This window comes from Mustela putorius, unplaced genomic scaffold, assembly GCF_011764305.1.
Source record: "Mustela putorius furo isolate JIRA1106 unplaced genomic scaffold, ASM1176430v1.1 tig00000551_pilon_pilon_pilon, whole genome shotgun sequence".
Lineage (NCBI taxonomy): Eukaryota > Metazoa > Chordata > Mammalia > Carnivora > Mustelidae > Mustela > Mustela putorius.
In genome coordinates this window covers 2,325,450-2,893,568 of record NW_025421412.1, presented here as the reverse complement: position 1 = coordinate 2,893,568, position 568,119 = coordinate 2,325,450, and the positions used below count along the sequence as shown (strand labels likewise).

The 568,119-nt window shown below is 54.6% G+C and overlaps 6 protein-coding genes, 1 long non-coding RNA gene and 1 pseudogene across 22 annotated transcripts; 4 read left to right on the top strand and 4 right to left on the bottom strand.

Moving 5' to 3' along the window:
- The first annotated feature begins 135,317 nt into the window (after positions 1 to 135,317).
- On the top strand, positions 135,318 to 139,805 carry LOC101681482. Its single transcript, XR_199007.3, has 3 exons — positions 135,318 to 135,555; positions 136,139 to 136,195; positions 138,092 to 139,805. It is a non-coding gene; the product is annotated as an uncharacterized LOC101681482 (long non-coding RNA).
- A 23,107-nt stretch (positions 139,806 to 162,912) lies between these two features.
- COL4A1 (collagen type IV alpha 1 chain) lies at positions 162,913 to 292,999 on the bottom strand. The gene is given in 53 exon segments (XM_045081320.1): positions 162,913 to 164,281; positions 165,939 to 166,111; positions 168,065 to 168,179; positions 171,472 to 171,649; positions 172,457 to 172,669; positions 173,595 to 173,693; positions 174,616 to 174,744; positions 175,808 to 175,879; positions 176,646 to 176,718; positions 177,741 to 177,776; positions 177,778 to 177,875; positions 178,452 to 178,637; positions 179,416 to 179,466; positions 180,469 to 180,567; positions 180,956 to 181,036; positions 181,129 to 181,255; positions 181,685 to 181,824; positions 182,833 to 182,922; positions 183,030 to 183,128; positions 183,291 to 183,443; positions 184,237 to 184,326; positions 184,409 to 184,576; positions 185,228 to 185,341; positions 185,782 to 185,932; positions 187,631 to 187,728; positions 189,365 to 189,469; positions 189,558 to 189,650; positions 192,396 to 192,564; positions 193,037 to 193,228; positions 196,769 to 196,839; positions 197,384 to 197,467; positions 198,670 to 198,765; positions 200,121 to 200,285; positions 202,291 to 202,326; positions 202,774 to 202,858; positions 204,039 to 204,080; positions 205,674 to 205,727; positions 206,049 to 206,093; positions 206,810 to 206,860; positions 207,009 to 207,035; positions 207,519 to 207,605; positions 208,826 to 208,867; positions 209,382 to 209,417; positions 210,601 to 210,663; positions 210,744 to 210,827; positions 212,676 to 212,702; positions 212,838 to 212,891; positions 213,378 to 213,440; positions 213,546 to 213,590; positions 214,587 to 214,631; positions 214,719 to 214,808; positions 236,507 to 236,566; positions 292,797 to 292,999. Coding segments are annotated over 53 exon segments (5,010 nt in total). The 5' UTR covers positions 292,881 to 292,999; the 3' UTR covers positions 162,913 to 164,199.
- Positions 293,000 to 293,151: 152 nt separating this feature from the next.
- Positions 293,152 to 447,937, top strand: COL4A2 (collagen type IV alpha 2 chain). 2 transcript variants are annotated; one of them, XM_045081318.1, is made up of 48 exons: positions 293,152 to 293,357; positions 293,667 to 293,754; positions 293,874 to 293,928; positions 336,822 to 336,902; positions 391,090 to 391,224; positions 391,309 to 391,353; positions 394,152 to 394,268; positions 395,809 to 395,880; positions 396,197 to 396,232; positions 396,340 to 396,402; positions 397,773 to 397,808; positions 400,071 to 400,112; positions 402,060 to 402,155; positions 403,781 to 403,816; positions 404,347 to 404,397; positions 405,311 to 405,355; positions 408,879 to 408,932; positions 409,666 to 409,732; positions 411,726 to 411,836; positions 412,294 to 412,443; positions 417,253 to 417,345; positions 418,393 to 418,556; positions 421,217 to 421,289; positions 421,379 to 421,485; positions 422,770 to 422,971; positions 423,306 to 423,365; positions 424,680 to 424,736; positions 425,203 to 425,310; positions 425,942 to 426,163; positions 429,858 to 430,019; positions 430,807 to 430,977; positions 431,699 to 431,842; positions 433,429 to 433,551; positions 433,900 to 434,081; positions 436,229 to 436,292; positions 436,488 to 436,562; positions 438,206 to 438,313; positions 439,004 to 439,111; positions 439,765 to 439,836; positions 440,102 to 440,227; positions 441,202 to 441,318; positions 441,892 to 442,053; positions 442,165 to 442,263; positions 442,584 to 442,730; positions 442,874 to 442,990; positions 443,604 to 443,795; positions 444,728 to 445,014; positions 446,978 to 447,937. In XM_045081318.1, exons 2-48 carry the CDS (start codon positions 293,711 to 293,713, stop codon positions 447,233 to 447,235), a joined length of 5,136 nt encoding a protein of 1,711 aa, XP_044937253.1. In that variant the 5' UTR covers positions 293,152 to 293,357; positions 293,667 to 293,710; the 3' UTR covers positions 447,236 to 447,937. The 2 variants fall into 2 exon arrangements, with proteins under 2 accessions (XP_044937253.1, XP_044937254.1); XM_045081319.1 differs by lacking the exon at positions 400,071 to 400,112.
- A 3,871-nt stretch (positions 447,938 to 451,808) lies between these two features.
- RAB20 (RAB20, member RAS oncogene family) lies at positions 451,809 to 480,868 on the bottom strand. Of its 5 annotated transcripts, XR_006607117.1 has the most exons (8): positions 468,251 to 470,792; positions 467,826 to 467,948; positions 467,268 to 467,473; positions 461,491 to 461,713; positions 459,447 to 459,682; positions 458,419 to 459,010; positions 457,035 to 457,765; positions 452,765 to 452,900 (listed from the first exon to the last, which is right to left on the bottom strand). XR_006607117.1 is itself a non-coding variant. In XM_045081321.1 (3 exons), exons 2-3 carry the CDS (start codon positions 480,003 to 480,005, stop codon positions 452,371 to 452,373), a joined length of 681 nt encoding a protein of 226 aa, XP_044937256.1. In that variant the 5' UTR covers positions 480,006 to 480,396; positions 480,715 to 480,868; the 3' UTR covers positions 451,809 to 452,370. The 5 variants fall into 5 exon arrangements, 3 of the variants coding, with proteins under 3 accessions (XP_044937256.1, XP_044937257.1, XP_004746096.1); XR_006607118.1 differs by lacking the exon at positions 461,491 to 461,713; XM_045081321.1 differs by lacking the exons at positions 457,035 to 457,765; positions 458,419 to 459,010; positions 459,447 to 459,682; ... (2 more) ...; positions 467,826 to 467,948; positions 468,251 to 470,792 and adding exons at positions 479,855 to 480,396; positions 480,715 to 480,868 and having other exon boundaries at positions 451,809 to 452,900.
- Positions 480,869 to 501,932: 21,064 nt separating this feature from the next.
- NAXD (NAD(P)HX dehydratase) lies at positions 501,933 to 522,745 on the top strand. 4 transcript variants are annotated; one of them, XR_006607116.1, is made up of 11 exons: positions 501,992 to 502,192; positions 506,160 to 506,310; positions 509,440 to 509,485; positions 510,307 to 510,395; positions 512,270 to 512,378; positions 518,200 to 518,250; positions 518,332 to 518,436; positions 519,126 to 519,246; positions 520,328 to 520,448; positions 521,289 to 522,288; positions 522,466 to 522,517. XR_006607116.1 is itself a non-coding variant. In XM_045081317.1 (10 exons), exons 1-10 carry the CDS (start codon positions 502,021 to 502,023, stop codon positions 521,437 to 521,439), a joined length of 990 nt encoding a protein of 329 aa, XP_044937252.1. In that variant the 5' UTR covers positions 501,933 to 502,020; the 3' UTR covers positions 521,440 to 522,745. The 4 variants fall into 4 exon arrangements, 3 of the variants coding, with proteins under 3 accessions (XP_044937252.1, XP_044937251.1, XP_004746095.3); XM_045081317.1 differs by having other exon boundaries at positions 501,933 to 502,066; positions 521,289 to 522,745; XM_045081316.1 differs by having other exon boundaries at positions 521,289 to 522,745.
- Positions 522,746 to 524,028: 1,283 nt separating this feature from the next.
- Positions 524,029 to 562,654, bottom strand: CARS2 (cysteinyl-tRNA synthetase 2, mitochondrial). 8 transcript variants are annotated; one of them, XM_045081314.1, is made up of 16 exons: positions 561,143 to 561,205; positions 560,789 to 560,839; positions 559,219 to 559,309; positions 557,792 to 557,909; positions 551,508 to 551,579; positions 551,294 to 551,399; positions 549,954 to 550,037; positions 547,410 to 547,539; positions 536,751 to 536,884; positions 535,165 to 535,232; positions 529,361 to 529,427; positions 528,752 to 528,890; positions 526,602 to 526,725; positions 525,862 to 525,960; positions 524,364 to 524,570; positions 524,029 to 524,177 (listed from the first exon to the last, which is right to left on the bottom strand). In XM_045081314.1, the coding sequence occupies exons 2-16, from the start codon at positions 560,793 to 560,795 to the stop codon at positions 524,109 to 524,111; spliced, it is 1,515 nt and encodes a 504-aa protein (XP_044937249.1). In that variant the 5' UTR covers positions 560,796 to 560,839; positions 561,143 to 561,205; the 3' UTR covers positions 524,029 to 524,108. The 8 variants fall into 8 exon arrangements, with proteins under 8 accessions (XP_044937249.1, XP_044937243.1, XP_044937245.1 ...); XM_045081308.1 differs by lacking the exons at positions 559,219 to 559,309; positions 561,143 to 561,205 and adding an exon at positions 561,630 to 562,654; XM_045081310.1 differs by lacking the exon at positions 559,219 to 559,309 and having other exon boundaries at positions 561,143 to 561,407.
- A 420-nt stretch (positions 562,655 to 563,074) lies between these two features.
- Positions 563,075 to 566,526, bottom strand: LOC123392400 (keratin-associated protein 10-4-like; the record flags this gene model as incomplete). The annotated part of the gene is made up of 1 exon (XM_045081400.1): positions 563,075 to 566,526. A coding segment is annotated over exon 1 (1,767 nt), but the record flags the coding sequence as incomplete, so codon positions are not given.
- Positions 566,240 to 566,395, top strand: LOC123392410 (annotated as a pseudogene).
- Positions 566,527 to 568,119: the final 1,593 nt, after the last annotated feature.

Sequence of the window (568,119 nt, the reverse complement as noted above, 5' to 3'; positions counted from 1 at the left end):
GTCAGATGGTCATTCAATGACCAGTGTCCTCCGGAGAAACACATCCCGGAGTCGCCCCTTCTCACCTCACCCAGGAGTGCCTCCTGTGCTTGCCCCTCCCCGGGGTGGCCTCCTCCAGAAGCCCCCGCCGGCTCCTTCCTCTTCCGTCTTGCCCTGCCTCACAGCCCTGTGCAGCTGGACACACCAGCCAGCGTGCCTGCCCTGCGGACGTCTCCTGTCCCGCTGGCACACGCCCACGGGAATGTGTGGCAGCCACGGGCTCCATCCCGTGGACTACCAGCCATCAGAGCAGCTGCCCGGCACAGACCAACTCCCTCGAGAGTCTGGATGTGGAAATAAGAGAAGAAATCAACAGAAGATTCCACAAGATGGGGCTGGGGCCATCACAGGTCACCACAGGCTGAGGGAAGGAGGGGGCTCCAAGGGGACAAGGGGGAAGCACTCAGAGAAGCCCCAGGAGCGAGGGGAGCACGGACAGACACCTGCAGACTCAGAACGACTACGGAACCAAGCCGGGCACCCCGTGAAGGGGGTACCCAGGGAGGCCCCTTGATAGCAGCGAAGGCTCCTGACAGACAAGTGTGACCCAGACAGCCCCGTCCCCGCTCAGCCTCCAGGAGCCTCCGGGATGCCGCCTCCTCCTGCACCTGCCAGAACTCGCCCCCCCACATGCAAAATAATACGCCCAATGGCGTTTCGTGAACACAGCTGAGCTGGGGGTGCAGGACACCTGATTGCCTCCTAAAGGCTTGTGATCTTCGAGAAAAATAAGGCTTGTGATCTTTTTCGTTTTATTTCTCCTCTGAAACCAATTTTAAGAGAAAAGAGTTGTATATAAAACTACAGTACAAGTAAACTAATATCGTACGGTACGTTCTACTTTTTAACCCGTGTTCTGTCCACGGACAACAATAAGCTGTCTTTGTGGCTTTTAACACGGCTTCTGTTCGGCGAGAATCCCAAGCGTCTGGGTGGCATTTTATTGCAGATGGCCGATGCAAGCAGGATAAAAGCCCCAGAGGAAAAATGTCTCCGTTCCCAGCCGCAGTGCACACAGAAGAGAAACCGGGCGTAACCAACGGCCAAGAGCCTCCCCTGGAGTGCCCAGCCCCTGCAGGCCAGGTCGTGCAGTGGGACCACAGGTGTGCAGGCTCGGCTCCATCCAGCAGCTGCACCGGGCACACCAAGAAGGAAGCTCCGCCCGGAATATCCACGGACGCTGAGAAACCCCGTCGCCACTGGGAGTCGCCCCCTCATAATCCCCAAAGCTGCTGCTTTTCATTCGTCTTGCAGTGGACCCAGCCTCACCGCTGACTCTGTGTGAGAGGCTTTCCCCAGGGGTGCCCATTGTCTGAGTCCGCGTGTTCCCCAAGTGCGCGCTTTCCACTCAGGCTCGGATCACACATCCGGCTCAGCGGCACCTCTGTCTCCCCCGCTGCCCAAGGACACCGCACGCCAACCCCTATTGTAGGGCATTGTGCTTGTGTCGAGGGGGCCGTGAGTTTTGTTCCTCTGGGCCTGTCGGTCTTGTTGAGATAAGGGCTCCGTGGTCAGCCGGCGTTTGTGATTACCGTATTTACAGCCGAAGCCATCAGAAGCCCACATCTCAGTGTAGCTTAGAGCAGGTGACGCCCAGGAAGCTGGGCTGAGTTCCGGCAAAGGGACCAGTCTCCTTGAATAGCGTATCCTAACATTTGCAGGATGCCCAAATCAGGGCTCTGGTCATTCAGAAATGCATTCTGAACCAACCTCATTATTCAGAAGGCACTGGTGTAGACGGCTTCATGATTTAGAAGTGTGGTCTTCACAACACCCGGGTGGGGGAGAATTCGCGTTCCTGATGTGGACCTGGAATGTCAATGTGTTTAGGTCCTGCTTCTCGGGGGAGCACTGGGGATGGCCCCGAGATGAGCCAGGGAGGTTCCTGCTGGCCACAAGGCCCACACGGATAACCGCTCAAGGACACTTTCAGGGTAAGGTCGTCTCTCACGTGTGATGCCTCAGTTTCGCTCGCTACCAAGTTCAGAGTGACAGCGGGTCCTCGGGCGGTATTTCTGTTGCTGAGTTAGGGCATCAGTCATGCCCCCTGGAACATTCCAATGGGAAATCTGGGAGTCACACTAAAGCAGTTTCTTATATCCTTTCCCCCAAACATCCTGAGTCGGGGCTTGTAATTAATATTGTGTCTGCAAGATACGTATGAGGAAACTTGTATATTACACCCCAAAGCAGGAGAAGTAACTATTAAACTTCTCTCAAAACACATATAAAAGTAAATATGAATTCCTAAGTCTCCACTGGTGAAAACGTGGGTTCTCCCTTGTGTTCAAAATAGAAGCCAATCGTGTAAGAAGTTACTCACCTCCACTTGCCAGAGTACGTCCCCTCTGCAAGGAACAGGACACACGGTGGGGAAGAGAAACATAACAGTCTGTGGCATTTCTCTGCCAGCTAGTCTGTGCCGAGGAGAGGAAAGTCACCAGCGTAAGCACCAGAGTTAGCCGGTGAGAGACGATCGTCGCTCCACACGCCCAAATACCTATTGACAGAGACGGTGAGCACCGAGCGCAGGAAGCCCAGGGAACACACATATCACTCGGGAGAAACCCTGAACCAGCCGGCGTCTCTCTCGGGGAAGGACCCGCCAGAGACATAACCCCAGCTGCCCCTGGGACAGGAGCTGTAGTGCAGAAGGGTGCCCGGCGCCAAGGGTGTGGGACACGGGTGACAGCACCAGCCCCTCTCATCCGAGGGCCACACTTTCCGAGCTCTCTCTCTGGCCCTCCCTTCCGAAGCCAGCACTGACCGGCAGAGACACCGCGGTCTCTCACTCCCCTTCCTCCAGCTGAGGGCAAAAATCGGGCTGCGTATTCGAAGCGGGAAGCGGGCTCACATCCTGTGAGGAGACACCAACCTGCATTTTAAAGCCCAAGTTCCGCTGAGCTGCTCGCTCTGGGCCCGTCGCACTCACATGAACTGAGATCACAGACACATTGTTTTCACATTTTGCCAGAATCTTTGTGTGACATAATGTGACAAACAGAAAGAAACTGGGACGCCTCAGTGACTCAGTCGTTAAGCATCTGTCTCGGCTCAGGTCACGATCCCAGGGTCCTGGGACTGAGTCCCCCAAACCCCCGCCCGCCGCCCCCGTGTCGGGTCCCTGCTCAGCTCGAGTCTGCTTCTCCCTCTGCCTGCCGCTGCCCCTGCTCGTGCTCACTCTCTCGGGCAAATCAGTAAATGACAAAATCTTCAAACACACACGAATGAAATGAATTCCAGGTCTGCCTCTTGCCTTCAGGTTGACATAAAGAAGGTACAGACAGAGGCTCCATCCTGGGACCCGGCATCGGGGCTTTCGTGCAGCCACGGGGTCAGCGGACGAGGCTTTCATTTTCGTCCCAAGGGTCTCAGGAATTAGAATATTATTGGGAAGGATCGCAAGAACTAGGTAAGATGCCTTGTGCACCCCCCAGAATGTCACCGGGACGGCGGCCACCAGCCGGCGGGCGGGTGCTGGAAGGACCTAGAAGAGCAGCCAGGGCTCTGTGGCAGCCGAGGAGGGTCGGGGCACGCTGGGCGCTGCTCTCCTGGGGACCCCAGACTCACCAGCCATGCGTTCCGTGCGCTCACTTCAGGACGTAGCGTTTTCTCATTCTCAACAACCCAAATTTAGCCACTCAGGTCTGCACGCTGCAGCTCCCAAGGACAGCTGGAACGCGGGCACGTGGAGCCGATTCCATTTCTGGTCGCGGCTTAGGATGGTCCCCAGTGTGTGTGTTCAACGTGAATGGTCTTGACTACCATTCACGTTGGTAGACAAGAGACCCTGTGAGGGTCCGGGACGTGGCACGTTCCGGATGATGGCCGCTTCCGGTGTGCGTCTTCGAGGGAGCTCTACGCTTGGAGGATGACAGGACCCAGCCCGGCACCCAGATGCGGCCTCTGGTTTGCCTTCGGGTTGCGTGGACCGGTGAAGAAGTAGAGAACGCAAACCCGACGCCTCACGACCGCACCTTCTCGCAGGCGTCAGTCATCAGGACGAGACGACAGTGAACCACGGCGACCGACGCAAAACCGTCAGCATCTCCAGAGAGCTGCACCAAGACCCTCAGCCCTGCCCAGATCACTGGACTCGTAAACCGTGTCTGAGCCGCGCTCCATGTACGCAGCCAGGGCGAGAGGGAGGACGGGCACGTCCCCACGGGCCACGAGCCACCGGCCTTCCATTATTTATTACAAGCATTAGGCTTTTTAAAAACCTGAACCTTTAAAGATTGTCAGAACATTTGTATGATTGGCCCATTCTCTGGTTTAACTCCTGTCGATAGACAATCTTCAACTACGTGTAACAGTTGCAAATTACTCCCTGCGCAGTGCTCGCGGTCTCTGCTCAGTTAAGGTTCGTTTGTCTTCCTTTCTCATGAGAGCTCATCCAGTCCTTAAAACAGGGGTCTGTGGGCCCCTGGATGGCTCAGTTGTTGGAGCAACGGCTTAACTGCCTTCAGCTCAGGTCATGATCCTGCAGTCCCGGAGTCGAGTCCTGCATCGAGCTCCCTGCTCAGCACGGGGTCTGCTTCTCCCTCTGCCCCTCCCCCTGCTTATGCTCTCTCTCTCTCTCTCTCTCATTCTCTCTCTCTCAAATAAATAAAATCTTTAAAAATAAATAAATAAGTAAATTAATAAGTAAATAAGTAAATAAATAAAATAAAACAGGGATCTGCACGGTGGCATTTCCCCAAGTGATTTCCAAAGCGTGTGGGGCACGAACTGCGTTAAGTGGGTCGGGCCCCAGACAGCCTTCTGCGAGGAGCTCTTCCCCAGCCTCACACCTGCCGCCGGCTCTCGCTTCTCTCCGTCTCTCAGCTCATGGTCTTGCACTTCACAGAAGACGGTTTCTCCTCTCTCCCCTTCCGACCCCCACTGGGTGCACTTTCCCAGCTGCGCAAACCCTACTTCCTACCAAACCGAAGCAAGAGAAGGGAAACAGCACCTTGTGCTACTTTTTGTGCTCCGCATCCGATAGCTCTGATTTCACCTGAGAGCCCAGAACCCAGCCTGAACTTCCAAGCAGGGTATTTTAGTCCCTGGTGAGATTTCTGAATTCTGATCTGTTATAGAGCTGGATGTGATAAGGACAACTTTGGCTTGGTGGCATAAAGCCTCTCATCTCCTAAATTATTCTCTGACTTTTGCTCGCCCATGGGAGCCTACCACGAGGACCCAGCAAACACTGAGACAAAAGGGGCACCTGGATGGCTCCATCAATTGAGCCTCTGACTTGATTCAGCTCAGGTCGTGATCTCAGGGTCACGGAATCGAGCCCCACTCCGGGATCTGCGCTCAGCGCGAAGTCTGCTTGAGATCCTCCGTCTCCTTCTCCCTCTGCCCCTCCCCACACTCTTTCTCTCCCTCCCTCTCTCTCCCTAAAATTAGTAAATCCTTTTTTTAAAAAATGAAGACAAGAAATATCGAAGGCAGCCGGCTGCAGGCTCAAGGATGCTCCCTGCACCCACCTAGGACGAGAGGAGCCACGACCCACCCGACGTGGGCTTGCGAAGATTAGCCAATGCGAAAGATCTGCCTTCTTCTTGGTTTTGGTGACAAGGAGTGCGGTGAATGACCGCGTTCGCCTACACCTCGGCTTACGACTGCTACGCCCAGGTTTTGATGAAAACATACTTAAAAATGTATGACATAGTAATCCTATTTATGAAAAACGTCCTGCATTGGTAAAGGTGTGTTGAAATTAACAATATTCCTGAATTGCTAAAGTTTTCTGGTATTTTGAGTTTTTTACCTCTACTTCATCAAGATCAAAAGCTTCTGCACAGCAAAGGAAACAGTCAACAAAACAAAGAGGCAACCCACGGAATGGGAGAAGATATTTGCAGATGACAGTACAGACAAAAGGTTGATATCCAGGATCTATAAAGAACTCCTCAAACTCAACACACACAACTGCCCATATAAAAAATGCCCATATAAAAAAATGGGCAGAAGATATGAACAGACACTTCTCCAATGAAGACATACAAATGGCTATCAGACACATGAAAAAATGTTCATCATCACTAGCCCTCAGGGAGATTCAAATTAAAACCACATTGAGATACCACCTTACACCAGTTAGAATGGCCAAAATTAGCAAGACAGGAAACAACATGTGTTGGAGAGGATGTGGGGAAAGGGAAACCCTCTTCCACTGTTGGTGGGAATGCAAGATGGTGCAGCCACTTTGGAGAACAGTGTGGAGATTCCTCAAGAAATTAAAAATAGAACTTCCCTATAACCCTGCCATTGCACTCCTGGGTATTTACCCCAAAGATAAAGATGTCATGAAAAGAAGGGCCATCTGTACCCCAATGTTTATAGCAGCAATGGCCACGGTCGCCCAACTGTGGAAAGAACCAGGATGCCCTTCAATGGACGAATGGATAAGGAAGATGTGGTCCATATACACGATGGAGTATGATGCCTCCATCAGAAAGGACGAATACCCAACTTTTGTAGCAACATGGACGGGACTGGAAGAGATTATGCTGAGTGAAATAAGTCAAGCAGAGAGAGTCAATGATCACATGGTTTCACTTATTTGTGGAGCATAACAAATAGCATGGAGGACAAGGGGAGATGGAGAGGAGAAGGGAGTTGGGGGAAATTGGAAGGGGAGGTGACCCATGAGAGACTATGGACTCTGAAAAACAATCTGAGGGTTTTGAAGGGGCAGAGGGTGGGAGGTTGGGGGAACCAAGTGGTGGGTATTAGAGAGGGCAGGGATTGCATGGAGCACTGGGCGTGGTGAAAAAACAATGAATACTGTTATGCTGAAAAAAATAAATGAATTTTAAAAAAATGGGTGCCTCCAAAGAGAAGAGTATCTGGTATGATGACAGTCATTTGCTGATTCTCAGTAAAGCATTTGTAGTATAATATCCCAAAGTTTGCACAGCCTAAGACTCTAACGACTATGTAATAAGTCACTTTTCAAGGCAGCTGACTTCAGATTCTTTGCTGTCACGTAAAACTAAGAAAGTCCTGGTTGCATTGGAGTCTGATAAATACCTTAAAATCCTCTTTTTTTAAGATTTATTTTTATTTTTATTTATTTACTTGACAGAGAGAGAGAGATCACAAATAGGCAGAGAGGCAGGCAGAGAGAGAGGAGGAAGCAGGCTCCCTACCAAGCAGAGAGCTCGATGTGGGACTCGATCCCAGGACCCTGAGATCATGACCTGAGCCGAAGACAGAGGCTTAGCCTACTAAGCCACTCAGGTGCCCCTAAAATCCTCTTAATGATAGATCACTATGTAATTTTTTGTGTGTACAGTCTGAAATAAGTATAGGTAATCGAATGCCGTAGAGATAATGAAACTCCTTCCAATGCCAAGCACTGATTTATTGGAACAAGTTATTTTCATATTCAAAACTATAGAAATAAAAATTAAGAGTTGAATTGATGGGGATTCCTGTCTCATTATTTTAATAAATAGTCATGTGTGATACACACACTAATCGACAGAAAGCCCCATTCCTATAAAGATACATTTCCAGTACAACTTTACTTTCTTGCGTTTAATAATGATGCCTGCAATTTTATAATATGTCTGCTGTTTTGGTCCATTTTTTCAATTAATACTTGTCATTACTCAATTGACAAGAAAAATGTAGAGGACTATGGTTATTAGAAATGAGCAGAGAATACAGAGTTTTAAAAGATGTTATATACAGCTTTTGAGAAAAGAATTATGTAAGTTGAACAGTAAAATATTACATAAAGAAAACTCTGTGGGAAAGTGCAACTCAAATAAAGAAAACAAGAGAAAATATTCTATCATAAAATAACTTGTTCACATTCTTTTAAATGGGTGGTGATGGGTATCACGATAGGAGGAAACTTAGATTCCACTGGTTTTATTTTTTTTTAACGATGTGCCACTTTAATTTTTAAAACTTCATATTCACTGTACCCCAGAAATTATAGTTTTCTAAACAATTATAACTTAATATTTTTTAAGACTTTATTTATTTATTCATTTGTCAAGTAAGGGCACCAGCAGGCAGAGGGAGAAGCAGGCTCCCCGCCTAGCAGGGATCCCCATGCTGGGCTCGAGCCTAGGACCCTAAGATCACAACCTGAGCCAAAGGCAGATGCCCGACCAACTGAGCCACCCAGGGGTCCCAATCACAACTTCTACATAGAATCTTTACCTATTGTCTTAAAAAAGAGTAGGTAGTGCAGTTTTTCAAACACCTTTTATGGCTGGCAAAAAAATTTTAAGGCTGCTGCTTTGCACTATTGTACGGTATAAAGTAAGACATCGGATAGTTGCTCGGTCATCTGCTGTGCCTTACTGACACATCGTACTTCAGCAAAGAAGGAGGTACGAAGCATGTAGCTCCGTCACTGCAATGGCAGAGACAGACAACATTCATGTTCTTAGAAAGAGATCCCCGAGGAGAGGACTTCCATCTCCTCTTGCGGCGGTGCGCCCTGACCTCGGTCTCAGGGCTTGGCCCAGGCTCTGACCCAGGCTCTGACCCAGGCTCTGACCCACTCCGGGGGGCTCCTCGCCTCCCTTTCCCATCACCAGGAACCGCCCGCCTGGGACTAGCTCCTTGGATGGCTGTATCCGTGAGTGGGACTGAAGTGAGAATCGGGAAACGGGCTTTCTCCTCCCCTTCAATTAGCTGAGTAAGCTCTTCCCTGAAGTAATTTATCCATTTGATAAGTCATTTTCGGCAATTTAATTCACAAGGAAAAAGAAGTTTTGAGGTGTAACGGGCCACCTTCCATAGGCAAAGGCTATCCTCGGGGAGAGAACAAACATACACATGTAAATGATTTGGGAGCTAATCTGCAACGAAACAATCTCTCCAGTATAAAGAGAAATGCACGGGAAAACCGACTAATAAAATACAAAATGAGACAAGTGCAGCTTTGGTTGTGAGGCTGAAGAAGCCGGCTGTCAGGGACAGTCTGGCGACAGGCCTTCACCCTTCGGAATGTCGATGAAAGTGCTATCAATCACCTCTCTGAGAAGGGAACGGATGTTTAGTGATTAATAACTGTGGGCTTTTTTCCTCCAATAGATGTTGACACCTTAAGGAACACTGTTAGGGACAAAAAGGCATCTTTTAAAAACTTCATGTTTCTAGGCAGTGATTCAGAGCAGAAACCAGGAGTCAGATGAGCAGCTCTGCACACTCACAAACTCGCATTCTCCGAGACAGAAACAGATCTAAGCGCTCGCTATGGATAAACTAAAATGAAAATTTCCTTCTGCCCGTTTCCAGTCTGGGTGCTCAGTTAGAGGACGATGCCATGCTAAGGGCCGAAGCAAGACGTGACACACAGGGACAGAGAGTGACCCTGAGAGGTGCTGACCAGGGAGGCTCTCTGAACAGAGACAGGAAACTAAGACATACGTGATAAAATCACTTTTTGACTGGGGGTAACAGCTCAAACAAGGTAAACAGAGGCAGAGTAAAATTGTGGGAACCTGGAGACAAATCTTATTCAAGGGCTCTTAGAATGAAGTCTACCTCAAGTCCAAGGGTCATTCAAGATAAAGTGTGACTCCAAGTTAGGATTCATTAAAAAGAATAAATATTGGGTGCCTGGGTGGCTCAGTGGGTTAAAGCCGCTGCCTTCGGCTCAGGTCATGGTCTCAGGGTCCTGGGATCGAGTCCCACATCGGGCTTTCTACTCAGCAGGGAGCCTGCTTCTCTCTCTCTCTCTCTCTCTCTCTCTGCTGCTCTCCATGTACTTGTGATCTCTCTCTGTCAAATAAATAAATAAAATCTTTAAAAAAAAGAATAAATATTGATAGATAGATAAATCAACGTGAGATACGACAGAGTAAAATGTTAAGGATTGAACCTAGAGGTTGGGTATACAGGTACTCACTGTAGAATTCTTCCAACTTTGTAGTATGTTTGAACATTTCATAGGAATATGTTCTAAGGACATTAAAATAACACATTAGAAAAATGTATTCTTCTCAAGGTTAGAAATACATTTCAGGTTAGGTATTCACAAATGACAATACAGACAAAGGGCTGATATCCAGGATCTATAAAGAACTACTCAAACTCAACACACACAAAACAGATAATCACATAAAAAAATGGGAAGAAGACATGAACAGACACTTCTCCAAAGAAGACATACAAATGGCTAACAGACACATGAAAAAGTGTTCATCATCACTAGCCATCAGGGAGATTCAAGTCAAACCCACATTGAGATACCACCTTACACCAGTTAGAATGGCCAAAATTAACAAGACAGGAAACAATATGTGTTGGAGAGGATGTGGAGAAAGGGGAACCCTCTTACACTGTTGGTGGGAATGCAAGTTGGTGCAGCCTCTTTGGAGAACAGTGTGGAGATTCCTCAAGAAATTAAAAATAGAGCTTCCCTATGACCCTGCCATTGCACTACTCGGTATTTACCCCCAAAATACAGATGTAGTGAAAAGAAGGGCCACCTTTACCCCAATGTTTATAGCAGCAATGGCCACGGTCACCAAACTGTGGAAAGAACCAAGATGCCCTTCAACGGACGAATGGATAAGGAAGATGTGGTCCATATACACGATGGAGTATGATGCCTCCATCAGAAAGGACGAATACCCAACTTTTGTAGCAACATGGACGGGACTGGAGGAGATTATGCTGAGTGAAATAAGTCAAGCAGAGAGAGTCAATTATCCTATGTTTTCACTTATTTGTGGAGCATAACAAATATCATGGAGGACATGGGGAGAGGGAGAGGAGAAGGGAGTTGAGGGAAATTGGAAGGAGGAGGTGAACCATGAGAGACTATGGACTCTGAAAAACATTCTGAGGGTTTTGAAGGGGCAGAGGGTGGGAGGTTGGGGGAACCAAGTGGTGGGTATTAGAGAGGGCACGGATTGCATGGAGCACTGGGTGTGGTGCATAAACAATGAATTCTGTTATGCTGAAAAGAAATTAATTTAATAAATAAATAAATAAATAAATAAATAGGATTTTTAAAAAAGAATAATGCACAAATAACAATCATTAAAAATAATTATGAAACTCATCAAATTTGCATCAATATTTTTATAAATCCCATTCCAAACTGCTATTGTCTTTTTAAAAATGTTTATTATGAAAATATTGGTGACATACAATGCTGTATTAGTTTCAGGGGTGCAGTGTAGTGATTCAGCAAGTTTTTACTGCATTCAGTTCTGTTTTTGTCTTCAGACAGAGTATTAGATGAAAAGGTACACTATTGTGTTTTTTACTTATACACGTGTGTCTGGGGCAGTCTGTGCATAGGGTTGAAAAATAATCTAGGTGCATGGAAAGCACCTGTAAAGCAAAAAAAAAAAAAAAAAAAAAAAAAAAAAAAAAAAAAAAAGATTTTGGTATTAAATTCTGACATGAATGTTAGAAGCCCTCATTCTTAAATATTTAATTCATTACTTAAATCTGACAAAACCAGTAAGAACCAGTCAATGCCTTCAATGCTGTCAACTGGCAGCATTCTTATTTCTTGCTCTAAAAGTCCCCAAAACCCAGCAGCAGAATCATGCTCCTCTTCCAAAAAGAGATTTAAAAAGGCAAGGTTGTGCATATTCTAGACTAGAAACAAACTTCCTAGCATCAGAGTGAGATGGTGGCTTCATAACTACTCTGACCAAAGAGTCTTTCAAAGAAACTTCCCTCAAATTTCCTTTCCAATTCTTTAAATACAAATAAACAAATGATTTCAAAAAGAAATGGGCCACAGAAATCTCCAGTTCTGCTGGACCAGAGGTGTAATTTCTAAGAATCAAAAGTTAAATGAATAGAATTACAATAACTTGATCATGCTTCCACTCCCCGCCCTTACAGGCTTAGTAGGGAAGAACATTCCCATCACACAGAAATTCTTTTCCAAGGTGTCTGGAATCATCTGGATCCTTTCCCTCCCGCTACACTTCCATTTATTCAATTGCTTCCCGTTAGGCAAAAATGGCTTTTGGATAGCACTTTCCATGTGGACCATGAAGCTGGCAGAGCAAGGTGCTGAGTTTGGATGGACCACTGGAGCCATGGTTTCTGGAACTTGTACCTTGTAAGCTCATCATTTGTAGCAAAGGTGTTTTTCATACTGTCCAAAAATAAATTCTCCACCCAGTTAAGATGACTGGGCTGCAGAGACTGGAAAGCGCAGCTCAGCGAAGCAAATCCATAGCAGGGGATGTAGGGGGATGACTGATAAATGCCACAGTGTTGCCTCTAAGCAGTGAAAACATATTAATAAAAAATTTAAGGACCTTAAGATAAAGACAAACAGAATAGTATACAAACATTCTACTCTGCTTAGTGAATTTGTTTTTCACAGGGATGAGGCAGAGAGGTTCTGAAATTAGTTTTTGTGTGCTCCAAGACTGAAAAGCTAAGTAAATATTTTTTAGGTAATGACAGCCAGGATTCTCATTACCAGAGTAATAAGTTACACATGAAGAAAAGGAAATGCTAGAATGAACTCCAGCATGTTGAGCTGGAATCAAAGGCATGAACTAATGAACACATACACCCATGGATAGATACTAAAGCAGGTAAAGATGTGTACGTGTGCATTTTCTTACATATATACATATTTTTTATCTGTCCCAAGAAGTCCTAGACAAAGTGAATGGCACTAAAGTAACCATGAACACAGTTTGCACATATAACTCGGTCCCTAAATATCATCTTTAGGTGATAGCTAGAGCTCTTCAGAGGAATAGCTGCCCCAAGGCTGTGGTGAGGAAGATATAAGATGAGCCTGGAACATTGTGTGGCACCAAAAAGTCAGGAGGGGCCCCCAAAAGGGGGACATGTCAAAGAACATAATAGCCAACTTCAAAACTTCCCAAATCTCAAAGCTGGCACAATTTCAACAATAACCTAAATCTAATCATTTCAATAATTATATTAAATAGAAATGGCCTAAAATAGCATAAATTAAAAGAAACCTACAGACTAAACTTTATTACAAATAATTACATGTCATTTATAAGGAATATACAACAAATATAATTATATGGGTAAATGAAAGGTAAATGGGTAGTAAAACAACTTACCAAGCAAATACTAACTGAAAGGGGCACCTGGGTGGCTCAGTGGGTTAAGCCGCTGCCTTCGGCTCAGGTCATGATCTCAGGGTCCTGGGATCGAGTCCCGCATCAGGCTCTCTGCTTGGCAAGTAGATCAACTTGTGATCAGAGGAAAAACCTAAATAGATTAGAGGAAGCAAAATTATAGACATAGACCTTTCATTGCTATAAAAAAGTCAGTTAATCAAAAATAAATAATAATCCTAAATGCGTATGCATCCAACAACAAAGTTTCAGGATAATGACACAAAAACTAAAGAAAACCCGACAAATTCACAACTATACTTTGAGATGTCAGGGGTCCTCTTGCACTGATCGGTCAAACAAGTAGACAGAAAATTACCAAGGAAATCAAGGACCTGCCACCAACACTGAAAACCTTACCTTGTGACGTTACAGACTCCACATTCAACAAGCAAAATGCATACTATTGTCCAAGTATACATAGATATTCACCAAGATAAACCATATTTTGGGCCACAAAACCAAACTGAAGGAATTTAAATCAGGAAAAGTCATTCCCCTGCCATACATAACCATAAATCAATAACAGAAAAATACTTTGAAAATGCAAAAACATTAGGAAATTTAGCATCACCCTTTTACAACCAAGGTTATGGAGGAAGTCTCAAGGGAAATTTGAAAATATTTTGAAATAAATTTAAAGGAAAGTGCAATATAGAAAAATTTGTAGGACAAGCTATTTGATAGCTTAGGAAGAGATACCCAACAGAAAACATTTGTGTTAGAAAAGAAATATCCTAAATCAAGTATCTATGCTTTCACTTTAAGAAATAAGAAAAAGAAGAGCAAATTACACTCCAAGCTAGCAGGGGGAAAACATTAAAAAGCAGAAACAATTGAAATTAAAAATAACAGAGAGAAAAAAAAAAACACTGAAAACAAAACTGGTTCTCTGAAAGACTGAGTAAATCAATAAACCTCTTGACAGGCTGCTCCAGGTAAGAGAAAGAAGACATGCATTACCAATATCAGAAAGGCAAGACTGTGTTACTGCTGACCTTATAGCTATTAAAGGCCTAATGAGTCACAGGGAATATGCTACAAATGAGTCTGTCCATGAATCTGACATCACAGAAAGTAGACCAATGCCTTGTAAGGTTTCAAAAATTCACCCAAAAAGAAATAGATGCCCTGATTAGTTCTCTGTCTGTTAAAGAAGTTGGCTGCAGAGTTAAAACCTCCTAATGAAGAACATCCCAGACCAAGACAGTTTCCACAATGAATTCTATCAGATACTTGGGGATGAAATAATGTCAACTCTAATACAATCCCTTTGGGAAACAGAGGAGAACACTCCTCAGTCCGTTCCATGTGGCAATCACTACTCTGATCCCAAAAGGAATCAAAGACTGTCAGCAAAGAAAATCACACACCAATATTCCTTATGAGCATAAGCAAAAGCATCTTCAGCAAAACAGTGGCAAATCATATGCAGCAATGGGTAAATGGGACAATGCATGGGCACCTGGGTGGCTCAGTCATTAAGGGTCTGCCTTCAACTCCGGTCATGATCCCAGGGTCCTGGGATTAAGCCCCGCATTGGGCTCCCTGCTCAACAGGAAGCTGCTTGCTTCCTGTCCCACTGCTTGTGTTCCTTCTCACTGTGTGTGTGGGTCTCTGCCAAATAAATAAATAAAATCTTTTTTTTTAAAAATGGGACAATGTTACTCTGCATGTACATTAAAAACCCCTAGCCAGCATACCTTACACAGGTGAAATTCATGATGTGTAAGCGATAGCTCAAAAAGCTGGTTTTTAAAAACACTGTGTCTCCCCAAAATCCAGGGCACAAACATTTATGCCAGTTTTATCTAAAACTGACAATAATTAGAAACAACCCAGATATTTTCAAAAGGTAAGTGGCTGAAGGGAAGGTGTCACATCCGTGCAAGGAAGCTGTCTGCGTCAGACAGAGGGAACGCCTGGAGAACGGAACAGCCAACCTTCGCTTCATTCCGCTGCGCCAAAGGAGCCCCACCCAAAATGTCGGTATCGTCAGTTTCCATTTATAGGACATTCTTGAGGCTGTTATATGAGAAGAAAACTGTAAAATAAGGCAGTCAGAGAAAGTCAGATACCTTAGGGTCTCACTCCCATGGGGAATGGAAGCAAACAAACAAACAAGCAAACAAAAACAGACTCTCAGACGCAGGGAAGAAACGGGTAGCTGCTGGGGGAGGGGAACGGATGCTAAAGGGGGCCGAGAGGTACAAATTTCCGGTAAGTCACTGCATGGGAAATGTGGAAGAAAAGAAAAGGTGCCACTCCAGATGTGGAGAACAGCCAGTTGTGTGGTGGGTGTGGCTGGGGAAGGGCTCGGGAGAGAGCGCGTAGCGAGCAGCTCCGAGGGAATTTGGAGGGCGCTAGGAGCTCAGGCCTGGCGGGAGCGGAGCATGCAGGACCCCACTCCCCTGTCAGACCTCCTAGACCTGCACACGCGGTATGAATTTCATTGCCTGTAAATGAAAACTAAGAAAAATATTTTACGATCTATTCCATGCAGCCCAAGTCAGACATATAGTCTCAGAAACTGTGTCAATAGACATCAAAGACTAAACATACATGAATTAAGCCTCAAGTCGAAGTGTTAGCAGGAGGTTAAAATATATGGAAGGAAGCTGGATGAAAGCATGAACTAGGAGAGTCCCACTTCCCTGCCATTTCAGAACCAGTAGTGAGCCCTGAGCTGGTCCCGAGCAGGGGCCAGAGGGCATGAGAACATAAACACAAAGTTGAAAATGACAGAACTCATTCCTAGAACGGAGGACACTTGTCTGAAATAAGAAAAGACGGTTGATGTACTCAAGCGTATTTTAAAAATTAGAAAAGTGAGATAATTTCCCAATAAGACCAAGCCGAGTAATTTCCAGGGGAGCAGTCAAGAAAACTTTCATCCCTGAAACACCAGCAGTGGAAACCATCGTGGAGGAGAGTGATGAGCCCTCACACGCGACCCGCGGGGTGTGGTGGTTGCAAACAGCAGCCACAGGTCCCTGCACCTCCCTGTGGTGGCTCTGCACTGAGCAGCACCGCTTCCTTTGGCTTTTCTGAACACTTGAATACATAGCATTAAAAAAAACAACAAAAAAAGACTGAAGAGACGAGAGGAAACGAAACACGCTAGAGTGGACAGAGAGGCAGAACGGTGGGTCTGGGGAGACGATGTGGGAAGTTTGCACACGTGCTCAGTGCCGGAGACAATTAGACCCATTACCCATGTTCGCCAGTGAGAACACGCTGTGCGCTAAATGGGAAGATTTCCTAAATTTTTAGGAGAATTTTAAAGTATTTTATGGCATAATGTCATTATGTCTCCAAATTACCTTAAAAGAACTCAACACCGGGGAACCTGGGTGGCTCGGTTGGTTATACCTGGGGCTCTTGACTGGGCTCAACTCAGGATCTCAGAGTCCCAAAAAGCAGGGTCCCCCACCCTCCCACCCCCCACTCCCCCCACCCCAGAGGGGCTACACACTCAGCAGGGGGTCAGCGTGGGACGCTCGCTCTCCCTCTCCCTCTGCCCCTGCCTCGGCTCGCGCTCCCTCTCTCTCACTCTCTGAAATCAGTCAATCCATCTTTAAAAATTTTTAAGAACAAAAGATTTCAGCACAAATGTGAAACAATAAAGATGTGAAAAGAAAGATATGTATTTGTATTTCTTCGAGTTACATAAATATATCCTGGAAGTATATACTGGAAAGCATGCCGACGACCCATGGTAGATTTGGTTTTGTTTTATTTTATTTTATTTTATTTTATTTTATTCTTTGTGAGGGACTGAAGGGTTAGAGAAAGAAAACATGACCGGAAATGCCTAATATAAACTTTTTACTCTATTTTTATTCAATCAAGTATACATTTTTACTATCAAAAGAGTTCTCCACTCTTCAATAGATCAAGAATCAGAAAATAAAATAAATCTCAGGGTGCCTGAATGATGATGACATTATAAGGGTAAATGAAATAATATATTTCTAATTTTGTTTCTTATAAAAACACGTGTATTCTGTTTAGGGATCCTCAAAGTATTTATAAAAATTGATTATGCATCAGACCACATATAAAACCTCACTGAATTTCAAGAGGCAGGAGCTGTGCAGGCCAAGTGCTCTGACCACAGCGAAATAAGACAAAGCTGTGTTCAAAGAGAGATTTATGTCCGTAAGAGCTTTTATTGTTAAACAAGGAGAAATGAAAATAAATGAAAGCATTCAGTCCAGGAAGTTAATATAAGGAAAACAAAGCCAGAGGAAGGAAGTAATTTTTAAAGAAGAAAATTGATGGCAGAAATAGAATAAAACCAGATTTGATATACACATCCAACAGTGCATACGTTGAGGAAAAAAACTAATTAAAATGCCAAACATCTGGCAATCTCTTAAAGAAAAATGAGACAATATATACTTACAAAGTAAGGAATGAGCCGGTAGCTGGGCGGAGAATTAAATTAACAATACAGTTACCCCTATCGTAATAAAGTGGTTAATTTACCATAACAAATTCGAAACTCTTGCAGAAACGGGTGATTATTTTAGGGAATGGAAACTTTCCAAAACCTATGGAAGACTAAGTGCACCATCGAAATGCATAACAATCACGAAAAAACACTGAAGGGTTATCAAAGCATCACTCCCAGGAAAGGTGCAGAGCCCAGACTTCTGGGGCTACGTTCTCCCCGACCATCAAGGAACAGATCAGTGCCGCGCCGCTGCGGCGGGTGGGCAGGGGTCACGGGAAGCTTCCCAGCTCGCTGCTCGGAGCCGGCACAGCTCTGCTCCCAGGGCCTCACAGAAAGGCACCGAAACAGAACCGGCTCTGCGTGGGCTTCCTCATCCTCGAGACAAAATACCAGCACATCCGTCCTTACGACACAGTAGCTCATGGTCAGGAAAAATTGTTCAAGGGGCACGAGAGTATTTTGGTATAACGTGTCGTGTTACCAGCTGAAATAACCACGCGATCGTCTAAGAAGATGCCCCCAGAAAAGGCATCTGTAAACAAATGCATAATATCCATTTTGGGGTTAAAGGAAAAGAAAAAAAGAAAGGGAAGCCTTTAGGAAAGCAAGACCAGCAAGCTACTTTTCTGATGTGTGTCTTCATTTAGGCTTTCTCAAATTTTAGCCAACAAAACGCTCCCATTTGGACAGTCAGGATGCTTGCTTAGAATGGGACATAGATTCTTTGCTGTTGAATGGGACATAGATTCTTTGCTGTTGAAGGGCCGTCTGTCGCCGCAATAATGCTGTGTGCCAATCCCACCCCCAAAACTGAGTGGCTCTCAGTCGTCAGCCTTTGTGTGGTTGCAGAAGGTCTGTGCCTGGGGTGTTCAGGGGAGCTGTTTCCTCTGACCTTGATGGGACTCCCCGGGTCCAGCACTCGGCTGTCTGTGGCTAGTGGATTTGAGGCTCCGCTAATCACCCCCCTTCGTGGGGCCGGCAGAGATGCCGGGACCAAGAACCGCCATGAAAGCCCCATTTGGGGCTCTGCTGGTATTATACTTTCTAACACCCCATTGCTCAAAGCAAACCCAGCGTGAAGGGGCAGGCAAGCACCCCTCCCCCGCAGGGAAGCCCACTCCCAGTTCCAACGGGAAAGGTGCAGAGAAAGGAGGAAGAATCCCACATCTCTGTTTTCCAGATTTCCTACAATTATCACGTCACGTTCAAATCTTTCTTACTAAAAAGAATAAAGATCATGAGTTTGAGATCCCCTAAACATGCGCCGTAGGAGGAGACCCCAGCACGATCCCTGCTTGGTGGGGGGTAGGGGGGAATCTGGGAGTGAAGACGGGTTTCTCTGTTGGTAAAAGGGAGAAAAGACTCGGAAGAAAGATACGCTCAGAGTCACAGGCTTTGGGGTGACAGAGTGGGGGTCAGGAGTCAACTGTTAACTAGAATAACATTTTTTAAACTGTAACTTTCAATTCATTATTGGATCAAGATCCCAATTTAGTGGGCCATGAATGCTTTTTTAATGAAGAAGAGTCACGTAGAAGACATCCAGTTCATTGCCGAGCGGATGGAGATGCCGTGTGGAGTCTGAGCAGGGTGGACGGCAGAGTGAGGACTTTCTTCTCTGAAAGGCGGCCAGTCCACGAGCCTTCACATCCACTCCGGAAGGGCAGCTACAGAGGACAGGGTCCGGCCGTGGAACGTACAGAAATCATGGCCACATGTCCTAGCTGAGTCTGGGGGATGATGGAGAGCTTTCTTCTAATTCCTTCATTGCCTCCTTTGGACCATGATCGTATGACACCCTAGAGGTTGTCGGCTGGATTCAGACAACGTCAGGAGGACCTTGGTGCCCACAGACAAAGAGCAGACCCCCCCAAAGGTTTCCAAGGGACCCCAAGCAGGCCACCTTGCGGGGATCTGAAGCCCATGCCATAATGGGCAGGCCCCATCGGTCCCCTTGGCTGGGGTCTGGTCCCCGGTGATTGAATCAAACAGCAAACTAGCTCCTGCTGGGTGGGGGTCTCACACCGACGATCTTTAAGGACTTGATGGAAAGCGGGTCACGTGGGCAGACCTCATCTACAAGCCACGTGAACTCGTCCAGTGTTTGCCTTAAGACCAAACATGGAGGTTTCCCGGAGGAAGGTTCTGCCTCCAGACTTCAGCCCCAGCCCTTGCCCCAGCCGGCAGCCTGCTCTTGGCCCCCAGCCGCCCGCCAGCCCTCGCAATCAAGGGAGCCCTTCCTTGAAATAAATCCATACCCAGATCTGTCTGTGTCTGTCTGTCCGCATGCCGATGCCTCTGCACATCTGTACCTGCCTGTAAACCTGTACTCCTCGACCGACATATCTGCATCTCTCTGTCCATGTACCTGTATTGTCCACGTCCCCATCTGTCTCCTGTTGATTTTGTTTCTCTGGAGACCCTGGCAGATACGACGGCAGCAAACACAGGCACCAACTATGAGAACGTCCGATCACGCTGGGATCTGCGTGGAAACATGGCCCCGCTCTGGCCGTGTGAAAGGCTAGAGAGACGGGACTAGTTGAGGGTCGTGGGCACAGGGCTACGGACAAGGTCTTGGATGCGAGTGATGTATCAGCGGCCAAGACTCATGGTACTACTCACCTCTGCCAGGGTTGAGGGGACTCACCAGATACTGCTCAGTTTTGTGAAACGCGAAGTTCGTGGTTGCATTGGATTTGTCCTCGGCCATTTTCTTATACTACAGTTACAATGTTGAAAACGTGTGCTACACGTGGGAAGTCAGCAGGCATGGGTGTCTGCTCTGGCGTCTCCAAGGAAACGGGGGGGGGGCGATAGATCAGATAGATAGTTGGATGATACGCGGATGGATAGATAATTGATGGATAGATAGATAATAGATGAATGACAGATGGATCAATCAATCGATCTACATCAGGACGTATATTACGTATCTGTCCATCCACCTCCTGACCTAGCTAGAGAGGGCAGGATTCCTTCCCAGGGAAACCTCCGAGTCTGCTCTTCAGGACCTCAACTGATTGCATGAGGCCCACCCACATCCCTGAGGGTGATCTGCTTTACCTAAAGTCGACTCACTCTAGGTGTGAACCCCATCTATGACGTACCCTCACAGCCACGTCTAAACCGCGGTTGGCCCGAGCCTAACCACTGTTAACCACATGTGTGTCACGCAGCTTTGGATCCGGGCAGACCCAGAGGGAATGCCTCCTAGCTTTGTAGCAGGGCCGAGGGGCCACAGTTACAAGCCTCCGTCATCTTATCTTTAAAATGAGAACAGTGAAAACACCAGAACAGTTAAGGGAAGAATTGCCTGTGTGCTGAGTGGGTGGCACTTGTGTTACTCCCCACCGGCCCCACTGGGACTGGTGAAGCACTGGCCAGACCGGGGGTCCCGGGGAGATGCTGAGGGCCTAGGTGCAGCTGCTGGAAGAGACCGTCCTCTCTGGCCCGAGGAGGCAGCGACACAGACCCGATCTAGAAGATGGGACTCCTGCTGCGATGTACCCCTGGGACCTGTCCCACTTGGTCACAATTCCACAGGCTCCGAAAACAAGTGCCTGATAACCGTCAGAGGCCACCGGCTCCGCCAGCGAGAGACGAGTGCACTCGGCGGGGTCAGCTCGGGCCGCGCTCCGTCCCGCCGGCCCCGTCCCGTCACCACACACACACAGCCTCCTGTTGTTTCCTCGGGTGCCCGCAGGACAGACTCCCGTGCAAACCCTAGCTCCCTTCTAGGAACCCCCGGTCAGCTGAGATGCAGTGTTTTCCTGGGGAAGTGGGTCTAGGGCCCAGATCCAGTTACCGAGGCTGGTGGGGAGACCGGCAGAAGTCCAGCGGCAATGACAATAGACTCCCACCACCCCGCTCTGCGGACGAGCGCCAGAACTCAGGTCCCGCTAAGGTCTTTGGGTGACGCCACTCCGTACACGCTGAGAGGGGACGACGTGTTACCGGAGTCGCAGGTGACCTCGGGTGTGGGGACTGCACCCGTCCAAGCACACACACCGGCATCGCCCTCGTGGCAGTGCTCTCACGGCCACAGGCTCCCACCTGCCTACACCTGCGAGGCCACTTCTCCCATCCCCGGAGGGGACCCCACACACTCGTCCCTCCACAGCCATGTTCAAAGGCTTCTCTTGGCTTCTGGCTTTCTGGACCTTTTGTGTGATTCCGGAGTCACTCAGAGCCCCGAACGGTGCCATCCAGCAGCCCTGAAGGGCACAGCCCTAGAGTCCTGGAGCCCTGGGTCTGCTCTGACGCTCCTCTCTCCGCTGGTCAGTGGAGCACAATTCTCAAAAAACCCTTTTTTTTTCTCCGAGATTTGAAACAGGATGTTATTACGGCTTGTTCTATTACATTAGAACACTTTTATTAAAACTACTTTTCTTGGGCCTTTTAAATAGGGGAGGCGTGGAGGAAATCTGGCCAACCCCAGAACACCTGTGTCATCCCGAACAGGAACACACGTGCCTCTGGGACAGGAAAAGTGCCAGGCCATCTTTCAAATTCTATCTTCTTTCTGTATCTTGCTCTCTGGGCTTCAGGAGAAAATAGTCGTAAGCAAACGGAGAGTTGTCATCACAGCCCTGCAACTCAGCCACAAAGGGGCGGGTTGACCTAACCAGCTGATTTCCCTGCTTCTGCTCTGGGTCCTCGTATGCTTTATCAAGTCCTCCGTCTGCGAGTTAGACGGTCAGCGCGGGCGAACTCTAGCTCACCGGTGAGTCAGGGTTTCGGACCGTATCACGGGCTCTGTTGAGCCCGAACAGGCCGGTGGGCGAGCTGGGTGTGCCCGCGTCGCCGGGACTTTGCTAAACTCACTCCTTAGTCTGTCAGCGTTTGTCCCTCGTGTGGCGCTCACAGCCGGAGAGAGCGAAGCTAGCGTGTGCGGCCAGTTTTGCACCAGCAATGCGGAGTGAGGAACGTCCATCGGGAACTCAGTGAAATACAGAATAAATGCTTAGTTAGCCCGGGGTCCCATGAGGTTCTGCGGATCTGGGCTTGCTCGGGCGGCTCTGAGCCCAGCGTGCTCACAGGCCTCGTGCGTCTGTCTAGAGAGTTCCGCCGGCCCTCCCCCACGTGTCTTGGACTGGGCTGGGTGTTGGCCTCAACGGACAGTAACGGTGACTCCTCTCACTCCCCAGGGGCAGCCAGCTCAGACCCGGTCTTGTGGCCACCGCACGGACCCAGAATGAGGGAACACCCCCCGCCATGCTTGTCATGTTTGCTCACGTCCCAGGCCAAGTCGCTGATAGGGAGGGGTGTTCGGCAAAGTGGGCGGGAGACTCAGGGTCATTCCTGCCACCGTCCACAGCCGTGCATGAAGGCGTCACTAGAGAACGAAGTGCTGGGCAGTTTCACTGCCATGACAGGTTCTCTTCTGACAGGAGTATCAGGGAGGACTTCCTGGTGGAGGCCACAGAGTCCAACACACACTGTAACGTCAGAGATGCCAGCCCGGAAACTGCTTGACTCAGAAATATTCAGTGGCAGGACCCTCAAAGCCATATTTAAGCAGCTGTATTTAAGAACCGTATCCCCAATGGGTCAGGGCCCCGCCGGCGGCGCATGGATCCGCACAGTCCCCTCCGCGCGGCAGGCTCCCCACTGTCCTCTAGCCCCTTGGTCACCTTCGAGGTTGGCGAAGAAAAATCTCGATGCCTGGGCAAGGTACCGGCTGCTACAAAGTCCCGCGCACTGCGGACAAGCTCTGACGGCACCCTCTCCCTGTCCTGCGCCCGCCCGCCCTCCCCCTCCCCGCTCCCACCTTCTGCCCCGCCTGCCTGTTCACTCTCAGCAGCTCAGACCCTTCCCGAGAGTCTCCCGTGCCCCCAGAGATACCCTTCCTCAATTATTCCGTCTCTCTCCCACCACCAATTTCTCCTCCTCTTGCCCTTCCCTTCCCGCAGTCCGTGCACGGCCTCTCATCCTACAACACGGAATAGACTAAAACGAAAAAGAAAATCCCGGCGTCGGGTCTCTGCCCCTGCGCCTCCTTCCTTCGCCGGGCAGCCAAGTGCACCAAACGGCCGTCCGCCGTCTCTTCCCGCTCGGCCGTTCCCGTCCGCTCTGCAAACCCTGAAGTCTGGTGCGCGTCAGCCAAACCCCTGCTGCAAAGGCCGCCAATGACCTCATTATTCCCCGATCCAAGGGACGGCTTTTCCGTGCTTATCCGTCTGCTCATGTTTGCTGCCTTTACTCCTGGGTCCTTGAACTCTCCCTCTGCTTGAAAACCCAGGCTCCCTGCCCTTCACTTCTGCCTGGTTGCTCTGTTCCCACACCTTTCGGGGACCTTCTCTGCGGCGTCCCCCAGCGTCTGGCTGTGGCTTCTGCCTTTCAGGAAAGTTGCAGAGCCTTACAGGGTTTTACCCTCATTTGCACGTGGACGATATTCTCGCTGCTCCTTCTGGTGCCAGCCCTCTTCCAGCGGTCATCACGCGCTCCCTGGCGCCGCTGGCCTTCGTGTACCCACCGCAGTGCGCAGGGCGTCCCGGGCCACATGCCCACCGCTGACCCCCACCCCCGTGTCCGCTCTCTGCGTCCCCTCCCCTGCCGCTTCTCTCCCTCCTCTCGCTACCCTGGGTGCTCCTTCCTTCTTTTCCTGCCCACGCAGCAGATGCAAATCCCATTTTCCTCTGTCAACCATGGAGTTTCATCCCAAAGTGGCATGTTTTCTGGATAGAGAAGAAGAAGTTTCAGTGATTTGGGAAGTTCAGGCTCCATCACGGGCACTTGCCGTACGTCTCTCTCAAGAAATGAATCGATGCGATCATGGGTGACGGACCGCCCACACGTCCCGGGCCACGGGTTGTATGTCCATCCGTTAAACGAAACCTACTTCCTGTTGGCTGTAAGCTCACACTGACAGTGGGGCAGAGCAGTAACTAGCTCAGAACTAAATGCTGGGGACACCAACAGCGAAGGAAATGGGAAGATTCCGCTCGTATGATCATTTCTGTGCTAATCACTCTGTGGGGGCAGAAGCGTAGGGGCAGTTTTAGGATTTCCACGGGCAGCCTTACTGCAAGAGACAGGAAGGACACGGCTCTCCCTTCACACGATCGTGAAGGGTTTCAAGGAGGTGCAGTAGACAAACTACAAGGTGACCCCAGCCGCACACGGCCCTCTGCACACCCCTCCCCTGAGTGCGGGCAGAACCCGTAAGGGGAGGCTAACCATGGGGTGTGGCCAAGGTGATGGGACCTCCCTCCTGTGACCCTCTGTGTCTCTTAGGCTCCTCGCGCAGCTGCCGGGAGCTCCTCAGGACAAGAAATGTGAGTGATCTCCAGGAGCCCAGGGTCTCAGGCCCGTAGCTGTGAGGAACTGAATTCCGCCAACAACTGGTGAGCTTGGAAAGACCCCTGAGCCTCTCGTGGATTTGCACCCTGGCCAACACTGATTTCAGCCTTGTGACTTGTGAGGTTCCGAGCAGAGACCCAGTTATGCCGTGCCTGGGGTCTCTGTGTGTGTGAGTGTGTGTGTGTGTGTTTGTGTCTGGAAACAAAACTCAGGTGAGGTTCTCATGCTGTAGTTTTGAGGCGGAATTCCTTTTTCTCTAGAAGACTCAGTTTTTGCTTTTAAGGCCTTCAACTGATTGGGTGAGGCCCACCCACGGGTTGAGTGCACTCTCTTTTACTTAAAGTTAACTAATGGTTAATGTTAAGCATCACAACTATAAACAAAGATACATTCCAGATTGATAGAAGATTTAAAAGCAAAAATTACCAGTCAAAAGATAACTAGAATACAATAATGGAAGAATTTTTTCTGTAACTTTTGAGTGGAGAGTTTTATCTAACCAAGAATCAAACCTTAAGAAAACAAGTAATTATTGAATTAACTACAATTTTTCAGTGTGTATGGAAAACACATACATGATTCCTCCACAAAATATGGCATATGCTGCTAAAATACGAGTGACACTTCCAGAATAAGTATTTGCGAGATTTGTATCACAAAGGGCTAATTTCATAAACATATGAAACGTTCCCATAAATAAATAAGATCAAGAGCACAGAACAGAAATGGAAAAGAGATGTGAACAGAGTTTATAGAAAAGAATGCTTGTTCATAAAATGACTAAAAAAATACACTCATCCTCATGGACACAAAGGAAAATGTGATTAAGCGTACACTGAGAAACCACTTTTTTTTTTTTTTTTTTTGCTACAAGATTAGCAAAGATTTAAAACTGTGACCTGGCAGTGTGCTGCGAGACACCGCTAATCTCGGACACCGCAGGCGGCGATGAGAAGGGAGACATTCTGAAGGAAGACGGCCCGCCAACGTGCACCCAGCTATGGAAGCACACGCCCTCTGACGCCTTCCAGAGTTTTCCTACAAATAGCCTCACACGGTGTGACGCCCTTCTGGGGAGTTGTAAGGAGGGACGGGAAGGGGGGTCCCATCTCGTCCCTGCAGCTTCCTGAGACCCCACAACACCTCGCACCCTCTCCGCCGCGTGCCTGCAAACAGCCCCGAGCACAGGCAGCATCCAGCTTTCCAGACCCGGCTCGCAGGTCCCCTGCCTGCCTCTTCTCTGTCCTCAGCCCAGCTTTTCTGGGTAGAAAATTAATTCAACACTTGAACACTCAAACTCTCTGTTGGGATGAATAAATGCCGCAGAGAGCATCTCTGATGGCCCGAGGGGGCCCCCGGCGGCTCGTCTCCCTCCTGCAGACCCTTCACCAAATCCACTCCGAGTGCAGAGTGCGGTGCTGCATGGGAAAGGGACACCTGCTTAAGACGAGCAGAGGCCCCTAAAGCAACGGCTTCAGCTCTTTCCTGGTCCCAGTGCTGCCCCGCCCAGCAGCCCCGGCCCATGAAGCTCTCATTCTGCACACTCTGCACCACCGTCCACCGCTCCCTGCAGTAAGCGGTGACAAGGGTGAGCGCCGTGCTCCCTAGGATGGGCACAGGGCTCCAGCTCAGCCTGATGTGGGGGATCCCCAAGCGTATATGCATTGTTTCTTGTCTCAGAGTCACATTCGTGCACAAGCAACAAGCTACTTTTTAAATGTCTAAGATGGTGAGTAAGCCCTGATCAGTGCAGAGAAGGACCATGTATCAATATGTCACCCTCGGTGTCATTTAACATCTGTGCCTCCAATGCTTCCAAAGATTCCCCAAGCCGACACCCCGCAGATGGGAACAGCCTGTGTTATTGACTTTAATTCCACGTCTGATATCCTGCTGAGGTCTCCAGGACGGAAGCTCAGAATAAGACACTTCCGGCGCGAGACCTCACTGGGGCGGCTGTCTCAGGAGTCAAGGACCCCTGTGCACGTGGTTTGGGTAACGAGGGACTTAGGTCAAGCTGTGAGAAGCACGGGTGCCTGCGAGACTATAAAACACTTCCCGAGGTGAAAAACGGCTCGGGCCCCCTTGCCCTGGGGCATGCCTTCCCAGAAGCCGCGCCGCGCGGGAGTGGTGACAGGTCACCGGCCATCTTCCCAGCTTCCGCCACCCTCCGCGCCCTCCACGCTGGCCCTAAGAGACGGAAAATCTCCGTCCTTCACATCGCGATCCACAGCTCATGGTTCAAAAGTTCCTGCAGGACGTCTACGGAGGGAGATCTGGAGGGCCGCGCACCGACTGGCCCACCGGCCGCTGCGCTGAGGCGCCCACACCGCCCCCCCTGTGCCCCCGGGGTCACGCCCATTCGGGGACGAAGGGGGAGAGAAGACAATTACGAGATGAGACCTGAACTACGGACAGAAATGAGGTTGGCTTTCTCTCCCCAGCTTTAGAGAAATGCACGCTTTGGAGTAAAACACCCTGACAGCCACCTTTACACTGACGTTTTCGGAAATGGCACGGTTTCTGTCTGGTTAGCGACGTCCTGCCTCAAGTCCCGGAAGGCCCGGCCCTGTGGCCAGGAGAGCAGAGGCCCTTATCCGGATCATTCAGAAGAAAACCCAAAACCTCCTTTGCTGCAGATTGCCCAAATCATGCAGGAGCAAGGCCGTGTCTGAAACCGCCAGGAAAATGACCCATATTTCCCCCCACCACTAGCCAGCGCAGACCTGGTGAGAAGGGCCCCAACCGCTGGCTTTTCGTCCTGCGTTAAAAATAGAACAGATGGGCACAACAGACCTCGCTGTCTGGGAACGAGGGGAGGTGCCGCCGTGTCTGGGGCTGCGGACGTCACATTCTTCCTCCAACTCCAACATCTCTGCGTGGGACACGCACACACGCACCGTCTTAACGCGCATCGCAATGCTTTCTCCTTGGTTTACGCCATCGCCTGGCCCAGGGTGGTCCTTCCGAAGCCTCACCCGCGTGGGTCCGTGGGGACTCCCTCTGCCAGCAGATCTTTCGGCACCAACCAAGCTCCCTGGGTCCTGGAGGCACTTCTGTCCCATGAGACGCATGACCTCCAACCAGGGCTACTTCGTTTGTTTGTTTTAATTTTCTCATTCGAGTTGTTTTTCCTTAAACCCAAACAACATTTGCTATAAATAATACCTTCCATAAAAGGATATTGAAGTCGGTATCACTGACTGCAGCTTAAAATACGGACAACAGAGATGCACCGTATGGATTCAGACGGAAATAGGAAGAGGTGTCTAGCTGCAGATCGATTCTGTAACGCGGCTCCCGGGCCTCTGCAACCAGAAAGAAGTGGCGGCACCGGGATGTCACACGCAACAGCTTTGTCACACGGATCCCATCAGTCTGACGTGCCCTTTGTCCACACTACGTGCTAAGTGGGTTATTCCTGGGACATATGACGCAGCTTGGGGCCATCATATTGGCCTGGGGATGCACAGGGGATCCTGACAGCTGCGGGAGAAGTTCTCCTTTATCGTGATATCCCAATCTCAGCGGGGGCTGCTCCCAGCGGGGAAAGCTACACGCAGGAGGCAGTCCCTGGCCGGGGAGCTACTGGGAGACTCTGGGACCAGCAGTGGCCGCCGGCCACCCGGCTCCTCACAGAGGGCCGTAGAGGGGAAAGGAAATGTGCAGAAGCAGAACATGAGCTGTTGTGTCTGCGTGACTTAAAGACCAGAGGCCACAAGGTGCTGTTGTTGAGGGAAGCGAGGTCACACTGGCCTTCCTAGGTATTCTGAAAGCGTGGAGGAAGCTGGGGTTTGCTGCATTGCACCTTGGAGCACAAAGCACGTCGCACATGTAAATAAGGAAACACGTTGCACTTGTGATTTCACTTCCTTCTTCTGGGATTTGGGATCCAGCTCACGGCGCGCAGCAAGGAAGCAGCGGGAAGTGCTGGGCAGGAGCAAAGGGGAGGGAGGTCTGGAGGGCGGCGCTCCTCGAAAGGAGACTTTCGGACATTAGGCCTTTTAAGAATCCCTTACACTCTACTCTAGGTATTCTCCCCCTGCAAGAGCTAATGCAGATGGCAGCAAAGCATCCGAGTACCTCTTGCCCACCGCCCTGCTGAGGCCGGTGCTCCGGACAGCCATTTCACCCGCTTCCCGGACATTCGAGAAACCATCACCGCATAACTCCGAGGGCTTTGTGCCGGCCTTGCTGACATGCCTGACATCTCAAATCCAGGACTAGAAAATTCTAAAAGCCACTCAGCAATGGTGTCAGGCAGCGAAGGAAGTGCATGTCCCATGCATGTCATTCTTTATTTGATCAGAGACAAAGCTTCCAGTTTTGAAGTGAAAGCCCATTAAAACATCTGCCTCGTGGGACGTGCAGAAGACAACAGAGTCTCGCAGAGATCAAGGGGGAAGATGTAGCCAGTCAAGTGGGAAAAACACGTTTTTGAGGGGGTGACGGGAGGGGGAAATCAGGAAGGCTGCAAATGTACTGTGTCGTCTCCAGAGAGGGGAAGTCGTGTGTGACCCCCGGTCTCAGTGCTGACGGGGTCTGGGGTCATCTGGGCCAGGCCCCACATTTCCACACAGGAACGAGGCATCCAAAAAGCTAACAGAAGAGGCCATGCTCTTGAAAACCACATGCACGGAGGAGGAAACTCAGAAAACGATCGTTCCTGCTTGACTTGCTCTGAAACACACACGTCTTTTCCTGCTTGTTCTGCAACGTGTGAGACCTCCTTTTTATAACTTTTGACTTGAAATCATTTGGGATACTTGGAAAATTAATTGTGGATATCGAAAATAACTGTGAACATATTACTACAGCACTAACCTACATGGTGCCTGGGCTTCAAGTTCCTATCTGTGTTCCTCAATAAAGTAACCGAGAGGAATGGCTTTCCCTGGTACACGATTTTAAAATCAATATGTATTAAAACTACAAAATAAATAAACCTAGATCTGCTTGTGCAATGTAGATACTCAAAATGCAATCCTTTTTTTTTTTTCAGATTACAATGCTAGATTTCCAAGATAATCACTTGTGTTTTTAGTTACGTTAAAGGGAAAGAATGAACAGGAGAGGCTCCGTGAACACATAAAGCCGTGCGAGATGGTTTTTCAACTCGAACCGAAATATGGGGTCAGAAAAATTGTTGTCTTGGGTCAGCCCCGAGCACTGCGGGATACTTAGCCGCTCCCCGGACTCGGCCTACGAGGCGCAGAGCAGCCTTCCACCCAGTGTGACAACCCGAAACAGAAATGTGTCCAGACACCCTTGGAAGTGTCCCTTGGAAGGAAGGGGTGAAGTCACCCCTCGTTGAGAGCCACTGCCGTTCAGGAAGGGATAGTTAGAGATCGGTGTGTTCAAGCAGGAATCAGAGAGGCAGTTCTCAAGGAAACAGCTTCAGCTCTAAGACCTTGTTTCACAGGAGGATGTGGAGTGTGATACTGTAAGCCCGGGGGCACCTGGGGGGCTCGGTCGGCTGAGCATCCGACTCTCAGTTTCGGTTCAGGTCATGATCTCAGGGTCCTGGCATCAAGACCCATGTTGGGCTCCGTGCTCAGTGGGGCATCTGCTTCCGAGTCTCTCGCGCTTCCTCTGCCCCTCCCCCTGCTCACACGTGTGTGCACACTCTCTCTCCCTCTCTAGAATAAGCACATCTTCTAAAAATAAATTAAAATAAATTAAATTTAATTAAATCAATTAAATTGATTAAATAAATTATTACTTAAATACATAAATTAATAAATAATAAATAAAATGAATTAATTAATAAACAATTATTTTAACAAACTAATAAATAATAAATTGGTTAATGTAATTAATTAATTAACTAAAATTGTAAGCACAATCAGTCTGTGAGAGAACGGTGTCACCATGACTCTGTCTTGGAGGGAGTTTACACTAATCCTGACCGACCATCTGACACTCTGCCCCAGCAGGGTCACTGCCTCCTCCCGACGGCCCTTGAAGGAAGCTGGTATTTTAACCCCCCACTTCCCAGGTGAGGAGCAGCGGCTTCACGGAAGGAGATACATTACTTCCCACACGTCTAGGGGATGGGGGTGCAGACCCCAGACTCAAGTCCCACGAACCACCCAGTCCCCTCTGCCTCGTCCGCCATCGTGAACTGCGTTCCGACCGCGGTCGGGGGCATAAAATGTCTCTGTCTGGACGGCTCTGCATCGTGCTGTCTTGTCGGGGGGCGGCTGTTACTCTGACCAGCAGCGATGACCTATTCTACCTTTCGTTTCACCACTCACTCGGTGACTCATGCAACAGGCATGTTTAAGCGACGACAGGGGTCCAAGCCGTGTGGAGTCGTGTGCAGGTTGACGAAGAGGGTGGCCCCATGGACGCTGGTCTCCCTAGAGTGTCCCCAACAATGTCAGCTGTGGAGGGTGCACCTGTCAGAGGACAGTGAGAAGTGTCCTTTCATTCTTACTTTTAGCAGAAATGAAAAGGAAACGTAACGCTATTAAAGTTAGAGGTAGTTCCTTGAATTGCCAAGACATCCGCGGGACAGTCTCATTAGATACCGTCTGGGCAAACAGGCAGCATCCTGCCCCAGAGAGCCCGGTGCCCCCAAGGAAACCAGAGCATCTGGCTGTTCAGATCCATAACCGGCTTTTCGAGGGGCCTCACGGCTGATGAATAAACATTAATACTATAAATGAATGTCAGTAAATACTGCACGTGGTGGTAATCATATGACAACAAAAATAACCGCAAGGCACAATTCTGGGTCAGACAAATGTTTGAGCGAAAATAATAAAACAGGCTTTCTATCGGAAACTGTTAGACCAACACTAACATAGAATCTTTCTCTTCTGTCTTTTTTCACTCATATTCTGGGAATTACAGAGGGAAGCAGAGTGAGCGACTAAAAATGAGAACAGAAAAATCTGACCTCGTAGTAGAGATCAGTCGACGAACGTGACCACCAGGTCGCTGTCACCGAACCCTGACATCGGTCATTACAGCACAAACATCAAAGGGCAGGTTTTCCCACCGCAAGGTGCCTGAGGAGGAAGTACGCCCGTTTCCAGTGGGGTCTTTGTCTTCGTGGAGTTTGTAGTTTCGTGAGCAAGACAGTCAACCCACAGGTAAGTAAATCTTGGTCTCATGAAATTGTGGGATGTGCTCGGAGGAATCAAACCACAAACAAGGATGCCTCCCGAGAAGCTGGATTAATCCCGGAAACCCGGGGAGCACCCAGCCGGGCACGGGAGGAGGGAGATCCAGAGGAAACACAGCACCTGGAGGTGGAGATCCGAGGAGGGAAGGAGCCAGCGGGTCCCAGGCAGCGAGTGTGCAGCCGGCTCCCCAGAAGGTGGGAAGCAGCCCCGCACAGGGGCTGGGGACGATTGGGAAGCCGCGCAGGGTCCCGGGCAGGGGAGGGAGAGGGCCCAGAGGGCTTCCTGGTCTGAAGGGAGGGCACGGTCGGAAGCTCCTGGCGTGGCAGGGACCCCCCAGGAGTGTGGCTCGGGCGGGGGTGCGACGGAGGTACTCAGAGACGCCGCACGGCCGGGGGGGCCTGGGAAGGTCTTGCTGATGAGACAGGGGACAGGGACGCAAAACAGGAAGCAGAAGAACCCCAGGATTCTTTCCCAGGTGGCCGGCGGGCGGTCATCGCTGCAAACGGAGAGACACAGGACAGGGGAGCGACGCGTTCTGTGTCGAGTAAGCGCAGGTGCGCACGAGACCGGGATCCGGAGCGCGCCCTCCGGGCCGGACGCAGGCACGGCTTCTCCGGAGACTCGGGCGGGGGCCACCCACCTGGGGTGCAGGGTGCGAAGCCGCGGGGAGAGGCAGGCTCGTCTCAGGCTCGTCTCATAGACGCTGCGAGACGCTGTGAGGAGGGGCCCGGCAGGGCAGGGACGCTGAGAGCAGCAGAGGGGAAGCGGTGCTGGGTCAGGAGACAGGAGGGAGCCCCGGGGACCCGGAGGGAACCCCAAGAGTGCAGCCTCATGGGACCAAGTCATCCAGACTGTCTCCTGTTCAACAAATGCGTTTGACCCCCCGCCCCCGAGTGGGGCACTTTCTCATGGCCAGTGATGTGACGGTCAGCGAGACGGACGCGCTCCTTGCTCGCGGAGCTTCTGTTCGAGGCATGTGTGATTGGCTTGTGTTGAGTGACTCGGAGAGGTGAGTGACAGAGTCGGTGACTCTGACAAAGAGGACACACAAGCACAATCTGGATTTGGCATCACGGAGACCCTTGGTGACGCCAAAGAGAGCAGGCCCGGGTCTGAGTGACCGTGGGGGTTCAGGTGGGGGCAAAAATGCAGACTGCCTATGCGGACGGGTCCTCTGAACACTCCGGCTCGGTGATGGGCGGGGCAGGTGAGCAGGTCCGAAGAGGGGAGAAGCAGAGTCACGGGTGTGTTTGCTTAAAGACAGGAGCCCATAGAGCATGGGGGATGCGTGGTGGGAAGGTCCGCTCAGAGAAGACGTAGGACAGGACAGAGGGGCCAAACCCCAAACCCCAGCCCTTGCTGGACAGGTGAGGCGTGGGAGGCCAGAGCATGGGTGGAGACAGGGAAAGAAGCCGAGGGAGAGAGACAGCAGGCCAGGGCAGGTGGCCTGTGGGGTGAAGAGTGTTCTCTCGCGCGCGGATGGCTCCTGAGGTCTCGGTCAGCCAGCTCAGGTCACCAGCCAGAGCAAGGACAGGGAGGAAGGCCCTGGAGCTCAACAGAGAGGAGAGCATACGCGATAGGCTTCAGGCGTGGTGGGGAAAGCCTTGTAAAGAAACAGAGGCAACCAGTGGAGTCGGTGTCTCCACTCACTCACTCGAGTACGCGATGGCAGGAGTCACCCACGGCTAGAATGTGCCGGGCCCGGGAGGCCGAGGAGGACAGGTAGGGAAGTCTCAGAAGTCAAGGCCTTTATAAGGGATCAGTTATAAATGGGTCACAGGTGGTAATGGGACAGGAAAGGAACAGGGGAGCACCTGGTGCTGGCAGAGAAGCCAAGACTCTGGGATATCGGACTTGACGACAGAACATCTACCCATCTCGGAAGGGCCTGGCCGGACTTCAGACATGTGGGTCCTGTGGTACTATGACCTTCGGTGGTCCTCGAGGGGTCTCCCCACCATGGTGATCTCAGGTGTCCAGCACCCTGGTTTCTGCTTGATGTCCCACTCTTGTTTTCATTGTCTTAGAATCACGGTACCGCCGTGGGTGGGCAGGATGGATGCCTTCCTTCCGCTCCCCTAGAGGTGCTGCCCACAGATCGCATCCGAACAAGGACACACTCTAAGTTACCTGGGATTCGTCCCTGCTGTGCACCATCTACAGAAGCGAACAATTTAGCGGCAATAAGACACCCGTGCTCCCGGAAGAAAACACACATTAGGTTGCCCCTGCTTCGGTATGTTGCTCAGTTGAAAGGGGAGTGTGGCGGCTCAGGGAATGGATTCAGCTCAGTTTTGTGGGGGAGACGAGGCCAGGAGAGCACGTCTCCAGATGGCCGGGTGGAGCTGCCCGGGCAGCGGGACCGAGGCGGGGACAGAGGGGTTGACTCAGCCAGCTCCCTTAGCCTGGCCATTCTCGTGAGCTCTTCCTCCAACCCCAACGCTATCTCCCAAAGCTGCTCAAAAAATGCAACCAAATGGAAATACTGTCTGAGCGTGGCGGGAACGAAGGTCCAAGACTGACAGTGTTTCTGGAAAGTCAGCGTTTGCTTTTGTGAATTATCCCCTTTATCCTCCTGTATGTTCATTTGCGAGTCATTAAATGCACACACGCCGTCACAACTCAAGGAATAGTAATGTCGCTGACAAGGAAAAGTAATAAACAGGAGGAAATTAAAAGAACCCGAGTAAGACCCGGGAAACAAACAAACAAACAAAAAACTAACAGATTTAATCAGAAGAAATAGAATATTCTCCGGGCCCCATTACAAAGACCCCGGTGCCAAGAAAGCGTGGCAGCAACGGGGCAATTAAAATGGATGTGGAAGGGGCGGCAGATCCACCGACGAAGCAGGGATACATCTGCACGGAACAAGTAGCCCCAGCAGAATTCGAATGAGACATTCAAACCTAAAACAGGAGATGGGCCAAATGCAAGTCCGCGGCTGCGGTGCCAGGAAACCTCCACGTCTCCCCGCCAGAGCCCGGGGCATCCAGGCGCCTTATTTTCATCCATCTCGTGCGCCTTCCGCCGGCACACGGGTCCGCTCGGGGCAGGATGCTGAAGACGCGTCAAGCCTTCAGCAGCAACCACTCACCTCGCAGACACACACAGCCACCTCGCCGTCCCGGGCACACTGAACCGATCGTTCGTGTAAAGCAGAAAGGGTGAGACAACCTGGCCTCCCTAGCAGAGCACCCCTCGTGCTCCGTGATGGGTGTGTTCCTGACAAAGAGCTCACGGCAGCGAGCAGTCAGCAACATCGCGAATGTCCGCGTCTAGTGCGGAACAGTACCCCGGGGACAGTTCCCAGCTGCGGACGGCTGCGGGACCGATACCTCACCGATGCCAGTGGGAGAAGGGTGCTGGGGACTGCCTCCGCCTCCAGATGCACCCACAAATGGCGGCCACGTTGGTGGAGTACACACGCGGTGATGGATCTTCACATACGTTTTTCTTTCACTTATGAACAAGGACTGATGATACAAAGTGTCCTCTCGCCAAGCCCCAGAGGGAGCCAGGACGGGGTCCCTGTCCTCGGGGATCGACCAGTCTTGTGTGTGGGTCGGTGTGCTGGTCAGTCTGCTGACCACATCGCGCTCTTTGAACAGCATCTCACCACCTCTGGTGTGCGCAGAAGGCACGATTGTGCAACACAGCCTCGGGCACGACGGAGACGTTCTATACTTCTGCAGTGTCCAGTGTGGTAGCCACCAGGTGCGTGTGGCTTTCAGGGGCTGGAAATGTGGCTAGTGCAGCTGAGAAACTGAGTTTTTCATTTTATTTCACTTGGGCCGTAGCTACTCTGTTGGAGAGGACGGAAGACAGACTCTTGGCCAAGGTGCTCTGCCCACAAGCGGTGCTGTTAAAGGAAGGCCCCTCAGAGATGGGAGCTGGCAGGAGCTTGAGGCGGCCCCTTCACGAGGAGCCTGGTGGGCTCACCTGGCCCACAACCCCAGGGGCTTCTCACTGCACAGCGAGGACCATATTCCTCTGAGATCAGGGCATCGTGGGACTATTTTGAATGTCCTAGGTCTTTGGGTCCACAAGCAACTACTCTGTTTTATTTTTAAGGTATAGCCTTACTTTTTCACAAGTAGTCCCTGTTCATTATAGAAAACTCAGAATAAATAGAAAAGAAAAAGACAAAGCACCTATAATGCCATCGCCCGGTCTACACCTCGGTCAGCACATTGACGACATCTCCGGCCGCCTTCCCGAGGGGCTGGCAGACTCGGGTGGCCTCGTCTCTGTTTTAGCTTCCTAACAATGAGACTGCTCTCAAGGTGCTCTGCTCGGTCCGGTTTTTCCACTTACAACCTCGTTATGCAAACCTTTGAAAACACACACTCATGTTAAATACTTTCCCCACTTTCCGAAACCAATCTAGGAACATACACTTATTTGAAATTCCTGCGTGATGTTCTCTCCTCTTGGCGTGGCCTCGTTCATCCGGTCCCTGCCTGGGGAAAGCTGGGTCGTCTCTAATATTTTGCTCTCACAAGGGAGGTGTCAGTGACTTCTGGGTACCTGGGCTTTGGACTATTTCCCTTGGAAAAAGCTCTCCAGTAAAACTGGTGGGTGAAAAAGGCGTACGCACTTTAGGACTTGGGGTCCCGATCACCAAACCGTCCTCTAGAGAAACGAAGCATCCATTTACACTCCGCTTCAGACCGCTAATCCGAGGTGTTCCCCGCGTCACGCCTGCACGTCTTTCTGGAATTCCCCCGTGTGGCAGCTCTGACACTCGCGATCAGCCGGAGCACATCTCACGGCCGGCCGTCTGACAGCCTGTGGACATGTGAAGACAGCTAGCACATCTCCCCAAAGTTTTGTCTTCATAGTGTAAGGACTTCACATCTTTAAATATTCCTCATATGAAACTGTCCCTAATCCAGTTTCTTTACACCGCCACCAAAGTACTGTCCAGACTCAAATAACAAAATCTAGTTAGGAAAACCTATCCTTTAATGAGCCCTGACTGTGGGTGAGATTCTGTTCTAAATGGGACTGAATGTGTTCCCTTGAAATCCTATGATGAAGCCCCACCCCTCCCCCCACCCCCGTAACCACCCCCCCCCACCGCCCCCGTGACTCCATCTGGAGATGTTGGAGACGGGGCCGTCAGGAGGTCGTCAAGGTTAGATGAGGTCATAGAGAGGGGCTCTGATTCAGTAGGATTGGTGTCCTTACAAGAAGAGACAGCGGGGCGCCCTCTCCGCCGAGGAAGGACATAGTGAGAAGGTGACCGTTCACACGCCAGGAAGAGAGATCTTACCAGAACCAGAGTGACCAGCACCTTGATCTGGGACTTCTAGCCTCCAGAAGTTTAATTGATGTTGTTAAAAGCACCCAGGTTGTGGTTTTTTGTCATGGCAGCCGGAGAAGACTGAGACAGGCCCCTTGAGCCCTCAGGGCAATCTCGAGGCGGATAGGAAGCTGAATGACAGAGAGTGAAGTAACCTGTTCAAGGTTCTCACTCAGCTAGGACGGAGCAGACGTGGGGTGTGAGCGTAGGCAAATGGACTGTGGAACCACGATTTTCAACTCCGTGTTACCTGCAGGGCCCTGTTTCTCCAGAAGCAGCCTGTCCAGTCAAGATTAAAGCTGAGCACCTCCCCTTGGTAGAGTTAATACCTTTATTAATGCGGCTTAAGTTACATTAGCTTTTTTGGCAAGCACATCACATCATTAAAATACTTAGTATTTAGTCTGCTAAAACCCCTAAGTTCTGCTCTACATAAGCTTTAGTTAAGCCATGATTTCCCCATACCTGAAATGCAGTCGGGATTTTTGTTAGCACATACACTTATCACAATTGGATTTTTTCCAATTAGACAATGGGCCACATTTCGCCACATCGAGAACTTGGAGATCCTGGTTCAAATTCACGGCCCCACGCTTTGTGCTCTCCGTGCATTAAATATGTTCTCTTTATGTAGAGGACACATGCCTGCAACCCGTGAAATGTTATGCATGTTTGTCCTTGGCATTAAATATTTCCATCTGAGTCACGAATTAATGCTTTTCACTCAAGGGCCCACAAGGGAATCCGGGAAATGAAAACCGAAAACTTCCTTCTCCGTAAGTGGTTTTGCAACTTTTAAAACCCAAGCTTCCCTTTTGTTCACTGTGCCAAGGTCGTGCGCCCCAACGTCTCTTCTCATTGAAGTAAATCAGCATTACTGTTGAATGAAGCGTACTCGTCTTTAAAAGCGGAAACTCCTGGTATGTACATGATGTATGATAAATTGTACCTTACTTGCATAATGTTCACAACATAAAACAAATATTTTATTGCCTTTGCTTTCTACTTTTGCATTATGAAAACAGTATGTACATGTTTTGGTTTCCAGATATAAAAGCAGCCCGCGCCGCCTCCTCCGGGATGCGGGGCTTCAGCTTAAAGGGCGAGTTTCCACCCTCTCTGCCCTACCACATTCCTCCACGTGGGAGCCCCTTGGGTCAGAAAAGCACCTTGTAGACCGGACGTCAGCAGCCCCGCAACGAGCCCTCGGCAGTAACACCGAAGGTTGCCGCTGTCCCTTCGAGACCCCCAGGACGGAGCCTGGCCCTGCAGAGTAAGGAGCGAGCCGAGCAAGTGGGACGTGACATGCTGGGTCTGGACACCCTCTGGGAAGCGTGGGTCCTTCCGCTGCTACACAGGCCCTCCTGTTTTCTTGCAGAGCCTCCAAGAAAACAACAAGCCTACAAGAAACCTCCAAGAAAACACGGGCAGCCGCCTCATGTACCTGGGCCGGCACGCGTGGGAGGAGTCAAGGGTTGCCAGGGCTGCTGTCGCTCCGGTCCCCACCTTGGGGTCGCTCTCCTTCCTTGCCACCCTCTGGCCTCCGGGGTAAGCAGAATTCCATCCTCTCTGAGCCCTGATCTGCCTGGCACGTCTCTCTCTTCTGGCACAAGAACCTAACTTGGAGCTTTTCTGGAGCAAATGATCTCTGCTGCTCAGTGCAGCTCTCCCCAGCCTCTGTCTCCACGGGCCGAGGGCCGGTGCTGGTTTCCAGCAGGCCAGCCTCTACCACAGCCCCCAGGACACAGCCCGCAGGCACCAGTAGAGGCGAGCGGCAGTCAGTGTTCATGCAACACCAGGTCTGGCCGGGAATGAGCATCTGTCCCCGCGAGAGGGGCCACACCTGCCTCCTGCACATCACCGGACCGCAGGCTGCTCTGTGGGTTCAGAGGCACACGGCACGCCGGTGACTCCCGACAGGCTGGAAGCGGTTTCAGGCATCTGCAAGGTCGCAGCCGCGTACCGCCCCTCCCGGTGGAAGAACTGATTCCAGGGGCCGCCGTAGCATGCCTGGACGAGCCGCCGGCGCCTGGCACCGCCCAAGGGCTCCACTTTTACTCCTTATTCGCCTTTTACTCCTGTTGACTGTTAGGGGTTGAACTGTGTCCTCTTTAAATGCTGATGTTGAAATGTGAACGAATCCCCAGGGCCTCAGAAAGGGACCATGTGGGGAGGGGGAGTCTTTCCAGAGGTGGTCAAGTTACAATGAGGTCATCGGGCGCTCATCTGATACGACGGATCCTCATGAGGACAGGAAATGTGGACACAGGTTAATACACGGAGGGAGATGACACAGAGACAGGCAGCTCTAAGCCAAGGAGAGGGCCCGGACAGGATTCTTGCCTGCGGCCCTCGGCAAGAAACCGCCTGCCCTGCGGCGATCTCCGTCCCGCGTATGGGTCCGAGTCTGGCCGCTGCTGTGCGTGGAGGCTGGGCTCGCACACCCACGTGCCCTCCTCCTCTGAATTTCTGTAGCTCATACTCTACGGGAGGTCAGCGCCGGAAAACTAGGGCTGCGGTTCAAAATCACACGGCAGCGCTGACCACTTGCAGTGGAGAAGATACAGCTCCCAAAGCCAAAAATATGTACTATGTGGTCCTTTGTAGGGAAAGTTTGCTGACTCCTGTTTTAGAAGAAGCATGATTGCCAATCCTACTTGAGGAGCAGAACCCCTGCGGGATCCCAGACCTGAGCAGCCTCACCCTCCAGAGAATCGGAAAACTTTAAAGTGTCACTGAGCGACTCCCTTACAGTCCACCCCTCATGGGGGAACCTCAGAACAGGGGAGGCTCCCCAGGCCATCTCAGCGCTAGGCTAACTTGCCGCTTTAGGCAGGTCCCCAGCCTTGCCCTCACACCCGTCTCCTCGGCAGGGACTGAGCTGACAGAAACACAGCTTCTCCAAGGCCCCCTGGGGCCATGTCTGTGAGTCTGTGGTCTGTGCATTTGTCACATCGGGACGTTCAAGGGTGTGGCGCCCAGTGCCAGTCAGCACCCCCATGAGGCATGTTTGCTGCCTGCTAGCAATGGTGAGAATGATCTGGAGACTCCTGGCGGCTGAACTGTGTCCCCGTAGAATTCATATGCTGATGTCCTTACCCCCAGCACACCAGACTCGGACTGTATTTGGAGGAGGGGCAGTTAAGGTAGACTGAGGTGAGCCCTGGCCCAGCACGACTGTGTCCTAGTAAGAAGAGATTAGGACACAGACACCCCCAGAGGGATGACCATGAAGGCCCAGGAAGGAGATGGCCACCTGCAAGCCCAGGACAGGGACCTCAGAAGGACCCCACCCTGCCCACACCTGGACCTCAGACTTCCTCCACCAAAACCGTGAGAAATAAAATTCCTGTTGTTTAAGCCCCTTCCAGTCTACAGTCCTTGGCTCCGGTGGCCCAGGAAACTGGTGCTTTGATGGGGGGTGTGGCCATATTCTATCTGATCATGTGATTCAACAGTATACATAATTCACGCACAGTTTTGTACCTTCATGTCCCCTAGGCTCACATTAGCAATAGTAACGGGGGACACAAGCGTTGTTGTCACCTCAGGACCCTTGATGCTGACCTGACCAACTGAACTGCTTGGTCCAAGTGCCCAAGCAGGGGCAACGTCCTTCCTGAAACGGAGTGGGGCCTTCCTGACGCTTTCTACGGCCCCTGCCTTCACCCTCCACGGGAATCCACACGTAACCAAGGCAGGAGACGTTGCAGGGGTCGCCAAGGACCTACGGGCTAAAACCCTTATTTTCCTCCCGCGACCCAAGGTCGTATGCGAGCGTATCCGCATGCGAGCGTATCCGCATGCGAGCGTGTATCCGCATGCGAGCGTATCCGTATGCGAGCGTATCCGTATGCGAGCGTATCCGCATGCGAGTGTATCCGTATGCGAGTGTATCCGCATGCGAGTGTATCCGTATGCGAGTGTATCCGTATGCGAGCGTATCCGTATGCGAGCGTATCCGTATGCGAGCGTATCCGTATGCGAGCGTATCCGCATGCGAGCGTATCCGCATGCGAGCGTATCCGTATGCGAGCGTATCCGCATGCGAGCGTATCCGTATGCGAGCGTATCCGTATGCGAGCGTATCCGCATGCGAGCGTATCCGCATGCGAGCGTATCCGCATGCGAGCGTATCCGCATGCGAGCGTATCCGTATGCGAGCGTATCCGTATGCGAGCGTATCCGTATGCGAGCGTATCCGCATGCGAGCGTATCCGCATGCGAGCGTATCCGTATGCGAGCGTATCCGCATGCGAGCGTATCCGTATGCGAGTGTATCCGTATGCGAGCGTATCCGCATGCGAGTGTATCCGCATGCGAGTGTATCCGCATGCTAGAGCCGCCGTAGCGAAGACCCACAGACCGGGCGGCTCACGCAGCCGAAACCTACAGTCTCGTGGTCCGGAGGCCAAAAGCTCAAGCTGGAGCTGCTGCGGGGCCGCCCCTCCTGCGGCTGTGAGACAGAATCTGCCCCAGGCTTCCTCTCTGGCATCTGGGGGTTTGCCGGGGGCGTCAGGCCCTCCTCAGCTTGTCGGGGCACTGCCCCACCCGCCGCCTCTGCCTTCACACAGCATCTCCCTGCGTGCGCGTCTGCGTCCCGACGGTCCCCTGCTCATGAGGTCGCAGGTCTCACTGGGTCGGGGCACACCCTACTCCAGTGTGACCTAGTCTTTACTAGTCACATCCGCAGCAGCCCAGTTTCCCAATTAAGTCCTTCTGAGGCTCTGGGGTTAGGGCTCTGGCATCTGAACTTGGAGGGGACCCTCCAACCCCTAACAGTAAGTAACCCTATAAAATAAATGAGCACAGTTTTATCCTTACCTGGCATAAACCCTGTGCTCTAAGGAAGTGACTATTTACAAGCCAGAAGACGTCCAGTCTTACTGTCATTAGAACAGGAAACAGACCTCATGTCTTTGGAGCATGTAACAAGTTCCTAGGTTAGGGACCTTTCTCACAAGAACGATTTTTCTGGAAATGATGTGTGGAGAATTAGAAGCAGAAAATAGTTTTTCTTTCAAAAGAACAGACATTGGGAAAACGTCTTCTTAATCAGGCCTCTGAAAGCCGACCAGGGAAATGTCTGAGTTTCTCCATCACCATGAAGTACACTGGGCCTCAGAACAGAAGCCGCAGAAGGCTGGGGGCCGGGGGTCTCCCCACCGCCTGTGGGGTTGCTGTGCCTGGGGGCCGGGGGTCTCCCCGCTGCCTGTGGGGGGACAGTCTTCTCCCCACCGCCTCCGGGGCCGCCGTGCCCAGCACGCCGCTGGTGCGCAGGCCTCAGGCTCCAGCCCCGCAGGGGCTCACCCCTGAGTCAACAACACACTTCGTGCAAACTTACAAGGGGCCCATCTGAATCTCTAAAGTTCTTCCTGATTTTTCTAGTTATATTTTCGAAACAAGTTTTGCTCAACCCAGTAAATGCAAAATGTCACAAGCTATTATGCAAAAGCTTGAAAGTACAGAACTACCATTTCAGGTAAAGGATAAAATGGTAAGCGGTCAAGTGCGAAGATAGTTCATTGAAAACGGAGGCTAATTCAAGCATCTTTTGTGACATGAAACCGTATAAAATTGTCATCCGACCCTGATAACATAGTATGAGCATGTAATGTGCAGCGTAATACAATTCTTTTGTACAGAATTTCAAGATAAATATTTGCCAAATTATTAAATTACTTCACTTTGCGGAAGGATGGACTGAGTCATTAACTCCTGTGTGTCAGCGAATTGAGATCATCCACTTTCTCTCACTTCCTGACGGGGTCTATTCCTCATTAATGCAGACAAGTATGATGGTATTAGAATTCTTTTGAACTCTTATGCAGTAAGGTGATTTCTATTACATTGTAGACACTGTGGCTTATTTTTCTTTATACCAGGCCTGTTAAAGTTTGGTTTCCTTTCCTTTTGTTTTTGAATTCAAAGAAAAAATTTTTATTTACTTTCCTTTGCTGAAGGTAAAGAACTGGAGATCTGAATGTGTGTGGCAAAATGAGAATATCCCCACCTAAATAATCCGAGAAGTTTGGGGCGTCTGGGTGGCTCAGTGGGTTAAGCCTCTGCCTTCAGCTCAGGCCATGATCTTGGGGTCCTGGGATCGAGTCCCGCATCCAGCTCTCTGCTCAGCGGGGAGCCTGCTTCCCCCTCTCTCTCTCTCTGCCTGCCTCTGCCTACTTGTGATCTCTGTCTGTCAAATAAATAAATAAATAAAATTTTTTAAATATCATAATAATAATCCGAGAAGTTTACGACGAATGGGTGCAGGACGGTCCATCTCAACTCAAAGATGCGGCAGGATGGAGTGAGGGTTGCCCTCATCCCCCGGGCAGAGAAAGTGTAGCAGACCGGAAACTCGTGACTTCCCTTGGGCCTTTCAGTCAATGGAATTTCAAGATTAAATTCTTCTCTCCCCATTATCTGTGGGTCTGAAGTAGTATAGAGCTAGTTATCGTCTCAGACTTCCAAAGGACCCTATTTTTATATTTAATATTCAGAGGTCGACCTAGCAGCATTTCAGACTTGCAGACCTTGGAATGAGATGGACAGGAGGGAGCAATGAGGTTACAGGACTAAGGTGGACTCTGAAGAGTGACTCGTACCTGTACAAAGAAGCCAAGACTTCAGTATTTGCTCACCTGCGGCAGAGAGGCTATCGGATGTCCTAGGAGCCACGGCTATGGACCGAATGGTGTTACCCAAACTCGCATGCTCAAGCCTTAAGCCCAACATGATGGCTTTCAGAGATGAGGGCCTTTGGGAGGTAATTTGGTCTGTTGAGGTCATGCAGGTGGGGTCTTCGTGGCGGTGCGAGGACCCTCCAAGAAGAGACATGAGAGAGCTTCTTTTCTCTTTCCGCCCTGGGAGGATGTGATGTCAAGGAAGCCCAGAACCCAACCACGCAACACCAGCACCTCGGACTTTCAGCCCCTAGCTGTGACTTTCAGCAGGTATAAAAGAATGATCTGTCACTGAAGAAACTATGCCCAGTCTCCAGCCCAGAGGATATCAGTATTTACTGAACATTTTAGCGGGTGGCTGGCTGGGATAGCAGGGTTTTGTTCTGTAATACCATCAAGACCTCCTCATAGAAGGTCACCTCCGGACTTTACGGTGCAGCTGCGGTTGGGGCAGGACTCTGGGGCTGGGTGACCCTAGAACTCCATTCAATCTCAAGCATTCTGCAGCCCAGCAGAAGATCTGGTTATGGTAATCCCAGATTTGAAGGTCACTGCCTGAGCTAGCACGACGAGGTCTTAGGACAGGACGTGGGAAACACAGGAGGCTGGTGACGACCATCCATGAGGAATCTAGAATCAATGTAGGTCCAAGTCCCCCAGTCAATGGAATTTCAAGACTAAATTCTTCTCTCCCCATTATCTGTGGGTCTGAAGTAGTATAGAGCTAGTTATCGTCTCAGACTTCCAAAGGACCCTGTTTTTATATTTAATATTCAGAGGTCGACCTAGCAGCATTTCAGACTTGCAGACCTTGGAATGAGATGGACAGGAGGGAGCAATGAGCTCTGGCAAGATGCTCAGGCAATGTTTCTATTTTTCCCTTTTAGCACAGTGTACAGAATTGCAGAGCTGAGATATTAACATTGTTTAAGCACTTCATGGCTTGCTAAAAAGTAGTGAAAGTTCTCAGGGATTCCAAACCCACATTTAGCACCTTTGGGTGCAAACAGGAAGTGCCTGGCAAGTCGCAGGTTTTTGACAGTATATCTAAGTGGGAGGACCACCCACAGGAGGAAAGAAGAAGTATGTGCTTCACGCAACAGAAAAAGACCACCGGATACTGAATGTAACACCCCGATGAGCCAAAGATACCAAATAACTCTTAATCCAAAGGCCATCAGGTTGCCCTTGATCCAGATACCAGATTTATACCTGGAAATCATCTGATACTACTCCGCATTCCGCTAAAGTCACCTCTAAGTGATGTCCACGGATGAGATATTATTAGGCTTTATATTTCCGGCATCGGGAGGAGCTATCACCACATCCTGTACAGGGACCACAAGCAGGTCTGGGTGTTGTCGCTGTGTCCGTGTCTTGCGGGCTGGCAGACAATGTGGACCCTTCCCTCCCAGTTATTGGGTTCAAGGTGCTCAGCAGGAGCTGAGATTTCTGCTGGGAGAAAGAGTCAGGAATTACTTCAGTCGCGTGATCACTGAAAATCTACTCTTCACTGAACATCTGTCGGTCCTTGTGCGCTCTGCTCCGCGTCCCTGACCTCGCCAACAAGTCACGCCGACCATCTTGGGAGCTGTTACCATCACCCTGGTTTCAGCAGAGGTGACTTAGGAAGTCGAAGTAAGCTAATCGGAATCACAGAGCTAGTCACTCGGCTGTTTTGAGCCTCAGTTTTCCCTGCTGATAAGAATTTTTCTGCGACTACTCTGGAGGACTGTCAGAGAGATTATGTAAAAATCACAGAGTATAGCCCTTCCCATGGTGACGGGCAGAACTTAAGTGTTGAATAAAAGGTGTTCAAGAAACCAGACTGGTTTATTAACTAGAATAAAGCCTTGTCCCATACAGGACACATAAAGAAAACTCCAGTATACGTGAAGATGGTGGAGAAAAGTGTTTTCAGGTCACTGAAGTCTTTAATTACACTCCTAGGGAGTCTGAGAACCTGCTTTCACAAAGCTTCTGAAAGCAAGAAACAAAGTGCTTTTTATCCCTCTGAACCCACAGTGCTCTGTGTAAGGGAATGATGTCTGAGAGCAAATGCTAAATGAGGTAAGAAATCATTCGAGTGCCCAGATGGAGAATCGTGGGAATAGGCCAAAAGCTTGTCAAAACTTCAACATGGTTTTAAAAAATCACAAAAATCATTTAAGCACACAATTTTTTAAATAAATTCTGACAATTTCCTTAAATAAGGGCTGTGTCTACAACAGACCTGATTTAAAATATATTTTATGCATTCGATTGTCTAAAACCAACTTCATCTAGCACAGACTACCATATTTTTTCATAGCAAATTATCATAGATAACATTCTTACACGAGCCCACCCATAATATGTTATTTAAGAAATACTGATGCTTCCCCCAGAGTTTTATCGTCTGTGTCACTCAGTTCACAGAGGCACACGTTCTAATTTAGGGAAGCAAGCACGAGCCTAGACTGTTTATTCTTTCCGCACACCCCTCTCTCAAGTATTTATAACCATTAGAAAGAAACAAACTTTATATTTGCACATCGACAACCAGGCAGGACAAATGGGAAGAAATATTTGTCACAGTTCTCCAGATACCCTAAATAGACTCCAGAAAGAAAAGAGCGTCTCTAAATACAGCCAAATGACAAATTAACCCACAACTCATCTGAGGCAAGGGTATCTGTTCTCGCCGTCTCAACACTTCGGGTGAAATGAGAGTAACAGAGATTCTGCACAAAAAGGCTCGGGTCTCCTTCCGCGGGGTAACACCCGCGGTCCTCCCGCCAGAGACGGTGCACCTGCCCGCCAGCGCTCCGGCCCGAAGGCGCGAGGCCGCCGTGTGCGCACGCGTCTCCGGCAGGTGCAGCGCTGGCGCCGCGGAGGGGCTGAGTCGGAGCCGGGAGGGGTTCCGTGCCCTCCCCCCACCCCCCTCCGCACCCCCCTCCCACGCGACCTGCCTCCCAGGTGTGAGCGTTCGCCGCGTGCGAGCCAGAAAGGAGCGAGGGCGGTGCTGCGTCAGCCCGGCCCTGTGCTCGCCTCGGAACGGTGTGCGCGCAACACTGCGACGCGCCCCCACCTAACAACCTACGGGAACACGGGGTCCTGCGAGCGCCAGCGGGGAAAACCCAGTTTGGGGAGAGGGCGGGTCTGGAACACCGCACACGGCGCGCTTACCCGGGTCTACACGGACCCCGTCCTCCCGCCAGTGTTCTTCAGACTCCTGTGTACATGGACGCCCCCGCCCCGTGACCCTAGGGCTGCTGTCTATACCGACCCTCCAGGGCCCTCAGACCCGTGTCTACACGGATCTCCCACGGCGCTCAGAATGCAGTCTATACGGACCACCCCTCTGCAGCCCTCTGACCCGCATCTGTCTGAACCACCCTGCGGCCCTCGCCCTCAGACCCACCCCCGTCTGCGTGGACACCCCTCTTCCTGGCGGCCCTCGGACACCGTCCATATAGACGCCCCCATGGCCCTCGGACCACCGTCTAGACAGCCCCGCTGTGTCCCGCAGACCCCGTCTCTGCCCCCCTCCCCGCAGCCCGCGGACCCCGCCCGTGTCCCCCCTGCCCCGCAGCCCGCGGACCCCGCCCGTGTCCCCCCGCCCCGCAGCCTGCGGACCCCGCCTGTGTCCCCCGCGCCCCGCAGCCCGCGGACCCCGTCTGTGCGGGCCGCCCTCCCCGCCCCCCGTAAGCTCCGCCCTCCTAGCTCAGGCGGACTTGTGGGTCCTTCCCCTTCTCTCGGCCTCTCACGTCGGGGCGCCCTCGCTGCCGCCGACCGCGTGACCATCCGGTTCTGCAGACATGAAAGTTTCTAACGCAATTTTCCGATTGAAAATTCACTGAAAATACTTGTTCGGAAAGAAGATATTATTTCAGAAAGAAATGAAACCTGACGTTCCAGCCCGACGTGGTTAGAACCTTCCCGCCGTGCGCAACCCCTTCCCTCCGGGCTCGCCTTGAGGACTGAGCAGGGGCTCACACTTACCGGGTTCTAACCCGCAGGCTGGGGTGTGCGGCGGAGAACGCGGGCTGCGGTGCGGCTGCGGTTACGCACCCCGCACGGCCGCCGGCCCCGCAGCGGTGAAACCCTCCCCGGAGCAGCGCGCGGGAAGCCGTGAGAACGCGCGCAAGGCGTCCTGTTTGTGCAAAAGCAGCTAGTGGCGTCGATGGCGGTGTCTAAAGTTCCTCCCGACGGACGGGTGGCGAGGGGAGAGCAGGAAGAGGCGAGATGGCGGTGCGCTTCGGGGTTGGGATGGAAACCAGGCGGGCTGGGATGGAAACCAGGCGGGCGTTTCTGCCGACCCAGATCTGAATCTGCGGACAGTGCGCATGCATTGCTTGGGGTGGGGCAGTTTCACTTGCAAACAAGTAATTAGCTTAAAAAATAAGAACAAAATGAAACAACAAAAAACAACAACCCAGAAACGTCCGTTGCACGAACTGTTGACTTGCCCTATTCCTCTGACCTTGTACATCTCCTTCCTCATTTCCTCTGAAATGTGCTCATGTCGTCATGCGGCGGCCTCCCTGCTCCGTCCCACGGGAGTCACAGGCCCCCGGGACCCGTCAAATCCCAGCACAGGCCCTGGCCCCCCACCTGAGTTTGAAGGCCTGAACTTGGAACCCCATGAAGTGCATCTAGACCGCCTTCTGAGGGCTGCGGGGGTCCGCGGAAGGGGAGGGAACTGGGCCGCAGCCCTCGCCCTGGCTTGGCCCCCCTGCCCGTGGCTCCCAAGGTGAAGGCTCTGCTTAGTAGCTTCTCCCAGGCCTGACTCTCCAGTTCCTGCAGATGGTTCGCCACTCCGGAGGCAGTAGGGTGGGAGGCTCAAAGCCTGGACCAGCTGAGGCTCCTAAACCCCCAGGACAGGAGCACTGAACATGAACTTGGTCATGCGGCGGCCTCCCTGCTTCCCCCTCCCTGCTGCCCTTCTGTCCCTCACCTAGCCTGTGGCTTTGCTAAAAACTCTGCGAGGGTAAAGAACCAACCAGAAAGCAGATGGCTTGCTAAGTGAATTCAGTGAACTTCCCCTTCCCGCTGAGGAGCTCTATCCCAGCGAGCCCCTTCTGGTGGTTTCTCGGCTACCCGAGATGCACAGGTGTCTGACAGGGTCCCCGAAAGATGGGCATCCCTTAGCGGTAAGGACTTCCCAGCCACGTCCACCGGAAGCACCGACCATCGACTCTCCAGCAAAGCAAAATCAGAGGAGTCAGGAGCACCCTAGACAGAGGCGGACGGCCAGGCACGAACAGAAAGGACAAAGGATGGGAAGCGGCCGAGAGAAAGGCACGGAAAGTAAGCGCGGAAAACAGAGAGCCGGCTCGTCCGTGCTCTCCTCACCGCTGCTGCTGAAATCGAGCTGCGGTTTTGAAAGTGGAGTGGGAGGGAATTTGTATTTTTTCTCCTAAATGCCGGCTGCGTTTTCTGCCCTTCTCCCACTTAACCCCACACCACTGCTTCTCAGTGAGGGACCCAGGCCTCAGAAGCCAAACAGCCAAAAGCAATCGAGCTGCCCCGGGAGCCAGGGTTGGGTGTCGGGCCAGAAGCCCACGTCCTCCCCCGGGGTCTCCCTGAGGTGCCGCAGGCGGCACCAGGCCAGTAGTTCTCCTGGCTGTGTGCCATGGGAAGGTGTGCAGAGGAACGAGTGGCGGGGTCTGGAGATGATCTCGGGGTCCCTCGGCTTGTTCCCATGGTGTCGCTCGTCTCCACTGTTGGCGTTCCCACGTGGACAGCACACACTTGTGTTCATACACGACAAGCTGAGGAACGTGGCCGCAGTCCACCTCCTTTCTAGCAAGCTATCAGCGCACTGAAAAGAAGTTTCACGTCTTTCCTGGAAATAGCGATTGGTGATCTCAAGTTTGTTCTTCAGTCATCCGAGCAATACCGATTGGGATTTACCCTTGGCCAACAATGCTGGGCCACACGCCTTCGGGTGATGCTTTTCCTCAGACATGTGAGTATGGAATTTAATAATGACTTGACTGTGGCAGATCATTTTAAGTGATTAAGGTAGGTATTTCTCCTATTTTATATTCAGGGATGACTGGAGAATGGATGGTCAGTATAGGACACGTTCTGCATGTTTCCGTGTAATTCCTTCAATAGACAATATCATAGGTAAAACTCAGCTCCATGTTAAAGGCCGTCAGTCAGTCCGAATTCAAATTTGAAGGTGTAAGAATTCCACTTGCTGGTGTCTCTCATCTCTGCTGTGTAGTTTTTCCGTGGAGGTAGAAATCCTGGATGTTCCCGGCCTTCCAGCACTGGATTTTGGAAACACCCGAGGCCGTCAGTTGTGCTGTGGATCCATTTGGGAAACACAAGGTCACGGGTGTCTGTTACTTTATTCCTTGGTGACGAGATGTATTTGAAGGTGTGGATAGTCCAGCCATGGGCGCTTGTAGGGATCGTAGCTGGTCCCACCTAAGGAGATGAAGAGGCAGCTCGACGAAATGGTGCCCGGGGACCGGCTAAAGCCCCGAAGCCGCGTGAGATGGGGAGACTTGAGCAGTGCCCAACCTTCCCAACAACACCTCATCCACAGTGGCAGAAAAGGAAAGCCCATTTTTACAAAGGAAACATAGGGAAAGGACTCATCAGACAAGTTCTTTTCTCCATCTCTTCTGAACACACTGCCGCTTCTCCAGCTTCCCAATAGCTTGTCCTCCTAGATCTGGTGAGCAGCAGCTCGTCACAGCTACAAGGCTGGCTAGACAGGCCTCTGCCCACGATCCACAGACACAAAATATGGATGAGAACCTTCTCCCTGGAACCGCACTCATCAGATAATGGTGCTCTTCAAGGGATATTCCTGAGTTCCCACCCTTGTGGAAAAGCCCGACTTCCAAGATCCTCCATAATCTATAATCTATAATTTATAATCTAGTTTCACTGGCCTATCATTCTCTTTTCCAACCAGCTATCAAATTTATCTCGGGCAAGAGGGTTTCTTTGATGGGTCTCTCTGGAAATCCCATGTATGAGGACAGGATTCTATGGGTTTTTTTTTTCATTCTATTTTATTTTATTTCTTTTCAGTGTTCCAGAATTCACTGTTTATGCACCATACCCAGTGCTCCATGTAATACGTGCCCTCCACAATACCCACCACCAGGCTCCCCCAACGTTCCACCCCCCTCCCTTCCAAAACCCTCAGTTTGTTTCTCAGAGTCCACAGTCTTTCATGGTTCATCTCCCCATCCAGTTTCCCCCACCTCACTTCTCCTCTCCATCTCCCCATATCTTCCATGTTATTCTTTATGCTCCACAAATAAGCAAAACCATATGATAACTGACTCTCTCTGCTTGACTTATTTCACTCAGCATCATCTCTTCCAGTCCCGTCCATCTTGCTACAAAAGTTGGGTATTCGTCCTTTCTGATGGAGGCATCATACTCCATAGTGTGTATGGACCACATCTTCCTTATCCATTCATCTGTTGAAGGGCATCTTGGTTCTTTCCACAGTTTGGCTGTTGTGGCCATTGCTGTTATGAACATTGGGGTACAGATGGCCCTTCTGTTCACTGCATCTGTATCTTTGGGGTAAATACCCAGAAGTGCAATTGCAGGGTCATAGGGAAGCTCTGTTTTTAATTTCTTCAGTAATCTCCACACTGTTCTCCAAAGTGGCTGCACGAACTTGCATTCCCACCAACACTGTAAGAGGGTTCCCCTTTCTCCACCTCCTCTCCAACATATGCTGTTTACTCTCTTATTAATTTTCATCATTCTAAATGGTGTAAGGTGGTATCTCAATGTGATTTGAATCTCTTTGACAGCTAATGATGATGAACATTTTTTCATGTGTCTGATAGCCATTTGTATGTCTTCTTTGGAGAAGTGCTTCTGCCCATTATTTGACATGATTATCTGTTTTGTGTGTGTTGAGTTTGAGGAGTTCTTTATAGATCTTGAATATCTGCCCTTTGTCTGTCCTGTCATTTGCAAATATCTTCTCCCATTCCGTGGGTTGCCTCTTTGTTTTGTTGACTGTTTCCTTTGCTGTGCAGAAGCTTTTGGTCTTGATGAAGTCCCAGAAGTTCATTTTTTTTTCCTTTGCCTTTGGAGACATATCTTGAAAGAAGTGCTGTGACGAGTGTCAAAGAGGTAATGGTAAGAGGTAATGTCGAAGAGGTAATGGTCTATGTTCTCCCCTAGGATTTTGATAGATTGCTGTCTCACATTGAGGTTTTTATCCATTTTGAGTTTATCTTTGTGTATGGTAGAAGATAATGTTTGAGTTTCATTCTTCTACACATAGCTGTCCAATTTTCCCAGCACCATTTATTGAAGAGACTGTCTTTTTCCACTGTATATTTTTTCCTGCTTTGTCGAAGATTATTTGACCATATTGCTGAGGGTCCATATCTGGGCTCTCTATTCTGTTCTGCTGGTCTGTGTGTCTGTTTTTGTTCCAGTACCATGCTGGCTTGGTGATCACAGCTTTGTAGAAAAGCTTGAAATCAGGCAATGTGATGCCCCCAGTTTTGTTTTTCTTTTTCAACATTTCCTTAGTAATTTGGAGTTTCTTCTGGTTCCAAACAAATTTTAGGATTATTTGTTCCAGGTCTTTGAAAAATGCCAGTGGAATTTTGATCAGGATGGCATTGAAAGTATAGATTGCTCTAGGCAATATAGACATTTTAACAATGTTTATTCTTCCAATCCATGAGCATGGAATGCTCTTCTATCTTTTTGTGTCTTCTTCAATTACTTTCATGAGTGTTCTGTAGTTCAAGCGAAGATGAACTTTTGGGACTTCATCAAAATCAAAAGCTTCTGCACAGCAAAGGAAACAGTCAAGAAAACAAAGAGGCGACCCACAGAATGGGAGAAGATATTTGCAAGTGACAGTGCAGACAAAAGGTTGATATCCAGGATCTATAATGAACTCCTCAAATTCAACACACACAAAACAGACAATCATATCAAAAAATGGGCAGAAGATATGGACAGACACTTCTCCAATAAAGACATACAAATGGCTATCAGACACATGAAAAAATGTAATTCCTCGAGTACAGATCCTTTACCGCTTTGGTTAGGTTTATTCCCAGGTATCTTATGGTTCTTGATGCTTTAGTAAATGGAATAGATTCTCTCATTTCCCTTTTTATTTTTTCATTATTAATGTATAAGAAAGCAACTAATTTCTATACATTGATTTTGTATCCTGCCACATTACTGAATTGCTGAATGAGTTCTAGTAGTTTGGGGGTGGAGTCATTTGGGTTTTCCATGTAAAATATCATGTCATATGTGGAGAGAGAGAGTTTGACTTCTTCATTGCCAATTTGAATACTTTTATTTCTTTTTGTTGTCTGATTGCTGTTGCTAGGACTTCTAGTACTATGTTGAATGAGAGTGGTGACAGTGGGCATCCTTGTCGTGTTCCTGATCTCAAAGGGAAGGCTGTCAGCATTGAGGGTGGTATTCGCTGTGGGTTTTTCATAGATAGATTTTATGAAGTTGAGGAATGTTCCCTCTATTCCTATACTTTGAAGAGGTTTAATCAGGAACAGATGCTGTATCTTGTCAAATGCTTTTTCTGCATCAATTGAGAGGACCATGTGATTCTTCTCTCTTCTCTTATTGATTTGTTCTATCCCATTGATTGGTTTGGGAATGTCAGATCACACTTGCATCCCATGGATAAATCCCACCTGGTTCTGGTGGATAATCTTTTTAATGTACTGTTGGATCCTATTAGCTAGGATTTTGTTAAGAATCTTGGCATCCATATTCATCAGGGATATTGGTCTGAAATTCTCCTTTTTGGTGGGGTCTTTACTGGTTTGGGGATCAGCATAATGATGGCTTCATAAAAAGAGTCTGGAAGTTTTCCTTCTGTTTCTGTTTTTTTAAAAGAGCTTCAGGAGAATAGGTATTATTTCTTCTTTGAATGTTTGGTAGAATTCTCCAGAGAGTCTGTCAGGTTCTTGGCTCTTGTTTTTTGGGAGGTTTTTGATCACTGCTTCAATCTCATTACTAGATATTGGTCTATTCAGGTTGTCGATTTCTTCCTGATTCGGTTTTGGAAGCTTATAGTTTCTAAGAATGCATCCATTTTGTCTAGGTTGCTTAACTTATTGACATATAACTGTTGATAATAATTTCTGATGATGTTTCTATCTCCTCAGTGTTGGTCATGATCTTTCCCTTTTTATTCATAATTTTATTAATTTGGGTCCTCTCTCTTCTCTTTTGGATTAGTTTGGCCAATGGCTTATCAATCTTATTTATTATTCAAAAAAACCAGCTTGTAGTTTTGTTGATGAGTTCTACTGTATCTATAGTTTCTATCTCGTTGATCTCTGCTCTAATCTTGATTATTTCCCTTCTTGTGTGGGGGGTCGACTTAATTTGTTATTGATTATCCACTTTTTTAAGGTGTAAAGAGAACTGGTATATTCTGGATTTTTCAATTTTTTTGAGGGAGGCTTGGATGGCTATGTATTTCTCCCGTAGGACCACCTTTGCTGTATCCCATAGGTTTTGCACCAAAGTGTCTTCATTCTTGTTGGTTTCCGTGAATTAAGAGACTGTGCCCTCTCCATCAAAGCTATTGGATATGGACACAAACAGTATGTCAGAAAGGGAATTCAGGCTAACAATTATCCAGGCAATGGATAGATTGGAGAAAACCACTGATGATAACATGAAATCGATTAGGGCAGAAGTGAAAGCTGCCCAGGAAAAAGTTAAAAATGCTATCAGTGAGGTCTGATCTAATCTAAATTCTCTAACACCTAGGGTAACTGAGGCAGAAGACAGAAGTACTGATCTAGAGGACAAATTGATAGAGAAAAATGATCAGGAGGAGGCCTGGAACATACAGCTTAGAAGCCATGAAAACAGAATTAGGGAAATAAATGACACCATGAAACATTCCAACATCAGAATTACTGGGATCCCCGAGGGGAAGGAGAAAGAAAGAAGACTAGAGGATAAAGCTGAACAAATTCTCCAGGAAAATTTTCCCAGTCTGGGGAATGGAACCAGCGTTCATGTCCTAGAAGCAGAAAGATCACCAAGATCAACAATCACTTGATTGTAAAACTGACAAATTATAATTGTAGACAGGCGCTCTTGAGAGCAGCTGGGGGAAGAGATTCCTTATGTACAGAGAAAGGTCCATCAGAATAATGTCAGACCTGTCCACAGAAACCTGGCAAGCCAGAAAGGGCTGGCAAGACATATTCCAGGCATTAAATGAGAAGAACATGCAGCCAAGAATACTTTACCCAGCAAGGCTGACATTCAGAATGGATGGAGAGATAAAGAGCTTCCAGCACCAGCGAGGCTTATGTGACCTAAGTACGTGACCACGAAGCCAGCACTACAAGAAATATTAAGGGGGGGGGGGGTTCTAGAAAAGAAAAAAGAACCTGAAAGTGTCATAGAACAGAAATTTACAGAGACAATCTATAGAAACAAGGACTTCACAGGCAACATGATGTCAGTAAAAGCGTATCTTTCAATAATCACTCTCAACGTGAATGGCCTAAATGCTCCCATAAAATGGCACAGGGTTACAGACTGGAAAAAAAAAAAAAAAACCAGGACCCATATATATGCTGTCTACAAGAGACCCATTTTGAACCTAAGGATACATCCAGACTGAAAGTGATAGCATGGAGAAGCATCTTTCATGCCAATGGGCCTCAAAATAAAGCTGGGGTAGTGATTCTCATACCAGATAAATTAGATTTTAAACTAAAGACTATAGTCAGAGATACGGAAGGACACTACATCATTCTTAAAGGGTCTATCCACCAAGAAGATTAACAACTGTGAATATTTATGCCCCTAATATGGAAGTAGACAACTACATAAGCCAACTGTTAATCAAGATAAAGAGTTATATTGATATGAATACATTAATAGTAGGGGATCTTAACACACCACTCCCAGTAATAGACGGATCATCCAAACAGAAAATCAATAAAGAAACAAGAGTATTGAATGACACATTGGACACAACTGGACCTCATAGTTATATATACAGAACATTCCACCCTAAAACATAAGAATACTCATTTTCTCGAGTGCACATGGAATTTTCTCAAGAACAGACCACATATTGGGTCACAGGTCAGGCTCAACTGATACCAAAAGATTGAGATTATTCCCCGCATATTCTCAGACCACAATGCTTTGAATCTGGAACTCAACCACAAGAAAGGAATTCAAACACCTGGAAGCTAAAGACCACCTTGCTTAAGAATGCTTGGATCAACCAGGAAATCAAAGAAGAACTTAAATGATTCCTGGGATTCTATTTTAAAGGCCCTCCAAACTGTATTCTCGGGACAGACCCAGAGTTCTCTAATGTCAGCAATGTTCTCGTTCAGTTCTGGTACTGCCCATGAGATCTAAATCCCATGACACTGACTGGTGTTGCTTCTGTGACATTTACCAGAAGACTAAGCTTTGGCGAATATGGACAGAAAGAAGTCATGTTATAGCAAATACTTGAGAGCAGACTGTCAAGAGTCTAGAACATTGTGGTTGAAGGTCTTCGGTTCTTTAGTTGGATCATAATACACGTTCCTCCACTAGTAAAGCAATGTCCTTTCTTGTCCGGTCCTCAACCAGTCCCTGTGAGGCTGCTAGTATGGCCACAATGTCCTTATTTTGCATTTCAGAGACTGAGTCTCTGAGCTGCTTAGTCTTCTGACCAGTAAGAGAGAGAACTCACATAGTTGTGTCAGACACAGCAGAGATATGGGGAAGAGGAAGTGAAGGTCTGGCTCTCTAAGACATGCCTCCAACACCTACAGCCACCTTAAGCACAAGGAGAACGCAGGAGAGACTATCTAAAAGAGTCTGAGGGGCTCCTGGGTGGCTCGGTCATTTAGGCGTCTGACTCTTGATCTCATCTCTGGTTTTGATCTGAGGGTCATCAGTTAAAGCCCCACATTGGGCTCCATGCTGGACATGGAGCCCGCTGGGGGGGAAAAAAAGAGAGAGACAGAGACAGAGAGTTTGAAGTGACCGCCTTAGGACAATATTTGCCCATAGTCTCCTCCTCGGCCCATCCGCAAGTATCTATTATTTTGGCTATTCTTTAACCCCTCAAGTTTCTTCTGATAATATTTTAACTTTTTTCTAAATAATAACCCCCCTTTTTTTTTATGTCAATCTATGGAATTCCCAGTAGAGTGACCTCAACCCCAGACCGCTGGGGTAAAGAGCTTGTAACTCATTCCTGCCTGATGGGATCATTGACTTCCTCTTGGTGATAGCATCGAGTTCATAGATGGCCATGACCCTTGTAGGGTAACTGAGATCTTCCTGACGCTGTGGAGAGAGGGGCACCCTCTTTCCTCTGTGGAGCTGACTGTTGGTGGAGCTGGTGGCAGTCACTTGCCTGCCATCTCCTGAAGTCTGAAAGTGAAGCTGATCTGGGGAGAGCAGAGCCAAGGGAGGTGAGAACCTGCATCTCAGCACCATGATTCAGGGCCCTAATCCAGCCAGGTCTGAAGTTAGCTTTATGCATCAACTCTTGCCATGTGGGACACGGTCATCTCCCTTTTCTTAATGTAGATCACTTTGTGTTTACAGACTTGCCAATTTTGATACAGATATTTTGGAAGGAAGTAAAGGAATCACCAAAGACAGTCGTGCTCCTCAAACAGAGACCCCCCAATAATGGTCCAGGGACACCACCAGCCAACCCAGCCCATCCCACTCCCAGCCACCCAAACCTGGTCCTGCTGGAGAGTCCCTTACACAAAACTCCCCACAAGAGTCTACTGACCCCCAGAATCTGTACCTTTATTAAGCCTCAGTGCACCGTAATTCATGTTTAGTTCTGAAAGAACATATGATCACCTTAAGATCAAAGTTCCCAAAAATGCTTGTTTGGAGAAAAACAGAAACCAGAAAGTGGCATCTTAAGAATAAAATGGGAGACAGAATGATAACAACTGAAAAGCCCTGAAGACATCTCCCCGTAGAGAACATTCCAGACTCAATGCAACTCTGGGGAGAACGCTACTGACAGGTGATGCGTCCAGTGCTGCTGTTTGCAGTTCTGTCTCTTGAGCTGTTGCTCAGAGTTCTGGGTCGGTTTCAGGCAGGGGACAATGAAAGCCGTTGATACATGGTGAATATGCGTGGATTACTTATAAGGCAATCCTGACTAAGGCTGAAGGCTTTAATTAAATGAGCAGTTAGCTTTGGGCATGGGTGTTTATACAAAAAGAAAATAAGTTAATTTGGATCATTGTTTGCCCCGGGGACATTAGCCTTCCCTGGGCTCCAGAGGTATTGTGTGTTGCCTTAAAGACCCGAGAAATGGCAGGGTCAGGAATCCTACCCACAAGAGAGCAGGCCGTGCTTCGTCCTTCCTAACTAGAGGAGCCTCCGTTCGCCCACCAGCCCCCTCACCGCCCCCCTGAGCTTCACCCACCTTGACACCGGATGCCCCACCTGCAGCCTCGCCTGCCTCCCCCGCTGTGGGATTCCCGGCGGCACCCCGTCCCCGTCCCCCGCCACCTCCCTGCCTCGGAGCCTGGATCCACCCTTAGGGAGGTAAGGGAGAGAGAACAGTGTGGACTGACTCACAAAAAGTAACGTCGCGTTGGGGGCGAGGGAACAGGGGATCACCCTCCCCAAGATGCCACTGCCCATGTGTCATGGTGACTCGTTTCCAGGTTTGCCAGTTTTTAACGCAAAGTCATTAATAGGTGCTTCTTTTCTCCAATCTCTATAGATCAGAGCTTTGGAAGTCATCATTTTCAAATAAATCTGCATTCTTCCATTCTATAACTTAGAAGGGAGGCTTTAAAAAAAAAATCACAGGAGTGAAAACTGCAAAATCAGTTTGGACTAGGCACACTCATGTGTGCTCACATAGTGACCTTTACACTAAAGCTTCCCAGAAAGTAATTGTCTTTGCCCAGCGGAGGCCATAGTGAGCTCGAGTAGGACTCAGGGCAGATGGTGTTATGGTAGCCCTTTAATCTGCGGAATGAATGAAGGAGAAGAAACGAGAATGAGTGGACGGGGAGGTGAGAGCCTCGACGTAGAAAATGGAAGTTCCCAGTACTCTGTCTGGGCAACGTGCTCTTAGACAAGCCAGCAATATTTAGTATTACGCAAATGATACAAACAGAAATATGTAAGAGGGTTTGAGAAGATGTTCCTAAAGAAATGCAAATTTAAAAAGTATGGGGTGCCTGGGTGGCTCAGCCAGCTAAGCGTCTGCCTTAGGATCGGGTCATGATCTCAGGGTCCTGGGATTGAGCCCCACATGCGGCTCCAGCTCAGCAGAGTCTGCTTCTCTCTCTGCCCCTCCCCCTGCTCACTCTCTCTCTTTAAAATAAATAAAATCTTTCTTAAAAAATAACAAACATTTTTAAATAGTAATAATTGTTTACTTGTTATCTATCAATATATGATTTTCCCTTATATTGACAGTCAGCAAACAAATTTACCCAAAAGTTCTCAAATATAAATATAATTTGATCAGTTCATCTCACCTCTTGGAATTCATTCTCCAGAACAGCTGTTAAATACAGGAAAGCGTTTGAAGCACGAAAAGGTTCATTACAGATTTACAATAACCATTGACTCTTTTAACATGAGGATGAAGAGGAACGTGTATTAATGTAGAAATATGCGCATGAGATAACTTTAGGGCACTCTGTAAGCAGGATTTAGTACGAGCAGAATAATGTTGAACAAACAAACAGACACGGACAAAAAGACTCCAACAAAATACAGCGCCGGACAGACGCACATGTCTGCCTGTCAGGGGCAGGACTGTGGCTGGTTTCCACCTTTTCTAATGGTCAAACGTCTACACTACGTTTGTATCACTTTTACAGAAATATTTTTAAATTTAGGATTTAGGGCTTTGCTTGTGTGGACGATTCCAAGAGCCGCCCCAATGCCCCCCCTGCCCTCGGGGTCCTCCTGCCTTGGCCATCTTCTGTGTCCCAGACGGGGACAACTAGCTAACACAGAGAACACTGGGAAACTCCTGAATAAATTAAGAACACGCCAGCTTCTCCGCTGCTGAGTCCCCAGTCCCCACCCCCGTCAGGCTAACGGGGAATGTCCACGGTTGGCTGCTTCCTTCTCCGGGAATGTCCTCCAACGACTTTCACACCTCAGCACCCCCCACCCGTTCGGCCAGGTCCGGCTCTAGTGGCCCCGAACACCTGTGTGCCATCTCCCCAGGTCGCCCCTGACGAAAGGGGAGCTCCTCCCTCGTGACTCCAGGGCATGTGGACTTTCAGTCTGTTTTGTCGCTCACTTTGGCCACTTTGTAAGGAACGTTCTTTTTTTTTTTAAGATTTTATTTATTTGACAGAGAGAGAGATCACAAGCAGGCAGAGAGGCAGGCAGAGAGAGAGAGGGGAGGAAGCAGGCTCCCTGCAGAGCAGAGAGCCTGACTTGGGTCTCGATCCCAGGACCCTGAGATCATGACCTGAGCTGAAGGCAGAGGCCACTGAGCTCCTCAGGTGCCCCGTAAGGAACGTTCTTTACTTACCGCTCCCTCCTGCGGGAGGCGGGAATGATTTCCTGTTCATGTTCAGCGTGCATTAGAGCCCGGCGCATATGACATTCAACAGATATTTGTTGGCTAGATTAATTAATTAATTAGATGCTGGCGCAGTTGCTCACTTGTTCTCGCCCGTCTCAGCAAACGCAGACCTGCCCACTAGCGCGGGAACGCAACACCCTACACGTGAGAGCAATTGAACGCAATTTTCCTCGGCGTTCTTAAACTTGACGCTCTTCTAGTCCATAGAGTTAAATACTTTCCTTCTTCCAGAGGCCAAAATGGGACCCAGGGTGAAGATGAGTCGCGAACACCGTAGACATAAAGGAGATTTCCCCTATCACAGGATGAGAGGCGTTATCTGTGTCCGGAGGGAGCGACTTCCTGGCTTCACAGGTGGCTTCCCCGGAGAAGCCTCGGGCGGGAGACCATCCCGTCCGCTTCGGATTCCCGGCGCTCCGCGGAGAGAAGGCGCTGCTCCAGGCCAGGGCAGGTGGGCGTATCTGGGAGTGAAAACAAGCCCAGGCCGCGGCCGCAGACAGCCGGAGCTGCGGGAGGCCGTCCTGCCAGGGGGGCGCTGGCCGAGTCCAGGGCGGGCCCCGGGGGTGAGAGCGTGTGACGCTGCCCTGCTCCGGCTTCTGGCGCCAGCAACACAGCCCGCGGGAAGGTCCTGAAGGAGGGGCCGGGGGTACCCGGACCCTCAAAACTGTGCAGGGATTCCGGGCCCACAGAGAAGGGGACTCCCTTGACAGGAACCAGGGAAAGGCTCTGTCCAGATCTGGAAAAATCCCATTGGAAATTCTTTACAATAGATTCCTTGTTGATTCCTTTGTCTACAAAACAGAGCAAACATGGATTAACTGCTTTGAACACAGGACATCATTCCCCTGCCAGAAGACCAAAGGCCAGTGGGTGCGTTGCCCCCAGAGATCGCAAACCCGGCATGTGGCAGTGCTTGGCGAGAGGCAGGAGAGCCCCTCCTCGCCATCCCCATGCCACAGCCTTGGAACTGTTCCTGGGGCGGAGCTAGAAGCTCAGAAGGGACCTCTCCTGGGCCTCTAACGTTCAATGGAGACCTTAGGACACTGCGTGAGTTCAAATTCTCTTTGTTATGCTCCAGACTCAGATGCTGCGGCGGCGTCTCTCCGTCGCTGAGAGCAGGGGACCAAATCCGGGGTAAACCCAGCCAGCGAGCCAACCGCACGCCTCCCTGACCTGCCGCCCGAGCGCGGCATGTCCCCGCTTCCCTCTTCCCGTCCTGGGCTCCTGCCACTGAGTTCAGGCTGCTTGGATTCGTGTTAAGAGGAACTCTATCAACTGACTTGTGAGCTGGTCAAACAGAGTGTTTTCAGGCAGTTTGGAAAGCAAGACGATGGGCCGCCTGCTGTTTGCGAGACCCATGGTCCGCGTTCTCCTTCCCAGACCCTGTCCTCAAACCTTGTCCTTGGGGAGAAAGTGGCTTTGGTTGGAAACACAAGGTGGTTGTGCAACGTGTGAATGTCTGTGTGGATGATTCCAACAGGAAACTAAAAATTTTTAAATGTATGTTTATTTTAAAAATGTGTATTTTATTTTTTTATTTTTTATTGTGTTATGTTAGTTAAAAATGCAAATCTTTTTTTTTTTTAAGATTTTATTTATTTATTTGACAGAGAGAGATCACAAGCAGGCAGAGAGGCAGGCAGAGAGAGAGAGTGAGGAGGAAGCAGGCTCCCTGCCGAGCAGAGAGCCCGATGCGGGGCTCGATCCCAGGACCCTGTGATCATGACCCGAGCCGAAGGCAGCAGCTTAACCCACTGAGCCACCCAGGCGCCCCTAAAAATGCAAATCTTAAAGCTCACTGCAGACTTGGACTCTGCCGCATGAGGACACCCCAGGGAACACGTCAGGATGTTTGTCCCCACGGAGCTCAGGGTGGGCCCAGGGCCCAGGGCCCATCCCTGGGGTTACTATGGGCAGAGCCTCTTGCTATCCTTTGGCAAAGCTTATTTTTCTCTTGTTTCCTAAAACATAGACAATAAATATGGCAATTCCTGAACAGCATTTTAGGATATACTGAGCATGCTCTTTGACATCTGGTCTTACCCAGAGAGAGAGAGAGAGCGAGAGAGCGGTGTCCACCAACACTGGCTTGAAAAAGAGAGTAGTACTTGTGTCTAGGGGTGAGAGAAACTGGGATTAGCCTAAAAGAAGCGTGAGGGAACTTTCTGGAATAATAGTGGTCCTGTTCTACGATTGGTAACGTAGATGTCACCCTAGTTCATGATACCCACATTGGAGTATTTGGGGCAGTACAAGAAACGTGGAAATAACGGATGGAGATGATAGGTAATGGGGGATGGTACGAGGGGGGGAGGGGGGGAGATGGGGGGAGGGGGAGGGGGACGAACAGAGGAGGCAGACGGTGACCCGTCACCCAGCGTCTACTGTCCGTGGTAGAATTCAGGACGAGGGTTGACGGAATCTCCACGTGGCCGTGTGCCTGGGAACCTGTACGATAAAATGCTGGAAGCCGCGTCCCCTCTTCACACCAGATGTGAACACCGACGAGCTTCCTCTTCACACAAAGGCTCCAGTCCATCACGCCCAAAACAAAATGCACGTATTGTCTAAGACACAGTATCGAGCAAGTGTACAGAGCGTGGGGAGGTCCTGGGCTCCAAGGACCCTCCAGGTGAGGAGACGAGATGGAAATCTGCGCTTCGTCTCCGTAAAAACCAAAGCTGGGGCTTTGCTCTTCCCGCCTGGTCCTGGAGCCTGAAGTCTCAGCCTCTGTCTGGTGCCTGAACCCCCTCAGGGGACCGCGCTGGGTTTACTTAACCACTTAGAGAAAAGTCTACTTGGGATCACAGCCCCGGGGGTCCTCCAACAAATCTCACCCCCACTGCTTGACTCGCTCCAAGATACGTGTGGGAGGCAACGGCCTCAGTGTTGAATGCGATCAGCCGCATCCCACATTCCAGGGGTCCCCATCCCGCACCCTGGGGTTCCCCATCCCGCATCCCAGGGGTCCCCAACCCGCACCCCAGGGGTCCCCATCCCACATTCCAGGGGTCCCCCATCCCACACCCTGGGGTCCCCCAACCCGCACCCCAGGGGTCCCCATCCTGTGCCCCGGGGGTCCCCCATCCCACACCCCAGGGGTCCTTCCAATAGTGCACACTTTCCTGTACACTGGCCCACTGAGGCTTCTCCCTGACCAGTCCCCCATCAGATCACCTCCAGCCCGCCTCACTTCCACCCCATCTTCTCTTACCAACCATCCTGCCTGCAGGAAGACGCGTGCGATGAGTAACTCCAACCCCCATCTCCTGCAGGAGCCTCCATCCTGGTCCCTAAAATGGCTTCCGGCTCATTGAGGATGAGAGAGCTCCGTCCAGCCGTCCGGGAAACCGCACTGCCAGTAGGGAGCGAATGGCCTACTCCCGGGCTCCTCTTTCTGCAATAACCCTCACCCCCTTTCTTAAAACAGCAGGGATGCTGACCTCTGCCCCCTGCAGTAGCGTCCACACGAACTCAAGGCATTTTTGGGTCAAAACCCAAGGACTGTCCTGAACGTCTTCGGGTCAGCTCACATTGTCACCGCATTTATTTTCTTCCTCTCCCCCCAGTAGGTTTTACCGTGAGCATTTGGCTCCGCCCAACCTGCTAGGAAAAACAGAGGCAAAGTTGGCAAATATTTGAGGGCAATTCTACTAATTCCCGGTGACTCTGGAAGTTGGGAATCAACACCGCTTTGTGAAAGGGTGTCAGAAGCGCCAGGGCTGGTCGGGGCTGCCGCTTCCCACAGCTCCTGGGGCTGCTCTGGCCCCGGCCAGCCAGGCGGAGAGAGTCCCTGCCCCCGAGCTCCGGAAGCCACCGAATGAATCACTGGGCGTGTGTCCGAGGACACGCGGGCACCCGGCACAGTGGCGCGTCCCAGGACGCCCTGCACTGGCCATCGGGGGCCGCGGGGCAGCTCTGGTCGGGGAACCAGGGTCGGGGAAGGATGCAGGGCAGAGCTGGGGTGCTCAGAGCTCTCTGTGGGTGCAGGGGGGCGAGGGGAAGGCCGGCAGCCCCGCCCAAGCGCCCCGGCTACTGTGCTGCTGGAAAGCGGGGTGCGCTGGCCTGGATCACACCAGCCAGTTTGGAAAAAGTAGGGTTGAGTCATTTGCCATAAAGCTGTTGGCCCGAATCGCAAAGCTCTGGGCCGTGCTGCATCTGGAAACGCTGTGAAGCAGGGACACACACACACGTTGGCACAGACTCTGAATGTCGCCGGAGGAGGAAAGGAGCTGGAGGGGCCGGGCGGAAAGGCCTGTGAAGAAAAGGCTGTTTCAGAAGAGGCTGTGCCCATGAGACGCCCCACGGCTCTAGAACAGGACAGACCCCCCCCCAGCGCGAGGAGCCAGGACCCCGCCAGGTGCCAGGCTAGCAGTCCACCCGAGGGAGGTCGGGGCACCCCAGGGCACCCGGGCTGCAGGCAGCGTGCAGCCGCTCGGCCGCATTTCAGGCACCGCGGCCCCCGGGGTCCCCCGCACGCAGGGCTGGCAGCAGGCGTCAGGGGGCCCCGCGGCTGCAGGGGGTCCCAACAGCGGGGGGTGGGGGATGCGGAGTCTGGACCCAGGAAAGCCATCGTGGGGGCACCCCCACCAGGTGAAAAAAGTGCATTTGTTGTCATCAGAATTTTGCACTGTTGGGAACAGCGGCCCCGAACCAACTCTGCTGTTTGCCCCAGAAACGCGGGCCTTCTGGCAACCCCAGCTGCTGGTTTCAGCCGGTGCGACTGCAGGCAGGGGCATGCGGGAAGCACCCGACAGGACGGTCCCTGTAAACCTGTTCTCCGCCGGTCGCAGCACATGGCTGTTGCGGGACAGCTTGGCTCCAGCCTGAGCGCTCTTTGGAGGCAGAGGCTGGGTACAGCACGGGCGACTGGACCAGCTCACGGTCCGGGACCGGCCCAGGGTCCCCACCCGGAACGGCGGTGTGAGCACCTCGCCATGCAGGGAGCTCCAGGAGGCGGAGGGATGGGGCTGTCCTGGGCTGGGGCAGCGGAGGCGTCCACATCCAGCTCCTGGGAGTCACTGGCCGGGTCTCCCACACCCCACATCCCAGAAGTGTCTGTTTCCCCTACAGAGGGGATGCTGACCTACCCTCCGCAGCTGCTGACGTGACCCAAACGGCAGAGAGACGACTGTCGCAGCGGAGGCTGAAAGTGACTTCGGTTTCTGTGTTCGTATAAAAGAGTCCACTTCCTCCCTCTCTCGCTGCTGCTGGGGATGCGAGCTGGGGCGGCCACCCGGGAAAACAGTGTGGAGGTTCCTCGAAGAAGTGAACATAGAGCTTCTCTACGATGCTGCAACTGCACTACTGAGTATTTACACCAAAGATACAGATGTTGTGAATAAAAGGGCCATCTGTACCCCAATGTTTATAGCAGCAATGGCCACGGTCACCAAACTGTGGAAAGAACCAAGATGCCCTTCAGCGGACGAATGGATAAGGAAGATGTGGTCCATATACACTATGGAGTATGATGCCTCCATCAGAAAGGACGAATACCCAACTTTTGTAGCAACATGGACGGGACTGGAAGAGATGATGCTGAGTGAAATAAGTCAAGCAGAGAGAGTTAATTATCATTTGGTTTCACTTACTTGTGGAGCATAACAAATAGCATGGAGGACATGGGGAGATGGAGAGAAGGGGGTTGGGGGAAATCGGAGGGGGAGGTGAACCATGAGAGACTGTGGGCTCTGAGGAACAAACTGAGGGTTTGTTCCCAAAGAGGGGAGGGGGGTGGGAGGTTGGGGAACCAGGTGGTGGCTACTAAGGAGGGCACGGACTGCTTGGAGCACTGGGTGTGGTGCAGAAACAGTGACTCTTGGAACATTGAAAAAATAAAATAAAACAAAACAAACTAAACTAAAATAAATAAATAAATAAATAAAACAAAATCGTCTATTTCCAGGAGTCGGCATCCGTGTGTAGCATAAACCACTACAAGGAAAACGTGCATTGATGTCCTTTTGCAGAACATTCCATGGAAATTAAATCAGGTAAGCCCTCGAGGGGTCTTGGGCCCCGCCTCAGCGGCTGCTGTTGGACATGAAGAGTGTGGAGAATGTGCTCCCAGCTGCCGTTGGTGCGAGGGACCTGCAGCCTCTTAGGTCGGTCAGGTCTGGGACCAAGAGTCAGGGCTGGGCACCGTCAAGTTCCCAGGGCTCACCGACAAAGAAGAGGGCGTCACTGAGGAAGCGAAGCCATGTGAATTCTAGAGCAGTAGAGAAGGTGGTCCGGAAGGAGAGAAGAATGAGGGCTTCGTTTCGGTCTTACAAGCAAAGAGCCAGGGAACCCGTGAACTAAAGACACAAGGCCCCGCGTGGAGTCCAAAGACTAAGGTCCACCTCCGCGGGGAGGTGTGTGTGCCCACCAGGCAGAGGTCCTGGGCCGGAGGGCCGCACAGCCGGGAGGAAACGGGCTTCCCCCGCCCGTGTCACGGGTCCCCTCCCGCAAGTCGAAACCCACTGACAACCTCCTTTCTCCCAGGCAGGACAGAACACTGGATCTCAGAGCCCAAGTCTGCCTTCGCAGGGAGCGCCGACTCCCACGCCCACGCTTTCAAAACAGCTGGAGGTCCCACGTGGGCAAGAACTATGTGCTCAGAAGTGACAACGGGGAGGCCCGGGCTGTCCAGTTCCCTGCGCGCCCCGCTGGGCCCCTTTACTGCCTAGTTCACATAAAACATAATGTTTGTCCATGTCCATCGTTCCTGTGAAAGTGCGGCCGAGCAGTTTCCCAAACAATCACAGTGTGTACCTGCATGTACCAGCTGGAGTGTTAAAGCACCAGATCCTTGCTCCCTCCAGCAGCCATAAAACCTCAGAAGCGTATCATAACCACCCAAGTGTTCTCTGCTATCAGAGTAATTCATTAGGTTATTAGCAGCAAAACAAAGAATGTCGCTGCCCTACAGAACACGGTCTTCGGAGTTTTATCAGTCAGAGAAGCAATAACCAGAAAGGGCCCTTTCTTTATGTACGTGCCACAGAGAGGTGGGGGTCCAGGGACATAACTCGAGAATTTCAGTCCTTTCCCATGCAGAGCAGAGAGAACTTTCTGTGTGCTCGAACACAGCGGCAGCGTGTGTGTGTGTGTGATTCTCCTGTCAGTAGGAGTCCCAGAAGAACCCATCCCGTGTCTGGAGAACACTCTACAAAGATAAGTCTACCATTTTCCTGAGCACTTCTGTCTACTTGAAAAGCCCCAAGGTCATCCCAGAGGGGATGCTTTCCTAATTGCCGTAACAACTTAAGACTAGACAGAGTGATCGTGGCCTGAGACAACTCATCTCAGGCAGGTGGGGGCACAGAGGCCCCAGGTGAAGAATGAAGGAGTGTATGACCTCCAGTCCATTCCGAAGGCCATTCGACAGATCAACGTAGCCGGGCCATGGTGCCCAGATATTTGGCCAAAGATGGATGTGGATGTATTTTTTACATGAAATTAGCGTGTAAATCACTTCAAGGAGAATAGATTTTCCTTCATGGTGTGGGTGGGCCTCACCTAATCAGTTGAAAGCTTAAAAAAAAAAAAAAAAAGACGGCGCTTTCATGAGGATGTAGTTGCCAAAAACCTCTGGCTTCTCACTCCCTCAGCCTCGGCAGCTGCGCCTCTCACCCTCGGGAGTGGATCCCCCGGAGGGCGTTGGCGGTTCCGGCTGCGGAGGCTCCCGCGCTGTAGGAATGGGACCGGCTCCTCCTGCGCGAGGGCTGGGTCTGGGCCCCTCTCCTCCCAGCACTGTCCCATCCGGCGCCGTCAGCCAACCTCTCGTCTAGGGAGCCTGCCCCCCGAGGCCAGGCGGGCCAGCTCAGCTGCAGGCGACCGGCGCTGGGAGGGCCAGGATCCAAGTTCGTCTCTAGGGGCTCAGAGAAGCACCTTCCCCAGGGCCGGCCTGCGGCCACGGGTCCCCACAGCTGCCACCGCAGAAGCGTACATGGGGTTTCCTAAGAGGACGGCCAGCACAGACGTCAGGAGGCCCCGTGATGCTTGCTGACCGGGCTGAGGGCTGCCCGCCAGCTGGGGTGCTTCCGCAGCCTTACTCAGCTCTGGCGCCTTCCCCACAGCACCCCCATCTTTCGTAGGAGCGCCCCTCTGCACACGGGGAAAGCACGGCACAGAGCAGTGAGGCAACGTCCCCAAGCCACAAGCAATAAATGCTGAAACCAGAAGCCTGGGGGGCCCCATTCTCCAAACCAGGAGGAGGGGACATTAGAGACCCACGCAGGTGTGGACAACGGGGCGGCTTGTCAGGAGACTCACAGACACCGCCCATGCAGAAGGAAGGCGGGAGCCGGTCCCCAGGAACGAGTGTGGTGAGGGAGAAGCAGGAGATGCCCTGTCACAGAGCCAGCCCCCCGAACCAGGCACAGAGGAGGCCGCCCTCGCGCCGGGCGGACGGCCGCTGCCCTGCCGTCAGCTGGGAGACTCGGAGCGACCTTCCGAACCCCTCGGAGCTTCATCTGAGAATCGAGGATAGTAATCGCCACCTCAGCTGGCTCCTGGGAGGATGACAGGTGAAAAGAGGGTGGTTCCGGGGAAACAGGGCACTTGGGGTTGTGCCGGGGACACATTACGATCCTGGTCCTGACCCATGTGGCACGCGGTCACCGGCAGACACTCGGCACATCTCTTGGCGGGGTCTCAGGGCCACACTAGGGATCTGAGCGGGGCTGGGGCTGGCGAGAGGCGGGGGCGGCCTCCGGGACGGGCAGCTGTGGGGTCCGCACCGGAGAGTGAGCGATGGCTCCTGGACAGAGCCGGGCTGCGGGGAGGCTGCGGCCGTGGGTTGGGGGGAGGCACTTATAGGAAGACCACTGTGTAGACAGAACAAACGGGGTGGGGGCGGAGACGCAGGACCTGGGCCTGGTCCAAGGGTTCGGACCACTTTCCCGGGATTACAATCCAGCCATACCTCAAAGCGGAATTTTTGGCTGAATCGTTTGGTGGCTCCCCGCACCCCTAGTAAATCAGCCGGCCGGTCAGCTTTGTGCCACAACAGCTACATGTCCACTTGGCCTGTGAGCTGGTCTAGGGGTACAGCACAGCACAGCATCCTAGCCAGCGCGTGGGGACGTCCTGCAAGACTCGCACTTGGGTGTCACGCGCTGGCCCACTGGGCAACTTGCTGAGCCCGTAAATCTTACACACTCACACGCACGTGGAGAAATGCTGAAACCAGGGATGGGTACACAACAGACTGTCACCTAGCATGCACAGGGGACATTATTTTCAGCCGCCATCAGTTAAATGCTGGGAAGAAATCTGGGGTTCAAGCGGGGGGCCCTCTCCGCCACGCTCGACAGTTTCCCCACTCCACTTGTGCAGTTTCGAAACACGAAGGTTTTACCACCAGGAACATTTTACCAGCTGCAGTTGAAAGAGAGTCGAAGTGTCTGAGGTGAATGAGGTCATGCAGGGGAATAACCAAGAGACCCTCAAATGAGAATCGCGCCGCCCGTCCGGGCCAGAATGGGGTCTGCCGTAATCCTCCTGGACGCGCTCCGCCACGCGTAATGACTCACCAGCTCCCCGCCGGCAGCCCCCGAAGGAGGCGTTCTCCCTGCCAGAAAGGCGGTGTATGAAGTATTAGGTCCGGTGCAGCCAAGGCGAGGACAGGCCTTTCCTCGTTTTTGAGCAAATCGATTTCTTTGTGTCTCTGACACGGTCCGAGGAGCTCCGCCGCAAGCCCTCTCCAGAGCACGCCTGCACATCGCCCCCCGAGCCCTGAGCGTTCTGCCTCTGGATTCCACCTCCTTCCCCCCAAGACCTCACAGGATGGAGCCGATACCCCCATCCAACCTCTTCTCAACGCACTGAAGACTCCCAGCCACCAGTCTCACTTCGACCAGTGAGTCCATGAGAGCTGTGGACTGAGGAACCACAGATCCAGACAGAAGTCCACGGCACCCACTCCAAAGGGGGCTTAGTGCCTGCGTGCTCCAAGCAAACTTCAACGTCTTCTTACTCAAGCTGCCGTCTTACTTTTGAGTCATGAATAGCTTGTATGCCTCTTGAATTTTAAAATTTAACACACATGGACCAAATAATCATTATTAAACCCATAAAGGCTGTGATTACCCTGAACTGCACCTGTCACAACGAGGTTGAGTAATAAAGAGAATGGTGTCCGCAAGATTGCCGCCACGTTAAATTTATAAAACGAGAACTATTTGAAAATTAGAGTTACTGGCTTGCTCGCGGACTAGTGTCCCAAGGTTTAGACAAAAGTTTTGGGAGAAGAAATAAGTGTAGTGGGAATAAGGCCTTTGACTGTGTCCATGGTTGCGATGACTTTGGCAAGAACTATTCATTTTATTTGTACTTTTTCTAAAATTTACTCTTGAATATAACGGTGACAAGAAAGGCAGTACATCAGCAGACCCAGAAATAAGCATAGAAATGTGGAAGGTCGATGCCAGTAACGTTTTTGGAGGAGGGCCGCCTGGGGGGCTCGGTCGGCTGAGCACCCAACCCCTCGTTCCAGCTCAGATCATGAGCTCATGGTCGGGAGATCGAGTCCCGAGTCAGGCTCTACCCTCGGTGGGGAGTCTGCTTGTGGATTCTCTCCACCCCTCCCCTGCACCCACTTTCTCTCTCCCTCCTCTTCTCTCTCAAATAAATAAATCTTTAAAAACATTTTTGTTGGAGGAACATGTCCGTGGGTATTTGGTCCATTTGTTTCGACCTGCGTTGTATCAAGTCCACTTCATTGAGCACCTGCTGCGTTCCTGGTACTCCAGGGTTTAACCTTAACCTTACAAAGTAGATGTTGTGTCTGTCATACAGATGAATTAACTAAGGCTCAAATAAGCAAAGCAGCTTGCTCTGTCCCAGTCACTAAGAGGCAGAGCCTTCACGTGAAGATAATTCCGGTGTGTTTTGCTCTAAAAATAACTGCGTGTATGGGTAAGTAAGAGCTGATCTGATATTTCTCAGGATTGCATTGCATAGGATGGTTCTGCTCATGGACACTGCCAGTAAGCCTGCCTGTGGTCCTCAGAGAAAAAGAGTAAATTAGTAATAGTAGTATAAATACGTAAATCATTCAAATATTCTTTTTTTTATTTGACAGGAGGGGGACAGAGGGAGAGGGTGAGAATCTCAAGCAGACTCCCCACCGAGCACGGAGCCTGATGCAGGGCTCAACCCCAGGACCCCAAGATCATCACCTGAGCTGAAAACAAGAGTCTGACCCTTACCTGACGGAACCACCCAGGTGCCCTCAAATATGCTATCATGAATTTTGACCCTATAAAAACTAGAGCAAATTCACAGCTCCTTGTTGTGTGGTTCTTTTTTCCCTCCTGTTCGTCAGATGAGAACGAGTCGTAGGACAAGGGGGGAGGACCCGCGGAGCCAGTCAACTTTAAGAGACACAACGTGACACGCTTACTGTCCTAGAGAGCCCCGGCCACAGAGACAGTGCCCGGAGAGACCCTGGGGACCCCTGTTGGTTGTCAGGAAGTCGCATCTTGTGCGGTTCCCAGTATCTTCCTTTTTCACTCAACAAGCACTATAAGAAGTCAGAAGCACAGGAATGTGGGTCTTTCCGAGCAGGAGACCAAGTAAGGTGAACCCGGCCTGGTGGCTCAGAATCATTTCAGGGACATGCCCTGAACTTCTGACAAGAAGTCCGAGAACTCAAAACGGATGGCATCAACTTGTATCACATTAATCTAGATCATTCGATCATGCTAACAATTAGTTAAGAAATCATCCCAGTTAGATGTGGTAGAGGAATTGAGAATTGGATGATTTTAGCTGATCATTAAAATGCCTTTTCAGTTACACAAAAAGAACAGTTTAATTTCTATTTCCTATGAGCAAGTACGGTGAGTTACAACACCTGCCTGTTCCACTTCACAACTAACAAGGAATTCAGCCAGTTCGGAGGGTAAAAACGGAATGACGAAGGCCTCGTGAGAACCCCCAGAACAGGCTGCTCCACAGCTAATACGGTTCTGGGAAGAGTAAATGCGTCACGGGTGACACAGGACGCAAGCGCACTTTTTCCTTTCAGAAGCAGTGGGTGGAAAGTTTCGATGACAAATCACCGGGGCTGTATTATACTGTAACATTTTGTTCTAAGCCGTCTGTTTTCAAAGCATATTTCTAGTCCAGGGCTCACTGCTCATGGAATTTCAGACTGATTTGTAGCTTTTCTTTATGCCTGAAACACTGGTAATATTTTGAATTTTTAAAATACGTTTCATTCCTCCATTCTTAGAGGAGGCATCGTATCAGGGTCTCTGGCACACTCAGTTAATGATTCATAATAAAACCCCATTATCACTCACGGTTGTCTATGTTCAACTTCATAAACAACTGATAGAAATCTTAGTTGGTAGAAAATCCAGGGCTGGATTTAGTCCTGTGTAATCGCTGATAAGGGAAGAAGTCGCCAGTCCTGGCCCTCAGATAAGGAAATAAAGCTCTAGACATCCCAAGAAGGTGTACATGCTACCAGACACAACCCATCCATCAACACGGTCTAATTGGGAATTTCTTCACGGCGCCATGAGAGTCTGTGTTTCAGTCTCTTCTCTGGAGCCATAGATCAAACAGCTACTTGCCAGTCATTTCCATTGTTAAGTTACCGTGTTTTATCTCCGCTGTATTATTTATACGTCAGCCCTGTCCCGGAGTGGCCTCTGAGGACTTCTGGAATTGGAATGTTGCTCAGAGTGATCAGGCTTGAGACGAAGGGGAGCTAGAGCTCCTTCTTAATTCGGACGCCTCTGCCCATCAGTCATCCTCTACTCCTGCCACCAGCGTAAACTCTGTGTGGCTATGATGGGCCTAAGTTCAAGAGGACATGCCTTGGTTCCAATTAGAGGTCTTGACTCCCCCAACATCCTGGTGACTGTGTGAATAGGCCATTATTCTATGGACATATCACTCTCATGAAGAAAGAAAAGAATAAAAACAGTTCTAATGTGGATGATACAAGTTCAAATGTGGAATCACTTTATCATTCAGCCCAGAGTCAGAGCTGTGAAAATCAGCTTATGAATCAAAGAGCAAGTGGACCAGTTCTTTTTTGATTTTAAAAACTTGAAGCTGCATTGTCTTACAAACGTGGGACATTTTAAAGCCAAATTTGGTGGGTTTTATAATACGGAATACAACAGAGGCTGAGCCATGAAAGTCATAGGACGAAGAGAGGTCCGCAGGGCGATCTTTGTTAGGAAGCAGGGATATCGGAAAGAGGTTTTCAGCCCTCCGAGGTCTACACCATGGAGTCCCAAACCACCGTGTTCTACTCGTAGTGGACGGAACCTCCCTGGTGACAGTCACTGCTCCTCACCATTCAGGAAGCAGCGGGAAGTCCGTCAAGTAGTAGATTCCGTAATGCTTACAGGAATTCAGTTCTGTTCATCTCCATGCGCTGCAAGGGGCTCCTGCCCACTTGAGCTGCGGGAATGAAAGGCAGAAGCTGCCACCAAAGGCCCGGCACTGGCCTGCTGTAAGATGCGCCCCTTACAAGAGGGCCAGGTCCGTGGGCGGATTCAGAAAATTTTTCCTGACATGATTTCTGGGATTTTCAGAGCTATTAATCTCCTGCTTTGAAAAGCACCCATTTATTTCCATTTTTTCCTAACCCTTTTGCTGCTGTCCCTTCAGAATGCTGAAACTACCTTGATTTATTGTGTTCATCCATCAGAAGAATAGCAACTCGTCCAGCTTTTGCTCGGAGGCCAAAGACGTCACGTCACAAAGATGGGGGCTCGAGCTGCACCCCGGACGTGGGGAGCACCTGTCTATGAGGCATGGTTTAAAGGTGCCGCTGCACACCCCACAGTCCTCACAGAGCATTTTTAGGAGGCTCGGAGTAGCTTGCCGATAAGTGAAAGGAAGCGTGTTCAGCTCCCAAACAAACGGAAGGCCTGTGCCTTTCAAATCACCCAAGAACGTTTTCAACAACAGCAACAACCAAACTGCTCAACAAGGCAGCAGGCAGCAGGCAGGAGGCGTTGTGAAACCGACTCACTGGGAACCCAAATAGGACCATCAGAGAGCAGAGTCTGGGCCAAGCTTCTGAGAAAACGAACGAGGTGCTTCCTCTCTCTCCACTCACGGCGGAGGCCGCCTTACACACTTGGTGCCCATCTGTGTGCAAACGGTTCCAAGCTGTAAACCACGGTCCTCCTCCTCCTCACCGGCACCCTGGCTTCCACTGACGGCGATGAGGTTAACTGAACCGCTCTGTTCTCTTCAAATCTTGTCTTCATCTTTTTGCTTTGGTCCAAAAAGCATCGGGAGGACAGACTGTCCAGATTTTACTCCTTGGGTTCAGGAAACAAGTCTTCTGAAGGAGTGGATTTTTTTCCCCAAAGTAGTAAAGTATCAATACACGGAAAAAGGTAGTGAAACGAATTGTGGCTGGAAAATCTTCCACGATTAAGGCTATAATTTGGAGGGTGATCTTCATGAGATGTCTGGTCATGTTTCGCGGATTTAAAGACAAGACACCAGTATTGTCACAAAACGTGGTAATAGGAATGAAACCATTTAAACATGTTACAATGCCTGTTTAAAAACTATAAGGGTTAGAAGTGGTTTGGAGGGAGGGTATTTGCCTCTGGTAAAGGTGGTTTTGGTCGCTCTTCAAGAAGTAAAACAGGACACTCAGGAACACGATGTGGCCATGACATTCCCATGACATTGACCATAAAGAGGTAGTTTGCACCAACAAAGGCATGAGAAGAATCCAAATGCATCAAAATGTCACGGGAGCACTGAATTTTAGTGTAAACAACAGGTTTATGGAGATGGTAGAAAAGATGTGTCTTCCAACAGCCAGTGGGGTTAAAACACTGTCATCCTTAGAAATGCGCTGGGATCGGACTTCTCTCGGAAACTGCCGGCTAAACCATCGCCTCTTGCCCTCTGGGCACGTAGCTCCACCGACAGAAAATGTGTTTCTCAGGCGTCCTTAGCAAGCACATCCAGAGGCTCTGACTGTCACTGTGGATGAATTCACTGCCGTAACGCCAGCAGCACTCACTCTGTAGTGGGTCTGCCCCAAGCTTCGGGTTTCTTGTGGCCCATAAGAAGTAAGGAGAAGGGGCGCCTGGGGGGCTCAGTGGGTTAAAGGCTCTGCCTTCGGCTCAGGTCATGATCTCGGGGTCCTGGGATCGAGCCCCGCATCAGGCTCTCTGCTCAGCGGGGAGCCTGCTTCCTCCTCTCTCTCTGCCTGCCTCTCTGCCTGCTTGTGACCTGCCTGTCAAATACATACATAAAATTAAAAAAAAAAAAAAGAGGTAAGGAGGAATTGGTAAAAGAGAACAAGTGGCCCCCAAGAGGAGGCACCCAATGACAGCAGCGCAAGAAATCTTAGAGTCCCTACGGGTGGGGCAAGTCAGGAACAAGGTACCCCATGTCGTCTCTCCTTCTTCCGGGGTTTCAGTCATGACCTGAAACCTTTGGCTCAGGCTTCTTCGTTCCTAATGCAGATAATGAATTCCAATATTTGAAGGCCATGAAATCCTCTGTTTCATATTTTTGGTGCAAAATGAACACATCTCAGTAGAATCCGTGACAAATATGACCCCATAATAACGGCTCAGGGACACATTTTTAAGGGATTAAATGGAACTTTATTTACAACATAAAGCATTCCATCTGTGTAAAGTAGGGGATTTGGAAGGGGAAGAAAGCCGGTCTCCTCACAATTCTCCTTTCCCTGAAAGAGCTTGTCTCAGTTTTTCCCCAACTGTCTCCTTGAGGTCTTTCTGTCCCATAAATCACTCTCCGTCGGGCTCGGCACTGAGAGTACCTGCACCCTCCTTTCTAAAAGGATTCAAATAAAACCTGAGCCTCATTTTCATTGTTGTATTCAAGTAGCAGGATTGCTTCTTTCCTGTTTTGATGTGTAGGAGAGCTGAACAAACAGGACGATCCCATTTACACAAATAACGCCTGAAGGAGTGTTGCGTTTCTAGGTTTCTGATACAGCCACAGCCAGCTCTGTGTGGCCTGCAAAGGACACCATTGCGGGGCCCATCTGAGCCCGCATTTAGCAAAGTTCGCTGCTCGAGAGATGCTGGGAAGAACGAGTCAGGTCGGCGTCGTTGGCAATTGGGACAATAACTATCTCCATCCTCCAGAGGATGATACGGAACTTTCTGGAAATGGGACGTTGTTTTCATTCACTCGGGCTCTCGTCTCCTGGCAGATGAACGAGGATGAAAATAAAGCACACCTATGACGTCATTTATCTCACAACAAACCTAGAGAGAAATCTAGGAGGCCTGAGGAAAGCTAGAAGGCAGCTCTTACCCGCAGCCCAAGGTCATCCGCCGTCTGCAGGACAGGCCTGGAAGACTCCCAAGTTACGTGCTAAGTGCGGGGAAGCCCTGCAGGGGAGCCACGCACCCGTGTGGAGCCTCGGCGGGGAGAAGCCGCTCCGGTGGGTGGTCAGGCGAGTGCCTGGAACGGAACATCCCAGCAGCTCTGATGCAGAGTCAAATAATATTTTGTGGATTCCTAGATGAATGAATGATGGAGGGTTTGAATTAATTTAGGAAGATAACATGACAGAAGTTCTGTGCAAGCCGTTTTTATAACTAGCCTGTGAACCACACGTCCTTGAGTGGTCCTGCCTTCGGGACACTACCTAGAACACACTGGAAGGGGTCTTCCCTCAGCAGGACTGTGATAAGAATATTCGCCATCTGCCGTCCTATCCTTCTCTCTACGCCAGCACCTTGGGGCCCCTGTGTTAGTTTCTCTGAATCTCACCCGCTCTTGCTGCCAAAAGGACCCCCCGATTATCTCATCGCCCTCAGTCCTCCCAGCGCGTTGGACACAACACACAGACCTTTGCCTTCCTCAGCCCCGGGGGCTCCTCCCCAGATCCTTCCACGCCTGCCACATCCTGTTGTAAACGTCTCGGCCTAAATGTCGCCTCTGCCCAGCCGTGCCCGAGCCGGCGCTCACGCCCTGCACCCCCGGGTCCGCCCCAGCACCTCCCCGGCCGCCCCAGCACCTCCCCGGGCCGCCCCAGCACCTCCCCGGGCCGCCGGTCTCGCTGGAATTTCTTTCTGCTTCTCCCGCCGCATCTGCGTTCCACAAGCTGGGGGCGGAGGGCGTTATCTCCGTTGTATCCCCGGATTCTGGAAGGCCTCACAGCTACCCGCTGGAGGAATGAATCTCGAACTCGAAAGCCAGCCTGCCATCCCCTTTCTCTCCCAAAATGAGATTTTTCTGCCTCTGTCTCATGCCTCTCTCAGCTAATCAAAGGCAGCCTGGATCCAAAGGTCGTCCATTTGGGGCTTCAATCAAACCTTTCATCTTTCTGTATGTCATACGGTCAGTTTCCCTTTTGTGTCCCACGAGTACGGCGGGGACCAAGATGGGGGGGGTACATGGTGTCATTGAAAATGAAGTGAATGTGAAAATCAGCCGAACAGTTTTACAGATATTTTAGTAGAAACATTTCACGTTTTTTACTTTGCTTCCTAACCCACTGAAAACACAGAGCAGGGAGCTTGGGTCCCTAGCGTGAGGTTTTTATTCTGCTATTCTATGTACTGGGTAAGCGGCCCAGGCAGTCGGGACAGAGTAGGGACCTGTTGTTTTGGTCTCTGGTCCCTCTGCTCCCTGGGATGGCCGCATTCATCAGGGAAAGCACAGGGACTCGGCAGCACCTATTAGACCCTGTGTGAAGTGGTCCCTTTCAACACGACGTTAGCAGCACTTTTAACAATCCCGGCAGAAGAGCTCCTGCTGGTCATGGAGCTATAGGATGTCCTTATTAGGAGATGCGTCCTACAAATACAGACGTGTGCATCCCATGAACATAGATCCCCGGACGACGCACTCTGTGCCACGCTCTCTGCACAGGGAGGACGAGCTCACTCACGTTGCTAAAGGAGATGCCCACCCCCCCCCCCCCACCCTCAGAAAATAGACCTTTTCTGAAGTTTCAGCTTTTCAAGTTTTCAAGTTTCAAAGGAAAAGATCTCAAATGAAAAGTTTTTAAAAAATAATTCTTCATTTCATCACGAAAAATATAATTTAATAATAAAGCATGGCAGCATTCTATGTTTCTTTTTATTTTAACCAAGGGGTTTTTTGGTCTTTTTCTACCTCTCTTTTTTATTTATTTATTTTCAGAGTTCCAGAATTCATTGTTTATGCTCCACACCCAGTGCTGCAGGCAGTCTGTGCCCTCCAGAACACCCACCACCAGACTCACCAACCCCCACCCCCCTCCCCTCCAAGACCCCCAGATTGTTTCTCAGAGTCCACAGTCTCTCATGGTTCGTCTCCCCCTCCGATGTCCCCCAGCTCCCTTCTCCTCTCCGTCTCCCCGTGTCCTCCGTGTTATCCCTTATGCTCCACAAGTAAGCGAAACCAAAGGTTTTTTAAATTAATAAAATTAAGCCTTCAATGAGATATGGAAGTCCAACAAAATGAGGAACAAACTTGAGCACAGTCATTTCCATCTGCGACCTGTCCTGAGAGCAAGTGTGGGGGGTTGAGAACATCTGGAAGGAAGCCATGCGACTGCTTTCCACAAATAAGTCCCAAACTTCTTGAAAATAAACTGTTCAAGTCCAGAGACGAGCTTTGTGTTACTTTGGCCCAATTCCATGAAACAACTCATTTCCTTGGGTCTCCATCAGGAAAAGTTAAACTCAGTCCCTTTTTTTTTTTAAAGTTTTAGATGACAAAAGTAGTGTCTGTTCAGCTAAAAGCTTAGAAAACTCATAAAAACATGAAGATATTTTTATAATCATCTGATACTCATGGTATTCCATGCCCCACTACTATAATCACCATTAACACTGGTACATCTTTCTGGTTATTTCTCTGGGCTCACGTGCCCATATCAAATCTTCCATCCCTAATGGTGTCTTTCCATACACACTGTAAGAGGCCTAGTTTTCCCTTAGCAGTACTTGGTGAAGTTTTTGGGGTTTGTTTTGTTTTCTTTTGTTTTAAAGATTTTATTTATTTATTTGACAGACAGAGATCACAAGTAGGCAGAGAGGCAGGAGGGGGTAGGGGGAAGCAGGGTCCCAACTGAGCAGAGAGCCCGATGCAGGACTCGATCCCAGGACCCTGAGATCATGACCTGAGCTGAAGGCAGAGGCTTAACCCACTGAGCCCCCCAGGCGGCCCATACTTGAAGTTTTGACAAGTTTGGACTAACCCTCTCCAGCCTGATGCTGCTTGATTGCATACTACTCCATCGGATGGGTCATCACCGCTTCTCCGAGCCACACTCTTAATTCTGGAGCCTTTTGGTGGTTTCCCAGTTCTTTTTATCTATCTATCTATCCATCATCTACACATAATTTATCTGTCTACCTATCTCATAAATATCATGTACATTATATATACTGAACATGTAAAACACATGTGTAATCTTTATTGTTGAAGATACTAACCTGCCTACTCAACATCTATTTTCTCTTCTTCCCTGCTAATATGGTTTTGATTTTGTTCCATGTAGGAATATCCCTGGCTAATTATTTCATCTCCCATATGACAAAGTATGGTCCACGTCGTGTGAACAGAAGAGGCTAAGTGGTACTTCTGGGGCGGCCCTTCAATGGGGATCACATGTGGCCCCCATCATTTGCATGGTTTTGTGCCTTTACTTTGCTCCCATTTTCTTGCCTGGGAAGCAGATGCAATGAGTGGAGATGGGCAGCCATTTGGGGACCATGAAACGGGACCCGGTTAAGAGGGAGTGATGGGAAACAGGAATAAAACTGGATTTCAGTGGCCTTATGGGGCCACCAGTTTAGTGCAGGCTCCTTGCCTCCAAATTTCATGCTAAATGACAAAAATAAACTTCTATGTGAAGAGAGCCACTGCTTTACTTGACTTTCTATTATTCAAAACAGAATAGAATACTATCTGTAGTATTATCCATTTAGAGTTGGTAAATATTAACTCTTCCAAATGGAATAGAAGACATCAGGGTGTGCAATTTTAGAGACCTTAAACTCTTATGAGTTTGCTTCCCAGAAAGTTTTCATCCACAGTGTAGACCAGCTGCGTACGGCAGTCCCCACGGGCCACGGCGACCGTCGTGTGTCCTCGTCCCCCACCATTCCAGAGGAGCAGATGCACTTCCTGGTTGCTTTCCCGTCCGTTTCTTTGTGTCCTGACGCATTCAGATGGTTTTGGTTCCGAGTGTCTTCTTGGACTTGGGTTTCTTCCTCTGTGAATTTACCACTTATATTCTCTCTTCTATTATTTTTTAAGGTAAGATGAATCTGAGGCTTTCTATGGCTAAGAATTATCAGGAGAAAACATGAAGACCATTGCCAAGCATTCAGTAGAGGCACGTGGTTGCTGGAAATTTCTGTCCTGATGGAGGCCATACAGGGCTAAAACAGGGTGGTAAGCAGCTGAGGTCCGAAACTTGTCCCAAGTGAATCCAGCCGTCTTAGCTGAAGACGTGGCACACTTGCTGCAGAGGGACAGCTCTCAGGGTGCCGCTGGGCCAAGGTAGCCGTGCAATATTTGTGATCCTTCTTCAGGGAGGTGCGGACATTTCCCCGAGGACTTAGAGATAAAAAGAAGAATCACTGCACTTTCTTCACTATCTCATTCCTGAGGTTCCAGCGCCTCTGCTGCCCTCCCCTCCTCTCCGGAGCTGCTTGCGTCATCCAGCACGACGAGCACCGTCCTCCTCCAGATAAACTGAAAGCTGTGTGGCTTTCCTCTTTACCTACTCAGTGTGCAGGGTGGCGTGATTAGCCAGCGTCAGCAGAAGTTCTTCTGGATCCTTGCGGATTACGTGAGATCATTCCCCAGAAGTTCAGTCTAGTTTTGTCGAAGACGTTTTGCAGTGGACGTTAGGGAAGGCGTAGAGGATCCTTTCCGTTACACAGATGGAGACAAGATGCCTGTTGTATAACTCAACTCAGAGAGCCAAATTACATTCTCTCTCATGCTTTTTTCAACAGTGCCTTTGGGCAAATATCCCAATCAAAAGAAACCCAAGTACTCGGGTATTACCTCAATCATGTCTGGAGTCCAGCAAGGCCGGGAACACTGGGGAAATCGCTGTCACAATGAGCGCCACGTGCGGGGGCTCCTGGCTGGTTCCGCCGCGCTACTTATCGGGCACTCTTCACCCCAGCCGCCAGCGCTCTGTCGGCCTCGGCTTTCCCACGACGTCGCTATCAGAGACAGTCTCCACCCCGTCATCGGTTCAGGTTCAGAATCTCCAAGTCGTCGTTGGTTCTTCCTTCAACCTTATCTCAACAGCCTCTGGAACCACACCATATGGGCTTCCAGGTTGGGAAGGTTCGTGCGGATGCTAAGGCCGTAGCTCAATACCGGCCAGAAACCCGAGTCCGGAGGAGGCGGAGGCCGTTGTGGGAAGCATCGCTCTGGAGCAGAAGACAGTCGTCACCGCGGAGAAGCTCATGGAGTCCACACCTGGCGCCTTCTCATTGCTTCTTCCTGGGCTTGTTGTCAGGAGACAGGACATAAAGCACAACGGGTTTTTACCCCAACAGCTGACCCACGGATCCAGGAAACAGAAGCCGAGTTGCCCACCGCGGGAGCGCTCGTCCACATCCGTGAGGACCCACACCCCTTGGGGTCCCTGGGGCACGGATCCCCCATCGGGAACGAATTCTGCTCCCAGTCAGGGAACGGCCTCAGTGCCCTCCACGGGAAAAGTGACGCGAAGGGACCGAGAAAGACCCACAGCAGTGCCAGCTCCCGGCCCCCAGGCTGCGCACACACGGCGTCTGCAGCAGGACCTGCGACTCCGAGGAACAAGGCCGACCGAGGGGTCCCAGGAGGTGCCGGTCCGGACCAGCCGAGAACGCCCTGAGAGACCCCTCGGGGACCGGGGACCCGCCCCCTGGCCTGGATGGACTCTTTTCTCACTTTGTTCCTCAGAAGAGCTTCGTGGGTGGTTCCCTGGTTCCTGCGCCAGGAGCTGAGCCATGGATTTTCTAAAAAGGGACGTGAAGGCTCCGTCGATCTGAAACTGTTTGGGGAGGGGGTCACGCCCCCACCTGCCTCTGCTCCTTCTCCTCTTTATTAAAGCTGACAAATGAGGAAGAAAATGAAAAAGAAAAGAACAAACCCAGTATCGCAGGATGCTGGGAAATGGCTTCTATTTATAGCCGGCGACTTTCTCAGACACGAAACACCCCTGCTAACCGCGGCCCCTGCGGTAGCCCTGGGGGTTCCGGAACCGCCCTGGGAAGCCGCCACCTTGTATGGCAGAGCCGGGAGAGGCTTGATGGGGCTCACTGTGCTCTGCGTTGCTCTCAGAAACAGCGGGGAAGGAGGTCTGCGGCCCCCCGCCCGGCCCCAGAGCACAGGGCCGCAAGGGCCTCAGTCCTCCCTCGGAGAAAGCAGAATCTTGGCACACACAGAAGCTTGGCAGCGTGTGATCAGGCCCGGCCCGGCCGAAGCAGCTCTACCTGGGCAAGTCTGGCTGCCAAGGTAAGAGCAGAGACCCCCGTGCCGAGGGCGGCTCAGCCCCCACCAGCTCCGTCTGGTCCTCAAGGAGCTGGGACCACGGCAGCCGCCTCACCAGGGACGTATGAGAACCAGATGGAAAGAGTCAGGTGCTGCCCGGTGCCCGGAGAAGCTGTGACCTTGGCGTGGTCTGGACAGGCTCCGTGCGGAAAGGAACCCCTCAGTGCGGGCTTGAACGACACTTTGAAGAAACCAGGATGCAAAAGACAGGGTCTTCCTGTCGACCTACTCCATGCGCAACATCCTCTTCAGAGGTGGCGTAGAGCATGGTCTCTGCTCTTCTCTCCCACCAGTGAGAGAAGCTCGTTGGTCCTGCTTGTTGGCGGTATGGGCCGAGGGGGGGTGTCTCTGAGCCACTTCCAACACTGAGCCTAAATGCAGTAGTGAGCAAACTGTGAAACTTTATGAATCCAGGGTTAAAAACCAGTTTTCCAAGCATCCTATTTATATGGAAAATAAATAAACATTTGTTGAATTTATTTGTGGTCCAAGAAATAGAGACATGATTCGGGCATAGATAAACCTATGATATACCAAAGATGGCATTCGGTGGGGCCAGCGGCAGAGCTACCGCGCTCACGTTAAGGCGACAGCGTAGAGAGTCACGTTCTTGTCCTCACGGGGTCACTTCTGAGCGGGTTCCTATCATTCTTTTTAAACAATCACTATTAAAAGTGCCAGGACTTAATCGTCGGCTCGAAGGCAGCAGGACCCCCTCAAAATCCTGCCTCCTTCCCTAACTGCATCCCCGAAGTTCCAACACGGTATTTCCAGAACTCATCCTAGGGATCTGCATCTCCCAGCACTGGAAATCCCCCAAAGAGAACAGAACTTTAAAACTCACGTGTTATGATGACGCGATTTCGGGGAACACACTCCCACAAGAGGGAAGCGAGAGATCGGAGTGTGGGGACCCCAGAGGGGGCGGGATGTTGAGACCCGGCGTCGGGGAGGCACCAGCTTCTTCCAGCATCTTCCCTGGGGCTGAGCCGGTTCAGTGGTGGGAGCTTCCCGTCCGGTGTCCACACCCTCTGTCCCCTCGCTTGGCTGTCTGGGCTTCGTATCATACTTCACCCTCCTGTGCACTGTGTTCCCAGCTCAGAATGGACATATCATTATAGAGGGTACAGTAAGAATGGCGTGCCCCACACGCCTCGCACGTCTCAGCTGCTAGAAAGGACTCGAGCCTTTTACGCCTTTGTCTTCTTGGCAAGCAGCGCTGTTGTTAGGTGATGTGGCCCCTGCCCCGGGAAAGAGTGCAAGCGAGTGATCCGCGAAAGAGAAAATACAAATGAATGGCCAGCGTATAGGAATCGGACTGCACTGGATCTTAAAGATGAGGTAAGTATCCACCGACTTCCACCCGCCCCGTCAGAGAAGCTGTCTGTCAGCGGGAGAGAGCCTGCCGGCCGCTGGGAACCCAGGCAGGGACGGACACATGGGATTTGCTCATCCACGCTTTCAATGTGCTTCTGGAGCCTTGGAAATGCGGTTGGGAGAGTTTCCTAGAAAGCGGGGAAAAACTTGTTCCGTGTCCATGCATATCTGAAAAGACCAAAAGACCAGTAGAATTCTAACAACATGTCAACGCCGGTGATCTCGGAGTCTCGAGGTTATATATTTTTGCCTTCCTCGTTCTGTTTCCAAATTTGCCAGAAGGAGCGTGTATTTGTACACAGAAAACATGAAACGGTCTCACGGCATAGCTCTAAGGGCTCAAACCTCCTTGCCTGGCTGTTCCGGGCTTCCATGGGACACCGTCTCCGAACCCCACCAGAGTACATGACTCCGTTTCTGTGCTTATCAGTGGAACGCTCTGGAAAACGGTATCCACCATTAAAATCATCAAGAACACCATTTTCACACTTTTATTTATCAGATGGTATTGCCCCCCATCACTCTGCTAACATTTAGAGATTTGGAAAGTCCATTTAGAGATTGGGAACGGAGGTGAGGCTCCCTTGCTTTTTAGCTGTATTAACCATAGATACATGCACGGTTGTAAGAAACCACGCGGAGCGATCCCTGGGGGTACCCTCCCCCCGATGGCCCCAGGCGCGTTTCCAAAACGTGGTTCAGAGCCACAAGGTGGGCGCTGGGGTCCCTCAGATCTCAGGTTTACTCGCTTGTGTTCTCCGTTCTACCGTGTCATCACGTGCACACTGGGTTGATCCACCACCACACACTGGACGCGGAGCGCCACCATCACCCCAAGATTACTCTCTGGCTGCCACCTGGAAAACAGGATTTTCACTCTCAAATTGTTGGTCATGGGACCTACCGCTGGCCAGTTTGGGCACTACACTTGGCGTTCACTACACTTTATGCTATTTGTTGGACTTTTACAGTCAGAACTTGTCAGGTGACTAAGGTGGCCAGTGTCCCAAAACCCTGAAATTGCTGTCACAGGGAAAGATCATGGGGGGTTGGGGGATGTGGGTCAGCTTCCCCCTGAGGCTGTAACCACATACGGGGGAGTAGACACTGAGTTTACAAAGACACCAGAAAGTGGTGCTTTGGTTTGGGACATTCTCCTCTCAAAGAAGCTATAAAAAAAAATTTAATGTCTAGCTATTAGGCCAAGTATTTTTTTTTTAAGATTTTATTTGACACAGAGAGAGAGAGAGAGAGAGCTCACAAGCAGGCAGAGGCAGGCAGAGAGAGAGGAGGAAGCAGGCTCCCTGCTGAGCAGAGAGCCCAATGCGGGGCTCGATCCCAGGACCCTGAGATCATGACCTGAGCCGAAGGCAGCGGCTTTAACCCACTGAGCCACACAGATGCCCCTAGGCTGAGTTTTATAAAATTATCTAAGCAGAAAAAACAGGCTCGGCAGTAATCTGAATGAGTCCAACCTGCCGTCCACCGGTTCACAACAGCGCCAGTCCCTCCTGAAACAGAGAGAGTGCGCTCCAGGAAGGAAGGGCAGGTAAACCCTCCACGTTCTCTAAAGCTTCTAATCACTTTGGACCAGGAGCACAGCCGCCAGGGTGGGCAGAAAAGACAGCTCTTCACAGAACGCATCCCCCAGGACCTCCTGACCCACCAGTAGGTAGCAGGCGTGCAGGCTGTGGTGCAAAGCTCGAGGCAGGAGCAGGCAAAGGGCAGAAGTTGCTCAGAAGTCAGTGCGCCAGGAGCTGAGCCAGACCGTCCCCGCCTGTGTGGCGGGAAAGGGGCAGGTGCCATTACTGACCTTCCTTACCCAACGACAGTCCAGCCGGTGCTGGAGTTTCTGACTCATCTGTGAATCCAGAAAGCCCCATCCACGGGTCAGATGCGCGTCACGTAACTGACCCTTGTTGACCGTGACCGTCGTAGTGAGCACACACGGCCGTGAGGTAAAGCAAAACGGGAAAACTTCAACAAACAGCGACACCAGCACCACATGGCAGCTTACACGCGTATTAGCCTGATTATCACTCCTTCAAACATAATGAAAATGATTGTTACAAGTAGGAGTACAACATGCGAAGCTCCGGAAGGGGCTCTCTCCCACAGGGCACCCCACGCGGCCAGAAAATGCCCAGCGTGGGAAGCTAAGGGTCCCGCTGTTCCTGTCCACGCTGGAGAGCGGAAGGGCGGTCTGTCTGTTCCTGGGGGGCGTCCGTCCGCTCGGGCTGCCGTAGCAGAACACCCCGCAGCGGCTCACACAACAGCAATTTACTTTCTCGAGGATCTGGAGGCTGGAAGTCGAGGACCGCGGTCCTGGTGGGATTCGTCTCTGCTGAGGACGCGTCTTGGCGTCAGACGGCCGCCTTCCCCTGCGCCCTCGTGTGGCCTCTCCTCTGTGCGCGCCCGCGAGCCTTGCTGTTCCTTCCTCTTCTTCCGAGGGCCCCAGACTATGGGAACAGGGCTGCAACCTCACGACCTCATTTAATGACCTCCTTAAAGACCCGTCTCCAAGTACAGTCACGTTGGGCCCCGGGACTTCAACATCTGGGGAGTCTCATAAGAGATGGCTGGCAGATAGAGATACTGACTAGCTTAGAAGAATGGCCCGTGTACATCTGTTATTAAAGATTTACTTACTTACTTCCTTCCTTGAAAGAGAGCGAGTGAGCGAGGGCCGGACAGAAAAAGAGACCCCAGCAGAGTCAGACACGGGGCTCGACCTCATGACCCCGAGGTCACGGCCTGAACAGAGATCCAGAGTCGGCTGCTTAACGAACTGAGTCACCCAGACACCTGCCCAACCCCCGCCCCCGCTGCTGCACGTGTCATCGTGAAACACCCAGCACGTGCCTGGCTCCCAGAGGCCCGACTCCTGGGGGAAAAGTCGAACATTCAGAGGGATTTGAGAACAGCAAGTCCCGGGGACATTTCCACACGGAGCGAAGGTAAAGGAAACCCATATAAGTGAGTCCCGGAGACCCTTCCCCTCTCAGCACCGCTGCCCGAGTCCCAGCTCCAAGGGCCCAACTAGAGAGGTGGTGTCGAGGTGCAGTTACAGCTGTGCGTGCTACATCAAGTGTGCAGATGTGCCTTCTCCCCCGCCGGCAGAATGCTGCTGGGATTTGCACTGACTCCAGCTTGGTTTCCACGGGACGCCACATGTGACTTCTCGCTTCTGCTCACTGATGGGCAGTCACTCCGCTGACTGCGAGGAGTGTGCTCTGGAGCTACGGGGGGAAATGCCCTGTTCGTAGGCTGTGCGCTACCATTCCCAGAAAACACGGGAACCACCTACCAGAAGAAGTGTGACCCCAGAAGGCAGAGCTCGACCAGAATCTCAGTCGTGTCATCGGGCGTCTCAGTCAACCAACGCTGGACCCCCTTCCCAACACTTCCAGCTTCCTGAGATCAAGACAAGCATCACCTCTAGGGCCTGACCAGCTTCTCTATCTGGCTTCTCTATTGCTTGTAAACCTCAAGTCCTAGCTCCTATGCCCTCAAGGGGAGGAAAGTCCCAAGAGATTCCTATCGTTTGGTATAACTTCCTTCAGAAACCTAGTCTTGGAGGGACAGGGGTGCTGGAGGGCCCCACTGGAAGCGTCTGCACCAGCACAGAATAGAGAGGACTTGGCCTCAGAAGAATTTGATGGTCTGGGACTTACGTTAGGAGACTTAACCTTGAGATGTTGAGCTTCAGATCCGTTAACTGCAAAGCTGGGGTGTGACGGGTGGCCTGGGCGAGTGTGGGGCACAACGGAGATGCCCACCGCCCAGGCCGACACTGAGCTCCGTGGAATAACGGCAGATAAAACCAACGTACCCGTTCACATTCACGTGAAATTATTGCTGTGTTGGGCAGATCATCAATAACGTCGAAACCTTCCATGGAAGCGAGAGTCGTGGCCGCCGCTCCAAGATCACACATCACTGCACAGCACAAGGGGGCAGGGCCAGGGCCCCCAGACGAAACACTTTGAGAACGGTGGCTGAACGGCCCCAGCCTCCCCTCCTTCCCCAATCTGTGTATGGTTTTAAAATCTCAAATAAATCCAAGTCCAAGGTCACCACTCCGTGATGCAGGCTGACGTCTAAGCCAGGCAGGAAGAAAAGAAAACTAGGAATTGCTCTTTTAAGGAGGTCTCTTTCCACTCGGTGAGCATTTCTGGACGTGGAAGCCACAGAGTTCACGGAGAAGAATGTAGAAGTTGTGGGTTTGCTGTGACCGTGCGTTTTCTACGCTCTTGGCCTTCAGCGTCTCTCCTCTTGAACGTTCGATGGCATTTCCCCACCGATGCCAAACGATGAACTCAGAAAGATAAGATTCGAGAAGATGATGAGGGCTGTCTCGTCTCCCCTGCACGTGGACATCTCTTGTTGCTCCAAAGGGGACTCCAGCACACGCGGGAGGGGGCGAATGCGCTCCCTCACGTCCCAAGGGCGATCGCATACAACTAAATCACAAAGACATTAAAGCAATAAATCTTCCTTTGCGTGGAAACCAAACCAATCACACGGCCGCGATCCCCAGAGAAGGCGGGGTGGGCGGAGGGGACGGGGACGGGAGCGGAAGTCTGATGGAGGACATTAATTTTTTTTCCCTTGACCAAAAAAAATAAAGAAAAAAAAAGCCATAAACCTGCGGTTTCTTCTATCACTCGTTCGTGGCCGACCAGTGAATTCTATTGCAAAAGTGTGTCCCTTGGGCGAGTCTGCCTCAAAGCTAAAAATTGCAGAGAAGATGATGCAAACTCTGAGTTCGAAAGATAAAGCTCCCAACGTGCGACCTCAAATGTACTGGTCAGAGACATGCACGGAAGTGAACAGGGAATGAGAAGAAGGAAGAATTGTAATTACTTCACGTACAGTTTGTATCTTTTAAAAAAAACATGTCGGCTTTCGGTTGTTGTCACAGAGAAAGGGGGAAAGTCCTCCCTGTGGCAGAAACTGTTTCATTTCATACCCTTTTCCTAAAAAAAAGTAAACACGTTGAGGTAGAAAATTTTAATGACCAAAGCCCGGGTATTAACCTCAATGAAGCGGTGGCAACATGGTGACTCGCCACTTGGAGGGAAACCGTCGGTGCTGGAATAAGGGGCAGCCTCTCTCCTGGGACGCGTGAAACATCTTCCGACAGATCATCCAGCGGGGAGAGCAGGACAGTGCACCCCTCGGAGCCAGCACCAGGATGCCGGGAGCCCCACCAGACCCCAGCTTCCCGTGGGACCCATCCGAGGGCGTCCCGACAGCAGGGTAGATGGAGAGAGCTGCCCTCTGCCCACCTGACCCGCGTTCAGCATTTTCAGTGATAACGACAGTGTCCCCATCGTTAGCGGCCGGGACTTCCCGACGGCACATCCCCAGTGTGTTCCTCCACCATTCGCCATTGCGAATGCATTCGGAGGCTGAACAAAGTCAAACACAGATACAAAGCCAACTGATTGCTCTCCCGTCCCCCTGGAAATTCTAGAGGCAAACACATTCTCTTGAGAATTTGTTCCTTTCTTTATTCTTTATTTTTATTCTTTATACACAAAGAGAAATGAGTTTCCTAAGTGCATGTTGTGTCAAGAAAAAGAGCTTGTTTAGAACTTAAAAAAAAAAAAAAAAAGGAACAGTGAGCAGCTGGCGTCTGAGGTCTTGCTGGTATTCAAGACGAAAAGGTGTTGGAACCCTGGTTCCGTGAGTGCAAGTCAAATAACTTGACGTTGGTGCTTTGGGGATATTAATATTCATAACATGCCAAGAAATGTGATATGTGGTGTCCCTTGACTGCTTTTAAGGGAACAGATTTAGATATACGTATATAGATTCACATGTAAGCTAGCTGTGTATTGAAGGTCACAATAAATTAAACTCAGTGCTTTGATACACGAACCACATTCATCTGAGGTTTCTAGGAATTGAATTTAAATCAAATGTTGCATAGAAAATGGTAGAATTCTACTTCAAACCTTCTCTCATCAAGCTTCATTTTTACAAAATCAAGTGCGAATATTTACCACATTTTCTAAAATTCAAAGGATCCTGAGCAGACAGACCTCTCAGATGAATGACTTTATTTACACCCCTTGGTTCTACGAGAAAATTCTGAGTCTACCCAAGGGATACCCATTGGGTAATTAACCGTTTCAGTCATTAAACTCCATTTAAAGTGTAATTCACAGTGCTGCGGAGATAGGACAACCACACGTGCCAGGTCGTGCTGTGTTCTGGGCATCTCTTGGGCCCAGCACCCTCAAAAGTGTGCAGATTTGGAAGATTAATGTGCAGTTTACTCTAGAATGTCTGCCCTGTGGGACACAGGCAACCAGAGGGAGAGGAGCGTCACCAGAGGCAGGAGCTCAGAGTTCACAGAGCAGCCCCGACAAGTGCCCAGGGCCCATCCACCAAAGCAGGGGTTTGCACGAGCGCCGGAAGAGAGAAGGTGCGGGGTAGGACGCGGCTCTGCAGAGAGCCTGAGATGTAGCCTCGTGCTGTAAGGCTGAGCATGAGACGGTTAATGTTGGTCCAAGTAGAGCTGTGAATGCAGACTATGCCAAGATGCTGCTGCCCGCCGTACTTCCATCCACCGAGCCACACACAGAAGATTCCACAGCCGGGGAGCCCAATGGCTCGGTCAGGTAAGCATCTGACTCTTGGTTTCTGTCTAGGTCATGGTCTCAGGTCATGAGGTCGAGCCCTGAATTAGGCTCTGCACTGGTCATGAAAGCCACTTAAGATTCTCTCTTTCTCTCTCTCTCTCTCTCTCTCTCTGCCTCTGCCCCTCCCCTCTCAGAAAAAAAAGAAAAAAGAAAAAAAAAAAAACTCTAAAAAAATGATTCCAGGGCGCCTGGGGAGTGAGGGCCTCAGATCACACACACCAAGTGTCCTGGCCTCACTAAGCCACAGACAGGTTCCAGACACACAGACACTCAGGGAACTGAGTGGAAACCATGACGTCCTGGTCAGAGTGGTCTGGACAGTATTAGCTGAGAAATGTTATGGGAGGACACCTGAAACAGCCATTTTGAGGCTTTTTCAAGGGTTGACTTAGAAAGATTTTTCTCAATAATATGTATCTAAAATTGCCAGGTTGCCTCGTAAATCCCACGGACCTTCCTGTGTGCACGCACTCTGCTAAAGCAGGCTAACCCTCCAAATGGACAGACAGACAGATAGGAAGCTCCGTAGTTTCACTTGCAGAGAGTAGTAATGGATTTAAAAATAATGGAGGTGAGAGTTTATTGAATCTGAAGAAATCAGATTTCTTCCCTGAAACATACTTGCCGTGTACAAGGAAGACCAGGGCCAGGAAGTACCCAGTCCCGCTGGAACAGAAAACCCAGCAAAAATGGACATAGTGCTTCTTTCTCAACCCAGACAGCTCCGAATCCCTCCCCAGCACACGTGTGTGTGAGTGCGCGTGCGCACACACACATACACACACACACACACACACTATGGTCTTGGTGCAAAGGTACACCTGCACCTCCCTAGACACGGGGGTCCTGATGAGTCAGAGTGAGTGGGGGCTCTCCGTGGGCTAGGACATTGTGCTCGATTTAAAATTAGGGAAATAACACCTCCAGGATCAACCCCATAAATACGCTCCTTTCTTGAGTCACTGGGTGAGTCAAGTGCCATCTAAATTCTCCGGTGCAGTTAAAAAAGAAGCTGGCCCACCTTCTGTTCTACAAAAGAGCTGTGAGCTTCCCCAAATAGCACAGAGTCTTGCTCCGTGCGCCGCAGAGCTCCTGTGTGCCCGCAGCTGCACCGAGAACTTTGAGAGGAAAGAAGAGTCAAGGACACTCACCACCCGGGGCCCGTCCTCGAGTCGCGCAGGAGTCAGATGTCGAGACCATTCCAAGTTGACCCAGACGGTTCTTCACACACATAACTGAACGCAAAAGCATGTCCAGCTCCCGTGTTCTCTACCTGTAAAAAGAAGCCGTGGAGACTCCGCGGAGACTCGGTGGGCTGACGGAGGGAGCACTGCGGACCACTGGAACGTTCCTGAACTTCACTGCTTACAGAGAAGCCCGAAAGCCAGTGTTTCCAGGACGCCCACCGTGTCCTCGCTCGGTCCTGCTACTGTGAGAACGAGGTGCGGGAGCCGCGGCCAGTGAGGCGGTGGTTCTGCCGGTGTCTCCCGGAAATCGTGCAGGGGGGCTCAGTCGGGCCCCAAGTCACGGGCTGGCCACGCTCAGGGTCTGGCCGCCGCGTCCTGCACAGCAGGGAGCAGCATCTGCGGGACATGCACAAGTCCAAGAGGGAGATGTGTGATTTTTTTTTTTTTATAATTTTGTATTGAAATTCAGCTCAGGGAACATGGAGTGGATCACTCGTTACAGGGGTGGGGTCTGGTGACCCGGCAGTTGCAGGCCACACCCTGTCCTCAGCACATGCCACGCCCCGCTTCCTGCCCGTCCCCCAGCGACCCTGCCCCCACCTTCTCTCCAGCCACCTTCCGCTTGTTCCCTAGAGTTGAGGGTCTCTCAGGGTTGAGACGTGTGACTTTAAGTCCCTCCCGGCCTGTCCCCTCAGGGCAAGTCCCCTCCACTCGCCTGTCCCCGGCTTCTGCCTCCCAAACCAGCCAATGACGTTCCCTGGGACCCCCTAATGTAATGCGCCTGGAGACTGTGTCCTCTGACCTGTCTCAGGAGAAAGGGAGCGTGCTCAGCAGGGGCAGAGCCCACGGGTCAGACCCCAGAGGGGAGCAACCCTGGGCCAGCGGCTCCAGGACCCTGCAGCCTGGGCCACTCGCCCGCCCCACTGTCCCTGAGCTCCTACCGCATAGACGCCTCCCCATGAGGCGTCAGAGCCATGAGGACCAGAGCCAGGGCTGCCCACAAGAGATGGTGCTGGGCTGCTGGCAGAGGTTGGGACCCACCCCACAGCCTCGGGATATGTCCACGAACACCACTCCCCGTATGAGCCATTGATCCCTTAAGGGACAAGTGGCCTTCTCATCCCTTGGCCTCAGCATGGAGAGTAGCGGCCACTATAAGACTTGCAAACACTGTACTTGGCACCCTTGGTCCCTGGAGGGCCCCAGCTGCAGTACCAGACCAGCCTCTTGCCGCGCTCGCTCTGCCGGCTTACAGACATTCTGGAATAGCCCACCCATTTGTGCTTACGCAGTTTGCATAATTACAGGATGAGCAAGTCCCCAGTCCTGTCAGCCACGGGGAGAGCGTGCTGCAGAAACATCAGAGACGAGCTGTACATGGCCGCAAAATCCTAAAACCTACATGTGTGAGACACAGAGGAAATGTGTATTTGCACAGTAAGACTGAGGCTTCTCCTCTATCCCTGGCCCTCCGTGTTGGCCCCAGGCCACCAAGAGAGTGGGAGCAAAATTTTAGGGCTCCCTTTGTATTCCCCAGCATTGCAAGAGTGAATCCTACCTCCTCTCTGAGGGAAATACCTTAGGACTTCTTCCCCAAAACACCAACATAGGGCCATCTCCTTAATTCTTACCTTTTTAGCGAGGAATCTCTTAATCGAGTTTAGGTCTGAGCACAGTGACCCTGTACTTGTTCAGTTTGTATGTTTAAGAATATTAAACTCTCCTTCTGTCCCCTGCCCTCCTTGCTAATCATTGTGAAACCTGAGGGGCATTTCCTTTAAAGCTGCTAAGACTTTAGAAACTGTAGTTATGGACGTAGCAGTTGGGGACATCTTAGGGGTCCATCACACAGCATCCGGGGACCTCACCTCCGAGCAGCTGGTCACCGTGTGGGTGCAGACCAGCCCAGGGCAGGGATCCCAGCTTCCCGTCCCGTCTCCTGACCACACTCCCCAGCCCCCACCCCTGGCCTCCCCGTGGAGAACTTTCTGGGAGCGTCTGTTACCAGCAGAGAACTGAACTCACAAGCAGACGCCAGTTTCATTAAGCGTTTCCAGTCTTTGAAGATGTCACTTATGTGTAGAATCTCTCCAGAGGGGAGGGTCGGAGCAGGTGAAGGGGACTGAGAGGCACAAAGTTCCAGTTATAAATAGTCACGGGGCTGGACAGGAACAGCACGAGACGCCGGCGACAGATGACGACCACACGCACGGCGGGGAGCGTGGCTTCCCGGGCACAAGTCTCGAATCCCTGTGTCGTGCTCCTGAACGAAGGAAACCCTGCGTGTCAGCGATACGTCAACATAAATAAGTTAATGAATAAAAAAGAACTGACTTTACCAACCAAACAGAACGGTTCGTGTCTGATGAAATCCAACCAAAGACGGTCGCGCGTACAGGGCTCAGCGGGGCTGCTGCCGTGCCGGTGCGACATCCGGACCCGCTATCCCTAAAACATAGGGCGGGCTCCTCCATCACGTCACAGGTTAACGTGACGTTGGGAACGGGTGACGTGTGAGGCTAAGTTCTCTATTCAGGGCTCCCCGCGCATCTGACCGTGCCCAGGGGACTGCTCACCTGTGTCCCAAGCCGAGGGGCACTCCTGGGATCAGCGGTAATTAAAGACGTGACGTACTGGTCACTCACGCCAGATCCCACAGCGGGTTTCTCCAGGTCTCTGCGCCCCAGGGAGAGAGCGCAGACAGTCAAACCTGGGCCACGAGGCCACTGTGTGCGTGTCCTGACGGGATCCCCGCCTGCTCCGCTCTGCCAGGAGGGTTGCAGAGATGATTCACGACCCCAGCTGTCCCGACAAGAAGCTGACTTCAGGATGTAGAGACCCGTGCTAACTGTTGCTGGACGCCTTTCCTCTGCTGGAAGCTGCGCAAGGGTCTGGGCTCCAACATAGTAACCACGGGCAGGGCCGAGCCAGAGAGCCACCCTGAGTCGCAGCGGTCCCCGCCGGTCCCCCCTGATCCGCAGGACCCGACCCAAGGCTGTCCTGCCGTGACCATGCTGAGCCTGAACCCATCTGCGTTACTTCGCATCTACCCGGCTTCATTGCATGTGCTTTCTAGGAGTCCAGAGTCCGCCCAGAGTCCAGGAGCCCAGACTCCGTCCACACCGAAGCCAGATGCATTTCATTCGTGACACTGTGTAGGGCGTAAACAAAGTGAAGCTCAAGAAATGACCGAAACCAGTCTGCGGCCGCACAGAGGGCAGCCGAAGCCCGGAAAACCTGTGCCCCCACAGAGCTAACCACCCTCCCAGCCCCTGCCACCCACGGGCGGCTGGAGATGCCCTGGGAGGGGCCGCAGAGAGGGAGGTTGGGGTGTCGGCTGGACTCAGCTGGAAATCGTTCAGAAACGAGCCCACCCGGTGGCTGCCCCGTGACAGGCCACGGATGCCAGTGTCAGTCCTCAAGGGCTCGTCTTCATTCTGACCAAGGACACCCAGACCGAGAACTTGGATCGTATGCATTCTAGACAGCACTTGGCCAACTTCCTCCAGCAACGCCGCACACGCCTATGTGAAGACCAGCCGGGGGGCGTTTGGGAGAGGAAGAGCCCGAGAGAAGGACCAGTAGGGGATCTCCCGTACTCACACTCGGAAGGAGAAACCACTCATCTAGGAAGGACCCTCCACTTGTGTCTCCCACACTACCCACATGTCATATGAAACCTACAGCCCATAACGCCCGAAAAACATTTGGGGAGAAACATCATCTCTAGATTTCTTTCAAAATATGTGTAGCTACCTAGGAATATCTTTTTAAGATTTTATTTATTTATTCATTTGAGAGAGAAAGAGTGAGAGCGAGCGCGGGAGGGGGGAGGGGCAGAGGGAGAAGCAGACGCCCCACAGAGTAGGGAGCCCAGGGCCCAGGGCTCGATCCCAGGACCCCAAGATCACGACCTGGGCTGTAGGCAGATGCTTCACCGACTGAGCCCCCCAGGCGCCCCTACTTCAGAATATTTCTGAGCAATATCATATCATGGTCTCCACAAAATAAAAAAAAGGAAGAACAGAGCTTCTGCTCCCTAAGCGAGCCCTGCCCACCCCGACAAACAAGGCTGGAACTTGCGGTCCACCAGAGCAGGCTGGAACGCGGGGTCACTTTTGCCGCAGGGGCGCTGGAATCGCGGGGGGGCGCGGATCCCAGCTTCCCGCCGGGCCTGGGGCCTCTGCTTCCGAGACAGCAACCGGACTTTGCCCGATTCCCCGAACCGCCAGCTCGGCCCGAGCGGCCCTGCTCTCAAGCACAGCTATGCGGCCACACGCCACAAACACACTTTAACGATCCACAGCTCAACTCACACGTTCTCCAAGGCAGTCACAAGTATCACCAACTATCACGTTTGTATCACAATGATTTCCAAGCTAGCAAATGAACAAAATGTGACTTTTCAAGCCTACTTTCAACACAGGAAGTTCTGTCTTACCCTCATTCCTGCTTCCAAAATGGACAGGGACCCCCCACAGGTAAACCACCGCTTGCAGCCAGTGGCCCTTTCCATGGGCTCTCCACAGCAACCACGCAACCAGTTTGATTTAAAAATTTGTGGGGTGCTTGGGTGGCTCAGTGAGTTAAAGCCTCTGCCTTCGGCTCAGGTCATGATCTCAGGGTCCTGGGATCGAGTCCCACATCGGGCTCTCTGCTCAGCGGGGAGCCTGCTTCTTCCTCTCTCTCTGCCTGCCTCTCTGCCTACTTGTGATCTCTCTCTGTCAAATAAATAAATAAAACCTTAAAGAAAAAAGTTGTTGGCATGTTTTACATTTGTGGTCTTGAGACTGTAGGATAAAACACACACACACGCAGGGTCCGTGAATACAAGCTTTAGAAAAGCTCAAGACCACAGTCAGTGAAAACTCCGGCATTCAGACAGGTGTCTTGAAAACAGACAGCGGTCATGAGAACGGTTTCCATCACACACACGTGCACCACACACGCACACATACCCCGGCCCGGCCCCGGCCCTGCCTGGAGCCGGCAGCCCCGTGCTCCTTCTCTGAACCGCGATCTGCTCCTGCTCCGGCCCACTGAGACGGGTCCTGACCGTGATCCCCCTACGGCCTCTCCCCTCCCGTCCCAACCAATTCTTTTTTTTTTTTTTCTTTTAAGATTCATTAATTTATTTGAGAGAGAGGGGAAAAAAAAAAAACAAGCAAGAGGGGCAGAGGGAGAGGGAGAGAATCCCAAGCTGACCCCACGCGGAGCGCGGGGCCGACCCAGCGCCGGATCTCACAACCCCGACATCGCGACCTGAGCGGAAGCCGAGAGCGGGATGCACCCCCGGGATGCACCCCCGGGCGTCCCTCAGCCAGTGCTGGAGACCATCGCTCAACGCGGTCTTGGGGGCACCTCACCTGCGAAGCAACGCACCTTAACACGACAACGCACAGCGGCTGGGGTCCCTCGTGCGGGCGCCTGTGGCACACTTCTCCGATGGGCGTCGGCACCTTCCCCGGGACAGGCCGGGCTCACCAATAGGATCAGGGACGTCCTGCCCCATTGATGGGTGCCGTCCGGTGGGGGCTGGACACCACCGGGAGCGCCCCTGCTGCCCCGCATCCTGACCAGCAGTCGCTGTTGGGGGGCGTCGTTATCAGCCGTGTTAGTGGCTCGTCCTCATGTCCCAGTCGTCCCAGTGTCTCCAACCTGATTCACTAGCGGAGCTGAGAGCATTTCCTCACACGTGTTGGCCATTCAGAGATCCGCCATGTGAACTCTGTGTTTCACCGTGCCACTTAATTTCCAGGTCACCGTCCTACTCCACATCCCTGTCGGTCTGAGCCGGTCTCCCCGTGAGGACCAGACCCCCCGGAGCCGATGCTCCAGCTCAGCTCGACCACGGACGCCTGTCCCGTCTTGTCACCGGAAGCCCTTTGCTCCTGTGCCCGCGAAGACAGGATTGTGGGAGAGCTCTGTGTGCCGGACCGAGGGGGTGTGGCCTGCAAGGCCCAGCCCAGCCCCCTCTGTATGGCGAGCAGGCGGGAAATACCTCTTCAGGGCGCTATTGTTGGGGCCGACTTTGGATTCAATCCCTGGCTTAGCACACAAACCACGGGCTCACCAAAATGGGGCGAGAGAGTTCGCTCCGCATCAGCAGGGCCGGCGCCTCGGCTGGAGGGTGAGGACAGGTAAGTCGGTGGTGTGACCTCCAAGTGGGAACCTCGAACCGACAGCTTGCACAGGGGACCGACACAGAGGGAGGCAGACGCTTCTCGCAGCTACCCTCCTCGCTGAATTCTGCGCTGGAAATCTAGAGCCCGGGTCCCGGGGATTGGCCACGGCAAGGATGTGTTCAACTTACGAACCATGATACTTGCCCTTCTGCAGATCCAGGCCATTTTTCTCCCGCAGTGACAGACTTCAGTTCAGGGTCAGGACTGGTTAAGATCCCAGCAGCACTTTATTCTCGGAGCTTATAAAATAGTGATTAACCACGAAGTTAGAGTAGTTTCTCTGAGCAAGGGAAATGGCTGGTTGATAGCAGAGATGTGAGCAGGAAATAGGAGACACGCTTTAGTGTCAGTATGGGAAGACATCCCCGAGCCCTCGTGCCCCTAACAGACTTGAGGTGCCGTACGGCTGCTAACCCTTGTCCGTGATTGTGTCAGCTGGGCTCTCTACCAAAACGGAGCCAGTAGGAGATGAAAGATGACAGTCGGATGGATGAGAGAGAGAGAGAGAGAGAGAAGAGAGATGATGGATGAAGATAGAGGACGGACGGCAAGAGAAGGAAAGAAAGAAAGAAAAACAAAGGAAGATGACCGATGACAGATCGATCGATCGATCGATTGATTGATTGATTTTAAGGCATTTTCCGACTTGGTTGTAGGGGCTGGCAAGTCTGAAATTCACGGGACAGGCCCACGGGCTGGAAACTTGGGCAGGGATTAACGTGGTCGTCCTGCAGCCGAATTTCTCCTTCTGGGCGCTCGCTTTGGCAGCGCATACCACACTGGAACGATACACCCGTGAGTGGGGATGACACGCAAATCCATGAAATGTTCCACTTTTTTTTTTTTTTTAAGGGAGAAAAAACAGGGACGCCTGGGTGGCTCAGTGGGTTAAGCAGCTGCCTTTGGCTCAGGTCATGATCCCAGCATCCTGGGATCGAGTCCCACATCAGGCTCCTGAGAAGCAGGGAGCCTGCTTCTCCCTCTGACTCTGCCTGCCTCTCTGTCTGCCTGCGCTCGCTCTCGCTTCTCTCTCTATGACAAATAAATAAATAAAATCTTTAACAAAAAAAAAGATTAAAAAAATCTTTAAAAAAAGGGAGGAAAAACAAAGAATTTCTTCTTCTGGGGAGACCTGTTTTTGCTCAAGCCCTTTGGCTGACTGGGTAAGGCCCGCCCACACTATGGAGTGTCCCTCTTTTGCTGAAAGTACGCGGATGGCAGAGAGGAAGCACAGCCACGAAATGCCTTCGCATCAATGCCTGGGTACTGCTTGAGTAAATACTCGGGTCTGTGACCCAGCCCAGGGAAACAGGCAATTAACCATCACAGCAATCTTGCAACCCACAGAAGGAACACAAAGGGTGGCACTTTAATCCTAGAACCATCCTACTAAGAAACACCAGAAAACAAAGGGATGTTCCCATGCAGTTAGTAGCATTTACTTAAACAGTGAGGTCTGCCACCAACAGAGACTGAAGAGAAAGTTCCATCCAGGAAGACTCGTCGTGGGCGTGGGGCAGCCTGGAGCTCCACCCTGAGAAAATTCTAGAATTCTGAGTAAGTCTTCAGACCCTTCCTCCGGATGAGCTGGAGGCTAGCATCAGCGTGGTGACCTGGCCCGGAGCACGAGTGTGGTCTGGAGACTGGGAATGGAAAAGATGGTGTGAGGCCCCTTCCGATTTGACACAATCATTCTTCTCAAGGAGGAATTGGGTCATGTTTTCTGACTGCATTTCCTTTCCCTGATGCACGCTTCACAGGTTCACAGTACTTCCTGGTCTGTGATGACTTCTGCTCCTCAGAAAAACCTCGTAAGAACGTAGAACAGGTGTCATAGGAGCCATTAGTTACGTGCAGAGGTTCCCAGCGCCACAGAGATGACCGCAGGCGCCGTGGGGAGCGGAGCCTTCCGATCCGCGCACGCGCCCTCTCCTGTCTTGCCGGTGCCCCACGCACCACCCAAGTGGAGCGAGGAGGGGAACTAAGCAGTATCCACAAGTAACACAAGATTCAAGGGAACTGGGTTTAAGTTTCATGGCAAGAAATACAAAAAGGCGGTTAACATATGAGAAAGGCTGAACCTGGCACATCATCAAAGAAATGCAAATGAAAGCAGATCCCATTGTTCGCTTCTCCAGTTGGCCAAGAGGTCGCTTGTCTGGGGTTTTTAGGCGCCATGACGGCCTCAGAAGTCCCATTCGGGGACAAACATCTGGGGAGGCCAGCAGCTCACTAAAGAGCAATTTAACAGCAGCAACAGAGAACCTTCTCTGTAACAGCATCTCACCCAAAGCTTCTCACCCATGCCTTGCCTGGGTGTCCAACAAGCTCGTTCCCACATCTGAATCCATCTCAAAGGCAAGGGATGATATCCGTCATCGATGCGGACAAAGAACCAGCTAAACTAAGATACAGTCCACCCCCTAGACTCAGCAGGGACGTGTCCTCAGAACCAGTGGTGCACGGTGGGGCCGTGTCTGAGGACAGACAGCCTAGGACATGTGGCGGCAAAAATGGAGTCCTTCCCCTCACCCTACTGATTTCTAAGGCTGCTCCGGCAGGACTGCTCACCTGGAAAGGATACACGCAAATGTTAAATTATATGGGAGCTGCCAGCATAAAAGGACAACCTGAAATTTAAGCATCTTGCTGGGTCCCCGAGTGGTGTTCTTCTCCTGACCCCTAATGAGGCTGCCGCCTCCCCGGTCTGGACACACTAAATGGAGAGTCCCAGTAAGGTAATTATGTCCTTTGCGAATGGAAAGTCCAGGTGGACAGTTGTCCACCGCAGGCAGCAGCACCCTATGCTCCTTAAAATGACCCATGGTGAATAAAGAAGAGAAGAAAAATGGGTAAGAGGTGTGGGTTGGTTGGTTGGTTTGCAAATAACAAAACAGGACAGAAATATATGCAAAATTCATTTGGGAGAAAAGGGTGGGAGACCAGACTCAAATTAAAAATATATTATCTCCTAAAAGCCAGATGTCAGGAAGAAGTGAAGAAATGATTAATATATATGATCACACACACACACACACGCATGCACACACACCTAAAAATAATATATGTTTAAAAAATGCAATAAACAAATTAAAAATACCATTTTAGGAAAAAATATTTAAAACCTAGACAATATATCAAGGCCTGATTTCTCTCATACACAAATACTTCTACACAATCAGTAAAGAGAAATGTAAACCACCTTATATAAAAATAGGTAAAGTTAAAAATGTAGACAGATAGTAAAATAAGGAAGACTATTTAACATCATCATTCCTATATTTAAATCACAATTAATTAAGTTCTTATCTACCAGAGTAAAGAAAATAAAGAGCTTGATAAACCCAATTTTTAGGAAGGGCGGGAAGAAACATACAGTCTTACACTCTGGTAGGACTGGCTGCAGCCTCCCTGGAGGCCAGAGTCACAGCGTTGAACTAATGATGCTCATCTCCTTGGTCCCAGCAAACCCTCTTCCAAAAACATAGTCCCGGCTTGAACAGGAATGTGTACCTACCTTCCACAACTTTGCTTCCGCCTTCTTGGAACTGGGGAACCCACTAGAATCAAGGCAAATGTGTTGGATTTCTTGTAGAACATCCTCCCAAAGAATGATGCATAGTCTTTTAACAAGCGAGAGAGGGAGAGACATGAGGTTAGTCTAGATGATATGAAACGGGGAGGGGAGCAAACTGCAGAAGAGAATGCGTAATATAATCGCATTTGGGTAAAAATTTCTGGAGGAATACACTCCAAAAAATGTTCATAGGGATTGCAGAAAGGGGAAAATTTACTTTTTGCTTTACTTAATAACATTTAAAATTTTGTCCCTAGCATAGCATGCATATATCACTTGGATAATAAGAAACTAACTGAACTAGAAAAGTTAGACGTAAATGGCAAGGTAGCTCTTCTATACAGATACATTGTAGCACTCTGAATTTACAGAGATGACTTGGCTTGGAAAACCAAGAAGCTGGAGTGTAAGAGCCCAGCTGCCATGACAATTTTATAGGATCTCTCGTTAAATGGGTTCCCACGACTCGTAAGGAGGCTACACAGCTAAGGTATGATAGTGCCCTAGCGTGGTGCATCACACCACATTAGGAAAGCCTTGTCCCCCCCTCCCCACCCCATAGCAGAGCTCTCCACTCCTGAAGGAAGATGCCTGTCACAGTTACTTACTGACAATAAACAAGAATTTATTCTACCTCCATACCTTAAATTTGACATGACCTTTCCCTCTTTGGAAAAGTTATCTACTCTTCACGTTTCTTTTGTTTTGCCAAATGCGAGCCTTTTGTCCGCAGCACAGTTAGAAGGTAGCTGATTTTTCTTCTGTGCAGAATATCTTCAGACAGTCTGGGTCCCTGTGCTGATTTCTGTGATGATGAGTCCTGTTCATTGTTCCTCGACGTGTGGGTAGTTCTGTTCCTAATCCAGCTGGTCCCGGGCATTGTACTTCAGCATTCACGTGGTGGCCGTGGTTCTTGGCAGGAGTCTAAGAAGAGCGAGGCCTCTTGTAAGTAGTTGTCTTCTGCATCTCCTGCCGCGGCCAGAGTTTAATCTGCAACGCACCACAACTGCCAAACTCGGACCCATCAATTAATTTCTTTTCTCAGTCAGTCAGGTTTTTTTTCTTCTACTCCAATACGAGAAAATAATTTAAAGATTTCTTTTTACTTATGAGAGAGAGAGAGAGCATGAGAGAGAGAGCATGAGAAGGGGGAGGCTCAAAGGGGGAAGCAGACTCCCCACTGAGCAGGGAGCCCACTGAGCAGTGATCCGGGGAGGTCTTCACACAAGAAGTCAGGAAGAGCCAGAAAGTCTCCATCTTCCTAAGTCCGTGAGTGACCGAGCCTCACAGAGGCAGAACTGTGTCGCTGTGTCCCCAGCAGCATGCTTGGGGAAGAGGCACTAACCCTATGATGTGGAGAGATGACAGCCCAGAGCTGAACACAGCAGGCACTAACCCTTGACAATGTGTTCCATACCTGGCTGGGTGCCAAGAGGGCTTCATGTTTATGGACCCATTTACTGTGCACAATAACCCCACATTGTAGGAAAGATCATCTCCATTTTTCAGAGAAGGGAACTGACACAGGAGGAGCTTGAGCGCCCCGTGCCCCATCCTTACACTATATGGCGAGGAAGCTCTGACGTCAGGATTGGAAGGCAGGTGGTCTGATCCCGGCATCTGTGGGGATGCAAGCTCACTCTAGCCTGTGGATTGTCTCCACCTGGCAACAGTCCTAGTGCCAAGGAGTCAGCATGGTGGAAGAGACAGTAGTACAGACCAAATGCAACCACACTTCCCTCCCTCTCTTTCTGCTAAGGCTATAAGCCTGCAAAGATCAATTTTCACTGTCACCCAGCGAAGCATAGATCAGGGGATGTCTCCGAGACTGTAGAAAAATTGGAAGTTCTCAAATCCGAATCCATGAGTGTAGTGCCCCGGAGGCCCCAGAGGCGGGAAACACACCAGGAGTGCCCAGGAGTCAGACTTCCCAGGGAGCAGAGCCCTTCGTGCAGAGAGGTGTACTAGGAAGGCACATATGACAGAGGCCCTCGGGTTCCACAGCATGGTGACCCCATGGGGAGCAGCACGGGCTGTGGGAAGCAGCAGCAGAGGTTCCCCCACTCAAGTGGGCATCTGAGTCCTGGGGAAACTTGCCAACACAGGACATGGGCCCTGGCTCCAGAGCCTTTGACTCAGGAAGTCTGGGGTATGGATGAAAAGGTTCACTTCTTACACCTGCCCGGGATGCTGGGGCTGCTGGTCCAGGGACCCCACTCAAAGTGGTCCAGGGACCCTCCTCTGCCCTGGCACTTGCCCCCATCCACGTGCTTCACTCCCACCTCTCCTTCCTGGGCTCAGGGTTATGCTGCCTCCCGGAAAGCCTTTCCTGACACCACAAGTCTGGGGGAAGGACCCCTCTTCCATTCTGCCTGAAAATACATGGCTTCTGCTCCCAGGACACCAGTCACATGGGCGGGTCAGCTACTCACTTGGCCATCAGGTCCCCTGCCAGTCCTTGCAGGGTCCCCTGGTTTTGGCAGGGTCTGCCGAGTGTGATGGATTTGACAGACATCGGTGGACTCAAGAAGCCAACTCGCCTAGCCTGAGGCCATCCCTTGGGAGAGGCTGTCTGAGGGTCCCACTAGACATGGTTCTGCAGCTTTTCCACACTTGCCCCAGTGTCCCCCCTGGGCTGCCCTTCAACCCTGACGAACCTCACAATTCAGCCATATGCCGGCAGTGTAATTAGGGCGACTACTGTCGGAGCCAGAACACCTCTGGATGTGGAACAGACACTCCACACTGATTCAGGGGTAGAAGATGCACATTCGGGCTGTCCTAGGAAGGGCAGTGCACACGCTGAGCCCAGGTGTGAGTCTTCTTTGTGGGGCTGCTCTCTCATGCTTACAAGCCAGAGTCTGCCGAGCGAGGGCCCCTTTGGGGCAGGTGCCCATCCTCAGCCGGGTCAGCTGTGGCCATGTTGACAGAGCCACGGAGTGTGAAACCTAGCAGTCTGATTAGGTGAGCACATGGTCGGAAGTCTGGGGACACTTAGCCAGAGATAGTGTAACTGGCAGGCATCTGGTGTCCCTAGGCTTGCTAACAAAAGGACTGTGGAGACCACACATGTCCCACACAGCAAAAGTCCTTGCAGTGTTGGAGTCTGAGTCCCTTGGCATCCTATCACAAAATACCGCAGACTGGGCGCCTTATCAACAAGAGCGATTTATCTGCCACAGTTCTGGGGCCTGGAAGTCTGAAATCATCTGTTTCTCTCTTCTGCAGGGAATGGCCTCTGTTCCCAGATGCTAGCACTACGGTTGGAACCATTTAAATATACCACAGAAAGCAGCCCGGGGACCAGACCAGTTTTTATTACCTTGTTTGTCCAGGGAAATCCATTCCAGATTCCCAGCAACAGACGTGAACGGCGGGACGTAACCCACGTGCAAGCTGGAGCTGTCTGGGAAAGCGAGTTCTGATCTGACCCCGGTGAAGGAAACAGTCTGGTCCGTTCTTTCCGACTGCGATGGGAATTGTTAGTGTTTTAAATAAGACAGGAACAAGAATGAGTACATTTAGGACTTTAGGGGAAAATGTTTCTTTTTGAGAAACAAGCAGGGTGTGTGTGGTGGCGCGTGGTGCTTCCTGATGACGCGGCGGAGAGGAGCAAGGACAGGGCGAGGCCGCGCGGAGTTCCCAAGGAGCACGAATTACGAAGACTTTAAGTGAACAAACTCCAGATCAAAGCCCGGACTCCTCCGATAAGATCGTGTGCTCGTTAATGGAACACAGTGTCATCGGTTTATTTTTAGCTCAGGAGCCGGAATCGTCCCAGCATCACATGATCGTGGTGTGACACAGGTGGCTCAGCATCAGGGCGGGTTTTGTTTTTCTCTCCTTGGGAGCAAAGTGCTAGATCTGTTTGAAAAAAGAATAAGAATCCCTCCTATTTAGCACTGATTTCTTTTTTTTTTTTTTTTTACTGTGTATAAATAGTTGTGTGTGATTAAGCAGGTCCTCCTATGCTTAAAAGCATACGGTTCCTTCACATATGTGTTCAAACAGGAGCTAAGAACACAAATGTCACCACATTGTGTGTTTAAAAAGCCACTTAGTAACTTACTGTTGTGTTGTAACAATTGCCATCGACTTGGTAATTTATTAAATGATACAAATTTATTATGGAGATCAGATATTCAAAATGGGTCTCCCTGGGCTGGAGTAACGGTGGGAACAGAGCCACCCTTCTTCTGTAGGCTCTAGGGGGAATCCATTTCTTGCCTTTTCCAGCTTCTCAAGGCCACCCCTTTCTTTGGCTCATGGCCACTAACCTGCATCTTCAGGGCAGCTACGTGTTCGCAAGCCAGTCCCTCTCACCATGCCATCCCCTTGATGCTCTGCCAGCAGAGAAATGTCTCAGATCTTCAGGGATCCTGCAATTACCTTGGGCCCTTGGATACTCCAGAACGACCTTCCCATCTGAAGGTCCTTAACCTTAATCACACCCACAGAGTCCCTTTGCCATGCAAGGTGGTCTACTCACAGGGTTCAAGAATTAGAGTGTGGACATCTTGAAAGGTCCTTATTCTGCCTGGCACAGCCACTGTAACATTTCTACTCACTCGATCCCGCCCAATCTAAAATTAACATGGGTTTCCTTTTATATAAGGCAATAGTCAAGTTGCCTATGATCTATATTTTGGCAGGAGAAAGCATACACTTAATCCCACGATTGCTCTATATTTAACAGGACAGTTAGGAGTAGTGTTTATCCAGAGCAACTTAGAGTTGACAGAAGTCAAGGAGGAATCCAGTGGCTGCCACATTACAGGGTGGGGGGAAGCCCGAGTACGTGTGTGTGCCCCCCAGCATCTCACACCAGCTGGGCCTTTCAGCATTCCCAAAGCACATTCCCACTTCTTTTTATTTTTTTTAATTAATTTATTTATTTTCAGAAAAACAGTGTTCATTGTTTTTGCACCATACCCCAGTGCTCCATGCAATCGGTGCCCTCTCTAATACCCACCACCTGGTACCCGACCTCCCACCCCCCCGCCCCTTCAAACCCCTCAGGTTGTTTTTCAGAGTCCATAGTCTCTCATGGTTCACCTCCCCTTCCAATTTACCCCAACCCCCTTCTCTCTAACTCCCCATGTCCTCCATGCTTTTTGTTATGCTCCACAAGTAAGTGAGACCATATGATAATTGACTCTCTCTGCTTGACTTATTTCACTCAGCATCATCTCTTCCAGTCCCGTCCATGTTGCTACATTCCCACTTCTTAAATCTTAGCCTCCTACTTACATGGCACAAGCCCTTCTTCAATCTCTTCCACACTGAATTTCTTCTCCATTCTCTTTTGGCTCTTGGGCCAATGCCTGGCCTCGTGGTTTCTGGAAGACGGCACAGAGTGTCGCTCACTCTTGGGCATTCATTTTCCCCGGTGATCGCGTCCACCATGATTCAGCTACTGTTGACACGAGCAGCAATGGCACAGCTGTCTTGATCCTTAAGTCTTTTGCTCCCTGGATCTCCACACTGAATCCACATGGGTCGTTCAGCCATATATGTGTCCCGACAACCTTCAAGCTCTCACCTTTCATGTCCAAATGGAACTTTCTCTCTACTCCTTATGCGAAAATTCATTCTAACTTTTGTATTCTCAAGCGTGGCTGGAAATATCATCATCAGATACCCAAGATACCAAATATGAGGGCCTTGCTGTCAACCCAGATTCTTCTCGCTCCTAAAATAAATACTTTTAATAAGTTTTCAAAATCTGCTTGTTCTATCTGAGAGACGTCTTTCAAATCCAGTCTTTCATTTCCTTGAAAAGACATAAAACATAAAAAAAATGGACACAGAGAGAAGCAAACCACTCATTGCAGATAACAGTCACGGACACCTGTGCAAGTGTTCACGGGTCGAATCATCATGCAATAACTCGCCAGATTTACGAAGTTCCACAAAATAAAAGTTCCCAAGATACACCAATGGGAATATGGGATCAGGCCTCCGTTTGTATTGCTGTGGTGTTTTTATGTTACGTTGACAGAAATAATTATGAGAGTGACCAAAGACTGTCTTTAAGTGGGAACGTTGGAAAAACCCACCGTAAATGCAGTACAGGCGCAGCAGTCGTGTCCTAAGAGGCATTGCCATTGGATTTCTGCCGTCAAAACACCTTAGGACTTGGGGTTGAGGTGGGGGATGTTGCAAAAATAGCCTTTTGATATTCTGAAGCTTCAGCAGTTGTATCTCTGCTTTTGCAAACCACTGTGCTTCTTCATAGCCACCCAACAGCCAAACGTCACTAGGCACTTCGCATTTTAATCGCTGCGTCCGATTTTGCTCCAGGCACTACGGGAAGGCGACCCTGTGCCCGTCCGGCCTTGGCTTGTCCTCCTCTTGTCCTGCCGCAACCCGGTCAGCATTTGTGTCCCCGGCTCCGCCGCTGGTCCTGGGACCCATGGCGGACGTCAACTAGGATGTGCAACAAACAAGTGTTTATAACTTGATGGAAATCGGCCGCAGCTGTCTCTTCCCCAGGACAAACCCAAGAACGTCTCACTAATTAAGGCCAGTTTTGACATTGTCTGCGCACGTCGCCCACAAACTGACCGCTGGTCTTTCATCAGAGCGTTCCGTTATCTTATTACCCTCGTTTCGGTGGAAGGACTGATCTGATAAAATGCTAATTTTATTCTGAGGTCTTGTGATATTTTGTTCTTAGCATCACTTTTAGTTCATTTTGAATTGGCATGTTTTTGTAGAAATCACTTTAAAGTATCTTACAATGTAATGCCCAAGAATTTTAGAAATTATGACTATCAGATGATGTAATAGATGAGTCCTACCGGCCTTTTTTTTTTTAATTTTTTCAATTTATTTATTTTCAGAAAAACAGTATCCATTATTTTTTCACCACACCCAGTGCTCCATGCAATCCGTGCCCTCTATAATACCCACCACCTGGTACCCCAACCTCCCACATCCCCGCCACTTCAAACCCCTAAGATTCTTTTTCAGAGTCCATAGTCTCTCATGATTCACCTCCCCTTCCAATTTCCCCCAACTCCCTTCTCCTCTCTAACTCCCCATGTCCTACATGATATTTGTTATGCTCCACAAATAAGTGAAAACATAGGATAATTGACTCTCTCTGCTTGACTTATTTCACTCAAAATAATCTCTTCGAGTTCCATCCATGTTGCTACAAAAGTTGGGTATTCATCTTTTCTGATGGAGGCATCATACTCCATAGTGTATATGGACCACATCTTCCTTATCCATTCGTCCGTTGAAGGACATCTTGGTTCTTTCCAGTTTGGCGACCGTGGCCATTGCTGCTATAAACATTAGGGAACATGATGGCCCTTCTTTTCACTACATCTGTATCTTTGGGGTAAATACCCAGGAGTGCAATGGCAGGGTCATAGGGAAGCTCTATTTTTAGTTTCTTGAGGAATCTCCACACTGTTCTCCAAAGAGGCTGCACCAACTTTCATTCCCACCAACAGTGTAAGAGGGTTTCCCTTTCTCCACATCCTCTCCAACACATGTTGTTTCCTGTTTTGTTAATTTTGGCTATTCTAACTGGAGTAATAAAGCTGGGGGCATCACGTTACCTGATTTCAAGCTTTACTACAAAGCTGTGATCACCAAGACAGCATGGTACTGGCATAAAAACAGACACACAGACCAGTGGAACAGAGTAGAGAGCCCAGATATGGACCCTCAATTCTATGGTCAATTAATCTTTGACAAAACAGGAAAAAATATACAGTGGAAAAAAGACAGTCTCTTCAATAAATGGTGCTGGGAAAACTGGACAGCTATATGTAGAAGAATGAAACTCGACCATTCCCTTACACCGTACACAAAGATAAACTCAAAATGGATAAAAGTCCTCAACGTGAGACAGGAATCCATCAGAATCCTAGAGGAGAACATAGGCAGTAATCTCCTCAATATCAGCCACAGCAACTTCTTTCAAGATATGTCTCCAAAGGCAAAGGAAACGCGAAAATAAACTTTTGGGACTTCATCAAAATCAAAAGCTTCTGCACAGCAAAGGAAACAGTCAGAAAAAAAAAAAAAAAAAAAAAAAGAGGCAACACATGGAATGGGAGAAGATATTTGCAAATGACAGTACAGACAAAAGGTTGATATCCAGGATCTATAATGAAGTCCTCAAACTCAACACACACGAAACAGGCAATCATATAAAAAAAATGGGCAGAAGATATGAACAGACACTTCTCCAATGAAGACATACAAATGGCTATCAGACACATGAAAAAATGTTCATCATCATTAGCCATCAGGGAGATTCAAATTAAAACCACATTGAGATACCACCTTACTCCAGTTAGAGTCCTGCCTTCCTAATGACATCTTTCCCATAAGAAAAAAGTTTCCAATGACACATTTTATTTTTTTCTATTTTCTTTTACCTCTTTTGAGATTTATTCAGTTCCACAAAACACTGCAAAGTTAAAGTAAGTTTGAGTGCATTTTATTTCATTTTTTAAAAACCAGGGCCTTTTCACAATTAGAAATGCCTGTTTTTTTAAAATCATACTTCCCCAATAAAGGGCAGTCAAATATTAATTCATGTTTATTTAATCATAAGAATAATGCATTCATATGGTTTTAAAAGTACACATTTTATCTTCCATTTCTCCAGTGCTCTCTATTAGAACTTTTTGAACCACATGCTTAACTACACGGCTTTAGGCAATGGCAATTGAATTGTACTTTTGATGTTCAATTAGGTTTATATTACTGCATAACAATTACACTCTACTCTGTCACCCTCAATAAATCACCCACACTTTGTCTAAAGGGCTGCCTTAAACTAAAAAACCATAAGCAGCATTTATAATATTAGGATCATAGAAATGTCACCACTGCAGAAACGAGTGGTGCCGTCGGAACCTCGAGCAAGAAATGTCGTCAGACGTCACATCACACATAATTATTATTATTTATATAATAATATAAGATTATTTACATAATCGTAAAGTATTCTTCTTAGCTGTTCCGGATGAAAACTGAAATCTCTCCCAGCTCAAGCACATTTCCCCTTTTCTCCCTTTGGCCTCCCCTTTCCTTCCCGGAACGGCACTCTCCTCTCCGGAAGTCCGAATCTACTCTACGCCTCCCAAAACGCAGCTCTCAGTTTCCCTACGCTTGTTTGATGAGCTGAGATCTTAACATTGTTTTCCAGATCACAGTCGGCTCCTGCGCTGAGTCGACTCCAGACATCTACCCGTCCAGACATCTTTCACGTCCACAGCTGCTTTTAGTAGAACCTCTTCTTTGCTCTCCGAGAGCTCCTCTTTCAAAGCAACCTATTCATGTTTTAGGGAGGAATTACCTCTCACTGCTCACTGAACATTAATTAGAAAGGTTTACATTCTTTTCTGCTCCACGAAGTGTCTCTGCTTCCCCGACCACTGGCTGTTTGCGTGACGATCATGATTGCCTTTTGCCGAGCTCTTGACTGCTTCTGCTGGCTGGTGATCCTTGCAGTGTTTGCCTGTGTTGCGGGAGGCGTGTGCGGTCTGGTGCAGGCAGCTGGCTTGGGTTCTTGTGTGATTGTATTGTTTCTGACCCTCCAAGACTCCAGGCAGCTCATTGTGAATTCCGGCAGGGGAACTCTGCTGGTGCATAGCGGGGAGGCAGCTCCCCAGGAACCCTCGGTGGCCGTCCTAAGCCCCAGGGGACCCTGGATTGTGACGCCTCCCTGTATTTTGGTCTTGGAAGGGGCTGCTTGTCTTTTCTTTCATCTCCCTCTTCTCTGTCTTCCACAGGGACTGCACCAACTGTAAGGGCCACTCTCCATCTCAAGGTCTTTCCAGGCTTAGGGTCTGCTTTCTCCGGACAGCAGCGGGCCAGCACCAGGAGACCAGCTGTGCTAAGTATTTCTAAACTAATCACCTCTGTTATTTGATATTCAATCCCCACCTTGAAACTTCTCCAGGGATCTCCTGGGAAGGCCTGGGCCACCCTCCAGCATGGCCGTGAGCAGCAGGTCGCCATCCCTGATCCCAAATGCTTTCCCTCGGGTAGGAACCCCTCGCCATTTCTTGTCTACTGAAAACCTCTCTCTTCTTTCCCAGCACACTGCTATGGTTCTCTTCATTTGAGGAAGCATTTTCTTCTGTCATCTCAATGGTGAGGAGACAAAGTAGCCCAGTTCTTCCATTTCTGAACACTTACTGGAAGAAAAAAAAAAAAAAATAGCCTGAGAACAAATATCACGGTTACATCGTAGCCATCAAATCTCAATACTAAGGGACCCTAAAACCTTAGTTTCCCTTAAAAGTTTAACAATTTTATTTTGATAAATTTTTTAGGATTCCAGACCGTTAGTACACCATGCTCAGCACAGCCAAACATCAGAGGCTCGGTGACTAATCACACATGAAAAGGAATTTGTGGTCAGGGTACGCAGTTACAGTTAATAACATCGCTTGACTTTTCAATGAACATTTAATATTTTTGTTGGAAAAAAGAAAATAACGCAAAATTGGTTTTTTTTTTAAAGATTTTATTTATTTATTTGACAGACAGAGATCACAAGTAGGCAGAGAGGCAGGCAGAGAGAGAGGGGGGAGGAAGCAGGCTCCCTGCCAAGCAGAGAGCCCGATATGGGGCTCGATCCCAGGACCCTGGGATCATGACCTGAGCCGAAGGCAGAGGCTTTAACCCACTGAGCCACCCAGGCGCCCCGCAAAATTGGTTTTTACTTTATTTCTAAATAATGATGTTTATCAAGAAGAAACCATAACACTTAGAGTAGAAATATCAAAAGACAGAAGAGGACGGAGAAACGTGTCTCCCAGGTGATGCTAAGCTATTTGAGAGCAGAGGTCTACAAGTTAGTCAGAGGGAGAGCATTCGCAGAAGCAAGAAGTTACACCCATGCACTTTTAAAAGAATGGAAACAGAAGCTTTTGATTTTGATGAAGTCCCAAAAGTTTATTTTTGCTTTTCTTTCCTTTGCCTTTGGAGACATATCTTGAAAGAAGTTGCTGTGGCTGATATCGAAGAGATTGCTGCCTATGTTCTCCTCTAGGATTCTGATGGATTCCTGTCTCACGTTGAGGTCTTTTATCCATTTTGAGTTTATCTTTGTGTACAGTGTAAGAGAATGATTGACTTTCATTCTTCTACATATAGCTGTCCAGTTTTCCCAGCACCATTTATTGAAGAGATTGTCTTTTTTCCACTGTATATTTTTTCCCGTTTTGTCAAAGATTAATTGACCATAGAGTTGAGGGTCCATATCTGGGCTCTCTACTCTGTTCCACTGGTCTATGTGTCTGTTTTTATGCCAGTACCCTACTGTCTTGGTGATCACAGCTTTGTAGTAAAGCTTGAAATCAGGTAACGTGATGCCCCCAGTTTTATTTTTGTTTTTCAACATTTCCTTAGCGATTCGGGGTCTCTTCTGATTCCATACAAATTTTTGGATTATTTGCTCCAGCTCTTTGAAGAATACTGGTGGAATTTTGATCAGAATGGCATTAAAAGTATAGATTGCTCTAGGCAGTATAGACATTTTAACAATGTTTATTCTTCTGCTCCAAGAGCATGGAATGGTATTCCATCTTTTTGTGTCTTCTTCAATTTCTTTCATGAGTGTTCTGTGGTTCCCAGAGTACAGATCCTTTACCTCTTTGGTTAGGTTTATTCCCAGGTATCTTATGGTTCTTGGTGCTATAGTAAATGGAATTGATTCTCGAGTTTCCCTTTCTGTATTTTCATTGTTACTGTATAAGAAAGCCACTGATTTCTGTACATTGACTTTGTATCCTGCCACGTTGCTGAATTGCTGAATGAGTTCTAGTAGTTTTGGGGTGGAGTCTTTTGGGTTTTCCATATAAAGAATCACGTCATCTGCGAAGAGAGAGAGTTTGACTTCTTCGTTGCCAATTTGGATACCTTTTATTTCCCTTTTGTCTGATTGCTGTTGCTAGGACTTCTAGTACTATGCTGAACAAGAGTGGTGAAAGTGGGCATAATTGTCCTGTTCCTGATCTCAACGGGAAGGCTGCAAGCTTTTTCCCATTGAGGATGATATTTGCTGTGGGTCTTTCATAGATAGATTTTATGAAGTTCAGGAATGTTCCCTCTATCCCTATACTTTGAAGCATTTTAATCAGGAACGGATGCTGGATTTTGTCAAATGCTTTTTCTGCATCAATTGAGAGGACCATGTGGTTCTTCTCTCTTCTCATGTTAATTTGTTCTATCACATTGATTGATTAAAATCAAAAGCTTCTGCACAGCAAAGGAAACAGTCAAAAAAACAAAGAGGCAACCCACGGAGTGGGAGAAGATATTTGCAAATGACAGTACAGACAAAAGGTTGATATCCAGGATCTATGATGAACTCCTCAAACTCAACACACACAAAACAGGCAATCATATAAAAAAAAATGGGCAGAAGATATGAACAGACACTTCTCCAATGAAGACATACAAATGGCTATCAGACACATGAAAAAATGTTCATCATCACTAGCCATCAGGGAGATTCAAATTAAAACCACATTGAGATATCACCTTACACCAGTTAGGATGGCCAAAATTAACAAGACAGGAAACAACATGTGTTGGAGAGGATGTGGAGAAAGGGGAACCCTCTTACACTGTTGGTGGGAATGAAAGTTGGTGCAGCCACTTTGGAGAACAGTGTGGAGATTCCTTAAGAAATTAAAAATAGAACTTCCCTATGACCCTGCCATTGCACTCCTGGGTAGTTACCCCAAAGATACAGAAAAATGAAAAGAGGGGCCATCTGTACCCCAGTGTTTATAGCAGCAATGGCCACGGTCGCCAAAGTGTGGAAAGAACCAAGATGCCCTTCAATGGACGAATGGATAAGGAAGATGTGGTCCATATACACGATGGAGTATGATGCCTCCATCAGAAAGGACGAATACCCAACTTTTGTAGCAACATGGACGGGACTGGAAGAGATGATGCTGAGTGAAATAAGTCAAGCAGAGAGAGTCAATTATCATATGGTTTCACTTATTTGTGGAGCATAACAAAAAGCATGGAGGACATGGGGAGTTAGAGAGGAGAAGGGAGTTGGGGGAAATTGAAAGGGGAGGTGAACCATGAGAGACTATGGACTCTGAAAAACAATCTGAGGGGTTTGAAGTGGTGGGGGGGGTGGGAGTTGGGGTACCAGGTGGTGGGTATTATAGAGGGCACAGATTGCATGGAGCACTGGGTGTGGTGAAAAATACTGAATACTGTTATGCTGAAAATAATAAATAAATAAATAAATAAGAAAGAAAAGAATGGAAACATGATTTCTATTTCTCAAGTTAAGTATCTGATTTCATGTATTTTTGACAAAGCATATTTACCAGAGTGATTTTACTGCTCTAAAGGGTTGTCTCCTCTCTCCAAACCTTTCCTCCACCCCAAATTGCTAGTTACTTGCTTCATTTCATCCTATAAAGACAGCTAATAATCCTTCTCCAACCCTAAATCATTTCTGTATTTTATATAATATTTGCCAATTAAACTAAGAAATTGTAAAGCCCAGGAGTTTTCCTTTGGATTAGTAGTTTAAGAATCATTCATGCAATCAACTGTGGATGCCTCTTTCGATTAAAGTCACATTTACAAACACACAGACTCCCCCTTTACCACCCTCACAACATCATGAGGTGTTCATGGCTTGAGAGTAAGTTTTAGAAATCTCAGATGGGGTCTTCCTGTTCAAATCAACAGTCTATCTTTTGTGTCCATTCTAAGCATGGGACACCAAACCTAAGTCACCTTGCCCTCATCTTCCAGGACATTAACCTTCTGAAGGTCCATCTTAATCCAGTAAATCTACCATCTCTTTGCCCTCTCTGCTTCCAAAAGTGGGGTAAGTCCACAAAATAGTGAAAAAAAGGGAGAAGAAAAAAGCCAAGGGATTGTCCCCAAGATGGGGACACTGTCCAGAGTAACATAAAGGAAAAGGAAATCTCTAATGGATATTTCAAAGCAAATGTATCATTTTTGCTGATTGTACAAATTTATCTGCATTTTAGAAACCCAATATTAAAAATACTTTTGTGAAAATCAACAGAAATTGAAGGTATCTGAGGCTTCTCATTATAGTGGATTATAAATCTCAGATTTACATAAAGATAAGTATAAAAATTCTAGGATCTTGAAAATACTCTGATAAAAATATTGCTTGAAGATATTATGGACTTCACAGTAGTTAGTGGAAACTAAACTTTGAGAGTCCCTTGTTCAGAGCTGAGAAAAACACAAAGGAAACACCAACGGGGTCCTGTGAACAGCTTTCAATACCAGAGAAAACCGCACATGGCCTGTCCCCCTGCGAACACACATGCCGATTACGGCAGAATCTGCCTTTGTCCCCATTCTTGAAAACTCAATTCCAAAAGCCAGGTTCAGCCCCGAAATTATCGTGGAGAAGAATAAATGGTGTGTAAAAACCCAGGTCCGTCCCAACCATCCATGCAAAAGAACCACAAGATCAGGGTCTACTGTTTCTGTGGGCTCAGGTAGGATTCACGTCCGTCTGACAAGGCGATTTCATTCAGGGACTGTCGACCACTCTCCATTCTGTGGCTCCTGGCCTCCCACATGCTTTAATAACCTGTTACTATTTCCAGACATAGCAGGATACGATTCTAAGAGGACTGGCTCTCTCTAAGCCGCAGAGGTTCAAGCAAACCTTTGAAAAGTGCCCATGGTCTGGGCTTCAAGCACTAAATGCCTGGATGCCCAGAGGCTTGCTTGGGTTGTGGGAAAAGGAGGTTCCCTGGGGTCCCTCCCCATCTCCTAGGCTTTCCCATTCAGGCCTGCTCCTCCATAAAACCCTGGCCGCAGACCCTTTCCGGTGAGGAGGGGAGACTCGAGAGGGCAGTGGCCCTTCCTCCCCAGCTGTAAAGGGGACAGGAACACATCTGAATGGTAGGAAGAGCCAACCCTTTAAGAACTAGACAGTAATTCATCTTAAAAAGCATGACCTAGGGGCGAGTCAAGATGGCGAAGAAGTAGAAGGCTGAGATGACATCAGGTAGCAGGAGATCAGCTAGACAGCTTATCTAACCATTGCGAACACCTAAAAATCCAACAGGAGATCGAAGAGAAGAAGAGCAACAATTCTAGAAACAGAAAATCAGTCACTTTCTGAAAGGTAAGTCCTGCGGAGAAGTGAATCCAAAGCGATGGGAAGATAGACCGCGGGGGAAGGGGCCGGCTCCCAGCGAGCAGGAGCAACAGAGCACAAAATCAGGACTTTTAAAAGTCTGTTCCACTGAGGGACATCTCTCCAGAGGCTAAACCAGGGGAAAGCCCACGCGGGGGCAGCGTAACCCCAGGTCCCACGGGGTCACAGGTCCGGGGGTGTCTGAGTGTCACAGAGCTCGCAGGTATTACAGCAGGGAAGCCAGCAGCAGCAACAAAGCTGAGGAGTGAGCTCTCAGCTCAGGGTTACCTTGAACCGGTCGCAGGCTGGGTGAGCTCGGAGCGCGGCCTGAGGCCATGGAGCCGGAAGCGACTGGGCGCTTTTCTGCAAGTGCAAGCGATTGAGCACTTTCCCCCAAGAGCAGCCAGAGGCCAGGGAGACGGTTGGGCATTTTTCTCTGAGGGCGCACTGAGAAGTGGACCCCGAGCTCTCGGCTCCTCCAGGCGGGAGACTGGCAGCCGCCATCTTTATTCCTGGCCTCCAGAACTCTACGGAAAGCGCTCAGGGAACAAAAGCTCCCAAAAGTGAACCCCAGCGGATTACTCAGCCTGGCCCCTGGTAAGGGCAGTACAACTCCGCCTCTGGAAAAGACACTTGCAAATCAGTACAAAAGGCCCCTCCCCAAGAAGATCAACAAGAAACCCCGCCAAGAACAACTTCACTCACCAAGGAAAACAGCGGAATTCCAGAGGAGGAGAAAGCAAATCTTATCTGGACAAAATGACAAGGTGGAAAAACTCACCACAACAAAAAGAGCAAGAGGCAGTACTGAAGCCTGGGGACCTAATCAATACAGACATTGGTAATATGACAGATCTAGAGTTCAGAATGACGATTCTCAAGATTCTAGCCGGGCTCAAAAAAAGGCATAGAAGATATTAGAGAAATGCTCTCTGGAGAGATAAAAGCCCTTTCTGGAGAAATAAAAGAACTAAAATCTAACCAAGTTGAAATCAAAAAAGCAATTAATGAGGTGCAATCAAAAATGGAAGCTCTTACTGCTAGGATAAATGAGGCAGAAGAAAGAATTAGTGACATAGAAAACCAAATGACAGAGAATAAAGAAGCTGAGCAAAAGAGAGACAAACAAATACTGGACCACGAGGAGAGAATTCGAGAGCTAAGTGACACCATAACATGACACAACATGAGAATAATTGGGATTCCAGAAGAAGAAGAAAGAGAGAGGGGAACAGAAGGTATATTGGAGAGTATTATTGTAGAGAATTTCCCTAACATGGCAAAGGGAACAAACATCAAAATCCAGGAGATGCTAAGAACACCCCTCAAAATCCATAAAAATAGGTCCACACCTTGTCACCTGATAGTAATATTTACAAGTCTTAGCGACAAAGAGAAAATCCTGAAAGCAGCCCAGGAAAAGAAGTCTGTAACATACAAGGGTAAAAATATTAGATTGGCAGCGGACCTATCCACAGAGACCTGGCAGGCCAGAAAGAGCTGGCATGATATATTCAGAGCACTAAACGAGAAAAACATGCAGCCAAGAATACTATATCCAACTAGGCTATCATTGAAAATAGAGGGAGAGCTTAAAAGCTTCCAGGACAAACAAAAACAGAAAGAATTTGCAAACACCAAACCAGCTCTACAGGAAATATTGAAAGGGGTTCTTTAAGCAAAGAGAGACCCTAAAAAGTAGTAGATCAGAAAGGAACAGACAATATACAGTAACAGTCACCTTACAGGCAATACAATGGCACTAAATTCATATCTCTCAATAGTTACCCTGAATGTTAATGGGCTAAATGCCCCAATAAAAAGACACAGGGTATCAGAATGGATAAAGAAAACAAAACCCATCAATATGCTGTCTACAAGAAACTCATTTTAGACCCAAAGACACCTCCATATTTAAAGTGAGAGGGTGGAAAACAATTTACCATGCTAATGGACATCAAAAGAAAGCTGGGGTGGCAATCCTTATATCAGATCAATTAGATTTTAAGCCAAAGACAATAATAAGAGATGAGGAAGGACACTATATCATACTCAAAGGGTTTGTCCAACAAGAAGATCTAACAATTTTAAAATATCTATTCCCCTAACATGGGAGCAGCCAACTATATAAACCAATTAATTACAAAATCAAAGAAATACATCAACAATAATACAATAATAGTAGGGGACTTTAACACTCCCCTCACTGAAATGGACAGATCATCTAAGCAAAAGATCAACAAGGAAATAAAGGCCTTAAGTGACACACTGGACCAGATGGACATCACAGATATATTCAGAACACTCCACCCCAAAACAACAGAATACACATTCTTCTCTAGTGCACATGGAACATTCTCCAGAATAAACCACATCCTGGGTCCTAAATCAGGTCTCAACGGGTATCAAAAGATTGGGATTATTCCCTGCATATTTTCAGACCACAATGCTCTGAATCTAGAACTCAATCACAAGAGGAAATTTGGAAAGAACCCAAATACATGGAGATTAAACAGCATCCTTCTAAAAAATGAATGGGTCAATCAGGAAATTAAAGAAGAATTGAAAAAATTCATGGAAACAAATGATAATGAAAACACAATGGTTCAAAATCTGTGGGACACAACAAAGGCAGTCCTGAGAGGAAAATATATAGTGGTACAAGCCTTTCTCAAGAAATAAGAAAGGTCTCAAATACACAACCTCACCCTACACCTAAAGGAGCTGGATAAAGAACAACAAAGAAAGCCTAAACCCAGCAGGAGAAGAGAAATCATAAAGATCAGAGCAGAAATCAATGAAATAGAAACTAAGAAACACTAGAACAAATCAACAAAACTAGGAGCTGGTTCTTTGAAAGAATTAATAAGATTGACAAACCCCTGGCCAGACTTATCAAAAAGAAAAGAGAAAGGACCCAAATAAGTAAAATCATGAATGAAAAGGGAGAGATCACAACCAATACCAAAGAAATACAAACAATTATAAGAACATTCTGTGAGCAACTCTATGCCAACAAATTCGACAATCTGGAAGAAATGGATACATTTCTAGAGACATATAAACTACCACAACTGAAGCAGGAAGAAATAGAAAGCCTGAACAGACCCATAACCAGTAAGGAAATTGAAACAGCCATCAAAAATGTCCAAACAAACAAAAGTCCAGGGCCAGATGGCTTCCAGGGAAATTCTACCAAACATTTAAAGAAGAATTAATTTCTATTCTCCTGAAACTGCTCCAAAAAATAGAAATGGAAGGAAAACTTCCAAACTCATTTTATGAGGCCAGCATCACCTTGATCCCAAAACCAGACAAGGATCCCATCAAAAAAGAGAATTACAGACCAATATCCTTGATGAACACAGATGCGAAAATTCTCACCAAAATACTGGCCAATAGGATCCAACAGCACATTAAAAGGATTATTCACCACGACCAAGTGGGATTTATTCCAGGGGCTGCAAGGTTGGTTCAAATTCTGCAAATCAACCAATGTGATACAACACATCAATAAAAGAAAGAACAAGAACCATATGATACTCTCAATAGAAGCTGAAAAAGCATTTGACAAAGTACAGCATCCCTTCCTGATCAAAACTCTTCAAAGTGTAGGGATAGAAGGCACATACCTCGATATTATCAAAACCATCTATGAAAAACCCACTGCAAATATCATTCTCAATGGAGAAAATCTGAAAGCTTTTCCACTAAGGTCAGGAACATGGCAAGGATGTCCGTTATCACCACTGCTGTTCAACATAGTACTAGAGGTCCTAGCCTCAGCAATCAGACAAAAGAAATTAAAGCCATCCAAATCAGCAAAGAAGAAGTCAAACTATTACTCTTTGCAGATGATATGATACTATATGTGGAAAACCAAAAAGGCTCCACTCCAAAACTGCTAGAACTTGTACAGGAATACAGTAAAGTGTCAGGATATAAAATCAATGCACAGAAATCAGTTGCATTTCTCTACACCAACAGCAAGACAGAAGAAAGAGAAATTAAGGAGTCAGTCCCATTTACAATGGCACCCAAAACCATAAGATACCCAGGAATAAGCCTAATCAAAGAGGCACAGAATCTATACTCAGAAAACTATAAAGTACTCATGAAAGAAATTGAGGAAGACACGAAGAAATGGAAAAATGTTCCACGCTCATGGATTGGAAGAACAAATATTGTGAAAATGTCTATTCTACCTAAAGCAATCTACACATTTAATGCAATCCCTATCAAAATCCCACCCATTTTTTTTTTAAAGAAATGGAACGAATAATCCTAAAATCTATATGGAACCAGAAAAGACCTCGAATAGCCAAAGGAATATTGAAAAAGAAAGCCAAAGTTGGTGGCATCACAATTCCGGACTTCAAGCTATTACAAAGCTGTCATCATCAAGACAGCATGGTCCTGGCACAAAAACAGACACATAGATCAATGGAACAGAATAGAGAACCCAGAAATAGACCCTCAACTCTTTGGTCAACTCATCTTCAACAAAGCAGGAAGGAATGTCCAATGGAAAAAAGACAGCCTCTTCAACAAATGGTGCTGGGAAAATTGGACAGCCACATGCAGAAAAATGAAATTGGACTATTTCCTTACACCGCACACAAAAATAGACTCAAAATGGATGACAGACCTCAATGTGCAAAAGGAATCCATCAAAATCCTTGAGGAGAACACAGGCAGCAACCTCTTCGACTTCAACTGCAGCAACTTCTTCCTAGAACATCGCCAAAGACAAAGGAAGCAAGGGCAAAAGTGAACTATTGGGATTTCATCAAGATCAAAAGCTTTTGCACAGCAAAGGAAACAGTGAACAAAGCCCAAGACAACTGACAGAATGGAAGAAGATATTTGCAAATGACGTATCAGATAAAGGGCTAGTATCCAAAATCTGTAAAGAACTTAACAAACTCAACACCCAAAGAACAAATAATCCAGTCAAGAAGTGGGCAGAGGACATGAACAGACATTTCTGCAAAAAAGACATCCAGATGGCCAACAGACACATGAAAAAGTGCTCCATATCACTCGGCATCAGGGAAATACAAATCAAAACCACAATGAGATACCACCTCACACCAGTCAGAATGGCTAAAATCAACAAGTCAAGAAATGACAGATGCTGGCGAGGATATGGAGAAAGGGGAACCTCCTACACTGTTGGTGGGAATGCAAGCTGGTGCAACCACTCTGGAAAACAGCATGGAGATTCCTCAAAATGTTGAAAATAGAACTGCCCTATGACCCAGCAATTGCACTACTGGGTATTTACCCTAAAGATACAAACGTAGTGATCCAAAGGGGCACATGCACCTAAATGTTTATAGCAGCAATGTCCACAACAGCCAAACTATGGAGAGAACCTAGATGTCCATCAACAGATGAATGGATCAAGAAGACGTGGTATATATACACAATGGAATACTATGCAGCCATCAAAAGAAATGAAATCTTGTCATTTGCGATGACGTGGATGGAACTAGAGGGTATTGTGCTTAGCGAAATAAGTCAATCGGAGAAAGACAACTATCATATGATCTCCCTGATATGAGGAAGTGAAGATGCAATGTGGGGGGGTTGGGGGGCAGGAAAAGAAAAAATGAAAGAAGATGGGATTGGGAGGGAGACAAACCATAAAAGACTCAATCTCAAAAAACAGACTGAGGGTTGCTATTGGGGAGGGGACAGGAGAGGGGGGTAGGGATATGGACATTGGGGAGAGTTTGTGCTATGATGAGTGCTGTGAAATGTGTAAACTTGGCGATTCACAGACCTGTACCTCTTGGGATAAAAATACGCTATGTGTTTATTTAAAAAAATAAATTAAAAAATTTAAAAAAAAAAAAGCATGACCTAGAACTTGACATGCTTTCCTGCGGAGCAGCCGGCAGAGACACAGCAGATGCGGGTGTGGAGCAAGAACTCTGGGGCTGAGACAGGGTGAGGGCTGACCGCGCCCTACCCAGACCGAGAGCCCAAAGAGACACAAGGGAGCCAAAGTGCAGCCTGGGGAGCCCAACCCTGGGCTTGCAGCCTCTACTCGCCCCCACTCCAGAAGCAACAGGCACCTACAGGACACTAGAAGAAATACAAGGTAGTGCGCCTACTAACCCATTTTTTGAAAACAAGACATAGTCTCTTCTCCACTGAGAGCTGAGACGCCTTCCATGGAAAGGCTGGGTGAAGCCTCAGAAGGACTAGAGTGACGCCCAGTACAGCACATCCCTTGGGATAGGGTCTCGGGACGCACCAGCCACATGCGTCAATTCCTGTTCTCCCGCTCACCTGGCGGTGCTCACTCCTGCGGAGCCCTGACCGTCCCCTTCTCCTGCCATGGAGGAAGAGTGTGTACTGGAACACCAGGGAATCCACCCCTGGGCTCGCAGAGAAACCAGCCCAATGTGGATCTAGCATCGTCCCCGCCGATGGAGCCGAGGACTTTGTTTTATTTTCCTAAGCAGGGTCAGCCATCAATGGCATTGTTATGATACTACTTTGTGGTTTAATTGTGCACATCCAAAAGCATGTTCTCTTTTTTACACATCCTGTGTACAGAGATGCAGGCCTGATTTTCTGAACTTTCTTCTTTTGTAATTTGTTACACAAGCACATGTGTTACCTTGGATGGAAACTAACCTGCGCCTGCACGTGTGTGGCATTGTGTGTGTACACGCACAGTGTAATAAGGACTGTACACGCACTGATGTGTTGGTAGAGCCTGGGTCTCAGGCCGGTTATAACCCAAGGACTTCAGGACCCGGCATGATCTCACCAGCCCCATCAGTCCTGGGCTGGTGGCTGCCCCTGACTTTGCCAGATCCCTTCCACAGCATCCAGAAGAACCTCACGAAACCCCTGGGATCGCTTCCCCATTCAGTTCTGGCCTAGAGCCCACCAGAGAGACCCTAAGTGAGAGGGCGGGAGGTGTCCTTCTCTAGGGGCATCACCAGCGAACGCATGTCCCCAGCCCTGCCTTGTTCCGGGGACCCTCCCCATCCCGAAGCTGAGCCCCGGTCACCACAGCCGCAGCTAGAACCCCCGATCTGTGCATAAACACGGCGAGCAGGGAAGTGATGCAGGGCCGGGGGTGGAGGTGGGGAAGGCTGCCCAGCCAGGTGCCCAGTGGTGGTCTCAAAGGTAGGCAGGATCAATCTGCTTCGGGGACGGAAAGGCTGAGCCCAGGCAATCCGCACGAGGCCACCAGCTAATGAACAGCAGAGCCCAGATCCAGGCCTGTGCTACCGGACTGCACACGCCGCGCTCCTTGGCCCCAGGGAGAAGGGGCTGGTGCATGGTGCTGTGTAGAGGTGAGACCCATCGCTGTAGGATTTCAGGGTGAAATTGTGCTGGGGTGTGCATGGAAAAAGCCATTTGCCTAAAAGACCATAAAGGGAAACTCTGAGCCTGCAAAGGAGACACCGGTTGGTGTTTGCAAAGAACATCCAAGAGAGCAGTAGAAGTGACGTGAGCAAGCACGAGGTCTGGGGCTCGGACCTGACACGCTCCAGCGCCGCCCGGGGTGAGCTGCGGAAAGGTCCGGAGGCTGGCCTTGACCCAGCGCCCTCCGAGCAGGAGGACCTACAGCGCAGCGTGGCACTGAGGGCAGGATCCGGGCAGCCGGCCCGATGCTGCAGTAAGTTTCAGCGTCTCCCACATACGTCCCCGAATATGAGCGTCCACGTGCTCGTATGTCTTCTCTCTTCAAATCTGCATTTCCATAAGGATGTGAGTGTTTCCGCTGTAGAATGCGCTCCGATGGCACTGACTGGCCTCGGCGCGTGGCCCCGGCTTATGGACTCGCGGCCCTGGAGCTCCTCAGCTCGGTCTTCCCCGACGCCCTAAGGCCTCAGTGGGAACTCCGCTGCCAGACTGAACCCGCCTTCCGAGACAGGTGCCAACAGGGACTTGATCTCTTGAGTCGGGAAAAGGCAGCCTGATCTTCAAAGTCCCTGTTGCCAGCGTCCCCGGAGTCAGAAGCCGGGTGACGTGCCGTCCCGGACTGCACTGACCGGCGTCCGAGTGCGAGGAGGCGTCCATGTGCTTGTGGGCTCCAGCGGGGCTTTGCGTCTGCTGATCCCTGTCTGCGCGCCCGTGCTTTCCGTGCCTCGTTCTTTACGCTTGACCTTCTCCTTGAGTCTGACTGTATTATATAGCCACGGTATATTTTTTTCTATTTCCCTATTCTAAATTTAACTGTATGATGACTGGAACACTTAATTTGCTTTATAAGAAAGCAAACAAGAGGAAGTAGCTTTTCATTACAAGCACTAATTGATTCTTCCTGCAGCGTGCTCCGCGGACAAGCAGCTGCTCCTCTCTGACCTGTGGGTTATGACAAAGGGGACGTGGCCCATTGTCTCTTCTGTCTCTGCAGGACAGGGCGGGAGGGTCCCTTTCCCGGGAGGAGCCCCAGGCGGCACTCCATGGCTTCGGGCTTTCCAGAGAAAGGAGAGCCACTGCCGTGGCCCCGATAACACGTGGGGGCCCAGGGCATGGGGGTCCGTGAAGAAAACCGAAGGAGACCCAGAGAGCCCTGGATTCTGATACTGATGTCTAGTAAAGGACACTTCCAAGTTCTGTGTGCAACAGCAGTCGTTGCTTCCGGTGGCATTCAAAAAAGAAACTACGAGCCAATTGAATAAGGGTCCCCGAAGCCACCGGCACTGCTGACTGGGAATCCGAGCCTTCCTGGTGACCACACACCTGCCGAGAGTCGCATGACACAGAAACTCACAGGCGGAGGCCCACAAAGCATTCGCCTGGTAGGAGCGGCTCCGTACTGGAGCTGATTGGTGATTCGTAACGACGTTTCCAGCTCCGCCGCTGGTATACCCCGAAGGAAGGGGGACGAGCGCACATCAGTTCCCTTTAAGGTGTACTTCCCTTCAGCAGGAAACTACGAAGCCCTTAAAGCGCAGTGGTCGGTAACGGGCCGTAGGGTACTCGATGTCATAAAGATAAGCGTGGGGCAGCTTTCTGAAACATCTTAGGGGAAGCTTTATTTTACATTTTCAAAACCTGGATACGTTATGCCATTGAATAGATCCTTCCTGTTCTAAGATAAAGCACCAGATTCCAACTAAACCCTGTTTCCCACACGTACTTGGCGCAGGGTCTGCCGGTCTCACGACGCCTTCGCCTCGGCTGCGAGGGCAAGTGACGGCTCCGTGCTTTCCTCCTTCCCTGTTTCCAACACAAACAGCGTCCTCCTGACCTCTCTCCAGCTTTGTGGGTTTTCTCCTGGCTCCTCGCTACCTCTCTCCGCCTCCCTGCAGAGCCCCTGAGCAACGGACCCCAAGAAGATCTCGCCGATCAGAGTCTGATGCCGTCTCCTGCCGGTGGAGACTCACTCCTGAGGGCCCAGGAGAACAAGGGGCCGGTCAAGGCCACGCGGCTCGTTAAGGCAGAGAAGTGTCAGCAACAGAACGTTCCAGCCCCCGTGCCCTCAGACGCCTTCTCTCTTGGATGTTTGCAGAGATGCTCAGGTGTTCCACAGACGCCTACGAAATCCTGAAGGGCACCCACATTAGGAGCACATGTCTCAGAGCAACGGGGTCTTGCGGTGACGTTAATACTGCACTAGAAAAGCTCCCAGAAATCAACCTTTCACGTGGAGAAGCATCCCTCCGCCCGAAGAAGCCTGGGGCAGCTCACCTGATGCCAACCGAGAAGCTGCCCGGGGCAAGGGCCCGAGAGCTTGTGCCCACGAGCGGTGGGCGACCTCCAAGGTCAGAGACGCCCACCGGCTCATTCAGACTGGCCGGAATGGACACACCGGCTTCCGTATTCTCAACATTCGGCTCTTCGTTCCGTAAACACCGCCTGGAGGGAGATCGGGTCTTTGGAGGGTGTGGGAACCCCGGGTTCTGCTGCTTTAGATGCGGTCCCAACTACTCACACCCACGTCCCCACTCATGGGGTTTCGGCACCTGACATTTCCACGGGGGTCACCTTCCCCGAGTGTGACCCCGAGCTGCGCCGCCCTCCCTGACTGCATGCCTGACGTGCCCATAGGTTCCCCATCATGGACAGCAGCACCAGGGCGGACATCTGGACAGCGCACTCTTACAGGGCTGCGTGGGGATGAGACACGGGTGCTTTCCATGGAGCACCCGCTTGCTTCCGCTCAGCACACCCCCAGACCCTCGCTCCCAAGCGCCCAGGTCCTGAGGCCTGCCTGCCCACGGCTCACACGGGGACCCATGCTGTGGGACTCGCAAGTGTTGTCTGTTTGGCCATTAAAACAGGCTGAGTCCTAAGACAACACCATGCACTTCACGGATGTGTCACGCTGTGTGTGTCCTCGTGGACTCGACGTTTCGTTTTAGACGCAAACACCACCTGTTAGAAAATTCGTTTCATTTGTAACACTGAGAATGAACGGGGTTCTCAATAAACAGGCAAAATCCCTTTACAAACAACGCCGTGACTAAGAAAAGAACGCGTGTGTACTGGGAGGGAAAGTTAAAGAACCATCATGAGTTCTCTTGTCAGCTGCTTCCGACTGGCGAGTTTTGGAACCTCCTGGGACATCTCGGTATTTGGTAGGATTTTTCTCCTCTGGGCGAACGCTGGACCATGTGGGCTGACGTGATGGTAAGAGGAGCTTTGGCTCCGGCTGCCGGCTCCCCCCAGCTCCCCGCGTCCATCTGCACAGCCCTCGGTGCTGTCCTCGGCCCCGTCCACACGTGCGTCCCCTCGTCACGGACGGAGCCAGCTGACACCCGGCTTCTCAGAGGCTTCCGGGAGCACGTCTGTGAGCCTGTGTCCTCAGACCAGGTCAGCGTGCAGCGCCCGGTACCAGTCAGTCCCCCCCGGGCGTGTCCGCGGCGTGTCAGCAATGGTGAGGATGGCCTGGGGACTGTTGGGGGCCACACCGTGTGCCCCCCTAGATTCACAGGCTGAGTCTCAGCCCAGCCCCGCAGACAGGGACTGTGTCTGAAAGTAAGACCTTCCAAGAGGTCATTAAGGTAAACTGGGCTCATGCGGGCTGGCCTGAGTCCAGGACACCAGGCATCGCCTAAGAGAAGCGGATGAGGTCACAGACACGAGCCAGGGGAGGACACGGGGAGTAGGCGGCCGTCGGCAAACCGAGGAGACGGGCTCCAGGACGGGGCCCTGAGGGCTCTCTGGGAGCTTGAACGTGAGCCCAGAGCTCCCAGGAACAGGGTGTGGCCGGGCTGGACCCCACGGACATGACCCCTCCTGCCCCGTCCCTCTGCGGGACAGGCACCGCCACGTCGCAGCATCTCGGCTGTGCCCGTCGCCCCCCTTTCCGCTCCATCCGGGGCTCCGGGACCGAGTTCGAAGCCGGCAGCCTCGGGTCGATCGCCTCGCCAAGGACGGACGGTGTGAGAGCCAGATGCCATCTGCACCCGGCTGGGTCCCCGCCACACGCGGAGAGAAAGGAAGGACACGCTCCTGCCCTCGCGCCCGGGACACCTTCCAGGGCGCATCTGCTAGAATGCCCGCCGTGCTCGACACATGGCAGCCCCGAGCCCCCCCACCCCGACCCCGGGAGACAGCAGCCTCGGAGCCGGGAGCCCGGGGCTGGGGGGCGCGGGGGGTGTCCACCTGCTTCCATTGTTACCTGCTTCAGGGTACGTTTCCGACCTCATGCTTTGCTCCTAAACGCTTTAATGTGCGTACCCTTAATCGAGTTCAAAGTTGGTTTATGGCTCTGTTTTTCAGACCCTGCCTTGTAAACCTAGTAATATATGGGGTGTTTCTTCTTTGGAATTCCACAATTACTACTTTTTTTTTTCTTCAGAATTTCACAATATTTCTGAGGAGAGCTGGAAGCGCTCCCGTGCGGAGCCAGAGCAGAGCTGGAAAGTCCATCTAGGGCGGGCGCCCGTCCTGCTCCGCCTTCCCAGAAACGGGGGCTGGAACTGAAGGAGACACCTTGGGCTAAACACGTCCTCGTCGTATGTACGTGGAGGAAAGAAAACAGGATCCAGAAAGGGCAGGGGATTGGCTCAGGGCACAGAAGGAGGTCTGTGTGGCCGGGGCTCGAGCCTCAGGTCCGGACCCAGCTCCCTCTTTAAAGCTGTCCTGCCCGGGGCCGATGCTCTCCGTCCCTCCGTTTCGCTGTGTCTCTCGTCGCCCTCCCTCCGTCTCCGAGTCTGTCTCTCTTCCTCCTTCCCCGGCCACCCTCCCTCTGTCTCTGTCTCTTCCTCCCCCCTCCCCCACCTCCTGACTGACACAGTGTGACTGGCTTCAAGGCTGGGTGCAGCCTCTGCGGGAGTCCTGCCCCGTCCCTGGGGACCCTCGCACCCTCGGGCCGGCACCTGACACCTCACCAGGAGTCGGGACACGGGAGTCCACCAAGACGAGGACGGAGGACGGAGAAGTCCCACAAATAACGGCCTGGCTGGGTGGGCTCTCTTGTTATTTTAACTCAAAGTAATTGGGGGATTTCTGGGCAAACTTAGAATTGGCACTAGAAACAATAAATCTGAGAAACGGACTCCACTAGATAGTAATTTGCTTCAGGAAACCAGCGCCAACGGGGCTGGGCCTGGTAAAGTCTGCGTCCTGCTTGAACCGGCACCGCGGCAAAGCCCCACGCGGCGACCACCTCGCGTCAAGGCGCCAACGAGACGGGGACAAAGGAGGCGTGAGACGCAGCCCCGGCATGTGGGGGTCCTGGGACTACAGGAGACCATTGGAAGACCCTCCTGCTGGCCGCATGCAGCCTCCGTCCCCTCCGACCCTCCACAGCTGGACACCCCGTCTGAGACGAACGTCACGATGTCCGGCTCCGGGTGCAGCAGGGTCTTCCAGAACCTTCCGGGGGGCAGAGCTGCGCCTGGCTTGCCGCGTCCTCTCCCCCTGCGCCTCGCTTCATGCCGCGCACCCGACGTCAGGGATCCGGGATTCCTGCACAGACGCCTTCCTCTGGGGCGCCCGGGGGGCTTGGCTGGTGAGGTGTCCGGTGGGTCATGTGGGCTCAGGTCACGGTCGCAGGGTGTGCGACGGAACCGTGCGTGGTGCTCTGCACTCTGCAGGAAGTCCGTTTGCAATTCTCTCTCCCCCTGCCCCTCCCCCTGCTCGTAATACATAAACAAATAAATAAAATCTTCAAAAAAAAAAGAAAGAAAGAAAGAGGGGCGCCTGGGTGGCTCAGTGGGTGAAGCCGCTGCCTTCGGCTCAGGTCATGATCTCGGGGTCCTGGGATCGAGTCCCGTATCGGGCTCTCTGCTCAGCGGGGAGCCTGCTTCCTCCTCTCTCTCTCTCTGCCTGCCTCTCTGCCTACTTGTGATCTCTCTGTCAAATAAATAAATAAAATCTTTAAAAGAAAGAAAGAAAGAAAGAAACCTCCCTCCCTCTCCCATCATCATCCCCCCCCATTATTCCTTGACCTTCAGCGTCGGCAGAGCATCTGGGTGCAAAGCCGTCCTTCCTTCCAGCCAGGTAGCTCGGTGGCAGGCCCGTCGGTCCCCGGAGGCCACCAGGCCCCCTCCCCCGGGCTCCCCCCAACATCCCTGTCCTCTGCTGCCCCCCCACGCCCCACAGCATCCCAGGAGGCATGGCCGGGCCTGCTGGGCAGCTCTAGGCACAGTTCGGAGCCAAGGGCTGGTCTTTGAAGTCCCTGCAGTCACCTCCCTCTGTCTCCCTGTCCTTCTGTCTCTCTGTCCATCTCTCTCTCTAGTCTGTCTGTCTCTCTATCCCTTTGTCTCTCTCTAGTCTGTCTCTCTAATCCATCTGTCTCTCCGTCCCTCTGTCTCTCTAGTCCGTCTGTCTCTCTGTCCCTCTGTCTTTCTGTCCTTCGGTCCCTCCGTCCCTCTGTCTCTCAAGTCCATCTGTCTGTCTGTTTCTCACGTCTATCATCCACGCCGTATCTAATATGTCCGTCCCTTTGATCTACGGATCGAGAACCAGCCTCAGCCAGTGATTACCAAGGGCTTCGCCACGGTGACTAACGACCGAGGCACAGCCTCCTCGGAAAAGCGACCGAGCTGGGGACACGAGCCACGCGCTCGCCCGACATCTCCCTACGGGTCCGACGACAGACAGCTCTCGGGTGACTCGGGTTTGCTGAGGAGAAATTAGACAGAGATCGCACTATTAGCCTAAAATAAATGCCACGAAGCTGCTGAATATCGTCAAGCTCCTGAACCTTAGAACGTGGCTTCCACAGAGGATGGAGGCGAGGTGACGGCTGACGTGTTGGGGGGTCAGGACCGCGGGAGGCCCCGGCCCCGGCCCAGAAGGGCCCAGACGAACGCTTGGGCACTCACACGCTCCCTCGGCTGACTCTGGGTTCTGCTTCTTCTCTCTGGGAGTTTTAAAATTAGTAAGTACACACTCGTGTTGTCTATTTTCTAGACACAAACTAATTAAGGTGTTTGGGTGTGTCCCGGTGCCTTTTTTTTTTTTTTTTTTTTAGATTTTATTTCTTCATTTGAGAGAAGTAGTGAGCGCACATGCAGGGGGAGCAGCAGAGAGAGGGGGAAGCAGACCCCCCGCTGAGCAGGGAGCCCGACGCGGGGCTCGATCCCAGGACCCTAAAATCATCACCTGAGCCGAAGGCGGAGGCTTCACCGAATGAGCTCCCTGCGTGCCCCTTGCTTTTTGCCTCTAAGCAGCTCTGTTAGGCACCTTCACAGACCAGGACGCGTAAGGCTCCCTCGTCAGCAGACCGCAGACCTCGGAGACTTGCACGGACGCTCGGATGTCCCACCTCGTCTTCATCACGGCCCCGCTGGACCCCAGTTATGGTATTTCCGTTTCTCACAGACCCATGGCCACGTCTGCACGCGTCTGTGAGCGTGCCCGTCGAACAAGTTCCTAGACGTGAAAACGAATTCCTAGAGAGGGAATGACTGGATAAAAGAACAGTTTGTTTTTAAGTAGTTTTGAGGAAATATTGTCTGCAGGCTGAGACGTCCGTGAGCAGCGTTTCTCACACACCAACCAGCAAAACCACTCGCTAACCAGGAGCTGGGACGTCCTCGGAGATGCTGGTCTGGACAGTCAGGGCTGTGGCCCCGGACCCCGCGTCGCTGACCAGGTCCCAGCTGCTGTGCCGCTGCCCTGGGAACCACGCTTGGCATTTACTTGGTTTCGAGAAAAGAAGTCCTCTGACCTCTGGGAGCCAGAGCTGGTGTCCTCTCTTTTCCGACTGTGCTGGCTGTCCTGCCTGTGCCCGCCCCAGTGAGCGAGAAGGCAGGTCGCTGGGGAGGAGCCCACGGCCCCCGCACCGTGCCCCCGCCCCCCGCACCTCCTCCCCCTGCACGGGCCCCACGCCCCCCGCACCTCCTTCCCTTCTCAGAAGCCGCCCGGGGCCTCGAGGACTCTAGGGACGTTTCGTAAGCTTTCTGGGGGTTCCTCTTCACGCCTTTCCAATGAGGCTCAAGACAGGTAACTCCCACTAATGCCACCACGAAAAGTCCTGCCCTCCTGGCACAAAGTTCCCAGGATACCTCCGAAAAAAGCCCCCCCGCCCCCCAGTGTGGCAGGAATACTCCACGCGGCGCCCTCTTCCACTCCGCGTGAGAATCCATCTCGGCGCGCAGGCATCAGGCACCAGGACGGACGAGCTTGTTTGCATGTGCACGTGTCACATCTTACACAACAGGACGGGAGCCACGGGGGAGTGGGGTGCTGCTCCCTGGAACACTCCCCAAGACAGCTCCCAGGAAGGCGACCCAAAGTCCCCCATGCCCAGGACACAACGACTCACTGCACACTTACTTGAGAAGAACAAGCAGCTCGAATTCAAGTCCAAGTCCTAGTCTCATCCAGCCTCCGCTTGCTCTCAGGACCCGCCCGCCGGCCCACCGGGACGACCCTCCTGGGCTTCCTCCTCCCGAGGGCTTCACAGGCCCCTACATGGCAGAAAGCCTGGTACATGGCCACCTCGTTCAATCTGCTTCTCATGGACGTAACTGATGCTGACTTTATCTCCTTACGAGCCACACTGGGAACAAGATTCCCGAGTCTTCTCACTCCCGAGACCTCCTGGCATGCTGGGTCCCATGACGGGGGCCATGGCTGAAGTCGGAGGAAATTGGACTTTGCCTTTGGGGAAACCCAGCTCCATTCCAAACCCTGCCCCTTCGACCCATTCTGGGCTTTTCTTTTAATTTTTTGAAGATTTTATGTATTTGGCAGAAAGAGACAGGGAGAGAGGGAACACAAGCAGGGGCGGAGGGAGAGGGAGGGGGAGAAGCTGGCTTCCTGCCAGGGAGCTGGATGCAGGAATCCGCTCCAGGACTCCGGGATCAGGACCTGACCCAAAGGCCGATTCTTAACGACTGAGCCACTCAAGTGCCCCCTCATTCTGCGCTTTTCTACCATTTTGCCTCACGGGCTCCCCCTGCTTCTGGTGATGGGTGTGATTACTCCTATGCTGGGTGACAGGTAAGACATCGGATGCGGGGGCACCTGGGTGGCTCGTGGGTTAAGCATCTGCCTTCAGGCTCAGGTCATGATCTCAGGGTCCTGGGATCGAGCCCCGCATCGGGCTCTCTGCTCAGTGGGGAGCCTGCTTCCCTCTCTCTCTGCCTGCCTCTCTGCCTATTTGTGATCTCTCTCTCAAAAATACATAAATAAAATCTTTAGAAAAAAAAAAAAAAGACATCAGACGCAGGTTGCCGTGGGGCACCGACTCAGGACACAGGTCCTCCCTCTGCACGTGTGGTCAGACAGGTCACACGCTGGCCTGTGACCACAGGGCCGGCAGGTGACGGGGCCCGTCTCCAGGCTCAGCCGTCTGTCCCCGTTCGCTGCCCACCTCACGTCCCGGAGCCGGGAGCCTGGCGGCCGGTACTTCTGGAGTCCTTGTCGGCAGCTCTTACTCCTCCCAGCTTCACGGAGGACAGCACTCGCTATCGGAGTGGTGTCCCGCTGGTCGGTGGGCGTGGACTTGTGATGTGGCTGGGCGCTGGTTGTCCCCACGACGGTAGCTGGGGCGCATATTTCATACCGATGTGAGCGCTGCCCAGGTCAGGAAGAAAGCGTGGACACGCCAGGTGTCCCATAGAATGGCCCGGCGCGGCCCCGCCCTGGGGATGGCAAGGCGGCATGGGTCCGGGCAGGGGGCAAGCCTCCGTCGCCGAGCCCACAGCTTCTTGTAGACCCCACACTGCCCCTGTGGGCAGCCTTTGCCTTCGGGGTCGCCGAGGCCTGGAACAGATTTGCTGACCACGACCCCGAAGCCTCAGGCGCCGGGTGCCCTGCGGCAGGCACGTGCAGCTGGACAGGGTCGAGGCCGGCTCCCGGTGAACGGAGCAGCTCCCACAGGCAGGAAGCAGGGCCCTGTCCCTCACCCTTTTCAGAGCCCTTGGCCTCGTGAAGGATGCCAGGGCTCCGAGGGTCCCTGAGAGACGGGAGCTGAGCGAGCCCCAACATGAGACCCAGGTGTGCAAGCAGCGGGAAACCAGGGAGATGCTGGGGGGCCCCCGGCAGGGTTGCAGTCAGCTCAGGCACATCCTCGGGCCTCCGGGTGCGGGCAGGTGGGCAGCCCCCGAGCCGTGGTCCTTCGTCGACCCCGTGGATTGAAAGTTATGGAGCGTCAGGGTCGCTGGGGAGTAGCTCCGCAGGAACCTCCAGTGTTGCACAACCCCCAGGCCCCACGGCTTTGTCACTCAGGCCCCACAAAGTGGGGGTCCACATCCCAGTCCTGTGCCCGTGGGTGTGGCGTCCCTGGGAAGCTGGATCCTTGCAGACGCCCTGGGCGGGCATGCCGGAGTAAAGAAGCTCTAAAGCAGGGCCGCGTGAGCAGAGGCACAGACCCGGCGAGATGGCAGCCGCCGCCATGGAGGACCAAGGCCACCTGCAGCCCCAGGGGCGGAAGAGGAGCCCCGGCAGCTCCAGAGGGCCCGTGTCCCCGCCGACCCCCTGACTTCGGACTTCCTGCCTCTGGACGGAGACGATCAGCTCCTCTTGTCCCGGGGCCGACCCGTTTGTGGCGCCCGCCTCAGCAGCCCCGGGGGACAGCAGCCCCGGGGGACAGCCCCAAGTGCGGACAGCAGGGCCCCAGCACCGCTGTCATGCCACCCCCCCGCCGCTCAGGCCTCGCTTGCCCGGCCCTGCACACAGGGGCCACTTGATCATGCCGGCAGCCAGCCAAGGAGAGGCTGTCGGGATCCGGACCGGAGGCCCGCGGTCACATGCTTCGGATGTCTGCGGCTCAGAGAGCGGTGCCGGGCGCCAGGACGGACTTGCTAACATTTCTGGCACCGCTGGCTGCTCTCCATGGACGCCGACTGAGTCACCGAGGAGGCGTCCCCCCAGCGAAGGTCAGGGGCAGACCTGGAGGCGGGACGGCTTGCCTCAGCACCGCCGAGTCCCTAGTAGAGGCCTGGCGTGGGGCTTGCGGCCGGCAGCCAAGGTAGGCACTCGGTCACTCTGGCATGGGGATGACTCACAGAGGCAAAGGGCGCTCCCCTGTCACCTAATATGCTCCCGGCTCGTGAACCAGCTGCCGACCAACCCTGGAGACCGACCCGCAGGCAGCCAGAGCCACCGGTTCCCGACCTTCTGAGTGACAAGCACGGGGCTGCCTGAGGGGGCGCTGGCTGGGGGCGTGTGGCTGTGTCCCTGTACACGTGCGAGCCTGGGTGCACACACATGTGTGAGTGTGCGCCTGTGTGTGTGAAAGTGTGTGTGCCCGTGTGTGTGAGAGCATGCGGCCACGTGTGTGCGTGTGTGAGTGTGTGCCAGCATGTGTGACGAGTGTGCAAGGGTAGCTCGTCAACAACAGACACGTGGTTCTCACAGTCCTGGAGGCTGGCGTCCGGGGTGGGGCCGGCCATCTGGGGAGGGTGTCCTGCGGCCGCAGCCTTTTCGGGTGCACATACTGTGAAGGGACCGGGGCTCCTCGGAGTCCCCTTCATGGCAACACTAATCCTACTATGGGGGTCTTGCCTTCATGATCCCCTCTGACCTGAATCCCCTCCTGATCCCTCCCGCAGAGGGTGGGGATTTCAACACGGGAACCTTCAGAGGACAGACGCATTCAGACCGTGACGGTGAGTGTGCGTACTGCTGTGTGTGCAAACACCTGTGTCCTACCGCATGTGTGTGCGTCTCCGCGTGTGCGTGTCTCCCCAGTGCATGCATCTCTGCACACATGTGCACGTGTCCCCACATACTTGTGCACACGCATGAGGAGCCCAGGAGCTGGGCGGCAGCAGAGGCCGGCAGGGGGACGGGCAGGGGGACGGGCAGGGGGCAGGGGGCAGGGCTACGGGCAGGAGGGCCAGAGGCCAAAGGAGGCCAGGCTTGCCTCCGCAGACCGCAGACCGGTCCCTGGGGGGAAGGGCGCTGGTGCTCCGAGGCCTCGGCAGGCTTTTCACGGACTGTGCTGCCACCTAGCGGGACAGCGGCGGCCGGGCGTCCTGCGGGAAGAAGAGACGCGTCTCCGCCCAGCCCAGAGCGGCCCCTGTGGCACTGGGACAAGGAGGGGTGCGTGGGGTAGGAAGGCGGGCAGGAGCCCGGAGGAGGCTCCTTATCCCCAGGCCACCGCAGTGAGGGGGTCCTGCTGCCTCCTGCGTTCGGAGGGAGGCCCAGGCGCCGTGGGCTTCTGGTGTCCACACTGGGCCTCCTGGGGGACGGATCCTCCCCCCGCCGCACCCGGGGCAGCAAGGCTGGAGCCCGCGCTCTGAACGCAGACGGAGCCCCGGCCGGCTGCTGTGTCTGCAGGGGTCACATCGCCGCCCCCCACACTGCACCCCAGGCCGCCGCGGAGCCTTCGCAGGAATCAGGAAGCCCACCGGGGCCCCCCAGGGCCTTGCGCTCTGCTGGAGAGACGGGTCCACCCACCTCACACCCCCGTCTTCCTCCGAGTCGGAGAAAGTAGCTCTGTGTCGTTCCTAAGTCCCGTCACTGCGAAAAGCATCCTTCTCCGTGCCTCCCCGGCGCGCGGCCGCCGGCCACGGCTGGTCTACACGATTAAGGGACCCATGTGCTCGGGGACCTTCTCACACACCGCAGCGCAGAAGTCAGGTGTATGCAGGCGGCGCCCTCCGCCGGGCTGCGTGATGCTGATGCCTTAGGCAGAAAGAGGGGGAGTGCGGAGCCATCCGGGGGGCAGCGCAGCCCCGGCTTCCTGCCGGCCAGCACTCCCTCCGCCTCAGCCTTCTTCTGCAGACGGACCCGGCCGCCCCAGCCCTGCCCTCCAGAGGGAGGCCCCAGGGGACCCGGGTCCCAGCCCAACCCCAACGCAGCACAGCCGGGCCCCACGCCCCAGACATCCAACCACCGAGACTTCCTGAACATCGTCCCCCGCTCCTGTCCCCACACTCGCTGTCAGCGCTCACCCTGGGGTCAGGCTTCCCATGTCGCTGACCTAAACATACAAGGCAAAGGTCACGGGGAGGGAAGAAGTCACAGGGGCTTGGACTGCTCAGCGCGACGGGGACAATCAGGTGAGGGTGCCCTTGCCGACCCCGGGGCTTTATGGGGATGGCCTCCAAGGGAAAGTCAACATCGCCGTAAGAGGCACTGATGAGACAGAATGCTCTGGGTACAATAAGATCAAATAAGTCTAACCCTTGGTAGATTCTTGTGTGTGTTACAGACTCAGGCCACAGGGTTAGGATGTGTTGTGAACAAGCCAGAGGGCCAGACTAGCCACAGGGTCTGCGTGTCCGTGGGTGTGTCCTGTCCCACCACCCCATCTGCTACCAGAGCCACCGTTTCTCACACAAGCACAGCACATTTTTCTCCTTAAAACCCCTGGCATCCCCCAAATTTCTAAACCCGCCGGCCTTCACGGGCTGTGTCAGCTTCCCACGGCTGAGAGCACATTGCCACGAAACCCCCTGCTTAGACAGCAAGCAGGGACCATCTCGCGGTTTCCAGGGCTCAGGAATTCGAGATGTGAGCTAGGCGTGTCTCAAAATGCAGGTTTTGTTTTTATTCAGGTGTGGTGAGGCCCCGCAGGATCAGGGGACAGCAACCACGTCTGGAAAGTTATAATCAGGACCCCCAAGAGGAGGTGCCACCCCACGCAAGCCAACCGGGGCCACGGGGGAAGCGCCAGGAAGGCCTCTCGCCCAGCCCAGAAGCTTCCAGCTCGCCAATCCTGGACTTGCCGGCCTCCGGCTCTGCGACAATGACGTTCTGTTCTTCATAAGCCCCTGTCGGGGACACTCCATTGTAGGGGCCAGAATGGCCCTGGGGGCCCGGGGGCAGTCTCTCCAGGGTCAGTAAGGCCCCCGGATATCAAAACATGAGAAAAGACAGAAAACGCAGGGTCTGATTAACAGGGTGTTTTTGGCTCATGGCTTGGGAGAGCAGAGGACCTGCCTTTAACAGTGTCCCCACAGCAGGTGGCGGGAGGCTCGGGTCCTCCGCACACGGTCTCTCCGTGGGGCCGCAGGCGTGCCTGTGCCTGACCCCTGCAGCGTGCGTGACCCCAGAGCGGCAGTCAGGAGCCATAGGGACGTTCTACGACCTTGTGTCTGAAATCTCACACCACCCCCTCCGCCTGCTTCTCTGTGTTAGAGGCCGGCGGCGGGTCCCCCCGCCCTGGGGGGAGGGTGATTGAGCTCCACCTCTTGCAGGGAGGAGAAAGGACCCGTGGATATATTTAAGGCCACCGCAGGGGCTGGGCCAGGCCCTATTTCTGCCCCCTCTCGCCCAAGACCCTCTGCCCCATCCCTTTCTTTTAAGCCAAAGGCTCAGGTCAGAAGCACCAAGGAAGGTTGCTTCCCATCCAGATGCCCAGGACACACGGTCAGACCGTGAAAACCACCCTGGGGTCACGCCCAAGTTTGCCCTCCCCCCAACACCCCCCCCCCCGAGGGCCCCGCACAGGGCATGCGCACAGGGCATCCGCACGGGCTCCTTGAGTCGCTTTCTTGGTCTGCCGTGACCTCAGTCCGCATCATCTCGGGAACGCTTTACTCCCGTCCCCAGCCAGCATCGATGCCCCCTGCTCCGTGAACCCCTCCCAGGGCCCTTGTCCAGCACAAGGACCTGCTCCGTCTCGGTGTCCCAGGATCCCTCTGGCCACACCCCATGAGGCCAGGAGCACGGGCTGACAGCAGGGAGGGTGTGCTTTTCTCAATTGCTGGGCCGGAGACCCTCAAAGGGAGACACTGACACATCTACACTCGCGTCTGCACCATCTGACGCCGGGGAACGGTCACCTTATTCTGGCCAAATGAGCGACCAAGGGAGAAGCGAGAGGTCAGTCTCTGGAGACATTTGGGGAAAGGGCAGGTTTCCCTCGGAACAGCCAACCTCGTGCAGCCGTGGGCTTTTGTCAAGACCACCCACGAACCCTCCCGGCCGAGGCCGGCTCCGATGCACGGTGTTTACCCCTGGTCCTACTTGAGCTGGGCTCGTTTCTCTCGGGAACTTGACTTCCGATGTCCTCCAGCTTGACTTAGCGCCCCAGGCCCGCGCCAGCGTTCCCTGCATGACCCGTCCCTGAGCAGCACCCACACGGCCGGACCATCGCCTGTACTCGCTCACGACTGCTCACCAGCTCCTGAGAGCGGGGCTGGGGCTTCCGCCCCCTGGTCTCCGCGGCTTTGACACGAAGCATCCGGGAGCTGTGTGTGAGCTGATGGGTGTTTCCAGCATGTTCACCTGTTGCAGCAACACATCCTATCCCTGTACAAAGACAGATCACGGCTTCTTTTTTTTTTTTTTTTTTCAAAGATTTTATTTATTTATTTGACAGAGAGAGATCACAAGCAGGCAGAGAGGCAGGCAGAGAGAGAGGAGGAAGCAGGCTCCCCACTGAGCAGAGAGCCCGATGCGGGACTCGATCCCAGGACCCTGAGATCATGACCTGAGCCGAAGGCAGCGGCCTAACCCACTGAGCCACCCAGGCGCCCCCAGATCACAGCTTCTTAAAGTTCTCGACATTTTCCAAGAAGGGCAGAGATGTGGGTTGTCCAACGTGTGGGGGATAATGTCCCGTTGTATCTAGAATGGCGCCCCCTTGTCCAAGTCATGAGTTCAGTTCGTGGGTGCCACTAGGAACGCTGCAGGAGCCCGGGAGAGCCCCGGGCCCTGCCCAAGTGTTTCTTTGAAGAGGGACCTGTGTCCTAGGTCCCCCGTCAGCCACATCACACTACAAGTCAGGCAGGGCAGGACTGTGCCTTTGGTCCCAAAGGAAGGAGGTCCCTACTCAGGCCGTAACTGGACCCTTTCTTTCCTCCCCTCCATCCTGGCCTCTATCTGCCGCAGGAAAAGCAGTCAAAGGGATTTGGGCAGCGTCTACACGTACAAGGAGGAGATCATAGCAAATCGTGAGTAGATGTGTTCCGGGCTCCGCAGGCCCTGGCGAGCCAAAACCCACGGGAAGGGCAAGGCTGGTCAACGGAAGAAGGACATTCTGGAAACACGACGGGACGCGTGATGATCTAGGCTGCCGCGTACCAAGGGGAGGTTCCTGAAACGTTCAGCATTTCAGTAGATGCTGCCGCAGAGCATCCGTCCACCGGCAGACCCACAGGGCAGCTGAGGAGAAGCAACCGCGTCTCATCAAGATTCTCAAACTCGTGCAAGTGGCAGGGTGCGCGGAACTGCATAGGGTCTGCATAGGACACGTAGTCTACACCCGTGTGAAATACGCCTACACAGATGTGCCCGTGCGTGTGTGCACATCACAGGAGCACACACGTCTGTGGAAGGTGCGGTGTTGGTGGAAAAGAAGCAGCAGGCACCAAAGACGTACGGGAAAATAGAAAAACCCTAATGAAAACTCTTCAGTCCATCTCCTGGGTTTCAATTTTTTTTTTTTTAAGATTTTATTTATTTGACAGACAGAGACACAGCGAGAGAAGGAGCACACGTGGGGGAGTGGGACAGGGAGAAGCAGGCTTCCCGCGGAGCAGGGAGCCCGACGCGGGGCTCGATCCTGAACCCCGGGATCACGACCTGAGCCACCCAGGCGCCCCTCCTGTTTATCCTCGTGTGTTTTCCTGCCATTGCTGGACGTCTGCCCGCTGGAGAGTCCCTCGGGCTCCGCTGAAGGACTCCTGCAGCAGGGACACCCTTCATCTCCTCCGTGCCTTAGATTCCATGGTGTTATGGTTCGATTCCTTTCTAAAGTGCGCCCGCAGCCCACCCACCTACGAGCAAAAATGTCTGCCTGCAAAGCTGGGAACTGGTGGCCTTCTCGGTGTCTCTGACGAATGACGTTTGGAGACACTCGCTCTCCTGTGACCGAGGACGATCACTAGTGACCTCATGATACAAAACCAAGAGTCACTTCGGTGGAAGTAAATCAAAGTTGCCGCCGTTCCAGTGTGCCCTGAAGATGCTCCTTCAGCATTTAACTAAAAATTCTGGCTCTAATGTCCTGCTGGTCACACCCTGGAGTTCAGGCAAACGTAGGGCCCCACTACAGGCGGGACGGGGGCTCTGTGCAAGCCGCCCCTCTGCTCTGTTCCTGCGCTCACAGCCTCGCCGGCACCTACTTATAAATGTGTTTGTGGGGAGCTCTTCACACTCTCTGGTGGTCAGTGATTCAAAGTCACACGAATGATATTTTTGGTGTACGGTTTACTGATAGGGACACCAGAAATTCATTCCTTTACATGCCGCACCCACTGTCCCAGTGCTCAAATAATCAAATAATTCATTGCCTCCACCCTCAAAAAAAAACAATACAAGTGTTAATATCGCTAAAATCGTTTCCTTCTGAGAAACGGGGCTCCTGGGAGGTGAACCACGCGAGCTCCCTGAGAACCGGGGTCCCAGCGATACAACTTCCCCACCTCCAGTCCCACGATGAAACTTTCCAGACAGAGTCCTGTGATCTTGTTCTCTGTGGCCCCGTGGAAATGCGGGAAGTCAAAGGAAGATGAGAAACTCGAATTTACATCAAAAACCCTACATACCAAAATTAAAATTAAATTTTAAATTTTAAAACAGAGACAGAGTTAAACGAAGACAAGTGTTTGCAGCGTTATCCCGGAACGTCACCTCGATAACCCCAACCACGCAACAGAAACTTACGAGATGACGTGAACCATAGTCTCAAGAAAAAGAAACATCCAAGAATCCTTTACTATATTAAAAGATGCTCAACCTCCCCATAATAAGAGAAACTAGAATCGGTGTTTTTGACCAGCGGCATTTCCATAAAGTAGTACACTCTGTTGCATGGCCGAGGGGAAGTCACCGTGCACGGGGCTGGCAGGGTCAGACGCCGGACCTCACAGAGGGAACGTGACATCTATCAGAAGACAGAGAGTTGAGACTCTGACCCGGTTCCCAGGAGGTGACCCTGGAGATAAACTGCCCCTGCTTATTGGGGCAGGCTTGTGGCGGCCGTGAGCTGTCCGTCCACAAACGGGGGGCTAGGTAAGTGGAAAGGACCCCCCGTGTCCCGGAGCAGGTGCAACTGTGAGAAAGGGTAAGGGGTTCCCCGTGTGGCAGAGTTTAAAGGTCTCCAAACCAGATCAAATCAATAATTTTTTAAAAGCAACATGCAGGGGCACCTGGATGGCTCAATGGGTTAAGCCTCTGCCTTCAGCTCAGGTCATGGTCTCAGGGTCCTGGGATCGAGCCCCGCATCGGGCTCTCTGCTCAGCGGGGAGCCTGCTTCCCCCTCCCTCTGCTGCTCCCCCTGCTTGTGCTCTCTCTCTCTCTCTCTCTTGCTCTCACTCTCGCTCTATCTCAAATAAATAAACAAAATCTTAAAAATAAATAAAGTTTTGACTAGTGGCTTGGCCCCGCACAGACTGCGGTGACCGTCCAGTGGCCATGAGATGGAGCGCCGGGCCCGTGTGCGCGCGTGGCTGCAGGTCACGTCCGTCACACCCCTGCGGCCAGGCATGCCCTCACCCCCGTGCACCCCGCGAGTCCCTCCGTGAACGGCATCTCTGTTGCTTGCGAAGTCAGACGTATTTCCCCTATGACCCAGCAACTTCCCGCCTAGATTTTACCCAGGAGGAAAGAGACGATATCACGAGGCCGCATAAACACAGACAGCAGCCTTCGTCCTCACGGCCGCAAACTGGAAGCCAGCCGAATGCCCCCGTCGGGAGAACACTTGAGGACATTGTGCGCACGGTGGACCCCCAGCAACCAGGAGCCCAAGCACGACGCACACCCGGCGGCGGGAGGTTCCAAAACGCACGCACGACAGAAGACACGCGGCAGGAGCGCCTCCTCGACAGAGCTCTAGAGCCGTGTGCAGTGACGGAAACCAGGCGACAGGGGCCTGGGCAGAGGGAGGGACCGCAGCTCCCCGAGAAGGGGATTGAGGGAACCCCCTGCAGGAAGGGACTTTCCGTATCTTGACGAGACCGGGGATATACTGACCGGGGATATACTGACATCTGCACTTGTCAAAGCTCCTTGAGACGCCCAGTCCGGAACGCGCGCCCCGAGAAAGCTGGTGGGCGGTTTGGGGGTCGTTCCCATCGCACCCTTCACAGATGGAGGCGCGGACTCTGCCGGCCGTCAGAACACAGCACAAGCCAGAGAGGTCCTAGCGATAGCCCAAGTCCGGCTGCTGCTTGGGGACATGAGCTGTGTGACATCGGACAGATGCTCAGCCTCTCTGAGCCCGTGCTCTCTCTGTTGCACGGAAACGCAACCACCAGCAGGTGCGTGAGTTCGACTCCTGGGGCTGATGGAACAAAGCAGCGGAAGCCGGCGGCCGAAGACAGCAGGGACGTGCTCGCCCACGGCTTTGGAGCAGACGGTCTGGGGCGGCGCACCTCGGACACTGGGGTCTCCTTCCTCACCTCTTCCCCAGCCCTGGTGTCTCCCTGCGTGTCCCCGTCTTCACAAGGCATGTCCCCCCCCAGGTGTATTGGATTCGGGCCGCCCTCCTCCCGCACAACCGGTCTCATCGAAATGACAGCTGCAGCAACCTTATTTCCAGACGAGGTCGCATCCTTGGGCAACCAGACTGAGGGTGTAAATATGTCACGGAGACTCCATTCAACCCCTGACAGAACAGAAGGGGCCGGCAGTTCTGGGTCGTCTGGTCCAGATAAGGAGCTGCGAGGCGGAGTCCTTAAATATCCTCGCACTGATCCGACTGCTAATTTCAAGAGCATCGGGACTGGGGTGCGGTGGCACCGGACCAGAAGCCTTCCCTGGCGCCCTGGGGCAGGACGAGGCCGCGCATCCCCCACAAAAGCTGAGAACGGTCACCGAACTGCGGGCGCGGCTGGAATTCCCGGCAGAGAGCAGGGACCCAGGTGAGGCGGAGTCACGCGGGTTCCAGGAAGCCCCCGGCCGCCGGCTGCTGGGGGACGGCCCACAGGGCATGCTTCCAGGGACGGTCCCGACTCCTGGGAGACCACATTTTCTGCGAAGACTGAAAGCGGAGAATAAAGAGTCACAAGGACTCCACAGGGAAGCCGGCCTCCCACACCCACGCTGGCCAGCCCTGGGGCGCACGGTTGGGGCTTACAAAAGACAAGGGTCAGGAGACACCGAACGAGCTCTTCCAGGAAAGAGTCTGTGAGGCCAGCGCCTGAATAGCATTGCCCAGGGGGCCTCGGTCGGGAGCTCTTAGCTCCGGGACCCACGTGGATCCCCGCGGTGTAGACGCTCTAACAAAAGGCCGAGGATCTCGGGTCTGCAGCCTTTCTCAGGATCTGCAGAGTCCCCTCAGCCAACAGTGACGGCCAAAACCCATACCCGTGCAACTTCTGGGACAGCCCCTGCCCACGGGGGGCGGAGGGCACGCTTCCGGTGCTGGTCATGGCCAGCGATTTCGAACACTTGGAACCTCTGTCCACACATTCTCCGGACGTCCCCAGTCCCTCCCCCTGAGGACAGAAGTTAGCCAGCACGAGGCTGGTTTCTGCAGGACGGCTGGCATCGCTGCTTCCCCTAGCCTGTGCCCCCGGGCCGGGGAGGCAAACCCTACTCTGTCCACCAAGAGAGCACGCCGCTTGGCTTTCTGAGCTCAGGAACCCTGGCTTCCCAAAGCAGTTTTGAAACAGAACTCATGTGTACGGTGTCTTTGTGGCGCTGACGTCTCACACACGTGTGCATGCGGATTCCCCAGTGTGAGAACGAGGCTTGCACGGAAGAACCCCTGGGTCCCCTGGGAAGCGTCCGATTTGCACTGAAAGGAATGGTCCCCGGCGTGACGGCACTGCAGGGCCGTGAGACACACACGGCAATGGAGTCCACTGGTTTCCCAGGGACATTCCGGCCTGGTCACCCAGTCCCCCAGCATGAACATTCCCGGTATCTGATCATAAGGGCTGGCTTCCAAGAAGCTGAAATCCATCCTAGCTCGGGGTTTCTAGGAACGGACTTTCCTTCCCGTCATTCAGGAAAATGCCTCTTGTCGTGCCGATGAAGGCCCACGACCCCAGAGAAATGGGTCTGACAAAGGGGCTGGTGGGCAGCTCCGAGGCCCCCCACTTCCAGAAGTGGCTCTGGGGCAGATTCATGACAGATGCACCATGCTATGGAGGAGCCGAGCTAATCCTCCTGGACCCTTCTACAGGAGCTGGGCCCGTCGCCCAAACGATGCCGTCCATTTGCTTTTAAGACGGCACTCAGAGAGGAGACCGGAAGGCGACGCTGGCGGGGACCGCGATGTGGGGAGATACTGGGACTCCGCCGGGGGGTTAATATTAATAGCATGCATTCCGGCCAAATGACACCAGCCTGCTGCGTTGCGGGCCTCCTTTGCAGGGGGGCAGCCCCAAGAATGAAGCTGGGTGTGCATGTGCTCTTCTGACCAGGCTTGGGGAGGATTACGGCCAGAAGCTGCGCCCGGCTCCTGGCCTTCTCCAGAGAGCCTCCACCTCTGGGGGCCACGGTCTCTGTAGCCCACGCCCTGCTCTTCTCCAGTCCGGCCCCCGAGTGCTGAAGCCCCTTTGTGCCACCCCAGCCGACCCTCCACAGGGCAAGGCTCGCCCAGGCCTGCCCACTCTGTACCCAGAGGCCCTGAGTGCGTCAGCGTGTGCTGAGCCTAAGAGCAGCTCTAGAAATCAGAGGCTCCCCCGTCCGTGTTGATCACGCTCACGGGCCCGCAGGTGCCTGGAGCGGTTCTGCTTCGCCGTGGGTCCGTTGGGTCGCCTTCAGCCGGCTCCAAGGGGCATCAGCCTCCCTGACCCGTAGTGACTCTTCCCCAGGCCACGGTCAGAAGAGCATGAGAAGGGGACGGAGCACACAGGGCCCCGCGCAGCCTCGATGTGGCACGGGGCCAGTCCCAGCGCCGGCGACGGCCCACCCGCGGCTGCTCGGTCCCATGAGGATGGGTCTAGGGCAGGGAGGGCGTGAGGACTTGGCCGCAGCCGTGGAAGCCGCCCCAGACGCTCCACCCCCTACAACAGAACGGCTGACGCGCAGGGATGTAAATCCCCAGATGGGTCTCCACAGAAGTGCGGCCGGGGGGCCTCAGACCTCGGTGGGGACGCTCAGCCTTGGGGACACTTTCCTCACTAAGCCAAGCACCTGCTTCCGGAGCTCGGCACCTTGACTCGGCCCCGTCAGAACACTCCGACACTACGGTCCTCGTCCCGGAGCGGCTGTGCTGGCCCCCTCACCCGACCGTGTAACACCCTGAAACGAGGGACTGATGACCTCCTCCGGATGCCACCCTCCCTGGGGGGACACCCAGTGAGTTGCGGGCCCTCAGCACCTGCCCGGCCCCTTGGGGTCTGGGGTCCACAGCCAACGTCCTTGTGACATCGACACGCTGTGGCCTAAGCGTTCGACCGGCCGCCATCCCCGACAACCTTGACTCCTGGACACCCGAGGACGTCCCTTCTCCCCTGAAAATACAAATGCCCAAACCCAGCTGGAAACCATGGTCCCACCGGAAAGTTTGCTTTGAGTACCCTCTCCAGTCCTTTAGACAAAAGAGCACAGAAAAACCACAGATGATGAGAGTACGTTGTCTTCTTTTTTCTTTCCTTTTTCTCCCTTACGGAAGCATCTGCTTGCGGGGATGGGTTCCGCTGGAGGGGCTCTCGGCGTCAGGGGGTCTCTCTGGCATGGAAAGCCCCTCCCTAAAAGAGAAAGAGGGAAGCTGGGGTCCTAAGAGTCCAAGAGGTGGGTCCTCACCAGAAGCCCAAGGAATAAGACAGACTCGTCACCTGCGGCCAAGAACGTCGAGGCCTCATGCAAAGGGGCAGGTACTCCAAGCCTCCGCACCAAGGTTTGGGGACAGTCTCAGGGCCGTCTCTTAGCATCTCTGCAGAGCTGCTCCGGAGAGCTCCGTGGGCCTCACCCCGTTGTGGCAAGGTCTCCATGTGAGGGGCAGGCAAACGGCTAACACACTCCGGGCGCTCAGGAGGCACCAGCACAGAGCGACCACTGGGCATGCGGCGAATCTGAGAGCTTCCTACCAACACAGAAGGTTCTGGTGTCCATCACTGTCACTCAAGACAAAGCAGAAAGGGTGCCTGGAGGGTTCGGTCGGTGCAGCATCTGCCTTCGGCTCAGGTCATGATCCAGGGTCCTGGGATTGAGTCCCATGTCGGGCTCCCTGCTCAGTGGGGAGCCTGCTTATCCCTGTCCCTCTGCAGCTTCCCCTGCTTGTGCTCTCTCTCTGTCTCTCTGTCTCTCAAATAAACAGTCTTTAATAAAAAAAAAAAAAAAGGCAGAAAGAAGTCAAGGCTACTTGTTCAAACCAAGTCTTTGGTCACAGGGAAAAATGCAACCTGTCCTCGGTCCTGAAATATTGTTTCAGCAGGAGGCTAACATCCTGCTTTGGGGCCTGGGGGTGTCGTCTGGCTTACCTTTGTTCAGCCAGAGGACGTCAAAAGCGGAGGACAGGGAAACAGACCTCACATGGAGGAATGCTCCTCGAGGTCAGCGTCCCAAGAGGGGCCAACGAACCATCGCCAGCTGCCCCACCCGGTAAGCCCCATGGGGCAGTCACTGTCCACTGAGCGTGCTGTGGCTTCTTGGACCTCACGTCACCCTCGCCACGCAGCCGTGGCATGGAGGCCTTGCACTCTGCTGAAACACTGGCCGTCGAGCACCGGCTTTCAGGAGGAGCCGTCTGTCCGAGGGCAGGCTCCTCTTCTTCAGAACCAAACCACAGGAAATCATAGACCTTCTAAGACAATAAAATAGAGCACAGGCATGATCTTGAATGAACTGTTTCTTTCCCCCGAGATAACCAGACACTTCACTTCTGCAGGTGGGAATGGCCCTGGGGTCAGGTGGCCACAGTAATGCCCCATCTCGCCTACCCCAGGGGACTCGCTGCCTTCAGTCGGCCCTAGGGCAAGGCAAACCCTCTTGACCTATCATTTAAAGGCAGATAAAGGGCAGTCGCTAGGCTGTCAAGTCGTGAACAGCCCACAGAACCGTTATCTGGAAGGTCTCGAATTCTGAAGAGCAGAAAGGGTGTTTTGGAAAACGTGTTGCAAAGAGTCATATCGTTAGAACTCAGACCCGTGCGGCACTCAACCCAACGTCACCCCAAACCTAACGTGGGGTTCTCACAGCAGCGCCCCAGTGAAGGACGGCCCGGGAGGAGGTGCGCGTCGGGTTCATTTCCTGCCCACGGAAAGATAAACTTGTCAGCGTCTGAGAGCAGCCCGGTCCTTCCCAAGGATGAGAACAAACTCACCCAGCCGGCGGGCCGCGGCGTCGACATTTCTGAAACCACCAGAGCGAGGCAGCCGTGGCTACAGCAGGACCTGGCGCTGGAAGTCCTTCAAGAGAGAGAGAGACGCCTCGGAGAGCGAGCTCGGGGCCCCCTGCTGCACCGAAAGCATTTACTGGGGCGTCGCCGTGGTGTGGACTGTGTCTCCCAAACATGACGGGTGCACTCCTAACCCCGCACCTGGGAATGGGGCCTCATCTGGAAACGGGGTGGCTGCAGATGGGACCAGCTCAGAGGCCACCCTCAGGGCAGCGCCCGCCCCACGTGGCTGGCGTCCTCCTAAGAAGAGGAGGGCATCAGGTGACAACGGAAGCCAAGGCTGGAGCAACGCTTCTAGAAGCTGAGAAAGGCCACGGAGGGACGGCCACCGCCAGGCCTGGGAAGAGGGCAGGACGGAAGGACTCCACCAGACCCTGCAGACACCTCGATCTCACACTGCTGACCTCCTGCACGTGAGACCAAAAATTCCCGTGGTTTCCAGCCCGAGGAAACCACGACAGGCACATGCGTGACCTCCGTACCGCGGGCGGTCCTGTCCCCCCACGCAGAGCGAACCAGCTCTCAGACCCTTGCAGACACGGCTGGGCGCTCCTGAGCAGGGCCCGTGCTGGCGGGAGGCGGTGCTCCTGCTTCTGCTGTCCCCACAGCAGCCCCTGCGACAGCATCCTCGGCCCCTCGGGGGTCCCTGCTGCCTGCCTCCCGGGCCTTGACCAGGGCGGGCTGCCGCGGTGGCCATGTCCAGCCCGATCCTCGGCACACCTGGGCGGCCCGAGTCCCCAGCGGACCCGGACGTCCCTCCAGTGGACGCGGTCTCTGCCCTTCCCATTCTCATCGGCCCAGACGGTCAGCACGACCAAGACGGGATCTCCCCTGTGCTCCTTCCCACCAGCCCTCACCGGGGGCAGCTCGGCCGCTCCGTGCAGGCGTGTTCAGCTCGGCCGGTCCTCCAGGGAGGAGCGCATCCGCGGCAGGGAACGGCCCGCCCTCCGCTGCGCCCTGCGCCTCCAGGGCCCGTCCCTCCCGGCTTCCTTCCACTGTACTGAACGCTGTCCCCGCTGCGGACATGTGCACATGCCCTCCCTTAACTACACAGATTCCTACTCTGCCACTTTCTAATTAGACAGGATGCGGCTGAGTCCACTTCGTCTCATCTCTGCTCTGTCTAAACCACTCAGCAGCCGTGACGTGCGTAACAGGTGATCTTCAGGGAACGGTGACATGCGTGACAGATGCCGTGCATGTAACAGGTGCTGGTGCGGAAATGAAAGCAAGCGGTTAAGAGGATGTTCCAAGAGGCATTAGGGTGCAGACACACACGTCCTCTCTCTCTCTCTCTCTCTCTCTCTCTCTCTCTCTCTCCACGGAAGATCATTTAAAACTGGGGACACAGAAAGGCACTTAAAAATTACGTTGCCCCTGTAGTAATCACTACAGTTGACTGTGGTAGAAAACCAATACAGATCGTGTATTTTCCTCCTCTAGAACTTTGGGAGTCAAGTTCGCGGCCCACCTTGGAGACCGTATGGAACTGGAGGTGTCTTAGAGCTCGGGCTGCTGTAACCAAGGACCAGAGCCTGCGGCGTATACAACAGACATCTGCTCCTCACACGGCTGGGCTGCGGGTCCAAGATCGGGGTGCCCATGCCTACATCCACAGTCCAGACCAATTCCTCAGGGCCCAGAAGTGGGCTCCCTCCGTCCCACTGCAGGCGTGATCTCCTGATGTTGCCGATCAGCCTTCCAGATGCTGCAATCGATACGGGGTCCTTCCCACGGGGTGTCCCCCCTCCGCTCAGAGGCTCTGCTTTTCAAAAGACCAGTCCCCAGTTCGGAAAAAGAGCAGCAGGCGCTTGGCTCCTCTGGGGAGGGCCGGAGACCCCACCGCGCAGCCCCCCCCCAGCCCCTCCCGGACCCCAGGCTCCCACCGCACTTGCCGCTGGACCAGCGGGGGCCCTGGGGGAGCCTGAAGTGACAGGAAGCGTAACAGAGGGGTCTGTCTTTGGTAAGGGCTTTGTACTGGAGGCGCGGGTCTGTTTTTGGCTCTCGCCATCACTATGCTCCTGCATGAACCCCGGAGGGAGTGTGAACAGACCGGCGGCAGGGAGGGGGCTTTATATTTTTGGAGAGACTTCCCTTAGAACAAATCGTCTAAGACAGCGGGGAAAACTGAGAGGCCGTGAAGGCTTATTGTCATTTCCCCATAAACCTGAAATCATACAGCAGGACACGAGCGATTGAAAACGGAGTCTGCTCTGCTGATGGTTTCAATGTATCTCGCAGCTCCCCAGCACTACCAGTAAAGCAGACCGCGACCTCCAGAACTTACTGAGTCTTGACCGTGTCTGCTGGCCTTGTTAGGAGGTGACTGTGTGGTGACGAGGGCTGGCCCTGGGTCACTGTGTCACCTGAGCTACCCGGGGGTCACGTGGCAGCGAGAGGACTGCACACACACAAACTTCTATTTATAGCCGGTTTGCTAGCAACAGCAGAGCAAAGAGAAATGGATCACAGAATGTGCTGGAAAGGTTTAGGGTTGTCTTGATTCTTCTCTAAACCCACCGAAGGGCGGGCGGTGAGGACCGGGTGTGGCCCAGCACAGCACCAAGGAAAGACCCGGGAGGTGCCTGAGCACCTGCCACATTCCGTTCTAAGCCCTTGACACTGATGGGCCAACTTTCCCCCCAGCCTTGTGCACGGAATCCTGCAGATCAGCAAACAAGCCAGGCTGAGCAGTGATTGTCCAGAATTCAAACCCAGGCAGTCCAGTCGCAAAGGCTGGACATTCCTTCTGACACAAAGTACAATAAAGCTGCTCACAGTGAAGTGAAAGTCCAATATCTGCAGGTGAGCCTTACGGAGACCGTAGGTGAGGAGTTTTCCCCTTGCCCGCAGATGGTCCAGACAGTGCTGGGGTGAAGTCACCTGTCCCTCCATAATAGCAACCTGGGCCGACAGGGGGCCTCCAGGTTCCCTCCGGCAGCAAAGGGACATCCATTACAGTCCAGAAACTTCACATATTATGAAGTTCAGCGGTACTTTAAGATAGAATTACACCAGCCTCTAGATCCTATACTTTGTGGACTTACAAAGTACATGGGGGCGCCTGGGGGTTCAGTCCTTCAAGGCTCCGACTGTGGATTTCAGCTCAAGGTCATGAGATCCAGCCCTGCCCTTGGGCTCCCTGCTCAGTGGGGAGTCTGCTTCTCCCTCTGCCTCCTACGCCCCTCTGCCCCTCCCCCAGCTCAGGGAGCTCACGCCCCTGCAAGTGCTTGCTCGCTTTCTCTCTAAAATAAACAAAAAAATCTTTAAACAGTACATATATTACGAAATTCAAACTTTAGAAGTATTTTGATAAGTGCACTTGATATCATAAGCTTCCTTATAATGCTCTGTATGTATTCTGCTATGTACACTCTTAAGTTTTTTCTGGGAAGCGTTCCACGGGCTTCCTCCGAGTGACAGAGTCCAGGGTCTCGGAGCAAAGAAAGAAAACAACAAACAAGAACTGGGCGGGAGTCACCTGAAGGGCTGCTGGGGAGGGGTCTCCCTCCTGTTCTTCTGGTCCTGGTCCTCCTGGGTGGGGCCCAGATAGGGTGAGGCCGCCCACACACAGCCTTCTGCATGGCGGCTGGGCGGCTGGCCCAGGCAGACTCTCCAGGGGCCCTCCCTTTGACCCTGGAGAGCCACCTCGGGCTCCCCAGATGCGACCCTCTTTGGAAAGGCCCTGAACAGCTCAAGCCAGCTGCCTTCCCTCCCGCCCTGGGATGGAGCTCACACCTCCAGGCCTTCCCAGAGCCTTACCTGCCCCGGGGCAAGGCTGGGCCCCCAACACCCCCGCACTGAGTGTGCAGAGACAGTCCTGGGCAGTGACCTAGGGACACACACGTATTAGGGACTGGATTTTCCTAAGCACCAAGGAAAGAAATCACCCAACAACAGACAGGTGCAGGGCAAGTGACCTCCTTTCCTGATCCTTCAACCATGCGTGTTTTTTTTTTTTTAATTTAATTTTATTTTTTCAGTGTTCCAAGATGCATTGTTTATGCGCCACACGCAGTGAGGCTGGTGGTGGGTACCGACGACGCGTTTTCGCCGTATTTTCAGTATGAGGCTGCTGGCTCACCAGCGCCGGTAGCAGACCTCCTTCTGCCCATTTGGAGCAATTCTCCACCCGCTCTCTCTGCCCCAGCTGCATCCGCGAGCGACCCGGCCACGGAGTCCAGGTGGCGCCTGGCGATCTGCTCCCGAGCCACCTCCTCTAGAAACACCGGACAAGAGGGCACCGTGTTGTCGCGGCTGGGTTAGACCCCGGGGCCCCCGCAGGAGCCCCGCAGAGGGGAGCGGACCCGGGGCCCCCGCAGGAGCCCCGCAGAGGGAGCGGACCCCGGGGCCCCCGCAGGAGCCCCGCAGAGGGGAGCGGACCCGGGGCCCCCGCAGGAGCCCCGCAGAGGGAGCGGACCCCGGGGCCCCCGCAGGAGCCCCGCAGTCGGAGGCCGGCGCCGCCCGCAGCCCCGCGCGGCAGGAGGCGCCTGGACCCCGCTCGCCGAAGCCCGCGCAGAGGCCGGGTCGGAGCGGCCGCAGCGTCTCCGCGTCCGCAGCAGGCAGGGCGCCCCGCTGCCTCCTGCGTGAAGCCCGCCGGGAGCTCAGGAAGTTTCGCGCTCAGAGCAAGCGAGGAGGACTGCCTGGAGGCGGCGGAGGGACGCTACACGCGGCCCCGAAGCTCCGGTCCCCGGCGGCTCCGCTTCGGAGCAGAAGGCATTTCCCGGCGGCGGCGGGGACGGGGGCGGGCGCGAGGCTCCGGCAGCACACCCCGGCGCTAGTGGGGCCGCGGGCCGCGGGGACGGGTCAGACCCGCCGGGACCCACCGCTCCCCGCGCGCGGCGCCGCAGGGGCGGGCGGAGCGGCCACGCCCTCGCAGGGGTGCGGCGAGCCGGCGCCGGTAGCGCTCTGTCCGGGTGACCCCGTGCCCAGGCGGCCGGCGCAGGCGCTGCTGCGGGTCCGGCCGCGCCCCGGAGCCGCGCCCCGAGACGAAACACACGTTCCGAACTGATGCGGCACCGCGGAGCGCGAGACACCCGAGGACCCGGAAACGGGGCGCGCGAGCCGGAGAGCACCGGAAGGGGCGGGGCATGGAGGGGGCGGGGCGGCGCCGGGGGGCGTGTCTGCGGGCTGCGGGGGCGGCGCCTCTCGGCCGGCCGGGAGGGGCGGGGCCCCCCAGCGCCCGGCGCCAGGACGAGCCGCGACGGTCCTCTCCGAGAAGAGCCGCTCGGACGGCGGCGACACGGCCGCAGGGGCCGCAGGGGCCGAACGAGGCAGCCGGGAGGCCGCGGCCAGGGCGGGAGGGGAAGCCCCTCGGGCGGCCCCAAACCGGCACCTGCGCTCTGGGGTCGCGCGCGGCGCCCTCCCCGCCGTGACCTCACGGGCCGCGCCGGCCGGTCTCTGCGGGGCCGCGGCGCCTCGCCGGCGGGACGGGACGGGCCGGACGCAGCCGGAGCCGCTTCCGCCGGTCGGACCCGCGGGCAGGTCGGACCCGGACGGCCGCCGCGTGGATCCGTCTGCGGCCGCAGGGGCCGCGCCGACCCGAGGAAGGACGAGGCGCTGCGCAGGGCGCGACCCGAACACCCCTCGGGCGAGGGCGCGGGCCGGACAGGCGGGCAGGGCCTGCCCTCGGCGCGGGAGGCTCGCGAAGCCCCGGTCCCGACCGCGCCCCGCCGAGCGGCCGTCCGGGTCGGGGGAGCCGAGCGCGCCCCGCGCCCTGCGGGTTCGGGTCCGGAGGACGGCGATCCGGGGGCAGTGACCCGAAGTGCCCTGAACGGGACGTGTCCGCGGCGTGGTTCACGGACGCGAGAAGACGACGCGGACAGGAGGAACCGGTCTCCAGCTGGGCTGGACCCCGTGCCCAGGGGGGTCCGAGAGCGGGGACCGCGCCCGCACTTCCCGGACACGCTTCCCACCTGCCCTCGTCCCCCGCATCGTCAAGGCCCGTGCTCTACTGGGCAACTTTCTTGAGGTCCCTTCGTCGTCGACCTCATCCCATGCCCAAGACTGTGGTTTTAGATCTGTAACCTCGTGTTACCTCCCGGAGCAGCTACAGGTTTCCTCCAGAATCGCTTTCCGAGAGGAAATGTCTTAAGGGGTTGATGTCATTTATGGGTATCTATGTGTTCCGAGCCTGGTAGCCGGATACGGTAGGCGCGCGGTGTGGGGATGCTGAGAAGTGCAAGGGCAGGTGTGTGGACGGATGGGCGGATGGGAAGACGGATGGGAAGACGGATGGATGTAGCGAAACGGGTGTTTCCTTTTCCTATGAATTTCTCCCAGTCTGACCCTGGTTGGGAAGAACTGCAGAATAGAAATGACCTCGATTACGCATCTCTCTGAGGGGTTATACGCCCTGCCCAAGGCCGTGAGGCTGTACGTGGCAGGGTCGGAATCGGAGCTCACATCTGTGCGCTCCGTGAGACAACAGAATGACCCTGGGATCAAACAGAGATTCTGGAGGACAGACCCAGCATCTGAGCCCTAGGACGGGAGAGGGCTCCTGTGAAGATGATGGTCCCAGAATGAGCAAAGCCAGTGGATATTACTGAAAGCACAGTTAGTTTAACCAAAAAGTTTGGGAAGAGCTAGCACATATCTATTAACATAGATAGCCCCTGGGTTATAATTGACTAAGTCAATGGCTTACAGTACATTCAAGCACTAGAAATAAGAGGGGGGAAATGTTAAAATCAAGCAAAGTCAAGTCACTTGTTCCTCTTCTGTCCTCGTCATACTCACCACCATCAAAACCAGTGCTCCACGCTTCTAAACTGCAATCGTGTTGACACAGTCTCCAGGTTAAGTTTGAGTAAGCACAACCCAGCCTATCTTTCCCACCATGGAGCAGCTATCAGAGGCAGAGAAAACCAGGTCTAGACAGACCCCAAACCAGTGGGGGAACTGACTGTATTTCTCCTTTGCTCCCAGGCATGGCTGCAGTCACAGGAAGTGTGCACAGGTAAGGCAGGTAAAGACCATGAAAACTGGAAAACAATGGTGAGGTCACAGGAGGACAGACCTTGACAAGAAGACTGCAAAGCTGTGTGCAAATGCTTGAGACTCATCTTGGTTTGATGCAGATAAAGCTCTGATCCTAAGGAGCATAGCAATGACACTGAGGACCGACCGTGCCGCCCACACCCCAGGAGGCACAGGGTATCATTCATGCAGGACAGATCCGAATGGCAGAAACAGATCTGCCCTGGAACCACAGCCCATGGGAGCTAAGCTGGAACCTGGAGCCTTGAACCTGACCAGATCAATGTCCTGCCCCAAACAGCAATATTCCCCATAGGAGAAAGATCTAAAACCACAGGTTCAAGGGTTCTGCAAACCCAGTCCATGCCAGACATGTCATAATCAATAATAAGAAAATTGAAAAAAATGAGAAATCTTACAAGCAACCAGAGAACAACACGTCATTTATAGGGAGTGATGCTTCAAGCGGGTGAGGGTTTATGACCAAGTGTGTCCTGGAAATGTGACACTGGCCCAACCTTTGGTCATCTCTGCTATCTACGATATTAATAATCTAAAGAAGAACCTTCCTACAACCATAACAGTTGATGTACAAAAAGCATTTGAGACAAAATTTAACATCCGCTCATGATAAAAACTGTCAAGTATAAAAACATCTATATAAAAACCTACAGACAAAATTATCCTTACGGTGAAAGACTAAATGCTTTTTCCTTAGGGTCAAAAACAAGGGAAGTATGTCCGTGCTTCCCACTCCTATTCAACATTGGACTGGAAGTGCTAGCCAGTGCAAAAAAGCAAGGAAAAAACCAAAGGGGAAACTAGAATATGTAAAGGAAAGAATAGAACTGTCCCTATTCATTTAAAAAAAAAAAAAAAAACCTGCTTGTCTATGTAGAAAACCCTAACAAAGTTATAAAAAATCCTCCTGGATGGGGCGCCTGGGTGGCTCAGTCATTAAGCATCTGCCTTCAGCTCGGGTCATGGGGTCCTGGGATCAAGCCCCACATCGAGGTCCTGCTCTGCGGGAAGCCTGCTTCCCCCTCTCCCTCTGCTGTTCCCCTGCTTGTGTTCCCTCTCTTGCTGTGTCCCTCTCGGTCAAATAAATAAATAATGTTAAAATCCTCCTGGAACTATGAAGTAAACTTGGCAATGTCATGGGATCTGAATCAATAGACAACAAAAAAAATCAATCATATTTCTGTAGATTAGTATGTACAACTGGAAAACAAAAAATTAAAAATAATTCTACTTACAATGGCTCTGGAAAATAAATATACAGGTATGAATCTAACCAAAATGTACACAATCTGTAGGCTTAAACCTATAAAATGATCATTAAAACATCAATAAAGATCTAAATCAATGAAAAGACATACAGTGTTGTTGGAATGTAAGATTCAGTATAGTAAAATTGATCATTCTTCCCAAATGATGAATACATTTAATAAAATTCCAATTAAAATCACAAAAAGGATTTACTGAAAACTAAATCTCACATTTGTATAGAAAAGCAAAGAAATTAGACTCACCAAAACAATTCTGAAAAGGAAACACAAAGTGGGAAGAATTACACCCACTAATGTGAAGACTTACGTTAAGCTAAATTAATCAGGCTCTAATTTATAGCTAAATTTAATCAATTAAAGCTTAATTAATCACTGCCTTAATGAAGGCAGTCATAGAGATCAATGAAACAAAATAGAGTCCAAGAAATAGGGCTACAGAAAGCATTGGCAATTAGTTTTGACAAGTTATAAAATCAATTAAATGAAGAAATCGTAGCCTTGTACAAAATCTGAACAATTAGATACCTATATGTGAAATAAGCCTTAATCTAAAACTTACATGTCATTTAAAAAATAAGTCAGAATGGATCATAGAACACACGTATCTATGGTCAACTGATCTTTGACCAAAGTGTCGAGACTATCCAATTGGGAAGAGATCGTGTCTTTAATAAACGGTGTAAGACAACTGGAAATACATATGCCAAAGAGTGGAATTGACCCCCAGTCTCACAAAAATTAACTCAGAGTGGACCATCGACCTAATATAAGAGCTAAAACCATAAAATGCTTCCAGGAGAACATAACGGGTAAATGTTCGCAACCTAGGATCTGACAATGCATTCTTTGCTATGACACGAGCATGAGCAACACAAGAAAAATAGATAAATTGTAATTAATCAGAATTGTAAAATTTTGTGCATTGAAGGACATTATCAAGAAAGTAAAAATATAACCCACGAGGGAAGAATATATTTGCCAATCATGTAACTGAGAAGGGTCTAGTACACAGAATAAAGAACACTTAGCAAAAAAAAATTTTTTTCAATGGGCAAAGGACTTAAAGCTCTTTCTTCAAAGATGCATAAATGGCCAATAAGCATGTGACACGATGCTGAACGTGATTAGGAATAAGGGAAACGCAAATTGAAACCACAATGAGATACCACCTCACACCCAGGAGAACGTGTATAACCCAAGCCCGGAGGATACAAGGGCCGGTGAGAATGTGAGACGGAGGCCCTGGCATATGGTTGGTGGGGGTGGAGAATGGTCCAGCTTCTGCAGAAAACCATCTGATGTCTCCTCCCAAACTTAGAGTCACCACAGGACTCATCAATTCTGCTCCTCGATACAGACTGCAAAGAACTGCAAACGGGCTGGAAGGCGCCGGCACATGGTGTGCAGAGCTGCACTGTTCATATACCTGTATGTTTCTTCCGGTGGAAGACGTCAGGTGCGGAGGTCACCCACCGAATCACCACACTGCGCGGAACCCAGAGTTGGAAAATCCGTAGTCCGAAAACAGACCAGGGGTGGCCAAGGGTAGGAAGTCACTGCTGAATGGGCTCTGGAAGTGGGGTGATGAAGATACATCTCGTTTTGGAAACAGAGGTAGTAAAACCACATTGTAAATGTACCAAATGCCGCTGAATTGTTGACTGAATTGTGGTGAGTTTCAAGTTATGTGGATTTCACTGACTGAAAAAATTTAAGACTGGATCCCAGATCTCAATGTCGTCAGTAAAACCATAGTTTTTAGAAGAAAGCAGGAGAAAAAAATCTTTGTGACTAAGGGGTAATCAAAAAGTTCTTTAACATGATACCAAAAGCACGTTGCACAGAGAAGATGCTGACATTTCATTTCAAAATGAAAACCTCGAGCTGGTGAGAGACGGGTAAGAGGGTGAACTTGCAAATCATTTCTCTAGCTGGTGACTTGTAAGCAGAGCATCAGAGAACTTTCAAACCTCAACAGTACGCAAAGAAACAAATTTTACCAGGAATCAAACTGAGGGTTTTAGAGGGGAGCAGGTGGGGGGATGGGTGAGCCCGGTGGCAGGTGCCACTGACTGGCAAGGCGGGCACGGACTGCACGGAGCACTGGGTGTTGTATGCAAACAAGGAATCTCGGAGCACCACAGCAAAAACTGATGATGTACTATATGGTGACTAACATAATAAAAACAATTTTAAAAAGAAACAAATGTTGAAATGAGCAAAACTTCATAGATACTTCCAAAAGGAGGAGGTGCTGATGGCCAGAAAAGGCATGAAGATGGTCAACAACCTGAGCTGTTTGGGAAGGGCAAATTGGAAGTGCAGCTTCATGCCGAAGCTACAGTCACAATGCCACTACAGGTCACAATGACACCAAAAGTACTGGCAGTCCCCAACTCGGAGTGAACGTGCTGCTTTTGGTGCTCCCGTGCATTGCTGGAGGAAACGCAAAATGGCCCAGCACCTCCGCACAACAGTGGGACTGTGTTCACACTGGCAAACCCACAATCACCCTGTGACCCAGCAATCCCAGTCCTGCGTGTTTACTCTGAAGAAATACAAACTTACATTCCCACAAAAGCCCGAACATGAAAGTTCATTCTCTATTCACCATCAACAGAGACTGGCATAAGGTGGTATCTCAATGTGGTTTTAATTTGAATCTCCCTGATGGCTAGTGATGATGAACATTTTTTCATGTGTCTGAGAGCCATTTGTATGTCTTCATTGGAGAAGTGTCTGTTCATATCTTCTGCCCATTTTTTGATATGATTGTCTGTTTTGTGTGTGTTGAGTTTGAGGAGTTCTTTATAGATCCTGGATATAACCTTTTGTCTGTACTGTCATTTGCAAATATCTTCTCCCATTCCGTGGGTTGCCTCTTTGTTTTCTTGACTGTTTCCTGTGCTGTGCAGAAGCTTTTCATCTTGATGAAGTCCCAAATGTTCATCTTCGCTTTTGTTTCCTTTGCCTTTGGAGACCTATCTTGAAAGAAGTTGCTGTGGCTGATATCGAAGAGGTTACTGCCTATGGGATTCTAGGATTCTGATGGATTCCTGTCTCACGTCAAGGTCTTTTATCCATTTTGAGTTTATCTTTGTGTACGGTGTAAGAGAATGGTCGAGTTTCATTCTTCTACATATAGCTGTCCAGTTTCCCCAGCACCATTTATTGAAGAGACTGTCTTTTTTCCACTGTATATTTTTTCCTGTTTTGTGAAAGATTATTTGACCATAGAGTTGAGGGTCCATATCTGGGCTCTCTACTCTGTTCCACTGGTCTGTGTGTCTGTTTTTATGCCAGTAGCATGCTGTCTTGGTGATCACAGCTTTGTAGTAAAGCTTGAAATCAGATAACGTGATGCCCGCAGTTTTATTTTTGTTTTTCAACATTTCCTTAGCAATTCGGGGTCTCTTCTGATTCCATACAAATTTTTGGATTATTTGCTCCAGCTCTTTGAAAAATACTGGTGGAATTTTGATTGGAATGGCATTAAAAGTATAGCTTGCTCTAGGCAGTATAGACATTTTAACAACGTTTATTCCTCTGATTCAAGAACATGGAGTGGTCTTCCATCTTTTTATGTCTTCTTCAGTTTCTTTCATGAGTGTTCTGTAGTTCCTCGAGTACAGATCCTTTACCTCTTTGGTTAGGTTTATTCCCAGATATCTTATGGTTCTTGGTGCTATAGTAAATGGAATCGATTCTCGAATTTCCCTTTCTGTATTTTCATTGTTAGTGTATAAGAAAGCCACTGATTTCTGTACATTGACTTTGTATCCTGCCACGTTGCTGAATTGCTGAATGAGTTCTAGTAGTTTGGGGGTGGAGTCTTTTGGGTTTTCCATATAAAGAATCACGTCATCTGCGAAGAGAGCGAGTTTGACTTCTTCGTTGCCAATTTGGATACCTTTTATTTCCCTTTTTCTCTGATTGCTGTTGCTAGGACTTCTAATACTATGTTGAAACCACATTGAGATATCACCTTACACCAGTTAGAATGGCCAAAATTAGCAAGACAGGAAACAACATGTGTTGGAGGGGATGAGGAGAAAGGGGAACCCTCTTCCACTGTTGGTGGGAATGCAAGTTGGTGCAGCCTCTTTGGAGAACAGTGTGGAGATTCCTCAAGAAATTAAAAATAGAACTTCCCTATGACCCTGCCATTGCACTACTGGGCATTTACCCCAAAGATACAGATGTCGTGAAAAGAAGGGCCATCTGTACCCCAATGTTTATAGCAGCAATGGCCACGGTCGCCAAACTGTGGAAAGAACCAAGATGCCCTTCAACGGACGAATGGATAAGGAAGATGTGGTCCATATACACTATGGAGTATGATGCCTCCATCAGAAAGGACGAATACCCAACTTTTGTAGCAACATGGACGGGACTGGAAGAGATTATGCTGAGTGAAATAAGTCAAGCAGAGAGAGTCAATTATCACATGGTTTCACTTATTGTGGAGCATAACAAATAGCATGGAGGACATGGGGAGTTAGAGGGGAGAAGGGTGTTGGGGGAAATTGGAAGGGGAGGTGAACCATGAGAGACTGTGGACTCTGAAAAACAATCTGAGGGGTCTGAAGTGGCGGGGGGTGGGAGGTTGGGGGAACCAGGTGGTGGGTATTGGAGAGGGCACAGATTGCATGGAGCACTGGGTGTGGTGCAAAAACAATGAATACTGTTACACTGAAAATAAATTAAAAAATAATAAAGTAAAATAAAAGGAATAAACAAACAAACAAAAAAACAGAGACTGGCAATAGTCCAAATGTCCTTCAATGCACAGAGGGCACACGTTCGCAGAAGCCCCCAGCAGTAGGAGGGAGCACACCACGGGCGCACAGAGCAACTCGGAGGACGGCCAGTGCACCGCGCTGAGTGCGGGCCAGTGTCAGGCCTTGCACGCTCTGACTCCACTCTCGAAGAGACGAGTGACAGGGAGGGATGTGGGTGGTCAGGAGCCGGGGGTGGGGGCGGGGGAGGGCCTCCACGGAGCGAGAGCTGGAGGGGCTATCTCGGGGCGCTCTAACCCTCCTGGGGACGGATTCTGATGCCGCCTCCATGAACCTGTATGTATGTTGCAATTCACGGAACTGTCCATCAACGCCAACCCATTTTACTGGAGGAGAATTCTAAAAATAACACGTAAAACCTGCTCGAATAAGACACAAAACACAGGGGATCTGAAAGCTGGGATTCAGGGTGTCGTACCTTCTTTGTCCTTTCCTAGACACACCAGCTGTGTCTAGTACCTAGTGATGTGTAAGAAATCGCTTGTATACATGGAAACAAAATGCTCCCAGATGGCAGCCCTAGGGGGTGCCCCGTGTCTGTGACTTCAGTGGGAGTCAAGCCTGATGGCTCAGGGCTCCCTCCTCCTATCCTCCTGTATAGTAAGGTGAGGGAAACGTCTTGCTCAGTTTTATCACAGATGGGTGGTGGGAGGGGCCGAAGCCAGACCCGGAGTGAGGTTTCCTGCTCACGTACGTGGGGTCACGTTCACCCACTGTCCCAATCCGTCCTCGAGACAGCTCTGTCGGGTGCGATAACCAGGAACACCACAGCATTTAGAGCTTTTTCCGGAACACACAGTGTCGCACTCATTCCCCAGGGGTCACGTTTGATCAGGTGTAAACCGAAAATGAGATCAGGGAAAAGAATCTGCCATCTTCTTTCTAGCCTCATGTCAGCTTGAACCCCAGCCACCCGTCCCTCACATAGCCCTGTTCTCAGTTCTAACCCCTGCCCCCACTCGCTGAACCCACTTTTATTAATTCTGAATATTCTATGTATTTCTTGGGGAGAGAGAGAGCACACAAGCAGGCTGAGGGAGAAGCACAAATTAATAAAAGCTTAATTTTTATACAAATAGTTTTATTACAAATTTGAATTTTTAAGAAATACACAGTTAAAGAAATTACATAAAAGGCCTTAGTAGTCTTAAAACCGGTTTTGGAGACTTGGGGTGAAATGTCATTTCCGGGACAGTGGTCACTGCTGCTGTCCTGCAATCCGTCCGGTCCCTGACGTCTGCGGCGCTCGCGAGACCGGGGACGCGGCGCAGGCGCCGCCCTGGGGGACACGGAGACGAAGATCCTGCGGGGCTGTTTCCGCTCCAGGCCGCGGAGTGAGGAATACGAACGACAGGAAGGCCTTTGTAGGGCGGCCGGTTCTGCGGTTGAGTCATTCAGTTGTGATCAGTGTTGAAAACCCTGAAGATGCTTAATACAGAATAAAAACAGTAAAGCTCAAAGGACATGCTTCACCGTCATCGACACCACGTTCACGAGCCTGGCTTTGGCTTTGGCTTTGGCTTTGGCGACACACGAGTTCTGGGTTCGAGGTGAACAGTGAGCGCGGATGTGGCCATCCAACACCCGCGTGTGCTAAAAATCTACGTGAAAGGACAACACAGTCTTTCCGAGGAAGAAACCATGTGAGCTTTATTTTAACAAAAACTTGCCCTGCCTAATTGCTGACATCTATATAAATTACTAAAATATATATATATTTAATTTCTGCCTACTTTTGGACCATCTTTATTCCACAGGAAATTCGTGACTTCTGCAAAAGCAGCTGCTTAGTACCACACGGAGCAGAGAGACCTCGATGTATGTTTGGGGGGGGCTGGAAGTTCCGGCTGCTGAGCCCGCCGCTCCACGTGCGGCCCCGACACACGGGGGCTGCGTGGCCGCTGTTCGTATAGACCCGGCTTGACAGGGACACAGACAGACGTCCCTTCCGGGGCTGACAAGGCAGCTGCTGCGATACAGGGTGGAGACGGGCTTTCGAGCAGGACGGAAGCCCCCGCACACCTCCTAGCACCCTTTGGTTTTCTGATGGAGTCTCACGCTACACATCAGTGCACCGGATTGTAGGACAGAGTTACACTTTTATTGCATCACAAGTGCCATCTGGTATGTCACTATGACAGCTTATCACGGTCTTTGTTTCTCCTTCAGCAAGTAGAGGCCACCGAAGCAGGGGGTGTTAGTTACGCAAATTCCTATAAGGCACTTTACGGTTTTCATACTGGGCAGTGAGGTACACAGGATATATTTCTAGGGTTCGTTGCTGTTAAAAAATAGAAGGGGAAGAGGAGGGAGTAGCACCATGTTGTACGTTAGCGGAGGGCCGGGCGCCATTACGTTCTCCTCATGCAGACTTGGCAGCGGCTGACGTGTGTGCGCAGCTCCCCGGCCTTCAAGGTGGACGGCGTGGGCTTCCTACGGGACGACACAGAAACCGGCCGTCGGCGCCGCGGCTCAGCGAGGCGGGCCAGGTCCTCGGGCTTCCCCCCCAGGCCCGGAGGTCTCCGAGGTATCGGGGGGGGGGGGGGGCCCAGCCCAGGACAAGCGGCGACCCCTGCTCGCCCTAGCGAACGGACACCCTGCTGGGTGTCACCTGCCCTCACGATGGGGGGAGGGAGGCACGCGATCAAGTATACCCCCCATCCCTGGCCCTGAGGATGGTGGCTGCCCAAGTGCGCGCCGGGGAGGGCACGGAAACAAACAGCCACCCCGTGTCCACGCGGCTGCCCGGTCTGAGCCACACCCGCCGTGCTGCCCTGCCCCACACCGGCCGCGCCGCCCTGCCCCTCGGCCCGTCCTTCCGCTCCCGCCTCTCTCCTCCACCAGACCATGAACTCCGCCCGCAGAGGAAGGTCTCTTCTCCGCAACCCTTCACACAGAGTAAGTGCTCATTAAACACCCGCCAAATGTGTAACGAACAGCGAATCTGGGGTGATTACTAGACCCTGAAATGCTTCTGTAAGCTTTTGCTGGGTTATACGCGGTAGGTAGTCTGACTGGAGGCTGGCGGGGAGACAGTTAGTAACTCAAATGCATCCTTGATCCTAGAAACCCCACCTCATTTGACGGTTAGAGGCATAAGGCTGAAGCCGGCACTAAACGAGTTCTATTAAGACTAAAGTAGCCATATAATCCCAGTAACGTCCTAAAATTAGGGCTGTGGATTTTAGCAACTTCTGTGAAAATCTTAACCACCCTCAAATTAATTATTTGAAATAATGGGATCTAATCTATTATTTCAGTTCTTTGTGCCAGGCTACTCGTTCAAAACAAACAAACTTACAAAACCACAAAACCAACTCATTATCACCCATTGACCCTACAATGGAAGCCCCAGGACCTGATACACCCAAGTGCTCAATTAGGTAACTGACGGTAAGGTTCTGTCCCGAGTTGATGTCAAATTTCCAGTTGCCTGGAAAGTCTCATTAAGCTACCAGTTAAGTACCTGGTACTGTTCTGGTGCTTAAAATACAACAAGATAGAGAGTGTTGCTTTGCCTTTCGTGAGCTCACTCAGGAAGCTGAGACAGGCTCCCAGAAGGGTCGCCCCACTCCCCCCGAGAAGGCGCAGACGGGAAGGCGCATCTCCAGCGGGGAGGGGTACTAATGTGGGCAGCGACACACGGCAAGACAGTCACTGCTGGGGCTCGCTCGTGGGCCCGGGCGCCTGGCCAGCAGGGGCCGCACACAGGACAGAGGGCTGGTTGGCACCCTCCGCATCCCAACGGCGCCGGGCTCCACGGCAACGTCGGCAAAGCCAGCAGCCCCTGGGCAGTTGTGTCAACGGTGAAATCCTGGTGGGGAAGAAAAGGAGGGGCTTCCCTATTGATTTCAGTGCGTTTGGGCTGAAATTAACTCTGATTTTCATGGCCTACCAGTCTGGCCACGTCCCTCAGCCCTCACCCAGCGCACACACTGGCGTGAGCGCCGCGGCTGCCACGGGAGCGATAGGTCGGGTGCTCAGGACCGCTCGTGGAGGACGCAGCCCTAATCAGTGCGTGCCGACCCTCTAAGACTCTGTGCCAGGGTCACACGGGTCCCAACGCCACAGAGGGGCCCTTCTGACTTACTTGAACATCTCACTTCTCTCGATCGTGGCAAGCCAGAAGCTGTAAGCGTTGGCGTAGTAGTTGCATGTCCCGCGGCCGTGGCACTCGATGAACGGCGCACTCCTGAACTCCTCCAGACAAGAGCCGGGGGATGCCAGGGCCTGGCCGGAACCTTCAGCGCCGGCGCTGGTGTGCTGCGGGGCGGGCGCGAGCCGTGAGTCGGGCCCCTGCCCGCTGCCCACACAGAGCCTGGTGGTGCCCAGCGAGCAGCCAGAGTAGCCCCCAGGGAAGCCTCGGCAGGTCACCTCGAAACACATGGGTGCCCACACCGCCCTCCACCCACAAGCCGGCCCTGCTCCTTGCGGGGAGCACAGCAGCTAGACCCTGTGCCGGAACCGCATCACCGGTCTCCCCTGACCGGACGGGGATCACCCGCGGGCATCAAGAGTTAAAGAAATGCCGGCCTTGCTCCTTATAACGTCTGAAACGCTGAAACTCCTCTAACTTGGGACAGAAGAAAGAGCCCAAATGTGTAAATGGTGCTGAAGCCAACAGATGTAACATCAAGCTTTCTAATCAAAATCAGAGACGATAATTAAAACCCTGCATCTGCTGCATTCGAAGCTATGTGTCCTGCTACACGGTAAAGAACAATCATCAGTTCCCTTTCTCTGAAAAGACAGAAAATTGAAACAAGAGGAAGAAAGGGTAACCACTATTGTAAGGCACCTGGGTCCAGTGGGTTCCAGGAGGACAGACCTGCGCTCAGAAACTGGGACCATAAGATGAATGACCCCAAAGGAGACAAGAAATTCCAAAATCGCCATGAATACTGGTTCAGACGTGAGATTTCAGAGCCATGAGAGCCCTCTGAGGACAAAGCTAATGCCCTCCATTCCCAGAGCAGGACCAGAGGATGCTTGAACATTCTGGATCTGACCATGGTCCCAGGCAAAGGTGAAGCAAGTACAGGGGTTTCCAGACTGTCAGGCCAGAGCCCTTCTGGGTCCCCAAAAGCCCCCACCGGCTGGGAAGTGATGCAGAACTCTCTAGGACACCACTGTTTTGGCTTGTTCTTGATTTGGGGAAATTGGGAGCAATCATTGTTTCAGTTCTTCGTCATGGGGACCAAAGGCTCTCCTGAGGTTCTTTGCTCCTTGGGCCGGGGCCACTTCTGTCAGAAGGAGGTTCTGTTTAGTATTTCTTATGATCATGGAGTCAAAAGATTCAGCCCGTCTCCTCACTGCTGCTGTCCTATCTCTACCCTGTAGTCTGCTCTGGCTTTCTTGATAAGCAGCCACAACGCAGTGGTTAGACTCACAAAGCCACTGCCAGGGCTTGGCGGAGCTGCCGACCCTCACGCCCTGCTGAAGCCCCGCCCGCCCAGGACACCCACAGCCCAACTGGAATGCGACACGGCGCTCTGACACCTGCTTTCCCGGCTGCTCCGTTCCTTCTGCACTTGCCGTCCCCACGGCAGGAGGAAGCAGTTGTGAAGCCACTTTCCCATCAACAAACAGTGGCCAACGGTCACCTGGGGACCTCAATGTCCCTGCGGCCGCAACTGAGAGGGTGACAGGCTGCGGGTGGGCGGGGCCTGTGCGGAGGCCGAGGGCACCGCAGGCCGGCCCCTGCGGGTGATCCCCTCCACCTGACTTCCCCGTGCACAGCTCCCACACATGCAATCGCTACTCAAAATTGGGGTGACAGAGTCAAAGAAGCGGCCACCATGGGACCGCAGACAGGTGTCATGCTTCCTATTCTATTCAGGGGTGGGACCATCAGGGACAGCCGCGGGGCACAGAGCAGCCTCTCCCCGCAGGAAGGCCGCGGGCCCTCGCACTCCCCCGCACCCCATGCTTCTGCTTCAGGCTCCTGGGAGCTGCGTGAATGTGCACCCAGCTCCTGTCCTCCTGGGGAGACGCTCTGACCCCAGGGAAGCTCCTGGCAGTGTCCCCACCACCTAGTCCCAGAGCAGAGACTCAAGAGGCAGGAGGCAGGAATGGCTGCTGTCCGCGGCAGAGCAGGCCAGGCCCCTGGGCAGGCTTTGGTCCGGAGGAGAGGCCGGCACTGCAGGAGGCTGAGAACTGAGGGCAGGGGCGCAGGGGGACGAGGTTAGGGTGCTCGGACGTTCCCCAAGTGCTCACCATGACGAAGGAGTAGCCAATCCAGAGGGAGGACCAGCCACTGGGGCACGGTGGGATCTGGATGGTCTGGCTGTGCACGGCCATCACCATGGCTGGCGCCTCACACACCGCACACCTGGAAGGCAGAGGGCACGGACCCTGAGCACGGCTGTGGGGACGGCGCGGGACGAAGCCTGTGCCTGTCCGTTCCTCCTCCTGCTCTCACCCACCCCTGCGCTCACAGGTTCTGAGCCAGCTTCCTGTTGTAAGGTGCAGGCTGCCGTCTTGCACCCCTCATGCAGATTCTCTAAGCCCCTCTCGGTGTTAGAAAATCCACACCCGACACTGGCTGAACCGTCTGCTTTGTGGGGAGGAGGTCATCAGAGGGCCGGGGGGCAACCGTGGCCATCTCCAGGAGGGGCTGGGGGACCGTGGACGGGTGTTTTCTCCCTTTTGCCTTCCAACGTTTCCCGATTTTTCAACAGGGAGCGTGGATTTTAGCAAAACACAACGAACACTTGAGACAGGAGAGTTGGCGGAAACCAAGTGCTACCACTTCTGGAATTCAGTGATTTGTTTCCAGCGGGGAATCCCCTTCAACGGAGGGAAGACATGTGGACGAGTCACTAGCAAACACTGCACGTGGGGCTGGACGTCCCCGTGAGCCGCTGTGGACTCACTGTGGACTCGCAGCTAGCAGAGCCGTGGGGGAGAGCCTGCCCCGGGCGGGGGGCTGCGTGGGACACTGCGGCGGGTGCACCTCCCACAGAACCCGCTCGGGGCCAGGGGCCTCCCCGACCCAGGCGACCGACACCCAGTAACGAACTACAGCCACACATGCTCTCCGGACCCAGACCTGCCCGGCTCAGGGAGCCCTTCGATGGCAGGAAAATGTTTGTTAAAGAAAAAAAAAAAAATTTAAACACCAGCAGTCACATAATGACATTGAAGTCACAAAGTGAACAGGGTGTTAGCAATGCCGATAAATGTCTACAAGCGCTGTGAATCATCACACCTAGTCATGCAGGAACATTTGCATGAAAAATGGACGGGGAGCGGGAAAGGCCTACATCAGTCATTCCATTTTCCGTGGATGTGTCTGTGCGCGCGCACGTGCAATTTTCTACTCTATTTCACACAAGTGCAGATGAGTTAAAAGCCTCCGTCAAACACTGAAGTTGGCCTCCTACATCTGCCGCCATCTGTCTGCGGGGCACAGAAGCCAGGAAGAGAGCGTGGCGGCCGGGGGCCCATGGGGAGGGAGCTCCCGACGCCACCCCGTCAGATGGACACGGACGGGAAGAAGCGGGAGCACGGCCCCTGCTCCGTGGGCCGTGGTCCTGTCCCCAGGACAGTGAAACAATCAGGAGCTCGTGAGTCCGTCTGCACAAACTCAGAAACGTCTGCCCTTTCTCAGGATGAAAGGAGAGAAGCTCCTGGCTTTCCTGCTCCACAGCAAGGATTTTGTGTTATTAACTCTAAAAGCGAAGCTTTCGGAGCTCCCCCGAGTGACCGGGAAGTCTGAGACCTGCTGCGACAGCGGAGTGAGTCACCAGGAAACCCGCGTGCTCAGAGACCAGAAGTGGGCAGCCCTGCTCCAGAGGGAGGGTGACAGGAGCAGCGGGCTGGGGGCATGACCGGTAGGGCCGCTCCACGCTGAGGGGTCGCTGCCGTGGGTTGGTTAACGCCAGCAGGGCCCGGACTAGCTCAGGTCAGACACAGGCTTCTCAGGGACCGGATCTGGGAATATTGCAAACCCACGCCACAGCCCCGCCCCCAGCCAAATCAGGGTCCAAGGGCAGAGTCATCAGAAGGAAAATCACAAACAAACATAAATAATCATTTTCTACCTGTTATCCAAGGGAAGCTGAACAGAAACACAGAGGTGGTTAGTTCTCCTCCTGCGCAGCCACCGCGGCTCCGCGTGAGGACAGTCTCCGCAGAGAAAGTCCCAGACACTCAGTGACGCACGAAAATGACCATTTGGAAAGGGGCCACGTCAACGTGTAACGAACCACGTGGCCCGTTTTAAGACCCATAAAGTGAGTTTTCTTACAGCTCAAAAGAAACATCAAAGAAAGCTGTCAGGAGACAGTTTACTGTCGATCCGTGGAAAATCTATGGTTTTCCCGTTTATGAGGCACCTCCCAGCCCTTCCGCCCCGGGTCCGCCCCTGTGGTCCCTGTTCCCTCAGTAAGAACCGGGGCTGCCGGGACCCGCAATCCCGAGCCAGCTGGGCCAGAGCCACAGACCAGCCTCGGGGCTCCCAGGACCGGCTCCAGCATGCACTTCCGCACCCCTGCCCTCTGACCCAGGACCTTGCCATCTCTTCCTCATCAAAAGCTGCCTGGCTCTTTGCAGGGAGTGTAGAAAGGCTAACGTCAGTCCTCCCTCTCACTTCCTGGGGCAAACAGGTCTGCCTCGCTTTCTGTCCACCCCTTACTATCTTGTGTGTTAGAAAGTACCACTCCAGATAAAAACTTCATAGATGACTTCATACCTTTGCCACTTTTCTACTACGTCTGAGTAGAGTGAAGGAATCCGTTTTTAATCAGAAGAATAAAAGCGAAAATGGGACGACTGTGTATTTATTTCTCAGTCATAATAATTTCAATCTCCCCTCTTAACTACCAGGCCGACCGGAAAACATATTCCAGATACTAATTAGTGTGGAAAGTACTTAATTTGGGAAGCGGCTCCGTCAGACACAGGACTTGTCAGCGGGACCGCACCGTAAGGGAGCAGGAGGAGGTGGGGTGTGAGAACACGAAGGAAGCCTTGATGCGCACACATCTCTGCGTCTACAGTAAACCTGTGTCGTCGTCTTGTGTATCGAGCACAGATCTACGGTATGTCTGCTTGTTGTGATTTCATGGGGATCCCCTCACACCCATACGTGATTTCCCACAGTGAGTACCACAGAACTGCGCCCTTAGAAATGGTGAAGATGATCATTTAACGTGATGTCCGTTTTACTACAATTAAAAATAATCAAAACATTTTAAATCTCATGGGGGTGGGGAGATTCAGAAGGAGAAAGCCTGAAGAGGCTCCTTAGGGAACTAACTGATGAAACAGAACCGAGAATGCTGTTCCAGTGGCTGCCGAGCGCCCGGGGGCTCCGCTTCACGGAGGAGGCGGCCGGCCTGTGACTCACACAGCAGGAATTCCGCCCCGAAGCTGGGCACCGCCTCCCCGGCCCGCACCGGCACGCTGAGGAGGAGAGCTAACTTTTACAGAGAACGATTTCATGGCTGACTTGTGTGACCAAAGTCTGACGTCACACTTAATAAGCTCAACAGCATCCGGTCGAATGTTTTGGGGGAGAAAAAATGGAAAAAAAACAAAAAACGGAACCACTTCTGCCTAGACCGTGAGCGATCTTCCTTCTTCAGTCACAGCTCCGCCCCGACAAGGGCCCGACTCACCTGCTGATGAACGGCCGGATGTTGTCCCCGGCGACGGGCGCCATGGACATGGGCATGGGCTCGGGCGTGGACAGCCAGTAGGAGTAGTCGTTCCGGGACGCAAAGTTGCACACGTCGTTGATGTTGCAGAAGAGGAAGGGCATCGTGCTGAACTTGCGCAGGCAGCTCCCGGCCGTGCCTAGAGCCGCGGGGACAGCGAGCGTCAGGGACCGGCCTTCTGACCGGTCTGCCGCGGACGGCGTGGCGGGCGGCGGGGGTGGCGCGGGTGCGTTATAAGCAGAAGTAAACGCCCACGCGGGCCAGTGGGGGGAATAAGCACGAGAGGAAATGGAAATGATCAAGGCAGAGGAAAACCATAAAGAATTATGCAGGACATTCTGATGAAAGGAGAAAAGTCTTTTCTAAAACTGAATTCCAAAAGAAATTTAGCAGGGGACGGACTCTGTGTGACGGACAGTAACCACCTGGCAATGTCTTTAACGACCGCTTTGCCGAAAACGCAGAGACTTCCCTTCTTGGGCTGCTTGTTTCCAAGCTCCATGCCAGCTGGAGGCGTGTGTCGGTAAGCGAATTCGGGGCAGGGTGTCTGGAGGCGACTAGAGAAACGACAGCCAGCGGGCACCTCCTCATGGAAACCAGCGGAGGGACAGAGCTCGGAGTGTGCAGAGAAATGCGGGGCGGGTCGCGTGCACCTTGTTTGAAGGAGCACCAGCAAAACGGCCCTATTTTCAGACTCTCAGTGCCAACCATGAAGAATGGACTCCAGAAAGTCTGACCGACGGATCGTTTGAAGAAGAGAGTGAAAGCTCTACGAATTTAAAAGGTCAAAGCTTTACACCTCTACATTTTCTTGGCTTCCCTAGTGACGTGCCAGTGGCTGAACTCAGTGGTTCGTTTTATCGGGACGGAGGGAAGCGGAATCAGGCACCGTCCACACTACCGTCTCAATACTCTGGCACAAGCACACGCGTCCCCAGCGTCTCACCTAGGTCCTGGCCGTGGGCCCGTTCGTTGCCTTGCACGTAGAGCAAGGAGTACCCGTGGTACAGAATTTTGGTCCCAGGAGGACACTGTGGGTCATCTGTTGTCTGACTGTGCCTGGTCACAAGGAAGCCGTGGTCCACAGACGGGGTGCCCGGGGGGCCCATGGATCCTGGCAAGCCGTCGGGGCCTGGCGGGCCCGGGAACCCTCGTGGACCTGAAGACGCAAGAGAACTAGGTTTCCTTGGCTGCAGATGGGCTCCCCGACAGGCTCGAGGAGGGAGAGAACGGCACCCGCCTCTGGGCTGCCCAGCTTCTGCTTTCCACAGACCGCCCGAGACCCAGGATAGCACCCCGCTGGGAGCTGAGCAGACGCCGGGCGACCTGAGGCCAGCGCGTAAATGAAGTAGTGAGAAGGGGCAGAGGAGGAAGTAGAATACGCAGCATGATTCCACGCATGTCACTCAGGCAACACTCGGGGCTCCTCTCCGGGAGGAGGGATCACAGAGTTACTAGAACAACATCTTCTTTGAGGGCGGCTTCCTTGCACGGCAGCGCCGCGGGACGGCGCTCGGAAACAGGGCGGTGAGGGCCGGTGCTGGCGGCGAGTCCTGCCGGCGCCCGGGGCCCTACGCTGCCTGCAAAGCGGCTCGCGGGCCTTCCGCTGGGCTGGGCCCGTCCCCTCCAGGGCAGCACCACAGCCCTCGTGGGGCAGCCGCGCCCCAGCTCCGTCGGGGACCAGATCGCCGCCACGCTTGTGGCCCACGCCGGCACGGCTACCCAGCTCCTCACCTCTGCCGCCCACATGCAGTTTCTGCAGCTCCGGCCCACCCCCCCGGAGGCCCCCGGCCCTCCCCACGGGCCGTCGCTCACCACGTCTGCAAATACTGGGCTACATCAATACTGTCTCCCCCACAGAAAAAATGATGGCCGCCCTTCCCCTCCTCTGTAAGACCTATTTCTTCCAAAAAAAATGAAAACAAAAATAACAAGAAACAAAAAACAAAACCAGACTTCTTTGGGAATCTGTCAAATAACGTGCTCCTTCCGACTGTGCAGCTTTCCGCACGCGTGAGCCTCCCGCTTTGAACCCGAGGACGCGGGTGGAGGGCGGCCGGCTGGGGAGGACACGGCAAACCTACCAGGGGGGCCATAGGGTCCCGTCTCTCCTTTCTGGCCAGGGGCGCCGTCAAAACCAGGAACACCAGGCGGTCCGGGTAAGCCCACGGATCCCGTCACGCCTACAGAAAAGGACAAGGAATCCGCCACCGGGTCCAGAGCCCTGCAGGCTGTATCTTCCCTTTGCGAGTGCGTCCGGTCAGCTGCAGAGAGGAAGCTCTCCCGGACGGCTGGGAGCGCCTCCCACAAAGCGCTGTTGGCAGCCCCCACGGCGGGCAAACTCGCGTTTGCAGGCCACGCGCCCCAACGCCTGATTCGGAGCTCCCGACCCTCGCTGCCACTGCTGTCCGCACCCGGTGTGCGGGAAGGCAGCTTCGTCGGGGGAGAGCAGGGCTGTGACACACGGGGGGCTCCCACGCATCTCCCCAGGCCACATGCTCGAGCCTCCAGTCATTGGTACACAACAGATACACCCACGCGGACAGACTCCGGCTCTCTGTGCGCCCCGGCCCCGCGGCCGCTTACACTTAGAGCTTCACAGATGCCCCCTCTTGGTTGTCGGGTCTTCCTTCTCCTGGAGTGTCCGCCCACCCTCGCCAGTAGCTCTTGCCACTGGGAATATTCAGAAAGTTCTAGGGCAGGAGGCTGGGAACCCCAGGCACGAACCGCCAGCTGGCTGGGTCCCCTGGGCCGCTCTCAGGACCCGTTCTCCTGTTCCAGACCAACAACTCCTGCCACCCCTCAGCTTCTTGCTGGAAAAGGTGACCTCTGTGTCTGCCACCCGTGGGCTCCGCAGCAGGCACAGATCTGTCCGACTGTACATCCCTCTAGCTTCTCCTGTATCCTGTCCTGGCTTTCTCGGTCCCCTCAAACACTTCACGAGGTTTTGATACCCACTGAAGCAAAGTAGGAAAGTCATACTCAAACCTGTGTCTACACTGTCACCACCCAGAGGCCCTGATTTGAGACACATGTGTGAAGAAGAAAGCCCGCCAGGTCCCTCCCTGACCCCCACACCGCCCTTTGCAGTTCAGCTAGTCTTACCTTGCTGTCCTTTGGGGCCTGGAGGCCCTGGGAGCCCCTTTACACCTGCAGGACCCTCGGGGCCAGGAAGCCCTGGCTCCCCTTTGATGATGTCGTAGGGTCCCGGGGGCCCTGGGGGACCGGGAAGGCCTGTGGAAATCGGGAGTGCCGCTGGTCAGTTCCACTGTCCATGTCCCCGAAGAAGAGCCCAATGTGAAACCCAATCCAAACACACGGTTCTCGGAATCCAGTCGGTATCAAAACTACAAGTCACAGGCCTCCGTGAACACACATGTGCGTGCACACGTCTATTGTTTAATGTGAAATCCTGAATCCTCAGGCTGGGGCCATTGGTATAAACTGGCCGCTGAGCTTCAGAATCCCTGACAACTGCCATGCGACCCTCCGCTGTACAGGCCCAGCAGGTGAGGCCCCGTCCCGGGGAGCCCAGCCGCCCCCAGAGGGCTGCAGCACATGCGCTGGGAAGGTTCTTCTCACGCTTCTCTGGAGTCGGCCGTGGGTACATTACAGTCACGGGCCTTCATTTCCAGTGACGCATACACCTAACCCCTCTGCGTGACAGCTCTGGAGAGGTGGGGGTGACCCCGTCCGCAGGGCCTCCGAGTCGGCCTCACCGAGGCCTCTCCTGCCCTGCACACGGGGCCTCCACACACCTTCCCCATTTCTTCAGTTCCAGACATTGTACTGCTCAGGGTCTCTCGAAGCCTGATTTCGAAAATTCAGCACAGCCCTGGAAACACGTCGGCCCAGCAGGAACCAGGACAAGACACTGGCTATACTTCACCCATTTCCCCCCGAGACTGGCTTGGGGTGCGGGAGCCGGCGCACACCGCGATGGTGGAGAAGTGGAGGGACAGTCTTTCCTATGCAGAGCTCCGTGCTGCCCGGTCCCCTCGCAGCCCGTCCATGCGAGGCCGAGCGCCTCCTGGGACAGCCGCGTGGGGGGGCCGCCTGCCTCCAAGCTGCGGGCGGGGACTCTGGAGTCTGTCCTGCCCTCTCCTCCGGATTTACCCCTAGATAATGACCCTGACTTTCAAGACGTGCAGTAAAAATGTCCTGACGAGCTACCAAAGAATTTTTAATCAACTATTTCCTAACAATGTTCAAGCCTCTCACATCCCTACAACCAAACTCCCTGACTCCGTGCGTTTGGGGTGTGAGTAAGGTGCCACCAGCACAGCAACGCTCTTACCTTTACTTCCAGGGAAGCCTTGGTCACCTTGATCGCCCTTTATTCCCTGCAGGCCAGGGAGGCCTTTCTGACCTGGACGAAAAAAGAACACGGTCTGCGCGGAACTCCCAATGATGCGCAAGCATGGGCACATGCAAGCTCGCGGGCACACACATCCCTGCACACGTGCACACGCGTGTGCCCATTACATGTGTGTCCGCATACCGCACACATAGGTCCATGTGCACCCACGGCTACATGTGTACACACACATGGTGAACAAGCTTTCATTTGTCCTCGGGGAAGAAAAGAACAACTTCCAGTCAGCTGTGTACGACTTCTAATGACAGGCTTCTTTCCAGAACCTAGAAGTCTCACTTTCCCCAACATCCAGCAAACTGTACAACGATCACGAACAGTCGTGCAGCACAGAATCCTGTTTTCGACCACGACCCGGTTCACCCATGTCCCCAGATACACCCCAAGACGCCTGCAGGCGGAGGGCTTGTTTCCCTCACCTGCCATCCGTATACACCAGATTCATCAGCAAAACCCACAGTGCCTGGAAGCCGAGAAGCACCAATAAATGTTCCCTTCACACATTAATAAATTCATGAATGCCCCAAGCCCGTGATTTCTCACTGACACACAAATGATGGAGATAAGAATGATCCACTGATTCTGAATGAGAAAATCAGAGTGTTTTATCTAGCCCTTCATGGGGCGAGGCTAATCAGGCTGGCACGGCACGAAACAGCGTGTTTAAAACGAAGAGAACAATGTCTTGCACCGTAATGAGGCTGGCCTGTCAACGTCAAACGGCCAGTGGTCAGGTTTGGCCCCTCCTCTATTGCTTTACCTTGAAATCCCGGCACTCCCGGAGGCCCCATGTCACCCTTCGAGCCCGTGATCCCTGGCGAGCCACCAATCCCCTAGACACACAAGGAGAAGGTCAGCCAGGAAATGCTCAGGACACAGTAAGTCTGTCTAGTAACCGGCTAGTCAGGGGGCTGGGCCGGGCCCTCAGCACTCTGCCGAGGAGCCCTGTGCACAAATGGGGCTTGCGCCTTCTCGAGTGACGTGAGCAGAATGACGGGTCTCTAGCACGTCTCCACGAGGGAGCTGGAAGCTGAAACAACACGCTTCCCATCACGGCGCCTCCTCCCTGTCCCTCTACGTGGTCAGCTCCCCGGCAGGGGCATGCCGTGTGTCAGCACGGTGCCGCGGACAGACCCAGGCCTCCCTGAGTGCGTGTCCCCGCGATAGATCAACCTTTCCGCACCAAACTACCTTCTGGAGGCTGTCCCCCCCCCCAGCACTCAGGCGTTGTGCCTGTCCTTTAGAATGAGCTCGAAAGCTTATCCAAAGAGTGATTTTAAATACGGAGAGAAGGAAACGCAGAACCAAGGAGGCTGGTTTTTCCTCATAAATACGGCATCGCGCGTGTACTTTAACCCTATTAATCTCATTTTCTGGTTACTTCAAAATACTTCCTCCTCTAGCTCCTTTCTCAGGATACAGTGAGTCGTGCTGCTTCTCACATCTTTCTTTCTTTGCTTCATCTTATTTAAAAAAGTGTCGCAATGACAACACGCGCACCCAGATGTCTGTGCACACGCAGAGACGGGTGCACGGGCGCAGACAGCCGCTCACGGCCCCAGAACCAGGGAGCGGCCTGCTCTTCCTGAGGCTTAGCTGTCGGCATCACGGGTGGACCCAGAGTTCCGGCCCAGGCCCCCAGCTGCAGGCCGCAGCCGGGGGGTCCCAGCTCCCTGTGACGGGTCTGGTCACCAGACTAGGAAGAAGGTGCGCGTGGGCAACCGCGATGCTAGGAAAGACGGCTGCGGACCACAGCGAGCACAGCCCCTGCGGGGAGGACTGGAGAGCGGGACGCCACGTCCATGCGCACACCACACACACACACACACACACGACGGACACACGGACAACTCACAGGCAGGCCCTGGAATCCTGGCTCTCCCTTGGGTCCCTGGGGTTCCGGGGGCCCCCGGCCAGCCTGGGTTTCCTTTGTCACCTTTGAGTCCGTCAAGCCCAGGGAGCCCTGGAGGCCCCACAGGTCCCGGAAGCCCTAATGGGAGACACAAAAGTCACACACTTGGGGTCAGAGGGTGATTTTATGGACACGTGTCACTGGGCTTGGCTGGCGTCATCTCCACCCACTGCCCCTTCCCCCCACGGGACAGCAACGCTGCACGGAGCTGCCGCAAGCGCGGAAGCCCCGGCGGTCGTGAAGGGAGAGTCCGCTCGACAGGCAGCAGGTGCGGACACGACGCCCGACCTCCATGCCCGGCCCTGCCGCGCAGTCATCTCGGGGCAGACGGGCAGCTAGGACGCCACCGGGGGTAAAGCCGCCTTGAGGGACGTTTGTGCCCCAGCCTTTCTGGTAACGTCTGGTCTGCCTCTAATCACTTGTCACATCGGCCGAAGTCCTTGACAGAGAGGACCTGGGAGGGGTGACAGTGACCCGGCGGAGCCCAAACAGTGGGGTCCCCAGACATCTGAAGCAGTTTCGAGCTGAAGTCAAAGCTGCAAGCTTCTAAATCAGAAACTTCGGCGGGGACCGAAGCGCTCCCTTCACTCATACACGCGCGCATTTGCACCTTCTGTGTCGGCCCCGACTCTGACCCTGGGGAGACACACTTACCTGGCAGGCCGGGCTGACCCTGTGGGCCCCGGTCTCCCTTGGGTCCCTCCACAGCGTGGCCTGGAGCTCCAGGTAAGCCCGGCTGTCCTTGCGGCCCCGGGGGACCCATGAATCCTTGCTCTCCTTTGGCCCCGGGGACGCCTGGGCTGCCGGCTTGTCCCGGGAAACCCACGTCGCCCTTTGAACCTAAACAACGACAACAGTTTGCGATGGTGGCGAAGGGCAGGGGAGAGGAGAAACCACGGTACGGCGTCGAGGAGGGAGTGGCTCCAGGAAGGCATCAGGGGGACAACAGCGCGGCACGCCCTCTCCCTGCTTTACTCGGTGACACACTAGACCCTGCCCGTGGTTGACCTAGAAAAGAGCGAGCTTAGAATGCAAGAGCTCAGCTGTCATTCTTCATACTTCTAACATGTTTTTAAGGATTGTTTTTTATTTGAAGCCCACAAGAGAGCAACGGGCTCAAAGACAAGGAGCCGGATGCGGGGCTCGACCCCAGGACCCCGGGATCATGACCTGAGCCGAAGGCAGACGCTTCACCGACTGAGCCACCCAGGCGCCCCTGTTTTTTAAAGCTTTTTAAGGTAAGAACTTGTGGGGGAAAAAACCCTGCATATGTAGTCTCCAACATATTACTCCAAAGTTGCCAATTCAATACCAAAATTCTAGCATGACTTCAAAGTCATTAAGAAAAACTAAGAAGGCAATGAAACAGTCATTGCCAAAACTGACCGCGGGTTCCTCCTTGTGATTCTTGTCTTGCTTTTTCAGAGGACAACGAACTGAAGCACAGGGCCCCGGGTGCTGGTCTGTCAGGGGCCGGGAGCCCGCACGGACAACACCGACCCGGAGCCGAAGCCTGTCACGCCCGCCCACGGCCGACTCGCAACCGGAGACCCACTCTGCTGGGGCCGCATGCGTCCGCCCTCAGCGGGGAAGGAAGAAAGTGTTTTCCAAGTGTTACCTTTCTCTCCTTTGGCTCCTGGAAACCCTGGGAATCCTCTTCCGGGCAGACCTGCGAGTTAAGGGTCAGAAGTCACACCCACATTTCCCAAGACGGCTGATCTGCACGCGTGCGGGTACAGCACAAGCAGCGTCAAGTCCGCGTGCCAATCCCGCACGCTCTTTCCGGGACACGTGGGAATCGGTTCATCGCACGTGCGAGCAAAGTCCCATCCATGCCCACGGCCGTGCTGACAGGCCCTGGACCGGCTGCGCGGCAGTTGGCACTTTTCTGAAGGCCTGGCAGCACGGAACCACCATGGCACTTAGTAGACACGATCTGTACAAGCGAGGACGCATTTCCTCCTCCCGTCCGGGGACTAACATATTGGCTTTTCTCAGACGACCATCCAACCAGCAGCCGTCCTCGAGGGAGGCGGGGAGAGTCACAGACGTCCGGGGCGGCAAACACTGGGAAGCCCAAACCCATGAGCAAGAGGCTCAAAAGAAGCCAGAAGTGGGGGATGCCACCGTATAAATGCACGGCGCACACAATAAAACAACAAACTTTAGAAAGGGGCCAGCCCTGACCACAGGAAATCCCCCCGAGGCCCCTCGCCAGCAATGCCGCCCACACCCGTCCCCGGACTCGCGGTCACCGATCTCAGGCTGCCACCCTCTTGCTAAGCGCCAGCGCTACCACGGCTACGATTCTCATTCCTCCAGTCTGCTGCCTCCCCCCATGAGGGATAGGAGCAGAGTCGGGGACAGGCAACGTTCCTGGGGCCATCTCTCCAAGGGGGACATGCCGTGCAGAGGAGGGAGAGCCTGGGCTCTCTCACATGTCACCGGGAGCTCAGGATGGGTGCCCGCGAGGCTGGTAGAAGAAATGCGCGCCCCGTGCCCCTCTTCCTCCCCAAGCCCCTCCACAGGAGTGTCCAAACAGCTGTAAGGATACAGGGGGCAGAGGCCACTTGGTGCCCAGCCCCAGTGACTCAGCACGGACCCGTAAGTCTGGGACACGCTGACCCCCGGGGAGCCTGTCGTCCCGAAAGGGAGCAGGAGCCAAGCGTACCTGGTTCACCCTTCTCTCCCGCCGACCCCGGGATTCCGTCACTGCCGGGCTCCCCTTTCTGGCCAGCGGGGCCCGTGGGGCCAGGCTTCCCAGGAAGACCTCAGAGAGAAGAGGCACATCGGTCAGGCACGGGCGCTCTCACAACACCCGCTCTGCACACGAGACGCTCGTTCCGGACACTCCTCCAGGGGCTGTCACACCCAGCGTCCCCGAGGAGCAGGTGTTCCCCCCGGAATGCACATGACACTCCCACACTGACACACAAGCCGACTCTGGAATCACCTGGACCCAGCGGTACAGCCAACCCCCACCTGGTGGCCAGACCTCGGAAAGCCCCCGCAAGCCCCCCACGCTTGGCTTGTTCATCTGAAACGAGGAGGGCGGGGCCCCCTGGGGACATCCTGGGGTCTGCAATGTGCCACCTTGAGGGAGGACCCCTGGCCTCATCATCCCTGGGCCCGTCCGAGTTCAAAAAAGGGGTCTCTACCTGCTTCTCCCTTGCTGCCGGGAATGCCGTCCGATCCTGGGAGACCTCGGTCCCCCTTTTCTCCGGGCAACCCAGGGCTTCCTGACGGGAGATACAAGACACCGAAACGCCATCAGTGTAAGTCTGTCCGTCGTCTTCCAGCCCGAGCTCAGGAGGAGGCCCGGCTCACCTACCTGGGTAGCCGACACTCCCCGGCGATCCTTTGGGGCCTGGGGAGCCGGGGACCCCCGGGATGCCAGCGCTTCCTTTCTCTCCCTTCTCTCCAGGACTCCCCGGAAAGCCTGTGACCCCTTGATCTCCCTGTGGGCAGACAACGGCCCATTCATTTTATACCTGTGCCCAGAAACGGGTCTGGGGGCCCTTTCTGGGCAACAGTACGCGTTTTGGTGCAGTTAACATTGCGCTGGAGAATTCCGTTTCCAGCTTTCGAATGAAGAGTAAAGTCCACGTCCGAAAAGCAGGGACAAACGGGAAACCCGGAGCGAAAGAGCCCGTTGTCGGGGTCTGCTCTCCGCGGTCCTCTTCAGCCTTGCTCTCCAGCCTGGGAGAGCCCGCCACCCTGCCTCTCCCCCAGCCTCTAGAGCCTCCCAAGGAAGAGAAGAACAGAAGGACAGAAGGCAGGAGGCACAACACAGAGGACATCGGGGGACGCCGTTCTGCGTTATGAGGGATTTCAGGGCTGAGATGCTCAGAGGCCGGGTAGGGAGGTTTCCAAGCAGGGGCTGTTACCTTGTCCCCAGGACGGCCCGGAATTCCAATGCCAGGCAGGCCCGCCTGGCCTTTCTCTCCTTTTGCTCCCTTCTCCCCGGGTAAGCCAGGGACGCCCTGCGGGCCGGGGATTCCAGGCACCCCCTTTTCTCCGGGCGTTCCTACAAACACAGACAACTGAAGCGTGAATGTGTGCCTAGAGGTGCCAACGTTCAAAACAAAAGCGCACCTTGACAGCCGGCAAGAACGAGTGACAGCACACGTGACCCTTCGTTCCTCTCTCGGCGACACAGGCAGGTGCCACGCGCCCACAGCACCCTAGCGCCCCACGAGAAAGCACTGTCCTGGCTTCTAGAGACCCTCGTTTCATAGAGAGCGAAAAAATTCAGGAACCCCTCAGCGTGGCCGCCTCGGCGCCGTATAACCCAGGGCTTCTGTGTTCTTTCTTCTACAATCAATGCCCATTTTCCAGAAGAATCAGAGGGGCCGTGGGGCGGGCCATCCAGAGTAAATGGACCCGGTTTCGTAACGTGCACAGGTACTCGCCCTATTTACAAATGGGTCAACAGCAAGCTACATGTCTCTATGTGAAATGGGGGTCCTCGGCGCCCCGTGAAGGCCTAGGGAGGGCCAGAGCAGCCAGCTTCCTGCCTCAGCTCTCCCTCCCCTGCGGGTTCTGAGAGGCACCAGCCCCACCAGCCCTGCACCCGCCTGAGGCCGGCGCTCTCTGCCTCTCCCCCGCCCCCTCACAGGGGTGAACGCTGCTGGCAGAGTTGGAGGCCAGTTCAGGATGGGGGCAGAGGACCCCCGAGGACTCTTCCGGGCTCCTGCCAAAGGACGCTTGTGGCTGCCCCAGACATGTGGGGACCCAGACTGCACGGGGGAGACAGTGCCCAAGCGGACAGTCACCTGGAGGTGATGGAAAGCGGCCCATGTTTTATTTTACTGAATTGTCTTTTTTTTCCAAGCAGTGGTCACTGCGTCAGCTGAGCACCCCTGATCCCGCGGCCGGAGACCCTACAGGCCCGAGGATGGATGTACACCAGGGTAAAGACGCATGTGCCCAGACTATGCCCTCGGGGCCACGTGGGTTCTCTTGCAGACCTGTCCCCCCAGAACAGGCCCATTCTTTTCTTCCCAAGCCGACGCCGCCCTCAGATTCAACGTACCTGGCAGGCCCATTCCGCCAACCGATCCTTTGGGTCCAGGGAGACCTGGAGCACCCGGGGTTCCGCCTATGCCTGGGTCCCCTTTAGGCCCTAGGATAACAGAGAAGGACCCGCAAGTTAGGGCCTAAGAGAAGGGCTGGCTGCCACTTCCCAGCCACAAGCTCCGGCCGCGGGGGACCTGGAACTCGGCTCCGTACCTGGCTGCCCGGGCTGCCCGGCCTGGCCATCCTTTCCAGGCACTCCTGGGGTTCCGGGGTCGCCGCGGGACCCCTTCTCGCCGGTTGGTCCAGTCTGCCCTGCACGTCACAGAAGAAAAGGGCTGATGACCCGCGGCTGCTTAAAGGGCAGGCTGTCGCCGGAACGCAGGCCGGGCTGCTGTTACCGCACAGATCTACAGAACCGGTCGGAGCGCGGCCCGGCCCTCCCCTCCGCCCCCCGCAGCGGGCCCTCCGCGTCACCTTTCTCTCCTTGGTCTCCCTTCTGGCCCTTCATGCTGCCCATGTGCACCTCATCCATGGAGCCCGGCTTGCCGGGGAGACCCACGTCTCCTTTGTCCCCCTTGAAGCCAGGGTCACCCCGGGGCCCCGAGGAGCCCGGGAAGCCGTGGTCCCCTGCAGAGGAAAGATAAGCCCCCGTGAAACGTGGCCAAGGTCTCGGAGGCGGTGTGGCGCGCCTTCTGCTAAAGGAGGCAGAAGAACTCGAGGCCCGAGTCGCGGACTGGGTGAGGGTCTGAGCCGCCCTGGAGAGCCAGCACCGGCCAATGGGCAGCACGGCCGTTTGTTAAAAATTCAGCGTTCGCTAATGACGCTACTGCACATGTGACTCTATCACCGGTTTAAACGCGATACACTTTCCCTCTTCCCTAAGGACCTTCATCGCGTCCGTCCGCGGTGCCCTCGATTCCACGCATAACAACAGAACACGCATTTTCTTGTTCTCCTAAACAAATGACCATTTCTAGGTCTCACAAAGTCAACTTGTTTAAAAACACACACACATATTTTATACCAATTTCAAATAATAGGGTAAGAAATAAAAATGAAGACTTGTCAAGTTGCCCAGTTAGCTAGTTTGGTGCTAAGGACTCCGTTCCTGTAAGCTTGTAGGACAGAAGATCCCATCGATTCCATAGAAACAAACTCCAACACGCCACCGAGGAACAGCTGAACGCCCGTCTTGCGTCTGGTTTTAGGCAGAGCACAGCACCTGTCCCCACAGGCACCTACAGCAGGAGTTCCCACCGGAGCAGGGGGTCTTCCCGGGTCTTCCCGGCCCTCACGTGACCTTTTAGACCTCCTTCCTCTGCTTCTTGCAAGGAAATATGACCCCAACCGCTTAAGAGCTTCCAAGAGACACAGAGACATGGACATAAAATGGGCTCTTCTAGAACGGCCTGCTCCCTACCTTTCTCTCCTGGCAATCCTGGCAGGCCCGCTGGTCCTGGGGAGCCGGGCTGCCCTGGGGTCCCCATGACGCCCATCTCCCCCTTGGGACCTGTGGCCAGACGGAAAGACTGTGAGTGCTGCAGGTGAGCGGGGTCGCGAAAGACCGGGGCCGGAGTGCGCAGATCGTTTACCTGGAAACCCAGGAACGCCGGGTGTGCCCTGCTGTCCGGGGAGGCCAGGGAGCCCCGACTGTCCCGTCAGGCCTGGGAGCCCTTGGGACCCTTTATCTCCTTTGGGGCCTGGCATGTCCAGGCCTGGAAATCCGGGGAAGCCCTTCTCTCCTTTCACTCCGGGAAGGCCTGAGGGGACAAAGAGCAAGCATGGAGACAGGGTCTGCAGGGGCTCCGCGGGGCACCCCCGGGGGCAGCGGGCACGTCTGCAGGAGGCACAAGAGCACCCGTGCCTGTGCGGAGGGCCGGACGCTCCCACCATCCCAGGCGGCGGCAGCTGGGGCCACGGGGCGGTCCTGGGGGCCAAGCCCGGAGACCAAGCCCTCGTCTCCGCCCTCAGCGGGCAGCCGTCAGCAGCACCCCCAGGCCTGTCCACAGCGTTCGCAGCCCACCGCGTTCTTGGCGGCCCCCGGGCACTGTCTTGGTTCCGGGACGGGCCACTGGAGGCAAAGGCAGCCCCGCGCCGGGGACCAGTTAGAGGACGGCCCCCACAACTCACGAACCCCCACAGGAACGGGAGATGGAGGCGCCGGTCGTGCTGCGGTAAATGAAAAGATCACCGGACGCACAGCTCTGGCGCACGGACCAGGCTCGGTGGGCGGAAAATGGCCACGCCCACGACTCTTCATCGGAGGGAGGGTCAGCCTGGTTCCCATGGAGTGGAACGGCCCGTCCCCGCTTACTCGGGAGGCAGCACGAATCCCAGTCCAGGCGCACTCCCAGGGCCCCCCTCCGGCAGCGTGCTCTGGGGAAGCAGTGATTGCGGGAGAAGGTCCTCACCTGAGGACCCTGGTGGTCCCTGTCCTCCAGGGGGTCCCATCGCGCCGGGCGGGCCGACTCCAGGGGCTCCTGGAGCTCCTCTGGGACCTTGTAATCCAGGTGGCCCTGGGTCACCTGGACGGGAAGAAACTGTGAGTAAACCGCACACGGACCACGGTGCGTCTCAGAGCACACGCTTCCCGCCCGCACAGTAAACCACAGTGACACGAGCCCGTGAGCGCCAGCCTCCCGCGACCTCCAGTCTCCCGCGACCTCCACCGTTCACTCAACACACGTTTACAGAGCACCTGGCGGGGGCTCTGCAGACACCGAATAAACAGCCCAGCCACCGTCTGCGCTGGTCTGTGAGAGTCACCTCGGGGCGCTCAGGCGGCCCAGCTGGGTACACGTCGGACCCTGGATTTCAGCTCGGGTCATGAGCTCAGGGTCGTGAGATCGAGCCCCACGTGGGGCTCCCCGGCAGAGAGGAGTCCGCTTCGGGTTCTCCCTCTCCCTCTGCTCTCCCCCTGCCCTCTCTCTAAATAAATACATGCACATCTCTTCTAAAAAGTTACCTCGGAGTCCCTGAAGGCCTGGGGGGCCGACAGCACCGTGCTCTCCCGGGACGCCCGGTCCCCCGACGTTCCCCTTCTCCCCGGGTGTGCCGGGGATGCCGGGAATGCCTGGCAAGCCTTTGAGTCCTGGTAGACCAACTCCCGGCTCCCCCTGGAAGGTTGGGAAGCAGAGAGAAGCCGGCTCACCCGCACCGCCCGTGAGCTCATCAGGCCCGGGCGCAGGGGCAGATGCCAAGGAAGACCCAAGTCCACCAACCCCTCGCCTGCAAAGCCCTGACACATGTGATCGCTCCGTTCAGTCTCACAGCACGTCGAAGGTGGCTCATTCCTATTAGTTTTATTCTAACAAACGAGGAAAACCAAGGCTCCCCACGGCTGAATGCCTTGTCCAAGTCACAGGGGCAAGGCTCCCGCCCGGGGCCTGCCCTCTGCTCTGCCTCGTGTCTCTGAGCGGCCAAGTCTGAAGGACAGACTGAAGGCCATATGGGATTGGTGACCAGCGTGCGGACACGTTCTGAACAGGGGGAGGGTTCCAGGACCGGACCCGCACATCGTCCACTCAGATATTCCTTTAAACCAAGGCTTTCACATGGAATTCAACATGTAAAACGATGATGTCCTGAATCTGCGGGCTTTGGTAAAGGCAGGCGATGGAGCACAGAGCACTCCATGGGCCCGAGGGTGCGGGACACAGGCCCTGCGAGGCAGCAGGTGTGCGCTGCGCCACGGTGACCCTCTGCTGTCCAGGGGGAGGGACACCTGCAGATGAGGGTCAGTCCTGGGGTAACGGGGGCTCCTCTACGTGTCCCAGCAGCGAATTCGCCAAACAGAAGGAACCGAAGCCAAGGGGTTGGAGAAAAGGAACCAGACTTTAAACCATACCCAGATTCCAATCCCAATTCCATCCGCACGAGTCTCGCGTGTTAAGGTGATGCACACGGCACCCCTGCGGACTGGCGTTTCCAACCAACGCCGGTTACAGGGGAAGCCGTCTCAGCCACGGGGAGCAGGGCCACCATGAACTCTGGTGTTTCGAGAAGGAGGCTCCCTTGGAGTCAGTGGGACATGCTGTCTCTGTGCCTGTGCCTGGTCCCCACAGCCCCTACCTGTCCGTGTGCCCTGTCCGGTCCCCACAGCCTCTACCTGCCCCCCCAGTAGAGAGGGAACAGGCAGGAGAGCTCTTCTGTCGGCCGAGTGGAACTCCTGCCCATGGCCCTTCCTCTCATTCCACGCCACGTCTTCTAGCAATTTCCCTGCCCTTCCTTCTAGCCGCAACAGGAGCCCCATCCCTTGGTCACCTACACTTGCTGAGCGGCTTGTCAAGTGTCAACGAACGGCGGGGGTGACTGAGGCCAGGAGAGTCCCCAAGTCACACGAGCCCGGGGTCCCCGACTGGGGCCATTTTCCCCCAGGGACATCTGGGAATGTCCAGAGATAGCTCTGGTTGTTACGACCAGAGGCGGGTGTCGGTGTTCCTCTGGTTCCTGTGGGTAGAGACCACGGAGGGCGCGGCTAGAGCCCCACCATGTCCGAGGCAGTCCGCACCACGAAGAACGACAGGGTCAGCAAGTCAGCGAAACTAGACCCTCCCGGGGGCTGGCACACAGCTCTCTCCTGCCACTCCCCGTGAGACCCACCCTGGAGCCCGAGACGCGGACACACGCAGGCAAGCACGTACTCAGACCACCGGGACGATTCCCCCAAACAAGTCCCACATGCACCTGCCTTTCCACTCTGTGCTATTTCTTTCACCAGCAAAGCAAGCTGGTCCGGCATAACCCCACGACGTTAACGCGGCATCTGTGCGTCTCATCAGTAACAAGGAACGCAGGGAAGGCGCAGCACCCACCTTTTGGCCGGGCACCCCCGGATTGCCGGGTAAGCCATTGAACCCCGGGCGGCCTGGACTGCCAGGAGGCCCCACGTCCCCAGGCAAGCCGTCAACACCTGTTTGGAAGAGTCACAGAAGTCACTCACCTTGTCCCCACAACAAGGAGACTTTCGAGGAGGTTCTAAGAAGAGCACGAGGCCTCACCAGCGGTCGGGGGCCACTGGCACCTGCTGGGGCAGCCTGGTGGCCAGGGACTGTGGGCCCGCCTGCCGTCTCCCTGCCTCTTTCCCACTGTCCCCTCTTCCCTGCCTTCTGCTCAGCTTTCCCCCGTCCCCCCCCAAAACAAAACAAAGACCACCGCAGCACAAGCAGCCCAGGGTGGCCCTCCGGCTCTGCCGCCCCGAGCACAGCCTTGTTCAGGAGCCCACCCGGCTCCCCCAGAGCAGACCCACGTCTTCATGGGGTGCCTGGGAGGCCGACACGCTCTGGCGCAAGCAGTGCCGCGACGGGTTCTCACATGCGGAGCCGTCCCCACCAGGCGCCCGTGGGGCATTCAGAGACGGTCTGGGCCCAGCCCCAGAGGGCCCGATGAGCGGACAGCCACCCCGAGGCTCTGCTGTGCGTGGCGGCTCCCCGCCAGATGCGGAGGTCCACGACGTGCGGGGGTCTGTAGGGTGCGGCGGTGCACGCCCAGTCCCACGTGTGGTGGGGCTGGGGTCCCGGGGTCTCGTCGGAGAGCGCCCCTGACCACCCACCAGCATCCGGAGGCCAAGCCACCTAGCAGGAGCCCCTGACGAGGAGACCCGACCAGCTGACTCTCTTAGGCTGGCTCACAGGGCACAGGGTGGGGCTCGGCACTGTCCCCGTGACCCAGAAGGGTCGCTGAGACCTTCTGCCCTTTAGCCAGACACACGAGGCCCCGTGCGTGCGAGGGTGGGACACGGCGCCTGAAGGAGCTTGCAGGCCGGTCACTCTGCCGGCAGGGGCGACACAGGCCGAGCCTCTGGAGGGGAAGCGGGGAGCCTGACAGCTCTCCCCACCGGTTTGCACACACGGCCAGTACGACTGGGCTCAGGACACCGGCCCGAGCAGGAAAGAAAGGCCCCTCGTGGCACACAGTGCCTGCTCCGTCCCGGACCGAGGTCCCTGATGGCGAGTCCACGTCTGTGCCCCCCACAGTGGGAATGACAGACCCACGGGAACAAGAGAAACCGTCACACCGTCCCCCCGGCAGCCCCACAGTCTCCAGAGAGAAGTTCGGTTTAACGTGTCAGCGCCCAGTATGGGTCCAGGCTGTGCGGCCTGGGGGCCTTCTCCCCGAGAGCGAAGCCCCTCCCACGTGCTCCCCAGCTCCCTTCACTCTCACCCACCCCCAGCCTGGCGCGGGGCCCGGCTGCTCCGCGTCTCCCCAGCACGGAGGAGGAGAACGCCCAGAAATGCAGCTTCCGCTGCTCCCCGGACAGCTGCCAGGTCCTGACGTCACAACCCCCCTGCTGGGCACCACGTCCCCCACCTCCTCGGTGCCCACACCCACTGTGCCCCAGACTCCCGCTGGCTCCCCAAAGGGCAAGTCACTAACTCAAATAGCGTGTTTGCACACATGGCCTCCTCTCCCCTGGAATCAGGAGAATGAACGGAATGGCCATGGCCTCAGTGCCCACCAGCCAGGGAACAGAGGTGACAGCGGGGCTCGAGTGGGCCGTGGGCAGAGCAGTGGCCCCACTTAGGGGCCGGCTGGTCCTGCAGGTTTACCTTTGGGGCCAGGGGGCCCTGGAAATCCGATTCCGGGCTGGCCGACAGTGCCCTTCTCTCCCGGGAGGCCCGGCCTTCCTGGGGTTCCAGGAAAACCTCGGTCACCTGTTGTGAGCAAGACCAACAGTCCGTGTGAGAAAAGCCTGTCACTGTTCCAAGCGCACCTCCAGGCAAGCGAGAGCGCGGAGAGTACCTTGTGGCCCAGGGAAGCCTGGGGCTCCCGGAAGTCCTTGTGCTCCAGGGGGACCCGGTAGGGGCACAACTTTTCCTGCTTCGCCCTTGGGACCTAGGCAAAGAGCAAAGACGCCGTGTGAGAGCCCTTGTCCCATCCCGAGCGCGCTGCGTACCTGCAGGGCAGCCCTGCACTTCCCGCTTCTCCTTTTCTAGAATCTTTCACAAGAGCTCTTCCTCTTTTCCGCCAAATTTACAGCCAAAAGGACCTAGATGTTTGACCTGTGAATTGCCTAAGAATCTAAAATAAGAGTCATGAAAATCTAGGAAACCTACAGTAACAAGAGATGAGATGACCCTGAGTGATTTCTCGATTCGCCTGCCTGCAAAGTCAAAACGCTTCAGTGTTCTCCCTGGATCTATCAGACAATCGCAGCTCCGCGCTGCTTTGAGGCAGACCTCAGTTATGTGCGTCTGGTGGTCAGTTATCTTGAGGACGTGCTACGAGAGTGATTCAGCACAATCCGTAAGCAGGACTGGACGGCTGTGCACCCTTGGAGCAGCCCCGGACAGGACGTGCAGCCCAGCCCTGGGCGCCCAAGCCCAGGAGATCCACGGGGGGGTCAGGATTCAGCGGCTCAGGAAAGACCAAAGGCGTCGCCTCCAAGCCGTGTGCACGGACTCTTCACATGCCCTACTCAGACATAAGACATACGGGCCTCCCAGGCACAGCCGACACATTCTTTCGCTGCAGACTCAGAAACGCCAGCCGACGGGCCCCAGCACGCACTTACTATCAGTTCAGACCTGGGAACGGGCCTTTAATGTCCGCAGAGTAAACGTGGCTCTGGCACATCAAAGAAGCCCGCGCTTTGAATCCAGAAGCTGCCTGGGTCTGGATGGCGAGGCAAGCCTACAGGACGCAGACAGCTGACCAACAGCGCTGTCAGCGCCTCCAGAAGCTTCTTCCTTCCCTTCCTGCTAGGAGGCCTCTGTCTCCCCAGCTGGTCTTTCTGACTGTGTTCCTGGCCAAGAAGTGCCGGATTCTTTTTTGCGCCTCTGCAAGTTTTCAGATTCAAAGTACCCCGGAGATGCTGATTTTAGAGTCAGGAGCTATGGGGGGAGAGGTCAAAAGTCCCTTTTCCAAGATTGCGGGGGGGGGGGGTCCTTCCTTAGCCAAACCTAGGATTTCTCTGCCCCCAAAGGAGTCAAAAAAGAAACGTTTCTGGGATCTCTCTAGACCGTGAACAAGGGTCCAGGAAGTCACGACTGGGCGCTAGGTAACCACCAGGCGCCAACCAACGAGAACAACAGTAAGAAATACACAAGGGCCCTCTGCTTGTGCTCGCGGCCAAGACACGCTAGCACGCCCCACGCTGGAGAGCTTATGAGGCTGACAGTACGCTGTGACAAGAAAGTAACAGTTCCCGTGGGACAGGAACGGATGAAACTCGGGCTGGATATACAGCTTGTGACAGAGTCAGCAGATCGGTGAGCACGAAGGCCATGTGGTCGTCCCCATTATCAACGGTTCCACGGCCTCCGTCTCCCCATGGTCAACCGTGGTGCAGCTCAGAAGGTCTACGGTAACTGGATGCCGCGTACGTGCTCGCGTCATTCACCTCATGTCACCGCCACCTCAGAGGCCTTCGGTCCCGGCGCCTCGTCACAGGAGGAGGGGTGCACGCGGGGCGGGAAGGAGCGCTGACAGACACACATCCGCGATGTTCACGACACTGTGTGATGTGCATTCTAGCTCATTCCTCGTTAACTTCTTGGTCATCTCCTCCTGGGGCCTAACTTACATCTTACACGTTGTCATAGGTCTGTATGTGCGGGAGAAACCTCGTGTATGTGGGGTTCAGTACTGTCTTGGCTGCTGGCTTCCATGGGGGTCCTGGGACATGTCCCCCCAAGTACGGGAGGGCACCTGTCATGTGATTCTTCTTCCACAGTCCTGGTTGGCAGCTTTCGTCACGTAGCTAGTTACGTCGTTCAAGCCTTACCAGCCCCGCAACTGTGACCATCCAATGCCCTTTCGTTCATTTTCACGACTTCCAGGACATTCCTTCGTCCCACACTCTTCCTTCCCTCCTCCACGCCCACACACTCCCGGCCTCTGCTCTCGCCGCCCGGGGGTCCTGGGGAACTACGGACGTGCTCGGTTTCTAGCCTGAAGCTCATTCCATGACCCGTGCCCCGGAGCCTGCCGTGGGCCAGGTCGGGGCCCCAACCACTTCTGTCCCCAATAACACACAGGCCGAGGGGGCAGTGAGCATGCCCGTGGGAAAGCCTGGCCCCGGCCTCCCTCCAGCCAATCCCCGGTGGGCGGTACACAGCAGGAGGGCAGGGTCACACCAGCCTCGGGGCCCGGGTAGGGGGGGCCTTGGCACACAGACCCGCAGGACACACGGTGCATGAATGACTGAAGCTGGCACAGCAAACAGCAGCGGCGGGCGGAGACCACCGGGAATCCGCCCACAGGCCCCGGCCCGTCCGTGGACAGGTGAGACCACCTGGCTTGGGACACACAGAAGCCCACGTAGACTGCTCACCAGGGAGACACAGGAAATAGGTGGAGAGGGAAGAAGCAGGCTCACACTGGTAACCCCCCGCACAGTAAAGGCCCACCTGACCCGGGAGGCTTTGTCTCCTTATTAGAACAAAATCATCTATCAGCTCAGCTGCTTTGTCGCCAGATTCTTCACATCACCTGGCCCTTCCCACGCACAAGTCTACTAGGTACAGTATCGCCTCGGAGGGCCCGGGCCAGGCCACTTTGTGGAAGAACGGACACCCGACTCCCGTCCCCACGTCGGGGAGCCCAGTGCTCTGAGCACCCGAGGTCCTCAGGCCTCACCTGGCTGGCCTGGGGAGCCAGGGTTCCCTGGAAAACCCGCTTGTCCTTTGTCGCCAACGGGGCCAGGAAGGCCAAACCCTGGAGGCCCTGGAGGGCCGGTGTCACCGCGACTGCCGGGGAATCCAACTCCTCCGGGGGGGCCACGCTCTCCTTTCAATCCTACCGACCCCTGATGTGCAAAGAGAAAAAGGAACGTTATCAGCAGACACACCCGCACGCGGCCACCTTCAGTCTTCTGCCGTCTGCAATCGATAAGCACCAGAGTCTGACTGGCTGATGCCATCCACCGCCTCGCGCCCTCCACAAAGGTCAACTCGCAGTTAATAAATGACACCAGCATTCCTGTGTAAGCTGGCTGGGCGCCCTCCCTCCCCGCACAAGGACACACCTCAAAGAGGGGAGTATTTGTATCTGGAACCGTCTTCTTAAGGATAAGGTGCAGGGCACGAACGCTAAACTTCACCTCCCATCCGACAAACGCCTACAGCAACATACTCAAGTCTCCCCACGGACCACTGAACACCACGTGTGACAATCACCCCCCAAATGTAAACGCACAGATACGACTCAAATAACTCATTTCTTCATTCTTTGCAGGTCCGCTTCTACGGCAGGCATTCCAAGTCTGGAAACAAACATACCGGGGAGCCTTTGGGGCCGGGCAGCCCTGGATGGCCATCTCTCCCAGGAGACCCTGCTCTGCCTGGCATCCCGGGCTGTCCTGGAAAGCCGGGGTCTCCTTTGTCTCCTTTGAGCCGCGCGTCGAAGTAAATCTCGCCAGGCTCTCCCTTGGCTCCCGGCTGGCCCATCAGCCCTGGTGCGCCTTGCGGGCCCTACAAGCACAAAATGGAAGACATCAGTGCCCAAAATGAGCCGGCATGATGGTTACACAGCCAACAGTGATAGTAAAAAGTCACCTCCTTAAAAAATGGCAGTATGGTCGAGCTTATTTATTTTCTAGAAGCAAGTCACTAGCTCCGTGACAAAGCCACGATCCGACCCCCCACTTGTTGCATCTCTTAAAAACACTGAACAAAGAAGTCTTTCCTCAGGATCGCAGACAGAGGCCAGGCTGGGGTGGGGGGATGAGCGCGGGGCCCTGGGAACCCAGCTTCTGGACGGCGCGGGGGAACTGGCTGGTCTCTTACAGCAGCTGACATTTATGAGAACATTCCGGCAAGTGCTGGAAGCTGCCGGGTGAGACTTCTGGGGCCAGGAACTAGAGAAAGGGCTTCCAGGTGCAGACGGGTGCAGCGTCTGAGGGCAGCACGGCCGCAACGGGGAGAGGAGAGTCTGGGGGGCGAGACCAGCCGGCGCCCGAGACCAGCCAGCGCCAACGCCGCTGTTCTGAGCCGTCAGCAAAAGAGAACGGACTTTCCCAGGAGACCCACGCTAGCACATTCCCCAGTTCCTGGAAAGCTGAATCTTCAAGGAACGCCCACACCCAGATGGTCTCTCCTCCAGCCTCTCTGAGAATTGGGGTTCACAAGGTTTTCAAATACTTGTCTCAAGCACTCGTTCCCTGAGGCCTGAGAAAGAAATCCCTGGGCCTCCCTGCTGACTTGGCGGGATGCAGACTCTTGGACGAATCCTTTCATTCCAATTCCTTCACACACTCCCTCGGAAACAGCTCTTGGACGTATGCGAGTCACACGTGCCCACACCCTTCTGTGTGGGCGTGTGAGACAGAGGAAGGAGCTGGGAGACGAGGGACAGACCCAAATCCCCGCAATCCTTAGACCCGAGAGCGGGCGCCGTTCACCGCCCGCCCACCACGCGCCACGGCTGTCGGCGCCCCGCTCCAGGCGCCCCGCTCCGGACTCGGAACAGGTGAGGGAGCGGACACTCCGAGAACCTCGGTGGGCCGCGGCGGGGCATGGAAAAGCCGTGACTTAGTCCGAAGGTGTTGTGGTATCTCGTAGCTTTCTCTCCCGAGGTAACACTAGCTCCCACGATCCTTAAATCGAGCTCGGCTGTGACTCCCCCGTGAGGCCCTCCCTGACACGTGTCCTGGGTCTCCACGGTGAAGGCGACGGTCCTGGTTACACAGACCCTTCTCCTTGCCCGTCTCCCTGTCCACCGGTCTGCAGGGTGCTGGGGGAAGGCCCGCGGCTTCCCGACTTTGCGTGCTGAATGTGTGCAGCGAGGAGGTACCGCAGGAAGTAGAAGCTGAACTGGCACTATTCACCCACGAGAAAATAAACCCCAACGTAAGGACCGACGACTGGTGTGTAGTTTTCTCAGCCGGGAAGGACCAGTGTGACTTTCCAGTGATCATTCGCAGCCTGGACGCCCAGTTTCCCAGGACTGTGAGCACACAGTGGGGTCCACCACTTCTCACCTGGGTAACAGTGACCTTGACGGCTATCGTTCAACAAAGAAATCGAGATCGTTTTTTTTGAAAGGCGACATCTTGACCCTAGGATGCCTCCCAGGGCTTCTCTGTCCCAGAACGTCTCGGTCTTCAGCAATTCAAAGGTCTCTGGATCCACATCTCCCCACAGGAAGGAGGAGGAATCAAACGCTGCCTCGAGCACCTCGCCTCGGCTCCGTAAATCAGAGGAGATCGCCGGCTGTACGGTCGGCCTCAAAAAAGCGCCACCACCGTGGGGTGTCACAGCTCCTTTCAGCTGACTGTCCCAAAGGCCCCGAAACCCACTCAGGCCCCGAGTGGAGCCAGCCTCCTGTGCCCGACCCTCTCTCCGAAAACCCAACCCTCGGCCTTCAGGAGGACAAGTCACCGAAATGCTCCCCAGATCGAACAGGAAGGCAGGGCCCCTCCGCTCTTCTCATCGACGCCTACTATCCAGGACGCTCGGCCGGGTCGCAGCACCCCCACAGCCCCGGCCTCCCTCGGAAGGAGAGGGCCTCCCCGTGAGCCGTCACAGCGTGCAGCTACGGGACAGCCGCAAACAGGAGAAAAATTACTACCTGCTCAACTCAACTATTTACCCAGAAACAGTTTTTTACAGACTCGGCTAGCTGCCGAGAGGAAGCCGCGCCAGACCGAGGGTGGGGGGGGAAGGCGGGGGTGAGGAGTCTCGTTGTGCATTTGCTCTATTTCTTCTTCATCCGGACTCGTCCTCAGCTGTCCTCCCCCCTCCCCTCTTCCCACTTCGATGAGCCGCGGGGCTGGGGGCTGGGGGCTGGGGGAGCCGCAGGCAGAGGGGAGGCAGGAAGCTTCCAGGAAGGCCAAGCAGATAAAGACCATGTCCAGAGGTTAAACGCGTCCTCGGCTGCCGCTTCAAAGGGCTTCTGGCTTTGATCCCCACCAGAGTCAGGGCTTCCCAGTTATGTGAACTTCTCATTTATTTAGAAATATTTTAAACAATTGCGACTTGTGACTTAGCTCCCCAGGCACCAGGGAGGTTCTGGAAGCAGAATCCCAAGATCCGACTTCAAAGGAGGAAGCGACTGCTCGATCCCAGCTGCGTCGGGGCTGTTTCAACTCACTGTGGCCCTGACCCGCTTCTAGAGAAGCTGCCAGTAGTATTTTTAAACATCGCAAATGTTTAAGAGCTACATCAAAAAGGAGTAAAATGCTCGAGATTTGACTTTCGTTCTGGGACAGAAGAAAAAAGAAAAGCAAAAGGGAAACCAGGAATGAAAGAAAGTGTGGAAAGCGGCTGGTGCTCGCAGAGCTTAGAAGAACAAAGAAGATACGAGAACCAGGCCCTAAGGTTCATGCGCTTCAGAAACAGAGCTGGTGACGGGAGAGAAAATGACCCTCGGTGCTTGGCATGACGATGCTTCTCTTCCAGTCAAGGGCTTCTTTTCAAATAAACTAGGAGAGTCAGGGAGCTGGTTTTCATCTCACCGCAAAGTGCCATGTCAATCTGAGACTGTTTCATTTGTAAACGCAGACAAGCGTCTTCACCACAGATATTGGTGGGCACGAATTTTCAAAACCCGTCTTTGTGAGACAGAAAGAAAGGAATGTGGAATTCCTCGAGGGCAACAGGCCGGTGACGCCGCGTCTCTCCACAGACACACGGGCACTCAACTTACTACCCTGTTTTGAAGTGACGGGGGTGACTGAACCATGGAGCTGCTGGCAGGGGCTCCTGGTGGCACCATTAAGAGCCCCCAAAACCCCGTGGGAGGGTGACAGCGTCCAGCTGCCCCCGGACACAGGTGTGTGGCCACTGAATTCTGACCAGGTGAGGAGAGAGGCAGGCGAGATGGGGATTCCGGACTCCACAGTCCTGCCCCCTCGGTGACAACAGGGGAGTCACTCTGACTGCTCGACAAAGCCACGCCTGACCAGTGCCCAAATCACGCAGCAGAAGCTCTATCCGCAAACGAATACACCTTTGTCAGTCGGCTTGGAGGCAACTTCTAGAAAGTACGCAAACTCAGGCAGGTTTACTTACAGGCAATCCTTCCAGACCATCTCTGCCAGGAAAGCCTCTGTCGCCCTTGGCCCCTGGCTGTCCCGGGAAACCTTTCAGAAGCCAAGAGAGACACAGCACATTACTGACAAGACACATCCCCCAAACCCCAAACCTTTCGTTCTCAGGATTCAAGAGCACAGACATCTCTACACAAGTGGACAGTGTCTGAGGGATCTTCACAGAGTGACAGAAATGCTCCCAGTGACCCTGAGTTTGGACAAGCACCACAGAAAAGCAGCTGGTGACCAGACCGCCCCCCGCCCACGCCCCGGGGCGGCTTTCGCCAGAAACCTGCCCTTCGCTTCGGCGGAGGGACGGAGGTTGTGTTGCTGAGCAAACCGTACGCTGTGACCTTCGACTGGGGATTCGTTGTGCCAAATTTTAGGTCCTCTTGATGATTTTCCAATCATCAAGATGATTTTCATCTTGGTGAGTTTTCAAAAACCCCGGAAGTCTGACCTAATATTCTCACTATCAGGCTCTGGTTTGAATGCCGAAAGTGAGGTCTTTCGTGGCACAAGACGCGTTTCATTGTGAAGGCTCCGGCCCATGGAAGCCAAGTCAGGCTAGTCCCGGTCACGTCGAGGCTCTTACCTATTTCTCCCGGGGGACCCTGCGGCCCAGGGGGCCCACGAAGTCCTGCTGTGTCACAGATGAGGCAGCTGTCTCCTTTCTGACCTAGAGAGGGAACACAGACAGGGGTGTGAGTGCACAGGTGAACTGTCCTGCGCGTGGCACCCTGCCAGAGCCCATGGCCGGGAGCTGACACGGGGCCCACGTAGATGGTCCGTGTCCCTGAAGCACGGCAAAGGCAGAACAGGGGCCCAAGCATGGGGTTGGGGACCGTGCAAGTCAGCCAGCGGCCAGCCAAGTTCTGGGCCCCACAGGGTTCGCTTGTGGGAAAACGCACTGCTGACCACAGGGTGGGCTGGCTGGCGGTGCCACGGCAGGAGGATGGAGGTCTCCACATGGAGAAGCTCCTGACCCTGTGTCACGCCTGGGGGACACCGGCTCAGCTGGTCCCCAGAGGGGGTCACTGGCACGGGCTGCTCGCTGACACTCCCCGATGACTTCGAACACCACGTCCAACGGGGCCTCCGAAATGTAAAATCCCAAGGTGTTAGCTGCAACAGTTCCCATGCGGCATTTGTGTGGCAGACTTCGGGAGAGGAAGAATCCTTTGCAATCCAAAGCCAGCCACGGTGCCCTGAGGGCTTGGTTTTGGGGGCAGCCTTGGCTGCTCTACTCTCCGGCTGCTAAGAGACACAAGGACACTGGACTGTCCGAGGGGTACGACACGCTCAGACAGGACTGCGGACGCGGTGAGAACCCGCTGTAGGCATGACAGTGAAGACAGGACCATGTGCCCTGGGCTGGGGTGACAGAAAACGATGGCGATCAGTAACGATATCCTGAGAGCAAGGGGGGAGGGGCCCAGTCCCAGGGCAGCCCCTCTGCTCACACGGATCGTGGGACCAGGGCCTGGAGGGGTGGCGAGTGGGCCAGGTGCACGACTGTGACTCGGCTCAAAAAACACGTCTGCTCTTGGAGAAAGGCACTCCCAAACCCTGAACTGAGGTCGTACTAAGGTATTGGTCTGAGGGTTTGCTCGGTGGGCCACGCGGACAGTAAGGAGCGTAACGTGTCCAGGCCACAGCGCCCCGTTGCCTCCAGGGGGCAGCTCACGCTCTGTCTCCCCATCCCCTCCCCCACCTGGGAGGCCCACCCAGGGGACACCCAGCGGAGCTCCAGTAGGGAGCCCCATCCGAGGAACGGACTGCGACGAGAGGTCCAAACACAGGAAGAGCGCACCAGCGCCCACCCTCGTGAGAACTGTGTCCCCTTCCCAGCAGCATTCTTTACAATGATGTCCCTCTTACCTTTTTCTCCAATCTCGCCCGTCAGCCCTGGCTGCCCTGGAATTCCGGGGGGGCCCTGTTCCCCTGGCGGCCCAGGCTGGCATTCCACGATTCCATCTGAAATGGATGGGCGTGAGTTACGGGACTAGTCCCAGCACCCAGAGCCAAGATTTGCACCTCTCTTCCTCAGCCGCTACGGTAACAGCGAACCTCTCTGAGGCTACTTATAAGTGCCAGACACCCGGCTTTACCTGGCTTCAAAATAATCCTACAACGTTAACTTGAAAACAGGCCCCGCACAGCACCCATCTGGCCAAGCGCCACCACGGGCTGTGACTTACAGAACACCTGTTTGATGACCCTAGAGCACATTTCCCTTCATTTGTTCTGTCCCGTGTCTTACGTCCTTCCTACCTTGCCAGTGCACACACCATCCTTACTTTACTCATGAAATGACTGAGCCGGGGGACACCGGGGGGCTCAGAGGGTTGGGCGTCCGCCTTCTGCTCAGGTCATGATCCAGGGTCCTGGGGTCGAGGCCCACATGGGGCTCCCCGCTCAGCGGGATGTCTGCTTCTCCCCCTACCTCTGCCCCTCCCCCCTCCCTCTGCCCCTCCTTGCTCAGGCTCTCACTCCTGCACTCTCTCTCTTTCAAATGAATAAAAAATTTTTAAAAAAGAAAAATGACAATTCATGCTGATCTCTTCCCAGAGAAGCGTCCAGCCTGGAATCCCGTGCTGCCCCAGGTTCCACACCCGACCTCTGCAGAGACCTGCAGCCCTGTGAATGCCCTTTCTTAACGAGGTGTCCGCACTCCAGCAAATAAACCGCCGGGATACGCTGCATACGGACCCCCATCCGTCAGCCCCCCAGAAGACTAGGGCTTTGGGCACGCGCGGGGCTCACCATGTGAGTGACACGGCAGGACTTGCCTTAAAAACCTGCACGCATTCCCGCCGGGTGAATCCGTCTGAGACTGTCTTACATCCTGCGCTGGTATCACTCTAGGACCGCAGGACTCCCTAACTAAGTCAAGCGTTCCTGCTCCGCGCTCAGCTGGCGGGCTGGCGCCAGACCCGTGCACGCTGAGTCCCCTCAGGTGAAGTCGCCGGCTCAGCCCCCACCCAGACTGTCCCCTGCAGTCCCTTCCTGCGTACGGAACACGAACCAGATGAACAAGGTGCTCTGTGGGCAGAAGAACCACATGACTCACTTGTTCACTGTGATGCCGGGAGACTCAGACCTGCTTAACGTGGTTCTTTAACCGGCTTCGCTGTTTTATTTTTACTATTCCTTTCCGCAGTCTGACCAACGTGGCAAAGACCTCCGTGGGACATGAATGGCTCGCCAGTCCCCCGACACCAGGGCTTCTGTGACACCCCGACTCTGAGCACCCTTCCGCGCCCTGCTAGCTCTGCCCTGACACCTTCCTACGCAAGACACCACGTGCCATGGTCCCCGAGAGCACTTACTTGTGTGGCCTGGCTGTCCAGGGGGCCCGGGAGGCCCAGGGGGGCCCGGGAGCCCATCCCGTCCGCTTGGTCCTGGCAAAGACGTGCCCGGAAAGCCCCGTTCACCTTTCTCGCCTCTTTCCCCTGGGAATCCAGGAGCTCCGATCTGCCCTGGTACCGGAAAGCCTGAAACCAGAACAGAGTCTCATGTAAGGAACCGCAGTGTGGGATCAAGGCCCACAGCACAGGCAGACTTTCCTAACTATGTTTGAGAGAAAATGGTACTGACCATCCCTGGACGGGGAACTGCTCTGCAGAAGTAAAACAACTGAACTGTCAGGCTTCTTACCCTGCACATGTCGGCAGTCAAACACCTCCTACAACTTACCATTAAGAAAAAGGGCCTCACGACCCAGACATGGGGAAAAATCTGTGCTTTTTTTTTTTTTTTTTTTTTTTTATGGTGCAAATAGTATTCCCACCAAATGAATGACAAGGCCAGTGAGCGTCAATTTCACTTCCACTTAGAGGCTCAGGGCATGAAAACGTCACCAAAGAAAAGTGGACACAAGACCCAGGGGACAGGAACTGTGCTGGCAATGGAAATGGAACAGCCTAGAAGTAAAGTTAAGGACAAAGACGATGTTCTGGGCGGAGCGTGATGTCAGTCTGAACACGGAAAGCGGAGTTGGGGGTAAGAGAGAGGCTGTGCCACCGTTCCGGGTGGGCGCAGCGATCTCCCACTCGTGCCGGCAGGAGCACCCGCTCGGGGCCGCCCCTGGGGCCTCTGCTCCCAGCCCCAGCCACCAGGAGCAGGACGCTGTCTGTGGCCTTAAAGAGCAGAGTGCAGAGGATGAGGGAGTGCCCAGGAAGACGACCGATCCCAGAGCAGGAGCTGCAGTCGTAGGAGAAGAAATGCTACCCTCATGTGCGCTCATCAGCACCAGCAGGACCAAAGGAGGCCCCTGGGGGCTGGGGCTGAAGGCCCCACGACGGGAGGGGAGGAAGCACCCAGCTTGGCCCCAGGAAAGGACCCCAGGGCTCACGGAGTGCAGCGCTGCTGGGTCCGAGGCCGGGCTTTGACCAGGGGAGAGCAGATAAGGCCAGAGCAGTTTCACAGACCTCTGAAAATACTGTAAGTTAAAAGGCGAACAGGCATAAAAAAGCTTCAGAAGTAAACCCGGCAGACAACAGGGAAGACACAGAGCGACGTGTGCACTAGGATGGCTGGAGGTCAGCATTTTCATGACCACAGAAAAGAAAGTGGATGGAAACAGAGAAGGGTGATTTGAAAGCGAGATCCACAGCTTTAGCAGGAAGGCAGGCAGTGAGGTGCCCGTGCCAGGGCTGGAGCAAGTCCTCAGCGCCGGACGGGGTGGAGGGTTACATGTTCCAGCAAAAAGGAACGAGCCCTGGGAGAAATTACAGCGGGTGAGCTGTCAGAAAGGGAAATGATGAAAAAGTATAAAACACAAAACTAAATAAAACACACACAAAACCAAGAACATAAGGACCGTGAGCACTGGGTTGTGCTGTGGACTCCAGTGCACATGTGGGTTTTCCTCACAGCCTGTCTGATCTGCTCCAGGGACTGGGGGAGATGTGCGCACACACACATTTGCACACATGCACATAAGCACTGGCACACAGACACCTGCGTGCTAACACACACAGACGTGTGCACACGTACACACACACAGGAATCCCACCACGAACTAAGCAGTGGGCACAGCAGGATCACACACTAAGTACAGCGAGGCACGTGGGATGCCCACGGATAAACTAGACCAGAGATGGTAGATCAGTGAGGGGGTCTCAGCTGAGTCTGTTCCCAAGAGAGAAACGAAGGCTCCCCGGAGACAGGGAGTGTGGACACTGACAGTGAGGGGCCCTGCGGGGCCTGCGTCCTTGGGCAGGGTCAAGGAGACTGGGGGGCAGGTCCGTGCCAGGGAGAGGTGAGAGGACTTGAGGAGAGACAGGGGAACCCCCCCAGGAACACTCACAACCCCATGGCCGCCTGTGACTTCCGAAGTCAACGACCAGAGCTGTGAACACCCTTGCCGTCATTACTAGAAAAACGTGCAACAGAATCGACAGCCATTTCTCGCAGGTCACCCACGAACGTGAAACACACACTCGGGACACGAACCACACAGATGTCGTCCGACTACCGTCGGCCAAGGATACTCACCTGGAGGGCCTGGCTGGCCTTGCAATCCCGGGAAACCTTCAAAGAGAAGGAGAGTCAGACACAGGAGCCTGCGGGTCTGTGCCCCGGGGCCCTGGGCCCGCAGGGTGAGGGAAGGGCACGGGCGGAACACCGCGCCCCGGCCCTACAGGGCCCTACAGGGCTGCATGCAGACGCTGCAGGAGCCCCAGCGCCAGGACGGAAGGCGGACCCGAGTCTGAGACAGGCCTCCGTCGCCAGGCGGGCCTGCGAGGCCTGTCGCTGTTAGCAAACCTGAGCGCGCAGGTGCAAACGGGGGAAATGGAAGAAAGGTGAAGGAGAAGAGAAAGACAGAGGAAGGGTGGAGGCGGGCGGGCGGGAAAAGAGAGGGGGAGGGGAAGGGAGGGAGGGGCGAGACGGGGGAAGGAGCGGGGAGGGGGAGGAAGTGGGGGAGAGAAGGGGGCGGGGGCTCGAGAGAAGGGGAGGGGAAAGGAGAGACGGATGTACCTTTGGGGCCTGGCTCTCCTCTCAACCCTGGGGCGCCGGGGTACCCCCGCTCTCCTTTCTCTCCCAAGGGTCCTGGGCCGATTGCCTGAATTACAGAGGAGACCATCAGAGTGCAGGGCAGTGGCTGGCTGCACTTACGGCAGCGCACAGGGAGACTAATCATCCGCAACCATCGCAAGAAAGGGGACGGTAAGAAACAACAGTTGGGGCACAGCGGGGATGGGGGAGTCGTGAGGAAGCAGAAAAGGGACCCCGCCCCCCCCCAGCACCCTGCGCGGCTCTGCTTCCTCCTGTCTCAGCTGGCCTTCCCGCAGCGTTCCGCGTGCGGCTCGGGCCGAGCCAGAAGAGTGCGAATTCTGGGGGCTGGGTTTATCTCGAATGTCTAACTGTCCACACAAGCCGCTAAGTGAACAGAGCACGGACAGAGCGCGCTCACAGCACCCTGCCGTGTCCCCGGCGGGAAGTCACAGGGACCCGCGAACGGGGCCCTGCAAGAGGTTTTCGGTTGTGGTGGCTGGTTTCTGTTCTTGTTTTTTGAAATGGTCCCAAGTGGGGACTTCCTCAAGGACAGACGGATCCAGGCCAAGAACGTGCTACAAAGCAGTGAACTAGGTCAGCACGACTCTAAATCGGGCGAATCCAAGAGAAACAACAAAACCAAATACTGCAGATTGCCCTTAAAATAGAGTTCCTTTGTGGCAATTAAATTCACAGACGTCATTACAATCTGCGGCCACGACACCAACAGACCACTCGACCGTGGCTGCCAGGTCACAGGTACGGAAGGGGCCCCGCATCTGGAGGAGGAGGTTCCGGGCTTCCCCGCAGCCATCCCGCTCCGGGAAGCGCACCCCGAGAAGACATGTGCCGCCCATGCATCTTTACGAGAAGTAAAATGCTATCTGCAGGCCTGAAGACGGTTTTACTAGGGAGAGTCAAATGATGGGTGGTCAGTTTCTTTCAGCATTTTCCTTAATGGACCATCAGAAAAAGAAAAGTTTCAAAAGTTTTGCTCTTATCATTACCCACGGGCAAATCTTTCCAGTGTCTGTGGTCGAGGAAATGCAGAAATTATCAAAATATAATAAAAAGTAAGTACCAAACGCCACACAATATAGAATATAAGTTTATGACTTTAAATAACACACGCCCTCTCTACACACGCACGCGCACGCACACACGCGCGCACAAACACACACACGTACGTCAGGCACGTGGCCCCAGATCCCGACAGACGACCAAACAGCACTTTTACTTTTACTCACAATTCCGGGTGGGCCTGGAGGACCTGCTTCACCTTTGTCTCCCTACAAAAGAAGAAATACTTCTATTTTTTGACTAGACCATGGCTCAACTTCTTGTTCCAGAAAAATAAGGACTGCGCCCACTTACACCAAAGTTATTTCCTGTGAGGGACTCAAAGCGCCTGCACTTACTACACCGAAAGCGGACGCAGGTCCCTCTGCTTTGCGGGACCGTGATGCGCAAAAGGAAGGATTTCCGCAAAGGGTCCAGGGCGGGGGTGGGGGGGGGCGTCTAATTGTTCACGTGACAAAGCAGCTGACGGTGTTCCTTGTGTCTGATCGCTCGCCACCTCGGGCAATGCAAACAGAGTCCTTCCTGAGCTGAATTAGTATCTGGTGATTTTTCAATAAAATAAACGTAAATGGAATGAAAGCCTCTGATTTCTAAATACGTTTTCTTAAGGAAATCACTATACCAGAGGTTTTTAGGCGTCAGGCTGTCTAAACCTGCACCGGAAATCAGAATGAAAGGAACCTGTGGTTTCATCTTTCCCCCCCTAAAATCCAGCATGACCTGAAAACATTGGGTGGATAAATTCTAATCACCTTTAGCCTTAATTTCATTCATATTAGAAGAAAAAACCCAAAGGAATTAATCGTGCTATGTCCGATGTTTTACGTAAGTCCCACAATAACACCTCTAGGAGTCCCAAGACCTGCACATACCCCATGAATGCAGCTGCCCCTTTAAGTCACAGCAATAAACTTAGCAGTAAACCCGCACTAGATGCTTTAATTTTCCTGATTTGAATATGAGACTTTAGAAGTATCTGCGAGACTTAAAAACTACCTTAGTGAAAACATCCTAAACACACTTACCTTTTAAAGCCTTCAAGACTGGACCTCCTCAACAGTGCCAGTGTCAGGGAAGGATCTTCCCCTTCGTCCCTGGCTTTCAGGCACTGCGAGGCCCGCCCCCACCCGCGAGTCGTGCTGGAGACGCTGTTCCAAAGCTATTTCCGTCAGCACAGACTCAGGCTACCTAGTCTCGCATCGGTGAGCGTTTTCTGCCTATCACATCGACAAATATTTCATAAAGTTTGATAACAAGCACTCGCCCAGAAAAAGGGCGTGTAGGAATCCGTGACTGGGAAATGACCAGACAAGGGAACACAGATTCTTGTCCTTGTGAGCGTGTGGGTACGACCCACACACCAAGCAACACAAGGCGTGGACACAGGATGTCCCGGGCGGCTGCGCGTGTACACTCAGACGCATCCACGCCGTGTCCTTAAGGGAGGAAGCTGGACGCTCCGCACAGCCTGTTGTTCCAGAGGGGTGTGTGCGCGTGAACGCACAGGACACAGTAACGGGAAAGTTAAACAAACTTGCTTTCCTTCATCCTGTCTGCATTTTTTATTGTTCCGAAACTAGATAAAATTCATCTACTACAAAAGACACATAACAACCTAAAAACCTGAACGAGTGGAACATTTTATGCTCCTCTTTCTAAAACAATCACAGGCGTCAATAAAACCACGAAGTTAAGGCGTGTGCTGCTCACAGGGAGGGCAGTCATTTTTATTACTTGAGCCCCGAGTTTTAGGAAACTGAACCGTAGGCTGCAGGGAATGCTTCCGTAGTGTCGTGGCTTACCTTGAAACCTTCGCGGCCTGGGGGTCCCGGGTACCCCGTGTCGCCTGGAAAGCCCTGTGGGGGGACACGGAAAGCACCCATCAACAGCCAAGCCAACAGTTTGCTCCTAAAAACTACAGAGAAAGGGCTGCCTGGGGGGCTCAGCTGTTAAGTGTCTGCCTTGGGCTCAGGTCATGTTCTCAGGGTTCTGGGATCTGCCTTGGGCTCAGGTCATGATCTCAGGGTCCTGGGATCGAGCCCCACATCGGGCTCTCTGCTCAGCGGAAAGCCCGCTTCCCCCTCTCCCACTCCCCCTGCTCATGTTCCCTCTTTCGCTGTCTCTCTCTCTGTCAAATAAATAAACATTTTTTTAAACAATTACAGAGAAATACTTACTGGACTCCCTTTTTCTCCTTTTTCGCCATCTTTTCCAGGTTTTCCCTGTGCAATAAAGATGGAGAGAGATCTCAGCATTTCATGAAAGCAATAATAAACAGTCTCCAGCATCCAGGCCGGGAAGCTGCGTAGGCTGACAGTACCACAGAGTGAGCAATGCCGTCTACGCAGGTTGGCTATAGAAACAGGACAGCAGAAGCGGACTTGTCAATGCTTAAACAACAGGGCCTGATGAGTTCCCCATCTCCTAAGGCAAGCGTGGCATCTGGCCGCACAGTGAACAGCAGAGAAGTTTCCGAATGGCAAGGGCTGGTGGCTGATAAGCAGAGGATTCGTTTCAACGAAGCTCCCCCCATCACGGCGGGGTGGGAGCCGGAGACCAGCGGCTGGGGCTCCTGTCCCCAGGCTTCGTGGGCTGGGAGGCATCTGAGCATCTCGGCTCTTGACCGCTCATGAAGCAGCAGCAACGGGCACGGAGTGCTCTGAGCAAGTGAACGGGGGCTCTCCATGAGAAGCCAGTGGGCTGGGGCTGGGGGGCTCTTCCGAGAGACCAGAGCCCCCACCTCCCAGGAAGGACTCTCAGATGGAGGCGGCCTCCTCATTCCTGCTCACACGGGCTCCAGGAAAGCCCTTCGGGAGAGGACGGGGAGAAACCGAAGAGCCCAACCCGCGTCTTCCACTCAGGCTTCTGTAAACCCAGGACTCCAGGAAAGGAAGGAACGTGCTCGCATAAGAAGCAAAAGGACTCTGAGGGTACTCACTCGGGGCCCTGGCTTTCCGGGCTCCCCTTTCTCTCCAAACCCTGGCATTCCCTTGAAAGAACAAAAAGAGAGCGTCGCTAGGGTATTTAAGTAAAATATTAAATTATGCAAATATCACAGAGAAGGTGAGTAAGCTTGTAACTTAAATCCAGTACAAACATTCACATAAAATAGCAATGAACAAGAACGGAGTACTCACCTGAAATCCAGGTTCACCTTTTTGACCCTAGAAGGATTTTTTTAAAAAGAGCAAGAGCGTGAGCCATGAGCACTAATGGCTGTATTGATTTTTATAAACACTGAACGTGCAAGTTAAAAAATTCCTTTTCTTGCTATGTTAACAAGGAACTGCTCCTTGGTCTCCAATATTCAAATTTCAACACTGGCAAGGCTGTGGGTTTAATTACGCTCTGTCTGTGGCAGCTGTGACCCGCCACCCCCAGCGGGTCTCGCTGCCGCTGCCCAGCCCAGCCCCAACCTGGCGCATCTAAGAAGCCCTCCCTCGGGGGTCAACCTTGCTCCAACCCAGTTCCAGCTGCTTCTGCTCTCCAGACACTCGGATTCTGTGGGGTGGAGAGTCTATAAGCCTGCCCTGCAGGTCACTGGTGCGTGTAACCGGAGAAACCGGACTCGGACCCCGTTTCCCTATATGCCTTCCATTTGTCCAAATTAGAAAGCCAGCCTTCACCGGACAAAATCCATCTCATACCTTTTCTCCTTTGGTGGCAAAGTCTCCTTTTTCTTTAACTTGAGCTTGTCCTGGTACTCCCGGAGGCCCACTGACCCCCTGGTCACCCTGTTGATTCAAACAATGGGAATGAATGAGGCATAACATTAAGTATACAAAGAAGAAAATGCAGAGGCAGACAAAAGCCTAAAACTAGACATCTATTTTTTTAAAAATGTAAATTATCTCTGTCCTAACCTATCCCCGTCTCAGCAGAAAGTTCAGTTTGGGCAGGAAGACAGCACAGTCAAGACATGAAGACACGAAGCCAGGAGACCCTGCGGAGTCAGGAGAGCCACCACATCAAGGAAGAACACCAAAATCAGACACGTCTCCCAATGCATCCAGGCCTGTTTTTAGGCAGTTTATGTGTCCACAGCAGGACACATGCACAGTCTGACGGCATTTAGACGGAGGAAAGGGGCACAGACTGCCCCAGAGAGCCTGGGAAGAAAGGAGGGATCTTTAGGTGCCCCAGAAGGAAGACAGCCCTGACGAACTTTCTTCCTCGGGCACCCTAACGGCTGCGTGCAACGGAAGTACAGAATCCCAGCGACGGCACAATGAGCGAGATCCAAAGAATTCAATGGTGTCATTACAGGGTCACCTTACAGTGAGGTTTATGGAAAGACTGGACCAAATTCGGAGTGGAACCCAGAGGCCAAGAGTCAGTCCAGACCTGCCCAGGCCTCAGCCACACGCGGCACCCGCCAGTGGTGGTCTCTACACGGGTGTGGACAGCAGTGGAGATGTGGGCCCCGGGGCAGGCGCGGCCACAATCCCCAGAACCCCCACTGGCTCAGCCCCGCTTCCCTGATCTGATCCAGGGAAACCCGCAGAGAGATCAGCAGAGGATCAGGGACCGCCCCCCACCCCGGCCTCCCTCCCCCCGCTCCATTGTGTGCCTCGCTGTTTCTGTGGCTCACCTCCTCCGCATTTAGGCATGGCAGCCTTCCGTCGCTGCAGGGGTTAGCAGAGTCGTGCTACCAACTGACTCTTTTATAATAAAGTCTAGGGCTGGCTTTATCACTGCGTGCAAACATTCTGATTGAACTCGACGTACAGAGAACTAGAATTAATGGCCTCATCGTATTCTCTGCTGGTCAGATCACAGGTGGAAAATGTCAGACAATTCTTGCTTTCCAGTGTAGGAAAACACTAATGAAGGACGTGCAGAGAAGCCTAATATGGCTGTAGGGGACCAAGAAAGGGTTCCGAGGCTGCAGCTCCTTTTACACTTAGAACCGTGACTTTAAACATGAAAACACTCCAAAGCGATGTGTACTCACCTTATCACCTTTTGGCCCTTGAAAACTTAAGCCCATTTGCCCCTGTTGATGAAAAATAGGCTTCCATGTTACTCTGCTCAAAATCATCTAATAAATATCACATAAAATACAGAAAATGTAATAACAGGATAGAGTTAAGGCAAGAACTTCTTTCAACAATTACCATGAAATTTTCAACAAAGTTGTGATCACATTATATTCAATGTCCATTAAGAATTTCTTTAAAGTGTTATTGAAAAAATTCTATAAAACCTTTTTTTTCAATTTAAAGTTTTTAAAATCTGACTATAGGAAACTAAGGGAAAGATCCGTGCTTCCAAAATAACGCATAAGGGGTGCTGGAAGGAAAGACAGTCGGATGGATAGACAGATGGACAGACAGACAGACAGGCAGATGCATGGAGAGAGGGACAGGTGGATGGACAGATGTTTAACAGAGATAGATAAAGAAATGTAATTTTCCAAAACTGTTTAAAGAGACTTTAGAGCAAAGAGCGGTGATTTCGCAGTAGCCTTAAACAAATGCCAAAGAAAGTCAAATGAAAAATAGTTTTACCTTTTCACCTGGAGGGCCAGGAGGGCCTGGAGGACCCTGTAAGAGACAGCGTTTTAATTTACGATCACTCACGACCCTGGTGAGACGGACGTGCTTCTTTCTACCAGAGTTCCCTTAAGGCTCCCAGAATTAATGCAGTTATAGATTTGTGAAGTATTTAAATTTATCCTGTGCTTTGGATCTATAAGATTTGGAAAATAACTAGGAATTAGCCCAGGATAATAATTAACAGGGATGAAACACCTCAAAATCTTAGGCACTTCCCTGTGAAATCCCCTGATCCAAGAACGTGTCGGGAGCAGAGATGCTGAACGAAATTCTCAGCCCAACTCTGAGAGCCCTAGAGCTTCCAGTTCAGAAATGGTGTTCGCCCACTGTGGATATAACTCTTTATCTATGAAGCTGAATGATTTCTTCAAGTGCATAAGCCGTAATGAAGGAAAAACCTTCCTGTATTTGCAACAAAATTTCAGAGTGCTTTTCAGTCATTAAAAAAACAAAACAACAACAACAAAAAAACTAATCATTCTTGCAAAAATGAGTCCATTTATTTGCGAGAATATAAAAGAGAACGGACATGAGAATTGCTGGATTGGATAGGGAGGGGCGGGAGGGCGGCCTGACAGACCCTTAAGGACAGTCGGGCAGGCTAGCAAAAGGACGCTACCGTCTGGGGAACATTGTTCCTTGCTGGTGAACATGACATTTAACCAATGGCTAAGTCTCGTTCATATTAACTCTCTTGTGCTCTCAAAATGTGTGAGTGGGAGGAGATGGGCCCTCGTCCTACTGGGAACCACCAGCTGTGCAGGAGGCCAGCGAGAGAGGGGAGCCCTGGGTGGGGGTGGGGGTCTCTCAGGGGGCTTATGTCCCGGAGCTCAGTCCAGGCACATCTCCAGGCTGTGCATCTCCAGGCACAGCCGGCCTTGTCCATCTCTGAATTTGGCCTCCTCGGGCCACAGTACCACAGGCAGGCACCCAGGCCCTCTAGGAATGAACGTGTTATCTGTGTGGGCCATGGTGGCTATCACCAGCCTCCCACCCTGGGCTCTGGAATACGAGTGTCCTAAGTGCCTGACACTCTCCCAAGAAAGCAGCTCATTCTCTCCATCCGGGCACAACAACTGTGTAAGTCGGGATGACACCGGATTTACTTCTGTGCCTTCAACACAGCTGTTCCTCCAGTGAGTGACTCCGAGAGGTTCCCCCCAACACTTACTGGTGGTCCGGTAAATCCTGGAGGGCCCACAGGACCCTGGAGGCCTGGCAGTCCTGGCGAGCCCTGGAAGTTGTTGAAAATGGAATTAGATGGGAACTAGGAGAGACGCTTCGAGTGCATAGAGTTGTTTAGCAAATGCTTACTGGTGCTCCTGGGGGTCCAGGAAATCCTCTTTCACCTTTCAACAGGGTCCCAGGCACATACCCGATGATTTCACCCGGATCCCCCTAGGGGATGAAGAAAGGAAAAAAAGTCACAATTACTGCTATTTCTATAAAGAAATAGCAGTCGGCTATTACTCAGCTATTTCTATGCCGAGTAAGAGGCGTGCGTTACAGGTGTGGAATCCAGGAGCAAGGCTCTGTCTACACCTGGAGTATACACACTGCCGCCTCCGTCACTGCTAGTATCTTACCGCCCAGTGCCTGGTGCAGCAGGCGCGGCTCCGCTGGACGGGACGGAGGCGCCGGTGGAAGGAGCCCCAGCCCGAGCCCGCAGCCATCCCGCACACACGGAGGGAGCGCGCAGATCAGGGCCACGGGCCCCGAGCATTCTCTTGCGGTAAGGATTATCTGTCACTAAAAGCCCCTGAATGAGCATTTTTATAAAAGCAAGGTATGATGGTAAATTTTGTGTGTCTACTTGGCCAGGCCCCAGTACCCAGACATTTGGTTAAGCCCCAGTCTGGATGTCGCTGTGAAGGTATTTTTATGAGAAGATAACGATTTAAGTCAGGAGACTCTGAGCAGGTCAGTCGCCATGATGTGGGTGGGCCGCGTCCAATCAGTGGACGGCCTCACGAGGGAAAAGAAAAAAAAACACCTGAACTCCCCCAAGAAAGAGGGAACTCTGTCTCCAGAAAACCTCTGAACTGGGACCCTGGCTCTTCCCCGCACCTCCAGCCGGCCATCCTGCCCTGTAGATTTTGGGGTTGACAGCCCACACAGTCATGTGATTCCTTAAAATAAATCTACCAGGTCACACAGCTATGCCCGCACACACCTATATCCATAAATACACACATGCCCCCTGCTGGTTCTGGTTCTCGCAGAGCCCTGACTAAAACACGGGATGGTCATGATACGGGACGATCATGTTTCTCAGGTGTTCTTGGACCCGGGGGCACATGAACACGCAACCTCACTCAGACACGTGGTTGTCTCTGGTGTGGCTGTTGAGGAACGGGAAGTTGGGAACTGTACCCAACACCCAGATGCCCCTGCTCTCGGAACCGCCGTGCGGCACGGGGCACGCACCCTGAGTCAGGTCGGCGAGAGCCATGGAACCCCACTATGCCAGCACCGCACCGCCAGGGAAGGACTCGCAGGCAGCATTCTCTGCTCCCCCACGACCAGGGAAGAATGCCGAGGGGCCAGGGCATGGCCATGCACCTGCGGGGACCACACCCCATGCCGGCTCACTGTGCAAGTGTGGATGGAGGAACCGCCCCCGCTGGGGAGGCAGCAGGGACCCCATCACTCCGGGTGCCACAGCAGGAGGGGCTCAGAGCATCCCTTCCTCACCATGGGCAGAGGGTTCTGGGTCCCCCCCCGACGCAGGGGGATAGTCAAGCTGAGAAAGGCCATGGACTCACTCTGAATAAGGAGGGGGCAGTGGCAGGACACCAAGGATCTAGCCTAACAGAATGGGGCCTTCCTGCAGGAATCACAGACTTTACAACAGTGACTCCAGACGACACGCAACACGCAAGACGCCTGCGTTGAAGTGAAGCCGGGATACCCGTCTGAGCACGTCTGTCCCGTGGCTCAGGGAAAGGAGCATCACCGGGACGGGCTCTGCAGAGCACTAACCTGGCCCGGATCCCATCTGCTAACACTCACCACCACACCGTGCTTCCCACTGCTGCTTACTTCCTACTCAGAAACTGCACCCAGGGTCTCAGGTTCACACCCTGAAATTTAAGTTTGTGCCTACGACTGGGATACTCGTGGAACAGGGCGGGTTAGATGAACGCGTTAACGGGCAATCAGTCAACCAAGGTGACCTGAAGGGAACGTGTCTGTCCGGCCCCCGCTTTCCTCCTGCAATGAACCCAGCAATGCGTGCGGACGTACCTTCATTCCTGGCAACCCTGGCGGCCCCTGGAAAAGAGAAGAGTGATCAGAACACGGCACTGGCGTGAAGAGGGAAGTCCAAGGCAAGGAAAGCGAAGGGAACGAGAAGAAAAGAATTACAACCAAAGGAGGAAGTTCTAGCGGAAACAGTGCTATACTCACGGGATTTCCAGCGAATCCAGGCAAACCCGGGGGCCCCAGAGGCCCTGGCTCACCCTAGGGGACAGCAGAGGGTCAGTCGGATGCAAGGCTGACAGGACATCATTCCAGATGCCCCTTCAGTTACTCCGCCCCCCATTCAGAGAGACGTCATTTGCTGGTGAAAATCACATCCTAAAAACGATGTGTCACCAGCTTCACTCTCCGTGCTCCTTCCCGACAGAAGACAGCTCTCTGAGAACAGGGACACGGGTGAATACTGGCATTTTATCTGCGTCAGCGACAGCTAAGAGGCGAGGAGTTTCATGTTTAAAGTGACTACAGGGTAAGAGCCCATGAAAAAGAAAGGCACAATTCCATGTTTGTTGAACTAACAAAATATGAGGAACGTGCAGCTCCTCATCAGATAAAAAGTGCTTGGGGAGGGATGGTGTCTGTCCAGCTGGGGCAGTAAAACCGTGTTCACAGGACAGCACCGTCCGATGGTCAGCTCGGGAAGCAGGGCAGCCTGCGCGTGAGGGAGGGACCTCGTCCCAAAGTTACCTTTGTTCCGTTGCATCCGGGGATACCTGGAGGACCGGGGGGACCGTCTTGGCCAGGAATACCCTGCGATTGAGAAGGTACAAAGGTTGCCCAACGAAGACCGCCGCATGGTGCCGTCAGGCCCATCACGCGTCTCACCGAGGAAGCACGTGCATTTTATCTACGTACCGGCAGTCCTGGGTTTCCGGGGTAACCCGCTGCTCCTGGGGGTCCCTGTAAGGGTAGAAATGAGAGGGCAGTGAGCATGGGGCCTCATCTCCTCCCACTGCACCCGCCCGGCTACGTGCCCGCGGCCCCCACCCGGCCCACGGGCATTCTGCGGGAGAGGCGGCCAGCGCCCAGCCCACAGGGGCGGCATGTCTACACCCAACGTTGGCTCGAATCACTTCCAAAATCAAGGCTGCACCCTCATAAAGGAACTGTCCTCATGTCTCTGTGATTTCTAGGGAAATGATATACTGTTTATTACATGTATAAATATTATGTCATAGACGTCGTATCCACGTAAACACATTAAGTTATGTATGTATACGCAGATATAATTTACATTAAAATCTCGGATCGCTGGGGACGAGAGTTCGTGAGATCAGTCATCTCACTGCGGGCAGAGTGCCAGGCCTGTCCTCGAGGAGCTCTGCGGCTCCTTCCCCCCGGGCGGCTCCAGGGCTCTGGCCGCGGCCTCCTACCCCAGAAGTGCCAGCTACTTGCCCCCCAGCTGGGTAACACCAGCAGAAGGAAATGCTGAGAGCGTCCTCCTGCTTCTCTACTTTCAAACCCTGCTCTCAGAGGTCTTCACCTGGGCCTCTCCCAGGAGGGGAGGCCCAAGCCCCAGGCAGAGCGAGAAGAGCAAGGTGAGCTCTCCAAATGCAACCGCTTCTCACAGCACAGGAAGCCCTTTCCTTCAGTGACACGTAGACCTGTCATCTCCCCGCCCCCAAAATAAAGCAGGTCCACGGGAGAAGCACAGGGCAGGAGAAGCCGGCCCGAGGATGGGGCGGAGCTGGGGCCAGCACTCACGTCACCCGTCCTGGCCCCACGGGCCCCACGCGGTCACAGCGCCGGGCAGAGAGGCCGGCGACGGGACAGGCGAGGAGAAGGGACGCCCCGAGGACTGCTGGGAGGCGGGAGGGGCAGAGAGCCCGCTCCGGGAGGCGTCCCTGGATCACGTCTCACCACAGCATCACAGACTTAAGTCACACTTGTACTCACTCTTGTCCCTTTCGTTCCGGGCAGCCCGGGTTCTCCAGTGTCACCCTGAAACCAGACAGAAGTGTCTCCATGAGAAGAGTGTGGAGCACCTTAAACGCACACCCCCCGCCCCCATGACCCAGCCAAGCTTACCTTTTGTCCTGGTGGCCCCTGCGGCCCCTCGGGTCCTTGCATCCCGGGAAACCCGATGACACCTTGCAACCCTGGGAGGCCCCTTTCGCCCTGTGGAGGAGCAGCGGCAGGTCAGCGAGGAGGCGCGTTGGACCAAACGGAGGAGATGAGTCGGCACTCACCCTTCCACGTGCCGCCCAGCACCGCACAAGTCTACGCGGCATCTGAAAGCCGACGCCGCAAACTAACCCGTTTCGGGAGGCTTCTCTCCACGGCACTTCAAGCTCTCTGAGGGCAGGACTCTTCACCCCCAAACCCTGGCACATGCTTTCCACGCACGATACACCAAATGCTAAATACTTTATCAGGTAATTAAAAAGAGAAAAAGTTGGGGTTTTCTCACTGAACCGATCACGCACGCAGTCACCTAGTGGGATCGTATCAAACAGTAGGCACAGCGCCAAGACCCTGAAAGCCAGTCGGTTCTTCCTTCCAATTCCTAGGAGCTGTGAAGACGGAGCTCACGGTGTGAGCTGCAGCACGAAAGGCAGAGACTTCTCTGTGCAACGCACAGTCTGATGATGGGCTTTCAAAGGTGTCCTTAAAACGTGAGTTTTGCAAAGATATGATCCAAGTTTAACTATAGTCTCTGCCCTCACAGAGCAAAAAAATAAAGTAAGAAACATTATCTTTAGAACACTATTATTCGGACAGTCCGAAAGACTGGGGCGCTGAGCCCCAGGCTGACCCTTGAAGGACAAACACAGAATAAGTACATGAGGAGGAGAGAGGAGCCAGTGAGGCCGGATGGCGGCAAGAGGACGGCTCCGAGGTCCATTGAGCCACGTGAGCACAAGAAATTAAGCAAAAATACAACCAGCACAGAGCGTGGAGTGGAGAGGTGTCCACGCCCGCCCCGGACCCAGCATTTCTCCCAGAGGCATCGGTGAGCCCGTGACCCGGTTCCGCAGGAGTTAAGGAAGACTGCCACAGTTAAGTTGCCAACAGAAAAGCACCATCATCACAATACGAAATCAAGAAAACCTATTTTCTTTACAGCCTGTGGACTCTAACGCAACCTTATGAGACCAAGGGTCGCGCGAACAGCCATCGCCTGCGGACTCTGAGAAGCAGAAGGTCCTCTGGATGGCGGAGCACCCAGTTCTTTCCCAGTTATCTTAGCTCGAGTGAGAATAAGCCGACGAGACACACGCTCCACAGCGTCCACACGCACCTCCAGACACGCAGGCCACCACGCGTTCCCGAGAAGCACCTCGCGGAGGCACCGACGGAGGGAGTCAGGGCGAGGACTCCGGTCGCCGCCCCCCTTTCCCAACCACTTGGCTTGGGACTTGCTGCAAATTCGCTGCCTGTTGCGTTTTCAAAACGCAGAGTGTGGTTCCGCACGTGGGACTCCAACATGTGTGTGTACGGACGGCGGGACTCACTGGAGGTGTGAGTCCAGAGTCCAGAAACAGCGTGTAAATCAACGCGGAGGGGATTACGGCAAACCCCAGCAGGTATAATAAAATAGGAAATGGATTAAAGGAAATCAAGGCCTGTAGCCTGGAACGCCCTGGTGGACGGCGGCATCCAAGGAACCGAGCCCTCCGCGCAGGACCTCACACGAAATGCCGGCGCCTGCTCCGTAAGGCCTGGGCCAGCTGGGGAAGAAAAGCCCTCCCGGGCCAGGACTGGTTTCCCTGGAGAGCGGCTCCCATAGGCTCACTGTTAACCTGAACCAGGAGGGGTGTGCTCCAGCCACAGAGAATGCTGACCACAGAAACACAGCCACGCTGACCACAGAGACACAGCCACGCTGTCACCGCGCCGGCCTCCTCCCTGATCCTCGGACGCGGGAAAATTCTACCTGAAACAAGAGATGTGAACGGCGAACAGCTGGCTACGAAAACGAAATGAACACTGCACTGTGTCTCCCCAAAAAGCCTGACAGGGCATCGTAAGGAAATGCGAGAGGCACATCCGTGTAAGAGTTTCCAGTGTCTTCGGCAGTATATTTTTAGTACTTAATTACTATCTGGCTCTATCACTATGAGACCCGCTGCAGATAAGGCTTTCATTCTCATTTTAACCATGGAATGCATGGAGGCCCGGAGCCCGATTAGCTGATTCTTACAAGTTTCTCATTGAGTCAGCGCTAAAGCCAAAAATAGAAATGAGGTCAGCCTGCACACACAGTCCACGGTTTTTCTAGGTCACTAGAGCAAGCCTGTTCCCAGCAAACTGTTAAACAATTCAGCAGCATTAACCTATCCCCTTTAATGTCCATTTCACAGGTGGGAGCACTAGGATTCTGATGCTTAACTGACTTGTCACATGTCACGGGGTGACTCCCACATGCTGCCGGGAACAGAACTCCGAAATCTGCCAGTCCTCGCTTGAGCACAAGAACACATTCTTTCCCAAGGATCACCGGAATGCTTAAGCAATCCGTACATCCCAAGAGCTTTGAAATTAAGTAGCCAAGAAGGCAGTGACTCCTCCACCAACATGGCTCTGGTTATCGCCCACAGTTTTTTTTTTTTTTTTTTTTTTTTAACTTTCCCACTCTTTCGTTCAGACAAAAGTGCACATGAATAATCTAATAGCCCGTGCCCTGTCCAAAGCAATTACGGGCACCAGAGCGGAGCCAGCCAACAAGATAAATGTTCCAAGATCTCCACCGTTAGCTGGCAAACAGCGCTCACTGCGTGCGGGCCAGATGACTTCTCTGAGCTGTTAACAGATCTTTACAGCCATCGCGGGGAGAGCAGAAGCTGGTTGTGCTGCTCGTGCCCAAGCCAGAATACGCAGCTGCAACAGCGAGACCACAATGGTGGCCACCCATGTGCTGGACCTCAAGGCAGGACGCGTACAGTCAGAGCCCCTGAGAACTAGTCCCCAAGTCATCTAGTCCCCATGCTGTGTTAAAGGCAAGGTCCCAAACATGGCAGCCACGAACTCGTGCCGGGCACACACAGAGCCCACAGCCCGTGTTCATCCCGGTCAAGAACATTTCAATGGAGGAAGAAAAGAGAAGTTGGTTAAATATTACACAAAAGTTTTGATGCAATTGCATTCAGCAGTTTTACTCCTCAACGTCAGTGCAATGTATTCTACTAATTACAAAACAAGTGGATGTGTATGCGCCTATGACACAAGTGATCGCCACTGCAGCCTCAAATGATGGAATTCAGAATTTAAAGAGGAAGACCAAAATGCCATCATTATAAAGACAAAAGAATACAGCCATGGAGAATAATCTTGGCATCCAAATGAGCCGTTCTAAATTGGGCATGAAATAGAGTTTCATGGATGGAGCAACTTAAAAAATTTTGCATAAAACTTTGCATAAAATATGTATTATCTAAAGCAAGGAGATATTTTTTTTTAAATCCATAAAATATGGGAACAAAAGATTGTTATAATATCAGTCATTTCCCTTCCTTTTAAAATGCTTATGGAAACAAGTTCATAATGGAAATCCATCACTAAAGCCTTACCCCTTCCGTCTACGTCAGAAATCCAAATTCAAATGAAGCTCCCGGGATGGTTAACTTTGAAATAATGTGAAGCTTCCAACTTTGAAGGGTAACATAATTACCAACGACAAACACCACCAACAAAGAAGCAGGCATTGGGTCTTACCATCAGAGACCATATTGTGCCTGTTTCAATGGTCAGCATGGGGTCACATTTTCAGTTAAATTCTGAATTAATTTTTCACATCTGAAACAATATGACCGTGGGTCTTTGCAGGGCACTGACCCACAAGCAGAAGTGTCCCACTGCCCCAGGCGGGCCGACCACAGTGGTCGACCCCTGTGCAGCTACGTGCACTTGGATTCATCTGTTACGAAGCAGAACAGACCCAACAAGCGATGTTAACTAGATTTTGTGGCTGCATTTCCATCTCTTGGAAGTAAACACTTTAAAGGCGAGGATGTAGTTTTGTTCATCCACAATCTTTGAATTCAGTAAAATCGATGTGTGGACAGGATGAACCAAGCAGTGGTGAACATGACCGCTGGCGTGAAGCAAGACTGTGCGCGTGCCCCCCAGAAACTGACAGCACGGCGCACGATGGTGGCTGGGTCACTGGGCCCCATCCCCAGCCTAAAGCCTCGTGGGCATCGTCGGAGCCTGGCCGACATGTGCGCCCATGGCCGAAGCAGCCGCAGGGAGAGCAAGCCGTGATCGGGACGTGACGCCGGATCAGCTGTTTCTTTCTGTCATGGGTGCCTGGAGATTTCAATTTCCACACAAAGCTGCAAATGACTGAAGGAATGAGAGCATTTGCTTTTGGAGCCAGAGCTCACCAAGAACTCAGTGATGGGGAAATGATGGGTCACAGTCAGTCAATGGGTGGCGTGGGGATTCAGCCAAAAATTCCACAAGAGCGATTCTTTGAGCCCAACAACCATCAGACATCTGCAGGACCATTTCCTGAATGCCGACACTGCTGGGAAAGTGGTGGGAAGTGTCACGGGGTCCTGGAAAAACTGTGTGACGAGGCCCCCCTGGGAGCTCCATCCACACTGAGAAGCCTGACATCATGGCGGCAGGGCTGGCAGGCGGCCCAGGAGAGGCGGGAGGGACACACAGCTGGAGGCCGACACACTCGCCTAAGGGAAGGCCGTGTACACCGATTCTCCTTTGCAGGGGACACATACACAGATCGCTCTAAGAACGTACGTACGTTAACGTAAAGTATACTATGCTTCTTCTTTTTTTTTTTTTTTTAAGATTTTTTATGTATTTATTTGATAGAGATCACAGATGGGCAGAAAGGAAGGCAGAGAGAGAGGGAGAAGCAGGCTCCCCGCCGAGCAGAGAGCCTGATGTGGGGCTCGATGCGGGGCTCGATCCCAGGACTCTGAGATCACGACCCGAGCCGAAGGCAGAGGCGTAACCCACTGAGCCACGCAGGTGTCCCATACTGTGCTTCTTTGATTAATTAAACATAACATGAAGATTGTTTCCAGTAACCACTCTATCATTACTGTTGTTTCTTGCATTTAGTATTTCAACATTAAAGCAGGAAAGAGTAAAGCAATCATGGTCAGGAGGCATGGCTACTAATCTTTATTTTCTTCTCCAAACTCGGATTTTCTCTCTCAAACCCTGGTGATGTTCAGCTTGAAAGTCAATATTCGGAATCCTTACATTGTGCCTCTCCAGCAAATACGTGTTAAGAGCTGTAGCAATTATCCATGGAGGGGGAGAAAAGATGAGCGTTTAAGAGATCGTTCCTAGAAACTAGGACATTTCCACCTTTACAAATTCAAGGGAAGAGAAGAATCAGAAAGTTGTAAAAAAGAAAAAGAAAAAAAATCCCCCAACCCATGCCCTTCGAGTTCATGACCTGGTTTGCTGTCGGGTCCGTTCTCTTCCTAGGTGTGCTCTGGACCCATCCTGCCTCTGCTAACCCATGGGGGTTGCTCTGGGCAAGGAGACCCCACCCGCCTCTCACCACGTGAGCACGGCCAGGCTTGTTGTGACTTCTGGGGCTGCAGTTGGTCAAGTCTGCGTGGAGAAGGGGCCAACCGGCGTGCTGAGCCCTGGGAGGGACGCTGGCACGAGGCTCTTCTTTCCTTCCGCCCACCTGCACAGCCCATTCTGCAGGGTTCCTGGGTGCAGATGCTGGGCCAGTAGCGAAGATCCAGCTCACAGATGAGGCCCACCCATGCTCAGGTGATAGCTTGTCGGCCTTAGAGCCCACAGATACAGCACTTAACACAGAACCCTCTCCAACTCACCATGTTCAAGGACAGATTTCCTTTGGATAAATCCCAATATTGAAACACTTCAGCCCATGGTAAATTCCAGCACAATTCTTGGGAGTCTCAGCACTGCCGTGAAGCTCGCTAGTAGAGCTCATGGCTCAAATCATGCATAACACAAAACAAGCAGAAGGACAGGACAGAGGAAGGAGGTACCAAATCTATTTCTGATTACTGGGCTTCCGCAAAGAAGCGAACCCTAGATACTTTGATTTACAAAAGTCCACTCTGTATGGCAACTTGTGAGAAACAAAGAATTGCAAAGAGTTCTTTAGAAAATACTTCCCAAAGAATGGTCATTCAACACAAGAACTTGGAAGAGCTCTAAGTGGTGTCCTAATATAAAACTAAAACTGTTCCACTAAAGCCATCGAGAGCAAACTGTTCAGCCTCACTGATCTAGCAGAAAACACTTTCTAAAGTGGAAGGCACACTTGAGTGCTGAAAATCCTACCTGAAAATCTCCCAAAGATCCTCGGGACTTACAGAAAGTTCCTGACATTGCTCCCTAGCTGGAGGCGAGGACATATGCTTTGGTCATGCGTCTCTTACAGTCTTTTTGAAAAACACTTTCATTAATTCTTCCTCTGAAGCAGTAATCTGCTCAGAATATTTCTAAGTATAAATATTTAAGCCATTCCCCTGAAGGAGTCAGCTTCCCAAACTGGAAATAAGAAAAATATTGTGGTAACTGTTTTCCAAAGTCTCTTGGATATATTCATTCAAATCCTGCATATACGCTTCCTGATAAAGGCAATCTGATCAATAGCTTATTTCCATTTTCCCGTCAAACCACAACCAAATGCGGTTTGTTCTCCAGAAACATTTGTACTTCCTGGCCTCACGCTCTAATAAACATGATCGCATTTCAGTAATAAGGTTCACATCTCTTGATGGCTTTTCCTGCACAGCCCACGCCTCCTGCTCTGCCCCACGCCCCGGCTGTTCACCACCTCCTGGGCCAGCCCCCACCGCCCCGGGGCACTGTCCAGCCAGGTTCAGAGACAGATGCTCCCACATGAAACGTCTGCATTCCTACTCCACCCGTACCATCCCAGGCACCCAGGCACAGCCCCAGGATCTCAGCTGAACACCCCTCCTCAGGGAAGACCTCCCAGACACAGGCGATCTGAAGAAAACTACTACATCTACTGGCCCCGTTCAATGAAGGGGCTTTGAGAAGCTCTTGGAAGGAAACCCCCCAGGGCTCCGGCTTCCCACCACTAGGGGGCGCGAAGGGACTACACAGTTTTCCCATTAGACCCGCCTTGAACCTGAAGCATCCAGCCTTTTTTCTTAAATATTCATCATATTAATATATTAACTACTCAGTGCCATCGAGATATTAGCATGGGCACAGCTCAGAGAAATCAGTCTGATAAGGCCTAAGAGACAGAACACCCAGGGAAAGAAAGAATTCTAATTAGAATTAAGTATGAAGCTAGTAACCTCAACACCAAGGCCCTTGGTAGCAGGTGACCGGGCGGGCCCCACCGGTAACATGAATGATGGCTACTACTCAGATTGCTGCGTCCATTCATTCTATAAACTCAGAGTACCTGGACCGAACAGTAATACAGGGAAGAAAGGGTGAATTCAGTTTTCCAAATGACTGCACAGAAACAGTACGCACTGGAAAAATTTTAAGTCCTACAAAACACTCAAGAAACAGATACAGCTGGGGCAGCAGGGGGTCTCTAAGAAAGTATTACCGACTACCCAACTGCCAGGAGGATTTATTTAAAGTCTCTCTGGTCCCTTCTACTGCAAGTTTATAGGAAACATATATATAAGGAAATTTGCCCATTCTCCTGATTTTTGTCATCTGTGAAGAAAAAGCATCCACCCGATTTTTAATGGCTTCCAGAAAACACGATTAACATCTCCCTTGCTAAAAACTTGATTTCATGATACGGAGTTCTCATGAAAGTCAGAATCCCAAACATCTCTACCTTATCCTATTACTTTACATTCTGCTTCCCATAAACAGACTTAGAGATTGTGTTTTAAAGCAGAAAAAGAGTACAGGAAGAAAAGGTGCTTTACTGCAGCTCAGACCCTCGCAGTGGCTGTGGCAGGTTGTCTATGTTGTGCACTGCAGGGAGTAGGGGACAAAATCCAGCCACAGCTCAGCACCGGCCAGTGGGGCGAAGGGGCAGTGGTCAGGAGCAGCAAAGCCACCGCTAGAAAGAGACCCTACACAGGGGGTTTATCTATGAATGAATGCTTACGAAGTTGCACTGGGGTGCGGGAGAGAATGACCCTGCCTAGGAAGAGCTACACTTCCACTCACCAGCACAAGCAACTTTTTTTTTAGAGTTCCAAGCGACTTATCAAAATCTGATGTCATAACTTAAAGATTTGGGGGATGGTGAGAGGTTGCAGGAAGATAACTGACGGACAACAAAATAACAAGGTCATTCACAAATAGCAAGAGGTAAGCAGCTCTCTGAGTTTGGACAGGGAAAAAATACATCTTTTACTCAAAAAGACAGATTACTCTGTTTCCACTATCACTAACCTTGCGATTTGAAGAGATGTGCTCTATGTGATCAGTGAATTTGAGAAACAATTTGAGTAACTCGAACTGAATTTGGACAATCAGAGCAGAGCGCCTAAATAGACCATCAGTGAGGATGTCATTCACCTGAACTTGGAAATGCCTGTGGGTGTGTGATGAGGTCCTGGAAATGCGCGCATCCTGAACAACATCAGCACACATTAAAGTCAGGAAGCGCCACGATCCAGGTCAGGGATTTTTTTTGGAGTCTAGGTTAACAGTAAATAAGAAAAATGAAAAAGAAACATCCTGACAATAGTAATTATAATTAATAATACAAAAGGCATGCAAGATAACCTTCAACTCTAACCTTGAGAAAAACTGCCGACTGGTGATTAGGAGAAAATTTGTGTGTGTGTGTGTGTGTGTGTGTGTGCACGCACGTGCGTGTGTTTTCTTTTTTTAAAAAGTAACTTAAATGCTACTATCTTCCAAAATTAGGTTTTATGGGTGTCCTGCCAGGGGCATTCCCTGTTCCCCAGAACCTAGCACAGAGAGCACACGGTAGGTGCTCCTTGAATATTTTCAGGAGTGAATCCAGAAAAATAAGTGTTAAAGATTCCAAGGAAATAATATAAGCCCACCAAGAGGACAAATCATTGGAGATCCTATTTTCAAATTTGACTGCAAAACAGGCTTCTTTGCTCTGGGTTAGCAGAGGTGATCTTACTTCCCACCTTCTTGTCTCAGTGAGGGCACAGAGAAGGCTGTGCGGTGGGGACAACCTCGGCCTCCAGCACCAGCCACTGACTGAGAATCGGCTTTGCCGTCTTCCAGAGGGGATGATGCCACCTGCCTCCCACGGGACTTGGTGAAGGCTCCAATCTGATGGAGAACCCCCTACTCTGCGCTGCATCAGAGACTGAGCACGGGATCACCGACTGCCTGTATTTACACACAGAGAGTTTGCATTTACCATCACCATTTCTCAGTCCATCCAGCAAAATGCATTTCCTACGAAGCCGCACAATATCTTAGAAGGGAAAGAAAATGCAGGGTCACTTTTTTCCCTTCCCAGAAGTCACGACCCACAATTATCTCATTGTTTTTGAGGCTAAATTGGACAATGAAAATAAGGATTTCTTGGGTATTAAAGAGTTAGGATAGGTTTTCTCTTTTAAAGAAATTCCTCATTTATCTGATGCACAAGGTTTTGGGGTTTGTTTGTTTTTTTTCCTTAATACATCTGATATTCTTTCCCAGCTTGGAATACTGTTTATTCCTCACATGAGCCTGAGTCTGTGGGGCCACATGGTCACCAACTCGTCCATGTCCCCGGTCTGGGGCCCTGCTCTGTTTGTAGCCACAGGTGTCCGATGTCAAAAAGATTTTGTTTCCTCTCGCTCCGGCAAAAGGACATTCTCCCTCAGCGTGTGGCCGTCATTTCAAGACATCATTAATCACGCTCAGAACCCAAGAGATGAGAACAGTTCCAAGGAGCTGAAGCATGACAAGCCAATCGTGCCCATACTGTATAGTGCAAAACTGGCAGACGGCAGGTTTTACACACCCGCAATTCGCTTGACGTCGGTAGTTTGAAAAAGCTGTGGTCAAACACCATCAATCTCAACTAATAACTGAATTTTAACCTATTTTTGGTAAACACCATTAATTCTCTTAAAACATGTAGTCGTTCAAGGAAGAAATTAAGCAAGATACTGAAGGGGTTTCGTAGACCACGATGTTGATTTTACACCTGAAGAGCTGGGCAAAGCGAACGGCAGCAGCATCCGTACAGAAGCACCGTGTCTAAATGAGCCCCATAACTAACGAGTTCCTAAACCCTTAAAAGCGGCCTTGCCTTAGAGGGTAGATTCCCTTCGCCACCATGTCGCCTGCAGAACTGGCAAGACTGTTTCCAAAAGAGGATGTGGAGCCACATTTCAAGCCAAGGTATGGCCCACGTGTTTTAAGAACCGAAGTTAATAGGATCTTATTTGATGTCCTTTTTACCATATTTACCCGCCCGGCCCGGCCCGGCCCGGCCCTCCGGCGCCTCCGCAGGGCAGGCGGTGCGGCGCGCGGGCCCGGAAGAGCGTGCCCCGCAGCGCGCGCAGATCCGAGCGTGCGTCAGAGGGACGCGCCGCGAAGCGCGCCCCGACGACAGGACGCGCGACGGCCCCAGTGTGCGCGTGCGCACGTGCTTCCGCAGCCACGCGCGTGTGTGCAGCCGCGCATGCGCGCGCATGCGTGCCTGCGTGCACTCGCCTGCGCACGGACGGAGCGGCTGACCCGGGAGCCGAGGCGCGCGGCTCGGGAAGGTGGACGCGGCGCGGCTCCGCCGGGAGCAGCGCGGAAGCCCGCCCGCAGCGGGAGAACAGACTTCGGGCGGCAGGGAGGTGAAGAGCCGGCGCCCGGTGCCTGCGCCGCGGGGCTGTGGGATCCCCGAGGCCGCGCTCGCTCGGCGGCTTCGCTCGCGCTGGGGCCCGGCCGCCCGGGTCCGCGGAGCAGCTCTGCGCCGCCTCGGGACGCACGGCTCGTCCGGTGGCCCTCGGTCCCCGCCGCGCTCTGCGCCGCCTCGGGACGCACTCCTCGTCCGGTGGCCCTCGGTCCCCGCCGCGCTCTGCGCCGCCTCGGGACGCACGGCTCGTCCGGTGGCCCTCGGTCCCCGCCGCGCTCTGCGCCGCCTCGGGACGCACGGCTCGTCCGGTGGCCCTCGGTCCCCGCCGCGCTCTGCGCCGCCTCGGGACGCACTCCTCGTCCGGTGGCCCTCGGTCCCTGCCGCGCTCTGCGCCGCCTCGGGACGCACTGCTCGTCCGGTGGCCCTCGGTCCCCGCCGCGCACGACGGCTGCCGGGCCCGGGCCCAGCGCGCTGCGGGCCCCTCGGGGACTGGACGGACGCGGCCGCAGCCCGCCGCTGGCTCCCGGGGCTCGCCTGGGTGCCCCGACCTGGGACCGGGACGCCCGACCTCCGGCGCGCCCGCTGCTTCCAGGGGACAGCGTCGCCGCGCGGCCTCCGGCCACAGCAGCGGAGCGGGCGGACGTCCGCAGGCCGCGGAGAGGAGGCGCGCTGGCCCCGCGCGGGGAAGATGCGGCGCCCCCGGCCCTGCGTCAGGAAGCAGCGGGTCTGGGAACACGACTGTCCGGCCGCTTCCACGCTGGTCCCTGAAAGCCGGACCAGAGCAGAGGCAGGAGGGCCAGCCCCAGGCCTTGCAGACGGTACAGTCTGCTCTCTGCCAAATAACTCCACTTTCGTGACCATGTGTGCTTTGACGATGTGGGGTCTTCTCGTGGAAGTAAGCCTGCAAGGGGTCCGGCATCCACGGACGTTTCCAAAGCATCCAGTCTCCCACCCCAAACTAGGGCAAACGTGAAAAACAAGGAAACAAAATTGGAGGAGGGGGTCTAACCCAGGAGCCCTGAGCACACTGCCCGATTTTAGGTGCCTCCTCATGGAATGTTCAGTTTGCCTTTCCCTGGCCCAAGCCCCCAGCTCAGCTCTGGTCCCTACAGGGCTCACTCTCGCAGCACTGTCTCCCTCGCAGCGGGTGGCAGTGCCCAGTCTGGGGTTTCTGGGCGCCATTACTCCTCTAATGTTTTCCTGGGCCGTGGGGTCGTGAGGGCCGTGAGGGCAGGTGTCAGGCCAGCCCCGCTCCCCACTGCCTGGGGCCATCAACACACTGCCACACAGAGCAGAAGCTAGGAAGAACCCCAGAATGAAGGGCAGGTGGGGTGGGGGGGTGGCATGGTGGACATTACTTTTCTGGCTCCGGAACTCCAGTGGATCTTACTATAGATAGACTTTGTTCCTTCACCAATCTTCTAGGGGAAGCCATTGCAAAATCAAGCTGTTAGCTGGACACTAAAAGTCTCATCTTCACATCAGCTTACAGCATGGATTTCCTACCTAGAATCAGTGAAATCACAGATGACCCTCATGTGCTTTGATGGGAAATCCATCAACTTCACGATCACACAAGATGCGTGTAAGGGATTCGTGTCAATCCATTGCCAGAAGCACCTTCCAGCTCTTCGTAGGCTGGTCTGGAAGCACGCGGTCAGCACCCCCTCATGCTAAGGAAGGGGAGCCCCTCCCGAAGGACCGGTAGCCAGGAATGATTTCAAGGTGGAATAGCAGCAACCACCCAAGAACCATCCATTGTTAGCTCCTCGCACTCCGCTGCGAAGAAATGGGGCAGCAATTTAACCTCTTCGGGCCAGATGAGCCCTGTACCTTTATAAAATCGTGTGCTCAAGCGGTGGAGGTGGGCTCAGCCATGGTGGAGACCAGACTGTGTTCAACTGCACCTTTAACATTTCTGATGGATTTGCCAAAGGGGAAAGAAGACAGAGGGGCACCACTTCCCAGCGCATCTGGTTTGCTCGTTACCGCTGACTAATTCTTCCTTTGTGTGATGGTGCATTGTGCTGAGCCCCTTGACAAGGATGAGGGTTCTGCTAATACCATTTTTGTGGTGCAGCTTTCCACACCCACGCGACATAATTCCTTTGCCTCCTTACGTGCCGTCTGGAAACATATTTTCAATGTTTGTGATACTCTACCAACAAACAGGAGGAAAACCCAAATGCACCATTTTCACATGTCAGGGTTGGGTTTATGGTGTCTTTGATCTTGAATTAAAACACACAGTCGCGTGTTACTCCTTCCAGAAGAAAGCTGTATTCCCGACAAGCAATGTGTTCTCAGGATCCTATTTACCGAAAAAATTCTTTTCTCGCCACGCACAGTCAAGACGAGGGCCATCGGGGCCCCGCACTGGGATGACGGCATCCACTCACATGAGGTGTGTCGGGCTTTAAAAGTCATAGGACACAATATTCCACTCAGGAAATTTGATTTTCTGCTACTCCTTCTAAACATGGAAACAAGATCAAATCACTATTTTTAAAGCCACACTAGATGAGTTGTGTTCCAAATATAGCTGAAAAGCAGAAAATGTCGGGTTTTTTATGATAGTAATGGATCACAAGTGTCAGTGTCTCAGAAGCACATGAAAAGGGGCAGATTTTATGGAGTGGAGAGAAAGAGGCAGAGGGGCGGAAGTGGGGCAGCACAGCCCATGATACCTCCTACGCTAGGGGACGGGGGCATCCCCATGGTGTCCAAAGCTTAAGTGAGACATCCACGTGGGGCTTGTGCGCAGAGTAAAGTAAACCCACTGAACATAGATCTGTTCGTACTGACTTCCCTATGGCATATGGTGACCATTGTAACCCTTGGGTTTAAGTTTTTTAAACATTTAAGGCCAAACAACTATTTAAAAAAAAAAAAAAAGACAAAAGTAGGGGAATGTGGGAACCCATGTTGATTCTCATGAGGATCTGCCAGATGATGAGTCATGTGTAATATGTGGAAATAGGAAATAGGAGACATCTGGAAGAAATCTTGGCATTACAAGACACCAGAAAAAACATGGAAAGGGAAAGAGGGTGTATTAGCCCAAGGGATCCGCCAACAGGCAGAGAAGGAACAGGCCATCCGACCCTGCAACGAACACCGGGTGCTCCCAAGTGATCCAAGTAGGCACGTGGGGTGCCTGATCCCTCCCGTTGCAAAACTAAAGGAAAGTTCTCAAAGGTTCCCCTTGTAAAATCGGGAACAGGGACAGCTGGCTGGGGGAGGGAGGGGCTCAGGCATCGCCTGCAATTGCACGCATGTCAGGAAAAGCAGCTCACAAAACCCTGCAGGGGGCTTGGAATGCACCAGCGAAGAGCTGGGTCCCCTTATATTTTAAGGGATAAGGATTCTGGAAAATGGACGATAAAATCACAACACTGACTAGAAATTGGACAGTGTTTCCAGACAGACCTCCCAAGTGAGTGCATCTCATTTTTCCTGCACCAAAAGCATCCAAAAGCTATAAACATGCTTCCTAACAATGGTTCTGTGGTTGTGAAAACTTCCTAACGTCTCTTTAATTGAGGTCCTGGGAGAGCTGCTGCCCCAGGTGTAACCCGTCCATGGCTCTGGTCTTGCAGACTTCACGTGGGAACTGGGACGCCCCCACCAGGCAGGGTCCACCTCTGTCTTTACACCCAGAAGCCCGCCCGCAGCCAGGCCAGCCAGCAAGGTCTGTCCCCTTGTCCACGCAACTTTAAAATTCCACTACTGCCAAACTGACACGTACCCACCTAAAGACATTTTCAGTTTCCCGAGTGCTTTTAGCACAATGCCTTCCACTTGACCCTTTCAGCAGCTGGGAAACTGCAAGTCTAAGGCCCCCTTCCTCGTTCTTAGGGGAACGTGGTTGACATGACCTGATAGGACAGACTCAGCTGGGAGATGACGAAGCTCACATGAGAATTACGGCTTTGATTCCACAAGACCGTGCTCCCCCAGAGGCTCTCCCCAGCCTGACAGAGGACCAAATGTATCTGGAGAACGGTACATGCTGTGCCACACCTTGAACACTCAGAAGCTTATTTAAGATCCTGAGATGCCCCAGCTTGGAAACCACAAACAACCACTAAAACATAACTCAGCGTTCCCCAGATTCATTTGTCCTTGGAACATTCTTCCTTATTCCATCCCAAAGGAAACATCTCTTAACATCTCAAGATGCTCTTCAGATCATTGTTTGGGGAAAGGCCAAACTGCACACTGTCGCCTTTCGGAAATGCTCAAAAACACTTATAAAAATAAAGATATCCAATCAGTATCAAAAATACCAGAAGTTATTTCAAATATGCTAAACAAATCTTAATTTTATGAACTAAACTTCAAAATATTAAGAGGTTTAGATATTAATATTTTGTGGTAAGTAGCACTTTCTTCTGTATTTTGACTATATATTTCAAATTTTGCTAGTAGAAGGATGGAATTTATTTTAAAATAGACAAGATTCTGAAATTCTCACTAAGATGGAGTACAGTGTTTAGCAAATAGATAATCGTTATTATTGATTCATTATGATTAATACAAATTAGTTTATTTGAAGTTTCAAAGAATTTATACAAAGTATATTTACTTCCATTTACTTGAAGAAAACATTAACTCTCTAGGGATAAATATGACCCCTTCAGTATTTAGAACAATGATTAATATAATTTAGTTTATGGGAAAAATACTTTCAATAACCTGACAAAAACTAAGAAAATAGTATATAACATGTATGTGTAATTCTATACTGAGTGACACTCTAGTATTTTTTATTTCATAATGAATGCATGGCTAAAAATATTTCTGTTATTTGCCATGAGTAAATGAAAAGAGTGATGAAATAAATATGTGAATTAATTGAAGACCATTCAATGTTGTCCCCATCTCAAAAAAAGGTTTCATTTAATATTGAAAGAACAGTATGAGCTCTCTGTTGATGGTTGTAGGAGAAAGTGAGACCCTTTGTCGTTAAAGCAGTGTCAAACCCTGAGGCCTTTCTGAGCACCGTAAGACACATGGCTAATCCCCACACTCCCATCCAGCAGGCCAGCAAGGTCTCTGCCAAGAGCAGCTGACGGAAAGTGGCCAATGTAAAATGGCACACAGGATTAGAGAGAGGGAAGTCTTGTCTCCTCTCTTGTCTTTAGAAATGATGACCTTTACAGCATTCCTTGCACTTTCTTTCTTAAGTCTTGTGCGCCTGAGAGAAAGACCCTAAAAATACTTGTTGGTTATCTCTCGAAGTGCCTGGCAAAGTAGCGGCTGAGAAGGGCACGCGACAGACTCACGGCCACACAGCAACTCTGAGCAGCCTGTGGAAAGAGAAGATGCCTCTCTCCAGCCAGAGAAGAGGCCGAGAAACAAGAAGATGGCCCTCGTCTCTGACCGTGCCCAGAATGCCTAAGAAATGTGGCCATACTGGCCTCCTGGGAAATCAAGGAGGCATGCCCACTACGCAAGAAACAGGGTGACTCCCTCTCGACCAGTGATGGATTTCCTACAGGACACAGACTGTGCCAGACTTCCTAAGGACAGGGTAGAGGCCCTGCGACACCCACCATGGAGGTGCTCTGGGATCTTCTGATGCTGGCCCGAGAAGCCCGCCCCTAAGGGTTTTATTCTGAATGCTGTTGGAATGAAGACCCCCGAACGTGAGCGAATGTGGATTCCTCGGGCTGGGCTTCCCCTGAGCTGCCTCTAGTTGGGAGCGGGGCTCCGACATGGGCACATGACCTGGGACCTGCCGTGTGTCACAGACAAGGTGGCTCCCTGTGGGCATCTGTTTAACCCAGTGGATGCTCGTCCGCAACAGGACAGGGGAGGTCTGCCCATGGCCCCAAAGGCATAGGTTCATTTCTTTGCAGGGCCCCAGCAGTCCCTCCCAGCACTAAGAGGAAGGCTTTGCTTTCCCGGGCCGGTGGCCAGCAGCACAGCGTCCACCCCATGGATTCAGGTGTGAGCAACAGGAGCTTGCCCAAAACTTGAGGAAGCTCCGAACAGTGAGTTCATCTCCTTGGGCTCTCCCCGATCTCGCTCTTCTCATCCTGCATGATGGGGTCTGACTAGCGCTAGTATCCTGCTGCTGACCTCACGTTGCCTCCCCGAGACGCGGCTGCCTCAGTGGCTCTCGCTCCTGGCTGCCCTCCTCCCCTGGCCCCAGGAGACATGGCCAAACCTGCAGATGTTCTGGTGGACACAGATGGGGGAGAAGGTGCCCTCAGCACTGGGTGGGAGGCGGCCAGGGGTGCTGCTAGGCATCCTGCCAAGCCCAGGAACTCCCCACCACAAAGAACGAGCCCACCTGAAAGGTCAGAAGTACCAAACGCAGAGAGCCTGGACTAGCTGGTTTCTTCAGCTGGAAAATGGGTATAATAATAACACACATGAAAAATCAGCACGTGCCTGACCCAAGGGAGATGTTCAATACACATCAACTCTCTTCTCTTTCTCACTTTGAGACCCCAAAACCAGGATTTCCCTGTCCCGCCGAGATCTGTTGTGAATCAGCAGAAGCTACGATGTCGTGTCAAGATGCAAACCGACGGGTTTGTACAGAGGTCTGCTGTGGGATGGTCACTGACTGTGGCAAACCAGCTGACAGAGCAGCCGCCGCCCAGCATAAGCCGGGAAAAGAGCATCCCACGGCAAGAGTGACATGAACATCCTCCTAGATTTCCAGGGCCCAAAACAGAGCCACTTCCAGACTGGCCAGACTTCTCCACCCTTCCAAATCAGATAAGGCACACATTCTAGACAAAAACAAATTCCATTTTCAAAGTCCTCTGCTTTGCAAGCGATCTGGGACTGGCCTATCTGACCACTGAGCAGCCCTGTGTGGACCCCACATGCAGAGCAGACCGCACACTCAGCAGTAATGGCAGAGTGAGCTTCTCCCCAACACCGCTGGCAAGGATCAGGGTACCAGCAAGTTCAAGTACACTGAGGCTATGAGATACCCACGCAGTTCTCGTTATGTAATAGAAATACTGTAATTCTGTCTAACACAGACTGCTCCCAAGACCCTGGCTGGCAATGTCCCTTCCCAGAGTCACTTTGTTAGGGCCTTTTCTAGGATACACTGACCACGAGAGCCGTTTTCTGGGATTCATGGGCCGAAATCCTGTGTGCATCCTTCTGCCCGTGAGAGACAGGTGATCCTATCCTACACCCAAGCAAGTCGGGGGCCATTAGTGGACACCTAGTACGCCCGCACCCTACTTCGTCCCTCATCTCCCGGGCTCCGGCCCTCGGGCCACTCCTCTGTCGGGACAACCGTAGCATTTGTTCTTTCTACTGTTTCTCCTGCAGTGCCATCATTTGCTCCTGATTAGCTTTGTTATTCACTTCAGAGGCAGACCTCTCCCCTCTCTGGTTTAACTTGGAGCTCCTTGTTTTGAACGCCGCAGAACAGAATGCTAGCTTTCCAATAGCGTGGGCTCCCATGGTGAAAATACCTCAAGGACCTCTTACATAAAGTCCATTTTGGCAAAATGTAAATGGCCAATTCCCAAGCATACAGCGGCAACTCTTGGGAACGGGGTGCCTCTCCTACTATCTCACATAACCCGAGAAAATCAGGTTATCCAGCAAAAGAAGAGCTTAACTTTTGGCTATTTCTGCGTAAGCAAGCATTCAGAACGCTAATCAGTTTAAGTAGATAACATTCCCAACAGTGCTGAGGTCCCGGGAAGAACACAAAGTCACTGTGCACAAACCAAGTTAATTACCTAAGAGAAAACATCTGAAGATGGGAGCGCCAGCCAGGGAAGTGGGAAAACAAACAATTCTGCCAGGACCTGAAGTCCTGTGAAGGCCTCGGGAGTTGAACTGCTGGACTGTGAGCAAGACCCCCAGGGCTAGATCGATAACTATGGGATTGCAACCCGACCTCAGACCTGCTGCATTAACACTTCCTTCTATCTGGAGAACAGAGGGCATTCCTCTCCTGACATCTCCATGGAAAACAGGACTTCGCCAAAAGAGACCTGGCAGCAGATCCTGGAGACATTCCAGTGTCGGTCGGTGGATCCCAGCAGCCAATCGGTGAGAGGGTCCCTCAAGGAGATGTGGAAAGACATGTCTCAGAAACCAGGATTTCCACATTTCTGAGGCGGCTGACCCTCTGTCCCACTTAGGTAACTCCAACTCTTTCTGAGTTACGTGGCTCTGGTTAGCCCACTTTTAAAAAGAGGTCAAAATTCACTTAACTTGTAGACACTGAAGAAGAGCAGAATAACTCCTGGAGAACCACAGACGCCCAGCAGGAGCTCGAACGCAGGCCTGGAACCCGAACCACCAGGCTGGGCTTCCCTGGTTCACTGTGCACTGGCACCTGACCAGCAGCGTGCCCAGGCCTCGCGCAGAGAATGGGGGGCAGTGGAGAAGGACCCGTTTCCCTCACGGATGTGCCGGCCGAGAATAAATGTGTCTGTTCTCTGACCTGGGGACGAGAGGGGCCCCTGCATCTGAAATCCCAGCTCAGCTGTGCTCCACTCTCTCGGCCCTCACGCTGATTATTTTAACATCAGTTCCAAGACAATTCATGGAAATTTAAAATGTCCTCTATCCGTGGGGTGAAGGACCTCTTCCTTGGTCACGCATGCTGTGTGAACCATGGGACCTAAGATATGTCTGCTTAAGAGGAGAAGACAGGTCTTCATTTCTTGTTGAAAGGACATAATACTAAACCATTTGGCTATTCCCCTAGATTTCAAGAGGCCTTCTGAATCCATTTGACAATTACAGTCTTTGAAAACACAAATTCAGAAGGGCTTAACCCACAGCTTACAGGTAGTTTATTTTAAATAATCTTTCTTTCAGAGTAATGTCGAAAATCCAAAGTGGGTGGAGACTGGGTGCTGAGAATGCAGGGTCAGCCCGGAAAGGTCATGGAAGGCCTGGATCCCGGATGTCTGGTCTGCTTGCTGGGAAATCTTCTGGAGGCTTAGCAAGGGAGAGAGCAGAATTCTACTCCTTCCACCCAATCCCAACAAGAGCACCAGGGCTTTCCAATTTCAAGGCTCAGGTTGGCTGGTCACACAGTGTGAGGCTGGCCCCAGCCCTCATCCCAAGGAAGGAGCACTATCTAGTGGTGTGTCTTTGTCCTCAACACTCCCTAGACCTTCAACACTCCCTAGACCTTCCAGTACCCAAGGGGAGGCTGGCCCTACAGCACGGTTCCTGGTCAAGAGAATCACACCTGGCCTCACCTGAGCACACCGGACACCACAAGTGTTTCCTCAATGCTCAGTTTGAAAAGAAATGTTTTCGGACCTTCCTTCTGCTGGTGCAGTTGGGTGTAGATGATGCCCAGGACTGAGATGTGGCCCTGCCTCCTCTAGCGATATTTGAACCAAGGCCCTGACTAGCCGTCCTCAGGGCATGTTAAACTTGGCCAAAAATACCTGGGAAATCTACCTGGTTACATATTAACGGGTGGATTTGGGGTAAAAATGAAAATGAAGCAGGCTAGAACGCACACACACAGAACAGGAAGTCTGAAAAACCAGAGCCATGGGGGGGATGCCACCAAGGTCTGCAGCTGCTGGACGGCGGGGGGTGGAGGGGAGCCCGGAAAGTCATCAGAACGGACCGTGTTCTCTTTGAGAGTGAGTCACACGACCCCTGTCCCCCCGAGCCCTGATGCCTTCAGTTACAAGAAAAACACAGCGGTGTTGACACAGGCCTTCATTTCCCATTTGTTGACACAGGTCCTACTTTTTATAGTTTCAAGAATTTCTGTGTTAGCTCAGTGTGCCGATGTGTATAACTCAAGTTAGACCAAAAGGGGTGTGGGGAGACTGGGGTGTTTCTACACTTGCCTCTACTGTAACGTCAGTCCTCGGAGTGCGCAGGGGAACTAGCCGGGAAAACTCGCCAAATAGGAAGACGAACAGAACGTGAAAGTGAATTAGAGCTGACACGGCCGGTAAGGAGAGACGCCAGTGTATTTTCACGTACTGCATTTATTCCGAAACGATCTGGGTAATACTGGTGTCACCAACTAGGAGCATATCTTTTTAAAAAAATAATGTTCGTACCTTTTAGCAAGAGGCTAAAAGAAAAACAGAACAAAAACAACACATATTCTGCGCAGACTTCTCTGAATTTCAGGAGTGAGTCTGAGACCTGATGGGCCTCCAGCAGGCCATGAGCAAAGGAAGGAGCATCCTGGCCAGGCGGACCCCTCCATGCCTGGAGAGCAGGGATCTCCCCTACCCCCACCTGCCTCGCCCCAGCCTGCAACAGCCCAGCCCGACTGGCTACCAGGCTGTGCCCTCTCACTACCATACCTGGTTTCTGGGGCCTCTCCAGGCAATTTCGGGATCCTGCACTGTCACTGGGGAAAACCAGGCAGGCACTCGCTCCCTCCAATGAAAATGATTTATCCAGACCCATGGGTCTCAAACAGGAGGGGGGAGCACTCGCTTAGAAAAAAAATATTTTAATTTGACATTTGGGGAACAAGAACTATTTACTATTTTCATAAATAAATCTGGACAAGTGCGTTAAGGATTAAAAATTGGTTAAAAATACTAATTTGAGGGGCGCCTCAGTGGCGTAGTGGTTAAAGCCTCTGCCTTCAGCTCAGGTCACGATCTCAGGCTCCTGGGATTGAGTCCCGCATCGAGCTCTCTGCTCAGCAGGGAGCCTGCTTCCCCCTCTCTGTCTCTGCCTACTTCTGTCAAATAAATAAATAAAATCTTTTAAAAAAATACTAATTTGAATAAAGGCCCTCATGTGCAATAGAAACTTTTCATTTTTTTGAGAAAAATGCTTAGTTTTATTCTGACCCATGGATTCCAAGGAATACTATTGGTCCAACAGATTTTCTGCCAATACACATGTCCCTTCTTGAGTCAAAAAAGAAAACAGACGAAATCCCTTTTTTTACATTAATTGCCACAAATTATCAGTGTCTTTGGGAAACCACTGTTGAGATTTCCTAGACACCACATTAAGCCTGGTTTTGCCTCTGTATATCACTCTGATGAAATTATTAAAATGGTATAAGGCATTAGCACAAATGGCTGATTATTGGGTTAGAGTTGATGCTGTTTCTAATGATTTCCATATTAATGGCAATTCAGAACGAACTGTTACAACTTAAGCTTTGGCCACTTACCTTCTGTCCCTTCACTCCATGACAGTCACACTTCCCACAGCCAGAGCCGGCACAACCACCCTGGAAGGAAGAAAAAACATCTTTAAATAGAAGAACTCTTGCAAATTGAGGTCGCTTTTTGAATTGAAATGATTTGGGCATCTTCACCCATTTATGAGAGATGTCCCACCCTATTATTATGAGCAAGACCTTAAAATATGAGACCCGGATTTGCTCTAATGAGGTTATCACATACATGCCCCGTGGCTCCTCTCTCTTGCCCTACCAGAGGAAACAGCAAGCCGGGAGGAGAACAAATCAAAGCGTCGCTTGGTCCACAAAGGGAAGGCCATCATTTATACTTTTTGAAATTGGCTCCCTAGAGATGATTCTAATAGGACATCAACTGTATTTGTAAGGCTGTGATTCTGATTTAGGACTTTCAGACCTGAGACCAGGGAAACTGAGAGCCTAGGAGAGCAGAGTCCATGCTTTGTCCCTTGAATTCCCAAGGACACAGAAGCATGCAACAAACATGTGTGCAAAGAAGAAATAAATGAAGGAGCTGATGTTAAGCCCAACCTTAAAGAACGGATTTTTCATTCAGTTAAAGCTTGAATGAAAAGAACCCAAGCATGTAATAAAATCTGGAGAAAAGGAACATTCTCCAGAATAGATCACATGTTAGGCCACAAAACCAGCTCCAAAAAATTCAAGGTCGAAGTCATACTATGCCTCTTTACTGATCACAATGCCATGCAACTAGAAATCAACCACAAGAGAAAATCTGAAAGAGCACAGATACATGGACGTTAAATAACCTGCTACTGAACAATAAATGGGTCAACCAAGAAATCAAAGAAGAAATTAAAAACTATAAGGAAACAAATGAAAACGAAAACACAATGGCCCAAAATCTCGGGTGCACCAAAAGCAGTTCTAAGAGAGAGATTAAGAGCAACATATGCCTATCTCAAAAAGTGAGAAAAATCTCAAATAAAAAACCTGGCCTTACACCTGAAGGAGCTAGAAGAAGAAGAAAAAACAAAACCTAAGGTCAGCAGAAGGAAGGAAATTATAATAAAGATCAGAACAGAAATAAATGATATAGAAATTAAAATCTAATAGAACAGATCAATGAAACCAGGAGCTGCTTCTTTGAAAAGATCAACAAAACTGATAAACCTCTAGCCAGACTCCTTTTAAAAAAAAGAAAGAGAAAGAGGGAGTGGGAGTGGGAAGACCCAAATAAGCAAAATTACTAATAAAAGAAGAGAAATAACAACCAACATCACAGAAATACAATAAACACAGTATTATGAAAACCTGTATGCCAACAATTCAGACAACTTAGAAGAAATGGATAAATTCCTAGAAACATACAATCTACCAAAACTGAAGCAAGAAGAAATAGAAAATTTGAACAGGCCAATACTAGTAATGAAATCAGTAAAACAACAACAAAAACCCTCCAAGCAAACAAATGTCCAGGACCAGATGGTTCAAAGGCAAATTCTACCAAATGTTTAAAGAGTTAATACCTGTTCTTCTCAAACTATTCCAGTAAATATAAGAGGAAGGAAAATTTCCAAATTCATTCCAATGAGGCCAGCAACACCCTGATACCAAAACCACATTAAGACATCTCAAAAGAAGAGATAACTACAGACCAATATCCATAATGAACATGGATGCAAAAATCTCAACAAAATATCAGCAAACCAAATCCAACAATACATTAAAAAGATCATTCAACACAATCAGTAGCATTTATTCCTATGATGCAAGGGTGGTTCAATACTCGCAAATCAATCAACATGATACAACACATCAACAAGAGAAAGGATGAAAACCATATGATCATTTCAACAGATGCAGAAAAAGCACTTCACAAAGTACTACATCCATTCATAATAAAAACCCTCAACAAAGTAGGTCTAGAGAGAACATACCCAACATAATAAAGGCCATATATGGAAAACCCACAGCCAACACCATATTCAGTAGGGGAAAACTGAGAGCTTTCCTCCTAAGGTCAGGAACAAGACAGGGATGTCCACTCTCACCACTTTCATTCAACATAGTACTGGAAGCCCTAGCCACAGCAACAGACAATATTGAGAAATAAAGAACATCCAGATTGGTAAGGAAGAAATAGAACTGTCACTACTTGCAGATGACATTATACTATATAAAGAAAACCCTAAAGCCTTCACCAAAAAAACTACTAGAACTGATAAATAAATTCAGTGAAGTCTCAGGATACAAAGTCAAGGAACAAAAATCTGTTGAATTCCTATATACTAATAATGACACAGCAGAAAGGGAAATTAAGAAAATAATCCCATTTACAATTATACCAAAAACAATAAAATATCTACAAATAAACTTAACCAGAGGTGAAAAACCTATTATCTAAAAACTATAAAACACTGATGAAAGAGGAAAGAAAAAAACCCACTGATGTAAGAAATTCAAGATGACACAAGAAATGGAAAGACATTCCATGCCCATGCACTGGAAGAACAAATATTGTTACAATACCATACTACCCAAAGCAATCTATATATTCAGTGCAATCCTTATCATAATACCAATAGCATTTTTTCACAGAACTAGAACAAACAATCCTAAAAGTTATATGGAACCACAAAAGACCTTAAATAACCAAAGCAATCTTGAAAAAGAAAAATAGACTGGAGGTATCACAATTCCAGACTTCAAGTTATATTATGAAACAGTAGTAATCAAAACAGTATGATATTGGCATAGAAACAGACACATAGATCAATGGCATAGAATAGAAAGCCCAGAAATAAACCCACAATTACATGGTCAATTGAACTTTGACAACGGAGGAATGGCTATACAATGGAAAAAGACATTCTCTTCAACAAATGGTGTTGGGAAGCCACATGCAAAAGAATGCAGCTGAACCACACTTTCTTACACCATACACAAAAATAACTCAAAATGGATTAAAGACCTAAATGTGAGACCTGAAACCATAAAAGTCCTAGAAGTGAGCATAGGCAGTAACTTCTCTGATATTGGCTGTAGCAATATCTTTCTAGCTCTCTCTCCTGAAGCAAGGGAAATACAAGCAAGAATAAACTGTTGGGACAGTTGCACAGTGAAGGAAACAATCAACAAAACTAAAGGGCAACATACTGAATGGGAGAAGGTATTTGCGAATGATATATCCGATAAAGGATTAGTATACAGAATATATAAAGAACTGATTCAACTCAGCACCCAAAAAATAAATGACCCAATTAAAAAAAAATGGGCAGAAGATATGAACAGACATTTCTCTGAAGAAGACATCCAGATGGCCAAAGGACAGATGAAAAGATGCTCAGCGCCATTCATCATCAGGTAAATGCACATCAAAACTGTAATGAGGCATCACCTCACCTGTCCGAATGGCTAAAATCAAAACACAAGAAACAACAAGCGTTGGGAGAATGTTGAGAAAAAGGAGCCCTCGTGCTCTGTTGGTGGGAATGAAGACTGGTGCAGCCCCTTTGGAATGCAGTATGGAGGGTCCTCAAAAAGTTAAAACTCAAACTACCCTATGATCCACCAACTGCACTTCTGCACCAACTGCACTTCATTATCCAAAAAATACAAAAACACTCATTCAAAGGGACATGTGCACCCCAATGTTTATAGCAGCCTTATTTACAACAGCCAAGCTATGGAGACAGCCCAAGTGTCCATCGATAGATGAGGAGATAGAGAAGATCCAAGATACACATACCACGGAATCGTACTCAGCCATAAGAAAGAAGGACATCTTGCCATTTGCAGTGATGCAGCCGGAGCTAGGACAACGCTAAGTGAAACAGGTCAGTCAGAGAAAGCCAAATACCATATAATTCCACGGAATTTAAGAAATTAATGAGCAAAAGGAAGAGAGAGAGAGAGAGAAACCAAGAATCAGACTCTTAACTATAGAGAACACACTGATGGTTACAAGAGGGGAAGTGGGTGGGGGCATGGGGATTAAGCACTCATCATGATGAAAAAAATGAAACAATATAAAGTAGCATCCTGTTAAAATAATAAACAAACAAATAAATAAAGAGCTGGGGAGGAAGGGAACTAATGTGTTCAGAAGTCCACCAGGTGCTACAAACAACCACCTCTCGTGCTGTCTGACCAGCTACCAGCCATACTGAGGTACATGCTACCATGCCCATTTCACAGATGTGAAATCTGACTTTGGATGTTCAATATAACACACTAAGACAAGGTTGACGCCAACTTCCATGATGTAAAACTGCCAGCACATTAAAAGGTCAAAGTAGGATGATGCCTACGTACAGTTACAATTTTCTTAGACCCAAATTTTACATGAAGACAGACACAGGGGTCGTAGACAGAATATAAGGGGTCGTGACAAGGAGAAAGTGAGTGAATGAGCTTTATTAGAGGCTGTGTATCTGGTGTGAGATAAAATGTGTAACACTATGAATGGTACAGTCATCACGTGCAGTCTGTTTTTTTTAACAATATCATCAAGCCTTAGCCTCGCTGCCATGGAGATCTTCTGCAGAAAACAACGGCATCTGGAGATATTTACTACATAAAGTGAAAATCTGAACAAGTGCCTCCAAGACAGTGAGCTGTTATTAATTTTATATTTTGGAAATGGGGACAGTTGACAACAGTCCAAACAGAGATGATGGCTCTGTTTCTTTCCCTCGCTCCCACTGGGGGCAACTTCAGCAAGCCATCTCATAACCTCCTAACTAAATCAAGCCCTGTGCCCAGTTTTGCTTCACCATCTGGGTTTTGGTGACCACTGAGAGTTTTCCCAAGAGGGAGGTCAAAATCTTAAGCCTGTGCTCCGGGAGGTTCATCCAAAATATGAAAGCCAAGTACTCAGTGACCCAAGAACCATACCCCAATCATCACCATCTCCGGCCTCATCCCCCCCGAGGGCTGGCTGCGCCCCACTTGGGCTCCCACAAGGGTGGGTGATATGCCTCTATTACGACACCCGTCCAGTACTTCACACAGCCTTTCCTTGGGTGCACACCCCCCCCCAGGGACCCTGAGAGCACTTGGGGCCAGCCCAGAGTCCCACCACGTGTGATACGGATCGCATCTCATCTGACAGAGCGGAGGCTGGAAGAGCTGCGCTGGGAAATAAAGCAGGGCACTCAGGAAACAAGGATTCGTCATCAACCGTGAAGACCTACGGGAGCTCCAGGGTGGTTCAAGCATTAATCAACAGACGTCTTAGAATAGTGGAAACAGCAATGGCTCCCCGGCCGCTGGTGGCCATTCAACCAGCCTGAACAGCAAGTGTACAGAACGCTCCAGCCACACCGGGAGGGCAGCTCCCAACAGACGACTGCCTTACCTACGTTACCAGTCCAGACAGGAGACTGCGGCCAACTATGGGCCTGGCCGGGGAAGTGGGGGCTCCTGGAGCTGCTGGGTGGGCCCCCAGACCAGGAAAACCTGGCAGGCGAGGCATCCCAGTCCCTGGGGCTCTGGGTCAGGCCACCCCTTGGCCCAGCCCTACAGCTCTCCTCCTGCTCCTGAGTCAGGTTCAGGAACACGCCTCTGCTCTTTCAACTCTGCTAAACCCCATCCCACTCCTACAGATGCCAGAAGGAAAAATCAACCAGGCTAAGACTCATTTATCTGGTAGGAAAGAAACGTCCACCTACCACCCAGGCTCAGCTGGCCAGAACCCAAGAACAGCCTGAAGCAGGACGGGCTCGTCTACTCGCCTACAGTACAGGTCAGTAAGGTTTCTTCTAAACTCCAGGGCAGGCCGAGAATCACATAACTGAAGCTCAAAATGGCTACTTGGTGATTCTGGGTTTTCTCTTTGAAATGCTGATTAAAATCTCAAAAGCTTATCTCCATTCAATTTGAGGGAAGTTATAAACATGAATTTCCTGGAGCCGTTCCCTTAAGCTCTCAGCAAATGCTTTCATTGCAAGGGACACCAGATAAGAGGTGACAGGGCCATGGCTGTGGATGTTGGGGTCAAGTCGCTTCTTGTGCCTTTGCGACAGAAACCCACCGCACACGCGTGCGTAACAAATGGCCAGTTTTATCTCAGGCAAGGCTGCAGATTGTGGCCGACTTGGGGAGCCATCTGGGGTGACAGATCAAGGACTAGAGCCTTCATTACAGGCTCTGTCGTAGAAATGAAAGACCCTCACCCTGCCCCCACCAGCTTCTAGTGTATATCAAGCAAAAATTTTTTTTTAAAAGTCCCAAACAAAAGACATTCATGGCTCCTTATCTGCTTTATTCTTGTAGGAAATTGTATTACCAATTCTGGCCCAATAAGACAATTCCAAAGAATTGATCATTCTAATAATATCTAAATTATGGTCTGCTTTTCAGAACTAAGGGCATTTTTAAACCACGATTTCTGTTTCACATTCTGGGTGGCCTAGCATTTTACGTAAATGGGAAAAAAAAACCTCATTTTTAGACTAACAAAAATCATAAGATGCATGTTTACTTTGCTAAATAATATCTATTTTGCTTTCTTTAGAAGTTCTTATTTATTTAAGTAATCTCTATACCCAACGTGAGGCTTAAACTCATGACCCCGAGATCAAGAGTCACACTCTCCTCTGACTGAGCAGGCCAGGGGCCCCTGAAGTCTCTCTACCCTGGTCCTTAGCGTTGCTGTCCTGTCATGGCCCGTACAGGCCTTTGAGTTGTGATTCAAGGGGCACCGCTGAAAAGGACCCCAGTGGAGCTCGAAGGCTCCCTTTCTGCTGGGTATCATGCACGACTCTGGAAGAGCTAATTGACTTGGTTCACGTCAGGAGCCTTAAGTGATGCACATCTCAACTCTTCACCGTGAACTGCTAAGTTTCAAAGGATCCACGAACAACACGTGACTCAGATTCAAAATGTCACCGGTGACCTCACATGGTAAAGACGACATCACAAGTGACACAATTTCCCGAGAAACTAAATTCTGCCTCTGGACCTCCCAGTGGAAGAAAAAGAGGAGCAGGGTCGTCAGACTCCGGCAGTCCCCACGGGCCACACATCTGAGACAGCTGCGGAGGGCTACTCATTCTTCCCAGCATCTGGAACATTCTGGGCCCCATTAACCAGCTCTCATGCAGCTGTTCCAGATTCTAGAACAGGAAGAATTTGTCCATTCGGTGAAGGACTCATCCTACTTCCTGCCTTTCCCCTCCCTGGAGGACTCCAAGAACCTAAAGCAGAGCCTGAGCACTCCTCCCGAACAACAAGGTCACGGCCCAGGAAGCTGGTCACAGAGATGTCCTCCATGTGAAACGGGGCGTGTAGCTGAAGACCCCAAAGGTGAAACTTGGTCTCTCTTGTAGAAGTGGGCTATCCATGGCCAACACCAGTGGGGTCCCCAGACCGTGGGGAGAAGAGAACCCCAGACAGCTCTCAGCGGAAGAACATCATGTCTACACCCCAGCGCTGCAGAAGCACCAAATGAGAACCACGTCTCCCCTGATGGTCCTTCTAGCCTCTCCCCACAGACCCTACAGCCACTGACCCACCACGAGAGTGCAAGAGGCTGCCTCCAGTGGAGGAAAATCCATCATTAGCTCTCCGGGAAGTGTGGCAGAGGCACAGGTCCACACCAACTCCCCGAGCTACTTTAAGCAAAAACTAACATGACCATGTGAAGGGAGTGCCAAAGGTCCAACAAAGCAGCCCCTACAACAAGTGTCGCTTCCGGTCTGTCCCGGCCTCTTTGTACTTTTCAGGACCTGACAAAATAATGAATATTATACACATTTTCTTCCATGCCCCTACTTAAGACTTCCGGAGAGTCAAACCGTCAGCATTAATGCTGTAAAGTACGTTAAGCTCTAAAAATTCCCAGAGATTTAGGATATGCCAAATGAGTGCCAAAGAAGGAAGGGGAATGACGGGGGTCAGTGACTCGAAAGGCAGCCTATTTCCGGTCTTCCTCTGGTCTCCAGACCAACAGGAGCTCTTCTCAACAACCTTCAAGTGAGCGCTCCGTGTGGGAACACAGGAAGGGGGTTGGCACGCTAATTCTTGAGGAGAGAGCCCTTTTACTTCACCAAAGGATGCCAAGTGCTGTGCCCTCCGCGTGTGTGTGCCCGCGAGTGTGTGTGGGGAGTGCGGGTGCGCGCACAGGAGCCCACACGCAGGCCGTCCCGTGCTAACCTGCCGACTGGGACACGTCTCCTGCAGGAAGCCTCATCTGCAGGGAGCAGAGCGGTGAAGGCTCGATTTCCGGACTTTCCCCCGCTTCTGATGGAAGGTGGAGCGTTAACATTGCTGCTTTAACAATTTTTATGTGTTTCACATCCCACCAAATAGGGACATGTGGAGGCCTGCCAAGTCTGAATAGCTTATCTTTCACATTCCTTTGTGCATTCCCCATGCTATGCAAAATGTCAAAATAGTTTTCTGGTGATACAACCATCCCAGTTTTCTTCCTGGTTGTAGTACTTCTTCAGGGAATCTTTGGGATAATTACCAGCTCAAGAAATATGTGGAGACAGAGGACTGTTTCAGGGCTACTTGGGTAGAAATAAAATGTGTGAAGGAACCAAACATGGAGCTTCCTTCCAGAGGCGCAGCCCCCGCCCCCACCCAGTGGGTCTGTCAAGTGGGACAGACACTGGACAGCCTCTGGGCAGCATCTCGGGGGTTTTCTGAGCCAAGCGCATGCCTGCCATGCGTCCCACAGGTGTGCGTGTGTGTCACTGGGCCATCACCGGAGACGCGCTTGCGCACCGTCACTGCTGCCACCACCTTGATTAAACACTGGTGTGAGCCACACGCCACCAGAGCTCCGTCTTCCCAATTCCAGTTTCATTTCATGTCATTCCCGGACCAGGGTTGCTACGGTGCATCACAGAGGTCGACCCCAAGGAAAGCGCGGAGAGCTCTCACACTCTCTGTGGGGTCTAAAACATCATGAAGAGAGAGAGTGTAATAAATATTAGCATCTCCTAACTCCACGCCCCCCCCCCGTTTGTGATTTTAACTCGTACATGCTCTTTTTGGCCATTCTCGTCTTAAATGTTTGTTTCCTGCCACGAGGTTCTGCGCGGTGCGTCCCCACACCTCCACACGCCGTCACTGCCCGAGACGACCGCCCGGCAAGAATCTTAAAACTTAAAGCTGAAAAGCCGGCGCCGTCCGGTCCCCCTGCACCGACTCCGAGAACAGGTGCCACTATCCAGGGTGAGAGAGGTCAGAGGCCGGGACCGGAGGGGGCTGGTCCCTGCTTGACGAGGGCAGTGGCTACACAGGTGGGGGTTTCCATTCACAAAAATCTGCTGAGCTTTGAACTTACAATTTTCACTCTTCGTCATACATCGGTAACAGAAAACAAAGCACATCCAGGAAGGTTCCTAGCAGGGCTACACACCATGGCCCAGACAGCACGGAGGAACGGACGGACACATATTCACAGAGCAGAGCCTTGTGCCCACTGAGGGTGGGCAACCCCAGCACGGTCATGTGTTACACACACACACACACACACACACACACGACCCTGTGCAGCCCAAAGCCAGGCACAACAGGGCAAGCTGGCTGCCTCTGTCTGTACAAAGCTGGAAACTTATTGGCTAACCTCGAGGGCTGTCAGTGAGGGGAAGGGGGACCGGGGCGTTTCCAGGCTTCTGTTAGGTGGGTGTGTTCTGTTTGTGCAAAAGGCATTGAGCTGTGTCTCTCTGACTTTACACACTTCTTTAATAAAATCTATCCCTCAGGAAGTGTGCACTGAATTTAAAAATTATTAGCAAAATAGAGGCCAGATGTTGCATTTCTTAAAAGCTTACATTTGTGCACCATTTTGGAACTCCCGGAACTGTGCCTGGCATTATGGACATAAGGGCATGAACCTCCAAGGAGCTCGCCGTCCTTGGGCTCTGTCTGTGTCGGTCTAATTACTATCATCACCATCTTGTTCTGATAAATATTAGGGATGTGAAGCTCATTCTCCACTGTGAACCCAATGGAAAGGAGAATTTAGCTCAATAAAATAACATTTCTGCTCTGTTCAATCATGGAAAACATGGAAACCAAATATCCTTACTACTTTTTGGACTTAGGAAAGATTTCTGTTCTCATTTGAAAACAACCCCAAGTGTTGATACATTCTTGGCAAGAAAGCAAATTAGCATGAAACCTTTGAGAACCGATCTGAACTTGGGACATGAGCATCTCTGACTAAGCATGGTGCGTGGGAGGCAGGGCCGGAGCCACAGGCCCGCGGGGGGCTCCCAGTGAACCCCGCGCTCAGAGGAAGTGAGGGTGTCTGCCCGGCTCGCCCGCCCAGCAGCACGGGACCGTGGCTCTGCTCTCCGTCTGCCCACCGGACGGCCTGTGCGTCTCCAAAAGCCTTTTCTGCCCTTCCCCCCCACACAGCGGGGGCGGATGTGAAGTGTCCCGGCCCGGGGAACGGAATGGGCCAGAGGGAGCGGCTGGGGCCAGCACTTCACCTCCAGGCCAGTCTTGTCCAGCTGCAAGCAGATGTGACTATAATTAGCTGCCCCGTGACAGTGGCTCAGATGTCTCCGTGTGAAACGAGTTGGTGGGCCAGCGTGTCCGCAGGGACGCATGGGTGGGTGAGGCTGGCGCGGAGGTCCGCGAGGCCAGGCTCCCGGGGCTGCCCTCTCTCTGGCCTGTCGCACGAATGCAGGGGAGTTGATCTGGGCAAAGCGTCTAGCCCCGGGGCCCTCCCACTGAGATGCTCCTCGAATGTTTCTCCAGAGCAAGAGGCTGCCCTGGGTGAAGGCGTGGACTTGGGGGCTCTTCAGCCCCAGATGAAGCACATCTCCTAATTTCGGAGGGGAAACCCTCCACCAAGAAAATCCTTGCCCTTGGCGACCGTCCCCAAGTTCCCCAAGCCCCTTCAGCGCAGGGCAGCGTCCCCCCAGCGGCCGCGGCCTCTTCTTCCCTGCCCGTGTCCCCTCGGCACCCTTCTGCCCTGCGGAGGCTCCCCAGAAGGCAGAGGGGAGTCTCCAGCCACTCTCAAAGGACAGCGCATTCTACCTGGTCGGGCCAGGAAAAAAAAAAAAGTGGGACCATTTTCTCCAACCTTGGAAGAGCGCGCAGGGCTCTGGAGGGCGGGTCCGGGAAGCTCTTCTGGCCCTTCTCCTTTCTCATCTCTCCCCTCCCTGTGGCTCCCCAGTACAGCTGGACTGGACGGCTTCCACGCCCCGGCCCAGCCGCTGCCCGCCAGGCCCCCCTCGAGTTCTTCCTTCTGCACCCCAGGGCCAGCCCACACGGCGGGGGAGGGGAGAGCGGCACGCGGGCCAGAGCCGCCCATTCATTCCCCTGCTCGCTGCCCCGTGTGACTTCTCCTCTACCCGACGGGCGATGGGAGGGGAGCGCCCGCTGTGCCCAGACACCAAGAGCGGGCGCTGAGCAGGACAGCAGGCAGCAGGGGCCGAAGGCAGCACGTCCCCCGAAAGAGCTGAGCGGCGTCCCACAGACGCAGAGGGACCCTGTCCAAGCATGCGGCGATGGCTGAGCGGGTCCCTGCTGGGTGCCGGCCTGCGGCCAGGTTGGGGGAGGACCCGGGGAGGGAGCGTTGCTGGGAACAAAGAGGCAAATGGGAGATGAATTAAGAGCAGGTGCGGGACGAGAGCTGCGGCACAGGACGGACACTGCGGTCATCGAGACAGAGCCGCAAACACATTTCAAAGGAAGTGACGGGGAGATGGACTCTGCTGGGAAGGAAGCAGAACGAGGGAGAGCTGGTGGGGACATGGTCGGGGGTGGGGGCCGGTGCCAGTGGGAAGGCGACAGGTGAGACCGTGCACTCCTGAAGTGGCGGGCAGCCGGATTCAGAGGTCCTGGCCACGTGGTCTGAGCGGAAGTAGCTGACTCCCTACAGAACCATGGCCTCCTGTCCCTAACTTCTGGAGTGACCCTTGGACGCCAGTAACTCGGACACCAATCAGCGAATCTAGAATTGCTATCTCAACGTGAGGGCACATTTCCCGGAGGACACAAATTCTGGGGACCGGGTGTAGCCGGTGCCTTCTGCATTAATCCCTGGTCATTCACTGAAGGGGGATAACCCACTGGACGTGCAGGCCCCGAGCTTCGAGGTTGATTCAGAAGAACCATCAGAGGTGGCCCCCGGCCCACGCAGCCGTGCCTGTCTCTCATGCTCGCCCTGAGTCTGAATCCCAGATTCACATCGTTTCTCCCCGTTCCCAGCATCACAGTTGGCGACGTCACATCAACATGGGACCTTCACGCTACCCTGGCAGCAGGCTGCCCTCCGTGCCCACCCCAGCGCCTTCCCAGCATCGACCTTCAGACAAACTCCGAGCCCGCTCAGAATCCGTGACTACAAGAACACTGAGCGAAAACTTTTCCTTTGGGACCCAGAAAAGGCACCGCATTTTACTACAGTAAGTAAAAATTCCCAACAGGCAGGCTAGTCGAATGCCACACTGGGCATCCACGGGGCAACTATCAAGAGAGATGGACGCTGAGCTATTTTTCCACCAAACATAGGGGCTGAGAAGATCTCCGGAGGCTCCTCGTGTTCTAGGGATGGGACAGAGAGCCGGCGCCCAGGCGCGAGGACTCGGCGTTACACTGGGAATCCAAAGGTGGAGTCAGTGTTCTGCGTATCCCCGTGTGGTCCCCTTCCTGATCCTTTCGGGAGCCCTACAGTTTGTAACACACTGAAAATGGACCAAGTGACCTAAGTGACCAGCGAAATATCGTTAAGTATGACTGACATGCCGCTTAATTAAACCAGCGGCCACAAGATCGCCCCTTTTTTCTCCTGCAACTATTAAACCTTTTAAGTCATTGCAAATCTCTCTTCAGAGGAGCAATGTCACCAGCCTCCTCCAGTGTCGTTCTGGAACGTGATCCAAGCTGTATGCCCCCCCCCAATCTCTCTGCTTCCATCCTGACGGGGCGTACTCTCCTTCTAAGAAGCGGACAGTGAGCGCTGCTGTCCTGGAGTTCCGGATACACGATGGTCTGGCTCCAGTGGCCCACAAGGACCTGGGTGCGCCCTCGGCGCTGGGGGCGCCCTCACGCTTGGGAGGAGAGCAGTGTGGCCCAGACGGGACTCCTGCTCTCTAGGACTCACTCGAGGAGGTGACCACTCAGGGGGTGCGCCCTGACCCGAGCAGAGGAACGATCGGGGTACCGAGGCGGCCTCAAGTAGAGTACGGCACTCGGAGGCAGGGGTGCTGGACGGGCGGGGTGGATGCCAGCCGGGTGAGCCCAGGACGCCGCGCAGGGGGATCTCGGCTTCGCTCTCCGAAAGGCCACTGGGGGCATCTCAGAGTCCTCAGCTGAGGGGGACAAACGTCCTCTCTGCTGGCCAGTGAGGTTAGTGTGGGGGCTGTTGGGGACTGAGGACGCTCAGAGAAGAGGGCGGGGGTGGGGGGGTTGTTGCGGGGCAGGACAGGACAGGGGAGAAGGGGGTCAGGAACTGAGGTCAGGGTTCAGGCACAGGAGCTGCCCCCCCACTCGGTGTGGAGGGAAGTGCAAGTTCTCCAGTGAGCCTGATGGCAAGGGCAGTGGTCCCTTCTGCGCACTGGGAGCGGGAGGGAGGGAAGGAGAGGCGGGGCGGGGAGGGCAGGAAGCGTGGACGGAAGGAGAGGCAGTGGGCGGGAAGAGTGTGTCTTCCTCTACGACGGGTGATGGTCACAGATGTCATTTTCTTGGTTCGTGGTTCTGTCACTTAGACTAATTCCACGTGAGGATTTCGATTCTCTGCCACACTGTATATCTCATACCTTCTTATCAAACCTCAACTCCTAATCATATTCCTTTTCACGGGTGCAAGAAGGCACGTAAGCCCTTAGCAAGAGGCTTACAGACCCAGCAGCCTGTCCCCCAACTCCGTCTCGGCCAGCGGCCCATGACGTCCACCTAGAGGTGTTGACGTGACTGGAGGCTTGCGTGATGCTCACACACAGGCCCGGGTGACACACGAACGGTGCAGAGGGCACGGCTCCTTCCCACAAGTCTATTCCAGGCTAGAAGGAGGAAAACCTACAGAACTAAATAACTCAGGAGTGCGGGGGGTGCTCGTCCTGGGAGAACAGAAGACAGGGCAGATGTGGGGGCTGGGCTGGTGCAGCGAAGGGGGGAGGAGGAAGGCGCGAGCTCGGGGTGGCCGGACGGGGCACACGCGTCACCGAGGTGGCCGGCCCACGGCAGAGGCTGGGGCGGGGGACACCAGTGGGCCTTCCGGGAGGGAGTGGCATGAAGCACGTACAGAGGTGGAGGGACCCTGAGAAACCGCAGAGAACTGGACCCCAGCAGCACACGTCGGCACGGCGGGGACCACGGCTCTCGGCCGCCTGGGGAAGGGTTTGCACATGACTCGGACACAGCCGGGCACTGCGCCGCGATGGGGAAGCCACACGGTGTCGTCCGCAGCAGGGACAGTGGCAGAGACTGTTTCCTGTGGGGGAGACTCTGACCACATGGCACGCAGCAAACAGGTGCGTGTGACAGCAGCTCATTAACCGCTGCTCCCGTTTCATAGGGAGACTCGAATACCCTGTTAGCTGTTCACCTCTCCTGCCAGGTGTCGGGCACATGTAGAACCAGAGGCCTGTTGGGACTCATCCCAGCCAGACAAGGCTCAGCTGTCCATCCTCAGGACCACACTTGGACTCACATGCCGGGCTCATGGGCAAAGCCACCGTGCGAAAGCAGACCCTCTAGCAAGGACAGATGGGCAAATGCTGCAGAGGAAACACCAGCCCCTCAGGAGGCCATTCCTGGGTTTGCATCTTTGCAACCGGGTCTGAAAAACGCAGTCGACCTGCAAACAGAGAGCTCGTGTCACGGACCCTTGGATGAATGGAGCCCGCACTTCCTGTCCCCGATGGACGGTCCCAGGTCTGCCTGCAGGATTTCTAGGGGACATCCTTCCGGGTCACATGCACATTTCTGTGGCGTCTCTGCTAAAACCTTCAGCAAGTCCCTCGGGCTTCCAGGGAACATCACGGATGGGAGACCCAAACTGCTGCTTTGCCAGCCGGAGCGGCGCGCTCAACGCCCCAGCAAACACACCAGCACAGCCGTTCCCGAGAAAGGAGGGAAACAGGCAAACCACAGGGGGAAGCTGAAATGCCAGTGGTCAGGGCCGTGGCTCCTCAAAGACAAGCTCCTGTATTTACTCTGCGGCCGTGAGCCGATGCCCAGCGACACCTCAGAGGCCTGTGAGTGGTTCTGAGGTCAGCTGTACGTGTTTGCCTTGTGGACAGGCATCATCTCCAAACCACACCTCCCACTCAGTCCCTCCGCAGAGTCCTCCTTCCAGACCGGAACGAGTCAGCGGGGTTTTGCCTGCTTCCGCTGCAACCGCGCGCCCACGGACCACCGACAAAACGGGGCGACTTCAGAAAGCCTTATCTTGTCCTTGGGCATTTAGAAAAATATGAAGCTGACTTCAGCCATCCATACTTTATTATAAAAATGAAACACATACAATATAGAAACTGTAACTCATTCTGTTTCCCTGATCCTTCCGTTGGGAAGACACACCGACAGCCCTCGTGGCTGGGTTTTCTCATTGACAATCGTTCAATACTTACTTCCCCCCAACGGTTCCTTTGCAAACAATACAACAGAGCTTAAGGAGACGTGTGGAGATAGCAATATGAGTTTTTTTTTTTAATTTTTTATTTTTTATAAACATATATTTTTATCCCCAGGGGTATAGGTCTGTGAATCACCAGGTTTACACACTTCACAACACTCACCAAAGCACACACCCTCCCCAATGTCCATAATCCCACCCCCTTCTCCCAACCCCCTCCCCCCAGCAACCCTCAGTTTGTTTTGTGAGATTAAGAGTCACTTATGGTTTGTCTCACCGTCTGCACATGTCTTCAACCACCTCATACACCAGCCTTTTGGCACGTGAGAGAGAAGACCGGTGGTCTCAACAGTGGGTCAGTTACAGCTTAAGACCCTTTTATTCGTGTCCACCAAATGAAACACCCAAAATCCAATAGTTTAACCTAGAAAGTAACATACGCCTTGAATTTTTTATTTCAGTCTATGTGCTCCAAGCATGTGCCTTCTGTCCGCTAAAAACACGGTCTGGGATTACCACGTGATCTCAACGATAAGTTAATAAAGAAACTAATAAGTGACACTAGCTTAAGCTGCCAATTTCAATTATCAGTTTAACTAAAGCTTTTGCTAATCTTACCATACAAAGAAACCTGATACACAGGGACTTTCCAAATTACGTATTTTGTAAATCCTTAAATTATTAAGGATCTTCAAAAAAAGTGAAGATGAAATGATGTTCAGGTTAGTTCCAGGTAGTTGTGTCTCACTGCATTTCATAGCATTAAAAATGGAAAATACACGGAAGACATACACAGCCTTCATCGACCGGCCAGAATACTGGATCCCAACATGGGGCAAGCCGGAGAGTTGGACCGTCACCTGCCCGAAGGCCCTGGCAGCCCGCCCGACTCTGTGCGGAGGCCATGGTGGCCTCCATGGTCTGTCCCTCACGGGTACAGCTTACCCAACCTCCAAAGTCACACACAATTGGGTTTTTCCGTCCTGTCAGTTTGTATGTCTTACCTTTTTAAGGCAATACTCTCCAGACCTTGTTTTTCTTTGAACACACCAACATTTCCGCCCCCCGCCACGCCCGGCCTTCCCTGTTTTATACAGCTTCTCCCTCGCTGACCCACACCCCCGGGAGGCCCCGTCAGTGGCCCACTGCGTGACTCATCCTCCAGTCGGACGTGACATGTTTATTCTAGACTGTGCAAATCTCAAACAAACGGTTTGAAAGTGTTTCGTCCGGGATGATGTTTTTCTTTTTAAAAAGGCTTGTCTACAAATTTAGGTCGAGAAAAACATGTCATGGGAAATCTTGCCCAAGGAGCTGAAGGAACCAAACCGTCATCTCTCCTCTTTTGTTTTACTCTGTCAACTAGACGGGGAGCTGGCAGAACACAAGCTTTTCCCCTTAAAACCGTGTGCAGCTCCCATCAGCAGGAAAAGGCGCTGTCCAGTCACCAGTGAATGGTTTTCATACTTTTGGGTTCATAAAAAAGGTGAAAGCAAGAGTTTATTTTCAAAGATGTGTTTAGAATGTGGTCAAACATTATCGTTTGAAATCAACACATGTCCGTCATTCTAATCTAGCTCTGCTCATCTCGAGGCCACGGAAACCAGGGGTCAGCCACAGGAGGGCCACAAGGCCCAGGAGGGGCCACAGACTAAAACCCCACACGTCCGAGCAACAGCTTCTTCTCTGCGTGTGGAAGATGCAGCTGCGTCCCGTTGCTCATGCTGCCGTCACCTCCCCACGCAGCCCAAACTGAGAGCCAGGAGCCACTCTCTGCAAGCCACCTGCGCCCAGTGTCACAGAGGGCAGGCCGGGGACTACCCGCCTCCCACATCCTCAGTGTTAACACTTAACGACAACCAAGTCTCAGCACTGAGAACTGAAGACAACACCCTCCTTCCCAGACGCCCAGGAGACAAGCGCAGTCTGTGGGCCTCCCCTCAGACTGAGAGGGCGTTCACTGGGTTCTACTTAGTGGGTACCAAACCCCAATGCGAGAAGATGGGAAAGTTCTGGAGACGGAAGGTGACGTCAGCCGCACAGCACTCGCAATGGACTCAGAGCCACGGAACCAGACACTGAACCTGCTTAAGATGGTAAATTCTGCTTATGCATGTTTTGTCCCAATTCAAAAAAAAAAAATGGGAAAACTACCCCACTGTCCCGGAACAACGAGGGACCCAGCACAAGCACCCCTGCCTCACGGGGTACCACAGCCCTCGTGTTCTCCCACAGAACCCACTGCCTCCACTGGAAATCCACAGCCAAGCTCTTCACTCTTGTGGCTGATTTTGGATTCTCTGGAAGACGATGCTGATGTCTGCTCTCTTTCCACGTACCAGATTTGGGGGCTGCTGTTGTGCTTCTTTCGAGCTACATTCCTCAGAAGGTCTACTCATTTCTTGGGTTGAGGGACAGAAGCCCCAGAACTTCTTCCTTAATTTGCAGCAGCCCAAGAACTCCCGAGCCCTGAAATCAGGTGTCTCCTCAAATTCCCCCAAATGTACTTAAAGCCCAATTTCCACAAGCCTAGAAGGAAGACACAAATGCAGACTTGACTACGTCTGGAAGGAGCTGGAGTCCATCGCGCCCCACAAAATGTGCCCACAGGGGACCCGCTCGAGGAATTCTCACGCATCCAGCACCGGCCCCAGGCGCGGGGACCCAGGCACCTGGCTGGAAACCACGTCCCCACTTCCTCAGGGATCTGCCACCAGCGGCTGGTGTGAGGGACACGGGCGCGGTGGCATCCAGGCCCTGCCATCCCCCCAGCAGCCTGCCGTTGGCCCCTGATTCCCCCGCTGGAGCCCAGTCCCGGCCAGGCGAGGCAGGAACCATAGCTCTGAGCGGGCTTCCCCAGAGCCTGAAATGACTGACCAAGAACAGCAGGGACATGCCCCACCTCGGGACCCCCAGATGGTGGGTTTGCGGGGCTCTCCCTCTCCTGCCCTCCCTAAGTGCGCTTCCGCGGCACCTGTGGCAGGAAGGACGGGGGAGGGGCCGATGTGCACTGCGCACCTACTGTGTGCTGCCGGAGGTCTGGAAACAGACTGTCAGATTCTCAGCCAATGTCCCCAGACCCCGATGGGGGCTCTGTTTGCAGGAGGACAGAGCCCAGTGGGGCCCCGCCAGAGGCACTGAGCTCGGAGCTAGAACCTAAATCCATGGCATCGCCCCCCCATCCTGATGGACAGGGGGGAGGCAGGCCTGGAAACACGCTGGCCCTGCCCCGGCCCCGCCCCCAGCCAGGTACTGGCCAGTACACTGTCCACCGGCAAACGATCGTATGTGCGGTAAATCAGAACGCTTCTGAAAACCGCTTGTTTCCTATGCGTTATAACTTAATATGGGCCTTAAAACCTTCCTCCTCTCCGAATCGCAGCCCACGTTTGGACAAGACTGCGCAGATGCCTCCGAGAGGCCACGTGGCCCCGTCCCACTACGTGCCAGGCACAGGAAATACCGGGCGCCCGAGCCCAGGGTCTGGAGTTCACACAATGGGGAGGAGAGTATAAACAACACATTTGCAGGGGAAACACACGCCTCCTGATTCAGCTGCGCTAATTAATATCACCTACCCGGAATTTCCAGGCTAAGGGTCTGTATTTCCAGCTGTCCTAATCAACTGCCCTTCTAAACTTTCCGCTCAGTCCTAATGACTTCCCCCAACGACTCTGTCTCCCTCCTGATACCTTCCCTGTGAAGGACTGGGATATAAAGTCAATATTTCATGTCAAGCACACCCCAGTCGCTGGCCCCAGGGACCTCATGAGTGTCCAGGCACTCTTGGCATGGAAGGCATCAGGCCAGAGTCTGCATTCAAAGCTGTGAATCTGACCTTTAGTCAAACGAGTCAAACTTCTCTCCACCAGGTCACAGTAGCTGGCGGAACCCCATACACCCAGCAAACCTTCCAGAACACGTCCATGCATTCGATGGAGGCCAAGAACATGCTGCGTCCTCCTGTGCCCTTAACCAGAGAGCAAACCCCTCTGGGCCAAAGACAGAGGCTCCCATGAACCCGGTGAGCTCTGACCTCCAGCGCGACCTCACACCCCCACCCCGGCACATCCAAATCCGGAATTTAGGTTCAGCTGAGAGAACGGGGGGCACTGAGCCATCAGTCACTGCTGGAAAACCACCCGGCCACCAGCGGACACCCCGCACAGCATTACCAACAGAAGCTCAAGCACGTCACCCCTTCCAAACCCACTCACGATCCTGCATTCAAATGAGCAAGTCTGAAATAGTCTCACAATCATCACAGTGGGATTAAAGTTATTCTTTAAATAAATGAAATGAATGAGAACTTTGGTCTCTTGTGTGGGGTATGAGAAGCCTCATGGATGGCCTATTTAGTGAAAATGTAAACTTAACAGTCGAAGTGCTGTATCATTTTGCAGATCCTTTCTTGCAAACACTTACTAGGTTATTCTGTAAGTTGTATAGAAATACAAGTTTAGGCTATCTATGTTACGACAAAGTAAAAATAAGTTCCTAATTATAAATCTCGGAAAATCCAAAATGAAACAGTTAAATGTTTACTATTGTTTAAAAAAAGAGAGAGAGAGAGAGAGAGAAAGTAGGGCAGAACTTTTTTCAGAGCCAAGACAGCTGTAAAAGTTGTATCAAAAGACAAAGTTCGGAACACCTCCTCCTAAATGCCGCTTGGCAGCAATGTCCGTCCTGCAGCTGTATTCCCAGTCTGCTCTCTAAGAGACTTTCCCAGCAGAATGTTCGCGAAGGTGGCCCGCACCCGCTCCCCCGCCAGGAATTCCACATGAGCGCCCAGCTGGCCTTGAAGCCACACTTCTCATGAGTCTGGGTGAATTCATTTCTGAGCCTGAAGACCCACCGACTCGGGTCCTGGAGGAGCACAGAAGACCACGAAGGAGTTGTGAACCACAAATGTTTGTTTTCAGTGACACGTTTGCCGTTCCGGGGAGGAGCCCGGATTCCGTCCCCTGGAGGTACCTGGGCCGAGCGCCCGCGCTGCGCGGGTCTCTGCCGAGGCTGACCGTGTAGCTACGCTCCCTGCTCAGCGCACCTCAAGCCACAGCCCGCGTCCCAGCACACGCGCCTGGAGGAGACAGAACTCATCGGTTCTGGGGATGTAATCTAAGGGAGGCACTGGTTCCTCGCCTTTCTGAATAAATCGGAAGACGGAAAACTTCCTAAATTAAGTCCTTAAATCCAAGAGTTAATTCATTTTTAGAAGGAAACTGTTTTGACACAGCACTTGGCCAGGGCGCTGCGTGAGCCGCCGTCCCCTAGGGCTGCGCGTGGAAAAGGCCGCAGGGAATAAGGCCCCCGAGCTCTGGAAGACCCTTTTACTGTCCCCTCTCCTCCCCGCACTGTGTTTTACCAGCCTTTCCTTCCCTCCTTCTCTGTCGCTGAATGACCAGTGAGGCAGCCGCCCGACTGCATCACGGGGTCACCAACATCCACCTCGGGGCTGGCGAGCCCTGCTCTTCCTTCCCGGTCCTCATGGGCAGCCTGAAGAATCTGGGAGCGAGGGAGCCCGACCCCGTCTCTGTTCAGTGAGATGAAAGTCCGGATGAGGTGGGAAAGGTGGCAAACCACGGAAAGGTGCGGGATGAGGGGGGAGCAGAGACACAGGCTGGACTGACTTCCCAGGCGCAGACGGTGGAATTCTCTGCACGTCCCCGAGGACACGAACCCAGCCAGCGAGGGCCAGGGAACACTTCGGAAGGACCTCAGAGCATGAACGCAGCTCCAAATGGAGGGACTGATGAGCGCAGCCCCAGTCCCAAACATGGGTGGGGACACTGGGACATCCCCACGGAGAACCACTCACAGTTATAGCTGATACCATCGACTCAGAAGGACTGACATCCCTGCTCTTGCTGGAAAAAGATCCCCGTGCCCGGCTCGTGCGCACCACATACCCAGGCCAGAGAGGCCAAGAGACTCTGCTGCGGGAGGCCAGCACAGCCCTCCTCTAACAGAGGAGACCCAGGCTGTCACAGCAACAGGAGCTGCCGCTCCTCCCTGCACAGTGGCTGCCTCCTTGCACATCGATGAGAACGATGGTGAACAAAAAGCTCTATTTGCTGAATTCCTGTGCGCATTCCTGCCATGCTACGTCACGCAAGCGATCTTGGGTGGGGGTGCCTGCAGAAGCCAACTGAACTCGTCATTTTAATTCCATTTCCGCTGGGTGAAGCTTCCCCATCGGGGTAGATTTAGACGGAAGCCTGACCCCCAGGAAGTCCTGTGGATGAACCCGGAGCCCGGCACGCCTGTTAGGATTACATGTGGGGTGCTCCCCGCTCACCCGTCCGCCCGCGAGGCTGCTGGGAGTCACGGTGCCCACCGCACAAGGGGGCAGACGGGGCCGTGTCGGTGCCCAGTGTGCTCACAGCGAGGCTGGGAGCGGGCCGCAGCAGAGCAGGGGCTGCTGCATACCCTACAGGATGAAGTCATGCACCGACCTGCACCGGGGAAATCCTACACAGCAAAAGATCGCCACTGCGATAAAGAGCTGAAAGCAATTCCCCAACTCAGCTCTTCCCGCAGCAGCGTCTGGAAATGAGCTGACACACAGCCGCGCGCACCCGGCATCAAGCTTCGGGCAACGCCCAAGGACATGGGGGCATGCGGTCAAGCTCCCCTGTGCTGTGCACGGGGCATGTCACCACCAGCTGTTGGAGCGTGTCCATCACTGTCACCTTGGATCTCGTTGCATGAGAAGGGAGATGAGGACTCCAACCCCAGGACCGGGCATGCCAGCCTTGAGGTTGCGCCGAGGAAAGGGGGCCCCGGAGTCAGATGCGGACACGAAAGCATTAAATCTCATCCTGCAGAAGAAAGGCGGCCTCAAGCAAGACCGGCTGGCACAGCAGCCACGTGCAGGTGACCCCACACTGGACGCTGGTGCCAGGACACACACGGTGAAGGATAGCGCTGAGTAGCGGCCGACACCAAACATGGACTGTGTACTGAACAGAGCACTGCAACAATGTGTCTTCTCCGGTTCATAAACACAGTGCGCTTCGTGAAAAAGTATCCTCGTTCTCAGCTGGAAGGCTGACATGCTCGAGCCGGGGATGACAGGCTACAATGCACCGGCTGACCCGACCAAAAGTACTGAGAGTAACATGGAGAGAGGAAAACACAGGTAGCAAAATGCAAACAATGGATGTCTCTCGCTGGAAAGTAGTCAGGGGTTCATTTCGTAATTCTTGCGACTTTTCTAGACATTTATGGTTTTAAATAGAAAGATCTTTTCGGGTAGGGTAGAGAGATGTTAAAACACAGGAAAGGACACCAGAGTGCGAAAACGGCGTGAGGCCGCAGCGCTGCATTCCGCGGGGCCAAGAGCACCGGGGCAAATGGAAAGCAAGCCTTTGAGCAGCAGCAGGTCAGCCACAAAGCAGGCCTCCCGCCCAGGGCGGCAGCTGCTGACAAAGGCACAAATGACACAAAGCGCCCCGAGGGAAAGGACTTGAGGTCCCCGCGGGTGCAGCAGCTCTCCTGCTGTCCACACTGCCAGCGTCCAGGCCCTTGTCCACTCACACCCCCTGAGCCCCTTCCTGGCTGGTCAGGGTCGGGGTACATGCGGGTAGTGAGGGGTGGCAAGGTGGCCCCGCCCAAGGCAATCGGCGGCTGGGGTCGGGGGGCAGAAGGAGACACCCCACACTCCGCCCTGCGGCCCTAGCGGTCACAGACCCCCCTGCTGGAGCACAGAGCAGGCCCCTAAGGCCTTCGGAGAAGTTTCGGTCATAGACCATGTGCCCGACTGAGAGCCTATTTGAGTAAATACATCAGGGGCTGGAAGTTTAAAATAATTGTAGCATTTTAAGGAAAGCTGTAGCAAATTGGTCCCATTTCCAGGAAAAAACTCATCTCCTGATGTCAGAAAGATACGGCGTTTCTATCCTCCAGTGCTCACAGAATATGCTTTAAAAAAAAAATAACTTACTTATGATATAACTTAATAATATAGGAAACAGTGGAATAATCAAACTGAAAACCTTTATAAAACAGGGGCACCTATAATATGGTTCTTACCACGGAGGGGGAAATGGTCATAAAGTCCTTGACTAATGCTAATAAGCTGAGCCTACAGCTCACGCGTCACAAACTACAGAATCTGGAAAGTGAAGGGCATTCAGAATTACGAAGAAGCAGTTCGTTACCTTATTTTACCCTGAGTCTCTATACTTGTGACAACAAGCGTCAGAAACAACTATGAAATCCCACAAGGAGAGCTAGCTTCCGGAGCTCGCGGGACACACCACATGGTCTGTCCAAGCGGAATTTGCAAGGGCTGGCCACAGCTCCCGCACTCAGGGGACCCGACGCAGGGACAGGCATGCACACAGTAGCCCCGGCCCCGCAGCGTGGGCCCCAGTTACTGCAGGTCCTGGCAGGTCCCCGGCAGCTTGACCAGATAACACCAGCCATGAGGGGCCCTGGAGTATCTCAAGTGATCGCACCAGAAGGATCTTATTTCAGGGTCCAAAACCAAAAGAAAGAAAGAACCACCTGAGGTTGCTCACCTGGGTGAAGGGTCCTGACACCTCACGTGTGTGGTGAAATGCCTCACACACTAGCAGGGAACAGGCATGATGAAGCCAGAAACACAGAAGTGCTCCGACAGCTGGAATGCGTGTGACCCAATTCTGGGAGACGCCAAAATGAAACCAGAGCTGCTAGGGGACAATCCATTCCTCCCCCAAACCCCGCTGTCTACTGCCTCGGGCATGACATTCTCCACCTGGATGGGCCAGATGGCACGGCCGTTCCCCTAGATGGCGAGGCCCACGTCCCCCCTGCTGCAAAGGCGAATGCCATCATCCAGGAGCAGAAACCAGTCCCTCCTCTTTACAGAGATGGCAAAGTTAAAGATGCAGGGGAAAGATTAACCTTCCAGAAACAGCTCTGTGGCCATCCCAGCATACTCACTAGGAGTATAATAAGTATTTGCCCTTTTAAAATATTTTTAATAATGATACAATTTTTCTCTTAAAACTTCCATATCAGATTATGAGAAAGAAAGGGGAAGAAAAATAAGGAGTAAGAAGATAAGACCAACACCGGCCAAACAATGGTGGAAGCATCAGCTACATGGGTCTGTTTCCCACGCACAAAATGGGGACAGCTGCGCCATCTCCTCTAGCGTCCCCTTATGACATGGACTGGTCATTGCAAGGCCCCTGAGGCTCAGCATGGAGAAGAGGTGAGGCGGGCTTACTCTGATGTCCACGCCCAGGACTTCCACCACTCCATGGGGGCTTCTCTGGAGCCACACACAGGCTTCTCTGGAGCCACACACAGGACATGGCAGGTGACATTGGCCAAAACTCTGCCCTTATCATAGATGTCCTTTTTCTAATAGCAACCAGCAACCACACCACTGGGAGTCTAGAAGTCAAGGCAACACAGCAGCCGTGAGCACACCCACCTCCCACATCTTGGTTCCTAAACACCATTCTTCAGGAGAAGCAACCAGAACTCTCAGGGAGGAAGGCTACTTCAGGGCCAGAGCAGGGAAGACACGTGATCCTGAGTCATACCTCCTCTGTCCAACCCAGAAGGAACACAAATGCCAACTGCGCCTCTTCTGAGAAGGCATTTCACAATTACGTACTGAACTTCAAATTTCTGAACCAAAATCCCTCTCCAAACTCAGAAAGCCAATTACACACTTAAAAGAAATGCCTCACCCTGCAGAGCAGTCCCCAAACACTGAGGACCCATGTGGTTGCTCCCATCAGCCATGGCATGAGCACTGCACGTCTGCGTGTCCCTGGGTCCTCACTCCCACCTCCACAGCAAGCTCCCTCTCAAGCACGCCACAGCTCCGCATCATGCACACTGACATTCAACTGTGCGAAACTGCAGCGGCGGACAGAGGAAGGGGCCAGAAAGACCCGTCCCTAACACGAACAGCCACCCACCCGCGCCCCCACTCTTGCCAACGCAAAGACGAATGTTAACATTGAGACATGGGGAAGTTGACTTTACCCTTACCCTGAACAATGAAAAGGGAAACCACATTATAATGTGGCCTTTGCTATACAAACATGACATGGCTGAGGTCAGAATCCCCTACCCCAAGTCTCCCACCAAGAACACAGCCCATGGGAACAGTGAGGGCGTACTGGACCCCACAGCCATTGCTCTGGGCTGACAAGGCATTAAAGGGAACCCAAAGCAAACTGAAACGTCTCTTTTCTCCTTCCTTCAAGGAAAGAAGTGTGTGTGTGTGTGTGTGTGTGTGTGTGTGTGTGTGTGTATGCATGTGTGTACTGGCAAAATTTTAAGTAAGCATAGTTAAAATTTTCAAAATCTTAAATAAGTGTATTATAAGCAGTAAATGGCTGTCTGAACTTGTCCCAGAACAAGCGTTCTGAGATCTAGACCACCTTTGAGGTCTTTTTGGCACTACAGCCTGGGTTAATCACTCACTTATTTACGAACTTAACAAATGTCTCCTTAACCCCTATCATTGCCAACCATGGTTCTCAGTATGGAATGGAGAAGTTGATGAGGTCCCAGCCATCAGAGGCCGTATACTTAGAAGGACCTTAAGGTCTGTTACAGGTTTGTCCTGATGGTCAGTGACATGACACACACGCATCTAAAAACGCTTCCCTGACTGCGGGGCGTCTTCCAGCCCTGTCCACAGCACTTGGCAGGTCACAAGCTTTTCCACCTCCCTGAAATCTCTGGTGGGGGCTCCCTAAACAGGAGCCCCTGTTGAATAATTAAGGAGTCAGCAAGCAAAACGTGTTCTAAAACCCCCCCCCTCCCTCACCTCAATGCCTCGTTTTAAAGACAAAATCATGAACTCTGAAAGCTTCAAACAGGAATGTTCTTTGAGGCAAAGTCTATAAACCAAACCCACATTTGCTTTATAAAGTCAGATCCTGGACCTAAATGCTTCACTGGGGGGCATGGTTTTAAACTATTGGACACACCTGAGTAATAAAGGAAAAGCTAAAGAACCATCATTTTTCTTCCTCTTTCTTTTTCTAAAACCACAGACATAATAAGGTATTTAAAGTGGACCTGCGTTTGTCAAACCACACCTTCTGGTTGTGAGGTCAGAACGATCCTTCAAATGGACCCCAACATCCGTCACCATGCCCAGGTGTGATTGTTTCTAATGAGCTTCGGAGGGACAGAAAATCATAGGCTCAAGTCTGGATGCTCTGAAGGTACTTACACTGCGGTATAATCAATAAATCACTCCATTCCCCTTAATTTTCCAACAAACTTAGAAATTAGTATATTGGAAGGCAAAAAGACCAATAAGATTTGGGTCACGCCAAATTAAAAACTACTTTTTACTTAAACATTTGCTGTCACAACTGTTTTAATTCCACATTTGCTTACTTGTTCAATAATATTAAGCAAAATATTATCCTAAGTGCTAAGGATAAACAGAGGTGAATACGAAGGCTCTACTCTCCATGAAAATAATCACTAATGGGGAGACAACAGTGTAATAAATGCAATAAGTGACAATGTCATCGGCTACGCGCTACAATGAGGCATGGACTCAATGGGAGAGATGTCTACACCTTTCTTCTCTAACATGGATAGGTTTACCCACTGAAATCTGTAGGGTAGGCTGTAAGGGATGTGTCAGACATATGAATTGGACTCCCCAAAAAGCCATTTTCCCCTGGGCGACCGGGCAGCTCAGTCAGTTAGGTGCCTGACTCTCGATATCACTCAGGTTGTGATCTCAGGGTCATGTGATGGAGCCCCACGTCGGGTTCCGCGCTCAGCACGGTGTCTGCTTGGGATTCTCTGTCTCTCTCTCTCCCACTTCCCCTACTCCCGCTTGCACACGCACACATTCTGTCTCTCTAAATAATTTCTTTCCGGGAGCCTTTTTTCCCCACCAGCTGTCGGGCGCTCTGCTCCGAAGAGCACAGCGTTCACTGCGAGTGACGGCGAGGCAGACCCAGAGCTCAATCCAGGGGCACTCCCTCCGTGTTGTGTGGCTTGCAGCAGGCCCCGCAGCCCCCGACTCCCGTTTCCTCCACACTCTGGGGGCACGATCATCTAACCTGCCGAGCCGAGAGGAGACACGGATCCACGTGGGAAACTGTGGAGACACTCCACACACCGGCGGTGCCTCCAGGATCCTAAAGCCGGTTCTTGCTCTCTTCAGACTCAGACCTGGACTCACACCATCGACCCCCCGGATCCCAGGCCTCCACTCCGGTTGAACTTAACACCAGGAAAGCTTTCCTGGCCGGCCGGCTGGCCCATGCTAGATTGTAGGGTTCCCGGGCTCTGGAGCCCTGACCGAGATCTCCACTTCCCATGCATCTCTCTCCGTCTCCTGTGGGCTGCGTCTCTGGAGAACCATGACTAACACTGAGAAAATAGGAAACACTGAACCCTTCAGAGCATAGACGTACACACCTGGTCAAGGTCGGTGTAAAGACATTCGTGGACGTGCATATGTGTGTGCACACGCGGAACATGAATCCAAATTATTCAAGATTATTTTTAAGCAATTTTTAACTCTAGAGCATCTTCGGGTAGATGTGAAACCTTTTTATTTGGGGATGAACTGCTTCCTATGTTGTACCCTTCCCATTTGTCATTCTTATTCCAGAGCCACAGACCAGCACACACATGCGTACGACCCCAACGTGCAGAACAGTCTGGCAGAGCAGAGTGAAACATCTGCATGACTCCTTCATTGCTGCCCCAAATATGTTGTCATTTTCTTCAGTAACTCAATTCACTAATTCAATAAATTCCTACAGATGTTACCCAGCCTCCCGTGGGGCCCCAGAGAGCACATCCCGCCTTCGAGCCCAGTCTGCCTTGTCCTGCCCGGGGCCTCCACACACTGAGAGATTTTATCCCCGTTGTTTGGGAGGACTCACAGTTTTTGCACAATGTTTAGCACAAGATAACCCTGAACATCATATTCAGTAATTTCTTCATATATTGGTTACGTTACATATGATCTATCCCTCCTTATATATTAATAACTAGCTACTTTTGGGCGCCTGGGTGGCTCAGTGGGTTGGGCCGCTGCCTTCAGCTCAGGTCATGATCCCAGCGTCCTGGGATCGAGTCCCACATCGGGCTCTCTGCTCGGCAAGGAGTCTGCTTCTCCCCTCTCTCTCTGCCTGCCTCTCTGCCTGCTTGTGATTTCTCTGTCAAATAAATAAATAAAATCTTTAAAAAAAAATAACTAGCTACTTTCTCAAATTTAACTAATATGCACATATTGGGTGCTACTTAAATGAGGAAAAAAGGTCAAAAATACCAGGTCACCGGGGCAGTCTTCCACGCCAACCAAACAGAACAGAACTAGCCCAAGAGATCTAGTTCTCCTACCGCCAGTTCTCATCAATACAGTGTAATCAATACAACCCCGCAGGAAACACTGATCTGAAGACACCAGAGCTTTCAGTGTGAGGCCGAGATGGCAAAGTGGTGGCCCGTGGGCTGGAATCAGCCTACAGGCGTCTTGTTTGGCCTCAACCATATTCGAGAATTTTTAGAATGAGTGTTTTAAACTCAAGATCCCAGAAGTCTAACTCTTCTCCAGACCTTGAAAAGCAGGACCACCAGCTCCGTCTGCTGGGAGAGCGCCCGCGCCGGAGCCGGCTGCACGAGCGACCTCCAGATCGGCGCGCCACTTCCAGGGCGTGGTCGAGCTTCAGTGGTTGAAACCTGCGCCCCAATGAGTCCAAACACATTCATAGGATGTTCCTCCCAAGCCGTATCCCAGGGCGACCGAGCACATGCTAAGGCAGTTACATTCCGATGGCCCTGTATTACCGATCCTGGTAACACATTGCATTTTTGACCAATTAGCCGTTTCTCTGAAACATCACATAACAAAACTATCGCTTAAGGACCAGCCCCTGATCCAAATGTCCTTTTCTGCATCATTCGTCTTGCTCCAATCTGTCTCTCCCAGAAAATGTCTAATATGAAGACTTGTCTTTTCTGAACACCTTTCATAGGGATTTCAAGTTAATTTATATACGAATCCCTCCTGCAGAGCAACTGGGTGCCTTGGTGGCCGGGACCCCAGCAACACACACACCATGCCCAGAGTGGCGCTCTCCGGACCCGGGCCTTCCGGTGGCTTCCTAGCGCTGGGGCGGTCACCTCATCTTTTGCACATTGGCCTAGAGCAGACTTTGTCCTTTCCGCTCTCGGATCTTCCCTGACCTAAGTCCCGCCTGTTGAGCAAGTTAAAGTTCACCCACTTAACCCGACGATTTTATTTTCTTGCGATTTCTCAATATCCATGTGGTTTCATTTCCCCTTAGTTCCCACATCATCCCCTCAAATCGTTAGCGCTCACTCTCACTCTTTGTAATCCTCTCCTTGTTTGAGCTCTAAGCATTATTCCCGTCCTTATTAATATGATAACCCATCCGAACACTGCCTTTGACGGAAATGCTTTTAAAATTCCTTCATGCTTACCTCTGCCTTTTTTTTTCTTCTAAAACTATCAGAAAAACGATCACCTCTCGCTTTCTTGTTGCCAGCCCCTTCCCAAGAAGGATACACATTAACTAAGTGCAAATATTTTTCCCCTAATAATTCAGATCTTAGAAACAAGTTCCAGGAGCCACTTCCGAACATGGCGGCCGGCGGTAAGGGACGGCGTCGTGGAGAAGATGCATCACAGTTCGCGGAAAGGGCAAGTGCTTTGCCGTGAGGCGGCTCCCGGCCGGGAGGACGTCCTCGCCCGTTCCCCTCAGCTTCTGTCCGACACTACGCGCCACTCAGCTCTCTCCGGAGCTTCCTCACGGAATTCCGACGCGCCCATCTGAGATCCTCATTCCCTTCGCACATCCTCCGTGCACTCCCCCGTCCTGTCCTTATCATCCTCCTTTTCATGATCTGGACTCTGAGAAGATCCACCGCTTTGAAAGTCCTCTACCTGGAGGCCCTCAAGGAAGCTTCGAGAAAGCACCCTGCCGACCGCCCCCTCGTGCGTGCTCTCGTGTGGCTCATGGATCCTCCGAGTCCCCCACTGGACACAGGCAAGCGCGAGGCCCTGGCTCCCGTGTTCCCAAGGAAGTTTTCCTCCCACAGGACATCCATGCTCTGCACGGAGCAAATGTTCAACCCACGTGTCTCCGAGGGGGACCCTGACCGATTCCGTGGGCCACTTCCTCTGCTTCCCCACGCGTTTGGCATTTACGTGAGCTACGTGTCTCGGGGGAGGAAGGCGGTCGGAGCATGGCACGGGGCTGTAACCCCCGGGACAGTCTTGCTCCGCCTACCACCCCCCACTGAATCCCGGTTACACGGTCCCTTGCCTCATACGTTTCAGGAGCTTAGAGACATCCTTTTTTTCTCTCTTTCTCCCATTTTTTCAAACCAGAAAGCATGTCTGGCCCCGTAAAATGCCTCCCGTGAATCCTGGACTGCCGAAGCTCACCTCCCCCACCCGCCCCGCTGCTGCCCGTGATCCCTGCTGGACAGCTTCAACTCTCTTCCCAGGCAAAGGTCTTTGAACTCACATATTCTTCTATGACTTCTTGTCATCGTGTTGCGCAAATATATCATTATCTGGCTTCGATGATGATAACATTCCAATAAAATGTTCCCAAGTCTTAAAACCATAAATTATTTAGTAACATTGCTACAGACTGGATGTTCGTGTCCCCCAGAGCTTGTCTGCTGAAGTCCTACTCCCCAGCATGGTGGTTGCAGGACGTGAGCCCTTGGGAGATGAGCAGGTCCTGTGGCACAGCCCTCGTGCGTGGGATCAGAGCCCTTACATACCAGACCCACACACCCTACCTCACGATGGGCATCTGCGAACCGGGCCGTGGGTCTCTCCACACATGGAATCTGCCGCCACCTTGACCCTGGACCCTGAGCCTCAGGACGGTGAGAAGCACGTTTCTGTTGTCTATAAGCCCCCCTCGGTCAGCAGTGTTTTGTGACAGCAGCCCGAACTAAGGCAGAGGTCAAGCAGCCGACCCTTCCTGCACCAAGAAAGGGAATTTTCATTCACCAAGACGCACGTCCCTCCTTCTCTCCGTCGGATGGTTGTTTCCGTTTCTGGAGTCCACATCACTGTGTTTTCCTTCTGTGCTGAGTCAGGAATCACCTCATTCTGCTCGATCTTACACTCAGCTTCGTCTCTACCAGCCTCCCCGCCGCGGCTGTGTTCAGCCTGACAGACTTCAGCGGGAGCCGGACCGTCTCATCTGTGCGCATGAGCTCGGGGCAGGAGGCCACGTGGCCATGTCCCTGAAAGCACCCACGTTTCCCAGTAGTTCCTCGAGTGTGCAAACCACATCACCAAAATGTGCCAGACTCTTAGGCGGGCATCCTCTCTTGCCAGGGAAAACTCGCCAGCATCGAAAATAGCTGCTCAGGCTTATATAGCGAGGTCTCCTTCAGAGAGCCCCCTCCAAGACATCATATATTTAATTTTGCTGTTGTTCAACTTTCTAACCATTTCAGAAGCATTCCTTCATCCACAACCACCAACGTTCTTTGCATTATATTCAATGAAAATCCCTTTGCATCCCCTGCCTGTCTTCCGCGGGCTGTCCTCGAGAAGGCAGCCTGCCCTCGCCGGCCACGCCCGCTGCTCTGCGGAGCCCAGCACCGCCTGCCAGGGTCCCCCAGAGGGCTCCACGGGCACCTGCTTCAGCAAGTCTGGCGTCCACACGTGGCTCAGCGTTCTTTGGGTCTTCCTTCCTAATATCCCTTTCCGGATGTCTCCCCTTTATTAGCGTTTCCTGTTCCTAGTGGCAATCCCCCCTTTTAATTTGGAGCTCATTTTTATTGATGAATCCAATGCTACATGGTAACATGTGCCACGTATAAACAACTCCCTATTTTTTAAAGCAAGACTTTAAAATAACTACAAGATCCATGTTGATTGGCTCAGTGAGCAAACGAGAGGCAACTAATCATTCCAGTTTTGCTGTGTGTCTACCCCACGCCGTTCTGTGCAAGACGTTTGAATTTTCAGCTGCAAAAAAGGGCACACACGACGCCCCCTACCCAGCCTAGTCAACCACAGTTTCAGATAAAGGTCAAAAGTGAACAGACCTGTACCCCTGGGGATAAAAATATATGTTTATAAAAAATAAAAAATTTAAAAAAAAAAAAAAAGTGAAATGCCTTTAGGAGTTCCGTCAAAATCTTAAAATAAAAGTCACATTCCAAACTTCATAATTCTCATGAATACATCACAAAGTCACCATTATGCTATTGAAGGGGAAAACAATTGTGTGCTTGTGTCACAAGGGAAAATATGCTAAAAATGAATTATATAGTAAACGCAGGAATCTTCAAGTCCTCGCTCACAAATCATGAGTTTGCTTTGGCTTCGCCTGTGGACACGCTGTGGTCTTCGCACGTCGCACCTCCGTAGATAGAGCCCCGCGCCCTCCTCGGCGTGCGGAACCAGATTCGGCGTGTCGGCTTTAAGAGAGAGTTGCCTCCCCCAACGCCGTGCCAACGGTCCGGCTAAGCTCCCCCTCATCGCCCTTCTGAGAACTTGTACCCACGTTCGTAACACTGAACATAGACCTAGACGCCAGTTTCCTTACTCTTCGTAAAATGTCTCTGAAGGTCGCTCTGTCATTCCGTCTGTCCATATGAGAGCACACATGAGCACGGTGCATGTAATTATCTCCTCAGATGGACATGTTGCTTCGAGAATGACCCAATTCTTCTGAATCAAGGAACAAGAGAGACTTCTTCTCCTGCCTGAACCATGTGTTCCATTTTTTTAGCTACTTGGACATAAAAATGATTCTACAGCTCCAAGCTTTTTCAGTAAACAAAACATCCTCTGGCCAGGAACCTCAACATCTCTGACCCCATCCACTGGTTTCTACAGCCCCCGAACATGTGAGAGACTCTCCAAGTCCCTTCTCTTGGGATAACAGCTGTAAGCAGCAGCATTGTTGTGTGATGACAAGACTTTTGAAAGGGTTACCCCATCCTCTACAGCTGCAATTACTGTTGTTTCAAAACCAAACGTGAGAAAGAGAAATACTGAGCATTTTTCAACCTTCCAAAAAGTACTCTGTGCTCCTTGAAGCACATTTTGGGACATGATTTCAAAATATTTTATTAACATCGTTAGCCCCTTGAGAATGACCAGAGGAGAAAGCAAAGAGCAGAAGGCAGGAAACACCGAGACCCGCTCCGAAGCTGCCACGAAGGGTGAGGGGCCACCGGCACCGGCAGCACTGAGAGCGAGGGGCCCACCGGCCGACACACGGCTCGGACAGAAACTCAGCCTCGTCAAAAATCCGCAAGTTCAGTAGCCCCGAGGAATGGAGGTTAGGATTGCATAAAGCTGAGTCACAGCGATCTCCCTCGGGAGCCAAGTGCTACCTTCAAACCCACTCATTTCTGGAACATTCCATTAACTCTCAGCCAAAGACATTTTGTAAAATAAGGGCCTTATCCTATTTTTGCATTAGGGCAGCTTCCTGATCTGTCAGCAAAGGTGTGTCCCCCACCTTATGTGCTGGAAAACGTCTCCAGCCCCCCGCCGCCCACACGAGTCAAACTCGCCCTAAACGCACCCTGTTTTCTGTAAGGTTCAAGCACGGCACCGTCCGACTTCCATCGTGCACCCGAAGCTGCTCCTGCGGTAGCATCTGCGTCCCTGCTTCTGGGCCTTCCCTCCCGTCCTGCCCACGTCACTCGGTCCTCTTTCTGGGGCAAATGTGTTACTAGAGCAACAGCAAGCAGCCTTCATTCAAGGGCCACCTCCTACCAGACAAGGTGCCCACTGGGAGCTCTCTCCCGGGAAGAGCAGTGCGGCCCTGCCCCACGTCTTGGAGCAGGAGGCTGGGACAGGGCATGGGTCCCACCTCCCGGGAGAGGCTCAGCAGGCCCGGACCGTCAGGGTGCGCACCAGGGCACAGTTCCCTCGTGGATGGAATGTGCCCGAAGGCAAACACGTTGTGTCTCCTGATGCGGGGGGCCTCCCTGAGCCACAAGCTCTTGTCCAAGCACTCACACGCTGCCCGCCGAAGTCGCAGTGTGGGAGGGCGAGCCCCTCCAGGAAGCCCCTGCTGCATGGTTTTGGTCATTCAGTTCGGTTCTGTTTTCCTTAAACACCAGGGGACTGCCCACCGCCGGTCTTTCTGCACCTTCTCCATTACAGATGCGGAAGGGGAAAGGCAGGGACCCTGACTGAGGGGGCAGGTCACACCTCCTGGAGCAAAGGTGTGGATGAACTTCATGTAGTTCAGCGGTATCTTTCCCTCTCTCTACCTTGGTTGGGGTTCAACCACCTTTCTTATCTACCTATTGTTTTCAGCTGGAAAGAAATTCTTCTCCCTCAGAAAGGCAGAAGCTGAGGGTAGTTAAGGGGATTTCGGGATTCTTCCCGAAATCAAGTAACTGAGTGAAATCAAGCCACTGAGTCCGTTCAGAAAAGAGAAGTCATCAAGTCAGGGATGTGAGGACAGATGGGACAAAATAAAATGCTCTTCGCGTTCTTATTTTATATCAGCAGCTGGTTTTCCAATCATGTATGTTTTTTAGTATTTAATAGAAAGAGCTAATTGGCCAGAAGTGACATATGCTTATGCTGGCGACAGAGGAGAGGGACAGAAGCAAGAGCACTCGGAACCAGCAGGAGGGACGCACGGGGCAGGAGCAGGTGTCTGGCCTCCGGGCCGTCCACGTGTGCCCGTACGTACACAACCACACAACCACGCACACGCGCACACACGCAGACCTGAATGTCTCGCCACCCGGGAGCGCCCCAGACGACAGCACACGCCTGTGCCCGGACAGATGCCGAACACGGAGCCGGACCCGGCTGGGCGGGGCTGCGGCAGAGGCAGCCGTGGGCGGCGGTTGTGGGGCGGTGTTACCTTTCCCGGGCCGGGAAACACACTTTGTTTGCAGACAAAGCCTGGGGCTGGCCGGGGAGTGAGCTGGGAGAGGGGTCCCTGGAGGCTGGGACAGTTGCAGGCTCACAGCCTCTAGCCGGGGCCCTGGAGGCCGGGGTGTAGGGACCGACTCCCACCTGTGGCCATCCCCACACAGGACAGAGCCCTCTCAGGGACCCCCAGTGCAGCCTGCAGGGCTGAACCCACCCAGGGAAGCTCTCCGTCCCCCTTCTTAGGCACGGGTTGCCCCGCGGTGCAGAGCGAGAGTTCTGGAGATGCCTTTGTGCTGACTGCGCTGTCCCATCCTCACGAGAGCGTGGAACCCTCTCGTCAAAGGGAGGGGCAACGGAGAGCCACCGCAGAGCAGTACCCAAGCCCGTGGCTGTCCCTGGGGTTGGGGCACACACGGCTCCAGGCTGAAACCCAGCACAGTGCGCTCACTGCCCGGCAGAAACCTCTGGAAAGGGCTGCAGAATTTTGCCAGGACTCTTACAGCTCCTCTCCTAATTGTCCCCATTTACACATCTGCCACCAGCAAAGGCCGCGCGGGACGAAGGCCAGCATCCCTCGAATTCGGGGACCCTAAGCCGCAGCTCTGCATCTAACATCAGAGGGCTAGGGCGACCCGGGTCGGCCCGACCGCCATACATCCGCACCAGCCCCAAGTCGACGCGGACAGGCTGGCAGGCATATGTGTCTTCTCTCTAAGCTCTTGGAAAGTCAGCGTGACATCCTAATCTCAGCCTCCGACCCCTTAAAGAACAGGAAAATCGCAATCACGCTCCTCAACGAGGCAGACATGGAAGCCCATCTTTCTCACCAGTTTTGTTCTAAAAAATCACAGGACACGTTATTAACACGCATTCCTGACACAGACAAAGCCCGCCAGGGCTGATCCCATTCAGTGGACGGGTTCAAACGAACACAGAATACGCCCCAGAGCCGTCCTCTCTGAGAAGGGCATTTTCAACACCCAGAAAGAAGTATCACTCTGTGCTCCTCCTGATAGGGAGGAGGACCCGGCAGGGCTCTTCAGGGGCTCATCACAGTGCAGCAGGCCCGACACTGGGAGTGTGACCATCCCCTGAACGTCGGAGAAAACCCAGCCTTAGGACTGGGCCTATTTCTCCCCCTCGCTCACTTGGGGCTATGACGCCCAAGCACCGTGGCCAGGAGACAGACAGACACACGGTCCCCGCCGCAGAGAAACGCTGCGCCCGTGTCACCCCCAGAGCCCAGGGACAGGCCCTGCAGAGCACCAGCCAGCGAGGTGAGCCAGAGCGCCAGTCGGGAGACCGCCGGCAGGAAGGGGCACTTCGGAGTGTCCCACCAAACACGGGAGAACAAACAGCTCACCCTTCTGATGGGAGATTCTTTCAAAATTAAAGCAGGGGGCCCCCTCCCCTGAAATGCTACGGCCAGAGGCACAGACTGGCAGCAAGTGTGCAACTGTGACAGCGGGACCGCCTGAGCCGAGAGGAGTGGGACGCACTCTCCCACGTGCCCACACGATGCCGGGCACGTGCTTCATCCCAGCAGAGCTCCCGTCTCGCTGCCTCGCTGTCCCCTCCCGCGTCCAGACACAGAGGCACCGACGGGCGCAGGGGCACAGAATGCACACGCGGGACCAGGACATGGGCCCTGGAGTGACGGGACTCCGGAACAGAGGAGGCCGCCTTCCGCGAAAATCCTACTGCTGATGCTCCTGGTACGTTGGCGATACAGCCAGGAGGGCTGCTGCCGGCAGTGCCGCTGTCACTGAGGCTGCTGGTGCAGCTGCTACCACCACCGTGAAGACGCCGCCTGGTCCACTGTCACCTCCGCTAACACGTCTCACGACAGTCCTGCCAGTGCTGGCACCCGTTACTATTGCCGCTGCCCGTGCTCCTGGTACCACAATGACATCCATGAAAACCGCTGCAAGTGCCACCACCAGTGCTACAGACAGCGCTGGCCCTCGCCTGCGCCACTGCTGATACAGCCAGTAACGCCAGCATCGCGGCCGCCGATGCTACCAGTACCTCTAGTAACACTCGTGCTAGTGCTACCACTGCCGGTGCTGCTACTGATGCCACCACCGCTGGCGCGTCCTGATGCTGCCGCGGGGCCACACCATGAACACACGTGTCAGTAAGACTCACGGTCACAGTAACGCGACCACTAGCGCCACACGTACCAACACCCACGAACACCACCGCCAGTCGTGTCACTGACGGTACTCTGGATACTGACGCGGACGCTGTCGATGCTTCTCCTGGTGCTACAGCCAGTACCGGTGTACCGGCAGCAAATACAACGATCGCCGCTGCCGCTGCTCCCACTGACATCACCGCTACCAGTGCTCACACGGCCACCACAAACACACCGGCGGCCGCGACAGCTCGCGCTAGGAGGGCGCCAGCGCTGCCACTAACACTGCTAACACGACTGTTACTGACACGTCTGCTGATGCTACTAATACTCCAGTCACTGGTGATACTGGGGACACTAACACCCGACCACTGCTGCTGGCACCGTTAACGCATCTACCGACGCTATGGCGGACGCTACCACCAACACGGACACAACGAACACCCCTGCTGATGCTGCTGGCACTACTGTGGGTACTGCTGCTCCTGTTACTGACTCTGCTGGGAATGCCACAGCCACTAACACATCTGCGGACGCTACTGATACTGCGGATGCTATGATATTACTGGTACTACTGATGCTGCTGATACTACTGATGCTCCCAATGCTGCTGCTGCTCACAGTGCTGCGGACGTTACTCCTGGCGCTGCCATTCATACTCCCACTAACACCGGGCACTGCATGAAGCTGCCATCTGATGGCCATGTCCTCTGTCCCAGGTCTTATTCCAGACCCTCTGTCCCTGGGACCCACGACTCTCACAGCGCAGAGGACAAAGGTGCCGACACTGACGCCCGGCAGGTGCGAGGAGTCTCGGGAGGCTCTGAAGGAGGAACTCTGTGTCCTCTGAATGCAGGAAGGACCAGCCAGAAAGGCTCACGGAGCAGGAAGCTGATGCGCTGAGAGGACGCTGTGCTCCGAGTGACTCAAAGCCCTGTCTGCACATGCAGGGGACCGTGACCTAACTCTGGAGGACCGCCTGTAGCTCGGGGCCTAAGAACGGTCTGGTCTGTTCGCAGGACGGCATCGGGAGACCGGGCAGCTCCTGGGAGGGGCAGGAAGGCAGACCAGGGGGTCCAGGAAGGCCCAGGTAGAAACGCTGACCAGACAGGGGCCTCTGCAGGGCAGACCGAGGTCCTGCACTGAGGACGGGGCTGGTGAAACATGGGAAGCTCAGGGCTGAGGCGGAGAGGGCGGGGACAGGCAGCACGGGGTCATTCCAGGACATCCATCCGGGAGGGAGGGACAGCTGCAGAAAAATGAGGCTGTGACCATAAGTCAAAAAAGCAGGTCACAGGCAGCCAGGGAGGCACAGCGGACGCCAGCAGGGACAGGAACGTGTCAGGTACCCGAGAGCGCCAGACAGGCGGTCCGGTGGCCCCACTCTGCTCCCAGCCACAGATGCGAAGGGGCCACGGCTAGAGCTCGTCGCGCCTGTGGGCTCTCCATGCGGCAGGACAAGCACAGAGCAGGCCACAGAAAACCAGGACCGGGTGGGCACAGCTGGAGTCCAGCCCGGACCAGGGTGAGGCCAAGAACACCCGAAACGCTCGCTTTCTCCAAGTCTGGGTGCGGAAGGGTGAGTGTGGGCGTCCTACGGTGTCCTGAGCCCTCGGACCACTGACCTGCACTGCTTCGTGAACGAGTGCCATGGGATCTGTTTCTGGGAAGAATTCCGCTTCGCACCCTACAACATTTGTTAAAAGCTCTCCTTCAAAATGCGTTTGGAAGCCACACAAAACCGCAGAAAATTCAGGAGTGGCATCTGCAGGAAGTAAGGCCAAGGGGGAGGGGCACGCCCAGGGGCTCCTCGCTCTGCACCTTCCTTCGCCAGAGGCCACCCACCTGGGGAGAGGCCGGCAGGACCCCAGCACCCCTGGGGGAAGCGTCAGGGTCGCTAGGCCCAGGAATGGAGCAACGGGCAAAAAAGAGGGTTTTTTCCTACTAAGGTTCTAGAGGGAAAGCACACCCTCGCTGCTTCCTGTCCCGTCTCTCAACAATCCCTTTCAACTCCTGTGATATCTTGACTGTGAGCCACACAACACGTGGTGCCCACCCCAGGGCCACAGCTGGCCACGACGGATGTCTAAGTTGTCACACGCAGCTGCATATCCACATACCCCAGTCCCTGCCTACAGAGGACCCGATCCTATAAATGCCTTATCCGTGTGCTGTCCCCAGAGCCCAGGCTCGGTCTTGCAAAGTGAACACAGAACAAAACAAAGCAGGTTCACAACGGAGGTTCTTGTGCCCACCGAGCGTTTCTCCCGAGACCAGATGGCTGGGAACCGTGAACCGTCACCTGTGCGGGAAGCTCGTCCTGCTGTGATAGGCAGAATGAAGTCGGCGCGGCCTTGGACGCTGAGCACCGAGATGGCCTTGCACGACAGCTGCTGGCTGGAGCTCAAGGACACGCCACGGAAAATCAAACACCGGCCCTATCAGGGGGCTTCCGAGCTATTTACAAGTAGGAAGCGCCTCCAGACGCCTCCCGGCTGCTTCCAGGAGAAAGGTTTCCTGTGAGGGCCTGATGCAAGAGCGGGGCCGCGGGAAGCCGGCCTGAGCCCGCGAGCGTTAGGACGCCTCAAGCCAACTTGGTGTAGACCTGCCGAGTCGGAAAACGTACCTGAGGACAAGTTGCCGCCTTGTCTGGAAAGAATGCATGGCTTCAGAGATAAGAATTTGACATCTCTGGCAACCGACCTCTATTGAAGGATTCCCTGGGCACGGGTGGAGTGACGGACAGAACTGTTCCCACCTCCCCGTGCTGGTTTCCGTCATGGCACCTGTGTATTCTCTTTGCACAAACATTTAAAAATCACTAAAATGGGAGTTGGTTCGATGTAGTTTGAAAGAAACTGAAGATGCGCTAAGTCCATAATGGCGGAGCACGTGCACGGCTCCCTTCAGGGCCCAACCCGACGGCCCCGGCTCCCTCCGTGTAGAAAGCTCGAGACGCAGAGGAGCACAAGACGTGAGCGATGCCGTGGGCTGTCCCTCCAGGGCAGACTCACCACGATGACCTCCTGTCGCCAAATCGGGCAGTGGACAGGCTGCTCTGCCCGGGGATGGACCAACCCCGGACGCTGACGCTCTGGATCCACATCACCGTGGAAGGTGACAGGTTGGCTTTCAGGCCTCTGGGAAATGGTCAGAGAGGGTGTGGTGTAGACCGTGGGGCAAGGGGGCGGGAGCTGCCGGCAGGCACCAACCCACCTGCCGCGGTTTGCTCTCCTCGAAGGCAGTCTGGTGTTTTGCAAGTGGAAGGGTCCTGTCTCACCTTCGAGTAGCGCACATGCCGCCGCGCGGGCTCTGCAGGCTCTTCCTCTCACTGAAAACCGAGTCAGAGCCCCTTCCATGTTATTTCCTCAGCCGGGCAGGGCCCGCGGGCACACTTCTCTGCATGCCGCGAGCTAACAGCGCCCAAGAAGAGCTTCGGAATTCTGGTTTCCAGGCTCCCCAGTGGGAAAGCAATCTGGGTAGCCTTAGTTTTATCATGAAAATGTCACTGTACTGTTTAAATTTTATGTCCAAGACTTAATTTCTTTTATGATTTACCCTCTTAATCAGCACATCTAATGACCCACAACATGTTTATATTACACTAGAGTTGTCCTTAAAAGGCAGCATAAGCCGTAACATTCCTTTCACAGGGTCCCTGGCCTCTGAGATCTTCTGTTCTCAGGCTCCAGCCTCAGCCCCAAGCTGCTCGCTCCGGCTTCCACCCACCGCGACACGGCCCCCGTGCCACGGCCGCACTCCTGCGGGGAGCCTTCTCTCCTGGCACCTGCCTCTCTGCTCACTGACCTCACCCACCTCTCCAAACCCTCATCTCCCCTTGGCGCCCCCCAGCCCCTGCACCCCACCTTTCTCTCATATCACCTTCCACTTCGTCCTGCCTGTGACCCTGGGCTCTCTGCTGGTCTCCACCAGGGCCAGTCCATGAACCGTGGAAGGGGTCACCAGGTGGCGGCAGAACCAGACAGTGACCCAGCCTGCCCCGGAACCAGGGCTCTGCGCTCTGAGACCAGCGCAGAAGTGGGGGAATCGGGGGGAAGAGGGGCTGTCAGGGCTTGGAGCAAGGACACAGAGAAGTAAATGGCCCTGCCTGCCTTCCACCCCAGGCCAGTGGCCACCGCCCACCGGACCAAGAACACTGGTGGCAGTAGTCCCCTTCTGACCTTAAAATTGTGTGTGCAAACCTCTGCCTCTAGAAGAACTTTGCTGACTCCCAGGAGTTGCTGTGTGGAAAACCGTGTCTCTGACCCTCTTCTACCTTGCTCACCAAATTCTCCCAAACTTTGACTCTTTTTGTTCCTTCTGCCCCTCTGAGCACCAAAGAATGTGCTTTCGTCTCCAAGACTGGGTGGAAAGCGCTCCCTGTACAATCTCATGATCAGCTGCCAGAGAACTTATCTGCCAGATCAGGCCGCTGCTGGGGGTGAGCGGGGCACTATGAATGATTAACAGTCACACCAGGGTCACCGGCGTGGACCGGGCTGGCGCTCTGCACACTCACTTCCATGCCTTACGTGGCTGATGGGCAGGACGAGACCTTGTAGACACTGCCTCCCCCACAGAGGGTGCTGGGAGGGAATGGCGTGGAGCGATTCACACCGTGGTGCGAAGCCCGCAGCATGGCTCCCTAAGGACATGTTCCATCGGCGTCCCAGAAACGTCGCCCCGTGGCTCAGTCTCTTCAGGGGCCCTCTCACCTCCCCCTCTCGGAGAGCTCTGACCTGGGTTCTTGAAGTCACTGCCCACGTCCACCTTCTGCGGACACACAGACTCTAGATGCCCCTCCGGGGTCAGCTTCTCCAGCACGGCCCTGGCTACCAACAGAGACTGGCTGAGCATCTGTCCTGCACAGTGACGGGCGGAAACCCCACAAGACGTGGCGGGAAAACCAAGACGTTGAAAAGCAACTGAGAAGACGAGGTCCGCCACATGCAAAGAAACGCGCGGTTCCAGGAAACCAGAGATGAATGCCTCCATCGGATGCAGGCAGTAAGATTAACGCCTGCCAAGACCGCCTTCCTTCACCAGCTTTCCCGTCACCCTCAGAAGGGCCTGCGTCCTGCCTCCTTCTAAGAGCCGATTCTTTGGAGGCATTGCCAAATGCCTCTGCTCTTCCCCACTGCCAAATTCAAGGGCTTTTTTCCCTGATAAATCTTTTTCAATGGATCTTACTATAAAAATCAGCAACCACATCCCTTTAAACCAGTGTTGGTGGTTTGTAGCTCTTCGAGAGTCTGGTAACTACATCCTTAAAAATGCACCATGCGTGACTCATAAAATGTACATATGATTCAAGGGGTTCATGGATATCCTGCCCAAATGAAGAGAACACGCTATGCTCTAGACCATTTCTTTTAACTTGCAAGCTGAACTTATTTAAGGTTGTATTTTTTCCAGGTTTGAGAAATAACGGATGTACAACATTGTGTATGTTTGAGATGCACAAGGTGTTGATGTAAAACACTTACAAACTACAAAATGGTGACTAGAGTATTGTTTCTTGAGTCTAATCTTTCCAGGGATCCTAATTTGGGGAGGGGTATCCCAAACCACCTTTTACTCTCAGCTTATTTTAACTAGAAAGAGAGAGACCAAGTGTCAGGAAGATCTGTGTGCAGCTTTCTCATTAGGGCTCCGAGCGCCCCCCAACTCCAACAGTCCCGCCCACCTGGCCCCAGTACAGGACAGACAGGAACTCGGTGTGGCTCCCAATAGGAAGGCAGGTAGGATCAGCAGGCCATGAAAGACAGGTACCTGCCTGCAGAGGGTTAGGAGAAATGCAATGGTCTGGGACTATTACCAGGATGCAGACGTAACAGTGGGTAATCTCAGTAGAATCCAAAGAGGACACAGCTCATATGCACCAGTAGACTCTGCAATCACGAGAACAGAAATTGCTGATGCCATAACGAGTCTCAATCCCATCCAGTCCACTTCCCCAGGGCTTCCCCTAAAAGTTTGTGTGGTCAATTTCCTTCCACTGGTGCTAAATGCTGGATTCTGTTCAAGGCTGCCTTGCACGAGTGTTCATCCAGCTTGGGACACACATGAGGGGACCAAGCCGATGAGTGTAGACCCCAGGTCAGGGGACTGACTATGACACTCACAACCAGGGCTATGGTACACACCTATGCAAGCTAGAATAGTCCTCAATTTTGAAAAAAAATAAGACCAAAATTGTATAAAACTGTTTTATGAAGAAACCTCTGCTTTGTACATGTTCAGGCTCCCAAAGGCGACGGTTCACACAGGTGCCATGGCTCAGGGTCTGGGGAGAACAGAGAAAACACTACACAAGCTAGCGATTGCTGTGTCTGTGTGCAAAGCTTGAATCATGAGAAACTCAAACTCATTGTTCTGTTTTGCAAAGCAGAGCTTTCAAAGGGATGCTGTGATCTCTTTAATGGTGTAGTTGCCTAACACCCAGGACTAGAGTAAGTGGAGTTAATATTTACAGTTGTCCCCCGGTAGCTAATGTCCACCATCTGTCATTCTGGCTTGAGGTCAGAAGCAATTCTGCTCAGATACAGCAACCCAAACTCGGGCAGCATTTGTAAATGGTGTTTGGAGGAACAGGAAGCATCAGCTGATCTCACACCTCTTTCTTCTCGGACACTTCATTTAAGAAGAGAACTGCCAATTAAGGAATTAAGCTTATTAAGGGCCATTTCTCTAATGACTTCTCCCAGAAAAGGCTTTGCAACATCACATATTTCATCACTGATTTTTATGTTACATCTTCCCCTTGTGTTAATGGCATTCCCCAATTGCAAGATAATAGGGGACCGGCACTACCAATTGCCAGGGACAGTCTGCCAACATCTTTTGCCAAGACCTCTGACCTATGTTTTCTTCTCTTAAGCCACTCAGTATTTTTATAGAAACAGTCTTCGTGTTTCTAATTCATTTATCTCTAATTCACAAACTAGATTGGTTTTGCCCAGGAAACGGGGTAACCCTTGTCCTTAGGGCAGGATTTCAATTGCCAAGTAGCTTAACTCCCAGAAAAGAGCGCCGGTGCCAACTGTGACGTGAACTCCTCCAAGTTCAAGGACGCACTGCACAGCGGTTACCGGCTCTTCACTCTTGGTGGGGTTGCATCTGGCAGCAGCCTGCCCCGCAGGGCTTGCCGGGGTTTGGGAGGGGGGGCAACTGCTACGTCTCTTGGAACTAGAGGCCTTTGGGATGCATCCCTGTGGGTTCCAAAAGCACCTGCCCTTCTGTTTCATCAAACCTCTTCACACGGGTTGCTGCTGACTTGGCCACAGAGCACAGCAATTTTAAGGCAAAGGACAATATTCTTGCATCATCACTGTTGTGACACATGCATTCTCATCAGACTGCCTGGAAGTCCTGAACACTGTAGAAGCACATGTGCGTTCTGAAGTCCTGCTTCTCACATCTGGTATTTCCACATTCGGTGCCTTTGCCGTCTCTCAAGCCCAGCAGCTCTGCACAACTCCCAGGGCAACAGGAGAACCAAGCTAGCTCCTTCCCTACTCTACAGATACTTTGAAATTCCTCATTTCTACATAAATGGAACAACCCTGAAGGTCTGTTAGAGATACAACACAGATAATACTTCCTATAAAAAACCTTGGTTCTCTTCCTTATATTGATGGCTCTTTTAACAAAGTTGAATTTCCGAGGCTGAGCCATTCCTAAAAGCAAGAGGGGCATCTTTTAAAGAGTCTTTGGTGCTCAGGCCAGAACGGCTCGCTGAGCTGCACCACGGGCTGCTTCCACAGGAATTTATCACTACAAGACGGAGCTGTCATCTTCAGTGAGACCCACCAACTCTGGACCCAGCGGATACAATAATTACCAGAGTCAACGATGAGAGTCCAAGAGAGCACGTGCATTCGGGAAGTTGAGGAAACCAAGCTCTGACAACTTTCCATTTCTCCAGCTGAGGAAAAGATGCCCTTCCTCATTGGAACAAGGTCGGGGAGAAAGTTCTGGAAAGTGGTTCCCACCTTTGCAGAACATTCTGTTAAACCGTGATCACTTCACACTGGCCACCCAAACCTATGGAAGACCACCCGTCCAGAGTGACTACCAAATACCAACTCTCAGGGCCTCTTGTGAGAACCTGAAACTGCCAATTCAGTCACATCCTGGATGAAACCACTATGGCGCATTCCTCTCCATGTGCTGGTGTTGGTTTTATTTTTGTCTTCAAAGTCCAGTTTCCCACCTTGGAATTCTTTAGGTATAGAAGGAGACCCTTACAGCTATGCAATAAAAACTTAATTAAAGCACATATATGAATATCATTATAATCCTAATATTTGTAAATTATTCAAGAATCCTACAGAATGACGTAGAGGTAAAAGAAAGGTATATTTCAGTTAGTGTAGTTTTAGTTACAGGTCAATGTCATAATAGTGAATCAGTAAGAGCTAACACGTCTGGGGCTCAGGACAGGGCCGTCCCTCAGTTACCAGCTTCAAATGTATTATTGCGTGTGCTATCCACACAACAATCCTATAAAGGGTAACATCGTCACTCCTACTTTCAGATGAGAAAACCAAAGCACAGGGAGGCTGAGTTAGGCTACCCACAGTCCAACAGCTCATTACTGGCGAACTCAAACCCATGTGCTCTGGCCCCATAGTCCGTGACTCCGTGGTGATCTTTCTAGAGTTTCAGAACCTAAGTGAAAATTCTGGGGGCAAAACGGAGAACAGTGCAGGTTTAAAGTTTTCAGCATTACATCTATTATGCCACTATTAAATCTACTCTTCCCTTACCATGAGCATACACCAGAACACAAAGTATGAGAACAATTCTCCCTGCTGGACATTTTCGGACCTCGAGTGAGACTGAACACACATTTACTGAACAGGTTTTTGAGTCTCAGAAGGAAGATACTGAGCTATGAAGCTACGAATCTATGCTATGTGCTTAAGTGGATTCTCGGTCTTCTTTACTTTCACTGCTGTAAAAAAGGGGGAGGATTTGGATTACAAATCTGCTTTCTAGCCTAAAACAATGCCCAAAGTTACGTATGTTTTAAACGAATTATCCATGTTTCTCTATAATGTACCCATGGATGGTAACTCCACGGGACGCTATCCAGGGTCAACAAGAAATAATAACAAATGATTCATTATAAAAATTTTTTTAAAGTTTTAAGAGCCCAAATTCCTGAATAAAGAAATACAATCTTATTATTTTCAGTATTTGGAAGAACAAAATCTAATTATTACTAAGGCATCCAACAGCTATTTGCTCGGAGCGGCTCTACTGCTCTAGGAACTGATAAAAGCCTCAGCTGTTGGCGTCCTGTCTCCATGCAGAACTGTCTGTTAAAGATAAGGGATGAGCCAAGAACCCTGCCTGGTCCACGCCCTCCGTCATGAAGACTGCATCCTCCCCAGTCTACCAGCGAGCAGAACTGAGCTGAGACCAGTTTCGAGTTCTCACCCGAAATCCATCGGACAGAGGCGGAACCACTCACATTGTAGTGTTTTTCCCACCTTCCCACTTGGGCAAGTTTGTCTTCATTTTAGAGGCCATTTCCTGACCAAAATTTAGGAGTTATTTTAAACCACTAACCCCAAATGGTCTTTAATACCCAGGAAATAGATTTAGCCATAATAAGACACAAAACAGAAATTTCTCATGAGGAGTCCAAGTAGCTGGGACCCATGGGAGGTGGCGGGGGCGGGGGGCGGTGGGCACAGCCAGACATGGCAGTCACCCACGGCGGGGCCGGCCCCCCAGCCCACTGGGGTTCTGGCCTGGCCAGTACAGTCCCTAGGCAAACAGCCTGTGCACATTCTCCACAGAACAGAGCCCTAAGGATGGCAAAAACTCTGACTTAAAGTAGATAATCATGGGAAAACTCATGTCCTGTGTCCTGAGGAGCAGAGGGGACCACAGGGACCAGCACCTTCTCCAGGCACCAGCCACCCCCAATTCCCATCAGCCAAACCCCTCCAAATGAACTTTCAAGCATCCTGACACCCCACACATATGCTTCTAGAACCTTCTTCCCACTTCTCACCTTTCAGATGGCACCATGGGGCTAGAACTGAGCTCACCAGTGGCAACCACAACCAACAAGAGAGAAGAAAATGAGAATCATGAAAGTCATTTTAAATTCAGCTTCGTATTTGAAGGCAAAGCAACGTTCCAGAACAGTGGGTTCAGAGCTCATGTGCCTCGAGCAGCTGTCCCTGCCTGAGGAAGAGAATGGACGAGACCTATCATCTCTGGAGCAGAAATGCCACTCTCGGGTGCACACCACAACCCTGAATCAGAAAGTCTAGGAGGGGGGCCTGGCGTCTGTGCTTCACCAAGCCTTCCAGGAGATTCTGCTGGGAGCTCATGTCCCACAGCTACTGGGACAGGTGCCCTTCTATGGTCTCCAGCCCCAAGATGCCTTCCTTGATGACATAAACACTTGATGCTTATTCCTCAGAACTTGTTTTTAGTTTAACAAAGAGAAGAGTGTCCAGCACCGCACAAGTGCTTTCTAAACATTGCCTCATGTCATCTTCAGACATGCCCCCTGAGCGAAGCATTAAGGCCATCCTCATTGTCCAGAGGAGAGAGGGAGAGAGTATGTTGGAGAGAGGGAGGTCGCCGGCACAGGGTCACACAGCAGGGACTCAAACCAGCACCCTCGTGTTCAACGGCAGTGCCCACTACCCCATCTGGAGCTTCTCTCCAGGTGAGTCTGAAACGCTGCAATTCTCTTCCCACCAAGTTGTCTGCATGTACCCCTTTGGCCAAGTTTCCTAGAGAATTAGACACTTCTTTTGCCTGGCTAATTTTAGAGTCCTTGGAATTACACTAACCCCTTAATATCTAACTACTACTATTTAAGATATAAAGTCAAATCAAATGGACATTACAAAAGTGGGCCAAACTACAGGTCCTGTGACCTTTTTTTTTTCCCTAATAAAACCCTAAATGTAAAATAGGTTAGAAAAGACACTGATACACCTTCACTCAAGCTTTTATCCAAGCTTTTAAAATATTATTGTACTCCTTAAAAAAATTCTGTAACTGGGGACACCTGGGTGGCTCAGTGGGTTAATTGTCTGCCTTCAGCTGAGGTGATGATCTCAGGGTCCTGGGATCAAGTCCCAGCTCGGGCTCCCTGCTCCGCGGGGAGCCTGCTTCTCCCTCTGCCTGCCCATCTCCCCGCCATGAGTGCACTATAGCACATTCTCACACTCTTCAACAAACACATAAAATCTTTTAAAAAATTATAAAATGGAACTCAAAAATTAAAACTAATTAGGAAAAGGAGATACTTACATTTATAATGGCATTTTAAAGCTGATGCTCTTGGATGATATAGGAAAAAATACTCCCGTGCTCAAAACTGCTGACTGGTTACAAAGGATAATTGTGGGGTTTTAGAATAAACTGTGGTTGTTTTCTCGTATTGCAAAAATTACAAGCATACTTTATGAAAAACATTGTTCGAGATGTACTAGTCAATGTTCTGCTGGTTAAAATATATGTTAATATTTCCTTAATAGAAATAAAGGTGTAACCCATTAGGAAAGGTTCACGGCTCCAAAGTGAAGACATGCCCCTGTGTCCCACGACCCATGGCTTCCGAACCTCCGTCTTCTCCAGGAGTGAGTGCCACCTATGAAAAAGTTGTGCAAAGAGCTCTTGGAGATACTGAGAGTTACAACCAGAAAACCTCGGGTTTTGTTCTTCATGAAGGAATAGGTTTACTTTCTAGAGCAGAAACTCAAACGTTTAAACAATTTTAACAAAACATCAAATAGAGGAATATCAGGTCTCCAAACACTGAGCTGGGTTGGACATTTACTTCAACAGCTAGCCTCTCTCTCTCTCGAGTGTACACATGGCTTCTCCAACCCTCAATGTATTTGGTGAGATGCGAACAAAGCCGGTGACATCACAGTGGCCTTGTCCGATTCACAGCCACTATCGCTCGCCATTGAGTGAGCAAGAAAGAAATGTCCACGGTACACAGAGGTATTTATTCCAGAGTGAACAACAGTCATTCCACAACTCTGAACGAAGTGGTGACTCTAAGAGCAGTAAAAGATGAAGGGGCCGGAGTACTGTCCTTTATCAGCAAGAGATAAAACCAACCGATAGGCAAAAGCCTCGTGGTATGTGAAATATCCCTTCAGTATCTGACGGGGCACTGCTTTTATCTTTGCTCTTACCACAAACCTCGCAAGCCTTAAAACTCAGAGGCCATCAGCTGTTCTCATAGTGCGCATATTAAAAATCAAGAATAGCAAAGCTAGGAATATTACTAAACCACGGAATAAACTATTTACATAAGGAGTTCAGCATTGTGTATATTTCCAAGTCGTGTTTAGTCTGGGGTGGAGTAACTACTCCAAATTCCAAATTAAGAGGAAACACCTTCGTCTGGCACAAACTCCCTTTCTGTTCCCTAACACTGCCACCAGCTCACGTGGGCCCATGCACAGTCCCACCGGGGCTCTTCCAGGGCTGGAGAGTGAATGTCGGCCAGAAGCATCAGCCCCAATTACAAATCACTGGTGAGGTCTCTCCATGGGGCAGGCACCCCCCACACATAGTGGGGGAATTTAAAGAGAAGCTGGGTCCTCCAGCGGCTCAGAATTGTCAGGGGTGTCAGAGGAACAGACACGAGACACTGCGGTCCCAGCCACAGAGCAGCGAGAACCACCAGCATGGCTTGAGCACTGAGCTGCTCTGGGGGCACGACCACACCAGGTGACGTGAAGGTTTCCAAGGACACTGTATTCTCATTAGGGACCTGAGGCTCAAACAGATGACATCACCCCATGGAACACAGAGACTAGTCCTTCGTGCAATCACCCAGCCGACAGGTTGGCAAGCCACGAAGATAAACTTCACAGATCCAGGTCGTGAAGGGCGAAATCAAAGCAGCCATGAGATCCCTACTGTGGAGAGAGGCCAGGACCCCACCCTGATGACCCCAAATGCCAGAGAGGATGTAGAGACACAGGGACCCTCACTTCTTGCTAGCAGGAAGGCAAAATGGTGCAGCCTGCTTCAGGAGACAGTTTGGTGTTTGGTGGTCACCCACAAAACTAAACACACTCTTGCCACACTAACCAGCAATCATGTGCACCCCAAGGAGTGGAGCACTTTTGTCCACACAGAAACCTGCCCCTGGCTGTCTACAGCAGCTTTATTCAGAACCGCCAGGTTGTGGGAGCCACCAAGATGGCCCTCGGGGGTACAGGGACAAAGAATCCGTGGTCCAGCCAGGCAAGGCAGTATCACTCCACGCCAACAAGACAGTCATGATCCGGTCACGAAAAGATGTGTGGAGGAACCTGAACGTGTATCACCAAGTGAAAGAAGCCAGTGTGAACGGCCACATCCCATCTGATTCCAGCTCTAGGACATCTGGAAAAGTCAAGCTATGGAGACAGTCAGAGGAGCGGTTGCCAGGCATACGGGGGAAGGAGGAACAGGCAGAGCACGGGGGGTCTTGAAGTCTCTGGGTCACGCTACAGTGATGACATGTCTGCACACCCCTCCACACGCATGGACTGCACAACACCGAGAGTGACTGTCATGCAACATGGGAGATGATGACGCATCACCGTAGGCTCACCCATTGTGACAAATGCCCCACTCGGGTGGGTGACACTGATGGAGGACAGGCTGTGCTCGCATCAGGGAAGGAGGGGATATGGGCAAATCTCTGCGCCTTCCTCTCAACCTAAAGCTACTCTATAAAAGAGAAAGTCTTTATCAAAAGACAAATAGAAACCAGCGCATGGAACAGAAGGGAAGCTGCGGTTCAACATGAGGTAGCCCCTCAGGGGAATGCCGTGGTCATAAATGGATCCCTAGAGACAAGTAGCCACCCAGCAACACGAGGACTGGGCTGGAGGGAGCCCAGGAACGAGGAGGGGTTTGCTGCAACCCTGGCTCAAGGCGGACAGACCTGGAAGGGGGATGCAGCCATGGGAGGAGAAAGCAGGCGGGAATGCAGAGAAGCCCACAGGAGGAAGACATGGCAGCCTTGGCGACTGAGTGACATGGAGGTTAAAAAGAGACAGGATAAAAGAGATTTCCTCTAGGGGAAGTCATCGTGTCTGGGCTGAGTGTGAGGAGATACTGGGGCATCGGCGACTACAAGGCAACAGTGGGAATGGGCAGTCGGTCTGGGTAAGACTGTAAGTTCAGCTCTGAACACGTTTGCAAAGTCTGAGACTAAAGCCAAGGTGACATGACCCATGGGAATGCGAAGATCCTAGGCTGCATTTGAAGAAAAAGGTCTGGAGCCCTCTTCATGGGATCACAAGAGCAGATCTTCCCAGCCAGAGAGGGCAGACAGCACAGAGAGGAGAGAGGAGAGGAGAGGAGCCGGCGGGCTGGACCCCATCGCACACCCATGCCGAGGGCCTGGGCAGAGGAAAAAGGGAGAAACAGGAGGAAATCTAGGAGAGACACATGTCACTAGAGCACAACCAGGAGAACAATGGAGGGAAACACAGGATGGAACCAGTTCACCGTGTACCAGACTATAAAAATATTAACCCCAAGTAATTCTTACAGTGTCCAGTGCCTCCAAAGAACTTGACCATTGAAACGTGTTCTGGTTTATATCCTCTCTCATTGTACGCCTGAGAATAGTAGGAATATGTCTTTTGTATTGTTCTATAGTCGACATTTTTTAGTGGTTGTTTAATAATAGCAGGAAGAACAATGCCCTAATGGTATTATTTTCGGCATTCTATTGTTGCTTTTGCTTACTCTATCTCAAGAATGCAAAAATACCAAATCTGCTTGAGAGGCATTTTAATGAGGTTAATCCTTTTCGAATTTCTGGAACAAATGTTAAAACAAACACTGTCTATACTTCTTCCAAACAAGTGTTAGAACTCACTCAATTTTTGACGCCCTCTGGATTTCTCAAAGGGTTTGTTCCAGGGAGGCACCGGTGGGTTCATTTGTCTGAAAAACCCTTACTAGCTCTTCACTAAGTAACTGAATTCCTGAAGCGATGACCATCCTGACCAGTCCCAAGACATTTGCCAACAGTCTTGTTAATGAATAATGGGTTTTGTGAATTCCCTCATGTACTTGCCCAAGTGAGGCTACGTTTTCTGGGGCAGTTCCTAAAGGCACTGCAGCCTAGAAGCAGCCATCCATGCGGCAACCTTCCACACACCCCAATGTACCTGCAGCCTGGGGAGAGGGGACACCCCCAAGTCAGGGTCCCGCTGGCAGCTGGTGCCTCTTCCCACCATCTCCCAGACCTTGTTCTTCCGTGTCTCTACCCCTCTGGGAGGAAAGGTCAGCTACCACGGCTGGTAACAGAAGACGTGGCATCTGGGTTTCTCAAAGGAGGGAGCCTCCGTGTCGTTCTCAAATGCAGGGGCTGCAGGTCTAGGAACAGGCGGCACAGGCGGCACCTGTGAGCATAACGACCCTCACAGCTCATGGAAACAGCGACGCTGACCTTATAGATTCTCGTCCCCCTCAGAGCGGGAGGTGGGGTGTCCTCCTGGAAGCGTCTCTGCGTCCTGCGCAGCTGGCCACTGTGACACTCACCAGCCTGGGCGGCCCGCGTGCTGCTCGGCGGCCCGCGTGCTGCTCGGCGGCCCGCGTGCTGCTCGGCGGCCCTGCCAAGTGCAAGCGGCCTGGGGGCAGGGCGAGCCCATGCGCAGTCGCAGTCCCGCGGGCCAGCCAGAGCACAAGCGTGCGGGAGGGCTCAGGGCGCATGCGCGGGGCAAAGGACGGAAGGAGCAGTCCCCGGGAGAAGGGTCAGGTCTGCCTGACCGAGGCGTCGGGGGAGTCCTCCCAGCTCATCGGCCTACTAAGAGCGGACATTTTTAAACCACACTTGCTCTTGGTGTATGTGATGAACTTACGCGGCCGATAATTCTGTGGGGGCCGCGCCTGCAACACGCAGTTTACATGCATTACTCCTTCCGGCTGGGCCAAGTCCACAGATGAGGAACCTAATGATTTGGGCTGTATCCCTCTGGGGTATTGGGCTAATGGTGCCGCCACGGGCCGGTGGGAAAGCTCGGACTTCTTGTTTCAATTCCCTTTGCAACAGAACAGAGTCGTACTCAACATGGGGACTAAGTCTCAGCTCCGTGAGTCCTGGGTCACGGAGCCCCAGGACAGTGAGCAGGGTCTGAACACGCCCAGAGCCGGGGGCAGGCATCTCCACACTTGGGGGCGAGTTCACGTTTCCAATCCTGAGAAACCATCCGTTAAGGGGGGAGGGGGTGACGCAGTGAGAGAGGAGTCCGAGGCTCCTGCGGTGGGGACGCTTCCCTCCGCTTCCCTCCGGTCTGACTGCAGGACTGAGAACACAGGGCACCCGCAATCGGGGCGCTTCTGCTCAGGCCTGTCCCCTCCTCCTCACTTCTTGCCTCAGAAAGAAAAGTTGGGGAGGGGAATCAGGATAGACTGGGCATGGGGGAAAATCACTGGCTTAGAAAATCCATCTACTAGTAAATGAACAATATGACCATGGCAGATAGGGTCAAATATAAAATCAAAGAGCCTTTCAAATGGAGGGGGGGCAATGCTTGCCCAGCATGGGGGTGGGGGCAATGTTGGGACAGGTACAAATGCAGGTAAAGTGTGAATCAGATTCTCTTTTAAGGCACAGGTAACCCTAGAATCCTTCGGGGTGGCTTCTGAGTAAGGATTTGATGGACTGATGGCAGTGACTTATTATTCACAATGTAGTTTTAAATGTATTTTGCCTGGATCTGTGTTGAAGTTATTTCAAATTTTGGTACCTAATAGGTAATTCTGGAAAGTGGTAAGCAAAAAAAAAAAAAAAAAAAAAAAAAAAAAAAAAAAAAAAGTTCTTGATGATATGAAAAGTGAAATGCTTTTTAAAAATTAGACAATTATTTTTAAACAGATTTTTTTGGACATCCATGTCATATCCATATCTAAGTCAGGAAAAATTAAGTGTAAAGATAATGTTGAGTCAGCTGGTGATCGATCAGAGAGTGTCCAAACACGTGACCCAGAACTTAAAACACTATGGGACACCTTGAGGTTTAGAGCCAAGCCAGTGGACAGGAATGTGCTTGGGTCTTAGAGAATAATTAAAGGAGAGTGATCCCACACAACAGTAGTGAGTTTGATTTCCCAGGCAAGAACAGGCATTCCCATAGGTGTGTGGCTTGTTATTTAAAGTCCCAGCTGAAGCTAGTTCTTACAATCAGCTTTGCTTTGCTACTATTATCAGTTAGAAAATCTAAGTCCAAGCAGAGGTTCCTATTTCCAAATAGAGAACTTTCTCTCATTTGCTTGCCATCGAATTTAGCAATCTCTCCTTGGAAGTATGACATCTTTGGGTCAATGTTTCTACACCCAAATAAGTGCTCTGGAGATTCCTCTTCTCATCATTACTGGAGAGCGCTTGAACCACTGAGTCCGGTGCTTGGCTGGGCTCGGGGCTGGGAGAAGCATCTGCCCTTAATTGCTGCTCTGATCACCAGCCCTTTCGACACCCAATGAAGGAGCTGCCAGAAAGGAGTCAGCCCTGCCCTGGGATGAGGCGGGCATGCACACTACCAGCTCACTCTGGCAGGTACCCGTCCCGTTGATTTTACAAGCAAGAGTCAGTGAATACCATCCCTCCCGAAGACAACTAAAAACAAACAAACAAACAAAACGTAAAAGCAACCACCTGAATGGGAGCAGGAGGGAGAGCGCTATGAGTGGGTACACGATGAGCTAGATGAGGTCTGGAACAGTAAGAGTGACTGGGAAGTGCGGAAAGTAGCAAAATAATTTTTAAACATTGAGGGGGGGGGCGTGTAAAATGCCTTTAGAAGCCATACTTTCTCAGGGTGTTGTCTGCAAGCCTGGCACACTGAGGACCCGCCGAGGTCTTTATTCTGTCTGAGGGGGAAAGAAAAAAAAAAGAAAGAAAGAACAAAAGTGCATCAAGGACCTTCCAGAGCTGGAAGCCTTTCCTCCTGCAAGCCCAGCTCCGGGATCCTTTCCGGCAAGCACACAGCCCGAGGAAGTGAAAACTAGCAAAACAATTTGTGCTTAGAACAATAAGATGGAGTTTCATGTTGGTTTCATACTCAACTATGATGTGGTTATAGCTTTATGGGTAATGTCCATTAATAAAAGGCAACGAGTGGGGTTTGGTAACTTTTTAAAGCTCCGCTCACAAGCGCCCCACTTCTGTCCTCCAGCGGGCTTCAGCCACAGAAAAGTCGTGGGAAAGCAAGAGAGACAGCTGTTTCCAGGCAAACGGCCCACAACTGCTCAGCATCAACCAGCAGAGTCGCCCGAGAAGGGGAGAAACACGCCCAAAGCGACTCCCGGGCACAAGCGTGGGGGCTCTGAGCAGCGTGGGGCGCGCGTGCCCACCCAGCCTGTCCCCAGCCCACCAGGGCGCCCAGGGCAGGAGAGGGCGCCGGGCCGCTGAGGCCTCCGCGGCGCGAGTTCAAGTCCCGCAGACTCCCGGGCACCATCGCCCGGCGCGGTGCGCCCAGAGCTCTGCTCAGCTTGCCCAGGGCCCGGAGAGGTCCTCTACCTCGCCCCCGCCCAGCCCACAACAAAGGAGGCTCCCTAATGGATGCGCGAAGGCAGCCCACAGGGGTCCCTGGCGGGGGCCCGCGCGGAGAGGGCACCTGGCCATGCCACGCGCGACCCCCGAGGGGCGGGCGGGCGGCTGGGTCCGGGGACAAAGGGGCCGCGCGGGGCGCCCGCGGCGCGGGGCGGGACGCCGGGGGAGCGGAGCCGGCCAGGGACTCACCTTCGCAGCGGCCCGGCTGCGCTCCTCGTGGAGCAGGAGGGCGGCGGCCAGCAGCAGCAGCCAGAAGCCGAGCCGGGGCACCATGGTGGCGCGCCCGGGGCGGCCGGGACCGGCGGGGATCGGCGGGGGACGGCGGCGGGCGGCTCAGCGGCGGAGGGCCGGGACGCGAGCGCTGCGCACCGTCCGGGGCGCGGCGGCTCGCGGCGGAGACCTGAGCGCGGCCCGGCGAGCTCCCCAATTTGTTGGCGCTGCCCCCTCCCCTCGGCGGCGCGCGGGCGGCGTCTCAAAGGGGAGGACCCTGCGGCGCGGGTAAGAGGCGGCGGGAGCGCGCGGCCCGGAGATTGTGGCCGCCGCGCGCCGGGACGCCAGGGCTCTGCGCTCCGCACCCACCCGCGGCAGCCGCGCGACCCCGCGCCCCCCGCGCTCGCCCACCGGCCGGAGGACCGAGGACCCGGGCCGGCACCCGGGGGCCCGCGAGGGCGACCGCGCTGCCCGTGTGCCGCGGCCGGGCGCCCCCGGAGCGGCGGATGCGCGCGGACCGCCCCTGACGCCGGGCGCGAGGTGAGGGCGACCCCGAGGACGCGGAGACCCGGGCTGGGGCTGGGACTTGGGGCGCCCGGCGCAGGCAGGGCGCTACGCGCACTTCTGCTGAAGTGGGGGAGGTCACCGAGCGGCCGCCGCTAAGCGGCGCCCAGCAGGGCCTAAGTGGGAGGCTCCCCCTTCTCCTGTCCGGTCTCGGGGCGGCTCTCTGTCACCCCTGCAGGGATGCGGGGGCGCGCCCCGCTTTCCCGCGTCTTGTGGAAGGAGGCTTGCGGCGAGGATGCTCCCTCCCCAGCCCCTGCTAAGCCTGCTTTGTCTCTCGCCCTCCAGAGCTGGAGAGACCGCGCGGAGTCCGGAGCGACGGGATCGGGAGTATGGACAGACACCAGTGCTCGGCGTCCAGCCCTGCCCTGCGGCGGTAAGCCACTTTCTGCCGCGTCCCCGTGGGTCCTGCGCGCGGGGTCCCTTGCGTGTAACTCAGGAACTGCCAAGCCGCGGCCGCCCGCTCATGGCGGTCTCCCTCTCTCTCCCATCCAGGTGGCTGCTGCTGGGGGCTGTGACCGTGGGGCTTCTGGCCCAGAGCGTCTTGGCGGTAAGTCCTGGGTCCAGCTCATGGGCTCTGATTCGTGCGCCGGGGGAGTGGAAGGGACACCTTGTGGCCTTGCGGGAAGGCAGCTCTCGTGCGTGCTCACCTGAGAGTGCGTGCGTGTGCGCCCGTGTGTGCCTGCAGCCCTGACCCAGCCCAGGTTCCGCGAGCGCTCGCTTTGCCCAGAGAACGTCTCAAGTGTGCCTTCCCTTGGGTTCCCCACTTGGATCCCGTGTGCAACAGGCGGTGGCCCTCCCCCGAGAGCCAACAGTTTAAACCATAGCCTGAGGCGTCCTCTCCTGAACTGGAGCGAATCCCCGGCTTCCTAGAGAGAAGACGGTCTGTCCCGGGGTGGTTGAGACGCCGGGGCTCGGAGAAGAAATGTGTTTGTGGCACTGGGAAGCTGGTGTCTGGGTACCATCCTCGGCAGAGAGTTTTCTGGGGCTTTTCAATGAGAGGCATGGGGGAATGAATGGGCGGGGCGAGGAGGAGAGAGAGAGCCAGCAGTGTCCCTGGAGTTAACCCCTGTGAGTGAACAACTGCGAAACCCTGCAGTTTCCTACCAGGTCTCCGCCGGGGTGGGAGGGGCTAAGGTGCATTCAGGGCTGCTCCGGTATTGGTGCACTTGGGAGGCACTGTGGGATTGTGTAAATGGTGTTCAAATGATTGGAGCCGCTTGCATTAAGCTGGACGCAATAAGGCCATCCCTTGGTTGTGGACACAGATGTTTAAACTGGGACCAAAAACGGGTGGAAGACATGGTGTGCCCCAGACCCCACTCCCCCTGCACTCTTAACGGATTTCCCAGGTGGCTCTTGTGGGTTCCCGGTGACCACCGTCACACAGGACCGGGGACAGCCGGTTTGACTGAAATTCTGTTATTTTCATTGTCCTGGTCCTCGTGTCAAACAAAGATTTTAAAGTCAGCGAGGGAAAAAGAGCTACTCGAGCTTGGAAAGAGCCTTTAGCCTCCCTTTTCACCTTCTGCTCCAGTTCAGGCGAGACTGGGAAGTCAGAAGGAGTCCGTAGACTTTCGCCGGAACATGCCAGGCCAAAGTTTTCTCCAAGCGCGGCTCAGAGGAGGAAGAGGGTAGACAGGACAGGTCTGAATCACACTGGGAGTGTGCACCCGGCTGGCCTTTCTCATCTCCACAGTGCTTGGCCCTTAGAACCACTTTCATACGCCCCTGTTTTCCTTCCTGGGGATGGGGAAAGCCTGGCGAATTTTCTCTGGCATTGATCCTAAAACTGGTGGAAAGAGCTTGGGGTCGGAACACCGGGGTACTAATCAACGTTGTGCCGTGGTCTTGGAAACCCTGAATCCTGGTCTCCACACCTAGAACAGGAGAGAGAACATCCCCTCGCTTGTTACTGGGGGGCGGGCGGCAACCTCTATCCCTTCATCCAAAACCTCTTCCCTGCTCAGCCCACCTGAGTCTTTGCTGTCTGACCGTTGGGCAGGGCGGAGAGCATCTCCTGTCCGACAGCGCACCTCGGAGCGCTCGGCCTGGACCCCCCACCCACCTGGGGGCGGGGGGCTGCTGAGAACTTCAGACCTCTGCTCTGAATCTAGATGATCTTCTTCTTTCTCCTCCGAATCTACATCTTCTGATCAGACTGTCTCGGTTGGAGCCTGGGAGTCTGTATTCTACCTGACACCAAAGTTTGGGACCCACTGAATTAGAACATTGGGTTGGGAGGCAGTTGGAGTCACTTGCCATTTTGAGTCCTTCTCCTGTAGGCGTGGGGGTGTCTGTTCTTCAACAAATACACAGTTTGTTACATTCAACAGTGGATCTCCTACTTATTAACTTCTTGTTGACCACTGGCTTTGAGCGGTTACTCATGAAATAATGCCTTGATCTTCAGCTGTATCCACTGAGAAATCTCTCTTATCTGTGGCAAATTCACCTCCTCCCCTCTTGGTTCACTGTGCTCAAGAAACCTGCCTCATTGCCCATTTGTGATAAGGACTCGTCCCCAAGAGTAAGTCCAGTCAGTAAAAAGGGCTGCCCTTTGTCGTTTGAAGGGTGCTATAGCAGAAGCAGCCGAAAATGGTTATCAAAGAGAGTAGACAACTAATTTTTTAAAGGCTTTATTTGTAAGTAATCTCTACACCTGAGTTGGGGCTTGAACTCACAACTCTGAGACCAAGAGTTGCTCTTTCCGCCAATGGAGCCAGCCAGGCGCCCCCCCCCACCTGCTTTTTAAAGAGAGGGTAGAGAGTTATTCAATAATTATTTTTTATTTGCCAATTCGTGTGTACCCCTCCTGGGAAACAATTGCTATTGTCACCCCATTTTACAGATGAGAAAGCAGGGGCACACAGTGTCTAGACAGCTTGCGCGTGGTCTCTCTGTAAGTGCAGGTGTGGGGTTTGAGCCCAGCCCCTGCCCACTGAGTACCCAGGGTCAGACAGCAGGTCAGTTGTGAGGATGCTCCTGAGCTCCAGTGTTTGCGTCTCTGGTCCCGCTTCCTCTTTGCTCTTGACGGTGACCCAGAGTCAAGCCCACACACTGGTTTCTGGAAAGGGAAATAGCGTTCCTCCTCCCCACCACTCTGTTCTGAAGAGCAGGAGCCCAGAGCGAGGTCAAAGCGATGGGGTCCGGTGTCCAGAGGGAGAGAAGGAAGCAGAAGTCCCGCTGGCCAGCCTGAGGTCAGGGCCCAGCATGGACATATGTGTTCTGCTGTTCGTGCTGCCCTTCCTGAAGGTGTCCTACCTCGAGAAGGTGCCAGGGCACTGAGTTCCTTTCTACACCACCTATTCTATGGGGCCTCGTGGCATCAGCATGGCTATGCCGGACCCAGAAGCCAGGTGCCCTGGGACCACAATGAGCTGCCACCTCGCGCTGGCGCTCACCAGAGCCCTGAGTCCCGGCCACCCCTCCCCCCCCACACACACAATGGGCTCATAGGCAGGGACGTGAGCCTGCAGAGCAGAGGCTGTAGGATGAGGAGAGCCTGGTAGGGAGCAAGGCACCAGGCATCTGGGCCTGTGAGGGAAGGTTGCCGAGGCGGAGCCTCCTTGGGGACCGGAAAGCCCTCACTCTGCAGAACACTGTGGCTTATCTTGAGAGATGGGGCAGCAGCTTTGAAGATCTGAGAGGCCAGTCTCGTGTGACTCTGGAAGCTGGGCTGACTCACCATCTCAGCTGGGACACTGGCCACACACTCTCCATGCTCACGGGTATTGGGGTGCAGCCGGGAGGCCTGGAGGTGCAGGTGCCATGCCCCCCGGGAGATGCAGGGCTCTACACGGCCTGCAGGCCTTCCAGGCGCTCCAGGCCCTGGAAGGTTCACCTGAGGCTCCTGCAAGCAGCCACACCTTTCCCTGTCCCCCAGGCTAAAGCCAAAGGCAATACTTGGTGAGGTTTTCTCTTCTCCTTTTGGCCGGTAGATCTTTTGCGAAGAAGGCATAGTCCTGCGCCACTCCAGTGCTCTGTGTAGGAATCCGCGAGACCACTTCTCCCCCCAGTTTCCAAGAGCATTAGTCCTCTCGTTCAAAATTGGGGCCCCTGGGAAGCGGGGAGACAGCACAGGGCTCCCCCCTGTTAGTGGAAGGCCAAGCAGGAAGCACGTACCCCATCTCTGCAGGCCGGTAAAGCGCGCCTCCCTTGGTGGCCGGGATGACTTGGCCACATTCGGGAACACGAGGAATTTATCATGGCATCGCGGAACTCGACGTGGCCGTGCAGGGTGGACAGAGGGGACGGAGCCCTTGGGAATATTTGGAGCTAGAAAACAAAGATTTTGCTGAAATAGTAAAAATCAAAGGACTGTCTTTCTGGGTTGAGGATAAAACACGGGAGACTCGCTTCCATTAAGTAATAGAGACGGCTCCGGGGAAGAGCAGAGGCGTGGCGTGCATTCACCGTCAACGCTGTGTTTGGTGACGGTGTGACAGGCTGTCGTGAACCAGAGGGTGGTTGGCAAAAGTCCTGTTCTTTCACTCAGAGAAAGAGCGTCTTGGGTTGCCGAGCTGCAGTGAGAGGGCGGGGGTCGGCCTCTTGCTGTGCGTGCGGGGGTCGCTGGGCGTCGTCACCCCTGCAGAGGGTGCTGGGTGACGTCTGGAACACCAGCCGGACTGACTGGCTCCTCACTGGCTGTTTGACCCCAGGGCAAGTCACAAACGCCTTGGTCCGGAGACATGGGGAAGGGGACCCGTCGTGCCGTAGGGTCCCAGGGCTGGGGTGCTGCGGGCGGTCAGTGTGCCACCCCCGCCGCAGGCCCACCCTGTGTGGGGAGCCGGCTGCCCCCTCCCCGGCTGGGACACTGGGATGGGAAAGCTTTTCCAGGGAAGCGTGTGCACTGCTCCAGGATGTAACTTAAAAATAAATAGGCTGTATTAGGCTTTTTAGCTTCAGGGTGTGAGAAGCTTCTAGAATCCGCCCACGGTACTTAATCAGCTGAGATGAGAACAGGCAGGTGACTTGGGTACGTCTTGCCGCTACCCTGGCGTCTGTTCCCTCAGTTACCGAGACTTCCTGGGGCAGGTAAGAGCCTGGGTGACTCCCTGACCATGATGTCAGTGGCTTCCCTGGGCATCCGTGATTTTTCTTTGGGTTTTCCATGAATGAAAAAGGGGGTATCCTGTTTAGGGAGACCTGCCAGTTTCTCCAGTCCTTGAGGGAACCTCAGAGGAATCTCACGCCCCCCGGAGCTCCGCGGCCTCCCGCAGGCCCTGCCCCACCCAGCGGAGTGGGCTCTCGCGTCGGGGTCTCCCCGCCTCGCGGCGCTCCTGGTGCACCTGGGCCTTCCGTTAGGCTGTGCTGTGCTGCCCTGAGCAAGGCTGCTTTTGAGGTGCCGCGTTCTTTTGTACCCGCTCCTGTAAGTGCAAGGTGGTCTTGGGGATTGGATCCTGCAGGCGAGAAAGAACATTCACAGGAAAACCGGCAAAATTCTGAGTCTGTAGCGTATTAACATACTCGTGTGAGTTTCTGGCTTTGACAAAAAGCACCGAGATTCTGTAAGATGTTGCCACAGGCCTTGCATTGCCATGGACCACATCTCCAAGTGGCCACCACTTCCACTCCAGCTATGGGCTGGGGAAAAGGGCCAGGAACGGAGGCCCGTGGCCAGAGGCCATCACTCACACATCTGCCTCTATCACACCGCCTAGGAGGAGAGCAGCCTCTGGCCCCCAGCCCTGGCCAGTCCTGATCTGTAGCTTTGACATACCATGTCTCCTCACCGTAGCCCATGGCCCCTGTCACAGAGAGCACACCCTGTCCCCTCACTTGTCAGAGTGCCCAGGAGGCAGATGCCAGATGCCCCGTCCCTGCTGCAGCCTCTGCCCCAGAGGACAGAGGCTGGACTCTGAGTCCAGTCAAAGTGCCCTCTTGGCCTGCTAGGACTTTCCTTTATCATTAGGTAGCGATGACCTTAAATCACGCATAACACAGAGACTCATGCTCAACACACTTGCTGCTCCCACAACCAACGTTTAGGGCACATTTTGTCTTCCCTCTGGGACATGAGCTCTGGTCCGTGGTCTGTGCCCCCGGCACGGGGACCCAGCCGGCCCTCAGCAGGGTCTGCTCGGGGAACACAGGAGACATAACCCGCCGGAAGCGTTCAGACACATCTTCTGGATGAGGAATCCGGTCGTGGAACAACTCATAAAAGATTAAAGGGTAGCTTTTCTCATGGGGTTTTGGGTTTTCTTTGTTTTGCTTTTTTTCCAAATTAAGCACTGCCCCCCCCCCGATCGAGCCCACCGTGCGTGATGAGAAGGGAGCCATCGGTCCGTGAGAGATTTGCATTTTTTCCGAGGGATGGTTTCAGCCACACCCATAAAATTCCTATTTTGCTGCTTTGCCCCGTTCCATGATCTCCCACGTGGGAACTCCAGAAGAATGTGTGTTAGGAATTCCGCGGACTCATTTTCTGCTACCTGGTAGAAATGACGTACCGTGTTTTTCTGCATGTTGAGCACTTTTGGGCGTATGACCATCTTTGTGAAGTAGTGTGGGTGCGTGAGGACGGGGACAGCTCCCAGGGGTCCCTGTCCATCAGGACGAATGCTGATCAGCCGTGCCCAGGCAGTCACTGCCCAGTGCTGCCGGGAAGGAGGGACGCAGGAGACCAGCCCGTGCCGGGGGCCCCACCAGGCAGACCTCCCGCCTCTCCCACCCACACACAGCTGGCCCTGGCACCAGGTCAGAGAAAAGGAAGTGGTCTCGAGGAAGGCTGTGGGGTCTCCTCGCTCAGAGCACGTCGCACGGGGGGTGTGAGACATACATATGTCCGCTGTGTGTGAAACAGACATGTGCAGTGTTTATCCCTGTGCCGTATGGAGGGCGATCGACGTAGGTGGTAGCTGGACAGACGTGGACTGATGACAGACTTATGGACGGATGATGGCTGTAGACAGCGGAAGATTACAGAGAAAGAGAGAGACGGATAAACAGGTAGATAAACAGGTGGCTGGGCATTGGGTAGAGACAGGCAGACAGACAGATGATAGTTGGAAAGCGTACAGATAGGCATCAAGATGAGACAGAGACACAATACAGAGCTTGCAGGCCACACACACTTGGCCTCCAAGGCTCCTGGCTCCTTTCTCCACAACGGCTGCTCTGGTGGAGGAAGGGAGTGTTGGGCAGGCCGGACCTCTGCAGGGGCCCCTCTCTAGGGAGGCCGGCCTGTGCACATAGGTGACAGAGGCTGGTGGGCTCTAGGAAACAAAGTGCTGAAGGTCACACAATGACCCGGGAAGTCCGGAGGGGGCAGTGGGGAACCCCATCCACAGACAGAGTTCCTGGAAATCTTCTCCAGGGCCCTTTTGAAACCCCAGGCTGTGCCGATGTATGGACGGCTACTTCGTAAAGCGGGAGGCACAAGCAAGCCGGCGCTATTTCGAGCAGTTGAAGAGGCTGGGGGAGAAGTTTACTGAAACACTCTGGGCAGGAAGAGGGCTTCCTCAGATGAGCTGTGCAGGAGCCCCCAGGGACAGTGGTGGGATGGTGACACAGTCCATTTGTCCAGGCCAACAGGGAGGCCGGGGTGGTGTGTCACACAGAGGGGGGCATCTGGGTTTGTGGCCCAGGACCAGGAGGTCACTTCAGCTCTCTGAGCCCCCAGCTTCATGGGTGAAACAGCAATGCCACTAACTATGTCACAAGTTCATGGTGAGCTGGACTATGTGACGTTCCTTCACCGAAAGAACATGTTTGCTTCTCCTGGGAATAGTCACGTCCACGAATCATCCTGGGACCTCAGGTGTGGGTCCCACAGCCAGACAGGCGGGAGCAGTGCATAGGGGTGTTCTGAGCGCACACGTGTGTGTCTGTGGGGTAGGAGCTGTCCAGCGGTCTGGCCAAATTTTTGAAGTTGACTCTACCCCCTGGGTTCAACCACGCTTGGAGAGCAGCCTGCAGAGCTCAGCGTGGGAGACGGGGCTGCTCTGTCCTTTGACTGGTAGACCTTACCATACGTCAGATTCATGTGGGTTATGTTGGAGCCCCGATCAAGCCTCAGAGCCACACTCCGTCCACGGAATGTAGAAGAAAGGTCAGGACTGGGACACGGGTCTCCCAGAGGGGCCAGGTGGGTCTCAAGTTCAAAATGTACTTTGTCTCCTTCCTGGCTGTGTGGCTCTGGACAAGCCACTTGGCTTTAGGCTTTCGTTGTATCTTCAAAACTGGAATAAACTCGTTCTACCTCCTAAGTGTGCTCTGAGGAGAAAAAAAAAAGAAATTGCATGTAAAGATCATAGCAAGCTTATTAGCCTTGTAGGGCTTGATAAATGCTAGCCAGTGGCTACTTGGTACTAGGATTTTTTTTTTTTTAATTACATGTGGGTCTTCATCCTCAAAACATAAAACCTTGAAACCACAGAGAGGAAAAGTTCAAGTGTAACCGGAATTTGGGGTGAGGCCAGTTCTCACAGCCCTTGCTGCCCCAACAGGGCGCTCTCTGTGGGGCCTTCATGGCCGGGGATGGGGCCTTGCCTACGGCGCAGGCTGGGGCATAGGGGAGCTGGGCTGGGACACCGGTGGGAGGCATCGTGGGGAGTGAGGTGCACGTCTTCTGCGGTGAGACCCCACCATCTTCGCACACCCTGGCAGCTGTGACCCCAGGAAGTGAGCTGTGGACACCTCGGGGGCCACAGGCAAGACAGACGTAGGGATATCTATGCCTTTGGACAGTTGTCTCCATTTTGTTGAGTTGCAAAAATACCTAAAAAGAAAAGAATTTAAATTTTAATTAACATTCAGTCGAGGTATAACTAAATTATTTCCAGAATAAATCGAAAGACTTATAAACAAAGAATAGTTTGTTCAAATAATTGCAGACCGACGTATAATTTAACAAAGCAGGAAAAGTCAAGAGGTCTTAGTTTGGCCAAGCGGCACAGAAAATGCCCAGTAGAATCTGCACATAGGATTTCTTTCTTGAAAGAGCAGAAGGATCCCCCCAGCACGTCCTAGCAGGGCACTGGCAGTCCTCCACAGCCAGGATGGGCAGGACACACAGACCAACCCGTTTCCTCCTCAGGCCCAGGTGAGGAAGGCCAGTGGGGCAGAAGGTCCCAGCTGGGGATTCCAGGGAGGAAAACCGCCTCCTTCCCTTTCTTCCTTACTTGGTCATTGTCCTAACTGTAACTGTGCGTGTTACAATGTAGCGCTGATCTGGGCTGAGATCCTCTCCCCCCTATCTAGAAGCCACCTTCGCTTCCTGCTTATTCCTACCAGGTTACAAGCGCCCCCCCGGCCACCCCCACCAGGACAATCTTAGCTCAGACAGGATTTCCTTCATCTTAGTCACCAGGTTTTATGGTCCAGCCTCCCCTTCCCGTTGCAAAACAAGGAATATTAACAGCAGACTCTGAAATGATTTGTCAGTCTTGGGCCAATATGTGTAGACCTCAGCTTCTGTGCCTACTGAGCAAGACCGAGATGCCAGAGACCGATGTTAAATTGCAAAAGGGCAGACACGTTCACTTTAATTGCATTTCTAAAATGCTGCAGAGTTTAAACAAAAATGACAGTCATAGCAAACATCATTTATGTTTAAAACGAAGGCTCGTAAATGCTGACATTTCCTGCTGGTTATGAGTCTGGTTCCCACCGCCATGCACAACACGCCCTTGAGGCATGCCATGAAGCATTTCCTGCGGCTCTGAAGGAGAATGCAAGATCCCCAAGATCCCCGTAGCCTCCCAGGTGATTCCGGGAGGGATCATGCACCTCAGTTGTAGGAGCGACGCATGTAGTTGTCGGGTCCATTCTTGATTAAAATGGAACCTCGCCCAAGTTACAGGGCAGAATGTGTGCATGGAGCAAGCAACTTAGTCCTTCACAGCCTCGCCTCCTGTTCTGAGTGCCCGTGCTGGCTCCCCGCCTCTCCTAGTACTGGTGGTGGTAGTAGTACCAGCAGTAGTAACAGTAGTAGTCATAGTGTACTAATGGCAGTGGTACTAGTGGCGGCCGTAGTACCCGAGGTGTTAACAGTAGTGGTAAGAGTACCAGTGGTAGTAGTACTAGTGGTGGCAGTAATGCCAGTGGATTAACAGTAATGGTAAGAGTACCAGTGGCAGCAGTACCAGTACCAGTAGTACTCGTAGTAGTACTCATGGTGGTGGTACTAGTGGTAGCAGTGGTACCATTGGTGTTAATAGTAGTGGTAGTAATAGTAGTGGCAAGAGAAATAGTGGCAGCAGTAGTACCAGCACTGGGAACAGAGGTGGTGGTAAGAGTATTAGTGGCAGTAGTACTCCTGTCAGCGGTATGCCGTGGTAGCAGCAAACTGCTCTGCTTTTCCACTGAAGGGTTCTTGCCAGGAGATGAGCGACAGTCTTCCTCTCCCGGCCTGCGTCAGTGGAGGCCATCAAGGGAAAGAAAGAGTAAAACTCATGTTCACAGATTCTGAGTTACTTTTTCATCCCTGTTCCGAAATCTCTCCCCTCAGACGCTCCACTCTGCTAGGTCCACAGCCACCTCAGAGCCGGCCCGGCCTTGTGCCGGCAGGCACAGCTCACCTCCGGTTTCCCGTGCAAGCCCGGCGGAGCCTTGTGTCCGGGACAGCCCCGTACTCTGCGGGAGCTGCTCTGGGCTGGGGCCACACCTCGAAGTGTCCACCTCTGGGTTAAGCAGCACCTGTCAACCTGGGCTGGGGAATGTTCCAGAATGTTAGAACACATCCCCCTGGGACACTGGGATTTATACAAGGCCCTCAGAAGACTCTAAAGGAATTTCAAAGCCCAGGCAGAGACCGACTTGGCCCTTTAAGCCCAAAACAATGTGCTCTGCTCACTAGAGGCTCAGAAGAGTCCTGGGCTCTCCACCGGCTGGAGGCAGCCCCAAGCCCCCACCTGATGGGTGCAATTCACGCTTCATCTGAGCTATAACTTGGGGGTGAGTTCTTCACTTTCCAACCAGATCGGTTTGTTATCTGCTTCTCACCTGATTGGAATTCCATGTACCAGAAATGACTCACGTTACTTGGGGGGGACGGGGGTGGAAGATTAGTCAGGCTCACTCCTGATTTTTCTTAAATCCAGAAATTCCTTACCTAAGATGTAGAAGCAGATAAGAACCATATTGCCTCCTGCCTGGAACTTCTAGAACAAGGAATGCGCGGACAACACTGGCGCGTCAAATAAATGGAGAGTTTCGTTTTCCTGGAGCCAGATCTAACCCGGGGGCCCCCGCCTCTGTGCGTAAGAAAACAGGAAAGCAAAGCCAGAGCAGTGTCTCAAAGGAAAACACGTTGGTTTAGAAGAAGCTCTACATATATCCATTCCTGTTTAAAAGGGTCTCTTTCTCCTCTTTGCAGTGCCTTTAACAAAATCTTTCTTCTTCGGGTCCTTAACTTAAGAACAAAAAAGTGATTATTCAGGGAACATTTCTGCCTTCATGGTGGTTTTTCTTCCTCATTGGGTTTAATTAATGAAAGTCCATAAGAATAAACAGCAAAAAAGGCCAGACTTCGTGAGGTTTTTCTGAATTCTCCATAGGAAGAATTTTTTTTTTTTGATCTTTATTCTTTCTAAGCATTTCATATGTTAGAAATTATTTAATTTCCCGAAATAAAAAATAAGGTCTTGAGCCCTGATTCACACATCCCCCAGAATACAAACATAGAGCGTTTGGAAACGGACCATTTGGAAACCATCTCGTTCATGTCACGTCCGCCCTCTTGGGTATGTAGTACACACCTGCGTGGGTTCTTTTGTACTCTTGATTGTTTCTGCTGAACTACACAGAACGGAGCATCTACCCCCTTCACCATTTTCAAGCACTTCCCCGGCCCTTCACAACCATCCCCACCATCCGCCTCCAGAACTTTCTCTTCCCCACCGAGGCTGTGTCCCCACTCAGCAGTGACGCCCCACCTCCCTCCCTCAGCCCCCAGGGAGCTCCGTCCTGCTCTCCTGTCTCAGGGTTGGGTTCGCCCGTGTCAGGGCCTCCTGTGAGGGGTCTGGCTCGCCTCGCTGAGCGCATACTGTCCTCACGGTCCGAGCGCGGCGTGGTCCGTGTCCGCCTGTGCCCTCCCTGTGGGAGGCTCGGAAACACTCCAGTACTTTCTGACATACTCTTTTAAAGCTCGGTTTCGCTCTCTGGATTGATAGGTTCCCGGGGTTGATGTCGGGTTCAGAGGAAGTGACTCAGAGCTCGAAACAAAGGGGCGAGTGGGCCAGTCGGCCTCGGGGCTCTGACACCCCCGTGTCCCAGACGCGGCCTTCCCACGTGGCCTGCCCAGCTCCCTGGAGGCCCCTCTTCTCTCGGGGTGCATCTGGCTCTCTGCACCTGTCAACCACACCGTGACAGAGTGGTCACAGGGGCCATCCTGGCGAGAGTTTCCTTTGCGAAAGCGTGAGGCCTCGTCTGGACGGCACTGAGGGTGACCCAGACCCTGTGCGGCTCCTGAGGCCCCAGGGCTGCCCGAGGCTCCTCCGGAAGGAAGCAGAGCCTGTCGAGACGAGGGACGAAACCCGGCTGAGGGCTGCGAGGGAGCCAGGAGGGGCTGCTGGCTGGCAGCCCGGGGTGGAGGCGGTCTCGGGGGTGAGGGGACATGGACCATCAGATGCCACCTGGACTGAGGTCTTGCCCACAGGTTTCCCAGGTGGTCAGTGCCTGGGCCCTCTCTCGACGCAGGGCTGGGTCCGAATGTGGTGGGTGGGGAGACCCCAGGAGAAGGGGAGCCAGTGAGCCTGAATCACTCTTACTGGTGTCCCCCCTCGGGTCACCGCGCTGGATGGCGGGCTCCCCGAGGGCCAGGAACGCGCGTCCTCGCCAGCGCAGGACCTGCACATGCCTGCCTGTGGACCGAGGACCCTGTTGAGTAAATGCAGCATCTGACCGTTCTGTAGGAAGGCTGAAGGTCCTTAAGATTTCTAAACCAAGGAGGCTGGTGACGTGATCAGAGGCTCCATGGCCGCCCAGGGAAGGTCTGCTGAGTGGGAGGGAGGAGACGGGAGACAGGTGCAAAGGAAGGTGGCGTTTCTGTCCCCTTCATAGCTCTTCAGTCCGTCACACTGAGCCTGAGCTGCCCTGTTTCAGCCAGTGCCCGCAGCTGAATGAGGCCTCCGTCTTAGAGGAGGCGTCAGCCCTGTGGCACCCATGGCCAGTCCACCGGGGTCCATGCTGGGAGCGGGGCCACGTGCCTCAACGTTCAAGGGCTTTCAGCCACACCCTCTCCAGCCAAACCACTCGTTTAGCCCCAAAGACGGACGGAAGCATTTGAGGCTTACTGGCCGCTCCGGAGGTCCCACTTCTGGCCCCTCGTGCTGGGGAACTTCAGCAGGCTGTGACCTGACGTCCCGGAGGAGGAGAGGGTCCCGGCAGCAGCCACCTGCCCAGAGATGGCACTGGCCGTTGAGAGCACAGCGCCTGGCCATCGCCCGCAGGGTGCTTTTCCTTTCTCAGCGTAGTCGTGCTGACGATGTAGCGTTAGCCGATGCTGGTTCCTCGGCCACGGGGAGACGGGGCATGGAGAGGACGGTGTGTCAGAGGGGCCGTGGGGCCGGCTGAGGTCCCTGTCACAGACACAGAAGGCTGGCGAAGACCGCTCCCGCCGTCTCTCCAGCAGCCGCCATGTGCCGGGAAGGGGAAGGCACACGGAGGAGCACTAAGGAAACCCCAAAGAAAAGAGGAGCTCCTCTTCCTCCCTCAACCTGGCCGTGGCCCGGTGAGCCCCGTAAGCCCCGTGAGGACAAGGGCCATGTCATGTCTGGGCATGCCGAGTCCCCCCGCCCCCCGGCCCAGGGCAGAGTTGAGCGAGGGGGCTGGGCTCTGACCCAAGGACAGATGGGCGGAAGAAAGTGGGTGAGACAGGGGTCCTGGTCCGAAGGGGCACTCAGTGTTTGGGGAACTTTTTGTTCAGAATCACAGCACGAATCACTGTGTTCGGTGCCAAAGGCACATCCCTCAGAGATGGTGGCTGAGGTCAACTGCAGGCAATTCCTCTCCCGCTGGCTTCACTGGCCTCAAATCACTGTATAAAAAGCTACTGGGGTGGACAGATGCTGGCTTATGTGCAGAGTCAAGCTAACGAAAAATATGCTTCTGCTGCAGAACCGAGGGCAGCCCATCCCGCGGCCCGGAGCTTCTTTCTCCTGAGCTTCAGAGCCCAAGGGAGGGCGGGCGTGAGGCCAGGGAGTGCCTGGGGGCCAAGGGGGACTTGCTCTTCAGGGCAAGAGGGTTGGCCAGTGGCCTCCTTTGTGCTTCTAGAAACTTGGCTTCATGGTCTGCCAAGGGTAAGAATGCAGAACATGGACCAGTGACCAAACCATGTGGTCCAATGGAAGGGTTGGGGGCCATCATTCAGAGGCCCCCCACTTATGAGCCAAAGTCGCAAGTGCCTCCCTGCTGGGCCCATGACAGTGAGGGAGCTGAGGGGAAGGGGACTTGCCAGTGAGGTCACTTTACCCTGTAAATGCTCTGGGGGGCGTTGGCGGGTGACTCCTCACCCAGTGCTCTAGAGAGGACCTGGGGTCCAGCTGGATCCAAAGGACCAGGCAGAGCTCGGTGTGCAGACTCGGAATTTGATCCGGCAGGTTCGGACCCAGCAGGTGTAACCCATTCCCCGCTGGTCCCAGAACCACGGGGCCTAGGAGATAATCTCTAGAGCCTTCCCTTTGAGTGGTGGCTCTCTAACAAGCACTAGGGCCTTTGACTGGGGTGTGCTTGGCCCCACTGGGTCACGCCCAACCTCTGAAATATCTCAGAAACACACGACACTCACTTGCTCGTGCAGGCAAGTTTGAAAAGTCATGAGCTGGAGAAGAATCATTTTAATCTGCCCTTCTCTGGATGGGTTAAGGGATTTCTCTCTTTGAGGAGCATTTTATCTTCTGACTGGTGGGCCCAGAGCTTCTGCAGTCATGCCTGGCCTGAGAGCAAGTCTGACCCTGAGCTTTGCAAAAACAGCCTGTGGGACGGGAGGGCAGGAATCGGCCATTGTGGCCCATTTTGTGAAAACACAGCCATCTCTGGAAAAGGGGGTCTTCTGAGTCCCACCAGGAGATTAACCCAAGGTGTACGTAGTGATCAGAAACCAACACATTCTTGAAGAGCTGTTGAGAGACTGTGTTGCAAACAGAAGACAGCGCTGGGGCTTCGCAGAGCGTTTCCTTGAAGCCTGTTTCCTTTGGAAATGAGGCTGAAAGCACAGCCCCGTTATCTCTCTAGATTGTCAGTGCTTCCTGTGCAGCGACACAGTTTTCCCCAGCGATGGTCAGTCATGCATTTGACCGTCTCTAGTTAAAGCATCTCTTAAACAGAGTCCTTCGGAAGATTCCATGAAAGACAACCACGTTTTAGAGATAAAAGCAAAGATTCAGTGAGCAGACATCTCATGTGAATGAACACGGGGAAATTGTTTTGAAAGATTAGGGAGTCGAGGTAGAGAATGCTTGCTTTGGACAACGACTAAGGCAAGGCCATCACGTGACGCACACGTCACTGTCCCTGCATGCCTGCTTCAGACCCCTGCTCCTGCAGGCTGCCGTCTGTCCCACAGGGCACAGAACACGTACTTGGTGCGTATGAGGTGGAAGAAGAGGAACATTCTGGATGCGTCTGTACCAAAACTTATCTTAGATCGTTTGCTTTGAACTCAGACCACCCCTGCCCATCGCCCGAGCTGAGGACCTGTGACCTCAAATCCAGCTCACATGCTGCTGGTCAGGCTGTGGCCATCATGAACCATGACCTTGGGCAAGATCCTTCGTTTCTAGACCTTGGTCTCCTTCTCTGTGAGATGAGGTCATAACTCCGCCTCGGCCGGCTGCTAAAAGAACCAAATGCGACAGCTGAGGGAGAGCGCCCGCGTGCGCTGGGGTGGACACGCCCACAGGTGCTGGGTGTCCTCCCCGCTCCGTCACCTCTTGAACTTGAGCGTGTCTCCTCCTGGCATGTCTCCCTGGTGACAGCCCTCCCTGCTGGCCTCCTGCACCCCTGAGTCATGGAGCTCTGGCTGGAGATTCCAGAAGGTTCTCAGGGTACAGGTGGTGCCTTCTGTGTCTCTTCCTTCTGTGCACTGTGGGCCACAGGAAAGGTCTGCGGTGGGCTGCTGATGGCCGTCAGCCATTGGGGTCTTCAGCAAGCCGCTGCGCCTTAGTGATTCCTCCCACACTGGGTCAGCCCCGGTAGTCTCCAGGGAGCTGCTGGGTCTTCCCTTCCTCCTGTTTGTCAGCCGGTCAATGGCAATGGGAGAATAATACTGTCTTAGCTCAAGTGGTGAGCTACTGCTCAAAAATCCACAAAACTGGCAGCGGCAGATGGCAGCTCCCAAGCCAGAAGGGAAACGGCCAGTGTATGACCAAAGACTCTTGACCTCGGGAAGCTCATCAGTTTGGATTCAGGGTGAGCCCTTGCTTGGTGCCCCCAGAAGTTGGCAGCTGTGTGCGCACAACCTTGTAGCATCCCAGCTCAGACGCCCCTGCCCATCCCCCAGCACGCATGCCCCCACCCATGTGCGCCGCTCCCCCAGTCTGGGTCGCCCTCATTCCGGGGGGCCCCGTCACAGCCACCTCTGCAGCTGGCCATCGGGAGGGCTCCCGGCCGTCCACGCTGTGGCCTCCCCAGCCACCGTGCCTGGGTTCACTCCTGTCCCTCCACCAGCTGGCTTCCTGCCCTGCTCAGAGCCGCACCCACCCCGGCGCTCAGCACGTAGTGAAGACAGACTTCTCCCCACATCGCTGACCACGGTGCATTCCAGCCAGAAACAACTCTGCTGCGTCATGCTCCTGTCCCTGTACGTCCAACTCAAGGTCAATCTGAGCCGGCCTTTCATGTCCGATGCTTGTTGTTAAAAGGCGAGGAGTTGGGCCTGCTTCAGAGTGGCCCCCGAGACAGCCCCGGGTGACTTTCAAGCTCTTGTCTTTTCGCACTGGAGAGCTGCCGATGGGGTGTCGGCTGGAAAACAGGGAGTCCAGCTCAGAGTGGCCGGCCCGTGCTGCCCGTGGCTTCCAGTCCCTGCCCTGGGTGTCACCCGAAACTGAAATCCTTGCAGCAGAGACAGGGCTCCTGCTGGGACCCACACCAGCTAATTTTGTTTTCAAAGTTCGTTAAAGCACTGTTTTCAAGTGAGGCTTTTCTGCTTGGCTGTCATCTTTTTTAAATCACCATTTAAAACTAAACTGTGACCACAAACAGTGCTTCTGGGTCACGTATGCAACGTGACGAACTTCCCAGAGACTCAGTGAAGTCTAAATAGATTTTTATAATACATATATATATATATATATATAATTGCATATATAATATGTATTATATAACATTTATAACAATTTTGTGTGTGGAACAGAGTCAGTATTTTAAATGATTGTCAAGTGATAATAGAACAATAAAGGACAAATCATGTACTGTAAACCTCCTTAATCTATGCTAATCATCATGATTTTGTGTTCAGTAAACTCCAGACCAGAAGGAGATTCGGTTAATATGAAGAGCCCTAGCAGGGGTGCCTGGTGGCTCAGTCGGTGAGGCGTCCGACCCGCCATCTCCGCTCAGGTCTTGATCTCAGGCTCGAGGGTTCGAGTCCCATGGTAAAAAATATCTATAGATACATATACATATACATATAACTATCTACCAATTTATTCATATCTATATATCTCTCCTAAGGCACCTCAGACGTGCCCGTTTTCCATCCCCATGAGTACTGAAACCACCTTAAAGAAGCTGTCCGGAGACTGACGTTGTAGAGGAATTGTTGACATGTCGCTTAAAAATCAGTAAAATTTTCTTTCCCTTTTCAAACTCCCCAACCCAGATTTTTTTTTTCTTGTCGGATCAGTTCCTTCCACAATGAGAAGAGGTAAGTCACTTTTTTTTCAAAGATTTTAATTTATTTATGAGAGAGAACTCAAGCAGGGGGAGCAGCAGAGGGAGAGAGAAAAGCAGACTCCCCACTGAGCAGGGAGCCCCATATGGGACTCGATCCCAGGACCCTGAGATCATGACCTGAGGGCTGACACTTCACTGACTGAGCCCCCCCGGCGCCCTGAAATTAGTCACATTTTTCACTCCAGTTTGACACCGAGAAAGAGCCAAGGTAGGCCTACCCAGTTTACTGAAGCAAAAATTGTTCTGTTCAGCATTTTGTCCTCTTTCTCCATGACATTTCTGTCTTTCCTGGACTTTCCGAAGAAATGGAAGGTGTGGATGTGTTGAGCTCCACATGCTGACAGCGTGTTTAATGCAATGATCGTTCCTTGGGAAGGATGGTCCAGAAAGACGTCGGTCTGCAGACGGGTTGTCCTAGCTGGAGGAGCTCAGAGGCAGGTGGGGGCTTAGGGACCAGCCTGCCCAGACTTCTCTTATAGACAAGGAACCTGCAACTCGGGCAGTGGCCGACGCCACCTGGCAGCCGCACAGCCAGCTCTGGTGGAGTCGAGAACCTGAGCCCCGTCCAGTGTCAGCCTTGATAAACCAGGGCCGTCATCTAATTTCAGTGATTAAGTCATTTTACACGTTAGGTCATTTTTTGAGGGAATTACATGATTCACTGTTTTTAAAGGCTTATTTTGGAGACGGCGAACGAAACATCCTACCGAGCCAGATACTCACTGATCGTCCCAAAACTGCGTCATGGGAGAGAGTTCGTACTGTGACAAAAGTGAATTCTTCTGGTTTAGCGCATTGTGTTTAAAGCCCATGATCGGGCAGGGAGATAGGGGACGTGTTAACCTGAACAACCTTTGGGAGTAGATTAGGTGGAGAAGCTTAGACCTTGAAACGGGTCACTCATTACTTTACTCCCTGGGGTATCAGATTCTTTAAATGCTAAGGTTTTAAAAGACACATGTATTTAAAATAACGGAAGGCCCCACCCCGTTTACTCTTTTATGGCTCTGTACACATCTAACAACAATGCCCCCAACTGACATCAGCTTGAGTCAACGTGAGCTTTGATTTCTCAAAGCTAGAAAGCCTAGATTGCTGCAATTCCTCATTCCAGGAATCCAGAAACCCAGGATGTGACTCATGACCTGCCGAGGCCTTCTCAGGAGCCCTAGACAATGGTGAGGACACAGGACGGGCGGAAGAGTAGATCAGCCCGCAGGAGGCGTGGCGGTCGTATCAATAGGGTGAGGTCATCGAAATGGCCCTTCATGCCACAGGAAAGCCTGCCCTCTTGACCTTGTGCTGATAGGCAACATTTGTCCTAGCTCTTTGCACTGTTCCAAGGAGAGTGTCATGCTGTCTCCCGTAATCCCGAGAGCAGCCTTGTCAATGGATGGGACAGGTGCCATCATCCCTCTTGATGGCCAAGGATGGCGGGCCATGGAGTAAATCAGTGACATGCTGGCGTCACTAGGTTGACACAGAGTCGGGGCTGGAATCCTTCTGTTTCTTGAAAGGTCTGTCCCGAGGCACTTATTCCAGATTCATGGGGCTCCATGGACTTTCCCACTGGGGATTCTCAGTCGCCCCAGGAGAGAAATGGGGGACATTCTAACAGCCACGACATAGGCAGGGAAAGAGAGCTGCGTCCAGGGACCCTCTCGCGTACACCCAGCGAAGGTCACTGTCCCAGAGTGGGGAGCAGGAGGCTGCGAGGGTACTGTGCTCTGAAGCCACCTGGCCGTCTCTTTCAGGGGCCAAATCAAATGTGACAGAGGCAGTCGGCGTCTTGCTTCAAGTTGCCAAACCTACATTGTGTTGTCTTTTGCTTTTCTGGGAATACAAATGACTTCTTAAAATCTGGGAGCGCGGTCATAGCTTTGATGGAATGGGATGCGTCATGAGTTTTGCCACGGGCGATCTCAAGGCCTTCCCCGGTCCCTTTCACGGAGACTGGAACTGGACTGGAGCTGGCCTGTGTTCTGCAAGTCACCTTTACAGCTGCATGACTTCATCTCAGGCTAAATGAAGGAATTTTCAGGATTATAACGGTCACTAAGCAGACAGCTGACGTGTCAGCGTTTAGAAGGGCTAAGGTTTCAGGGCGAGCGTGGAAAGATACTGCAGTGACACGATGTTTTACTTGGGTGGCTTCATTGTGTAGGTGGGTGGCGGGTTGGAAGGAAGCGGGGAGGTGTGTGGGGGGGTGGCGGGACCATGCCAGAGCCCTCCAGCCAGAATGTCAGCTCGATTGGGGCAGATCCCTGGCGATCTGTTGGACTCCGTATCCGCTTGTTCACAGTTTATCTAAGCGGCTCTGAAAATTGGCTAAAACCTCCTCAGGCCAGTATTTCTGGGATTCTCTTATGGTTCAACGCAAAGTTCCATCTGTTTGTTTGTCCAGGTTCCTGTCCTCGGCTGCCCGCCTTGGCCCCAAAATGCCTCTCTGGGGCACGTGGCGCCCCGCCCGGCTGTAGGGTGCCTCCGAGGCTGGACCGTACGGGGACCCTACAGGGAGAGGGCTTGGCCCTGCTCGTCTGAATTAAAGACCTCCTGCTAGATGCTTCTGCTGGGACCAATTAGTTCCCCAAGCAGCAATTAAGGAGAGTTTGCTCCAGCAACTGGCAGCCGGGTTGCCCGTCTTGACCTATTTTGGCTGACTGAGTCCTCCGTGCAGACCTCGGTAATCAGGCTGCCCGCGTGTGCGGAGTCTTCGCTGCCTGCACTCCTCTGTGCTGTGTCTCTCATCCTCCCCGCTTCCGTGTAAAACAGCTCCTCGGCAAATGCTAGTTAAGTAACCCCCGGGCGCTCGGCTCCTCTCGGGGTTAGTAACACAGTCTTCTTTCCATCAAGCTTCTTACAAAACAAAATCACTGATGCTCTTTTCCTCCAGAGAGCCCCCGAAGCTCTTAAACCATCCCCCAAAGATCAGCTTGGCCATTTTACACTGGACCTAAAAGACACCAGTAGAACCAGGTGGTGATGCCAGATGGAGGCAGAGGAGAAGCTGCTGGCCCGGGGCCGTGTCTACCCCGCATCCTCATGACGTTTTCTGCAGCAGCCTGCCACCCTTCTCCTCCTAGAGGTGCCCACGCTGCTGTTAGGAGGGAGGAGCCAGGATTTTCCCCGCTTGTCAGCGGCAGGCAGGTGCGCACAGAACGGGAGCCAGGAGGCGGTCCGCCTGGGCTCAGCTGCCTTGACCCATGGCTCTTGTGCCTGCCCCTCTTTCACAGGACCCCGACTGCCGCGGTGACAGGACAGGACAGGAGGGTGTGTGCCAGCAGACCCCCGACAGCTCTCAGATCCAACCCACTTCCAACCACAGAGCCAAGTTTAGGACCAAGGGCGGTGGGAGGGTTGAGGCACTAGTCCAAGACTGGGTTCAGAACAACCAACAGAAGTTACTATCTTGTGTTTATTCTCAAAATGTTTGAGTGTCCTCGTTACTAATGAGGTCAAGCACGATTTGTCTATATTTCTTGGCCATTTGGATATCCTCTCCTGTAATCTGCTGGTCTGAGTCCCGTGCCCACTTTTCTCGTGGGTGTCTGTGTCACAAGGATTTGGGATCTCTCCACCGATTGCTTTTTTTTTTTTTAAAGATTTTATTTATTTATTTATTTATTTGAGAGAACAAATGAGCAATGAGGCAGGACAGAGGCAGAGGGAGAAGCAGACTCTGGGCCGAGCAGGGAGCCCGATGCGGGACTTGATCCCAGGACCCTGCGATCATGACCCGAGCCAAAGGCAGAGGCTTCACGGACAGAGCCACCCCGGTGCCCTTCATCTGTCCTCAGGCCAAACCCCTGTTAGGCCACAAATACTTTGTTCTGCTTCGTGGCTCACGTTTTCTCTTCATGGTGCCCTTTGCTGAGCTGGTGCTTCAGATGTTAATATAGTTCAGTTTGTGAATTGGTCTCACGGTCAGTACTTTCTCAAACTCATTCATTAATTCTGAACATTTACTATAGATTCTTCTGCATTTTCTATAAATGCAGTCGTCGGATCTTCAAAAGACGCCATTACATGTTTAGTCTTCACACCTTCTGTTTCTTTTTTTTTTTCTTGCCTTATCATACTGTGTAGAATTCTTTAGCAATTTGAAGGAAATGCTTCTCAACACCTCTCCTGCACGTCACGTACACCCCAGCAGGAGGCCTCGAAAGGATGTTAGAACACATGCAAGCGCTTTTAGAACCCAAGCTCACCTTTCAACGGTGTGATCCCCAAAATAGCTTTCTGGACCACCTTCCAGTAGAAGGTGCCATTGGGGACCATACTGCGAACCCTCCTCATCTTCAGCGAGGGTTAGACCCGAGAGCCAAACACGGAATCAGCCAGGATCCAGGGCGACAGCACACACTGGTGCTCCTGTCTCCAGACAGCAGATGCCAGAGCCCCCCACACAGCCGTTCTCCCGGGGCGCGTTTCCCCCTCCCCCCTCTGTCCCGAGTCTGAATGTGGACTGTGGAATGCTGAACACCGGTGGTGTTCCTGAGAAGGCAGGTGCTGGCAGGCAGAAGGCAGATCCTGGAATACGATCTCTCTGCTCTTCTCTGTATACTCTTGTGGTGGAAGAATCCGATTCCCTGTTTCTACCGTATTTTGCCGTCCTTGAGAGCTCTGCGCTGAGAGGCAGCCCGACTCCTTCCAGCATCGCGGCGGTTCCTGCCGACTGGCCTGGAGCACGTGTCTCGCCTCTGCCGTGTTCCCTGATGTGTGCAGGGAAGTCTGCCCTTGAGCTTGGTCGGGGTTCTTCACAACCTACACGCGGTGATCTTTCCAGAAGCCTGTAGTTCCCGTGCAGGTCCTATCACAGTGAGAAGGCGGGTGTGAGAGGTGTCACTTGTGCCGTGTGCCCGCAGGGGCCGGCGAGACTTCTGCGAAGGGTGCGTTCTACCCACGGAGAGAGGCATCGGGTGGCGAGAGATCACAGCTGTGCCTGTGGTCCGTCCACCCCCTGAGAAAACACTCCCGAGTCCTGCTCAGGACCCAGGGTCCACGTCTGCGGTAGGAACTCAGATGGTCTCAGATGCTGTAATTGGAGAGACGTCTGTGTGGCAGCCCCCGGACTCGTTCTGCCGTGGCCCCATCTCCAGGCAGGAATGCCCTCCCGTCATTTCAGTAAGATGTTACCTGCGTTCCGTGAATAAATCCTCTCCACAGTCGGGAAACTCAAGGGTTCCCCCTTACAGCCTTGCCATCCCGGGACCTAATGTCCGTCCCCCATCCGGCCTGCGTGACGGAGCCCAGCTCCTTCTGCTCTGCTTGTGGTGACGTCACCAGCTTCTTCGTCCTCTCCCTGCCGCCGGGCTACCTGCTTGGGCTGCACACCTGCCGGGTCCCCTCCCCTCACCTGCCTCGTGTCCGCCTCTCGCCATAGTGGACCGTGTTTGGAAGCACACTTCTCCAAACATCTCCTTATGGTGGCGGGATCCCAGACCGCACGCGCCCTCCGCTTGCCCGAGCGTGGGAGGCTGGCCGTATCCTGCAGCCCTGTTTGGCCATTCCTGGAGTGGCACCACTTTGTCCCCGGGACACTGCTCCCGGGGGACCACAGCATGTCCCTCCCCCCCTTCGAACTCCTCCAGGCGGAGGCTCAGCGGCACGACCCCGAGACCCTGCGACCCCACGTGCCTGTCTCCGGGGTCGTCTTGCACACACCAGCAAACTGAAAGGACCTCTCCCAAGTCCCCGCGGTCCTTCCGACCCCGATGGCCCCTTCTGCTCGTGAATGTTGCCCCGCAGGATCCCCACCTGCCCTTCCAGGCCTCGGTGGACAGCTCCTTGCCGACTTTTCCTGCTGGGACACGGACTCTCCCGTGTCTGACTTCCTTGGCCGGTTTTCTGTACTTTGTCACGGCCTTTCCACGGTCACATCTGCTTGGCCAAATACAGTAGTTAAAATAGTGCATAAGAGCAGGTCTCACGAGGCCTCGAAGGCTGGGTGCCTTCCGCACCTCCCCCAGGTGCCTTCCTAAGAACGAATAACCCCATGGCTCTGACTACCTCTGTGGGACAGGGACGAACATCGTCCCCCTTTTACAGACAAGAAAACTGAGACCCAGAGAGTTCGGTTAGCGGTGCAGCGGAGCCCCGTGCCAGTGGCCTTGACACAGTCTGGCCGCTGGGGCGCATCTGAGCTCCCAGGCACAGTGTTGGTCTGCGAGGCGTGGGAACGCGGCCTCTGTCGCCGCCTGCACGTGAGGAGGCCTCGCAGCAGGTGCACAGCGTCTCGTTTGGGAGCTGAGCACCATGAGCCGTTGGGTCCACCGGCAGAGCCAGGCAGGAACTGTCACTTGTGACTCGAACATGTCCGGAGGGTGACCTCACTGTCCCAGGGCTTCCACGTTGGCGGGTTGATTTGTCAGTTTGTTGGTTCTTCGCTCGTTCGTCCGGCGAGCACTGACCGCATTTAGCCGTCCAGAGCGTAAGGACCAGGCGCGTCGGAGCGCACGCGCTTTGTTCCCGATGCTTGTTCAGACCACGATGCGGCGACGCACAAGTGAGCGGGCTCAGGGCCGCGTGCTCATGTGGGGGGTCCGCACCCTGCGGCCTGAGCCAGCGCCAGGCGCTCACCCGCACGCGGAGGGACGTTCCGCGTCCGCTGCGCACCCTGCTCACAGCACATCACAGAACAGGTGGGCTGCTCATCACAGAACAGGTGGGCTCTCAGCAGTGTCGACATTGAATCTGGGAAACCTGGAGAACAGCTCTGTGCCTAATACCACGGCAGTAAGATCCTGGGGTGTCTCTCAAGAGCAAATATGCAGCTGACATATCGCCAGTGTTGTTTTTGAAGAGCTTTTAGTGGCGGGGGGGGGGGGCGTGTAGCATAGAGAAAAGATAAGGATGCGGAATCTCGTGTAAAATACCGTCTCGACTACGTGGAAAGAAGTACAAGGGAGAGGCGGGAGGGAAGATGGCAGTGTCCTCCAGCCAGCGCTGGCCGCTTCGCCCTCCGCCGGCCGAGGCCGCACCGTGCAGTCGGTGAGCCCGGTCCCCGGCTGAGACCGAGGGAAGCCAGCGGGCCTGGGACCCAGCCCCCAGGGGCCGGACCGTCCACCCCTTGCCCTGTGCCCCCTCCTACTGCTGTTTGCGGGAGTGAGAGTCTCACGAGCACCTGCAGGCGTGCGCGTCGTTCCGATCTGACTTCACGCCGTCACTGGGTGACGCCCGCACTCCCCCCGCACAGGCGGGTACACGTGAAAACAGACCCGAGAGCCGTCCGCATCCACGTGTGCGCGAGCTTAAAAACAAAAACCAAATGAAACAAAACTTCTTTTTTTCTTTTTTGGTCTGCCTGCTCTTCCGGCGTGTTTTCCCCACTATTCTGGCGCACTGGTATGAAGAATTAAAATTTGACCATTTCCTCTTTTCCTGGAAAATATTCTAAGGACTGTGTTTGATGACATGTCTGATTGTGTGTCTCAGGCATAACTGGTCTCTTATGAACACGCAGGATCTTAATGTTGCTGCCTTTGTCAAGAATAATAGCACTATTCATGAAAACAGATGAATTCAGAAAAAAATGGGGCCTGAATATCGAAATGAAGTTGAACAGTAGGTTTTTATAGGGTCCTTAAAATGCAATGCATTTCGGAGGGCCGCAGAGAAGCCGGGCTGGTCCCAGGCCTCCCGGGGCCTTACTTCCGCTCCCACCGCCGGCCGGCCAGATGGGCCTGTTTCATCCACACAGAACTGTGTTGAGAGGAAAGAGTCAAAGGCACTTTACTGGGGAAAATGGGTCCCCTGTCAGGTGTCTCGGACTTTGCTGGGGCAATACGGGAGGCGGGACCTGGGGGTCACCACAGCGTCACCTGCAAACAGCTGACCCACGAGCTTCCTTCCGGGGGGCGGGGGGGTGAACATTTTATACACAGAACCTTGACCCCGAGCACCGCCTGCCTACAACTCTGAGTCTCGGCAGGCAGAGCTCCGGACGCCTCACGTGAGGGCCCGTTGTCTTCTCCCTGAGCAGTGGTCGGGAAGGTATCCGCGTCCTGCCGCCGACTGGCTTCTCAGAAGGTCACTTCCCAGGTGGCGGCATGTGCCTGCCCTGGACGTTCGCCTGGGCTCCTGCACAGGTTCTGTCACACGCTCCCAGAGGTGCTGGAACCTGGCAGGGGTTAGCAGTGACTTTTCTGGGGGCCAAGGGCAACCGAGGGGACCCAGACCTGACCTGTGTCTCTCGGTGACGTACATCGGGCGCTTCCGTATGCTGTCCATCCAGGACTGTACCGTCCGCTCGAGGCGCATGCATGTGCACTTTTTCACTGGGTGATAACGCAGCCCGGGAGCTTCTGATTTCGTAGACCTGGATGTGACATGGGCACTGTGAGCTGACCATTGCAGATCCCAGGTCTGGGGCAGAAGACGCTGCTCTGTGATTTGGAATCATAAAAATAACGTTTAAAAGAGGGTGTCCCAACCAAAAAGAGCTGGTGGGGGCCCCCAGCTGTTGGGCAGTGGAGCCAAGCATGCCAGACAGGCCCGGACAGTGGTCCAGCTACATCGGTCCTGGCCGGGAGCCGGCCACCGGCCCCATGCCAGGAGGACAGCAGGCGGGAGCGCCAGGGCAGGCAGCTGAAAGGGAAGTGGATCGCGGTCGGGAGGCAAACCCGTTTACGGCAGTCAGAGTGGTTCACCTCGGAATTCTCCAGGCATGAGAGGCAAGCCCTGGTGCTTGGGCAGCCAAGGCCATTGACATTCTGCACCGAGCCACACCCTCCAGGTCCTAGACCCCTCCCGCCCCCATGTGACTGACCACCGTGGGCCTCTAACACCAGCGCTGCTGTGTGTTTGAGAGAATTTGAAATGCTTGTGTTCCAGAACGTTCCTGCGCTTTGCCATGGGCTTCCGTGTCCCCAAGACATTTTTCAGGACAGTTCAGGATAAAGCAAACACTTCAACTGTTAAAAATAAAGCTTTGGTACTCACACACGTGAGTTTGTGACTCAACGTGGCCGATTCGAACGAAAGCACTTGGAAAGTCAGCGGCACGATACCAGCACCTTAGAAGTGACCGTTCTTGCTGCTTTGCTGTGTAGGGAAGCCGACCGCATGGTTTTACTTCAGAACCACAGGCAAAAAGACGTCCAGATGGGCCATCTACCACTGTAAGGGCTGGGTTTTGTTCTTTTAATTAATTAGCCAACATATAGTACGTCATTAGTTTCAGATGTAGTCTAAGGGCTGTCTGTGGCTCACGTATATCCGGAGCTAATTTTTAAGTTAGATCTTTTCATGAACCCTTATTGAATCAACTCTGTACACATTTTTAAGTTTATAAACACTTCGCTTGTTGATTCTAATAATTAGAGAAAAAAGAATGTTTCAGAATTTAAGGGAGGAAAGACTATTCAGGCAGTGAAGGCGGGACACATAGTCCCCAGGAGGGACTCCAGCTGAGAGCCTCGGGAAGGCACCAGCGGGCACCTGTTAGCGTGAGCTGGTGGAGGCGGGGGCTGGAGGGCGGTGGTGTGTGTGCGTACGTGAGAGAGGCCGGCCAGGGAGGGCCTGAGAACACAGCTGCTGAGACGAGGCGCTCGTACGCGAAGACCAGCGAGGAGGCGTGAAGGGCTGGCCTGGGTTGGTCAGAGGTTTCCCCGGGAGGGGCTGCCTGCACCCGTGGATGGCAAGGACAGGCCTCTGCTCAGAAGCCAAAGCTGAGACCGGGGGGGGCCCGTCTGGATGGTGAGGGGCAGGTGCCGAGTAGCCAAGGACACCCACGCGCTTGCCGGTGCAGAGAGGAGTGATTTGCCTTCCTGCCCGCTAGCCTGACGGCCACGAGACGAAGACAGCCTTGTGTTTGCTGTCCCCTGAAGTCAAGATCCAAGGAGACATCTGGTGGCCTCCCCGTCCTTCCCCAGGGCTGGCCCAGCCAGCAAGGAGCCCCAGGCTGCTGTGTGCTAGCTGGGACATCACGCTGTGCTTTGAGGGAGAAGTTGGGTTTTCTTGTTTAGGGCTTTGTTTTGTTATTTTAAATATCTGCAAGACAATTTTTGGAAGAGTGCATGCCCCCATCAAAGGAAGAAAATGGGGTCGGCCTCTAGGCAGCGACACGGGCCTGGCCGGATGAGTCTTGCACAGACCATAGCCGAGGCCTGCCACCCTCCTTCCCTGACGCTGCTGGTGGAGACCACGCGGCCGCTTCTCACCCGCCTTTTCTTTGCAGGAGCATCCAGGGGGCACAAAGACAGCTCAGAGACTGCGTTCAAGTGGGTCAGAGATTGGGGATTTTTTCTTCTACTCTTCTGCAGAGAATCATTGTTTACAAAAAAGAGGACCATATTCAGTCACCCGAGGGGGACGCAGGAGAGGCAGCCTGTTACCACGCTGACGGGCCTGGCGAGGCTTCCTGGAGGAGGAGGGCGTCTAAATGTAGTCAGGCACTCCAGGGGGTAGCACGGTAGTGCTTAATTGTGGGGAGTTTCCTGAGGTCTGGGGAGCGTCCAGGGTCCTCATGAGACACACAGGCAGGACCGGGCCCCCTGCGCCTGGAGGCTCGCGCAGCTACTCCAGACCGTGCAGGAGGGAAGCCGCCGGCCCTCAGCGTCCTGCAGCATCACACCGTACGCTGAAGACTCGGAAACAAAAAATGCAGTCCTGAGTGGGTCTTCAGTCAAACAAGGCTGGGGCACATGGAGTGAATACGTGCCCGTCAGCCGTTTCCAGTTCTGGGAGTTTGAGTCTTGGACTTGGCGCCGTAACAGGTGCTCAGTAGACCAGGTAGAAGGACATCGTGGGGGCCCTCGGGGTGTGCTACCCCAGGTTACCTGAAGTCGGGTGGTCTGCAGTGTTTGAAAACATTCCAGAAACGGAGCACCGACGTCCGGTGAGGCCGTGCGGGTTGGTGACACGTCGGATCTCTTTGCTTTGGTGGGAACTCGACTGACTCGGTCCGGAGCACTGGCGCTCTTGATGCGTCTGTCTGGTGGTCGTTGTGCCGTAAGCACAGCTCGAGTCCTCGGGGGTGGCTGAAAAGGGAACATGGGGCATAAACGGCCACCGTGGTTTAATGTCGGAGAACCTCTATTCTGAGGCCAGTGCCGCAGCCGTCCAGCCTGAAGACATGACTCTGCCCAACCCCAGATCCCCCCACGGCCCTCCTGTATGCCGCCTTCCGAATCCAGCAAATCAACCCTGTCCAAAGACGTGAAAGAAAGAGCAGAGATAAAGAGGAATGAGACACAGGGTCGCGGTCAGCGCCATGAGTCTGCCGCTGGACGTCCAGGTCTGCGCCCCTCCCCCCAGCCCTCATCGTGGCGTCACTGTCTGAGTTCTGTGAGCGGCATCTTCTGAGGGACGGTCCAGGGGCCTACAAGTCCGGTCCCGTGAGCACATTCTGGGAGAACGCGGAGCACGCCTGTAATCATGAGTCTGTTTTGAAGTCCAAGAATTGTCAATGAGCAGGGAATATTTAAAAGAGTGTCAGGGTCACGCTGCCCTTGACTGTGAAGCGTGTCGAGGCGAACTCCAGCCTCCGCTTCCAGGCCGGTGGGGGTGCACGCAGCGCCGCGCCTCCCGCCATCATCTCCAGGCCTGCCTCTTGCTGTGCTCTGCTCAGTGACCTTAGGGGCACCCCTGGATGGGACTTCAAAGGGCCGTATCCCTTCCTGAACCTGGGAGACGTTTATGGGCGGCTATCGGGGAGAGCAGCGTGGTCTACTAAGGGCAAAGACTTGGGGAGCCGGTGCGGGGAAGGGCTGCCCTCTGCATGGGGCCTGACTGTTGACGGTCAGTGCGGGAGCCCGAGCTCCCGAGGGCGGTGTGTTGGCGGAAGGAAGCTCTGAAACCTGACGACACGGGGAGGAAGCACAGCTCTCTGCTTCGCGTGTGTTTGCCGGGAGGGAAACCCTGGCGCGCTGGGCCTCCGGCTCGGACCCAGACGCCATGATGCCTGCCTCCCTCCGCCCTCCACCCCCACCCCCACCCGAGGCTCCGTGTCCCTGACTCCAGCCCCCGGGGGCGGGGGGGGGGGTCTGTCGAGGGTCCGGTCCTTGTGAAGGTGGGCACGGGACAGACTCCAGAGAGTGTCAGCCCACATGGGCAGCCCACACTGGCACCGGTAAGGGCCTGGAAATGTGCTTGAAATCAGTGAGGCAAGTTCATTCAAACAATGCAGATAAGCAATCGAAATTCAAGCGAAAAACACGATAATTTGGATAAGAATCAATTCCCACTTGTTCAGGCTCCTTGGTGTGTATCGCATCATAGCTTGTGTCGTGTTGTTAAATGTTCACCGTGGAGCCCGGTGAGCTGGGGGCCATCCTGCTCGCCTCTGGGCCCCGGTGCCTGCGCGTGTGACGGGGGCTGGCTCTGGCAGACGTGCCAGGGGGTGTGCCCGTCCGCTGATGAAAGCCACTGGGCAGCTCACCCTCCAAGCAGTGGGCCAGAGTGTTTGACGGTGACCTCGCCCGCCGGACCGCCGTGTCGGAGCGGACCCCTTCCTTCTCCGGAGGTGCTTGTCCGTTATCAGTCTGTCCTGGTTTCCAGGTCCGAACCCCTGCCATAGTCCTGACACTTCCTGGCCTTTGTTGGCCCGTGGCACGAACTCTGTTTTGAAAGGACAGGAGCATAATGAAAGCGGATATGGAAGAAGGGCCAGATGACATCACTGAAAGTATTTGAGGAAGTCCACTCTTTTCGGTGTTTACAATCTCAGCATGTTCGTTGTTTGTAATCTGATAAGCACACTTTTGATACTTTGGGGGAATGACAAGCCTTAAGGCTCAGACAGAATTCATGACTTTTTATCTTAGTCTCATAGCAACGGAAAGAGAATAGGAGGTCTTGGCTTGAGTCCCAAGTGACCTTGACTCAGGGGTTGACCTTGGGTACAACATTCAGCAGAGATGCTTAAATTGTGCCGATGCCACTGGTCACTGGGTTTAAAAAAAAAAAAAAGAATTCCATTATTAAAAATGAATTAGCATACTGAAGTTTCCCTCTCAAAAGCTTAACTCGGAAATCGGTAGTACGCAAAAGCATCGCCTTTCCAAGGTTAACTCCATAAGCTTGTTATAGGGCAGCCTCCTAGGCGTGCTTGTAGAACAAAAACCATAAAACACTCAAATGTCTCCATAAACGGCAGTCCCCCTGCGCGCTGGAAATGTTGACGCTTGCTCGGTCCCTGGCACCTGAACTGTGAGTGCGGAGAGCTCTGGGCGAGACAAAAGAAAGGTCTAGAGCAAGACTACCAAACCCTTCCTGCCTCACGCCAGCGCCGTGGCTCGGCTCATTCCACGGGTTCATCTCATTTCCTCCCGACAACGACCCCGACAGGCAAGGACGGCGGGTTCTACCCAGTTTGCAAATGAGGAGACCAGTGGACTTGTGGGATAGGGATGACTCCCAGGCGAGCCCCGAGCCCTGGTCTGCCCCTCCAGACAGGGCACCATGGAGAGCAGCTCCCGGTGTGACACGTCCCGGATAGACACCCCTGACCGAAGCCCAGGAACGGGCCCGCAGCCCCCAGAGGCCTGGGGAGACCCGTCCTCCGCAGACGCTCCAGAGGCAGCGTAAAAGGCTGGATAAATGATCTTTGTCCCCCAAGGCGGGTATGACAGGACCGGCCCCTCGTCCTAAAAGTGTGCGGGCTGATTGCAATGTTGCTTCTCTGTGGAGAGAAGCTCCAAGAGTTGGTGTGAACCCGGTCCCGGGGAAAGAACCGTCTGGTCCGTCAGTACTGTGGCTGCTGTGGTGTGTGCTCCCCGAGTGCGCAGCACAGAACCCGAGAATGAGAAGCCCAGTGGCCGGCGGAGGGGCCGTGAGAAGCGTGGATGGGAAGGTCACGGTCAGAGTAGCCGAGCGGAGGCGTGTCCCCGGGGACCACCTGCACACAGATGACTGAGCACTGGCCCCCCGTCCCCAGCCTGGACTCCGAGATGGGAGCTGGTTCACAGACCGTGTCCCGGTGCAAGGAGAAAACTGCCAGCTCGCGGCAGGGACCCCTAAATCCCTAAGGAGCAAAGAAGAACATAGAAACCTTCTAAAAGCTGCCGGGCAGGATGAAGCTGGCTGGGTGTGCACAGGAGAAGGAGCCGAGCAGAAATGCAGAGATTCTACCCCAAAAGCCAGCCGGCAGGTACCTAAAGTGATGGGGCTTCTGGTGCAGCCTCTCCGCCGGCCCCAGAGCCCCTGGGATTTGACTCAGCTGGCTGTCGGGTTTGTAGAGGTGAGGCTTTCGGGTCTGGACTCAAGCCTGCCCAGGCAGACTGCTGGTATTCCTCGTGCGCCAACACAAACCCGTACCGCCCTTGCCCAGGCCAGTCCTCGCCAAACCCAAACAGAACTCTTATTGTGTCATACAAGAGCATTGCTAAGTCCCTCTCACTCACGTAGGTTCATCTTGGAATCCCCCCACCGCTCGCACGCGGGCGGGTTTAGAGCAAGCTCTCCCCGAGCATCCTCTTCTGGAATGAAGAGCTTCAAGAGACGCAGCCACTCCGCTTCTGGAGAACAATGTTAAATATTCCCTCCCGACTCCTGCGCCGGCACGAACAGTGTACGTGCCGGGGCTCGTTCATGCCAGAGAGTGCCAAGATCTGACACGCTGCGGGAATAAATAAAGCGGAGTCAGGCAGTGTGTGAGGTAACGCGTAGCCCGAGTGATGTCTCCGGCCGTCTCCGGCTCGAGAGCAGGGCGCACACAGAGTCACAGTTCGCACGTATCGAGGCCGTTTATTCAAAATTGAACACCAGCAACTTCCCTGCGCGTGCACCATGCCGCGCGTGCACCGTGCTGCTGTCGCGCCTTCCCAGCGGGAAGTACACAGGCAGCCTCTCGAGCAAGAGTCGAAGACTCCCGATGGACTGCCCTCCCCAAGCCGGAGAACCGTATCCCTCGGGCTGTAAAGAAGACAGAGTGACGGAGCCTTCATCAAACCGTCTTCAGCGTGGCCGATGCCGTCTTTGTTTGGGGAGGACAATGCCGGTGGCGTGGGCAGTGAGTGAGAGAAGGCTGAAGCGCTGTCTGTTGGGCCGACTGTGCTTTCTAGAACTCGGCCCGGCTGCGAGACCATCGCCCCTCGAGGGGAGAGCGGCGTCGGTGTGGGTGAAGCTCCGTGAGCTCACAGGCCGGGCAACAGCCTAGCTGGAGGCAGAGTGGACCAACAGTGCCACGGCGAGCTGTCGAAGAGTTCCACTCTGTCCCGGAGGCCCACGCGGTGGCCTTCTCTCCCTGGGCTCGGCGGGGTCGCACGCCTCCCCCGGAGCTCCTGCTGTGTCCCTCTTCCCCGTGTCGGCCACGCAGCCCTTGTTCTGGCCCCTGAGCGGTCTTACCACTTCCCTCCGTCCTCGTCTGTCAGATGACGGCCTCCGCTGTGCTGTAAGACCAAGGACTACAGTTATTGTAGCAATTCTGTACTTACTGGGAATGTTACGCATTTGTTCGGCTGTGCTGTTATTTTTACTGGGATTAGGACTCCTTTAGGAGTGCTCCGGTTACAGCGTTGGGCAGGTTTTGCGTAGTCTGCCTCTAGCACTCTTTTTTCCCTAGGATCTTGTTGCTTTGGTGTGCGATTTTGCAGAAGGTGAGGGTTTTCAGGACTCGTCCTATGTGGTGTTCCAGCAGAAATGCCCGCACTTAAAGACAATGCATAGGGACAAGGTGTGAAATCAACACACATTTGACCTGGCCATTCCTGAGGGCGAGCGGCTATTGTGTTGGAGTGTTTGGGCAGGTATCAGCTGGGTGGATGGGGAAGGCAAGGCAGGGGAGAACATTCCAGGCTGAAGGCACAGCCTATACAAAGGTATGTTCCGTGTGGAGAGGGGGACCCAGAGGTGTTCATATTCGGTGCATTTAAAATCCTTAACATTCCACTCATGGGAAAGTATTTGATTAAGCTCTCGGTTGGAGTTGAAAATAGACCTTGAAAGCCCAGGAACTGTGGACGGATAGGAACAGGACTCAGACTGGCAGGTGTCAGAGAAGCAAGGCGTGCCGGTCCAGAGAAGCAGCGGGGCGTGGGGACCAGGGGAGTGTAAACACGGAGCGTATTGTGTCTCGTGAACAGAGCCCGATGTGGGCTCCGGCTATGGGGCTAACACCAAAAAGACACGATTGCCCCCTAGCCAAGTGCTTGACCTAACTGTGTCCGCCCAAAACTCATGTTGAAATTGTAACCCCGAAGGTGATGATACTCAGAGGTGGGTCTCTGGGAGACGGAGAGTGCAGCCCCCATGACGGGGTTAGTACCCTCATTAAGGGGCCCCCAGAGGTCTCTCTCCCTCTACCTGCCCCATGTGAGGACAGGACATGGAGATGCTGTTTGTACCCGGCGTCTGGGCAGCTCAGTTGGCGGGGCGGCTGCCTTGGGTTCAGAGTGTGATCTCAGGGTCATGGGATTGAGTCCTGCCTCGGACTCCTTGCTCGTGCTCTGCCCTCACTCGTGCTCCCCCCACCAAAAAATAATTAAGATCTTAAAAAAGAAGAAAAGGAAGAAGCTTTCTATGAATCAGGTGCAGCCCTCCCCGGAGGCACTGGCACCCTGATCCTGGATTTCCTGATCCTGATCCTGGGGCAGATGTCTGCTGTCCGGAAGCCCCTGGGAGTCTACGGTCTCTCCTGGACGCAGCCGAACAGACTGAGACCCCAGGCACCAGTGGTGACTGAAAACAGGAATGGTGGCCGTCTCCATTAAGGATGGAGAGACGGAGGGGGTGGAGGGAGAGTGGCTTCCAGAGCTGGTCTACAGAGGCCCACCGAGGACGTCTGGTCAGCAGCAGGTGACCCCGCGTGGAAGCCTCCAGCGTCCGACCTCCTCCCCGCGTGTGCTCAGGGCCAGCAGCTCCAGCTCCCGTGCGCGTCCGCTCTCACTCTGCGCGTGGCAGCTCAATGTCATGACATCGAGAAGAGGGGCTCTGACGGGGAGGAGCAGACCGCCTCCCAGGGAGAGCCCCACCCAGCGAGGCACACCCCGCCCGGGGCCCGCCCCTGCAGCGTCCTAGCCTTCGTGGGCCTCCTCGCGGTGGCCAAGGAGCTGTCCCAGGAGAGGGAGAGGGACTGGGAAAGAGGCACTTTTATGGAGACCTCGACAAGCTGTTTCAGAGGCTTGGAAGGAAAACTCACTCTCCTCTGATGCTCGGGAGACCGTTTCGTTTGTAACCAAGACCTGGGGACCCCGGCAGGGAAAGGACCTGGATCAGCCTTTGGAGTCGAGTACATAAGCTCCGACTTAAAACCGATCCACAGACGCGTGGAAATTGCCAAGAGAATCCATCATCCCCCATCTCGGTTGCTCAGAGCGTGTGGCCGTGGGGTGGCGGGCGGCAGCGGGTGTGGTGGGAACAATGCACAGACTCCCGGAAGCCCACCGCAGTCCGACCTCAGGGGTACCAGAACTCGAGCGATCGGGGTGGTAGGTGACGCCCAGAAACTCAAGGCGACCCATGGAGCCTCCCGACAGCACCCCCGTAGCCGCATGGCTGCAGTGCACCTGCCCGCCTCTGACGACAGCGGCCGCCACGTCCCTGGGCCTGCCCTGTCCAGGTGACTCAAGATGAGACACCGCACAGTTGGCACCCAGACCTCATGCTGGCTCTCCAGAAAGGACGCAGCGGGAGACACAGGCGGGGTGCCTCTGGCTAGAGCACGTGCCCCCCGCGCCCGTGTCCACACCTGCGCTGGCCCCGATGTATGGCGGAGTGTGCGGGAGGCAGCCTGCTTCCTCGGGCAGACTCCGCTCCCCACCCCGGTGGGGGAGTGGGGGAGCAGGGGGAGGCCAGGGCCCAGGCCTGCGGCAGGAGCTGCCACGCCCACCTCTTCTGGGCCGCCGGGAAAGCGGCCGGTCCTCACCTGCAGGCAGGGCCACCCACGCTCTGAGATCATCCCCAGCCTCCAGCCTCGGCTGGTGTTTCTCCGGAAGCTCTGGCTGCTCCAGCCTCCAGCCTTGGCGGGGTTTTAGCCCTCCTTCCCGGGCTGGGGCCCCGTGCCAGCGAGCCCGGCCTGCACCCGGCGGCACCGACCCCGGGGGCCGGCCATGTGGAGGGCTCCGTCGGGTGTGTCCTGGCACAACCCCACCGGCAGACCGGGGAAGGCTGGCCCCGTGCTCGTTTGGTGCAGACCCGGCCCGAGCTGCCTTCCTGCGTCCTATGCTCGGCCTCATCGCCGCCCACTTCCCGGACGCTCGGCGGCCCATCCCGGGGGCTCCTCGTCCCTGACGTGGGCACGTCGCCGGCCCGCCCGCCAGCCGTGTGGCCTCCTCTCAGTGTCGTCAGCGATGGGGACATAACCCAGGGAGCCTCTGGCCTCGGCCCCCAGCCTCCCGCACTCCTGCGCCCGCCAGTGGCCCGCCCCATCTTGCCGGGCTCCTGCACTGGGGGGCTCCTAGCCCGTCCTGCGGGTCAGCACCCCACGCCCAGCGTGGCAGCGCGGCTGTGGCCGGCCGTCCTGCCAACAGCAACTCTGCTGGGAAAACACCCCTAGACCTCACGCTCCCGAAGCAGAAGGAGAGGGTAGAGATGTTGGCCCGCCGCTGCTCATAAAATCATAGAGGTATGCAAGGATCGGGTCACGTGGCCGGTTGCCGAGGGCCCGCCCGGTGACGTCTGCCGGGCAGGAGTGCCAGCAGCAGTGACGCCGTCCCGCAGGTATGCACCTGGCCGCGCCGCGCGAACACCGTCGCCGAGCCCAGCGTCTGTCCTTTGAACTCGCGCTCACGGTGCCCCTGCCTATCCCTCCGTTCCCCGAACTCCCGGCCCCGTGAGGACAGGTGGGGACTCGGGCACGACGGCTGCGAAGCCCGTTGTCCTTGGTAGGAACGCCCTGAGGTTGTTCCCTCCAGAGGGGCCACGTGTGTGCCCAGTGGTCGTTTCGCTGCCGGTACCTGGTGACGCCGTCAGGACCCTGCTCGAGGCCCATCTATCGTGGGCGCCTCGAAATGCTTTCAACAAGGGAAGCTGAGCTGGCCACGTTTCCCACCCGGTTTATAGGGACGAGGGCTTTGTTCTGTGTGGAGTGGCCCTGGTCTGCGTTTCCTCTGCCATATGCTTTGTCTCGCTAATACCATGTTGGAATTATTTCCTTAATTTCTAAAGCTGCGTGTACGGAAATGGCTTATATTTCCTGTTTTGATAAACTAATAGAATTTTTCTGGGAATTTTGTTCCCAAGTTGGCTTTCTTCCTTGTTGGCTTCTTTTTTGGACTAAAAGGATAATTCTAAAAAGTCAGGCTTGACTGGACTTGTGACAAAGACAAAGACTTGTATCGATTTTTTTACCTTAAATATGAAAGATGAGTACTTTTTTGCAATAAGGGATGTCTGTCTTCTGTGTCTGTTAGAATGGGTTATTCAGTATCTCCCGTGCAGGAAGCTGGGGTTGGATGCTGGGGCCAGTCCAATGGTAAAAGATCTGTAAATTCCCTACAGAGACTTGCTCTTTTTGGCTGGAGGTATATTGGCTTAGAGAGACTTTCTTGGACAAGAAGTTTCTTGGAACATGCAGAGGACAAAATATTCTTTGTTTTAGGACAAATGAGTTTTGTTTCTTGCATTTTCATATAAATTTGGTTAATACTCATTTCTTATGTGCGGTCCGTGAACAATGCTGAGCATTTTTTTTCGTTCATTTGTGAAGATTGTATCAACTGTAAACGGTCCTCACACCCGCAGAAAGTGGGACCCAGGACCACGGAGTCGCTCCCTTAATCAACGTGGATGGTTCCCTCTGGTAACTCACAGGAAGAGCTTGTCGTAGAGTCTAAGTCTTTTGTGTGTTTCGTTTTCTGGCATGCAAGTTGTTATTTAAACCTATTTTTAAATGTCCTGAATATGAGGACAAGTCTGCTGCTGGGAGAAGCGAGAAAGGCGGTTTTCTCCGTGTTTGGAAGGGGCCAGTCCTCAGACACCTACAGACGAGTTTGTCCCGGGCGGCGGCCAAGAGCCTTTCCTCTCTGCCTGATGCTATGCGATACCCGCCGGGGGCAGCGGGAGCCTCGCTCCCCCGGTGCCAGCGGATCGCTCACAGACGAGGCGTGGCCAGCAGCGCGGGGGACCGGATGTTCCCTAATCTCCCAGCTGCTCCAGCCTGTGTCCCCTTGACTCGATGGGTTCCATTTATAGACGGCAGACCGGTCTCTGCCTGCAGCCCGGGAGCCAGTGGCCCGGGGCAGAAAATTCTCTGCTTGAACCTGATACATGCCTGTTCAGGGAGCTGGAAACTGGCTTGTTTTAGAAGCTTCCACGACCTCTGTCCTCCCAGAGACAAAAATCGCCGAAGGATGTAGGTCACGCATGTAGGGTGGTTCGGGTGCGTCTGGGAAGAACTGAATGTCCATGCAAATACATGTATTTCTATTAAATCTTTCCAGGGGGAATGATGCCAAGATTCACATAGGGTGTGAGGGCAAGAATCCCATGTAAAAAGCTGGCACCTCCCCGCCCCCCCCCCCAAAATCTGTTGCTCAAGGTTTCCACTTTGACCCTGGAAACAGTCTCTCTTGCATTCTGCTTGAGTAGAATAACCAGGGTTTCTAGAAAATATATCTATGCGTTGACATTGCCAATTGGCTCTTAGACGATCGGGGTCATTCTTACTGCCTAGAATTTCTAATTAGTTCAGCAGTGCCGGCTACTGACTCGGGGCAGGGGAGAATTCAGACAAGAACTGCCTAAAAGGGTGTTCTGAAGACAGACAAGAGGACCGAAGTGTTTTTGGCACCGCGACTGGCGAGAAGCTCGGCGACTGAGCCCTCAGTGCCCAGAGTCTCCCCACATGGGCCACAGGGGGCACGGGGCTCTGGGGGCCAGCGCTGTCCCCGGACAGCACACTGGGTCCTCTCGAGGCGCGGAGGGCACGGGACTGTGGGGAGTATACTTTCTCCTCCGCTGAAGGAGGCAGCGTCCAGGAAGCCACAGCAACGTGCGTGCGCGGAGAGCCCGTTCGAAAGCGTGTCCTGATGCAGGAAGTCGAAGGAGGGGCCTGCATCCCTAAGTCGCGCCTGGCGGCCCGGGCACTGCGTCCACGCGCCATGCAGGGCGGGTCCAGGTCCCGGCAGGACAGCAGCGTCGCGAGCTGAGAGGGAGTGCCTCTCAGACGTGCATCTGTCTGCCCCGCCCCCTCCCAGCGCACCGGGGACACTGTGTCCGACACGGCCTGTTCAGAGTCCCCGCTCGCTGTCTTCCCTGCAGGCTCTCCCCACGCCACCCCTCCCTTGCCAATATGGCTTTTGTTCTGATTCATTGTTTAGCAAGAGGCACCCACTTATCTCCCTGGTGCGGCTCAGAGGCATTCCTGGTCTACCATGCTTCTTGTGTTTTCTGTCTAATTTCCCAAAACTTAGAATTCACACTTACTTTTCAGAACAATTCCTGTTGGGTCCACAACGCTTGGTAAGACGTCCAGCACTTAACGGCAATGGCAGAATTCCCACCCGTGGCCCTGTGTCTGCACCGGCTCTCCCCAGCCTGGAGAGGGCCGCTGAGTCCAGGGGTGGGGGGGCTCTGGCCAATGTAGCCCCCAAGATAAGGGCCCCCAGGGACCTCGGTGCGATGTTCAGCAGTTGCTGAGGAATTAATGATTGTGTCCCAAAGTCAGACTCCTTCCACAGCTGGGAAGCTGCATCCGCAGGTCGAAGCAGTTCCACATCTTAGTAGCAATGAGGCGGCTCTCGTTGAGCAAGGGGGACGGAAGGTGCCCCATGCCTGTCCTGGACCATAAAGCCACAATGGCTGACATGGAGTCTGGCCAGAATGTGGGGGATCTGGCACCAGAGGGGCATCCTGGGGTGCCTCTGAAGACTAGGTTCAAATTCACTCCAGTCTAAGATGCCCTCGATTCCCCGATGGTGGTGACTACCTGGAGGCCTGGCCTCCCTCAGCCTGGACACTGGCGGCCTCCGTCCCCTGGGCTGGAGCAGTGAGGGCCTTGGGTCGGAGGGCAGGGAGGTGGGTTTCTGTGGGGGAGGCCAGTAAGGGGTAGCAACGGCGCGCAGGACGGCCCGAGGGGGAGGCCCTGGCTGAGTCAGTTCTCTCCGTGACCCGCCCGACTCTTCCTCTCTTACCACGTCTCCTTCGTGGCGCTTGCCGTAATCGAAAGCGTGTGGGCTTCGGTGCTCATTTGCTCGGTTTTCTTGTCCACCTGCGTACAGTCTGTTCCCGGCGTTACACCCGCGGCCCAGCACAGTGCTCGGCCCAGAGTAAACATTCGGTGGAGAAGGAAGGAAGGAACGAATGAGCGAATTTGCAAGGGGAGGAGGGGGGCATAGGGTCTCCGAGAACCCTGGGGCTGTCGTGTTTGATAGAACTGAGGAGCCAGGAGCCCCCGCACAGGCGCAGCTGAGGGAAAGGCTCCCCCTGACCACTCCGAGTGGGAAGCACACGGCACAGGCTCCTTCGTCCTTCTGGAGCCCGAGAGGCAGCAGTTCCTGCAGGAGTGCGAGGATACAGGGCCACGTGTGTGTTGGGTTCGGGCGTGCTCAGGGCGGGTGCACTGAGCACTTGGTGCAGACCCTCCCGGGCATCGGTCTCATTTGGCCATGAGTCCTGCTCCGCCCGGGGATGAGGGACATGCCCCGCGCTCAGTCGGGCGGTTGCCGCGTGGCTGTGACAGGGACACCTTCCACACCTCAGGCTGGGTCTGGGGGAGCCTCCGGCCCTGGTGCTCAGCACCCTGGCCTCCGTGGGGCATTGGGATGGTGAGTGCAGTGACTGGTGCTGCTGCAGGGGGCAGGGGTGTTGTTCTAGAGAATGGTACTGACGGGAATTCAGACTTGACACGAGGAACTGGTGGAGAATTCAGCCGGCGCTCCTGAGGAGTCCTGGAGCTGCAAGCCGTCCTAGAGATGTGGACATTAAAGGCCTAGACCCAGGCCAGCTTATCGTCTTTGAGGGGAGTGTGCAGTGGGAGGAAACTGGTCATCTTTACTAGGGAGTTGACCAGAAGGCTCAAGGTTTGTCTCTGGTTGTATTCAGCAGTAAAATCCAGGGGAGACCCGAGGGCTTGGGGCAAGGGCAGTGGTTGCTGGGGTCTTTTAGTATTCTGTTCTGGGGATGCAGACAGAGGACCCCACAGAGAGGGTCACATACCCACATTCAAGGTCTTCAGGAGGGCATTCGTATCTTGAGAACGTTCCAGAGCTCACGTCCCATCAGGGGAATACCGAGGCTCAGGTCTGAGATTTGCTCAGTCTCTAAGAGACGTCTGGAACACATGCTCTGTCTGCCCTAATAAAGTAAATACTTGTGTTCATCCTGGAGATCTGGCATTCCAGGCCATGGGGCTTAGAGCTCTTGTAGATGTCGGAATCCACAGGACTCCCTCTGTAGGCGTGCGAGATGTCAGATGCTGATGGGAAAATACCCACACACACACACTCCAGACCCTATCACACGCACATACATGCACATACATGCACATACATGCATGCACAGGGTTGGGATCTCCATAATGGAAATCGGCTGTGGCTTGTAGACGCAGGCCTGCCTCACCTCCTGCAACTGGGGCCCCGAGCCATGGCATTTGGTCGAGGAAGGGCAAAGGTTGGGATTTATCAAACTTGTGAGTCCCAGCTCCAAAAGCGAAACAACATTGTTAGATTTTAAGTACGTTACAAAGAAACTAAGTCCACTGCATATCCTAAGCCTAGGACAGAAAGTCTGTTAGATCGATTGAAAGTCATTTCAACCAATGGTTTATATCCAGGGACTTGGCAAGTGCCCTTAAAATCAAAATTAAAAATAGCCTCCGAAACACCAGATGGAGAATGTAAGTTTTTGCTTTCCCCTGTAGTCCTTAGGCTGAGGAGTCCCCCTGCCCTTTCCAGACAACTGGCAAATGAATTATTGTGTGAACCAGGGACACCTGCCAAGCCCCCTGCTCGCTTCCCAGTTGTACGTACTACAGAGTGTAAATGTGGCTGTCCATCTAGAGTCCCCCTTCAGCGTTCAGGGTAATCTGCAAAACCGACAGCCTCGCGTGGGGCTGGATTTATAAAAAACCAGTTATTCAGAACGGTGGGATTTTTAAAAGCGCCCCACGATAGATAAACATCGAAGCGTGAAAAAAATCGGGAAATACCGAGCAACATATTGTGAGGGTGAGAAAGGACTGTAAATGTGTTTATTTTTACCCTGTGGAACTCAGACGGTCTCACACAATGATAACCGAAAGATCGCCCAGGAAAGGGATTTATCGTCTCTACAGAAAGAACAGGGAGTGGTTGCGTGGTCTTGGGTAAAGCGTGGCCAGAGTCCCTGTGTGCCTGTCCAAGGCTGCACGTGCAGGAAGGTGAGCAGGCGTCGCCGAGGGGGCAGCCGACGCCGCGACCCTGGGCGTGTGGACAGCAGAGCCATGCCAGGAGCGGGGAGGATTCTAGCTGACGCATTAGCACGAAAAACAGACAGAACGCTGACCAGAGGGAGTCCCCGAGTGACCATCCTGCTTAGTCATTGAGACCCAACTTAGAAGAGAATGGGACAGATGTGGCGAAATGCACTTTTGTGCCGAGCTGGCACGGTCTGTCACTGGGGAGTGCTGCTTGCGCGGGGAGCTTTGGCTCAGCGCACGCCGGAAGCTGACCGTGGCTGGTGACCTTGAGCTCCCCCAGCTGGGCAGGGTCTGCCAGGCTGGCCGAGGGTGACAAGGGTGACGAGGCAGACAGGGGTTCTGTCGTGCAGATGGGGGAGGTAGAGCCAGTCAGGCAGGGGAGAGAAGAGGGCCGATCTGATCGCCACTTCCTGCCCTATTTCGTGCTCTCGCCGGTCTGAAAGGGAGATCTCCTGATCCGAAGTCCAAGGCCATCCTGTACCTCAAATACTGAGATCAAGGGCAAGCAAGCATGGCCTTGGAACCGTTGGGGTTGTCCAGGCAGAGAACTCCCTCCTTCAGCCCCTGCTTCAGTGAAGATCTGCCCAGTGAAGACTCGGGAAAGCCTCTTCCTCCGTCCCTGCCTCCTGCAAACCGCCGGGTCTCACAGAGGGAAGGGAAGGGGTGTCCTCTGCCAGTGCCACCTGGGATGCCAAGAGCCCCTGCGGCGGGGGGGAGGGTTTGTGAACATTCCGGCGCGTTTGCAAGGTCCTCCTCCCTCTCGGAAGCCCCTTTCCCTTTAGCTGCCCCGGCTCCGTGTTGTAGGATTGGGACTCAGTCCTGCTCACCTTGAACCCCCGCCTTGGGGCTGCCTCCCCCACAGCCCCAGAGCATGAAGGGCCACCTCCTACATGGAGGAGTACTTGACACAGGGTGTCCTCATGGGCTCCCCTCACATGGGATCCCTGGATCCGGGGAACACTCCCCCCAACTCTCCAGGCCTAGGACGTAGCTTGCCGTCCTGTATGGAGCAGACGCCTCTAAAGGGCATTTTGACCATAGAAGGTGCGACACCTAGAGTGACCTTGATGTAAACTCTGGACCCCGGTGATGCCGCTCTGCTGGGGGACATTGGTAGTGGGGACAGCTGCATTGGGTGGGGAGCTAGGGGGTGCACAGGGACTCTCTGTACCCTTGGCTCCGGGCCCAGAGCTGTCCTAAAAATCAAAGCCTACGCGTGTTGAATGGAGAGCTGGCCACTGGAGTTGGACGTGCTCTCAGCGGACGAGGCCCCGCCTGTCGTAGCGGACAGCGTTTGGGATAACACGTGCTTTGTGCTTCCTCTGCAGGGCGTGAAGAAGTTTGACGCGCCGTGCGGAGGGAGAGACTGCAGCGGGGGCTGCCAGTGCTACCCCGAGAAGGGAGGACGGGTAAGTCCCAGCGTCGCGGACACCAGACCCTTCCGGAGCCTTCCGTCCGAGACACTGGTGCCTTCGGGCACCTGGCTCAGTCAATCCGCGCTTTCCTGAGAAATTCAACGCAGACTCGTTCTTCCGTTTCAGAACAAACAGTAACGTAATGCAAAGTTTAGTCAATGTATACAGGTTCCAAGTGAAGAATGGTAACTTTTTACGCATTTCTTGTTCGTTGTTACAAATAGATACATACATATGATGCAACTGTGTTTTATACCATGATTTTATACATAAACAAATGTTCTGTAAAAATATTATGTAAAGAAAGCATAATTGGGTTGGGTCTACCCCGCAGTGTAGACATCCCGACTGGAGGGCATGAGCCTCCTGCCATATAGAAAATCAGCCTCACTTTCAAAATTCGTCTGCTCGCCCCCCCAATGTCCTTTATGTAGCGAATTTGATCAGGTTAAGTGGGAGAGAAAGCTCAGTCCCCATCTCCGCCAGGACACCTGGCAGCACCTGAATTATGGTCTAATACTGGGTTTAATGTGTCCAAAGTGACAGGCTTTCCTGTTGCCGGTGAAGCTGATGTCTGGGTCTTGGCATTACTGATTTTAAACAGATAGTATTTGTGTTTCTCCATTTAAGCCCATTTTCACGTGGGGAGCAGTGTTTTGTTTTATGACAATCTTTTGAGTCTTCGTGCCTTGGGATCGCGCTTCCCTGGGGCACTCCTGTCCGTCCAGGGTCCCGGGCCAGGTTGGGAGAGGCGGTTGGGAGGTGTTGCCTGTGCCCCCTGCCTCTGTCACATCAGAAAGTACAGCACCGCGTGGGGGTTCCAAGTGCGCCCCACCACCCCGAGTCCTGTGGTCAGTGTTTGCGGTCCCTGTTCCCTCCACCCAGGAGGAGGACGTGTCTCCGTGGAGCTTGGCCTCTGTGCTGGGCGTGACATCACACGCCGTCTCCTACCTGAGTCCCCTCCAGAAGCCAAATTAGACTGTGGGCTAAGGAACCCCTTTACAGATGTGTCGGTCTTCCTCCCTCACATGTGACTGACCAACCATCCTTTCCAAGCTGAAGATCACGCGTGAGGAGGCTTCGGTCCCTACATCCTGGGTCTTTCCAGAACCGCAGTCCTGGGGACAGCTGTTGGCTGTTGATGTCATCTAGGTTCCCCTGCCTGGAAGGGGGGCATTGTGCTCTAAGAATTGCTAATTGAAGATTGTGCATCAGCATTTCTTAAGGGTTGAGTGTTTTTTAAGTATATGGAAGCCATTTGGTGAGATTTAATATCCTCCTGGGGGTCCCTTGGTATAGACTTCCCCAGCGATGTTTCTGGAGCAGGGATGACAATGGCTCACTGCAGGGCTCTCCCCTCCCCGAGCCCTGGGCAGCCCGGCCTTGTATGGGAAAGAGGAAGACCAATTAGTGGTTTACGAATGTCTGTGGGACTCGTTGAGTAGGCAGGAAGTCGGCTCCAGAGAGCCCCTGCGTTCCTCTCCATGGGATCAGCCAAACAGAACCCAAACAGAGCACGAGGTTACTGGGTCTATCCTGTTTCACTTTTTCATGACTGTTTAATGCAGAACTGATCTATGAGCATTTCCCATGATGGTTTTATGCGAATTTTGTTCTTCTGCAAAGATGGTTCGTTCTATTATTTTGTTTCGATCAAGGGTAATTAACATACGGTGTTGTGTTAGTTTGGGGTCTGCAGATTTAACGATTCAACAACTGTGTGCATTCCTCTGTGCTCATCAAGAGCAGTGAGCCTTCAGTCCCCTTCTCTGGCAACCAGCAGTTTGTTCTCGGTATTTAAGAGTCTGGTTTTTGTTTATCTTTTTTCTTCTTTGTTTGTTCATTTTATTTCTTAATTTCCACATATGAGTGAGATCGTATGGTATCTGTCTTCCTCCAGCTGACTTATGGCCCTTAGCGATTTATTTTATTTTAATAGATGACGCCATCTACATAGTTCCGTACTCTTCTCGGAGCAGTTATTAGGAGGGAGGACTTCTGAGGGTCCCTAGGTCTTCCTGATTCAGTAAGTTTGCTTTGAGCTCTGTTTCCCTTTGGCCCTCACAAACACAGTTTGTGCCTAAGACCGTTTGTCTACCTTGCCTAGTAAAGTAGATAATGGCCACCTCCCGGTGAATTTGGTTAACATGAGAAATCCAGAGCTCCATAAGGGTTTGACTTGCCTCTCCTTCAGCCGGTAGTGATGACATGAAGCTGAGATGTGGCGGCTGGCTGAGTGGTTGGTTCGGGGACAGAGCTGCATGCTGGCCCCCTTGGGGGCCACGCCTGTGGGATCCCGCAGGTGCAGCGTGCAGAAAGCAGGCCCCCTCTATGCTTGCCTCTCTCCACACTGCCCAGCACCCCAAGCTGCCCTCGGCCTTGCAGCCCTGAGTTGGGGTGTCTTAGCAATCAGACCCCGGGACCCGGGTGCACCATACTGGGTGTCCATCACCAAGATGGTAGAAATGCTGACAGCGAGTGGTAAGGCAAGGTCTCCAGAGGACGAGAAACGACACCGCGTATCCTCGCATTACTGGGACTATCTGCTGCTAGGACCCTTGGGTCTCCTTCATCCAAATGCTCATTAAGACACGGTATCCATCTCAGTTCCTCAAGCCCAGTCTCTGTACGTTAAACATCTGTGAATTCACAGATTTACCCAGATGTGTTCCTGTACACCGCACAGCTATTTCCGTCCTGACTCTTGGACTGATAATATTTTTTAAAAGTAAAGTCATGCATAAAAATAGCAGCTGGGCAGATTCTGCCATCCGGGAGCTGCGGGCAGTGCTCATTCTTTCCCACAGCGTCCCCCAGGGCCCCTCGCCGTGGATTTTCCCCACGGAGCTTCTGGAGCAGGGATGACAATGGCCCAGTGCGGAGCTCTCTGCTCCCCGAGCCCTGGGCAGCCCGGCCTTATATGGACACGGGGTAGAGTTCACTGGCTCGTCACCATGGTAACAGCCGACATCAAACTGTGTGTTACTGAGTAACTTTTGGACTCAGAGCAGAAATCACAAATGTACTATGGATTCCGACTCCCAGTGAATTCTCCTGTCACCGGATGAGTCAGCTCCGTGCGAAGCGTCTTCTCCAGCCCTCAGTGGTGGGTGGGGGGTGGTGGGTGGTGGGTGGTGGGTGGCGGCGGGGGCACGGCTGTCTCTCCCAGACGGAGCCATCCTGCCTGTGCGCCAGCGGCTCCAGCAGCCAGGCTGAGAAGGGCAGAGGCCGGGGCCCCGCTGCGTGTGCCGCCTCACTCCCCAGCCAGAACTGGAAGGCACCGAGGATGTTCTAGACCCCGTTCCCACGGGAGGGAAGGAGGGCACCAGCACGGGCATGAATGACCTGCTGCGGTTCTGTCCCAGGCAAGACTCAAGTTCTCAGACACTCTGGATGAGCTCTTCTCCCAGTGCTTGTCTTCCGCCTCCCGTATGAAGGAGGTTCCCCGGGGTCGGGGGCGAGAGCACGGGCAAGATGAAAGAGGTCTGGCCCTCTTTCCTCAAGTTACGACTCCCTGGCCGGTTCTCCAGCCTTCTCTTCTGCTGTTCAGGGAGTCAACATAACTTTAAGAAATGAACGAATACGGGGCCCCTGGGTGGCTCGGTCGGTTGGACATCGGACTCTTGGTTTCAGCCAAGGCCATGATCTCGGGGTCATGAGATCGAGTCCAGCGTCAGGCTCTGCAGTCAGTGGGGAGGCTGCTTGGGGGTCTCTCGCTCCTTCCCCCCATGTGCACGCACGTGCTCTCTCTCTAAAATAAATAACCTTTTTTTTAAAGAAAGAAATGAATTAATACTTGATCGACGTTAAAAGCTCTGCATTTAAAATAACCTATTGTGTAGATATTGTGGTAATTAAAACTCGTAAGTCCTAATTCGCAATATTCCACAAGGTGATAGGCACAAAGGAAGTCCGCCTCCTAACTTCTCAGACTTCCCACCGCCAGCAGTCCTACGGCCACAGCAGCAGATAGCAGCGTGGCCCCTGACCTGTCTCTGTGTCACTCTTTCTTTCCTTACACAGTTCATACTCTCCCTTCTTCTGAGGACGTGGGAACCCGCTGGGCGGGCAGCATCCGAGTTCGTTTCTGTCGCAGAACTTCTGGGGGGCAGAGTGATGCTGCAGGTCACTCCAATACAGGTCACTCCGGTCCATACTCCAGTACAGAAAGCATAAGGAGGGCAGGCGAGGCGTCTGGTTCAACAAACAGAGACATCTTTGTCTTTGCTCATTAATGTACCTGAAAGGTCGTGACACTCTCAGGTTTTTCCAACTGAAGTCAGTTTGAATTCCTCGTTTCCATCCCTTAGACAGGTTCACCTCCCCCAACCCTTTGGCTTCGACTGTCCACTCGGGACAGGCAGGTAATTCTAGCTTTTTAATGCTTCAAACTTCCCAGGACACCTGTTGCCCTGGGCAGTCAGATATTTTAGACATTGGTAAAAACCAGACACTGTTTAAGCCCAAATGGTGAGGAAGAGGAATTGTCGGGATGGTCAGGCTTTAGTGGGAGAGAGAGAACCCACGGCTCTGACTCTGTGCCGGCCCCCACGTGAGTGTTTGGGCGTCTTCCGCATCACTCAGCGCTCAGCCGGCCACGCTCGCCCCCCGGGGACCTGACGGACACCCCCCCACCGTGGGCCACAGGACAGAGACGAGTGTCTCCCAGGCGAGGTGGTCACAGCCCCCGACAAACCGGGTGTAGCTGTGGTGTTCTTTCGTGCAGCCGAGAGTTTCCCACAGTCTGTGGGTCCCTGGACTTGAGTCAAAGTATGAGTAAATAATTCTTAACCTCACAAGATTCCTTAAATTCAACAACGTAAATCAAACCAAGAGAAACCACAGAGACGCGTGAGGGGGGCGCGGGGAGAGCGGACAGGACTCCGGGAGGTGGGTGGGGGCAGGTGGTGGGCACGCGGGAAGGCTCATGGTGTTTGGCACTTGGGGTCGGCTCAGAGGGGCAGCGGCCAAGAGACAAAAGAAAGAAGCCGAGACCTGGCCTCTGGGGAGAGCAGCCCAGGGCCACGAAGAGGCATGCGGTCGGCAAGGTCTTCTCTCTGCGGCGAGCGGCAGTCTTGCTCCTGAGTGAACCTTCTACGCTGTGTCGCCAACATAGCCGCAGCCTGCCGTGCCACTAGCCAGGATTTCACAATAAAATGGAAATGGCTGCGTACAATTTGAGAGCTGGGAAGAGCACCGCAGCGCCACGGGGAGCCTCCGTTCGTGGTCCCCACTTGCCGCAGGTTTCCATGGCAACGCAGGGCGCCGTCCGTCATCTGAAGACCCTCGCCCGTGGGGTTAGGAGCATCGGGGCTGCCGTGGCAGATGCGTTCTCGTGGCGCACTCGGAACCCTTCACAGAAGCCACGTCCAGTATTTTGTGCGGTGTCCCAGCCCAGAAAGGACAACTCGGAAAGAGCGCAGACGTCACCTGCGTGCTGGGCTTAGCATCTATCCGCTGCCCACACACCCTCTCATCCGCTCTCAGTGTCCTGTGGTTGTTCTTAGTGTGCGCTGGGGACAGGTGCTGGCTCCGGCTCCTCCTCCCACGGTGGCTGCACAGCTCGCCTGCGTGGTTGGTCTCTGAAGGAGGGTGGTAGTCCAGCAGGTGTAGACAGCGTCTGCCTAACTTGCTGATTACACGTAGTGATGCACTTTTCGCGATTTCTGGTAATTTATGGAGGGGGTAGGGGCAGAGGGAGAATGACAAGCAGACTCTGCACTGAGCACAGCACCCGACGCGGGGCTCAGCCCCCGGCCCTGAGATCATGACCTGAGCTGCAACCGAGGATTGGACGCTCAACTGACAGGGTCACCCTGTGCCCCAGGGACGTGCTTTTAAGGAAACCCCAGCTTCCTTTTAGCCGTGGAAGCTTCCAGGCCTGTAGCACTCCAGTAGGCCTCGTGCACCATCTGCAAACCAGGCACTTGTCTAAGAAAGGGGGTGCACGAGTGAACAGGGGTGCCCTGAGAGCCTGGGGAAAGGGAGATGCTAGTGGGAGGCGAGGTCCAAGAGGAGGGGTCAGGGACAGCGAGGTTGTGTCTGAGTCCAGGGAGGTGAGAAGCCGCTGGGGAGACATCGTTGGAGAAGGCAAGTGACTTAGAACTCAAGTCACAGAGCTCTTCATGTGCGGACGATGGTGAGGTTCCTGTTTCCATGATCCTTCCACTGGGGTCTAGCTCTAGTCAAAGAAAACGCCGTGAAACTTACACACGGCCATAGCTGGCCTCGAGAATTTGAAAACAAGCGTATCCATCTGACACGCGGTGATTACATCCACCACACATTGACTCCGGCTCGCACCAGCCGTATGGAAGTGAACAAAGCCGTCCGTATCCCTAACCCTTTAGACCTCCTGCCCCCACGCTCTCCAGAGGAATTTACTGCAAAGATGGATTGTCCTATATCTTCGCTGCCCATCGCGGCTGCTTGAGCATTTGAAATGTGGGTAGTGAAACTTTTCATTTTAGTTAATGTTGGTTAACAAAAATTCAGATTAAATAGCCCCGTGGCTACCGTGTTGGGGGTCACGGTTGTGGCGAGCGTGGATGTGGAGAGGCGGGAGCCAGGGAACCCATCGTGAGTCTAGGAGAATGTTCTAGGTGTCAAGTCCGAGGCAAAACAAAGCATGAGATGGAGTCAGGCTTTTGTGAAGTAAGACCTGCTGCTGCACTGCGACCGTTACACAAAAGCTGTTGACTCAGAAATACAGAGACCTACGAGCAGGGCACGTCGGAAGTGGTGTCCGTGCCGAATGTGGTTCATCGCAGCCTCCCGGGGACATTGGCATTCCCAGTGCGAGCTCTGATCAGGGCCTCCCCTTTGGGAAAGTCCTTGTCCAGTAGCTTTGGTCCAGCCCTCAGCTTTGGTCCAGCCTGTAGGACAGCATCAGGACAGCAGGCTAGTCTCCCTCTCTTTCTCGCAAGTAAGCATTTCCTCAAAGCAAGGCTTTCAAGACGCTGTTGCAGAAATGCATGGACGGTGCAGCCAGAGGAGAGAGGAGCCGTGGCAGGCACCCCGGCCCGTGTCCACTCTCGCCAGCCCAGGATGGTCACGATTTCGTTTCAGAAGGACCATCATGACATGAGTCAGGATTTGATAGAAAACAAGCCAGCTTGGAGCTCATCCAAATGGAAGGATGTATGGTTAAAATTCTTAAAAAACAAAGTTATAATACCTCGTCATTGAATGGACTCAAAGAACATCGTTCTGGACAGAATCTGATCGTTGAAAGTCAAGGCTTAGAGAGAAAAATGTGTCTTCATTACCATTGAAATCACCATGTTCCTTACGCCTGGGACAGACTCTCCTGGGCTGACTCCTACCTGTAGGACCGGAGTTAAGCAAGAGCAGCCGTGAAAGCCCCGGGTGAGAATTGCCCACAGCAGTGTGCCACCTCCAGAGAGCGGCCCGAGACTGGCGCTGGTGACGGCCAGCAGGAGCTCGACCGGCGATGGAGCCGGCGGAGGACACGGTTCCGACAGGAGCGGTCTGTGTGCACTGACCCGAGGTGGAACACTGACACGTCGGCTGTCTCGGGATCGGAGTGCAGAGGAAGAATTTTAAATGTTTTCCTGCTGGATCTGTCCGTTACTCCCTCTTCTCACGAACACACGAACCCCCCAAACAGGTGCGGTGGTGGCCGGCACCATGTTCCTTCATCGGGAAGAAATCTTCCCGATGAAGATGAAGCGGGAAGAAATCCTGCTCTTGACCCCAGGTGGGGCTCGTGGCAGGTGGTTGCTTTGGCGCCTCAGACACCACCGATCTTTCTCGAAGGGTCTGTGACTCGGGGGGGGGGGAAGGGGGGCACTATCTCTTTCTGAGAGAAATGTGCCTCCGAGCGTTCCCCTCGGAATTTACACCTAAACAGACAAAGCGTTGAGTAGACATGGCCAGAGCCTAAGCAGAAGAGGGAGCCGCGTTGAGAGAAAATTTTTTTCTTTCTTTTTTTTTTTTTTGTTGTACTTAGGCAAGTCTCTGTTCTCCCAAACCCTGACCATAAACTGTGATCAGATTTTGTGCTTGTGTGTGCAGAACACGAACCCGTTGGTGAAAGTCTGGTTTTTGCAGAAGCACAAAATTGGCCCCGGGAGGCTGGCCGGCTGGTCAGAGCCGGTGGAGGAGCCCCTAGGAGCTCCCCGTGGATTCTGGGTGGCGGCCAGAGCCAGCAGAATTGTGGGGACGCAGGCCATGCACGCCAGCCTCTGGCCCTGTGGGTGATGACCAAAGGATTAAGTGGGCTCTGGTCCAGAGTTGACAGTCAGCGGAAAATGGCCTTTCATGGCTTTAAGGAAATTAGAACGTCGGTTCATGGCCGGGATAGCGGTGACAGCGACATGGTCGGTCTTCATTGAAAATCTCACCCATGCTCCAACGGACTGCGGAGAACCTGGGGAAAGAGCAGGACCATTTCTGCTGTTCTCCAGGCCGCACCAAAGCTCTGCCTTTAGAAATCCTTCATTTTTCCTAGCGCCTAATGGAACGTTTCGACCAATATAGCATTAAAGCGTTTCCCCTTTTCTGTTACAGAAAGCGCCAGTCTTCAAAGACTTTGTTTTGTTTTATTCATTTCCAGTTCATTCTTAGTGAACAATTGCAGGGGTTCTAAAAAGCCCAGAGCAAGGTTGTTACCAAAATATGATCTGTTTTCCAAAAGCAACTGCAAGTAGAAAGGTTGGCTCTGAGTCTGTCTTCTCTCACGCGTGGGACCAGAGTGTCTCCCACCGTTTGGTCCCCAAGGAATGAGCGTGAGCGCCGCACCTGCCCGCAGCGTTCTTCGGCAAGTGCTTCCCGGGCGGCCGGGCTGACGGGGGGCCCGGCGCACTTGCGGCTGTGTCTACACCCTCTTACGGCAGACCGCTTCTGTGGCCAAGAGAAAACCAGGAGAGCGGGGGGCAAAGTTTTGAAATTACTTTTTGTTTTCCTCCAGAGATAGTAAAATAGTAACCAGAGAAAAATGGCAGAAATGACCAGACCAACCGCCTTGCACACATTTCCCGTGCCCGAGGGCCGTTTGACCCTGCACCTGGATGAGCACGTCTTGGGAAGGTCATGGTGCTAGCGAGCCTGGAGGCGGAGGGAAGGAGGGAATTGGCTCCTCTCGTCTCTGCTCCGTGTTCTTCCCCCGCAAGTCCGACGGCGTCTCCCTTGTCCCTGATGGGCACAGACGGAGAGGCCGTGTACATCACTGGCAGTGGGGTGAGCGTAAAATGAATTTGTTTCTAACCGCTTTGGGCATTTCAGAATGTCCTTAAGAAACTGCCTGACCTGAGATCCCAAGTAGCCTGTGATCCTCAGCCCTCTGGCATCCCACCCGAACGAGTCCATTGTGGTGTAGACAACTGAATCATTCAAGTCCTCCGATGTCTGACTCATACGGGAAGTACAAAGCAGGCCTTTAAAAGGACATATGTCCCCACTGATGGGAAAGGTCAAAATATCCCTGTCCCTTCCCTCTCTGTGTCTAGCCTTAGAGTTTGAATTCTAGAAGAATGAAAGCAGGAAGAGCCGTCCCAGTAACCCACTACAGACCCTGTATTGAGGACCGTTTCCTCCCGAGCCACTGGGAGGACCTTAAAGATCCCGCCATGGAAATAAAAGATTTTGTATCCAAAACACTGCGGGGATGGATAATTCCTAAAGGGTTGGAACCAGAAAGGGGGGGTGGAGGCAAAACAAAGTGGAAATGAGATGGAAGTCATTAATGCTGGGTAAATACTGTCTTTGGCCTCCTAGTCCTCGGCCGCCTGGTCGGCGTTGGTGTTTTTTATTAAACTGTTGTCTTTGTGAGGCCTGTAACGATTCTTCAAACGTGAAGTCTGTCTTAAATAAAGAAACAGAAGGACGAACGAATTCTAGGGTGAGCTGGGGCTCTGTAGTAAAAACTGAAGTACCGGCGCGTTTGAGCTCTGCATGGTAGCAATTAAGTTCTTGTTTTAAAAAATACACTTCAAGTGGCGATAATGGCATTTTTAAGGCCTCGTGAAGGTAGCGCTCGTATTTCAAAAGAGCCCTGACGTCTGGATCACTGTGACTCAGTGCGCCCGTGTGGAGCGTCTGTCAACAAAGGTAGCAACTCTCAGATTTGGTACATGTTGCCGGGGCCCCTGAGGACCCACAAGTCTGCAATGAGAATTCTGTAATTCTCGAGGAAGCAGTTGTCTTCTGTTAACATCCTGCTCTGCGGCCCAGCCCAGGGAAGGGGTAGGCCTCGTGCCCGAGCAGGAGGCTGGGGGGGGCTCCGGCCACGCCCCCCAGTGGTGGAGGGGGTGCTGGGGAGGAGCCCAGACAGTCCACCCAAACCTGAAACAGGAGACCAGGCTTCCTGCACTTGGAGCCCTTGGGGTGAATTCCTCCTCCTTCAACACCTGATATTTTACAAATATTTGTATTTCTCTCCAGAGCACAATGGAATTATGGGTCTAGGACAGCAACAAGCCTCCCCACGGTCCCACCCAGGACGAAGGGAAGGAGACAGGAGACTGATGAGAGCCCTTTCTGGTCTTGGAGGGCTTTCCTGGAAAAATAAACAAAATTCAGAATAGATTTATAGATGTCCAGAGTAAAATCCATCTTCAAAACTCCATTAATGAAAGTATAGGATATGATTGCATAAGAAAATAATCTTAACTCCTAACTCACTGTTGAACCAAAGAGGTTCAGCTTTCCTTCCACATTAGAACTCTCCTTTGAGACTTGCCGGTAACACTGAGGCCCCCTTGAAATTTCAGAACAGTAAGATTCATTCCATAGGTTTCACTTAAAAGAAACCCAGTGGTAGACATGCCATTGATAGGACCTTAAGTAAGCCTGGTTGAGCCTCAAGGATATTCCTTTCTGTCCCCATGTCTACTTCACATTTTTCTTAGAACTGATTTCTCCTTTAGTTGGTGTTTTTATGAGCTTGTTTTGCCCTGAGAGAGTGTTGTTTGAAAGCAAGGGATGCCCAGGGCAGTGACATCAGCCTGTTTCTCGAGTGTTTCCCAGGAGGTAAACTGCAGAATGTCCTGAAAACACAAACCACCACACCCACCAGTACACACGAGTGTGGATGCCCCAGATGTTGATGCCCACGTGCCGCTCTCACCCACAAGTCACAGAGGAAAGTTCTGTTAGTGCCGTACCTGTATCAAATGTAAAGTCCTTTTTTAGACACTCAGTCAAACTGGAGGGAAGGACAAAGCTTGAACTGAATCATAGCATGAAGGTGTTTCATTTGGAACCCAAGAAGGCTAAGGTATCGCTCGTAGCTACAGCGCGAGTGTATGGATATCTTTGTGTGTGCGTCAGCCATCATCGGGCCACTGAGGTTGGTGCCTCAAAGAGCGCACCTTGGACACTACTGATGGGCGGCTCCTTGCCCAGAACCACCATCACAGCGCACGGGAGGTGGCCCCACACTGAAGCATGTGCCGTGGCTGCTCTACCAGAGCCCTGGAGGAAACTGCCCCCTAGGAAAAGCTTAGCTTTGACACATCTGCTTCCCTGTAGGAAGGAGCCCTCCCCCACCACACCCACCAGTACACACAAGTGTGGATGCCCCAGATGTTGATGCCCACGTGCCGCTCTCACCCAAGCGCCTCTGCCCCAGCGAGCTTTCCTTTGCCTGTCCGTCTGCCAGCCCTCAACCAAAGCTCCTTCTCCTCCACGTGTCCTCATCCCAGCAGGATGTAGGAGAGCACGCAGTCTCCTAAGCCTTAGCATATTAAACTGTCTCATGTTGCTTTCACGGGACCCCTGACTTCCTGACCATAGCTCATAGGAAGACTGCCACCTCATCCTCATCACCTTTTTCCGAGTTTCTCACTTTCCTACTTCAGGCCTGGCCACCCGATGTCAGCGGAGCTTCCAAGCAGCTGCCTGACCGGTGCCGAGGGCATGGGACTGTTTTTTCCCTGGATCTGGATGCTGTGCACCTCAACCCCGTCATGAGATCCTATCACCCCTTTTTTACCAAACATGCTCTTGCATTGGCTCGTACGAGCTGTACCTCCACCCAAAAATCCGGGGGGGGGGTCTTCAGTAAGTTTCTTGTTGTGTTCTTTTTTGTTCTTGTTTTTTGACTGTTGGTCTCCCATGCATACAATTAATTTTTGAACCCTGGTCCAGGATTTCCTCTGACTTCTGTGAGGCTACTGAAGGATGCAGCCAGCATTTCTGACTTGGCATTGGGGGACATGTGGGTGTTCTGCCCCGAGTCTTCTCTCTTACTTGTCCGGTACTGAGCTAATTCAAACCCAGACATTCCATGAAGATGGCTGGTAACCAAAAAGGAGATTTCTAAATGTTAATTGCCACGGGTATTTTGGGGACTTTATTTTGAGGATAGCACTGATGAAAAGGGGTATGTGGCCATCTGCATACCCTTGAGTAGAATAAGCAGACTAAGGAAGTAAACAAAAAGAACTTTGTGGATGAAAACAAACTCCTCAATTCCAGAAGATTAAAAAGACTTCTTTAGTAGAAGGAAATAAAATTTAACAAAATGGGTGCCCTTCAAAAATGTCAGTTATCTTGGAAGGAAAGATGAGTAATGGAAATCCCATGTTGATCAGAAGGATGAATAGATTAGTCCCATGAAGCTGGCATTGATGGAGGGCGCGGGCCCTGGACTGCCATCCGTGTCCCTTCCCCACAGCCACGGGAGCGCTCAGAGAAGCCTTCCCAGAGAAGATCATTCCTCTTAGATTAAGGTATATAGATACATAAATAACCCCATGATTTTGAGATATATACATCCTCTCTGTGTGTACATACACATATGTCTATTTACAGATCTTCGTTTTGTATATTTTAAGTTCATTAAACATTTTATCTCTGATGTATGCGTGTTTCCAGGAGAACAGCACTTGCTATCATAGAAAACCCTTATCACATGCTCAACATGGCATTTTAGTTATTTTTAGCATTTAGTCTTATCTTAGAAATTAAAATGAAGCCTCGTGTATATTTCGAATGCTTTAAAACTTTATCAGGATACACTGTTGCCTTTTTACATTCATCAAGTTTTTATATCCAACCTAGTCCAGATGTTCCTAAACACTTTGTCCAAGAATTGACGATTATTTTCAAAAACAGTGAGTGTTCTGGATCTTCTTGTCCTTTGGGCACGAATACCCCCCATTCTTCAGGAAACATGGGGAGGTATCACTGTCCTAGGAGAGAACTCGAGAATCCAGCCTTTCTCCTCTGATCTGACACTGACTGTTCCAGGAATTCAATGTGTCATTCCCATTTCCAGCCGCACGCCCCAGTGAGCTCTCTACCCTGCTGGCTGTGCGTCAGCAGGAACTCCCAGAATAAACCGGCAGGGAGTTGGCTCACAGATAGGAAGGGAGGCAGGGGCTGCGGGCACTGCCAGGACCACACTCCCACCCGAAGTGGACTGGGGAATCCCCTCACCTTTGCTTTGTTTTCAGAAAAGGATACGACATCCCACTCTGGGAGTTTCCAAGTGTCCTTACTGTATTTCGCGGAAATTTAGAACATGAAAGAAACAAGTACAGTTGTGTCTTTCAAGAAGTTATTGACAACGGTGCCATTAATTTCCCAGAGCCAGACGCCCTGGGGCCCCACGGAGCACCGTGGAGGTGGTTCCTTTGAACGTGGGGACACAGGTCCTGACACGCGGTGGGGTCATGCACCAGAACAAATACTTTCCCAAAGTCTCTCAACAGACAGCTTTGTCCTAGAAAAAAATAACTTTTCCGTCTCTGAGAACCACGTCAGACTGACCCATTTTACCTCCCTGTGGCTCGTGAGCTATTTCAGAATCGGGGAGTCTCCTTCTGACACGGCAGGGCGAGGAAGGGAGGGGCCGCTCCGTGGAGTTTGCTGCTGGGGACTTTGCCCCGTGTTATCGTTTCAATCGGATCATCAGTGTCATGCTATTGTTTCCAATTCAGAGGCATCTTACTGTTTGGATAGAACTGTGATTCGTTTCTAACATGAGCTATTTCTGGAAAGCAAATAAGCTTTTTTCCCATCTATAATGATCTTTGTCCTATTGCCAGTAGAGAAACCTGGAAAGACAAAATTTCCTATTTAAACTGTAGTGATTTTTGCTCTGATACTTTTCTGCAGTGTTTTAAATCCCATCTGTGGTCACTATAGCAAAACGTGTATATATACACACACACACACACGTACATATATATGTGTGTTTATGTGTGTGTATATATATATATACATATACAATTTTAAAATCTTCATATGAAATAATCATTAGTATCTTGTTCCATTTTTTGAACATAGCAGGTGTTTCCTATGCCTTCTTGGCAGGCTTTGTTGTTTTTCTTTTGTTTGTGTGTCTAAATTTCCCATTGTCTGGGGCACGCTGTTATGGGAGATTATTGTTCTGGTTCACATGGTTTTTCTTCCAAAATGTGGTGTGGGTTCTGTTGTATGTTGGCCACTATGGAACGATCTTCCCCGTTTTTGAACAGCCATATGGTTTAGTGACTAAACGTTTATTTTTGGCCACATAGTATTTCTCAGAGGTGGGATGTCCGCTACCTGTTTTTGCAGTTAAGGAAGAATCTTAATGATCTGACTGTAAGTTCTTCCTGCCAGGGCTCTTACTCATCTGGGGGCCCCGTTCTATTTCAGTAGCTCATTTGGGCTGCAGAATGCCCTGATGGAGTCAGGAGTCCCCCACACATGCTGCCCCACCAACACCAGCGTGTTGGCAGAACGTGTTGTAGGTGGGAAGGCGCGCCGCATGTGGCAGCCTTCTCAGCCTCCCTGACAGTTAATCGGATGTTCGGGGGCTCATACGTTGGCAGAACGTGTTTTATCTTACCTTCACCGAGGGTCCATCGGAAAGGGTTCCAGGCCGTGAAGTACCAGACCCCTTTGCTCTGCAGAGCAAGAACCAGACCGTCTCACGGAACCTCCCCAACGGGGAGAGCCAAGAAGCAGTCATTACAGTCAAAGCACTGTCCTGGGAAGTTCTGTACCGCATAGGATTGAAACCAAAGACTTCACCCCTGTTTCTGCAGGAGGCTTTGTTACACCCCGAGGGCGAGGGACACCCCGGCTGAGGGACATGCCTTCTGATAGAGCCGCAGCTCACAAACACTCGGCTGGGCACACGGGACAGAAATATCCGGGGAATCTGAGGTACCCCTGAAATTGTCACCGACTCTGCTGGATTTTGTGTGGGAAAGTGTCTCATCTTCACACTGTCGTCTTTCAGCAGCTGTTAAAGTGTCCTGTCTCTGTGATTTTTTTTTTTTTTTTTTTTACTAAACCGTAAGTTGATGGGACACGTGCTCGGTGAGCATCCGTTCTATTTGTACTTTTTTGGGTTCTGCAGCTCTTCAAGGAGATGACATAGTCCTTGACGGCCGCAGTCTGATTGTGTGCATCGACAGTGTGGACAGAGAACCCTGGAGTATCTCCTCAGATCGCGCAGCTTGAGAGTTCTCAGCTGAACCCAAGTTGTATTAACATGACAACTGTGTCATGTTCCGTCTTAACACTTGCTGTGGACTAAAGGGAGACAGAGGTCGGTGCCCAGTTGGGTCTCCGTGCGCCATGATGGCGCCCAGCCCTGCGTCACTTCCTGGAGGTGAACCGTGGGCAGGGTGCTTGCCACAGCTCTTGCTTTAATTCCCTGTCCTCACAAGAACCTGTGAGTGGCCCCTGGTGTACATTGAGGAACCCACATCGAGAACAAGCAAGTGAGCTGCCCACAGTTACATCGTTGGCGCCGAGGGGACCCGAGGAGACCCGGCCCCAGAGCCTGCACGCTTGTCTTCCCCGGCAGAGGGAATCTCAGGATGATGTTGCACATATGAAACTCAGTTGTTCCTAATTACTTTTTCTTTCTCAACCTATAATTTCTGCGTCAACTATTTCTTTTTCTAAACAAAACCACTAAGCCAGAGAAGAAACAAAAATATATAAAGCCACAATTTTGTAAATTAAAAATCCATCCCTTCCCCATCTGCTCATATTTACCCTCCCTCGTCCCTCTGGAGGCAGCTCTGTTCCGTGACCTGGCAGGTCTCCGATTTGAAAACCAGGAGGCTCTCCAAATGCGCTCTCTTTGTTTCCCTGCGCCGACAGCTCCGCTCCCACTCGGCCCCGCCTTCCTACTCATCTCTGTGTCCGCCCGCCCCGCCCGAGCCCTGTCGGGTCGCCCTGTCCTGACTGTGCCGCCAGAGTCTCATGAATTACGGGGTTCTCTGCCCTCTCCAGAAACATCCCGAGTTCGAGAACCCCCTGGCCTGGAAGTTTTTCAAGACAGTCTTAGTATGTCGGGGGTGGAAGAGAGGATGTGCCCACAAGCTTCCTTGGAGGCTTGTTCAGTCCCAAAACTAATTCGGATACGTCCTGGCTGCAGGTCCTTTCTAGACCCTTCTTCTAGGGCCCGTTCCCTTTAGAACCCGCCTGCTCGCAAGGGGAATAGGGGAGACATTCTGCAGTGCAAGGGAACATGTGCTGCTGGCTTGCGGCATGGCTGTAAGACGTCGCATGGCCATGGTGGGCGGGAGGTCAGCAGGTGGAAATCTGCGCTTTGGAGGCGGACCCCAGCTCTACGACTATGTCTCTCGAGGGCAGAGGACTCATGCTTGTTCCTTGACCCTCAGTTTCTTCTCCTGTGAAATAGGAGAGTGGTCCCGTGCCAAGTAGCTCCGGGGACGTAGAATTCTTAAATGCCTCGTCCAGTGTCTGGCAGATTCAACAGAAGGTGGATGCTGTCGTGGGCTTTGTTATCTTTCCCCAAAATGCCACACGATGTCCTCATTATCACATAAAATGTGAGTCGGCTGGACGTTTCTAGGGTGGCCGCGCTGATGGGTGAGCACCCCTCCGGTGAGGACGGGGCCATCGGGAGCGTGGGACGCGTGGAGCCGCTGAAATTCTGTGACCACAGGAGAGAAGCCTTTCAAGATAAGCCCCGGGGCCACGTCTTTAGGGAATCACGCGCACATGCTCCTTTTCCTGATTCGATGATGGAGAGATTTGGGACAGTGAGTTCAACTTGGTAAAACGAGACTAAAAATTCAAGTAATAGAGAAACATGTTCAAGAAGTAAAATCTCGGGGCACCTGGGTGGCTCAGTGGGTTAAGCCTCTGCCTTCGGCTCAGGTCATGATCTCAGGGTCCTGGAATCGAGCCCCGCATCGGACTCTCTGCTCAGCAGGGAGCCTGCTTCCCCCTCTCCCTCTGCCTGCCTCTCTGCCTACTGTGATCTCTGTCATATAAATAAATAAAATATTTAAAAAAAAAAAAGAAGAAGAAGAAGTAAAACCACCTGAACCCAGCCTTCCCCAAAACTAGCCTAATTTATAGTTAGTTAATGGTTCTATTCGGACAGAATTTAAATGTATTGCAAGTGGGGTTTTTTTTGACAAAGCTTTTCTTTGCCGAACTTTCCAGGTTGCAAAAAAAAAAAAAAAAAATTGCTTATTGTTTTTCAAGATGTTTTTCTATTAGCCATCAAACCCGGACTGGAATAGAGAAGGGTTTGCCCTAAGAAAGACCAGAAAGGGCTTGTGGGAACCCGTCAGAGGCCTGAGCACATCTTAAAAGAATACTAAAACCGCTGTCACGTTTTCGATGACTCTGGCAGAGGGGATGGCCCAGGTGTCTTGGATCAAACTACAGTGTGAAATAGAGAATTTCAACAGGCTTCATCAGGCCTCCGTTCCCTGGGAAGAGTGTCTTCTGTTTCCTCTGTTTAAAAGTGAGATGTGCGCGTCTTTAATTTCCCTCTGTTTCTGTTGGCTCCTACCCTTGTAAGAGTAAGTATCGCGGATTTGCTCATCACAGAGTTCGCAAATTAAACAGAGACAAACAGAGAGAAGAAGGAGAAGGTAGTGTCCAAAGGAAAACGGAACAAATTCGAAGACGCTGGGGTCTGGGAAGGGCCTCTTCCCGGCCACCTACGTCCCCAGAGCTGCTCCCCAGGAGGGAACACGACTATAGAATTACAAGAAATCAGGCAGGCTTTTAAAGTTGGCTTAAAGAGCTGGGAAGAAATAATAAATGAAGCAAATTGATTACAAGAAACAAAAATAATGGGGCCCCTGGGTTCCTCAGTCGTTGAACATCTGCCTTCGGCTCAGGTCATGATCCTGGGGTCCCGGGATCGAGGGCCACACCAGGCCTGCTTCTCCCTTTCCCGCTCAGCAGAGAGCCTGCTTCTCCCTCTCCCACTCCCTCTGCTTGTGTTCCCTCTCTCGCTGTGTCTTTTTCTCTGTCAAATAAACAAATAAAATCTTTAAAAAAAAAAAAAAAGAAAGAAAATAAAAGAAAGATAATCAGTAAGATCTGTTGTACAAGGAAATGAGTGTGCAGGATTCCATCTGGGACTGAGTTCATTTTTAAAAGCTGCCCCAGCGGGCATTTTCCGAGTGCAGCATTCTCTGCAGACTGTCTTGGGATGCTATTTAGGAGGCAGAAACTCTCTGAAAGACTAGGAAAAATACTTCCGATCTGACCTACCCTGTCCTTAGGCAAGTAATTTAATCCTTGGGCACTTGTCTTTGGCCCCAGCAGGGTGAGGAGACCGCCTGTCTCGCAGGACCCCGGTGGAAAGCCATGCGTCAGTCTCGGTAGGACAGAGTCATGAATGAGAGCTGGTCCGAGGGAGACAGACCCCTGTGTCTCCTGGTTTGCCCCTCAAAGCCTGTGAGGGGATCATGGTAGTGGCAGCGGCGGCACATTTCGAAGTGTCCTTGGCAGTGACCAGGGAGGCACACCTACTCCACGGGCACCGCGGAGACGAGACGGGTGGTCTTGTGTGGCTGCACCAGGATGCTCAAGGTCACCAGCGGTGCTAGGCAAAGCCTGGAGATGCTTTCGGTTGTCGCAACTAGGGACAGGGTGTTCCGGCACCTAGGGAGGCTGGAGATGCCGGAAGCACCCTGCTGCGCGGGGTGGCCGCAACAGGATTATGGGGCCCAAGCGTCGTGGGCCGGAGCCTGGGGCAGGGAATGCGAGCGTGTGCGCTGGACGAGCCCGGGAAGGCGCGTGCGAGGCTCTCTGGTAGCCTGCCCGTCTTGCCCCTCCTTTCTGTGCTCGTGTCAGCAAAAGTTTGAATTCCTGCTGTGTGCCCCCTGCCGGGCCCTACGTTGAGGAACCAGGGGGAGGGCCAGGGGTGGGCTTGGGGACTGCATGCGCCGCCCTCCTGATGCGCCTCCAGATCCAAGTCTAGAGAGGCCGCAGCAGTCGGGCTGTGGATCCCAGAACCGGGACGCTTGCTCTCAGATGCTGGTTCCTATGTGCATGACGCGGACACCTCGATTCCTCTCATAACACCTTTTCTCATCTCTTGAAGGACGCTGCTCGAGGCACGTGTGCGGGGTGTGGGGCGCCGTGGGCTCGCGCCAGGGTCCGAGGTCCTGGTTACTCGGGAGGCGCGGCCGAGCTTGGCCTCTGCTAGAAGGAGAGGCTCCAACATCCCCCTGCGCTCCTCCTCCCCCTTCTCCGGCCTCAGTGGAGCTCCCTGGTCACCCTGCATTCCTCTGTGCCACCAAACGAGTCCTTCCCGGGCCGGTCCTCCTGCTGGCCGCCCAGTCCCTCCGGTTCCGAAGGGACCGGTTCTGCTTTCCGCTTTCCTCACACCCGTGCTTCTGGGCGTCTGGATTACTGATGAGCGAAACTTCTCTGAAGAGCAGGTCGCACGAGGCCCTCAGCCTACGGGTCACCCGCATTCGCCCAGAGTGGATCAACCCCTTGAGCTTCCAAAACGGCAGATTTTGGAAGAAATCTTCTGGGGTGTTTGAGGCTCAAACGAAGCAGAGCATGTTTATTACTCGGGCTTTTCTCTTTCCAGCAGTGGGACATCCCGGGTCAATCCTCAGCTCCCGGAGACCCGCCAGGAGGGGCCGTCTCCCCGACCCTTGCCTCCCCCACAGTGGTGTAGGCTCTCGTCTATACAGCTCTAAGGTTTTTTATTAAATACTAATTGTTTTAACATTAGCATGTTAAGGATGCTCGTTTTTGTACATGTGCTAACTCGTTGGAGTCTCGCACTGCCTTGGAGGTAAGACTGTCCCCTCCACCTGCCCACGCACACATGTGTGTGCTGAATTTCAGAACATAGGGATTTTTTTTACCAGCGCTTCGGGACCCCTTCCCTGGACTCGCCCAAAGCCAAGCCCAGCCCTAGTCACACAGACAACTGGATAACTACGGATTCTTTAGGAAAATGGGGTACTTTCAAATGAAAATGCCCTCATTCATTCCTCAGGGGAATGGACAGCGGCTAAGCCATCCATCAGCGGTGACGGGCAATCGACTCGTGTCACCTGTCTTATGGCCCCCACCCCCGTCCCTGGAATGAGTGATCCCCACGCAGAACTGAACACGATTGCTCCAAACACCTAACAGGTCAGAAAATGAGTCTCAGATAATCAAGTACTTCTTAATGCGCTTTGGATTTGCATCTAGGAATCTGCCTGTTTGTCCAAAAGTCAGTCCTGGGACGCAGCCTGGGGTGGAGCCCACACCACCCATCACTGGCTGTCGGGTGCAGACAAGCGTGTACCTTTCAGGGCGCTGGCAGGCCCACTGCTATAACAGAGGTCACAGTAGGCACCTCAAAGGGATGTGAGGGGTAGCTGGAGTGCAGTGCGCCATCCACGCTGCTGGGGGCCAGCACGAATCATCATCAACGAACCGTTATTAGTATTATGGCTCTTCTCCCCATACCAAGATTTTGTAACAGCTCTTCTTTCGCTGAGCCTCGTCTCCCCCGGGAGCTCCATGTCCGCGTGATTCGGACTTACTCGTGCGCCACCAGCCACAGCATGTGCGGCTGCTGTGCGTTTCGTGGCTCCGTCGTGTCCTGCTGTCGGAGAGCCACACTAATGGCTGAGGGAGTGGGAGCCGCTTAGCTGGTCTATAATGACCGGCGACACATTGAACCCTGTGTGCAGGGAGAAAACCTCCTCCGTGGGTCACTAAACCTGCCTCCATCCCAAACGTCTTCAGCAAAGCAGTTACGGTGTGATAGCGGAGCGCAGGGCCTGTGTCCTCGGAAACAGCTGCACCGGCTGTAGCGTCGTCCTCGTGCGGAGCCCAGTGGAACACGTTTTTTCCATAGCACGTTTTACAGACCTGAGGGGAAACGGGAGACTTGGAGTTTTCGCAGAACAATGAGAACCCACCTTCCACTCGCTTCCTCAGAGAGAGCGCGAGGAATCACAGCCCTGCCAGGGAGCCACGGGTCCAAACAGGTGTGCGGAGCAAAGAGCATGAGTCATCTCTTTCCTTAGATACCTCACAAATAAAGCAGATTTATCTGCAGTAACCCGGGGCGTAAAGTCTGCACAATGACTAATGCAAAGTGAATACAGCGTTCTACAAAGCAAACAAACTCGAAGATGCTACTAAGTATTACTTAAACAGGGTAACATTTTAACCTTAAACTTCAACAATTTAAGATTTAAGCACCACGTTCACCAGGGATTTCCTTCGATCTGATCCAGCTATAAGAGAAGGAAGGAGTCAGAAACCACAACCAATCGACCCCTTGCCTTCGGGACGTCCTGCCTTCGGGAGCCCCAGCCGCTGACTTTAAGGACTGAATAATTTGTTGTGTTTCCCAAGCAATTTTTTTTCAAGGAGGTGAAAAACAGTTGCACATTTTTCCTACTTAAAAGATACACTTTGAATAGCAGAAAAATGACCTGCAGATAATTTTTTTAAAGATTCATACCCAGAGCACTGGGTGTTACACACAAACAATGAATCACGGAACACTACATCAAAACCCAAGGATGTACCGTACGGTGACTAACGCTGCGCAATAATAATCAATTAATTAATTAATTTAAGACTCATACTCAGTCCAGTGGTAATAGATTTTTGTTTCTGTTAGCCTCAAACAATGGGGTTCAGAATGGGGGTTGGGTAACAGTTGACTGTGAATTATGGATATTATTGTTTAAAATATGTGCACAAAATCCCACCAATGATTTTATCTAATTTCAAGCATAAGATTCTGGCAGAGAATCAACTCCACCAGGTTTTTCTTGTAAACATTACTTTTCGATGCATCGTGTTACCAAAACCAAAACCAAAACAAAAACAAAAAACCTTGTTTGCTCAGACTGTGGCCTGATGATTCTGGGGTCCCAGCGTCCATGTGAGGATGCGGGCCCTCCCCAGCAATGGAAGGTCATGTCAAAACAAGATCCAGGGGAAAAAAAAAAAAAAACACGTATGAAACTCACTGTTTTCTTGATGCTTGGTTTTCTTTGCTATACCTGCTATTTTCAGTGTTCGTGGGACACGGCCGGAAGAGAGGGGTCTCGGAATCCTGGAAGCTAAGAGTTTGCTGAGTTCCCCTCCACGAGCACATGCGGCTTCAGAAACTAATTACATTTTCAGTTGGGGGTTATCCCTCGACACAGTGCATGTGGGTCGTGAGGACTGCGTACACAGGTTTCTAGCGGGTCCAGAGGGAGAATCTGCCTCCTGGCTTTTTAGACTGCAGAAGGTTTAATAAATATTACACGCCAGGAAGTTAATAGGGGAAGACAATCCATGATTATTTTACTTCAGCTGTTTCAAACTACGCCGTCGTGCAGACTGAATCGGTTACCAAGGAAGATGACCCACGTCCAGGCGAAGGGGGGTCGCTGGGTGCGCCCAGACTCTACCGACCAAGCATCCCAGCCCTTTGCTGCTGCTCAGGAGGGAATGACCCCAGCAGCAGAGCACGTAGCACGTTCGCCCCAGGCCTGCCTTGTGCCAAGGGAAAGAAAATCAGAAAACCACGTGAAGGGGGCAGGTCGCCCTGCCAACGTGCAATTCAGACGGTAAACATAAACCAGCTACAGGGGAGCACACGGAAGACTGAGTGGGAGGAGGACCCTGGAGACAGCGACCCCTCAACGAACAGACGGCTCGTCTGTTCTCAACTCCGCTCTAGAGTTCGGCCACCTCGGTGCAGCAGGGGAGAGGCAGCGGTGAGCTCTTGGCGAGTACCCAGTTCCGTGATTCTGTGCATCAGGACACATCCTTTGTCCTGAGGGATTTTACCAGCAGCTTCAACCCTCGAGGGGTCACCAGGTGCCTGAGTTCTCAGGTGGACGCCTCGGGTCGTGACTCGCTCGTCCAGACAGCCAGCTCAAAATAGTCACCTCTGGTTCCCTGACCGCTTCCCGTGGCTTCCTCCCGCCTCCCTCACCCCTGTCCATCTCCAGTGGCAGGACTTGGCCCAATGTCACCTTCTGGGCGTGCCCCTCCCGGCCATCGGCCTGTCCTGCCGAGCTCAGTGCCCACCTCATGGCCCCAGCAGCCTCTGCGGTCGGTCACCGACTCCTGCCCCCACTGGACCCGTGCCCCTGGACGAGGCTGTTCCCAGGCACAAAGTAGACACTTAGCCGTGGTCTGTGAGGAAGGCAGGACGCCAGACGGCCAAGGCAGGCTTAGTTGTCCATTTCCCCAGCAAACACAAGATTAGAAGGAATTAAGAAAAGAGGAGGCTGTAGAAGGAATGTCTCTGGAGGGAAGCAAGACGTGATGCTTACAACTTGACAGCAAAGAGCAAAAAAGATAAATATTCTTAAAAACCAGGAGCTAGAAGGGCTTGGAAATCTAGGCCCGTGTCATGGAGGGGAGGCCCACGGGGTAGACTCGGCATTTGCTGCGTGAAGGACAGCGGTGCCGAGAACAGTGCTCATCGCTGGTCAGAGCCTGGGTTTACATTCAGGTCTCCTGGGACCAGCTGGACCTGAAACCCTGGAGACAATCCCCTGTGGTCGGCGGGGAAACAAGCCCCCCAAGGCATTCAGATGCGAGCTCCCATGGGAACTGCCACGTTCACTTTCCAGGAGGACCCCAGCGCGCTGCCTTGCGTGGAAAGAGCTGTGGTGGGCACACACAGTGGAGACCACACTCCAATCCCAGCACCGCCGTTGGGGCACATTCCTTACTAGCTTTGAGCCCTTCTTCTTCCGTAAAAGTAGAAGTCAGAATACTCAGCGCGGAGCTTTGATGTGGAGAACAGAAGGGAAGTCGACAAGCCAACCACGGTGCCATTCGGAGCAGCCAAGTGCTGCTGTGGCCTTCCCTTTCTCCATGCAGGCCTCAGGCATGAAAGAGCACCTTCTGCGCACTGGACGATGGGAGAAGATGGGGAGGCTTCCTGCCCTCGAGAAGATTACAGTCCAGGGCAGAGACAGAGGAAGGGGCAGAGGGCAGGCCCAGCTGAAGAATCACAAAAGGACCGGCACCCCCTCCCCCACCGACCCCGGCCGGCCGTCTGGATCGAGGGCCTTCAGAAAGGTGTCCTAGAAGCTGGCCCAAGGTCGGGTGATAACCGGATAACTGTTCGTTCAGAAAACTCACCTAACGCGGCCATCTCGGTGCTCTCAGAGAGCAGGTGCGCTTCATAACCCATATCTTTTAAACCCCAGGAGCCAGCCTCCTTGTCGGCCAAGGCTGAGCTGCCTCAGGTCCAAACAATGGCACCTTGAGCCCATCTGATCAGAGAAACCGCAACACACTGGCAAGCTTTGTGCTTTTTCCCTGGTTCTTCCTCAACATCAGGAGAGCCTCTGAAATCTGGGGTGGAGCAGGACTCTTCCAGGCAAGCTGATTGGGGGCCAGGCTCTCCACCTGTCCACCTGTCTGAGGAAGCCCCCGGCTGTTGGTGGCACCACGCTGCAGGGTCGGGCCGGTGGAAGCGCAGACGGAGGTCTGCACCGGTTTCTACGTGTCACTGCCTTCCCAGACTTCAGTGTTTTCTCAAAACTCGTCTCAGCCCATGAGACTCGGAGGCACAAATGGGGAAATCTATTTCCCGTGAAGCCGAGGTTCTGGGCTTGCTCTCTCCGGGGCCCTGGCTTTGAACGAACCCCCTTCCCCTTCCCCGGGCAGGTACACACTGTGTACCCTGAGCCAGCAGCCGCGCCTTCTGCAGGTCCCCGAACCTGCTCCTTGCTTCGCCACGGACTCCGCTCAGGTTCATTGGACGTTTACTCGAGAAGCAGAGCTTTATGGTGTAAAGGGTGACCTGCGATCGAGTGTGTATGCCTCGGGGACATGTATAAAGCTTCCACGTCACTGACTGAGAATAGACTTTTGTGGCAACCCGTGATGACTATGTGAAGGAAACCTGACAGTACGAGCTTTATAGTAAAATACCAAAAATGGTCAAGGAGCAAAGGAGGGGACAGGCTCTAATTCAGCTGGACTTGAGTAGAATTCCTCCGACTACGCCCTGGGAGGCCTGAGCAGAAGCTGAGGCTGAAGACACGTGCACTGTGAAGCCTCGGAGCAGGACGTAGCGACGACGGGTCAGCGGCCGGGGCTCCTGCGCCCGCACCCCCCCCCAGGGCGTGCCGGTGGCCGCTGCGCCTCCGGGAACAGGGGAGCAGCGATGCCGGGCTTTTCCTGGCATCCCGAGTGCAGGGCGTGTCTCGGCGCTCCAGACACTACTTGAAAAGGGAAGGTTTCGACTCCTGGCACCGCAGCCTTTCCTCTGCCCAAAACTCAGAGTTTATTTTTGCTCGTTGAATGAGCGGGAGAAGGAGCCCTGTGCTCTGTCAGGCCCCGCACCCCTGCCAGCCTGGGGACTGCGGAGCAGGGTGAATGCTGTCGGAAGGAATGTGTTTATAGAAGGGGCAGAGTTTATCCCTCCGAGAGCTGTGCTTTCTGACTTTAAACATGGCCTAGAGCTCGCATGTGGTGAGTCAGCAAACCCTTCACACATGCGAGGGTTTGACGGGCCCGTTGGTCGTTGCTGTACTCGTGCGAGGCTCACGCTGGGCTCCGACTTCAGACTCCATGTGTGACAAAGCCTGTGGCTGTGGCTGCAGAGGGCTGGCCTCTGTGGCTTCCGGGACTGCCTGTGGGCTCCCCGTGGACTCCCCGTGGGTCTGTCCTGCCTGCTGGTCCCCCCGCCCTGCCTGCTCACAGGGCCTTGCTCACCGCACCTGCCGCAGAGGGGACGGCCCCACTACCCGAGCTTTCTGCGGGCTCCTGCCGTCCCGCCGGCTCGTCGCCCCATGTCCGGGAGCGCGCGCTCCCTGTGTCTGACTGCTCCAGCTCTTGTCGGCACAGGCAGGACGCTGCCCCCAGGTTGGCATCTATGGGGAGGCCTGGCCCTGTCCGGGAGTGACAGGCCAGCAGGAGGGGGCGGAGCGGACACATAGTTATACAAGGGGACAGAGGAGCCCACCCATCACCCCATAATGCTCAAGTGAGAAGATGCTATCACTGTTCCCTATAAAGCAGTATGTCATTTGGGGGCATTTATGGTCTTTAAAGCAGCCCCTTCTTCAGCAGACATCAGGCTGCACTGCCAGCAGCACACACGCTCACACGCACACAGCGGCACACACGCTCACACGCACACAGCGGCACACACGCTCACACACAGTGGCTCACACGCACACAGTGGCACACACGCTCACACGCACACAGTGGCACACACGCACACACTCACACAGCGGCACACACACTCATACGCACACAGCGGCACACACGCACACAGCGGCTCACACGCTCACACACACACAGCGGCACACACGCACACAGCGGCTCACACGCTCACACACACACTCACACTCACACAGCGGCACACACGCTCACACGCACACAGCGGCACACACGCTCACACGCACACAGCGGCACACACGCACACAGCGGCTCACACGCTCACACACACACTCACACTCACACAGCGGCACACACGCTCACACGCACACAGCGGCACACACGCTCACACGCACACAGCGGCACACACACTCATACGCACACAGCGGCACACACGCACACAGCGGCTCACACGCTCACACACACACTCACACTCACACAGCGGCACACACGCTCACACGCACACAGCAGCACACACACTCATACGCACACAGCGGCACACACGCACACAGCGGCTCACACGCTCACACACACACTCACACTCACACAGCGGCACACACGCTCACACGCACACAGCAGCACACACACTCATACGCACACAGCGGCACACACGCACACAGCGGCTCACACGCTCACACACACATTCACACTCACACAGCAGCACACACGCTCACACACACACACAGCGGCACACGCTCACACGCACACAGCGGCACACGCTCACACGCACACAGCGGCACACGCGCTCACACGCACACAGTCTTGTGTACGATTGTGGAGCAGAAGGACGCCCGTGTTCAGGAGACACAACCTCCTCTCTCGAGATCTGTAGAGTCGACTTGAACGTGGGGAGTTCAAGGGTAGGGGGCATCCCTCCACAGACTCCCAAGGCTTCATGGTAACCTAGGACAAGAACCTTGAATCCTTAACGTCAGAGCCAGAGGGACCCCTGACCGTGCTGGCTGGCACGCAGCTTCCACGGTGGGAGCCCAGAGGCCACGTGCCGCACACACACTCGTGCCACAGGTGAGAGACAGAGCCTGGCCCAGACTCACACCCACAAGTCGACGCCCCCACCAAATCCCATTTCAGAACTTTTGCATTAGGATTTCCAGTTTTACACTTTGCGAGTCCACGTATAAACTCGACTGCTGTCCCTCCATAGGGCAGTTGCAAGCATTCTTTAGGGCTTGGAAAACCCTTTCTCATGCCCTTTGACTCCATTGATGTTCATTCCGGATGACACATTCTCGGGATGCTTTCCCCCGAGGCATCCTATATGGCAGGGCTGGCTGTGGGGGCCTGAGAAAGCACAGAGCAGCCGTCTTTCGACCTGAGTGAGTAATCCCCTCGCTGGAGGGCTGCGGTGCCGAGTCCCGTTCCCAGGGTGTCCTGGACGTCTGCAGTTACCGCCGAATCCAAGGGCAACTCTTATTTCTTATGCTGAAGTCCGTTATCCAGGCTGACGATCAGGCAGGAGCTACTTCATTTCTATGTGGCCGTGTCTTCAAACTCTTTCTTCAATTATGCGGGTCACGAGTGAATTATGCGTTCGTCAATGTGAGCAAGAAAACGTGGGATAAAGGCTTCTTTCTGTGATGCGTCCTCATTCACAAAAAAAGCATTTGTTTTTAGTAGTGCTTTGGGATTGTTTTTGTTACTTTTGTTATCGTTTTGATGAGTCTTGTTGGAATCTCTGCCTCTGGTTGGGGATTGGAGAACGAGGAAGGGGCTGAACCCCACACTGCAGGTCAGGGTCAGGCTTTACAAGAATTTACGTAAAGAGAATCAGCAAGAAGACAGGTCAGCCAGCATCTCGGTGAGAAGGGGGCACCGCGAGGAGCCTAGTGGAAGAGTGGGGAGACCTGGCTCATGCTCCCCGCCGTGTCCCCAAGGCCCCGAGTGGGCAGAGTGGCCCTTAGTATGGAGGACAACTTGTCCGGGCTAATGCTCGTCCCCCGGGCACAGGGGACGGTGGGCTCTGGCAGGGAACTAGGGAACTCGGGGTCTGGGGGAACAGGGAGTTAGGATGGACTCGCACGCTGGGAAGCAGACCCCCGGGCCACGGGCCAAGCCCTGGGTCCGCAGGGCTGTAGGAGGCCATCCATGCGTGCATAGATGTGCCTGTGCACACATGGAGATGTGCCTGTGCACACATGGAGATGTGCTCGTGACGTTTCCCCGCAGACAGAACTGTGCGGCAGATGTCCCCTGCCCCGCGTAGAAGAAAAGCCAAGCTCCACATTCCTGTTTCCTCCCGGGACGCCTGAGAATCCCTCACCACAGCATGTCCCTGCCCGACCCCCATCTCATTGTGGTCAGGAATCATTATTGGGTATTTCCTGCCCTGGACGCCATCTGGTCTTCTGCACCATCCCTCGTGTACTCCCTCTCGCTCTGACTACGAGCAAAGTCCTGGGATACACAAGCAAAGGCGCTGAGACACGGTGGCACCAGCACCGAAAAGCGCAGGAGGGATCGCCAGCGTCCACAAGTCCCGGAGGGGCTGTAGGCGGGGCCCGTCCAGATCGTCACCCCACCCGCACCCCGTGTGGAGCACGACAGGAGAACGCCCGTGGAGCGGGAAGGACGCGGTGGCGCCCGGCGGGGGACAGGTGGGGCTGTGACCTTCAGCACCCTCCAGCCGTGCAAGTTCATGAGAAACGGCGAGTAAAGCTCATCTCCTGCCATCCTCTTTTGAAACGAAAGACAGAGGTTTCTCCTTTCTCCAAAGAGCTCACTTTAAAGGCCACACAAAGAAAAGTAAAATTACCGACTCCCACTGCCCCTTCCACTGGCCTCGCGCCTTCACGCTGACCTGCTCTCCCGCCAGGACCGGTTTCTAAGACGGGGTTTCTCCGTGGCAGTACTTGGGTGTGGAACTAGGTGAGGGTTTTCATCTCATGACTGTGATGCAGCGTGACACAAGTCTCGTGTGAAGAAGAAATGACACTTGTGTCGCAGTGCGCTTCAGTTCTCTGGGAAATAAGGTTTTTAAGACTGGATTTTAATGACTCGGTTTCGGCTCCACTTCGTGCCTTGATTCTAGACAATTTCAAGAGACTCTCATTATTAGAAGGTTTTAGGAAATAAACCTTCACTGCATGGCTAAGATATGATGAGAGTCAAAATATCTTTTCCCACGACATGCCTGCGGGACCCCCGGCAGAACGCAGTGCTGGGCGAGCCCCCCACACTCACACCAAGCCCCCTCCCCGCCTTCCTCCAGAGCAGTTCAAGTGGGCGTTGGACGCGTGAGGGAGGAGTCGGCGCTGGAGACGCCTGTGCTCCGCGTTGATCAGGTTGTCTTGTCAGCTGGGGTGTCTTGCACACCTCCAGTCAGGGAGCTCATCCCCCTCGCCGGGGAGGCACACGGTCGGACCTGTCGTCCTCATAGAGCCACAGCAGACACCACACAGCGCCTACCCCGGGCCACGCACTGTTTCGCCCTCCCTGTATGTTCGCTCCTCCGTTCCGATAGCCCAGGAGGCAGGTCGCTCCTTCCCCCTTCCAGACGAGGAAGCTGAAGCCGACCGGTCTGCCTGCCCAGGGTCTGCAGTCCCAACACGGGCATCCCAACTCCAGAATCCATCCCACAGACCTTCCCACAGCAGGTTTCTGCTGCTGCTGTCGCCGGCTGTGAACCGTTCACCCACGGACTCCTCCCGCCCCAGCCCCAGCGGCGGTACTAGGCACCACAGAGACGTGCAAATGCAAGAAACAGGGCCGGCTCCTCCTCCTCAAACAGCCAAACATGGAATCCTGACAATTCCGCTCCTGCGCGAGTACCCGAGAGAGTCGGGAGCAGACGCTCCGCCGCCGTTGCCAGCACCGTGCCCCGGGCGGCACCCGGCACGATCCCCGGAAGGCGGGGACGACCCGGCGTCCGTCGGCGTGAACGGGCAGGCAGACATGGCGTGCCGCCCAGGGAAGAACATTCCCCCCACGAAGGAAGGAGCAGCAAGAAGAACAGCAGAAGCCAGTCGCGAGGGACGCCGAGCGTGAGCTCCTACTTACGTGACGGGCCCAGAACAGGCATGTTCTCGAGGGAGAAAGCACGTTCCAGGGGCGGGGCTGGAAGAGGGAAGAACTGGGAAGGTCTGGCCTGGCCTGGGTCAGGTCAGGACGATGAGGCATTGGAGCAACAGCGCGACCAGGCTTCACGCCGACAAGCGGTGTGCTTAGAATGGTTAATACAGAATACATCGTCCGCTGCGGTGAGGAAATAAAGCTGAAGGAAAACCGAGAGGGGGTCCTGGGTGGCTCAGTCATTTAAGCTTTGGACACTCGATGTCAGCTCAGGTCGTGATCCCAGGGTGTGAGATGGAGCCCCGCGTTGGGCTCAGCACCGAGCTTGGAGCCCACTTAAGATTCCCTGTGTCCCGCAGCCCCTCCCCCTGCTTCTGTGTGCGCACGCTCTGTCTCTCGGGAAAGCAAAGAAATAAAAAAGAAGGAATAAAGGAAAGGAAGAGAAGAAGGAAGAAGAGGAGCAAGAGGACTCCTGTCCCGAGGAGCTTCCTGTCCGGGGCAAGGCAGAACATCAAGGGTAAGCGATGCGCGAGAGGAAAGTCGCTGAGCAGCTGAGTCACGCGGACGGGGACAGCGGACCCAGAGTGCCCTGTCCAGCACCAGACGGCTGGTGCTCGGCCCCCGATGAGCGGAGGACAGCCCCACGGAGATGTGTCCTGAGCCAAGGGCCAGTAGCAGAGGGAGGCAGGCTGAGTCCGGATCGAGGACTTTGCGGCCATCGGGCAGGCTCCGTGTGGGCAGTTGGGAGCCGGTGCAGGCCTGGAGCCCCACCCGACGTGGTGGCGGCAGTATTGGAGGAAAGCAGGTGTCGTGGTGGGAAGACTGGCAACAGAGGGGAGAAGCGCCATGCAGCCGGCCAGGTGAGCTGGCCTGGCCAGGATCGACACGGTGCGGAGGACAAAGGAGAGGAGCAGGAGGGCTTGGTGGCAGGGAGGTGGCAGACGTGGGCTACACGTCCGGACGAGGCGGTGGCGGCTGATGACCCAGGGGACACGGGCGGGTTTGAGCTCTGGGGCAAGAAGCCAGCGGAGGGGGGTCAGCTGCAGCATCGGGATGAGTTTCTACATGCTTCCAAGGGCTCACCCTGCTCGGGGCAGCCCCGGGGGCTCGCAGGCTGCAGGCAGTGGGGAGCGGGGGGTCGGAAGGAGCACGAGCCCGCGGGGACGGAGCACTTTGCCCATGGAGCGGGGAAGTGGTGGGGCTGTGGCCCGGCCTCTCTGAGGAGCGGACATGAGCCGGCCGATGCTTTGTGTCCACAGCCCCGAGGATGGGCCCTGAGCACGGGGGCTGGCGGGCCACTGGCTGCCGGACAGACGGTACCACGCACGTGCCACGGAAAGGCACAAAAGCCTTTTACTCCAGAGTCCGGAGCCTTGGCCCATCGCCCCACTGCCTCTCGGACTGTGGACGTTCCCAGACTCTCATGCCAGCGCCGCACCCCCGTCCCGCACGCGCCGTACACTCCGTGGCTCACGGACGTCCTCGGTGGCATTCCCCCAGCCAGGGTTTGCTCTGTGGTCACCATTTTCCCAAGCTGCCAGTGGGGAGGCAGCTCTGTCCCCCATGGTCAGAGGGGACCTGCCTGCCTCCCCCAGCTGCCGCCACAGCCACAGAGCTGGTGACACGGCCCAGCGGCCGGCCACGCCGCCCCGCACGCCTCACTCCCGTGCACTCAGCATTTGAGTCGTGACTGCTCCAGAGAGCGGGAGACGTCCCTGATGTTGGAATCACTCGCCGCTGGCGGCTGGAAGCACGGGGTTGGGGGGAGCCTCCGCAGACCCCAGGGAGCCGGAAGCTGGAGCTCCGGGCCCGGCCGTGCTCTGCAGAGCCGCCGGTGCTCCCCTGCACTAGCTGGGACCGGTGGAGACATGTCCCTTCAGGGGAGCGGGCCTTGAGCCCGAGGACACTCAGGGAGAGTGAACGTGCCCTTCAGAAGCCCCCGCCGCCCGGCTTTCCTGTCTGTGCTGGGACAGCTCACTCCTCTGTTGAAGTGAGGGCAACCTCCGGGTTACCGAGAGTAGTTTCCATTGTCGGGGAGAGATGCTGTCTGCGTGAGAGGCACTGGGGATGTGGTGCCTCCCGGGCACAGAGGCAGGAGCCTGTTTCAGCAGGTGACCTCCCCGTTCTGCCTCTTGCTCCCTCCCTGTCTGTCTGTCTGTCTGTCTCTCTCTCTGCTTCTCTCCCCTTTCTCTGCCCCCCATCACCAGCCCTCACTTTGCCAAGTGACAGGACAGCGTGACTCATTCCTCCTATCACGTCCATTCACCTCTCCACACGTGGTCACCGTGTGAACTAAATAGAAAACTCCGTGTGTAATTACAAGTTTTCCCCCACAAACTGTGTCACTACTGATGCTGGGATCCAAACCTTCCCTTCCACTTGAGGGACACAGACTGAAGTAGGTAAGTATTAAGAACCCCAGACGAATCGAAAGCCCGAATGAAAATGACGCTAAAATGAATAGATGTACTCTTTTCCCTCTTCTGTTATTTTAAGTCCCCAGATTCACAGAGAAATTGTCCAGAAGGGACAGAGACTTCCCACATCCCCCCAGCCTCCCCCCAGACCCCCCGGTCGCCGACATCTTTCCTTCGGTTGGTACGTTTATTACAACGGACGAACCAGTACGGACCCGCCACTGTCTGTTTTTATGGGACTCTGTCTTTGGGGAATTGTGCCATTAAGTAACGCAGCGTGACAGGGATTTGTCACAGCTCACCCAGTACCTGTGACAGCGTGTGCGGGTTTCTCTCTCTCTGTAGTGGGGTGTCGTGATGGCTCCCGCCCAAGCAGGTGTGCCCCCTGAGGGGCTGTCTAGAAGGAATTACCCTTGACTTCGGTACTTGGACAGGTCCCAGAGTGAGGGGATTGAGCCACCAACAATCTAGAAAATAGAATCATTTTGTTTTCTCTGGAACACGACTCCGGTTCCCATCAGCAAGCCCTCAGACACACTCCCCCAGCCTTTTCCCCTTTAAATTACTAGTGTTCTCCAAAAGACAAAGACTGCGCAGCTTGTAATTACACTCCCTGACCACCTAAAACTAAGCCATTCAAATTTTTAATAGAAATGCCAAGGCTGACCCTTTCGTCCTGAAAGGAAGGAAGGAATTAAACATGGTTTCCAATCCGTAGTGATAAACTAAAATGCACATTAGCATTTAAACAGCTGCGGCTTCTTTATTCCAGACAGCGAACGTCTGTCTCCCACCGGATGTGAAGCCCTCGAGCTTGTCAGACTGTACGCACAGAGAGGCTGTAGGAGAAGGGTCTGCTGTGGTGGCAAATGTTCTGTGATTTTGTTCCGTGTTCCCGCCGGAGCCCTGAACTCCGCCAGTGCTGAGCCGGTCTCCCTGCCGAGAGCCGGCTGCCGCGGGCATGACTAACGCCGGGTTATTCGCAGCCTTACCATCCTTGGTCATAACATTGCTCAGGGCCCGAGCGGGGCTGCCAAGACCACAGTGCAGCCCTATTAATATTACATGACAGTCGGAGATTTTTTGGAGAACCTCCTCGGTCCACTGTTTATACAGTCCATTGACATTTGTCTGACGATCGTTTTACAGCCCCTTTACTTACAAACGGGTCAGAAGAGTCGTGGGCGGCGGCTTACAGAGCTTCTGTCAAATGTAACGGTAATGGGGAAGTGGGCTGTGTAGACCCGGAACCTAAGCACCCTGGCTTCACCACCTTGGAAAAGCAGACCTTTGGGGGGGTAAATCAGAGCTGGAAATACCATCTCTGAACGGGATGGCTGCGTGCCAAGCGACGGTACAGAAGGCATGGTGGGTCACGTGGCCTGAGACCCAAAGTCATCATACCAACTTCCAGTCTTTCGTGGACACAGAGGAGACACTCCACTCTGTCCTCGGGGGCTGGGGACACTCCCAGTGAGGCTCGTGCCCCGTGTTCTTGGATTCATAACTTTATTCGTTCTTTTGAACCCCGTGAATGGTTCTCTAAGGCCACGTTTTGACAGCCCTGCAGCTTGAAAAGACGGGCTAGTATTTGCTGACAGCAGCGGTGGGACCTGAGAAAGAAGCCACCCGTCGTGGGAAGACACAGAGAAAACACGCCCCCGCGGGAGCCCGGCACCCCGGGCCGTCATGTTCAGAGGGCTTTGATGTTATTTTTAGAAAACACAAAAATCTGAGTCAAAAATCCGTTTGCTTTCTCCTGCTCCTGTTCCCTTCTCAGCCCTCCTCCATCCTGGCCATGCGCAGGACTGTTTGGATCATGCCGCTTTAGGGCGAAAAAGGCAAAACGAGAAGTTGTATTTACTCAAGCCCAACTAAAAATAATAGAATGCATCTCTGTTATGAGGAGCCTTCAGGCAGCCTGTTGAAATAACTGCAGCAAACACAAGTCAGCAAAAGATAAGACACTCAATTTAGGGCCATCGGTGGCCTTTGAAGTGCAGTTAGAAGACACGGTCCCCTCGGGTTCTTCCCTCCTGTACCAGCCCCGGCGCAGGTCAGAATGGGAAACCATCCAGCCGGTTGGGCGGCCACCAAACAAATCCATTTAGATTAATCTTTTTTTTTTTTAAGATTTTTATTTATTTCTTTGACAGAGAGCTCACAAGTAGACAGAGACAGAGAGAGACGGGGAGAAGCAGGCTCCCCGCTGAGCAGAGAGCCCGATGCGGGGCTCGATCCCAGGACCCTGAGATCATGACCTGAGCCGAAGGCAGAGGCTTAACCCACTGAGCCACCTAGATTAATCTTTAAAAATCACTTAATTTGGGCCAAATCCGTTTAAGAGGGTTTTTTTTCTTCCTTGACTCTCTCACTGTATTTGTCCTGGCATGCTGAGGCCATTTTATCAAACGAGATCAACCGCAAATTCCTGCCCGTTTCCAGTTGAAAGAACCTTCTCCGCCGGCAGGAACATCGAGAGAACGGGCGCACCGTAACGCCGCCGCGGGACACGGTGTCCCGGCAGCTCTTGGGAAGGATGTTGCGGACCTGGGGGCAAGGACAGAGACGCCCGCCCGGCCCCGCCCTGTGCCGCCCGCGCGGCTCACTGGGCCGCCCCAGAAGCACTCACTTTGCAGACAGTGAGCCTGATGGGAAACCCCTTTCCCAGAGTCGCCTGGGGAGAAAATGTGCTTTTCCCGTTCACCCTCAAGCCTGGGAGGCTGGGAGGTGAGCTGAGGAGCTCCAGCTCAGGGAACAGCCAGAGACGCGCCAGACCTCACAGGTCAGCGACACATGACCGCTGGCACTTGGGGGCCGCCCGGGCTGTCCCCCCTCTCAGGGCCGGGAGTGAAGGAAGGAATCCAGCTTCCCCCATCCTGGGTCTTCAAGGGACTCTGGGACATGGTTGACTCCCTGACCTGCAGGCTTGCGTGTCTGACCCATTTTACTCATTTTCTTTCCCACAAATTGACAAATAACAAGTGTCGGTTCCAGCTTCGGTTTCGTGAAAGCTTCCGTGCCGCAGGTGGCTGTCACTCCCCAGGCGAGGCAGTTGACTTCTGTGAAATTTATGAAAACGTGGGACTTTGGGGAGGTGGTTTAAATTGGGAGGGACCCGTCATGAAAATGCTTTAAAATGTAAATTCCCACGCAACCACTCAAATCTGTTTTAATCTAATTATATTTGCAATCCGCGGTCTTCCTGGCAGGAATACGCCAGGCCACCTGCCCCTTCAGGGGGAGAAACGCCGCTTCCAGGCGGAGGCCGGCGGATCCAGTGAGGCTGGCTTCCGTCACGGCTTCTGTAGCCATAATTGCACAAGCTCCTCCTGTAAGATGCTTGATTAAAATTCTTGATGACTTCGGTCATCGCCACAAGCCTAAGAGAATCTAATGTTCTTGAACCAGTTCCATAGTTTTAATGTACCAGTAACCGTGTATAGGGACCAAGCTCTCCCAAACCCGCCGCCAGCTGCGTCCCTAACCTTCAGTAGGGTTTCCGTGCCGGCCGTCCCGGCAGCCCCATTGACCGGCAGGCCGGGGTGGTGACTGCCATTTTAACTTATTCACATGCATGTGTGTTGTCCAATGGGATCTTCTAGGAACACTTGGGAGCTCAAGTCACATGAGCAATGAAAGTGGGAATTGTCTCGTGCCGACAAGACATCAAGATAAGATGTTCAATGTCTTCTGGACAGTATTTCGCTCTGTGGCTTTTGAAGGTTTGGTCAGAAGGAAAGTTCCATCCCTTTCCGGCCGATATCCTATAAAATGGAACTGGGGGAAGCGGTACAAAGCAGGTTTTCTAGCCCTACGTCGATCACAGAACCACGGCAGTAAGAGAAGTATCATTTCCTAAGTATTCAAACATACGTTCAAAATTATAACCAGAGAGCAGAAAATCCCAGTGTTTCAGATCTTCTTCACAAAGTGGATTTCTGGGTCCTTGAATGTGATCCTCATTCATCAGTGTTTCTATCACAAACACGCAGACACGCGCAGACACGATCAGGGTAATTCTCATTGTGACCTGTTCTGTCATCTTACAAGGGAGGAAAATACGATCACCTCTGAAAGGGCACAGGCCTGCTTGTGATCGATTAGATTGAAGAAAAAGCCCTGGTTCTGCTTCGATAAATCAAAGAAAAGGGCTCTTCAGAAAATGCTGTGTTTCCGATGATCAACCAAGATCTCTGCCTCCTGTAGGATTCTCATGTTCACGGGCGCGCACAGGGAGTGGCCCCCTGAAGCCTGAGGGCTTCCACACTTTGGCCAGCATTCCTATTTGGAAGTTTTAGCAGAGAACGACTTAGGGGGAAAAACATAGTCTCACAAATAAACTTAAATTTTAAGAGAAAAAAAAAAAAGATGTAGCTCTTGGGGCTTCCAATGCCTCTTAACAGAAAACATCTGCCGGGCTTCCTGAATTTTTCTGAGACCTTGAGAACACACCCACGCAGCTCCAGCTTCTGTCCCAACCATGGGGCGGGTTGGCAGCGCTCGGTTTTGTAACAGCGGTCCCATCCCCATACTTCGGTTTTGCTTTTTATTGTAAACGTGTTTGCGTTTGTTTGTTCCGTCCGTAGAGTCCAGCTGACCCTGTTAGTCTGGGCGGAAGGAGAGGAGAGAGCAGGTCCTCGGGTAGAAACAGTCAGACTCAGCCCGAGGCTGGACGTGAGGCTGACAGGGCCGTGTTTCGTGCGGGTGCGGGCCTTGCTCAAAGGACCCAGACCGACTCACCGGAGTAGGACCCCTCCCTCCCCTTCACAACGAAAAGCAGCGTAAACCGCGGTAACGAGAACCATCCGGCCTGTGCCATTTGGCGAAGGTGTGAACTCCAAGGGCCCGGCTGGACGTGTGTGGAGGAGACGGGGCGGTCGCTGGCGTGTCCGCCTGCCCGTGGGAGCCGCACGAGACCCATCCAGTTTCTAACCCAGCGTCTTCAAGGGCCGCCTGCTGTTTCAGGAACGCGCTCGGCTCGGTTGCTTTCTAAGCAGCTCTGGTTCTGAGCGGCCCAGACCTCGACGTGTCAGCTCTCTGACCCGACGCAGGCTCTCTCCGCTCCTAGCCCCTCGCCCTCTGAGGGTCTCTTGGCCTGAAAGCCCTTGAACTGTGTCTCTGTGAATCAGTTACTGTTCAAAGCAGCAAAGGATAAGGCAGCGAACACCTAGTAACGATGTACTTGGATTTCTCTCTTATTTAATGCCATTACCTCCGTAAGGCAGACTCTCTGGGCCAGGGGAGCTCCTTGAGTCTGACTCGTAGCGGAAGGTTCTGCTCTCCCGGGAACACGGCAGACTCATGCAAGTCCGTCTGTTCTCACATTGACCAGCTCAGCAAGCCACGGGCAGGGCTATGGTGAGGGAAGGAGATGCAGCTGTGCAGCTGCGCAGGGGCGTACCTAGCCGGGGTGACGGCAGGATGCTTTCCTCGCCCAGAAGTCAGGAGCCGCCAGCATGCCCTGGGGGGGGTGGTGACACCGCAGGCGACATCCCATGGACAGGCCCCAGATGGGCTCGCCCACGGAAAGAAGAGCCGGGCCGGGGTGGAGGCCTGAGGCTCGGTTCCTTTGAAGGAGCAGAGGAGGAAGGCGAGCCATGGAGGAGGACCAGTCCGCAGGGACCGGCGCCTCGGGAGGAAGGCTGGAGTCCGACCCGTTCTTAAAGCAGGGGATTGAGAAGGGGGTGGGGGAGCCGGCAGGAGGTGTGGACTGGAGGGATTATACAGTTCCTGTAAAATGCAAGAGTGGCGCCCGTCTCTGCGATCAGGCGGCGGGTTGTGCTTGGAAGATGGACCTTGCTCAGGGCCCAGCAGGCCATCCGTGCGCGGGGGCTCCGAGGTGCCCGGGAGGGAGGGGCGGGTGACGCAGCCTCTCGAGGACCGGGGAGGGGGATGCTGGGGCCTCGTGTGTGTCCGGCGACGCCTGCTCGGCGGTGCCTGGCAGGATTCCCGGCGCACGCACCTGCTCCGCGCTCTCCGCGGGCCGGCAGGTGGGCGACGCCCTCTTTGTTCAGACGTGGCAACAGGAACTAGATTTCACAAGTTCCACTTGAATTGTTTTAGACCATTTGCAGTCACCTCACTTTTCCCACTTGGTTTTTGGTTTCTGGGGATTTTTAATATTTTATTATTTATTGGAGAAAGAGAGAGAGAGCCCGAGCCGGAGAAGAGGGAGAAGCAGACTCCCTGCTCAGCAGGGAACCCGACACGGGACTTGATTCTGGGACCCCGGGATCATGACCTGAGCTGAAGGCAGAGGCCCATCCACTGAGCCACGCAGGCGCCCCTCCCACAGAGATTTTTAGGAGGGGAGAGAGATGGATGCCTCTGCCTGTCCGCCGGTGGCCTTTGGCCTCCATGCCCATCACTGTGTCCCCGAGAACCCAGAAGCAAGCATGGGCCGACTCCTTGCCTTTTTGTGGTCATGGCCATGAGCTTGGGAGGGTGAGCTGTAAAGCTGCTGAAGACAGGGAAATTCGTTCGTCCTGGAGACCATTTTCCAGTAAATCACTGTCAGAGGGAAAAGCCACACCGGCCTCTGTCTCCTAAAATCCCTCCTGGTTTGCCAGATGGGGGCTTCTGAGAACGTGCCACTGCTTTGCTTGACAGGGGGAACATTTGACCCAGAGAAATCACTGCCCACCTGAGCAGCTAGTCACTGAGTGACAGCATGAACCAGAGCTCCCAGCTGTCGGGCAGAGGGATCACTCGTCACCAGCGGCGCGTCTGACATCAGAGAACAGGGCAAGTGCAGGCAGAAGCTGCTGCCTCAACCGCGTGGGCCGCGTGCTTCCTCCATCTGCATGGGAGTGGGAAGAAGCTGTGTGTCCACCAGGCATGTGGCAGGTACTCAGGAGGGCAGGTCAAGGACAGCCATGCTATCGGGCTTCAGGAGCCAGGGACACAGTGGTAGGCAGCAGAGGCGGTCTGCAGACAGTGGAGGTGGTCTCTGGACAGTAGAGTTGGTCTCTGGACACTGGAGGTGGTCTCTGGATAATGGAGGTGGTCTCTGGACAGTAGAGTTGGTCTCTGGACAATGGAGGTGGTCTCTGGACAGTAGAGTTGGTCTCTGGACAATGGAGGTGGTCTCTGGACAATGGAGGTGGTCTCTGGACAATGGAGGTGGTCTGTGGATAGTAGAGCTGTCTGTGGACAGCGGAGGTTATCTGTGGACAGCGGAGGTGGTCTGCACACAGCGGAGGTGGTCTGCACACAGCAGAGTTGATCTGCTGCACACAGTCCCGCGGTTGCAGGACCTGCTCTAATGGGAGACCAGGTCCCTCTCGGGGCCCGTTCCGGGCAGGGTTAAATTACAGGGGAAGTGCGTACGGTGTGGCCATCCAGTGACGGACCTCTAAACACGTGGTGGCTCTGTCACTTCCTAATAACCCAGGCTGGCATCTACCCTGCACGGCTGCAGGTTGACTTCCCATCATGCTGGCTTGTTCCTCTCACGAGTGTCCTCTCTGGGTGCACTCCTCTCTCCCTGTAGCAGCACTCCGAGCTCCATCTAGGACAGAGCCCCTCGCAGTCAGTGGACTGCTGGAGGTCGTCTTGCTCGCAGAGAGGCCCAGGAGGGCTGGAGCCTTGGGCAGCTTCTGCTAAGCCCTTAGGAGCTGGCACTGGTCTAGGATGGCGGCTCCCAGGAGGCTGCCGCGGCCCGAGCGCACCAGGCGGCGGGTCCTCCTCAGCCCAGAGCGGGTGCAGTGGAGGGCAGTGGGGCCGTGAGGCAGGGCTTCTCCAGAAACACGGACTGTCTTCCTGTGAACCAGACGCGGGTGGCCGGGCCCCCCTCCTGGCCCACAGGAGCACAGGGCTCGGGGACAGGCTGGACACACACACAGTGACAAGCACACAGATGACAACTGCAGGAGAAGGCCGGTGTGACCACAGAGGAGCGGCGTCTGGTTTCACCAGAAGAAAGGAGCAAGCACCATCCCGGAGGAGAACGCCCGCCGGTCCTGGAGGGGCGAAGAGACCAGCACGGACAGAGGAGAAGGGAGCCCCGCCCTCCGCGACGCGGGGTGGGGGTGACGCCGCGCGGCCACGCAAGGCCAGAGTGCCACGCTTGTCATGGGCGGACGGGGAGCGGCGTGAAGAGAGACCCCGGCAGTGTCCCCACCGACCCGTCCTAGATGCAGTGACACCTGCTCGGATGTGTCGCTGTGAGCTGAGGCGGGCAGGGAAGGGGAACGGACGCGTGCGTCCTGGGCCTCTTGCCGGGAGCAGGGCTGGGTCTGGAGCATCCGCGGGTCTGTAGGCAGTGGGGTGGGAGCCACGACCTCCCAGGCGCCCTGACGCACGGAGAGTGGACCGGCGTCCCCACCTGGACCAAGACGAAAAGAGGGGTCCCGGCAGAGCCCGGCGCTCTAGAGGATGGTTCGGAACCAGGAAAGGAGGCACACAAGGAAGGTCAGGGTGCAGAGAGACCCCGGCAAGAGCTGACATCCACGACAGGCAAGGACTTGGAAGGCCGTGGGAGGCCGCGGGAGCCTTCACGCCTCTGCGTCCCTCCAGGCGCCTGGGGACCAGGCACAAAGCAGCTCGCATGGGTTCGCGGCATGAGCGGGACACCGGACGGCGCCGTGGAACGCGTCCGGGTTCTGCTGGGCTCGGGAAAGCTTCTGACAATCGTGACGCTTCCCAGAGTGACGAAGCCACACTCTGAGGGGCGAGGTCAGGGCAGCTGGGAACCCCCCACAGGGACCCCAGGCGCTTCATCTCTGTCCGGGCCCCCAGCGGCCCACAGGCAGGCTCCGGCGTGAGGGGCTGTGCAGGGGTGCAGAGGGAAGCCTCCAGCCCCTCCCGCCGTGTCGCCACACCTGCTTCACACCACACGCAGAGCAGGGCCGACCCAGAGGCCGCGACGCCAGTGGACAATGGGACAGGGGAGCCGCTCCCCGGGATGGAAGGGCCAGGCTTCCTGGGGGATCTCACGAGGGTGCCGGCCCCCAGCCGAGCAGTGCCTGGGCCGCAGCGCACGTGTTCTGACCCCCGAAGACAGCAGGAACTCGCCGTGTTGATCACACGTCCTCTAGGGCCGTAGAGTGCGTGTCCCCAAAACTGCTCCCTGCTTCTTCTGTGAGCATGTGCCGCCTCGCGGGTCGTCCGGGACGCCCTGAGATCACAGCCCAGGCAAGCAGTGTCCTTGAATATGGAGCTGCATTGCATTGTCGCCCTCCATTTTGTGGAGGAAAGTTGCTTTTTTTTTTTTTTTCTTTTTTAACAAATGCCTTTGAAAAGAATGAACATTCTGGAGGCCGTTGGCCCGTGTCCTGAGAGCAGAGCACCGGCTGAGTCACATCTCTGGAATGGCTGTGAATGTCATTTGGTTTCCTCCCGCCCCGGACCCTGGGTTTTGTGTCGGGACAAATGAGCCATCCATTATCTTTCCACCAGACTGAAAAAAGATCCGTTTCTCGTGGTTTGTTGTTCTTTGTTTTAATTGCGGATGTGTGTTCAATGTCCGTCCAAATAACACTGTAGGCCGGGCAGTCCAGGAGGTCCCGATGGCCATCGGCAGCGTCCCACACGCCGTGAGCACCAGCCCCGGGATGGCGGGACTGAGCGCCGCGGGCTCTGACCTTGGGCTCAGGCAAGCACCCTGCGGCAGGGGCAGGTGCCGTCCCGTGGCTCTGACGGGCCAGGAGCTCCAGAATCCTGATAGGGGCACAAGGGGTTATTGCTGATAACATCTTGGCAAAGACACTTTGTAGAGCCATTTCCAAAATACCCGATACTTTTAAAGATGTAAGGAAGGAAGGCAGGCTGAACTTCGGGCTGCTTTATTGTCTGCCATCGAACCTTCCCCGGCACACGGCTCAGGGGCGGCCTGCAGGGTGAGAAGTTGGTGCACTCGCATCGCCTGGCCGTGCCCCACCGCTAGCCACGTGACCTGGCCCGGATGGCTCAGGCCCCGAAGCAGGTGACGTCTTTCTCTGGGAGCTGTTCCCAGGCTTGTCATTCCACATGTCCACAGACAGAGGTGTGTCTGGGTCCCCACGGAGCTTCTGACGTCCCGCGGGGTCTTCCAGCGCCCACACGAGTAACCCGGCCGTTGGTGGACCGCTGCAGGCGTGCACAGACCCGTGGGGTTAGGGAACGTGGAAGCCGCCGCCCACTGTGTGTAGACTTCTGCCTCTGGTGCTGACGTCAGGGCCCTCTGTTTCCGGATGCCGCCGGTTTGGAGCCCCTGCCCGCGTCCCCTCCAGCACCTCGCCCGTCTTCGAGGGCTGCCTTTCTCTCGTGCTTGCTCTCGGAGATGGCTACCATCCTCTCTCCTGAGGTCTCTGCAACATCCGGCCGGAAGCACGGTCACACCTTCGCACTTGGTTCCCAACCAAGTAGCCACCAGCCCTGCCACGGTCTCCCCCGCCCTGGGGGAGCCCGGCCATCGGCAGAAATGGTGGTGGCGGTATGTGGCCTGCTGTCCTGGCTCGGGCTCCAGGAGGTCAGCCAGTCTTCCTGGCCACAAAGACCCTCTTCACCCATTGAGAAGTCCGCGGGCGTGGTCTGCCCCCAGCAGCGGACTTGGAATGTGCCTGGACGCAGAGACCATGCAGGCACGGGATCCGTCTGTTCCGCACCCCCACCCCGCAGGTGTCCTGATGCTTCCGCCCGTCGGCCTGCAGCCCCCAGCCCCCCTTGCATACCTTTTGACCAGAGTTGCTAAAAAGTAACAGAAGTGGCTTGTTTGAGTTTCACCTTCTCTTTCTGCCTGGGTCACTCTCTAGCAGGAGGGGGATTAATGAGCCGTGAAATGGCCGCACTCGAGCAGCCGCGTTGGGTCACAGTGGAGAAGAAGCCCTTAGACCCTCACCCAGGGTGTGACTGGCCATGTTCGGTTGGGTCGCCGTGAACCCCAGGCGTCCACCCGCTGTTTCTGTCTGTGTGTCCGTGGCTTCTGGCTTGCTGGCAGCCTCATGCGAAGGAGATGTGTTCCGGGGGGCAGAGTCGTGTCAGTTCCTTGAGCAGCGCTCAGAGGGACAGCGACAGGCCCCCGGCACGGCTCTGAGAAGCCCACGGAGCGGCCCACCCACCCCGTGCACCAGCCTCACCCCCAGAATAGATGTGGGAACAGTACGTGCCCCACAGAAGCGTTGCAGGCATTGAACCCCATTGCCGGGGTCTCCCCACCGTTGATGCTCTTTGCTCTGGAAACGTGGGCTGCTGTCCTGACTCGGGCCCACACAGGGAGCTCGGCCCCCGGGTCCTCCCAGGTCTGCACCAACTTCGAGCACCTTCCTCTGGGCAAGCCCGCGGGGAAGGAATTACGAAATAATGAGTTACTGTCAGCCCAGCCGCCCCGGGAAGAGAAGAGCGGAATGTGACGGGCTCTGTAGACACCGTTGGAATCCTGCCGTGAAAATTTTCATTAGAATGTTCCCCATGGGAGGTTCGTGCGCCGTGACAGATGAGGGAGCTGCCCTCTGTTCCAGGGAGGGGGTCATGGTAACCCAAACCCGTCTCCAAATCTGGGACGCAGCAACTCGGTCGGGCGGGCGGGGCCTGCGGCTCACTGCCACCCGGCGTCGGCCGCGGGAACTGCAAGGCGTTCCCGCCCGCCTCCCTCCGCCCCAGGACTGTAAAAGGCCTTGAGACTGTGTCTTCTGTGGATGGAGAGTTCAGTTTTTATCCTAAAACAGAAACGTTCAGGAAGCGTTGAAAACTCTTCCTTTTACAGCTTTTCACAGACCCGTGTTGGCAAACTCAGCCCTGTCCTCCGTCACCTTTACCCTTGAGTCACCGTTTCTGTGCTGAGCAGTTGCAGCGTGTTTGTGCATCACCCACTGCTATCCTCAAACGGCTTGGTGCAGATATTACGGGAACGGGATCCCTGGAGGAGGGAGCCCTGGCGTTCCAGAGCCCTGGCCCTGCTTCCCGGCTCTTGACTTTAACAGATGGTTCTTCTTTATCCGATCCTACAGTTCTGGTAGGACCGGGGCTCCTTCCAAAAGTCTGGAGGGTCTCTCGGGAAGCGGTCTCTCTGACCCGATGGACAGGTAGAGCCAGCTCACCCACCGGGACCCACACTCAGCAATCCTGTGGGGCCGCTGTGGAGTGAGGCAGGGATCTGACGTCAGAGGTGACCCCATGGGGTCCCCAGCAGACAGAACCCAAGCATGCGAGCCCCCCCGCCCACTGTGTCACCTCCTGACGCTGGGCATCGGTAGTGCCCCAGAAATCATGAACTCCTCCTAACGGTCACAATGGGGTCTGAAGGTAGATCTCGTCCGAGCACCCGTGGGTAAAGGGTGTTGGTGCTGGGAATGTTGGTCATGCCCCTTGGCAGGGAGTGTGTCCTGCACAGCTCCTCACGCAGGAGCCCCGCCCGTGGGACACACGTGACCAGTTGGAGGAAGCCGCTGGCTTCTGGGCCTACCGGGCCTCAGGGAGGCGTGCGGGGCTCCAGGTCGCGTCCACCTTGAAGGTCCACACAGTCCTCTCTGCTGGGGCCGAGGGAGCCACCCTTGGGTTTTAAAATGAGAGCGGGGGTCCCCCAGCCACAGCCAACCGCGGGAGAGAGGCTGGGTGGTGGGGGTCCTCCATGGCCGAACGAGCACGGGGGTCACCATCAGAAGGGCGCCGTGACGTGGTCCTGGGCAGAGGGTCCACGGAGCTGCGGGTAAGACCTTTTGCCTCCCCAAACTGCGCCCATTCCCGTCCTGAGATGAGATTTGTCCCCCAGCTCCCAAACCCGGCGATGCGTCCGCGTGGTCTCGGGGACCTTGTCAAGAGCAAGGGCTTCCAGGCCTTTCCCCTCACCCCAGAACTGCTGGACCAGAGCTTTTTGAGGTGTGAGACTTCCCTTCATTGACGCTTTGGCAGCCAGCCAAGACCCGTCCTGGGGCCGAGACCCATCCTGGGGTGATTTTCTCCGGCTCCAAAGGAAACCCACGTCACCCGGGATCCTGAGGGCAGTGGGTCTGGGGCAGCCGGAGCACCCACCTGGCTGGCGAGCTCCAGTGTAGGTGGTGAGGGCTGAGGACCGGCCCCCAGTGCTCCCGCCAGGGCCTTGCAAGTCAGATACTCGGAGAAGCCTCCGAAAGCAGGCGGGGGAAGAGACGGGCACGGCTGAAACGTGACGTGATGCTGCTCTATTCGGAAATGACTGTCCCTGCCCAGTAGAGTCTTCTAGAAGGTGAGGCCGATGCTCCCGGACCACGAAGGCCGACACGCACTTCGTACAGTATCAGAGAAGGGAACATTCTTTTACCCAAAATAGAATGAAATCCATGCCCCAGGGGACACGTGTGGAGCTGAGCTTCTCTGGAGTCTCCGCGCGGTAGGAACATTTTCCCCATCCCCGCGGAGGTTTGAGGCCAGCCACCAGCCGCACGTTACCCTTCAGAGTCCCTGCGTCTGAGCCGCGCCACCGGAGTGTTCCGGCCAGTCGGGAAGACAGTTCTGCTACTTGCTGGTCGATCTGACCCGGTAATCCCATCCTTGGGAATTGACAAAAACGTGTCCCCGTGGAGACACCATTCCTGAGTATTTATAGGAGCCCAGTCCCCGTGCACCAAAACCAGGGGCAGTTCTGAGATCTTGCAGCGAGGGGACAGGGGAACACGTCATGGTCGTGGTCTGGCACAGAACGCCCCTCAGTGACCGGAGGGAGCCACGTGCGCACCCGCAGCAGGACGGGCGAGCCACCAGCACATTGTGTGGGTGGGAGAAGCCGGGCTCGCTGCAGGACATGGGGCCCCACGAACCTGCTCGATGTTCTGGAAGAGACGGAACTGAGCCCGCAGGGGCCGCAGGACCCACACGGCCTTGCCCCGGAGCCACAGGTCATCCTTAAACGTAGAAGCAGAGTCTTTCAGAAAGGAAATGGGAAATCGCTTTCATGAGGACAGAAAACAGACCAGTAGGCTGAAGCCGGGGAAGGAGGAGCAGGAGGAAGGGGAGGCAGCCCCTCTTCCGCTGACAGAAAGCGTGCGGCTCTGTCTCAAATTTGCCCTATTCGGGAACATTTCAAGTAAGGATGAACAGGAAAAAAACAATCTGTGCTCCACAGCCACGCTGAAACCCCCCCTTTCTCTTAACCTTTTTCCCTTTGTTGGCCAGATTTTTTTCATGTCAGACAGGCTCAGCCTCAAGAACCGTTTTCTTTCACGGGAGTGTGTTTCGTCTAAATGCAGAGTGGCTGCAGCTGCGGGTTCCAATCCTGGACTGGGCACCGGACACCAGGAAGCCGCTCGGCACGCCCTCCCTCCGGGGCGGTCACCGGGGCGGTCACCGGGGCGGTCACTGGGGTGGGGAGGCCGGCACCTGGAGCCCCGCACACGGGTCCTTGCCGCGGCTGTCCTGTCTGCAGGCAGCGCCCGGGACTGTTCCCAGCCGCAGGGTGGACAGAAGCTCGCAGGGCCTTCCGCGAGGCCCGTCACCCTCAAGCGAGACCTAGGAGGTTGGTCGCGGGAGACCAGCGAGGGACCGCCAGGCCAGGTGACACGCGGCAGTGAAGGGTCTGCCGCCGAGGCCGTGCATGGGGGCGGCCGTCACCTGTGGTCGCGGGATTTGGTGTTCACTCCCGGATCGCCGCGTATTCTGACTGTCGCGTCCGGATACGTACGTGTAGACGGGAGCCCTGGTGTTGCGAACTCGTGAGGCCGGGAAGGCCGCTGGATGGGGACGTTGTGGGCACGGGCACTGTGTTCTGTGCTGCAGCACTCAGTGAGAGCGTCTCCTGGCCGCGGGAGGCCACGGGCCCAGAGTCCGCCTTCCAGCCCCTTCTCTGCCGCCGTCTGTGCTCGCCGGGGCCCTCGCTCATCCACACCCCAGTCCGAGTCTTCTCGGAGGACAGGAGCCTTGGGAAGTCACGTCAGTGTGTTGGGCAAACGACCCTGTTTCGATGAACGAAATGTATTTATCGCTGGGGGCCAGCGTAGGCTTTCCCAGAAGATCAGCGTCTCCAGCACACGCCAGGCAGAATCCCATCCAGACTGTAAAAGTCTGGCCTTGCGCTGGGGCAGATGCCGTTGGGCGCGATGGCCCACGAGCTGCCTGTTTGCAGAAGGAGCAGCGTTTCCAGACGTCCCGCTGCTGGGGGCAGGAAACGAGGGGGCCCACTGCTTCCCTCCTGCGGCGTGAGTCCGTCCAAGTCAGGTCATTTGGGGTAAGGTGTAGAGCAGCGTCTCACAAGCACAGGTGACCCGTCTGGTTCTGATCTCTATGAAGACGGAGCCTCCTGAGGGCCAGGGACACCCTGGAGCTGTCTTTGGTTCCTGAACCTGGGTCGGTCCGGACCGGGTCGGGCTCTGTGCCCTGGTGGCCTGAGCACGGGACGGCTCCCCTTCCTGTCCGCCTCACGCCTCACAGGCCGGGCTCCAGATGAGGCCTCCGTTTCTGTGGCTTTGTTTTTTGGTTTGAGGTTTTTCATTTCCCTGGCAGACATTTTTAAAAAGCTCGGGGCTTCGTGTTTTTTAATAAGACATTTTTAAAGTCTTCGCTCTTCTTCCTTTATGGAACATTATCTGTCTCATAAAGTCACTCATACAAGGACGTGCCAGGAGGACTCGGTCAAATGCAATATACCTGTGGACCTCAGGCCTCGTCTTCTGGAAACTCTGCCTTTGGACAAGACTTTTTCTGTGTGTTCCTTTGTTTTTAGGCTGCTTTTATCCAGACAGCTTTCTCGTGCAACTCAGTGAATACGGACAGATGAGTACAGGTGTAGCAACCACCCGAGTCGCGGTGTAAACCAGGTCTGTTCCACCCCCCGCCACCACTGCTCTGTCCCCTGTGCCTGGTTTTGCCTTCTTAGGAAAAAGGCTAAGCGGTGTCCCACTGTGTGAACGCACCAGGTGGCCCCCCTGTCGGCCATTGGACATTCAGATTGGTTTCTGGGGTTTAGCTAAAATAAATCGAGCCACTGTGAACATTTACCGACAGGTCTTACGGTGAGCACACGTTTGACTTTATAAGAAATGGCCACACATTTCCGGAGAGGCTGCCTCATTCTGCATCCACACCAGCGGGGCTCTCTGCAGCCTCCCCAGGACCCAGGGTCAGTCTGCCTGTGGGACTCACTGCCCCAGGGCGGCCGGCATCCTTACTGGGAACCTTGTCAGTGGCCAGCGGCACAGACTGGCTTCCGTGCGCCTGGTTTCCATCTGCTCCCCTCCTGTGAGCAAGCATCTGTTCAGATCTCATTTGGGGTGTCTCTGACTCTTGATGTCTGGGCATCCTATCTGTATTCTGGATAAAAATCATTTATCAGAAATACGTCCCGTGCCTGCCGCCTGCTCCTTTTTCTTTGACAGTATCTTTAAGATCAGACCTTTCAGGAGTTTCAACGTTTTTCTTATGTGGTTCATGATCTTTGTGTCACATCTAGAAATGTTTGCCTAACCCGAAGTCATGAAGACTCTTCCCTGTGTTGTCCTTTAGAAACAGAAGGGTTTTAGCTCTTAGGTTCAAGCCTACCACCCATGTTGACGACACGCTTGTACATGGAGCAAGGTGAAGGTCAGGGTCTGTTTCCCCTCGTGCTGATGCGTTCCCTTCGCATAGATGCTACTGCTACGATCTGTGCCAAATAATTCTGGAGAGCAGGAATTCCAGGGCCAATATAATTCTACTCCAAATAGGTGGGATCCTTAATTTGGAATAGCACTCGGGGCAGGGCTGGTGTTCTCTTATATAAAATAAGAAGCTATAGACGAAAGGGGGCAGATTTAACATGAGCTCTGTGTGCTTTGCGTGGATTAGGCAGCTGCCCATTCTTAGCTGGTTGTAGAGGTTAGGGACTGTGCAAATACTTCCGCATTACCATCGGCTTGGGTTATGTGTTCATCCATCCTGCTGGGGCCTCAAACAGCTGCTCACAAGTGATCATGATTACCCCTGAGAACAGGGACTCATTCTAAGTTTTAGGGAAGGAGTTAGTTTTTTGGATCCTACAGAGGTATTCGTTCCCAGCTTCTGGGCTGTTTTACGTATTTTCTAATGAGCTGGGCCTTGGGCTGGAATCCCCAGAGGGTGTCCGAGAAGGGCAGCATCGGAAGGGCCGGGAAGGCCTGGGACGCACTGCCAACAGCCGAGGACGGGAGGGCCGCCCAGGGGACTGGAGAGGATGTGGGGTGTCTGCGGGGGCCGCTGCCCATAAAAGGCGAGGCAGGAAGAGCCGACTTCAGAAAGAGAAGGGATTTCCTAGTATTCACATGTTGGCCCATAAGTCCTGAAGAGTTTATTCTTGGGCCATCAGGAAAATACTGTAAATTTCAAATCCTGATGTGCAGGGAAGCAGTTTTATTCTTGGAAACGTTCCTTTGTCCGTCCCTGATGAAGGGAGCTTTTTTCACCCTCCTCGCCACCGGGAACAGGAAGGCTCGTGGGCCATGGACGGAAGCAGGCACCCCCTGGGGTTCGTGAGCGTGGGAGGCCCCACGGGCCCCCGCGGTCCGTCCGTCCCGAGCCGTCCCACCTGTCCCCGTGGCTGAGGACGTTGTACCTTTTCTCAGGAGTGAAACCCCATACAGGAAAGCTTCGTAAGTGTCTCAGGGCTCGAAGGGCCTCCCGGCCGCAGCCGTGGTATTTAAGCAATGCGGATTCAAGTCTGGACTCATTCTCGCCGGCTCTGCAGACTTTGGCTTCCAGGCTGACCCCGGATCCCACACATACTCCCGTAGGGGTTTCAAGAAGGGGGCGGCAGGGAGCAGCCCCCCATCCTCCCCGGGGCCCGTGTTTATTCTGGCCTGTGGCAGAGAGCCCCGAAGCATGAAACCAAGAACATTGCATTGGAAGGAGTCCTTAACACAAAAATGGGACATTTTCCTCTGCCTGATGCAGGAGGTTCAACTTTTCTTCTAAGATCCAACTTCACGCTTGAGACGTATTAAAAAATGCCAGTCCCCTGTAGGAATGTCAGAATGAGGAGAGTGTCCGGCAGTGATCCACACACGTGACCGCACAGAGTGACCTCCTGGGGGTCATGGTCCCCGCAGCCCTGGACGGTCTGGCTGGGCCTGGGACCCTGCATGTCTCACGGTCCCCGGAGGTGCTGGTGCCTCTCGCAGTGCATTGTGGCAGCTGGATGACGCAGGGATCACCTGCTCCCAGACCTGGCCGTGTGACTCTGGGCTCTTTGTGTCGGACCCTCCTGAGCCCCTGTGGTCTGGTCTCAAGCGGGGGCGGTGGCCGGCCATGCGTTTGGCGTGGGGGTAAAGTGAGATCAGCAGTTGTCTAAGGCCTCAACAGGTCTGAATCCCAACGATACCTCATTAAATGGCACGCATCTTCGTCCCGTTTCCCAGCAAGCAGCACACGGATGTGAATCAGATGAGCGGGCGGGGGTCGCGGTACATCGTCACCCCTTTCCACCGTGTCTGCTGGCTCTTAACAAGAGTTTTGTTTTTATCAAGTAGATTGCAAGGATCTCGGGAGTTTTAGAGATTTGCACAAAGTCATTCAAACGAGAGTCCTCCTCTTTCTGGGGTGATTTCTAACATCACCTCCAGCAGAAGGAAGGGAAGACAGGGAAATAGGGCTTCTGACCACAACTTTCCCAGTAAGGGCGGGGGCTGATGGTCATTAGCAGAAAGGAAGATCCTTTTCATTCCCTGGTCATTCTGGCCGGTCTTGATAAACACATGGGGTGCCCTGGCAGGCAGGATGTCCTCAGGGAGCTCTCGGGCCTGACGACTTAAACAGGCACAGCGAGGTCCCTGACCTTGACGTCAATGCCCGTTTAGCCGCAGCCGCGCAGGGCGTGTCCTGTGGGCGAGAGCGAGCGTCCAGTCCCCCAGGACCAAGGTCGAATTCAGAGTCTCTCCAGACTCTTCCTGGCCCTTCCCCAGGGCGGAAGCCGGATGGAAGTGGTGAAACGCTCCATCTCTGAGAAGCCGCATCATGGCTTTGGAGTGACGCCGTCTTCACGCCCACTGTGATGGCTAGAATTTTAAAACGTAGAAAATAACAAGTGCCAACAAGGATGCGGAGGAATCTGGAGCCCTCACACCCTGCTGCTGGGAGTGCCGCTGGCACGGCCGCTGTGGAGGACGGCGTGGCGGCGGCTCCAGAAGTTGAACAGAGTTGCCAGAAGACCAGCAGTTCCCTTCCTGAGTTTATGCCCCGAGGAGCAGAGAACAGGTGCTCACAGAGACAGCTGCGTGTGTGTCCCCCGTGGCACTGTCCACAGCAGCCCCTGGGGGCAGACACCCTCCGTGTCCATCACGGACGAGTGGACGAGTGGTGGTCGTCCGTCCGCTGAATGTTGTTCAGCCATGGACGTGAACGCAGCCCTGGGAGGTGCTCCCACACGAGAGCCTCAGAAAGGTGCTGTGAAGGGGAGCAAGCCGGGCACCAAAGACCGCCCCCCGACCTAGGACTCTGTATACTGGATATTCCCAGACAGGGCAGGTCCCATCGACACCGAGAGCAGGTGCCACTCTAGCTGGGGACCAGGCGCTGGAGTGGGGGCAGCGGGAGTGCCTGCTCGGTGGGTACAGAGTCGTCTTTGGGGTGGCGGAAATGTTTTAGAACCAGACAGCACCGGTGGGTAGAGAGCGCTGCGAATGTGCTGGGAGCCACTCTAAAACGGCTGGTTTTATGGGAACTGCACAGGGACCGCAGGAAAGACGGGTTTTATTCCCAAAGCCAGACTTCCCATCCCAAGAAACAAAGGCTAAAGAGAAGTCCAGTGACAATGGCAGGAAAGTGAGTACATGAGGGCGCCCTCCCGCTTCCCAGCAAGGGAATCGAGGAAAAGGTTAACGAGCGCACGAGGAGGACGTGGGTTTTCATCTCGGAGACGCACGCCTTCCGCTCTGGTTGACAGGGGTGCCCGGTCCAGTGACCTCCCCAGCCGGACATGAAGTTTACAGACAGTCACCGTGATGGTGTGAGTGATCAGCACTTCATCCCGCAAAGGCTGCTGCGGTCAGTGCTGATGAGCTCCACGCCTCCCCGTGACTGGGGCCTTGAAAGGTTAGGGGCGGACTGTGTCGTCACAAGATGGTGACTGTCGAATGGCCGCAGACGAAACAGGGCTGAGCACTCGGGGGACCCATAAGGATCCAGTCAAAGTCTGTTTTGTCCCCAGACTTACAGCGGAGGTAGCATGAGGAGGCCTCTGAGTGCTAGACTGGGGTGAGCCTAGGATTCATGCGGGTCCAAGGTCAGGCTGCCCACGGTCCAGCACAGCCGTCCTCGAGGAGGTGGGGACAAGTGAGGGGCTGTGGCCCCCATTCACAGTGTCCTTCAAAGACGTCGAACACCCTGGATTTGCCACTGTGTACGGTGCTTGTGCTCGGACTGAGTGTTCGGCAGTTTCTGCCTTGACCGGAGCCTCTGGGACACGTGCAAGGGACCCAGAGACCCTGCCGGCTCCAGAACTCGCCCTGGCCTAGAGGGAGCTCTGAGGAGACTTCCCAAAACCCCCCTTCGTTGGAGGAGGCGGGGGTCCCCAGCTTTGGGGTAGATCGCACCCACCAACTCCGCCTTCATCTCCCCCTTGTCCACCCAGAGAAAGTCCCCTCCGCTTCCCCCACATCCGGGCGCCGCCTCCCGAAGGAGTGGGTGGTACGGGACGGGGCCGAAGCGCAGGGTGAGCGCCCCGTGCCCCTCGGCCGTGTGCGTGACGATCCATGCTCATCCCCCGTCCTCCCGCCATGGCTGGGCTTCCGCCCCCCGCGTGGAAGACGCCGCCGTGACCACGAGGGTGCAAGTCCGGGTTCCTGTCTCGCCTTCAGCCGCTTTGAGTTTTGCCCCCGGGTGGAGCTGCCCGGCCGCGGGGCCCTGCTCTGTTCCGTCCTCGCAGGGACGGCCCGTGCGCCCCTGCAGCTGCGGCGCTCCGCGTTCCCACGCGCGGGGCTCGGGGCTCCCACTTTTCCACGGCCCTGCCCACTCGGCATTTCGTCTTTCTGCGACAATCGCCGTGTCCATGTCCGCTGGCTACGGGCCCAGGGCTCTCCAGGCTCCGGGAACCCGTACGTCTCCGTGCGTGCGAGTGGTGTGTGTGCAGACAGAGAGATGCCCGGATCGCTCGAACGCCTGGGGGTCGTGTGACGCCCAGTGCAGGGCACAGCTCGTCCCTGTCACAGGCATTCTAGTGAGATACGGACAAACTCTTAGAAATCTGCTTGGAGTTTTCTTTTTAACTGAAAATACTTCATCTAAAAAGTACAAGTAAGTGGATTCCTTCATCCCAACCCGATACTAGCATTTCACAAGAACACAAGTTTAGTCTGGGATGAGTTTTTCTCACGTTTAACATGTTTTTCTCTTTTTCAGCTCTAGGCCTCCTCTTAGCCAAAAACCACTTTGTTCCAACAGTGGCAGAGGTGGAAGAAGACATAGACTGCTCTTGGAAGGTCGCGTCTCCTTGAGAATGAAGGGCACGGTTCGTCGTGACCGGTCGTGACCGAGCTCTCTTGTTTCTGCAGGGCCAGCCTGGGCCGGTGGGCCCCCAGGGGTACACCGGGCCCCCAGGCCTGCAGGGGTTCCCAGGACTGCAAGGCCGCAAAGGTGACAAGGGCGAGCGGGGCTCACCCGGGACCACAGGACCGAAAGGAGACGTGGTACGGTGACTGCTAGGCTTCCCTCCACTGCCGCGGGGGCCGGGGGCGTCCGGCCTGCCGTAAGTCTGTCTGTCTTCCCGACAGGGAGCGAGAGGCGTTTCTGGATTCCCTGGAGCCGATGGAATTCCCGTGAGTGTTCTGTGCACTTGGGATTGGGGGGTTTTCAGATGTGCTCGAGCTAAGCAGTCGGTCTGTGACTCGCAGAAGGGTCTCCGTCGGGGCCTCCTGCCGTGGGCGTCCCCCAAGCCCGGCCGCCGAGACGTGCATCCGTCTGCCCTGGAGTCCGGTGGAGAATCAGGCACAGCGTTCCCTCTGTAAACGCTCCTGCGCACGGGCTCCGGCGTCCAGGCCCCTTTGCCGACGCAGCCGTTGTCTCGTAATGAAACACGAGTGTCACTCAGGTGCGCTCCGCCGAGCCTCGGAATCTCGCCGGGACCTGCAGCCGGAGCCTCAGGGCCGAGCCCACGGAGTGTGGAAGGCCCGCCGGGCTTCGTGCAGATTCCCGAGCTCTCTGAAGTCAAACCACACATGAACGAGAGGACGAGACGGGGCTCATCCATGAGAAAATCTCCAAATGCAGTAAAACGTGTTGTTCTGACCTAGTTTACTTCTTGCGGCTCACGGGAATAAACAGAGCAGCCTGAGTCACAGCCTGATTCACGCGCTCCCGCGAGGAGGTTTCCCAGGGTCCGCTTCCCGCGGGTCCCAGCCGTGGTGCAGATGTGTTTATCACAACGCGGCCATCTGCTGCCGACGTCCGAGGACATCTGCTTCGGGAACTGTGTGCTCACGTCCAGGCCTTACTCCACACACCGTGTCGCGTGTGACCGTGTTAGCACACGCGCACACACACACACGCACACATTCCTGGGGCTGCATCAGCGGGGCCACCGCCTCGTAGAACGAGAGAGGGCGTGAGAGCCGTCATAGGGAGGGCATGCTTGTCCTTCAGAGCCTGAGCCACATTTCCAGGAGAAGGAAGCTCACGGAGCAGAGAGAGGAAGCCACCCACAGGGCCATGAGGCCTGGACGGCGGGGACCCTGGGCATCCCCTAGCTGGGGTCTCACATACACCAGGCATGACATGCAGCCGTGACCAGGCAGGGAGGCCACTTCCCCATTAGTCAGACTCTTGAGAAACTGGCGGACGTGAGGAATCCATAGATTTCCAGGGGTAAACAGGAGAGTGTCTTCCTCACAACTGCCCCAAACCGGTCGCCCAATTTTAAACTGCTTCTCTGAGCTCCTTGGGCCGCCCATCCGTTTGGTCTTCTGGAAGCTGAAATCTGGGTTTAACCAGAGTGATCTCACAGGAAATATCGTAACTCATCTGAATCATATTTCAATTTGTTTTTCCACTTCATAGTCATTTAATATGAGGAGCAAAGAGTTTACAAGTTAGAAAGTGTCGTCCCTTGAGCGAGGGAGGCTCGAGTGCGCGTGGACCCGAGGCTTCTGTAGCCTCTCCGGGCTGCTCGAAACGGCCCTGCTCGCCAGCCGCTGAGCTCTGGGACGGCACAAACAGAGCTCGAGGGCCACCTGCCACCTCGGAGCAGCTCAGGAATGTGACGTTGAGGGCCCGGGCTAATTTTAGCCATGCAGGAGCCGTGCGGAAACGTGACGTGCACTCAGATCTTAGAGCTGTATCTGATTAGAGACTGAACCGAGAGCAGCGTCAGCTCAGTGTCACTAAGGTTTTCCTTCCAAGAACAATTTCAAACTCACGTGAGATTGACAGACAGTTTCGAAGGACTCCAGAGAGCAAGGAAGACCAGTAGACAGTCAGGGAGGAGGGCGAAGAGCTCCGTTTAGGAGGAGTAGAACACCACCGATGGTGAGCAGACACCCCTGAGCGCGCTGGCTCCTGCTGAGTTTGAAGGACCAACTTTCGTGGTCGGGGTTTCTCTTGCCCCCCACCCCGAGATGGCCGAGCGGAAGCCCGTGGTGTCTCTTCTCATCCGATGGCACCCCTGAAAGCAATGGCTTCGAACATCTAAAGCCAAGAGACGTACAACCAAAGGAAAATGCTACTTTCCTCATCGTGTTTAATATCATTCAGGGTCCAGGCCCCCTATGTAGGATTTGTCCCTTTATCTTGAGATGTTCCAGATTTCTCAAAGTAAATCTAAAAGGCTTCCAACATGGCCTCCAAAAAATCACTCTAGAATGTACGTGTGGTCTGCTGCCAAGAAAGTGAGAATTTTGAAGAAGATAATAAGATAGCGTACGTGGGAACATGTGCTGTGGGAAGATACCCTGGGCCACCAGCCCAGCTCCTGCTTGTCCAGGAGCCAGACGAACGCAGGGGGACACCCGCGGACTCAGCCCGACGGTCTCCAGTCATCCGAAAGACGTCCGATCCCGCTGCCCCCTCCCCCGCCCCCAACATCTCAGAACATCTGACTTCTTTCTGTTCAAGTTTAAAATCGAGAAAGGAGCGTTCCCCCAGGAAAGCAAGTGAGGGGACGTCGGTCCCTCCACACAGGGCCCAGTCACGTGAAATCCCTTCCGGGCCACACGACCGTCTTCCACCTGGGATGCGGCTCTGTCAGACTCACCCCCCAGCTCAGTCGGCACCAAAGGTCGAGGCGCCCTATTGTCCTTGCAGGACCTGGCTGCTTCCAGAATGTTTTCTAGAGTTTTTAAGTCTGCCGTGACCTGCACCTGCTCAGACAGACCTCCTGGCAGACCAGCGACAGCGGACTCCCTCACCAGCGCCCTGGGAAACAGAACTTGGGTCAGGAAGGCCTTTCTCCTGCTCACAGCCGTGCCCGCGCCTCAGTTTCCTGATCTCCCTCATCCGCTCGCTCCGGGTTCCCTTCCCCGCGGGCGCGAGCAGGACGGGGTGATACCGAGCCGTTCGGCGGCCCCGCGTGGGAGAGCCGTGGCGTGTGTGCTGGAAGCCTCACTTGCTTTTCTCGTCCTAGGGACACCCCGGCCAAGGCGGCCCCCGAGGGCCCCCCGGCCACGACGGCTGCAACGGAACCAGAGGAGACGTAGGCCAGCAGGGACCCTCCGGCCCCCCGGGCTTCCATGGCCCTCCCGTGAGTACCCGCGCGCGCCGGCCCTCGTTGGTGGAGGCCTGGAGGGCGGGGGCACCTCCCATGGGCCCATCCAGAAGGCCCTTTTGGAAGGGGTCACAGAGAGGCTTTCCAAGGACGGTGGGTTTTCCCCTGTGGGCCCCACAGGGGCCCTGCCCCCAGCACCCCCAGGAAGGTCACCCCCGACCTCGGTGGGTGGTCAGGATGAAGATGTGTTGCCAGCATCTCAGCATGATCTTCCTGGGTCTGAAGAACTTCATTTCCTTATCCAGTCTGTAAACAGAATAGAAAATTATTGGCTCGGTTTCTATTACGCAATCTTACGGGCGTCCGCAAGTGCTGCCCTGGGCCACATGTCAAGTTACAGTAACACGAGTAGCAGCGATCGATTCAGAGGCTTAAAGCTTGACAGAACGCCCGGTGAGTCATCACCTCATCAGATCCTAAAATCCCGAGACGTGACAAGCGCTCTCCACCCGACAGGTGGACGTGAGCTCTTCCTGATGGAAGACCGTCTCGCCTTCATCCGTTTTGTGCACCGTTCTCAGGTCAAAGGCAAAAAGTCTTGAAATGGTTTTCAGGACTGTATTGCGACCCTCATACCCTCCAAGTCTTGCCATGTCGGGGTCCCACCAACACCTTACTTGGTAGGCGAACCGAGGCTGGGGAAGAGCAGCCACGCATCTCCCCACCGCGGTTTCCTGCGAAGCTAGTGGGTTTCTCCCCGACAGCCTCGAAGGTCCTCCTTCCTCGGCCGTGACCTTGTTGTGTCATTCACCTTCTCCACAACAATCATCACTTTCTAGGCCGCTCTAATATCATGAAACTTCATTATCAATAAATATATCCATTACTATAAAGTACTGATTTTTAAATATTTTAATTTATTTGAGAAAGAGCACACACACACGCAGGGGAGCGGCAGAGGGAGAAGGAGAAACAGACTTTCCGTTGAGCAGGGAGCCCAACATGGGCTCAATCCCAGAGCCCTGAGATCACGACCCAAGCTGAAGGCAGAGGCTCAACCGACTGAGTCTCCCAGGTGTCCCTAAAATACTGATTTTATACGCAGGCACCAGAAGACGCGTACACACACTCGCGTGTGCACACAGCCCACGTCCATTTGTCGTGATGCCAGCTCTAGGGAATAACCCGTATCTTTCCCAAAAGTGGTGCCTTGGGGCATACGTGTTAGTATTTTTAGCACCCCCACGCCAAAGACAAGACAAAAACAGATTATGCAGAAAAATAACACGTTGATATCCTAAAAGATTTGTCTACTGAGCATTTGGTTGGGGTTTGGAAAATAACAAGTCCTATAAAATATTTCTGTTTCAACTTTGGAGGAAGGTACTACTGAGTAACTATAAAAGTGGATTCTCACCTTTGTGGCCCAGTGTAGTGGCTTGTGTTCAGAGTAACGTAAATAAAGGAAAGACACTGCCCGTGAAGGTCAGTATTTCATCACCCCGATGAGCACTGCTGCCCTGAAGCCTAACGGGTGTTTCTGCGTTTTCTCTGTCCCCGGCGTGCGCTGCTGTAGGGGCCGCAAGGACCCAAAGGACAGAAAGGCGAGCCCTATGCGCTGTCCAGCGCGGAGCGCGACAGATACAGGGTAAGCTCGCTCGGTACGGGACGCGACACTGGTGATTGGGGTGAGCTCCTGACTGACAAGGGTTTCCAAGTGGGCTGAGTTGTGAGGGTCCGAGGATGGGGGCTCCCTGGGAAGGCGGAGCCACCAACACCATCAGGAGGTGGAAACTCTTCGCTGTCCCATCAGGTCACGTTGCTCTGGGGGTGCTCCCCTTTCCCGTAGTCACGGTGCCCCAGGTAGGAGGAACATTACCAAGTCCCCGGTTGTGAGAAAATGTAACTAGGGCTAAAGATTTGGTTAAAAACCAGAACGCTTCCCATTTTGTCTTCTCAACCAGGGGGAACCCGGAGAGCCTGGCTTGGTTGGCTTCCAGGTAAGTTCTGTTTTTCTTAGAGGATGTTCCAAGCAGAAGTGTAAGAATTCGGACTCCGAATACCAGTCTTCCGTTCTTAACGGCCTCTTCTTGCTGCCTGTCCTTAGGGCTCCCCCGGCCGGCCTGGGCCTGTAGGACAGATGGGTCCAGTTGGAGCTCCAGGAAGACCGGTAAGTCCTCACTCCTGGACCACCGTCCAGGCGTCCTCTGGAGACGCTGCTCCTCTAGTGTTCCCGCGGGTGGAGGCCTCCCGCCCAGCCGGCATGCCTGTGGTCCCTCTAGAAAGAGTCCAGACAAAACACATCATCCTTTGCGTGCATTTTGCTACTGTTAAGGATGAAGAAAGAGGACTTGAGATTCATGGTCACCAGGTCAGCACCGACCATGTGTCCATTTTGACTTGGTGCTGGCCAGGCGCCCCTCCAGTCCCACAGAAGCTCTCTTAGCCCCACAGCCAGCCGCTGGCCAGGGGCCTGTCATCCCTGGGGAAAGCAGATCCAAGTCCAGTAGGTGAATAGGAGGCAGTAGGCTCCGCGGGCCTGGCCATCTTCGCGAGGGAGGTATTAGACATCAGTTAACGAGATGGCGCCAGTGCCCCACGGGAGTGGCGGTCTACAGGTGTTCCTGACCCTTGCACTCGAACGACAGAGTGAGTGGCCACAGGACAGATGCAGGGGTGGAGGAGGGCCTGCTGCAGGGAAGGGAAGAACCGGGAAGGAGAGGCCACTTCTGCCACGGCCCTGGGGCCTGGAGCTGAAACAGCCCCCAGAAGTGCAGCTGTAGGACAGATGGACCTCGGACAACATTAGGAGACATCAGCCTCCAGCTGGAGAGAGACCTTCTCGCAAAAGCCAGGGAGGTGAGGGCTACGTGACCCAGGTTCTTTACCCTCCTACTTCGCACTGGTGTCGGCTTCGCTCACAACATGCATACTGAGGGGGTGTTCTTTAAGTGCACATTTCGGGGAACCTGCGGTGCCCTGAGCTGGCCCTGAGCTGCATGGTTCAGGGAACCCGAGCTGTCCTGAGCTGCAGGCTCTTAAGCCTCATCCCAAGTGTCGTGTTGACACGGAAGGATTTACGGAAAGACAGCGATGTCCGCAACAGACCTTCATCTCGGTCGCTTGGGCCTGTCCTTTAATTCTGGTCGCAAGCATTTGCGGACCCACCAGCAAAACGTGCTAGACGGTGTTCCGAGGGGAGCCCCAGAGGAGGTGAGGAGAAGCCATCTCCACAGTGCTGGAGCCTGGGACCGTGCAAAGTGTCCGAGCAAGTGGGAGTAGGACACGGGTGACGTCAGAAGTCTGACCTCGAACGCAAGCCCAGAACAGCTGCCCACGGCCCGCCGCCACGTTCTGAGAGCCAGGCCTGACCCGGCCCTCGCCTCCAGCACGTCCTTCCTGCCCAGACGACGCACCCGAAGCCTCTATACACACGGGCTTCTAAACACACGGCGATGGCTTTCCCAGAGCCTTCTAGCAGATGTTATCTGGGTCCTGGGATAAAGAAAACAGTCGGTAAATGTCTTTGTATTTGTGCAGGGCCCGCCTGGACCCCCTGGACCAAAAGGACAGCCAGTAAGTTGGTTACTGGGGTGAGGGGCTGGGGGTGGGGTGGGGGTGGGGCTTACATACTTGTGCTTACCCTGCCTGACCCCAGAACTGCTTGGTGGGCAACAGCGCATTATTTGTTTTGGGAAGAGAACGATCTTGTAGGTGTTTAGGACTTAATGTTATAAATGCTGAAGAGGAATCCAGAGGGACCCCTGGAGCGGTGGGCGTAGGCGTGAGGGTCCTGCGAATGTTTCCTTGTTTGCAAATCACATGACCTGCTGTTGTGTGAAGATCGCCCTGACGGATGTTGGATTAGGAATAGAGACGCAGGGACAGCTCGTGTCTGCATGTGTGACCGCACAAGAGGGACAAGAGGGACTGTATCCGTGTGGGGGAGCCAGTGGCATCCTTCTTACCCCGGTGCGGCCCCGCTGTCTGTACCCGAGGGGGCCCTCAGCCTATGGGGTTACAGTCGGGGATTCTCAGCTGAAGCTTGAGCCCAGCAGAGAAAGGTCTCGAAGTTGGAGGGAGCACAGGAAAGCAGGTGGCTTGTCAGAATCTGTAGACTGGGGTTCTGTGTCACCGGGAAGAGCTGCGTAAGTGTCCAAGACCAGCAGCAGGAGTCTGGGATAGAGACACGACAGGCGTCCCAGGGGCTGGGCTGCCCTTACCGATGCTGAAAGACCGTCCGTGGCCTGCGTGAGGCCGAGGACGTCCCCCAGCCCACACGTTCCCATGTCCGCTGCTTGGAAACCTCATCTCTGTGACCTCCAGGGGACCTCGGCCGCCCCCACCCCCTCCATCACCTCTGACATGACTTCCGGCTGGGGCTGGAGCTCGTTAAGGCTGCTGCCCCCGCCGCCGGGCTCCCCACGGTCTTGCAGCCACGGGCAGGGTGGGAACGGCCCAGAGCCAAGAGAAGCGGATGTAGGACGGGGAGGCCGAGCCCCGGGGTCGCCTCAGATCCCCACTTGGCTGCAATACAGACGGCCCTCGCCCTCCACCAGGTCACTTCCTGGGGACTGGGACAGGGAGCTCACAGGGCAGAGGAACGCCAGGGGCCCCAGCAAATCTCATTCTGATCGAGCCGCGTGCGTTCCGGGCTTTGATTTCAGCTCCCGGCCAGGTGGGAAAGGAGAAAAAAGCAAAAATTAATTAAAGGCTTTGTTATTATTTTTGGAGACTCTCTGGGCATGGGAGGGGGCGGGCAGGATGCTGCGGAGAGAAAGACCAGATAGGGCCCCACGTGATCCTTTGTCACGGCGGGAGTGTGGAGACCCTGGCGGGGGAGGAAGCAGAGCTGTTCCAGGCGGAAGAGCAGAGCAGGATTTCTGTAATCTGGGGGAGCGCGTGGGCCGCTTCTGGTCAGGCTTATCCTGGGCTTCAGGTCAAGTCTGTTCTAACACGTGTCCACCCCCTCGTGAGTCTACTACCTCCTTGTCAGTCGGGGCCCAACCCAGAGAATCCCCATCCCCTCACATCATTAAAAGGGTCGAAGTGTTTGGGAAATTAGGATTATCTCACCGAAATAAGAAAAGGCGGCGGCAGAAGGGAAGCTGACTCATGACCCTCGGACACGGGGGTGGCGGGAAGGCGGCAGGTCTCAGGCCAGACCTGCGGACACGCTCGGAGACTGTCATCTCTGCGGATGACAGTGTAGGAACGAGCCGGCGGGACCCGCGAGCAGGTCTGCGCTCCGCCCCGCACTGTGTGGGGACACAGGTCCCTGCCGCCCGCGGCGTCCGAGGTCACGAGCAGAGCGCAGGCTCCTACGGCAAGCGCGGGATCAACGCCTCAGCCGACGTCCCGATCCTCAGGCTGAACGACAAACGAAATATTCCCAAATGTGAGCCCTCTCTTTTGGAGGGTTTGCTCTGAGTGTAAAACACGGATTTCTAAAAGCTTGTGTGTCTGAATAGCCATCGCGCTGCCGCTCCCCGTCGTTTCCGTCACTCAGACCTAAACCCGGGCAGTGTGTGGAAAGCACTGGGAGGTCCCCCTCGGCAGCCCCCGCGTGGCCCCAGCCTGCTCCCGATCACATACTGTGACACCCGGACTCGGACTCTTACTCTGGGGTCTCCATGTGGGACTCGCAAAAGAAGACACTCCCTTTCTCTTGAGTCAAATAGCTTTGGGGAGGGGACTCCGGAATATTCTGCAACGATAATTACTCAGGATGCTGCGAGTCGATCTTACATTTCTTTTTCTTAAAAAAAAAAAAGAAAGGAAAATTATTTCACTGTTCTTAATGACTTTGAAAAACTTAGAAAAATCATTTCTCTTCAGGGCAACAGAGGACTTGGCTTTTATGGAGAAAAGGGTGAAAAGGTAAGGAAACACGATAGATCGACGCGGAGGCCGGCTTAGCAATGAGGAACTAAATATATATATATTTTAAAGATTTTATTTATTTATTTGTCAGAGAGAGGGAGAGCGAGCGAGCACAGGCAGACAGAGTGGAAGGCAGAGTCAGAGGGAGAAGCAGGCTCCCCGCGGAGCAAGGAGCCCGATGTGGGACTCGATCCCAGGCCGCCGGGATCACGACCTGAGCCGAAGGCAGCCGCTTAACCCACTGAGCCACCCAGGCGTCCCGAGGAGCTAAATCTTTTTAACGACAGCTTTCCATGCAGTTGTCCTGGCCATTTGCATCGGAAAGCATCACCCCAGAGTGCCAGGCTGTAAAGTTTCAGGCTGTGGAAAAGGCTCCCGCGGTAGCAGTGGGTCGCTAAGACAGTGAAAGCCGGTAGTACAGGCTAGCCCCCGCCAGACTTCCGACGCAGCCGCGACCTCAGCTGTCTGCAGCACCCACGAAGTAAAGGCATTGCCCCAAGGTGTCCCAGTGTGGGGAGCCCTGAGCTGATGGAGCAGACTGAGGCGGGAACCAGAGGCCAACACGGAGCCCGTGCAGGGGCCAGGCGCCCGGCCGGGCTTGCCGGCGTGCAGGAAGACCGTGTGGTGTCTGTAACCCCTGTGCCGCCAACATCCAGAGACCGTGGGCCTTCGGGAGTCTCACTTGAGGCCACATGTATGAAAAGCTCAACAGGCAAAGCTCCACCAACACGTGGCCCATTGCATTCACCGCATGAGTTCCTGCCCGCCATGAAACACCCTTGTTCTGTGGCCTCGTTGTTGGCAGATTTTCATCTTGTTTTCCCCTGTGCTATTCGATGGCACCCAGTACTGCTCAGGTCTGAAGGCAAGGACTTTTTCTTTGTGCTAATGCCATAGAAAAAAATGTAAAAAGCAAAACATTGAAAGATCCAAACACATAAAGATGTGAACCCCTGTACAATGTGAACCCCTGTCAATGACATGGTCAATGACATATGACAAGAAAGGTCTGGGAAGATATCCCTGAGCGGAAGGGAGAGTGGGCACGTCAGGCAGAACGGAAATGAGGGAACACCTCTAACCTCTAAAGAGTTGATTCAGAATTAATAAGAAAACTTCAGGGCCCTGGCAGGTAATGGGTGGGGCCGGGGGGGGGGGTCAAGCAGCGCCGGGCATTGTTGTAGATGTCGTGTGAGCAGACTCTCGGGATACACCTGCCAGCCCCCCTTTCTGCGGGTGGTACATCCTGTCCCTGACTCGCGTCCATCCTATGTGACTTCTGGGCTCAACGTTGTATTATTTAGTTTACACGTGGAAATATGAAAGAAAAGACAGTAAGCTTCTCGTTGTGTCAGTCAGCTCCTGGGGGGGAAGCCGCATACGGGGCAGAAGCCCCGTCTGGCGGTGTTGCAGGTTGATAGACGTCGCTGTCTGTGCGCCGCCGGCAAAGTGTTTCTTGCTCACAACAAAAATGCCAACTAAAGCAAGCCAGAGGTATTTTACTTATTGAAGATGCTGCTTTTTATAATATAAAAACACCCCTAACTGGTGAACCAGTGGTGAAACTGGGGCGGTCCTTTCGTGTCTTAGGCACGCCCTATACCTTGACCCCAATCTTGGAAAGCCTTACAGTAATCCGCTGGTGCGAAGGCATTGAGCCCTTGTGCAGAAATTCATTGTAAGGAGAGCCCTCCACGGAAGCAGAGGCTGCCCCGACTGTCAGCAACGTGAACAACTTTGGGAATAAATAATAAATGTTTGTGAATGCAGGGAACCACATAGCTTTGCACCGTGATCATTTTATTTTATGCTCTGATTGTACTTGTAGTGCTTGTAAATAATATGCAAAATAGAAACACCCATTTGCGGTGGTGCGCGCTTTCATTCACGCCTGATGGCGTCTTTCCGATTCAAGGATTACTACTTTTGCTAAACCGTTCGCAGGGCGACATCGGCGTGCCGGGACCCAACGGGATTGTGTGGGATTTCCACCCGGTCGCCGGACCCACGAAGGAGTCATTCCAGCCGGAGCTGTATAAGGTAAGGAGCCTTCGGCAGAACGGCCCGGGTTCCCGGTGGAGCTAAAATAAGGGGAAGGAAACAAAGGAACTTCCTTTGGCCTTTTTCGAACAATCACAAAGCCAGCAAGCGCTCACATCCGGCGGAACCTCGTGCCTGCGAACACGGCCCCGGTCACACGGGGCCCGGTCCCCCATCTTGCAAAGTTGGGGCAGATTTGAGACCAGGATTCGTCCCACAGTCTCAAAGCTGTCCTGAGTCTGCAGGTCCCTCTGCAGCTGGAGGTCCGTGGTCAGAGCGTAACTCAAAGCCAGGATATGGAATTATTCGAGCAAAACGTTGTATTTGGCTGAAGGAACCTACTCGGGCTCTCGGGGACGTGGAGCATCATTGTGGGTGTTCTTCCGTCAAAGTCTGTTTTCTGACTTCTGTACTCCATTAACATTTTGTCTGATTACAAGTCTAGTCTTGGGTCTCAGTAAAACTTAACACCCCTTCACGGCTCACTTGCTCCGACGGGCCCAGGACCTTCGCGCGTGTTCGAGCTCCCCGCTACCCCATGAAGACAGTCACGCCCGGCCTCATTTTGCTGTGGAGCGGGGACCACAGAGACGCCCCCAATTGGGTCAGGCACAGACAGTGCCTGGGGACCACAGTGCAAACCCCAAACATAGACCCTAATTCCTGCTCTTCGAGGATCTGTCAGATGGGGGCTGAGTGCACGGCCGCGGTGGGGAGAAGGCAGGCCTCCGGGGGGCAGGCAGTCAGGCCCCTGCGCCTCACGCAAGAGCCACACGACCGTGGGTGGACAGAAGCAGCCTGGCCGGCAGCCGGCATGAAGCAGAATGCAGGGAGAGTGTGTTAGGAGCGGGCGGTCGAGAGCCAGCAGAGTCCAGAGCAGGACGCCCCTGGACAACCAGGCCAAGGGGGCCCCATCCTGCCCTAGGTGGGATCCAGGCGCGACTCTGGCTCCTGGTGGGCCCTGCTCGTCAGCCAGGTAGGGCTTCTGTCTGTGTCGGGACAGGAGCTGTGAACGGGGCGAGGCCCGAGTTGGTTGAACCCAGGCTAAGGATTCCCTTCACCTTCTGCAGCCGGGAGGGGCCGGGGCAGCCTGCGGGAGGCCTGGGCACTGTCCCAGCCGAGATGCAGGAAGGACCCCAGCCAGTCGCTACATTTCTTTCACCATTGTCGACCAAGAGCAGTGGGCCAAATAGGCCCGATAAAATTGACACCGCTTCCCAAACCAGGCCTCTTTTGCTTGGGATTTTCGGACGTTCCAAATGTATCTTTTTCTCAGAGGACCATCCTAAGAATATCTTATTCAAATATTCTGGTCTGGGGCTTGTCCTGGCTGCCCGGCACTGGGTCGATGGAGGAGACCAGAGACCCCACACAGAGAAGACCGGCAGCCTCGCACTTGTATGAGACATAACGTGTGACTTAACTGATACTGGGAAAATCTGGGAAAATCGCTCCTGTTTTCTCTTGAATTTCGAAGCTGCAAGATGTAGGCATTGTTTCCTGTGACGCATTTATCATCACTGCGTACGGTTTCGCTAAGTGAGTGCTTTTCAGCCATCCCAAACCCTGGTCCCTCGTTTCTGTTCTTGGACTAACGGCCGCGTCCCACTTCGTTGTCTTCACAGGGTGAAAAGGGGAGTGCTGGGGAGCCAGGAGTAAAAGTAAGTGAAGCGGCTTCTCCTCGCCGGGGGCCCCCAGGTGTCCCCCGAGAGTTCGCGGGGTCTAGTGACATTCGCCTGTTACTCCAAGCCGCTGCTGCTTCTTTCCAGAGGAGAGTTTTAGACTGTCTTGCCTCGTGCATCACAAACCCCAGCTGCTGAGCGTTTCCTGGGGTTTGGAAGGGACCCTCAGTGGGCTCAGAGGGCAGGTGTGGGGCTCGAGGCCCCAAACAGTTTGGTGACGGCTTCCGTCTGGGTCCAGTGCGATGTTGCTCTGCTGTCTGGTCCTTATCACGCGTGCCCCGTAGCTTCATCACGCGTGCCCTGTAGTCTTAGCCCTCTCGGCGTCACCAGCTACATGACAGTGTCCTGGACTGACAATAATCCAGGCCTCCCGGCCGACTTCCTGTGACCCTGTGTCGCGCTGGGTGAGGGGGGCTGGGGAACCCAGGAGGTGGGCTGGCCAGTCGGGGGGCTGCATCCCCCAGGGATGTGTGACCAGCCGGCCGCCTGACATCTCTGTCCTCTCCTAGGGCGTCTCCTTGAAGGGAGAAGAAGGAGTCATGGGTTTCTCAGGCCCGCGGGTAAGCCGTGCCTTCCGTCACTGTGGTTTGTGTAGCTTTGTGTTGTAAGTAGACTGCGTCTTTCAGAGTAGTTTTGGGTTCCCTGTGAGGTTGGGGTAAAGGTACAGAGATGTCCCGTACGTCCTCCCAACCCCCGCCTTGCCCTGCCTCCCCCACTCCCAGCGTCCCCACCAGAGTGGCCCCCAGGGACTGGTGTTGGAGCTGGTGCCCCTCCACTGGAGGAGGGCAGGAGCGGGACAGAGAGTCACGGCTTCTGTCCATGAGGCCAACTTAACCTGTAGGGACACCGTGTAGACCGGCTCCAGCCTGAGAACTTGACTCTCGTGTCCCGGAGAGTCCAACAGAAGTGTCCCTAGCAGGACGGGGCGGGGAACCGAGGAGTGTCTCCCCCAGGGAGATTCAGCATCTGTGGCCCCCCATGCCCGAGGGCACACCTCTCCTTCAGAGCGTGGCCTGAAGTGACACCTGCCCCTTCTGTCCTCCCTCTGCCGGCCAGAGCTTGGTCACCTGCCAAACCGAGTGATAAGTGAGCTGGGAAGCGCGGCCAGAGCAGAGAGAAGGTGGCCTGGTGGTGACTTGCGAGGTGCCACTACCACTGAAAGGACACTTGCTATAATCCAAACATCGGGAAAGACCCCGAGAACGTGGGAGGGCAGGCCTTGCGGCTTCTCTGCCGCGTGAGCCACACCGTGCTTAGTGACTTCTCCAGCTCTCCTTTGGGGCAGAGAGGGCGCGTTCCCTGCGCGGGTCGCTAAAATGTCTGCCTCCTTTAGGAGGTAACAATCCTCCAGTGGCTTCACTATCTCGTAGCCAAGTATTTCACGCGAGCCCGAGTCGGTGCCGTGGCCTGGCCGTGCCTCCGGAAAGGGGCCGCGTGTTCTGAGCGGGCGCTCCTGTGTTCTCTTCCTCCCAGGGTGCTGCCGGCTTCGACGGCGAGAAAGGTTTCCCGGGACAGAAGGTAAGTTGGTGGCGGGAAATGCCGCCTGCTCCAGGGTCAACACGTCTTACAAGGGTCAAACACGATGAAGACCGTGCTGTCGCGGGAAGAGAGATCGTCCCCCAGAAAGACACGCTCCAGACCCTGCGTTTACAGCAACACGGACCTTCCTTCCCCCAGACCATTCGTGGTGCCCGAGTCAGACCCGTCCCGTTTGCTCACCTCTAAGACCAGCGCGTTGGTCTGTCCCCTGGCGGCCTCCTCTGCGTCGCCGGGCGCCACTCTCCGGAGAGTTGCCGGCGGGGTGGCCAAGGGTCTACCTGCGTTTTTCGTATGTTGATCTCCCACATTTTGACACTGTGTCTTTAGTGATGACCCAATTTGTTATGTTTTTTCTGTGTTCTGTGGACCAAGTTTTGACAGTTTTTAAAAAGGAATTCTTAGGTGAGAAAAGTGTCCCGAATCTGGGTCAGACTCAGGATGGTCTGAGTGCGGTCCTACGGGAGCGTACATGGAGAAATAGTTCTCTTGTGAGCGACGGAGCTCGGTTCCCCGTGTACCGCGGCTGGTGATCCGATCCCAGGAGATGTAGCTGGCCTCCTTCCCCCGTGGATGCCAGCGCCTCCCCACCAGCCCCGCGAGGCAGCCATGGTCACGGTTCTGCTGGCCTCGTTTCAGAAGCCCGCGGGCCCTGGGAGGGCATGCCTCTGTCCCTGGGTGCAGCTGCTCGGGTCAGGCACACGTCCACACCAGCCAACCAGCTCTCCCGGACGCGCTCCATGACTGCGCGTGAGCACGGACGTGCCGGTAGACTTCTGTGCGGCTTACGGCAGGGCCGGAAGAGGATGCTGTGTGGCTCCCGACCCCTCACCGGGCCTCCTGCACCTCACCGTGTGCAGCCGTCACACCGTCCACGTGATGACGTGTGACTCTCGGGGCCATGGGCTCGGCGTCCACCGTTCAGTCCTCACAGGAGCCTTTAAGACTCTCTTAGAACTCAGCTCAGCCTCCGAGTCAGGACTGCGCTGGAGCCCACTCCTGGCTCCTCGCAGGGTGGTGGCAGGACATCAGGGGAGCCAGAAGGACGTGGGGCTCACCAGCATCCCACTGGGGCTCCCCCTCGTCTGTCCAGGGACTGCAGAAGGACGGCCTCCCAGGCTCGGTTTCTGACCTCGCCGGCTCTGGGCAGAGCCTGAGAACCTCCGCACGGGCTCCGGCCACTCCAGTGGGACCGGCCTTGACTCCTTCCCGCAGCCTTGTCTGGTCCTCTCCTTCCCGTTGCTTTCAGCCCAGACTCGGGCCAGGGCGCCGACACCGGGGTTTCCCCGATGATGTCTGTCTTCTGACATGAGTAGCTGATAGGAGTGTCCCCAGGGCAGCGTACCTGCAGGACGGCGGTCCAGGCTGTACCCAAGCAGAGGCCAGAAGGCCAACGTCCAGTGTTTGGATTCCAGTGATCAAGAGAAGGGACAGAGGACCCAGCAAACGTGAGCCTCTCTGAGTCGCCCCCTCCGCCCGCCCACGCAGCCGAAGTTCTGTTGTGAACCCTTCCGTGCTGGCCATGTGCCAGCGAAGTGAAAATCATGATTTTTTTTCCTGCACCCAAAACTAACGAGTTTTAGGCTCTTAAAGATCAGTGGGACAAAGTCGCCCCTGGAACTCGTTGTTTACATAAGACAAGATGCTCGGCAGACACCACCTGGGGCCTCTCGCTGCCGTGGCCAGATGTTGGGACCCAAGGCCCACAGCCTCCAGGGAAGACGGGGACACTTCCGGCCGAGCGCGGCGTCTCTGTGCTGAGACAGTTTACTCGACTGTGCAAATAGGAAATGCCGGGGAGACGGATGGATGGTGGAGTCACCTGCTGGTCAGACCGCCAGCATCACAGACGTGACAGCTGGCGTCCTCTTACTGGACAATGTGCCGTTACTCCTCACAGTCCAGTTCCTAGTCTAATCCCCAGATAATTCGTCCTTGACCACCCTCCCCTGGCTTCCCCCGCCCCTGCTGTCACGCCTGCACCTGGAAACACAGCGAGAACCCGGCAGAGGTTGTCAGGACTCGCAGCATCCCAGACGATCGGGCCCCCAGCTGCCGAGGGTCTCAGATGAGCCCCGAGTGCGAATGTTCCCCTTTACCCTGCTGAGTTATACCTGCTCCTCCGTTCCCCTGCTAACGGGAGCTCCCAGGGAAGCTTCCAGAGCATGGTCTAGTCTCGGGAGGGAACCCCTGAGTGCTCTTCCGTCGCCCCTTCCCGGTTTTCTGGGATTGCTGGTCCCTCCCAACCACTCAGACGCAGCTCGGAAGTGTTGGTGCTGTTTTGGCGAGAGCACGTCGTGTGGGGGCCGCTGCTCGGGGGGTGATGTCCCAGCCGGCAGGTGACACCCGGGCGCATGGGGGGACAGGCGCATGGGAGCGTCCAGCTGGGTCCAGGCTCAATCGTTCTGCCAGGGCACATGCGGCTCAGACCGAACGCCTTGTCACCGGCTCCGTTGCTGGCAAGGTCTTGTAGGATTCCCTGCCCGTCTCGAGAGATGGCCTCAGATGAGATCCACGGGGCTTGGGAGACGCCTGCCTCTACTTGTGCATCTTCAGCAAAACCTAGTGAGGAAGGACGTCTGTCCCCACAGAGGTGCCCTGGAAACCAACATCACCACCCTCCATGTTCCTTCTGGAAGTCAGGGCTCACCGCCCACGTGCCCTGGCATTTCACAGGAATCCGGCAAAGAATCAGCGTGTCCCCGGCATCCCGAATGTGGGGCCTCACTGTACGCAGCCGTTAGGAGAGGGGATGAATTTCTAGATTTTTTAGAAAGCTTTACGCAGATCTCCAGCTACGACGCACCCACGAGAGCAAGCGTTCCCTTTCGGTGAATACTCAAGGGAAGTAGAAAGGAGCACTTTGCTCTTGTTAATTGAAGACAGATTTCTGAACTAAGAGGTGTTAGTGCTTCTGTTTGGTGTTAACACAAAGTTTTCCAAGCCCATCTTGAAAGGTATTAATAGATGGTCAGTCACAAGGTCATGCACGTGGGGCCTCCGGGCCTCTGAAGGACGCGGCAGGAAGGACGCAGCAGCCCCGGGAACGATCCCTGCTCCGGAGGTGAGCCTGAGCCCGGCGAAGCCCACAGATCTCGCGGCTACTCCAGAGGAAGGCCCGGGACCGGAGGAAGGCCCGGGACCGAGGAGGGCGCCGGCACCGCGAGGAGGAAACGGACAGCTCCCACCACGGGCGCGAGCAGCACCAACAGCAGGAAGGAAACGTTACTGCGCGAGGAGGGGGGCGCTGTGACCAGCTGTGGCCCTCAGAGACCCATCAGCCAAATGTCGCGTTTGAACTTGGTTTGGATCCTGATTTAAACAAATCCACTCAAAAAAAAACCAAAAACAAAAACCTGTGAGACTCAAATCAGGGAAAATTGGGCAGAGTGGGTCAGAGGTAATTTAATGACTGGCGAGTGTTGTTGGACATAATAATGGGGTTGTGGCCACTTCTCCAAGCCCCGTTAGAGGTACAAATAACCGTGGAGCATCTTTCTTGCAGGGGAGCAGAGGACCGAACGGTTATCAAGGCCCCAGCGGACCCCCAGGACCCAAGGTGAGCTCAGTGTCCCTTTGGCTGGCGTCCAGACCCGCGCCGATCACCCTGTTGGAGGGGGCGTCCCCCATCCCGTGTGACACGAGATAAGCAAACACGTGACCCCGGCCCTGGACAAATGGGACAGACACGGGTGTATTAGTCACAGGTGTTGTGGGCCCACAAGGTTGCGTGCCCCACAGGGGTGCATGGAAGTCACAGCCCAGGGCAGAGGGAACAGAATGGGCCGTGGGAGCAGGCTTCCCGGTGACAAGAGGGCGGGGCATCCCCAGTCCCCGGGGAGATCACGGTTACCTTGTGTGAATAATTCGTGAGCCGGCAGGGCAGAGAAACCCCGTCAGCTGGGGACCAGGTCGGGTGCCGCTGGTCTGGTAACGGGGACCCAGCCGGGCGGGGGGGACTTCCCTGCTCGGGGAGGGGTCTGTCTGCTGAGGACAGGGCTGTTCAGTGGTTAGGCCTTCGGGGCCCTGGGAGACTCGAGAAGGTTTGGGTCTTGCCCTCCAGCTGGAATTAGATCGGGGTCTCATGGCATCACACCTCGCCCACCCCTGTTGCCTCTTGCTGCCTCCGGCTCATGTCCGCGGGTGGCCTGGACCTCACTTCCCCACGGCCCCGAGGAGACGGGGCCCCAGCCGGTGGCCCACCGTCAGCTCTAGTCCCTGCAAATTCGCAGAACGTTCCAGAATGCCACAAGGCGGGTCCCCCATTCTTCTGCTCTCTTCTCTTTCTCCAGGGAGAAGCGGGCGACCGCGGCCCCCCAGGCCCCCCGGCCTACTTCCCTCACCACCCCCTCACTAAAGGTTCGTATGTCTGCATCGCACGGGCCCTCTCTTGTTCCGGACAGTCGTGAACTTGCCGGGAAGGTTTTCTAAGTAAAACAAAACAAAGCAAAGCGGAGCAGATGGTCAGAACATAACCTTTGGAGAACACGAGTCTCAGGTTCAGCTCCCCTCGCTGACGGTGGTGTCTCGGACCCCCATTTCCCGCTGCCAGAGAGAGAGCCCGGCGCTCCCGCGGAGACCCCTAGGTTGGGAGAGTCCCTCATCCTACGTACCTCGTGCAGGCTCTGCTTTCCGTCTGTGATGATGCCACGAGAAAACCCGGTCCTCTCCCCCTCGGGCTTCGAGGCAGAGCCCCAGCACTGCCCCTCCTTTCCGCACGGGCACCGGGATGCTCCCGCCCCTGCGTACCCTTCGGAAGCCCCAGACTGGCCACGGTCCGTGATCTGTAAACAGCCACATCCTTCGAACCTTTCGAGGAATCCCCACGTATTTGCATGTGACCAACTGCTCAGAAGATGTCCCCACTGTCCCGGTGGGGCCCTGAGTGTAAGCGAGCAGTTCTGCACGTGATGTGGCTAACGCCCGTCTCGTTATTTTACTCAGCCGCCCAGACTGGTGGGATCGTACCAAAATATTCTAATTCTGTGATACGAGCATTGGTCTCGTGTGTGAGTCCTTCTGGGTTAAAAGGAAAAATGCTTTCAGCGCCCTCTGAAGACTTGTAGGTGTGTGCGCTTGTGGGTAGCTGAGCGGTGCTGTATGGAGCCCATGGGGGCAGCGATAATTGCCATCGTGGTTCACGGCGACTTCCCCAGTGTCTGGGACAGTGCCGGGCAGATAGTAGGTTACCGGAGCAGACTGAGAAGCGTATGCACTATGTCCTATGCATCAGAAAGAGATTTTAAAGGCTGAGTGTTTTAAAATCAAGACGGTCTAATATTTTCCTTCTGCACTGAGCAGATCGGCTGGCTCCCAGCTTCATATGTCCAGGGGTCAAACCCCCCCTCTCCTGCGTGGTGGGAAATTTACATGTGTTTATCCAACATTGTTGAGAACATGGAGTAGGACAGGGGACAGAGTAGGCAGAGGACAGAGCCCATGAGCCCCCGAGAGATGGCTTTCCAGGGCAGCACTGAGAGAAGAACACCTTGGCTCGCGGACACAAAGCTGGCTGCGTCCCCAGTTCATACATCCCAGTAATGAGCGTGTTGGGAATCCATGCTCAGCACCTCCCTGGACGGCTGGCACGCACCCTCTTCACTGTGGAGTCCGACGTGCGTGCCACGCCAGAAACCCCAGGAAAAGGAGTGTGAGGTCCACGCACTGTTCGTGGTTATGGCAAGATTGAAACATGGCCTTTGCAGGCTTCGGGAACACAGTTGTTGTTTTTTTTTTTAATTGACGTGGGCCATTTTTCAAAAACGTCACTGACCAAGAGCCCAGAATTCATCCACTTCCCGTTTTCACCAGCTCGTGTTTCTAAAACCATGCTGGAAGGCGATGGCGTTGAGTGGGCGCGTTGGCAGGCGCGGCTGCTGACCACGACAGGCTGAGCAGATCCCCTCGGGGAAGAGGGAAATAAACGTATCTTCGCAGAGTAGCTTCGCTGGAGCTTGTCCGGACCCCGAAGGCTGGGGGAGGATTGTATTTTTTCTTTCTCATGGTCGCAATGTGACCAAAACCATCCACCTTGCTCTTCTCCCAAACTAACGAGAGCGTCTGTGGTTTCACTTGGGTTTTGTGAGCTCTTGCTCGTGCCGGACGGCCGGCATCTGCGCAGCGCTCACGGGGCACGGGCGGGGGTCTCAGCTGCCGCCATCGCACCTGTTGGTTGATGGACTTTTCCTAACCACCCCCCAAGATGGGGACCGATGTTAGCCCTGTCTTGCTGGTGGGGAAACTGAGGCACAGAACCTAAGTGACTTGCCCAAGATCTCATGTGTAATGAGTAGAGGAACAAGGGTCAGACCCAGGCAGATCTGTTCTGAGTGTGGGCCTGTCTTGGTTGCAGGTGCCCGAGGTGACCCAGGATTCCCAGGGACCCATGGGGAACCAGGAAGCCGGGGTGAACCAGGAGACCCGGGCCCCCCGGGCCTCCCCGGCACATCGGTCAGAGATGAAGGTAACTGACCCCGTGGTATCAAATGTGTGCCCCACCCCCCAATGTCCACACAGGGCCCTGGCCCCTTCCTGACCGCTCAGCCCTGCCCTCAGCGCTCTCACAGACGAGGCTCAGTGGCCCCAAGCGACCTGGGCGCAGGCCTCCCGGGGAGCGGTCCACCTGCAACGGTGACCCCCACAGGGCCGGGCTGGCGGCTGGCAGCAACTAGCGCGATGCCGTGGGCTGGCCGGCACGGGCGTGGGCAGCTGCCGGAGCTCGTGGCCGGGGCCGCGACGCACAGCATCATCTGGGGCTCTTCTGAGGTTGAAACAGGGTGATGAAGTCTTCCAATAGCGTCTACCCTTACGTCGCTGGCTGGTTGGAGACCCACGATCCTGGGGCCCGCGGGGGACGGGCACTGACACAGATGCTCCGTGTGAGAATCTCATGCTGCTGGTGGTCGCTGTTGGATTTTCAGATGGGAAGAGAGGCTTGCCAGGTGAAATGGGTCCCAAAGGCTTCATAGGAGACCCCGGCGTCCCCGCGCTGTACCCCGGCACTCCAGGCACTGATGGAAGGCCAGGACTCCAGGGACCCCCAGGGCCTGCCGGACCGCCGGGACCAGATGGTAAGTGGAACGAAATTTGGGTTCCGGCAGAGCTGCCTGGCCCGTGCCAGAGCCTTACAGGTTTCTGTGCTACCTAATTCCATGAACCAACGCAGTAGGCACTGTCCTGGGGTGTGGCAGACGCCCTGGGCTGCGGACAGAACAGCCAGTGATGAGGGAAGCCGTTGGGTACCCACAGGCCCGTGGGCGTTACCCAGTGGGGTGCGGCCGCCTCTGGCTCCAGTGAGGTCAGCCGTGCGGGGGAACAACTGAGCAGCGCGGTCTGGAAGCAGGTGTGAGCTCGAAGCTCTCTGGCGGCTTGTATTTCGTTCCGTCACCTTCTTCCAGGGTGGAGGCCTCCTGCCTCAACTTGTAGCCTCTCTCCTCCGTCTTACCGGGATCTGGGGCAGACTTGACGGTCTGCCTTCTCAGCCCGCGCACAGCCAAGGCTGCCCCCGACGGCAGTCGACGGAAGAGGGGGCTGCGTTCCTCGAATGAGACGTGGCCACCGTTGGCCAAGGCCGAGAGGCAAGACTCGCAGCGTCTACAAAGCAGACAAGCCTGAGCTTAGGGGCCCCGTGCTGCCTCGGGGCAGCACTGAATCCTGGGGCAGAGTGACTTTCCAGGTCCCCGTGTCCCCATGCTCCTCGTTCCGTGGAGAATGTTCCAAGGAGGCGGGGGACGTGCCGTCTGTCTTTGAGCTTTGCCGTAAAAGCAGTTATCTTGTCGGCTGCCAGGTTTAAAGGGTGGTTTCAGCCCTTGTAAAAGCTGCTAAAGGGAACATCTCCTCCCAAGAGCTGGGAGAAACGAGGCTTTGGGAGAAAACGTGAGGTCACAGTTTCTTTCTCTGTGATGCCGTCCGTGGTTTATCAGCCTCTCTTTGAAATATTTGACTTTAAATTCCCTGGTTTTCTCCTCCCGCCCCCATGATCTCTGAGCTTCTTCTCTCCAGGCAGGGAGAACAGCAGGTCGCTGACAGACAGTGCTTGATCTCGGGTACGGGTCAGGCTCGAGTCTGTGCCTGGGTTGCTCCCGGCCGTCCCTTTGTCCTCTCTGGAGGACAGCCGCTAGGACCGGTAGGAGCCTCTGTGCACACACGGCTTTCGTTGAAAAATCATCAGCCCCTTCGTGTCCTCCGGTCAATGTCGAAGTGTCCAAGAAATGTCCAATTTTCCTTCAACTGCAAAGCTAGATTCGCACGTTCTTCTGGAAATTTTTAGGTGCAGATAATTCCCTGGAATTTGCCAAAGAGTTTGAACAGTGTTATCTTTAATGTATTTTTATCCCGGAAGTAATATTTATTACTGTGACATCAGTGAGAAGGGCCAAGGGCTTTCTGGGAGCGTTATGTTTCCTGAGTAAATGTTATCTCCTAAGTGTTCCCTTTGGCAATAGGACAGGGTGTGTTTAAAGTTTTTAAAAGCATGAAAATTTGCCTCTATAAAGGAGTGCGATCAACCTTGTCCTTGTCATTATTCCAGTAACTAAATTCCGTTTTACCAAAGATACAAACACCATCTTGCTTTGTAAATCTTGCTTAGGAAGTCTGTGATTTACTAATATAGGTTTTCTGTAAACAAATTAGTTTCTTGTGCATATTTTATCCATAAAATGCATGGAACAGTGTCCAATAAATGTTATCAACCTGAGATGGGAAAAGCACACAACTTAGGTTCTCCTTGAAACATTTCTTTTACCCCGTGAGACACATTGTTTCCAAATCACTTTTTTTTTTTTTTAAGCAGTCTCTTGTACAGAAAGTAGCCAACCGTAATGGCCTTTTAAAACATTTTTGTGCAGAGTCAGAATTTAATACCAGTGACCTTGACTCCCACACAGTTCTTCCACTTTTCCCCTGGAATGAAACGCTTGGATTCCTTTCTTGTTAACAGCCCTCCGTCCTGTGGTAGTGTGGCTGCTGATGAAAACCAGCCCGTTTTCAGTTTCTGCAGTTCCCACAGAACCGAGCTACACGTCGGTTTTCTTTCTGAGCTAACTTGCTTGTGATTCTCGCTGAGTTCATGGAATCAGGTGTCGGGGCAGTCCCAGTGTTTTCTAGAATAGTTCAGATTTCTGCCAGCTTTGTTACGCCTCTTCCAGAGAAGCGTGGTACAGACGTCTGAGAGGTGCTCCGCTGCCCCGAAGGTGGAATCACGAGCGTGTCAGGTGAAACCCAGCAAGCAGGGAGGGTGCGCCGTGGGACGGCCGTGGGGCTCGCCGGCGGGGACTGGCTCTGTGCCAGACTCAAACCCCGCATCCCCGAGACACCATGACTGAGTGCCTCCCTGTCCGCTGCGCTTCTCACAACACCCAGACGGTGTGGAGGTGTAAAATAAAGCCCACAAGGTCCTCCGAGGCCTGAGCGCTCTTGACCTGGTGGCCAGGGACCGGGTGCACGTCCCAGGGGTGCCGTCCTGCTCCACGGGGGGACGCAGCCCACCCCTTCCTCGAGGGCCTTCCGCAATGCCGCTCTGTCCTTCCCCTCCGAGCTCACGGCTGTTCTGGAGGGGCTTTTGTTGCCCCCCCCCCGTCCCTCCTGCACCGCTGGGGAGACGAGAGTCCCTCAAAGGTCACTCTCGGACCCTTGTCTCTGTGCCCTCCGCTTGGCTGGACCGTGCGGCTTCTCCAGGTGAAGCCCAGACTCGGCCCAGCTCTCCCCGTGTGTCCGGCCCAGGCCTGCACTGGGCCCCAGACTCACTCAGACAGTCGGCCTGTCCCGTGGCCACCCTGCCTGTCTCACAGATGTCTCGGAGCTTCATGCGTCCAACTGAACTCTGGGTCTCCTGCCGCCCAGGCCCCTGCCCGACCTGCCCTGAACGGGGCCTCGCCCCTCCCCGCAGACCCGGGAGCTCGGGCCACAACCCCAGGCATCCTGCAGACACCTCACTTGCCAGCAGCCGGGACGCCTCTGCCTCTTGGCTCCGTCCACTGCCCTCTGCTCACCGCCTGCCCTCCCCGAAGCCAGCACGGCACCTGCCGTGGACCTGCCGGGTAGACCGTGTACCGTGTAGCCCACTCACGACCGGCCTCTCCTCTTTCTTTCTCTGCTCAACTCTCCGCAGGGGGCAGGCGGGGGCAGGTAGATCTCTAACCTGCGCGTTCCTGCCACTTCCCTCCTCAGAACTCGAGGGCCCTGGGTGCCTCAGCCGGTTAAACCTCCTACTCGTGATCCCAGCTTCCAGTCGTGATCTCAGGGTCGTGAGTTCAAGCCCGACATGGAGCCTACTTTAAAAAAACAACTCTGCCCTTGGGGTCAAATCCACGGCCCTGGCATGGCCCCTTCGCCTCCCCTCGATGCCCGGCTTCCCCCCACCTCAGGGGCTCCCGGACACACTCCTGCTGTCTCTGGCGCGGTCCCCGGTGCCCGCCTTCAGCCACTGTCTCTTCCTCTCCAGGTCTGAGGCTCTGGTCCTAGAAAGGACTGTCCTCGGCCATTTGAAATGGGCTTTCTCCGCTGCTGTCTGAAAGCCCCACAGCCCAGGCCGTCCTTGAGATTCGGGCTGGTTTGTTTAGGATTATGTGCCTGCCCCACCCCCACCCGCTTGTTAGCACCCCGAGTGTCCGCCGTGTCGCCTCCAGTGTTCCATGTACGTGGCTCCGGGGCACCACAGGGCTAGCCAGGGCTGGATGTGTCGGACACATCCGTGCATGAAGGACGGGATACCGTCTTCAGTGTGCGGAGAGGCCAAAGAGCGCGGGGCAGGAGGACCCGCCACCCGACTTAGGAGCGTTCGGACTGAGCTCCGCGTCTGGTGTCGCTTCTCCAAGCAGAGCAAATGCCCTTAAAATCCGTGTTTGCTCCCCTCCCGGCTCTCTTGGTGGCCTCTTTCTCGCCGCCCCCAGGTACCACGGGGTGGGGATGACAGCAGGTGTTTCAGGGCGTTGGGGGTTCTGGGTCTGGCGCTATGAGCGCCACGAGGTTTGTCTGCGAGGACAGGCTCTGGGGGACATGCCCATCCTTGCCCATCAGCACGGTTCCCGGGGCGCGATGCCCCGTCCCCACCACGAGGTGGCGCTGCTGTTGAGAAACCGCGGGGCGATGCGGGGGCTTGAGCTCCGGTTCCTTGGGCTTCCCGTATCCTTGCTCGGAGCTCTGGGAGCCTGGAGACACGGCAGGACCTCCGGGGGGGCCCTGATCCCGGACACTGGGGGTGAGGGTCTGGAAGGGGGTGGGAAGTCAGAGGGTCCCAAGTCGTCTGCGTTCACCACGCAGACCCACGCGTGCACCTGCTCCGGGGAACCCCCGTAGGGAACCGAGGTCATTTCCATATCTTGGTTTGTTTGGGATTTTGTCTTTTGGGGAGCCCCAGGTGGTGTGGGTCTTGGAATAGGAGTCTCAGGACATACAGAAAACATGTGGTGGATTTCAGAGAAACAGCGTGAAGATGTCCTGTGTCCCTCCATCTGTGAACGCCTGCAGACTTTTTGTGGACAAGAAAATCACTTTTTTTAATTATTATAAAAGAACGTGTTTAATATTCAGTGTTTCAAAATATATGGGAGGCTAAAATCAAAGTATAATTAGTAAAAAAAAAATCTTAAGAAACTAAAAAAAAAATTTTTTTTAATAGAGTAAAATACGTGGCTGAAACATGAAAACATTTCCTTGGACTGCAAGAAAGGTTTTCACAGCAAAGGCTTTTATGTCTCGCTCCCAAAGGAAGACTGCAGAATAGGCTCTTGCTTCTCCCCCCATTCCCGGGGACTGTCCTGGAATGGAGCTGGGTCCTCTGTTGGGGGACCCGAGCAGTGACCCTTCCAAGCCTGGGTGCAGGGAGAGGTGGGGTCTCGGTGCGGCACTCATGGGCCCTCCCTGGGTTCTCTCCGTAGGTTTCCTTTTCGGCCTTAAAGGAACAGAAGGGCAGGCGGGCTTCCCTGGGCCTTCTGGCTTCCCCGGCGCTCGCGGACAGAAAGGATGGAAAGGTACGGACTGTCGCATCGCAAGTGCCGGAGGAAGGTGGGGAAACCACTCCTGTGGCCCGTGCTGCTGCCTCGGGGCGCCCAGCCCTGCGGTGACCCTCACTCCCCCCATCTCTGCCATCCCTTCGTCACGGACCCTTCTGGGGGTGCAGAGCCCAGTAGGGACGGAAAAGAGGAGCAGGGACGCCTCGGGCTGAAGCTGATGATTCTTCTAAGTGCTCAGCCCAGTGTCACAAGCCCTGCAGACAGTTCCAGAAAGTGTGACCACGGTGTCATCACAGCTTGTCCTCCCCGCCTCCCTGAGTTAGGGACTCATCACCAGTGGGGACAGGACGAAGCAGGGTCTCCAGCACTCGCCCCCAGTTGGTGGGAGCGGTGCGGTCGAACAAGCAGAGCGAGGGGTTCCTAGTAAAGAACTACGTCGCCTTTCTGGAGCCGGGCCAGCCCCGGTGGCCCTGAGCCACACGCCCTGACTTGGTGGCACGTGGGGATGTGCGGGATGTGGGCAGCCCGCGGTGGGTGGGGCCAGCCGCAGGAATCAGACGCCGTGGAAGGCTGTATCCCCTCGCCCCGTGAGCCACCTCCTGTCACCTGTGCCACCAGCAGTGGTTCCCGGGGCCCCACCACAGCACGACGGAGAACGGACGATGAGTGTCTCATCCCTCCCACCCAGGGTCTTGGCCTCTGAGCCGTGGCTCCAGCCAGGCACCCTCCCCAGGGCTCCCCTGTTACCCCAGACCCTGGAACGCCGGCTCCCCCCCAGCCCCAGGCCACACACACACACACACACACACACTCCTCTGTAAACAGTGTGTTGTTCAGCTAATCTTGGGGAGACAGGGCAGGACTCCGTACCCCAAGGAAGGACTCCTGCTCCTCGTCTCGGAAACAGTCCCCACCGGGCACGGGAGCAGACAAGGTCCCGGGGCACCTCCTCGCCGCTCCGGCCCCCGCCACCCTGGACTTCCGTCGCCCCGCACAGATGGGAAGGGTGTCTAGCATGCGCCCCATGAGGAAATAACGAGTCTTTCCCTCTGCCTCCCGCTGCAGGGGACGCCGGGGACTGTAAGTGCGCGGAGGGAGATCAGTTCGTCCCGGGGCTCCCAGGGTTCCCAGGACCCAAGGGCCTGCCCGGCACCAACGGAGAGCCAGGAAGGAAAGGGGACCAAGGAGACCCTGGCCAGCACGGCATCCCCGGCTTCCCCGGGTTCAAGGTGAGACCCCGGCTCTAGGGAAGCTGACGGGACGTCCTGCACAGCTTCTGCTTGAGGTGAACACAGACCCAGACCAGCGAGCCTCACGTGCCCCATGCCCCATTCAGAAAGGCCACGTGCTCCAGAAGGAACTCGAGAACGTGTCCTGGTGAGAAGGGGAACAGCACGGCCACTGTGGGAAATGGTTTGAGGTTTCCCTGGGAAGTCAGAGGCAGAGTTACCGTGCGCCCCGGGAGGCCCGCCCCTGGGAACCTCGGAGGGCACGAAACACACGTCCACGCAGAAACCGTACCCAGATGTTCCAAGCCGGCTGCTGATAGAAGCCGAGACGTAGAGACGACAGAAACGTCCATCAGCTGGCAAACAGCTAAGCAAAGGCAGCGTCCCCACACAGCGGAATGTCACTCAGCCCCAGGAGAGACAGGAGCTCGGGTACCCGCTACGGTGGGGGGAGCCCAGAAACATGCCGAGTGGGAGGAGACCGTCCCAGAAGAGCAGAAGTCACGTGATGCCCTTCACAGGAAGAGTGCAGGACGGGCAGCTCCAGAGACAGAGGCAGATGGGGACCTCCAGGGGCCGATGGGGGGGACGGGCAGTGAGTGTCACGGCTGAGGAGTCTCCCTGGGGGCGGGGAGGAAACTTCTGCAATTAGATTAGCGATGATTACACAATCTTGTGAAAATACTGAAAAAACACCAGATTATATGCTTCAAAATGGTGAATTTTATGGAAAACAAAACAAAACACTAGCATCTTGAATGTAAAACGCTTTACTGAACGTTCACCTTTTGAAATTTAGTACAGACCCGGTGCGGCATTGTATGAAATCTCCCTTAACGGGTAAGAAGTGAGGCCTCCAGGTTAACCGTGAGTTCCCAGGAAGGCAGGGATGTCCCGGCCGGTGGGTTCCGCGTGTATCAGCGGAGCAGACTTCATTCCACGCCCGTGAAAAGAGCGTCTGTAGGTCTTCCTGCAGTGACAGGTTTTAACCGAAGATTTCAAAGCCGGTTTCAGATAAAGGCAAAGAAAATATGCTTTGTTATTTACTCATTTATTTGTTTTACTTAAAAAGAGAGCTGCAAGAGATTTATAGTTTTCAGTTTACTTAGCCAGCAATAGAGGAAAAATTGCTTGGGACCCAGGGCCAAGGGCGGTTAGAGCGATCTGGCTCCGTGACCTGGGGCAGGGGGGACAGGTGGCCCCACCTGGTGCCGGGGAGGGGGTCGCTCCCAACGGGTCTGCGGCTTGGGAGCTCCAGCACAGTCCGCTCCGGGCCCGCACGGTCGCTCAGAACACAGACGGTTTATCCGACTGAAAACAGCAGGTGCGATGCCGTATCCTGGCTTAAAAATGATACTGTCCCCAGCTCCTGGCCGTCTGTGTGTGTGACGCGTAGGTAGTGAGAGAGCAAACTTGCGAGGCAAAACTGGTGGCATCTTTGGTTGTTTACAAATTGATCAGGTCTTTCCTAGAAGCCAAATGGACCCCATTTTGCGCACCGGAATGTCTGGAACCTTCCCCCAACTGTAGGGCACCCTCGCCCACGGCATTTTTGTCGGAGGACCTCTGACACTGTGTTTGTCACCTCGCATTGCACTGTATGCTCATGGGTCCGGCGACCCTGCGGCAGCAGGAATGCCTGCGATGATTTTCCGGTTTTTTGATGATTGTACCGATCGAGTCTGCAAGAGCGTGTGAAGTTGGGAGTCCGTCGGGAAAGGGGCCCCTCTGTCGCTCCGTTGGCCCGGCCCCTGCATACTGAGCGCTGGCTGCTACGCATTCTCCCGGACACGGGAAGAATCTGGCCCTTTTCTGCCAAGAACTAAATCAATAAATCAAGTAAGTGTTGGATTTTTCAGGACATTCCATTTAATTAGAGCGACACAAAGATCTTCCGTGTTCTTGCAAATGACAACCAAGATTTGCCAGCAACAAGCACACACAGAACACCCTGACCTCTCGTCTCCGCTCATCGGGAGACCTCCGCTAGGCTTCACGACCGAGACCCGAGCGTTCCTGCACTCGGCTTGTCTCTAAAGTGCGACGCTTTCCTCCAGCCTTAACCTCGGTCAGGAAGACGCTGTCCACAAAGGACTCCGTTGCTGTCAGTCCTGAACAAACACAAGTGTCCTTCATACCTGGGAGGCTTCATGCCTCCTCGAGTCTCAGCGACGTCGTTAGGAGTCAGCAACCTTGTGTTCGTCTGAGGCTGTTGCTTCTCAGAAGGTCACGAGTATGTGAATCCCTGGGAGCTGGTTGAAATACAGATTCTGGTTCCGAGCCGGGTCTGGCCCGAGGTCCGTGTTTCTGACGGGCTCCCGTGGGGCCGATGCAGCTGGTCCGCAGACCACACCGGGACCAGCGAGGTTCTGGTCTTCGCGACGCAGCCGCATGTGGCTACTTCCGTTACGTTTTGATTATTTGAAGTTTAAAAGTCAGTCTCACCGGCCACCTTCTAGTACTCACTGAGCGCCTGCGGTTGGTGGCCACCAAAGCGGACAGCCGGAGACGGGATATTCTCCCGAGGCAGAAAGGTGTTTGGGGCCGCGCTGGGCTCGGTGACGGGTGAGGGCTCCAAGTCGTGTGCAGTGAAACTCACCATCTTACCAAGTGTCCTTAACAGAGCGAGAGAGGACGACCTTGTGTGCTTGTCTCCACAGGGCGCACCTGGCCACATGGGACCTCCCGGGCCCAAAGGGCTGAAGGGGGACTCCCGAGCAGTCACCACCAAAGGTCAGTCTCTGGGGGCGGCAGTCCCTGGCCCCACAGTCTTCCCGCGGCCGCTCTCGCCAGAGGGGCCTCACCTGCAAACCCTCTCCCAGGTGAGCGGGGACACCCGGGGGTCCCGGGTGTGCCGGGACTGAAAGGTGACGACGGCGTCCCCGGGCGCGACGGGCTGGACGGATTCCCAGGCCTCCCAGGCCCTCCGGTGAGTAGCGTGACGGCGGCAGAGAGTGGGGGCTGGCGCCGCCCAGGCCCGGGGTGGTCTCAACCTTCACCCCGCACTGACTCCAGCCAGCACGGCCTGGGCTGTTGGAAGGACCCCAGGCCTGCTGGTGAGGAGACAGGGAGGTGAGCCGGACATCACGTCCCGAGGGCGCACGTGACGCTTAGCGTGAGCAGAGAGTCCCCTGCGGGAGCCCCGAATGGGCGTCTGCAATGGAGCCTCCGGCAGAACCCGCCGCAGCCTCTCCCCAGGCTCCGGTGGCCTTGGTGTCCCTGGGCTCGTGGACGGCTGTCCTCCGCCCGAGTCTTCACATCTGCCCCGTGCGTGCTGTCTCTGTGTGCACGTCCCCCGTCTGTGGGACACTCGCCTCCCCTTACCCTGATGGCCCTCACAGACCCCGTTTCCAGAGCAGCCCCATTCTCGAGCCGGGGTCAGGACCCCAGCATCTCGCAGGGGACACGGGTCCCCGCACCAGCTTGTCGGCCTCACTCCCAGCCCAAGCCGCGCTGCTCCATGCAGCTCGTGCCCGCCACGGCACCGGCACCGGCAGGCTCTCAGAGCCCTCCTCCCCGCCCTTGGAAAACATCCGATTCTCCAGAACCTCATACTGCTGTTTGAATGACGACCCTGAAAACTATTTCCACAAAGAGTTCACGTGGCACAACCGTCCAAGCGTGACTTGGGTCCCAGTGGGTCCCGTCTGCCCCCACGGACCTCAGCCCCCTTGTACTGCCCCACGCCGCCCTCCTTCTGCACCTGCTGGGCACGTCCATGCACGGGGAGCCCCCACGTCTGCGAGGCCGCCTCGTCTCCTCACCGCAGTGAGCACGACGCTCGTTCTGGTCCAAATCAAGGACTTTCTTTCCTTCAATGATGGGTCGTCCCAGTGAATAGCGGCTGCGTCCCGATGCCTGATCACAGCAGCAGAACCCGTGTTCCCGCTCCTGTTAACCCAAACCCGTGCCTAACTGCTCCCACAGAACCTTCTGTGCACGAAGGTCCGGGCCAAGGGGACCCCAGAGGCTTGGGAAGAGCACAGGAAACAGACCATGTGCCTCCCGGACTGTCTCCCTCTGTGTCCCCGGGATTGACCAAAAACCTGATTCCTGTGCTTGGCCAGGCCCTGACGGCAGATGCCTGTTAACATCCGCCATCCTGCAGCTCTGTGTCCGTCACACCCACTCGGGGGAGCGGGAAAGAGAACTGGGGTGTGGCAGCCTTTGAGGTTGACGTGATTTTTAAGAGAGAAACTGAATTTTCACACAGGGCGATGGCATCAAAGGCCCCCCAGGGGACTCAGGTTACCCAGGAGCACCGGGCACGAAGGGCGCTGCAGGAGACAGGGGCCCCCAAGGACTGGGCCTCCCCGGCCCCAAAGGCGAGCGTGGTTTCCCCGGAGACGCCGGACTACCCGGACCACCAGGCTTTCCCGGTCCCCCCGGCCCCCCTGGTACTCCAGGACAAATAGGTATGAAGGGGCACCCTCTTTGATCATTTGATCATTCTGTCACAGGACACTGGCCCCAACTGTCCTTTGGCAAAGTGGGACCTCCCTGGGGCTCCCGTGGGGACACGTATCACGCTCTCAGTTCTTGGCATGTTCAATTGACCCTGACTACGGGGCCTCCAGGCCCCCAGATTCTGGTCACACTGGGCTGGGCTCTCCCTCGGGTGCCGGGGCACAGGGGCTCTGCACAGACGCTCAGCGGTGGGCCCAGCTCCCTGCCAGCCCGGCCTCCCCCGCACGCCTGCAGGGTCCCTAAGTCCCAGCCGTCTCATCCCTGCGTGTGTCTTGTCCCCAGACTGTGACACAGGCGTGAAAAGGCCCATCGGAGGTGACGGACAGGAGACCGTGCAGCCAGGTATGGTTACGGAGACTGGGGTGCTCTGGGACACGGGAACATTGGGTTTATGAGCTATGCGACCCGTCACGATGGCTGTGGGCGCCCGCGGCAAGTGCAGAGCTGCAGGAGGAAATGCAGACCGTGCCAGGCTTGGGGTGGGCGTGCCCTCCGCGGCGGCTGGTCGTCAAAAGCCGGGCAAGCGTGATAACGCATCGTGCCCCGGGTTCCTACCGATGGGAAGCAGCAGCCCACCGCCCAGCGAGAACTCAGCGGATAAGTGTGGTCATGCTACCGTCTGCGTGGGGATTGCTTCAGGAGGGGTCCGATCCCTGCCAGCGGAGAGCTGGGTCGAGCACTGAGCACTGCTGTGAAGAACCGGGGCTGGCAGACAAGAGGGGGACATGTGACCCCCGAGCCGAGGCCCAGAGACGGCAGAAGGGACAGGAGAGATCCCGTTGGGGGCTGAGCCGCCCCACCTCGAGGGTGTACTGAGGGACCCCCATGGGAAGCCACGATGAGTCCAGGGCACAAGGGGTGAGGATTTTGAAGAGGTCCGCACAGACAGTAGGGTGCTCTGAGACCCTGTGGACGTGGCAGGGCGCTCGGGGTAAGGGTTCAGGGTGGGCACTGCGGAGCCTTCAGGGAGCTGGTGGGAGGCCCCCAAACGGGAGACCCTGCAGGCCAGAGCCTGTGCCCCCCGAACCCCCACATTCTTCATCCTGATGGCCTGGCCGGGCCACCCCAGGGACCCCAGGGCAGTGGAAGAGGCCAGATCTCAAGCACATAGACGGAGCCCCACATGAAGACCTGCGAGGGTCTCCCTTAGAGGCCAGATGACAGCACCCCCCGGGGTGCCCCTGCTCTCTGCCACCCCAACCAATGGCAAGTGGCTGCAGCAGGTTCCGTGTTTGGGGGCTCACAGCAGCTCAGTGCTATGGCTGATTCTGGAGGCATTGAGACTCACAAAGGCGGCCGCAGGCTGTCTCCTGCGACTGGGGACATCTCCGGAGGAGAGCCAGGCGGTGCCGCTGGCAGACTGGGACGGCCCCGGAGTGCCCGGTCGGGCCCCGGCGACGGCCCTCAGTGTGCGGGTAACATCGCCAGCACGGTGCCCGGTCGATTTGACGGGACTGACTGCACTGGCACTTATGTCATTACACAAAGAAATTGGGCCTTTCTTTACACTGGAATGTGATTAATCAAATCATTAAATGACTCTCATAAAACAGCGGCTGGTTTTGTTGGCAGCCGCTTCTGCCCTTGGCGGCACGGGAAGCCGTGAGGGGGGCGTGAGAGGCCGCCCCGCTCAGCCCCATTCCTCCCCCTTCCCAGGTTGCGTCGGAGGCCCCAAGGGGTCGCCAGGCCTGCCGGGACCCCCAGGCCCCACAGGTAAGCCAGAGGCCTGTCCCTGCTTCTCTGTGTCTTCACTGTCACTGTCGCTCTCGGCTCCTCTTCCTGCTGCCCTGCCCTCCTCCGTGCGCGTGGACGTCACGGAGTCCCGCGACCATGACCTGCTACCGCAGACCGTGGTCACGCGTGTAGGGAAGCGGCTTTTCCTCCTCGCCATGGAAGATGCGTGAAAACTGACCCCTCACTCAGCCCTGGCTGGAAGAGAGGGTTCCTGCCGCACAGAGCTTCACCTCTGCGGGCGCCCAGGCCTCCACGGGCATCCATGGGCAGCGGGGTCGGTGGGGTCCACGGTGGGCGTGGCCAGCCGTCAGAGGTGCCCTCCAGGCTGACATCCCCCAGCTTGTCTTTTCGGAGGGTCCCAAGGACCACATAAGTCCCACAGACCTGCTGCCGGGGTTCGCTCTTGGGGCGCTGACGTGTATTGTGCTTTCTTTGGGCTATTTAGGGGCCAAGGGCCTCCAAGGGACACCAGGACTCTCGGGAGCAGACGGAGCACCAGGGCTCAAGGGTCTCCCCGGAGACCCAGGTCGTGAAGGATTCCCAGGACCCCCAGGTAAGGCAGGGTCAGACCCCCACACAGCCCCATAGGTTTGGGAGGGGACCATGTGGGACGTGGGGGCCCCAGCTCTCTCGTCTTTGGACACTTAGAAACTGCCAACACGGACTTGATGACCACTTTGTTCTCTGGTTGGGAAATTAAAAATTCTTGAGCTTTCCGTCACTGCTATTCTGCTGACCCCCTCGGCTCCTGCAAGAAAAGAGACAGGTGTGCGGGACCGTTTTCTCTGGTTGATGAGGAATGTTTTGAGGGCAAAGCTGTGGTGCCCTCTTCTGAGACTGTCCCCGGAGGCACAAGGCCCTCAGGTCATCGACTCCACTCTGCTGGTCACTCTGCAGACAGCCCAGGAGGGCGCCCAAGCCCCGCAAGGGCTGCTGGCCCGCTCTGGATTGGGGAGATTCGGGCCCAAGAAGCAGACGGTTCTAGAGGCCTTCTGCACTGGAGCGACGTTGTGGGGCTACGCCAGATGGCGGAGTGGGAGAGAACGCTGTGGGCCCCGGTGGGCAAGGCCTTGAGCTGAGACCCCCGACGGCACACTTGCTGTTTGCAGCCCCTTTCTGGTGCCTCCCTTGGCCCGCCACGACGCTGACCTCCAGGTATGGGGACAACCCATGTTTTCTTCCAGGGTTCGTGGGGCCCCGAGGATCCAAAGGTACAGCGGGCCTTCCTGGTGCGGACGGTCTCCCGGGTCCCTCCGGTCTGCCGGGCCCCATCGGGCCCCCAGGGGAGAGGGGCCTGCCCGGAGAAGTTCTGGGAGCCCAACCTGGGCCCCGAGGAGATGCTGGAGTGCCTGGACAGCCTGGCCTGAGAGGCCCTCCGGGAGAGAGGGGCCCACCTGGATTCAGGGGTAAGTCTTTGCGGCAGGAGGGGCACAGGGAGCCCAATCCCACGGCCCCATGGCGTCCGAGGGGGGTTTGCTAAAGCCCACAGGCCGTATGGAGTATATGTTGCTTTTTCTTCCCCACACTCAGAACATATCCCTTTAGAATGTTCTAGGACAGTAATCGTCTTCGGGTTTACATTCCCCAGCCAGGACGGGCCGTCTGAGACGTTGACACCTACAGACTAACGATGCTCGCCCTCTGTTCCCAAGCTGGGAGTGAGCGGGAGGTTGGGGCCATGAGCGGGGGGTCGGGGCAGGGCTTTCTGCGGAATGTGGGCTGCTGGTGGGAAGGGAGGCGGCCGTGTGAGGAGGGCGAGGCGGACAACAAGCGTCGGAACGAATGCGGCTTCGCGGGCGGGTGTGACACGGACGAGGGAGACGCTCCCCTGCCCACAGCACCATCCGTGTACACATGAGGACTAGTCGGATGCGTGCACGGGGCGTCCGATGGCTCTGTGAAGCCGGCGTGTGCAGAACTGGCCTCGGAACCCCACACGCCCGCGGTTGGCGGGGCACGGGCAGTCATGGAAGGGCTCACACTGGTGTTCGGGGCCATGTGCCCTGGAGACCACCGGCCACTGGTGTTCCTGATCAGATACGGAGATGCGGGGAGAGCGGTGACTTTACAGCTGTCTGTGCCGGCTCCCGAGCCCGGGGAGGAAGGGGGCTTCCTCTATGGGGCAGGAAGCAGGTGTCCCGGCCCCCCAGGGCCATCGGGCCTCCAAACACTCGGGCGAGGGACGCCTGACCCTCAACAGGCAGGTGGAGTCACCAGGCTCAGGCGCCCCGGTGGGTTCTTGGGTGAGCCTGTTTTCAGACCTGAGGCTGGGGCAGGGAAGGGGCACAGTTCATCACATCCGCACTGTTGGCTGAACAGAAGAGCCCCTGCGTGGGTGCTGGGCTTCACCAAGAGATACGCAGGTGGGGGGGGGCGCAAAGAATGGAGGGAGGAGCCTGGGAGGGCCAGAGTGCACGCACGCGGGCTCACACTCGTGCACGCACGCAGGCTCACACTCGTGCATGCGGGCTCACGCTCGTGCACGCACGCGGGCTCACGCTCGTGCACACATGTGATCATGCACGCACAGGCTCCTGCACACACGTCCACGTGCTTATACACACACACGTGCCTGCTTGGGGACACAGACACCCACACACGTGCCCACACACTCGCTCTCACACACGACCACGTCCACACTCACCCTCTTACACATCAAGGAGGGACGGGCCCGCAGGCGAAGTCAGGCAGGGGCGGGGACCCACTGCCGGGTCGGCCAGGTCTGTGCTTGCCCCCATGGTGGCCCCCCAGGCGGTTCCAGAGAGGCGGGTGTCCCCCAGTGGAGGCTGCCCAGCGGGCGCACGGGTGGGCCGGCACAGTGCACGGCAGCCTCCCAGGCCGCTGTGTGAAGGAGCGGCCGGCGTGTGTCCCCAACAATGTCCACTGCTCTCCAGCTGCATAAACCCCCTCAGGGTTTGGATTTTGGATGGATTTTGTACACTAACTACTTCCTGCAGACTTCCCGATAAGTTTGAGCACAAGGACCAAGGGCCCAGCTTGAAATCTGGGCTTGCGGCAGTTTCCCGCCATCCGTGTCCCCTCGGCAACCTGCTTACGTATGCGGACTGATTAGTACGAGTTCTGACTTCAGAGCATCAAAGCTTCGAGAACCGGTTTCCACAAGGGTCCAACCCACCCGGGCAGTGGCAACGTGGATGGGGGGCTTGCTGGGCGGCATGGGCCTGGCGCAGGAACGTGCAGGTGCCGCCGGGGTGCAGAGAGAGAGCAGGGGCCCAGGTCCACGAGTGACGGGTATTTTGCTGAAGGAAGCAGATTCTTTGTAGGTATTCCTTTTTCAGCAGATGTTCTAGAAATGGAAATGGAGTTAAAATACTGGGCTCTGATGATGAGCTCTGAGGCCATGGACGCCGCCGCAGTCGGTGCAGAATCCTTCATGCAGCCTGACCCGCCCAGTCCCCGCTCCAGGGACAGAGGTGCCCAGAAACCGGGCTCAGACCTACAGACCCGACAGCCTCTTCCCCCATGAGCCCCGTCAGCTCACCAGCCTGGAGGGCTGTTGGTGGTGATGCCTTCTGCCCACCGTCATGGAGGAACAGCAGGGGCCCGACTCCCCAGTCAGACCTGGCCGTCTCCAGCACGGCCTGCCGTCCAAAACCATCAGCCCCACGAGCGCTACACTCTGTTAACCCAGAGGAGAAGCTGGGCCAGAACAGCGCGCTCACTTCCCGTAGCGGGACTGGACAACGTGAGGACACGCACCTGTGCGTCTCGGGGGAGAACGTCTTGGCGGAATTCTGCTTCAAATCTGCTCCCGCTCTTTGCAGACCTTTCTGCCCCGTTCCGTCCACACATCAGACACCTGGGACACATGCCTGCACGGCGAGTTCTGGGTCGGCCCAACACTGTCTCGGTCCCTTTTGTTCATGCGCCTCCCTCGTCCACCAACCTGTCCACCCTCCACGCGGGGCAGCCTGCATGGGCCGTAGTCGTGGGCTCAGTGAGCATCTGTGTCAGGAGGTCACCGGAGCAGCACTGGAAACGGCCATCGCCTGTCCTGCTGATTCCCTCGGAAGGAACGCGCTGAGCTTCAAAGTCCGGGAAGAAAGAAGAGAGGCCAGGGACTGGGGGGGGGGGGGGGGATGGGAGAAAATACTTATACTTGCTCATGGGACCCGTGGGTGGGGTGGGCAGGATGTTCTAAGCATAAAAGCAAGGGAAGAAGCGGTGCACGTGCACGCACACACACACGCGCACACACACACACGCGCACACGGTGCATAAAATCTGCCTACGAATGCTCATCTTCACGTCAAAAACACAATGGAACTTTGGGCAGCAGAGCAGAGTGAATGTCACAAGAGCCGTGGAGGAGATCCATCCGTGTACGTGGAGAATACTGAAGTCTCTAAGGAAAATATCTGAATCTCCAAAGGAAAATAGTAGCAAAGAACAAAACTTTCTACCAAAGCCAAACACGGAAAGAAAGGACTGTCCTGCTGTCTCTGCCCTGTGAGTCGGATCCGGCGCTTGCCCGAGCCCACCCTGCCTGCCCTGCCAGGCTCCGGGCTCTGGGCTCAGACCCGGCCAGGAGAGCCCACGGGGAACAGGGGCGCAGACACAGGACCGCACGGCCACGGCTAAATGAGCGCGGTGGGGACCCACAGAGTCAGCTTCCGAGACACCTTCCGGAAGACGTGACCCCCCCCACCCCCGGCACAGATCCAGGCTCCCAGCCACTCCCTTGCAGCACCGTCTGCGAGAGCAGGGACAGGCGGGCTCCCGATGTGTCCACGTGACACGGTCCTCTGACGCACGCTGCCCTCTAACACGTAAAGGATATTTTAGAATGTGGCAAAATGCTCCAAATAGAACATTGAGTGAAAAAAAAGCTCAAACTTGGGCTCTCAGCTGGGCGCCAGGCTGCCGGTGTGAGCTCCGTGTGCTCGCCGGACGGGCCGTCAGTGGGAGGAAGCGCCGACGCCAGCCGTGGGGCCGGGTGACCTCGGGGTCACTGTGAGCTGATCCCCGAGACTCGTGGGCCTCCTGTGGGTTTCTCCGGAGCCAACGAAATGCTGTCTGTGAGGAGGCAGCTGCATCCGCGGGTGCAGGGCCGACCTCACACCCGTCTTGGTCCCGCAGGAAGCCAGGGCATGCCGGGAATGCCAGGCCTGAAGGGCCAGCCGGGCTTCCCAGGACCATCAGGCCAGCCAGGCCTGCCCGGGCCGCCAGGACAGCACGGCTTCCCAGGAGCTCCAGGCCAGGAGGGGCCCTTGGGTCGGCCAGGCGCCCCTGGTCACGGAGGTAAGGATCCCCCCATCCCCTGGGGGGTGGGGGGGTCGGGCCTCACGTGACTGACAAGTGAGGTAGCACCAGCCTACCCAGGGGTTCTCAAACTGGGCTCCATGGCACCCCTCCCAGAGCTGTAGGGGTTCCGAGAGAACCTCCCGCTGAGCCAACTAAACAATGGACAGTTGTTCTCACCGGACTCTGAGGCCGGACGTCTCACGTCCCCCTGGGTGCGTCCAGTCCCGACCTCTTCTGAGATGGACACCGGTCGCCTCTGACCGGACCCGTCGCTCTGGAATCACCTCTCCCGGGCCCTGTCCTGCAGGGCACCCACACCCCAGGGTCCCGGGGCTTAGGATTCCGACATACGACACGGGGGGGGCATACAGCTCAGCCCAACAGGTTCCAAAACCACAACATGGATTTGCCAAACAAGAAACCGAACCTCCACGTTCCTGCTGTCCTTGGGGCCCCGGGAGACGTCAGTAGGAAGAATGAAATTTCCCTGAGGAACTTCAAAACCGCTGCTGTGCTTTGAGGAGGGAAAGGTTTTCTGAAAGGGACAGAATCGGGGAAGAGAAGAAGGGGCTTCCTTCAGGGCCAGGAGGCTGGGGGCAGGAGGCACGGGAATGAAGCCATGGCCATTGGCCTCCCGGAGCCCTCCACAGAGAGGCCGAGTGCCCCACGCGGAGGCTGCGGCGCCGACGTCCCTCGGGTGCTGTCCAGGGTGGCGGGCCCCGGGAGCGCTGAGCTCTTCCACGTTTGCTCAGCAGTTTCTACTTCCCTCTTCTCTGCTTTTCAGGTCTGCCTGGAGACAGAGGGGACCCAGGGGACACAGGTGTCCCTGGCCCCATGGGCATGAAGGGTCTCTCCGGCGATAGAGGTGACCCTGGTTTGCTGGGGGAGAGAGGCCCCCGAGGAAGTCCTGGGTTCAAAGGAATGAGCGGAATGCCTGGTGTCCCCGGGCAGAAAGGTAACAGCGGGCACATGGCGCTCCCTGCAGTGGGCACTGGTTACCCTGAGACTGGGAGAGGCCAGCCCCGCTCACCGGTGGGCCGGGGCCCCAGGAGGCGTCCTACCTGGGGGAACGGGCCATGGCTGCTAGGCTGAGTGGGACTGGCCTGCCCCAAAATGCTGAGTCACTCGTACCAAGAGCCAGTGGGAGGCCTCTCAGGACCCTGGAGTCCGATCCGGAGGCTGGAAGGTTTTACAAAACCAAAACTAAGGAAATACCTGGTCCCTGGGCTCGGTTTATTTGCACACAGAGGCCAGTTTTCCTAGAAGGGAGCCCTCTGGTCCTTGACGGTGGGGCCACACGGTGATCTGTCTCTCCAGGGGTCCTTTGTGGGATCCTCGCACTGCGCACAGGGTTGACGTCCTGTCGTGTCCTCTCCGGGCAGCCACGGGCATAGGTCACCGTCTGTTTCCCTTGGGTCTTTCATAAGACTGACGCACACTGGCCGTCCGTCCTGGCCCCAGCGTCCGGTCGGCCGGCGGGCAGACTCTGCGCCACTCTGTGCGTCTCAGTCTGCTCGAAGGTCAGCGGACGGGCCCCTGAGCAACGGTGTCCCAGAATCCCTACTTCAGGGTAGGAATCTTCGCCTCCGAGCGTCACTCCGCAGCAACGTCCCCGACGAGCGAGACTGAAAAGCCCCGGGTGCCCGTGGCTAACCCAGCTTCTCGTCCCTCTGCAGGCGGGAGAGGTTCGCCCGGGATGGACGGTTTCCAAGGCATGGTCGGGCTCAAAGGAAGACCCGGGCTTCCAGGAAACAAAGGAGAGGCCGGATTTTATGGAGTTCCGGGACTGAAGGGCCTGGCGGGGGAGCCGGGTGTGAAAGGTACGTCCAGCTCTCAAAGCGCCTTTCTGACGGGGTCGCAGCTCAGTTCTGTGGAGTGTAGCTCTGTCTAAAGCAGAACTTCCAGGAACCCCAAACCTAGGCACAATTAGAAAAGAAGGAAACTTAACACAAATCAGAAGACCACCCCAGCTTCAGCCCACCGGCAGCGTCGCGAGAGAAGAATCCAACCAGAGGAAACTTTCTTGTTTATATTCAACAGAAGTTTTTGTGGAGGTAAAATTAAATACAAGCGCAGTTTCGGGTGACACCATGAGGTTCCGTGTTGGTACGTAAGTCTGGTCACCACCTGTCACCACCGAGTCCCCACCACAGTCACGGAGCTTTCTCCTGAGGAGGACGTTCCAGCTCCGCAGTCGTAGCAACTCTGAAACACGCCCTTCAGGGTCATATCAGCCGTCCTCCCGTGCCGCGGCTCATGTCCCCGTGACCCCTGAGCTTACACGAAGGAAACCTTTAAGCACAAAAGAAGCAGCTACGTTAGGGACGTGGCGACGCGTCGTAGGAAGCCTTCTGGCGTGACTATTCATGGCGAGCGGAAGGTCAGGTGAAGCCGGGGGAAAAGCAGAAGGTAAACCCCAAAGGAGGGGAGCGTCGCCTGACCAACGGGGACTCTGTACTCCAGGCGGAAGGCGCAGCACCACGCCAAGGAGGCTGTGACCCACAGACACGAGGTCGCGTCAAGCCTGGCGTGGGCGGGCTGCTCAGGACCCCACGTGGGAGGCTCCTAGTCCCGAAAGTGTGTTGCAACAAGCCACATCTCCATGACTTGTGTGGACACCCTTGTTCTGCAAGTGTCACCGTGACCTCTGAAAACAGAATTACCGATGACCAGCGTTACTGAGGGCGTGCTCGTCGCCCGCGGCTGGGGGGCACGCGACACGCACGGCCAGCGGTGAGAGCAGCCTGGCGGTTGCCTGGAAAGGCAAACAGAGGCACCGAGCACGTTCCTGTCTGGTCGAGCCCCGGAGAGGGAAGGCGGGCTCTGCACGCGCACGTTCCGGCAGCGGGCTTCCCGACACCCAAAACCAGAGACAGGCTGAGGAGCCCTCGTGGGCCAGTGACACACGGATGTCACGCGCAGGAGTGCTGACCAGCGAGAAGGAAAAACCAGGGCCTGAAACCTGCCGGAGTGTGGGTAAAATCGAGAGCGTTTTCCCTCCTCGTCTGCTTCCCTCGATGGGAAATGTCGGAACAGGGGCTCTGCAGACGGCCGTGGATGCGCGGCCTCCGGGGGCGGGGGGGTAGGCAGCGGCTGGGGAGACCGCTGACGAGTGCGGGGTTCCTTTCCGGGGGAGGAGATGTCCTGCAGTCCGGCAGCGGCGGGGGTGCGCGTCCGCACGCGGCTCACGTGCAGAAGGGGCCGCGGGGTAAGCCGGGCGGTAGCCTCGGCCTCGGCCTCTCTCGGACACTCTTGCCCCCACTCGGGCCCAGTGGGGACCGGGGGTCCATGCCGGCCGGGGCTCAGAGCCCCTCGGGACTCGCTGCCCGCGACAGCCGCGGCTCCTCCCGTGCCCCTCGGCCTGGCTCAGAGGCCGAGAGAGACACTGTGTTCTGCTCCCCTGCAGGCAGCCGCGGAGACCCCGGACCCCCAGGGCCGCCTCCCATCATCCAGCCGGGAATGAAGGACATCAAAGGGGAGAAAGGCGACGAGGGGCCCATGGGGCTCAAAGGGTACCTAGGCCTGAAAGGTGCGCCCCCCGCCCCTCCCCCGCCCGCCCCCCCTCCCCCGCCCGCCCCTCCCCCGCCCGTCCCCCCTCCCCCGCCGCCCCTCCCCCGCCCGTCCCCCCAGTCCCACGGCGGCAGCTTCTGCACCAGACGCCTCTCTGCCGGAGACGGGCCACAGCGTTCGAACGCCTCTGACCCCGACACCTCGGCCAGGCGGCCTGCGGGTCCTCTGCGGACCGAGGAGCCTCACGGTCCCGGGGTCGGACGTGCGGCCGTCGGGACCACAAAGCGCAGGGCTTGGGGAGGGCGGCCGCATCCTCCTGGGGCGTTGACGCCGGCACAGGTACCACTCACGCGGGGCTCTCCCGCAGGTGTTCCCGGAATGCCGGGCGTCCCCGGGCTGTCAGGCATACCCGGGTTGCCAGGGAAGCCGGGCTACATCAAAGGAGTCAAAGGAGACACTGGCGTCCCTGGAGTGCCGGGTTTACCAGGATTCCCCGGCGTGCCCGGCCCCCCCGGCATCATAGGTTTTCCCGGGTTCACAGGAAGTCGGGTAAGTGCGCGTCCGCCCATAATCACTCTTCTCCCCTCTGCTCTCGAGCGGGCTGTGGTCTCACGTCTGCTGCGGTCCAAGCGGTGCGTGGCCAGCTTCAGAGTTGGGGTCCCCGGGTCACTGGAAGGAGACACGGTGCTCAGACCACCACCGTCGGTGATCTGTGTGGCACCCGCAGCACGGCCGGCCCTCCCGTGGGCTGCCGTCGCATGGAGCCAGGTGTCCACGCTTTACCCTGGGGGCTCGGAAAGAACACTACACTAGCCATTTAGCTCTCCAAACCCTAAACTCAAGCATGCGTGACGTCAGGACTGAGGACCCATCCCTGGGTCACAGCACGGAGAGCGTCCCGGCCGTGTTCACACATTGCTTTCCTCGTGTCTGCGCTGTGGCTCCAGGTGCCATGTTGCCATGTGACAGGGACACCCTCTGAGCCCAGGCAGGGCTCCGGTCTCTCCGCACCTGCCTCCTCTTGGGTCAGGCATGGCTGGCGGCCACCTGCAGTATCACAGGGCCCCGGGCGCGGCGTGCGTTCCGTGGTGGGCGGCTGTCCATTGGCGGGCAGCTGTCCAGCGACTGTAGTACAGGAACCTCTTTTGTCCCGCCGTTGTGTGAAGCTGGCTCACACGCACAGGGCTTACACGCACGGGGCTCACGCACATGGGGGCTCAGCGCGTGGACCCCTCCCCGGCATTCACGGTGGGCTGAGCATGTGCCGGGCCGAGCAGAAAGTCTCACCACCCAGCAGTGGCCCTTCAGCAACAGCCCACATGGCCTCTGGCCGGCCCTCTCGACGTTCATGACACATCCGTGTCCCTCCGCGGCCTGCCTGCCGTCCCCGCCGGGCTCTGTGGCTCACAGGACCTCGTGTGCGGCCAGCGGCCCGTTAGAATAAAAAGGATGGAAACGTTCCTTGCAGCATGGTCCTGCGGCATGGTCCTGCGGCATGGTCCTACGGCATGGTCCTGCAGCATGGTCCTGCAGCATGGTCCCCAGTTGCCAAGCCTGGGAGAGCCCCAGTCGCCAAGCCTTGGGAGGACGAGCACAAGACACGGCCCAGGCCGACGGGGAGCCGATGCACACAGGCGAGAGAATTCCCCAGAAATGCAGCCACACAGGTGACTCGCACAGACGTCATGCTGAGCGAGCTACAGCAGAAAGTCCGAACGATGCAGACCCGTGCGTGTGACGGTCAGGAGCCCACACGACCGTGACAGATGGCAGTCGGACGGTGGCTGTCCCGGGCAGGGTTGGGGATTAGGAAGGGGTGCAAGGAAACCTTCTGGAAAACATCCCGTGTCTTTGTGTGCGAGGCACGCAAGTGACATTCGTGGAGCCGTGGCGATGAGTATGCCACACGGACGTGAGCTCCCCGTCCAGAGAGGACGCCGAGAGAACGGAGCGCAGGGCGGCGTCTGAACAGGGACGTGGCCTTGGGCGCTGCCTCCCCGCTGCTCCTGGAGCAGAGCCGGGGTCCTCATTCGGAGACTCGAGTCCGCCGCACCGGGAGAGATCACCACACTGCAGCGCAGACCGGCGCCGCCCTCCATCGGAGCAGGGAGAACCGTGCTTTCCAGGGTTACGTGGTCACTATCCACGGATGCAACGTCATTTCAGGGTGTCTCGGCGACCGCAGCAGAACACAGCCGGGCGACATCAGAGCAACCTGGGGAGCCCAGCGGCCCTGTGTGGTTGCCTCCTGCCGCTTCCCGGCGGGGTGATCTCCGCAGAGCAGTTAGCCTCTCCGGGCCTCCCCTTGCTCGTCTGTCGAAGGGGACACCGAGAACCTACTCCACAGGGTTGTCCTGAAGTTTAAATGAAGTTCTCGGGACGGGACCCCGCACAGTCACACGTGCACAGCCGGACGGGGCGGGACGCGGGTAGCCATGCGTGTCACCACCACCGTCGTGACCGCTGTCACTTCCCTGCGAACCCCGTCGTCTCTGTCCCTAGCGTCAGTAAGCCCGCTCGGTCCAGTAGAATCCGCTGTTACGTGGGAACACTCGAGGGCTTTGCTGCAGGCCGATCAGATTACAAACCCAGCGTGTGGGTTTTAGCCAGGCAGCTGGACAGGCTCAACCCTCCAGGGTTACCGGCTAACCTCGTGCACGCCTTCTGAGGGGTTTCCACGTCTGACCTCGTTCTAGGGTGACAAGGGAGCTCCGGGGAGAGCGGGCCTGTATGGCGAGGTCGGCCCCACCGGTGACTTCGGTGAGTATGCTGGGACGCGACCGCAGGCCGTCCGCCATCCAGAGCGCCCCGGGCAGTGTGGCGGTCAGACCCGGAGATGCCTGAGGGATTTCGAAGCCAATTATTCCTATAAGGAACGTGACGCAGCCAAGTTGCAGAACTAACCACCTGCCGACGGGAAGGCCTGTCGTCAGCTGTTTTTTCCGCCCACCGCAGGTGACATCGGAGACACCATCAATCTGCCGGGAAGGCCTGGGCTGAAGGGGGAGCGGGGCGTGGCCGGAGCCCCAGGTACGTGAGTCCTTCCTGCCCCTTCACTGAGCGACAGCCCCGAGCCCCGCGGCGGCTCCCTCGGGCACTGGGTCACTGCCGGTGTGGCTGAGCCACGTTTCAGGGAATGTTTGACGTCTTCCAGCCCACGGGCAAGCAAGACGCGGGAGTTGTTTATTAAACGAAACTGAAGACCAAGTCAGGAAAGCTCTGTCTGTCCCTGGAAGGGACATTAGAGGACAGGAAGCCGATGGCACAGTGACAAGCACGTCCTGTAAATGGGGAGGGGCTCAGCAGAGGGCAGTGGGCGTCAGGCCAGTCCCTGGAGCGAGCGGCACGCCAGGCCCGGGGCCTCGTGGGACAACGCGGCGCTCCCTCCTCCCGTCAGAGCATCCTGCGAGTCCAAGGCGGACGTCCCGGCTTGTGCGCATCTGGGACAGGTGCCTCCCGGGGGTTTTCTCTCGGGGGGGCCCCTCCCTGCTGCAGTCCTGGGGGCGGCCCTGGAGGGGGAGAGAGTGCCCATTAGCTTGGCCATAGGGAGGCTGCTGAGCCCGTGCTTTGTCTAGAAGCCAGAGTGGACGGGGATTCGGCCTTGCGTGGAGTCAGAAAGGGGCCCGTCGAATGGCTCTGCGGGGCTCGCTGCCGATCTAGAACCTGGTCTCCCGGCGGCTTCCCTCCCTGCCCCACGGGTACCCTGGACTCGCGGAATCGCCTCTTCTCAAGAATTTCTCAGACAGTTTGGTCTAGAAGAGCAGAAGTGTGAGGCCATGTTTGCTCTGTAGCCACGGATAAGGACCCCATTTCCCATCCATTCAACTGGAGACATGTCAGGGACGAGCAGCGGCTCCCCACCGGGAATCAGGGCTGTTCCCCCTTGAACATTTCAGTGTCACTTACCCACGGGCCCAGGAAGCAGAGCCTCCCCCGTGCGCACGGCCAGGGGACCAGATGTCAGGACTCCAGGGTCCCAGACACACAGGGGCCATGACGTCAGGCACCCTTGGGGTGCGTCTCTGTCCCTCAGATGGGAGGGGGTGCCCGAGAGGTCAGCCACAAGGCCGACACGTACAGCCAAGGGGGTGCCCCAGGGAGCCCGAATCACATCCAGTCCCGGTGGGGCACCGAAGCTCAGGTGTGTCCTCGGGGGGACGACGCAGGTGGTTGTGAAGGAAGGCGCACCCGGCAAAGGGAGGCTCGGCGCAGATTGCTATGACACTGAAAGCATCAGTAGAAATAAGCAGAGCTGCTTCGTGGTTGCTCTTCAAGACCGTGAAAACGCGTGGGCCTCTCCCGCGGGCTGGATGTGCTCAGGGCAGGGCGGCGGGTGTCCTCCAGAGCTGGCCATCCAAAGAGGGGACGAAAGCAAAGCCGTGATGCGTTTTCTGGCCAAGGCTTGAAGCGACTCACGAGCATTTCCCTGGTGTCCTGGGGGTCGCCCCGGTCAGCCCCACCCAGCACATGGGGTGGACACCAGGACGCGGGGCCACTGACTTGGAGACGGTGTTGGGGCGGAAGGACCGCGCTCCGATGCGCAGCCCGTTCACAGCAGAAGCACCAACGTGGAAAGACAGCGTCCCCTTCGGGGTGTGCCCCTGAGCCCTGCGAAGGCTGGGCCCCAGGGATGCGGCGCCTCCCCTGCTCCAAGCAGGACTCTGTGCTTCCAGGGCTGAAGGGCTTCTTCGGGGAGAAAGGAACAGTGGGCGAAGTCGGCTTCCCCGGGATAACAGGCATGCCCGGCGTCCAAGGCCCTCCCGGAGCCAAAGGGCAAACAGGTATGACCTCTTGCCGTCCACAGCCTCCGGGTGTGCGTCCTCCCCCGCCCGGCTGAGCCTCCACCCTCCAGGCCCCCCGCTGAGGCAGCCCGGGTGTCTGTGTCCTTGTCTGCTGCGACCGCACTCTGCCCCAGGAGGCTGCCTCGTGCGTGCGCCTTGCCTGTGACCTAGCTCGGCCTTAGAACCAAACTCAGGGGAGGACCGAGCCACAGGCCGCAGGGGGACGCGCAGGGGGCTGATGCACATGCTTGTGTGGCCCAGTGTCTGTCTCCCCGTGAACGCAGACCGAGCCCTGGTTCCGGGACCCCTTCCGTGCAGCGGAGTACGTGGAACGGGTTTGCAGATCCCGAGTTGAGGCGGAAAGTGAACAGGGAACTCGTTTCGAGCTTTTTTCTCACTGCTGCTTTTGCTTTGTTTCACCTTGCTTTGTGTGGGACCTGGGAACCCCGACACCCATCCTCCGAATCTCCGGGTCCTCTGGGCACCCCTGCTTGGAGGACGGAAGGAGAATGGGGGAACGCAGGCTGCTCTCTCCTTGGCAAGGCTGCCTCACCCCCAATGCACCTGAATGAGGGGTGATTCCCGGCTGGAAGGAAGGCCGTGCTCTCCCACGATGCCCTCCTCCTCTAGCGAGGACCTGAACTGAGGCGTCAGTCCCACTTAAGGACACGTGTGCCCCCCCCCCCCCAGGCTTCCCAGGACTGACAGGCCTGCAGGGGCCCCAGGGAGAGCCAGGGCGGGCAGGACGGCCCGGCGACAAAGGAGACTTCGGCTGGCCGGGGGTTCCAGGATCCCCAGGTAAGAAAGAGCATTTCTGCCTTTGCCGACTTGACACATGGGGTGGTTCTGAGCCAGTCTGTAGGGCTGGGGAGAGCTCCTGTTGGCCGGGCTGACCCCGCTAGTCGGCACCCAGGCAACGCCGACGTGGCCAGAAGCCCTGATGTTCTGTCCAGGGCTGGCCGGAGCTCAGGGGTCATCTGGCCCAGCCCGGGACAGGCCCTCAAGGCTGTGTTGCTTGGAATGAAAGGGGCTCACACACACCCCCACTCAGTGCCCACGTCACAGACAGTGTCCCCCGCCCCCCCCGCCTCCCGTGTCTGCTCTAGGACTGCGTGTCCTCGGGAATCCAGCCAGACCGCTGGTTCCAAGCACGGTTCTTACAAACCAAACCCCCAGAGTGCCTCGGAGGTGTCGGGAAGAAAGGACACGCCACTTCCCCACAAGGCTGTGAGGAATCGGCAGAAAGATTCCAGGAAAACAGACTCGGTGGGAAGTGCATCTCCTGGTGACACGCACGTGACTAACTGACAAGTCGTGCTGTGTGGAACGGGCCAGGCTTCCGCGTGAACCGGACGGGTGACCGTGAACTAGCAGACAGAAGCAGAGCTGAGTCAGGTTAAGGTCCCCTCGCTCTCTGGTGCGTGCGGTAACCATGAACGAAACCCGCACAGGTTTTCCCGGCATCCACGGCGTCAGCGGCTTGCACGGCCTGCCAGGCACCAAAGGCTTCCCGGGATCCCCAGGTACCCACCGCTGCCCCGGCCACATGGCCACACCCAGCCATGGGGGAGGGGGCGCTGAGGGGCATCCCAGCCTCAGGGGCTCAGGGATCAGGGCAGCTCCCCTCCGGGGGCCGCATGGGTGGGGGCCCCAGTGCTTCCGCAGACCGAGAAGGGGTTCAGCCACCATCGGGTCTGGGGCACGGACGCTGCCTGGCCAGCTGAAATCTCCGCGGTGAACTCCGGCTCTGCTCCCGGGTCTCACGCCACTGCTGTTCTCCCGCCGCAGGTGTGGACATCCACGGTGACCCGGGCTTCCCTGGTCCTGCCGGGGACAGGGGTGACCCAGGAGAGCCCAACACCCGCCCAGGCCCTTTCGGAGCCCCAGGACAGAAAGGGGAGCGAGGAGACCCAGGTGAGGCCGAGCACCGCCCAGGAGCACCGCCTGCACCACCAGCCCCGGGCGGGCGTCTGTGAGTCTGAGAGATGAGGCGCAGAGCGGGCACGGGCCCTGCCGGTTGCTCTGCAGAACCTCTTGGCCAGCCCCCCCGCATCATACTCTGTTGTAGCCCATCGGGGTAGTGACTGGGGCGAGGACCTAGGGGCGGTCCAGCGGCGCGCGTCTCAGCGGGGGCGAGGACCTAGGGCACAAATCGCCTCTCTTACTCGCATTTATACGTCGGGGAAACGCCTGCCCCAGAGCTCAGTGTCCGATGGCTGTCTGTCTGTCTGTCTGCGAGGACGACTGTGACCCCGTAACTCTCCCTGACCTCCGCTGAGCTGTGCGCGCCAGAGCGCCCCGGCGTCCCCGACTCATCACAGCTGTCTGTGCAGCACCTGTTTTCGGGAATCCTTGTCGCCCCTGCCAGGGAGCCCCTACACTCCATCCGAGGGTCCCGGGACAGTCCGTCCGCTGCAAGGCCGCCCCCCCTGCACGGAAGTCACAGCAGCCCCGTGACCCGGTGGCGTCTGCACGGACGGGTGGTGCTGCCCGCTGGGCCACAGGCTCTGGCCGTGACCGGGGAGGGAACTCTCCACTAAGACACCCTGTTGACACTGAGCTGAAACAGGACGGGGGCCCAAGCTAGCGCAGGGTGGCCGCAGTGGGGACTGAGAGCATCCGTGGGGCCCAGAGGCCTCATGCGGCCAGGACTGGCACATCTGGTGCCAACACCCGGGCTGGCGAGCAACAGAACCAAGCTCTCGGGGCCACACACTATCCCAGGCTCATCACCAAGCTCGATGCACGGGCCCTCCCTGGACCCAGCCTTGGGCGGCTCCCAGCACAGCCTCCTGCCCCCCGGAGCAGGAAGTGGCAGGGAGGGGAAACCATGCATGGACACGTGGGATGCTGCTCCTCAAACAGGTTTCTTCTGTCTCCCTCCCAAGGGGAACGAGGCCCCATCGGGAGCCCCGGACGTCAGGGGTTCCCAGGCGTCACCCCACCTTCCAACGTGTCTGGCTTACCTGGTGACAAAGGGGCGCCGGGCATATTTGGCCTGGAAGGTAAGCAGGACTCCCGTTTCTATGGGGGCAGAAGCTGGTGGGGACCAGCTTACTTTGGAGATGCAATAGACTTCGTCTCCTCCTTGAGGACATTGTGCAAAGTGAAATAAGACACACAGGAGGGGACGGGCACTGTGAGGCCACTAGCTCACGGCCCGAGAGTGCTCAGATCCGCAGCTGGAAGAGGCCACTGGCTCACGGCCCGAGAGTGCTCAGATCCACAGCTGGAAGGGAGGAAGCGGGAGCTGGGGCTGGGGGAGGCGGTGGCGACTCGCTGACTCCTGGGAACGGGACTTCAGTTTGGGAAGGCGAGGGTTCTGGGGTGCACGGCGGCGATGGATTTACTCGGAGCCCCTGAACCGCATGCTTTGAAATGGTGAAAACGCTAAGTTTTAGCGTACGTACGCGAAAATAGTCATCGGTGTTAGACCCGCCAGACTGTCCCAAACCAGTGACTTTGCATCTGGCCCCCGGGCACCTCCTGCCGCGCGTCCTGGCGCTCCGTGGCCAAGCCTGCGTCCGAGCCCAGGCCTCCCTCCCACATAACCTCTTTCTTGTGATGCACGTCCACAGGTTACCGAGGGCCCCCCGGGCCGCCTGGGCCTGCTGCTCTTCCTGGAAGCAAAGGAGACGAGGGGAACCCAGGAGCTCCGGGAAACCCCGGGACCAAAGGATGGGGCGGCGACCCTGGGCCCCAGGGCCGGCCCGGTGTGTTCGGTCTCCCGGGAGAGAAAGGTAACAGTGCCCCCCAAGGAATCCTCAACTTAGGGAGACGGCGGCACGGGTCAGAGGCGGCTGGAGCCCCCGCCACACAGGCGAGTCCTCCATGTCCTGCTTGTCTTGTAGGGCCCAGAGGGGACCCAGGATTCATGGGAAACACAGGAGCCACTGGGAGTGTAGGCGACCGAGGCCCTAAGGGACCAAAGGGAGACCGAGGACTCCCAGGTAAGTGGCCATTCGCACCCTGCAGACCCCCATCTCGGCACAGGGAATGGGTGTCGGAACTGTCCCTGCACCCCAGGCTTGGCGACTCCTCTGGGGGCCCCTCTGTCATGGGGACCTGCCATCGCCTCCGCTGGGACGTGGTGAATGACAGAAGAGCTGAGCGACTCTGAGACGGGTTATAATGCGTCTCGTCTCTGAGAGCAGCGGGGTTCCAGAAAGCTCCACCGATGGATTCAGCCGATGAAACAACGGAATACAGATGAGAGCAGGAAAGCCACAGCGTTCTCCTGTGCCAACGGGGTGTTCTTCTCCCTTTCCAGGTGCCCCTGGTTCCGTGGGAGCCCCTGGGATTGCAGGAATTCCCCAGAGGATTGCCATCCAGCCAGGGCCAGTGGGTCCTCAGGGAAGGAGAGGCCCCCCGGGGGCGCAGGGCGAGATGGGGCCCCAGGGCCCCCCAGGAGAACCAGGTGGGAGCCCCTGCTGCAAAGCCTTCATGTTTGCTTTGTCCTCACTGTGGTTTTCTGGCTGAAAAGGCTTCATTCAGCCGCAGTGATGCTGTGCCCCCTTCCTGCGTCCCGTGCTGGTGACCTCTGGTTCCGGGTCTCTGCAGGTTTCCGCGGGGATCCCGGGAAGGCAGGGCCCCAGGGGAGAGGCGGTGTGTCTGCTGTCCCCGGATTCCGAGGAGACCAGGGGCCCATGGGACAGCAGGGGCCGGTGGGCCAGGAAGGTGAGTGGTGGATGGTGAACAGGAAGAGGGCAGGGCCCTCCGTCCAGGTCTGGGAAGGGATCCAACGGCACCAAAACGAGCAGAGAGGAGAGGCCGGGGCAGTGGCAGGGGAGGGACGTCCCGTGAAGAAGTGATGACAGTGTCCCTGGAGGGAGGAGTACGGAAAGGCAGGCTCGACCAGGACCGCGGATTCCACGCCTTTGAAGGGTCATCCTGCTGGAGGCAGACTGGCCGTCTTGTGCTCTGGGTCAAGCCACCCCTGGGGCGGCGTCATGGGAGGCCCGTTTCTAACCCAGAAATGCCCATGCGTGCAGGGAACTGCCTGCCCCCAAGAGGTCCGGCCGGGGTGGAGGAGCCTGGCTCTCGGGCAGAGGAAGCCCATGTGTGGGGTTGGGGCTGGACGGTCCTCCTTCTGGCTCCGAGGGTGGCAGCGCCTGGCCCCTGGCTCAGCACCCTGGCAGATCGGGTCGTCCGCAGGATGTTCTCAATCTGTGAGGGGCAGAGCCAGTGAGGGCCGGGCCTCGGGGAGAGCAGCCGCAGCCGCAGGAGGCGAGCCGGGTGGGCTGAGGTCCACACGGCAGCTGAAAGGCGGCCACTATCTCCCGGGATCCAGGGGAGCCGGGCCGCCCAGGGACCCCCGGCCTGCCAGGCATGCCGGGCCGCAGCGTCAGCATCGGGTACCTGCTGGTGAAGCACAGCCAGACCGACCGCGAGCCCATGTGCCCTGTGGGCATGAACAAGCTGTGGGGCGGATACAGCCTGCTGTACTTCGAGGGCCAGGAGAAAGCCCACAATCAGGACCTGGGTAGGTACCGCCGCCGGGCCCGGGCCACCCCGGTGAGGTTCGCACTCAGACGGCCCAGCTCCCTGGGACCCAGGGCTGCCGCCCGTTCCCACTTTGGGCTGCAGAAAACACGAAAATGTCCTGTGAAAGCTCTGAGCCTCAGGTCAGCACCCCAGAGAGTGCGCGACAGCGGCCTCCCCGGGCTCCAGGGTTCCCACCAGGCCCTCGCCCCCCACCCACCCCCTGCCTGGCCCCTAAGCCGCCGGCCCCTTGTGTGGGCTCTGAGAGCAGGCAGAAGGAGGCCCAGGGACAGCCTGGGCCGCAGGCAGAAGCCCCGGAAGAGCAGACAAGAATGTGTGTACACAAGCCTGCTTGAAGGAAGCCTGGTCGCCAGAAGGAATTCAAATGCCTCCCAGGCCCATAGAAGGCGTGTGGCAAGCCTCTGCTAGAAGCGGGGGTGTGCGGGGAGAGCGCCTTCGTCTGTGACAGCTGTGGTCAGGCTGACAGTTGGTGCACATTCCTGTCCGCACGTCCTGGTCCAGCCGCGGGGCGGGGCCGGCTTGCTGTGGGGCCACACCCTGGGCTCTAAGCTGGGCCGGGCTCTCTCCGGTCTCACCCAGCCCTGCCCTGAGATCAAGCTGATCTTCATACCTTACTAGGGATGGGTGTGGCCGGCCGTCCTTCTGGGAGGGCCCCTCAGGGTGTGCTAAGCCTGTCTGGATCCCATGGGTGATTCTTGGGGCTGGTGTGTTAAGACCCCCAGCCAGCATGTTTGTTCATAAAGACCCACTCCCTGCCGACCCCAGCCTCATCCAGAGGCGTGTGTGCCAACTTCTGGAAGAGCAGGGCAGAAACATCAGGTCTGAGGCCCCTCAGGCGGTTGCTGGGTGGGCCTGACGCCCGGGATCCTCCTCTGGCCTGCTCGACTGTGACCCTGGGACCCCTCTCCACAGGGCTGGCAGGCTCCTGCCTGGCGCGGTTCAGCACCATGCCCTTCCTGTATTGCAACCCGGGTGACGTGTGCTACTACGCCAGCCGGAATGACAAGTCCTACTGGCTGTCCACCACTGCCCCACTGCCCATGATGCCCGTGGCTGAGGATGACATCAAGCCCTACATCAGCCGCTGCTCCGTGTGTGAGGCCCCAGCTGTCGCCATAGCAGTGCACAGCCAAGACGTCTCCATCCCCCACTGCCCAGCTGGATGGCGGAGTCTGTGGATTGGATACTCCTTCCTCATGGTACGTGATACCTGCCTACTTTCTCTCTGAGCGTGGAACTGGGTGGAAATCTAGTTCCTCTCGCAACCACATGCTGCCTGGGGAAGCAAGACAACTGTCTTTGTAAGAATAACCACACAGGACAGTTGTTCAGGTTGTGCACTGCACAAGGGTGCCTGGCCAAGGGGATGACAAGTGCACTTTTGCCTGCACTTTGCTAACTGAGCCATGTTAGGCATGGGCTGCCCCCAGCTATGGGGCCCATGAATTTGCCACCATGCCTTAGTGTGGGGTATAATCAGGATAAACTATGCTGCCATGATAGCAACACTAAAGTTTTCCTGCTTACTCCTCCATGGCAGAGAGAAAGGAAAGTCCAGCAGGGATAGTGGGCCTTGTGATGCACTGATAGTTATTATAACTGTCATAACTCCCTACTATATTGACTAGACACCCAATGTGTTAAATATTTCATAAATTATATATATATCATAACCTGTACGTTGTAGGAAAAGAGAAGAATTGCTGTCTTACTGTTTTTAGAAGCGCTAGTGCTGCATCATTTGAAGCAGCAGAATCCTGAGTTCTGTGCAAAGACAGGCACATGGTCTGCTTTCCAAGAAGCTGACCCTGTAGGTGACTCTTGAGGACAGACAGAAAAACCCCTTTTGGTTGCACGTGACCATCAGGGAGCCTTGTGCGTAGGCAAGCCACACACTCTGATCTTTTAACTTGCTTTAGAAATTCAAAAACAAAATGGACCTTGTCCCTCATAAAGGGAGCGACGCAGTCCCAGCTCCGAGGCTCCCTCCAGCTGTCCTTCCGCTCCCCGTGTGGTCTCAGCTCCTTCACACCAGGTGGGGTGGGAGGCGTCTGTCTGCTCACCCGAAGCAGAGCACGGCTCTGGGCCAGGGAGCCTCTTCCGTTCTGTGAGCAGAAGATTCCAAAGCTTTCCCTTCCTGTGGTTTTGTGCGGAGAGGAGAACCCAGGTTTCCCGTCCAGAACGTCCCAGAACAGCCTCCCTTGCTACGGGGTCCTGTAGTCACAACCACTCCCAGTGCACAAACCACAGCCCGCACTTCCACGCCAAGCAGCACGTGTCTCCACGAGCCTCCTGCGTGCCTTGGCAAGAGCGGCCGCAGTTATGAGACCAGGAGAAAGGTCCCTGTGACGCCGGTGCCTCCGCACCGCAGCAGCCCAGTCATCTCAGCGGCTAGTTGTTGTTCGCCGTCCCCCGATGGAAACCGTGATCACCAACTCACCTGTTGGTTACAGACAAATCGGCAAGCAGGGATTCTCCACACCGCGCCCGTCCCCGCTCCACAACCTCAAGCCGAGTTGGGGCTCGAGGGGCCACTGTCCTTGCTCCTTCGTTTTACCTCACCAGCCTCCCAGGCTGACCCACACGATGACTTTGTTTTCTTTGTGCTTTTTTAAGATTTTATTTATTAATTTGAGAGACAGACTGTGAGAGGGAGCACAGGTAGGGGGACTAGGAGATGGAGAAGCAGGCTTCCCGCTGAGCAGGGAGCCCGATGCGGGCTCCAGTCCAGGACCCTGGGATCAGGACCTGAGCCGAAGGCAGGTGCCCAACAACTAAGCCCCCCAGGTGCTATTTTTTCTGTAAAAAAAGGTTAAATTCTGGAATTGCAGCTGCCAGACAAACACTTCATTCCTTGAGTGGATGATGCGGGAGATGGTATTTTCCCAGGTGAAGTCATCCGCATCCACTGGCAATAACCCACTTCCGTTGTTCTGGTTTTCACTTAACCACCGGCTGTGGGCGTGGGCTCCGGTCCCTGGGGCTGCTGTCCATGGGCCACCCAGCCTCAGCCGCGTCCCTAGCGCGGAGCGTGCTGCAGGCGGGCTGTGCAGGCGAGGGCAGATGTCCAGGGGCGGGGGAGCAGTGAGAGGGAAGTGCCTCCCAGCCCCCAGCGACCCCTGGGGGTGCGCTTACCGCCGGGTCCTGTCTCCCTCTGTGCAGCACACGGCCGCGGGCGACGAGGGCGGTGGCCAGTCGCTGGTGTCGCCGGGCAGCTGCCTGGAGGACTTCCGTGCCACGCCCTTCATCGAGTGCAACGGGGGCCGCGGGACCTGCCACTACTACGCCAACAAGTACAGCTTCTGGCTCACCACCATCCCCGAGCCCAGCTTCCAGGGCGCGCCGTCCGCCGACACCCTCAAGGCGGGGCTCATCCGCACCCACATCAGCCGCTGCCAGGTGTGCATGAAGAACCTGTGAGGGCCGCGCTCCGCCGGGGGCCGCTCAGGTGCTTCCTCGTATCCTGTTACCTCAGAGGGCGCCCCCCAGACAGAGCTCCTTCTCGCCTCCGAAAGCCCGGTGGAAAGGCTACCAAAGAAATTCCGCACCCGCGCTCATGCCACACAGCCCCTCGCCGTGCGCGGGTACCGGTCCGCTCCCCGCCGCGGGCGCTGTCCCGCACCCCGCAGCCCTGCCCGGTGGCACTAGACTCTCCGCTAACTTCTCCCTCCACACCTGTGCAGTCACTGCTTCCGAGCACCGCCCCAGCCGCCGACGGAGCTCCCGGCGGGCTGGTGTGGACAAAGGAAGCCTGAGCTCACCGTCGGGTCCCCAGGGCGGGGTCTCCGGTCCCTGCGCCAGCAGCTCTGTTTCCTCCCGGAGACCACTGATGTGGCTTTGAATCCCCTCAGGAAAGCCAGGTGTGCCTTTTCTTTTGGAAGACTTAGCGGGTCCTGCGGGTCTCCTGTCCCGCGTGTCCTTGCAGAGCCCCCGGTGTGGGCGCCCCGAGGAGCAGACCACGTCTCAGCTCTGCTGTCCGCCCCGCCCCCAGGCTGCGCACTCGGGAACCCACCGCCCCAAGTGGCCCCGGGGACTGACACTCTGTCCTGGATGACTTGTACGCCTCTGACTCCTCTAACCTCTGTAACCACCACAGAATAAAAGTTGGTTTTGAGCTTTTTATACCCCGTGTCGTTGGCTGCCTTCATTCGCGTCCGAGGGCACAGGTGGCCGGCGCAAGCCCCACGTGGGTGAGCCGGTGCCCGCGGCACTTCTCCCGAGATCCCGCAGGCGGAGCCCAGGGTGTGGCGCTGCCATTCGCGCTCGGGGAGCCGTGCGTGCTCCCACGCCCCAGCCGCCACTCGCGGGAGCCATGCGGAGACACACTCGTGGTGCCGCTCAGGTGCTTCTCGCCCAAGGCCCCGGACCAGATCTCCGAACGGCCAGGAAAGCCGCAGGCACACTCTGGCTTCAGTCTCTCTGGAACCCGGCTGGTCTTTGGGAGCCCAGCTCAGAACTTGTTTTACCCTTTAAAATTCAATCTCATATTAAATGTTTCTAATGGGAATTTCCACGTCACAAGGTAAGCATTCCGCCTGACGATGTTGTTTGAGATATACCAGCGACCACCTTCACTCGCCTTCCCCCAGAAGCTGACCAGGACAAGGACTCTCCACAGGAGGGTCCTTTAGGGTCATGAGCCCCCATTAGGGAGTGAAGGGGTCTGGCAGAGTGAACCAGGAAGGAGGACACCTTCCTAAGGGGGCAGCCACCATGGGCGATTTAGGGCTCCCTCCTGTGGGCACCCACGGAGGACGGCCACAGAAGGAGCCTCACCTTGTGCAGCCTCGGCACTGAAGAGGGTCGTGTCCCTGCGCCGGCTCTTGCTCCTCATGGTCAGGGGCTGCCTGCGACTGTCCGGTCCCTTGTGCTCCCAGGTGCGCGGGCTGAGCAGGATCCCAGGTGGGGGTAGTGGAAAAGCAGCAAAGCTCATGCAAGATGCCACGGGCACCACCTTACACTGATGGTTTCCATAGCAACAGCCCTCGCACCACATGGGAGGTGAGGTTTGAAGCCAGGATTTGAAAAATGCCCAGCACAGGGGTCCCCGCAAAACTCATGGAGGCAGCTATTCCGGACTCCGGTCCCCAAGATCAAGGGGCTCGAAGTGTGTCCCAGTCACGACGGCAGCTGGGCTTGGGCGGGAAGCCATAAAGCACAGGGCACTGGGGACCCTCTCCCTAGTGGGCCACAGCCCCTGGCGGCCTCCCCATCTACAGACTGGCCCTTGTGGGACCGGCGGGGGAGGGAGATCTCGCAGAACACAGGCCGACTCCCGGGAGCCTTCCTTCCACAGCTCAAGTTCAAGAGCAAAGGGCAGCTGCAGTAGGCCAGCTCCAGAGGTGCGAGTCAGGTGATGACATGAACGGGCCTCACTGCAGCTGCTTCCAGAGCCCATCTGAGCACTGGGTCGGAGTCCAGCCTCTCCGTGGTGGGAGGGGGGACCCATGCTCTTCCCTGAGCTGACTTACCCCTAATTCTATGCTCTGGAGAAGGGAGGGCTCCTAGAAAGGGGATTCTTGCATCCGGGTTATGGGGATCCTGGGGTCTCCCTCCCTGCCCCAGCACAGGAACCCCACCCCCACCACCTACAGAGGCGTGAATGTGCGAGGCCCCCAGAGGGCTAGGCCAAGGGTGGAGGGTGGGAAATGCTTCTGGAGACGCACACACGCTGTGTCTGGGGGATGGCGGGTCCCCCCCCCCCAGGCCAGCCCACCCGGCTCACCCTGCCCTGACCCTCAGCACCAGGCTCTGCTTCCAGGCTTCCAGGCCTTCCCAGTACAAACAACCCGACGCGAGGACCCATGGGGCCTGCCTCTGGTGTTGGACAGCAGGTGCACAACCGACCCGACCTTGAGAGGGGGGACACAGCAGCACACGGAAGGTATGTGGGGAAACCGGGTGCTGGCAGTGGGGCTGGCTGGACACCCGGGTGAGGGTTTTCCTCGCATGCAGGCAGCTCTGTCAGAACTGAGTTCAGAAATGACAAAGTTGGGAGCTGGGTGGCTCAGTGGGCTAAGCCACTGCCTTCGGCTCAGGTCATGATCTCAGGGTCCTGGGATCGAGCCCCGCCTCGGGCTCTCTGCTCAGCGGAGACCCTGCTTCCCTTCTCCCTCGGGCTGCCGCTCTGCCTACTTGTGACCTCTCTCTGCGTCAAATAAATAAAAACCTTTAAAAAGAAAAATAAATGACAAAGTTGTACTTCTAAGAGGTCAGCCCACAGCCTGTGCTGAGGGGGAAACAGGGCTCCCAGCTCCCAAATTACACCATTCCCAGCCCGAACCATCCAGGCTGCTGCTGCCCCACACCCCACCTCAGGCGCCCAGAAACATTCAAGGAAGAGACGTTGTGGAGAAGGCGGCATCCATCACACGAGGACGGTGGAGCCCGGGGAGAGAATGCGCAGTGGCGGCTCTGAGACCAGGGGCAGCAGCCTAACCAGCTGTCCGTGGCCTCCCCACCCCCCCGCAGAGAAAAAGAAGGAATATTCGAGGTCACCAGCTCAAACCCACATCCAGCCAAGAAATTCCCTGTGTCTCTCCACCGGCTGGCTCACTGACCCAAGTGACCTGAAGCTTCCCCAGTGCTGACCGGGTTCCCTGTGTGGGGACCGGGCCCACGCGGTCAGAGGTGGGAACCCACGAGCAGGCTGGGACCCATGGACCGGGCCGGCATCCGAAATCCACCTGAGACAGAGCCCACGTGACGCCTATTTTTAGAACAATCAAGGGTGAAACACTTCCGTGTGGTTGATGGAGAGAACGTGCCATCCCTGGGCAGCCCCCAGAACACATAGCCAATCAGGGACACAAGCTGGGGGTGCTCAGGGCAGATGGGCAAGAGAAGCAGAGAACATTCGGGGGAAAGGGCGACGGGAACCCAGCCAGCCCTGCCTTCCAGCAGGGACCACAAGACTTTCCCAGGACACTTTCTCCTGCACAGGCCACAGAGACAAATCCCAGGGCCTCTCTGGCTGGTGGCAGGTTTCGAGGGCAGGTCACGAGCAAAGGGCTAATTAAACCAGCTTGACGACTCACAGATTCATTTTCACTCTCTCATGGGCTCTGCTGTGGGACTGAAGTCTGAGACCTCTGGATGGGCTCGAAGAACCCGGTGTCGGAGCAGGGGAGCCCCAGGCAGGGACAGGAGGCTGCGCTCGCTCCGTCCCGCAGGCTGGCCCACGCTCGCGCCTGGAGAAGGCGCACCGCAGGGGAGCAGAGGAGGCCGCCTTGGCAGGACCCCCCAGCAGACCGCAGCCCTCAGCGCAGTCACCGCACGCTTCCCCCAGAGTAAGGACTGCTTTCTTGCTAGCCTCTGCCACACCTCTGTTATGGACGACCGACCCCTTCTCTCCCCCAAAATCCGTCTTTGGAAGCCCAGACCGCCAGTGGGACAGTATTTGGAGGTGGGGCCTTTGGGAGGTCAGGGGGTAGGGTCCTCACGATGGGACTAGCACCCTTGCAAGGAAAGAGAGCCCAGAGCTTGCTCTGCCCACTCGTGGACACAGTGAGAAGGTGGCGTCTGCAGGGGGAAGGGGCCCGACCAGATCTGCCAGCCCCCGGACCTCCACCTCCAGCCTCCAGGGCTGCAGGAGAGAGATGTGCCCAGCCTGCGTGTTGCTCCAGCAGCCCACGTCGGCTGAGACGCCCCTTAAATTTTTCAGAAACAAACCCTGCTGCTTCATACCCTCCCTGTCTTAGAATCCCCTGGCGACAAAGCCGCCCACCCACCAAGCACGGGAAAGGGGGCTTCGGGTCAGTAATCGCCCGTGTGACCCACGAAGCACACCTGAGCAGAGACAGACCTAGATTTCTGTTCCTGGAGCTCCTGTCTCGAGACGACAAACGGACTGATCTAAATATTCTGCAATGTCTAGGGGTCCACTGCAGTTTAAAGACAGAAGCGCTCAGCTCACTGCCATCTCCCAGGCACCCCCAGCAAGGGCCCACCAGGGGTGAAAATAAGGTCTCAGTCAACAGTCTGCACACCAAGGTCTTCTCATAATCCTTTTTAATAATAATCATAGCTCGCACGGCTACAACCAGTATGAAAGCAGGAATCCTGGACTTTGTATAAATTAACAAGGCAAGAGTCAAGGTGACACATCCACACAGAAAGGCCAAGCGGAGAGACTGCCACGAAGACAATGTCTGCGAAAACACGGAAGTGGGACAGGTGCCACGGCCAGGTGCCCACGCACACCAAGTACCACGTCAGGGGCCACGGCCAGGTGCTCATACACGCCAGGTGCCGCAGAAGCCGGGCCACAGGCTTCTGCAAGGCCAGGATGTAGGAACGGACCAGCACCGCACAACGGTCCTTGGGAGTCTTGGCTCAGAGGAGTGTTTTCTATAGGCAATTCCCGTGTCCCCTGCTTCCCACGCAGCGATGCAGATGGAGGAGCCGTCCCCACAGACACGGAACACCCGCTGTTGTTGTCCCCAGACGTCCACCTTCGTGTGCCGCCTGCTCGGCAACTCCGCGTGCCTTCTGACCGCAGCACACTGGGCCGACCCCAGCCCACCGCGGACACCGGGGCTCGGGGCCCCGCGGAGTCAGGCGCAGCACCCAGACCTGGTCTGTCTGGGCGTCTTGCGGCTGCTGATGTCCACGGTCTGCGGCGGCCCCTGGGCTCTCTGCCGCAGGATCAAGGGCACCACCATGTCGAACAAGGTCTCGAACAGCAGGTCCACGTTGTAGCCGGTCTTCGCGCTGGTCTCAAAGCACATCTGCTCGGCCGCAGGCACGGCCTTCTCGTCCAGCATCTTGTACTTGAGGATCTTTCTGTAAAGGGCCACGGCGTCCTCCGGCTGCACCAGCTTGGGCACTTTGGGTGACCTGCCGCTGCCGGCAGTCCCGGGGCCGGGCCCGTCCTCCTCCCGGCCCTCGGCGGCCCCCTCCTCGACGAGATCCATCTTGTTGCCCACGACGGCGAAGAGGCAGTCCGTGCTGGCCGTGTCCGTGAGGCCCAGGAACCTGTCCTCCAGCTCCAGCAGGCTCTGCGGGTGGCTCACGTCGTAGGTGAGGATGACCGCGGCCGCGCCCCGGCAGTACAGGGAGCCCAGGCCATGGAACTGCTCCCGCCCTGGCCGGGAAGATGGAGAGACAGAGAGAGAAAGACCCCAGTTATGTCTCGTGCAAGGACGTGCCCCCCCAACCACACCCCACGGCAGCCCCAGCGGGACGGTGGAAGTGGACCCAAATGCAGGTGTGGTCAGAGCCAGGCTGGTGGAGACACTGTCTTGCACAAAGGAGTGAGCGGCCCAGGCCCTACGGGATCCAAGGATGGTGCCCTTCTGCCCCAGGAGGTGGCACAGGCAAACCTTTGAATTTCACTGCACGCATGTAATTCAGAGAAAGGGTCACGGGTTCACACCACTTGGGTAGAAAGGGACCCCTGACAACAAAGAAATAAAGAACCTTTGGTCTGTGAGTCTTAGGAGCTTGGACAGAAGGCATGTTACCCACACACGTGTATTTATTTAAAATGTGTGTCCTTTGCTAATAAACCACCATTTTCAGCCAAATGACCAGAGAAACACAAACAATTTCTACCGCAATCCTCATTCTGATCTGGCCCTGACATAGGCCAAGCTACCCCGCCCCCCTTCCGGGCCGGCTGGCTGCCCGCCGTGTCCAGCCCCGGGGAGAGCAGCATGCCGAGAAGGCCGGCCTGGGCCCACACCGACCGCTGACGTCCCCCCGCACAGAGCCACGCGCAAAGCCACGGCTCCCGCTTCTCCAGCAAAGCCCCAGGCGACCCCCCACGTGATCCAGAGGGGCAGAGGCATGGAGAAGGTGCTTCCAGGGCTGGCAGGGGCCGCGGGCAGCTGTCTCCCGAGATGCTGAGAGTGGACACGAGGGGTCAGAAAGCAAGCTCCCAAGGGCCAGCTGCTGACGGCGGCGTGCACCCCAGAGCCGCACGCTGCCCTCTGCACCGACAGCCAGCGGTCCTGGGACCGATCATTTCATGCCTCCGTCCCAGGCACTTCCTGGACCCACCCCAGGAGGCGATGCTCGAGGAGTCTTTAGAAACAAACAGGAACACAGGCCGCGGCGGGCATCAGCCGAGAAGAAAAGTGTGACAGGCTTCCCCCCATCGCCCTGAGCTCGGACTCCTCCGTCAGACACCAACCCCATCTCCAGCAGCGAGGAGGGTTTCCAAGAGGAAAAATGCTCCCAGCCCCCACCCACCCTAGCTCTCCCGAGGCAGCGGCCACAGGAGAGGGCGGCGGCCTTCTAGCCGTCCCGGGGCAGTGTGTCCGAGTCTGCCAGGCGGTTCGCTGGGGACGACTGGGGACAACTAAGCCCAGGCCTAGAATACTCTTCCTTTCCGGATAAAAACATCTGCTTTGCCTTTTAAAAACAAGAAAAAGGGGACGCCTGGGTGGCTCAGTAGGTTAAAGCCTCTGCCTTCAGCTCAGGTCATGATCTCAGGGTCCTGGGATCGAGCCCCACATCGGGTTCTCTGCTCAGTGGGGAGCCTGCTTCCTCCTCTCTCTCTCTGCCTGCCTCTCTGCCTGCTTGTCATCTCTGTCTATCAAATAAATAAATAAAATCTTTTTTAAAAATTAAATTAAATTAAATTAAAAAAAAAAAAAAAACAAACAAGAAAAAGTACACAACAGTGATACGAGAAAAAGCTGTAGTAACTAAGGGCGCAGGAATGGAAGATCCCACCTGCCAGGCTGAGAGGAGCCCGGAGCCCGTCCGAGCAGCCGCTGCGGTCCCACGACCCACGGGCCGGGCGTCCCCGCGACTGAAGGGCTTACGGGAAGCCGCCTGCGCGCCGGACGCGCTGAAATACTGTTTTAGAGACTCTGCGGCGATCGGCTGCTTTCCGACGCGTGCAGCGCCCATCGTGGCACAGACACAGCGAACAGAACCGGGAACTGAACCCAAACTGAATTCAAGTGGGACGCCCTGGGATGCGTGGCATCAAGACCACAGCGAACACGGAGTGGGGTCGGGAAGACTCGGCCTCTGACAGCGGGCTGCACCCAGTCACAGTATTTGAACTCAAGCCTAGTGAGTTTTCTGGTGGTTTGCGGGCCTAGTGGAGTGAGGTCCTGCTGCTGCACCCCGAACCGCTCCGGGTCTACGCGGGCGGTGCGCACCAGCCCTCCCACCGTAGCCGGGCCGGGTCTCCCTCTCTCCCCGCACCATGTTCCCCGGCCTGAGGCCCCACATGCCAACTCCAAAGCCAAAGCCCCAGGAATTCCCGTGTTTCCCCTCCTGGGCTTCACTGAGGAACTCGACAGCCTCATGGTCAGATTCCAGGGGCGCCAGGCTGCCTCGCGCCAGCCCTGAGAGGGTCAGGAGAAAACCAGGAGCTGCTCCGAGTGGACCAGTGCGGCTGCGGGTGGTCGGACCCCGGACCGAGTGACGAGGCCAGGCTGCCAGGGTGGGCGAGCCCAGACGTGTGGCCTGCCGGTGACCCGGGCGGGCAGGAGCCCAGGAGAGCGACCTAGCCTCCTCCACCTCCAGGAAGCCGCCTGGGCTCCCCCTGCAGTGGGTCGTCCACAGGGCTGCACGTCGGGGGCCTGGGAGACTGTCCAGGACCCCTGGCTCATCTCAAAGCAAATCAAACGAACCCCGTTTCACTGGGGTCCCCCCATGTACTCATCCGCAGGAGGGCCTTCTCTTTGAGGCTGAATCATCTTCCATTGTGTGCCTGTGACACACTTTCTTTGCCCATTCATCTGTCCAAGGACACTGGGGGAGCTCAGAGCAGCAGGGACACACGTACTGCGAAATGGCATCTACCCTGAGGCATGGAAGACAGCCACATCTGGAGACACAGAGACTGGCCTGGTGCTCACCAGGGCCTGGGGGCAGGGGAGAGGGAGAGCCGGAGAGCAGGAGGGGGAGGGAAGCTCGGGCCAGGGACCGGGAGAAGCTGGGGGGCATCAGAGCGGCGGACATGCCCACGCGGCCTTCCCAGCAACCACACAAAGGGGGCCTTGCCCTCCGCACATCTCAGAGGGGGCAGCCGCGACCGGAGCCCAGAGCCGGGACCCTGGCCCACCTGCGAGGCAGCCTCTGCTCTCACCACCCGTGGCAGAGCCGGACTCTGGGCACAGACCATCTGCTTTCAAGTCCCCACAGTGTGACCTTGGCAAAGAACTCTGAGTCCCCCCTTCCAGTGTCCTGTGGCCAGTCCCCCCCCCCCCGAGGGAGGCTGTGAAAGTGTGGGACACGGGGAAGCTCCCAGCAGTGTGCGTGCTCTACGTGGGACCCCTCCCGGACCGGAGCACAGACGCCTTCCCAGGACCCCATGTCCCGGGATCGTCACCAGGCGCTCACACACGGGCTCCGGTGGACACGTCCACTCCAAGACCGCTGGTCTTATTTTATGAGCCTGCCTTCCAGAGGATGGCCTTCTCCCCAGCTCCGGGTGTGACACTGGATCTGCGGGGCTAGACCCGTGTGGCTGAAAACAACCTGGCAGCAGGCACAGTGGGGGAAGGGGGACAGGGACACGAGTCGGCCGCCCACAGGGACCCCAGGCAGCTACTAGACAAGGGAAACTCCTCGATTGGCTTCTCTTCCGTCCTCAGCCGTCCTCGGCCCAAGGACCACCAGCCCTCAACCCCGAGCATGGTATCACTTCTGCTTAAATGGCCTGAAATAACACATGGGTGCAGGGCCGTCGGAAATCACAATGCTGGCTGCACGGTTTAAACACGGGCATGTTCTGATCCATTATTTCTGAAATGAGAGGGACGCGGGGACGCCCGCACCAGAGCACGTGGACCAGGATGTGGCGGGGGCGTGGGCGCCCGTGTGATTTGAGAAGCTCCCTGGGGAAGGCGAGGGGCAGCCAGAGGGGACCCCCACCAGCTTGTCTGGAGCAAGTGGGAGACAAGCCACCAGTTGTTGATGGGAGAAGCAGGAGGCTGCTGATTTCGATGGGCCGGAGAGTAAGGTCTACCAGGAAACACAGACACAAACAGGGGAAAAAAAGGAACTTTTTTTTTAGGCAGAGGATCACAGAGGGTCAGAGGAAGAGAGAGTCTCCTACAGACTCCGGGCCCAGCACGGAGCCCAATGAGATCCTCGATCCCAAGACTCCGAGAACATAAGCTGCGCGGAAATCGGGAGTCGGACACTCCCCCGACGGAGTCCCCAAGGTGCCGGGAAGGAGGAATTCGTAGAACACCCTGCGGGATCTGGACACCCAGCGGGCAGGAGTTCACAAAAACCCCAGAGTGGCCACCTGAGAAAGGCGAAGATCTCGGGTCACAGCACCGAAGGTGGGAATGGGGAGAGACAGGCGGCGTGGACACAGCCCGGAGGAGCCCCGTCTCGGCAGAGCTGTGCAGTTCCTCCCTTTGAGATCCTGTAAAAATAGAATCCCTCTTTTATGCCCTCAAGTCCCACTGTGGGACTATACACACGACCTGTGAGATTACTGCAGCTCGAACATCCCGGCTGTGTTCTGGCTCGAGTCCACCGCCACGGGCGGAATCTGCAACGTTCCCACCTGGCTGTGCTTTGGAACAGACGATAAGCACGGCTGGAGAAAGGCCTGGGGACACGGCCACCCCCAGCAAGGTTCACAGATGCTCGAAGCCCCTTCGGGCATTAAGAGAAAAGCCGCACCTGTGCCCCCGGGGTGATGAAAGGCCTGGCCGTCCGGGGCCAGCACGGGGTGCAGCCGGTGTGCTGTCTCCCAGTGTGCGCACAGAGCAGAGGCAAGGATGCTTCCAACAAGGATCCACCATCCCCCAGGGGTCCCAGGCCGCACACAGGGAGCCCCCCCACACCACACACCTGTGTGTCAGCTAACCACAAGGCGGCAGTGCCCGTCTGGTCTCCAGCATTAGTGCAGATGTGACCATGAAGGTTAGAGACCTGCAGTCAGCTGACTCTGAGCATGTAGATGGTCTTCCACGATGCGGGTGGGCCTTGTCTAATCAGTTGAAGGCCGTCAGAGCCTGGGATTTCCTGGAAAGGATTTCTGCCTCCACACCGCAGCCTGAGTGACAGAGCCTCTCAGCCAGCTGCCTCACAGATCCGGAACTCCAGACTGCCACAGCAGCTCTTCCCCGGTCTCCCGCCTGCCAGCATGCCCCGCAGATTTCAGACTAGAGAGTTCCACCCCCGCCGCCGGCTCCCTCCCTCTCTCCCTTACTCCTTCCTTCTTTATTGTGTATTTATTTATAAACTCATGAACTTATACATATTATAATTATATACAAATTTTGCATTTACATAATATATATTTAATATATCAATTATGTGCAATACATATACATGTAAATACAAAAATGTTTTATGTTATGTGTTAATATAATTAAATGTTAAATATATATATATAAATTTATGTTTCCATTTTTATAATTACATTTACTTCCACGTCCTACTGGTTCTGTGCCTCTGGGGAAGCCGGAGGATCACACCCGTTTCTCTGGAACGATCACACCCGTTCCCTCAGGAATGAGGCTGTTGAAAGCCAGGGCTCCCCAGAGGGTGCGCGGTCTCAGTGGCCCGTGTCCCCTCCCGCTCTCCCAGCTCCAGACTGTCTCCAGGGAGGCCCCGATCCCCCCTGGAATGGAGAGTGCCCCCGCATGGTGGCCTGGCAGCCGTGAGCAGCTCACCTTCCGGGCAGGTGGTCCGCGGTGGCCCACAGCTGGGTCCCACCCCCAGACCCGCCGGGCCCCACAGGCAGCAGGAGACCGTGGTCCTGGCCACGCTGGCCGCTCGCCCACAGGAAGGAGCGCAAGTGCAGGGACAGGCTTCTAGCGGCCGTACGCGTCGCTGAGGACTGAGGCAAGACCGTCTGCCCTGCTCCCGGAGCCGACCGGCTGTCTTCCCACACGCAGACCCCACAGGGCAGACCCTTCCCACAAAACACATGAGCCTCCCTGCCAGGGCTTCAACAGCTGAACAAGAAACACAGGAAAGCTAGGATTTCCAGATGCAAGACCTTCATGGTGTGCCCCAGCACAGGGGCCGGGGTGGAACGGGGACGTACGGGGGGCATTTGCTGGGGTAGGAAGTTCTCTCTTCCTTCTATCTTTCATTCTTGCTTTCTATCCTATGAAAGGAGGCCCTGTCATCCGAAGGGGGCGGAGTGGTGGCCCCCAGATGCCCACAGGCCCTCGGCACTGGAGCAGGTGGACGGGCCCGAGAGGAAGCAGGTATCAGAGCGCCGGGCTGTGGCAGGGTCCTTCCCACGGCCATCCACACCTGCGGGGGGACAAGCGGAGGCACAGAGGCTGACACCTGCAGAGGGAACACGAGGCGGGGCCTGGAGGGCCCCGGCTGCCAGCCCAGGGGTCTCCAGCAGCTGGAACAGACACACGGAGCAGATGTCCCCCAAAGCCTGCAGCCGCCCACGCCTTCACTCCAGACCCCCCAGGATGGACAGAATAAACCCCCGCCCAGGACTCACAGTCCGCAGGCGCCCCGGGCTGCAGGGTGAGGCCTGGCCGGCCACAGACGCCAGAAGCCACACATCAAACAAGACCAGGTCCACATGCAGGGGTCAGGCTGCCCAGAGAAGCTTCTGCTTCCTACCCTTGGCCCTCCCGCTCCCTCCACACACAGGAGACAAGCAGGACATCTGTGGCCTGCAGTGACCCGCCGAAGGAGAAGCTGATGGGACAGCTGGGACAGCACTGACCTCGGGTGCCCCGGCCCATGGGGACAAAGTCTGTGTCATCTACGGAGCCAAGTCAGCAAATCTGCTGACTTCCCGAAAACAAGTCGCCAATCCCACGGCTAAGTCCCTGTGGACAGCAGCGTCTAAAATTGCTTCACTGTTTCTTCTCAGCCTGGGGCTGCCACGGGGAGGACCTCTGCCCTCTAATTCAATCGCGCGAGAAGGAACCAACCACCCAAGGCCGGTTCGCTGTCTTTCTGGAGAAATGGAAGAAGGAAGAAGCGGTCACCACCAAAAACTAACAGGTCAGCCGCGAAGGAGGCAGCAGCTGGCGGCGCCCCAGGGGACACTGTCCCAAGACCGAGTGTGAAAAGCACAGGTGGCCGGCACCAGGCAGGTACGGGCAGGGGGACACAGTCCCCTGGATGCCGGAGCTCCTCCCTGCCGAGCGGGCAGAGTGGAAGCAGGGCTGGGCCAATCGCCGGCTCTTCAGGCCCCCGTGTGAGTCCGTGGGGTACTCATGCCCACAGCACATGCTGCTTCCGGCACCGCGCACAGCCCGGACGCGTGCAGACGCCTCTCAGGGACGGCAAGCAGGCCACCCAGCAGGGCAGGCGTGGACCCCGGCCATCGGGGTCAGTGGCCCCGCTCCCCAGGCCAGCTCCCAGTCCAACTCAAGCACAGCTTAGGGGGAGACCTGGGTTCAAGAAAAGAATGCCAGTATTTCAAAATCCAGAGGAAACAGCGATGGGTGGGTTCTCTGTTACCAGAAACTGAGCAAACCCAGAACGGCCAGGTAAGTGCAAAAAGAGAGAAGCGTGAGCTGTGGAGTCGGCTCCCGTGGGACGGCAGCTGCCTCCCTGCCAGGCAGCAGTGTACACGAGTCTGAAGGAGCCGGTCCCTGCTCTCAGACGGATGGGGGTGCACCGGGTGTCCACAGCCCCATCCTGAGGCCAGACCCTTCCCACCGCCCGGGCGAGGCCAAGCCCCCAGGTTCACACGTCCCTGCACAGGGGACCCCCTCGGACCCTGTGCCAGGCGAGACCCGAGCCAAGGGCCATCAGCTGGATGGTGAACCGGAGTTTGAAGAGACAAACCGTACCCCACAACACAAACGGGGCTGTTTTTCTGCCAGAAGGAAGAGCTAAAACCCAGCACCAACAGCAGAGGGTTGGTCACGTTTCCAGGATAAGCTCCTACTAACAGCCCGAGTCCGATTCAGGCGCTCGCGTGTACAGTTCCTTACGTTTTGTGCTTAGCAGCCTGACGCCATTAAAAGGTCTAAAAAAACACGGCCCGCGCCGTGGCATGGAGGAAAGTGGCTGCTCTTGCAGCCACGGAAGGCCACGCGCTTCCACGGGACTGACACGAAATCGGGGCTGCGGACCACACGGGGGGGCCGCTGCGGGCTGGGGGCACGCGGCCCGAGCCGAGTCCCGAGACGTTCTCCTCTCCCCGGCAGAGGAGCCAGCCCTGCGGCGACTTCCATCTCCCTGGAGCACCCCCTCCGGGACAGAGAGAAGGCCGCCTCAGGAAAAAGGAACTTGTTTTCTCATTTAAACACACGCAGCGTGCTTTTACCCAAATCGGCACATGGGCCATTTCTGTTTGTTTGATGACTTGATGACTAAAACACAAAACAAAGACCGTGCCATAAGCCAAATGAACTAAATCATGAGCTGCACAGAAAGTAGTCCCTTGCCTGTGACTCAGCACCAGGCTTTCCGAAAGGACGAGTAAGGCTCCGTAGTCACTGGGGCTTCCTTCTCAAGTTACTTCACTCTCCTCAGACATGAGTGTACCAAAAATAATTCCATAATAAAACCAAACAGTTCAAATAAAGATACGCTCTCTAACAATCTGACATTAAGAAAAAGAGGCAAATCCAAAGAAAAGACACTTACATAAAAGACTGAGCTTTAAAAAAAGAGAAAGCTCTCCCACACCAGCACGTCTGATCCGATCTCCTTTACCTCCAACAGATACACTGTTGTCCTGGGACAACTAACTTCTAGAACGAGGTTATCAGAGAAAAATTCAATTATTTGCCAAACGTTCTACTTACTAAAGCAGGAAACTAAAAATCGTTTCGGACTTTTCAGGGCAAGTTTTTACTCGTTTCAGAGTCGAGACTGAACAGCAAATGTTCTTTATGGCGCTTTCTTGAAACACCAACTTCTCTAGAACGGCCTCTCGCCGCAGCACCCCATTCAGTCGACAGCGCAGTTATTTCCGACAGGCCGGCTCCCCAGAACGGTGTCCTGTTCTTCTCCAGAATACAAAGTCTTCTGAGAAATCCACACATCAGAGAACAAAGGTTTTTCTGTTAATTGTATCCCGAGGGAAGCATATTAAACCTTTTCTGAACAATCCTAAGGAATCCCGGAATCTCCTAGATGTTTACGACGTCTGGCTATCTCTTGCTTCACACTGGGCGTGTTCTCATAAAACCCCCTGAGAGTACCTTATCCATCGACAGACACTGTGAAACCAGGACCCTGTCCGGGGATGGCTCGGGCGGCCTGGAAGTACCTGGTAGAATTTTATCAGTTCAACAGCGCAGAAACCCTTGTAAGTCAATCATATTAAAGTATTCTGTTAGAACTCATTTTTTTAAAGATTCAATTGTTTATTTTAGAGAAAGAGAGACACAGAGTGACCAAGTGCATGAGCAGGGGGAGGGCAGAGGCAGAGGGAGAGGGAGAAGCAGGCTCCCCACTGGGCAAGGAGCCCGGTTACGAGGCTCGATCCCAGGACCCTGGAATCACAATAAGCCAAAGGCAGATGATTAACCGACTGAGCCACCAAGGGGCTCCAAAGTAAATCTTTTAAATAATTACTTAGAATAGTCAAATTCACAGAGACAGAAAACAGAGTGGTGGCCGCCAGGACTGGCAGGGTACTGAGCCTCTTCTGGGAAGGGGAGAAAGCTCTGGAGCCGGCAGTGATGGTCGCACAACAACCTGAATGTACTTAGTGCCATGAAGCCGTACAGTCAGAAAGGAGTCATGGGGTCGTTTTGCTATGTGTATCTTACCATGGTAGAAAGACTTTCTGTGGGCACGCGGGTGGCTGAGTCCGTTAAGGGCCCGCCTTCGGCTCAGGCCACGCTTGCAGGGTGCCGAACCGACCTCCGTGTCCGCTCCCTGCTCAGCAGGAGCCTGCTTCGGCTCCCTCTCCTCCCTGCTCGGGCTGTCACTATCTCTGCCACTATCTCTGTCTCTCTCTCACAATTAAATAAAATCCTTAAAAAAGAAAAAAACTGTGTAGGGTGCCTGGGTGGCTCAGTGGGTTAAGCCGCTGCCTTCGGCTCAGGTCATGGTCTCAGGGTCCTGGGATCGAGCCCTGCATCGGGCTCTCTGCTCTGCAGGGAGCCTGTTTCCTCCTCTCTCTCTCTCTGCCTGCCTCTCTGCCTACTTGTGATCTCTGTCAAATAAATAAATAAAATCTTTAAAAAAAAAAAAGAAAAAAGAAAAAAACTGTGTATTTAAAGAGATGACAGACAGACAGACAGAACTGCATGTGAAAAACGGCACCTACTAAGAACACCAGAAAACCCAAAAGGCTGAGTCCCCGCCCGTCTCGACCCTCACAGCTCCCTGCTGCAGCGGCTGTGAGCCCAGAGCACTTCCTGTCCCCCGGGAGAGTGGACTCGGGAGGGCCGGGCAGGACCTGGATGCTTGGGGCCACAGACCTCCCTTTGGAAAGCAAGGCTGCAAAGCTGCCAGCGGCCCAGCGGCCGTAATCATCAGCGCAGGACGAGACCCACATGAGCACAGCGGACTCTGCGACTCACCGCAGCCCGGCTGTGACACTTTGCCCGTCAGCCTCCAGTGCCTTCTCCTGGGACTCTGAGCCTGGTCGCGTTCCCGGGGAGCAGGGGGAGGCGGCGGCAGGTGGCTCAAGCTGCAGGGCCACTTGCCAGGTCTTAGAGTTTCCCTCTTGAGCGCAGGGGCCCGGGCTACACAGTAACCAGCCGGAGTTAATCGGACTGGAAACGAAGAGGTTTGGAACGCGGCTCTGCAGTTGCTGAAGAAAAGGAGGCGGCTGAGCAAGCAAACAACAGGTGCACAGTCTCTGAGAAGTGGGAACAAAGTGTCCGCGGACACGACACAACCGCAGTGCAGGGCCCTGCTACTCCCAAAGCTCTGGGAAAGGCAAACCACACACTGTCCTTATCTATTCCTAAGGCCAGGTCCGGGCAGGAGAGTTCGGGTTAGGACACACTGTCGGGAAGCAGTTAAAACATCCCGCTCTCAGCCTGGCTTTTCATGCCGTAGGACAAGCAGCAGCCAGTCCGAAAAGAACTGCTTCCTCTGCCCTCGGTCACTGACACAGGTGTCCCTGGGCCTCAGAGTCCCCACCACTGCATCTGTCAGCACCCCCACTCAGAACCGCCGCCAAGAGCTGAGATCCCACTTCATGTGCCCAGCAGGACGTCAAGCTAGACACGCGTGCACACTCGCAGGCATGTGCACACACGTACACGTATGAGCCTGTGTGCACACACGGTAGTCTGTCCTTCCCCACTGGATGGGGCACATACGTGATCTGGAAGCAGAGCCCCGCCGCGCTCACGCAGCTGCTCAAGGACACCCAAGAACAAGCAACTCCTGGCACCGACAGCAGAGTGATTAGTCTGCATAAGGAAAACGCCGGACAATAAGGGTTTTAAAAAGCTATGGAGGGGGCGCCTGGGGGGCTAAGTCATTAAACACACCTGAGATGGAGCCCTGTGTGGGGCTCCCTGCTCAGCGGGAAGCCTGCTTCTCCCTCTCCCGCTCCCCCTGCTTGCATTCCCTCTCTCATGATTTATATGTCAAATGAATAAATAAAAATAAAAAATAAATAAAAGCAGAGAAGGGTGTCTGGGTTTCTCAATCCATTGAGTGTCTGCCTTCAGCTCAGGTCATGATCTCAGGGTCCTGGAATCGAGCCCATGTCGTGCTCCCTGCTCAGCAGGGAGTCTGCTTCCTCCTCTGCCCACCTCCCCCCTACCACTTGTGATCTCTCTCGAGTACATACAATCTTTAAAAAAAAAAAAAAAAGCAATGGAGGGCCTCTAAATTCCGTTAGGAAAAGAATGGGATTGGGTCGAGCATTTTTTTTAAAGATGTTTATTTGTTTGACAGAGAATGAGAGAGAGACAGCACAAGCAAGGCGGGGGAGGCAAGAGAGAGGGGGAAGCAGGCTCCCCGCTGAGCAGAGAGACCCATGCGGGGCTCGATCCCAGGACCCTGAGATCATGACCCGAGCCAAAGGCAGAGGCTTAACCCACTGAGCCACCCAGGCGCCGTGGCCAAGTATTTTTCAGAGCAATGCTACTCTGAAATGTGTTAAAAGGCAATTTTCAAGAAAGGGCAAAACCATGACTCCCATAAAGATATAAAAAAGCAAATACTGAGGCGCCTGGCTGGCTCAGTCAGGACAGCACACAGCTCTTGATCTCAGGGTCATGACGTTGAGCCCCACATTGAATGCAGAGTCTACTTGAAACAAACAAACAAAAAAAAGTAAATACATGTTAAAAATTTTATTTAGTTCATTGAATGAGGGAGCCAGACAGATGTCACCACTGGCTGAAAGGCGTCAAGGGGACGCAGCTATGGAAGGACACACGGTGACAACACCGAGTGCCACGGGATATACGTCAGGCACGAGGAAATTAATGAGCACACGGGGGCAGAACCATCTTCTCCACGGGGGACAATGAGCCACCAAAGCCTCAAATCCAAGTGAGGCCCAGCCCACCACGCACACCTTTCCTTCGCAGCATGAGGGGTGGGGACGAGCCCTTGGCCTGCGGTCGCGTCCGCACCCGAGTGAGGTCCACAGGAGGAAAGCCTCTGCCTCGCCCCCTGCTCGTCCCTGAGCTCTGCAAAGCACCCGATACGTGGCAGGTGCACAGAGCTGACTGAGCGAGCGGGTGGGCGAAGGGGTTCACGCCTCCTGCGGTTCACTCTGGGCACGAACGGGACTGAACCAGAGGGAACCTGGAGGCAGCCGCACCGACTCCTGAAGCTCGGACAGGCACAAAATGGAGAGTCAGCACAGAGTAGGAAGATAACAAAACCCTCGCCTCGAGCCCCAAGAACAGGTACAGAGCGGTACGTGCAAAGGGCACAGACACGACGGACCGTGCCCTTTACTCTTCTGGGGGCCTCTCTCGGCCCAGCGTGCCTCCTGTTGAGAATGAATGCTGACCGTCCCCGGACTCTGGCCAACATGCTACCAGTATTTTTTTTTTTTTTAAAGATTTTATTTATTTATTTGACAGACAGAGATCACAAGTAGACAGAGAAGCAGGCAGAGAGAGAGGAAGGGAAGCAGGCTTCCTGCTGAGCAGAGAGCCCGATGCGGGGCTTGATCCCAGGACTCTGGGATCATGACCTGGGCCGAAGGCAGAAGCTTAACCCACTGAGCCACCCAGGCGCCCCATGCTACCAGTATTTTAAGTTCTTTATTCCTGCTGGCTCGCCTCACTCCACAGAAACAGTGGTCGCTTGGTCTCTGACTGGAAGCTGGAACTCAGCATCCAGCAAAATACATGAAAATTAACCAACCCAAACCATGCCCATCAATCAGCCCAAAAGTTATTCCTCAGCAGGTCAGAGAGAAGCCACGAGATGGGAATAAGGACAGGTGTCCCCTCCTTACAAGTGCTCAGGGACCCTGCTGGGCCTCCGGGGAAAGAAGAAAGCCTGGGTGTGGGTCCTGCGAGCCACGCGCGGGCTCCTCACGCCGCGTCCTAACTGAGCTGCAGAACCAACCCTGGAAATCGGGTTTGCTACCACAATTTGAAGATGAGGCAGCTGAAACTCAGAGACAGAAAGAACAATATCCTGCCAGAAAACTGTCCCACTGATTTGGCTAAAAAAAAAAAATTCCACTGCCTCCCAGACGTAGCCGTGAGCTGGAAGTTGGGGCCACTGAACCATCGAGAGGCCTGAGACAATCACTTTCCACAAGACCCACCATCACCCATCAGCTGTCTGTTCTGAGCAGACGCCCACTTTGAGTGAGGACACAGCGACTGGCAGGCCGGCCGTCTCTGCGGGGACACAGACCTGGGGGTCTTTCCGGCACACAGGCTTGACCTGATCCGGAGTGTCTGTGAACAGGCCAGGCCGAACGTGGTACTGTAAAGCACAGGGAGTGCTCGTCCTTCCCCAGGACTCGGGCACGGAGACCTGAACGGCCCCCAAACCAGGCCCACAAGCTCATGGCAGCGGGTGGTGGGTCCCACGGGCCCTTCTTGAACCAAGTTACCCAGGACTGGCGCAGCCGAGTCCACGGGTGAGAGACCTGGGACCCCCGTCTGAAGGGCAAGTCCAGCGCTGTGCTGACCTCCACCGCTGCACAAGAACACCACCTCAGGCACGGGGCATTCCGGCAGCTCGACATGGCAGAGGAGTGGACGACACGGAAGCTGTTACTTAAAAGACAGGTGGCCCCGAGGTTGGAAGCAGTTTTAACCTAGCACCACAGGGTGCCGGCAATAGACGGGGGCACGGCGGTACCCATCGCCCCATCGTGCACGCGCGCAGAGACTCCGTGCTGCTGAGAGCACGGCCCTGGCTCACTCTCCCTCACACTAGAGGTCACCTCTGTGAAGGACACACACGCTGGGAGACCATGTGCGGAAAGCCCGGGGCAGTCAGTCCAGCTCAGCCACTTCCGGGCTTCGGGTAACCCAGCACGGATGGGACCTTGTCACCTCCCGGGGTCCTGGGGCGATCCAGGAGCCAACACACATACAGAGCCAGGAACAGCCCCGGTGTATACAGTAAGCGCTAGGTAAGCAGCAGCTGCCATTTGGCCAAATCTGGGACGGAGCCTCACCTCGGGGGCCGCTGAGACGGGGTCTCTAAACAACGGCGAGGTAGCTGAGCCGCCACCACTAACCGCCGCACGCGCGAGCTCTTCTGCACAGCTGCGCGGACTCACGCGCGCGCGAGCGCGTCAGGTGCAGCCGAACGGAAAGGCTTCCTACGTCAGGTGTGACTCTCGTGCACCCCCGCCGTCTCCCCAGATGCCTGCGAAGCCTCCTAATAATGAAATGAGACCTTTCAAAGGATAAGTAGGAAAACAGACCGGCAGAATACAAAATCCAAACATGAGGGAAACTTTTTTTTTTAACTGTCAATTTTTTAGACTTTTTTTTTTTATTTCTTTTCAGTGTACCAGAATTCATTGTTTATGCCCCACAGTGAATGCTCCATGCAATTCGTGCCCTCCATAATACCCACCACCAGGCTCACCCACCTCCCACCCCCACCCCTCCAAAACCCTCAGATTATTTTTCAGAGTCCACAGTCTCTCAGGGTTTTTCTCCCCCTCCGATTTCCCCCAAATCCCTTCTCCTCACAACTTTAGTTAGAACAATGCATCCCAAGGCACCTGGGGACCTCCGACGGTGAGGTATCTGCCTTCAGCTCAGGTCATGATCCCAGAGTCCTGGGACCGAGGTCCACATCGGGCTCCCAGCTCAGTGGGGAACCTGCTTCTCCTCCTGCTCCCTCTCTGTTAAATAAATAAGATCTTTTTAAAATACTAAATGAATAACTACTCCTCTCTTTAAAAAAAAAAAAATCCTGCGTTCTTGGGACGCCTGGCTGGCTCAGCGGTTAAAGGTCTGCCTTCAGCTCAGGTCATGACCTCAGGGTTCTGGGATTGAGCCCCACGTCGGGCTCTCTGCTCAGCACAGACCCTGCTTCTCCCTCTCCCTCTGCTGCTCCCTCTGCTCCTGCCCCCCCCCAAGTAAATAAAATCTTCTTAAAAAGTGCACGTCTAATTTTCAGAAATAAAGGAAAAAACAAACGTACAGCAACTTTCCCACATATTCCATGTTCCCCGACAAAACACAGTCTGCGAGCGTGTCTGGAGAGAAAGGCCATCACAGAGACGGAGAAAGCAGCTCTCCGAGAACCTGTGAGGCAGACACCCCCAGCCCGGCTGCGGCACGACTCGCACACGCTGAGCGCTCAGGGCTCCAGAGCGAGGTGGAGGGTCCCCGGGGCCGCACGGAAACGCAGGAACCCCCAGCCCCCTTCTGGGTGTTCGCGATGTTGGTGAAACGCAGCCACCACGGCTGACAACCGAAGAAGGGGACGATTTCTCCCTGTAACAAAGGACACGCACGACAGAAGTCCTGGGAGGGGGAAGGAGACCGTCCACGGCCTGACTCGGCACAGACCGGCCGACGGCCCCGCCCCAGCCCCCTTCCCGAGGGTCACTCCCTCCCGAACAGTTTTACAAATAAACACAGGAGCAGCTACAAAAGAAAAGATCTTTTGTTTCTCTACCAAAAAAAAGAAAGAAAGAAAGAAAGAAAAACAGCGCTTCCCAAACAACGCTCCAGTCAAGGGACGGCTCTCCCGCAGCCACGGGACCGGCCTTGACCCCAGACCCTGCAGCCCGGACGGACGCCCCATTAGGCTGAGCGCTCCAGGCTCTCGGCTGCCTCCCCGGCCGGCTGCCCTCCCACTGGGGACGCCGTGGGGACAGTTCACACGTCCTTTAGGTCCACTGAGCGAGACAAGCACGGGGAGCTGCGTGAGCACAGGGGCGGGGGGGGGCCTGAGGAGGACGACGAGACCCCCGAGCCCACCCCCGTCGGGAACAGCGATCGGCAGCTGACTGCCAGCTCCTCCCGCCCCGGCCCCGGAGGCCACAGGCTATAGAAGCGGACCCCCACCATCTGTGGTCCTAGAGCTGTCCCAGCTCGGTCACGGCCAGGCCTTCACCGAGCCGGCCACGGGACAGGTGCAGGCGGGGTCTGTCCCTTCCGAGCAGGGACCGCCAGCCTCCGGTCTTAGCCTCCGCTGTGCCGTGCCGCTCCCAGGGCGGCGGGGACCCGCCGGCGCTCTGCACAGGGAGGGGGTCAGCCGCGCCCCCGAAGGTCGCAGCACGGGAAGGACAGCGATAGGTCTGTGCCCCGCGGGCCTCCGATCCTGGCCCGATCCTGCCCCGCTCCCAGAGCAGCAAAGCACCATCGCCTCCGGGCCTGGCTTCCCGCAGAGGTGAGACGCGGGAATCCCATCCCGGCCACACGAAGCCGCTGCGAGGCCTGGAGCTTGGCGGGCGCCCCGGGAGCCGGGACGGAGCTCTGCCGCTCGCAGGATCCGGGCCTCGGGCTCTGCCGGCTGCATGTCAGCCACCTGGTGAGCGCCCCCCAGGCGGCTTCTCCACTCCAGCACCCCCGGGACCTCCCGTGGACTGAAACAGCGGAGGCCTGAGACGACACTCCAGGACGGGACACCGAAAGGCAGCGCAGAGCAGGGAGGAGCGGGACAGAGTCCCCCACTCTGACGTCAGCCCGTTCTGCCACCAGCTGGCCATTGGACGTGGGACACGAACTTCTGGAGCCCACCTCTTCATCAAAGAGAGGGAGAAGCTGAGGAGACGGGCGGTCGCGGGAATCGCACCAGCCTCTACCTCGTCCACCCGTGCCCCGTGACACGGACGGGCCGCGAGCGACACCTGCCTGCCCGGCCAGGACGGAAGACCCTGAGCGGCTCCACCGCTGAATCATGGTGCCTGCGAGGGCCAGGCTGGTCTCGCGTTTGCCGCCAGCAAGCCCACATAGGTCAGAGCCAAGCTCCTCTGTGCCCACCGCCCCAAGGCTGTCTGATCCCCGTTAAAAAGGAAGAGGAGGGGGTGCCAGGGTGGCTCAGTGGGTTGAGCTGCTGCCTTCGGCTCAGGTCATGATCTCAGGGTCCTGGGATCGAGCCCCGCATCAGGCTCTCTGCTCGGCAGGGAGCCTGCTTCCTCCTCTCTCTCTGCCTGCCTCTCTGCCTACTTGTGATCTCTGTCAAATAAATAAATAAACTCTTTTTTTAAAAAAAGAAGAGGAGGCGTGGTAGGGACTGAGCAGTTTCAGAAGTGGGAGCCGAGCACAGCCTTGCCCATCCACACCCTCCAGGTCCACAGGACAAATCAACCAGCAGGGGTGAGGTGCTCTGGGGGAGACAAAAATTCTAGAAAGTGCACACATTTTGGTTAGCTCACTCAGAGCGGAGCAGGAAGGGAGTGCTCCAGAAAGGGCTGCATTTTGCATGCTGGCTGGAAATAATTTATCACTGGAAACCAAGGGATTGGTGGCCACAGCAGGTCTCACCACGCTCTGCAAGTGACCTTGTTTCTAAAAAAAAGCTGCAGAGACCAAAACAAACCGTGAAATGTGTGTTTCGTGGACCAGAAAAGATATCAAGACCAAAACCTTACAATTCTCAGGTCTGCTACTGCAAGGGGCCACTCTGCAAACGCCCCGCCTGGTTCCAGACACACGCACGCTATACCGTGTATGTGTAACACACATGTTACACGTTACACGCACGTTACACCCGCAGAGAAAAGAACAAACTCGGGCACCTGGGTGGCTCAGTGGGTTAAAGCCTCTGCCTTCGGCTCAGGTCATGATCTCAGGGTTCTGGGATCACGTTTGGCGTCGGATTCTCTGCTCAGCGGGGAGCCTGCTTTCCTTCCTCTCTCTCTGCCTGCGCCTCTGCCTACTCGTGATCTCTGTCAAGTAAGTAAATAAAAAATCTAAAAAAAAAAAAAAATGAACAAACCCGCCCTCAGATTTTCCCACACGTGCTTGTGTCGAGTCAGCCAAAAAAACAAGCAGCAGCCTATTTTCCTCACGAAGGGGGCTGGGTCTTAATTACCTGCGTAATAAACTCTCCAAGTCCGTCCGTGAAAACGAGGCCTCTGAAACGCTGCACCACAAATGAAGACGAGCGCAGAAACTCACCTCGTCACGAACGGTGTTGGCTCAACTGCTGCCGAACGTCCCCAGACCCTAAAACCCAGACAGCCTACTCGTGGGTCACTCACCTGAGAGATGAAAATGTGTATTTACGCAAAAACCTCTATGTAAGGGACGCCTGGGTGGCTCAGTTGGTTGGACGACTGCCTTCGGCTCAGGTCATGATCCTGGAGTCCCGGGATCGAGTCCCGCATCGGGCTCCCAGCTCCATGGGGAGTCTGCTTCTCCCTCTGACCTTCTCCTCGCTCATGCCCTCTCTCACTGTCTCTCTCTCAAGTAAATAAATTAAAAAAAAAAAAAATCTTAATTTAAAAAAAAAAAAAACCCTCTATGTGAGTATTTATAGTGGCTTTGTCCATCATCACCAAACTGAAAGCCATCCGAGTGTGCTCCAGCTGGGGGACGGACAGGCATGAGCGCCGCGGCACAGAGGAATTCAAACGCCTGACTCAAAAGAAGCCGGACTCCAGACGCCCCGTACTCTGGGTCTAGAGAAGGCCAGACTCTAGGGACAGAGACTCATCGGTACCATCTGGGGCCGACAGTGAGCCGAGGAGACTCCAGGGACACAAGGTCTACGGTAGAAATGGTTTGTATCTTGATTGTGGTCACACAACTCTAGGGATGTGTCAAGTCTCCTAACTATACACTAAAAAAAAGTGAATTTTACTGCATAGAGGCAAACATTCAATAAACCTTAGATATAAAACACAACCTAGACAATTCGACCAAAAAACAAAAACTATTACCTATGCAAAACTTGTTGCCAATTTCTAAACAAACCTTTTAAAACCCATATGAAAAAAAAAACCTCCCCAATTTGCCTAAATAGCGAATTAAGCACAAAATAGCATTCTGCTATGTGTAATTTCTTTTTAAGATTTTATATATTTAAATGAGAGACAGAGCAACAGTCAGAAGGAACACAAGCAGGGAGAGTGGGAGAGAGAGAAGCAGGCTTCCCGCCAAGCAGGGAGCCCGATGCGGGGCTCGATCCCAGGACCCTGGGATCATGACCTGAGCCGAAGGCAGAGGCTTAACCCACTGAGCCACCCAGGCACCCCACGACTATGTGTAATTTAAGGAACAGAAGAAAACCGAGTCCACCCTGGCGGCACCTGGGACAGGAGCCTGTCTCTCCCGAGCCCCGTGCTGGCGAATTCTCGGCCGCAGTGTTCTTCTCCTTTGCTCTCAGTCCCTGAAAAAGATGCTCCTTTCTGACCACCGCGGGGTCGGACGTGACGCCGCTGTCCCTTTGCTTCCACCTCTCCTCCGGCTGCTTTCGAGACTTCCTCCTTGTCTTTTGTTTTCAGGATTTCGTTATGTTGTGTCTTGGCAAAGATCTCTTCCCGTTTATACTGTTTGGGCTTCTCTTGGCTTCTAGAACCTGCCGGTTTCTGCCTCTGCGGACTTCGGGAAGCTCCGGCCGTTACTTCTGGGACTCTGCGAGCCGCGCCCTTTCTCCTGTCCTTCCAGAACTGGGCCGGCGCGGTGTCCATCTCCCGCCCCACCGGCCGCCCGGCTCCGGTCACTTCCCCCCGCGCTCTCGGTGCTCCGGGCTCCGTGTCTGCAGCTGTGTCCCCACGCCGGTCCTTCCTTTCTCCCCTCCCCCGGCTAGGGAGTGCTCCCCGAGCCTTCTGGTTTTGTTACCGCACTTTTTCATTCAGAAATTTCCATGTGGGTCTTCTTTAAATTTGATTTTGCTGAGACCCTCTATTTTTCTCATTTGTTTAGGGGTTCGTGATTGTTCACGGAAGCAGGCTCTGGATGGCTTTCAGGCCCTCGGGGTAACATGACCCCCTCTGTCAGCTCTGGGCTGGCCTCTTGTGATGGTCCTTTCTGACTCAGTTGGAGATCTCCCTGGTTCTTACATGATGAGTGTTTTGTTTTATTAAAACCTGGACATTTCCACCCTGTGCTATGAGAAACTGGATCTTCTTTAAATCTTCCCTTTGAGCTGGTTCTTTTGTCCCAGTAGGGCCCAGAGGGCTGGGGCTCGTGCTTTCCCTTCCCTGACAGGTGGAGGCAGAAGCCAGACTCCAGGGGCAGCCTCCACGGGCACTGCCCAGGGGGAGGGCTCGTCACTCCTGGCAGGAATGAGAGTCCCCACTCCTGTGAGATCTCGATGGTACGGATGCGGGTGCCCCAGCTTTTTCTGAGTGTTTGGCTGGACTACTGCACTTGTGATCTAAAAGGTTCGTTGGGGGGCGCCGGGGTGGCCCAGTCGGCTGAGTGTCGGACTCCGGATTTCCGCTCAGGTCCTGATCTCAGGGTCCTGGGATCGGCCCCGCACCAGCACAGTGGGGAATCTGCTTGAGATCCATTCCCTCTGCCCCTCCCTCTGCTCACACAGTGCACACACTCTCTCTCTAACAATAAAACTTTTTGAAAATAATAAAAATAAGTAAATAAATGCACACATACACAAATAAGAGATTGTTTACTTGGCTACCTCTTTCCTGATCCTTTGGTGAATGAACGGGCTTTCAACTTTGTCTTGTCTGTTCCCTTAGGCATTTCTGGGTTGTTGGTTTCTTCAGCTCCAACTCTGGGGAAAATGAGGCAGAAAGAAAACCCAGGGAGCCCACCACTGTGTCACTCGGTGGATCTGGAAATCCCACCAGCCTGCCTTCACTCCACCTTTGAAACCAACGCTGGAATCTTCCTAGGCCAGTGGGCACTGGACAGCAGGACCAGGAAAATCTGTCGTCCCAGTGATGAAGCCATTCCCATAAGAGGAAACAGTCGTGGGGTGCCCAGGGGGGCTCAGTCGGTGAAACGTCTGCCTCCAGCTCAGGTCATGATCCCAGGGTCCTGTGATCAAGCCCCACATCGGGCTCCCTACTCACTGTCTCTCTCTCAAATAAATAAATATTTTTAAAATATACAAATAAAAAAGAATGAACTGTCGTTTAAGCTCATCTGTATGTACGCGTGCGGACAGCTGTATGTACACATTTTTGTACAGAAAGGGAAGTTATGTGAGTCACAGCAAAGCAAGAGGCAAATCCGAGATGAAATCCGAAAGCCCAGACCATCCTCCAGACACAGTACATGGGGTTCAGGCATGAGTTAACCAGTATGGTTGACCTCAATTAGTTAAATTCTCCCGAATCAGCACCACGCGAGGGAGCCTAAAATACCTCTTCCCGCCCCCAGAGTCCTCGGAGCCCCTCCAGGAGGCCTCCGGGCCGACCTCCCAGCCCCCGCACTCTTCACAGGCGTCCTTTGTCCGCTGAGGTCTCGCAGGATAATGGCGCCTTGTCTGCCCCGCTGAACCCAGAACCCTGGCTTTCCTTCCACCTGTCTTAACACCCGCATTCATATTCTGGCCACCGTTTCCGATCAGGAGAGCAGAGGAATTCTGCAAACGTGGCCCTGCACCTCTCGGAGGGTGAGCCCTTGAAGCCTGCGGTAACGGGACAGATGGGGACCCGCCGCCAAAGACACAGGCTCACCTACCACGCCGGCTCTGCAGCCTCGGCGTCCAGATCTCAGAGGTAAACTGAGATGTTTTTCCAAGAACTTTTTTTAGTGGGGGCTCAGATGATCTTAAGTCCAAGCTCAACCCTCACCCCAGTCCAGTTCAGAGGGACCACACAAACCCCCACCACCACTGCTTTTAAGTGACCGGGGTTCCCCAAGGACTGAACGCCGGTCTACAAGTGCATCAGCCTGGGTATGGGCCAGTAAGACCTCATCTATGCCGACCAGCTCAGTCTGCTGACCTCCGGAAGGGATGTCCTCTGCCACATGCTCTCCCTTCACACAAACACCAACCGCTGGGCTCTGCGCCACCAGGTTTGGGCCTCCGGAGCCAATCGGCAGCCGCAAGAACGTCATCAGAGTCAAGAGAGATCCAAGTCCTCCGACCTCAGCTCCGGCTTGCACAAGCTGTCCACCCGCTTCGGCACCACGCTCTCGGGGCTCCCGGAACCACACAGTCCTCACAGGCCAGGCCAAAGGGTCAGCGATCAGCAACCATGGGGTCCCCGTCAAAGAGAGCTACTCTCCAGCTCATCACAACACCAACCGTTCCCTGTCGCTCCCTGGATCCAGGAGCAGCTGCCTCCAGGGGGAGCTGGGGGCTGAGGCGTCTACACACGGTGGAAGGGGGATGATGGGAGCTCCCGGTCCGCACAGATGGGCCGTCTCCTCTGGTTTCTTCGGCGGTGGGTATGCCTCCCCATCCTTCCGACGCTCACAGGGCAGAGGCCCTCGGCTCTGCCACAGGGCCCAAGACCTCTCAGCTAACTTCACGGGCACCACGATGTCATACGCAGACCTGTGGCATTTTCTCCTGGGTTGCACCAAAGTTATCTGAGAGAAAGACCTTAAACCGACTATCACCTCTGAGATGCAAGGATGGTCTGACATCCTCAAATCAACGGGACATGTCTCACGAACAGAGCCAAAGAAAGAATCATCATTGTCCCCGTAGATGTGGCAAAAGCATGGGACAAAACTCAACACCATTTGTGATAAAAACCATGAACAAACGAGGGAGGGAAAGAAGACATCTCAACAAGCCGTCGTCACACCAGCCGCTCCGAATCTCCCCTCTCTGACCTCTCCGTTTACTGCAGAATTCCTGACTAACGGCGGACCCGCTCAAGCCTCTCTTGTCCTTCTCTGACAAGCCTCTCTTGTCCTACTGTGCAGCCGTGGTCTAAGCACCCAGAGCTAGGAGATGGTTGTTCTTCCTCAAACACCAACAGAGCCCTTCCTTCCAGGTACCACAGTCCAAGCACCGGGCCAAGTTCAGCCCACCGACGGCTGGCAGCGCTTCGGGTGGCAGCTACAACCGCCCCATCTCATGGAGGAGAAAAATGACATGCGGACACACAACGCGCACAGGATCGCACACGCGGCCAGTGGCTGCAGCCGGCAGAAGGGCACACGCCACCCCCACGGGCACCCCGCAGACACGTCCCAAACCCTGGAGCCTGTAAGAGGTTATGCTATGGGGCAAGGGGGACTAATGTCACAGACAAATTGAAGTTGTTCACCAGCTGCCCTTCAAGAGAAACAGGGGAACCCAGTGGAATCACGGAGTCCTCTAAATGTGGGGGAGGGGGCTTGACAAGTCGGGGTCCGAGAGACACAATGACAGACACCACGGCCTTGGGGATGGAGGATGAAGAAGCCACGGGATGTGAGCAGGGAGCTGGAGAAGACGCCAAAACAGGCCCCCCCACCCCGGACCCTCCAGAACAGAGCACCTCAGTTTCAGCCCGGTCAGACCCATTTAGGACTTCCGACCCGCGCTTTTGAAGCTACTAAGTTTGCTACTGAAACAGATTTTTGTCCTGGGAGCGGGGACTGCTGTGACAACGCTGGACGTGGCTTTGGAACCGGGCAACAGAAAGAGGCGGGAAGCACATGAGACGCGTGATGGAAAGGGCCTGCCTGGCCGTGCGCAGATCGTCCCAAGTACAGTCTCTAACAGCCCCGCTAGCGAGGGCGGAGGAGGAAGAAGGGAGCGAGGGAGAGAAACCCGTACTGTCTTTAGAGGATGCCAACCCGGCATGGAGACTTCAGGGAGAAACACGGGCGTTAGGGTGCTGCCAGCGTGAGCTCAGATGGAAACAGGGAACGTGTTTCCGGAAGCTGGAGGAAAGGGGACTGAGTGGTCCAAACTGGTCCTCGCGGGAGGGATCCTGGGGGAGCAACACTGAGCCTCACCGGCCCCCAGAGGCTGCAGCCTGAGGGACGAGGAGAGGAGGCGGAGTTGAGCCTGCAGGGCTCCGGGGATGCAGTTTCTCGGATGATCTGCTGCCTCTCCCCGCTCCCCCGGGGTTGAAAACCCACGAAGCTGCCGCCCCAGGCGTGGAGGAGGGGCTGGGCTGACTTCACTGAATGATGGGCACCATCTATCCAGACTGTTCCGGCCAAGACAGCGGTGGCGGATTCCGCTGGGGCCCCATCTCGTCTCTGGGCAACCGCCTTTGGCTTCCAGAACGTATCAAACCTTCAGAGTGGATGTCCCACACCTGTCTGCCCAGCGAGGCGAAGGTCAGAGCAAGGCACCATGAGTGGAACACACGGCACCGGGACAGACCAAAGTCTGAACCCCTGAGCTTCTGCCAGCCTCCACGGCCCCATCCCGGACGTGGACGTGACCTTGCCCGTCTCGGAAGGCCTCTTATGTCCCTGAATCAGGTATCTATTAACCAGCCCAGCAAACCTCTCCTGCCCTCTCCAGCTTCCGGCAGGACGAGAGTCCCTCCAACCCTCCTCTCCCCTCTGCTACTGAACAGTCTGCCACCGCGCACACCCTCCCAGGCCCCCCTCACTCACCTCCCACGACAGGGCCAGCACTAAAACCACCCTCCAGTGGGTCCTTACCCTCCACCTTGGTTATGAAAAGTCAAATAAACACAGCCTGAGGCGCAGCGTCTGTGGGATGGGAAGGATGTTCAAGAGGAAGACAGAAAAAGCCCACCCACAGTGGCACGGGTGCCAGGCGCGGAGATGGCCTGTGTCAGCACCAACGCCAAGCCTCGGTCACCCTGTGTGTGTGCACACAGGTCAGCCGTGTGGGGACCGGGCCTGGCCACCCCCGCTGCCCCAGGAGCCTGACCCGGGGCACACTAAGGGTTTCAGGAACAAGAACGCAGGAGCCAGGAAATGAGTCGCCAGCACAGCACAGCATCTACTGTATTACAAAATCCTCTGGTGATCAGGGTCCCCGCTGCGTCACATCCTGGTCACTGAAGAAAGTGGCCAGCCAAAATTACTTTGCTAGTTCACACTCTTGACTCCAGAGAGCCTGCTTGGCACCAAAGGTCGGCTCCCATTCCAGAAACCCCACCTCCCACGGCAGACGCCACAGGGCTGCTCAGTTGGGGACCCCGACGCCAATCCTGATCTTCCCCTTGTAAACCAGGGACAGCAACGAAGGCCAGCCGGCCAGCGGAAGGACCAACAGGGCCAGCCTCGCCCAAAACAGGCAGCCGAGTCACTTCAACGTGAAGTGACTTCTGGAGCTTACGGTCCATCCCTACCAAACGCTTAACACTACCAAGTCAGCTTTGGGGAAGCATCTGGGAACGTGTCTGTGCAGCCTGGAGGAGAGAGCAGGGATGGGTCCACCTGTCCCTGGGAGACGTTGTCTTCACAGCGTGACTGCAGATCGTTTAGTCAGCCATCAACCACCACACTCAAAGGGGCCGCACGAAAGGAAGCAGGACGGAGCAAGGCAGATGGACATCCTCGAACTCCATCAACTCCACTATAAACCGGGACCTAGTTCTAATTTTCTCTACCCACCAGAGCGGATGCCCAGGCTGGCAATCGAAACTTTCTAGACGGGACCTTCGGTATTTGCGCCACTTCTGAAAGTGCTGGGCCTGTGCAAGTCGAGCGCACAGAAAATGCGCCCAGCGATTCAGCGCCTTTACTTACCTCAAACACTTGCCCTGAGGAAGGAGGAAAACCCTTGGGCAGGACTGTCCTTACCAGTGCACTTTTGCAGAGTGAACAAACCGAAAGCCTGAATCAAGACCCTGTGATGTGTTCTTTTGGAAAAATCACAAAAACTACATGTACTAAAAATAATTCATCACTATTTTAAAAATGCTTCCGCAGAAAACCGCATCAGAGCCCCGGGACAGACAGGAGCCGAGATCAGGCAGGTGGCAAGTGAAGGGGGAAACGCAGATGTGGTCCGCCCGAGCCGGAGGTCTGCGCTCGGCTTCCTGGTCTCCCAACCAAACCCTGAAAGCCTGTCTGGAAGGCTCTGAGGCTCAACTTCCTCTTTTGTGAAGAAGGGGTCATTACACGAGCCGTGCTCAGCCCTCCAGGTGGCTGGGGTAACAAATGAGATCCCGTCCATGAGCGTGGGGCTCCCTTCAGCAGGATGGTGGGGCTCCGGAGCCCAGCGGCCACGGGTACACAGACACCAGGAGCTTCTCTCTTTGGAGTGTCACCTGTCCCGTCCCTAAGACCCACGGAGAGGCTGAAGTTTCCCACCCAGCAAAGGAGAACAAGCAGGGACAGAGAGGGGCCCAGGATGGTCTCCCACTGTGCCTAGGGACCCGATCCGATCCGGAGATGGGGTCACACGCAGTGCAAGGCAGGACCCTGTGCACGGGGCCCCAGCCCTGGGGGAAGTCCTGCCCGGCCCTGAGGGGCCCTGCCCTGGGGGATGCTTATCTCCCGCCGCGGGGCCCCAGGACGGCGGGCCCCCGAGCGGTGTCCGCCCTCACCTGCGGTGTCCCAGATGGAGATGTTGTAGGAGCGCCACTGCTTTAGGTAGAAAGCACCGCCCACCGTGCTGACCGTGTCCGGGAAGCGCCGCTCCATGTACCTATGCAGCAGCGACGTCTTGCCCACGTTCGTGTCCCCCAGAAGCACGATCTTCCCATCGGGCTTCCTCATCGTCCCGCAGGAAGTCCCCCTCCTGCTCCCCGCGCGGGTCCGGCCGGTGCGCGCCGGGCGCCGCTGGAACAGCCGGTCGCCGCCCCCCGAGCGCCGGACCCCGGGACTCGCGAGGACCCAGACTCGCGGAAACCCGGATTCGCGGAGACCCGGGCTCGCGGGGAGCCGGAACTTGTGGGGCCCCGCCGGGACCCTCCGGCTCCGACGCCTGGGAGCGCGGAAGAGGAAGTGGGTCTCGCAGCCCGGGAAGGAGAGAAGAGCCCAGCCCAGCGCCTACCTGGGGTGTCCAGAGCTCGGCAGTCCGCGCCCGTCGGGGGCGCCCGGGCCCCGCCCCCCGGACCGCCCCCGGGCCCGCCCCCCGCGGCCCCGCCCCATGCCCCTGGCCTCGCCCGAACCCCGCCCCGCCCCAACCTCGCCCGCGCCCCCATTGCCCTGGGCTCCTGCGCCGGACGGCGGACTGAGCCCCGCGGGCAGGGGGGCGGCGGGAGGGTCGCTCGGGCGGCTCGCGCAATTGCCCCGCGGCACCGCGGAGTGGGGTCCCCTCGCCGGCGGCGCCCCGAGGAGCACCGGTGCGGCACTGCCAGTCCGGTGAACGGTGAGCGCGCGCTTCTGGGCCGCGTCCTCCCGCGTGCAAGGAGCCGATTCCTCCCCGAACGCGGAAAAGTTCGGAGCGAAAACTGGCCTTTGTCAGTCGCAGCGCTGCCGGCAAAACCTCTCCTTCCCTTTCCAGTGGGCCCGGGGCGCTGCCGAAATGCACGCCGTGCGGTCTGGTGTTCCGTTTGGAGAAAGCGCCGAGGGGAGTCGGTGCTGGTTCGAATCCTGATGGGGGGGGGGGTGTCTGCTGAGACCGCGGTGTGTGCCGGCGGGCCCCCGAGCAGAGGCCTGGGGCACTCGGGCGCTGGGACTCACGGGCGCAGAGGTGGGGCGCATCACACTCGTGAGGGCACGGCCACACCGACCTTTCCTAAGACCGCTCGCTCGGTCTCCATGCCCGGGTGCCCAGCGCTTCCCGCTCGCAGCCGGCTCTCTGCGCGTTACCCGCCCCCGCACGCTGCCCAGGGGTTTTGGAGAGTTCTCCCGCCCCCTGTTCTCTGGGGCCCTGTCCCGCGCGGTTTTCCTACCGCGATCTGGAATGACCTGGAATCCTGCCGCTTCTGCACACGTGGAACTCTGCAGCCTCTCCCTCCAGAACGCAAACTCTCTCGGCGGAGAACAGAGTTGGCTCAAAGGAAAAGTAGATTAAAAAAAAAAAAAAAAAGGGGCGCCTGGGTGGCTCAGTGGGTTAAGCCGCTGCTTTCGGCTCAGGTCATGATCTCGGGGTCCCGGGATCGAGTCCCACATCGGGCTCTCTGCTCAGCAGGGAGCCTGCTTCCTCCTCTCTCTCTCTCTGCCTGTCTCTCTGCCTACTTGTGATCTCTCTCTGTCAAATAAATAAATAAAATCTTAAAAAAAAAAAAAAAAAAAAAAAAAAAAAAAAAAAAAAAAAACTTCCTTGTAACCCGCAGCCCTTGACCAGTGCTGGAGGCAGGCAGAGTCCTCCTCCAGGAAGCTCCGGATCTTCATGTGCCTTGCTAGAGGGAAAAAGGGAAAAACAGCTTGGTTTGAGAACAGCCAGGCCTCCAGGGCTGGGGCCCACGGTTGCGGTTGCGTCATGAAAATTCTTCCACCTTCGCCTTTACCTCCTCAGGTTCCAACGACCCTCAGCATCCCCGGGCAGCTCTTTCTGGCCGCAGGTCCTGTCGCTGTGCTGTAATAAAACCACCATTTTGCACCCAAGGAGGCCCAAGAATTCCTTCTGGACCTCCAGCTCCAGACCCCAACATTTCCACATGATCAGGAAGGGACTTTTTGTGGGGTGCTCACCCGTGAGACTGGTGAAGCATATCTTGCACCCTACAGTCGCTCAAGGAAGCTTTGAGTCGGGCGCCTGGGTGGCTCCGTCTGTGAGGTGTCGGACTCTTGGTTTGGGCTCAGGTCATGATCTCAAGGTGGTGGGATCCAGCCTGGCATCAGACTCTGCACAGGGAATGGAGTCTACTTAAGATTCTCTCTCTCTTTCTTGCTCTGCCCTTCCCCGGCTTGTGCTCTATCTCTCTAAAAAAAAAAAAAGCAAGCAAGCTTTGAGTTAGGAAAGAATGGGTGAGTTCACCATCCTTGTGAGCCAAGAAAGTGTGTCCTAAAAATACATGGTGACCAGCTACGCCGTACCCTCTGGGTTTGCTCACCTGGGCAGCCCCCCAGCCGCCCATCCGTGTGGGCAGGCCCCTCCTCCAGAACCCCTCTGGTGAATGCCCCCCACCCTCCTAGCCCTCCCAGCAGTGAAGCCCCCCACCTTCTAACCAGCTCCTTATAGTCACTATTACTTCATTCTTAGATCCTGCAGTAATTTTTAAATTCCCTGGGGGCAGGGAGCATGTTTTAAGTGAAGTTTAAACTTCATTTCAGCTCAGCACGCCTTTCTCAGCTCCCCATCATTCACTAAAGGTGGGGCTTTGAGCTACCAGGGTCTTTGGGTTTTGTTCTCTGGTGTCTCCCAAGTTCCTAGAACTGGGCCACGGTCTGTGCTCTGGTCACGTGTATTTGAATACATTTCATTAACTGGAAGTTGTCGCCCCTTTAAAAGCTGCTGCTCTCGGAGCAGGTTTGGAGGAGACGCACGGACCCAGGACCTAGCCCAGTGTCTGGCACATACAATTCGCTCAGCAAGTCCGGTAAAAAAATGTTTTAATTGTCCAGCACTTCAAACAACTAAATTCAACCCGAGAAAGTCTCCGTATCAAATTTCAGCCACTCCTAAAAAATGCTGGAAGATTATCAACCACCTTATTCCTGTTCAGGAGCCTGGAGGGAGGAAGGAGGCAGATGTTGGCTGAGTGTTTAAGGAGCTACTTACCTGCCAAGGGCTATGTTTATTCTGCCTGGGCTTAAACCACCAGCCTAACAGGCTAATCCTTTTTCCAAATTGCTAGATGAAACATTCCCAAAGCCAAGAAAAATAGGTAGCTTCCTTTTAAAAGAGATGCAAACTGAGCAATTCTGGGACTCTCCGCAGTGAAAATATAAGAAAAAAGAAAACGTTGCTTTCGTTGGATTTTGCACAGTAACTCGGGAGTGTTTGTAGGTGCCTTTGATGTCGTTTCTGGAGGAGTATTGGTGGTGAGATCCGGAGCCCATGGCCAAGAAAAAACTCTTGAGCCGTCTTTGGTGCAGAATGGTGGTTTTAACTAAAGCTCAGGGACAGGACCCAGGGACCGACAGAGCTGCTGCCTCGGGGTTGTGAGGAGTAACTGACAGTAGCTTTGGGGTTGGGGGAAGTTCCGGAAGTGCTTTCACCTGTTGCTGGAGACACAGGATATCGGAGGCCTGGCTATTCCCAAACCAAAGTTGTTTGTCCCTCTGGCAAGGCACTGAGATCAAGTCGGGAGCTTCCCGGCAGAGCCCTACACTCTGCCGCCTCTAGTATTTGCCAAGTTGCTGCAGGTTATACGAGCATCCAGTTGGTTTTGTTTGTTTAAAGATTTCATTTAGTTAGTTATTTGATAGAGATCACAAGTAGGCAGAGAGGCAGTCGCGGGGGCGGGGGGGGGGGTGGGTGGAAAGCAGCCCCCCCCTCAAGCAGAGAGCCCGATGCGAGGCTCAATCCCAGGACCCTGAGATCTTGACCTGAATGACCTGAGCTGAAGGCAGAGGCTCAACCCATGGAGCCACCCAGGCGCCCCTGGACATCTAGTTTTATCTACATTTCTTCTGTGCTTCAGTTTCCCATATCCCCTTGCTGTAGAATAATTGCCTTTTAAAGTATGTTCTTCCTCCTTTTGAAAAAGCAAAGGAGGGCGCCTGGGGGGCTCCGTGGGTCGAGCCGCTGCCGTCAGCTCAGGTCCTGATCTCAGGGTCCTGGGATCGAGTCCCGCATCGGGCTCTCTGCTCAGCGGGGAGCCTGCTTCCCTCTCTCTCTCTCTGCCTGCCTCTCCGTCTGCTTGTGATTTCTCTCTGTCAAATAAATAAATAAAATCTTTAAAAAAAAAAAAAAAACGAAGGAAGAAAAGGCAAAGGAAAACAAACAACCACAAAACCGAACCCTGTCTGTCCGTCATATGTTCGTTCCGCGGGGAGGGGCTGAAGCACTAAGCCGTGACCTACATGGGAACAGAGCAAGGAGAAAGACCGCCAACGGAATAAACAAGCAAAATATATAGCGTCCTAGGCAGTGATGAAGTGTTAGATGGAGAAAAACAGAACAGGAATGGTACACAGAGAATGAGGCCTGAGGGCGGCTGCAGGGGGTTCTGTTATAAACAACGTGTCTTCAAGATCAAGTTTTCAGAAGGGTTAGGAGGTGATGCGTTGAACATCATTTGTAGGAAGAAAGGTTCACATAGAGAGCAGTGAGTGCAAAGGCCCTGAGGCGGAAGCCTACCTGGTAGGATTGATGGACACTGGAGGTCGGAGCCGCTGGAGCGGGAGAGAGCAAGTAAGCCAGACATCACGTCTGTGAGGAGGAGAGTGGAGGCAGCAGGAAAGGACACTGCGGTCAGAGGTCATCCTCAGGGCTGTATCTTCTACTCTGAATGAGATTAAAGGATACCAGAGGATTCTGAGCAGGGGAGAGACAGGATCCGTCCTACACAAGCTCGTCCAGGCAGCCACGGCAGACGCAGAGGCCTGGGAGACACAATGTGTGCTGCAATTAGCATGATAACAGAGGAGCTTTCGAAGCTGTTAACAGTCCCGGTAGATTTTGAAGGTGGGACCTAGAGGATTTGCTCTGAATTGGATGTGGAGTAAAAGGAGGGAGGAGGGATAGAGAGAGGAACCGAGGACAAGCATGTGGAAAGTTGGGGTGCCACATCCCTCTTCATCAGCTCGAGGCTCACAGCAGCCCCTCTCCGGAGCAGGGCTTCCCGACCTCAGCATGGCTGCAGGCCTGGGACCCGGATCCCTCTTGGTGGCGGTGGCGGTGGTGGTGGTGTCCTGCGATGTTTAGTTGCCTTTTGAGGGCAGCCAGAGGGGGCTGTGAGCAAGCAGCCTCCCCAGGGTCCTGCAGCAGATGCGGCGGAGGACGTGTGGAAGCTTGAGGTCCCGCCCTCGGCCACACCTGCTGGGCCAGGACCCCAACCTTTACACCCATAAAATACTGGTCTCCTTTTCTGTCGTTCGTATCCACAAGACCCACCTCGACTTCAGAACAACAGTGCTGTGTCTGTAAGCTGTTCTCTGAGCGAGCCACAGGCGGGAAGTTGCTGCCCTCCCTGGGGTGGACCCAGTGGGTGGAGCCCTCACCTGAGACGGAAGACAGTGTTGCCCACTTGATCCGCCATTTCTTTATACTCATCTCTTACTGGAGGGATTGCCGGGTCAGTCATACGTACTCTGTGCCATTTAGGATTAGTTTCCCATGGATAGGGATAGAAAGCCCCAAATAAGTGGAGTTTAGAAGAGATATTTATTTCTCTCACAAAAAGAGTTCTGAGGTAGACCATTTGAGGCTGGCCTGGTGGTCTGTTCTACAAATCTGCGGGACTCCTTCCAGCTCACAGCTCTGCGAGCCAAGAGGGGACTCTCATCCTCCCTCTGCGGGTTGGAGCTCCAGCCATCACACCCACATTCCAAGCAGCAGGAGTGAGGAAGGCCTGGCCAAGTGGCCAATGTCTGACACGTGACACTTTGGCTTACATCCCATTGGCCAGAAGTTAGTCACATGGCCATACCTAACTGCAAGGTAGGCTGGGAAATGTAGTTTTTACCCTGAGTCCTTGTGTACCCAGATAACAATTCTCTAATTAGGAAGAGAAGGAGGCTGGCGGGGAGGGGAGACAGCCAGCAATTTCTGCAGCTCACAGGTGATTAGTTGCCTGCAGCCTCTCCCTTCTCTGGAACCAGCCGAAGACCCAGGGCCAGATTCACAGCTATGCTGCCATGGGCGCACCTGCCAGAAGGCGGGCACTACGATCTCCCAGGACTGGGGCACGACAGGGGACACTCTGCAGGGCTGCCGGACAGACCACATTCGCAGAAAGACTGTGCAGCCTGAGTCTACACAGATGGGGGTCAGGTGAGGGTGAGAACAGTGGGAAACTCCTTTCCCTGCTTGAAAACAGTGAAACAAAATATCCAAGGCTGCAGTGGTGGGGCTTCCGCACAGGCTCCTGTTGCAGATCAACAACCCGCCATACCCGCTTCTCGGTAGATTGCAAAACGCGGCTTCATCTGCTCTGACATGGATGCCTTCCCGCAGCCCACTTTCTGTTTATCATAAAAACTATTCCAAAACCGCAAAATAAATCTGAGGAATTCTGCAGAAATGGAAACAAACTCCAAAATGGTAATTTCTGATAAAAAGAGGATCTTCCAAAAGAAAAGCTGCGTGGTGCCCCGCGGTGCGGGTTGGGGTACAGCTCCTGCCGGCTGCACCAGCGACCCCCTTCCCCCCAACCCCCGGCCCGCCTGGCCTCAGCAGCATCCACGGCACCAACCCTCGGTCACACACACTCGGGGGCAAGCACAGACCCCAGGGCCGGCCCGGGATCGGCGCCGGCCGCGCCCTCCTTCCTTCCTCCTTGTGTCTCGGGAAGCACCCGTTCTTTCTATCCCTGGCTCAGCTCCCTCCACAGCTGGGTGATTCCGTAGGTGGACCCCCACAATGTGGGCCATCGGTTCTGTCCGAACCCTGCTTCAAGCATCTGTCAGACACCCTTCTCTGGCTTGTGACGGACACCACCAGTCTTTGTGTTTCTTTCCCCCCAAACTGACTGCATCCTCCTTGGGACAAGGATGCGGACATATTTCCCCGGCGTACTGGTCTGTTCATCTGCTTGGGTTGCTGGTTGGCTTAAAGGACAGAAGTTTATTTTGTCCCAATCCTGGAAGCCGGAGATGAAGGCAGGCCAGGCTCCGGAGGGCAGGAGGGCCCGTAGACGGCTGCCCAGTCTCTGGCTGGCAGCCCTCCTCATGGGACTAGACATCAAGATGCAGAGCGGGGACACCTTCCTTTCCTCTGGGTGACAGGTTCCTCCGACCCCTCAGGTCTGGGACCTTGTCTTGGAGGACCTTTGTCTGTGGGGAGGACTTTGAAGGCCTTCCTGGGACAAAAAAGGAGGAGAAGCCAGCGCTGCTGGGGGGCCGGGGGCGGCCAAGTCTTCGCTCTGCTTCGCGGCCGGTGGAGGTGTGGCCAGGCTGGCCCCCGGCCCTCCTGGCCTCCTGCCTCTGTCTCTGACGCTGGCCGGGACGCCCCTTTCCTCTCCAGATCCATGGTTTCCCTGGGGCCCTCCTAAGCTAGGACGCCTCTCTGGCTTTCCGCTAAGACTTGGGGTCCTAACTGTTCGGCTCCGAGCACCGGCTCTCAGGGATGGGTTTCCTTGAGCCCAGCCAGTCAGCCCCCCCACTTGCTGGCCCCGCTCCCCGCTCCCCCGCAGTCAGGAGCGCTGGGTGGCGTCTGGCTCTCCGAGGTCCTGCTCTCGGCAGCCCTGGGGCTCCTCTCTCCAGCCCCATGGCCTCTGGCACCAGGCCCAGAGCCTCATGGACGGCCCCGGGAATGCCCTCCTTTTGCCCAAAGCCCGGCCGGGTGCTTGGCAAAGCCAGCCCTTGACCACACTCCCCTAACTTCTTTGCAGTGAGGGGCACTGAGACCCTCAAAGCTCGGAGGACGTGGGAGCCCCTGTCTGCCCCGCCGCCCCTTCGGGCACAGGGTCCTCAGCAAAGCTCCAGCAGCAGGACTGTCCCCCACCGCAGCTTCTCCACGGAGAAATCTCGCCCCACGCCGCCGGCTCGGGAGAAGGGCCCCCTGCCCCCTGCGGCCTCCGACTCTGGGGTCGGTCTGCGCCTTCGCTGCTCGAGCAGCTAAGGCTTTGTCACACTGCGGGTCGGAGGTTTTGCTGGGTTTTGTGTTCTTTTGCTTTTTCGCCTCCCCCAGAAAGAAGTGCGAGTGGTTCGTCCCTCGTCTTTCTCCTCCTCTAACACTTGGGGGTACAGGAAGCTCGGCTCCCCTTGCGAAACGGCGGGGTTCCCGGTGCGGCTGGGACAGGGAACTCGGGATGAGCGGCTTTCGAGTTTTCAATCATCGGCGAAGGGATTTTGAATGTGTGTTAAACAGCGAGTGTGCGCGGCCTCTCCCCGCTGGGCCGGTCCGTCCCTCGCGACCCCGCGCGACGGGAGGGCGCCGGACCCGGAGAGGGGCGGGGGCTGGGGCGCTCCAGTCTCTGGAAGAGTGACTCCCCGCGTCTTGTATGGACATGCGGATTTTGAAAGATCCCACTTCTCTCCTTGGACACTTCTCCTCCTACTCATTGACTCTCAGCAAGAATTTTCAGCGATGGCAAGAGCAGGTGTGTGGGCGCCCCGCGTCCTCCCGCAGGTGGCTGACGCGCCCTCATTCTCCAGACCCTCATGGGCGCTCCCGGTGACCCCCCGCCAGGGAGCCTTCCTTCCCCCCACGCACCCTGAACCTTCTCTCCCCGCCGTCTCCTGGGATCAACCCAACAGTCACTTCAGCCTTTTGACTCACTTGTGGGCTCTGACCCTCTTCTCGCTTCCTTCTTGAAAGTCTGTGGCTTTCTGAAAGGTTCCCAGATGACCCCCGGCCCCCAGGGCTCTACCCTCATCACACGGATTTGCTTTTGTTAAGGAAACTCGCCACATGTTCTCTAGGTCTCCCCCAAGTCTCTCTGCGTGCCCTGACGCTCTGTAGGTACAATTTTAGCTACATCGCCTTGGAATGGAACTTTGTCCCCTCTGCAATCAAACCTCAGTCCTACCAAGAGTAAACTTCTCAGAACAGGCCTTCTTAAAGACTCTAGAACGTCTGAAGATCTGAAAAAAATCAAAAGCCACGATGAACGTAACGCTGCTGCGGAAGATGATGGCCTTTATCTCAGGACAAGAGTGCTGTGGCTCATGCTGTTAAGCCACCGCTGGGTCTGAGCGCAGGATTTCACGGTTCGGGTACATTTCTCGAATTGCATCACAGGGAGGTTAGGACCTCACAGAGACGATCAGAGCACCCCACACGTGAGCCGAAATGGGGCCGCAGACAGTGGTCTCAGGGTACAGCATGGGTTGTGTTGCCAACCCCAGAATAGCCCCCCCCCCCCGATTTGTATCTTGGGAGGGAAGCCCTTTCCCTCTACCAATGCAGACTCAGTGCAGGGGCCTGAAAATTCAGCAACAGACCAGTTAACGAGACGAGAGAACACGTCTGTTCACACACGTGCGGGCATGCTCAGATGACCGGACCCTGAAGAGAGAGATATAGGGGTTCCATACAAACTTAATGGAGGCCAGAATGGGCTGCTGGGGGGAGCAGATGAGCTTTTAGGGGGGAGTGGGAGGCGTGGCCACTGTGGTGATGTTTGTTCACACATCCTGGTGTGAGGGCCCCTCTCTTCCCATCAGAGGAAGGAAGTTCTGAAAAGGCTTCTTCCTACATCCCGCATCTACTCTGCAGCTCAGATAACCTTCATAGCAGCTCTGTGCGGCCCAGTGGGTCCCTGTGAGACCCACAGAGCCCTTGCTTGGAATTTAGGCAGAAGGATCCTTCCTCAGGGCTGGCTGGGGGTGCAGAGAGCTGAGCTCCCCTGGGCACTGCTCAGGGCTGCCGGAGTTGTGCTAAACAAAATCCCTGCCCCTCAAGGAGGCCACAGCCCAGCATTCCCGGCAGGAAACAGGCAAGATTCCTGCCCTTCCTTGGGCAATTTTGGCTTCATCGTTAGGATGAAAGATACATCCCTGCTGGGTTCCGAATGTCTGTGTCCCCTCAAATGTCTGCGGGGAGACTCAAAGCCCCGAGCTGAGGACGTTAGCAGGGCTTTCGGGAGGAGGTGGGTCATGCCGTGGAGCCCTCAGAAGGGGACCCGTGCGCATAGGAAGGAGACCCTGGGAGATGCCTCTCCCTTCTGCCACGAGGGGACCTGGGGAGGGCAACTCTCCTGACCCGGGACTCCCAATTTTGGGGAAATAAATTCTGTGGCTTGTAAGCTCCCCAGAGGAGCCCCCGGGACTGGCCAGCTTTAAAGCAAGGCACTGCGCCCCAGGTTGAGATTTTCATCATTGATGCTCACTGACTTGTCCACACGTGGCTCTGAAATGTTCGATCAGCATCTCGGATTTCTGGCCCGCCCCAGGCAGCCCTTCCGACGGGCGCTCCTCCCCCTCTTGTCTGCGCCCCAAGGGTGCTTGGATCTGCATTCGAATCTCTACTTATTCTTTCGACAGCCGGTTGTTTCTACTGTACCCTCTGACGGACACGTCCACGAGAGAGCCAGTCTGGGTGACGACGGAACTATTTCCTACGTCAGGCCACCTGAGTATTCACGTGGGTCTCAGATCATTTATGGAAGCCAGGAAGAACTGTTTATTTTTTGTTTAGAGATTTTTTTTTTATTTGACAGAGAGAGAGATAGAGTGAGAGAGGGAACACAAGCAGGGGGGTGGGAGAGGGAGAAGCAGGCTCCCACGGAGCAGGGAGCCCAATGTGGGGCTCGATCCCAGGACCCCAAATCATGACCCGAGCCAAAGGCAGACGCTTACAGCTGAGCCACCCAGGCGCCCCATGAAGAACTATTTAAAACCTGAAGTTAATTTTCAGGAAGCCATGCAGGCGCCCCTCCACTGAGATGCCCGTAGGGAATCCTGCGGTGAGGTTTCCACCACGCTCCCCCGATGGGTGTTTGGAGGCTGTGTACGTGGGGTCCCCTCTGGGCTTGAGTTGTCATGACTGCAGCTGCTGTCTAGACCTGTCCACAGAAGAGGCACCGACCCCTGAGCATGTAGAAGCAGAAGGAAGGTGAGGGACTGAGAGAGGGGGTCAGCTTCTCATCCCCACCCCTCCTGCAGCAAAGAACTGGACCTGGAGTTAAGCTGCTTGTTATAAATTGTTCCCTAAAGGGGCGCCTGAGGGGCGCCTGAGGGGCTCTGTCGGTGAGGCAGCTGCCTTCGGTTCAGGTCATGATCCTAGCGTCCTGGATCGAGTCCTGCCATCAGGCTCCTTGCCCCACGGGGAACCTGCTTCTCCTTCTCCCTCTGCCTGCTGCTCTGCCTGCCTGTGCTCTCTATCTCTGTGTCAAATAAATAAAACCTTTAAAAAGATAAAATAAATTATTCCCTAAAAAAGATACATTGAAGTCCTAGCCACCCATAACCTCAGAATCTGGTACCATTCAGGTAATTTAAAACACGACAAAGCAAAAATTAAAAAAAAAAAAAAAAACACTTCATATATTTTTTTAAGATTTTTATTTATTTATTTGACACAGAGTGAGGGAGTGGGAACACAGCAGGGGGAGTGGGAGAGGGAGAAGCAGACTCCGCTGGGCAGGGAGCTTGATGTGGGGCTCGATCCCAGGACCCTGGGTCATGCATGACCTGAGCTGAAGACAGACACTTAACTGACTGAGCCACCCAGGTGCCCCTAAAAAGCATTTAGGTTACATTATCCTGAAATAAACCGATGTTACTTAGTGTACTGGAAAGATCTTTCCAGATAGCTCCTGACTGCACGAAAATGCATTTACAGGAAATCTTAGAGGCAGTACCATGTTGCTGGGGTGTGAGTGCGGGTAACGGGCCCTTCACACACTGATCACATTGTCCCGGGACCCCCCACACTTGTGGACATGGTTTGGAGGAGCTTCCTCGTGGGTATCTTTTTGATTCTATGGGAATTAGTCCCTAAGGTGAATTCCCAGAAGTGGGATTGCCTAACCCTGCTGCATTTTCATTGTTTTCTATAAAATTGCAAAACGAGCACATGCTTTTTTTTTCTTAATCGAATATTTCATAAAAATGCAAAGTAAAAATGAAACCCATTCCATGCTTCTCCTAGGGGTGATTACTGTAAACTGTGGAGAGGAGTTTGAATGAAGCAAGTTCGGGTTGAAATCTTTGTTCTCTCTCTTAATAAGTATGTGACCACCAGAAGGCTCCTAGAGTACGTTTAGTGCTTAATTTCATTGTCTGAAAATTCCCCTTCTCATGGGGCGTTGGGCACTTAAATAGAATATGGGAAGTGGAAGATTCACAGAAATGTGCCCACGGTCACAGTGGACGCCGTGGGACTGTCCTTCACACCACACCTTCCAGACGGAAGATGATTAGTTTGAAAATAGGCGACAAAGGGAGGTTGGAGAGCCCCAGCATTCGTACGTGTGTTCTGGGTCGCTCCGGGATGAAGGAGCAAAGTTGGGAAGCAGCGGGATCAGCTGCACAGAACCTGAGGTCCGCGAGCGGTCCGCGTGCTCCATCTTGGCCCCAGAGGCCAGACCCGGAGGGAAACTCAGACCTTCCAATGTCTTGAGTTAAAAGGAAGAAATACAAAAAATAACAGCCAACTGGCTTGGTAGGTAGAGCACAGACAGTGCTTGATCTCCAGGCGAGAGTCCCAGCCCCATGCCGGGTGGAGCGCTTACTAAAAAAAAAAAATAATCATCAACCAATCCCCACTTTTACTACAGTCAGGATATTGACATTAACATAATCCACTGATCTGAAAAAAAGAGTTTAATTATATAATTTTATAAAAAGTTCAGGGGCACTTGGGTGGCTCTTGTGTCTGCCTTCAGCTCAGGTCATGATCTGGGCTCCTGGGATCAAGTCCCGAGTCGGGCTCCCTGCTCCGTGGGAGCCTGCTTCTCCCTCTCCTGCTCCCCCTGCTTGTGTCCCCTCTCTTGTTGTGTCTCTCTCTGCCAAATAAATAAATAAAATCTTTAAAATAAAAGTTGAAAAGGAACAGTACAATAAATTTAAATAAAGCACAAGGAAATATAAAAAAATGATTTAAAAATACAATCAAAGAAACAACAGAAAGGATGAACAAAATCAAAACCTTAATTTAAAAAAGATTGTTTTTAAAAAAGATTATTTATAGATCGCACTCTAGCAGGACTAAAAAAGAATCACAAAGAAGTATAGGAAGAAAGGCGGTAAAGCTGAAGATAATTTTTTAAAATTTTATTTATTTGAAAGTGAGAGAGAGAGCATGAGCAGAGGGAGAGGCAGAGAGACGGAGAAGCAGGCTCCCCACTGAGCAGGGGGTCCGATGTGGGGCTCAATCCCAGGACCCTGGATCATGACCCGAGCTGAAGGCAGACGCTCAACCAACTGAGCCACCCAGGCACCCTAAACATATGATTTTCCATAAAAATTGGAAAAATCCAGTGAAGAAAAAAGTGGAAACTGAAACTATTAACCACTGAAGAAATGGAATCCATGGTCAAAGGCTTCCCTTCATCGGATGGTATCAGGCCTGGCCTGGGAAGGCAGATAACCAACCCTACTTCACACGGACTGTATTGAAAAGTAGAAACACAGGGGACATCAGTTTGTGAGGCTGATACGACGCTGAATAAAATGCAGACCACAGAAGTGGAAGAATGTGCATGACTCACCAATATGACCCGTAAATAAACCTTGTAAATGAAAGATCGACAGAGGACCTTCACCAGCGTCCAGAAATAGCGGCGCACCCTGACAAGGCAGTCCAGGCCCCGGTTCACCACAAGGCTGTAAATCAGATGATGTATTATTTACTTCCCCATGTTAACAGATTATAGGAAAACAAATAGGATGATTTAAAAATATACAAAAAAATTAATAAAAGTCAATAATTATTCATGGTTTATTTATTTATTAAAGATTTTATTTATTTATCTGACAGAGATCACAAGCAGGCAGAGAGGCAGGCAGAGAGAGAGGAGGAAGCAGGCTCCCTGCAGAGCAGAGAGCCCGATGCGGGGCTCGATCCCAGGACCCCGAGACCATGACCTGAGCTGACGGCAGCGGCTTAAACCCACTGAGCCCCCCAGGCGCCGCTCTCTAAAGTATCTGACGGGGCAGCAAAGGCAAAGGAAAGAATTGAATGTCCTTCCTGCTTACAGCCCATGCACAGGTCCTTGGAATAGACCGAGGGACCTTCCTCCAGGAGCTCAGCTGCCTCGATGTTGGCACTTGGCCGAGGACAAAGACGACTTTGCCTTGACATTAACCCGACTTCCAGCCTCCTGGGAGTTTGCTTTAACATGCTGAAATTCCTTTGCAAACTTCCTTTATCTCTACCCCCTTCCAAGATATGCCCGGAATCATCCTCAAAGCCACCGCCGACTGATGCACACCTGAAGGGTCTCACGACTCAGGGTCTGCCAGGCGGTACGGAATAGCCTTATCCTGGCAATAGCTCACTCCCCCAGGGCCCTGGAAACCTTGTTTCCAAAAAGCCTTGGAGGTTTGTTCTATCCCGAAGCCCCTCCAACTTTAAAGTCTATAACCCGTCACCCCTCATAACCCCAGCGCAGCCCTTTCTACCCACAGGTCCCATCTTCATGCTTTAATGAAACCGTCTTTGTGCACCAAAAACGTCTCAAGAATTATTCCTTGGCTCTTTGCGCTGAACCCCAACATTCCCACACCAGTATTCACCGGTGCCTTTTAAATTTTTTTTTATTTTTCTAAAGATTTTATTTATTTGACAGACAGAGATCACAAGTAGGCAGAGAGAGAGGAGGAAGCAGGCTCCCCGCTGAGCAGAGAGCCCGGTGTGGGGCTCGATCCCAGGACCCCGGGATCATAACCTGAGCCGAAGGCAGAGGCTTAACCCAGTGAGCCACCCAGGCGCCCCGGGGATTTTTTAAAAAAGATTTTATTTATTTATTGGGTGGGTGGGTGGCTCAGTCCTTAAGCGTCTGCCTCCGGCTTAGGTCATGACCCCAGGGTCCTGGGATCGAACCCCATGTCGGACTCCCTACTTAGCAGGGAACCTGCTTCTTCCTCTCCCACTCCCTCTGTGTTCCCTCTTTCACGGTCTCTTTCTCTCTGTCAAATGAAGAAATAAAATCATTAAAACTTTGTTTATTTGAGGAAGAGCACAAACAGGAGAAGGGATGGAGGGAGAGCGAGAAGCAGGTCTCCCGCTGAGCAGGGAGCCCGACCCCAGGACCCTGAGATCAGGACCTGAGCCGAAGGCAGACGATTCCCCCACTGAGCCAGCCAGGCGCCCCACATGACTGGCTGCATCTTATGGTCCCCGTTCTCTGCTGTTCACCACATGCCCTGCAGGGAGAGCACGAGGTTCTGCGGCCCCAATTTCTACCGAGTGACTCACTGGCCCACCAAGCAAGTCAGTGGTTTTCCTCCACAAATTTTGCATCATTTTTTTCCACCCCAAGTAAAGTTGTGCAATATTGGTTAGAATTTGATTGCACCATATCCCCTAAGCAGAATCCAGCCCGGCTTCTCTCTTGGTTTTTCCTTGCCCCTGAATCAACTGCGAGAAATGACTCTGACCTGTGACACGGCTATGCTCACAAACCAGAGGTTCGGATCCTCTAAAAAGACTCTTATTTTTTATTTTATTTTTATTTTTTTTAAAGATTTTATTTATTTATTTGACAGAGATCACAACTAGGCAGAGAGGCAGGCAGAGAGAGAGAGGGTAGCAGGCTCCCCGCTGAGCAGAGAGCTTGATGCGGGACTCGATCCCAGGACCCTGAGATCATGACCTGAGCCGAAGGCAGTGGCTTAACCCACTGAGCCACCCAGGCGCCCAAAACTCTTCTTTTTAAAGGGCGCTTAGGGGACTCAGCTGTTAAGCTTCCAACTCTTGATTTTGGCTCAGGTCATGATCTCAGGGTCGCAAGATCGAGCCCCACGTCAGGCTCCGCACTCAGTTCAGAGTCCTGGTGTCCCTCGCCCTCTGCCCCACCCCCCCCAAAACCAACAAACAAGAGTCTTCGCTCAATCTTCAAGCTTCCTGGGTTGGACTTGAGTTCACCTGCCGTTGGGGCCGCATCGGCCTCAGACCTGCGTGCATCGTCTGCGTTCTGCCTTCCTGGCGGTCTCTACTGTAACCCAGAATAGAGATGGGAAAGCCAGACTTCAGCTCCCAGAGAGCCCTAGGGACGTTACCCCTGCCAGGAAGAAAATATTTAAGCGGAATAATGGTGCATCAAGCATCCAGAATGGTTTAGGATCCTCTCACTCCCAAGACAGAAAGCGGTAATTGTCTCCTGGGTTCACGTTCTGCTTGAATAAAGCTCGAAGCATCTCGAATAGGGGACCATCTGGTAATCACAGTTAGTTCTGGGCTAATGTGCAGGGTTTACAGAGGACTGTGGTCCGAAGACAGAGGACATTTCAAAACTGTCATCCTGGGGACAGCGGAGGGCACCCTGCCCGGAATGAAGGGCGACCTGCGGTTCTGGGCACACTCAGTGGGACTATTTAGCTCTCAGTGTCCCAGTGCTCGGCTGTCCCATATGGTAGCTGCTAGCCGCGGGTGCCTGTTGGAGTTGGTTAACATTTATTATTTTTTATTTTTTTATTTATTTGGGAAAGAGAGACATAGATAGTGACAGAGAGCACGAGCAGACAGGAGATGGAGCAGCAGACCCCCTGCTGAGCAGGGAGCCCAACAAGGGGCTCGATCCCAGGACCCCAGATCATGATCTGAGCTGAAGGCAGATGCTTAACTGACTGAGCCCCCCAGGAGCCCCAAGTTGGTTAACATTTAAAGTTCAGCCCCCCACTTGCACCAGCCACGTTTCGTGTCTGCGACAGTCGCATTTGGCTAGTGGCTGCCATGTTGGAGAGCGCAGATGAGCTTTTCCACCGTCACAGAAGGTTCTCATAGACAGCGCTATTGAAATCCCAGCTCCCGTAAATGTGACCGCTGAAAATGTAATCAGAATATGCCACCGTGCCCCCAGGGGCCCCTGGGTGACACAGTCAGTTAACTGTCCAACTCTGGGTTTCAACTCAGGTCATGACCTCAGGGTTCTGGGATCGAGCCCTGCGTGGGGCTCCGTGCTCAGCTCCGAGTCTGTTCCAGATTCTTTCTCCCTTTCCCTCTGCCCCTCCCACTTGTACTTGGTCACTCTCCAAAACAAATCTTAAAAAAAAAAAAAAAAAAGAACATTCCACCCCAAATACACCACTTTGGCGTCAAGATTATCTTGAACTGAAGACAAGGGAGCAGCAGACACAGGGGGAGCTCTGGGCCGTCTCCCTCCACCTTCGAGCAGGGAGTGAGTCTGCCTCGGGACGGGGTGCCCCTCTGCAACCGGGAAGGCAGGGACGGCCATTATCACTAGAGAGCGCGGTGTTGCCGGGTCGCCTCTGCATGGACAGCCTCAGTGAACAGCCCTTGGCTTCCATCAATAGCCCCAGTGTCGCCCCGACTCCTAAACCCCATTTCCTTGGTCTGGTCACTTCTCCACGACTTACTGCCTTTTGCTGTGATGTCACATACGCCCCATCCCCTCACTGGACCACTTCTCCAGGTCGTTTCTTTTCTGGGAGGCCTCCGCTCACGGGAAAAAATCAAACCCCCAAGTGAAACATGTCTTCCTTTTCTCCTGTTCATTTGTCTTTCGCCCGTCTGACTCGAGACCCCTACTCTGAGAGGGCAGAGGGAGACTGCTTCCTCCCTCACACAGTCCACCAAGGATCGCAGAAACGGGCTGCTCCGGCAGAGCGGCTGGGCCCCCGACCGCGGTGGGCCTGCCCGTCCCAGGCACAGAGGATCTCCCTGGGATGAAGTCAGGCTCGCTTCCAGTCAGGCGACATCACCTGGCCGCCCTTCCGGTAGATTTCTCTAATTTTATTTTGGAGAAAAACTTCCATTAAAGAAAGAGGACGGTATTTTACAATTTAAAAATGAGGGAGAGATTGGTGTACCATTTGGGACTTGCTGTATATAAACTGATTACTTTGAACCCCCAAGTACAATATTGCTCCTCTTAGAGGATTTTAAAATGGTATTTTGAAAAGTAACACGAAGTATGGGGGGCCTGGGTGGCTCAGCTGGTCAAGCACCTGCCTTCGACTCTTGTCATGATCCCAGGGTCTTGGGAACGAGTCCTGAGTCAGCTCCCTGCTCAGCGGGGAGCCTGCTTCTCCCTCTCTCTCTCTGCTGCTCCCCCTGCTTGTGCTCTCTCCCTCTGTCAAATAACTAAATAAAATAAATAATTAAGAAAATACAAGTAACATGAAATAAAAGATAAAATACAAGCAAGTGTATTACTAGATCAAATACATGTTTCTATTGCTGACAGAAACATTAAAGGTTATCTCATCTAATTTCATCTTTTGGTGATAAAAATCTGTGTCCCAAAAAGTTTATTTTAGGGGACTCCCCCAAATGCTCAAGGCTATCACCAAGGATGCAAAGTCTTTTTTTTTTTTTTTTTTTTTTTTAAGATTTTGTTTATTTGACAGAGACACAGCAAGAGGGAACACAAGCAAAGGGAGTAGGAGAGGGAGAAGCAGGCGTCCTGCCGAGCAGGGAGACCGATGTGGGGCTCGATCCCAGGACCCCGGGATCATGACAGGATCCGAACGCAGAGGCTTAACAGCTGAGCCCCCCAGGCGCCCCTATGCTTCTGCATTTCCAATAAGCCCCCAGAGAGACCAAAACTACCTGAGTCTGACTGGTTTTTCCTGAAGTCTAAAATTAAAGATTTGTTGATCCTGGAAGTAAAATTTCATTTTTTCCTTCGGCCACATCCCTTAACCGTACTGCTCTCGGCAAAGCTAAAAATAACAGATAAGGTGTCACAAGAGTTCTCAAAAGGAAGTAGGGTCTCCAATTACCAATGGGTGTGCTACACAGCAGCTCCTACTGAGGTCATTAAATTAACAGGAATGTCAATCCCTGGTCAGTGTTCTCAGCCCCTCCTGCGGACTACGAAAGTGCAGGTTTTTGCAGCTTTAATGATCTTTTCTCAGATTCTGTGGGGGAACAAAAAGGCACACACGAGTCCTGGAATATTACGCAACGTGCTGTTTCACCTTAGGAACCGTGGAGGGTCTGGGTTCTGACTGTTCTCAGATCTATTTCCGGGCCGGACTGATGAGGACAGCAGCCTGCAGGCCAAGAGCAGGGGGAGGCCAGTTGGAAGGTGAAGGTTACCCTTGGTGGCTGCCATAGGGATGGGTCAAATGTGTTCCAGTTCAGAGGTGAGGTGTGTGGCCTCGGATGACGCAGGCCGGAGTCCAGGGAGCCCGCAATCTTCTACTCACTTCCTCCACACCTCCCGGCCGGGGCAGTGCCAACGCCACAGGGCCACAGCTGAGTAAGGAAGGTTCCCCTTAATTGATCTGTTTGACTTCTCTAAGTCTGCACAGATCTCCCCTCCGTGGCGAGAAGGAACTCACTTCCTGCGTTCTCTGGGAAGGTTAACACTGTGAGGATCCGAGATGATGGTTCTGAGGCTGGGGTCCCTGGATGAGCCATTGAAATGTAAATATTTAACTATGTTTGCATTTAAAGTATCAAAAAGGGGGACGCCTGGGTGGCTCAGCTGGTTAAGCAGCTGCCTTCGGCTCAGGTCATGATCTCAGCGTCCTGGGATCGAGTCCCACATGGGGCTCCTTGCTCGGCAGGGAGCCTGCTTCTCCCTCTGACTCTGCTGCCACTCTGCCTGCCTGTGCTCGCTTCTGCTCCCTCTCTGACAAATAAATAAAATCTTAAAAAAAAAATAAAGTATCAAAAAGGGTAACATAATAAATAAGATGTAAATAAAATGAATGAAATAAAAATTCATGACTTCATATTGGTAACACGTAACTTGGTGTTTAATAAATACATTTTAAAGTTCTGAACAAAGTAAGTTAAATAAGAATTCATACATTTTTGCTGAGTCAAATAAAAATTCAGGAGTCATACTGGTATTAAATAACCTGGTGGCTACCCAGAAGGTTCATGAAGTTAATTTCACCAAAAAACTGACACCTGCTTATATAGAAGATCCCAGGGAAACTCAAAGCATTTGCTAGAACTAGTGACAAGTGAATTCGGCCTGATCAAAAGACACAGTGTCCCAATACGGAAATCAATAGTGTTTCCATGTATGCACAATGAGCAGTTAAAGATTAAAATTAAGAAAATAACATTTATAGTAGCAGCAAAAGCCTGACTGGGGTGTCTTGATAGGTACGTTCTAAATCACAAATGTGGTGGTGACCGAGGTAGGACATGCTGGGGTCCAGGAGCAGAGTCAAGAAGGAATTCTTGAGACATCTTCGGTGCAGAAAGGCGGCTTCATTGGAGGGCAGCGACTGACCAGCCCTGTGGGTAGAGAGGGCTGCACCGGGGTTGGGACCGGTGATTGGATTTCCTGCTTCCAAGGTGGGAGGGGTTAGAGATGGCACAAGCCTCCAGGGTATTTTGGAAAGACAGTTTTCCAGGGCCCTGAGCAGGCTCGCTGTTGTTGGGAAAAGGCTATTCAGCCCTGTTTAGTGACCTGCAGTCCTGACACTTCAGCTGTGTACAGGTAGGCCACTTGCTGGACGTCTACAAGCCTGATCTTGGCGGGTAGAGGTAAGTTTCCAAAGGAATCTCTGTATATTTCAGGTAGACTCACAGGATCCTGGGGGTTGGGCTAAGATGACCTTTGGCCCTTAGGAAAGTGTCAACATCGGGGCAGCTGAGCTCCTGGAGGAAGGTCCCTCTGTCTGTTTCTAGGACCTGTCAATAGGCTGCAAGCAGTAAGGAAACTCAATTTTTTCTTTTGCCCGTTTCCCACATGAGCGATGACATGATTACATACGTTTGTTCAAACTCATGGAATGTGCACCTCCAATCAGCGAAACTTCTTGTTACGTAGGTGCCTCCTAGCTCCTAGGCTAACTTCTACAGCCATGGTGACGGAGACGACGACAAACGGGTAACTGAGCAGGTAGGTCAAGCAGTGCGAAGTGCTAAGGCAGGAAGCAGGCAAGAAGGGGTGTGGACCTCACACAGAACGGCCGGGAATGGCTCGGCACAGATGGACCTGCTACCTGCAGGCCCGCGTCAGTGTCTCGACGAGAGGGCCAGCAGAGGGGACAGCAGGAGCATGCTGGCGGCACAGACCGAGCGCAGAGAAGTCGGTGTAGCTAGGGGAGAGGGAGCAAGGACACTGGCCGGCGAGTGCCGTGCGAGGAGCACACGGGGCTGGAAGGCCCAAAGAAAGGAGCTTTGGACTCTGCTGAACGTGGGGACCCACCGGACGGTCTGACATGAGGGAGGAGAAGGCAAGCTGAGGACAAAGCACAAGCTGACACCCCACAAGGCCCCCACACCCGGGTGGAACATGTGTGACACTCCTCAGGCACTCCTGGCTGCCCTTAGCGGAGAGGAAACAAACCAAATGGTTAATTCATAGAGATGACAGCCCTGCAAGACGGGACGCTCCCCTGGCTTACACATGTCTTAGCGAGTCACAGAAATAAGCATCCTTGGGGCGCCGGGGTGGCTCCGTTGGTTAAGCAGCTGCTTCGGCTCAGTCATGATTCTAGGGTCCTGATGAGTCCTGATCGAGTCCCGCGGGCCCTCTGCTCAGGGGGGAACCCGTTCCCCCCCCCTCTGCCGGCCGCTCTGCCTGCTTGTGACCTCTCTCTGTCAAATAAATAAATCAGAAAGGAAGGAAGGAAGAAGGAAGGAAGGAAGGAAAGGGGGTGTTCTTGGGGCACCTGGGGGGCTCAGTCGGTGAGGTGTGGCTCCAGCTCAGGTCCTGAGGCTCAGCGTCCCGGGATCAAGCCTCAGACCCGGCGTCTTGCTTCTGCCTCTGCCTGCCTCTCCCCGTGCCTGTGGTCACTCTCTGTCAAATAAACACACTAATCTTACGAAGAGAAAAGCGCGTTTTTGAGAACTCAGCTTCCCAACGGTCTTACTGTTAAGGTCTTGCTCCAGGGGAAACCTGAAGCCGAGGAAGCGCGGCCCCGCGGCCTGCAGGTCCTCCTCGTCCACCGGAGACCTTTCCGAGACCTCCGTCTCCTTCCCTCCGCGGCTCCCGGGCGCGCCAGGAGCCCCGTCAGCGCGCTGGGGCAGCAGGCCTTGCTGCTCCCGGTCCTGTCCCCGCTTCGGTGAAGCCGCCGTCCTGCCCCCGGGGGTCTCCGGGGCCGGTGAAGCCGCCGTCCTGCCCCCGGGGGTCTCCGGGGCCCCTTCCCGGTGGCCGGCTCGGGACCTCACGCCACCGAACCTCAGCGGCATGCGACACGACCTCGAGGGAGTGACACGGCCTGTGGCCGCGGGCCGACCGGGAGGCGCCGCAGCCGCCGTCGGGGAGGAGCGTCGCCGAGACAGGCTTAGGTCCGGACGCCGGGGGCGCTCAGCAGCCTCCGGCCCGTGCGCCCAGACGGCCCGGCCGCGAACACGAAGGACGGGAAGACCCAAACACCAGCGCTAAGACGCATCTCCGGCCGGAACCCGCTTCCCGGCCGCTCCGCAGGGGTGCGGCGCTGGGGCCCTCCGGGGCTGGGCACGGGCTCGGCCACCATCAGGGACCGTCGACGACTGCTGGAGGCCAGGCCGGATGTAGAGGGTCGACTTCCGGCGGCGGCGCGGGGGCCGTCGGGAGCCGGAAGTCGCCGCGGGCTCTGGTTCCGGCGGCGGCGCGGGGGCCGTCGGGAGCCGGAAGTCGCCGCGGGCTCTGGTTCCGGCGGCGGCGCGGGGGCCGCCGGGAGCCCGGAAGTCCGGCGATGGCTGTGGGTCGCGTCTGGGCGGCCGCCGGGGCCCGCCGCCGAGGTAAGAGCGATACCGGCCTCGCGGGCATGGCCCTTCCCGCGGGGTCCGGGGCTCCGCTCGCCGGCGCGGCCGCTGTGGCGCTGCTCTCGGCCGCGCTCGTGCTCTACGCGCGGTCGCCGGACGCAGGTACCCGACCGCGGGCGCTCGGCGGGACGGAGGCGCCGGGGAGGGCCGGGCGCGCGCGGGGCCCGGGCCGCGGGGTGTCGTGCCGGGGACCGAGGACGGTTTGGCGGGCGGCCCGCAACGCAGCCGCCCGCGCGGGGGCAGGGCCTGGCAGCGCCGGAACCGCGGGGCAGGGCACGACCCCGAGGACCCCCGAGGACCCCGCGGCGCCGTGGCCGTGGAAGCGGACGGGCTGTGCGGAGGCGCGTCGGGAGCCCCGCGGCCCTCGTGCGGGGCCGTCCCGCGGCTGCCCGGGGTGTGTGCGGGACGTCCGGCGGCGCCGGGCGGCGGAGGCGCGGCCGGGAAGGGGTCCCAGGCCGGTGCGGAGCCGGGACGGGGGCGTTCCCGGCTGGGCTGCGGGTGCGCGGCGGGGAGCGCCGGGGTCGGCCTGTCCGTCCGCCGCCGGGCCCGGACGCCCCTCGGTCTCGGCCTAGTGACACGCGGCGGCACTCCCGTTCCCGCGCGGGGCCGTGCCGGCTCGACGTCCCGCAGCCCCTGCCGCTCCCGCACGGCGGCAGAGGGGCCTCCGCGCCCAGTTGTTCCGAGCCCTTGGCGGGCCCTTCGTCTTGAGCGCTCGCCTGTGGTCAGCGGGTCTCGTGGCCTTCGCCCCGGTGCACCGAGAGGCCGCGCTGCGGAGCGTCCCCCAGGACAGGCGCGTTCCGGCGCCCTGCCCTCCCGTCCTAGCTTGAGGGCGTCGCGGACGCTGCAGGGCTGGGGCTGCTGCAGGGCTGGGGCTGCCGTCGGCCCGGCAGACGGCGGCTCCGCGTCGGCCAGAGCGCGGTGGTCCCGCGGGGTGGGGGTCAGGACCGCGCGGGCTGCGGAAACCCGCGCGGCCCTCCCCGCTGCCTGCGCCACTTCCGTAGAACAAACCCGAGTCGGTCGGGTTTGACCTGGTCCTCCAGACTCCGAATCCCTGACACGACCAGTTACTGAACGCGGGGAGTCTCCGGCGCCTCGGGCGAAGGCGTTTTCAGCCGAGACGGGCGTTTCTGTGGACAGGTCCGCGCGCCTGCCGGACCCGGCTGGGACGGAGTGACGGCGGCGCAGGCAGGGAGCCGACCTCCGCTCTCCCCGGGTGCGCGGGGCAGGCTGGTGAGCCGCGCGCGGTTACTCGCACCCCGCTTCTGGTTAGATCCGACACCGCTGTGCTTCGGAAGGGATGTTACTCTGGGGGATTGGACCCTTGTCGTCTTGTCTTTTGGTTGATGTGGTGACTGTTTGCTTAAACAATCATGATTTGCTGTGAAGTGGCATTGTGGCCAAATGGTGTCGAATGGTCTGGCTTATCCATTACTACCCCAGGCGCCCTCAGGCCTGTCTCCGTGGGCTCGGGTTTCCTGATCTGTAACAGGATACACGGGGCACTAAACCAGGATGCTCTTTTTTTTTTTTTTTCTTTTTAAGATTTTACTTATTTATTTGACAGAGATCACAAGTAGGCAGAGAGGCAGGTGGAGAGAGGGGGGGGGGAAGCAGGCTCCCCGCTGAGCAGAAAGCCTTCGGGACTCGATCCCAGGACCCTGAGATCATGACCTGAGCTGAAGGCAGAGGCTTTACTGAGCCACCCAGGTGCCCCCCCCCATGCTTTTAATTCACCCCACATGTATGGAGTGTCCTGCTGTGTGCCAGATCCGAGGTGATCAAGGGTGAGAAACACTTGTCCTAAAGCCAGAGGTGGGAGCCGTGTCACATTCCTCGGCGGCAAAGGGTAGCAGTCGTAGGGATCCTCTGTGTGACAACATGGGGAGTAGAAGTACTGGAACTGATAGACCCACAGCATTGTGAGGAACCCAGAACACCCCTTGCCTGATGGTTTGTTTGGATTCCACTTTTACAGTTTCTAGACTTTACTTTATTTTTAAAGATATTATATATTTATTTGGCAGGCAGAGACACAGTGAGAGAGGGAACACAAGTAGACGGCGTGAGAGAGGGAGAAGCAGGCCCTCGACTGAGCAGAGAGCCTGATTCGGGGCTCGATCCCAGGACCCTGAGATCATGACCTGAGCCGAAGGCAGACGCCCAACAACTGAGCCCCCAGGCATCCCAGTTTCTGTACTTTAAAGAACAACTGTATGTCGTGATGGGAATTTGAAGGGGCGGCCATCCTGACATTCTCCTACTGACCAGGTGTGTTGTTACACAGGATGGGTTCAAGCTGGGAGCACATGTGTTTGCAGGGCCGCAGGGGTGGTCTTCAGCAGTCAGTATTGGCTCACCGGCTCTGACGGCACAGCTCTGGTTCCCTTCCTGCGGCTCCCAGGGCGTGCATGGTGTGAGCGCTCTGGGAATGGGGGTGTGGGCAGGCACCCAGGAGGTGGAGTGAACTAGGGGGAGGAGGAGAGAGCTGGGCTGCTCTGGTAGCTCGCTGCCTCTGGGCAGGACTGTGGACGTGCCAGCAGACATTGGAAGCAGAGGGATCAGCCAGCTGTTGCCACTGCTGAGCACGCCCAGTTGTGCCTTTTCTTGGCCAAAGGTTTACAGGGATTCTGTTTTTTTGTTTTTTAAAGATTTTATTTATTTATTTGACAGAGAGAGCTCACAAGTAGGCAGAGAGGCAGGCAGAGAGAGAGGAGGAAGCAGGCTTCCCGCTGAGCAGAGAGCCTGATGCAGGACTCAGTCCCAGGACCCTGAGACCATGACCTGAGCCAAAGGCAGAGGCTTGACCCACTGGGCCACCCAGGTGCCCCCCAGTAGGGATTCAGTTTTGAGTTTTAGTCTTGTGTCGGTTTGGGAGGTGGAAAGTGTTGGGGTGGACTCCTAGTAATTAACTTCTCACATGTGGGGGTCTCAGCAGCTGGCACATCTGCTGAGGAGGCCATTACAGCTACTCTTTAAAGAAAATTACTTGAATAAGATTATTGAATAAAAAGTGAAACTGTAAGAGTGTTAGTAAACATAAAGCGGTGTGTCTTACGGGGCTGTGGGGCCGGGCAGCTCGTGGCCTTCCCGGGAGCTGTAACACCGCTGGGTTTTCTGTGTTGCTGGGATAACTGGAAGGAAGTGACTGTTGGCTTCCTTTCGTGAGTGTTGTGTAGCTCTGCACAGACCCTTTAATTCTAGGGAAAACACGTGCTTTATTATTTCAGACCTCGAGTACACAACATGCTACAGAATGTGGCATTTCTCTCACAGCTGAGCTGGGTTAAGTACCAAGGCAAATATGCGGGAAGTTTTTCTAGAAAGGCAATTAAGATCTAGCTGTTTATAAACCATTCGAAATTGTCTTACTGTTTTAAGATGCTACTCTGAACCCAGTGTAAGCTGTGTTCTCTATTCAGAACACCATTTCTGGGTTGTTGAATGAGTATCTAATGGCGTGTCTGCGACGTGACTGGATGGTTGGGAGTAGGACTGTGGCAGCGGAAGGGGCGAATGGGAGGTTTGCTCTTCCAGCTTGAGAGAAGAGACTGGATAAGCTTAGTGGAAGATTGACGTGTGGGTGTGCGTAGTTTCTTAGGTCGTAATGCATTAAGACGCTTTCTAAAAGGTTACCTGGACTTCAGAAATGCCCGGTACGTTTCAAAAACAAAAGTTGGTACGTCCAGATAGTGTTAGTGCTGTGTTGTAATTTCTAAGGGTCATTTGCTTACAGAAATAAAACAGTGGGGGCACTTGGGTGGCTCAGTGGGTCAAGCCTCTGCCTTCGGCTCAGGTCATGATCTCAGGGTCCTGGGATCGAGCCCCCGCGTTGGGCTCTCTGCTCAGCAGGGAGTCTGCTTCGCACACCCCCTCTGCTGCTTCTGCTTATTTGTGATCTCTGTCAAATAAAAAAAAAAAAAACTAAAAATAATGAAACCGTTGAATAAAAATCTATAGCATTCGTGTTCAGTCGACTTTGGGGTGTTTTGGTTAGTAGGCTGTCTTATTTCAGTCTCTTTGCTATGCATGCTGATATTTTTCTGAATGATTCCATTTTCATGTTTTTCAGTTTTACAAAGAGCATTTTCACTGCATAAAGCACATTCGATAATGGATATGGAAAATAAGTTGCAGTTGGTGAGAAATATTATACCTCCTCTGACTTCCCAGAAGCACAAAGGCCAAGATGGAAGAATAGGCGTCGTCGGGGGCTGCCAAGAGTAAGTGACTCGGAAGATGGTCGCGGTTACGCAGTCTCTGTTGTCTGGCTTTCTGCCCGCGTGTCAGTCGTTTGTCCGTCTGTCCGTCTGGCTGGACCCCAGCAGTCATTTGTCGGTGTAGTCTGATGTTCTGACCCCCGGTTTTTTCCGGGGATGAACTTTGTGCCCGCGTAGGAGAGAACAGTGAGGGGCCTGCATGAGCTGTCACCGGCACGTCGCTGTGGAGCTGCGCCCATGGTGGGGCTGGGGCGGGCTTTCTTGTCTTACACGTTCCCGTATTGACCAGGCTGCGTACCACAAACACGTGCTTCTTTGTAATCTGGAGAAGATTAGTACGTGTTTGGTTTACTTTGTCATTTTGAAGATGTTCTTGGAAGTCACTAAGGAAATTTGACAGATCCTAGCCTGTTTTCAAGGCTTGCTTTCTAGTTCTGTGGATTTTGCTGCTGTGTTGTTTGCACGTAAAATTTTATAACCTGTCCTTGTTTATAAATGATACCTTTGCCTTTGGCTTAAATCTGACCTTGGTTACCATTTCTGCCCCTGCTTACTCTCTGTTCGTATCGATGTGCTGTCTGCCTGGCTGTGTATTTTCAGCGGTTTATCACGTAGTTAGGTGTTTTATAAATAATATGTAGCTTGATTTGTTTCCTGACCCCGTGTGACCGACCGTACCTGCTCTGACAAAGCGGTCTGCTTGTTCACTTTAGTCTACCTGAGGCACTTTCTAAGGCTTGTTACGTTTTCTCTTCATTTTACATTATGTGTCCATTTTTTCCTTATTTTTGCTAGGTTTTTGCTTTTATTAATTTGGAAATTCTCTTACGGTTTCACATTGAGCTAGGGGTTGTCTTTTCTAACTACCATGATGAATCATACATGCCACTCGGGAGAGAGTTAATGCTGACAAAGAGCTCCTAGGGAATTCCTAGCGCGACCCCTAGTACTGCACGGAACTTTGTGCGCTGCTGCCGGTTTCCTGCCTGGCCCAGTGGTCTGCTCTTGGGGTGGGAGTCCTTGGCCTCTTCTGGCATTTTCTTTGACAGGGGACCCTGTGGAGTTTGCACACTGGCTGTGCCTTGCTGTGGTGGGTGGGCTGTGTTGTGCCTTGCCTGAGCTGGGGAGTCTCCGCGTGATCTTTTTGGTAAACTGTGCGTGTGATCACATTGTACTCTAGCCTGTATTTTGCACCACAAAAAAGAAGATTGTCTTAATTCGTATCTTGTTCTTGCTTGGATGTTTGTGAGATTTTCTTTCGAAGTCTTCAGTTTCCTCCGAATGTGTCCCGGTATGTCTTCTTTCACTAATCTGATTTGAGACTTGGCGAGCCCTTACGTCTGTAGACGTGGTCCCTTTGGATGAGGGAAATGCTCCTCTATTATTGGTTCTCGTTTCTCCTCTGTTTCTTTCTCCTGCTGCATTTTGGACTCTTGGATCATTAGCTCTAAGATGCTTTTCTTCCTTTAGGTCCCCAGTTAAAGGCCGCCTCCTCCAGCTTCTGGGATGGAGGCCAGCATGCGGCCTCCACCGGGCCTGTGGGCCCTTGAGAGAGTTGAGGGGACAGGGGTCTTATTTCTCATGTCCCCTCCCTCTCCTGCCTTGTATTTTGGGATGTTTACATGGGAAGAACTGGCTGTGAGGCTTTCTTTTTCAGATAAGTCTGTAGGGTAGCATGCTAGGGGTAATTATGTAACTTAAGAAATGTCCATTAGCTTTAGGAACTAACCTTTAAAGTAGGATCGTTTTTACTCCAATTATAAAGGTTTAATCTGCTTGTAAAAATTCAAACACCGCAGAAATGTGGGAAGTGAAGACTCGATAGTACCCGTGTAGTAATACAGCATGGGCACATGATTAGCCTTCCAGACTCTTCTGTGTATGGAACTATTTTTTACAAAACTGGGACCGTGTTGTCACTTCTTTGCGGGTCTTAGCCTGTCAGTGTCCGGTGCTGGAGTTGGAGCTGCCCCCGTGGTTCTTGCTGTGATCACAGACAGGATGCCCTGAAGTAACAGCTATCAGGAAACTCTGGAAAAATAAAGATGTGTTACCTACAAGATCTGAACGTGACACAGCCCTGGGTCCACACAGCGAGGCCGTGGGTGGACAGAGCAGGTGGGCGGGTGAGGGGCGGGGTGTCAAGGCTCACTCTTTAGTGGGGGACATATAGCATGGACGCGGGGATTCAGATCACCAGAAGAGAATACGAGTGGTCCAAGTGGTCAGTTATGAAATCAGCCAAGATCTTTGAAACAAACTGGCCTTGGTGGGCGGGGGTGGCCTGGCTCTCTGCCTAGTCCTGGGCTGGTGGAGCGTTTGAGGCGGCGGTGCTCGAAGTGGACGCTTTCGCACTCACAGCTTACATCAGATACTTGTTTTCCGAAACAGAAAGCAGGCGTCAGGGCTCTGCATTCTCTCTGCTTGCTGTTTGTGGTGTGTGACCTTTTCACTTCATGGGGGGTCCTGGCATCAGTCATTCCTTGTTGCTTCCTAGAGACCGATTCTTGGTGAGTGGTGTTCCTTGTAAAGACGCAAGTTATTTACTGTCCCTGTTGATAGGCGATCGGGTCACCTCTGTTCTTTTCCCCAAATGAGCAGCATGGCTGTAGACATCTGTACGTTTTCCAACTGTGTGTGCATCTGGTTAACTCCCGGGGATCGATTCCCAGAATTGATACTGGAGCCGCGCAGACATCTTAAATGTTGCCGCACGTGCTGATCGCCCCCTCTTCCTTGCCTGAGGCCGTGTTAAAAATAAGAGCATTCGGGAATGGTGGGATGGAAGCCGGAGGGAGAGGGCTAGTCTCGGGGCCTGGCTGGGTGCTGCTGTTCTTGGCGCCGTCGGTGAGCTCTCACGGCCTCCTCGAGCCTCCAGGCTGAGCACAGTGCCAGGAGCGCCGGCGTCCTGACGCGGCACCGAGGTCTGACGTGACAGCCACCTGGTGCCTTCGTCGGTTGAGCGGCGGACTCCTGATCTCCGCGCAGGTCGGGATCTCAGGCTTCGCGGGGCTCCCGTGCTACGAGGTGCTGGGCCCTGTGCTCTGTGATCCCCGTCTTTATAACCTCGCACTAAACCGCTGTGCTGACGGCCTTCTCGGAGGATGCTGACTGTCCGCTCTGCCTTTTCAGGTACACTGGAGCGCCCTACTTCGCTGCCATCTCGGCTCTCAAAGTGGTAGGTCTGCTTACAGCTTCTCACTCTAGTCAGCTGTTGGATTCCTTATTACTGTAATTAAAGACTTCATTTATTTGAGAGAGCGAGTGTGTGAGAGAGAGAGACCACGAAGGGGGGTGGGGGGGTAGTAAGAGGGAGAAGCAGGCTCCCCGCTGAGCAGGGAGCCGGGGCGGGGCTGTGCCCAGGACCTTGGGATCCTGACCTGAGCCAAAGGCAGACGCTTAACCCTCTGAATCACCCAGGCATCCCCGGAATTTTTTTTTTTTTTTTTTTAAGATTTCATTTATTAGGGAAAGAGTATGAGCAGGGGAGGGGCAGAGGGAGAGGCAGGCTTCCCGCTGAGCAGGGAGTCCGACAAGGGTCTCCATCCCAGGACCCTGGGATCCCGATCCGAGCTGAATGCGGCCGCTTAACTCACTGAGATGCCCCAGAACTGGAATTTGTTTGACCGAAGTTTTACTAGAATTGTCTTTGACCACCTTGATCCTAGAACGCCACTTCAGTCCTCATGAAGGCAGTCGGCGTCTGTGCGACTTGGCGGTTTCCCAGGTCTTCGATCAAGTCCTGGTGGCCCAGTTGGCACAGTTGCCATGAAACAGGCTCCTGGGGGCCCTTGGGTGACACAGCCTGAGCTGGTCTCTGGTGACCTGCCTGTTGGGTGGCAGCAAAAGTCTGCTTGCTTTCCAGCCCTTTTTTTAGCTTCCTTCCTCGTCTGAGCCGCCTGGCTATGGAGTAAGGGCCCTGGGCAGCTGCGGTGAGGCCGCCTCCCCGTCTGTTGCATGCGCCCCGCTCTGAGTCCGCCTCTTGTCCTCATTCCTCAGGGCGCAGATCTGTCCCACGTGTTCTGCACCCGGGAGGCCGCGCCGGTGATCAAGTCGTACAGCCCGGAGCTGATCGTTCACCCGGTTCTGTGAGTGTGGCCGCTCGGGGGTGCTCACTCGCAGCCGTGCTCCTCGGCCACGGGGCCTTCTCTTGGCGCTAAGGGCCTCCGTGGAGCGGCTGCCGTACCGGGGGGTGAAAGGTGGGTGCTGTCAGAGGAGAGGAGAAAGCAGTACGGAGCCCACGGTCTGTGGCCAGGAGAGTAGCAGCCGTGCTTTTAAGTGTGGGATGAGGTCTGGGCCCCTGGGGCGCACCAGAAATGGCCGCAGCTTCCTAGGAGAGGTCTGGACCTTGCCTGCGGCTGTGCTGCCCACAACAGTCATGAGGGGCCTGTCAGGCAGGCGTGGGGCCTTCCCACATTCAGCAGACACTTCTGCTACCCTGGGGACAGCATTGAACCAAGCAGACAAAACATCTCCCATGCAGCCCCCTTTCTAGGGCGGCCCTGTGTTCTAGAGCTTTCTGCAGTGGGGAAAATGTTCTTGGTGCTGTCCAGATCTGTGGCTGCTGAGCACCTGACATGGGGCCGGCGGGACACAGAAGCTGTTTTCTCATAAACCGAGTTAAAACAGCCACATGGGGCTGGTGGCTGCCCTATCGGGCCGCACAGCTCCGGAGATGGACACGCAAGAGAACAGGGTGTTAGAGGGTGGTGAGGACCACGTGGCGGGCAGGCCGGGGAGAGGAAAGGCCTGCCGTGCGGGCAGCACGTGGGCCATGTGTCACATGTGCATGCTCGTGGCCCATGTGTGTTTCTCAGGGGGGTGATGGTGGGCAGGGGCCCAGAGTGTGTCACTCAGGTAGGGACCTGCAGACGTGGGGCAGGACTGGCGTCTCAGGTCAAGCCAAGGGCTTCAGGATCGGGTGGGGGACTGGAGAGGTTCAAAGCCAAGCTGTGCAGTCATGGGGGTCATCCTCTGGGTTTTGGCTTTCACATAAGTGAGGAGGAGGGGGGAGGAGGCTGCTAGAGCCTTGCATTGGGAGGGAGGTGACAGGATCCAGTGTGCATTTTAAAGATTTTCTTTATTTATTTGTCGGAGAGAAAGAGAGATCACAAGTAGGCCAAGAGGCAGGCAGAGGCAGAGGGAGAAGCAGGTTCCCTGCCGAGCGAGGAGCCCGATGTGGGACTTGATCCCAGGACGCTGGGATCATGACCTGAGCCGAAGGCAGCTGCTTAACCAACTGAGCCACCCAGGTGTCCCCAGTGTGCATTTTAAAAGCCTTACCTGGATGCTGTTGAGAATGCGCTTTGGGGGCCCAGGGTGGACACAGCAGTTGCCAGAGGAGGGAGTTGGGAGCGTCCTGGTGAGGGTGAGTGACGGGGCAGGAGAGGGGTGCCGTTTGGAAGTGCAGCCCCAGGATCCGCTGAGAGGTGGGGTATCGGGTAGAGGGAAAAGACAGAGTCATGGAGGCCACTCTGGGTTGGTCGGAGCTAGTTGTGACTCGACAAGGGGAGTGGTCCGGGGGGGCGGGTGTGGTGGGGCGGCTGTGGAGCTGGCTTTGGGTGTGTTTGCAGCTGCCTGTAGCACATCCAGGCGGCATGGCTGTGAGGTGCGGGACGAGAGTGGGGGCTGCGCAGCAGTGCAGTCAGCAGGGGCCTGTGTGATGGAAACAAACCGGTTCAGTCTGGAAGGCAAAGGCAGTTTTGAAAGTAGCCAGAATGTCTCGGTGTGGCTTCCTGTAGATGCTGAAAGCTGCATTCCTGCGTCTGGGTATGAAAGCGTGAGCTCATCTACAGAGATGACGGGGGCGTGTGGGGGCTGGATGCAGACCGCGGTCCTGGCCTGGGTCCTGCAGCAGGAGAAGGAACCAGGGAAATGCAGAAGAATGTGTAGTCTCCCTAGTAAGGTAGGCCGGTGAGTGCGAGTTGTACTAAACTGCTCCGGCCTCCTCCTCTCGCCGCAGTGACAGCCCCAGCGCCGTTCGCGACGTGGAGGAGTGGCTGCCGCGGCTGCACGCCCTGGTCGTGGGGCCCGGCCTGGGTCGGGATGATACGCTTCTTGAAAATGTTAAGGTAAGTGTAGAAAATTATTATTATTATTATTATTATTACTATTTTAAAGATTTCATTTATTTATTTGGCAGAGAGAGAGGTCAAGTAGGGGCAGCAGCCGGCCAAGGGAGAGAGAGAAGCAGGCTCCCCGCTGAGCAGGGAGCCCAATGTGGGGCTTGATCCCAGGATCCTGGGATCATGACCTGAGTTGAAGGCAGACACTTAACTGCCTGAGCCACCCCGGCGCCCCAAGTGTAGAAAATCATTGAACGTGTCTGTCCTCGTAGACTCGGCTCGTGAAGTCTGAAAAGAAGCATTTTCTTGGAGTTTGTGATGTTTAGCGTTCCGGTTCCTCTTGATGGACTAATTAAGATGGTTTGGGGCAGAGGACACACTAGGCAGAGAGGAAAGAGCCTAAAACCGGCCGGCCCAGACGGAATGAGTCCCCTTAGGGCATTAGCTTGTGCTACTGCCCCGGGGGCGTCCCCGGGACTGCCTGGTGCGCAGGGCCTGGAGGCACAGCTGCTCAGCCTTCACAGAGAGCTGAGGGAAGAGCGCTGTGAGGGTACCAGCAGTTCATTTGGGACGGAATAGTCTGAGAGCCAGTTCCATCCGGTTGAGCGTGGCTCTCGGTGACACGCCACCAACACCAGGCCTCTGAGCGCTCCTAGTTCGGAGTCAGCACAGCGCACGGCACAAGCCGGGCAGCATTGTGGGTCTCGACCACTTGCTGAAAAGTAGGAGCGGATCCTAGCTGAGGAGCGTAAGAGCCTTAGGGCCGCGTGAGGGGAGCGGTCACCTGAGTGGGGCAGCCCGTGTGGAGGCTGCGGGTCTGCTGCGCACTCACGCCCGGGGATGATGGCACTTTGCACAGGTGGCGGACTGTGACGGTCTCTCCCCGAGGTGGTCTGTTTCCGGGAAGAGAGGCAGGTGACGGCTCCTGCCAGGCTGGGGATGACCCTCGGGATGATGGGCTTTGTGACCTTTTGTGACTTGGCCAGTAACCTCTGGCCCTGCTTAGTCACGACACTCTCTGGCGTCTTTGTCCTCATCCTCTCGTGCTCATTGAACTTGCTGCTCAAGTCATGGCGGTGGCTCTCGCTCACATACTTGGGAGACATCGCGTGCAGTTGGTGTAGACGGGCTTGACGTCCGCGTGAGCAGCCTTGAAGTTCCGGCAGCTGCGGCCTGCCAGAGCTGTTCGCGAGGCTGTCGGTGACCACGCTGCGGCCCGAGTGCGTGTGTCCGCACGTTCGTGTGTTGGGAGCCTGACCCCCAAGGTGAGGCTTCTGCAGGGGCGTGATTGGGCCGTGAGGGCGGGGCAGCTTCCTGGAGGGACTCAGGCCCTTGTAGCGGGGGCCCCAGAGCTCCCTCCCTCTCCCACCAGGTGAGGACCTGGCGACTGGTCTGTGACCCCTAGGGAATCTTCCGTGGCACCCATAATCTTGGACTTGAAGCTTCCAGAACCGTGAGCAGTGCGTTCCTGTTGTTTCTAAGCCACCCAGCCTGTGGCATGTGTCATGGCAGCTCGAGCGGCCTCCACGCAGTCTCACCGCCATTGGCTTCAGGAAGCCACTTGTCCAGGTGTCTCTGAACAAAACGGCAAATGGAGAGGCTCCTGGTGTTGCCTGGTGAGCGGCAGGCCCCGAGCCTGTGCTGGCCCACCTGACCCCCTGGCGCGTCGGTCCCCTCCGAGTTGCTGCCGGTGTCAGCGCCCCAGCATGCGTCCCTGGGTGCCCTGGGTTTGGCCACTTCGTCCCTCAGTGGAGGATTTCCCGTGCAGGGAGAAGTCACGATCTCTGATGGGACACATAGAGCTTATTTTTGAAACAGCAGTTTAAACGAGCGGGGAAATGTGCTTAGATTTTACCAGATATGCTCAGAAAATGTGCTTAGGTTTTTCCTTATCAGTATTTTGCTTTCTTCGTACAAATACGCGTGCGAGGGCCATACCCGGCGTGGGCTAGGCGACCTGAGACGGGCTGTGCACTTCCCTGACTGTGGGCTTCCTCCTCGTGTCCTACCGGGTACAGTCTGTGACTCGTACACTCACGCTGGGTGCATCTGCAGCGCGCTTCCCATCGCTGCACTCGGTTCCTGCACAAGCCCGTCGGGGCTGGCGGTCCCCCCATTCCACAGGGGAGGGAGCCCAGAGGCTCTGAGTCCCGCTCCCCGCCTCCTTCATAGCAGACACTTCCTAGATGTTCCTAAAATGAGTTCATTGTCTGGTGCAATCCTGAAAACAGCCATATTAGGTGGATTTCTCTCTTTATTCTCATCTTTTTTAAAAGATTTTATTTATTTGACAGAATAAGCAGGGGGGACTGGGGGAGAGAGAAGCAGGCTCCTTGCGGAGCAGGGAGTCAGAGGTGGGGCTCGATCCCAGGACCCCAAGATCATGATCTGAGCCAAAGGCAGATGCTTAACTGACTGAGCCACCCAGGTGCCCCATTATCCTCCTTTTTCTGATGAAGAAATTGAATCTTGGAGAAATTAACTTAGGCCCCTGAGGTGGCCGAGTTCTTAGCTTCAGGTTTAGTTAAGTTGATGCATTTAAAGCGCCCAGTTCTGTGGTTTCTAAGTACATTCGCAGTTGCGCAGCCACTCCCATGACCAGTTCTAGAACATTCTCATCATCCCAAAAGAAACCCCACATCTAGCAACTGCTCTCTTTTCCTCTCAAGCTCCCCAGCTCCTGGCAGCCTCTCCTCCACCGATTCCAGATCCTCCGGGGCAGCGGGGTCTTAGAGTATGCGGCGCTCCGGCCCAGCTGCATTCACACGGCAGCATCGCGGTGCGGGTCGGCGCTCCGCTCTCTCCCTGCGGTTGCGTACCTGGTGTGGACCGACCGCACTCTGTTTCTCCGTCGTGTGCCGGCCAAATGGGGTGGCCTCCGCTCTGGGCTGTTGCGAGCAGCGCCCTCTCAAGCTTCATGTGTGGACTTTTGTGATAACCCAGCTTCGCATGTGGAGGAACTCCTGCTTGCCGCGCTTTTTTTTTTTTTTTTAAAGATTTTATTTATTTATTTGTCAGAGAGAGAGCGAGCGAGAGCGAGCACAGGCAGACAGAGTGGAAGGCAGAGTCAGAGGGAGAAGCAGGCTCCCCGCGGAGCAAGGAGCCCGATGTGGGACTCGATCCCAGGCCGCCGGGATCACGACCCGAGCCGAAGGCAGCTGCCCAACCAACTGAGCCACTCAGGCGTCCCCGAGTTTTTAATTCTGCTTAAGTCCTGTATTTTCTTCTAAGAGCTTTATTGTTTTAGCTTTTACACATAGGTCTGTGGTCCATTTTGAGTAAATTTTTTTTTTTTTTTAAAGATTTTATTTATTTATTTGACAGAGAGAAATCACAAGTAGTCGGAGAGGCAGGCAGAGATAGAGAGAGAAGCAGGCTTCCCTGCACCCGATGTGGGACTCGATCTGGACGCCTGAGATCATGGGCCTGAGCCCAGTGAGCCAAGGTCCCCATGTGACGTGTGGCGAAAGCAGAGTGCTAATCCATTCCCGGGCGTCTGGGCTCCCTGTGGAAGTCCTGTGGACGAAATGATTACTTCGGGGCTGTCGTCAGGCTGGCTGTGCTTGTGCTGTGACACGCAGTCCTGATGGCGGTGGCTGTGGGATCCCGCCAGCCTTGTTCATTTCAAGAGCATTTCGGCTGCTGCGTGTCCTGTGTGTTTCCACAGGCGTTTGGGGCTCAGCAGAGGCGGCGGGGAATGTGCTTGTGTAGCGGGCTGGGGCGCAGGCAGCCGCTGAGCGGTGCCCAGTCTCACGCGGTGCGCGCTGGTTTGAGCTGGAGTCTCCGGACCCAGGACACGGGCTCTATGAGCTCCCCTTGCGCTTTTTGTGCTCCTTGGTGGCTTGCTCTTGAAGGTACGTCCTGGTGGCTTTTCCCTGATAGAACTGTGGACATGTTCCTCGTTACATTTGTTAGTTACATCATGATACACTGTATTTAACTGGCTCACGTGGGTGGTTTGCAGCTTTCTTAATCTGTTAGTGAGGTCTCAGACACTCCCGCACATGGGGCTGTTTGTCCTTGAAGACAGATGTCTAGGAGCTGCATGGCCGTGGCGTGGGCTGCTGCAGCTCCGTCTCACGCTAAAGGGCTGCCCTTGCCGGGGGCCAGCCTTGCTCTCCTGCTGCCCCCCGGGGGCCATGTCCCACGTGGAGAGCTCCTGGTTGGACCACCCGGCCTCGTCTGATGGGTGGGTGTGTGGCTCCTTCCCTCCTTTGCCGTCCACCCTTAGGGGAGGTTGCTCACTAAGTGGTGGATGGAGCCGTGGCGAGGCCCTCGGTGGCCTCCATGCGGCTGCCCGTTACGCACGGCCAGCTCCCTTGCCAGGAACTGGGTAGATCTCGAGTTGGTATTTCTCATCCTCATACAAATGCAGAGGATTATCTGAGGGATGCGAGTGGATTAGGCCTCTGCCTTCAGCTCAGCTCATGATCCCAGGGTTCTGGGTTCAAGTCACCTGTCCTGGGAGCTGCTTCTCCCTCTGCCTGCTTGTGCGCGCTCTCTCTCACTTTCTTTTTCTCTGACAAGTAAAATCTTTAAAAAAAAAAATTGAAGTATTAATTGGGCCAATGATCCTCATTTTATAGACAGGCAAGCAGAGTTTCAGAGAAGTGAAGAGACTTCGCTCAAGTTTCACACAACTCTGAGTATTTTGGTCTCTGATCCCGTGTCTTTCAGTCCCAGCAGCTTCCCCAGGACCCGGAGTTGTGTCCTGGTGACGTCCTAGTGATGTCCCAGACGCTCGGCCGCCATCTGCAGACTCCTTTCCCTTGGAGTCCGAGTCAAAGCTGTCTCACAAAGAGTCAGCACTTCTTGGACACGAGGACTTGTGGCTGTCAGAGCGGCCATCTCTCGCCCGGTATTTACTTGCTGGTTCCTCTCCTGTTCTCCTCGGGGGTCAGAAGGTGCTTGCTAGGGAGTTCATGCTGTTGGCAGTGGAAGTGACGGAGGCTCCACCAGACACGGTGGCCACAGCAGAACACCGCAGCCAGGGGCTTAAATAGCAGACCTCGGTGTCCTCCCAGTCCTGGAGGGCGTCCCTGAGCAAAGTGTCAACAGGTTTGGTTTTTTCTGAGGGCTCTGTCCTTGGCTGGTAGACGTCCAGCTGCCTGCCCGCTGTGTCCTCACCCGGTTGTTGCTGTGTCCGTGTGCTGGTCTCCTCCTCCAGTGAGGACACCAGTCATCCTGGAGGGGGGGCTCTTGCTTCGTTCTTCTCCATGTTTTCTATCCTCAAGTGTGTGTTTCAGGGGAGATGGTGGTTACGTGCTGTTGCGATGTGTCATCTCGTCGCAAAATACTGGTTCATAGTAAGCGACCGTGTGTATGGTGATCGCAGATAGATACATAATGCAGTCAAAAACCTCTGAGGTTTTATTTTGTTATTATTTAATCTCTGAGATTTTTAGTGTAACTTTTTCAGAGAGGTGATTCACTTTTATTATCATGGTCACTTATTTTAAAACACAGAGTGTTAGAAAAAATGCATAGAAGCTCATGATTTGGAAGAATTCTGAAGACTTTGGGTTGTTCTTCTGGGAGCCCTGGGGATGAGTGTCGGTGGGAACTTGGAGCCTCTAGCTTGGGGTCTGCCTCCATGGGCTCTCCTGGCCCAGCGCTGGGGATTGGGCTTCCCACAGACTCCTGTTTCCAGAGTTCCCAGAGCCCCTGCCTTACGGGGGCTGCTCTCTGCTCGTCTGGGTCTTCTGCGTCCTGTCTGCACTTCCGTTTTCTGTGTGTTTGCAGGTGTCCTCATGTTGTAGTTCCTCAGTGAACTGCTTGCTCGGGCGACTTGGTCGATGTTGCTCACTATCTCATTCTTTCCTTGCAGGGCATCTTGGAAGCATCCAAGGCCAGGGACATCCCCGTTGTCATCGATGCAGTGAGTGTGACTCTCCTCTCCTGCCCCTCCTCCCAGCCAGGCCCCTGAGGCTGTGCCCTACGTCCCTGTCCTTGCCTGCAGGACGGGCTGTGGCTGATCGCTCGGCACCCGGCCCTCATCCAGGGCTACCGGAAGGCGGTTCTCACTCCTAACCACGTGGAATTCGGCAGACTCTCTGAAGCCGTGGTGAGTGCTCACCACCCAGAAGATGGGGCGCAGGCCCTGCCCGTCCTGAGGCGGGTGCGGGACGGCTTGGTGCTTCTGCCCCCCCCCCCCCCCGCCCTTTGCGGGACAGACTTGCGGATGGCCAGCGAGTCAGGGCATGTCCCCACATGTGACAGTGCCCTTCTCTCTTGGTGGTGCATGGAATGATGGGGCGTCTTCTCACTAGTACGTCTGTGACGGGCTGAGAGGCGGGGTGGGGCTCTAGGCAGCGCACTCGGTCTCTGTCCCGTGTTGCTTCGCCCGTGAAACGGGGCTGCTGAGCATCGTTGCATAGGCTTGAGGACAAAACCAGATGACAGATGTAAACCTCGGAGTTCTCACAAAGTAAGCGTCCCACAGATGCTAGTGCCTGGTTATTCACAGTTGTCCCCTCTGCAGACCCGGGAGGTTCCAGCCGTGGCAGGGGGAGGGCGCTGAGCGGTGTTTGTGCATCTCCCCGGGACGTGCTGGCCGTTTATCCTGGGCCTCCTTCCCCTTAGTGGATGGGTCGTCCCCCTCCACGTGTGGGGCCAGAGCTCCGGGAGGAGGGGGTGTGTGTGTGTAGCGTGGGGAGGTCCTAGGGATCAGGGTGGATGGGCAGGACCTACCCGTGACGGTGGGCTCCTTCCACGTGTCTGACACGGCCTGGTCTGTGCTGTCCCACCTTGGAGCTGAGAGACCCTGGGGACGGCAGCGATCATCGCGAAGCTGTGCGAAGACTCAGCCGGGCCTTGGGGAATGTGACCGTGGTCCAGAAAGGGGAGCGGGACGTGATCTCCGACGGCGAACAGGGTGGGTAGCTGTGTTCACGCATGTCGCTCAGTGCGGCAGTGCTGCGTGACAGCCCCTGGAAAACCAGTCACGGCACACGCTGTCCCTGAGGTCACCTCACCCGTGTTCCACACACGGGCTCCCTGTGAGGTTGGTTTTACTTTTCACCGTCTTGCAAAGGGCAGGGACACGCTTGTTGATCCTTGTTGACGCCTGGAGCAGCGGCTGGTTCTGGGGGGATCCGTGGGAAGCTGAGCAGTGGGGCTGCGGCCCTGCTAGCAGGTGGCACCCCGGGGCCCGGCCCGCTCCGCTGCGGTGTTAGAGGCGGCGCCTGGATGTTTCAGCTGCTTTTCCTCCTGTCCTGAGGAGGGCTGGTTAGTGGGGGAACGCCGGGAGCTGGTGCCCGGGGGGGCGGGGGTCCCAGGGGCCGGATGTGGCAGTCTGCCCCTCGTTCTCTCCCTCGGGCCTGCCGGCTGGCCAGTGCAAGCAGCAGGGGGAGCTGGGGGGTGTCTGAGATGCGCCACCAGGGACAGTGAGGGTGGAGCCCCCCGCGCCGCGCTCCGGCCCTCCCCTCCCGTGCTCTGACCGGGAGGCAGGGAGCGCGCCGGTTGCTGGAACGGCACGGAGTTTAGTGCTACTGACCAGAGAGCGGGAGGAAGCAGGACACGCCAAGGGAGTGTTTTCTGAGGGAGCCAGAAATCTCTGGGGTTCTTGTTGCTGGGAGGCGCCCTAGACCGCGACCCTTCCTGAGGATGTGACCACCTGGCTTCTGAGGCGCCTGCTGGTCACACTGTATAAATGGATCAGCGGCCGGGGGGGGGGGCGCTAGCGTGCCGTGCACTTCTGAGGGTGGCGCGTGTCCCCGAGGGGGTCCAGTGGGCTGAGCACCCCGGGTACTGCCTGCTTCTCCCCATCCTCTCCAGCAGGCCCGAGCCTGCTCACCGCCCACACTGCACACGCGCTTCTGGGGGCCGGCCCGGGTCTGTTCTGTCCACCAGGCTGCCAGGTTGAGAACATTAGAGAAGAGCTGCCGCGGGTCGAAATGGTGCCTCAGGCACAGGAGAGCTCGTCCCCTGACGGCCGTGTCGTCCCCTTCCCCCAGTGCTCGAGTGCGTGCAGGAGGGCAGCGGCCGCAGGTGCGGTGGCCAGGGAGACCTGCTGTCGGGCGCCCTGGGTGTGCTGGTGCACTGGGCGCTGCGTGCCGGACCTGAGAAGACGAACGGGTATGTGACTCCTTCGCTTGTCCTCTCGAGAGTTTTACCGCATGAGCTGTGTAAGTGGCCCGTACGTTTAAGGCGGAGCCGCGTGAAACGTCAGTGTCCCGTGGAAGTGATACTGGGCAGGGCTGGTCCCAGGGTGGGCACCTGGGCTGCTCTCGCTCCGTGTGAGGTCGGGGCCCTGCCCTGTGCCTCAGTGCCAGTGGCTCGGGGCGTCCGTGTCAGCTTGAGACCCTGTTCCGGGATGCGATGTGTACCCTTTGTAAAGCAAAGCAGTGGAGGAGAAATCCGCGGGGCAGGGGTGAGCTGGCTTTGACCCCTGTCCCGAAAGGTGGGAGTTTCCTCTAGGAGACAGAACTCGGGGATCCAGGCTTGGCCCGCGTCTGTGGTTGGAGCTGTGAGGGCAGGCAGGGCCCCGTCCTCCACAGGCCCCGTCCTCCACACGCATCATGGGGCAGGGTGTCCCCTCCGCCCCTCGCCAGCGGTGAAGCCTTGCGAGGCCACGGGGTGGCGGCACACCGGGAGGCGGGGAGCACCTGCCTGGGCATGTCCATGTGGAAAACAGCTCTCGGGGCATCTGGGGACGGCGGCTGGAACCCACATGCTCGGATCTTCCAAGTCCTCCTGGCACTGAGGATCACAGTGAACCGCGACCAGTGCGGGTCCGGTTTTCCTCAGGGGGCAACTGTGCTGTCCTGTTCTCCAGCCGCGGGGATGTCTGCTTCCCGGTCGTGAGGCTGCCTTCTGCCTCCCAGGCACAGCAGACTTGAAATGGGCTGTTTGGGGTCCCAGGAAATGGGGGGAAGCTGGAGTGTGCAGCGTGTGCTGACGGCTGTCCCTCTCCAGGTCCAGCCCTCTCCTCCTGGCCGCCATGGGTGCATGCTCGCTCACGAGGCAGTGCAGCTGGCAGGCCTTCCAGAAGCACGGCCGCTCCACCACCACCACCGACATGATCGCGGAGGTCGGGCCCGCGTTCCGCAGCCTCTTTGAAACCTAAGCAGAGGCCCCAGGAAGTGAGCTGCCCACGGACAGGGAGGCTGTTTGTCACAGGAAGCCACGTCCTGTGTCCCAGCCCTTGGGTGGCAGACCGCGTGGTCCAGGGGTGGATTTTTGGCTGCGTGTGCAGCTGGAGAGGTGACACTAGACCAAGAATTCCTGAACTCCTCCGAGCTGCTCGGCAGGAGACGAGCCGCTGAGCTCTGCGTGTGCTCCAGGAACTCAGGCTCACCCTACCCACGTGCCTTGCGTCCACGCGACGACATCCCCGCGGTGGGTGCCCTCACAGGTCCTGTCGATCCTGTTCAGTACCTGTGAGAGTGCTGTTGAGGTGGCGGTCCCCAAGCACTGTGGCCCTGGTGGTCGTGCTCACGTGCGCTGCTCAGACACTGATCCGGTTGGAATCGTCTGGGCAGAAGTCGTCTGCATCGACTGTGCTTAATGGGAGTGTTTCATAACAACCAGTGACCGGTTTCTGGAGGACACAGGACACTGAGCCCCGAGCATGAGGGCAGGGCTCTGCCTGCTCCTCCGTGTGCGCTCGAGTCTGCTGGCGGGAGGCAGTCTCTGGGGGACTCTTGGGATGTGGCCCAGCCATGTGCTCTCTCGGGGAGGCAGGACAAAGCTGGACACTCGGAGGGCGTGGCCACACGTGGGCCAGTACTGGTCCCAGGAGGCCCCAGGTGGGGGGACTGAACATGGTCATCGGAAGTGGATGTGTCCTCAGGAGCAGAATCTGTGAAAGAAGCGCGCTCTGCGAGGTGCCTTGTGAGCCTCTGGCTGGCTTCTGGATGGTGCTTTGGACACGCGGTTTTCTCTGCGGCTCCCCGTGGGCTTGGGTCCTGCGCACGTGAGTACTTCCGTAGGCTTCTCCATGCTTTCTGCCAGGACGGGGCCGTGTGGATCCTTTGTCCCGCTTCGCGGATGCTCTGGGATTCAGTCCCCTCGCCCCAGACCAATTCTACTTTAAAACCAGATTTCTTTCTTTCTTTTTTTTTTTTAAAGATTTTATTTATTTATTTGACAGACAAAGATTACAAATAGGCAGAGATGCAGGCAGAGAGAGAGGAGGAAGCAGGCTCCCTGCTGAGCAGAGAGCCCGATGCGGGGTTCGATCCCAGGACTCCAAGATCATGACCTGAGCCGAAGGCAGAGGCTTTAACCCACTGAGCCACCCAGGCGCCCCAAAACCAGATTTCTTAAAAACCGTGCACCGCGCCTCTTTCACATGTCGTTGAGCAGCATCACCGTGGGCAGTTGTATCTAAATCCTGGTAGCTATTAAAAGGCAAATTTGGTTTATCTCAACATCGAGTCTTGTATTGTTTTCTGACTGAGCTCTGTCCCACTTGCCAGCTTTCCTGAGCGAGGACACGGTCAGCAGGGGGACAAACGTGGGAAAACTTGTCACTTCATGGTTTTCACCTGTGCCTCCCCACCTTGCGAATGTGCAGTGCTCTTAGTTCCACAGAAGATCAAGTGCACACGTCACGGAACCGTTTTTGATTTTACTCTGAGTTAATACAAATTCTCTTGTTCCAGTGCGAGTGAGGAGTATATCCAAGGGCCAGCGGCTGTGTTTTTTTTTTTTTTAAAGATTTTATTTATTTGACAGAGAGAAATCACAAGTAGATGGAGAGGCAGGCAGAGAGAGAGAGAGGGAAGCAGGCCCCCTGCTGAGCAGAGAGCCCGATGCGGGGCTCAGTCCCAGGACCCTGAGATCATGACCTGAGCCGAAGGCAGTGGCCCAACCCACTGACCACCCAGGTGCCCCCAGCGGCTGTTTTTAAGTAGCCCTAGACCTACTAGCTGTAGCCAAGGACTGGCTTTTACCCCGAGACCAAGGTAGCAGGGCACGGAGGTCACTGGGGGGGCCAAGTGCAGCACGTGGCCCTCGGGGGACAGCCTGAGCCCCAGATACCGAATGGACCACCTTTGGGTGTCCCTGTCAAGGGCCCACCTGCCGGGTGGGATCTCCGCACGAGCTGGCTTACCATGGGCAAGTCCGTTTCCGAGTGGGTTTCCTCGCCTGTAGAATAGGACAGTCGTGCCTTTTGGGGTCCTGAAGTTGAGTGACAAGTGAACGTGGTTGTTGAGTGTCCCCACCATGCCTAGCGTGTCCCTCCCCGCGGCACCCGCAGGCCAGGCCAGCGCGGCAGCAGCGGACGTGCAGCGGCCCGGCCAGGGACGGGGGTCTCTGTGGGCTGCACTCTGGGTACCGGCGCTGCCTCCTGCTCTGCGGCCACACTCACACCTGGGTCTTGCTCTCACCAGTGCAGCCACCACACGGTGGTCTTCTGCGGCGAACATGTTACTTCTGTGACGGACAGGCGTGGGGCGAGCTGCCCCAGCTCAGGGCCCCCCTCCCCGTTCAGCACCGCCTGGTGCCTGAGGTATAGGCCGCTGTGCCCTGCTGGACTTCAGCCCCAGGCCCCGGGCCCCTGTAGGACTTACGTCCTCTGCCCTGGGCTCCAGGGCTCATGGTCCTCCTGTGACGTCACCCCAGAACCCAGGGTCCCACATCAGGACCAGTGCTGGCCCCTGTGTGTGGCCATCGGTACCGTGAAGAATCCACATTTTAGGCACACACGATCGGTTGGACTGACTTTAATGCTGACTGGACAGGCACGACAGGAGGCCTCCGCGTAAGCACAGACAGTGTTGGGGGCCGTCAGCTCCCCGGTCTGCGGTCTTCCGTCCTCTGGTCCAGCAGCTCCCATGTGGACGTGCTGCTCCGGTCCTGCGGAGGAGGCATGGGGGAAGTGGGCCAGACGCTCAGGGCTCACTGCCCACCCTGATGCCCCCACGGGGCCCGGCTGCAGGCTCTGGGGTGGGGGACTCAGCAGGCTCTGACCGTTGCACATTTGTATGCTGCCCTCGGGGTGGCTGTGCCTACCGCCAGCAGGCCACAGTGGCAGCGGCTCACCTTAATGCTGATGCCGTGGGCGACAAGGTCCCGGCGCAGAGTGTCACACGCCTCCAGCAGGGGTTGCCTGTCCAGCAGTTGCTGCTGTCGGGCCTCCCGGGTGGCCGCTCCTGTGGCCAGGGCGAACTGCCGCACCCGCAGCCGGAAGCGGACCAGCTCGTCCACCACGCTGTGCAGAGTGGCCCGGCTGCTGTCCCCTGCAACAGACTGCCCCAGGCGGATCAGCATGGTCAGTGGGGTCCTGGAGGCTGCCCCGAGAGCTGGGCCCGTGGCATTCAGTCCCAACCTGATCCACAGCCCGTCCTCCCCCGGCTCTTCTCCCCGGGCCCGGGCTGCTGGCCGGTCCCTGCTCTCCTGGCCCCCGGTCACGAGGCACTGCTCCCTAGTGCCGCGGGGAGGCAAAGACGCAGGGCTCCCGTCTGTGTCCTCGGCAGCACTGCCCGTGAGGCCCGCCTGCCCGGGCCGCCCTGCTCCTGTCCCACAGATGCTCTAGCGTCTCGGGCGTCTTTAGCAGCCGGCTCCCTGGGCAGGGTCTGCGCGTGCCAGCCGAGCCTCGTGAAACCCAATCTGATCCTTGGACCAAACCCCGAAAGCAACGTCCAGCTCTCGTGTGGTTCGCACACACCTACGCTCTTGCTGCCCGTTCACAGACTGACTCTGCACACCGAGCTGGGGAGCCCAGTGGGTCAAGTCCTCGCCCACCTACATGACTCCTCTGCCTCATGGGGAGGGGTCCCAGAGCCTGTCGGTGCTCACGGGTGTGAAGAAAATGACACGTTTACAAGCCTGGGATCAAGCTTCTCCAACCACAGGACCCTCAGTTTCTACCTCCACGATAAAAGACCGTTTTTCTGGTTACAAAAACGTGAGCCCCAAGTGGGATCCAGTGTCCGCCATGGAGGTGGGGGAGGCGAGCGAGGGTTCCTGACAAGGGCCGGGCGCCGGCTCCGCGTCCGGGAAGCCTGAGCGGTCCCAGCCCACGCGTGGTCAGGCCAGGCCGTAGCCCAGGCCTTTCCACGTTGACGACCCATTTCACAGGGTTCCTACGCGTGGTCTCGCGGTGCAGCAAGGCGGCAAGGGCGCAGGGAAGGCGCGGGGCGCGGGGAGGGGTGCGCGTGCGGGAGGCTGGCCAGCGCTGGGCGGGGCAAGGCGCAGAGGCCCGTGCTGTGGGAGACAGCGGGGGGCTCGGCCGGGGACGGGTCGCCCGACTGTGCACCTGGCCGCGCTCAGTCTTCCGGGAGAAACAAGGGAAAAGGTGTGCAAGACACACGGCACGCGGGGTGCGGCCAAGAGGGGCCGCGTTCTGCTCCGAACCCCTGCGGCGTCCGCTCGTAAGACACCAGCTCTGGCCCAGCTTGCTTTCTCGGGAACATTTTCTCAAGCACGTCAGTACATTCAACACAACTGTCCGTTGAACGAACATCGTGAAAGGGGAGAGGGTGGTGGTGAGCACACCCGGACCCTGCCACAGGCGAGGACCGAGAAGGGCAGGCCGTACCTGTCTGTCCGCCAGAGAAATCCCGACGGTCTCGAAGAACTGCTCGACGTAGGACACGATGGAGCCGAACACGGCAGGACTCCGGGGACCGCTGGGTTCCTGTGACAGACCACCCAGAGGAGGGGATGAGGGGCCGAGAAAACACTGTAGAAACTCAGGGAAACAGCAGGCCACCGCTCCGGCCACAGGGTCGCACCTCGTGTGGCGGGGATGGCCCTGGCAGGGCCCCTCACTGGCCCCACATATGACCACGGGGAAGCCAGGGAACCCCCACCTCCATCTGCCCACCTGTAATATGGGGATCTGCTAGGACCTGCATGCTGGTGTCCCCCAGACCCACACGCTGAGCCCTGACCCCTGTTTGACAGCGTCAGCAGGCGGGTCTCCAGGAGGCTACTAGCTCATGGGGGCAGAGGCCCACAGCAGGGCCAGGCTGCATGGGCATGGGGTGGGGGGGGGGGTCCCTGCACAGTGTTCCCCCATGTCCTGTTTCACGTCCCAGCAAGCTCGGAGCAGACAGGAAGATGACGCGCTTCCCCTGTGGGCAAACATGCGGGTCCCCCTGTCCGTGGGCGGGACCTCCCTGCTGGGGGGTCAGCCCAGGGCAGGATGAAGCACCCCGGAAGTCAGGGCAGGCCCGGAGGCCACCCCGGGCAGCTGGTAGGGTGGTGGCTGTGCCTTCTGGGGGAGCGGGAGCCACCACAGCAGCTCCCCACCCTGCGAGCCGCCCCGGGACACACCTGAGCGTGCGCCTTCAGCTGTCTGTTCCCGTGGTGCACGAGCTCCATGACCGCGTCCACGGCCGCGGGCGTGTCAAAGTCATCCGCCAGGGCAGCCTTCACAGCCTCCTTGGTGTGGCGGAGCCTGGGAGAGACACGGGGGCTGCCCAGCAGCAGGAACGGGGCGCAGGCTGGTCCCTCCCCGGGGCAGGCGTGACCACGCGTCTGCCCCTCACCCTTTCTGGGCCGGGCTCACACGTGTGCGCGGAGACAGCCCTCACGGCGTCACATCAGCTCAGAGCCGTCCGTTACCACGGATTTGGAAAAAGCCTCTAACAGCTGGGGCTGTACACACCCGTACACGTATCCCCCAGTGGCTTACAGCTGCGCAGCGACAGCTTCACATGGCATCACGCCATGTTGTCAGTCGCCTGCAGTACACACACACGGGCCTCGTGCCGGCCTGGGTGGAGGGAAGGACAGCCCGACGCAAACCCCCACCCCACAGAGCCTGCGCGCAGGACACCTGGTCCCGTGACCATGGCCCGGCCTCTCTGCCGGGGGTGGGGGGAGGGTGGCCCCAGGTCCAGGGGGATAGTGTCTGCTCATGCCTCCCGCCCCGATCCCTACGTGTGGCCCGCGCGCCCAGACAGCCTGTCTGAGCCTCTAAGCAGCAGCCCTGCTACGTCCAGGGCCCGGTGGCCCTGTCAGGCCTAGGACACAGGCCCCGCTGGGCTCGGAGTGTGTCCTGCTCCCCGCACCTGGCTGTGGCCTCTCCACCGCCTCCCTCCATTGCCAGGCCCCTCCCCTGCCGGCCTCTCCTCACCTCCTCTGTCCTCCCCAGCCATGCGAGGACACCCAGGTCCCCTCTGTCCTGCACATCTGCTGCTTCAGACACTGAAGCTCTGTCCCCAAGGCTAGCTCCCTGATGTCCACTGCTGGCCGCTACCCCACTTCCTGCGGACCCCCCAGCGCCCAGGCATGGGCAAGGACTGGCCTCAGGGCTGCCTCACACCCAAGTGGAGGCCTGGGACCCCTTCTGGCCATCAGTCACAGCAGCATCCGAGTCTGGGCCAGTGAGCTGGGGAGGGGGGAGCCCCGGGACTCTTGTTCCTCTGCCAGGCCTGCTGCCCTGGCTGGTGGGGCAGTGACTGCTCTCCAGCCTGGCCTCAAGTGACCAGGAAGGGAGAACAGGCCACAGGCAGGACTGTTTGTCACAAAGCAGAACCTGGCTCTCCTGAGTGGCATACAGCCTCTGCCTTAACCCTCTACCACTCCTGTTGCTGGGGAGCTTGGTGTGACCTCCTGTCCAGACGGTCACACCAAGCCACACAACCCCACCCCCCCAGACGCCCTGCCCCACTGCGCTGGGCTTTGTCCCCTGGGCTCCTACAGCTGGGGGCAACAGACTCCACTCCAGTGCCCTCCCTCCTTCCCAGGCCGACCCCCAAGGAGTCTCGGGTTCTTCAGTCCTCTGAGGGAGTCCTCCGGGAGGGGGACCCGCCCGCGACGCTGCAGGCAGGCACGGCATCTGATGAACGCAGCAAACCCGTGCTCGCTGCTTGTCCTAACGACACAAGCACCTCCCACACCTTCCCAGCTTCTCACCACCTCGGATGTCGAGTCTGTCTTTGACGTGTGACAGAACAAGGATGACCAAGTTTTCTAACGAGGCAATGGGACGGGGAACACGATTTCCCTATGTCAGGAGCCCCAAAGCCGGGCCCAGCTCGAGCCGCCGCACTGTCACAGCGTCCTGGCACCGTCGTGTGACCACACAAACTAGTGTGTGCCACTACCCAGGTGACAGCGGTGGGGGTGGCACACGCACTCAACTTTTGCGGACCTGCTGGTCAATTCCTGGCCACACCTGAGCTTAGCCGAGACCACCCGCCCTGCTCTTCAGCCGTCCCGGCGCGGCCACGCCCTGCCAGCCCTCCTTCCCACGGAGCAAGGTGACCAGAGCCTCTGCCTCAGTCACCGACAAACACCAGCGAGCGCCCCCTCCCCACCGTCCAGGCATGGGCGTGACCCCCTCCCCCCGGCCCAGCCACCCCCCGCAGGCAGGGCATCCTCATCCCTCCCCAACGGGACCCCTCCAGGGGTCCTCAGCCTCGAAAAGCTGCCCCCACCTACCGGGACACCCAGGTGGACGCTGGGAAGGCACCTACCTCTCCCACAGCACATCGTCCCTGACGGGGCCGCACACCAGCTGTCCCTTCATGTAAGCCCGGGCGTCCCCCACGAACGCGGCCGCCCCCAGGAGGAGGTGCTTGGCCTCGAGCATGGTGCCGTCGCTGTAGTCAATGGCTGTGAAGGGGGTGCGTGAGGTCACCCGGGCTGCCGCTGCCCACGCCCACACCCGGGCCCCGCCAGCTTGGGGGAAACACGCAGGGGGCTTCGGCTGCGGGGCTCAGTACGCGGAGACGGGCACGTGTGCGGGGCAGGAGAGCGCCCTGAGCCCTGGGCCTTGTCTCAGCAGACCAGCCGCAGTGGGGACAGAGGGCCCCGGGGGTGGGGGTGGCCCAGGCCGCGAGGACAGGCCCGTTTTGTGCGCTTCTCCGCACGAGGACATGCCCTCCACCCAGCCCCACCACCGGACCCCCACATGGGGCAGCCGGGCTGACCGCAAAAACCGCAGCCTCCGAGAGACATGCTTCTGGAAGCTTCTGGCTGGGAGCCGGGACCGGGCTCCCTCTCGGGCGGCCGGCTGGGTTCAGCCATTCGACAGACGCGGCCCCGAGTCCCCCGCGTGTCTATGGGCCCCATGTCTCGCTCACCTGACCTGTAGCTGCTCCGCATGCAGAAGAGGCGGAAGACATCAGGGGAAAACGTCTTCAGAAAGTCCTGCGGGGGAGAGACGGAGAGACGGAGAGACGGGAACCCAGAGCCCGGACCGCAGCGGTGTGGGCCAATCTCGCGGAGCGAGCCGTCAGGAACTTTTAGGAAAAGTTTTGTTCCCAGACTCTCTGTGAGCGCAACCCCCCGCCTTGTTCCCGCAGGGTCTTCCCTGGTCCGGCAGCGTCTGTGGGAAAGGCCGTCTGGGGGCGGCCCTGGCTCTGCGCCGATGCCCGGGGGAGCCCCATCCCACGACGCGGTGGCTGAGCGCGGGCGCCCAGCTCCTGGGCTCATGTCCGTGCTGCGGTGATGCAGCCCCGTGCCTGGGTTCCCTGGGGAACACGCCACCACCTCTGCCTGAACACCACTGACCCAGGACCTGTCGCTGAACAGACGACTTCCAAAGCGTCTACACAAAGAAGCGTGCCCCTTCTCTGTTCGGAGGGGGAACTGGGGCCACCTTGCAGAACCTACTGAAACAGCACAATGTTCCAACAAAAGCTCGGTGTGGTGGCCGCAGCAGGAAGCGCTCAGTGGCCTCACGGGGACGGGGAAGGGGCGGCCTCGGCCTCCGCGGGGACGTGCTCGGCCACACCACCAGGGACCGGCGCCAAGGACAAGCCGGCTCCAGCAGGACCATCCGACAACATGGAGTTTGGGTCAAAACCTGAAACCATCCTGCCCCTTCGTCGTGGACTCTCTGTGAGAAGAGAGATGTTCTCTGCCCTTCTCCCGTGAACCTGCTCTGTGTCTAGCAGTTTCTGGCCTCCCCTCAGCAATAGTGAACCCAGAGTGTGACAACTGGGGGACACAGGGCTGGGACCCCGCACGAGGTCCGGCAGGTGGCCCCCCTTGGAGCAGTGACAGGGTCAGGCCCCGGGGTTAAGCTGACCCCTTGCTTCCCCGGGCTGATGGAGAGGAGCGGCCGGGAGCAGGCGCACGGACAGCCTTCCGGGGAAGGCCGAGCAGACCCACCGACCTCCGATGCACCGTAGTTACTACACCAGAGTCAGCGGCTGGAAAACTAACCTCGTGGCAGCCCAGACACCGCTCCCCGACAGGTGAAGTGTCACCAGGCCGGGGTGCCGGGGGGTCAGGAGGCGGCGCACAACCTCCCAGCCGCCTGGTCATCAGGCAGTGACCCTTGCAAACTCGACGCACTGGCTCGCGAGTTAAGGTGGCGACTTTGAGAGTAAAGTAACGGGTCCCAAATCACAACCTAGAGATTCGAAAAGGCCCGTTTTGAGCCGTGATCTGGCCCACTTTCCCCATGCGGACTCCGGTCCATCAAGCAGAGTCAGGCTTTCCTGCAGACCGTCGTAAAAGCCGTCCGTGGTTGCCAAAATGATGAGGGCTCAAAGGCACACCTTTTCCTGCTAGAAACTGGGAAGCTGACAGGTGTTGTTTCCATGACAGACCTGGCTGAGCGTCCCCAGGGACTGCCCGCAACCCTGCAGCCCGGCGGAGATACGGAGTCGCAGGAGACGAGCACACGCTCAAACGCGCCGCGATGAACAGTGAAATGTAAAGTCGGGCTGTCGATTTTCACCAAGGTAAAAAGGGAAATGTCGACTGCAAGAAGATTTTATTGTGTTCATGCGGACAAGGGAAACGGACACTTCCGGCTGGCGGGCACGTCGAGGACACTGCTACGTGACCAGAGGCTTTGTCCAGAACATTCTGCCTTATGTTACACTACTCATCACGTACAGCACCCTCGTGGGCCCCCAAGGGCTTGTGAAAAGTGACACACTCTGATACCTAGAACAGTTAAAATGCACGCTCTCTAGTAGAAATGGGACGTCATTTCAACACCCTCAACAGGGCCCTGTTAAGTCAATGAGGGTGCAGTGGACAGCCCAGCCATTCGGAAGAATGGACCCCGCACGGAAGAGACTGACCCCAGAGATTCACTATGTGGATAAAGCAGGTCGCACACCGCATAAGCACTCGTGTGGAAAGAAAAACCGAGGAACGTATTTACACACACGAGCTTCGCGAAGAAGCTGGCGACGGCCACGGGGGGTCAGAGCGGGGCGGCTGGGGGCACGGCCGGGGAGGACGTGGCTCCTCACACCCCGCAGCTCCGCGTGTCCCGCCGCGGACGCCCCGGCCTGGTCTGCCGCCTACAAACTCGCCACCGCGAAATCCAGTCCTTCGAAGATCAGACCCAAACGTTACGCTTGTTGGGAACGGGGAGAAGCGAGGACACACGGTTCGCTGTGTGGGAAGAGAGACAGGCCTCCCACACAGATGGCTTCTTTCTGTCACAGCGAGCGCTGGGAGCAGAGCCGCTCTGGGGACGGTGTCCCGGCGTTCCTGTCTGTGCTCCCCGCTCAACACAGCACCTCGTGTTTTTGGAAAATAAAGGAAAAGGGGAAAGATGTCCTCCACCTGGAAACAGACTTAACAGATGAGCCTCTGTGCAGCGAAGGGGATGCCACACAGCAAATCCTCACACTCTGACCGTGCGGGTGTGTGCCCCCCGCATGACCCCCCACGACGCTGCCAAGAGTGACAAGAAACACAAGCTCCGCTCCGGCAAGTCCACGGGAACAGAAAGACCAGTGGGTGCCGGGGGCTGGGGTCGGGGGGAGTGAGTACTTCGGGGCACATCAAGCAGGTGGTGGTGGCGGCCGGCCACTCTGTGAAGACGTGGGGACCACTGAATGACACAGGGTACCAGGCGAGGTCTCGGGTACGGGAATTATATCTCAGTAAAGCTGTTACTAAAACAAGAATTGCAAGAAAATCTTAACTTGAGTTTTAAACTCAAGTGTAAAAACAGTTTACTGTCGGTTAGGAACAGTGGTGTTCAATTTTGAAACATGTCAGTTTTAAGAGAAAGCACCGAGCCGATGTGCTGCTGTAAGGAAATACGACTTTCGGTGAAGGAGGGAGAGCTAAGAGAAGCCGGTCCTGTCGTGTGACGCGGGAGAGCCCACCGTGAACTCCGGCGACGCACCGCTTCGTGCGCGCACGTCCGCCTCGTCCGCCAGCTCTGCCCGGAAGAGGCCTGGCAGCGGTGTCACTGCAGCGGAGCAAACGCGCCAGATGCCCGGATCCTGGCTCCGGATTCCATGTCCCCACGAGGCAGCGAGGCTCCGGGAAGAAGTGGCAGCTCTGGGGCCAGACGCAAAGGGAAATAGAGCCTAAAGCACAGGGGCGTGCGGGGCGTTGGCCTGGGACGCAGGAACCAGTCAAGGGAGCCGCCTCCTCCCCTTACCCCGGGTCACATCTGGGATAAATTAGCCCCAAAAGAATAAAGGCTGAGTTGATCATACACGAAGTGCACGAGCTTCTAGCAATACTAGAAAGAGAGCAGACACAGCCCTTCTCTGAAGAGGAGGGCCAGCCAGGCCACAGCGCCACACAGCGTGCGCCCCACGGCCGTGGACGGGCAGGGCAGGGCGAAGCCGCCGTGGGTACAAACACCATAGGTGGCAGGTTGTCAGGGAACAGGACGCCCGATGGCAGATAACCTCGCTGCTGTCCGTGTACACGGAAGGGAGATAGGAATGTCCACGTCCGAGAGATGTGGGGTCATCGCTGACCTCAGTGCTCAGACCCAGCGTCACTGACAGCAGGACAGCCTGGCGCTGTGGCCCCCAGGGGGCTGCTGGGAGAGCCCACGGCACCGCAGATAAGTGTTCCCGCCAGTCAAGCCTTGACACCTCACTTCCAGCTCCGGGGGAACAGGAGACAGAAGAACAAGCCACGAGACGCCACAGAGAAACAAACAGGAAATGCACAATGTTCAACGAAACTGGCCTCGTGTTTTCGAGACGTCAACACCACTCGGAAAATAAATGTAGAGAGGCTGCTGAAGAGTAGAAGCCAAAAACACACCCTCGGCCCACCACCACCACAGAGCGTCCCTCAGCCCTGGGGACGGAGGAGCTCTGTCGCCTGCGCCAGTGGACAGACCTGGAGGACATCACCCTGAGCGAAAACACGCTGGTCACAAGGGCAAATACCACGAGTCTGTGCTTCCAGGGGCTCCCAGAGCACTCAAGGTCACGGGACGAGGAAGCCATGGGCTCCCGGAGCACTCAAGGTCACGGGACGAGGAAGCCATGGGCTCCCGGGAGCACTCAAGGTCACGGGAGGAGGAAGCCATGGGCTCCCGGAGCACTCAAGGTCACAGGAGGAGGAAGCCATGGGCTCCCAGAGCACACAAGGTCACAGGAGGAGGAAGCCATGGGCTCCCGGAGCACTCAAGGTCAGGGGACCAGGAAGCAGTATGGTGGATGCCGGGGGCAGGGGAGGGCTGCCGGGACTTGCACAGGGGAAAGGTTCGGTCTGGCCAGACAAGGAAGCTCTGGAGCGCTCTCGCACAACATCGCTGTGCACGTAACAACGGTCTCCACGGTGACTTTTCGGTTCTCTGCGTTTCATCGGGGCGAAATGTCTTCTGAAACATCCAAGGAGACACAGCATCCAAATGCGACACATGAACCTGGACTGGATCCTCGTCTGAGAAGAATCCAGGCTATAAAGGACATTGGGACACAGGGAAAATCAGAGCGCGGACGAGGTCACTCATGTTGCGGAATGACTGCTGACACGTTTGGCGTCCAGGTTACGCAGGGAAACGTCCTTGTTTTGGGGACGTGCACGCAGAACGGGGCAGTGCCACGCCGTCCAGCGGCCCAGGAACCCCACATGCGCCCACCACGCCCGTCGATACGGAAAACACAACAGATGCAGGAAAGTAGTAACCTTGAGTCTCCGTGGCGAGTGTGTAAGTCGTGTTTTTCTGGAGGAAAATGTGCACGACAACATTTCCGTCAGGAAGGTCCGTGAAGACGAATGCATGAGCAGTGCTCCCCTTCCGGCTTCCAGCTCCCGCCCCGGGCACGGGGGACACGCTCAAGCCCCCGGGGACGCCTGAGCACGTGAAGGACTGAAGCCTCTACCTATGCTGCGTCCCCAGACAGACATCCTGTGAGGACATTTAATCACACTCAGGCCCAGGGATTATCGACAACAGGACGTTCATCACCGTGACGCTGTGGTGGAAGTGACGTGCACGTGGTCTCCCTCTCCCTCAACATCCCTTCTGTCCAGTGCTCACCCCTCTCGTGACGATGAGAGGTGACGAAGCCCCTGTGAGGAGGGGAGCTGAGGGGGGACGGACGTGGGCGTGGGACGCTGCGCGAGGCTGCCGTCCCCTCTTCCGACCGCGTCACTGAGCCCGTGCACAGGGCAGGACTGTGTGGACGATGGTGGGAACAAGGCTAGCGCTCGTGTGTTCAGGGGATGAAGGTCTCATAACTGTCCTTGTCATTTTAGTATTTGCAGTTAAAACCACATTTGGCTTCAGGGGCCCAAAGACAAAGAGCAAAGTGTCTGAAGCACCCGTGTGAGTTCACACGTTTTCCGTTCACATTCACACGCCGCCCCTCTGCCCCACGACACAGCGAAGCCCCCAAGCCACAGGCTGGCGGGTGGGCGCTGGGACAGAAACGGGGTGATGGGACTCCGGGTCGCTGTGTGGACAAAGGCTCAGGGAAGAAGGTGGCGTGAGCGTCCGAAGGCAGATGTCCGTGGGGAAGCCGGCCCGCAGAGGGCAGGGGACCCGGCCGAGAACCAGAACGCGGACTGTCGCCGCGTGCGTTTACGAGAACAGTAAGTTCAGCGTGGAGGGAGCACGGGTCTGTCAGGGCCGGGAGCACTGGGGGCGGAGACTCGGGTCGCCCCACACGCGCGGCAGCCCGCTGGAAGGTCAGGGGGGCACCGTTACCTTAATCGTGATGTAGTTTCTCAGTGATTTGGACATTTTTTCTTCTCTGCCTTTCACGTGCAAATGCCCTGAAACAAAACCAGTAGTTTGTTCTGAACTGGGTGGAAAAAGGGGGAGTGTCCGGGGCTTCACTCCGCAGGAGGCCAACACCGCCTCGCTGAAGGACGGTGCCCCCAGGAGGGAAGCTGCAGCCGCACCTACTGGAGGGTGTGGGGTCCGCCCTGCCCACCACCAGCAGCCCCCGCTGCCCAGCAGAAGTTCCTCCTGCCCACCCCCCACCTCCCTCCACCACCACCCCCCCGCCACCATCCCAAGCCCTGGAAACCCCGGCCTGACCGCCTCCTCCACCCAGGAGGGACCAGGGCTCTGGTTCTGCAGACCAGGCACCGGCCATTGTCTGCTGGATCCTGGACATTCCAAGCGGCAGGTCTCTGAGAAGGACTAACTCGATCTCCCGCTGCAGTCCGTTTGTGCGGGCTTCTCCAGAGCCTGCGGGGGGTTCCTTCACCGCCACGTACGTGCAGACAGAATGACCTAAGTCAGGGGCTTCTCAGTCTAGCCGGGGGCCCTCTGGGTTTACTTCTGGGGGGGCCTCCTCTCCCACACGGTAGGACATGGAGCACGCGGTGCTCCAAGGCCAAGTGTTCTGAGAACGGGGGAAGCTGTGGCTTCCATGGGCGCCTGGGAGGCTCAGGGGGTTAAGCGTCTGCCTTCAGCCCAGGTCATGATCTCAGGGTCCTGGGATCGATCCCTGCATCAGGCTCTGCTCAGCGGGGAGCCTGCTTCCCCTTCCTCTCTCTGCCTGCCTCTCTGCCTACTTGTGATCTCTCTCACTCTGTCAAATAAGTAAAACCTTTTACAAAAATAAAAGAAAATTTGGCTTCCAAACAGAAATATAACCTTGAACACGTAATTCGATGTAACACGTATATACCAAACATTTTTAACTTGAGATTTCTAGAGAATGAAACCGTCCGACTACTTCTCTTCCATCCGTTGACTTCAGAAAGGGAAGACGGCCCCTCCCGTCGGTCAGGAGACCCCGCTGTTCCTCCAGCCCCGGGGGGCTGTGGGGTGGAGGAGATCCTGCTGTCCCAACAGTCGAAAAGGGGCATAATGACGCAGTGGCAGGACCGTGGACACGTGCGGGTCCCTGGGCCCGCATTCACTGACGGGCGCCCGGCAGGTCCCCGCGCCGGAGAGCACAGTGTCACAGGACGCTGTGTGTGCGGGCATCCGGCTCCAGCGGGCCTGACGGCTCAGTCATTGGCATGTCCCCGCGTCCCGAGAGAAGGGTAATGTCAAGCCTCCCGTCGCCCACCAGACAGCAGAGCGCCTGTGCCTCTGCCGCCACTCCGCGCGGAGAACGGTGCTCACGTTCCGCCCAGCCCGCACTTCTTCCTAAAAAGGCACACTCGTATCTCCCATCCGGGGACGCTCCCAGCCAGCTGGCACAAACCCGAACACTGGAGAGACAGCTCTCTTGACCGTCGTCAGGGCCATGCGTTCGCAAACAGAGCTGTTTCAGCAATAAACGGAAGCGACAGACCCGAAATAGAACAAATTAACGTGAAGTCGTGACTTACCAGAATGCAGAAAATAGTTTCCCCACTGCGGGCACCGATGGAAGGCCTCGCACTGGGCGATTTCGTTCTCGTGATGCGGAAAAGCCAGATCGACGCCGCCCGAGTGGATGTCCAGCTGGCTTCCAAACAGCAGACTGCGGGACAGCGGGACGCGGGTTAGCTTCAACAGCACGTCCACCCTGAGTCCTCCCGGCCTCCATGCATCTGACGAGCAGATCGCAACTTAAAATCAGTGTGCGTGGCGATTTATCCGGGGCACACAGAACCTGAGGCTGTTTTCTTTCACAGATCTCTAATTCCGAGCTCTGCCTCCTAGCAGAGAGATAGAATTCTCTTTGTTCTGGATAGATACATATACACACATGCAAAATTACCTTTTCTTTCAATAGGTAGAGGTCAGTGGGTTTCCAACCTTAATGAAAGAGCCTATAAAACCAGGAGACATTCTACTATGGCTTTTGAAGATAGAACTCCTTAGTGATCACGTATAAGCAACAAGACAACTGAATTCAAAGCATCACATACCAGCTGCTGGTGTTTCTGCTTTAATGCTCTGCGTCCCTGGAAAACCTCATGTCCCCTAAAACCGCACCCTACAACCAGCAGGGCTGCTGGGGACCGTGGAGCTGGCCAGACGCTCAAAGCCCATGTAACTGTCCCCAGAGCACCTGCTGGGGGCCGGGCTGAGTGGCGCTGCTTCCGACAACAACGGTGAAAATGCAGCCCTCAGCACAGGGAGAACGTGGCCTGAGGAGACCCTCAAACAGATGCGGAGCTCCCAAGGCCGCCGCCTGCCCCTGGGCACCGAGCTCGGGGGAGCTGCAGACACTTGTGAGTTCTCTAAATATGGTTAAAAAGAGGCATTTCCTTTATTTTATTTCATTGTTTATTATTTTTTTTTAATTACGTAAACTCTGACCCCATCGTGGGCCTTGAACTCACAACCCTGAGACCAAGAGTCGCAGAATCTACCAACTGACCCGGCCACGTGCCCCCAAAGTAGACATTTTGAAAATGCCGCAGCCTGAGGTCCCTTCCTGCTGACTCTTCTCCCCTGGCCTGGCTTTGGAGAGACCACGTGCACACTGGCCATGCCGCTGGTGGCAGAAACGCACCAGGCTGCTAGCGTTCATCCTTGGTCACAGGCTCATGAAGGGAGCGTAAGACCAAAGGGCCAGGACCAGGAAGGAGAGCACAGGGCCTCGTCTGTTTCTCTTTGTAACGACTGCTTCATTTTTACGAAGTTCTGAAACAAAACCGGCAGCATTAGGACTTAACAGAGCAAAACAGTGGGGGCGCCTGGCAGCCTTAGTCTGTGACCCTTGATCCTGGGGTCATGAGTTCCAGCCTCACATTGGGCATAAAGTTACCTGAAAAATAAAGCTAAACTGTGTGTCTGTGGTGTTCATTATATTAGTCTCTATTCTTAATAAAAAAAAAAAAAATTAGATTTCATTTGTCAGAGGGAGAGAGATCACAAGCAGGAAGCGAGGCAGGCAGAGGAAGGAGAAGCAGGCTCCCCGCGGAGCAGAGAGCCCGATGTGGGGCTGGATCCCAGGATCCTGGGATCATGACCTGAGCCGAAGGCAGAAACTCAACCGACTGAGCCACCAGGCTTCCCTATTAGTCTCTATTGTTGTATGTTAGACCTGATGTAAAATAAAAGAATACCCAGAAGGAATAAAAGTCTATTTTTGTTAGAGTTCAACAAAAACCTTTAGTGGTAAGATTAGATGTGCGATTTATTAAATGTTTTCTACCTACTGTAGAGAAATTATTTCTATCTACAATATAAGGGGCACCTGGGTGGTTAGTCCTTAAGCGTCTGCCTGCGGCTCAGGTCACGATCCTAGGGTCCTGGGATGGAGCCTCACATCTGGCTCCCTGCTCAGCGGGATGCCTGCTTCTCCCTCTCCCACTCCCCCTGCTTGTGTTCCCTCTCTGATTGTCTCTCTCTTTGTCAAATAAATAAAATCTTTAAAAATACATAAATACATAAATAAACAAACATCTTTTTACAGCCCAATATATGCCCCACATTGCTCTTAAATCAAAAGTATTTATAAACACGTAAGTGTGTACAATAAGACTGAGGGTGGGGTGTGGTTTTTCAATGCAAAGCTGGGCCCTGTTTCCTGACGTCTCAGGACTTCCAGGATGTGTTTCTAGAAGAGTCCTGATGACATTAGCACAGGCGAGGGCAGCAGCCGAGGGTGATGGGGAAACATGGCGCCCATCCTCACTCCTCCGTAGAACCAACATGACTTGGGTGGGCAGGTCACGGAGCACGAGGTCCTCCCACCCAGCTGAAGGGGAAGAACATCCGTCCACCGACAAGAAACCAGGCTGGGATCAGCCCCGGGGGCCCAGCGCGCTCCCCGGACAGTTACTCCTTCCCACGTGCACACTCAGAATCTGCCCGCAAACAGCACCGCACACAATGACAACTGGAGGGAACTGGGTTTGCTGATCTGGGTTTGCTGACCTTCAAGCCTGGGTGGAGACAGTAGTTGGAAATGTTGACCTTAACTATATTTTCCACGGGTTTCTAATCTTGAAAACCGCTCATTATAACAAACATCTGCCAGGAGCTGAAACCCATCAGATACATGAAAATCACGGGTTACTGAACATACCAAAACCCTCACCTCCACAAACAGAAAATAAATGGACAAGGTTATTCACTGCAGGTATTTCTAAGAGCAAGACCCTGGGAACTACGTGCTCATCTGTCGGTCCTAGAAACCCACCATGGTCCGCCCAGCCAGCACCGTACCCCGCCGCCGAGCCACCATGGTGGGCGAAGCATTACAGGCAGCTCCCAGGACCCGGGGCAGTGCCTGCGACATCCGGCGGCCTCAGTTCCCCTGCACCCCGACAATGCGAACACCACAATCAGTAAGTCAGATGAACCTTCTGGGTGCCCAGCGCGTGCGGCAGTTACGCTCGCACTAGACTGTAGTCCGTTACGTGCGCAGTAGAATTCTCCGAGAGTCAACGTGCGTGCGCTCATCAGAAGATACTCCACTGCTTGAAAATGCTAACCACCTTGCAAGCTTCCAGCGAACTGCTGCAGCCTTTTGGCTGGTGGAGGGTCTTGCCTGATGGCGACAGCTGCTGCCCCAGGGCGGTGGCTGCGGCAAACTCTGAAAGAAAGACAGCAGAAGAGCCGCCACATCACCGCACTCTTCTGTTCATGAACGATTTGTTTCACGCGATGCTGTCTGACAGCGCTGTACCCACAGAAGTGCTTTCAAAACAGGAGTGCGTCCTCTCAAACCTGCCACGGCTGCGTCACTCGGTTTCCGTCTGTTCTAAATCCTTCGCTGCTGTTTCAACAGTCTTTGTAGCATCTTCACCAGCAGAACATTCCTCCTCAAGAAACCATGCTCTTTGTCATCCCTAAGAAGCAACTCCTTGACTGTTCAAGTTTGGTCCTGAGAGCGCCCTGATCCAGTCCTGACTTCAGGCCCCACTTCTGATTCTGGTTCTTCTGCTGTTTCCACCACATCTGCAGTGACTCCCTCCGCTGGCGTCTCGAACCCTCGCAGTTACCCAAGAGGGCTGGGTCACTGGACTTCTGCTTATGTTGGTATTTGACCTCTTCCCATCAATCACAAATGTCCTCAGTGGCATCTGGATTGGCAGATCCTTTCCAGAAGGTTTTCAGTTTACTTCCCCAGATCCATCAGAGGAATCCCTTTCCGGGGTGGCTACAGCCTTACAAAATGTACTGTTTACTCCTCGCTCCCTCGGCCGCAGAGTGGACACATGAGCAGGTGTGAGCATAGTATTAGTCCTGCCCAGCTCCATCAGAGCTCTGGGGTGGCCACGTACACAGTCAATGAGCTACTTGTCGGGTTTTGGAAGGAATCTTCTGTTCTGAGCAACAGATCTCAACGGTCAGCTTACAAGTCTCAGTAAACAATGTTGTGGGCAGATGCACAGTCATCCAGGCTTTACTGTTCCATTTACAGAGCAGAGCAATTTCCCGTAATTCCTAAGGGCCCGGGACTTTTGGAATGGTAAGTGAGCATCAGCTTCAACTTAAAGTCACCAGATGGCTGCGTGAGCCCCAAACAAGGGAGTAGTTTGTCCTTTGAAGCTCTGAAGCCAGGCACTGACCTCTTCCCAGCCACGGAGGACCAAGATGGCATCTTCTTCCAACAGAACGGGGTTCTGTCTCCACTGAAAACCCGGTGTTTAGCGTAGCTGCCCTCATTCACTGTCCCAGCGAGACCTTCTGGAGAGCTTACTAGAGCTTCTCCGTCAGTTCCGGCTGTGCCACCTTGCACTGTTACAGGAAGGACTTTGTTCCTTAAAGCACACTCACCGGCCTCTGCGAGCTTCAGACTTTCCTTCTATGGCTTCCTCGCCGCCCTCTGCCCTCACAGAATGGAAGAAAGTCAGGACCCTGCCCTGGGTTAGCGTAAGCTTAAGGGAATGTCGTGGCTGGTTCCATCTCCTATCCAGATTACTGAAACTTTGTCCACCTAAGTAGTAAAGCTGTTCCACTTTCTTACTGTTTGTGTCTTCACTGGAGGAGCACTTTCCATTTCCTTCGAGAACGTTTCCGCTACCTTCACAACGTGGCTCACTGTTTGCCACGAGAGGCCTAGCTTTTGGTCTGTCCTGGCTTTCGACATGCCTTCCCCGCTGAGCTTAGTCATTTCTAGCTTCTGATTTAAAGTCAGAGATGTGTGACTTCCACTGACTTGAACACTTAGAGGCCACCGGAGGGTTATGAATTGGCCTAATTTTGATACTGTTGTGTCTCAGGGAATAGGGAGGTCCCGGGAGAGGGAGAGAGATGGGGAACAGCCAGGCGTGGAGTGGTGGAAACACACATCGATCGACTAAGTTCACATCTCACACTGGGCACACGAACACGGCAGGGCTCATGGTTCCCCAAGCACAACAGTAACATCCAATCCTACAGATCATGTATCACCAGACCAAATACAATAATAATGACAACGCTCGAAAGACTGTGAGAATTACACAGACGTGACACAGACACCCAAAGTGAGCTGACGCTAGTGATGACAACCAACCTGCTTTCCAGGGTCGCCACAAAACTCAACCAGTAAAAACCGCAGCATCTACAAACTGTAGCACAGTAACGCAAGGTGCACCTGTTCCGAAGAGCACATGCAGCGTGCTCAAGCACAGGCGCATGTGGCTCCCAGGAGATCCATGGGAAGCAGCAGAGGAACAGTCTATGGAGGGGAATTTCCAGTGCGTGACGCGACTGTGGAAGAAGAGCCAGAAGGTAGGCAGACCGAAGACTGAGGAGCCCGGAGAGTGGAAGCTGGGGCGGTGCTCAGTGGTGTGAAGCACGACCATCTCCGGGGAAAGCAGCAGGTAAGAGGATGGTTCACGGGGAGACTGGGAAGATGGTGGAGTAGGAGGACCCTAAGCTGGCCTCATCCCACAGATACAACTGGAAAATACTCATATCCGTGTAAATAACCCAGACAATGACCCAGAGACTCGCAGAACAAACTCCACAGCTGAAGGGAGAGAACAGACCACATCAAAGAGGGTAGGAAGGGCAGAGACACGGTCAGGAGCTAAAAGGGCCCTGGCTGTCTGCAGTCTGAAGGGGGCTGGGGGAGGGGTGGCGGGGAGAAGGGCGAGAAGCAGACCGTCATGCTGGGGAGCCCACGCAAAGATCCACCCCCGTGCTGTGACGCTGGGGAGCCCACGCAAAGATCCACCCCCGTACTGTTCGGCTATGAAAGAGAGGAGAATTTCATGAGTTTTTATAACCAGCGAGACTTAAAAGCCTGGAATTTTAGGGGTGCCTGGGTGGTACAATCGTTTGAGCATCTGACTCTTGGTTTCAGCTTGGGTCAGGATCTCAGGGTTGTGGGATCGAGTCCATGGCCAGGTTCTGCACTCACTGAAGAGTCTTTTGGAACTCTCTCTCCCTCGTCCCTTTCCACTGCGCACACTCTCTCTTTCTCTCTAAAATAAATAAATCTTTAACACACACAATTTTAAAAATCAGCAGCTAAGCTCTGGGAGGGGCAGGAAGATGTCAGGAAGCTGAGTTTCCACCCTTAAAGAGACATCTGGGGGTGCCTGGGTGGCTCAGTCAGTTGAGTGCCTGCCTTTAGCCCAGGTCATGATCCCAGGGTCCTGAGATCGATCCCCGCATTGGGCTTCCTGCTTGGCGGGGAGTCTACTTCTCCCTTTCCCTCTGCTCCTCTCTCTCTCTCTTTCTCGCTGCTGTCAAATAAATAAACTTTTTTTTTTTTTTTTAAGATTTCATTTATTTATTTGACAGAGAGAGATCACAAGTAGGCAGAGGCAGGCACAGACAGAGGGGGAAGCAGGGTCTCCACTGAGCAGGGAGCCTCGTGTGGGGCTCGATCCCAGGACCCTGAGACCATGACCTAAGCCAAAGACAGTGCCTTAACCCACTAAGCCACCCAGGTGCCCCAAATAAATAAACTCTTTAAAAGAAAAAGCTTCTCTGTATTTAAAATAAATAAATACATACATACATACATACATACATACAATCCAATCCAATCCAATCCAATCCACTACACTGGATGGAATATATAGGAGGCTAGAAGAAGCAGAAGAGCTGATTAATGACGTGGAAGAAGGAATCATGGAAAGTAATTAAGCCGAGCTGGTGAGAGGAAAGAAAAATATGCAAAGTGAGAACAGACTTTGGGAATTCAGTGACTCCATTAAGCATAAAACATGCATGTTATAGGGATCCCAGAATAAGAGAGAGAAAAAGGGGCAGAAGATTTATTTAAAGAAATAATAGCTAAAAAATTCCTCAATCTGGGGAAGGAAACAGATATCCAGATATAGAAGGCACAGAGACTTCCCCCAAGAAAATCAATACAAGAAGGTCTGCACCAAGATACACAGTGAATAAAAAGCAAAAGACAGTGATAAAGAAAAAAACGGGGGTGGGGGCACGTGCCTGGGTACCTCAGTCAGCTGAGAGTCCGACTCTTGAGTTTGGCTCAGGTCATGATCGCGGTCACGGGAGCAGGCCCCGTATCAGACTCTGCACTCAGTGTGGAGTCGGCTTGAGGACTCTCTCCCACTGTCCCTCCCCAAATCACACAATGTCTCCCTCTCTAAAATAAATAAAAGCAGCAAGAGAAAAGAAGACAGTTACACACAAAGGAAACCCCATACGGCTATCAGTGAATTTTTCAGCAGAAACTTTGCAGGCAAGAGAATGGCTTGATATAGTCAAAGTGCTGAAAGAGGGGCGCCTGGGTGCCTCAGTCAGCTGGTCGGCCGCCTTCGGCTCAGGTCACGATCCCGGGATCCTGGGACTGAGTCCCACATCAGGCTCCTTGCTCAGTGGGGAGCCTGTTTTTCCCTCCCTTTCCCTCTCTCTCTGCTGCTCCCCCTGCTTATGTTCCCTCTTTCTCTCAATCTCTCTCTCTGACCAAAAAAAAGAAAAAAAAAAAAAAGAAATATTAAAGGGGACTCTCTGAGTAGAACAGAAAGATCACCGTAACTAATAGTATGAAACGGAGGAAACACAGCAACTCCCAACAAATTAAAGTCTGGGACCAGATGGTTTTGCAGGTGAATTCTAGCAAACATTTAATGAAGAGTTAACACATATTCTTGTCAAACCATTCCAGTAAGTAGAAGAGGAACTCCAAATTCACTCTGTGAGGCCAGCATCACCCCAATACCAAAAGCCGCAAAGACACCACTGAAAAAGAGAACCACGGCCCAGTCTCTCTTATGCATCTGGATGTGAAAGTCCTCCACAAAATCCTAGCAAACTGAATCCAACAATATATTCTAAAAACCATGCACCACAATCAAATGATATCTATTCCTGGGTTGCTAGGGCGGTTTAAATATTCACAAAACAACCAGTGTGATACAGGACATCAACAAGAGAACGGATAAGAACAATATACCCATTTCAACAGATGCAGAAAAAGCATCTGACAAAGTACAACATCCATTCAGGATAAAAACCCTCAACAGAGCAGGTCTAGAGGGAACACACCTCATTAATAATAAAGACCATAAATGAAAATCCTGCACCTAACTCCCTACTCGGTAGGGAAACACTGAGTGCTCTCCCGTAAGGTCAGGGACAAGACAGGGATGTCCACTCTCACCGCTTCTACCCAACTCAGGACTGGACGTCCCCGCATCCGCAATCAGACAACAGAAGAAACAATAGAAGCCAAACTGGTAAAGAAGAAGCAAAACTCTATTTGCAGATGACATGGTATCATACACAGAAAACCCTAGAGACTTCACCAAAATACTATTAAAAAAGATAAATGAAACTCAGTATGCCAAATCAATGTTCAGAAAACTGTTGCATTTCTGTTCACTCATAAGGAAGCGGCAGAAATAATCCCATTTACAACTGTACCAAAAATAAAAAGATACACAGGAATAAATCCAACCACAGAGAAGAAAGGCCTACACTTTGGAAACTGTAAAGCGATGAAAGAAACGGAAAATGACACAAAGAAATGGAAGACATTGGATGCTCATTGACTGGGGAAGAATATTGTTCAAGTGTTCACATCACCCCAAGCAATCTACACATTTAATGCATTAATGCAATCCCCATCAAAATACCTGCAGCACTTTTCACAGAATAAACAGTAACAATAAAGAAGAAAGAATCCTGAAATTTGTATGGAACCACAAAAGGACCAAAATAACCAAAGTAATTTTGAAAAAGGAAAACAAAACTGGAGGGATCACAACTCTAGACTTCAAGTTAAATTACTTGTAGTGGTCCAAATAGTACGGTACTGGCCTAAGTAGACATCACAGATCAATGGAACACAATGGAAAACCCAGAAATAATCCCACAATTATACGGCCAATCTTTGACGAAGCAGGAAAGAATGTACAATGGGAAAAGGAAAGTCTCTTCGACGAATGGGGCTGGGAGAACGGGACAGCCACATGCAGAAGAATGAAACTCAATCACCTTTTTCCAGCACACACGAAAATACAATAAAAATGGATGAAAGAGCTAAATGTGAAAAAGGAATCCATTAAAATCTAGAAGAGACACAGGCAGGGATTCCCCTGGCATAGCTTCTGACAACCGCGTTCTAGGTACGGCTCCTGAAGCAAGAGAAACGAGCAAAAATGAGCTCCTGGGACTTCTTTTTCTTTCTTTCTTTCTTTCTTTTTTTTTTTTTTTTTTTAAGATTTTATTTATTTATTTGACAGACAGAGATCACAAGTAGGCAGAGAGGCAGGCAGAGAGAGAGAGAGGAAGGGAAGCAGGCTCCCTGCTGAGCAGAGAGCCCGACGCGGGACTCGATCCCAGGACCCTGAGACCATGACCTGAGCCGAAGGCAGCAGCTTTAACCCACTGAGCCACCCAGGTGCCCGTCCTGGGACGACTTCTTCAGAGCAGTAAGTCTCTGCGCAGCGAAGGACACGACCATCAAAACCAGCAGACGACTTACAGAACAGGGGAAGATGCTGGCAAATCACGTACCCAACAAAGGGTTAGTGTCCAAAATACATAAAGAACTGACGCAACTCAACACCCCAAACCAAAGAGTCCCAGTGAAAAGTGGGCAGAAGACACGAACGGACACTTCTCCGAAGAAGACTCAGAGGGGCCACGAGATGTGAAAGGGCGCTCAGCATCAGGGAAAGGCGAACCCAAACCAGATCGCGCCTGTCAGCACGGCTCAAACCCAAACCACGAGAACAGTGCTGGCGAGGATGCGGGGAAAGGGGAGCCTCCTGCACTGCTGGTGGGAGAGCAAGCTGGGGCGGCCACTCCGGGAAACAGCATGGAGGGTCCTCAGAAAGCTGAGAATTGAGCTACGTTATGACCAGCAGTTTTACTTTTGGGTGTTTACCCGAAGAACACACAAATCAGTCATTCAGAGGGACACACGCGCCCCATTCACGGCAGCATTATTTACAACAGCCCAACTGTGGAAGCAGCCCGTGGCCACCGAGAGACGACGGGATAACACAGGTGACATGTGTCGAACGGAAGCGTGCTCAGCCGTGAACGTGATGACGTCTTCCGCGTGCAACAGCAGGACGGAGTCAGCGTCGCGCGGAGACGAGTCAGAGAAGGACAAACACCGTGTGGCTTCACGCACACGTGAAACTTAAGAAACAAAATGAACAAAGGGGAAAAAAGAGGCAAATCAAGAACAGACTCTTAGGGGCGCCCGGGTGGCTCAGTCACTGAGCGTCGGCCTTCGGCTCAGGTCGTGATCCCCGGGTCCTGGGATCCAGCCCCGCATCGGGCTCCCTGCTCGGTGGGACGCCTGCTTCCCCCTCTCCTACCCCCCTGCTGTGCTCCCTCTCTCGCTGTGTCTCTCTGTCAAATAAATAAATAAAATCTTAAAATTAAAAAAAAGAAAGAAAGAAAAGAAACAGACTCTTAAGTACAGGAAACACGCTGATGGGCCCCAGAGGGGAGGGACGATGGTGCGGAGGAGCGTGGAGCGCGGCTGAACCCCCACGCTGACACATGAAGCTGACGTAATGCTGTACTTAACTACGCTGGAAGTACAATTAAAAACTCGATGAAAAAAAAAGAGAAAGAGCCCCCCCCCCCCACCGCCCGGGGGCTGCTGCTCTCACCCGCCCCCTCTGCTGGCCACGCGCGGTAGTGCAAGCCCGCCCAGGACACAACCTCACCTGGAGAGGGTGGAACACTCTATGTGCCAGCCAGGTCTTCCGTTTCCCCAGGGGGACGCCCAGAACACCTCCTGCGGCCTGGCCGCCTTCCACAGGGCAAAGTCGCCGGCGTGCCGCTTGTCTGTCGCAGCTGCCAAGAGCAATGACAGTCAGGGCCGGGAAGCCACGACTGGCAAAGCCACGTGGCCCGGCCACGACATCCCGAAGACGCGGCTCCTTCGGGCACGTGCCCTCCTGCTCCTCCTCTCCCCAGGAGGCCCAAAGGAACCCCAACACCTTTATCTAAAACAGGCCCGAGAGGGAGGTCCCGGCGCGAGGCGAGGCCGGTTTCAGCGCAGGAGTGGGGGGGCGTCGCCAATCAAACCGATGCTTCCTCCCGGGAAGCGCAGAGCTGAGCGGTCGGGCTAGTCCGCCGGCAGAGGAGTCCCGGGCAACTCCCCCCAGAGAGACAATCACACGGAGAAAAACGCTGTGAGTGTCAGTGACATCTGAGGAGCAGGAGAGCCCAGAAGAGGAGGGTCAGGTGACGGTACCCGGTGGGACGAGCCGGTCCTGGGCTCTGTCTGTCCCAAAGCTTGGCACCGCCACAACCGGCAACAGGGGACACGAGAGGGAGCTGCATCCAGACGCGGGAGTATTACTCAGCTCTCAAAGGAAATGACCTATCAGGCTCCAGAGACTCCTGCAAGGTGACTGCATGCCCTGCCCCCAAGGGGTTCTGCCCCTGCCTGGGTCCCAGTGGGACCTGGTGGCTTCAACACACATATACACTTAAATGTGTACTGAGTGAAAAAAGCCAGTCAGAAAAGACCACACACTGTATGACTCTAACCCTACGGCATTCCAGAAAAGGCAAAACCATGCAGACAGTAAGAGATCATGGGTTGCCAGGGGTGAGGAGGGAGGGGGTTGGAGCCGCTGGGGCACAGGGGAGGTCTGAGGGCAGTAAAGCAGCTCTGTGACACGCATCATTACAGTTATCCAGCCCACAGAAAAATCAGCACCAAGCGTGAACGCTTGTGCAAACCACAGACTTGGGGTAATGATGTGTCCCTACAGGTGTACCCGCTAGGACAGATGTCCATTTCTGGTGCGTCACGTGCATGAACAGGGCAGGCTGTGTGTGACCAGGGTCAGGACAATGTGGGAAATCTTCGCTCCTCCCTAAAACTGCCCTCAAATAAAGCCTGCTGTTTTTTAAGGACTTACTTATTTGCAAGATGGTGGGGGGGCAGAGAGAGAGGGAGAGAGGGCATCTCAGGCTCCCTGCTGAGCACGGAGCCCGATGCAGGGCTCGATCCCATGACCCTGAGATCATGACGCGAGCCGAACCCAAAAGGCGGACGCCCCACCGACTGCACCAGCGAGACGCCCCTAAAGTCTATCCAACACCAAAGCATCACTGATGCTAGAACGTGGGGCTCAGAAACATGTCCTCTGCTTCCCTGGGGCACGGTGGCAAACCCACACATGTGCGGTGCTCGGTTCTGGCCTTTCTGGAGGGAGCAGCGTACTCACGCGTGAGAGGAACAAACACGGTTTCTGAGGAGTCAGATAACACTGTCACTAATTAAAGCAAATGGCTTCATTGGGGCACCTGGTGCCTCGGTCGGTTAAGCCGCCGCCTTCAGCCTTTGGCTCAGGTCATGATCCTGGTGTCCTGGGATTGAGCCTTGCTCGGCGGGGAGCCTGCTTCTCCCTCTGCCTTTCCCCCAGCTCATGCGCTCTCTCTGTCAAATAAATAAAATCCTTAAAACATAAAAAAAATGAAAAAATAACTGGTGTCATTTATGGAGTGGAGGCTAATGTCTAAAGACAAAACTCGCTTGGAAGATTTGTCTTTGGGGTTTTGGCTCATCTTTACTTGGTTCTCTCAAGTAGTATTTTTTTTTTAATTTAAAATTATTTTTAACTTTAAATTTTTAAAAATTATTTTGGGGGCGCCTGAGTGGCTCAGTGTGTTAAGCCTCTGCCTTCGGCTCAGGTCGTGATCTCAGGGTCCTGGGATCGAGTCCCACATCGGGCTCTCTGCTCAGCGGGGAGCCTGCTTCCTCCTCTCTCTCTGCCTGCCTCTCTGCCTACTTGCGATCTCTCTCTCTGTCAAATAAATAAAAACCTTTTAAAAAAATTATTTCAAATTTATTTCTATATACATCCTTCTTCTCCATAAAAATGGCTTCAGTCCAACAGTCACTCAACAGAAGAGCGGCGGAATAAAGGGAAATTCGGCGGGAACGTTCTATGTGTTCAAGCGCCTACAGGATCTGCTCTGCGGGAAAATGCAGGAGGAGGTGAGTGTGGCGGCCAACGCGACAGCAGGAGTGTGTGAAGGTGCCCTCCGCAGGGAGGAGGGCTGAGGACCTGGCAGGGAGCAGACTCACCCCTGCCGAGAGGACTTCACCCTCAAACTCCCTCTCTTGCTGTAAACAATGAGTCAAACAGCACAAGCCGCAGGGGTGGACGGTCGGGCGCCGAACGCGGGTCGGAGAGGCCGAGCCTGCCCTGCAGACCCGGGGCCCCAGTGTGGGAGCGGGGTCCACTCACCAGGCTCTCCGACGGGACTGGGGACCACACCGACCAGCTTGCCGTACCTGTCTCCTCTCGACTGCAGGTCGAAGTAGACATTGCCTGTTTGATAAAGAATCCATCATTTCTCAGAATCACCGAATTCCACTCCAGAAACCAACACTGCCCTGTCTGTTAACTCAGTAAAATTTAAATAATAAAATAGGAGGGGCGCCTGGGTGGCTCAGTGGGTTAAGCCTCTGCCTTCGGCTCAGGTCATGATCTCAGGGTCCTGGGATCGAGCCCCGCATCGGGCTGTCTGCTCAGCGGGGAACCTGCCCCTGTCTCTGCTGCCTCTCTGCGTACTTGTGATCTCTCTCTCTCTCAAATAAATAAAATCTTTAAAAAACAAACACACAAAAAGCAGCGTCACAGAGCGACAAGCCAGCCACGCCCCCGCTAGGGAGCGTTTGGTCCTCCGCCCCCTGACGCCTGCTCTGGGCCGCGGGTCTCATTCTGGCTCCCCGCGGCGGGAAAACAGCGCCCGTGCTTCCAGGGAAGAGTGCGGCTCGGTCACCCGAGCCGCTCACAAACAGATTTTTTTGGGAGACGAAATCTAAACACAGCGAGTAAGGTCAAGGAAGACTTGTCAAAGTCTAGTGCGCGCGCCGGGAAACTGGGCCCCGCGGGGCTGGAGGCGCGTGGGCAGGAGCCCCTGAAAGATGGGGCCCCACGGCACCCGCAACACCGGTGTCTTCCTCTGGCTTTATACTTGGTTCCTGCCGCACAACAAGCACCAGACGCACATATCTCAGGTCTGGGCTGGGCATGCTAATGAGTCATTCACTAAAAACCAGCGGTTTTTATCATCCCAGAAGGGACGGGGTAGGGGGACAGGAACAGCTAGGACAGCCCGTGCCCAGCGGCCGAGGGCACAGCACGGCACCAGGGCCAGGCTGAGTGTCCGCTCTCAGCCCCGAGCGGAGAGGGAACGTCCTGGGAGGGGAAAGCTTGGTCAGGGGTGAGGACGAGTGGGACTTGGGCAGAGAGGGATCGCAAGGGGGAGGCCTGGCTCAGGGCCACCGGGACCCCAGCGGGAGCAAAGGCCAGGCAAAAAGCAGTGGCTCCCACGCCAGCCGCCGTGGGGTGTGCGGGGAGGACGCTGTCACCGGTCCGCGGAGGGCGACGGCCCCACGCCGGGAGCGGCCAGCAGGAGGACGGGTTGCGATAGAGAACGTTCCAGCACTTGGTCGGATACCACAGCAGGCGAGAAAAGACAGTGCGGCGTCCGGCAACTCCAACAACGTGCAAACACGGGTCCAGTTTCTCCCGACCCCCCAGGATCTAGCCCACGCCCTGGTAAGGAACGGGACCCCTACCTTGTGCTGTGGGGTAAGCGTGCCCATTAGCAATGATTCCTTCGATGAAAGAAATGATCTGAGGAATATTTTCAGTCACCCTCAAGTACACCGTCGGGGGGAGGACCTGACGGAAAGCAAAGGCGAGATGACGTCCCACGGGAAAGGCGTGGGTCAGCGACACCGGCGTTCAGCGCTCACACCCTCACGGCGGGCGGACTCCAGCGCTCTTCACCTTCAAGGCTGCCATGTCTTGTTTAAAATCCTCTTCATACAGACTGGCGAGAGAAGCGGGCGACACGTTCATCTGCAGGAAGACGAGGCGAGCCGGTCAGCAGGTCGGGCCCCCCCATGGCCGGACTCCCAAAGGGGGCCTCTCGTTTTAGCTCCCAAACCCATTCTAGTAACTCAGCTAGATGCAGAGGCTGACCGACCCCGCTTTCTGGTTAGAGAGAAGAAAAATCAACAATGTCACGATTTCTGTTACATAATTCAAAACAACACCCCAAAACACACAAAAAAGCTTCCGCTTTTCTAGGGCGGGGCAAGCTCAATGTAGTCCATGCCATGACCAGAACCTGGGGTTCCTATCTTACCCTCAGGCGGCAAGGAAACCCGTCAAATGCAACAGCGAGGAGCTCTCTGAGAAGGGCCTGGAAAGCAGCAGAGCAGGTGCAGACAGTGGGCAGGTGGCGGGGGGTGCAGTGGCCGGGCAGGGTGCAGGGGCACAGGTAGCCCCAGGACACAGACATCACATTCTGAGCCCAGGGCATTTGGGGGCACACTCTGGCAGCCCCAGGCTTTCAGAGGGCACTGGCCCAGAAAAACAGGCTCCCCAAAGCATTTTTTATTTTTCAGCAAAAAAAAAAAAAAAAGTGCTCCAAAACCAAAAGCACGACAGGTATAGGACCCCATGGAGCCTGTGAAGGGACCTGGACCCAAGCTCCTCCCGGCCCCCACCCCTGCCCCAGAACCAGGGCTCGGCTCCACGGCAGCACGACCTTCACAAGTGAGAGGCCACCTCCAGCCCCGTCACCCCACAGCTGTGTTCCTTCCCGCCTGGGGCCCCCGAAGGGCAATCATCCTAGAAACCGTGACCACCAGACATTTACTGAATAAATAAATCTGGTGAACAAAATGGGACTTCTCAGCCGTGTGGCCGTTAGCAAGGCCATGAACCTCTGCGTCTTCGGCTTTCTTTGCAACACAGAGAGGACCCCCCTTCCGCCCCGAAAGACTGCGACAAGGGTCATGTGCATCTGGGAAGGACAGCCGTGTGCGCGGACGACGCTGGCTAGCGGCCATCACCCGGCTCCCGGACCCACGGGTCTGCACCCCCTGCTGCACCTGAGCCCCGCACACACGGCCTGCACGCGGCTCCCTCCCTCCGAGTCCACCACCATCCTGCTGCCCGCCTGCCGGGGGACCGGGAGCCGCTCACACTCTCTCCTGCCGTGACACACGTGCAGGTCCCTCTCTGAGCTCCGGATGCAGACGCCAGACTGCCGGTCGGAGCACAGGTGCACGCATCCTGGCTGGCGACCTGCCCCCCACGGAGGTCACGCAGGTCTGACCCTGACGGAGCCCCTGACCGCACGGGGGGCCCCACTTCTGGACGTCGGCAACGGGACCACTAACACTTTCTCACTGTAAGTTTAACGTGTGCTTCTCTCTTCTGAAGAGCCTGAACATCTCACGTGCCGAGGAACCATTTCTATGGAACAGTCCAGGATCACCGCACCCGTTTCTCCACTGACCTGTGGAGCTCCTCCTGTTGGTTTGGAGGAAGTATTTTTACATGAAAGAAATCAGCCTTTTATCTCTGCTGTTACTTTCAGTTATGATCCCAGTTTTCATGGCTATTTTCTGTCATGTAGAAAATATCATTTCTACATATTTTTTAAAAGATTTTATTTATTAGGGTGCCTGGGTGGCTCAGTCATTTGAGCGGCTGCCTTTGGCTCAGGTCATGATCCCAGGGTCCTGGGATCAAGCTCCACATTGGGCTCCCTGCTCGGCGGGAAGCCTGCTTCTCCCTCTCCCTCTGTCTGCCACTCTGACTACTTGTACTCTCTCTCTGTCAAATAAATAAATAAAATCTTTTTTAAAAATTTTATTTATTTAGGGACGCCTGGGTGGCTCAGTGGGTTAGGCCGCTGCCTTTGGCTCAGGTCGTGATCTCAGGGTCCTGGGATCGAGTCCCGCATCGGGCTCTCTGCTCAGCAGGGAGCCTGCTTCCCTCTCTCTCTCTGCCTGCCTCTCCATCTACTTGTGATTTCTCTCTGTCAAATAAATAAATAAAATTTTTTAAAAAAGATTTTATTTATTTATTTGACAGAGAGAACACAAGCTGGGGAGGAGCCAAGGGAGAAGCAGACTCCCCACTGAGCCGGGAGCCCAACATGGGACTCGATCCCAGGACCCTGGCATCATGACCTGAGCCAAAGGCAGATGCTTCACTGACTGAGCCCCCCAGCTGCCCCAATACTGTTTTACAGACTTTTCCTGGCCCCACACGAACTCTAGAGTCCATGTCTCTTGTTCTAAAAGGGGGACCACCACGAACACGCACACACTCCTCTAAATGACCTATCGGGTACCACGTGCCCCAACACACCAGCCGGTTCCACCTGTGGCTTCTCCAGCCCACACGCACGAGCCCGGCGGCCACGGTCTGGAAACACTGAGGGGCAGTGAATCGAAGTGGGGTACCCGGGTACCGCTGGCCTTGCACGGAGGACGGAATCGTCCTCTAAAATGAAAGCCTTTCAATTTACTCTTTCGGGAGCTGGTCACACCAGGTATCGGGACAGCGCGGCTATCACTACTCAGAGAACAAAGCTGCACAAGGCAGGTGCAGACGTGCGGTCTTGGTCTCAGATCTCAGGTCACTGTCCAGCTCGCCGTGACCATCGCAGGCCATTGCAGGCCATTGCAAGTGGCCTCTCCCACGGCAAGGGTCCCGCCAGCCGGGCCCTTGGAGCTCAGCTGCACAGAGCAAATGCCTCCGGCCGGAATCTCTCTGACACGTTCTTCCCAACTTTTCCTACAAAATGCAGTGATGGGCGTGCACCATTCCCCTTGTAGTGCTCGCCCCAGAAATGTTTATTCCTGACAAACTGTAACTCTGAGCCAAGCCGTGAAGTCAAGGGAGTGATTCACAAAAGTATAATATTTATGATTTAAAATAGTGTAAAAGCAAGTGCTGGACAGTTGGCATGAAGAGTATGGCCATGGCTTAAAAAGTCTGCATTAGATAAAAAATAGCCTTTTTGCTGGATACTTAAAAGCAAAGAGATGCTTCGTAACCATGTTTCAGGTGCGCACTGTATCTTCTTTAAGAGATATTTGGAGAACAACTACTCTCTGGCTAGCGTCCTGCCATGTGAGGAGCAGAGAAATCTTTGGGTGTCAAAATTAAACCTCTCACCGCAGACTCCTCCAGCCACCCCACCAGCCTGCTCGCGGGCTGCGCACGACACCACTCTTGAAAGCAACAAGCACCGCCTCCTCGCGGCATCTGTACATCGTGAGAACATCATTCCTGCTGCATCTACCCCTGGCCCCCCTTCCTGAAGTCAGCCCCCCAGCCTCACCCGCTTGGCACACTGCACCCCAACCCGGCCCTCAGTCCGCCCACTTTCCTTGCCCGCCAGCCACGCCCCCAGCCTCCCAGCAGGCCTTGCAGCTCCCACGGCCACCTGGGGTTGGAAGATGCACAGCGGAGCCCGATGCATCAGGTGCAGGGACCCAGGTGCGTGGTCTCGGTTCCCCGCTGAGGGTGAGGACTGAGGACTGCGGCGTCTTCTGATGCCAAACCTGCGGTGCCACTTCCGACTCTGGCCACGTCCCCGACTGAACGCTGTTCTGCCCACGAGCCCCCCGAGTCAGTGCAGACCCCATGGGACTGCCTCCTCCAGACACCAGCTGCCATGGGGTCCTCTGGCCACTCAAATGCCTGCCACGGAGTCTGAGTTTGGGGGCCTGATCCGAGTCACAGAACTCAGGAAAGCAGTCCCCTTACACCCCAAGTTTATGATAAAAGACACGACTCAGGGGATGCACAGGGCGAGGGGTAGAGCTCCCAGGCTCCCAGACGCTCCCAGCACCCACGTGTGTTCACCAGCCAGAAGCACTGAGCACCCCCGTCTTGGGGGTGTTTACGGAGGCTTCATTACTTGGAGATTACAAACCCCTGCTCACCAGCAGTCAGCTCAATGCCGGGGTGAAGGTGGAAGTTCCCGGCTCTCGCAGGGGCTGGGTCTCTGGGACCCCAGCCCCCATCCTGAAGCTCACCAGGGGCCCCGCCATGATCTCATCAGCACGCAGAAGCCACCCTCTCTAGATTCTGTGGGCTTTAGGCGCTCTGTGTCAAGAACTGGGCAAAGTCCAAACACAGCCCTATGATACCAGGGCCCTGAGCTGACCAAGCTCCAGACTTCTGCGTCCAAGTCAGTGTTTCCTTATGTACCTCACACTAGTTCTCTCTCCGAGGCAGAGCGCCCACCAACCCCGGCCCTGGGCCCCATCTCCGGCTGTGTCCTCCCCAACCCGAGCGGTCTCCACTGGACAGAGCTGAGCCCGGCTAGAGCGCCCCAAGAGTGTATAGGACAAAGTGCGAGTCCCCAGTAGGTCGTCCAGGGCCAGCCGCTCCACCTCTGCAGCCTCACCTGCCAGGTCCCCATGGCCCAGGGCAGCAGGACACAGGGTTTCCTCACAGGCCCTCACGCAGCCCCTCAGCCCAGACGGCTTCCCTCCACACCACCCAGCCTCTGCTCAGCTAACTCTGGGCCAACCTCCTTCGGGGTCACTTCTACATTCCACGGAGGTGTGACGGTCCGCCTCGCACGGCCTCGCTGGGCTTACAAAATGAACTATGTCGCACACAGAGCATCTCTCGGTGGGCGCATCTGCCTCCCCGGACACAAGGCCCATGAGGCCAGGGCCGGTCTTCCTCTCCTTTCTTGGCACCAAAGTCAGGCACAGGCCTGACCCCGGACGGTTCCACGCGTGCTCAGGGGCAGTACTAGGAATGGAAACTGAGTCTTCTGTAAGGGAGCAGATGCAGTGGCTCAGCTGTTTGGATAAGACAGACCTGGGAAACCCTACCGGGTCTAGTGCCGCAGCAAACACTTTCTAAACCACCTGACTCCAAGAAGAAAAACCTTATGGGGGCACCTGGGTGGCTCAGTTGGTTAAGCAACTGCCTTCGGCTCAGGTCATGATCCTGGAGTCTCAGGATGGAGTCCCACATCAGGCTCCCTGCTGGGCGGGGAGTCTGCTTCTCCCTCTGACCTCTCCCCTCTCATGGTCCCTCTCTCTCTTTCTCTCAAATAAATAAATAAATAAATAAATAAATAAAAACCTTATGAAATAAACCATTCCTCCTTGAACCAGTAACTCCACTTTAGGAAAAATATTCATTGAAACAAGACAGAATGAAAAAATAAAGATCTTCACAGTAGCCCTATTTCTAACAGCTGTAAACAACACAGGCAACCACGGGGAACTGCTGAGCAGCTCCATGGTGAATGCGCTCTTGCTGTTAAAAAGGCAAATTAGGGGGCGCCTGGCTGGCTCAGTCCGGGAGCGTGTGATGCTTGATCTCAGGGTTGTGAGTTCGAGCCCCAGCTTGCATGCAGAGATTACTTAAACAAATAAAAATTTTTTTAAAAGGGGGGGCACATTGGTAGGAAATAGTCACACATGGATTCTAGAAGATAAATCTGAGAGAAAGCAGAATATGGAAGTAACTCAAGAGTCCGAAAACAGGAGTCCGAAAATAAGAACAGTAAATTAGGGCATCTCTGTGTGATGAAATGCTATACAGCTGTTTAAAAATGTTCAAGAATATTTAAGAACATGAAAAAAAAATACTCAAAATACGCTCAGTTAAAAAAGCTGACTATAAAACATTATGAAGTACAAACTGGTTTCCTAAAAAATAAAAATAGTACATGGAGTTTTTAGTACATACATCCTCTAAAATAACAGGAACATAAAGCACTTGGTGTAGTTTTTTGCATAGATTGGATCATTTAACAATCATGTGCAGATCTTCAGAGACAATTGTTAAAGTTGCTAATTATAAAAACCAGAAAGTAGACTTAAAAATTTATGTATATTTAACTTAACCCCTCAGTTCAAACCTTCCCCGCAAAGCTTCCCCTAAATGAAGCATGGGTTACAAGAGAAGGGCTCCGGCGCAAACAGAGGCGAAAGCGGGACCCCCACGAGCTAGTTTCCCCGGCCCGAAGCGGCCCTCCCCGTCCCTGCGCGCAGGACGCCTGGAGCCGCCGGACTGGGGGAGGGATGAGGCTCAAGCAGGAGACGGGGCGTCGGAGGCTGTGGGGCCCTTCACCAGGGCAGAGAGGCCCCGCTCAGCTGTCAGCGTGCCCTCGCCGAGCCACAGGGGGCCCGAGAGAAGCAGGACCCACTGGCGGAGCAGCCGGAGGGCTGTCACCGGGCGGTGGGCACACGCCCCCATCCAGACAGGACAATCACATCCTCCGCGCTTACCTCGGCCGCCCTGCGGATTATTTTATCGTCCACATCCGTGATTCCCATCACCATGACGATGTTGCAACCAAAAACCCTGGTGAGGATCCTGCGGATGATATCAAATCTGACGTACGAGCTGCAAGAGAAGAAACGTCCGCGCGTCTTTAGAGCGCAAAGTCACCAGTGCCATCTCGGAAAAGCAACGCCTTGTGTTTTAACAGACCGCCCCAGACTTCAGGCGGGCGACGGAGCTCAGGGTCCCGCACAGCTAGGAGGAGGCAAAGCCCTCCGCTGGCCGGCCACGCAGGGCCCAGATCAACGCAGGCAGGGCCTCGGCGTCAGCACGGTGCGCACGCTCCAGGCCGGCCGCCAAGGGAGTCTACAGCATTTCCGCGTAGAACAACTCACGCGGGAGCTGCCACTGTCCTTGCTCATGCGCTGGTGACCGCAGCGCTTCTCGATCTCAACACGGAGGAACAGCACAAGGTGACACCGTTAAAGCTGTTCTCCCGAGAAACGTGTGCACTGTTGTGGGATACTGACACACCAGCTGGGGGCACCCAGGGGTCTCAGTCGCTGCAGCGTCTGCCCTCAGTTCAGGTCATGATCCTGGGGTCCTGGGATCGAGCCTGCATTCAGGCTCCCTGCTCAGTGGGGGGTCTGCTTCTCCCTCCCTCTCTACCCCTGCCCCTTACTTGCGCATGCTCTCTCTCAAATAAATAAAATCTTTAAAATGTCCAAAAAAACAAAGAATCAAATCAAAGTAAAATAAAATGTCCAGAGTCTGGTTTCCCATAAAAGCAACCCTAAAACTCAGGGTCGGCAAATCTCGTGCTCATCTGTCACCCAACAGCCTCTGTAACTCAAACACGGGCCCTGTCACTGTATCCTGTCTGCAGCCCATACTGCCCCTCCCTAAACACAGCTCCAGTGACCAAGCAAGGCTGGAAGCTCCTTGCCACGATATTGGATCATTTGAAGCCTCAACCTGCTTGTTTATAAATTGGGCAGAATCCCATGATGCCAAGGGGTTGCTGAACACCATCCCAGTGCCTGTGCAGCACCAACTCGTACAGGCAGGAGCTGTGGTCACCACGGTCACCACCATGCCCTGCATTTGCCACCCTCCCCCACCCCCCCGACCCCAGGAGTGGTGTACCCGTGCACTACTAGGTCAGCCCCTGGCCGGCAGGGTCCCCTGCGGGAGAACAGCACCACCACCCGGTGTCCTTAGGAGAACCACACTGGCTGGTGTTTGTAAAGCATTTAGAACAGAGCAAGTACTGTGTCCGTTAAGTCTATGTCTTTTTTTTTTTCCTGCCAAAGTAAGCTCTGGGCCCAGGGTGGGGCTTGAACTCATGACCCTCAGGTTGAACTGCATGCTCTACCGAGCCAGCCGGGCGCCCCAACTACCTGTCTTTTTAAAATAGAGGCCCGTGTGGTACCTGGGGAGGCAGGTGGGGAGCCATGAACCTGGACAGTACGTCAGGTCAGATTTCCAGAACCGGAGAGATGTCCTGAGGATTTGGACTTTACCTGAGGAGCAGCGGAGCCGTGCATAAGCTTCCCTGCCCCTATAAGCACACGGCTTCTTCTGGATCTTGAGGTTCTCGGGTTTCCCACCACGCAGGGAGTGTCCTGAACGACTCCTGAGGAATGGGCTCTATCGCACAGTCCGCCTTCCAGAGAGGAAACCGGTTACCCTTGAGGGGGCGGGAGCGACAGTGACGAAGGGGACACTCCGGCTGGTGGGGTGATGCCAAGGCATCTCTGCCTATGACCTGGGAACATTCATTCAAATGCAAGTTCCCTTAACATCTGTACTCGCGAGGGCAGATACCGATGAGAACCAGTGGCCGAAAAGAAGCTGAAAATAAGGAAGCTGACTTCCCTCAACTGCCCCTTCCTTCAGCAAATCGTCAGTCTTAAAATACATGTAAATGGTTTTAACGGCCAAGGAAGCCTCTCCGGAATCCCACAACTCTGGAAAGTCTCAAGGACCTGAGAGCCATCCCTTTGGAATGACGCCAACAAGGGACTGCTCCATCTCCAGAAAGGGGACGGGCCTGACGTCCACCTGACTGCTCGCAGCAAACCAACCTCACCTGTCCTCACAGACTGTACCCACTTGGCTCTATAAAAGACTGCGATTTCTTTCTGTCTTTGCAATCCCTCCCCAACATATTTTACGCTTCAGTAAAGAGGTCAAAATATCCTTTTTAAAGTTAGTGGTAAGTTGGCCACTGATTCTGTTTTAACAAAACACAAAGAACATGCCAGCCTTCCTAGATGATGCAGGGTTTTGTAAGGGGAATGGGCTAAGGTAGCTTTTGACTTTTAGTCTAATCTGAAACATAACGAGTTTAAGAAATGAACGAGAGAACACACAAAATACTAGGAAAAGTGTCATTCTGACAAAGATGGGAGGCAGTGCAGCGGATGATGACCCAGTTGAGAAAGCAAGCAGCGGGAGACGGGACACACCGGGCTCTGCTGGTCCCCGAACGTGTGGCTTCGGGCGAGTTATTCGTCCCCAGCAACCGCTCAGCCCCCACCACAGTGCGCCTCAGGGACTGTGTAACCGCACTTTACCGCGTTTCTTCCTAAAATTGTGACGATTCAAACAGATGGATACTATTTATCAACCCGTCTCAGATGAAAACCAGGACTCAGAGGAATAAAAGGGCTTGTCTTAGGTTGGAAAGAAAACGTGTAACAGGTGCCAGAAAGAACTTCTCACCGGCTCCTGACCTCATGCCACTATGCCCACCAAGAAGCACGAACTCCAGAACAGGCCATTTATCACCGCTTCTCACGCCCCCTGCGAAACGGGCGGACGTGCTTCGAGTCCACGAGGAAAACCAAATAGGACAACGGGCCTCTCACAACACGGGAATGTGGTGAGTGATCCAGTATTCTTAAGTTGCCCCTTGGGAGATTGAAAAAACCTACAGAGGCTCCTTCTTTCCAAAACCTGCCTCCCTTGAAGTGTGAAAAGTCAAATTCGGAACTCACCACGCATGGCCCAGGTGTGCGTGATCGTAGACCGTCGGCCCACAGCTGTACCTAGGAACAAGGTTACGTCCACCACGTGAACACATTTGCAAGAAGGGACAGCACATTCTCGGTTAGGGTGATCATATAACCGTGACCTTAAAAAAGTCGTCCAGCGGCCACTTCTGGGGAGTCCGTAGCCAAGCCTGCCCCGTACCCGGGCAGCATCTCCGCCTGTGCGTCCGCGGGTTCTGTACTTCCTAAGTGCCCCCCACCTGAGACCCTTTCAGCGCAGCGCTACCGCCCCCGAAAACGCCCGGTGCACACCCCCGGCCCCACGTCCCTGCACCCGCTCCCTCAATCCCGGGCGGCTACCAGGAGGCGGCGTCCGCGCTGCTCACGATCAAGGGGTCTTTCCTCCGGGTGAGGCTGTTGTACACCTTGACGCCCGTGTCGTGGCCCGCCGGCTGCAGCCAGCCCTGCCCGCGTGCCCCCGACGCCTCCCGCGCCGGCCCCTGCCCGGCCGCCCGGCCCCACGCGGCCCGCAGGAGCTGGGGGCCTACACCCGCCCCGCGCGTCCGCAGCATGGCCCGCCCGCGAGCAGGCACGGAGGCTCGCCACGCCCACTCCGGGCGGGGCTCGTCCTGGACCCGCCCCCCACCCGGAAGAGGACAGCCAGATCCGCCCACTCCCGGCAAGTTCCAGACAACGCCCCGCCCAACCCGGAAAGGGCCTCCTAGGATCTGTCCATCTCAGAAGCGCGGACGCCCAGGCCCCGCCCAACCCGGAAGAGGATCCGGTTACGCCACGCCCATCCCGGAAGAGGATCCGGTCGGGTCCCCCGTTCCGGAAGATGACGGACCTCGTCCCTCCAACCTCGGAAGAGGCGGTCGCGAAGCGGCGGCTGTACCTCCTCCAGCCGGCCGGGCGCCCGCTCGGCTGCGGCCCTGGGGGCCGGGGAGAGTGCTGCGCGGCCGGGGCGGGGCGCCCTGGGCGGTAGAGGGAGGTGCTCCTCTCCGCGAGGACGGGGCCTTCTGGTCCTCGGACGTCGTGGGGGTGTGAGCTGACGCGGGCGAGTCCGGGCGGGTTCCCACCGCCGCCGGGGCTCACCGTGCGGGCACCCCCACCGGTTCCTCGCCTGCTCGGGGAGCGCGTCTCACCCCCGCGCACCCACAGGGCACTTGTGCGCCCCAGCACAGCGCACGCGCACCCCGGTACCGTCCGCACCCAACACAGCACACGCGCACCCCGGTACCGTCCGCACCCCAACACAGCACACGCGCACCCCGGTACCGTCCGCACCCAACACAGCACACGCGCACCCCGGTACCGTCCGCACCCAACACAGCACACGCGCACCCCGGTACCGTCCGCACCCCAACACAGCACACGCGCACCCCGGTACCGTCCGCACCCAACACAGCACACGCGCACCCCGGTACCGTCCGCACCCCAACACAGCACACGCGCACCCCGGTACCGTCCGCACCCAACACAGCACACGCGCACCCCGGTACCGTCCGCACCCCAACACAGCACACGCGCACCCCGGTACGCAGTCCGCACCCCAACACAGCACACGCGCACCCCGGTACCGTCCGCACCCCAACACAGCACACGCGCACCCCGGTACCGTCCGCACCCCAACACAGCACACGCGCACCCCGGTACGCAGTCCGCACCCCAACACAGCACACGCGCACCCCGGTACCGTCCGCACCCAACACAGCACACGCGCACCCTGGTACCGTCCGCACCCAACACAGCACACGCACACCCCGGTACGCAGTCCGCACCCCAACACAGCACACGCGCACCCCGGTACGCAGTCCGCACCCCAACAGCACACGCGCACCCCGGTACCGTCCGCATCCAACACAGCACACGCGCACCCCGGTACGCGTCCGCACCCCAACACAGCACACGCGCACGCCGGTACGCAGTCCGCACCCCAACACAGCACACGCGCACCCCGAGACGCAGTCCGCACCCCAACACAGCACACGCGCACGCCGGTACGCAGTCCGCACCCCAACACAGCACAAGTGCACCCCGGTAGAGTCCGCACCCAACACAGCACACGTGCACCCCGGTACGCAGTCCACACCCAACACAGCACACGCGCACCCCGGTACACACGTCCGCACCCAACACAGCACAAGTGCACCCCGGTAGAGTCCGCACCCCAACACAGCACACGTGCACACCGGTACGCAGTCCGCACCCCAACACAGCACACGCGCACCCTGGTACCGTCCCGCACCCACACAGCACAAGTGCACCCCGGTACACAGCACCACACACACCCACCCCGGTACGCAGTCCGCACCCCAACACAGCACACGCGCACCCCGGTACGCAGTCCGCACCCCAACACAGCACGTGCACCCCGGTACCGTCCGCACCCAACACAGCACACGCGCACCCCTGTACGCAGTCCGCACCCCAGCACAGCACACGCACACCCCGATATACACGTCCGCACCCCAACACAGCACACGCGCACCCCGGTACACACGTCCGCACCCCAGCACAGCACACGCGCACCCCGCTACACACGTCCGCACCCCAAACCAGCACACGCGCACCCTGGTACACACGTCCGCGCCCCAGCACAGCACACGCGCACCCCGGTACACAGTCCGCACCCCAACACAGCACACGGGCACCCCTGTACACACATCTGCGCCCCAACACAGCACACGCGCACGCCCGTACACAGTCCGCACCCCAACACAGCACACGCGCACCCTGGTACGCACATCCGCACCCCAACACAGCACGTGACCCAGTACACACGTCTGCACCCCAACACAGCACACGGGCACCCCGGTACGCAGTCCACACCCCAACACAGCACACGGGCACACCAGTACGCACGTCCGCACCCCAACACAGCACACGCAAACCCCGGTCTGCACGTCTGCACCCCAACAGAGCACACACGCACCCCGGTACACAGTCCGCACCCCAACACAGCAGTGCACCCCGGTACACACATCTGCACCCCAACACAGCACACGCGCATGCCAGTACACAGTCCGCACCCCAACACAGCACACGGGCACCCCGGTACGCAAGTCTGCACCCCAACAGCACACGGGCACCCCGGTACGCACGTCCGCACCCCAACACAGCACGTGTACCCGGGTCAGCACGTCCGTGCCCCAACACAGCACACACGCACCCCGGTACGCAGTCCACACCCCAACACAGCACACGGGCACCCCGGTATGCACGTCCACACCCCAACAGAGCACACGGGCACACCAGTATGCACGTCCGCACCCCAACACAGCACACGCGCACCCCGGTACACAGTCTGCACCCCAACACAGCACACGGGCACCCCAGTACGCAGTTCGCACCCCAACACAGCACACGCACACCCCGGTACACAGTCCACACCCCAACACAGCACATGCATCCCGGTACACACATCTGCAACCCAACACAGCACACGTGCATGCCCGTACACAGTCCGCACCCCAACACAGCACACGCGAACCCCGGTACGCACGTCCGCACCCCAACACAGCACGTGCACCATGGTACACACATCCGCACCCCAACACAGCACACGGGCACCCCGGTACACATGTCCGCACCCCAACACAGCACATGCACCCCGGTACACACGTCCGCACCCCAACACAGCACACGGGTACCCCGGTATGCAGTCCTCACCCCAACACAGCACATGGGTACCCCGGTGTGCAGTCTGCACCCCAATACAGCACACGCACACCCCGGTACAGTCCGCACCCCAACACAGCACATGTGCACCCTGGTACACACGTCTGCACCCCAACACAGCACATGCGCACCCCGGTACAGTCCGCACCCCAACACAGCACAGGTGCACCCCGGTACAGTCTGCACCCCAACACAGCACAGGTGCACCCCAGTATACACGTCCGCACCCCAACACAGTACACGTGTGCTCCGGTATGCAGTCCGCACCCCAACACAGCGAGTCTGCACCCTAACGCGGCACATCTGTACCCCAGTCCACACGCAGCACGTGTGCACCCTGACACAGCACGTTCCCTCTCCAGCACCAACCAAGCGCATCTGCCCTCCTAGGCGCGCACAGCATGTCTCCACTTAGCACAAGGCTCACTTGCACCCCAAGAGCACTGTCTCCGGATGCGAAGACCAAAGCTAGGAAACCACCCATTCATCAAGTACCTGTAATCGAAGTGTCTACTTGGGACTCATTAAGGTTAAACCTTCTATATCATCTCCTCTCTTGAGAACAAAAACAATCCGTATTGCGGTTTTAGTGGGATTTTTAAAGGCGGATTCACTTGAAGTTTCTTTCAAATTATCTTGACAAAAGTGCCCCTACTGATACCTTGCAAAACCGTGTTGAAGGAGGGAAAGAAGGAAGGAATCGAGGAAGCTACGTAGGGAGGCTGGGAAGGAGGGAGCGAGGAAGGAAGGAAGGAAGAGTCCCTTTATTTTTGCGTTCCTCAAAACCGCAGGGAGGCTCCTCAGTTTTTTTTTGTTTGTTTGCTTGTTTTGGTCCCACTATTGAAAGTGCTTAAGCAGAGACAAACCAGTATGTTCCTAGAACACTTCTTATTTTTTTCTTTCAAAATCCCTGGAGTCCAATTCTGCAATTCTGTTTCAAGCTAAATTGTAGTCTAATGTAAACTATGTTCTAACGCATAAAGCTAAAATGTCAGAACCTGTTGTTCAGAATTAGGAGAATTCTCCATCAGTGCTAAGTACAGGCTCCCTGACTACTCCAAGTTCTACTGGATTCACTACCTGTCTGCATCCCGATCTTGGTCACTACCTGTCTGCATCCCGATCTTGGTCACTACCTGTCTGCATCCCGATCTTGGTCACTACCTGTCTGCATCCCGATCTTGGTCACTACCTGTCTGCATCCTGATCTTGGTCACTACCTGTCTGCATCCCGATCTTGGTTATGTCGGAAGTATCTCCTGTGTCTAGTGCAATGTACGTACTTCTCTCCCCAGTACTGTAGATTGTGAATTCTTTGGCACTCCCTCACCGTTCCAGCACTACATTCAGAATAGAGCTGCTGAATTAATCTGTGATGAAATCCACCTGTTGTGCATGTGGAAGAAAATTTCCGCTGTGGAGAAAGCTCTGGTCCAGATACTAGATGTGCTAGTAAAATAAGCAAATGATCCAAAGGCAATCTGTGTCAACACACAGAATTTAAGGCAAGGGCTAGAAGTTTTGAAAACACATTTAGTAAGAGGGAAGACCAAATGCTGCACAGGAATCTGGACAGCTGGCATGCTGGAATTGGCCCTAGAAAATTCATGACTTTTAAATTAACAATGGTATCTTCTGTTTTCAGAAAACCAGTTGTGTAAGGTGTTCAGCCCTTTTTGGCAGCCATTCTACTTTACTCACTTAAGTCTTTCTGAAGTCATTAGACCAATGGTAAACATAACCCTCTATATAATGGTGATTAAAAATATGATTCCTAGCATTACGCAGTGGTGGTATTGTAGCCAGTGAGGTTTATCTGATGAGCGGTTATTGCTAATTGAGAAATATGATTCGTTTTGCAGGCTGAATATTAAGGTAAAGTAAAAATGACTGGGAACATTTATTAGCAAATATACTCCCCCAAAGAAAATGCTGTTCCTTTGAAGTGACTCCTCCCCAGTCCAGGCCAAAACAAAGAAGTGTATTAAAATTAATGATTCCAGGGGCGCCTGGGTGGCTCCGTCGCTAGGTGTCTGACTTGAGCTCAGGTCATGATCCCAGAGTCCTGGAATGGAGCCCTGCTCAGCGGGAAGCCTGTGTCTCCCTCTCCCACTACCCTTGCTTGTGTTCTCTCTCTCTCTCACTGTCTGTCAAGTAAATAAAATCTTTTAAAAAATAGGGACACCTGGGTGGCTCAGTGGTTAAGCAGCTGCCTTTGGCTCAGGTCATGATCCCAGCGTACTGGGATCGAGTCCCACATCAGCTCCTTGCTCAGCAGGGAGCCTGCTTCTCCCTCTGCCTCTGCTGGCCATTCTGTCTGCCTGTGCTCTCTTTCTCTCTCTCTGATAAATAAAATCTTTTAAAAAATTTTAAAAATAAAAAAAAATAAAACTAATGATTCCGAAGTATCTAGAATGCCATTTCCTAGTCCTTAATGACAACAAAAAATGCAGTTCTCAGCAATATGTTTTCTTTTAAGGCCAAATATTGCAAATTCAAAGTAGAGTAGATAAGGTATTTCAAATTTGAGAGAATGTTAGCATTTACTTTTTTTTTTTAATTTTTTAAGCACCGCAAAACATAAAATATTTTGTTCACCTCTTATATTTTACTCCCATGGCTTTGAGTATCACCTGTTAAACTAGAAATATAGCTCAGAAAAAAAAAATTAGTATGTCTTTTTGCAATATGCTCCAAAGAGCAGAACTGAAACAACCAAGGTAATTCAATGTACCTTCAAAATTAAACAGTTTTCCTTAGTAATATATTTAAATTGCATGGTCAGAGTTACGTTTTAGCTCTTGGTGTTCTGATCTTGTTCAGGAAACTGTGAAGTCATCGACATGTATTTTAATAACTTTGTAAAGCTAATACGTAAAGTATCTTCTGGCCTTTTAGTCCACAAGGTGAACTGTCTTAAACAACGTAAGCGCCCCGGTCAGTCACTGTAGCATCCCGGGTCGAGAGCGGCCGCGAGCACCAGGTCGGCACTCCTGGACTATTTCTTGTTGAAGTAAGACAACCTTTTGCTTCTGTGTCTGTGGAGTCCATGCAAACATGAAAGGAACCATTATGCAGATAGCATCGTGATTTTTTAAAAAGATAACCTAGTTCAAAGCGGCCTGATCGTGGGGGGAGCGGGAAGTTCCTTCTACCCTTCATTCTGGAATTCACTCGTTCTCCAGTCGGTACCAGCAAGGGTCCAAAGGGCCCATCTCGTCCTTCTCGGGAACTTTAGTTCCTCATCTGCTCTCGGAGGAAGGGGGATCTTCTCAGTGTCTCTGCTCCGTACGCGGTCCCCGGGGCCGCCGGGCGCAGCGCGCCAGCCTCCCCGGCAGACGCGCGGCCACGAAGTCGCGGCCCCAGAAACGAGCCTCGTTCAGCCGCGCGGACCGCGAGAGGCGAAGCGCAACGACCGCCCTCCCGCCCTCGCGGCGGACGTCCTGCCGCGGGGAGGCCGCAGGGGTCTCGCGGGGAGGCCGGACCCGCCCGCGGGGCGACCGTCGCTCGAACCACCGGTCGCCCTTCGCGTCCGCCGGGCCGGGACCCCCCGCTGGAGGACGGAAGAGCTCCGCGCCGGGTCGCCGCCCCCCGGCGTCCGGCCGCCCCGCGCGCCCCCGAGCACCGCCCACCCCGCGGCGAAGGGTCGGTGGGAA

What these genes read in the sequence shown, in the direction of transcription:
- COL4A2 (XM_045081318.1), top strand. Translation starts at nt 293,711, where the DNA reads ATGGACAGACACCAGTGCTCGGCGTCCAGCCCTGCCCTGCGGCG. An exon ending in ACCCCGAGAAGGGAGGACGG is followed by an intron (nt 336,903 to 391,089) that starts GTAAGTCCCAGC and finishes TTGTTTCTGCAG; the next exon opens with GGCCAGCCTGGGCCGGTGGG. An exon ending in GGGCGTGGCCGGAGCCCCAG is followed by an intron (nt 436,563 to 438,205) that starts GTACGTGAGTCC and finishes CTGTGCTTCCAG; the next exon opens with GGCTGAAGGGCTTCTTCGGG.
- RAB20 (XM_004746039.2), bottom strand. Translation starts at nt 479,577, where the DNA reads ATGAGGAAGCCCGATGGGAAGATCGTGCTTCTGGGGGACACGAACGTG. An exon ending in CTCCATCTGGGACACCGCAG is followed by an intron (nt 452,901 to 479,405) that starts GTGAGGGCGGAC and finishes CTTCCCGGCCAG; the next exon opens with GGCGGGAGCAGTTCCATGGC.
- NAXD (XM_045081316.1), top strand. Translation starts at nt 502,021, where the DNA reads ATGGCTGTGGGTCGCGTCTGGGCGGCCGCCGGGGCCCGCCGCCGAGGT. An exon ending in GATCTCCGACGGCGAACAGG is followed by an intron (nt 519,247 to 520,327) that starts GTGGGTAGCTGT and finishes CCCTTCCCCCAG; the next exon opens with TGCTCGAGTGCGTGCAGGAG. An exon ending in GGACCTGAGAAGACGAACGG is followed by an intron (nt 520,449 to 521,288) that starts GTATGTGACTCC and finishes GTCCCTCTCCAG; the next exon opens with GTCCAGCCCTCTCCTCCTGG.
- CARS2 (XM_045081308.1), bottom strand. Translation starts at nt 562,639, where the DNA reads ATGCGGACGGTACCGGGGTGCGCGTGTGCTGTTGGGGTGCGGACTGCG. An exon ending in GCGGAGCAGCTACAGGTCAG is followed by an intron (nt 528,891 to 529,360) that starts GTGAGCGAGACA and finishes CCCCCTTCACAG; the next exon opens with CCATTGACTACAGCGACGGC. An exon ending in CCCACGGCATCAGCATTAAG is followed by an intron (nt 524,178 to 524,363) that starts GTGAGCCGCTGC and finishes CCTCCTCCGCAG; the next exon opens with GACCGGAGCAGCACGTCCAC.